The sequence below is a fragment of the Hermetia illucens genome, chromosome 5, assembly GCF_905115235.1.
Source record: "Hermetia illucens chromosome 5, iHerIll2.2.curated.20191125, whole genome shotgun sequence".
Classification (NCBI taxonomy): domain Eukaryota; kingdom Metazoa; phylum Arthropoda; class Insecta; order Diptera; family Stratiomyidae; genus Hermetia; species Hermetia illucens.
Window position 1 is genome coordinate 45,834,666 of NC_051853.1, and position 482,132 is coordinate 46,316,797.

Genomic DNA, 482,132 nt, shown 5'->3' on the forward strand with positions numbered 1-482,132 from the left:
TTACGACTCCGCACCCTCAATCTGCCTTCCCTGCAGCAACGCCGCATCTTCTTTGATGTGTGTACCCTTTTCAAATTTTTTAATTGCCTTATGGACTGCTCTGCCAATTCTGAAATAATTTTCCGGACCGCCTCTCATAATACACGTAGTGCAGTCATATTTGGAGCGCGGAGCTCGACATCTACTTTCACACCCAGGTTCCGAGGTTATGTCGGTCCTACAACGCCCTACAGCTTGGGTCCTTTGGCTCTGTCGCCTTCTTTAGCTTTAAGCGTAAAGTAAACCATTTACTTAGTTCTCCCTCTGAGGACAATATGTACAAGGAATTTGTTTTTTGTATATTGTTTTAGTTAAATAAATAAGATAAGATAAGTTCCTTTACCCTTTATTTCAACATCGTCATTTTAAAGCCAAGTATCTAGGTTGATTCATATTGCTTCAAACCCTTTTCCCCATGGCACCTATTGCCGTCTACCTCATCACTTACATGCCCATTAAGATCGCCAGCAATGATGATATAGTCATCAGCAGGCACGTTACAGATTTTTGCATCGGGAAGTTTGCGAGAAGGCATCTTTCTCCGCATCAGGCTCACCTGTCCACGAGTAAGAGTGGGTGCAGACATGCATTTGGTTTGCTCGAACTAGTTTACTTACGTCCTGACGTCGTCCATTCTTCAAGAACCTTTACCCATTTCTCGACAAGACCGGGACCCGGCCTGCCGCGTCGACTGAGTTGAATGCTGTAGCATTTTTCCCAAGCGTAGAACTTACCACAATCATTTCGGTTTTAACGACATTGGATGTATTTTCTTGGTCAGCCTGTCGCGGGACCTGTCACCAAGAGAGACCAGGGTAGAATTTAGCATAGTGGAATAGTCCCAACTATATTATCTCTTTCCCTTATTTCATTAATTGTATTTTTATTTTACTAAGTATAGAACGGAGTACGTTGCCTCAAACCTTCCTCCTTTCCCTGGGCTTGGGTTCAGTATGCTCTGTAAATGACATGCCGGAATAAACTCCAGCAATCTCCCAATGTAGCACTCACGGATTTAACAACAAGAGGAGTCAAACCTTCACAATTATCCAGTAACTCGATATGGTGGCAGGGACCAGCTTGGTTCAAGTCACCTGTTTCTGAATGGCCAACAACGAGGTATTCGGTGCAAACACCAGTCGAACCACGCAAAACTGAAACAACACAGTCCGCTGTCAAACGCGAATGCAACGAGGTCATCTCTGACGATTACCCACCGAAATACAGAAAAGCAACAAGGTACATATCTGTCGCCGAGCGAGAAGATGCAGAAAAAACTCTCATTAAGGTGGTCCAGCGAGAAATTTATAGTGTGGAAATCAATGCTGTGACACGAGGGAATCCAGTCAATAAGTGCAGCAAATTGCTTGAGCTATCGCGTATGCTGGACAATAATGGCATACTGATCTGAACAATGACCAACGACACAATGTAATTCTTCCTTCAAATCATTATTTCATAGACAGGGAACACAAAGAAACCTTGCACGGAATACAACTCACCCTTTCTCACTTCCGAACCATCTTCTGGATTGTTAAAGAACGACAAAAGTTAGAAATCACCTTCGTCATTGCATTACGTGTTTACGATACCGGCAGGGTGGTCATACTCAGCTCATGGGTGATCAGCCTCGGAGTAAGGTCAGTCCATCGAAACCATTCCAACATGCGGGCATTGATTATACAGGCCCACTAGACATCAGAACAAACAAGGGCAGAGGCGGTACGAGAGAAAAAATGTACACCATTGTGTTTATGTATTTCGCTATCAAAGCCATAAAGCTCGAATGGCACTTCATTCCACAAAGGGCTCCACACTTCGGTGAGCTGTTGGAGAGTGCAGTAAAATCGACAAAGTTTCATCTCACACGAATAATGGGCAATACTCCGTGCACTAGTGAAGGAATGAACACAGCTCTTTTGCAAATAGAAGGCTGTTTGAACTCCAGTCCGTTATGTAAAATAGCAGATGATTGGGAAGATGAAGAAGTTCTAACTCCGAATCACTTCTTAATGGAACCCACACTCGTAATGGTGCCCGTTCACGAAAGCGGAGTTGATACATAGATGGAACCTAGTCCAGGAGAAAGTTCGTAATTTCTGGAAGCCCTGGTCAGGCCAATACGTGTCCAAGATGAATTCCTAAAATAAGGGGGAACAGATACAAAGTAATGCTAAAATAGGCCAATTGGTTATCATAAAAGATAACTGCCTTCCACCTGCCACTTTCATATAAAAATCTGTAGGGAGTTCAAAACAAGGATCAACGAACCAACAAATACCTAAACAAACCCCGCCCCGGCCCGGACCGAGCCTCACCGGAATCCCCCGGACGACACAAAGCCCCCTACGCACCCCTAACAATCGCCCACAGCACGCGCCAAACCGGCCGCCCTAAACCACAACATTTTCATATGAAACTGGATTCGAACATACATGCCGTTTCAAAACCGCAAGATTTATATATATATGTTCTAATCCACTTTGAACATACATATTTATACTACTAGTAAGGATATCATCGCGAACACGTCTCCAGGATTCGTTAGAGAGACTACAGGCGACCTCAAAGATGAACAGTCAAAAAATCGAGCAACCAACAGGGCAATGTCTATTCTAACCAATAAACCATTCACCTGGTGGTGGCTGACAATCGCAAGTGTAATCAGCGTGCTCGCAATTACGGTAGCCAAGGAATGCCGCTATTAGCAACTTCGATTTAATTCATTCTATTTAGTAACCCGGTGGGCGAGATGATCCTCTGGACGAACGCGATTGGGATTATAAACCTAACATGATCTAAGCGAAAACACAATGTGATTAATACACATGAATGTTATCCGAAGTATAAAGTGGCCCATAAGTGCGTTCCGTCTCTCGTCGGGCACTACGGTGGGGATGCACATATATTCAGCTGAACCCTAATAGTTACTGCATGAAATTTTCTTAGCAATGTATATCCTCTTAGCAGAAAATTTGAATTGATCGTTTGCTCTCCACATTCGTACAATTTGGCATTTCAATTACATTATTGGAATGCTTCCAATCCTAAGTAAATTGTCTTCTTCTTTTTCTTCAGCCTTTATCCCGTTTACAAGCGGGGTCAGTTCATTGTTTCGCCATTTTTCTATCAAATGCCTGATCTGGATGCAATTACAAAGTTTTTAAATCCCCATCCAGCGTATCAAGCCGGTCAAGTTATGGCCGGTCTTTTGGTCGTTTACCATCGACTTCGATGTTCAGACCAATCTTAGAAATTACGTGAACATACCATCGATCACGCCTCTCTCGCAGTTTTTACACGATCGGTGCAACCCCATACTCGCAGATATCTCCATTTCGGATGTGATCAAAACGTGTCACCCCACTAGTCCAACATCTCCATTACCGCAAGACGCCATTCATTGTCTTTTATAGTCGGCCAACATTCAGAACCATTGAGAGCGACAGGACGGACAACATTCCAGTAAATTTTAGATTTGAGACGTTTGTTGATACGTCGATCACAAAGAACACCAGGAAGGCCACTTCATCCAGGTTGGTTATGCGTGAGCAATTTCATAACGCAGTTTTCCATTGGCTAAGTGCGTTGACCTAAGTTATTCAAAGCACTCAATTCTGGACAGGTCATTGCCGCTGACAGGGATTGTGCCTGTTTCATGGGGATCGATCGCCAAAAATTAAATTTTATTCAGATTCAATCTGAGACCGTGTTGCATGAGGTGATCAATTCTTTTTTGGGCAAGTTGCTCGAGATAATTTTTGCTATTAGACGCTAGGAAAATATCATTTGCATAAAGCAGTGTGACGTTGGATGTCCCGTGTGACGGTGTCCATAACAAGAAGAAAGAGAAGTGGTGAGAGGGTGCGTCGACTAACCTGGAAAGGGTACTACTCGGGCCATAGCTTCATCAATAATAATCGAATTTAAGAAGCCTCTAGGTTAGAATACAAGAAGTCAAAAACGGGACGCGCCAAAATACAAAATAAAGGAGAATTTATTTTTAGGAGCAATATTCGGGGATCCCAATTCGATGTCCGGATGAACACATCCTTCTGCAGAAACTTCTGTGCACCCATGAGAATGCCGCAGTTTAGCAATCCGCATTAATCGTAGACCAAAAATATACGTACGCAGAGTACAATAATCCGTTTTTGATCTTTAACTGATTCCAATGGAGTATTTGGAGCGCGTTGTCCAAAATTACCTAAATATGAGTTGCAAGGCGAACTCACAAATGTTCCCCGATACAATTTGATGACATACATATGTAGGAACTACCAAACTGGTTAGTTCAGTTCTATCGCTTTTATTATGAAAGCTTCTACATTCTGACCTGAGCTTCTTCCAGGCAGCATCAAACTTCAAGTCGTACCTCTAATTGAGATCTGGAGGTTGAATTAACGAAGGAACCATTCGTACAACTAAATGTTCAGCCAGTACTCCTCATAACACTATATCCAGGTAGTCTATACATATGACATATAGAAAGCTCCCCTATCAGACAAGGACTTTCCATCAATCAGTACGCCTTCAAATGCTGCTTCACCTAATCTCCCAGCAGCTTACAACTGACGTCATTTCAGGTTCTATTTCTCTGAATCGCGAATCGGAGCGGATTAACTTGATTAGTCTTCAGGTTCTTATTATCATTTATCGAAACATCTCATTTTCTAGTAATGCAAACCTCCATAGTCGGACCATGTTAAATTCGAGTTTATTTTATTGCTACTTTCGCTCTACCGCAGCAAATTATAAATTCACTTATTCGCTTCCATTAAAACCATAAGAACAGTTAACAATTCAATTTTCACTTCTTACTCCCGCAGTCGATAAATGGTCCATTGCTTAATCTCGTGGAGCGCGAGTCAAAATCACAGTTACAAGTGACAGTACTTGTGAACTTTCAATGTCGATTGTTGGATGCCATCTTGCTGACTTTTCATACAATTTATCACCAGCAACAGAACCAAGTCGTCTTCATGAAATTGAAATGAAATCCGTTAGGAACCGCGCGGAGACATCGTCGGCAGAATATCTTATTTTTGGTTTCTAGATACTTTTGCGTAAGCCCAAACATTTTATAACGGTCCCTTTGACTAATGGCGTCGTGTTTTTCTGTTGGTCATCATACAAATCTCGATTTTAGGTTTTTTGTTATTCTAAGATTTAAGATATTCATGAGAAGATTCGAAAAAAATTAACAAACAGCAGCAGAAGATAGGCGTTCTGCTGGTCGTTGACGATACCATCAGTGATCGTGGATCGAAATCTGCGCTCGGAAATGGAAAGTTCATGGCTTCGAGTTCACTCGCTATGTATTCATTGAATGCGGGTGTTAAGTGAACATTTGATTCACTTACGTAATGTGTTCTGAGGCGAAAGTCCAATGAACTGAAAACAGATAAGTGTAGAAGGAAAGAAACCACTAAACACTAATCGAACATCTTCAAACGATTGCAGCCTCCAGAGCTGAGGCCGGAAAAGCTTTTTATACATGAAAATGGATGTTTGCTTGCAGAAGAACAGATTTGGGCCGGTGAGCTCACATGATCAGGATGAGCGTTTCAAATGAAGCATCCTTTAAAATGACTTTTGTTCAATGCATCAATATTCACTTGCGAGGTTCTTGGGCCAGAATAAACATTAGTGCGGATGTAAATGTGATTAGTCACTGCTATTCACAATTCATGTATTGCTGAGACAATCTATTCAGATATAGTTGATTATGGGCTATTTCATTTTGTTAACTACGATTCTATACCGACCCCACGTTGGGCGCCATTTAGTTATTTTACCTTTCCTACTGTGCTTTCCTATAAAAGTTTGTCAAAACGCAAGAGGCGTCATGCTGCTTTTATTTATATATATAAAAGAAAGTCGTGTTAGTTACACTATTTATTTATCAAGAACGGCTGAACCGATTTGGCTGAAAATTGATGGAGAGGTAGCTTAGAACCAGGAGACGGACATAGGATCCCGTTCGACCGCGTTTCCAGGAAGTCACTATAAAACGTGGTATAACAAAAACGCATCTGACATGGAAGAAAACGCAAATGACAGCTAATCATAATTTTGTCTATGGTCAAGTAGAAAATTTGATAATATAAATTTTGTCAGAAATATAGAATCATCAGTAATTTTTATTCTATTTGAATTATCATTAACAATGCTGCGACCAAAACAATCGAATCTTTCCCGACACTTGGGATGCTTCATTGAAGAATATTCAACGACGGAAGCAAGGCGATACGGTTCCTGGTTATCCGGATGTGCGTTCTACTGATGCTTTTGGTCGTATGTATACAGTTCATCCAAAGAATGATGAATGCTTCTATTTGCGGTTGTTGTTGGTAAATGTACGTGGGCCAACGTCATTTGAGTCACTACGGACTGTTAATGGTACAATATTCCCAACATATCATGCTGCAAGTGAAGAACTCAATTTCCTAGAAAACGATACCCATTGGGATACGACAATCGTTGAAGCCATTATCTCTGCATCTCCAAGTCAGATACGCACATTATTTGCTATCATCATTTCGACATGCTTTCCATCGGACTCATCTAACCTGTGGCATAAATACAAGGATAATATGTATTTTACATCAAATTCGTGTTTCCTGGATGCCCCTGGCGGAACTGGTAAGACATTCCTCATATCAGTAGTTTTAGCCAGTGTTCGTGCGAGATCCAACTTTGGGCTTGCAGTTGCTTCTTCTGGAATAGCAGCCACATTGTTAGAAGGATGCTGTACGGCTCATTCAGCATTGAAATTGCCGTTAAATCTTCAAACTATTGAAGAACCAACATGTAATATTTAAAAAAAACTCTGCAATGGCCAACGTTTTATCAGCATCGAACATCATCATCTGGGACGAATGCACGATGGCGCAAAAACGTGCATTAGAAGCACTTAACCGGACATTGAAAGATCTACGCAGTGACTCGAGGTGTTTTGATTTCCGCCAAACACTGCCACTAATTCCAAGATCAACGGCTGCCGGCGAAATAAACGCTTGCCTCAAATCATCGAATCTATGGTGCTATGTGAAGAAACTGACAACAAACACGAGGGTTGCATTGGTTAATGATACATCTCCTGAAGATTTCTCTGAGCAATTGCTGACTATCGGTAATGGTCGAGTACCTGTCAACGAATCAAGCGGATTGATATTATTTCCTCAGAATTTCTGTAACTTTGTCTCATCGAAAGAGAAACTTATCAACAAAGTATTCCCAAACATCATTAGTAAATACAAAAATAGTGAATGACTGAGTGAACGAGGAATTTTAGTGGCTAAGAATAAAGATGTAGATGATCTAAACTAAATAATTCAGAATGATATCATTGGAACAGTGCATTCATTCAAATCCATGGACTGTGTAACAAATGAAGATGAAGCCCCCAACTATCTATTGAATTTTTAAACTCCTCGCCTGGCTTACGCCTAAAGGTTGGCTCCGTAGTAATCATGTTTCGAAACATAAACCCACCAAAACTTTGCAACGGTACGCGTTTCGTGGTAAGTAAATTGATGAACAATGTGATTTACGAGAAGATACTCAAATGAAAATTCGAAGATGAGGAAGTTCTCATTGCGAGGATCCCGATGATCCCAACCGATATGCCGTTTGAGTTTAAAAGAATTCAATTTCCGATCCGTTCTCCATTAACAAATCACAAGGCCAATCCTTGAAAGTTTGTGGTCTGAATCTGGAAAATCAATGTTCTTCACATGGAATGTGGCATGTTCATGGGTCGGAAGACCATCTGCGTTGTTTGTTCTTGCGCCTGATAATAAACCCAAAAATGTCATGTATCACAAGATGCTTAACTGAAGAGTGCAGCCTATTAAAGAGTCATTGAAATACTTGATTAATAAAGAAAATAACTTAATATCAAAAATCTGCTTATTTTTTGCCCCAAAGGCGGAACAAAGTTCGAAGGGTCAGCAACATTGTAAGTCAATATTCCTTAAACATCATCGTTACCAGTTTCCGGAAATATGCTCCAGGTCCCTGTTTGCCTGCTCTGGGAAGTTATACTCATCCTCTATCTGTCCCATGAAGCTCTAGAGCGAACCCCTCATCAGCACTTTACTCCTTTAGTTTTCTAACATCCCGACTGACACGTTCCTATTTATCCAGTCTGTATATCGAGAATGTTTCTCATTTGATATTGTCTCCAGTCAAAGTACCCTGATGGTAGGAAGTAGACATGAAGTGACGATGAAGCGTTCGAGTATCAGTAACGGTTGACGTATAATGTCCAAGAAGAGGGGATAGAAAACGTTGCGCTATAGAACGTTAGGGAATGCAAGCATAATAAAAAAACTTGAGGTCATTAGTCTCTGAACAAAGAGACCCACTTTTAGGAAATTTAATCTGCAAAACTCAAATTGAAACAATAGAGATACCTCGAATTGTGGCCTGGCCATAAGTGGATGCATAGGATTCTGTAAGGTTTCGCACCAAGAGTAGGAAACACTTTTTTCTCCAACTGCTAAAAAAAGCAAACAGGACAGAGGAGCAAAAGTGGGTTAGATAACATAGAAAGGCGAATGATGCTGGTCAACTATTACACTAAGAACACTAAGAACACATGTCCAAATGTAAAATAAAAGGATTGCATCCTCATCTGTACTGTCTTTTATCTGAGATGAAACAAACACCAAGCCTTCATGGTTTCCATCTTCCATGGCCTCTAATGGCTCAAAACGCTTGAAAGTTGGAAAAGGAGCGGAATACGCTCCCAAACCAAAAAGGAATATTAACCATTAGCAAAATCAAGAAATCGGCCGAACAATAAAGAATAATATTTTGATAGCTCTCCTCTTTCCCCATTTCCCATTTTGATAGCTCTCCTCTTTCCCCATTTCCCATTTTGATAGCTCTCCTCTTTCCCCATTTCCCAACTCCATGAACACTTTACCCCTGAGAACTTCTCGGTTAAAAATATCACCTCAATCTCAAAAATAACGCAACATTTGTAGAAGACCAAATTGTATATCAAGAAAGAGGTATCAGAGGAGTCGATCTAAGTCGGAGAGTACAGGGTAAAGTAATCAAAAATCTAAAAAAAATCTCCAAAATTTCGTTTTCTTTGATCAATCTAGAATCGATAATCGAGATAAGGATGAGCCATTGTAGGCAGAAGATAAAATCATTTACCATTTACCACCATATTTCCACAATAGACACATCCGTCTATACGTTCCCACAAGGAAGAGAGGATATTAACATTTTAGGTAACCGATAAAGAAAGAGTTGCCATTCAATGTTCGGACAAGGAAGAAGACTTGCAAGGAGCTCGGGTGGATGCTTTTTAACATGTAGACTCAAAGACGCGTCAGGCTCGTTTCAAACATATGCCGCTCGATTCAGTTCAATTGACAGTCGCTAGGTCACTACCCATAAGTGTGAAACGACGATTAGGTTTCAATTCGGCGTTATGGGAACCTAATTGAAATCGTATAAAGCCGAATGCTACCACGACACAAATAGGTTTTATCTGGTTTCGATACAGTTCGAATTCGTGTGAATGAAACAAAAAGCAATGAACGCTTTCACACATACAAATTTCAGTTTAGGTTTTGACCACACAGTGAGTGGATCTTAAGGGCTTTTTTAGAAATTTTTCGTGAAGAACTGCATAAAGATAGAAATAGGAATTTTTCACCACATATTTACTAATATCTTGAGCGCGCATAGTAATTTTTTCAGCCTGATCACGTGGTTGGTTGTTGAAATACAGAGCAATTTGTAGACGCATCTGCAAAAAAGGTGTTTTTCTGCTACCAGACTAGATGGCGCTGCGATCATCTTAAAGAAAAAATGTAACCGGCATTTTAACGTAAAGACTTAACTACAGTCCACAAACTAGGATTATTAAAAAATATTAAAAGCTAAATCTTTGGTGCTGTCTTAAACTTTTTTTTTGTAAATTTTGGTGTTTTTTCACGGCTTCTTCAATGAATAAAAAAAACCACTGGATGAATCGCAATTATGTTAGTTTGCGGATCGTAGAAATATGTTCTGAATAAGTCCTGAAAATTTCAAAGAATTTCGTTGGGTAGATTGTGGACTTTGGTGGCAGCCGATTTTCAATATGCAGTTTCGAGAAACACGCATTTAAAAAGTAGAGTGCGATTTTTAGCTATAAAATTTTAACTAGGTTTCTTGAAGGAGCACATGTACAGCCTCGGCTTCAATTCTTATGATTTTAGCGAAATCATTCGAACATCATTCGGATCGATAAATGGGAGCTTTATTACGGCGATCGACATAAATCTGGCATGTGACTTATTACGTGTTTAACACTGTAATTTCCGAACGACTCCGAATATCAAAAAATCACTTTGCCAATATATACTACACTATATCTAGATACAATTTATACCAAATAAAAAATTCGATTGCGCGGATCCGTCACACGGGATGACCCCCTTAATGAGTTGATAAAAGTTGATCGGTTTTATTTGGGTGAAATGAGCAGTTTGAAGAATGGAAAAGTATATGTGTGAAAGGGTTTCATTCTGGTCAAACAAACTGAACCGAATGGAACCCATATACGGTTCCATATTATCCTACCAAACCAAAAGCCTGAAGGCAAATACAAAAATGACAAACCTCTCTAATAGCCTCACGCTCTTCTACAAAGCGATGTAGAAATAGGAGTAGAAAACAATTGCTTTATAACGAAAGAAGAACGAAATCGAAAATTTGTGATGATGAAACAAATGTACGTGAGTCCTTCCATTCGTCCACGAAAGTATTATAGGTTATCGATGGCAGCTCCGAGCCCCCAATGGGGCACGCTATGTGGAAGTCAAAAACTTCTCAGAATATACTAATCCAACAACGCCCTCATTTTTTTCCACCCCGTTCACTCTCAATCCCAAGCCAATCAAAATCCTACGATATGCCGATATGCTCATCCTTTATACTTCAATAGTGATATTCGATCTTCTTTTTCTCCAGCCTTTGTCCCGTTCACAAGAGGAGTCGGCTCATCGTGATCGGTTTCGCCATTTTGCCTGATCTCGAGTGCAATTGCGAAGCTTTTAAATCCCCATCTAGCCTATCAAGCAACCGTTGTTTCGGACGGCCTTTTGATCACTTATCATCGACTTTCAGACCAATTCTGACAAATGAATTCTCGTTAGGGCGACTTACGTGACCATACCATCGAAGACACCTCTCCCGCAGTGTTTTCACGATCGGTGCAGCCCCTTATCGATCGCGAATATCCTCATTTCGGATGTGATCGGAATGTGTCACGCCACTAATCCAACGCAACAACTTCGTCTCCATTACCGCAAGACGCCGTTCGTTGTTTTTTATAGTCGGCCAACACTCGGAACCATAGAGGGCGACAGGACGAACGACACTCCAGTGAATTTTTTGATTTAAGGTGTTCGTTGACACGTGGATCACAAAGAACACCAGTTGTACAATTCCACTGCATCCATGGTGCATTAATGCGTGAAGCAATTTCATAACGCAGTTCTCCATTCGCTGATAGCATTGGCCCGAGATATTTAAATAGCTCAGTTCTGAGCAGGTCACTGCCGCTGACAGTAATTGTGCCTGTTTCATGGGGACCGGCTGTCAAAAACTCAATTTTATTCAAATTCAGTCTGAGACCGTGGTGCATGAACCAATCATTCCATTTTTGGTTAAGTTGCTCGAGATCATTTTTAAGACGCTAGGAAAACATTATCTGCATCGAGCAGTGTATTGGGCGCTGGGCGTTGGATGTCCTGTGTGACGGTGTCCATAACAAGAATAAAAAGGAGTGGTGAGAAGGCGATTCCTTGACGATGCGCGGTTTTGGTACACTCGCCATACTTCGAACTTTACTTTCCGGATTGTAGTAGAGCAATTGAATCCAGTCCACCAGTTCTTCTGGCATCAAGTGTTGTCGTAGAGCATACCAGATGATTTCGTGTGGTTTCTCCATGAGCAACCGCGCATCATGTATTGCGTCAGTTGTTTCAATAAGACCGAGCAAACCTTTATTCACGGTTATTTGAACGGTTTCGCGAATACCTTTGCCAAGAATGCCTTAAAAAATCTTTATGGTTAGGGAGAGCAACGGAATCCTTCAACTCCGCGTTCATACGAGTTTACTTTACATGATGCTGACGTCATGCACATCTTAGAGTGCAATAAATTCACGTGGAATTATATTTCGCACCTTCCGCTTGTAAACAATGGTTGAATTTCCTTTAAATTTTCCAGAATTCTGTGTTATGCTGTTATGATTTGTGTTGCCTTGCTAGACTAGCAAAGAAGGTACCACCACAGATGACACAGAGACCATGCTACACAATATATCGCTAGAGCCCGCAAAAACTTCAGGCTCGCCATCCAACGGAGCAAGAGGGAATATTTGAGCTCTGTTCGCAGGTGGATGTAAAGCCGTGGGGTAGCGCCTATAAAATCATGACGAGACGATTCATGCATTCATTCATTCATCTCCGCGTTGTTTAATATCATCCAGGGGTTATTTCTGCAGCAAGAGCGGGGTACTGACACCGTGCAGCGACTCCTCCTATGCTGGAGATCTGCGGTCGAATGGACGACAGCAAAACCCCGAGTCTGGATCGCATACTAAATAAGGCCCTGAAGCTTGTCGTAATATCGACGCTGAATTATTCGAAGCGGCCATGGGAATCATCCTCCGATTAACCCTTCTAGACACTGTTGGAATGTTGGAGCGGATAATTTATACAACGGTACCAGTTTATACCAAGTGCATGGCTTAGCATTCATACTGGAGGATGCAAGAATTACCTAAATCTCTACTGAACTAAGGAGTACGACACCCGTGTTGAAACGCAACACCACGCTGAGGCCCGAAGGTCTCTTCTCGCTTGAGCATAACTAACAACCCCCATGAAGCTCCCACTAGGGGACCAACCGCAAACAATCGAGCTGTACTCACATTCACCCGAAGTATGAGAGTCCAGGGGCTATCTCGGTTCCCATGGTGCCAGTATACCCCTGGTGAGGTTTCGTGATCAATTTGCCACTTTAGATGGGTCCCTGTGCAGACTCGGGTCTGATCGCCCTGATCAGGATTTTGGAGCATTCGCCTACTGCATCACAGCCGGCAAGCCAAAGTGAGTACAGCGTCTCCCGATGCCACCACTATGGAGGTTCTCCTCGGCCACTTGGTTTTGGTTTGGCCGACAGGGTTGCCGCCCCGTCTTCCTTACCGCCACCTGTGTACACCAATGATGATAGACAAAAAAATCAATATTAAGCAGCGCATAGAGCATACTTGCATTCACCACGAGCATGACCCTACAATGATGCCAAACATAAGAGGGCCGCGACATATTTACAGACTGCCTATAGCCAGACTGGTGAGTTCTATTATATCTTGCTATATATAGTCGAAGTTTGGGGAAAAGCACTGCATGTTTTAGGTAATGCACATAAACTGAGTGCGGTTTACAGAAGAACAGTCTTGAGGGTGTGTCCTGTCTTCAGGAGCCCCTCGGATGACGTGGCGTTCTGATTTACATTGTGGTTGACGAAATGATGATCATAAATAATATCCGGTCCATCTCTCCTCTCAAGAGATCCATAAAAATATGCCTACAGTGATGGGACCAGTCAGGAAAGGGACGTTGGACTTACAGGACGTTGGTTACAGCCATCGGAGAGTGACTGGAGAGAAAGCAGGGGAGCTCAGTTCAGTTATAATCTCACCTGTATAGGTTTAAATTGGACACCTTGCCGAATTGTTCAGAGGACCCAACGCACGCATTTTCACTAAGTGCGAGGTTCATGGAAAAGGAAATTTTAGGTGAAATGCTCTCACCGGAAAATTGTGTTCGAGGAATAGTAGCTTGCCAGGATGATGGGAATGCGGTTAACTCAATGGTAGCAACAACCCAGGCTAAACTGCGAAAACCGGAAGAAGTCAGGAAAGTGCGTTTACGAACGCTGCGGATGGAAGAAAAGAGACCCAGCTAGAAACCTAACTCCGAATGATGTAACTCCTAATGGTGGTTCAGAGTCGGAGCTGATTTTAATGGGTGGGTCCCACACTCTGGCGTGTCCAGGCTAGAGTCTTTTAAACATTTTCACATATTATATAAATGGAAGATGAGGATATAATGGTTGCACATACTAGAGTTTCCTGCCGTCTGAAAAAATGCCCAGATAGCCGTGGTACTTATCCAATGAAAATTGGATTTCGTATCATATAAAAATACCACTCACGAATTTTAAATAATTCGTCATTTTCAGACTTTTATGCATATTATTTTTCGAAACACTATTTTCAAGAGTCTATTATGCAAAATGAAGAATTTCATGACTTTGTGTAAAATCTTGACCTTAGAGTTGTTTACTGCAAGAACGGAAGAGCATGTCTGAACTCCTCCTAAGCATATGAATCCTTCACAAGACAACCACTTCCCTCCAGTTGAATCTGAGAATGCATCACCCATAACACTTGAATAAAAATAAAATATCCCGAGCACTCAAAATTTTGGTTGAAATGTAGGCGTAAATATGACGTACGACTCGCCTCTCAAACTTGAGCGGATACTTGAGTTCAGACAGTCTTGCCTTGGTTCCATGCAGACTATTATTTCTGAGGTTCTGATCGCTATCATGATTTGCTATAATACAAAATTGAATCACCTTAATGCACTCTTATTTATGGCGTATTGAGTCGAAATTTATGATATCGCAACGCTGAATATTTTGGTTCACGTCAGAGCAATAATTATATTTACTTGATCTTGGGAGTCATGACAAAAGGCGATATTTTTACCAGCATTAACCTGGAAATTTTTTTAAGGCTATGAGACGCTGCATTACAAGTTTAATGCTTTAAAATTAAACCTGATATTATTATAATTATTATAGAGATTAAATGTCATCAAAGTACCGCCGAATGTCATTAGGTTTTTCCCTCTATTTGTCTACCAAATACTATTCCTGCAGGCAGCGGATGATCAGTGAAGTTTCATAATTTCTATAGAATAACTGAGAGAGGCCGCCAAGATCATCCGCGGAGAAAATCCTATAAGTCTGCTAATGGTGTTATATTTATACTTATAGTAAGCACGACATGGCACGTATCCATCTAAACAACTTTTTGAGGAGGATTGGAGGATTGGTGCATTGAACTTACGCTTTACTCAAAGATGACGTTATGAGAGCAAATCAAAGCAACATTGGAGAAGACTGCAGTTGGAGTTTTGGCCTTAAGTCCACTAATGGCCAACGTATAGCAGGCGATGTCTTCTGATGAGTACAACGCAGTCTGTTCTGTTCTACGGTGCATAGGTTGGAGCTGACGCTCTTGGCAAGAAGAGCCAAGAGAGATGGTTGTTCGTGGAGAACGGCGACGTACATTAAATGAGTGGTAACTCAATTGGCAAAATGAGACGAGAGGGAGATGGACTTCGTGACTCATTGGCAACTTAGACCCGTAGCTTAATCGGAAGCATAATGGACATGACTATTTCCCTACCCAGCTCCTAGGTGGACATGGAGGTTTTCAATCTTACCTGCACAAGATTGGAAAGTTACAATCTCCTGACTATATGTTTTGAAATGGGGTAGTGGACAACGTCGATTACACCTTTTTCCTCGAGGAATTATTTAAAGACAGGGTATCTCTCTCCAGACAACATTGTCTGGGAGAGCGGGTGGACCTGTTTTACACATTACTTTCAGATACTTCTCGTGGCTAAGAAGAGCTCGATTGGTTAGTGGTCAGATGGACTCCACTCTCTACGCAAACTGCCGGAAATAAATGCTTAAAATTTAGAAAAAGGAGTAACATACAAACTTGAGCAAGTAAATGAAGTAATACAAAAAATTTTGTGGAAAGGTGGGAACTGTGAACGCTCGCGCATACAGTGAGTTACATCATATTACGTCGAACTTAAGGGGAGGTTTCCATACATGCAAAAGGGTTTTGTAAGTTTTTTTTCCACCAAATATAGTCATGTGGGGTATCAAATGAAAGGTCTCGGTTAGTACTTTCCAAAGCTTAGTTTTGACATTTGTTGCAAAGGCGAGGAATTCGGGGGGTCAAAACGGATCATTTATTTAATGGGGCCATTCTCAGAAACTGCCCAACCGAAAAATTTGAAAAAAATCAAAACGCTGCCACTATATATTGGCTAGGCTTCGAAACACCTTCCATACCGATATCCTTTCAAATAAAGTTAATAACAGTATATTACTATAATTTTGAGTAATTGGCTGCAGAACCACCATCAAATTCATCCTAGCACCACGAAATGTAGGCTATAATATAAAGCTTGATCCTATCAAGTTTGATGAAAATCGCACTATTGCTAACAAAGTTATAGTAGATCAAAGTTATCACTTCTTTGGAAATTCAAGATTTTGAATCTACTACGTGTTGCGTACTAATGGGACAAATTCACATTCAGATGTCTTTATAAAAGAAATACACAAAACTTTTCATACCGGAAGCTGACTTTCGGTTTCCCGAGTTGTTTTCTCTGAAATATCTAACAGAATATTTCAGAATTTTAACCGAAATTTTTGGGATTTGTAATTGGATTTGGTCAAAAGTCTCTTAAGAACTCGGTCCCTCTTTCGAGCTTCTGCTATTACTGAAAAATCTAATGGATGTTGATTTCAGAAACTCCCAATAAAGCATGTACCAAAATATCGCCCTTGTCCGCGAACAACATGAATGGGTATTCTCTAGAAAGAACCTGAAATATTTAACGCTTTGATAAGCACTAACTACTGTTGATAATAGGTCCTGTAGTTACGTACCGGTTGAAAACTATTGTTCAATTTTTCCAATCCTAACTTTAATAGTGCCAGTCCATAGTCATAAATGCCTTTCTGCGTCCAGTTTCTACCGTTAGTTTTAAATTTTAAGGGAACTGTTTATGGTGTTTTTTGTATACGTGAAGTAATGAGATGTGCATACCTTATATTCTGAAATGTCTTGACGAAGCCCTTCAGAAAGTAGTCGCTAAACTCAACCCAAAGCTTAAATTTTTTAATAAGATATCACATAAAGCTAGGTATTTCGTAGGCAATTTGTGCTGATACCAGTAAACTGTTGATTTATTAGAAGACTTACTTCCAAGATGACCCTTTCGCTTTTGAAACCTGAATCAAGCTCTAAATCGAAGAACAAATGCGAACCTAATCAATATTCTAACTGACTTCGTTATAATCAACATTTGCTGCCTGAGCACGGTCAATTCACGTATGTCCACCGTAGCCCCGTTGGCCGGGTTATAATCCTGTGAAACTTTTTCGTTTCACTAACTCCTTCGTGACACTGAAACTGGAAACCACAGCAACCTTAGTAGATCTACGCCACCTTAGTAATGGACACCACGTAACAGCTACACTTTTCATAATAGGTGGGGGAGTACTTCGTGTACTTCGAGCAGATTTCAATGGAAGAATTTACTAATCTTCCACTTTCACAAGCGCAGGTGACATGCGGAGCAACTCCATCTGTCAGCGCCGAAAAAGCTGACGAAGTCATCAAATGACTGAAATCGGGAAAGCCAACAGCACCTGATGACATTCCAGCTTTACCCTAGAAAGCATCCAGCTGATATCCAACATCAGCGCTCAGTATGATGACATTGCAGCTGAACCCTAGAAAGCAAAAAGTTGATATCCAACATCCGGGCCCAGTAGCTTCTACAATCTGGTTATGCATCTGACTGGCAAGAAAGCTTAGTTTTAATATGGAAAACGAAAGAAAGTTCATGTACCATGAAGAATTTTGAGCTCATTCTTCAAAACTCTATTCGCGATTTCGTTCGGACACTTACGGAGAAACACCATGAAAAGCATTGCTCTCTTTTGCTTTTCTGGACCTAAAGAATGGGTTTGCCCGTGTACTACAAAAACTCATCTGGTATACTTTGTGGCAACACCTAGTACCAGAGGAACTCGTGCACTCGGTTAAATTCCTCTACTGCGTTCCGAAGAGTAAAGTTCATCAAGCACTCTCTCGCCGGACAATCAACCTTCAATACCCTACACAGTGCCTTTTGTAGACAATGTTTTCTTAGCGTCTCCTAGCAAAGCTGATCTCAAGCAACTTTTCCAAAAGTGGTCGGCCACTGAAGTTTTGGGCCGATTCCAGTGAAACCCGCTATCACTGTCAGTCGCAGTAACCTACCTAGAATTAAACAGTGGTGAACTACGTTATGAAACTGCTTCACGAGTTGCCCAACTTAGATGAAGTGAAATTCCCCATCTGGGATTTTTTATGACTGAATTTTTAATGAACGCCTCCAGTCGAATATTATCACCGTTTCGTCCGCCCTGTCATCCTCTTTAAAGCAACGGCAATAAATGACACCTTGATTATAAACAAAATGAGGAGATCAACAACCAGTCCGAGTTGCACCAATCGTAGAAATGTTGCCAGAATAGTGTCATCGATAATGGACACGTAACTCGCACTGACTATAACTCACTCGCCAAGATTGGTCTAAGCACAAGAAGTCGAACGGAAACAACCAAAGGCGGACTGAGACCATGATACGCAAAATGGTGATTGGAGAGCCCCTCGGCTCTACCCAAATCAAGCCTGTGATCAATGGCACGGTCGATCGAAACGAGTCGACATACTAAAGAAGCTGAAGGTGCTTTTTCTTCAATTTCTTAACTCCTCAGTTGTCACAATCATTTTAATTTCTCAAATGAACCCTATTTGTAGCTGAATTTTCATTCTAGAATATAACGTGTCATAAACTGGAAGCTCGGCGTTTCAGGTATAGACGGTTTTTTTTGATTTTCTATGTAAGAATATTTGGCTGCACGATGGTTCCACTTATATATAGCTCATAGTGTATATACGTTTATTTTATTCGATATTCAATTCGACGTGGTACTCGCATTTTATGTCCTAGTGAGTAGTTATTTGACGCGAAAGGAGCAACTTTGACATGCGATAACTTTGTTGGTAATAGTAGGATTTACACCAAACTTTCCAGTATCAAACTTTCTATTGAAACCCAGGTACCATGTGCACGATCCGCCGTAATTTCTGCCCCCGTAGTTTCGAAGAATGCGTCCTTGAAGTAATTGTCCCCTTTTGGACCCCCACACTACTCCTCTTTACAGTCAGTAATATTTGCTTCGAAAAGTACTAATCGAAATCTCTCATTTGATACCCCATATGACTGTATTCGGTGGTGCACTCCACTTTTAAGAATATGGGACCTCCTTAAGTTCAACGTACATCAGTGGGGGTGCACTATTCCCACCTTCCCATCAAATTTCGTGTTACTCCGTGCAGTCTTTCATTAGAAAAGTGCGTGTGGCAGACAGTGAACCGATTTTAATAAGGTCTGAAGAAAACCTTAAAAATGTGAAAAATAAAGTAAGTTGTCTAGGGGTAATAGCTCTCCAAAGCCAACAATTTTGTTGCACTACTAACTAGCTCATTCATAAAAGTATTCCCTCAGGTTATGCCTGTGACCTCCTGTTTTGTGCTAGTTACGAATATTGGCGTATTTCCTACATTATATACTATTACTAAATGTCAACTCCGATAATGTTGCTATTTGCGCAAATCTCGTGGTGTACGGTAACTTCGTAGCTGAGAAGAAGTGATGACTTCTTCTTCTAGCAGGACCTCTCCAGTCTAACGACTTGTTCCGGTGACATCCGGATGACGTCTCCTAGAAAGTCACCCGATGCCACGACTTACTTTCAAGTTCTTCCGCCGGTTTCCAATGGAACTATCTAGCATTGTTAAAATTTATCTAGACTAGCTTAGTATTGGCCACTGGCTCCATTGAATCTCAGGGTTCATTTTTAATGTCGAAGTATCGTCATTTTCCTCCAGCTCGACACTTCAATATGATTCACTATCCGAAAGAATTTTAACAGATCCAGATTTAGATCCTGTAGTCTCTCCTCCTCAACGTACACTTCCTTACTCCCTCTTGCTCTTTCAGGTGCCATAATATCCATGACTACTTGGCAGGATCCCCGAAGTAGGAAAGGAAATTATGGCGCCTGAAAGAGCAAGAAGGAGTAAGGAAGTGTACGTTGAGGAGGAGAGTAAACTTTCAACTCGTTGTGTCCTCCGAAGTAATCTTGTTCGAATTCTCCTTGTGCAAGTGCACCAGGATATTATTGAATCTGTTACAGATGAGCCACTTTTTGCTTTTGGATTATTTTTGGATCGGTCGTCCCACTCGATCATGAAGAATTACCATTTGAATACTCTCCACAACCAGATATCGAAAGCTTTACTTTAAGTAATTTCAAGCTTCACAAGCCTCTATTTCCCCATTGTTGCGGCTTTGTGAAGATAAACGTTCACTATATATGCCTGTGATACATCATACCCACACATGTCGACAGTTCTACTCCCTTTCAGCTTAACAATTTAGGGACTATGCTCCCGAATCATTTCATCGTATCCTCCGTCGCTCAACACAAGCTCGGCACTCCATCTCTTATACACCTGCCTGACGACAAGATTCTCGATAATTTCCTGCTCCTCACGAGGGGGTAGTTGCCTGGGAAATAATTTAAATAGAATGATCAGCTTGATGCCCTTCACTGCGCTAGCGTAGTTAACGCCGGGCCTCCTGTCTACTACCTCCATTTCTGACCCACCAGCTTTTTCCTTTCTTGGATTCGAAACTGGGTTTCTTAAGAATATTTCCCTCGTGTGTGCCGATTACTGCAGCTCCCCTCTTCTTCGATCCCATCGCTCAAGCAACCAATCTACTGCGTGACCTGTGCCAGTCAATGGTAAACCAACTGCCTATAAGAGAGCAGTGGATGCCGCAATAACCGCAGTCAACAGAAATGCTGAAGATGAAGCATCAACCAATGATCTTCATAATCACCTGAAGAACATTATCATAAATACGACCGCAAACGTACTTGGCTCCAGCCGCAAAAAAAGTCGGAACGGCTGGTTTGATGATGAATGTAAGCTCGCAACGGAACGGAAGAACGCTGCATACTGAGAAATGTTGCATTCTCAAAGGACGCGGGCATGCCCAGAGACTTATCACGAACTCTGGCAAGTGGAGAAGCGACTTCACAAACGGAAAAAGGAAGCCTGGGAGAACCAATAGGTCTGAGAACTCGAAAAGTCCAGGGAGCAACCGCACCAGGCGCGCAAGTTTTACCAACAAGTCATCAGGATGAAGCCTTATACACCTCGATGTTCATCCTGTCAAGACAAAGAGGGAAATCTGATTTCCGACAGAATGGGCATATTGGAGCGATGGGTTGAGTACTTTGATGAACTACTGAACAACCAGAGGTCCCGCCAACTGAAGACAACAGACAAATACTGCCACCACCAAGTGTAGAAGTCACAGTCCGTGCAATTCATCGGCTTAAAAATCAAATGTCGCTAGGAGCCGATGGAATTACAGCCGAATTGGTTAACTATGGAGGCGACCAATTACACCAAGTGGTTGATAAATTTGTGCTCTAGGTGTGTGACAGCAAATCAATGCCTGATGACTGGCAAAGAGGCATTACCTGCCTTATACATAAAAAGGGAGATATCACACAGTGCAGCAATTATACAGATATCATGTTGCTCAGTACCATCTATAAGATATTCTTCGCTATCTAGGCTAGGCCGGATAACCCCAGAACATCATTGGCCTATACGCAAGAGGCTTGACTCCAGGCAAATCAGCAACAGATCAGATTTTCTCTTTGCGGCAAGCGATGGAAAAACTGTTGGAATATCGACACTAGTTGCACCATTCCTTCATCGACTTTAAAGTCGCCTATGATAGCATAGCCAGGGTAAAACTGTACAAAGCCATGAGAGAATTCGGTATCTCGACGAAATTGATAAGACTGACTAGGCTGACCCTGACCAGTTTGCGAGGGCAGATAAAGGCAGTAGGATCACTCTCAAGACCATTCGACATCAACAACGGCCTACGACAAGGGGGTGCCCTATCATGCGTCCTCTTTAACCTGACCCTGGAAAAAGTGATCCGTGATGCTGAAGCAAATGCGAGAGGTACGATATCGACATCATGGGAAGAACGACCCGAGACGTACAAACTGCCTTCATCCAGATCGAGCAACCGGCGATTGGCGCGAGATATTGGGCTGCGCATCACTGAAGGCAAGACAAAGTATATGGTGGCAAGGTCTGCACCGAAAACCAACCAACCAACAACATCAAAACGCACTCCTCAAACAGGAAGAATAAAGATAGGAAAATACACAGCCAACAGAACCTATTTCAGCCACCAAAAAAAATGTTCCGCTCGAAACGTCTCACCATAGGGTCAAAGCTCTTACTGTACAAGACAATGCTTTTGCCCGTCCTCATGTATTCCTCGGAGACTTGGGTTCTTAGCAAGAAAAATTACGAACTCTAGGCCGCGTTCGAGAGAAGAATCCTCCGAAGAATTTTTGGCCCCCTACATGAGGATGGACGATTCCGTAGCCTACACAATGACGAAATCTATGAGCGATACCATGACCGTCTGGTTGTGGATAAAATCCGGCTCAATAGGTTACTGTGGGCGGGTCACTTAATCCGTATGGATGAGGATGATCCCACCCAGAAAGTATATAAGGGCAATATCTATGATAGAAAAAGAACACGAGGCAGACCTTGCTTGAGATGGAGTGATGGACGCGGGACCGCTTTTAGGAATATCGAATTGGTGGACCTCGGCGCAAAACCGGGATGTTCCTTATTAAGGCAGGCCTAGATCGGATACTGGTTGTTGCGCCGTTGATGATGATGATGATGATTATGCTACCAGGATACTCCTCAGTCTCTTTCGGAATGTTATAAACAGAGTCCACTCCGAAGTTGATTCTTAAGTCGTGCTTACGGAGGTTGTTAGCATCAATCGGATCGCGTTAACTTCGGGAAGGCTTCATTGAATGGTAGTCGATTTAATGAACTTATAATGCACATTGTGTTCTACTAACACAAACTTGGGTTTGTATACCGTATTGAACCTGATATGTGCACCCTAAAATTATCCTAAGCTTGTTATCCCCTAAACGTTTGAAATGTCCTCCCATTTTGTTCTGCTATCTAATTCCAATCAATTACTGTGATTGCTTGTTACCCACCTAGGCCAGAAGTGAATTCTTTCAGGGTCTCTTTTTTTCACTTTCACGACCTTATTTATCTGCCTGCCTCAACTTCTCTTTGACTTCTGAGTTTGACTTTTTTTCCTATTATTCATTATCAGCCTGAAATGGGAAGTTCCTACATCAAACATAGACTTACACTAGATTCTTTCTCATGTAAAATTTTTCTTGGCTTCTCCTAGTTCTGAAGGTTGAAGCACTTTGTTTGAAGTGTGGATAAATAAATAAATAAAGATGGAGTCTAGTATCAGAATGAAAGTACAAAGTATGGTGCAACCAAATGATGAGGGTCCCATCCTCCCACTCTTCATTAACACTCGTTTCGATAAAAAATATCCTGCGGCAAAGGCAAATTATCTATGCGGGCAATCCATCTTCCTATAACCACCAAATCAATCAACCCATGGACCCTCTGATTGAAACTTCAATAAATTATTTTCTCTTCATTACGTGTAGAGCCTGGACTTAGCGTGGCTTCATATGGTTAAAATCTATCCACATACATTACTATCCATTTGCATCAACTTGGTTTCAATCCTCCTTTTTCGGAACTTGCACTTTGTACCTCCCTTTGGAATTCGCTTCCAACATTTAATCGTGTTGTTTCTGTTCCTTTCCTGGGGGACGGAGAAAAAGGTCAAGATGTCTGAAGTGCGTGATCTTGTCGAAATGAACTGAATCAATGATGTCTTTGAGTTGTTGGATACTTTAGTTGCTCTATCTTTATTGTCAATCGCTTTCAATCAAATGACCAAAAAGTGTAATCAAGAGCCATTTCTTAAGACCTGTTTGGAAGGAATTTCGTAATGAAAAACCGGTTGCTCTCTTGATGGATTCCTTAGAAAAAGAGGAATTGGTTTTTTGTTGGCTGTGCGCTGTAGTGAGTTCTTGAAATCTCAATATGGAATCTCGGATTTAAACTCAATTGTAGTTGCCGTTTATGCATACAAACTTCGAAGAATTATATAATCAACTTGAAAAAGTATTACTTATCTGAGCAGAGTTTTAGAATCCAAGCAGCAGATTGGCATCACTTCTGGGTGATTATCCTCTTCGTGGATGAATTGCACTTTCAACTATTCAAGACCAACAACTCTAACTTTCTTGCTATGCCTATTCAAATTAATTGCGTTTTCATAGTTGGATACTGGTTTCTTCTTCAATAATGATGAAGAGTCAGTTAGAAGACTTCTGCCAGATGCAGTATCTTCAGCCACTATTGCATCCAGTGGTTGGTCTTAGCCCACCAGCTCCTGGAAGAGATCTCTATCATACAAACAAATGTTAACAAACATGACTTATTCAAGCTTTTTTCCAGAATCAATAAATAATGCATCTTTTTCTAGAATTCCTGCGGAGAATCAAGAGTACATAGCATCCAGCATCCGCATCATTTAATTGTCTTCTTCATTAATAAACGCCAATCAATGAATCGCAGTTGGCCAAGAGATTGCTGGAATGAATAGGCGCTAGCTAGGCTATGATGCAACCTTGCGGCATCTCATCTTCGATAACTGTGCAAGTTCAAGGCGACTGTAAACTTGACGAACCACATCTCAACTTGAAATCTTACAGTCATCCACGGCATCTTAACATTCTGCAGCAATCCACTCACGCTACCTACTCACATGTAATTCCAAGAGCTAAATAATGCTGTGAACTATTATTTGTAAAATTGCCATTGATTGCCGACCAAGTCAGATCTGATCCGCGAATTGCGATTGTTTCACAAATAGGCGAATTGTTACGCCTCTCATCTACCGTAAATGCGAGATCCGCGAGATGACTGTGGAAACCAAAATGAATAATGAATCAATTGAAATTATTTAATAATGTACAAACTCGAAGCGAACTTTGGCCATGACTCTCAACAAGATTGTTTGTATGGTTTGATCTAATTGTCTGAACCGTTGAGTTGAAAATTTCCAACTTTTGGTTGCTCAGCTATAAGCGTTTAACTTCCGGACCAGGCAACATTAAATCGGCATCCTTCTCCCCGTATTGTTTGCTGGTAGAAGCGAGTGCTGAACACTAATAATACTCCAAAGTCAGAGCGAAAGACCAGCGACTCTTTCCATCTTTAACAATGTTGTTCTAGTAAACAACTTTTTTGTTTGAGGAGCGATCCCGAATCCGCTATGTACTTGATTTCAAGCCGCACTAAATTGTTTGGAGCAACTTATCCCTTCCTCCTAGTCCACGACACTACTTATATATTGGGGCAACAACCCAGCTTATCAAAAAATTTGTTTTCATCGCGAAGGCAAAGGTCAACTCATCAGACACCACCTGATTTGTAGTAGTTTGAATCCTCGAATCGAGTCTCAGATTGACTGCAGGTGACGAAATACGAGCCCAATATTGAAGATGGATTGCATATATGTATTCATCCGTCGTGCACGAGTAATAATACTGAACAACTCCTTGTTGATTTTACATCCAGCGGAAATAGAGTCATTAGCTTGTTAGCTACATCTCCACACTTACAGAACTTGGACATCACCAGATGGTCAGACCTTTGACCAAAAGAATAGGCAACTGCCATACTTGACGTGCACATGTTATAAGTCATCACTTTCAAATGCAAACGAAATGATTGGCTCGGCAACAACAATGGGCTAAAATGAAAAACCAGCAGATTGCTTACAATTTGACCAAAATCTTCGGGACATTGACAAACAACATCAGACGCATATTAAAGCAGTGAGGACATTTAAAGATTGGTCTCAAGCAAAATTTAGCCTCTACAGAGGCAAGCATAAAAGCATAATCAACGGGAGTAATTTAATAAACATAAGATGGACATCCCAGTTTTCGGAACTCCTGAATTCTCCTATTCATCAACAGCAACCGAGGAATTTCCTTTGGAACATACAAACTTCATCCCTTCAATATATCCCCGTCCATAGAACTGGTGGACACTGCTGACAAAGGCCTGAAATAAAACAAAACTCGGGGCATTAACAATATACTAGTAAAACTCCTGAAAAGCGAGGTAACTGTGTGGTAAAGTACATGCATATACTAACTCAACAAATGTGGAACGAAGAGTGGCATCCGGATGACCGAAGTAAAAAGAATCATCGTCAATCGAGAACTGCGCCATGAAATTGCATCACACACCAGCTCAACCTGGATGTAATGGAGCTGTACAAGGACGAACGCCTCAAATTCGAAATGTACCGCAACGTCCAGGATAGTCAATCCTGGCTATAGAGAAATATGGCACTGGACCAGTGACATATGGCAATCCCTAAGATCAATGTGGTATTACGCGTATCCTGGCGAAATTATGAGGGAGGTGTCTTCGATGATTCAGTCATTTAGTTCGCCAGCTAGCTTAGATTAGTCTAAACATCGAAGTCGATGGGAAGTAACCCAAATATTTGTTTGCCCCTGGTCGGATATAGCTCGTCAACTACACCTAAGCGCCATCGTTCGCGGTTACTTGAGATGCTCTCCAGCTTCCCCACGATTTCCCGAGAAGCCTGCCCTTCTTCACCACCGTCCTGCGCTAAGTGCCTTTAGAGCCACGCAGTCATCGGCCACCTTGGGAGAATATATTCCGATGCATGGCGTACCCAGCAGTGCAATTGTCGCCCTTCCTTAATGTGTGACCTATCCACTGCCACTTCCGCCTTTCGTTCACAACCCGTACGGGTGCGAGTCCTGTGCACTGACCAAATTCTTTACTAGAAATGATTAGCTAACTCCGATGATATAACGCAGAGTGGTGTTCATAAATGCTTAGAGCTTTCGAGAGACACTGGGCGTTGCTATCCATGTGTCACTCCCATATAGCAATACTGGCACAGAAAAGTTTCAACTTGACCATGGTGTTGAGGCAACCGCATTTCCAGATTTAAAGCAAGGCAACGAAGGCGGATCTAGTGCTGTTAATGCGTGGGGTAAAATTAAGTTCGGCGCTTAAACCAGCAGAAACAGTACTTCCAAAATATACAAATTGATCAACACTTTCGATGCTCCCCCCATTAATGCAGATAGGGAAAGTGTGATGACCCGCCAGACTGGGAATCTAGGTTTTGTTGATGTTTATCTTCAGTCCAACTTTATCTGCCTCCTCCTCCCTCTATGACCCGTTGAGACAGTAAACAGATCTCATCAACTTAGTCGAGGTGTTTGATGAAAAATGTCATAGTCCGTTGAATTCATCCACGGACAAGGTAGCATGAAGAACGTTACCGATAACTAAAAGAAATAATGTTGGTGAGAAGACGCAACTCTGGCGGACTCCGCTTTGAACCTCAAAATCCTCAGAGATTTTACCTCGATGCAGCGTGCGACATTTTGCGTTACTATCCGTCGCTCTGCTAATAGTCATTAATTTCTCCGGAATGTCCCTGCTTTGTAAAACACTTCAGGTACACCCCTTGTTCACGTTATCGGCTTTCTTAAAATCGATGAAAAGCGAAAATTTAAACTCCGCGTACTGTTCCCCTGCAGTAAAATTCGGAGATCTAGGTTTCGAGATGTTTGATGCGTTCCCGGCTTATTTTAGTTATTATCTTCGCATCGGCAAGAAACACGCAGATAGCGCTCCAATTGTAACACTTAGAATGGGTGTCCTTCTTTGGAATCTTAATCATCATCGGGATGATGTTACGGTGACTGGCCATGTCATCTAAAAGAGGAGAAACCTCGCCGGAGCTCATACGGTTGAGAAGAAGTTCCTCCCATTTCTTCGTAGATGGGAAGTCAACTGTTAATGTCCTTCGCAGGACTGTCGAAAGATTTGGGTTTTGGTTCTCCAACCCTGTGAAAAGTGGCGGATGCAACACCCAAGCGAATTTAAACGACCAACATATGGTGATCCCTTTCGAGGCCGATTTCAGTGCTTCTTTTGTTACGCACATCCAGGAAACAACCCCTAAATCTATTGCTGGCTGCGACGTGGTCGGCCTGATTGCTCGTGTGTTGAAACCGAACTAACCTTATGGCAGGCTCTGCGCTGGAATAATGTGCCACCAATGACGAGGCAGTGGACGCTGTAGACCTCACATACGGTGCGCTAGACCGTGTTTTTCCATCGCATGTCCTAGCAAGGTGTTGTCAAAGCCCATATTGGTATTCAGCTCACCCATCACGATCAAAATATCACTTTTAGGAAACCTCCTCAAAACTGTATGTAATTGTTCATAGAAAGCATCCTTCTAAACTATATCGGTGCAATTATGATGCTCCTTAACCTAGATCGGAATCTGACAGTCAGAAGTCTATCAAAATTCGGGGTCATTTTACTTGACTTAGGTGCTGAAAGTCTAACTTATATCGCTGGAGTTCCCGCTCGATTCGGAGAAAATAAGCCTTCTGAGTACCCTCGCTACCATGATCGAGGGATATAGCCAAAGGGCAAGGCTATGAACTCAGTTCCTGTCGGTGGCGTTGTTGACGTTTCGGTAGCAACAACGTTTCGAAATTTTTTACTAGCGCACAAATTTTTATCCTTTTTACGGCAAGCAGGGAAGAATTTGAGTGTATTCTTAAGCCCCAGCTCACAGGGCATTTTCTTTCAAGTTGATAATATCATGCCTATATTACAGCATTTCTTAATTCAAAGACAATTTCCCGAAAATATAGTAATAAATTATTATTAACTTTATTTGAGCAGATATCGGTATGAAAGGTAATTTTTAGGCCTAGACACCGTATACTTTCTGTCTTTTCCTGACGACATAAACGATTTATACGCACCTCCCCAGGGTCAAAATCTACCTCATCTCAAAGACACTTAAAGCAATCGTTTTTACTCTTCGTGACCAATTGCAACATTTTGTGCACGTGTTTATACTCGAGATGCGTCAGACAGGCAGATAGACAGACAGATAGACCAAAAGACCTACGGACAGATAATAAACCGATTTGATTAGGATTTGTTTTACACAAAACCTTAAGAAATTGGAGCGGCATATCGTCCAACTGATCTGACGAAACGGTCTGCGTGATAGCAGGTTTAATCCCAATCGTATTCTGGCAAGAGAAAGACGAAGTGTTTACGATTAAACGATCTCACCGGAGATAGTTCGCATGGAGTGAAGCTATCACCGAGTGGTGGGAGAGGTGAATTAAGTCAGAAAAAGAACGATGGATCCACGGAATCTTTTGCGATATGCGAAGATCGATGGAGGGTCTAGACGGCGAAAAAGATTTTGACCTAACACAGCTTTTCAGTGAACACAGAGGTTATTGAGCCTACCCCTATCTTCTGCTCGCCGGGGGTAGTTCACACGGAGTGAAGCCACCAAATCAGAAAAAGGCCGATGGGTCTACAGCATCTTTTGCGATATTCGAACATCGATCGTGCGTCCACACAGCGAGGAAGGTTTCGACCCAACACCGTCTCTCTTATTAGTTTAGGCATGATGATTCCTGCCCGAACATCGCAGGGACGCATATCACACCAATGATCTATGTTCGTAGTTCAAGCGCCGCATTAGAAGCTACTACCAGCGACCACTTAACACCCGAAACATCACGGACCATACGTTGAAATCGTAGGGGGTATGGACTGAAGTCGAAAAGGTGATCGCACTCATCTATAAAAAGCTTAGGCAAGAGGATAACTGAGTGGTTAGAGCACAAGGCTGTCATACGGAAGGTCGCGGTTCAAATCTCACTGGTGGCAGTGGGATTTGTATTGTGATTTGACGTCGGATACCAGTCGACTCAGCTGTGAATGTGTACCTGAGTCAAATCAGGGTAATAATCTCGGACGAGTGCAATGCTGACCACATTGCCTCCTATAGGGTATTCTGTAGTGTACCGTTACGGTCTTGAACGAAGTGCTCTAATACACTTCAAGGTCCTGATCCAATATGAATTGTTGCGCCAACGATTATTATTAAGAGGAAGTTAGCCACAAGAGGGAAGATGCAGCAGCATGAATGTGAACACGAGTGCAGGATAAAATCTGATCCAGCCCCGCGTCATAATTCATCATCTGGAAGTCCCGCGAGAAGAGTGAAAGGAGAAGGAGGTGATTATAATGGGTAAGACTTCCACATAACCGGCTGGCGAGAGCCAATCGTAGCTTTGAGCTTTCCACCTTCCAGCGGACAAACAGACAGACTTGTGATGAGTTGTATATCTCCCATGAGGCACGTCCCTTCTTGCGGATAAGGGAATACTCGGCGGGTGCGTATGAATATGCACTTGGACGCGTTCAGAGGTGTGCGTGCATGAGCATGTTTATTCACCCGTGGACAAAAATGGCTATGTCAAGGCCACTCAGAATAATAAAGCAATATGGACGAAGAGAAAGTGTGTAAACTTAGCTTTCGTTAAAATCGGCGTCTTTTGGGAGTGGGCAAGCAGACTCTCGATTGTCGATATCCCTTGAGAACGAGGTGTTAAAACCGAGCGCATCGTTCTCTAGAACATCCATAACAAAAGCCCAGAAGGTTGAACGGTGAGCCCTAGTAGCACTAACTGCATCGGAGTGTACGGGGTCAGAGAAGACTCCTCACGATCGAGACCCGTATCCGTTTAAGAGAAGCTCAACGATTATAACATCTCCTCCAATATCCAAGGCAGAAAAAGACATGGGCCAAAGGAACCAGTTAATGTCTTAACATGTGCGGAAAAAAGAATGGAGGCTGCATAACAGAAGAGTGACCTAGAAGAGTCAACCTTCATTTTGCTTGGAGCGAAAATTTTTGAAATGTCCGAATTTACCAAAAATAAACACAATGTACACCATGATGGGAACCATAAAGGTTCTATATAACGATAAAATACGAAAAAATCGAAGGGGACCCCTAAAATTACTGCTTTGACGGTAACGCAGTCAACGCAGGTGACACCCAACCATATACTTATGGATAGGCAGAGAAAAAATAAAGTTCGGAAAACGGAAGACGAGCATTCAGGAAATCAGGAGATTACTCAAAAACAAAATGACATATCACTTACTTTGAGAGGCCTAAAGCCTGCCAAGGGAGCGGATGGTTGATCAAAAGGTACACGACGGTTGAACTAAGGTTGTACGAAAGAAGGAGGGGGAAGGATCCGTTCCGAGGTGACCATCATATCAACCACTGGTAGTGTGTCGTACGCAGATCTCAAAGTCTTGGATGGAAATGTAAGCAGGATTCAGAGGAACCAAAGGGGATACCTCATGCCTTGAACTGAAAAGGTTGGAAGAGAGCAATGCCGATGGTTTCCGCAGCCAAGTCAAAAATATACTTGGGAAAAATACTGCCGTGCGTGTCCAAAAACATGAGATCGCTATACAGTGGAAAAATTAAGATTAGGTTACTTCTAAAGCAGAAATCGGCAGTACCTTAGTGAAGCAGTTCAAGCTGTACAATTTGCAGGAGGTATCCATTGTAAGAATCAGAAAGGCGAGTGAAAGTACACAAATGACGACAAGGTCGAGAAGGTCCGTATTGGATGGGTAGTCGGTTGCCTTAGAGAAATGAAGAGTTAAAAAGATGCTTCAAGTGTTTTTTTTTACACCTGGCATGCATAAGTGCGATTGATCAGTCCAACCGATGCGGACGTTGTGGAGAAACAGATCACATTGCTCCGGAATGCAATAAGGATTCCAAATGTATGCTGTACCATGGAAAAGAGCACCTGGAGCGCGGACATATTGCCGGAAACCAGAAGTGTCGCGAATTCAAAAGGGCACTAAATGCAGTGGAAAAATGAGGTTCACCTCAATCACTGTAGGGTCATTCAAGACCTACTCGCGAAAACCACCTACGACTCAGTGGTCGAAGTGGCCAACCCTATAGAAACCTATCCTACAGATGGATCGGCTCTGTGGGCATGTGGGGTCCAAGCCATACAGGAATGTGTAGAAGACCCCACAAGTGGAGTCGTATGGGCATATACCTACATTTATAGCTGCTATGCTCCTCCAAGCCTGACGATGGCTGAATTTGAGGAAATACTAATTGATCTTGGACGCAAAAAGGCGGAGATAAAAAATCATCGGCGGTGCATATGCATCGGAAACAGGACAAGGATGTTCACGGAGGAATGCAAGAAGGCTTTGTCTCTTGGATCATATTGGTCAGGTTCACACTTACCGGAAAGGGGAGTCCGATTCGGTTGTAGATCTAACCTATGTTAGTTCTTCACTAGCTCACAATATATCGGAAAGTCAACGAACACTACACCTATAGTGATCACCAGACAATAGTTTTTGACCTGAAAAGCAAATCAAACAATCGGATACCTGCCCATCCAAGAATGAGGTGAACCTCAGGTTGGTCTGCGAAAGCAATTGACCAGCAAAGATTGGTACATGTGTATTTGGACTAGGAGACTGTATCAGGCACACCCTCGGAGAGATGCATGCAACTCATCGATGCCGAGATGTTATGTGTACTTTCCCCAGTAGAAGGCCCAATTGCTGGTGGAATAGTGGATTGTCTGATCTTTGGCCGGCGTGTCATCGAGCCAGACGAGCGACCCAGAGAGCAATGCATAGGACTAACGAGAGGGTACAGCAGCGTGCTTACAAGCAACCTAAAAGAAACCAGAAGCTATAATAGCTATACAACGAAGCAAGAGGGACTGCGTGGCACTGATTGCCCTTGACGTCCAAAATGCGTTCAGCTAGGCCAGTTGGAACCTTATGAAGAGGTCTTTGGCGGCGATTTGTGTACCCAATTGCTTAACTACGCTTGTCGACAGCTATTTAACAGGTACAACGCTTTGAAACGACACAGACAATGGACCAATGCCGCGATGCACCCGCAAGCTGTTTACAGCAAGAGTGGTGAACTCTATACGCTCTTCATGGCGCCAGTATGGTTAACTGCACTGCATACCATATGACATGCTCAAAAGATTGCCACGGTTTATAGAAGGACCGTCTTAAGAATATACTGTGGTTTTAGAACAATTCCAGACGAAACGGCTTACGCGGAGCCAAAATAATGTCGATCGACATTTTGGCCTACGAGATGGAACGCATGCATGATGGGCATGATTCCCACAGATTCATCTTCAGCATCAAGGTGTGGACGCAGAGAACACATGGTGAGATAGACTATAATCCCACGCAGTATCTCACAGGACATGGGGGATGCCGTAAATACCTCTATACGTTTAAATTGGACAGCTCACCCAACTTCGCAGCTACGACTGTATTCCAGAAAACCCAGAGCTTGTTTTATTCCATTGCCCTAAATTTGCAGAAGAAAGCAGAGTCATAATCGCATTGGGGTAGCAGTGGTAAGTCTAATTGGAAAAATTTTTGCGTTCCAGGAGAACTGGAATGCAGTTAACGAGATGGTGGGGTTGAGAGAGGCAGAGGAGGTGAGAAGGGCGCGGTTACGAACACAATCGAAAGCAATGTCCACCCCGCGACATAATACTTTGCGGTGGTTCCGCAAGGAGGGTTGGTAAAAATTTCACACGCTGGAACATGGGTCTTTCATAGATTTCCACCTCCGGACAAGAAAGACAGACAGACGGACAGACGACGCTTCACACAAAACCTAAACAACACAATCAATAGTATTCATAAGTAATTGTTCCTTACCTTGTTTTGATACAAGAAATTGGATCATTGATAAGTGATGGAATTTTTTGTATCTTTTTAGCTATACAAAGTAAACAATCATTTCCTCGTCATCTCTCAAATTTTTATATGCGTTTGGTAGATATTTCGACTGCTATCTTCTACTCTGGGGCTAAAAATAACTGGCCTACATTTACCAGGTTTATTCTTAAACTTTTAGAGTATTATTGATCAGAAAATTATTAGCACACTTCGGGAATATAAATATGTTTGTGTGTGACACTAGAATGTGCCGATTCTACAGTCCAGAGTACATCTTAATTTATTTTATAGGAAATTATTACGGCTGGAAAGAGTTTGGACAACATGGGAGAACACGTAGCTATTTTTCTTAAATCTTACGTGGTTGCCTTTCTTTCATCTGAAGAGACTTCGGCCCCTGCACCGAACATATGCATTTGTATGTAAATGGAGTCCAATGTCTGGCGTTTGTATTTATTTATGCGTTATTTTATATCTAAATTATAGTGAAAATTATTTACGTGATACGACTTGGCGCGTTTTAAATAGCTAATTTTAGATATTCAAGATGTTTCATCTGCTTTTTCTCATTTACAATCGTCCAGTATGTGTTTCTGTGCTAAGATAACCAGTTTCAAATTTACTATCTTTCATTGAATTTAATAGAGTAATATTTTGCCAGTAGTCCGCTGAGTTAATGGCAGAACATTTATTATCTTGTATTGTAAATTAGAAGCAAATTAAAAAGTTACTGTTAACTTTAAGTAGCCGCTACTTTATTCCAATATGATTAATAATTCTCCTGACGAGTGGGTTTCATAACTATTTATTATGTTTTCGGTTGGGAGCAGGCCAGTATTGTACACCTGTCTGGAGATGCTTAACTGGTTGTCAGAATTTCAGATTAGAATACCCATCAGGTGCGGGTTTCTGTGTAAAAAATCACTTAACTGAATATCTGGCCTACTCAGACCAGCCATTAATTGATGTGCATTTTTATGCGCTGGTTTTACATTTAGCTGGTGGAATATTGCCATCATAATCTCAGGATTTAATGCTAACCTACAGATATGCATATGGTTTTCAGGGAATGTATGGAATTCTTATCAATTCATTTCAATGTTTATGAAGTTACCGACATCAGCCATTCGATCTGTCTGTCTAAACGCATCTGAGCATACTTTGCTTCAAGTTCAACTATTCTTTCAAACTACATCTTTCTAATTGAATTTAATATGAATCGTAACGCACTTTTTAGTTTTATAATATTAATATTGTGGCGCAGCAGGACTTGCAACATTCGAAATTTATTTCGAATGTTGTTAATTCGATTGACCGCTGCCACCACCGGTGTTCTCCGTGGCGGAGTAGGCCTTGATTTATCGAGAAAAATAATTAAAGTTAAAAAGTTGATTTTGACATTTGAATTCCAAGGAAGCAGTTCTAATATTGACGCACACCAAATCCCTGTAGCCCCAGAAGACATTCCAAAGACAGCAATATGCACACCCTTTGGACTCTTCGAGTTCACACGGATGACTTTCGGGTTGTACAATGCGGCGCAAACCTTTCAAAGGTTCATCCACTCGGTCCTGCGAAACCTCGACTTCTGTTACGTATATTTGGATGATGTTTTGGTCGCTTCTTCCTCAGAGTCTGAACACTTAGCCCACCTCGAGTGCATTTTTCGACGCCTCCTTGAGGCTGGTTTAGTCCTAAACGTTGATAAATGTAAGTTTCTCGAGACGCAAGTGAGATTCCTCGCCCACTTCATTTCTCCTGATGGAATACAGCCCGACCCAGACAAGGTGCAAGCAATCACAAGCTTCCCGCGTCCGAAAACCGTGAAGGATTTGCGGAGGTTCTTGGGCATGCTGCATTTCTATCGTCGTTTCCTCCCAAGGCCGCCCAACACCAGTCCGTTTTGAACGCGTACTTGTCTGGCTCCAAAACAAAGGACACACCAGAGATTGTGTGGTCTGAAGAGGCCGTCCGCGCGTTTGATAAATCCCGACAACAACTGGCTGATGCTAAACTCTTGGCATTTCCTCGGCAAGATGCACCCCAAGCCATTTTTGTTGATGTAGGTGCTGCTTTTCACCAAAAGGTAAATCAAGTCTGGCAGCCGTTGAGCTTCTTCTCTAGACAGTTAAACCCCGCTCAACGGAACTACAGCACCTACGATCGAGAACTGCTCGCCGCGTACTTGAGCATTCGGTACTTCCGCTTCTCCATTGAAGGCAGGCCGTTCACAGTGTTCACGGACCATAAGCTTCCCACATATGCTTTGAAACAGAAGCCCGAAAAAGCGTCCACTCGTCAGCGTCGACACCTAAGCTTTATAAGCCAGTTCATGTCCGACATACAGCACGTGTCCGGCAAGAACAATATAGTTGCTGATGTTTTGTCACGTGTATCCGAGGTTAACAACCCCGCCTCACTCTGGGCTATTGTCAAGGCGCAAGAGGATGACGCAGTACTTCACAGCCTCAAATCCAACCCCAAATACAAATTTCGGGAAATGCCCATCTTCGGCTCGAAGCTCTCTCTCTGCTGCGAATACTCTGAAAAGGGACTCCGGTCATACACTCCGGCCACCTTTCGCAAGGAAGTGTTCCACGCGGTTCACGACGTAGCGCATCCAGGCATCAGGACGACAAATCGGTTAGTACTGAGAAATACTTCTGGCCCTCCATGAATAAGGACATCAACTCCTGGGCCAGAGAGTGCATCGCATGCCAGAAGTGTAAGGTCACCTGGCATGTAAGAAAAGAATCGGGCTCACTTTCCTGCACCACCAAGCCGCTGCAGCCTCCAAGGCCCGTACCGTTTTCTCAAGCGGGGAGAGCATTTCTTAAAACTCGAGATCGGGGGACATAAAAAGGCTGTCTCCTTATCCAGGGTGAAGCTCGTTTGCGCCCCAAATCAACGTCATGTTCGCTTCGCCGAATGATGGGGAACGCAGTTCCGAGTTCAGTCGCTGAAACAACTTTCGAAATTTATTTCGAATGTTGTTAATTCGATTGACAGTTGCCACCACCGGTGTTCTCCATGGCGGAGTAGACCTTGATTTGTCGAGACAAATAATTGAAGTTAAAAAGTTGATTTTGACATTTGAATTTCAAGGAAGCAGTTCTAATATTGATGCAAAGTTAAAAATAAAAGTGTGTTTTTAGTGCGATGCATTTTTGCTTTCTTCTAACATTCTCGCAGTACATCAGTATTCGAAAGTGCATTCATTAATTACCGCGTAAAGTGAATTTTTACTGAAAGAAAGCTCTAGGAACAGATTATGGTTCACTTCGGTGGCAGCATTTTGACTCCGAATCGAAAGCAGTTGCTAGCGATATGCAAATCCAATATCTAGAAAGAAATTACAATCAAGTCTTATCAAGACTAAAATATCCTCTATTCTGGTGGAGTTCGGTTAATATTCTTCGGGTTTGTGTGCCTATGGGGTAACAATTATCTTTCCATTAGCTGGAATGTAGTTATGACCTCCAATATAGTGCTCATCTTATAACGGTGACCTTACAATTTAGTAATTTATTAGATCCTTATTTCTTTTTCACTCGACACGCGGTTGCGCATTCCATATAGTCTACTAATTTCCATGGTTAAGGTAATTGGCTACAAGCATATCCAAAAGGGCTAACTTAATCTTATGATTTTTTTGAATTTGTGTTTTTTTAGTAAGCCGATAGGTTGTCCCGTTAGTATTGTTTCATATGTAATCATATTAAACAATATGAGGTTGAAAATTCCATATCGGTGCAAAACAAACTATATCTCCTTAGGCGGCCAGATCCTATTATGCTTCAAGTTAAGGTTGCATAATTGAGCAAGTCTTTGTATGACCTCCCCGCGATGGTCCCAAGGTATGCAGGGCTAGACTGGAGAACGTGCTTCCATCGAACAAGGACCTTTTTGTCTGATAATTGTTTAGGAGGAAGCAAGCTTTGCAGCTGACGCCGTGGAACATTGACCGAAAAAATTCTAACAGACAACGCAGTTATGCTCAAGAAACAATATCCGAAGGCATCCATAATCTGAACAATTTTGCAAAACACAAGGAGATCGAAAAAGGGTCTCAATAAATACCGAATTATAAAACTAGATAAAAGCAAAATTTACCACTTTTAAACGTAACCGATCCCATGATTTACTTGAGCAAAAGAGCAAAGGGAGCATAGTCTGCATCGACTCAGATGCCAAGCAATCTCTGCAGACAACCAAGCATCAACGGCCGGCTGGCGAAGCATGCCCCCTGAAGTTCTTCAACGATATGGCTAATAGCAATTTATGCAATAGCAATTCCGCTAACGACAAGCTGGTGCCGGAGATATTAACCAGGCGTCTGGTGCTAGGCATCGAATATATCCCATACAGCAAAAGGACACGAAGAAGGACATATCCCATCTCATACGAAGTGCGCCTTGATTAACTTTCTGCTTTTCTTTTAAGAGAAAAGAGCAACGGGATCGCATCAATACATTTATGTACATCTAAAAGTTCCATTCCAATAATCCAATTTATAATATCAAGACAGGCATGGAGCTAGCATCTTCGCCCGAAAGAGGTTACACGCCATTCTGTGTGTGGGCTGACGGTGATCAAATTGGAGCGTATCTCCTACCTGGCTCACGATCGATCAGTACTGCCGGAAGCATAACATCTGACATATATCACGGCATCGAGAGAAACCAACCTATTGATAAGTTCCTGTGCCAAGCAAATACAACGAAAGAGATAAGTCTCTCTTAGATTCCAATATTAACACAATCCTATCGCTGTGTAATGGGAGTAGTAACCTTTCCTTGCCCACTTCGTTTATTTGTGTATCACCCTACTAACTGCCAATGGGACTTTCAGAGGAGAAGACTGGAAAACATGTGATCAGACCCTTTCGAATCCCATCTGGATACTTCCCAATCTGAGTTTTGCTAGAGGCCCCTTCCGACACCCCAGGAAGATCGACTGAAAAAAGTTTGTGTTCCCAATGGTAATATCCGCGCGACAGTCGAACTAGAATCAAAGGTCGGTGCTAAATAAGGCATTTGAAAGGTCCTCAGAGCTTCAAAGCTATAAAATACAGCAAAAAAAACTTCCTTCGTTGTAAAATGATAGCCTGTTCTATTTCAGGAAGTTGATCAGTGAGATCTTTAACATCTTCTACAAGCATAAATACTAGCAATTTTTTGGATAGCAAAATTCCACAAAAAGTTTCGATTTTACGACATTACTTATTTCTCCAACGTCTCGCTTAGATTACCATCACCGGGGATCCTCAAAGACAGTCTAAGCTCATATTTGTGAAAATAACATAAAAGCTGGCAACCATAGAAGCACTGCCTGAAGAAGTAGTCACCTGCCATCAGAATTGAAAGGGAACCATCATGGCCTCAGTAAATTTCAGGCTAAGGAGCACATGAGCTAACCCTTGCGCAAAAAATCCAAAAGCTCTTGGACGGAATCGTCTAACGAGGCAATAAACCTACTAGTCCAGACACATTACCCCATTAACGAGGAAGACTATGCGCCTAGAGGTTTTGGAGCCCCATTTTTTTTGAGAATATCAAATCGGTAATCACCGAGAATCAAATCAACTGAGTAAGAAACAGATTCGCCACATATAAATCTCAGCCACCATAACGCCAGTTATGCTCTAGAAGCGGTAAGAAAGGGTTGCCCCATGGCTTATAGAGATTTATCTAGAGCTGCATTTTGCTCATTGGAATATCGCACTCCTGGAGAGACACGGACTTGGTTTTCATTACGAAAGCGGGCAGAAGGAGCCATACATCATGAAGGATTTTCGACCATTCAGCCACATTTTTCTTTAAGACCCTGAAGCGTGTCCTAGATTTCCATGTAATGAAAATTTTCTTCTTCCAATCTTAGCACCTCTTAGTCCACCTCAAAAGAAAATCCACAGGAACTGCTATTCACTGAATAATGAGGACGGTTAAGCTGCTTTAGCTGCTTCCTTCGATATAAAACAATCTGAGTACCAGAAGCATCAAGAAGGTTTCCGAACTGAGAGTGAAGAACTCGGGTCTCTCGCGAATGTACACGGCCGCGTCACATCCTAACTTATGGTTCTATTTTATGATGGCTGGCATCGAACAGGACATTGAGCGGCGAAACACAGTAAACCTGTAATATCCTAGACGAAGTATCTCGTGAACTCTGGCATTCCTAATGGACCATACCACAAATAAGTTGGCAGTCAGTATATGCTAAACGAGGGTACTGACCATATCAGAGCTCTACCAATCTCTGGAGTATAATCCGAGCCCAAAGCGCAACATAGTCATTCTCATCGATAGCAAAGACGTTATTAGAGCCTCGTATTTATTATGCTTAGTGACAACATCCTCCAAGCTAGTGAGGAAATACAAAGCCACGCTAAATAGTCTAGTTGACAATCTGAAATTCACCCTTCTCGAAGCTACCAGTCCTAAGAACGTAGAGGGAAATGTGCAAACCGAAAAACTGGCTAGACGAGTCTCTCGGTGAGCGCAGTCGGCGTCCAACTAGCAACTGTGAAGGATGGAAGTTACTTGCACTACTTGACCGCCGATGGTTCTTCTCCTTTTTCTTCAGCCTTTGTCCCGTTCACAAACGGGTTCGGCTCGTCGCGATCGATTTCGTCATTTTATTTTATCAAATGTCTGATAAGGATGTAATCGCGAGGATTTCAAATCCCCATTAGACCAATCTTGGCAAGTGGATTCTCACTAGCGCGAGTTATATACTTTCGCAATTTTTCCATGATCGGTGCAACCCCTGATCGATCGCGGAATCTTCATTTCGAATATGATCAAAACTTTTCACGCCGCTAGTCCAACGCAACCTCTTCGTCTCCTTACTGCACGTCACCGTTCATTTCCTTTTATAGTCGACCAACACTCAAAACCATAGAGGGCGACAGGGCTGTATATTTTCAATTTGAGACGTTCGATAATACGTCGATCACGAAGAACACCAGTTGTGGAATACCACTTCATCCAAGTAGCGCTCATGCGTGAAGAAATTTCACAATACAGTTCTCCATTGGCTGGTCACATTGACCCAAGGCACATATTTAAATCGCTCAGTTCTGGATGGGTAACTGTCACTGACAATGATTTTTGCTTGCTTCATGGGGATCAATCTTCAAAAATTTGGTTTTATTCAGATTCAATCTGAGACCGTATTGTATGAGGCGATCATTCCATTTTTGGACAAGTTGCTCGAGATCATTTTTGCTATTGGATGCTAGGAAAACATCATCTGCATAAAGCAGTGTATAGGACGCTGGACAGTGTCCACAACAGGGAAAAAAGAAGAGTGGTGAGAGGGCCTTGATGAACGGCACATAAAAGAATCAGGGTATAGTAAAAGATAAGGAATTAGTACAATCAGATCAAGGATTGCAATATCGAGAAAATGCATACAGTGACGTATGAAAATTTAGAACTAATGCGGCATATGAATAATGCTAAAAAATTAGGCATCTGGAGGAATCTAGAAATATTACGAAAAGACGACATTGCTGAACACAGACGCGCAGTTTACAATTCCAATAAATAAACGCAACCCTCAAGTAAAAGGGTGACTTTTTCGTAATCAACAAGCTTGGCCTCCCATGTAGAAAATTAAGTGCCAAAGGAGATTGGACCTTCTGGAATTTACTTCACAAACTTAAAAAAACTGAACTTCGCAATCGGAAACGAATAAAAAGTGATCCAATAGCACCAAAGTACCGTTGCATCCATAATACTTTTCTGAATGCCAGGTCGCTACTTCATCGTTCTCATCGAGGCTCTACAGCCAATTTCGGGCCTTGACCTTTAGGATGTTCTTCCTCCAACCATCACATCCTTCAATTTCGAGATCCGAGCAGCGATGGGATGTCTTTGTCAACATAATTTCCCCAGCACTTTCGGGATTTTCACACTGATCTTCATACTTCTATTCTCCCTTCGAAAATTCTTTTAGATATCTGAGTATCTTCCATATGTTGCCTGGCCAATTGCAGCTTCCGAGGTCAAATTATTTTGGAGACTTAAGGGTCGTCAAATATTTGCTGCAACTTATGGTAATAACTATTATATTACTCAGAACCCACGGGTATTGACTAGTTTTTCGAGAGTTTGTGTTAGAGTCCAGGGTTTGACGTCCGTAGCATAGCACGGGTTTAATTATCGTTTTATAAACTCGGAGCTTTGCTTTCATGTGTATGCAGCATGCTTTTAAAATCGGCAGGGCCGAGTAGAAGGCTCTGTTTGCGAACTAGATTTGGCGTTTTATTTTCCTGCTGTTCTTGTTAAATCTCAGATCAACTTCGTCTGCTGTTTTGTCCAAGTTTGCAAAAATCTCCCTTGCTGATGTAAAAAATGGCACCATGATTTGGTAGGATTCATATAAACGCACTTATTAGACTATTATTAATGCTTTTATAGCATATGTTTAACCCTAAATAGCTGGTCAATTGTAAAGCTTTCTGTCTCAAAACCTCCCTGCTATTCCCCACTCATCTTATCGGCATACGGTCTCATTCTTTTCTCTAGTACTTTCTTGAAAATTTAATACAATGTACAAAGTAGCGAAATGCCTATATAATTTTCGCATTTCTACTTGTCACCTTTTTGTACATAAGACTTATCACCCTCGCTACCTCACAGCTTGACAAAGTCTGCTTCAGGAGTTTTTCGAGCCCCTTAATACCAGTCATTTATTTATTGTATTCATAAGCCATACATTGTGGAAGCTATGTACAGCATTGCTTCGACACAGAGTTCAACACTCTACCAGTTTGCGGATTTTACTATGCATACATACTAAAGAAATGGCGGAAAATTTATTTTTTCTACTCTTTTGCAGTGTAAATGTTATTCAAGTGGCTATCTCGTAAATTTCATGTCTATTTTGACTATAACAAATCGAAAAATTTTCAATCCTCTCGCTGCAGGGGGTGAGAAGTTTACGGAGGGGGAAGGGAGAGAGCACCCTCTTCAACCCCGATGAAAACTCGTCACAGTCCCCCCCCCCCTCCCTCCCCCTCAAAGTGAGTTTCTTTTTATCAACATGGTGAAGTTCTTACTGTACCAGACTATGATCTTGCCAGTCCTCATGTATTCCTCGGAAACTTGGGTTCTTAGCAAGAAAAATTGCGAACTCCTGGCCGCGTTCGAGAGAAGAATCCTCCGAAGAATTTTTGGCCCCCTACATGAGGATGGACTATTCCGTAGCCTACACAATGACGAAATCTATGAGCGATACCATGACCGCCCGGTTGTGGATAAAATCCGGCTCATTAGATTACGGTGGGTGGGTGACTTAATCCGTATGGATGAGGATGATCCCACCCGGAAAGTCTATAAGGGCAATATCTATGGTAGAAAAAGAAGACAAAGCAGACCCTGCCTAAGATGGCGTAGGCCAGGACGCCAGACAACTTTTACGGATATCAAATTGGTGGACCTCGGCCCAAAACCCGTATGTCTGGAGTTCCTTATTAAGGCAGGACTAGACCGGATACCGGTTGTTGCGCCGTTGATGATGATGATGGTGAAGTTTGAATTTTCAAGCTACGTGGATGGTCTATATTCCACAAAGGAGTGAACAGAAGACATACAGAATGAACCTGATCGCGAATCTTTGAAAAATTTTTGTGATACCAGTTGTAATGTTGTTACAAATACATGCGGGACCAAAGAAACCACGATGGAGTTAGGTGTCCAATATTTTCTCCAGTTCTCGGTTAATAACATACACCGGATAAATGATAATGGACGTCTGCCAATATTCTGATACAGTAGATTTATCGGTATAGGTTGAACTTATCAAAAACTTGGGATAGATTTGCATGATCTCTGCCTTCAGGAGGCTATTCCAACGAGCTGCACTATCGAGGTAATGGTACGCTATACTGACTTTGGCACCCTTTTGTATTCCAACTAGATACATAAATCACTTAGCAGATATTTACTATTTAATTCAGGAAATCCTAAGAAGTAATCTAAATAAAAAAGAATTATAGAGATAAATACAATAACTGCAAGAGCAATCAATAACAAATAACAAACATCTGTGAAGTGATACAAATGAAACACGCATGAAAACACATAAAGACATCACGGACTATTTATGCATCATTATTGAAATAACATTCACCATTTCCATATTGAGTTGTATTCTAAGAAAGCAAATTAAACTTCTTAGAATACCACGGGAGGTTTCATTATATTGAAAATAAAAAGGCCAGAATCCTATCTACAATCTGGAAATTCCGTCACTTTTTATGGTACATTTGAAAAGAGACTGCAATTCACATATGATTTCCTACCTTGAATAGCAACCAAGAAAAAGCCAATGCCGCCAATTCTGATTTCTTAACGTCCGTTATACATTATTAAAACATCTGAGAATGCATATGATTGGAAATATTGCATGTCACATTGTAGTTTGTAAATTAGAATAGTAAGTCCCGTAAAAAGTGATTGTAGGTTAATGAAGAAACTTAAAATAAAGAAAATTGATCTATTTTATCTTAGAATTGGAGGAATTAATATATCTCAATAACTGTCATGATCATTTTAGACGACTCTACGCTGCTTATGGGGTACTGTCGTAGCTTATTTTCTTAGAAGTCCACAAAGTAAACATCTTAGAAAACGATCATATTTCTCATTTAAATTATCCATTGCGCTATATTAAATTCTAATGTCCGTTAATGCCAGAATTGAATAAACAGTAGGAACAGTGGGAACACCCTTATCAAAAAAACTCCCCATTAACAAGAACCGCAAAGCAATTATTGCCTATGGCCGGGTCGGCAGGGAACTTCAGTCATTGGGGAAGGGATGAACCTGACCCCAATTCTCTTAGAACTCTCAGCATCAATTGAAACTATGATCGAGCAACAGGTTCATGTATCGAGCAACAGGTTCATGTATCGAGCAACAGGCTCATATTTTCCAAAAAATCTTCGTAAAGTGTTTAACCAAGAGGTAGTGAAAACGACCGAAATTTTGTGCAGAAGACCGTGAGGGCCAGAATTTTTAAATGGAGAACGAAAGTGTTGAATTCAGATTCATGTAATCACGGGAGGAAGGAAGAGAGAAAGAGAACAAACATTCAAGGATTAGTGGAAGAGCAGCGAGGATGCACCAGAGTCGACCAAGACGCGGTCGCCAACCGGAAAGGTAATGGTAACATTTTTTTATCCACGAGATGCTTTTGACGTCGATTCCCTTCATGATCAACACACAATCGAGAGTACTCTTGCGAAGTGTTGACGTTGGATCCCATGTTACCAACCTCACGAGGGAAAAGTTGAATTCATTTGGATATACTCTTCAGTGCAGACTTATCACTCTGTGATGTTCATCTTTTAGGATCCCTCAAAAAAGCGCTCGGTGCCCGGAGTTTCAACTACAACAAAGTCGTAGAATCGTTTGTGCGGCAATACCCAAAGGAATTTCACAAGATTTTCCTAATTAAACAAGTCGGGAAACCGGAAGCTGGGCGCTTTAGGTATGAAAGGTTTTGTTTGCTTCTTCTGTGAGTATATTTGAGTGTAGAACAATCCCATTTGTACGTAGCCCGTTATGTATATGCATTTAGCATGTCTGACTACCCACTTTAGTGTGTAGTCAGATATTTAGTTGCAGTAAATTTACACGGTAAAGTCAATTTTTGAGCGACTGTAACTTTGTTAGTAATAGTATGATTTTCATCAAACTTGGGAACAATATGCTTCATATTATATTTTATACTACTACCTACTTTTATGACTCTGAGATAAACCTAAGGGGGTTTTACTCAATTTTCCCAAAAATATGGTAATATACTATTCTTAACTTAATTTGAATAGGTATAGAGGCAGCTTCATGATTTTTTTCAAATTTTTCGGTTGAGTAGTTTCTGAGAATGGGTCCGTTAAGAAATCCTCACTTTCCACCCCTACCACTCCCCGCCTTTGTAAAAGATGTCAAAACTAAGATCGACATCGAAAAAGTACTAATTGGGACCTTTCATTTAATACCCAACATGACTATATTCGGTGAAAAGAATTTTACACCCCCTTTTGCATGTATGGGGACTCCCCCCCTTAACCTCAACGTAGAAACAAAACCTTACAAATCAAACAGCTCAAAATTTATTTGGATTTATTTGGAAATGCATCTCCAAGGTGAGAAAGAATGTAGAAAAATAGATGTATTTCCAGAAAAGTTAAAAGAAAATTAATCCCATTCATATTTGATATATCCTCGTAAATTGAAGCAGGACCAAGTTGACCTGGAAGGAAATGAAAAGTATTATACACAACCAATTCGGGATGAGATAATTTACATTGAAGGCTCCTAAAACTTGAAACCCGAACTTAGAGAAGTGGAGAATAGAGCACCTGAAGGAAGCGAGGTAAAACCTTTGATGCTGGTTTGCAAAATTTTAGAACTAAAAGGTTCAGTGGAATTTGGAAGGCGCTAAATGCTTTTAATATTGAAGTTCGGTCATCAGCTTTGACCATAATTCGAATAGCTATGTATGGCTGGAAATTTATGTGAGTGAGGGGAGTAAGAGCGCACGTTATGGCCAACAGTACGTTAAAGGTACAGAGCAAACTGAATCTAATAAATGTCTCTTCAAGAAAACACTAAATGATTCATTGAATGGGATCATCTAAGCACGCTAAGTACATTCTTACTTTCTATGGGCACAAAAATTACTAAATCAGACAACCAGCAGAGATGAACAACAAAAGTTTATACCACTGCTGTGGGATAACACTTCCTTCTCTATTTTTCTTATTTTAACGCAATCGAACACGTCTTTAACTTGTTGCGATGATTCTTGGGAGTGATCTTTGAAGATTTGAAGTGTTGTCCTTGCTGTTATCTATTCGGCTTCGCTTGGTTGCCATGATTATCAACAAAATTTCCGTTCAGAGCGTCTGAGCAATATTTGAATCAAATTTCCTTTCAGTTGAAAAGAAGACTGGGGAGACATGGTGTGGACGTCGTCTTAAGTAGCAGGAACAACTAACTCACAACCCTTCTAGGACCGACCAATCGTCAAATCTGAGGTATACGGTCTTTCCTGCGCTGATTGCAGTAATAATAAACATAGAATTTCCAGGGAGAACGTAAGGTTGATTAACTGGATAAACCATATGAGGGAATTAAATGTGGTCGAAAGTATAGAAATTTACAAAACACCGAAGGATGAACTTCTTAACGGGGATCAAGGTGTAAAGTTTGCCGTTGGCTCTTGCAATTCATCAAAAGACAAGCTCTGGGAATTCATCAGGAGGCGCACTGGTGGGCAAAATTATAATATTCGTTTCATCAACCAGAATAATGACCAGGAGGGGAGAGTAAATGAGGTTTTAATTAAACCCACGATACCAAAGAGGGTAAGTATAAATAGAACGACTATTTTTCTCCTCCAAACCTAAGCACTGAAAAGGGCGCCGAAATATGCATATTTGCCATATAATAAATAATTTTTAGTAAAGTAAAAGCAGTCGGTTTTTGGATTTTCTTTTATAGCCAAGACGAAGTACACGGTGGTAATATCAGCACCAAACATGAAAAAATCATGAAGCTGCCTCTATACGATGTCCAGGCCTCAAAATACTGTCCATACCGATATCTGCTCTATGCTTTTTAGGGAAATTGATTAGAATCCCGCCCTTAAGGGGGTCATCCCGTGTGTCGGATCTGCGGAATCCAAGTTTTTTTGGCATCAAATATCTACATATAGTGTAGAATATATGGGCAAAAGTGATTTTTTGATATTCGTAGTCCTTCGGAAATTATAGTGTTAAACACGTGGTCAGTCACATGCGAGATTTATGTCGATCGCCGTAATAAAGCCCGTATTTATCGGTCCGAATGACTTTCGAATGATTTCACTAAAAGGAGAAGAATTGAAGCCAATGCTGCACATGTGTTTTTCAAGAAACCTAAGGTTTATGGACTAGGTGTAGCAACTTAATGATCAGCTAAGATTTTATGACTAGAAATCGCATTCTACTTTTTAAATGCGTTTTTCACGAAACTGCATGTTGAAAGTCGGCTCCTACAATAGCCCAAAATCTATCCTACGAAATTTTCACGACTTATTCAGAACATATTTCTACGGTCCGCAAACTAGGATAATTGCGATCCATTCAGTAGTTTTTTTTATTCATTGAAGAAGCCGTGAAAAAACAAGAAAATTCACAAAAAAAAGTTTAACAAGGCACCAAAAATTTAGTTTTTTTTAGTTTTTAGTTTTTAGTAACTATCCTAGTTTGCGGACTGTAGTTAAGTCTGTACGTTAAAATGCCATTTACTTCCTTTCTTTGAGACGATCGCAGCGTCCTCTAGCGTGGCAGCAGAAAAACACCTTTTTTGGAGATTGGTGTATAAATTGGTCTGTATTTCAATAACGAGCTATGCGATCAGGCTGGAAAAATTAATCTGAACGCTCACGATATTATTAAATCTATGATGAAAAATTCGTATTTATATCTTTCTCCAGTTCTTCACAAAAAAATTCTAAAAAAGCCAAAAAAACAGCCTTCACACGGGATGACCTCCTTAACAAACTCACTACTACGCACGCTCAAGGTATTAGTAAATCTATGGTGAAAAATTCGTACTTGTATCTTTATCCAGTTCTTCACAAAAAATTTCTAAAAAAAAACGGCCTTTACGCGGGATGACCCCCTTAAGTGTATCCTAGAGTTATAAGCAATATAGACTATAGTAAGAAGAATGATATCCACAAATTTAATCAAAATCGTAAAAGTACTAATAAAGTTAGAATTGCTCGAAGTTATCTTTTCGTGGAAATTTGCTGCAGCCCAAAATATCAAATATTAATACCACAGTAAAGAGAGTAGTTTCGAGCCGACCCCGCTTGTGAACGGAACAAAGGCTGAAGAAAAAGAAGAAGTAAAGTGAGTAGTTTGACATCTTAATATACCGATACATTACGGGCTACGTACAAATGGGATAGTTCTGAACTCAAAGATACATACATCAGAAACAGACAACACCTTTTATACCTGAAGCATTTAGCTTCCGCTTTCCGAACTTGTTTCCACGTAAAAGTAATTATCTGTATAACGGTTCTATTTATCCCTAGCTTGTAATGCACAGTCATATGTGCTTTTCGTATATCAGGCTATTCATTTTACAGAGGGACAGAGAAGAAGAAGACAGATTTGGCTTACTATAACTTTGTTAATTATGATAGCATTTTGACCAAAGTTTCCAGAATCGAATTTTATATTAAAGTGTAACTAGTCATTTTCTGAAATATGGTAATATTCTATTTGAAACTTTGTCTTGGGCTCATGGCAATGGCGAAGGATGTCATTTAATAGCAAGGTCATGATTTTTTTTCAGATTTTTATTTTAAATCCTTGATAAAAATGCGCACTTTCAAACATATCCAGAGCGCATCTGTTTTAAATTGTACTCGCCATTATAATATTTTGCCTAATAAAAGCAGTTTTCCCCGTTTTGGGTATGTGTTTTGTTTTCGACTCCTTAACCTTGACTCCCATTTTACTCGCTACTGCGCATAAAGTATGGATTGGGCAACAATATTCACTTAGTCTCACCACCAATTGTTCGGATTTTGCCCTTAGTTTATCTCTGGGATCAACTGAAGCCACATTCTTGACAACTTATTCGAACAACAAATTGTGGACACTGGGGCCGGTTCACCTATTGCTTAAAACGTAATCTGATTGGGAGAACTGTATCAGTTCATGTGGTATTTTTACTTAGCATTCGTTTCTATTCAATGTTGGGTTTTAATAACCACGCTAGTTTTAGTAGGAGTTCTAATTCGATCATTGTTTTGTGCAGAGAACTATAATCGATGTAATCATAACTCTGCTATATGTCATATTCCTTGCACCATTTGAGTATTTGTTTCACTAGGTATAACTGGCCTGTCGACAATTATTCAGATCTGAAGCCATCTATGATAGATATAAAACGCCTTTCTCTAATCGTCAGAAAGTTTTCTGGCGTCAAGATTCTAACGAATTGCGTGAAACCTGCAAGTAATCTCCTAATTGTAATGGTGACTGCAAAACTTGATCTACATTTAATTCAACACTACGATTCAACATTGAAGAAACTACTTAACACCTGTAAAGGTAAAAATGCGGATGGCTCAAGTGGTTAGAGCGCTGAGCTGTCATAACGGAAGGGCAGGGTTCAAATCTCATTGATGGCATAGGGATGCCGGATATCAGTCGACTGAGCTGTGAATGAGTACCTGAGGTCAATCAGAGTAATAATTTCGGGCGAGCGCAATGCTGACCACATTGCCTTTTACAGTGTACTGTAATGTACCGTCGCGGTCTTGAATGAGGTGCTCTAACACACTTTACGGCACTGATCCAATATGGATTGCCAACGATTATTATTATTAAAGGGAAAGTTTAAAGAAGAATCCTTACAGCAATATGTAATGGACGAATAGATGGATGGATGGCGAATAAAGTACAACCAAGTATACTATGCACATGTATGTAGCGTTGCTGGCATTTCCGCCGCGATAAAATTTTCGAAGCTCCAATAGGCCGACCATGCACGGAGATAGGATGTCTCGAAAATCCCCAGGAAGGGAAGCAAATAAATCAGTTTGTCATATGTCAACGTTTCGAACGCGGCTATTGAACCGCCGCTTTCTAAGGCAACGTATTCTGAAACCAGATGGGTTGTAATACTACGCTACACTTTCATGATATATGCAGCTAATGAACGTTGTACTATACCACATAAATATGTTGAAAAAAAGGACAAAAAGTGCTTATGCTTCGATTTAAAGTGTCGGATATTTTACCAAATCTGCAAATCATCCATGAAAATGCAAGTAAATAAATGAATAATCACTTGCAAAAGTAAATTTCCTCCATTAATATTTAACAGAAATAAAATAAAATATTTTTGCATAAATTACAATATGATACAAACGTTCGTTGCCTTCTCTTCGGCAAGAATGTCCTGCCCATAAAAAGGTGATTAACTACTTAATGCACTATAACAACCTGATATGGTATATTAATATTAGGCCGAAAAAAGTCCGGATGGCGCCAGCCGACTTAATTCCCATTCATATGCATGGATAAGATCATGGTTTACTTTTTTGGTAAAAATTAGTCATATTCCATCAAATGTATCTCATTTTTCAGATACATTCAGCTGACTTTATTGAAGTACGCGAATATTTTAATAAATCCAGATGAATCGGAAATCTTGTCATTATTTATTAATATTCTAGATTTGTACGGCTTCACAGAAGTTGAGAGGATTCAGAGGTTATTATGGATGGAGGCAGACAAAATGACATTTTTTAGACTAATTTAAGGAAATGTTGGGCACTTGATTGCAAATCGATTTTATACTTGAATTTAACAAATTTTGTGACAAGATGTCGACTCTTTTTCCTTCAGATGATTATTCGTTTTGGGATATGCGGAAATATTCGAATTTTTTTGGCTCGCGGATATCTGATGTATCTTCTGTTGTATTACTTGGGCACCACACAGAGAAACTAGAAACTTCTATGCGTGGAAAACCCCCATTCACAATAAAACTTGCTGATTTTGATTTAAAAACTAAATTAGCTGTTGGGAAACTTACGTGAATGGCTAATAGTTTGTATGCCATAAAGTTGTCGTCCCTCCTAATTTGAACTTCTTCGAAGAATACTCATGAATTTCGGGATAATCGCCAACATATACTATATACTGCAAGGCTGCATCAACACAAAGTACTAATCTCCTGTAATTAGTCATATGGCAGAAAGCTCGTGTTGAACACCTCAACAACCTCCAATGCTAAAGAGTATTTTAGGCTGATTTGTAAATGCAGGAAATTTTCTGCATAAAGTACCATCAACGGGAAGGATAACACATGACTTCTCTCGGTTTTTTTCTAGAATAGCTATTTTTGGTTGAGCATAGATTTATGTTTTTTTGCAGCCAGAGCATTTACCGAAACTGGGCAGAAGTTTTATCCTAGGGCGAGAGAGCACGGGTTGATATCTTCTCTTTCCTATTTTCGGACTTGCCATGGTTGTGAAATAATGGCCGAAATCCTTTTTTTTCCTGACAGTGAATACCGATGTGGTTCGAAATCGTCTACCCGAAATTGGTTTCATGTACTTATGCACGCACACTTGAAATATCCTAAACAATTAGGTCACACTGGTACCGATCGAAAGGTTACTATCAACATTCGAAACGAAAACGTATCGAACCCCGGTTACTGTCTAATCATGGAGTAAATTCCCGATTATACAGGTCTGTGGTATTACAATTGATATGAGGGGCATGACTGACAAATTTAACATTTAGGCAGGATGCATATTGAAACTGCAATCATACGTCAGCAAATCACCGATCAGTACTGCGTCTGCTCATTACAGGTGCGATAGGCAGTGCACCTTGTTGGACATATCAAAAAGTGTTCAATATTTTTTCAAAAAATTAGTGGCTGCTGGTTCCTAAAATGTACAGTACACCAATAGCTCAGATAGATAATCTAACCTTAATTCACACATAAAAGGAATTCAGCATAAAAGGCAGGGCAACTCATCAGGCGCTTCCTCTGGGGGCCAGAGGCAGCGTCTGATAAGTTGCCTCTGCCCTGGTCGACATCGTAGTCGCCTGTAAGAAAAGTCCATGGACCAGGAATGTGCAAAGCAATTTCCCTCCAATTGGTCCAATCCGCCATCAAGTGGACCTCGGATTCAAAGCTCCCTCAATTAAAAAAAAAATTAATTTTAAACTTAGGTGTTTTGAAAATTATATTTTACTAGCTGACCCGGCAGACTTTGTACTGCCTTAATCAATAAATAAAAAACCTAAACTTTTGTATAAAATAATTTTAAAACAAACAAAACGAATCCGTATTTAATAAAAAAGTATATTGTGAATGAAGCACGAAGTTTTACTATGAAATCATCGGTATCCGTGGGATCAAGACATCCTCTCTTTTGTATTTTCCTTTTATGATTGTTGCCTCAATGACGTTATTCATCAGCTTTTTCACAACCAGTCTTGTTCCATTGCACAGTCGAGGTTGATTAATGTTACGCAGCATCAGGACAACTGACCCTATTTTTAACTACAAATTGTGAGGTGGTAATCCAGACAATTCCAGTGAATTTAAAAACTCGACTGTGTCGACTGATTTCAAGGAAACCAACTGTCCTGGAAGAAAATTCTGAATGGTCGCATTGAGATCCTCTACATCTTAATTTTTCGCCGCCAATATTGCTCGTTCACCCAGCCAATTATGGTTATTGAACTTTTGCGCTATATCTGGGAAAACACACTGAATAAGCGCCTCTTTTGAGTCTGTGATGTGACAGAAATCTGTGGGTAACGTGATGAATCCGGTCGAGGTGTCCACTGCAACTTTATTATTTCCAATGTCTAACAACTGCTTCGCAAACACATCTGGAAACAGCTGTTATATTTCTGAATGTTGGCCAAGAAGTGCTTAGAATCATTTCAAATCCCAGAAACTAAAGATCGTAAAAGATCTGATGGTGGGAGCAATTGTGGCAATTTTACTTTGCCTCCAGCACAACATAATCCAGTAGATTCATAAATGTATTTTAACGCCTTAAAATATTTACAAATTATATTCATTTCCCCAATTGTTACCGATTTGCCGGCACTATAATCAATTGACGGATCATAGTGGAGTGCAGCTCGTTCAAGAATCACAGGAGCATTCCGTCTGCGGATTTGATCAATTTCGTTATGTCGTAATTGCTGTTGTTGTGTTTGATGTGCACGAACTCGTTGCATTCTAAGCCTATCTACTTCATTATCACTCACTAAATAACGCAATTCTGACATAGCAATACGACTATTTTCTTGATCTGTCTCTCTCTGGTCATCAGTGCGGTTAACATGTGAGGTAGCTCTTCGCACATTTGATTGCCTGCGACGACCTAAAGTCGTCTTCTCCTCGGCATCGTAAATTGTAAATAATTAAAGTGAGAAAATTTTTCGCTCATTTAGCAGTTAAGTGTCACAATTGCAAAATATCAAAAAAAAGAGCACATTTCCTGGAATATCACTAAGGATCGCCAAAGTAAAGAAAGTTCTGGCGCACTTATAGATATTGTAACACAATATCGTAATACTTCTTTCCGTGTTCTAAAGTGCAACAGGATGAATTGACATATTAGTTGGTTGTCAAATCTAATGTCAGATATTATCGTTGCGTTCAGAAATTTAATTTGTAACAAAACTTAATATCTAGTATATGGAAATTCAGAGAAGCTTTAACGGTGAGAAACAAAAATACTAAAACCAGAAATTCTATTTTCCAATACAACATGTTCTGAGCTGTGAAACATTTGATGTCTTCGCCTTTTTAGAAATAAAAGATTGTCACTTGGTTGTAATATGAGGTCCGATGAACATAGTGAGTGATTGAACTTTATTGAATATCAATAAACTTCAAATTAACTCTAAATTTTATTTAGAAAAAAACGTTTATATGGGAAGAAGAAAAGTGCTGTTTTTAGGGGTTTACCTGCAATTATTCGAATTTTTCTCACCTTTTAAACCTTCCCTAGACATCCACGAACATTTCAAAACCAAGATAAGATAAATTCGTTCAGCCGTTCTCGAGTTTTAGCGAGACTAACGAACAGCAATTGATTTTTATATATAAGATAATTCTCTATAAACGAGGTAAATGGTGTTATTCATGTCTCTATGTGGTAATTTTATTGCATGGTTTCTCGGGGTAACATTGTATTTCAGATGTAATCTCAAAAATCCGATGATCTAGATAATGGTGACTTCAGTTCTTGTTTGACGATTTTCACGTAAGGATGCTTCCTTTTAGCACCATGCACAAGCATTTCAAAATTTAAATACGGCTTTCTCCAGGGTAAAGGTAATTCATCAGCATCCAATCCAAACGGTGTTATCTTGTAATAATTCGCAACCATATTACGCTTTCAAATAAATAGATGTGACCAGCGTCTAGCTATCACTTCAGAGATTCAAAGGTAACGGAGCGCCTGATAATGTGCTTCTACCTCGAAAGAAAGTGTAGTCACATTTCGCATAAATAATAGTGTCAATATAACTTTTTATCTATACGTTTTTTTTCTTTCGATAAAAAACTGCAAAGCCATAAAAGATTTGTACAACGGGAACTTCAAACTCCAAAAAATTTCCAAATGTGCACATTGGTAACATGGTGCTGTTCATATTCTTATTGCAACCACATTCAGTGCCATATAAGTAGATAAAGACAATAACCAAATGAACACAAACAAATTTATAACCATTTTTCAATAAAAAATACTCCAAGAAAAGACGCACCATCCGAAAATGAAGCAAGATTCAAAGGCAATGAATCGGGAACTAAATTCACCACTCAACGCAGGAAGCTACCTACTTAAGTCAAAACATCACGAAAGCCGAATAGAATTTCGAGCGCTCAACCATGGCATGTACCGATTATTTGATAATTCACCAGCATCAAAAGGTTGACAGAATTAAATCAATAGAAATAGTAGATCACTTTTAAGTTTTTAAAACTGGAAGAATCTATCTCTGGTTTCTGCCAGGATGTTCAGAGTTTGAAATTCGGACATCAATGCGATCTATGTACTAAGCGCGATTATATTGCCCTACAGGTATCCTACTTTGCGTAAAGCTTGAATTTTCAACCATAGGGAGGAGGCCATGGGGAAGAAAGGAAAGGTACACCCTTTTCAATTGGAATGAAAATTCGTGGCGATTATCCTGCTTAAAAAATCATGCCTATTTAAATTGTGGCTAGGATTTAATTTTGAAACCCACCACCGAAGGATGTCAGAATGGGAAGTACTCTCTTTTCAACCCCCTTGGAAAATTGTAGCTCTCTCTCCGATACATAATCCTCTTGAAGAAAAACGGGGACTCAAAACGGAAAGTTCTTCAGTAAGAGATCGTCAATTGAAATTAACACTACACATGCAGTTAAGCACCGCGACATTTGCCATTGTTTTGTAAAGTAACATCTAGTTTATAAATTGAAGCTGAACGCTTATATAAGCATATGTAAGTGAGCATTTGTCCTATTTGTACCTAGCTTGTAATGTTTATGAATTTACTTTACCAAACCATTCACTTTAGTATGTCTTGAAATGCAAGAAATTTGCACAAAAGTGACAACTTTGACCTATTACAACTCTGTCAGTAATAGTGCGATTTTCACGAAAGTGGGTAGTGTCATGCCTAGCATAGTCGATTACTGTTGTTGATGATTCTAGAATAAAGTTAAGGGGGGTTTCCAGTCAATTTCTGGAAAATATATTTATAATAAAAACGGTGATATACAATTATTAACTTTATTTAAACAAGTAGCGTAAGTATAGAGAGTATTTTGAGGTCTAGATACCATCTGCATGAACCACCATTTTGCTTCTCAAATATTTGAGTTGGGTAGTTTCTGAGAAAGAGTCCTTAAAGTAACTGACCCTTTGTGAAGCGTTTGCTTGCCAAATCAACGATCGCCTGAACTTCTGCTAGAAGCTTCAAAATCTTAGCTCCGATAACGATGACACTCGTTGTTGGGCGTGGTGTATACACACCGTGTTTACACAGGAGTCATGGATACAATTGCATTCGACGCCCTATTGAGAGACCAAACCAGTAGGAATGAGTGTTCCCGCTAGTATTCCCACAATATTCCCGATATTCGACCTAGAAATCATGATACAGTACGCAACATCTGTTTACCCCCACACAGTAATTTCCAAATAAGTAGCGGTAAGACGTCGGTAGTCAAATTTCTATTTATGTAATGTTGCGTTCCGGAGCCTATATTTGATATGGTGAGTGGAACAATTTCCCGTGATTTCGAAAAAAATAATTTCTTGGATGAATTTTTTGTTTAAGATGCGGGGAGTCTTGAGTCCGCATCCACTTGATGACGGACCTAACCAAAGAGGAAGTAAATTGTTTTTCAAGTGGTCCGGTCCGTCCTCAGGACTTCAGCCTTGTTCAAGTCTGAACATACGACGGATTCCACTTCAATATAATTCGCACTCATGCCGTGTTTGCGATTATATGTATATATATATAGGGCGATTACCACCAGTCGCAACTCTTGGTCACGCTGCTCCCAAAGCAGCGGTGAGACAGTATCTGATGAGTTGCCTCTGCCCTGGACGAAACCTCAGTCAACCTTCTTTAATTTCTCGGGATTATTTGAGGCTAATAATTTCAATTTAAAGAAAAACTAATATTAAAAAGGGAAATGGGAAGCTTCGCAGATGAAGTTGGAAAAGCCAAATCGTCATTTTTAAAGAAAACTGTGAAAATCGTGAAATTGCTTGCCGAATTAATAGACCAAAACAAGTGATAACAAAATTTTGAAATTGGAGACAAATACGGCATTTCTATTTCAAATTTGCAGAAAACGAACATACGTCGCCGAGAAATCAACATTCTCAACGAAGAGGCACCAAAAAATACAAAGCGCGACACAAATTGTACCAAAATTCTCACAAAACTGTCAAACAGGATTCCCTAAGAAATCGTATGGATTGGAAAGGAAAGTTTTATAATGTAGTTATTTCGGGTGGAGAAAAAATCAATCTACATAAAAGGACCCAACGGACTTAGCTGCCATTGGCAGGACCTTCGTGCAAATGAACTGCCAAGACTGTGACACAACTTCGGAGGTACCTACATCATAATATCACGGAAAACTGTTATTGTGTTTTATTGCAAACAATATGAACCTTAGACGATGTTCTAATTAGTTATTCAAAAAGTAAATAATAGCATGGAATTCGTATTACAACAAGATCATCCCAGTATTCATTTAGCAAAAAATTTTAAAAAATTTTCGTCCCGTTCATCACTATTCTAAGTCTAGACCTCAATCCAATTGAAAATGTGCGAAAGTATAATATAATATTTAACATTGAAGGATTCAAAAACAACAATTTTGCAAGGGTGGTTAGATTCATTGCCAAAAACATTTTTTCAAACAAGTGTTAAGAGTGGAAGCCCAAATACTTGCTAGAAACTAAAAATTCTTAAAACCGTCGATCACATTTATTTTTATAATTAATTGTAATGCGGCTATTATTTTTGCTTTACTTCAAATTAGAGTATGAACTCTAGTACTAGTAACTCCTTCGACGATTACCTACCTAGTCGTGGTGAGAGAGTTCAGTAAGGAAAGTCCTCAAGGAAAAAAGAGGAGACACCTGTAACCAAGAGGTAATCAAAACCTCAAGCCAAGGTGTGACTACCGTGCCGAGGGTAGAACGGTCACAGGGGCAGATGTGGCTGTGAACAGTGAACTCTGGGTATTTACTTTCCCCGATAAGATTGAGGGCGATTATGAACAACTTAAAAACAAAGACCTGGTAGTGGCTATGGTGCTCAGCATATTTCCCCTATGACGCAGAAGAAGTTCCCAGTGGAACATTCATCAGAGCTATCCAATATGCCAAACGTAAAGGCATGGGGTTAATAGCAGAATATGATGTCAACGTCCACCAAATATGCTGGGAAAATTCCAACATTTATGCAAGAGTTTCGAGACTATTAGAGTATCTAATAGGAACCGATCTGCAGATCTCCAATTTCGGTAATAAACCCACTCTCGTTAACGCGGTCAAGTGAGAGGTCGTCGACATTACGGTGGCATCCTCTGACACTGGGGCCCTTAACGACGATAGAGAGTATAAAATATATCATACTCTCGCATCACAGGCGCATTGGTTTCGTATCCACATCCGGCCGCTCCATTTCGGAATCCGCGGAGGTAGTATAAAAGTCACGGGAGCTGGGAGTTGATTCGCCTTCCAGAGATCCATTGCTGAAATTGTGAAAGCAACCCAGATGAACACAACTTATTTGAAAGAAGTCTTCGAAGAAAGTTGACCATTCAAGGCGCTAAAGAAGAGTAAAACACCATGGTGGATTCCGGACAAAACAGCAGAGAACGACAAGGGTGCTCCTCAGCGGTGCTCTGAAGTCTGATTCAGCCGCTTGCTGGAATCGGTATAAAGAGACACAAAAGCTCTAAAGAAAAATATAAGATCGACCAAACCATCATCATGGAAACGCTTTTGCGAAGAGACTAACTCTCTTGGACCAAAAGCTGAAATGGACTCTTGTAAAGAAACGTACCCAGAAGCTGGGTTATTTACATTTATATAGTAGGAGGTACACAGAAAGCGAAGGAAGAAACGGCCTGCCTTAATAAGGAACTGCAGACATCCCGGTTTTGCGTCGAGATCCACCAATTCGATATCTCTAAAAGCTGTCTGGCGTCAGGTGCATGCAGACTTTAACCGAGAAACTGGGATCTGGCATGCAAAATATTATCACTAGAGCGAGAAAAATAGGCATTCAACTCATTCCATAGATACAAGTTTGCAGGCCCTGATGGCATCATTCCTGCACTAGTAATAGAGGGAATGGATGCCCTGGGTTTACATTTTCGGAATATATATAATGCATACTGTATGCGTATGCTCATGTTCCCCCTCAACTCACGGGAAAAATTGAAAAGGCGATATCCGGAAAAGAATACGGCTTAGGCACATTCAATTATGCCCCATTCGTGGCAATTCGTGACGCGGCAAGCTAGCATGGAATCCGCTGTTAATCAGTTTAATCCTTCACATGCTGAAGTGGAGAAAAATTCAAACATTCGTCGGCCGGTAGTCTATTGAGGCAGGGCGTTTCTCCCCTCTGTTTTAGCTCCTGGTAATGGATACCTTACTATGCCTCCTGGGGGACAAAAAGTTTTCGCGCAAGCATCTGCAGACGATCTGGCCGTAATAATTACCGGCAAGCTTGTGCACACAGTATGTGACCGCTTGAATGCAATTCTGAATAAAATCCACAGTTGGTGCCTTCACAATGGAGTCACGGTGAACGCTAGGAGGACTGGACTAGTGATGTTCATTAGGAACGACACATGAAGCAGCTATACACTACCCACCTTAGCAACTGTTAAACAGTCAAGTATTTACGAGTACATTTTGACTCCAAACTAACATGGAAGCACCATATCCAGGAAGAATATCAAAAATCCTGTAGATTGAGTTGGCCATATAGGGCTGCGATAGGTAAGACCGGGGGACTCTCACCAAAGCGGATTCATTGTATATATTCATCCATAATAAAACCCGTCTGATAGCGAGAATGAACTTTGCTAACAGCAGGAAGCTGCTAACGCAGATTCAGAGGCTTGGTTGCCTAAGTATTACTGGAGCAATCTATACCCGACGGGTCAGTCATGGAAGGCGGATCGGGCGCAGGGGTGTTCTCGGGGAATCTGATTATAGAACTGGCCCGACCCCTCAGAAAATTGACGACCATATTCCAGGCAGAAATATATGCCATTTCGTTGGCAGCGGAAGAATGTCTGCGACAAAAATTGAACCATTCGAATCTATTCCGACAGTTGGGCGGCATTATCAGCGCTAAACAGGAATGACATATCATACCAGTTAGTATGAAGTTGTCATCGGGTGCTGTTGAAACTTGGCCAACTGTACGAAACATTCCTGATGTGGGTGCCAGGGCACTAAAACATCGCTGGTCATCAGGAGGCTGAATGACTGGCTCGCCAAGGGTCTGAGTTTCAATTCTGGACTCAGAAGCAACTTTTTGCATCCGGTCATCCACTGTCATTTTTTTTGTCCCTTAAGAAGTGGGACATGAAAACACTACTAGGGCCTCTAACGGAACTCTGCTCCCTAAATTACCATATGAAAAAGATTAGGGTAGTGATTTCGGCATACAATGTCAGAAGGAGGAAAAGACGGCCTTGCACTTCATATGAAGCTGCCAGCGCTCCTCAGATATTAAACGAAGGCCTTGGTAAGGTTTTCTTCAATGAAGAATCTGCATACTCTCTTCCTCTGGAGAATGTTTTCAGATTCGCAAAAGCATGCAAACGCCGTAGGCGGAAAGCCATTCAATAGGCAATTTACGGGAATAGTACAATAGGGCTAATAAAGGCATGAGTGTTCGGAGCTGTAGCTCCCCCCATTAGATTAAACTAACTAAAGTATTAGTAAACTTTTTTATTAAATAAGAAACTTGTATATTTACTTTATCAATGCAGTTCTGTTTTACTTCATTTTGATGAAAATGAAACAATGTGCTCGAGCACTACTTTGATAGCTTACGAAGCGATTTACGAGACGAAGGAAAGCATCTTATTATCTTCATATTATGTAACCTCATATTTGTCCCTTATAAGAAAATTATTATATTTAAAATAATTTTCCTCTCAAGCAACTCTTTTACAACAAACAAAAAGTCTAAAAACTCTCCTGTAGAAAGGGCGTTTTACTCTTTCGCGTGCATAACTTTGTCACCCCATTCTTCTCTGCAGTGGAGTTGACAAAACATGGTGATATCAAAGTACCCCCGTATGAAGCGGGTAGTAACCGCAGCAATTCTTCGACGCAGTTGAAAATAGAAGACCTTCCCCTTCGCTCTCCATACCCGGCCAACTACTTCTGAGAGTGGAGTTAAAAAGCGTCACAATATTTCAAGGGGGAGATGACCACAATTTACTAAGGCTAGAGAAAAGGGAGCCACGAATTTTCATCTGTGTGGAAGAAGGGAGAGGCCTCCATTATATCAGCGCCAACTGGCTTTAATGGCATATCCTTTCTTCAGTAATGATCAGTCTAGCAGAAAGGACCTTATTTATGATTCTAGGTGACTCTTACTAATCGATCACGAAAGGGGGTGTATGAATCCTGTCCATAATTCTTGTACTTTCCCCATTGTCCGTGATAAGGCATATGCAACATTGTGCTTAGACCGCTTCTGAATTACTTCAGTGGTCATCGACTTGACATGAAAAGTTTGCCGAAACTTTCCCCACCTGGAAAAGTTTTTATATCTTTTTTATTGCCCCCATCCATACTTTTCGGTTGAAATTCCTAAACAAATATTATTGCATTTGAAACCGTGCAAAATTTTCGGGAAACCGACATTTAGAATTCATTGAACTCCCGGCTACCGGTTAATGAAGCCCAAGTTTGGAAATAATTTTCATTGTATACATCGGGCAAGTCTGGATAGGTGAAATGGAGTGCGGAGCTGGAGTAAACTTAATGGCCTGCCGACACCACCCTGTGGTTTCCAATTATTTTTTCACTTAAGTTCAATTAAAAGCGAATTTTTTGCCAGAGAATTGCGGTTAAATGTACATTGCTCACTCCTTGGCGGATCGTAGCCAAGAATTTTCCACGTTCCGCCGAGCAACAATGACTTTTTGTTGAGTAATCGCAGCCACCGCAGCCATCAAGCCAGTGCTTGGCCGGCATTGCTCCAAATCACCATTGGGCCCCAATTAACGAGAAACCGATAATGTTCAGTAAACATCCGAAAAACCCAGAAATCACCTGAAATCACCTTCTCCAAAACAGTGCGGAATATGGGTCACACATTACGCATACACGCGACATTTACGTAGGACCAGCTCACCTCAGCCCACGAGCGAGCCTCTTAACCCTGCAGCCATCTACCGCGAGATGAATTACTACAGCCAACTAGCATCTCGATAATGTTTATGATAATGACCAGTCAAGAATACGAAAATACAACGCTGGAATAAGAATAAAACCAGAAGACATGATAGCACGCCAGGTAAAATGGTAAAATGGTAAAATGATTTCTTCTTTTTTTCCACAGCTTTTTCGTTTCTTTGAAGAGTAGAAAAGAAATGATTTTGTTGTTTACAAGCCACGAGCCGCAATTTTTCGGGGGTCAAGGAACTTGTGCTGGGGTTTCAAGCGCAATTTCGGACTCTAACTTAACGCTCGACAGCAACCAGAATAAGAAAGTTGTCTTAGAACTGGAATATTTGGTGGCCAGCCAAGTCAAGCCGCGTTCTACGCGCACTAACCGCCGAACCTGATTCTACAGGTCTACGGGCATTGGTCAGGTGAGCTAAGAATTTCGCTGTTTTGCTGTTCGTGATTTTGAATCTCCTTTTTTGTTCTCGCGTACTTTTTTCTTGTCATGGCCCGAGTTATGTTCTATGCGTAGAGATCTACAGGTAACTGGCTTACAGGCTTAACTATAATCTGCGTGTAGAATTAAATTAACTGTGGGAATTAAATCGTGGAATGGGAAAACACTGTAATCACGCATGCAAACCATAGCCGAACCGTAAACTGCTTTAATGACTGGTAATTAGCGTCTGCTGGAAGCTCCCCTGTGCATCCATTTGTTTACGGCCTGCCTGGATCAGAGCCAATACCCGAAAATCTCTTTAACCGTTGAGAAACTCACCTTCAATTAGAGTTGAAGTAAACATTACTTCGGCAGTAACTTATGGGTTATTGGTCCAAAGCGTGAATTCACTCCAAAGTGAACTCACTTTCCAGGAATCTATATACACACCTGTATATAGACTTGTGATGATTTTAAATCATGTACGCAGATGTAGATTGCAAATTCCTATTGTTTCGTTTCCAAACCCCGCATTAGCAATCGCCTCACTGAAAAAATATCTAATATCAAAAGCCCAAATGGATACCTAAGGAGTAAGTTGTGGCTGTAGTTTGCCTACCCTTTGTTTTATTTTCTCACCCCGTATAATTAAAGGTATTCGAAAAACCTCAAAACCAGAAAATTACAGCGATTCAGCTAGAAAAAAGTGTTTTTAGCTTTCTTAGATTTACTCGAGATAGAAGATTTCAATCAACAATTTAGCCTTTTCAGTAGAATGACATGAAATATATGCTCGAAGAGAATTCGACGACCTCGACTTGAATCAACTCAATATATTACTTTGCGTAATATTCAGAAATCGAAAAAGCTATTGACTACCGTAATCTGGTCTTGTGAATCAAATAACTAAGAAAGTGAGTTCTTTGCGGGTTCATGAACTTGTGTGTGTTCACAAATCTATCTTTTGGCTAAGGAAACATGATTTACATTTCAAATACGGCAGGACCAGAGAAAGGTCCAGGTTATAGCCGTTCGAAAAAATGACCAGAAAATGTTTCAACAAGCTATAAAAGATCATTTCAACCCAGTATATTTTATTAAATATGAATCAAGATATATAATTGAAAAAAGAACTAGGTTTTTTTCCTTATCCTGTAAATATTTTTATTTTTTCCCGCATATGATCGTTTCGGAGACCACGTGCCTCCTTCCTCAGTGCAAGTACCTAATTAGTTAATCTATCTTAAGCTACCCTTATTTATATCGAAGCGGTTGTAACAATAGATAAGAACGAATACAACAGAAGAAAATCTGAAAAATGGAAATTTTTTCAACTTGAGAAACAATCCTCTCCCCGAATCCATAAAAAGGGTAGAAAAGGCGCTCAACAAAAATAGAAAAATACTAGAAAGCATTGCAGATTTGAGGATGCCAAACCCGTCTTTACTGAGAATGAGATCCAGCCAAAAATCCACATGAGACATGAGAGATCATAGTGGGCACCATGGCGGACCTATAAAATCGCAAAGTGGCGTATGAAAAAAATCAGCACCCTCGGAAATTAACATAGCAAGTATTCAGTAAAAAACAGCATGGAGCTAGTGGAGAAACTTGTTGCACACAAAAACCTGGAGGAAAGCGATTGTCTGGTATCATTCGACATAAATGCCTTTATCCGAGCATACCAGCCAAAGAAGCCATTTGAAAACTCGAGGATTGGCTAACGCTAATGGGTAGAAATGAACGAGAGGAAAAAGGCGAAAGTCTACACAAAACTAGCAGCTCTCTGCATGAATGAGAACTACTTTGTCTGCAGAGACCAATTTTATAAAACCACCTCAGGAACTGCAATGGGAAACCCGTTATCACCCTTGATAAGCGAAATCTTCATGAAAAGCATAGAAGAAGAAATTGAAAAACGGGGCATCATGCCAAAATTTTGGGCACGTTACGTAGACGACATATTCGTTATAATCCCAAATGAAAACATCGAGAAAACACTGGAAGCAATACATACCGCAACATAACTTTCACAATGGAAAAGGAAGATGACCAACGGATAGCGTTTTTAGACCTAGCAATAATAAGAACCAACAATAAACTCGAGTTTGACATATACAGAAAGAAAACTCACACAAAGCGAACCATACCAAGGATATCCAAACACACATATGAGCAGAAAATGGCGGCTTACTACAGTATGATACATCGGCTGCTAGTAGCACCATTGACAGAAGAGCGATTCAAAAAAGGAATAACTTACATAAAAGACACAGCGGTGAAAAATGGATACAGTAGGGGGGAAATAGCAGAATATTACGTAAAAAGCAAAATAGAATAAATAGGGACCAACTCACAACACTGTACAAACAACAAAAAAGGGATAATACTCCTATCAGAGGGAGCATTACATTTTCATCGCTAACGGACAAAATAAGGAATACGCTCTAAAAAACACAATATCGAAACAGTAAGCACAAGCGCTAGCAGACAACTGAGGACTAAACTAGGTTCAACCAAAGACGAATTGAAAAGAGATCAGTGGAATTTATAAGGTCAACTGCCCAGAATGTGAAAAAGTATACATTGGGCAGACTAAAAGACTAGTGACCACTCGATTCGAGGAACATCTAAGAGAGTACAACAAACGAAAAAGCGACGATCCTCAAAATATTAAGTCTATGAATGCAATAAAGCGGGTGCGGAAACCCCATCTCTTAGATGCAGCAGAAAGCGTTTACATCATCAACGAAGCGAGCCAGGTAACCTTAAATCACGACGAAGGAAACTGTGCATAGACCCTGGTGAAAAAGCTATGCCGCAGGTAATAAATATAAAAAATAGAGAGATGTGGGAAATATGGGTAGGATCAATAAATTAAGCATAACGTAATGAGTAGAGCTAAAAAGCTTTGATATAAATAAGGGTAGCTTAAGATAGATTAACTAATTAACTAATTACAATTAACACTGAGGATGGAGGCACGTGGTCTCCGAAACGATCGTATGCGGGAAAAAATAAAAATATTTACCGGATAAGGAAAAAAACCTAGTTCTTTTTTCAACTTATGTACCAACTGTAAAAAAAAAACATGGACACTAATTTCAACTTAATCAAGATATGTTGAAATTAATGGGCTAAAATCGACAAAAAATTTTACAAATAGTAAATAAATCTATCTGACAAGGTCCTCTATACACTCTGTGATACGGACCAATCTATCTATCATGTCCTCGAACTCAGCCAATGTCAGGCTTGAAGGGCATAGCAACCATAGACTGTGCTGTCTATTTCTGTGCAAAAGAACCCAGAACCCTTCATACATTCCAGTATGACTTGGTTACCGCATGTCCACAAAGTCGCCCCATTTGTTAGGTTGGCCTCCCAAGAATTATTATTAGGGTTGGGTCAATTTGTTGTCCCTAGAAGCAGAAGCAAGTAAGTACCTTGTCTTAAGCTTAAAACTAAAGGATGAGGCAAAATCACAAATTGTAAGGCGTTGTAGCACTGGCATAATCTCGGGATCGGAGAGTTAAAGTAGCTGTCGAGCTCTACGAAGGGGCCTTCGGAAATGTCCGCACTACGTGTACTACAGGATAATATAATATCGGAGGCGGCAGAGCAGTTTGTCAGGCAATTACGGGATTGAAAAGGGTGCACCTATCCAGGAAATATCGACCTTGTTGCACTGAGAAAGCTCTATTTAAAAAAAACGGATCGGGTAAATTTGCATTATCCAGCTTCATGAACGCGAAAGTCAGAGTTGCGCAAGAGAAGTCAAATTACAGTCCGATTTTCAAGAATGTTTCTAACGAGGGAGTCAAAAAAATGTTAACGAGGGTTCGATTATGGTAAAGTCAGGGTTAAGAACGTAAGATGAAACCAGACTTTTTTGCAGTTGATAATGTCAACGAAGTGGGAATTTAAACGGATTTTTTTATCAAAAGTAGAAGTAGAGATAGGAGTTATCTACCCAAAAAGTAAGATGTTGGGGAGGGCTTAAGCAAATAGTACACCGAGTGGTATTAACTGACCCTTGGTGCCAAGGTCGGTTTCTATCCAAACAGGAGCGCGACACCCTAGCTGTTTCTTCTCACATGTGTATAAATATGAATAATATGAATATTAAAAAAACTAAACAGTTTCTGTGTAACATTTGTGGAAAAGTACGTGGTTGATTTTATTGGAAATTAGTTCAAAATTGTATTAAAAACATTAAAAGATATGCCTCAAATCAGTGCTAATTTTGAAAACAGTCCAAATAAACCCAACCGGGCAGATATGTTTTGGAAATTGCATCGTGGACTGCAGCTCGCATTTTCAATGAAGGATCAACAACATCATCATCATCATCAACGGCGCAACAACCGGTATCCGGTCTTGGCCTGCATTAATAAGGAACTCCAGACATCCAGACATCAAGCTGGAGGAATTCAGCGAAGGATCTATCGTGAGCCTAAGAAAAGCTTATAGTGATACTCAAACGGCCACAATATGACTGCCAGTGGAGTCAGCACAGAAGTTGTTGGCCGTGGGAAAAGTTCAGATTGGATGGGTTGTTTGTCGACTAAGGGAGCAGATCTCTTTAAAGAGGTGCTTCAAATGCCTAATGTTTGGGCACTTCGCGAAGGCATACACCAGCGGCATCGATCGATCCGATCGATGTTGAAGGTGTGGGGAAAAAGGACGTATTGCCCAGGAGTGCAATAGAGACCCCAAACGCATTTTGTCCGAAGGAAAAGAAGGACAGGATAACCGGCATATTGCCGGAAGTGGTAACTGCCCGGAATTTAGGAAGGCGTTTGCTGTGAAAACAAGTCGGGAAACCGGAAGCTAAACGCTTCAGGTATGATAGGTTTTGTGTATTTCCTTTATAAAGAGATTTGAGTATGCATTTGTCCCATTAGCATGTAGCACTTAAAATATGCATATATTATGTGAAAATAGCCACTTTCAAGTGATATTGACATTCATAGTCTTGAATTTGCAGAGGAGCGACAGTTTTGACCTAGTATAACTTTGTTAGTAATAGTGCGATTGTCACCAAATTTGGCAAGATCATCCTCTATACTGCAGCGTACATTGCTGCAAAATTTTGTGATTCTAGGGTGAACTTAAGCGGGGTTTTCCTGTCAATTACTAAAAATTATATTAATGTACTATTATTAACTTTATTTGAACAGGTATCGGTATGGAGGGTATTTTGGAGTCTAGATACCATATAGTGGCAGTCCCCTCATTTTTTTCAGGTTTTCGGTTGAGTAGTTTCTGAGAATGGGTTCGTTAAAAAAATGACTACTTTCTACCACCCGCACTCCCCACCTTCTCAACAAAAATCAAAACTAAGACTGGCTTCGAAAAGTACTAATCAAGACCTTTAATTTGATACCCCACATGACTATATTTGATGAAAAAACAATGTACACCCCCCTTAGGCATGTATGGGGACCCCCCCTTAAATTCGTCATAAAAGGATGCAACTCACTATATACGTAAGCGTTCACAGTTCCCACCTTTCTATCAAATTTGGTGTCAATCGCTACAACCGTCCTCGAGAAAAATGCGTGTGACGGACAGACAGACAGACAGTAAACCGATGTTTACACAAAACCTTAAAAAAGGTCAATAATAAATAATAAAAATAGTAAGGTCCGTTCCAGGCGAATTTTCCATGGTCCTAGTCTAGAGCCTTGAGGAACTCAATCGGCTGGCGAAAAGGAACGCGATGAGTAGCCCCGAAGAAAAACTCTGCAAGAACAGTTTGATAGGCAAGAGGAGCGCCTAGAGCGCTCACACTCACAAAACAAATCACAAATACTACACAACAAATGGCTCCATCATCGTCATCAACGGCGCAAGAAACGTAATCCGGTCTAGGCCTGCCTTAATAAGGAAGTCCAGACATTCCGGTTTTGCGCCGTGGTCCACTAATTCGATATCCCTAAAAGCTGTCTGGCGTCCTGACCTACGCCATCGTTCCATCTTAGGCAGGGTTTGCCTCGTTTTCTTTTTTCACCATAGATGTTGTCCTTAAACTTTCCGAGTGGGATCATAGATTTCGTCGTTATGTAGGCTACGGAATCGTCCATCCTCATGTAGGAGGCCAAAAATTCTTCGAAGGATTCTTCTCTCGAACGCGGTGAGACGTTTCGAGCGGAACAGTTTTTGTAAGCTGAAATAGGCTCCCGTGCGTGGATTTCATCATCGGAGTTGTTACCGGTTGTGATCGGAGAAATTACCAACGGTCACAAAGTTGTAGTCTCCTATCTTTATTCTTCCTGTTTGACCAGTGCGGTTTGATGTTGTTGGTTGGTTGGTTTTTGATGCTGACATTGCCACCATATATTTTATCTTGCCTTCATTGATGTACAGTCCAAGATCTCGTGCCGCCTGCTCGACCTGGATGAGGGCAGTTTGCACGTCTCGGGTCATTCTTCCCATGATATCGATATTGTCAGCATAGGCCAGCAGTTGTGTGGACTTAAAGAGGCTCGTAACCCTCCCATTTACAAGGGGCCGCATTATAAACATCTCCTTGTTATAGACCGTTATTGATGTCGAATGGTCTTGAGAGTGGTCATCCTGCTTTTATCTGGCCTCGCACATTGGTCAGTCAGCCTAGTCAGTCTTATCAATTTCATCGGGATACGGAATTCTCTCATGGCCGTGTACAGTTTTACCCTGGCTATGCTATCATAGGCGGCTTTAAAGTCGATGAAAAGATGGTCCAACTTATGTCCATATTCCAACAATTTTTCAATTGCTTGCCTGATCTGCTGCTGATTTGCCTAGAGTGAAGCCTCTTTGGTATGGGCCAATGATTTTGTGGGCATATGGGGCTATCCGGCCTAGCAAGATAGCGGAGAGTATCATATAGATGGTACTCAGCAATGTAATTCTTCTATAATTGCTGCACTGTGTGATATCTCCCTTTTTATGTATGGGACAAATAATGCCTCTTTGCCTGGTTGCCTATAATTCTATCGGCTACTGGTGATGTTTGATTTTGAAGCCGCTGGATTGCACGGATTGTTCCTTCCATGTTTAATGGTGGCAGTATTTGTCCATCGTCTTCAGTTGGCGGGGCCTCCAATTCGCCAATGTTCTGGTTGTTTTTCATCAAAATACTCAACCCATTCTGTCGGAGCTCGGATTTCCCTCTTTATCTCGGCAGGATGAGCTTCGAGGTGTATAAGGCTTCATCCTGCTGACTTATTGATAAAACTCCGCGCCTGGTGCAGTTACTCCCTGTATTTTTCAATTTCACAGTCCTGTTGATTCTCCCAGGCTTCGTTTTTCCATCTGTGAAGTCACTTCTCCTCCCGACGGATTTCGTAATAAGTCTCCGCGCGTGCCCGCGTTCTTTGAGAAGGCAACATTTCTCGGTATGCAGCATTCTTCCGTTCCGTTGCTAGCTTACATTTATCGTCAAACCAGCCGTACTGACCTTTTTGCGATTGGGGCCAAGTATGTTTTTGGTCGTATTGATGATACGGTTCTTTAGGTAATTGTGAAGATCAATCGTTGATGTTTCATCTCAAGGATGTTTGCATCCATTTCTCCCTTATAGATGTTACGGAGGACTGTGTTGTGAATGGCGTTAGTATTCACTATCACCTGATTGCCAGAGAGGATTCTGGGTGGTGTTGTTATTCGAGCCCAAAAAGATAGTGATCTGAGTCGATATTGGCCCCCCTATATTTTCTGAAATTCATCAAGGCTAAGGAGATGGGAATGGATCAACACGTGGTCAATTTGGTTGAATGTGGTCCCATTTGGAGAGGCCCACGTTTGTTTGTGGACCGTTTTTCACGCAAACCAGGTACTTCCAACTAACATTTCGTGTAACTCTGCTAATAATCCGCAATCCGTTATGATCGGTATCCTTATGTAAGCTATGGGATCGTATCGCCTCAATAAGAGCTCCATCCCCGCTTGACTGTTAAAATCTCCAAGTATGATAAGATTTTGATATCATATTTTGGACAGGTTTTGGGGTCCGTTCAACAATAAGGAGAAGGTTCTTTCACATTTTTTCCAGGTACTGCGCTGATGTACAATAAATAAAGTTCAATATTTTTAATAACATTTCAATATTTATGAATAATGTAGTTATTTCTCCTTAAAGGAAGGTTAAATTCAAGAGGAACTTGGGCACATTTATCTAAGAAACAATAGCATAGCTAATGACAATAGCATCCGATGAAGCCTTGGATTAGGCAAACACCAATTCGAAACGGCATAAGCCAGGCTTACAAGAATATAGTTTCAAATAAGTTGTGGAAAATGTTCTACTCAGATAAATCTGGCTTGTGATTACGTCCTCAATTACTCAGGGCACGTAATTCTACTGCTGTCCCTAACTCAATTTCGTAGTCTGAAAGAAATCCCCAAGGATTTGGTAGATCGCTGAGGAAGGTAAAGGACATACTTCACCGCAAGGACTTAATATACTTAGTATTATATTATATATAAATCTGCGTGCCCACTATATCTAGTCTAATAAACTTGTTATTGGCACCACAATGAAATTGCAATTCTAAAAAAAAACTTGATCGCAACATATGTAAGTCATTATATTTTCGCGTCTAAGGTGAATTGCGTAATTTCAATTATTTAATCATTTACGATATTATTTTAGAGGGGTTTCTACCGTTATGCCAGTAAGCGCTTAATGAACTTTTGATGAAAATTAAATTTTCCTCACGCTATTTCCTCGCATCTACTTATTCCAAAATAAATTGTTAAAGTACTAAGTCATTAAATCATTTTTAATTTCGTTGTTTAGAACAAAAGCCGGCATTTTCCGCCAAAGAATTTCGTAAATAAGTAATGACTAAGAAGTTACCTGTAATTCCAGTCTGGGGTATAAAGTTAATATGAACTCTATGCCTTTGTGCTTCATAAATACATTGAAATTAAATTTAAACTACATGCATTACATTTGCTTTTTCTTCTCTTTTCTTTGCGCGTTTATTGCTTGTAAGTCGAAAGAAAAGATATGAAATAATTTTTCATGTATTTAATTCTCACACAATGTGTGCGGACACAGGTGAGTTGAAGGTAAGTTAAGGCCATGGGAAATAAGATGAATTCTTGGCTTGGAAATTTACTTCACAGTGTAATGACTTTGTGTGTTTATAGGCATGGCGATTTCAACTGAATATTTTCTCAGTGAGATACTGCTCTGGTTCTCTAATTTCTAATGGCGGCGCCAGACTGAGATTGGTTTTTATGAGAAGTTCGCCTAAACAACGGATGGTCTCGTATATCACTCAACATATACGCCGAACCGTTAACTGGATATCTAAATTAAAATGAATCGTAGAAAGGAATTTATTTTTCAAACATTAGAGATGGTCAAATGATACTCAGAAAAGTGAAGTGCTTTTATCTGGATACTTTAAGATACTAGAAAAATGTGCTTTAATAGAAACCAAAATTGCAAAGCGATTAAGCAGGATATTGTCTAGCTGAAGTCAGCTATTACGGAAGTTGATGTAGACTGTATTGTTGAGTTTCCAATTCAAAGGTACACGATATCCTTCATCTAGATCTAGTGAATCAGTTCTAAGGAGTAGAAAATAAAATTTAAGTGAATTCAAATAACTCTCACAGAACCTAACCAACCCTAATTTTTCATGACTCTCCGTTCGCAGTTACCAAAAATTGGTACTTTTAGTTCCAACATTTGTTCAGTTACTTTGATGAATCTAATCCTGAGGCCGTAAAGAAAATCAACCAATACACATTAGGCGAAGAGGAAAGGCTCATCAGAGAATGCGAAGCGGTGGTGAAGCGAATGCGGTCGGCAACGTTCCTCCAGAGGAACGTCAGAAAAGGCGTCAAAAACGGGTTGATGGAACTGGAGGAACTATTGAACCGCATCTCCGTTTATAGGCGAACGTGGAGAACAGCGGAAGACGATTGGAGAGCAGAAACAGCTGCACTCCCCGCTGAGAACGCTGCTTGTGTCAAACGGACCGCAGATAGCCCACTGCAAACCGAACTGGGAAAAAAGCGGAAAAAGGACGACGTGTCTGAAGGAGACTTTATCAAAATTGTTTCCAGGGCCCAAAAACAGAAGGCGAAGAAGGAAAAAAGGAAACAACTAGCCACGCCGCCAGGGACACGTCTGACCAAAGACAATGAGGCTGCCAACCAAAAGCCAGGAGCAGAAAAGACGAGGAAACGAAGAAGGACCAGACCGTCGGCTCTGCTCATTAAACTGACGAAAGGCAAGACATTTGCGGAAGTCCTTAGTGAAATCCGCTACAAGATGAAGCCCGAAGATAAAGAAGCAAAGGTGCCTTCCATACGGAAAACGAGATGTGACAGAATTCTCATCGAACTAGGCCCAAAGACAACTAACAAGAGTACGTTCTTCAAAGCGCTCAAGGTTATTGGGGGAAAAGGCTCTTGTTTCCAACCTAGAGCCCATGTGCTCTCTAGAAACTGCCTCACTGAAAAGGTCGAAGTGGAGGAGGCGATAAATCGTGTATGTCCAGTGGTAACCAATGCCCGGGTAGGCTTAGCAGCGGGAGAATCAAAATTGGATGGGTAGTATGCAGGGTGCGAATGCGGATAGTCCCCGTCAAGTGCTACAGATGTCTGGACTATGGACACACATCAGCAGCTTACAAGGTACCGGACAGGAGGACAGCATGCCAGAGATGCGGCCAAGTGGGTCATCAAGTGAAGACCAACAATGAAAGCGAGAGTTGCGTTCTCTTCAGGGATCGTTGCGCGTCTGGTGAGAGCGCCGCATACACTGCGGGCTCGGGACGATATCCAATCTTCAGGGAAAGGAAATTGGAAAGGGCTAGCGTGCGAACGGCATGATCCGCATCTTACAAATTAACTTGCACCGGAGTGCAACCGCTCACCAGTTGCTAGCACAGTTCGCTGCTGAAATAAATGCTGATCTAGTGCTAATTTGCGAGCAACACCGAAACAAGGACCCGTCCTCATGGTAGCTCGACTTATTGGGCACCGTTGCCATCTGGGTTCGGGACGACATTCGACTTCGTGCTCTTTCCGAAGGCCAGGGGAAGGAGTTTTTCTGGATCCGCTGTTTAGGGATAACGTTTTTTAGCGTTTATCTCACGCCGAACGAGACGATGCCGGACTTTCGGTGCCGGCTTGATGCACCGGAGGACGCCGTTTCGAGCACGGAGGGACGAATCCTGATAGGCGGTGATTTTAATGCCAGGGCCCTTGAATGGGGCATACCTCAGTCAGACGCCAGAGGAAGACGGATTCTAGAAATAGCAGCGAGAATCGGATTCACAGTTTTAAACACCGAATCCACGCCAACGTTTCGGCGCCCAGGCTGTGAAGGAAGCATTTCTGACATCACTTTTGCGTCGGAATCTCTAGCATCATCGGTGGACGGGTGACGAAAATCACAACCGATAGCAGCTATGACGAGGAAATCCGCGCACGGTTGTTGGGAGCCAACAATCGTTGGCGCAACAATCCATATTGGATCAGGGCCTTGAAGTGTGTTAGAGCACTTCATTCAAGACCGTAACGGTACACTACAGAACACTGTAGGAGGCAATGTGGTCAGCATTACGCTCGCCCGAGATTATTGCCCTGATTTGACTCAGGTACTCATTCACAGCTGAGTCGACTGGTATCCGACTTCAAATCACGATACGAATCCCACTGCCACTAGCGAAATTTGAACCGCGGACAACCCAATGTTCTAACCACTGAGCTATCCGGACACACACAAGAGTTCTTTGCCAAAGAGCTTTTTGGGAAGAGATGTCTTCTTCGTGGCGTGGGTTGTTACGGTAACCATCGCTTTTTGTTGATTTATCGGCACTGTTCCTTCTGCACGTGCTTTTTTCTCCTCTTTGGTCTTGAAGTTTGTTGCACCTGATCTTTAAGCCATTTTGCTAGTGGGAAGAATCCTCTGCTCGTAGACTGTTTGTAAAAACTTTTCCGCTTTAAGTGGGGATCGAAATCGGGCTTTACTCACCAACCGATTAATTCGAAATTAATATTGATTTGTTGTTATACAATGCGGGAAAAAAAAAGTTCCGTGCTCCAAGCGAGAATTGACCGCAGATCACACGTGAACGAAGTCCTGCCTGTCCGCGAGCATGCGCGCTACCACAAGGCTGCCCTCAACGCTGCAGGTCCTTCTTCAAAATTAGTTACTGGACAGTACCAGCTAACACCCGCCCAAATTCTATAAACGAGAATCCAAATGACCGGTTCAGCGGAGAATAGAGCAAAGAGAAGATAAAACTTGTTATTTAAATAAGTTTCGCGTAAAAAACGCCACCGATCTCACTTCCCCTTTAAATACGCCCGCACTTTACACCTTCGAGCAGTTTAGTTCGCGGCTGTCCACCTGTATGTCCGTCTGCCCATCACACGCATTTTTCTTGGAAACGGTTATAGCGATTGACAACCAAATTGGTGGAAAAGTGGGAACTGTGAACGCTCACACATACAGTGAGTTACATCCTTTTACGTTGAATTTAAGGGGGTTTCCCGTACTTGCAAAAGGAGTGTACATTTTTTCCCAACCAAATATAGTCATGTGGGATATCAAATGAGAAGTCGCAATTAGTACTTTCCGAAGCTGGTGTTAGTTTTCACATTTTCTGGAGGGTGGGGAGTGCGCGGGGTTGAAAGTGATAATTTCTTTAACGGACCCATTCTCAGAAACTACCAAACCGAAAAATCTGAAAAAATTCAAGAGGCTGCTATTATATAGTGCCTGGACTCCGAAATACCCTTCATACCGATATCTATTCAAATAAAGTTAATAATAGTATATTACTACAATTTTTAGTAATTAGCTGCAAAACCTCTGTTAAGTTTGTCTTTTGTATTAATGTAGGCTATTACATAGGGCATGATTCTACCAAGTTTGGTGGAAATCGCACTATTACTAACAAAGTTATAATAGGTCAAAGTAGCCGCTTCTTTGCGAATTTAAGACTATCAACTAATGGGGCAAATACGTTTGAGTGTGCGAGAGGCTTTATAAAAGAAATACAGAAAACCTTTCATACCTGAAGCGTCCAGTTTCCGGATTCCCGACTTGTCTTCAATGAAATTTCTACTCCAGACTCAAGGGGAATCCAAACCCCTCTCGACGGGTCTATCAAATATCTGCAAAAACGAAGAAGGGAAACCCTCTTTAATCTTATGCATCACAGACAGGCACGCTCTAAGGTAAATATTGAATCAATGCATCACTATTAACCGCTAGATCTTTTGCGTCCCGGTAGCAAGGAGATATTACCACATGGTCCCCGTAAATTATGATCCACCAATGTCCTAAGTAAATCCGCAGCACCATGGATTCCAGAAATCTACCTATTTGGAATCATTTATGATAAAGGCAAAATTGATAAATTGGGGAGTTAATCATATATGTTACATATGGATACAGTGAAACCATCCCAGAGCAATTTTCCCAAAATTTATTTCCACAAATTTTCAATATTCACGTTAACTAAAAAGCGTTTAACCTACCCGAGTACTCAACAACATTTTATTCAGATGATAATTTAGCATCATTAGCGAGGTATTGAGCGAACAACATTTATTTTCTTTCATATGTTGCTTATTCATAGTTTTCTAACCTCTACCAAAGGTTGCACCTATGAACAGTAACAGGTCTCCATGAGTGCAGTAATGGATGTACGTGTGGACACTTCCAGATATTACAATGAAGCAGCTAAGCCGGCAATAAAAGCAAGTGATACACTTTCAAAATGTATTCGCTCTCGAAATGCATCAAAAGTGAATTGCCAGCCTTTCAAGATTAACCGAACCGCTAGTAGCCGTGAGAAATCGAAACCAAGACGGCTCAAAAACCGAGATTGAAACTTCTTCAAAGAGCAGGCAATGGAGAGGCACCTGAGCTTAGATGGGAAAATTTTGGAGAAGACTTAATAGTGCTCAAGGGCCAATTTTCAAATCGCTGCTTGACTCATCCTCATCATGTGTGGAACGAATGGCTGAAGAAGAATAATTCCACAATTAAACACCTGTTTGTCTGTTTGGACTCTTTGGACCAGACTCCCAATCGGCGGAGCCTGCTCCAAAGACACACAGAAGTTACTCCCCGAGTGAGCTCAACTGTTTCATGCGTATCACATACATATGAGCGTACGGGGCTTGTAGTCGCGCGGCTCCAGTTCGTGGTGACCGCGCGGACAGTAGTCGCCATTCGGATCTTCTCCCCGGGGTCCGTCTAGCAACGCATATACTGGGGAGCACTAGGCGAATTACCGATAACTGTTTCCTCATTTTAAAACACTCAGGTGATTGTGGAATCCGAATTGGACGCAATACTGTCGTAGCTATTTGACATGGTATTGTACATGCCCCACTGTATGGTAGATGGCTAAGTAGACGAACTAGGGAAACCCTGCCCGGCTCAAGTGGTGTGAATCGCTAATGGTGCGAACACGATATGGATACCTTGGCTAATAAACTCTTCTAATCACGTAATTTCTAGTATTCCGGGCAGGTCGTTTTCTCGATGAAAAATGCAAATATCTCATTCCGAGATATGTTTATGTATATTTGAATTGTTGATCCAAAGTTGGTCCGGATTTATGGATTACAGAAAAAAATAGAAAATCAAACAGATTTTAACCCTGAAGCATTGAAGTTTCCATTCAGTTATGAAGATTATAGAAAATATACTAATTGAGCACCTGTGGAAGTCAGGAGAAACCAAAACACCGTCAGCAATTATTCAAAATACGACTGGATTGCTGAAAGTTGAGGTATGAGCAAAAAAGGTACACTCAATTGGATTGTTCAAATCATAACGCGGTTAAATAGAATAGTATCATCCTAATTTGAATTGGTATTGAAGGAGGCATCGATAACAAATAATCACTTTCTTGTTCTAGAATATCATCATAACCACTAATGGTATAATAGTCCTAATTGAACCTTAACTTTGATTCTCTTTCAACAGTCTTGAGTTTTCAACTAATGTCCCCAGGCATTGCTGACGGTTCAACCATCAGGGTGGACACAACACTACTTCATACTCTCTCTGAATTGATATTGGCTCATAAAAAAGTGGTCTGTGCACAAGAGGGAAAGGCTAAGTTGTTCCTTGAGTAAGGCGACCCACCATCAAGTGGATGGGGTTCAGGACAATTTAGTCCTCAAATACGAAAGTGCCTTTGTCATAAGTTTGCTTGTCTGAGTTCATTTGACTGTACACGTCAACACAGAATTGTCCATGTTTTTTTTCCCTTATTCCACCTATACGCTTTGCGCCTCCTATTTCATTGACAGGTCTGGTTTGTAGCGCTCCCAGTTTGCGTTAGGTAAATTTGGTAAATGGTGTCAATATTATTCATTTTCGTGCGAATATATCGATGGTCTATGAGTATGTGCTCAGCACATATATCCTATTGAAGCACTTTGGAAACAAGAGGAGCATAGAAAATGTGGTAGAAATTACCTCACTCCGCCAATTAATAGCAACCTTTGGCTCGTTGCACATTTATTCAGAAAGATATACGCCAGTCCTGCTGTTCTTAGTGCTACACAATGCTTCATAGTTCACGTTTACGTCGGCACTAACGATTGCCTGAAAATTATATGCCTCGCAGTAGTTGACTAGGTTCTCCAGTTTCTTTGTGGGTGTTAGCTTTCACGGATCGACTAAATAGTCCCCACACTCCCATTTGCCTCTTTTCCCCTTATTTTCTTTTTGCCACTAAATCACATACATTGACTTATCTCCTACGTTCTAGAACCTAGCTTTCCTCCAATTCACTAGTCAAGGTTCCTAGATCAACACTATGTTCAGACCCTCAGTTTCAAATAATTGCCGCCATTTTAATATCCTCAAGGTTTATCTGGACTACCTTCAACATTTGCCTGCCGCTTTTATTATCATATGTCGTCCAGGATCACACCCTCCTCTCTGCGCTTGGAACCAATCAAATACCATTCTTCGCCCTAGAAGTCGATATCCTGAACCTTCAGCTGAACAGGCAATTTCTCTGGAGCGTCAATATCTAAAATATCTAAAAAGTCTGTATTCAGACTTCCACTCTCTATTCTCGCCAACTCCCAGAATGACACCATTCTACGGAGTGTCATGACATCTAGCCAATCTTTAGTCCCCTATTTTTCGCAGGCTGTAAACAAGATTTCTTTGTGCAAATAGCTACTACTGAACTGAAGCAAAATGCAAGGTTAACACATCCACACTTCAGCCCCTCAATTTTTTCTGATATTTTGCTAGCACAATGGCTATCTTTAGAGGGGATAGCGCCCCTCTTTAAACTTTGCCGAACTTTGTTGATCCAGCAAGTTTACTTCCGAAAGGTTTTCGGTTGAAGAAAGTTTTCTGCTGTCGTCTAAGATTCCAACTTTACCCTTTTTGCTTGATTCAAAATTCCTTTGACAGCCATCATATTCGGCGAGAGATCACCCACACTGTTGAATAAATTCCTTCTTTATTCTTAGCTCGTTCTACCGACCTCTATCGCCTCTAGGCTTCACACGGCTTGTTCTCGGTTAAAGTTAGTCTCCCCACTCCTCACGTGATTCTATTCATGAGTTCGTACCTATTCGTTCGTACCTATGTGTACCTATGACTAAAAGCACACCAGGTTGGGGGATGACAAAACATGCCCAAAAAAAGCTCCCTCCTTAGAAAATGCACTGTCTCAATCGCAGTTTGTTTTTCAGATGGCTACGGTTTCTTTATAATGTTACGCAACTACACTTTATAAGCTAGTAAAAACATTCTTTTACTATTACATATTGTGGCTTTGTGAGAGCCAACCATGTATCGATGGACGAGAATTCACCTTGTATACCGAAAAAGTAGTCGCACTTATCTCTTTGGCTGAATGCTCAATTCAGTAGCCATGTTCTACAATGACCAATAAAAAGGCTAACTGTTCGGTTTGGTGTACGTCCCTGAGGTGTCTTTAGACTTTCCGAATAATGTCAGCCAATTAAATCAAAAGAGGCCGCAATCGATCCATGCTAACCAATTTTATGTGGGGTGAGTTTTAACTTTGGATGTCTTGAAGGACATATGATTTCAGCTGGTTGTGCCCTTTTCAGAAAATGCATTGCTGCCTCAGACCTCCAATTTTCATTCTTTCCTAATCTATCCAATCCACTTCCTATATATGGTAGATACTCCATGGTAGTTCTTGATTTCTTGTGGATTTATTTTGACTTTTTTACACCATTGAATTGCATATATTATTATAGTTCCTAATTTTTTTAGGTCATAAACCCCGCTGGGTTTATTATTTTGAAAGTTTTTTAGTAGCAAAAATTGAACCTTATAAGCATATTAAAGGACTTTTGTTTCAGGATTAAAGGATCCTAAGTTCACATCCACTTGATGTCAAACCGGACCAACAGGAGGGCAAATTGGTCCCGGTTTTTGGTGAGGCAACGTCTAATGATTATGGTCTTTAGACCAAAAATAGTGAGAGCAGATTGTTTTCTATTTGGTCCACTCCATATCAGTATATTCTACCAAATCTCATACTGCGACCTATTTTTTTAAAGTAAGATCTTTTGCGGGAGGAATGAAGAAGATCTTACTCGTCAACTAGCAAAAATATATGTGTTTAAAGGACTCAGTTCACGCCAGACTAAAAACTACTGGGGAAGACAGATGCCGGAAAGCTACGAGGGCTCTACTGAATTACAGGTTCGTAGCAGGAAAAAAATCGGGTTGCAGCCCGAAGATACTACTTTGGATATACACTGCAATAGTAAGGCCAATGGTTACCTATGGGAAGGTAATCTGGGCAGAAAGAACTGAACTCAGTACACAAGCCAAGGAGTTACACAAACTCCAAACTGGCTTGTATGTGTATCAGTGGGGCAATGAAGACATGCCCAACAGCATCCCTGAAGGTCCTTCCGGGATTAATCCCTCTCCATCTGTACATACAGATGCAGGAAAGGAGGGCAATATTCAGGATGTCCAGGAGTATCAGTGAGGCGGGGCCTAAACCGAAGGAAGATTGATATTCTTTCTTTTTTTCTCTTCTTCGAAATTACTGATTCCAAGGGATAACATGACAACGAGGTTTCACTCCGATAAGAAGTTTGAAACACTTTGGAGTAACAAGGCCAACTGGAAGGGCTTGGCTGAGACCTACGGACGGATTCCTCACAGCAGAGGGGGCGGGTTCCAGTGTCATTGGTCCAAGGAAAATGTACTTGGAGCCAATGGGTAGTTACACTAGCATATTTCAGGCGGAAATATACGTCATAGACAGATGTGGCTCCTTTAATCTCCAAAGGAACTATAGGAGGCAGAACATTGCTATTCTCACCGACAGCCAAGTAGCGATCAAGGCACTTAGGTCGAACCAGGTGAACTATAAACTGCGAATGCCTTGAGAGACTAATACGCTCGTCCAACAAGGTCTGGATACTCTGTGCTCCATCCTATGTTGGATTGAAAAGCAATGTGGCAGCGGACGAACTAGCCGAGAAGGGAGCAGGGACGCCTTTACACGGGACAGAACCCTTCTGTGGAATCTGAAACGGTTTAATGGCTATGACATTAAAAAATGAAGAGGAGCGGTTGAGGTAATTATACTGGGTCGGTCTACCAGGAATGGAACAGTCCAGGGTACTTATTGGGGGATACGAACCCATGCGCAAAAAGGATTGCTTAAACCTCACCAAAAAGAACTTCCAAATCATAGTGGGAATTCTCACTGGTCACTGTCGGTTAAACTATCCCCTAGGCAAGCTAGGGACATCTACGGACACTGCCTGCAGGTTCTGTGGGGAGTGTGCTGAAACCTCTATACACGTTCTGAGACAGTGTCCGGCACTTATGCAAAGTAGGTCGAGGCACCTAGGAGAATACTTAATACCAGATGCAAAGTTGAAAGACTTAAAAATAGAGAATATACTAAAATTCCTAACGGTTATAGCCTTTCTTGGCATGCTATAGTTAATAGGTATACTATTACCAGCGGTGTTTCCAGATAGCTGCGTGATTAGAGCACAAGCCTGACGTACGGAAGATCGCGGTTCGAATCTCATGGTGGCAGTGAGATTTGTATCGTGATTTGACGTCGGATACCAGCCGACTCAGCTGTGAATGATACCTGATCCAAATCGGAGTAATAATCTCGGGCGAGCGCAATGCTGACCATCTTGCCTCCTACAATGTACTGTAGTGACCCGTTACGGTCTTGAATGAAGTGCTCCAACACACTTCAAGGCCCTGATCCAATATGGATTTTTGCGCCAACGATTATTATTATTACCAGCAAAAGGGGCACAATAGTTCTTTCAGGACGCGGTGCCACTATCCCTTAACACAATAATAATAAAAGGATTCAGTTCAGATTTTTTCAATTTTTTCATTTGAACAAAAATCTGACTTTTGCATTTGCGAATGTATATAAGACGGCCTTTCGTAACTGGGGACCATTTTGGTCACGCTGCCAAAGGTTAGACAGCGGCTAAGTAGTTTGGGCTGCAGTACAAACAAAAACCCTTGCAGACTTTTGTGAATCTAAAAGAGTGAAGACGGAGAACACACAAATTTGTTGCTGAAGAAGAGCCTATCAATTTCAAAACAACTGGGCACTGCGTTACAAATGAAAGGCAAGTAAGTCTCCTTCTCTTCCTCACAATGATCGCAAATTGGTAGACCCGCTACTTCGACTTTTTCAAAATGATAATTTACGATTAAGAGAAATGTCCAGTGTAAAAATATTATAGCATCATATTTTCCCACTGCTTCTGCTGGTTCTATCATAAAGATTTTACCAATCGGCAGGAGCTTACCAATTGTAAAAACAGTCTTTCATCATTTCCATTACCGATAAGACCTGAGTGTCCTGATGCACGCACCAGGATTGCTCCTTCAACGGACCGGTTTCAAACGGCACCTAGAGGAATTTTCTTACCAGCGCATCGTATACTTTGGCAGTATTCTGTTTTATACTCTATACTGTCAACATGACTTGACTGTCGGTACATATTCAAATGGCGCGTCAGTTTCGACGCAGATATCTCTCTGCTTGAACTTGGATTGTAGTCGTAATGCTTCTGAAGGACTGCGCCTTAGTTCAATTCCTGTTCATTGATTATGAGTGAGTATCTCTTTTCAAACACGAACCTGGAAATCGTATTCATACATAACCGGCATTTAGAATTTTTTTTAATTGATTCCTGCTGTCAGCAAATTTTTAAGCTAAATAGGCATTACACGCATGCATCAAAATGCTTTATACACGAGTATCCCCACTTAGAACACTAATTTGTTCCTTCAAAATGCTTTCTGAGTCGAAATTCACGAGAGAAATATCCAAATTAACTAGTAACATAAACTAAGAGCATATTGAATGTACACTCGTACATTTCCCCATATGGTTCCGAAACCTTGTCGTCTACCAAGGGCAACGAATGAGGCCTAGCGGAAACGGTGCCGAAGCTGTTCCGTTGTATAAATGACATAACACGCTGTGATCACATCAGGAATCATAATATAAGACGTTTTACCTATCGTTAAGACGCCTTTGATGGTAGGATCGCTGAACTTCGAAGTCAGTGGAAACAACCAGTAATCGTACGGAACAGTGACGGCTTCATACGCTAGATATCCACTTAAGACCTGCTTCCACACCAACCAATTCAAACGAGTGAAACCACTACCTTCGAAGTATGTTTATATTATCGGGACGTACATCCAAAGACTGCAGAGTGATTCATATCATGACCCAGATGTCGAATGCCAGACATTAGTCGAGTCAACAAAATAACTGAATCAAATCAGGATAATAGGTAATAGGGTAGCGGTTTCGACATAAATTGCTCTAAGGCGTCTAAATTCAAAATGAGAATAGTGTGCCATGAATTATTTTGTTATTATACTGGAAGGAGAGGAGCCTTCTCTATGAAAACTCCTAAAAACCTCTTGCTCCAATAGACCAAATCGTTTCGCATGAATATGGATCCTCCTCTAAACAAGACTGACGATGATCGATTCCCTGCCGTCTTGTCACTCCCAAATAATTAGGAACGGAGCGTAATTAAAGGCTTTTCCAGTTTTCATAAATGTGCCCAAAACGAAAACCGTTAAGTAAACTCGTGAACTGCTGTCTCCGCGTTCGAGTTCTTAAAAAGAAGAAAATTAGGCTGATTGATAGGAGGTGACGGTGAGGATTCCAAACAACCATTAAGCAAACGTAATAGCAAACGAAGAGAAGAATCCTTACATCCTTACATGAGGATAGACGATTCTGTAGCCTATACAATGACGAAATCGATGAGCGATACCATGACCGTCCGGTTGTGGATAAAATCAGGCTCAATAGGTTACGGTGGGTGGGTGACTTAATCCATATGGATGAGGATGATCCCACCCGGAAAGTCTGTAAGGGCAATATCTATGGCAGAAAAAGAAGACGAAGCAGACCCTGCCTAAAATGGAGCGATGGCGTAAGTCAGGACGCCAGACAGCTTTTAAGGATATCGAATTGGTGAACCTCGGCGCAAAACCGGGATGTCTGGAGTTCCTTATTAAGGCACGCCCAGACCGGATACTGATTGGTGCGCCGTTGATGATGATGATGATGAATAGCAAATGCAACATGCATACATTTTTAATATGTATACTCAGGACATCATCATTGTATCAAAAGGAATATATGTACTTAAGAATCGGGATACGATTTGGGTGTGAGCAGCTCTCTCATAAAACAATGATTACTGTTTGGATTATCTCAGATATAAATCCGAACAAATGTTATCACCGCTGCCACTTGTGATGAGTATTGAAGTGGGGACTAGTGTTTCTACGGGAACTGAATAAAAATGGTTTGATTTTACTTTGCCCCAGTTGACCTCAGGTCAAACAAATCTCCAGGCAACAAATATTTAAAGAGGATTGAAATTCGACAAACGATCGTAATTACAGTTTCATCGATAGAGCCTATGCTTATTAAGCCACCAAACCTGAAATAAAATGCACAGCAATTCTTTTTCCCTCGGCTAATCAAGAATTTCGGCGTATTTACCCAAAAGAGAGACAAGACAAGGCATTATTTATTACTTCATCACGCAGTTCTCCATTTGCTAACAGCATTGACTTGAGACATTTAAATCGCTCAGTTTTGTTTTACCAAAAACCAATATCTTGTTTACTTGTTTTGCCATCCATCCTTAAAAATACGCTCGAAATTCGGATTCGTAATCGGACGACCCCCTTAAAACTAGGCCGATATAGTCCTTGCCAAACAACCCGGATGCTTCAATGATATTTTACAGCATTCTATGGTGGTTTTCTTTGATCAGACTTTCTTGACGAACCTAAGACTGCCCTTCTCGTTGCCATATTTGCTTTAAAGGCTATCTTATCCTCTATTAACTCAGTCTAAACGTAGTGCACCCTCCGTTAGGCTATTACTGAAATCATATTCTTCAAATATCTCTTCTCTTTACTTTGAAGTAAGTCCTCCAGTACTCAGTTAAATAGCAACTAAAAAATTTGAAAACTTGTTATTCCTCAAGAATAAGACTTTGGGTAAAAGTAGACAATGCTGAGCAGAAAGAATGTGTAAATATGTGAATCGCGTGCACGAAATTTTCAATTAACTAAAGTTGGGTTGGTACCCCACAAGCATGTATTTGAACGCAAGCTGATTACACTTGAACTTACTGGTTCGCGTTTTTTAAGAGGAGCCTCCATTTTGGCTACTCCAGGCTTGCGATCTGCTTGATTTTATTTACTCAGTTACCATCATGTGTAAGGTTTTTGTTGTACATTCCAAATGAAAGCAAAACCTGCAATTGATTTTTTGCAGCCGAAACTGCCTCAACTACAGATTCACACAATTATACTCGGCAACCACTAATAGCAGGGTTAAACCAGTTGAAGCGCTGCTGCCGATACAACTCCAAAAAATTCGGGTCCACAATAATTTGCAATAAATATGGGGTTAGTGTGCCTCCCCGCACACACTCCTGGCCAAAATAGACAGGTGTCCGGCTCAGCTTGGACTCTTCGGCTTGGCGTGCCTATTTGCCATTCAAAAAAGCCAACGAATTCTCGTTCGGCAGCGGCCAAATTCAATAAAAAGATTGCTCGAATGTTTGAGTTGCGAATGGTATGCTTAATTGGTCGTTGAACTTTGCCGGAACAGAGCTTTAATAAAAAAGAACGGGCTAATCATCTTCGTTTCGAATCCCGCCAAGTTGGGTCTGCCAGTGAGCCAGCCCCCGATGGCGGCCGTTGGAGTCGAAATCCAATTCAAGACGTGGATTTCCGAGTGGGATTTCTTCTATTCTTGGCGATTTTTCATAGAGGCCGGCCCAGGTCGGGGCACACTGGAGCGCACTCACCTGCAGGAAGGCATTGCTTCCATTTATTAGCGTGAATTTTTCAATTGGATTTTTTCATTCTTCACGAATAACGCACTTGGCCGCAGTCAATCCCCGAGCAATCCAAATCTGAAACGCCTAAGCTCGGGCCTAAGAAGACCAAGAAATTAACTTCCTATTCTAAAGACCGTGCAGCCAAGACGGGGTTAATCTAATCTCTAATGCGATGCCATAATATTTCCTACTTTAGGTTATTATCAGCGGATTGCATGAATGCTGTTTGGGTACTTAATTTGAATTCGTATTAGCTTTTCTAGGTGTTGGCTTGAGAACGGTGGAAAAGAAGATTTTTCCGAGATTTGGATTGGAAATATTTTCTTGTGGATAATCTGAACGTGATTGGAGCGAGCTTGATTAGATTGTGCAAGCAGAACCGTTGTCCTACGATGTACTTTACGGTTCTATGCTGAGATGAATCAAACTGTAAATTTCCATACTCGTGCTTATCTCACATTATTTATAATTATTTTCCTGTTTCGCGGACATGCACTGCAGCTATGCAAGGAAAGTTCAACTCAGAACTAATGTGCATAGTTGGGTGGGTATGGTCCATGTCTAATTGCTCCAGGAAAAAGCAGACGTTATGTAATTAATGCTGAACCTCAGCCTCTATTATTGGCAGTGTTCCAGCAGTTTCAACGGCCAACCACTTAAGCTAGATTTATTCGTCGCGCTAAGACCTCCAAAGCCGTTAATTATAGAGGCCTCAAATGCACACAAAATAAAGCCCATTCACAGGTCTTCAACACTAGCTCTGAAGTGACTAGAGGACTTCACAGTTCCAGAACGATGGGATTATGCTTAATATCTTCATTTGTGCAGCCAGTTATCATTAAACAAATATAAGTCCCAGACCTCACAATGTAATTGTTCACTCTAATTACGCTAAACCTGCCTAAATCTTACTTCTAAGGTAAATCTATTCCATCGTTCCGTCGTCGTTAGAAGAATTCAATTATAATCCGACTCCCTCATTCCCTCGGCAAAATTAGCTAGAACAGCTGACCACATCTGGAACCACATCACCCAATGACTAATTGTAAGTTACTCGCTCACCTTTGAAATCATATTTGTGTGTCAGTACGAGAGCATTTTAATAATAAACAATGATCAAAACATTGGCGGCAGGTATCGATCTGAAGGTGCGGTTTATAGTACAAATCCCCCGGGGCCACTAAATCCATCAACCAACCATTCACGTATGTCTCTAACTGTCGAACAAATTCAATTAATCACGAATAAATAATGTCAAATTTTGTTCTGAATATTGTTTTATTAGATGGAAGGCGAACTACACAAGCATTTAACACCTTTTGTTCCTTGTTTGGTGCCAGTTCTGAAGTGTACAGGAAACCTCTTTCATTACACATGTTCTTAAGCACGTATGCCTGGAGGTGTTAGTAAAACTGAAATTGTTACCGCTAAGGCAAAAAAGCGAATTTAGAAGCCAAAGTTTGGATTGAGAAGAATGTTATCTACTATGTTGGCAGAAGCTACAAAACCACTTTAGCTTAAACCCTGCAACGAAACTGAGCCAGTAATGTGAGATTAACCCAACTCAGGACTTCCCGCCCAGCAGAGTCACATGCTAAAAACACCCTCCGTCTTCCCAGCGAGAGCACCATTTAAGGATTATTGAACAGGGTGAGTTTGTTTTAAGCCCTCGAACTTCTCGTCCTTTGAGCTTTCTAACTTCTTACTTCCTTTACCAGCTCGTTCTGTATGTGCACAATTGCGGAGAAAACCATAAACCACTTCTTCTTCGACTTCAGCATTTCTGTAGCTATACACTCCGGGCTTACGCTCCTTAACGGCCCTTGATACAGGTTCTTTCTCTCCATTGCGATCTTTGGGTAGTGAACCCCGCTTGCTCTGGATCCTCCGATGGACCACTATATACAAGACAATTCGGCGAATTATCCAGCCAAAGGGGTGCAGATACTGCTTGTAGCGACCATCATTCCCTGTGGGGAACTAAGTAATGTGGTGGTTGGTTTCTCCGCGTTTCCACTTAGACCATACCATAATGTTGGGAAGGAGCCCGTGCGCCACCAACTCTGACCTTACCGCATTCTTCCGTTCTATCTGCTCCTCCATACGTCTTGCATAGTATAACACACTGATTTCATTCGCCTAAAATATCGACTAGGATCATGCCCGCCAATACTGCCTCTTCTGATGTGGTTCAAAAAGCACTGCAAACTCAAAGCCATTAGCCAGTAAGCCGAATTCACCTACTCTCTTCTCTGAGAGTTTGCAAGCGCCCTTGCCCGCACAGGCGATACCTAAAGCAGAATGGATCGCACTACTCCAGCTAAAAGCGAACTTCCACACTGTTTCGGCCCGCCGACATTCTGCAACATTCTTACAAGTGCCACAACGGGACTTGCTGCCTTCTGGCATGCATATTTTAGATGCTCCCTAAAGCTCAATTTAAAGTTAATTATCACCCCTATGTACTTAGTAGCTGATTTAAAAACAACCGGCTTCCACTTTCACGGTGCTTTCTTTCGCCACTTCTCTCTGAGAGGTGATTCTCGATCATACTCGCCAAATATCCAGGACCACCTATGTCAAACAATGCAGCTTTGATTCGACCCCCGTTTTCGGAATTGAATGCGTTTATGACATCCAGTGCGAGCGTGGCGCAGTAGCCCTTGGAATTTAGTCCATCTTTTACCAAGCTCACCACCGTGCTTATTGCATCCACTGTATACCGGGTGCGTCAAAACTTATACTAGCGTCGCCGCAGACCATCGCCACTTTCGACGATGGGTTTAGGAAGCAAGAAGACCTTTTGCTTTTTCCACTAGGCACTACTAATCGAACCACCTCCTTTAAGTATTCCACAAGTTGTTTGTGTGTCTACTCTCGATCGTCGCTACCTTCTACCCGCTGAGCCTCTGGTAAAATCTCCTTCTATCTATTCTATCTTACGGGCATAATACCATCGCATTCTCCCGTGTGATGATTTGTGTGATCTGGCAGACTCTTTCTGTGGCCGTATCATTCGGGGATATTTTAGAATTAAGGCCCGAAGAGAATTTGTCCCCCTTTCGCCGCTCAACCCGGCACTCTGTGAGAGTCCTTGATCTGCATACAAATTGCCTGGTAGTCGGAATGAATATAGTCCTAAGTAACTTGCCAAGGAACTATTCTGACTAAAGCGGTGCTCACGTATGTTAAGTCTACTATAGACTGTATATATATTATGAGGCCCCAACATTCGCGCGCACCACATATAGCTCCGCGAACGATTCAAATAAAAAACCGGCTGTCCCATTCAAGTGGTCAATCATCTGCTATAATTACCGGTCAACGTTTTCTTGCATTTAAAGCCAGCGCGCTCAGTATTTTCATATACTCGTCAAGTGTAGCGCTGAGTGAACGATAGGAGATGTACATGACTATTTCACTTTCGCTCTGGTAAAGGCTTCCTCCAGTTGCCCACTATTTCCAAGAGGGTTTGTTCTCCGCAAGCCCATATAGCCGCTTAGCGTATTTGACCTAAATGCCATCATTTCGACATAGCTCGCTAATGGTCACATCGATATCTTGGTCGCCGATGATTTGCGTGAATAGATCCAGCGCCACTTGGTGATGGTTGACGATTTGCGTCCTCCTGAATTCCACCCGTTGCCGTCTGCAATAAGCCGATGGTTCGCCCCCTTCCTTTTACACCGTGAACAAATTGGATCCACAAAACCGACTTATCATCCGCCTGGAACATGCCTTTACAATCTAACCGAAGCCAAGACATCTAACGCACCGATTTAGCGCCACCTGCTCACTAAGACGACACGCAACCTAGAATATTTTTCTTTTCCTTACTGCCTCCACTGGCAAGCTGATGATCTGATGATAGCGGTTTGTGTCCCAAGTTTGTATGAAGCCCAACTAAGTGGAACTCCTTTTCCAAGGTCTCGCAAACCTTCAAACTAATGGGGACTTCATCTGTATCATTGCAGACTATAGAGATATCCGGGCTGCTAGCCCTGTTGTCGGTTTCCTGTCATAAGGACTTTCCGATTGGACTCAAGAATTTATCTGTCATTATATTCTTGGATTTCTTGAGCTCCAATATAAAGTCTCCTTTCTGGGACCGTTTAATGTGGCTAACATTAGCCCCCAAATTGGTAAGTTCTAGGTTTGCCTTCACTCTCCTAAGAATTTCAGCGTATAACTATTTGCCTCATTTAGAGATGATAATAACCTTCGGTCGTATCCTCCACCTATCTCTCTTTTTTCGAGGTATCACCTTTCTCCTAGCTTCCATATTCTCGTTGGGGTTCATACGCTCTCTCTGGAATTGCGGGTACGTGAATTTAGCCAGCTACTTCAGCCGTTCTGTTTATCTTTTCCGTTTTTTTATAAATTGAGCCCTTTTTTCTCTAAAGGGTTTGCTGTCCTATTGATTCATTTCATTTTTATCGCTGGAGCAGTTGTTCATAGGCGGAAAAATTACACTCAAAAGAAACCCAAACTTCTTGTTTTTGAATCGTTCCCATCCCTTCAACTCATAGTACCAAAGCAAGCTGTTCCGGCGTTTGGTAGGGATTTTCATTGAGGAATTCCTCCAATTCCGCGTCTTCAAAAGTTTTTGGCCTTCCTTCACGGAAACAGTCATCAACATCGAAATCAACTTCTTAAAAGCGGCAGACCCAATCACGGCACGTTGCTTCACTTAGAGCAACATTTCCGTAAGGTTCTTTTAACTCTCGATGCCCTTCAGCCGCCGTTTTCTTTGAATGAAATAAGAAAAGTAACACTTCCCGCCAATGACGATTGGTTGGCACAAAATCAGACATTTTCACACAACTAAAAGTAGATGACGCTACAATAAAATCACTAAAGTATGAAAGCGGTTTCCTTGCAATATGCCTCAGCTTGGATCACGCCGTGTTAGATATGCCAAAATCGACCAGCAATTACCGCTGGAGCCGTCTATTGACAAACAGGGAGAAGTTAGTTGCACACTTAATAGTTAGTATAGAGGCTAGATTGGATTTAGGTGAACAAAAACTACCAAGCACCCGCTTTTCAGTGAAAAATCATTGGTAATGTTTGTCATCAATTTCCTTCATTGTTTGTGGTGACTTCTTCTTCTTCTTCATCCCTTAAATTTTTTGCCTTGTCTTCCTTTGTTCTTGTTCACAAACATTTGCAATCTTAGTACAACTTAAACAGAAAGCACGTAAATCACACTTTTGATGTTGCTTACATCTTGCTCTTGTGCATCTCCAGACGTTCTTCCTTATGTGCTCTTGATATTACCCTTTCTTATTTGCTCCTGATATTATCATGTAGTATGCGTGTGGATATTTTTGATGTGGGGTAAAGGCAAAACCTCTGAACACTCAGATTCTAGTGGTTTATTGTACTTCTGAGAACTCAAGCTCTAACGGTCCGTTGTATCCGTATGCTGCTCGCTGCAGTTGTAGCATATCAACACCGAAATTCTGATGTCTGATGCGTCCATAGGCGAAGCACTCACACAGAAAATGCTCCGTGGACTCCGCTTTCTCATTACAAGATTGACACGTATCATCTTGAAGAATTCCTATTCTAAACATATGTCCAGCTAGTGAATTATGGGCACAATACTTCTGCAAGTCTTCTTGCTTTCCGATGCTACTGACACCCCAATTGCTGGTTCCGGTCCGGGCATAGGTGAAATTGAAACCTCTTTTGCTAAAGCAACCAAGATTTCATTTCCTTCTACACCACAATGACGGGGTACCCATAGTAGTTCTACCGTATCGAATCTAGAAACAGATTTCAACTGATTTCTACATTCGTAAACGATTTTTGATGTAATCAAAGGACTGCTTAACACCCTCAACGCAGATTGACTGTCGCTCCAAGTTGCGATGCTCGTGCCCTCCAACCGCTCGTGCATCTAGGTTGCCGCCTTAAGAGTCAGCTTGAAAAACCGTTGCATATTGTCCCATCGGAAAAGCCCATTTCTCGTTTTTATTCGAGAGGTCGACTCCTAGATTCAGTTCTCCCAATAACTTTTGCCCTCTGTTCCCCCACGCCATAGTTTCCCAATAGATCTAATGAATTAGTTAATGAGCAGTGCACTGAATAGACAAATCTAAGGGTTGCAAATTGAGTAATGCACTCAGAGCTGTGTCGGATGTCGTGCTCATGGCACCGGGGATACCTAGCCACACAAGTCTTTACAGTGTGACTATTTTACAGCGAAAATTCTTTTGTTTCACCTAAACCCACTACACCACGGATGTATAAACGAACATCGGTCTCAACATGGTTTTCCCCTGCGGCAAGCGATGGAAAACTGCTGGAATATGGCCATCAGTTGCACCATCTTTTCATCGACTTCAAGTCTGCTTATGATACTGTAGCAAGGGTAAAACTGTACATGGCCATGAAAGAATTCGGTATTCCGACGAAATTGATGAGACTGATTAAGCTGACCTTGACCAATTTGCAAGGCCAGATAAAAGCGGCACGAGATCTCGGGCTGCACGTCAATGACGGCAAGAAGAAGTACATGGTGCAACGTCAGCGCTAAAGAACAAAGAACTAACAACATCGAATCGCACTGGTTAAACGAAACAATAGGGGCTACAACTTTGAGACCGTTGACAATTTCTCCTATCTAGGGGCAAAAATCATAGCCGATAATAGCTATGACGATGAAATCCCCGCAAGGTTCTTGGCTGCCAACATACAGCTTACAAAAACTAGTTCGCTCGAAACATCGCACCATAGGGTCAAATCTTTTACTGCACAAGACAATGATCTTGCTGGTAATCATGTATTCCTCGGAAACCTGGGTTCTTAGGAAGAAAAATTGCGAACTTTTGGCCACGTTCGAGAGAAAAATCTTGTAAAGAATTTTTGACCCCCTACATGAAAATGGACGATTCCGTAGCCTACATAACGACGAAATCTATGTGCGATACCATGACCGTCAGATTATGGGTAAAATCCGGCTCAATAGGTTGGGTTGGGCAGGTCACCTAATCCATATGGATTAGGATAATTTAGCCCGGAAAGTCTATAAAGGTAATATCCATGGTAGAAAATGACGATGAAGCAAACCCTCCCCGAGATGGGACGATGGCGTAGGTCAGGCCCACAGACAGCTTCTAGGGACATTGAATTGGTGGATCTCGGCGCAAAACCGGGATGTTTGGAGTTCCTTACTAAGGCATGCCTGGACCAGATACCAATTATTGTACCATTGATGGAGATGATGATGGTTGCCACTAACAATTTTTACTTCAAAACGCAGGCTCTTGGTTTTGAAGATCTCTCATCGAAGGAGATCCTAGTCCCCTTTACTGATCCAATACCACACACTTTGTTAAAACAAGCCCATGGCTCTTGAACTAGAGATATGTAAGGGCTATAATGCACGTTTGCTAGCTAGCATGCTGCTAAACTCTTATGTTTGTAGAGATAAGTGTAATCTAATATGAAAAATGCCACTAACTCAAAAGTCTACTGAGTTTAGCTTGTCCTCACCTTCCGCCGAAAGTTCCGCTTTCTCGCGTCCAATTTTTCTACATATCGCCACACTTGGCAGTGCAACAACGCCCATGTCTTAATTCCTAACAATCTTCGCCTTCTTTCTCAGTGTTTTCCCTTGTCGTCCGCTGGGAGCCCTTTTAGGTTCACGGTGTCCGGGCTGCACGGATCTGCTTCCACACAACAGAATTGGACCAGTTGCTTCCAGATCACCAGTTTCCCTTTCTTCCGCTTTTCCTGGCAGGCAAACCTGTAGTCCCTTCTCCTTTGCGATTCAAGTTTCCTTCCGCCGAGCTCCTCACCCGTTTTTTTTTTTGGAAGAGTTAAGCAACAGTGTCAACGACAAGCTGGCGTAGTCAGGTTTTCAGTTCCTCCATTAAGGGAGTTGCTGTGTTATCTTTTCTAGCTGACCGCGCCATAGGCACCGGGTGTAGGTTTACCACTGAATTGGAAAGCCTTTCTTCCACAGATTTCACCGTGAAGGAACGCCAATCTGGTGAGGCCTCCAAAATTCGTACCTCAGCTACGACCTGATTTCTCAAAATCGCAGGTGGATTCGAAGTTTGTGACTTCTTATTACTACAATCCTTTGTTTCCATCTGCATGTGTTTTGGGATACCCTTAGTATAGCAGTAAACTACCGCAGGCTCCCCACCACGACAAGATAGTATACGAAGAGGATTATTGGACTCTTGGATTACTTACTGTGTCAACCCTCATGTTGTGTGTAAGCCTGCTAAGTTCGGTTTTCAAAAGATAGACCAATTTTGACGATCTGGATTCAACTCCAAGACGATAGTGTTATCCTCACTCACTTAACGTGTGAGCAAACGTTCGGCATCCTTCATTCAGTTCGATATAACCTGTTCTCTTGCTATATCTTCCCTCCCCCAAGTTTCGGGTTTACCCCGAGATCCACTCGAAACTTCGCTTATAACTAAGTCTGATATCCGGAACACCCACAACCCCTCTTGTTTGCTTCTTTTTAATATGTAACTTCACAATGAAAGGAGCGGCTAGAAACCTGATAATCCACTGTGTTGAATAACTTAAGATACAAACCGAGAGCACATGGCACTTCCTGAATTTTATACTAGAAGTGATTGAATTATAGTCTGAAATCCGGGAAATTTTGGTGTTATCCAAAGTTATGTAATGGCGGCTTACCAGTTAGATCATCTAAAGGATATCGAATAATTAAAAAGAATCAGATTTGAATCAAATTTGAATAATCTTGAAATAAAGTTAATCAAGTTATCTAAGGCGAACAAACGTTCGATTTGAATATGTGTCAGTGTTAACAACGCACATTGCTTATTTCCTGGAACAGGTCTCAAATGGAAACCTGTAAACGCCTAAACACCCCGACACTGACATGCTCACTTGTCGTTCCGGCGCAGTGCAATCAATGTTATTGGCTTACAACAATATGTACATTGGTCATGACGTTGTCTATTGACTTGTTACATGCCCGTGCTGCATGCCGCGGCACGCAATCCGCAACAACCTGCAGCAACAACATACGCAACAAGTTCACTTCTATGCTAATATTACCCATCAGGTTTCGCTATTGTCGAGGCCTAGAACGGCTCCAGAAAAGATTCTCCTCTCAAACTTAATTTATTGCATGAACCAAAAAACCGCAAAACAATATCACGATCATGTGTTATAATTTCAGGTTCATCGCTTGAGTCTTTTGTATTTGGCATTTGGTATTGTTGCGTGGCCGCGTCGAATGGGTTCATAAAAGTTAACAGAACTTTGCAATAGCACATAATGACTTGGAAGCCAAGCAAAGGAGGCCTCTTCAAGTGCGCGTTGTGCTTTCATATTGTGCTATTATCTTTTATATTTTTGAGTAATGTTCTGAAACATAGGGGAAACTGCCGTGTCCGGGAAGAAGCTGCTTACTGGGTGAAGTGGTACATGACAGAATAAGTCCCCGGAAATACACCCGTGCAAGTAATTCAAACTTTAGGAAATGGAGCAGTATCATCTATCTTTCGGAAATAATACAAGTTTAATACATTTGACATAAGGACTTGATGATAAAGGACGATCAAGTTGTCCTTATTCCTTCTTTTTCAGAAACTATTGTTTTTTCGCATCCTAAACGCAAATAATGTTATTTTTATTTTAACATCGATTTGACTAGCTCTGCTTAATATGTGCTAATGCTGGTGTATCAACCCACTAATTCGAAAGCACAAGTGTGAAATCTTCTTGGCCTCATGTAAAATGGAGATGAACAAATGCTAGAGTTCACGTAGAAACCCAAGCCAATCTCTCAGCTAGAAGCAACATCTCTTTCCAAAACAATTGTGTCGAATAAATCAATAAAGACATATTCTACTTGTATCAAGGTGCTCAACAATACAATGATTTAGTCCAACTATTGTCCACAAACTTGTTAAAAGCAAATCACCGTTTCTCGCCCAGGTGTTTTGCCTTTAATCAAATGCCATTAAATTTGAGATTTCACCCAATATCAGTTAATTGGTTCGCCTGTTTTAATTCTGCTAAACGCAAATATCGACGGCTTGCAGGCCAATATTAGATAAACCGTTCGACGCATATACGTAGAACGGATTTTGGAATAAACATGCCTTCGGGATTGAACCCAATATTCAACGTTTTCGCAAAAAGAACATTGTTGCCTTTATACGATAGAGCAATACGCGATTCGCGGTTAATTAACATATCAACAGTCATGGAACAATATCCAAAATAAAGTTAGTGGTGGTCTTTTCTCTCGATGAGCCACGGTTCGATTGCTTTTGTCTTTACCTGGCACAAGCCAACAGGTGAGCCCGATGTTGTTTTATTGCTCACGGCTCATGGATAATGAATTTTTATTCATTATGGCTTTCACCTCTAGAAAAGTTCTGTTATTAAATGTTTCGTGCTACGCAAAAAGAAATATACGAAGTGGAATGTTTTCATGAGATATGAAGCGATGAGCCTCTATCCCGGGGCTAATGAACGCCACAGGTCTACATGGGATTCGGTTAATCAAATTTGGATATTTTTGCGCTGATGAGTAAACGAAGTGCTGTGAACTATTTGATTTATAGAAGGACTGAGAAGATTTGTGTACTCTACAAACAGTCGAATTCCAGAATATTATTGCGAAACTGTTCTGAGCTGTATTGTTCTAACCCACTAGTCAGCCTTGCTGGGAAAATATTATGCCCTCTTCGTGCTTAGTCATAAGAACCTCAAGCACCTGCGCCATCCGCATTAAATACCGAGGTAGCATGCCAGAGGAAGTTGAGGAGCGGAACTGTGGGAAAATAAGTTTACGGAATAATCGTTTCTTGTTAGTAACTTCTTTCAGTCGCTATAGGAACTGGCTCATCAAAAGTGGATTCAACATGCCATAGGAAACGAAGTGGCAATCAAATTATATTTTGAAATGCGATGCACAAATTGGGAAAATCTCTCGAAAAATACCCAACCCTTACGCGTAGGTTCACGACCTTGGAGGGAAAATCTAGGCTCGGGATGAAAATTAGGCGGGTCCTCCTATCACCCCTTTAGCGCCAGTTAGTGCTGTACGTGTCTCTATTCAGAGTCGGAGAGTAATCGCCTTCTTTCCTCCCCCTTTCACCACACCTAGGTTATCTACTTGCAAGTATACTGCATATCGCCTACGCATTCGATGTTTACACTTTTTGACCCGCGGATTTGTATCTTCATTTAAACACAACAACTCGACATGGTTAAGATGTTTTGTCACAACAACTAATGCTGCCTTTAACGTTATCCACTGGCTAAACGTTAAATACATCATTGCACACGGCGTTCCTCAGTAGTGACATACATGTGGAAGTAATGTTCTTTGAGTCAAACACCAGTGTCGTACTAAAGCCATGTTTCCTCTCGGTAGCTGTAAAGAAAACCAACTAGAGACGGAAATACCAACCGTCGTTAAGGAACACACAATGTGATTCTATGTAGTTGGCCGAATTTAATGCATTCCTCAAATCCACATAGTTTTAGGCAAGCCGACAGTCAGATCAATTTACGGGAACCCAATCGTCAATCTAGGCCATCAGCAACCCTGAACTGTCAATAGATGTATATAGATCAGTAAGACAATGCTCCCCTGGAGGTTTACGAGGTTTGGGTACCAAGAGTTACATTCACTCCCATAATGTATGCATGCTTCAGGTAACTCAGCAAAACCCATCCATCGAGCCTTATCTTTACCACGAGTTTGTCTTCCGAACCTAACGTTTCGGCTCTGCATATCGTACCGCGAATTTCTAATAGCTCTTCTCTGATTTTGTGGGTAGTACCCATATCCCAAGTCTCTGATGACAGTCACAATTTCCTTCTTGCTAGGGGGATTAACCAAATTTGCGAACACGTTTCTGTTGAGTACTTTATGCTTTCGTTAAGTATTCATGCATTATGAGGACTTTACAGAGAAAATGTGGACCCGAAGTATTATAAATGCAGACCACTCTTTATAGTCAATCATTTTAAAGTCTCTTTTCCATACCTTCAAGAAATCTCTAGGTCCGGAAAAAGTCAACCTTACCTCTTCCCGGCTCGTCAGGCCTGCCTACACTTCACAAACGACTAAACAAATAATTTCGTTCTGAAGAGAAGCGTAAAAGTTGTAAAATATATTTGCCAAGCTGCAAACCAGGATGGCTGAGAATCCATTATCCTTATTAGAATTTATAGGCCTCAACTGGGAGTAAACGTTAACCACGTTAGAGGAAGGCATGGCTTAGTATTTTTCGGAGCCCAGCCCAGCTCTTGTCAGAATACAAGATCTATTAAGTTATCACTATCTACGTGTTCCCGACGGCTTAAGAATTCGTTCGACGAGACTCTGGCTTCAGAAAATGCGCCGCATACTACTTACTAGTGTAGAATCAACGTCTTCTTAGGAGGCTGTGCGACAGGACTCTCCATCTGAATTGCTCCACCCAAAGGTCAATGCTGGAGGGTTCATCTGCAATGCTTTCCTACATCAGCTGTGTATATCCAGGCTAGCGTCTTCTACTTCTACAGATGATGTACTGAAGTACATGAAGAGCAGAGTTGGTTTCCTTGCACATTTTTCCTGTGTCAAACTAATAAAAGACAGCAACCCCGACAGAGTAATAGCGTCTTTCAAGATCACTTATCCTCAAGAATTTGACGTCATCGGCAATCCTTCTTTCTGGCCTGAAGTCATACAAGCGCACCAATTCACGAATAAATTTCAGTAGAGCACAGCATGCCTGCCCTGCGGTTCAGTGCCACTGCATCCGTGTTTACTGTCCATTTGTTCTATCAAAATGTTAGGGGTTTAAGAACTAAGCTAGGGCTTTCAATTTGTCCGCGCTGGCTTAGCAACACTATGCTATCTGTATTTCACGACCCCACATTTAAATTCGAAGCGGAGCTTACTCGATCGAACATCTACATCTACTACTTTCAACTTCCGCAAAGCCAACTATGACGGTATCAACTCAGCTTTAGCGTCAATCAACTTGGAATACATATTATGCAACTCAATGTGTGATCAAGCTCTTAACACCTTTTACAAGGTCGCTTCAAGGTTATGCGCTTCAATGTGAAGTCCATGGATTAAAAAGTAGTTGAACTTCGAAGTCGTCTTGACGCTAACTTTAAATGCGTCTGGTCCCACGCTCGCTACTCCCGTAACATCAATCTCTCCTTTTTTCCATCGGTTTTACTGACGCCACTCCCAACTCCCCAGAACAATCCTGCTACTTTCTCTGTTCTTACTACTCATCCGTGTTTTCTCCCTCGACCACTGCGCCCTCTGTTTCTCTTCCTTACGTCTTAACTGGTTGAGTTCCTCATTGGTGATCATGACACCAAAGCTGAGCCTGGTCCTGATGGGCTGCTTAAACTCTTCCTTCTCAACTATAAACAATACAAATGCTCTCCTTTTGTGTATAATTCACAACAAAAATTTCGAAGAATGCTGTGAACTACCGACCCATCTCTTTTCTCTCCCCTTGCTCCTAAATCTTCTATTTTATCACCACTGGACTGTGTTTTCTTGCAGTCTATCCATGATGCTTTGGTCCGTTGGTCCTCGGTTAACAAATTGACACCAAATATTAGAATGCCACTGGAAGTGCTATTTGTTTAGTACCCCCCCGCCCCCAATACCCTTTTCCTATTTTCTTATTCGAGAACCTCTTTCACTATTGTCCTCTTTTCAAGACTTTCTGCGTGTAATATTCGATGACAAACTGCGTTTCAATTACCAGTTTGATGATATCATCAATCGAGCTTCCAAAATGTGTGGTTTTATCTTACTTTCCTGCTCCAACTTTACCTCAATCCAGCTCTCCATAACGCTTTTCAATTCCCTTGTCAAAAGCATCCTTGAATATTGCTGTGTAGTCTGGTCCCACTTCCGCAACCGTGACTATCGCACTAATGAAGGAGCGTAAATTCTCCCAGACCCTCTTTTTTAAAAAGAACCTTCTGATGTTGTCGTAAATTCGGGAAAAAACCTGATAAAGACAGCTCGAGAAGCTTGGATGCGTCGGAGGGGGTTCAGTCTTAACAAGCCTTTGGAAACTACCGCCTGCTATTTGGAACACCGTTTACACGCCCAGAAGCAGGCATGCGCCACAATGGCAGAATACAGACCAGCTAAAAGAACACTCTGCATCGCGATAAACAAAAGCAAAGCTTAGTATCAAATGAAAAAGACGCGTAATTTTGATGGTATCCCCGCAAAAGTGTATAAACTGTTGTTCCCCCAGCAGCCAACGACTTATACCCAAGACAGTCCGGATTCAGAACAGGGAGATCCACGGTTATGGGGCCGTCAACGCAGTTCATCGAGCTAAGGTACACAACCACCGATCTTGACGGATAGTGCTCCTCATAACGCTTGATGCCAGAAATTCCTTAAGACGAACAGATATGGTAGGTACTTTTGAAAATTCGTTCGACGTGCGAGCTATCTCTTGCGAATATTGAGGTGTTATCTGAGAGACCGTTCCCAGTTCTATGAGACGCTAGTCAGTCAGGAGGGCGACGATCACGTTGGGGGTAGCACAGGAATTCATCCTAGGGCTGGACCTATAGAACTCTTCTTCTTATGTTAGTCTGCTAAGGCTCAATGTGCTAGAAGAGTCGCCCCTGGTCAGAGTCATTGAAATGAAGTGGCCGTACTTGTTGCCGTACGCACCGCTGAATAAACGCAGAGCCGACTTGACACATTGATGTGACGTTTCAGTCTTCCACTGGAAAAAACGAATTAGTCATCTCGACTGGAAAGACGATATTGATCAACGAGTTAACTGTAGAGTCAAAACCAACCTTGGTTTAATGCTCGACTCAAAGATAATCTTCTTCAAGCGAATCAAAGCAGCAGCGGCCAAAGCTGCAGCTTGAGTCTCGGCTTTAAGTCGGCTAATGGTAAAGGTTGGGTCCCATATTTGCCAGGAGATGCCTTCCTATGTGTGCAACGCAGTCCATTCAGTTCTCCGGCCGCAAGGTATGGGCTGATGCCCTTGGTAAGGAGATACATTGTAAGAGCCTTGCTCAAGGCAGGGAGTTTTGCGAGTGGAATCCACCTATCGCACTGCCTCAAAACCGGCTATGATTCCGACCGTGGGAGTGATCCCTGTTGCTCTCCTTGCTAACCTAACATAAAGCCGTCCACAGCCGCAACTGAGAAGATTTAAGAAAGATAGTTGCCCGTGAAGGATAGCAACGCCCACTAACTGAGTGGCAACTCTCCTGGAAAAATGAGTCAAGAGACCGATGAACAACTGACAATTTGAATAGGTGGCTGAATCGAAAGCATGGTGGGATTGATTATTTCCTTACTAAACTTCTAAATAGGGGTGGAGGTTTCACAAGATTGCGAAGAAGATCATCTGATTGTATATTCTGCAATGGAATGGTGGACGACGAGGTGGAATGGGTTTCATCAACAAGTTTATGCAGACACAGGAGCACAGGAAGGACCGGTTCTTAAGGAGTCTCTTGAACTAACAATTGCCATTCTCCTCTCTCCTTCCATTCGTGAAAGCATTCCCCTCACTTGAAGAGTCCCTAAGCCGGGAGAGCGGGAGGGCTAGCCCGAAATGTGTCAAACAGTTCCAGACTAGTTCTCTGACAACCTCCCCGTTTAGTTGATAGACCGACGGCGTACCGTAGAGGGACTCTGTGCATAAAAGCAGTCACCTACCATACGCTCAAAAAAGGAGAGAATTCGGTAGCTCGAACAAATTTATAAGATTTTCTAGGGGGATCCTAACCAATGGGCGAGGCCAGGTAAAAACAACAGGATCACTCACCAGACCATTCACTATCATCAATGGTCTAAGACAAGCGGATGCCCTATCATGCATGCTTTTTAACCTGGCCCTTGAAAAGTGAAAGCAACAGCATCAAATGGCACTAGTGAAAATCGTCGAAAATTTCTGCTAATTGGGGTTGAGAATCACAATCGATAATAGCTATGATGGCGAAATCCACAAAACAAAAATTGTTCGGCTCTAAACGTCCCGTAGGGTCAGAGCTCTTACTCTACAGGGCAATGACAATAAGTGAGAATGGTCCAACCCGAAAAGTCTATAAAAGAAATATCCATGGTAGAAAAAGAAGACGATGCAGACCCTGCCTCAGATGGAGCGATGGCGCACGCCAGGTCTTACTAAGGCCTAGACCGTTAATGGTGATGATGTTAAATACACAAAACCCTATAGCGCTGAACTTGTTTTTTTTTAAATTGATTTAATTGTCGTATCGCAGGCACATATGCCACACTCCCTTTTTATTTCTTACGAATCAATGCATGTAGTGACAATTAGCAGGAAAAGGGAACAGCAATAAGTTTCTTATGCTAATATTTACTAGTGATAGTTGGTCGACAATTAGGCGTCTTTCACGAAAATAAAACAATCTGTTCTGTGTGCATAGACACCAACGATCTGCCTCGCTACCACCTCCGATACTCCAGAAAACCACATGGTATTCCTTTATTGTAAAGTATTACCTTATTCCATCGGAGATGAGAGCTTAATTGAATTTTGGTTCGTTCGTATTATTAATGATCGTAATTAAATATATTATGTTTGATAATTTTTTTCCAATACTTCGTTTGGCATGAGTTCATAACCTTGCGGTAGACTTACTACAAAATAAGATCAGAAATTGTAGAATGTTTAATTAGGTAATTGAACTCTTTCGGCGTAGTTGGTGAAATCTTAAACTGACAAAAGGCAGATCAGCGTATGCCATTTGTCTTTTCGCTCCATTTTGAGGTTAACCGACCTGCTAACTCTAGTCCTCTACCTGAAACCCCTACTCAAAATTTAGAATGGCAGGTATTTCAATGCTAATTAAGGTTGCTTGCTGTAAAGTTTTTCCTGTGTTGAGAGCAACACATGGAAACTGACAGTCCCTATCGAAAGGTTCAAGCTTGCATCAACTCAATCTGCGTCATGTTACCGGAATACACTGGCCTGAGATAATATCAAACAAAGGACTTCGTCAGCGTACGGACCAGCTACCCGTGGACGTGTTGGTTAGAAGGTGGAAGTGGCAGTGAATAGGTCACTGGTTTAGAAAAGTACCCAAAAGAACCCAGCATCCCAGGATTGCGCCGAGTGGATCACTCCAAGCTACGCGGCACAGAAGAATGTAGGAAGAGAAAGACAAAGTCATGTAGTCATTGTCAGAAGCGAACAACAATGGCGAATAGGAGTAGTTGGCAGGCACAAAGGTATACGACAACTATTGCCTTAAAGCCGAAGTATTTATATCTCCCTAGAAATTCCTACTGATAAAGAATAATTCAAATTAGATCATTAAACTACATTATTTTAAAAAAAAGTATTGACTCCTTTCGTAAAATATAATAGGACCTTAGTTATGAAGAGCTTAGTAGAGAGACTACCCATATTACTTCCCCCTCAAAAAGAGGTTCACACCATTGCTTCCTATTTCTTCTTCATACTAATTGCACTCTCAATTGTGCAAGCTTATGTCAGTTTACAAAAGAAGGTTCCAAACAAAGTTGTCTCTATTCCCAAAAACACTTCAACACACAGGTTCTAACCACTGAAGAAAAGACACTTAGCGGCTTTAATGGCAGCAATTAAACTGAGAATAAAGAAAAATTCATCACCGTAACTCCGAACAATTTTCCAAAAATGTTGTACAATTTTCGTTGATAGCTTCCCAGAATATCAGCTACCAATTTTTTACTGCCAAAGTAAATTGCTGCTTCCACTTCCAAGATTTCTGATTGTGGTCTGCCATTATCAGGGTAAAGCGTCTGTAATAATAATAAGTGATTCAACATCCGAACCTCTCTAATAGGCACCTGTAATTTGCGTTGTCCAAAAACTCATGTACTTTCGGTTTTTTGTAAATACGAAAATTCACGTCGAATATCTGCGAAAATACATCTTTTTGCTGGTCCTCGTACTAAGATACAAGTAATGAGTATATAATACTCGTAGGAACATGGGTTAGGAGTAAAAAGGCAGCACAAAGACGCCAAAATGTGGCTAGCTCGTAGCGTCACTTATTCGCTATTGTTTCGAGCAAAGGTGGAGCGCGGCAATTGTTAGTCATGGTGAAGACTTCTTTAGAGCCTGATGCCAAAGCCATTCAATTGAAGAAAATTGCCGGCAACCACGGGTGCGGAGTGTGGTTTTCCGCGATGTTTGCTGTACATAAAGTCACTAAGTCAGGGAAGCCATCTAGGCTTGCTACACTACGAACAATTTTGCATTGGACAGCTTTTACAGAGTATGATTCTCGCGGGGCTAAAGTCCAAAGGACCTCTAACAATTAACGATAAAAATGTTCTTCTTGGCAGATATACGCAAAGGAAAACTGTAATGAAAGACATGAACAATCAAAATTAGATAAGTCCGACAGAAGATGCCTCCTTTACAACTCATATCATAGTGTGAACACAACAGTTTTCTCAAAGGTGCATTTCGTTCAATGATAAGCCTTGCACACTGTAAAAGATATCACCTTAACATTGGCTCAAGTTTGGCTAGATACATGTACAAACTCCGAACGAAGATACCACCTAAGAAGACGGGTTTGCTCTAGCATGGTGGTTTGCCGGTCCAATGCGAATGACTCGATGCCATGGTACGACCAGACCAGAATGAAATTCAACAATCACGACACAAACCGTTTGCCAGCATGAGTGTCTAGTGCGACATAGCCGCGCTTGGCTCTTGCAAATGGTTAGGTAATGGCAATGAGAAGCACTTTGAAGGCCTAGGCCAAGACTGTTCCAAGTCTATTTCTGTACATACGGCCATTTACCTCGCCTCCGTCCCAGCCGAATACCTCACCCTGGCGGCCCGTCATGATCCGCACTTTGTTGACTTCCACACCACTTTTTGCCATTATTTCACAAAGTTACCTACTGGCACCTTCATTAGGTGTACGAGCATGTACATACCACGCTGGCGGGCATTGCAGAGCTGTTCTGCTGGCGCGAACGCGCAATTTTATGCTCTAATCGTCGCATATTACGTGTACATAATATGTAATATGCCTGCATACAAGAAGAGTCTATCACATTTCTAAGATGCAATGTCCGCGAAGATGAGCGATATCTGAATGAACATATGCAGATATGTTAAGATTCAAAGAACATTAACGAGAACGTGTTCCATTCGAACAAGCTGTTTGTTAACGCTTCAAAAAAGTGTCAAAGGAAATTTAGATTCTAAAAACAATCCTGGGACTACAATGTCTTCAGAAGGAAGCAAGACTGCCCTAGATTTCAGATGAAAATCGCAAGTTTGATCATTTTAACAAAATCATAAAGGTAAGTCGGTTCAAGTATTTTCTAGGACAGTGCCTGTTCGATATAAATATGCTAGCGACATTTTATGCCCTTCTATGTGTATGATTGTATCACAGTTCAGTAAATTTACACATCTTAGGACTTCTATAAGATTATACTCCATAACCTATATTACTACAAAACTTTGTAGTTCTAAGGTGAACTTAAGTGGAGTCCCTAGTCAATTTCCAAAAATAGAGCATTCCGAGGTCTGCCATTTAGAGGTATTCTCACGATTTTTTTCAGATTCTGAGAATGAGTCCTTGATTCAGATGTGCAATTTTCTCAACCCCCAGCATCGAATCTCATTTTTGGGAACGACCGAACATTCCCTTCAGGATCATAGGATCATCAAGTTTTTCCTAACTGATGTACTAATTTCTGGCATGTTTCCCGACCAGACGCAGTGTCCTCATTATGCGGCCAATGAAGACTATTATGATTTTTTCATCATTTAAGGAGCTGCTCAACGTTCTATCTATAAGGATTTTTCGTGTCTTCTCATTCGATGTTCTCTTAGATGATGTACTTTTTTGAAACACTTCTTTCATTTAATACTTGTATATATAGTACATAATATTAGCTGTAACAATGACCAAGTAATCCAAGTATGTATGTCTGCCCATTATATGTGTCTATCTATTCGTAAGAGCGCCTCCGTTTTTCCTCCCCAAGTCTCAGTCTAGAACTCTCTAACCAAGCCATAACAGTACTGATTTCCTTGCATGAGTAGATAGATGCTCTGCTATTACAACCAGCACTATGCCGTCTGAGTAACTCACCACCGTGGCTTCCTCCATAATATGAAGATTGAGTACAATATTTTACATGATGTTCCATAGCAATGGGCCGAGTACGAAGCCCTGTGAAACACCCGCGGAGAAAAATTCTCCTGATGTCCATCATCGGTGTCGTACTTAGGCCTTCTTTCCTCTAAATATCTATCAACAAAGCAGTGAAACAGCTGGGGATATCAACTGGACGAATTGAATGCATTCCCCAAAACCATGGAATCTCCAACAATTTGTCTTTGATTACTGCAAGAATTGTCGTCACATTCACATGTCTCTGCAAGGTATCAGCGCCCCTTTCTTCCTGTAAGTATAACCCATGCAGCGGCTACTCCGCTGGATATCCAAGTTGAGTTTTCTACGGGCTTTCTCATACGCATGCTTCTTTTGCACCTGATCGATCGATACGTACCATCCCCTAAGCTATTCATCTAGCCCAGAGGCACTCTAATCGAAGGCTGGCCAGTCCTCCGTTCCATCAGTAGTTGCGCCACATGCTCTGGCGATGCATGATGCCACATGAAGAAATCATTCCGCGGTGCCGCTTACCTTAGTATCTTAGTCTAGCCAAAGTATGCTCGTCCAATGCTTTTGTAGACCAGCCTGATGGCCTTCTCGCTTTAAATAAGCCATTTTCCTGCTTTCTCCATAGTTCAAAAATATATGCCTGATGATCGATCTTGATATAGGCCTCGCTAATGCGCCAAGACATATCATATGCCACGATTTCTGTAAGGTTAACTAAGGAGAGCAATTTCTATCTGGGATTGAGAGGTGGGCTGCTTAAGAAAATCCTGGGCGACTTTGCAATGTTCGTTTTGAGAATGATGGGGTGCTAAGTCCGCATCAACTTAATGCTGGACCGGACCAAATGGGGAGCAACTTACTCCCTCTTTCCTGGTCCACGGACCCCTCGCTTAGGGCTTGCACCCAAACTTTTCAAAAAAGTGAAGCGATGGCGGCTTTACGGTTTCTTACCAAGGGCGATGCAAATCGTCAGACGCTGCCTCACCTCTGCCCTGGGAGCAGCGTGTGTGTTCGTGTGTTCTACGGATTATATAAAGGAGCAGTCAACATCTGCGAGCCGCTACGGTCGCGCTGCTCCCAGGGCAGAGGTGAGGCAGCGTCTGACGATTTGCCTCTGCCTTGGTAAGAAACTGTAAAGCCGCCATCGCTTCACTTTTTTGACTTTGCAATGATTGAGGCTTATTTGAATAAACTTAATTTTCTCATTGCAATTAACACCTTTCTAAATTCTAGGCATTTACCACTCTCTGCAGTATCAGTTATCCCGACCCCTCTTCGTTTCGTATAGTACGTGTTTGGGGTCCCTACTGGACACATTGGCTTTTCTCTTTCTTTTTTGTCTTTTTGATTACGACCTTGTTCCATCCTCTATTTTCGTTCCCAGCTAATTAATATGGTTAGGTGTCGCTTGGATAGCGTTTGACACTATTGGAGTCGCAAGTTTAGGCTTTTCTCTGAAACTTTTTGCTCTCCCTGCGAGCAATTATGGAAGGCTGGCTACCACCATGTTTTCGACGGCTTAGTGTTAATCGGTATGTCTGCCACACGCACTTTCCTCAGCATGGGCTTGGCAGGGAGCCTGTCAAATGTAAAGAGTCCGCAATGCACCCATAAGCTACTTGTAGCTGAAGCGCAATATTGCTCTAGGCAACACCAGTTTGTTGGAACTATACTGCATACCACATGCAATGCATAAATTATGAGTGCAGTTGCAAAATGGACCACATTAAGAGTGTGCTGTGGCTTCATCTCCGTCTCAGACGATGGGGCGCATCTATGATGGAGCCGGTATCCCAGAGGAACCACAGTATCCGTTCTTCTGGAATCTGAAGAAGACATTGGGGAGGACACCGGCAAATGCTTACCTGTCAGTAGAACTGAAATCCAATTAACCAAATGGATGTGGAAAAATGCGCGGTTACCAACGCAATCCCTGAGCAAAGGGAGAGAGAGCTAGAGGTAAGTATGTCTACCCCGCCGTGAAATACTTTACGTTAGTTCTGCGGGAACAAGGACATCAGTTAGAACGTGGTTTTAATGGGTAAAAATTCAACATGCTGAAACATATTCGTCAGTGCCTTTTGAAGATTTCCACCCCCAAAGAAACCTTAAAAAATTAAGCTACATGTTATTCTTTTGTTTCGGAATTTCAACGTTAATTTGCCGTAAGGCAGTGTACAGTACAGAAACCTTTACTATTTTCAGCAACTCCCACTACTGTAACCAGCACCATGGTAGATTCTCTTTTGTTTGGGAATACGCCACGACGTACTTCGCAGAGTTGGTCACGATGGGCTCAAGCGCATCACTTTCGGCTCCACTCACAGTGATCCACAAAGTCTTCAGTTTCTGATGTCGAATGACATCTGGATGAGAATTCGATTTGAACTCTGCCAGCAAAGGTTTCCTTCTTTTCTATGCGCTAATATTGACCTCCATGCAAAGGAAGTCATCATCAGCTCATAAAGCTGAAATATGTATTTCTCATTCTGAACCAAAGTCTAGCAGTCAGCATTGGGAGACCAAATTCCAACTGACTTCCAACAAGCTCTCCAAAGTACAGTAGCAATGAGTGCTTTCCTGAATCGCATCATCTAATATCCCTTAACCACAAGTAACCAGGCTGCAGCGCTAGAACTGTCACTCAAGTTGGAGAAGGTGAACATACGAAGGGCCACCAACACCATTATTGAAAAACGTGCATCCATTTCAAAAACCAATTATGGTTCGTTTTCAATATTCAAAGGTCGTGCCCATAAGTCTGTCACTTCACGAGGGACGAATAATATTTCGATAGGAAAAAGAAGAAGAAAAATTTAACTATTGCAACCTCATAGATTTTAATCCCTTTTAGTCGATTTTACGACAAGCAAGGAGCGGAATCTCTGAAATTGGCCATTATTCCCTGAATTGCTTAAATAGTACTGCTATCGATTGGGCTGCACTCTATGTAAAGGTCTGAGTCTTAATAATACTTTCTGGAGAACCTAACCAATTTTTTCACACCCATATATAAAAAATGACTGGTCACTATGGGAATCTATGATAGTGAAATGCAAGACAAGACAGTCAGTTTTCGGTCCTAAAACAAAACGGAAAGAGGCGAATTGCCAGATCCACACTCCCCATTTCAGTTCATGTAACCTATTCCAGAAGCAGAATAATAGCACTTGTAAAAGCCATGCGGGATGCAAAATCATAAAAATCAACCCACTTCATCAAAAAATAAGATTGCTACGCCGTCTCGTCGAAGACCTTCAGCGAAATGACTAGGTATCGACATTGACATAGACACGCGCGTCCAATGTCTGCCCCTTTATAACTATGCGATAGGTATGAAGGACTAGAAAGACTACGATGAAGAGCTTTAAAAAATAATCTGTCTTTCTCATTCACAAAGAGTACCTGACGGCACTGTAAAAAACTGCACCACAAACTATGGTTTGGGATTAAGATTGCTAAGGCTATTGTGTGTCACCCTTCTCCCTCAATGATGGAGATATCAACATCGTTTTAATGCAAGATCTCTGATTTAGAGGCAATATGACATTAAAATGATTTCACAAGAAACAGTAGAATATGTTCTACATACCACAATGGGAAAATCAACCTATCGTTGAATAACAGGGCCGAAATACCTGCCTTCCAAATTGAACAAATTGTAAGAACTAGGAGGAGGTCCTTCAAGGACTGACATCATACCGACAATGGGACTTTCATCATGGAATGCTTAATCAAAGTTGAATATGACGTAATCTAAACCTTGCAGTGGTGCTTCCGAAACCATTCACACTAACTTAAAAAAATTTGGTTCGATCATATCCGCTAGTAAGGCAAAGATATCCCAATTCAACCTCCTGCCAGTAAAAGAACAAATATTGTCACTTTTATTTAATGCAAAATATCTTTATATGATCCTGGATAAGAAATTTTATTGGAAACTGTACGAAGAATAGGGAGTTAAGAAAAACGGTATAGTTTTCCACTTTTGCAAAAACTCCTAGATAAAAAATTGGAGTTTCATCCAAAAACAATACTGTGGAAGTGCACAGCCATAATTCGTTGGAATCTCACCCACGGTTCTGCTATATGGTGTCCTGCGCTGAATATAGAGTACAATAGGACCAAGCGTAACAGGACCATAAGAGCAGCAAATTCAGATGCAAATGAAGCAATGCAGTCTTGTCTAACAGACGCCCCCCAGCAAGGACGAACTGAAACGTTTAGACTGTTTAAAGTTTGTCCACTCTGCGTTTGCAGATCAGATTCAGATCCCACCATATTTTAACTTATCATTATCATTAGCGATGTAAAAAAAGGTGCCGGTCCCGGATTTGGGCCAGTGTTCCCTAATTCGGTATTCCTGTCTGGCGTCCTGATCTATGCCATCGTTCCGTCTAAGGCATGGTCTGCCGCATATTCTTTTTTCCATAAATGTTGCCCTTATAGACTTCCCGGGCTGGAATAGGCTCTTTTGACTGCCAACAGCCGTGCGCCGATTTCGTCATCATCTTTGGTTCAGCAGTCTCCTTTACAGGGGCGCGGAGCTCAATGAAGCCGATGTGGTGAATTTGCCTCGTAAACGCAGACAACATCGTTTACTAGGAGAGCTCTGTAGTATCTATATATATATATATCTATATCTATTCTATAATAGTCTCTTTTCCCAAGGAAACCTGTCCATGACATTTCTTGCAAAGCGGTGAAATTAATTTTATATTGAGTCAGTTCTGAGCAGGGGCACCAGTTCCATGAGGAAATGCGCAAATCGTTTGTCTTTTTCCTTTGCCGGCCCCATCGTTGTGTTGTCAGTTCAGTACCATGGATTCATAACAGGTAGAGTTTTCAGTCCTACCCACTCCCAAGCTGGAGGACCAGTTGGCAGAGTTTGTCCCCTTTTTAGGGGCAGGAGACTCGCCTTCCTCTTACCGTCTACGCTTTTTCGTTATTAAAGAACTCCTAGCCACGTAGAGGTGGAGATAGGATTTGGTAGCAGATGTTTGTGTTGATCCAGCAAGCGTTTGCCAGGCTTTATGCTCCTTCGTAGGCGACAACCCCTGCTTTCGCCATGATACCTATATCAACTTTTGACTGTAATTTTACTTCATCCTGCTGTAACAGCCATGATCTTAAAAGTTATGGCACCGAAACGGCGTACCACGGCGCTAAATGTAATTTTACCTACTTACTATTAATCAGTCTGGCCTTTATTATCTGCAAAAGTGTTGGCAGAATTGCTAGCTCTCTTTCCTATCTATCGACAGAATGCTAGGACCATGAGTATTCTATACTAAGTAGCCTGAACTCTTTTGTTCGGGCTACCCGATTATGAAGTACAAGATTTTCGCTCTGGAGAATGCGTTCCTTGACAAAGTCCTCGAGATTCACGAGGAGCGATAACGCAGGAAATCATCATAACCAAACATAGTATAGGGTAAAAAACAAGGAAAAGGGGTCCCCGTATTAAATTAAATTGTGGCTGTCGCTGGTTTGGACTATTTTGAGAATTTTTTTCAATCTTCAGCCAATGGGTGTGATTAATTAAAAAAACAGCTCATTTATTAATTTATTGTGGTTCATAAAATCAACTCCAATAATTAATATTTATGATGAGTGGTTCTCCTATCAATTAGACTAATTCAAAATTTAGGAAATTGACAGCTTTACTGTTGATAGAACGAAATTTACCCCAAGGTTGCCGTAAAGGAAGGACAGGAAGGCACAAATGGGGCCAAAAACTAATCTGCTCATGTTTGCAGGAGTGCGGATGCTCTAAAATCGTTAGTATCCGTGTTAAAATATTATTATTATATTATTTTGGGGAAAACTACGAAAAAGTTATGAATACAAACATTTGCAATTGCAAAAAATTTTAAATACCCTAAAAAGGAGCCTCAGTTGATAAGTCTGAGTAAAAAAGAATTAGTATAAAAATTGGAAAAGTCGGTTCAAAATGTATTAATAGTAGACTTTCTTGTGAATTAGATGAAACAGATACTTCAGGAAAAAACATATATGGAATCAGTCATGATAATTCTATTCTAGAATCCGAAAAAGCTAACGCCTCCACCGCAACCTGAAAAATACGTTTTTATGATGTGCTAGCAAAAAAGCAATACACAACAAACGGAACACTAACAAAGGACTATTGCCCATAATAATCATTTCAAAGTCAAATCAAGTTTTGGGTCTAATTGAAGGGAAAATATTAATTATTTGACAAAGACCAAAATAGATGGCCAGGAGCAGTTACCAAGAGTGTCAGATACAGGGGCACCGATGACGTAGGTATGGATTGGCTAGCAAAGGGCCATGTCGACCATAAATTTCAAGTGATTCAGCAAGAAGTGCTCAAAGGAAAAGTGAACCCCTTTTATAGCAACTGAAAAAATTAGAAAAGAAGGCAATGGAAATGAATATCGTCAACAGTCTAAAGCAAATGCTTCCAGTGTCTAATCGACCCTAATATGGTTTAATTAGACTAATCAACGAAGGTACATCGGAAATCTTTAACCAAATTCCCTTATATACGGTAATTTGAATTTCTATTCGCCACTAATCTCTCCCGCATGGACATATTACGAATAAATTGTAATGAAAGCTAAGTTGAAATAGCATAATGAAAGCTCTCATAGGATCACTTTTTGATAGCTCATTTCCATGTAAGAAAGAAAAGCAAGCAAGAATTTTCACTCAGTTAATGCAACCCAATATCACATCATTAATATGGAAATAAGATCAAGCACCGGTTCCTAAAATTTCCTTAACCTAATACAACTGATTGGCTGCTTGTCGGTATCCTTTGAAGTTCTACTGTCTCAAGCCCTACGACTACAAGAGACATCGACACACTATTAGATAAATGGCCTTCAGATAAGATTCTTCTGAAGAACTTGTTTGACAAAAATTGGCACAATGAACTTTTATTAAAAAATATACAAAGAACCGGATCCCCATCCAGATATTCGAATGGTTGTCTAATTTGGAAATAAATTCAAATCAAATCAAATATGTAGAGAGAAGTTTATGACTCCAAGTTTTTAGCCATGAAAACGACACTTTTATTAATTCTACCTACTGGACTATGATCGTGTATAGGTTCAGGTGAGAACATGCCAGTATATGAATTAGATAGAACGTAACAATGACGATTTAAGAAGAGGAGATACTTCAACAGTTTGTTTAGAGTAAATGCGTTCTCAGCAGGTTTATATTGATCTAACTCGTTGTCCTTCAAATACAATTACCAAGTAGTACCAAGTTTTCAACATATGTGAATATTTTTCTTCCGTTACTTTAACGTTTTTTTAGATATTCTAGTTTGGTGAGATAAAAATAGTTAGGTACTGACCTATGGTATAACCAAGCCCACTCAATTTTATTAGATATGAGACCGACTACTATACTTTGCTGACTTAGATTTGACTAACTTTAGCTTAGATAGTCATCGTGGAAACTACTTTGTCTAATTCTGCTAAAGAGTATTCCTTATTAATACGTACTTATCTGCCAAACGTTTTGGACACGTTGTTATTTGATGTTCTGATGTATTGTGCTTCGGATTTCGGAAGGGTTTTTAGCAATAGCAAAATCATACGCCTACATGATAGAACACTTATTCTCTATAAGCCATTTTATACTCCGGATAAGTAATTGGATATTTAAACAGCCGCAATAGCTACACATAAGAATGTTCCGAAGTCCAATTTTAATACTTCGAGAGAAATATCCACACAAGTTAGAGAGAAGCGCCTTCCATCATTATAGGGCTTTGGCCAAAATTCATCATTAAAAAAACACTGACTACGATTCCATCCGTTTTGGCGCTCAGTAATCTCTATCGCCAATTCCTAGTAAGTAATGAGGATATGCTCTTGACTCTCATTTAATTCTATGTATCTTTTCTGTACATGGTATTTTACTAGCATTTTTGCTTCGCCTTTCTGGATCGTCATAAAGATATTTTTATATTACGAATAAAATTACCCATATTCATCATTGCTTCTGATTCGACTTTCATAGCCCCCACCCATTCGCCCAGACTGTTCCTTTGAAGACATCTAATAATCTCGAAGTAGCCGTGAAATAACACAGATGTACCATCCAGAGTTAATGATACTCCCTGCTTTAAATTGCTGCTCCCCATATATAGCCTTACTGCGTAGGTATCATAAACTGTCAAGACTTTTTCAGCACACATTGATGACGTTGGTTCCCAAAATGCAGTATTTAGGTTAATTCAGTGAAAAAAAGTTTAGCCAACATTTAGGCACCATACCTGATGAATACAACAGAATTTTTATAGACCGATCCCCAATAAACAGGCACTATCATTGGGTCGTGGAAAAATTGCGAGGGAGGCGTCTTCGATGGTGTAATTCACGCTAACGTCAAGCAACAGCTACAGGCATATGTAAGGCGTCCCTACTCCCTTCTTAGCCAGTTCATACGCTACCTCATTGCCTTCCAACCCAATATGGCCTGGAGCTCAGGGTATCCAATATTGTGTAAGTCGAGTGCATTTAGTCTCCCAAGGCATTCCCATACCAATTTAGAGTTCACCTAGTTGGACCTAAGTGCCTTGATCGTGGGTTCAATCATCAATCAGAATAGCAATGCTCTCCCCTATGTAGTTCCTTTACATATCTCACTGGCTCGAGGGTTTTGGCAAAAGGTTGAACAGCTACAGGAAATGTACTAGAAATTCCGACTAAATATATACCAGGTTTTTGTTTAGGCAGGCAAACAATAGCATAAATTAAAATTTCCTATATAAAATTATGCTTGAGTTTCGAATCATCATAAATAATATTAAGTTCCAAATTAAAATCCAAATACAACTAAGCTTCTAGCCAAACTCAGGCCTGCAACAAGGAGATCGCCTCATCTGCATCTTTCGTTTTGTATTTGAGTCACTCACCAAAGAAAATTCATGTTTCCACTCATGAACTCCACCCTAAGCACCTGTAATAGCTGATACGAAAAACAATACTTCTCAACTTGAGAAAAAGCAAAAGAGCTCGACTTTAAGGTTGATAAAAATAAAAGAGAATGTATGACGCAAACACCACCCAGAACACCGATGATACCACATCTCACTATATGAATCGTTGAATGCATGACCAGTTGCATCCTTTATAGTAAAATCGGTCAAACTCCAATAGGTTGGCCACTTGAAACGCATAGATCACGCGTCAATTCTCAAGCGTAAACTGTGCGCAAACCACCGAAAAAATCACGAAAACGTAGGATGAATTCAATTATCATGAACTACAGAGCGGTTCTAAGATTTAGAGACTGGAGGAGGCAATTGTTGGGAGCAACTCGTCATTTTGAAAATTGGCATGTAATCATTTAAAAACATCTTTGTACAGGTTGCGCTAACCAGGTATTCCAGAATGCTTTCGAATATGATAGCGTTGCACCCATTGTTCCCAAATCCCAATAATGCACTTGATGCATTCGTAATACACTTTTACCGATATTTTCGTTAATCATCATGGCGTGACTTGAATCTCATGGCTACGGGTTACCTGTTCTCCCCCCTCCCCACATATGGATGATCAGAATCAGCTTATGCGTCCATCCATCCTTTCATTGAGCTATCCCATTGGGTCCTGCCGTCTGACCATTGATGATGCCCTTTCCTGGCTTTTGATCAATTTCACAACGTCCTTGATTGTCGTGTTCCTGAGATTCGTGACATCTCTTCACCCAAGATTTCTACTGGTAATAACCCGATTATAACTAACGCCACGTCGTCTGACATCGTTCGAAACCTACAAATCACCCTCCACGCACATAATCTGTACGAGCGCAGTAGGCTTCGCTTGATTTCCTTAGTCGTTAATGTTGCAGCCCATACCGGAACGATATAGACCAAGACTGAGGTAATGACTCGATGTAGCAGCACACTACTGACGCATTTGGGTCTGTCAATATTTGGCAGCCTTGGCTGGCAGCCTTTTTTCAACGTACTCTACATGCACCTTCAATTTGAGTCTATTGTTGAACATCACACCTAAGTATTTAAACGTCGCCTTACTCCTTATGGTCTGGCTTCTCACCTGAATTTTGAAGTATTCCAGGGTCTTCCAGCTTGTTATCAATACGGTTTCTGTTTTCTGATCTGCGAAAACGAGTCCGACCGCTTCCAGTCAACTCTTGATCTTCCAATCAATCAATCAATCTCGTGGATGTACTTTACAACTACAACCCCAACAATATCGTCGACGAAACTTACTACTTTTACCCCTTCTGGTAAATGCAGGCGGACACCATTATACATGGTGTTCCACAAGAGTTGACCCAGTATAAACCCTTGAGAAATTCCAGCTGAGTCATGGTAGTAATTTGTGCCTTTGTTGCTCTCGTACTTTAGCTCCCTGACTGTAAAGTAGTTAGACATTATGTTTCTTAGGCCAACCAGTTTACTGAGTCGAAAATATTCTTCACGCCCAACGTGACCACCGAGCAGTACTCTTTTGACCCCCAACTCTATCTCTCATCTTCTATGGCAGTGGTTGCGGTGTCTACCACAACTTTTATTGTATCGACGGTGGAGCGACCTTACCTGAACCCAAACTTCATATCGGAAATTCACTGCCTTATTGGGAAAACCTTCAATTCCTGGCGCTTTCTTGGCCTTAATTTTTAGCTTACCTGGAGCAATTCATCTTCAGTGATACGCACTATGGTCTCTAAACTCCACCGATTACTTCGATGACTGTGTTCGATCTTCGCGTGCCTTGACTATCGATGTCAGCATTGTCAGCCAACTTACTCGCAGTGATTTTTTCCCTTTTATTTTAGACATAAACACTCTATAGGCTGCGCCCCAAAGCTTTACATTAACTTCATTGAAAAGGTTTTTGAAGCTTCTGGTTTTGCTTTGCTTGATCGCTTTCTACAAATCATATCATGTCTCAGTTGTTTGAATGTGAAAACCACCTCCTGGAGGTCCAATCTTCTCCTCAAACGTTGCACGATTCTTCGAGCTTGGAGGCATTTTGCCCTCAGCGTCTTTATTTCTTCACTCCAACAACAGTATGGTGAGCTTCTTCTGCTGGGAGCTATTCTCGTCATTGCAGCATCGCATGTGTTGATAACAGACTGAATTTGTTATTTGCTCAACTTTTCTACTGATCCTTAGTTCATAATGGTGGAGTTCATCACCAAGTTAAAAGCATCTTTATCGCAGAGACTATCTTTCCATTTTAGACCCGTCAGTTGATTAATTTCAAACATTACCGCCTGATGATCATTGTGGGTGAGTTTTTCGATAACCCACCACCTCATCTTAGGCAGAACGGAAAAGCTGGTAAAAGTGATATCAATGATCGAACCCATACGGGTTTTACTATATGTGTTTGCCTCACCGTTATCTGTAATTGTATGGAAAATCGAAAGATCTTCTCTCTCAATGCCCGTTCATGAAGCGGTCACCTCCCCTTAAAAAATAATGGCACTTCAAATGGGAGGAGCGGGGTATTGTACATCATAGTAGAGTTTAGTTTGGCAGGAGGGGATAAAGAGGGTATCCAGAAAGAAAAATAAGGCCCCTTTCTGACATCGACGAAGCATTGTGGCGGGCCCATTAAAAGGTTATGGCGCATCGGAAAAGAGCTATTTCCGTAATATTAATAAGCTCATTGGTAGGGTATTCTCCCTGATGGGGAAGGGAAACTACAGACTGGGCCGCCTCTTACCTCTCTGCATCCCCCTGTCACATCGCAACGACAGTTGCCCTACTATTATAACAAGCTTATTAATGATAGTGGAAATAACCCCTATTGAAGGCACTGTAACTTTTTGAGAAGAAGTGTCCGTTAATAGTTTTTGGCGGGGGTAAAAAAGAGGGACTTTCTTATTCTTTTTCGCTTTACCTCCTCCCCTTCCGATGGCGAGTTGCAGTGGTTGCAATTTTAACCGTCATGAGATTTTATCGGAGTTGAAGAGCGGAGACCTCCCTTTCCCCTACTATAAAGTGTTCAGCCTTTCCAGTGCTGAAATTCTGAAAATATGTCAAAATATCATCCTAATTCCAAAGACTCAAAATTTTCCAATAGCATTCAACCTATGACGTTAATATGCTTGCTACTCCGCTCTGTTGTCCACGCGTTGAAGTCACCAACGATTACTAGTGGATTAGAGTTCACTAGGTGTTTGCGTGTCTCGCCACATTGTTTACCATTATCTGGAACTTTTCTATCGTCCAACTAGGGCTTGCATAACACGTGTAAAAGTTGACGTCGTTTTTGTTTTAACTCGGACGAAACCCACCAATCGGTCTTCAATTTCTAGGAAGTCGTGCTGGTCTAGCTCTAATGGGGTCTTGCGTTCAGCCGGATAAATGCTAATCAGGTATAGTTCATCTGAACCTATACCACCAAACCAATGACGACGAAACGTTGAGCCTGCCAAGGTTTCAACGGGACGGAGGCATTCATAAGACCCGAAAGCCATTTCGGTAAAATGTCCCCTTACGTACTCAGGTAACAGACTGCTGCAAGCGTCAGCCCGGAGTCAACAATACAAGCCACCGTATTCCAATAGCGTGTGTTATGTACGTTGCGCTCGTTGGTTTTATTTTAAGGGTGACCTTCCTATAGCTTTTTATACCTAAAGATAGGTATGGCTTAAGGCCTTGTTTTCCAGCGCAAGTTACGCGCCTGCACCCTCTTTCGTTAGCTATAGATGCATTACTCAACAGTTACTACGTGGACGTGAGTGTCGGATTTAGTAGCAGAACAAAAGGTGATAATTCAGAATGCACTGATGAAATGAATTAGTGTACCGATGTCCATCAATTTCCAGAAAATAAAAACCCTTATGAGAAAATCCAGCGTCAAAGTGGTTGGTCCCAGCAAAGACTTCACGGTTAAAAGACGACTAGACAGCGAAAAGGACCCATCAGAAAAAGAGGAAAAAAGCGGCATATAAACAATAAATTGGCCAAATTGCATCGAACAGATCAAACAGCTCATCACGAGGAGATTTCAGAAGCGGGATACAGTGAAAGACGAGAAGCCAGTGTCCTAACACCGACGAAGGAAACTGCCCATCAAGGCTGCTTAGAATGACCGCCTGCAATACCAACAATCGCATTACTCTTTAAGCGATCCGTAAAAGCGACACTAATAGAATAATAATTTAATGAGAAATAATAAATTCATGTATCCAATTATTAAAAATTTTCTACAGAAACCTAAGAACTCTTGAGATTTAGTAGTTAAGCACTTAAAAAGGGAGTAAATAACTCCTGAAATAAGTACTTATTTGCGAAAATAAAAATTTTCCTGTGAAAATTAGAAGCTATGCGATAAAATTCTACAAAGACGTTGCAAGCATCGGAAACTATAACTAATGGAATATAAGTACACAAACTAGAACCATACTATGCACTAAACCAGATTTGCACTGTCTAAACAATTCCAATAAAATCTTCCGATGGTAAAGCTGAACATATGTTTTTTTTATATAAATTTTTCACCAAGGAAAGTAAAAAGTCACTCCTCCCTGCAAATGATTGCCTGGATGACAAACAATTTTTTAAAGCCTGTTTTCCTTTGCTGAAGCGAGGATCGCATATAGTGATGAACGAAATTTGAATTAAAGCCCAAAGCTGTACATATTTTCTGTATTTCTAATATATGACCACATTTCGTGCAAAAGACATAAGGAGGGAATCAATCGAAAAATCAACAAAACACAAAACCTAATGAAGTCTGGACTCATCATACAACCTTCACCAATAACATCTTAACATTCATCCAACATTCGTCCAGATAATATATGTAAGTGTGTTACGTATTCCCCTTCCAGCACAATGCAATAGAATCATAATACTTCATAGCGGAAATAATAGCTATACGAAATTCAGAATGAACCACAATAACAATTACCTTCAGTTCCGCACAAATCCAAAAGGAGCAACGAACTGAACAATTCACCACATTTCCGGCTTATGTCCGAGTTTATCCAAATCCAACCAGAATCAAAATCTTCAAGAATAGAACGCACAATAGGTGGACGTACCTGCCTAGCTAACAACTTCTTTGATTCGCACTTCCCGAAATTAAATCCCTCACGAACCTCACAATTCAGTATCATGTGCGCATTTTATGTAAGCGTATTTTCGATAGTCCATAATGTGGACGTACTCCAAGATTTGAGCATACGCTTCATAACATACTTGGTGCATACTAAAATTGTCTAAAGTACTTACGATGGATAACAACGTGCGTTCTTGTACATCCGCACGAAATTTCCTACACGTAAGAAATTGAGAAAGGCCACTTCACGTAGAAGAAAAGAAGAAAATCGTCTATCAAAGGTACACAAAATTTGTCCAAATTAAAAGATGAGGGTTTCATAAACCCTACAAACATTTCCCTTTGTTACCTGCTGCTTTACAAAAGCAGACACATAGATCAATGGGATACGGCTCACCTGTATCTCTAAGCCAAAGAGTGTACGTTTTATTTATAAGGCAAATTTGAAAATCTAGATTTGATAATGAAGTGGTGCGAAATATTGCAAGTTTTCAGAATTCGGTTAAGAACGCTCATGGTGTTAATGCTATCTCCAGTCCTCTTAAAGCCTATAAATAGTAGGATATAAATACCCGAAAAAAACACCCACAACTGATACGACACTAACCAGAACGGAAAGCAGCCTGCTCCTGGTCGAGCCAGCTACCCTTCTTTAGAATTTTAACAACCTTTCTCTGACTCCACTCATTGCATAAGGTCAGTTTCACAGGCTATCAAAAAGGGGGTGAATCACATCTGAAAACACGGGAAGAGTTGCCTGGAATAGCTACTCTAGAATAAACATCAAAGTTCTCAGGTCCTTATATTTGTGAAAATGACTCGTGTTGAATTCACGAATGAATGCGGGTGCGTAAAACAAACGAAAATAAGCAGTCATCAGGTGATGATCCCGAAGTTAATGACAGCTTCCTAGCATATCGAGAAGACGACTCCTAAAGCTACTGATGTTTGCGATGTAGTCGATCTGATTGGTTGTTGAATGCCCGCCAATGAAAATCCGAACTATGTACAGTATCTCAAGCCAAATGTTTGAACGAAAAGAAAAGATTTTCCTCCAATTTATACTAACTTCTCAAAAGCTTCCGATTCCGTTGATCAACAAACTCCAACCTTATAGTTTTCCATCTACTATTCTCATCTATTCTCATCTAAGTAGTAGAGTATACTCATAAATCCTCTTCAAGAAGAGGGTCTCAATTCTCCGTTTCCCTCCTCTAGGGTCTCCTAGAGCTCTATAATAGGTCCATTTTGCTTCCTGCACTATATTGAAGCATACGTGACGGTTTCGAGTGAAGTGCTCTAACACGCTTCAAGGCCCTAATCCAATTGGATTGCCGCACCAAAGGTTATTATATGTTTGCTCATCCATTGCTTTTGCAAAACATCCTGGTGTTTTTTGGATTACGGCTTCCGGGGTGTGAATCTCCTGCCCTGTTTCTCTGTCCTTAGTCCTTTTTAACTTGCTAAGAAATATTACATACCAGCACAGGACTGGCAAAAGTCAGATCTACAATTGAACCAAATCCCCCTTTCCGATAGGTGTTTACATCACCTTCGTTGGCCAGAACTATATCCAACTGGGTTAATGCTTCCAATAAGCGCCGCCCGCTTAAGTTAGTCTCTTTGCTGCCCACTCGTTTGCACCCACAGTCCACCAGTCGATTCTGTCATACTTATGATGACAACCTCCGTTGCTGATTCGTAGTTGGTCTGCTCAAGCAAATCCTGTGCGACCTATGATGATTAATGTTTATTTGTTTTAACCTCATTTTTCACTCCAGTTAATACCTTCCTAAATTCTGGGCATTTACCACTTCCGGCAATATGCCAGTTATCCTGCTTCTTCTTTCCTTTGCACAAAACGCATTTGGCGTTCCTATTGCACTCCTTGACAATATATCCCCTCTCCCCACACCTTAGACATCGGTCCAAACACAAGACACCTTTTTAGAGAGATCTGTTCCCTTAGCCGGCAAACAGCCCATTCAATCCAAACCTTCTCCACGGCCAACCACTTCTCTACTGCTTCCACTGGCGGTCGCATTGTGATACCGCCATAAGCTTTCCATAGGCTCACCAAAGATTCTTCCTCGAATTCCTTCAGCTTATCTACCTGTCTGTCTGTCACAGGCATTTTTCTCAGAAAGGGTTGTACCGATTGATACTGATGACAATTTCGTGGGAAAATGGGAATTGTGAACGCCCACGAATACAGTAAGTTGCATTGTCCTACGTGGAATTTAAAAGGTCATGAAATTCCCCCAAAAGTGAGGTGCAAAATTTTTTTTCATCAAATATAGTCATGTGGAGTATCAAATGAGAGGTTTCGATTAGTATTTTCTTTCAAGAGCCGATTCTCAGAACCCACCCAACCAAAAATCTGAAAGAAAATCACGAAGCTGCCAGTATTCCGTGCCTATGCTCCGAAATACCTTCCATTCTAATATCTGTTAATTTCATCCTATGAAAAACCAGTAATATAGGCTATGGTATAAAACACAATCCCATCAAGTTTAGTGGAAAACGTACTGTTGGGAACAAAACCTTTTCAGAGGACTAAAATTTCCGACCCGCCCGCCTGCCTCGCCGAACTTAAATGTTTCTGACATGTTTACATTGTTTTATCAAAATGTAAGGAGTCTAAGCCTTAGTAAGAGTAAGCCTTAGTATTACAACATCATGTCATCTGTATATGAAACCTGGTTGGATCGCAGGATTTTAGATTCCGAGCTCCTCGAAGGTTACTCTGTCTTTCGTTAAGACAGAAACTGCGCAGCGCTTGGCAAGACAACCGGCGGAGGTGCCCTAAATAGCTGTTAAGTCCCCCCTCCGTGTCAAAATCATCAAAATCATCTCCTCCACCTACGACTCTGTGACTATACGAGTCATTCCGCCAAACGTATGCACTTTACCATATCCTGTGTTTACTTTCCCTGCCTTAGCCCCCTTCTGTGTGCGAGGAATTCTCCGACAGATTATCAGAAATCCTAATCGTTTTGTTCACCTCGCTGCTTTTCATCCTCTCTATGACTTCACTATTCCTATGCTCTCCTGGTCTATTACTCCTGACCTCCCCTCCTTCCTTGATAACTCCACCCGGCCTTCCCTTCCTTTATCCACTTTCATGGATTAGCAGAAGTCCTAGTCGTTTTGTTCTCCTCAGTTCCTTTCATCCTCTGTGGTGACTCTAATCGTCCTACACTCTCCTGACCTATTATTCCTGATCTTCCCTCCTTCCTTCCTTCCTTACTCCTCCCCCCCCCGCCTACAGCCACCCTTCCCTTCCTTTATCCACTTTCATGTACACTTGTGCCGTCCTCCAGTTGAATCTTTCCAGAAATCACTTAGATGACACTCTTGATTTTTGTCCTCTTTAACTTTCCTGTGCTTTACCTTTACCTGACCCCCATCATCCTGCTCTTGAGCTCGATGTTCAGATATCCCGACTTCACTCTCCTGTCGCGCAGAAACCTACTAAGTTCAACTTTCGTAAGGCGAATTTCGAAGATGTGAACTCAGCCTTGGCGGAAATCAACTGGATTCCCCTCCTCCCTCCATTAACGTTTAACCAAGCACTCAACACCTTCTATACCATTTTATCTGATTTTCTTCCCTGTTACATTCCCTACTCTCCTAAGTGCTTACGCTACCCTGTTTTGTTCACCACCAAAGTCTACAAAAAAAAAACTTCGTCAAAAACACACTTCAAGGAAGAAGTTCCTGCCTTCTAGAGCCTATGCTGACTTTCAAAACTCTGCGTTCCTCGGCCAAATCATTAATAAGTAAGTCCAGAAATGACCAGTGTTGAAAACTCTCTAAAGCGCGGAAACCTCAAAACTTCTGGTCCCCCCGCAACTCCCGCCCAGCTATCCCCTCCGTCCATTAAATTCCCTAGCTCCTCTGCTAACTCACCCCAACTATCTTGTGATTTACTCTGCAGCTACTTTCCCATCTCCATCTCCTTTCCCCTTATCCCTTATTTTCAACAAAAGCCACGAAGAGAATCATTTTCCCGGCTTGTGGAAACAGGCTCTCATCATCCCCATTCATAAAAGTGGCGATCGTACGCTTGCCATTTCCCCTTCTCTCCTCGTGTTCTAAAATCTTGGAAAGATATGTCCGTAATTGACTGTCCGCCCACTTTGGCCACCACATAGTAAAAAAACAACATGACTTTATTAAGCGTAGGTCCACTGAATCCAACTTGCTCGACTTTACCAACTTTGTCACCGAATGTCTAAATTCACGGCAAGAAATGGTTACCATTTACACTGACTTTGCTAAAGCCTTCGACACTATAAATTGCAAGTTACTTCTATCCAAACTCTCGTCTCTAAACGTTCCCATACAACTTGTTTTATGACTTGCCTCTTACCTTTCCAACTGATCCTGCCGTGTCTCTTTCGAAAGCTGCATATTCCGCCCCATCTTTCCCTTCTCTGACGTCCCACACGGATGTATTCTGGGTCGTTTGTTATATTAATTTGTTATCAATAACGTTCCCCTCACCTTACTTGTCCCTGTTTGCTCTATGCCGACGATCTTAAGCTGCTTTCCGCTATATTGTTGCATATGGACTGTGTTTCAATTCAATCTAACCTAGACACTCTGTTTCATTGGTGCTCTACTAATAGTTTAGCGCTAAAAGTCAGAAAATGTCACTCTATACGCTACTCGCTTAAATCGTAACCCACTTCCTTCTTAACGGGCATTCTTTATCATACCTAAATCTACTGAAAACCTGGGAATCACTTTCGACAATAAACTCCGTTTCGACACCTATTGTTTCGAAGTCACCAATCGAACAGTAAAACTTATCAGGCTCCGCTCATCCTCTGATTTTGACTCTATCCAACCATCCTTAGCTTTCCCTCGTGAGAAATACCCTCGGGCGAAGCTGCGTGATCTGGTCATCTTCTCGTAACTGTGATTATCTTGTCCTGGAAAATGTGCAACGTACCCGTTCCCTCTTCTTTAAGAAAAACTTCCCTCGTGTGGACTACTCCTTCCGCTCCCGCTTTCTGAACCTCCCCTTCCTACAACAGCGTAGATTCTATCTAGATTTATGCCGCCCCTAACGGCATTACCTATGTCCTGCGTCTTATAACACACGTAATGCAGACATTTTTAACGTGCCCTTCGCAAAACTCGAAGCCTACTTCCAGTCCCTGATTTCTAGGCTTTGCCGAAATTGAAACGCACAACAGCTTGGTCCTTTTGACCTCTCTTCTTTAAGTGGTTTTAAGCATAGGATAAGATTATTGCTTTCTCCTCCTCCTGAGGACAATAAATAATTGGAGTTTCCTCTGTTTAATTTTTCACTTTTTTCTGCCTAACTTGGTTCCAAGCCTATGTTGCTTCCCGTCTGACCTTCATAATATTTTCGGTTGTTACGCGCCTGTCTGCGACAGTTCCCAAACTTGTTCCATGCGCATTAAACCTAAGGCAATACAGCATAGTTCACATTCTCGGCCATGTTAACATTTCTTGGGCAGCATACTTACTCTTTTGCCATTCTGCATTCTGAAAGACACTAGATTCCCCGACTGCATAAGTTTCCTCATAGAAACGCCGGCCTTCTTTTGTCAAGATATCTACGGAGAGCATCTCTGCTGGTACGTATGCTGCTTCTCCTGATATTATTCGATAAACACTAAATGTCCAAAGTATCCTTAGTCAATAACCCATTCCTAGTTTTCCGCAATTTAATTTATTTTCCAGGACGGTTGCCAAAAGTGGCATGGAACTTGCTATCCTTGAAATACAAAAACGTCGACTTTGTCTTGGTGCACCAATGTTCAGTAGTATTCTGGAGATAATTGAAGCGATGGAAGGCACTTCAGTTGCAATACACTCAATGTGTTTTAAGCCTTCTGTCAATCATTACTCCCAAGGATTTATGTACTAATTGGGAGGAAATTATTTGGTTGCCAACTTTAATTTTGACTAACTCTTACTGATTAATACTACTCTGTTTTATATTCAGTCGGTATTTCCCTACCTGGAATTGATTTCCCATATTGCTTCATTTGAGTAAATCTTAACTCCATTTAGGTGCTCTGCGATATCAGCTGCGAAGGGAATGGTTGTCACGCTGTTAGGAAGGCGTCTATCGTACATTGTCAATCACAGGAGGGGACTCAGGACAGAACCCTGTGGTACCCGCCAAGTCACAATATAATCCTCTCTCTAGGAGAAATTCGACAATAATGTATTTAGGAACCTTGACTAATTCCCTAATGATATTTAACCATTTGACACTGGTGAAAGCATATTTTACATATAGGGTTATCACTGCGTATCTTCCTTCTTGTATTGCAACCTAAGGCAAACCAGTCACCATGTTCATTGCGTCAACAGATGATTTCGCCTTACGAAATTGCTAGTCAGAAAGATCTCCTTCCTTTTCGGCAAGAACGAATGGTTTGTTGCCAATGGTATTGGCCGCACATACATATCTGTCTATAGGAGGAGGAGTCCCCCAATGGTTTTGCCGACTTCGGAATCAGTATCAGCTTTTATTGTTTCTATTGTGCGGGGAACTCGCCTTCTGTAAAACATGCCGTGAAAACTTGCGTAAACATACTTTGTGCTGCCCTAGTTGCTACTTTCAGAGCATTATTCGGGATTCCATTCGGCCCTGGGTTCTAATTTTCAACGATAATCTTTGTCGCATCTAGAAATTCCTTGTGGGGTTTTGCGTGTACTGTAGGAAGACTCGTATAATTCACGTTTACTGGGATGAAACAATTCACTATATTCTGCAACAACTTAGAACAAGTAATCTGCGGGGAGCGTTTGCCATTTGGAGATGACATCACCGACCTGTATTCGACCCATGGATTGGAGTCAGCTTAAAAGCATCGAATTTACTCTTCGTTGTTGCTACTGGCAAGCTTTTCCTCACTTTTTTGTGCCACACCTGTAGCTCCTCGAACTCATGTCGTTTTTTCAACAATGGGAGCGTCTCCTAGCCTTGAAGCAATTTTTCCGACATTCCTTGATTTTTGAATTCCACCAGAAATTGGCATTTCGTGAAATACCTCCTTGAACATTTCTGCGTCAAATATGTTAGTTACCCAGTCCATTGTTAATCTTTTTGATGACTTCATATTATTCCTTTGCGAAGTTTTGAAGATGATAGCCTGATGATCGCTGTGTGTGTACCCAGGCTGATACGCCACTACAAGTTCTTGATTAGGGTATCGCTGACGAAGATAACATCCACTACCAACTGTAATCTCAGGAGTCGGGAAGAACCGTATTCAAGGATGAGAATATCTACAGCAATTTTCGTCCTCTTAGGCTGGTTTCTTTGCTTCTCTATTCATCTCCTCACGCGTTGAAGTTGCCAACTATAGCAGCAGTTGGCATCGAAGAATAGTTTCGCCAGCAACGACGTGAATTCCTCCAATGTGTAGTTCAGTGCTAACTAGCAACTATAGATACAAACCCTTCCTATCTTGTCCTCTGAATGTTTTTTCGAATTTTCTCTAGCTCGACTTCCGCAACTCCATATCACCGCTAAACAGATTCTCGTATTGTTTGGATCCAATAGCTCGCTTTACTGTTCATCTGTCACACGCACTTTTTCAGAAGATTATACCTTTTTTAAGGTTTTGTGTGAAACAAAACCTTATTAGAATGGTGACGGTGTCTGTCTGTCCGTCTGTCCGTCTGTCTTTTTTTTTTTTTTTTTTTTTTTTTTTTTTTTGAGGAGGTGGAAATCTTCAAAAGACACTGGTCTGGACACACCAGCGTGTGGGATTTTTACCCACTAAAACCACCCCCGACTCCCCCCCTACCCCGTGGAACCACCTTTAGGTATTACATCACGGGGCGGAGTTAGCTTAGTTTAGCTAGGTCTCCTTCCGTCTTCCCGCGGGGTCCGTAACCGCGCCTTCCTCACTTCTTCTGCTTTTCGCAGTTTCTCCTGGATCACTGCGATCATGAAATTGATCGCATCCCAGTCTTCCTGGCAAGCTACCATTCTCCGGACAAAATTTTCCGGTGATAGCACTTCACCTAGAGTTTCCTCTAGGTTCCTCCTTTCTTCCACGAACCTAGGACATTGGAAGAATACGTGCGCTGGGTCTTCCGGGACCCCGTCGCAGTTTGGACAATTAGGCGAGGTGTCCAATTTAAACCTGTACAGGTATTGACGGTATCCTCCATGGCCGGTGAGAAACTGGGTGAGATTATAATTGATCTCCCCATGCTTTCTCTCCAGCCACTCCCTGATGGAAGGGATCAACCTGTAAGTCCAACGACCTTTTTCTGACTGGTTCCATCGCTGTTGCCACCTGCTTATGGATCTCTCTCTTTCGGCTTTTTTCACCTGCGATAAGGGAGAGATGGACCTGGTGTTATAAATGTTCATCATTTCGGTTGCCAGGATGTCAATTGGCATCATTCCCGAGATGATGAACGCTGCATCGTCTGAGACGGTCCTGAAGGCAGAACACACCCTTAAGGCTGTTCTTCTGTAAACCCTACTCAGTTTATATGCATTTCCTAAAACCTGCAGCGCGTTTCCCCAAACTGGGACTGCATACAGCATGATAGAACTCACCACCTTGGCTATGAGCAGCCTGCAAGTATGCCGCGGTCCTCCTACGTTCGGCATCATCCTTGCGAGAGCCATACTCGTGGTGGATGCTTTTTTACAAGTATGCTCTATGTGCTGCTTAAAATTGAGTTTTCCGTCTATCATCACCCCCAAGTATTTGATGGCCGGCTTGGAAGTGATGATACGATCCCCGATTCTGACGCAGGCGTAATTTCTTTTGCGGCGCTTAGTGATCTGTCCGTCTGTCTGTCTGTCTGTCTGTCTGTCTGTCTGTCTGTCTGTCTGTCTGTCACACCCGATTTATTCGGAAACGGCTAGACCGATTGTCACGAAAATTGGTGAGAGTATGTAATCTGGTGATCCCTTTACATGCAGTATGTGGCGCCATCTTACGTTAAGTTTAAGGGGGGCTCTCCGTACATGTGAATGGAGGGTGCAAATTTTTTTTTCACAGAATGTAGCCAAGTAGGGTATCAAATGAAAGGTCTCAATTAGTACTTTTCGAATCTGGTTCAATATTTGATATTAGATGAAACATAGGGGAGTAAGGGTTGAAAATATGGCCCACAAAAAGTGTAACAGGTCTCGTTCTCAGAACCTATCCAACCGAAAAATCTGGAAAAAATCACAGTGGTGCATCTCTACGAAATCTAGGCCTCAAAATATATCCGGTTCCGATATCTGAACAAATAAAGTTAATAATAGTACATTTCCACATTTTAGAAATTTACCCGGCACCCCCCCTTATGTTCATCCCAGAAATACAAAATTTGGCATGAGTGTAATGAAGAATATAATGCACAGTTTGGTCAAGTTTGAAGAAAATCCAACTATTATTAACAAAGTTATTGGGGGTGAAACTTTACAATTTTTTGTGAATTTCGTGCACTCTACAACCCGCATGACGTCATCATCACATATCAATTCGTCAATACCACAACGAAATGAATTCTTATGAATTGGGTCGCAGACAATTATTTTGTTTTAGTTTTTTAGTTATTTGTCAACCAGACATGTGTGTATGTAGGTATATAATATATGCGTGCTAATGAACTTTGCGGCTAGTGCCTAATTCAGATAGATATAAGAAGTAAATCGGAAATATGGGTACGATAAATTTAGATACGTGCATATATGTGTACAGCAGGTAATAGGCAGTTTGTTTGTTTAGGGTGAGCGTGATATTTATGGCTCTAATATGTACGTATGTCTCGTAGTTTGGAAAAATATGATGGATTATGTTGGATTTGTAGCTTTATACGGACAGAGAAATGTGCGTCTCTTACATAAGATGAACACAAAACCTTTATACCCGAAGCGCGAGCTTCCGGTATTCCGACTTGTTTATTTGAGGATTGAGGGATCCTAATTCCTGCCCACATCCCCATGATGTCGGGCCGGACCAAATGGGGAGCAACTTATTCCCTCTTTTTTTGGTACACGGGCCCCTCGTTTGGGCTTAGCGCCCAATCTTCAAAAAATAATAAACACGAAGACGGCTTTATGGTTTCGTATTAGGGGAGAAATAGCTCGTCCGACGCTGCCTCCCCTCTCCCCTGCGAGCAGCGCTATCTTAAAGTCACCAAATATCATTGTGACATTACAATATAATTTAACATTACAACTTGATGTTAAGAGAGCAGAGAAGTAGTGATGATATTACTTTTGCCATAAGGAATATTTGGTAACATTCATGCCGACCTGATGGCAAGGCATCATTAAACCCGATTTTCCTAGGTGGCGGCTGTGAAATACCGAACTATCACTCTTATCACTAGAGTGATAATATTTGGTGAGGTAGGAAACATTTGTGATATTAATAAACCATTTTTAAGGTTTTGTGTGAAACAAAACCTTATTAGAATCGATTCGATGTCTGTCTGTCCGTCTGTCTGTCTGTCTGTCTGTCTGTCTGTCTGTCTGTCTGTCTGTCTGTCTGTCCGTCTGTCTGTCTGTCTGTCTGTCTGTCTGTCACAGCCGATTTATTCGGAAACGGCTGCACCGATTGTCACGAAAATTGGTAGAAGTATGTGATCTGCCGTTCCCTTTACATGCAGCAACTGACGCCATTTTGTGTTAAGTTTAAGGGGGGGCTCCCCATACATGTGAAAGGAGGGTGCAAAATTTTTTTTCATAAAATGTGGCCATGTGGGGTATCAAATGAAAGGTCTCAATTAGTACTTTTTGAAACTGGTTCAATATTTGATATTGGGTCAAACATAGGGGAGTCAGGGCTCAAAATATGACCCCCAAAAAGTGTAACAGGTCTCGTTCTCAGAACCTATCCAACCGAAAAATCTGAAAAAAATCTCAGTAGTGCATCTCTACGAAATCTAGGCCTCAAAATATATCCGGTTCCGATATCTGCACAAATAAAGTTAATAATAGTATATTTCCACATTTTAGAAATTTACTCGGCACCCCCCTCATGTTCATCCCAGAAGTACAAAATTTGGCATACGTATAATGAAGAACATAATGCACAATTTGGTCAAGTTTGAAGAAAATCCAACTATTATTAACAAAGTTATAGGGGGTAAAACTTTACAATTTTTGGTGAATTTCGTGCACTCTACAACCTGCATGACGTCATCATCACATGTCAATTCGTCAATACCAGAACGAAATGAGTTTTTATGAATGGGGTCGGAAAGAATTATTTTGTTTTAGTTTTTTAGCCATTTGTATATGAATATCAATTACTCCAACCAGACATGTGCGTATGTAGGTATATAGTATATGCGTGCTAATGAACTTTGCGGATAGTGCCTAATTCAGATAGATATAAGAAGTAAATCGGAAATATGGGTACGATCAATTGATATACGTGCCTATATGTGTACAGTATTCGAAAATAGGCAGTTTGTTTGTTTAGGGTGAGCGTAACATCTACGGCTGTAATATGTACCTATGTCTCGTAATTTTGTAGCTGTATACGGGTAGAAAAATATGCGTTGAAATTTCTTAGATAAGATGAACACAAAACCTTTATACCCGAAGCACGAGCTTCCGGTATTCCGACTTGTTTAAAATATTTTTAAACATCACTTTTCTTAAAACTTAAAGTGATGTATCACCTACTTTCAGGTTGAAGCTGTTAGTTACCTTGGAATGGATCTAGAAGCTACCTTCCAAAAAATACAGACTTACGTTTTAGCCTCGTTAATTTTAATACCACATCTGGATGTGGTTTTATTTGCAGCGGTCTACCAAATATTTCTCAATCACTTCAACTGCGTTTTTCAAAAAGTTTGCCGAGCTTTGATAGGACGGATTTGCGGCTAAAGTTTTCTAGTTAATGAAAAATACCTTTTTCCTAATTACATTTAGTTTGGCTACTTTTCCACCTAGAGGGGAAGGCTATCCTTTGTTTGGATAGTTTTTAAAAACTGAAAGAAGAAGCTTGATTGAAGTTGTGAAAAAGTTCCTGTTGACGAAGTTAGGAATTTCGTCACGCCCAGCTGACTACTTATCATTTACAAGGTGGAAGCTATAAGCTGCGATAAACTCAATAAATAAAAATAAAAATAACACTTGCGACTGCTGCTGTTTAGCTGGAGGGTCCCTTGGAGAGAAAGTGGTGGATCTAGGAAAGTTTACGGATATGAAATATGGATGCGTTGATTTAGCAGTCGAAGTCATAGTCAGGTCGCTTCTAGGAGATAGTATATTTAGCTTCCGCTCCAAGGGGTTTCGCTTTTCTAGCATCAGTAAAGTTGGGTTCCCTGTTCTTAGTGAAAAAGTAATTGAGAGATTTGTATTTCCGCATTAGAATATTTACGTATTGAAACATTTTTCGCCTGGGATTAGGGTCTGCTAGTTTGCGGTCAAATTCTCTGTTACAGTATTTCGCCACTATTTTTTTATTTATATGCAAACCTAATAACAATACTTTCTTTTTTGTGTCTAATCAACAATCACTTTATTCCTATATTTATGAAAATTCTACTTGAAATTTCTACGCAAAATTTATCAGATTTTCAGACAGGGAATAAGGTGCATACATCAATGTTGACAAGCTTTCAATTGCTCCATGTAGCAATATTAATCGCGTCGGTGGAGAGAATAATGATTTCGTAAATTTATTTATTGTATAAGTTAGATATGATTCTGAGTGTTCTGTTGCGTTGGACTAGTGGCGCGACACGTTTTAATCACATCCGAAATGAGGATATCCACGATCGATGGTAAGCGACCAAAAGGCCGGCCGAAACAACGGTGCCTTAATATTATGGATGCGGATTTGGAACCCTCGCGATTGCATTCAAATCAAGTTTTTGGTAGAACCAAATGTCCGAATAGCTGAGTGTTTAGAGCACATGGCTGTCGTAGCGGAAGGTCGAGGTTCAAATCTCACTTATGGCAGTGGAATTTGTATCGTGATTTGACGTCGGATACCAGTCGACTCAGCTGTGAATGAGTACCTGAGTCAAATCAGGGTAATAATCTCGGACGAACGCAATGTTGGCCACATTACCTCCTACAGTGTACTATAGTGTACCGTTACGATCTTGAATGAACTGCTCTAACACACTTCAAGGTCCTGATCCAATATGGATTGTTGCGCCAACGATTATTATAAATGGCAAAACCGATCACGACGAGCCTAAGTCTGAAGAAAAAGAAGAAGAATAAGTTAGGTATAGCTGCTCTGTTTTAAAAAAGTCGTTTCCAATTAGTGGGGACGAAAAATCTTAGTGCGGTCACCACTCCCTTTTGCGACAGTAAAGATGAGGACTAATTGAATTCAACCGTCAGTGGTCGGACATATATACATTATAACGTCTTACATGATCTCATGTGAATGCTTTGTCTGATTTGATCGGATAGCAGGAAGTAGTCAATGATGAATTGACTTGTACGGCTTCTTGGCGATTCCTGCAAGACTATCTCGAGGTTGGTGTAAGGATCGATCCATTTAAAGCGGGTTTGCCCATTCTGATTAAATGTCGTATCTTGGAAATCACTACCGATAATGATGTATTTGAATTTTAATTGGATATATCCCAAGACCCCTCGTTGCTCAATTAGGGAATTATGTACATAATAGACAGTAGACAGTTTAGTCAAACTTTGTAACATCTATTGAACTGTCAACTTACCTCGGGTCATTTCAATTACTTTTTCATTTTTCAGCTTTCCTGTCGACAATAATGGCTTGATATACTGGACCCATTCTGTAGTTGGCAGGATGGTCCGATCGACCGCAATTGTAGCAGTGTGGTACTTCAGTGGTGCGTCTTAGACTTTCTCCACTCGGAAGGTTTTTGTAAATTTGGCCCGAACTAGAACTAACGGAATCGGTTGACAAATAGGATTTTGACAGCTTTTAAAAAATTTAATTTAAACGTCGTCCTTTCCTTCGCTGCCCATTTCCTCCGCGGATTTCACGCTACGCTGCCAGTAAGGACGTGGCTAATTTAACCGTGCAGTTCTGCTAGCATCTACATACAGCTCTACTGAAATGTACCATGGGCAAACGCTTGCACATCGCTATGCTAGCCAGGGTTAGAAATGTGAAGGGCCCTTTTGACACTTCTGTTTACTCTGGACATTTCGCAAATCCGGATGTTACAAATGGCGCCCAACGTGGGGTATCACTTATAATGACGGTGTGAATTGAGGAGTGGCCTAAAGATCATTCGAGTTGGCGATTATAAACCATTTCAGTAGAGCTAGATCTATGTATTGGGAGCGTTCAGGTTTTGGGATAGGTCAGCCACCGTGGTTGACCAAGGTCCACCCGGATGGTCATTTGGTCAGCCTACAATTTGTGGAGTTATAACACCAATCATTATGACCTTGCCTTTGCCATCCCCCTAGTCACTCACCTTTTTAACTTTATTATTTTATTATTTATTTATTAACTTTATTCTGAATTCAAAATGGTGAAATATTGTCACTTGACAAAAATGTTGTTCAAAATCCTGCAATCAATTCCGGAGATCACAAACCAAGGTTCCTGTCATAACCGAGATAATCCTCATCGAAACACAATAAAAAATAAGATAAAACCAAAGCAAAAGCTAGGAATTCGACCTGATTTTCGAGTCGTCCACAGCCCCAAGAATGTCCTCTAATCCTTTTGAGGCCACCAAGTCCCAGTTCAAGACGCAATTCAAACATTCCCAACAATCTCTTCTGTAATTTTATACATGTCGGTAAATCTGTTGAGGGGATTTCCTGCAGGAACAGTCTTTCGCAATGATACTCACATCTATAGTCTCTAATTTCTAAGTGTAGTCTTCCAACCAGTTTTTGCCATCTTCCCTCAGCCAAGATCAGTAATCGCATCCCAAGAACCCGCTTCCCGGGAGAAAACCATCAAATCCATTACACAATCACGAGAGGAGCCAGAACCACACATAGAACGAAGAATTACATTACATTACACCGCAGCCAGAGCATAAGACCCACCTGACGACGATCATGCTGATGACGATCGCGATTATCGCGCACACAGGTGAGCGTAAGATTGCGACGTGTTACAGCGCGCGATCGCGCACTCAGGTGAGAATCTCACCTGAGCGAGATAGACGATAGAACTCTAGAAGCCGTACGGCCAATGAATTTATAGCGATTTGTTGAATACAAATGCAAAAGTAGCTGTAAATAGTGTCGGCAAACAAAAAACACCGCATTAACGAGAGTGTTTCATCTTGTGTAGGTAAGTAAGTAAGTATGTGCGCCATGTGTGATGCGGTCGAGAATAACGTTATACAACAACGTCATCTTTTCTGTATCAAACCGCTATAGTTGAAAGTTACAGTGTGTCCTGTAATTAGATGGGTAACTGTAGTCAGGGGGTTTTGATGGAATGGGGTGACTAGGACATGTGAAGGGTTGGAAATGGTCTTCAATCAAAGTTGGCTGAATTGGCTGAAGATTATGGAGGGCCGGTAAAGGAATTTTTAGAAATGTCCTGTTGAAAGCAAGGAGCTATAAATCCTCAAAGGATATAATTTATAACGCAATATAAAAGAGGTATCGTATGCTAGGATTAATAGGCAAGCAGGATAGTTTTCCTTTGGCCCAAAAATATGGTTGGTACTTTGAACCCCATAAAGTCCAACCTGGATAAAATGCCTTTGCCTTTTGTAACACCTAGATCACATGAGCATGAATTCATCCCTAAAGGAAGCATGGTGATTTCCTCTTAGGAGATTTCCCTATTTGTTTCTGTTACATACTGTAAATATAGGTAAAGGTATGTGCGATGATTTTTACCTGTGTGCGGCGCGGTAGCCGGCGGACAGCGGACAGGTACAGCTACCTCCACCTTGACTCGGTTCACATACTCCGCAGCCCAGCGCACTCAGATCAACGATTGCCGATGAACTAACGCTGAATGCTGGAGTAGCGTATAGGTGTGTACGCTGGAGTTTGCAGCCAGATTTACCTAGTATGTGAGCGATGTGTGAACCGGCCATTATTTCGCGCTAACGTTACTGAAGCGGGTTTTTTGTTGTTCTTCTCAAACGTGTTGTATAGGTAGCGTTGCGGCTCCGCTGTGCGAGTACAGGTATTCTGAGATGGTGTTCGACTTTTTTGAATGTTTTGTACCGATAAACAACTCAACGATGTGCAGAGTTTATCCGCTGCCGCGACGAGGTGGAGGCACTTAACTGACTGCTAGTATACACAACAAGAGTACAGTAAGAGACGATCCACCACTGAGGATACACGCGTTTCGCTGGTTTTCGCACATCATATGTTCATCACTTTTTGTTCTAATTGTTCTTAAGAACCATCCAATTGAACAGTTCAATTCTTTTTTTTCCCTGGGAAATCGAAATTTGTACAGTTTCTCGGACTAACCGAGTTTTCCCATTCGGTCGCGCAGTTTTGATTTCGACGACCCATACGCACCGGTTGCATTTGGGATTGCATAGTTCTAATATGTTTTCAGTGCTATTTTCATATTTTTATAAATTTAAAAGAAAGATAATATGACACCAGTGCACCCTCTCAAGAGGAAATCGAATATTGACAAAGTGATTTACCAGTTTTGTGACTAAAATTTTGAATATGAAGAAAAGAAACGAAAAGTGCTAATTCCACCAGAATATATTAATGCACACATTGTAACATTACTGTGAATGAAATTACTGAGTGAGAAATGAATAGAATCGAATAAGAATACAAGCAAGTGATAAATACCCAAGAAAATTACAAACAAGTGCTCAGAAATACGTTTCAAGTGCACACTTCCTGTACCCTAGATGTACGCTTAAATCAAGGATTACTTATATCATCATCGGAAAAATTACGTAACAATGCCGAAAATATTTTTGATCAAAAATCGGTTGCATCAGCAACAATTACGCTTATTGGAAGCACAGAACCTTCTTAACAAGGATGAGGATAGACTTGTACCCTTAAGTCCGCCACCAAATGAACCCTTGTCGCTGGTCTCGCGTAGACGCAATGATCGCGATGATGGGCAAGGTAAGTAGTGAATTCTAGTTGTAAGATACAGCCCACCCATTTCTCGGTTAATAAGGGGATATTCAAATGAACTGGATCTCATAAGAATAAATATGCGTGCATTCATGAGGTGAGGAGAAAACAAGAAGCGAAATATGCAGAAAACCGGTAGTTTGGAACCTAAAGGAGCTCGATGTACTTTGAGCGATTCAAAATCCTTTTGTTGGCCAATTCAAAAAATTCGTGATAGATTAGAAACCCTGCTGGACAACTTAAAATTGCAAACCGGATTTTGCAGATAGATGAACCCTTTCAGCACAATAAGAACGCTTTCAGTTCATGAATCGTTCAGTAAAAACGAAAGACTTCGATGCACTTCGCGCAGTAACTTCTTTTTTCAATAGAATTTTGCAGAACACAAAAATTGTTGACTTTTGTTATATGCACTGTAAATGAACTTTTCATTAAAATGTCTTAGCAAGGAAGTTATAATAAGGTTTTGAGCTAAAGGATAAGGCGTATTCTGTGCAAGACCACCAAATATAAAAATAAGCAGCAAAAATTTTGTGGGTGAACGTTTTGGAGAAAATTCCATCGTTGATCGAACACACACATCCAAAGTGAGAACGCTTGATAAAATTTGATGATTTACTTTCTTGCCATTAGAATTCTTCCAAAATTATACAAAATTCTTAACAAAAATATTTCTCCTCACGTTTTTTCTTCAATTTGCATAATATGCAAAATTGCTTAATAGAAAAAGAATTCATTCTTATCGCTTTTGTTTCTCACATTCAACTGTCCGCCGGCCAGAGAAATCTTAATGTGGACATTGAACTTAACACTACAGTATTTTTTTCAAAAGGAAGTGTTTATCTTTAAAGGGGATTTTATAAGATGTGTTGTAAGAAGAGGCGGAGGAATGGTTGTTGTGGTACAATTTTTGCTATCCACATTGGATTGAATTGGAGATAAATTTTTTTTTGAATGAGAAATTATTTATGCAGATTATATTTTATTCGGCAAGATAAATGCGCATTTGTAATATGTATCAAGTTTGATTTTATGATGCAATTCATTCTACAAGGGGTGACTGATGGTTAATGGCATTTAAAAATTCTGAAATAGAAATGATTTGTTTTATGGGGTGGATGATTTTGGGTATTTCAATGGGGTTTGATTTTCTGATTCTGATTTCGGTTGGTTGTAGTTGTAAGGTGAAGAATTTGTTTTTGAAAGACTACTTTTTCAAATAAGAACTTAACTGGTTTCTTTCCATGAATCATTCAACCGATTTCACAATAGTTTGAAGACTATTGTCGGGGTTCATTTGCAATATTCATTTAATCTGTTCTAGTCTTTCCAGACAATTTTAGAGTAAACAATCCTGCATATACTGCCTTATACAATTCTTTGATATTCATTTTAAATAAATTACTCAGAACTCGCTGTTTCTATCAAAATTTTTGGATCATTTACGTACATAATTTGATATTCTCTGAACTCTAGAAGCAGTTTAATAAGCTATTCTTTTTTGTTTGCATTAGGCGAAACAAGATCTGTAACAAATCTTCGCAGAAATAATAAATGGATGTCCATTCAAGAGATATTTTTAAGAATCATTTCCAAAGTTCAAATAAGACCAAAAACATGTGTTTGAAATTCTATCTATTTTATACCACAAATACCGGAAAACTTGGAAATAAATAAATTTTTAAATTTAGGAGGAACAAGTTTTGGTTTTATTACATATACTACTATTCCACAAAAAAAACAAGATCTCTGTTTCAGTTGCTGCGCTACACATTGGAAGAATTATCTCACAAAATTCCGACATACAATTATACAAAGTAATTTTGCTTCTTGAGTAAATAATCTTTTTGAGAATTTTGAAGAAATAGAAGCAATATGTAGAAAATAAGCTAAATAGACAAAAAGTATTTAATACTATAGACAATAATTTCTCCTTAGTGTTAAATAAATCCTTTGCCACTGAAATACTGTGACAAACGCGAAAAATCAATATCAAAAATAAAAGAAGACATGGGAGGCTATGAAATTATAATTCTCTATAGAATAAAATAGACTGAAATATTTCATCAGCAAAGGTTCAGAAAACTTTAGACCCAGACAACCTAGATATTGGTTAGAATAGGGATTACACTGGAAAAATTACTGTTAAAATTCAACAAACCCAAATATCAAATGCTTCAAATCGCCCACGAAACCAGTTACAAAACTGAAAAAAATTATAGTAAACAATAAAATACAAAGACACAATACAATAAAATATCTACTCTAAAAACCAACAACCTTCCTAGAATGCTGCACTGAACATGGTTCCACCCTTGTGCTCCAAATGATGTCTAGAATTCTTATTAAACTATTTCGAAGTCCTGTCCGTCTTCATTCGCTACGATATTGACAACTTAATCTTCTTTGCTCGTGGAAATTAAAAAATAATGAAAAGTATTCATTACTATTTATATTTTATGATGTTCAAATTATCCAAAGGATTCACTTATCGGAGCCTTCTTTAATTTCAAGTACGCATTGGAGGTACGTACAGTATTTCATTCTGCAGTATTTCAAATCTTTCTTCAACTGCCATTTCTCCTCAGGGTAAAATATTCTCAGAAATTATAGTTTGTTTTATCTTACAAATGAGGAATGGTTTTCTTAAAGCAAATAATTATTTTTTATTCTGCTAATGTACATCCAGATTTCAAAAACCAGATGCATCCTTCTTTCATGTGTTTCGTACTTTTCTCACTATATCCTTTCTTATTAGTTTCCATAACTCGACTATATTGTTTTTGCTTCATTTTATTTTACTTTTCTTTTTTGTCATTATCTACACATTTTTCATGTTTCTTATTTCATTTTGTAATTCATTTTATTAATTTTTTTTTTACTGGAGATTAACTGAAATTAAAACATTTTTTTTTAATCGGCTTTATTAACAGCGTGAGAGGTCTTACACGAATTTCAAGTATATGCATATCGAACACTTTCATTAATTTGCAAAGATATTATATTAAAAGTCCACCTTCAATTTATAATCAATTTCACGGCCCATAAATCCATTATGTTTCACATTTACCGCCTATGAAGCAATGGTACCTTTGATTTATGATATCCTACTAAAAATTAGAGTCACTAGGTCATCTTTCGCCTCCTAAAAATAAATATAATATTTTCATAAACTTAATACCTGTTTGCATATTTTCTTTTTGCGGCACCTGTATTAACCTAACATTTTGCTACTCATTAATTTCCCATTAAAATATTTTGTGGTTAGTTACAAGCCTAATCTTTATTTTACCAACAAATTTGTCACTAGATATCTTCACCTTGACATCGATCAATTTACTATAATTAAAATAAAAAGAAGTAGCAGATATAGATACTGCGAATCTTTAAAATATTCACAAGGTCAATGCTGCAATGTTGTGCAATCATTTGCGTGTGACATCTTCCCAAAAGATTTTACTTTTTTATTCGGAATAAATTTTCTTTTCTTCAATATATACTATAAGTGTGCCTGGTCGCAAATTTATTTCTCCTTTTTGATTCGGCGATATCGCAGTGTAAAATGTCAATGTCAGACTCTAAGATCCATCGTTTTCTCTGGATTGGTTTCACAGACCATATATTATGTAATATGTTGACCATTTTTTTCTGCCTTCTGTTTGTTGAATTTCGGGCGTCACTTTTGTCGGTTAATTTAAAAATGCATCTAGGTTGCAGTTCAGGTCGTATTCCTAATGTTTTTTTGATATTTTTATTAGGCAGAGTGTGAAGAAAATGTATTCCTAGGTCAAATTTGAAAGGAAGTACCGCGGTAGATAAAAGTATTGTATATCAATATATGCGCAAAATTTGACTTTGACCACAAAAATTCACGATTTTAGATATGCAGAAATGTCAATACACGATAATAATGTCATGTGTAATTATTGCAGTCTGATGAGGAATTCCTTGTATGATGAAACTATTTTGTTTGATCAGTTTTATCGAAAAAATTTATCCGAGTTGGTTGATGATCTTTTTAGTGTGTGCTTATTGAAATGTGAAATGTGATTAATTCTTGTTTGCACAGTGTATTCTTAAGTACATTTAAATCTACATTTACAAATGTAAAAATTATTCGTTCTCCTAGCACAGATCAGGTAGTAATAGCTTTAAATTAAAACTATACATCGAGCGATAAACGTACTCGAAAAATTAAAATTCTTCTCTTCATTTATATATATAACTTAACATATAGAAATTAGTCCTCATTTATATACTATTTATCAACCATATATCATTTGTATGCTTACATACCCATAATTTCATATGAAGAAGTTTACCGACTTTTTTATAATCCAAAAATTTATTTTTTAATTAGTTCTGACTAATGATTTGATCGTACCAACTAATTGTATCTCACAGAATATGATTGTGGATTTTCTAATTCTTTAGCAAGCTAAACTGTTTCAAGTCTTTATGTATTACCATCTCCTTTGCAAACCTATATTGCAGTTAATGCTTTATATATAAAGTAAAATACCATGAAAATCATTCTATAATATGTGTGATGTCACTAAAGAATTTCAACTTTACTCTTTATTTTTTTAAATTCTATAGTTATCAATACAAAGGAGGAGTAGTAGTATTTTTTTTACTTTGGACCTCACAAACATTAATTTATAATATATATTTTAATTGTTTCCTCTTTTACTAATATAATTCTATTTATTTAAATTTTCAAATAAACATTTGGTCCTACCGTCTTGTAACCAAAGTAAAGCACTCGACTAGAATCAAAAATAAGGAAAATTCTATCAACTTGTAAGAAAATGACTAAAAACTATTTTGGGGCTTCAGACAAATAAAAACAAAAACATAATTGTGCTATTTTAAAACATCAAATTTATAAAACTTTAAGAAATGTGATAGATTTCTTGGAATACCATGTTTATGCAGCAAGCACTAAAAAAATATTTGCTTTTTATTTTCGATATTGACTAAATGAAACAATTCTTTCCTGAAAATTGATGCTATTATGTCAAAATTAAGCTTCTTATTTATACAAAGCTACTTCTTTAATTGGCCTTCTCGACTAGAATAATTACCTATGTCAAATTTATTTGTAAATATATTATTATTAACACCAATCTCATTAAATCAATCAGAACCCTTCAATATAATCTTATAAATATACATAATAGGGCTTTTACTGGGGGTACTGAAAATACTTCAAATGTATTTATTTAATGTGATTGATTTCCTTAATTCTAATTGAGACTTATCATTTATTTATTTATTTATTTATACATTCATTATTCATTTATTTATTTATTCTTTACATTTATTCACACTCTAACGGAACATGTCCTTAACCTAACTGATCCTATCCGGAAGTGTTTGTCGTATAGATAGGACAGAGATGATAAAAAATTGGTATTCATTATTTCGCAACATTGAAAGAAGGTTGTCAGCTTTTGAACTTTTCTTGTTACTTTGGAATTGGGGAGATTGTTTGCGTATTAATGGAGGATGGATGGATAGAATTAGGGGAGTTTCACCCCGACGAAATTTCTTTTAAATAAAGTGTACAGTTCTGTCATTACACTTTTTGATCATTTAATTTAAGTCGTTTGATGTATCGAATTTGGCATGAATTGTGAAATATCGAATTATATGGACCTGGAAGAAAAATGTCTAACAGTCATAATAAATTTCATTTTCAGATTTGAAGTAATATTAATTAAATTTTTTATTGCAATAACTATTCATGAACAATTTATCAGCTGCAATGAGCATTCTAAAAGACAAAGCACACGCATTCTTTACTCATATTCCTACCTTATATTTTCCACTTCCAAAACCAGATATACTCAGAAAAAAGTCTTAATCAGAATTTCTAGTATTTGTTGATTTATAATCAAAGAATCATAAAATACCAATCTCAAAGTAATTCAAGCTTTTAAGTCATGACTTGATCGCATACCATCGCTCGACTAGCTTGGTATATGGGCACGACAAGATGAAGTTGATGGAGATAATACAATAAAAAAAAGATTCCATTTCTGTTAGCCAAAACAACTGAATCATTCCGTAAACATTCTTAGGAAAGCTTCCATTTCGGAAGTTGATCTTTATGTATTACAACAAATTAGTATTGAATTGCGTTCTAGGAATTACCTTCCAGTTCTAGTTGGCAGTCATTGAGCTAACGACTAGGTAGCGGTGCATCTGGAATACTAAGGCAACTGTACTTCTAACATGAATGCGTATAATCTATGAATGACTAAATTGTAATTAGAATGAATTATACATAATTTTTATTATAGTTGATGCTGGCAAATATCTTTACTTTCGGTAATAAAAAAAGGCTTTAATTAAAAATAAATTACAAATACATAATTATAAATTATATATGCAAATAAAATATAATTGTTGGTACAATTAATCATTGTTGGGTCGGGAATATGTTTGGTAGCTTTTCTTTTAAACTAAAACATCTGGATTTTCCGTTTCAAGCTAAAATTCAGAATATTTTATACTAAAAAAGGTATCTAGTGGTTTCCGAAATACCTTGTATGGATTCAAAGTAATAAACTTTCGCCAGAAATGGAGAAATCTTCTTCTTCCTACTTTTTTAATATTATAAATCACGGCTTTTATACAATAAATCATTATTGATTCAATAGATATCTATTATTTATTTCTAAATCTCTTTAAAAGGAGAAAAAAATATTGAGCATTCAAGATAGGAATTTCTATAAAATCAATTAAATAAATAGATAACAACAAATTAATTTTATTTTATTTATAACTTCGTTGATGTAAGTAAGAATAAATAATTCCTACAGAAAATGGTTTAATTCTTGGGAGGCGTCTAGATAATTATTTTTTCTAAATTAAAGGAATGCAACAGAGAATAACTGTTTAGCAAAAAACTTAAGAATTAAAAAGCAAACAAATGCTGAAAATTGATCAATCAATATTGACTCAAACTTAAAAAAATAGATCATCGATCAATACTAAAAAAATGAATAATAATAAATGCTAAATAATTATTCCATTAATAATTGACACTCCTGGATCTCCATTCAATTACAATAAACATGAAAGAATTGTTTCAATCACTGTTCTTCCTCCGATTTTTCAGTTGCATAATAAACCGGCTTGAAGAGCTAATAAGTCTATATAAATAGCTGTTTTCGTTACATTAACTAACCGCATTTTGATGAGCGAAGAATTTTAATTAGGTTTTAAAATGACGTTTGTTCTTACGCAGAGACCTGTCCCGAGATTGGACTGTAAGAGAAAAAATTGTTACAATCAATTAGTTCTGTTCTTGATCTCAATTCTTTGAATGCATCAAATAACTCTGAAAGTAGCGGCTGTAGATACAATTTTTTTTTCAATGATGATATTATTTTAATAAGTGAACTGATATTTCAAGCAGAAAAAATTTAAGTGAATCACAAGAGTATATAATTTATGTTTATAATTGACATAATTTCATATAATTTGTTGAGGATTATCACACTTCAGTTTGTTGGAAAAAAACTCCACAGAACCTGATATTGAATGGTATATTTTCAATCGCTTCAGTCTTTTAGAAGCTATATTATACTGTACACGGCTGCCAATGGCCCATTTTGAAGGTTTATTAACTTCAATTTATTGTTTATCCGGGCGTCCTTTTTTCAGAGATGGCATTTTTCCATAATCAAAGTTGAAGGTCTTCACCCTTTCAAACTATCGTCTTCCTTGGGAAGCAACATCAGCTCTAGATAACTCACCTCTCGCCTTTCGACTGGAGCTGAAGTTTCTTATTGTTTTTATTTTCCCTTCGTCATGTCTTTAATTGCGTTCCAGTTTTTCGAATGCAAAGGAATTACTCCACTATAGTTTCCGGTACTGACATCCTACCTTATGTCTTCATCGGATCCTTTCTCTCTTTTATAAGTCTGGGATAATGAAAGGAGTCGTACAAAGTGTTGGGACTCCAACGCAACCAAGACAACCTAGACAGGCGTCATATTTCGCAGCTTTGAATGGTTTTTTTCATCAAACCGCCCGACTATGCTGATGGCATCTGCTTGTTCTATCACCGAATCATCAATCTGGGCGAAATACTCCAGGTTTGGAGAAGATGGCAAACATAGTTTGGCAGCACCAAAACCGCGGCTTTTGGTCCGGCTAGTCATTGCATCAGATCATCATGTAATTTCAATTGATGAACCTCGTTAGCATACAAGCCGGATAAACGTCAACATGTTCATAGAAGGCGGAATTGGTAGAGGATATATCATCAGAAAAGGCGACAACTCCTCGGCTACGCCATGCACTGGTTGTGGAGTGGTTCACCCCAAGAACAGATGGCGCAGAACAGACGATGCGATGGGTGCAGTGGTCAAGATGGTTGGGTATCAGCCTCTCGAGCTCGTTTCGGCCGTTCGTCTTCGTACTGTCCCGGTGAATCCTCAGTAACTGGAAGGTTAGGAATAAGGTCATCGTCCATCAGGACGGTAACAAAGTCTCCTTTCTGTTAGATAACAGGCATTCCCAAATCAAGAGTAATCGCTGTGCAAAACTTGCTGACACTACCCTTTCTACATTTTCAAACAAGCCAGCAACCAATTTAATGGCTCCAATGGTTAGCCAGGTTCTGCGAATGCCAAATTTCCCATCTGGTAATGCTCTTAGTAGTGGGAATCAATATAGTATATCTCGAACAACTCCACAAATATGTCTGATTGGTGCCACTTAAACTTGCGTCTGCTGCACAATTCCAAAGAGGAATTGCGATCCAGCAGAAAAGGTCAGAGGTCCACGACGACCGAGAGCCTGCTTTTCTGCTCCCAAAGGCTAACATTCTAATTCCGTCCACCATAAGTCTCTTCCTCGGACATAACACGAAACGAAATTACTATATAACTATTTTGAGCCGACATATATTCATCCCAAAATTAAATTCACTAATTCTACGAGATCTGCCACGTCAAAAAGATACATTTTACAATACAATCCACCATACAAAATAACACCATGAAATTCACATTCATTATAACAAAATATCGAATATGCACACATTTCTAGTCAACTTTAGTTTCCTAACGAATTTGGTCCATTAAGCACAGTAGGAACCATTATTTCCGCCCTCTTCAATAAAATCATTAAACGTAACAAGACGCACCGCCACTAACACCAAGTGCCATAAAACAATTTACCACAACGGGATATCCTCTTTGAGGCACGCGTACCTGTCTCCGACACATTTACAAAAAGTATTGGAACTACCATTTGAACCTTGAACATTCTAAAAGGGTCGCAAAGAAACAATTTTTATTGGCGTCTGAAAACTTCATCCTTCTTCAGTATTTAAGGATGTTTCTATTATATAACAAGCCTAGCAAGGGTTGCGAATCCTTTCGCAAAAATTTTTATATTGTTATTGCGTAATACAATGGAATTTTTTACCTCTTTCTTGTAACCCTATCATTAAGTGAGAAGGATTCACTTAAAACCTCTATCGCAAAAGGACAAGGGTTGACTATTGTATCCTTGCAAAAATGCGTTTTTCATGCGCGAAAATTTTAGTTTTAACCAATAAACCAATTTTCGAGGAAGTCCGTATTTTTCATGCTTGAATTTAGCTAAAAAATCTTGGATGTGAACGACATGGGCAATAAATTCAATATTTTCAAGGTTTCTCGCTTCTATTGAACTCTTTCGTTTTGCAATTCTCAAAAGATGGACCTCAAGTGTATGACTATACTTAGAAGTGAGCTTGTGAGCGTGACTTAAAATAGAAATCAAATAAATTTAGTTAAGATGGAATGAGCAGGTTGTCGTTTAAAATATATAAGTATCTAGACACTATACACATACGTATATATCTACATCTCTACATAGATTTTTTGCTGTGAAAGCGTTAAGTATATATTCTTCACGAAGCTGAATTCATGGAGATTGATTAGTATCAACTAAACATGTAGCACCTTGCGGCATCGATTAACTGCAATTATATAACATAACAGTTTAGTATGAGTTTTTGTGAGTTTTAATTATTAGATGCAATGAATGCATGGTGAACATTTGGGAGATAAAAAGCTTGGAGGTCACGTAAAGTTTCAATATCATGATTAATTGAATGTATGAACTGTTTGAACTGTTTTGTTTGGAATGTTTTAAGTTTTTGCTGCAGGGGTCACTGAACTTGTTGGGTATTAGTTTCGAATGTTATCTTAGATAAAACCTTCTACCTAGCAACGAGTATTACTTTGTTTTTACATCAAAAGTGCTATATTGATGGTTATCGCTGCAAATTTTAACGGGCAGCGTGTTGATTAGAACGCAAATTAAGACATGATTAATTTTGTTGCTAGTTGCACCTTTATATTTATAACTGTGTAAGTCAGTTGTAAAACAATGCACGGGATGCCTTGTCTACCCATCTCTTTTAGAGACATCCGTATCTCTTTGAAGGTGAAATGAACTTGCAGTCAATCATTGGAACTGATTTTGAACGAAATGTTATAGCTAAAGTATACATTACTCCTATGTAATGTAATATCTTTACAATTCTGTCCACCAGTTCATCCAGTTTACATGTAAGCAAGCCGCACGTCCTGAAATTGAAATAAATACCACTTAGACTCTCTATTTAGCCATTCAACTATTCGCATGTGAGCATTCATCAAAGACAAGTTCAAATCCGATCCTAAAAACGTTTTCTACTTAGTTTGTATCTCATTTGTTCAGTTCTCCATTGAAATTCTATGATTTCCTGCCTAATTCAACCCTTAAAAAATGCCATTCTTCTCTGAAAATAACTTGATCATCTCGAATTTGTTCGTCGGTCTTGATACAAAAAAACACGAAATACAATCAATTATCTCTCACAGCGGGTGTTCTTTTGAAGATACGGACATAGCTCTGCTTTTGTGTATCTAATCCAATATTTTCTAAAGCAATTAAAGGTTTCCTGTACCACATTTACAACTTACAAAAAAGAGAAAATTGAATAGTCTTTAATCCTTGTTTTGTAGAGCTCCGTATAGAGGGCTGTAGGATTTCTATACGGAATGAGTTATATTTAGATAGATATATTGGAGAAGCAGCAATTTTGAAGACAATTTCAGTATCATACAAATGACTTCGTGTTGTGATTGAGGGTAAACAATATAAGCAATATTGCTACGATAAAGAACCTCAATTTTTATTTCAAGAAAGTATGGTCACTATTTGGATTTCCATAAAAAAAACCATAAAAAAACCAAGCTTTGTCTTAGCAGTCCTAAATCCACCATCCATTTTCCAGCAAGTGAAGCCTATTAGAGAGACCCAGACCACTTTTTCAGGCCACAGAACCTTCTTTTTACGCTACCACTTGCGATTTTTTTGCAAGTCGTCAGACACAGTATCATCGAAGTGGTTGCTAAGAGCTATTCGCTTCCTTATTTAGATTCGCAAACGCGTCCTGGGTGCGAATTATATTGAGACGAAAAACTGGCGAGTAGTTCAGGCCTAAGCTAGACGACGCAAAACTAAATTTTGTTTTAAGGTTGAGGGAGTCGTAAGTTCGCCATTGAGTTAATAGTGTAGCGGATGGATTGGGAAAAAATGTTCTGCCGCATTCAATGATCCTCAGACCCCTCTTTGCCGACCAGCACTCAAATTTTTACAGGCGATGATTTCCAGAGATCCCAGCCAACTAGTCAAATTGGATCAGAAAACTGACACTTGTAATCTGGAAAAGACAAATGCAGAATACGTTCTCTGCTTTCCAGGAAAATTCACTTCCAAAAAAGCCTCACAATGGAAAAATATTAGTTGATTCAATCATGACGGTGCGATGGCAGATTTTGTTGAGTGCCAGTGTCTTAACCTCGTTGCTCTGAGTTCGAGTCTCGATTCATCATATGTGTGGTCCCGTGTCTGTAACCTTATTACTTGCACAGAATTAGGTGTGATGTAAACCAAACTAAAGTACAACCTTACTGAAAATCAAAATGAAAGAAAAATAAACTGTAGGGTCTCCCACACTCCACAAAAGAGTGACCAAGAGTCATACAAAATCTTAATGCAAAAATCCCCGCAAAATCTCTAAATATATCGCGTGGATGTTTGTTTAATATCAGAACCATGCCTAACGTCTGCCTAATTAGCGTAAACTCAAATACTACCCAATGAACTTATCTCCAAAAATGAATAAACAACCCTCTACTTATATTTGCGTCAATTTATTTTACGTATGAGAAACCTAGACTAGAATCTTGACATTCCAGATTAATATCCTCCAAGCCCAAAATATAGTCGAATAAAGCTTCCATACATAGGGCAGAGAGATGGGAGACTCCCAGGCCCGGAATTGGCTCGGGTACTCAGAATAGAGAAACTTCAACAAAGTTAAATTAATTGTCTGGTTCTGGAGAGGTCTGCATCATTTTCATCCTGAGCACGGGTTTTCCACCTCAAATGACCCTGCTAGCTCATTCTTGCTTTCACAGTAACCAACGAAACACGAAAAAAAATGATTTGGGTTACAACTACTGTACTTCTTCTTAGTGAGCAGATGAGTGCAATAAGGGAATCTGAAGCTAAAAAGAACAAGAACGAGTGACAGTTCCATCCAGGGCGGAGGCAACTCGCCAGACGCAGCCTCACCTTTGCCCTGGGAGCAGCATGACCAAAAACACTTGCAGAGTGTTATTTGCTCATTAATATTCATTCGTGAACATGATGTACCCCTTTCCTGCCCTTTCACTTTTTAAGTGGAGTTCTAAGCCCAAAAAGAGGGTCGTGTGAACCGAAAACACTAGAAGAAAGTTTCCCTCTAATGAGTCCCGCCTTCCTCAAGTAGAAGGCATCGAAAGTTGTTTCAACCGCAAAATCAAACCAACTTCATTACAACCACACCAATGCCAACATTACTATACTAACAAAACCCTAAAAACAAACTTCTTTATTGAGTTCAGTGAAAGGGTGGACTTGAGCATAAATTTTGAGGAGCGGCTTGTTTCTCTCTCCAAGGGCACGGACCACTCATTACTCTTTTTTCAGGTAAAGCCTATAATTTCAAAAAATTTGCTGACAATTTCGTTCGTTGCTCCACATGTTAGGTTTTTGAACTAATATATTCATAATCATTAACATCTGTAGCCGCTTTCGATTCTGAGCCAGGGCAACGAAAACATCAACCAAGAATTTTCGAGAAACTAAATTGTCTGTCTTGTCCTTCGCAGTATTTTGACCGTTTTACCTGTAATGCATCCCCAGCTTTGGTTTTATTCGATTTTAGGAGCTCTTATACACAAATCACACTATTTTGATCCCACCAAATGCAGAGTAGGAGCTTAGAACCATGAATATTCTGTTTACCCACTAAATGGCGGGCTTAATCCATGACTATCTGCTCTTACGATTGTCGTACTTGATTTATTTTACATCCCACATTCGATTCTTATCTTTTCATCAACAGTTCACTGAACAAACAACCTTTTGAATATTCCGCTAATCCGGTGACTTTTCTTCTGGATCTTTCCCAACTTGACAATTTCCTCCAAGAAAAGTGTAAGCCATTCAATAATTACATGCTTCGAGTCCGTATCCATCGTTTGCAACCAAAACAGGAAGAACCTTCTTTCATTTCACTACTTGAAATGCTACCATAGGTAATAGAGCCCTAGATCACAGACGAAAGGTATCGAAATTCCTAAATTATTGCTGGTAACAAGGCATTATTCTGCTCATACTTCTGCGATACTGAATATAATAGAATGAAAATGATTACGTTTCCCACCAAATCTCTCAAGTTCTTTGTAAGGTCCTTGCTTGATTCTCGATATTTTTATAAATTTTATAACTTTCCTTCAATACCTTGTCTGCAGGGTCGCAGAGAGAAAATTTGGGCCCGGGGTGAAAATTCTATGAGTCTGGGGTAAAAACTATGCCGGGCCCTAGTATTCCCTTTTTCATTAAAATTTGTATTGCGGGCCCCCGATAAAAGTCCGGCTCGAGGTGTATCCCTCCCTTTCCACCCTCCTGTTATCAAGCCTGTTTGTCTATAGTACAGTATTATCCTGCTTTCATGCAGTCGGATTCTGTGTTTCATCAAAACTGGATATATGGTGCTAATCTCTTTTGTGAAATAAACGGTGAAGGTAATGAATGGTAAGAATTCAGCTAATATCCATTGTTAGCTACCGGGTAGAGTAGCAGACCATCCATGTAGTATTTTACAAACTTCAGGTTTATCGCATACGAGGCAGTTCGGTCTACTCACAAACTACCATCCGTCACTCATTGGCGAGTCAACTTTTATAGTGCAGGTTCACTGAAATGAGATCCTGAAAACTTAATAAGCTGATACATCAAATATCAAACACAAATTGGGAACCATTGAACCTTTACCGAGAAGTACCTACATGCTTATTAATGAGCCAATTATCGGAGCATTCAACAAGGGTTTCACAATAGGTACTTATGGTTGCCGTGAACTCTTGTGTAATTCATAGTGCGTCAACGACTCCTACGCGTCTTTGTTGACGGTCGAGCATATTTAGATCATAGTTGACATATTGGGTAGACTTAGTTAACAGATTTTCAGAATTTAGTATAATTGAAAAAAGATATTATATATATAAGTTATCGGCTCCAAAATACCTTGTTCACCAAAATATATAAAAATCCGGTAACCAAGAAAAAATCACTTTCTTTATCTTATAATCAAACCGTACAAAAATATGGTATGTCATGAGTCCAAATCACATATGTACATACAGAGTATGTCTCAGATTGCCAAACTATCTTTAATGATTCTACCCTGGCCACTTGGTCAGCACTACTCCAGCTCGACCGATACAACATCAATAAAATAGTGTAAAGGCAACCCATAGTATCGACCTTGCACAAAATACAACCAGAACAACTGTAGATCGACAGTACTGTATTCAATGTCGAGAACGGGAGACCGCAATTCAGCTCCATATGCTACCCACGCCCTTTCTTTATAGATCAATAAAACTGAGAATTACTCATTGCAAAACATTGAGCAAAATCGATCATAAATCCCATATTATGATGTCATGATCCCTTGACTACTCGTGCATAGTCTCCATTCATACCCATACGTTACGGCGTTGTTAACAAAAGATTTCGCCCAACAAAAAACATTTTCCCATAAGTAAAATCCATGAGTTCATCTCAAAGAAAAACATTACACCATACACAAGAAAAATACAAATATTTTTTCTTAAAGCCAAGTCAAGTCACAATGCTGCCGAAATATCTACTTCTGAAATACCTGTCTAGGTAAATAATGATTCAAGTAATTTTTGAGATCGATTTTTTAAATATTTGGTGTCCCTCAGAAAACGGCACCTGATCGTCGTCGCCATGAATGAGTTAAATGATAGTATAAATAATTTTAGCGCAATTATTTATTACTTGTAACCTCAACAGGCAGCGGTATAAGCGGCAGATAGCTGTCCATACGCCTATATTTGCACGCATGTTTCTCTGTATAATTTTTATCTATTTACCCATAATCAATTTTCCAGAGGTGCAGAGACGGTAACGAGTTAAAGCAATGTTGAATCTTACTGGTAAGTCTGTGAAATTGATCAGTACAACACCGGCATCAACTATATAATGCCTTTAGTATATATATGGAATCATGAAAATATATATATGCACAGGCGAGAAACAATATCACAAGTCAACCCTGACCTAAAAGTCGAAGCTGTTTTTGTTTAATGATGTCGCTTCGACTCCATACTTTGCAGCATGTACGACCGTATTGTATACGATTAGCCACCTCGACGTTAAGATTGTCTGATGACGGGTAGCAAGCCCCCTTTTTGGCAGAGAAAAAGATTATTCATAAACCTGTTCGCACTAGAAAACCGTTTTTCGATAGCAAACACATTTCGATTAAGCATCTATTTTGGACACATATCGGACGCTGAAAATAGATAAATGCAATGATTTTATTGTATTAACCTGTGGACCAGGTTTATGCTTTAGGATGGATATACATGTTAAGGGGGTACAGTGATTTTGGCAATGGAAATTTAGTGGTAGACAATGTTAGCTTTTAAACATGATTGTCTTTTTATAGGTAGAAGAAACCCCTAGAAAAGGAATTAACATTTATCTTCACCCTGCTTTTATGACAATGTTTCCTTTTTATTATTCCGAGTAAATTTATTAAAGCTTCCTCTTCTACCATCCACAATAAATTTATCAAGATATAATTCTAAAATCTTGCTCTTGTTTTTTCGAAACTTTGAAAACGAAAAAAATAAATTAATCTCACATTTATGATACATAATAAATAATTTACATGAATTTTACAATTCCTTGGCTTTAGATTTCTTCATAACAAATGCAATAAATATTTTTAATTATTTTTATTTGCCTTAGCTTCTTTTCTTTATGTTTTTTAGTTTCTGAAGAAACGAGTTTATAGACAGAAGATAGTTTCTATTCTGATGCAGCCAATTACTGAAAAGATGTTATCATTTTGAAATGAATAAATTAATTTCATTATTGTCTTAGAGAATCTTTTTTTTCTTTTATTGTCTTCCAGTAAATTAGTTAATTATATCTTATTCCATTATTTATTTTTGTTATATTCTGTTATAGTTCTCTAATGACAGGGAGGTGTTTAGTTGGTAGTCCGCCAGCGTGCTGTGTGTAAACGCATTCACCTACCCTACTCCCAAAAAAAAAAAAATAATTTATTTTTGTTATACTCACTTTACGGCTGAAGATATTTTATATATTGTATTATATTTATCTGAATTTTTGTATTTTTAAATCAAGACTGCCACATTTCAATCTTCCAAACCATTAAAATAGCATTCCCGATGGATAACGTATACTGAATTTGGGCAATAAATTGGTTTCTGGCATTTCACAAAATTAAAATTCTAATTCCCGCGAAGCGTACGCTTGGTTTTGTGTTAACCTCTATTTCTTACAAAGTTTCCTAGTGATATCTGTTTGCCATAAATTTTGTCACTATATTTTCGTTCAAATCCTATAACTAAAATTTGATTTACACAGGAGGTGCCTTTGATTTGTGTGCCTTCTGTTCTACCTTGAAATATTGGGTCATTTATTAGATGTTGGGTCTCCTAATTGTTTTTGAAAGAATAAATTTCAAGTGCTGATTCACTTAGAGGCTCCAAAAGAAGATTTCATAGATCCCATTCAATCTCGTCCCGCAGTTTTTTTCATCGATCGATCTCGCACAGTTAGGTTGACCACATCCATAGATTCATCAATTTTCCTGCAATACAATAATAGTTCCGCTGGACTATCAGAAATTATTGCCATGACATCAGCAAATAAGTTAACTCCGGTTACAGCATTTACTCCCCAAAATAATGAATTTATATTGTTTCAAATACCAATAACCTGCTATCCTGTATTGTCTGATATGTAATTCAATATGTATTGCTTATCTCTTTTGATTTCAAAATTCAAATGTTTCACTAAGAACAAATCTCTAATTTCACACTTCTTTAGTAGTTTTCCCATTCTTAGCTCGGACTCGGGCGAATATTAAATTTCAAAAGCTTCCATTAATATACTCTACCTGCCTTACTAGACCGATAAATGCCGTGTCATCAAATATTCAGTTCTTATTGTATCGACATTTCTAACTGTTGCTAGCCGATTCCCTGACAATCTTATAGCGTATAAGGACTAATATATGACAATTTCGAACAGGCCGTTTTCTACCAAACTCATCACTTCTAACTCACTGTCTACTCGGATGGAAAGGCTATCTGACTTATTTGATGGTACAAAGCGCCTTCTATCCAGGAAGTAACTATATAAAGTACGCTATCCAGGCAAGAAAAATATTGGGAACTACCTGGGATTATTATACGGTAATGAACGATCAATACCCTATTGCTTTATCTTGTGTCTCCAATGCAATGGGTGCGATGTGCAATTGATAAGTCATGTCGTCTCAGGGTCTTCACAGCTCCTATGACGTCTACCCACAATGTCGGCATTAAATTTGACAAGTAGTTGCCATACGAAGTACATCTCCAGCAATCGTCGAAATGATCCAACCTGCAGGCATTCAAGCAATGCTGTCGTCAATGCTCTTCCTCTGACAATATGAACACAATCACATTAGACAGCTTATAAGCTGCATAGGCGAGAAACTAACTACCATAATATAAAATTATGCCAACACCTCAGTCACTGTGAAAAATTCCTTCGATAGTGTTTTCGCTAAATCTGAAGATTCTTTTTAAGTCCAGTCAAATGGCAGTAAAAAGTCAAACACTCGGAGGTGTATATGTCCAGGAATATGATTTTGAACCACAATATATTCTTCAACATTGCTCAGTGACTCTTAAGGAGGATTGACACGTTATCATTATCTCCAATTTCAGATTTTTCACATGTGAACTGCTCCTTTTTACTTTAACTTAAGGCGACAGCCCTCCAATAGGTTCTTGAGAAAATTATAAAATTCTAAATAGTAGGACCTACCAGAAGTCTTTTTGGAATATTTCTCAAACAGGATTTCTCAGCCCTTAAACCAACGTCCTCCCGCTAAAGAAGTGACTTTGTTAGAAAATCAGTTAATGCCACTTCACGATCATAACAGATCCAACTAGGTACCTTTCTAAGGGTCCCTTCACCGTTTGTTTCTGGTAAATTTAATTCTTCGTCTTTGTGTTCAACTTTAGCTATTTCGGATTGCTATAGGATAACAGCAGGGCTCTTTTTAAAACCAGTTGTCCTCTTCCTCAATTAGTTTTAGCAGTTTAAGGAAAAAATACTTTACTAAATTTTTTCAGGACATGCTAAACAACGTCCTGTTCATTCTTTCCGACACGTCAACCTGCTTTGAAACCTATTTTTAATTTCTATGCATATATTTAATCCTGTCCTACCGTCAATGAATGCAACCAGGGTCATGAGAAATAACCCCAAGGGATGAAACTGAAAATTGATGCAGTTTCATTACAGTTTCTCTATTCCAGGCTCTCGAGATAACTCTGCATATTCTAAAAATTGAACGTCCATGCGTTTCCTTACAGGGTTCTTGTAAATGATTTAACTTACAAAACTCAAGGCCAGAAACCAGTGACCTTAACTGTGGTCTTAGTCGTTCTCAATAAACACTTAACCTAATTCCTGCGCAGTCTTTCTGGTGGTGCTTGATTTTGCAAAGTTAAACTGTGTCCTCACCGACTCTTTAATTAACTTACGTCAGCAAATAGATGGACTGTACAAATATTGAACAATAATCGCAAATAAAATAAACAACCCTTCCATAAATGCAGTTTGTTCCAGTCGACTTTTCAGATGCTACCTCCGTCGCAGGGAAGACATCCCACTTCCTGAAGTAGACCGAATTCGGTCGAAATCCCAGGTTTGCAAATATCCATTTCTTGTTGTATGCAATATCCGATGGAGAAGTCTTCTATTATCTCTAGTTTTCTCTACTTTTATCGTTCTTCTCCTCGAGAGCACCCTTCCATGCCTGTCCAAACTTTGTTCTCTCAGATGAGGTTAAGCCGAATCCCAGTGTCGCAACTGTATTGTTTTATCTCTTCATATTTCGCCAGAATTTTCGCCTTCAAAACGTTTGCACTAGAAACCCCTCCTCCTTCTAGGCTCTATGCCAAATTATCAATCTTCACCTGGTATGTCCTCCAACAGATAGATATCCTAACCCTAGTTTAGTCCTCCCTTCTCACAATAAGGTGTATGTATCTCCACACAAGTTTTGACTGCAATGAATAATCAGCTTGCCTAGGCTTCCCACTCTGCATCATCCGCTTTGTAAGTTCTACCGCATTTTTTTCTGTATTTCAAACGTAAATGCTTTTTGGTGGTAGTTTCACTAGTTAATTGGGCGAATTTATAACCCATCTCTTCAAATATTTCTTCATAATTGGTATATATGCTGCTCCTGGATTAGATTGCAATTGGATATTTTTTAGAGCCTAAAACCTTTGAAAAGGACGAAATGTAACTATTTTGAAGCTCAAAACCTCATCTCCGTATTTCATGAATTGGTCAAATAATTTTAAAGCTACGGAAGGGTAATTGCTGACAAGGAATAGAGCAATAGTGTGAAAAATATCCTTCTTCGGCCATAAAAGGGCAATTATCTTGTTATTTTTTAAACCTTATTTCAAAGAGAACTATGAGCCTAATTTTAAGTATCTTAAAATTGACAAAACATATTCTCCGTCTAAATAGGTTTATAAAAAAATTTATGGCACAAAATTAGTAGCAAAATTATTCCTGGAATTTAAACTTTTTGAAAGATAAAACTTAAATTGTCACGTTCAATCCAAAACCAACCCTTAAGCAATTGACCGTGTAGTCCAGTCGGCTACACTTGATCCATTGAGCATTTAAAAAGGAGTCAAACCCACATACGACAGGTTAATCAAATTATTATACTTTTATAGTGTTTATATGCTTGTAAGTGCTCGCCTTACTTCATACATAAGTTACAGTACCTTAACCACATGGCAAGTGCACTTAGTGGTTTTTGAGTTCGAGTTTTCCTCGGTTTCATGATATTCATGCCATGATCAAGGACAGTAACATTACGCGAAACACTGGCCCGAGACTGACCGTCTGAGATCAACTTCAATGGCGGTGTGGTAGCGTAAAGCAGTAATACGTATCTGTTGTTAAGAAAAGACAACAACAAACCGACAGAAAAAGATCGCGATCGCATCTATTTAGCTACGTATAGCGTATAACAGCATAATGAAGTGGACAGATATGCACGTAGGTATGTGACGACAGGTATCTGCGGTGTAAGTTATCGAAAATCGATTGATGACTACTTCATCTCGGACTTTATAAGAGAGTTATGTAACTACAGTGCAGGTAGTGAGGCGACACATATGTTGTATTATTGCATATGGTCACGATGGTCCTACTTCAAAGAGTCACCTAAAAGTGGTTCACATCCACTTAGTAGAGCGTTGCTTCATTCCAGCGCTAATTCTAGGAACCTTATTACAGTCATAATCCTAAGTAGGCCCACCGAAACTTACCTACCAATTATGTTAATTTACTTTAGTTTATTCATGATGGAATATGTATCAACACTCAGTTTACGGATTAATTTCAAGGTTAATTTACACATGTCGCGGCGAAAATCAAAACAGTATGTCGTTTCTATATATGAACACGAGTCTTGTATGAACAAACGACAGGTCTTTTACGCCAACATTTCAAGGACAGTTCGAGTAAACCTAATTTCATTTAGGGTTATGACCTTTTGACGCTTTCGGCTTTCTCTTTAATAGGATTAAGATAAGAATTGGCAACTGGGGGGAGAGGGCTAATAACAAAGCCTGAGATATTGTATCTTAAAGCCTTGATTGAGTCTTAATTTGTATGTGCCCAAAGTGGTTTGTAAAAATGGTAGAAGGTCATATTTTTGATAGTATCCATATCAAATGATTAGGTAGCGCCTCTTTTTATTAAAAACTGCTAATTTTTCAAGGAAACACTTCATATAGCACCAACTCATGCTCAATTTACATAATCGTGATTCTACGGGAAACACATAAATTCAGAATGCAATGCCTCTAACCGAGTTTTTCAGCGCAAAAGCGGTCAATTACCTAGTTTATTCGTTGGCTACCATACTGTACTGTTTTTCCTAATTTTGCCATCAAATTTTCATATCCAATACAAAATTAAACAAACTGCGACCCAAATAACTTTCACTCTAAAGCCAATTGTTATATTTCACTAATTTTTCACGGTTGTCGATCACCCATCCGGTGATAATATCTTGTTACTATCACCTGAAAGCTTCTGCTGCCATCAGATACTTTCAGTAGCTTCAGATTGCTCTAGGTGGGTCATAGAGAAAATTTTCATTTTCAATTTCAAGGTCGACGCAACAATAAATACCGCGATTTTTTTTATTCAGAAAATACATTGCATTAAAAATAGCAACAAAGTTAAATATAAATTCAAGCGCAATGTATTGATTGCATGACAAATAAACGACCGATCAGTGGAAGGATTGTTGTATAAAAGCGCCAAGACAAATTCTTTTCTATGTCAAAGACAACCTGTGCCGTTCAGCGGCTGTATAAAGCGAAGATTGATCAGGGTGTATGTAGGTCTCACCTGTATTTGTCCAATCGAATCACCATTAGAGAAGCTGACGACGGGTCTTCAGAGGTAAAAAAACATTGGGAATGCAGCACTGTAAGTCACACAGTGGCTCTGAGTCTACTACACTTTATAGTATCTGCAGGCTATGGGGCTGGCATGGGCCTATTGAAACGGACACCGTTGTAGCCGGCAATACAACACGCTTGGTATTATCCATTCTCGTAAAACAGTACGCCGGCTGGTGATCATTACCGCTGACACCATCTTCAATGTCATTCAATTGCACAAAACCTTATTGAATGCACGATCAATTTGTTGAAGTTCAACATAGTCGTAAGTGTTACCGTTCATAAGAGCCTAACAGTGAAGCATTTACTAAATCAGTTTTGGTTTGTTGAAAATATGGAGACTTTCATAAATGCTCGCTTCCTTTGAGCAGTGAGTTATTACTCTTCATATATTAGCCAGAAAGGGGAAAATCAGCATGTCCTGCGGCTACAATAAAAAGCGGAAATATTAATATTGGGAAGCAAAATCAAATATCAAAATCAGCGCCAGATTTGAATCAATTGCTTTTCGGATTTCTTGAAGAATGGCCCAAAATAGCTCTAGATTTGGATAAGGTCCAGATATTTAATAAATATCTCTCCGTCTCTGTACCACTGTCAGATAAGACATTACCCTACATACATTATACCTTACCTTAGACTAGGCTCGTATAACTACCTTTATCTTTACTTTATCGACTAAAACGAATATGTCGCCAGCCCAATGAAGAGTCAATTTAGTAACAGGCGATATTTAAATAATAAAAAACTTTTCTATCTAGGCCTAACGAGAGGAAAGTGGGGTGATTCCCCCCAAGCCGGAAGTTTTCTCGGAGGACCGAAATAGAGACTATAACAAAATTAGATAAGAAAAGAAAGATTAGACTGATAGTTCATAATGGCAACGTCTGGCAGCCAAACTATACAAAATCGCAAGGATCAACTTTGTATTAGTTGTGGTACGTGGCGGACCACGTGTATAGCTGCTGCGCTTCTCTAAATCTTATTTTGACAAGATTCGATAACATACTTCCAGTAGCCTGCTTGAATGATTGCTGATCACTAGCAAAACTCAAAGGGAGCGTCGTTCATTGTTAGGTTATGCGCTATTGAACATGGTGCTGGCCAATAAAAGAGCTATAAATGTGCACCGAAAAGATGGGTCTGGTTGAGCTGTTGGGCTGATTTTTGTTAGCGCTGTCCTGATGCATAGCATTCCTTGGCAGTTTAATGAGAATTATCCAACAGTGATCACCAGGTAATTCTATTCTAGCTAAAGAGGGAGCCTACAAAATGGGATAGTCTGTCTAGCTGGCCAGTGAAAGCAATGGTCCAGCAAAACTTTGTAGAGGTGTGTTTTAAACGAATACCCTCAAGAAGAGGGATTTCTATAGAAAAAATTATCGAGAAGATGAAAATAAGACCTTCAAACTCGCGATAATGACAAAGCCGGACACGTTTGCCAAATCATGCAGAGATCATTCCAACATTATAAGGATTGCAGAAACTTATCTTGGTACCTAAAGTTAGTAAACCCTCAGGCGATAGACCGGGCCACCCTTTACTGATCCGTACATCTTTTAAAAGCTATAATATATGAGCTTTATATAGTTGATGGTCCAGAAAACTTTCTCCTCAGCAGTTTGATTTCCCTAAAATAACCTCCCTATTGGAAAATTGGTTACCGGTTTGGCTAAAAACGTATGGATACAAGAATGCATAAAATTAAGCTAACTGAGACCAGTGGAAAAGTCAGCGATCACTAATATTTCCAATCAACTTGTTATGTTTATCGCCAGCTACCCCGAGAAACAAGTCGGGAAACCGGAAGCTAAATGCTTCAGGTATGAAAGGTTTTGTGTATTTCTTTTATAAAGAGATTTGAGTGTGCATTTGTCCCATTAGTATGTAGCACATAATATATGCATCTATTATGTGAGAATATCCACTTTCAAGTGATATTGACATTCAAAGTCTTGCATTTGCACAGATGTGACAGCTTTGACCTATTATAGCTTTGTTAGTAATAGTGCGATTTTCACCAAATTTGGTGCAAAATTTCGTAATTCTAGGAGGAACTTAAGGAGGGTTTTCTTGTCAATTACTAAAAATGATGGTAATGTACTATTATTAACTTTATTTGAACAGGTATCGGTATGGAGGGTATTTTGGAGCCTAGGCACCATTTAGTGGCAGTCTCTTGATTTTTTCGGATTTTTCGGTTAAGTAGTTTCTGAGAATGGGTCCGTTAAAGAAATGATCAGTTTTAACCACCCGCACTCCCCACCTTTCCAACAAATGTCAAAACTAAGACCGGCTTCGAAAAGTACTAACCGAGACCTTTAATTTGATACCCCCCATGACTAATTTGATGAAACAAAAATCTATACCCCCTTCGTCGTAAAAGCATGTAACTCAATATATGCGTGAGCGTTTACAGTTCCCACCTTTCTACCAAATTTGGTATCAATCACTACAACCATCTCCGAGAAAAATGCGTGTGGCGGACAGACAGTAAACTAATTTTAAGGTTTTGTGTTTACGAGCCTTATATTACCTTAAAAACGAGTCACTTTCGACGCTGATGCTGGACTTAAGGAGTATATTATCTTTGCCGGTATCTCTCATGACTTTATATTGCGCTGATTTAGAGACACCCATTGCTTGGTGATTCACCATGGTGCTCAATGTAGTTAGACATGCTGATAGTTGATATCAGATGCTTTTTCTTCCTGTTCACTTCGTTCACGTTACGTCAAAGAAGCTCCAGTGGACATTACTTCCCCCGATGTAACTGTCGTTTCTATTAGCAAGCCAAGTGATCAGACGACTTCTCTGGCGAGCTACTCAGTAGGTCTAATTAGACCTTTATAGTTGACAACCTCATACACACCCACATTTAAAGTATGTAGGTAAGGTCATAAGACACCAGCTATCAGTGCACAGTGGGGACATACATACAATATGAAAATATGCTACCCATATATTTGCTTTTTTTACAAGTTTAGTTAACTCAACCTTATGACAAGACCATGGTAATTTTGCAATTTACCAATGGCAGAATGAGTAGTCCGGCTTACTGTCGTTGAATTCCTGGTCTTGCGCTGCGCTTTCAGTTTTCAAAGACACTCCCCTGTCATTTTTGGATCTTTTTCAAAACTATAGTTTTTTTTCAATGCCAGTTTTTAATGGAGATCTGCAACTCTTACAAATGAGAATAGAAACAAGGAGCAGCTTGTTATTATTAATATTTTGATTTTGAATTCATAATCACCAAGGATTTGATGTCATTGATTCCCGACGCAAAACACCCCGACCGATGCTTTCTGTGGGAAAACGTCTAATAATAATAACAATTGTATCAAAGGAAGTTGCACTACGTCCTAAGAGAGCGAATGTACCCCTTAAATGTTTCTCATTTCTTGTATCAAGTATTCTCCCAGGTGCATTAACCTACTTCACATAAATTTCGGAGTATGTATGGAGATTTAAACCCTCTCCCCAGAGAGTTTCTAGGTAGTGTTTTTTATTTTGAAACTAATCTTCCGAGCTAAGTTTGATAACAGCTAGAGCAAAGTTGTAAATTTTATCTGAAATACTCGTTCAACTAACAAATGTCCAACCAATGTTAAAACATAATTTCTCAATCGCATCCCCTCCGCAAAGTGGAAATGGAGCGTGTTCTTAATTCGCCTCGCAGCAAGTTGAAAATAATTGAAGCGTAATTCCCACCACTAACTACCGAATCTTGGTCAATTCGTTTTTCAAGACGAGGAAGTTGCTAAGCCAACTGGCGTTCAACAGATGCCAACTCGAACGAATTATCTATTTCTGATCCTTTTTCCTTCAATCCAGGTTCAAAACTTAGTTAGCTAAAAGCCATCTTTTGTGAATCTGCATCGTTTCTGACAAAATGTATCTAAAAGCTCGAAAATATAGAACAATTTAGGCACTACGTGGAGGAAATCCAACCCATTTCAAATGAAATGTTTGTAGCAAAATCAAAGGCATCTTCAATGGAACGCGAATATATTATAAAATGGCGGTTTTTCTAACGGGAATCATAATAAACAAATTCACTGCCTTTGCTTGAAATTCAAGCTTCTAACATAATAACATGCCATAAAGCCATTCGGCTAGAATATATCGTCAGAGCTCAAAACTGCCAAGTAGCCTCATTTTTAAATTGCTGCTGCACAAATGCACTTTAGCACAGTAATAAATACTCGTTTCTAAATATATATCCTCACATAGTTTCATTGCTAGATTTTATAAAGGTTTAAATAGACATTATTGTCTAGAATAGATGCAATCTCTTTTCAGCCATAAAATAACTTATCGTACCTCGAAATAAGCGCATTTCAGCTGACAACACTTTAGGTAACCTTCAAAACAGAAGCAAATTGAATGCACTTGTTTCTTGCTCTAGATTACCTAACTGTCTTTGATTGGGGAAATTTTTGAACTGTTCACCTGATCGAAGGTTAGGCAAAGGTTAATTTCCTTCCATTAGCCTCCGCAGTCTCTTATGACTTATAAAATCCTTTGCATTCCGACAAACGCACCTTTGAAATCCCGCTCCAATAAACGGTTTTATATACCCTAAACTATCTCACGAAAGTATCTCTAACACCAGACAAATAATGAGGGACAGGTGCATCGGAAACACATTTTCTCAGCGTATACACTATAACCCTTCAAGGTGCGCCTGGGTTTCATGAAAATTTAGTTCATATGGATGAGTAGATTCCGAAAAAAATGCAGTTAACAATAATTACACGCAAATAGAGCATAATCCATAAGATGGAATAGTGGCATTGCCCTGATTTGTATCTATAATTTTCTGAATATTCATTGGGGCTTACCGTTCATTCGATATGTGTCTGCCACAGTCAATACGTTCTACGGATCGCTTTCTATGGCTTTTCTAAATTGCATGGAAAACAATTCGCGCACACATACCCATAGAACCTAGTGAAAAACCTCTGCAGCAGAATGCAGTAAAAATATGTCGCTAATTGATAATTTATGCCGTATGGTGCGTACATTTGAAATTTAGGTCAAAGCATTTGTTTAATTGTTCAAGCGCTAGTACGTACTGAATGTGCTTTTTGCATATTTCGTATCAGAACGGGTATACATGGTAATTAAATAGTAGTTCACGCCACGAAAACGTAATGTTTTGTATAGGCTTATGTGTATGAGTGTGGACAGGTAAAGGTAACACCGCCATCTAATGGGGTGCTCCTGTTGATTCAGACAGGTGAGACGTTTGAAGTTCAGTAGGGGACGAATTTGGAGCACTGTATTCAATTGACCTGTTAGCGGTGGTGAGCTTTAAATTATTTTATTTGAATTTGGCGGGCCGGATTTCATTAGACCTACTTTGAGTAGTCATACACAAACAAGTTCATTGTACCCTAAATGGACACCGCAAATATAACATTCTTTCACAATCTTCTTCTCTATCAGAATCTGAGCCAAATATAAATCGATTAACTCCGCTGAAATGCAGCATCTTAAAGTCGGTATCTTCGCAAGAATAACGTGGAATATCTAAGAAGGTCAAAATATTTCAAATTGAAGGTTTAGTAACGACGTAAAATTCCAGGTCGACAAAATGCTCAAATGAACTCGTTTTTGCATATTTACCCTCAAATCAGAACCAGTTTATACCTTCAGATAAAAGATAGAAATTTCCTTTAAATTATCCCGAAATTGATACTTAGATGATAGATAGGAACCATTTTGGAGAAAAAAGCCATTTACAAGGATTGCGCATGCGAATCCGAGTTGATAAAAATGTATACAACAAAAACCATGAAATCTTGACGATATCTTATTGCACTTGAAGCAACAGATTCGAATGCATACTAAATGGGACTTCTGACCGGACACGATCAACTCGCTAATCTCGAATGCATTCAGCCTCTTTGCACGTTCATCTTTAATTCAAAGCTTGCAACTGATTTTTACGAGTCCAGTTCAAAGAATGAATGCCAGATTTTCTTCGCATCTCACAGTCCTCAACCGATTCTATCGCATTAAGAGTAATAAGAATTTATACGAAAAATTACTCGTTTATCTTTTTATTTGCAAGCGACATGCATGCAAACTTAAATCGATACAATGAGCCGTTCAGAAACGTAGATACATCTTGAAAAATTTATCTGTGTTGAAATTGTCCGAACCGAATACATCAGCACAGACATTCATAAAGCAACAATGAAATCATGCTGGACAATAACCTATGCAAATTTTAAATCTGTAATAAACCGCAAAAATTATTCCAATTGTCCAGAAAAAACAGTAAAAAAATGCAAAAAAAAATTATCTCGATTATAATATGATAGTAATCGCACGGTAGTCATCCGGTTGTCATTGGGAATTATTAAAGTTTTTAAGTTTTTTTATGTGATTGTTGTTGTAATATGTGGAGGATACACTCAATTTCAGGTGCGAAGCATACCGTGGTAATGGGACAAATCTTAGAGATTAGACCAACAAAACATTTCATAACCACAGTCAATATTAGCCAACCGTTCCTAATTTGCATCAACCGGATCTGTGTCAATCGAACTGATTTGGGAATTGATGGGTCTAATAAAGATTTTTAATACTTTGTGGGTAATGAAAAGATGAAGATAAAATGTATCTGCGCATTTAAAATGACGCATTCATTACCAGGAATACCAGCTAGGATCAAACAGAGGATGGTTTATTATGTAGCTCCTATGACTGACCTTACTAAGCCTCGGGTAAAGTCGTTCAGTACAGAATAACCCTTAGCGTTTACTAGGCTATTAACGCTGGTACCTCAAAGTACCTTTGAGAAAAGCTGTTCATAATTGCGATTGGCACGCAAACGGGGAACCCCAGATAAAAGATAAATCGGACTCACAAGAATAGAGAAACTTAGTATCAATCCCATGACCTGCGTGTTTAATGCTGAGCTTCATCATCCATTGTTCAAATTGTAAGATATTTTATGGATTCCTATCGGCAAGCATTTATGCAGCGTGAAAATGTGACTACCTTAACGGCAATAAGTGACATTTTTTGAGCCTCCAGGTACGTGAAATCAAAATTCACTAAAAAATAAGAGAAACGGATCATGTATACGTCCTTTCCAGGGAGTGGGGCCAGTATCTAAATTGTACAATTTGCACCCTCAGAAAAGACAAAATGAGAAGATTTAAGGATAACGTTCTATATACCGAAGAAAAGATAGACGCAATAAGTTTCCAGGATAATTCCAATCCTCATTTATATGTATATTTTTGGATCTATGGCATCACCAAATATGGATTTGGAATCGCAGCGCAAGATGCATCAAGACCGTGAACCAATAGTCACTATTGCACCAAACGATTATTTTTCTGCTCACTAAACCATGGCCAGAATATGCAGAATACCTAATCTTGATCGTAGTTAGCAAACTCGGAAGTATGTGCAAAGGAGTTCGAGTTGGATTTAAAGCTGGGGCAGGGAAGGAACAGTCGATTGCTGCATAGAAAATGCGAGCAACAGCTTTAGAGAGAGGCATTTTGGAAAGAATCCATATTTCTAAGTTGCCCGGCTCTGTAGCTAATGAGCACCTTGAGATTTCTACCAAATGTACTACCAGTTTTTCCTATTTAATTTCGGTATTAAAAATTCAATACTAGAATGTGAGTATGCGTAGCAAAAGTAAAGGTAGGTTCAAATCCTAGCCAAGGTTATGGATGGCTGTCACTATTTAAATAGGATCAAGTAGTGCTTCACATTTATTACTTTCAAATGAACTTGTCCCAGTTAAGCCTCGATTTTATAATTTTATATATCCCAATAAGTCTCTAAAAAACACGTGGATAACGTCGAATTTCAGACGAACAACAACAGTCACCAAACTATGAAAATTCACACAACTTCAACTATCCCACCAAACTACCAGCTAAAATCTCCTTCCCCAAAAAGTGTAGTTACCATCCACAGAGAACATCCTACTCCGTTATAATTTCCCTAACTTTCCCGTGCTCCCAGATCTTCCAGAGGAGCTACTAACAATGCAGGCTTATTTTCAAACGTCCCACTATCTCATTTCATTCAAATAATCATCATCATCAACGGCGTAACAACCGGTATCCGGTCTAGGCCTGCCTTAATAAGGAACTCCAGACATCCCGGTTTTGCGCCGAGGTCCACCAATTCGATTTCCCTAAAATCTGTCTGGCGTCCTGGCCTACGCCATCGCTCCATCTTAGGCAGGGTCTGCTTCGTCTTGTTTTTCTACCATAGATATTGCCCTTATAGACTTTCCGGGTGGGATCATCCTCATCTATACGGATTAAGTGATCCGCCCACCTATTGAGCCGGATTTTATCCACAACCGGACGGTCATGGTATCGCTCATAGATTTCGTAATTGTATAGGCTACGGAAACAAACATTGATATTGCAAACAGTCTCGCAACGAGTACTCATTATTTTTAGAAAATGTGGGCTCAAGCGCGCCATTATATCTTCTCCCATCACCAGGTAGAATGTCGGTTCTTGAAAAGTAACTGTTACTCCAAAACTAGAGGACGAGATATCTCGCACCACTCAACGTTAATATTTTCTATACAAAGTTAAATCGAAGCGTAATTGAGCAAAGCTAAATTACAGTGGAAAGTATCGCTTTTATTTTAAACGGAGTCTGCCCTGTATCCCCTTCAGTATAGCGTATGGCAGAGAATAGATCCCTAGATAGATGACTTGCGATTTCGTCCAAGGCAGAGGCAATTCATCAGATGCGGCCTCAGCTCTGCCCTGGGAGCAACGTGACAAAAAATAGTGGAAGACGTTTCTCCCAGATTGGTCTGGTCCGCCACTAACTGAATGATGGACTCAGAACTTTCTTAATCCCAAAAACACATGAAGCGAAAACAGCCCAGTTTTCTATTCTTTGTCATCACAGTGATACCAAATTTAGTGCCACTGGTATCAAGACATTGGCCCAAAATTTTATAATAACTGAAATTTATGGAACTACTGACGAACGATTGCTTTCCAGGGAGTATGAATGAAATGCTGGTTACACTGACCTGCAAACCTTGTTCATAGCTTTGTCTCTGAATTGTTCAGTACATTTATTTTCTCAAGATTAATGCTAGGCGATGCCAAAATTTTAAATTTTAAATAGGTTTGAACTAAGACAATATCTACTGAAAGGATTAATAATACTTTTATTGTCAAATCTAAGTTATAATCAATGGAGCAACATTCCGATTTACAAAAAGGACTAGAGTCGTATGGAACACTTTATTCTAAGACTTTATTGGTACGCCAGGAGCCGCAATGCTCCCCTAGGATTACTATTTCGACGTAACTCAAGGAGTGATTCAAGCTTAGTCGATTATTATCCGCCACACAGCTTAGAACTCCATCAGTGAAATTTTAACCCTGACCTTCTCTGTGTTTTAAACACTAACCAAAGCCATCCACACACAATTTTACCAAGTTGCTTTGGCATAATCACTCACTTAGTGGACCACTTGTCTCCACTGCGATAGCGAAGGTTTGCGGGTAGTTCCTTCTTTTCTCTTGGGCGTCATCTGAATGATCAGAATACTTCCTATTTCCAAATGAAAGACCACCACATCTAGGTATCCTGAACATTTCAGAACTTATTCCTCACGCACAGCGTATACATAACAATTTGTAAATCCGTTGACTGCAGGAATCGATAATGGATTGAGTCTAAATCTACATGTGGCAAACCAGTCCCTTTTTCTCTCTTCTCTTCAACAGTTTTAATAAGTTCAAATTACCCCCCATAGCTTACGCGTTAATCTACAATGTGCAGGGATCAGCCATAATAGTTCAAGGTAACGTAATCCTTACTGTTACCCAGTTCTTCTCACGGGGGTTAAAATGGGAACTGAGGTTCATAAACGTCAGAGAACCACCGGTTTTAGTTCAAAAAAATAAAAAGAAAAAATGGGAAGACATTGATCATGACAGTTCTATCCCAAAGTGAAAATATCGGAAATATCTATACTATCTATTAGGCAAGAGCATGAGCTAGCAAATCAGGAAATTTAAGCAGAGATAAGGAAATGAACAAAAGAGCAAAGACTTTATTGTCAACCTAAAAACAAAAGAGCGAGGACTTTGATGTCAACGGAATATAAAGATTCTCACTATTGGTGTTATGTTTCTGCATTATTTTGACTGTTGGTTCATATCATCTGTACATCTCTCAATACATTCTAGCGAATTTCTGTTTGAAATTTCATTAAATTTACTGAGTTTGCCAACGAAATTATGGTTAATGATACCTACGCAGTTGGTCCCCAACTAAAAACCGGATTGAAAATGCCATCAAAAATTTGAAATAAAAAACAAAGCAACAGAACTTCTGCAAATTGGCGAGAAAGCAAAACCACTACGATATATAGACGAGTTTCAATTGGCGGGGATAGAATCTATCTTCTGTCTTCTATAGGAATAGAATGCAAAGAAACTCAAAGTGTCTGCATTGACTTGTCATTAGTTCCGTCGAATAAAAATGCAAATTTTCTTATAATTTTTTTAAATATTTTCCCATAAAGAAAAAGAAGAAGTGAAATTTGCATAAAAATGAAATACTCTTCAAAGGCCACAGTTATCAGTGCAAGATGCATAAGAAAATCAAGAATGAATATTTCATCTGCTAACCAGAAATGCTAATCATCAGAAAGATACAATGGCAAGGGTGATGCAGGTGATATTTCCATATGTATACATGTAATCCTTTCGATTATCGTCTACATAGAAGTATGAGCATGTATTAACTGTTATGTAAAGATGCACACTTTATGTTAAGATACAGATACTAGTAGAGCGTGAATTAAAATCAAGTCTCAGAGGTGAGAAACTTTTAGGATACGGATAATTGTGGTGATTTTCTTGCGGCACTATATTAAATTCTAGAAAATTCAGGTCAAAAAGATAAGTCCATTTGAATAAGTCTTAAATAATCTAAAGCCCTATAAAACAGCTGACGCAAACTGACTGATTATGCATTTTTAAATTAACACCTTCTGATCAAATTACAATTTAAACCCTTTTGTCGTGCTAATCTGCGCTTGTACATATGTTCATCTCAAAGAATTCCCACACAAAAATACTAAAAACTAACGTTACCTTTGTTGTAACCCAATCTATATTTCGAGCCTACATGCTCTGCCCGCCCTCACCATTCAGTCGCCTATAAAATATCTCAGGTGACAACAATATCAATAAAATAATTTATATCCGATCTTGATGTTCAAAGCTACATCGTTTAGGAGAAAATCTGTAATACCACCACACATACACATGGAGCTGGGAAGCATAGTAAATTCTTATTCATAGATATAGGCATGTATTTACGCTAAGTCATTTGCTATTATTATTAATGTCTTCTACTTTTTCAACGTTCTTATTTGAAATGAACTTGAAATGACTAAACCGGTTCCCGTTCCAGTTCAAAAATCTTCTCCTGATAGATTCTCTTGCCGATAAGTCTGTTATTATTCTTGGGAATACCTTTTTGGTATACCTATACATTTGTACGTATGCGTGTTGTGTATGATATCTGACTTGCAGAGCATTCTTTAACAAAAAACAGCAACAACTTTGTGCATTTTTTATTAGGATTTCATGCTTTGTATCTTTTTGGGATCGATTCAACACTCGTGCAAGCAACTATACAATATATATCTGGTTTGAATTGAAGCCCCGCCTGGTATCTTCATATATAGCAATGGATGAATCTTGTTTTCAGTTATTGCTTCTTGATTTTGTTTTTCTGTCTTATAAAACGTTGAGAATTGACTCCATTGTGACGATTGATGGACTCGATGACCCATAAATGACTGAAAAGGAAGTTGGCATAGGATTGAAATTCTAATGTTCTAGCCAAAACCGAAATTCACAAAATTTAAGATCATTCCAAAATTGGGGTTTTCCACTATCTAATCTTACCAAAAAATATATCTCAGCTTAGGAGTTTGTTCCCTATCATATGTATCTAAAAATTGAACAGGTTCTCTTCTCATTGAATTACCCAACGTTACTCCTCAACATGGGTCCCAGATGATCTACTCTAAGACCGCACACCGTATGGAGGTTAGTTGAAGATACACCTCCCTTACGGACAGGTATGACAATAAGTATAACAAAATAACCTTACACTATACAAACTCCATAGATACACTTGATAGGTTCTTCGTTAGTTGGATCATACCCAACGGCTTGGACTCTCAGTTGTGTGCGCTGCGATCATACTCGCGAGGCTCGCGACCGATCAGCAACCTAGCATACCTAACGTATATCCAAACTACCATCTAAAGGTAGACCCCGTGTAGCTGTGTACATGCAAACATACCTACGTACATATCTGAGATATCACAAGTACTGGCATTGTGTTATGTGATAAGATGTTACGGCGCTTTTTTATGGCAAGAAACGGGCCTTTATTATATTCAGAGAGAAGAATATTACGTGTCTGCCGCATCTTATTTTTCTTTACTTGATCTTCTTGTAGATGATCTTGCCCCTTACATTTTATATCTTACCTGTTGATTACAACAATAGCAACGCGGTGGAAGATTGCGCGATCAGCGGCTCTTTCGCCCGCATAGCTGTACAGAGAGTAAGTCTGACCGTGAATATCATTATTTGTGTGTCTCGCATGAATAAGTTTTTTGATTGCTCCTTTTTTTGTAACACTTTTTAATGACATTTTTTCTGAATTCATTTTGGCTTGAAATATAAGTCAGAATGGACAAAAAAGGCAAATTTTTGGTTTAACCAATCTAATTGGACGCATGGAAATGTTGGGCATGTAACAAATCCACTGTAACCATTAATAACATCGATTCCAGTATGAACGTCCAGAGATAAAGGCCCCTGTCGATCTTAACTTTACTCCACCCGGGGCTAAAAAGCTGATCAGGTCTTGGATCGAAGCTGAAAGACGCAACTTCAGAAGAAATAAAAAGTTCTAACCGTCAGATCACGTTTTTGTACAAGTAATTAGGCATTTCTTCGTTTTTTCACGCAAGACGAAAAACTGGTTTGAATCGGCCGTTAAAGACCGCTTAAGAATGCCGTTTCAAGAAGTATCACATAGAAGCCAAGAATGGTAATGGAACAAATACTTTCGACGAATCCATTTGCCCTCGGATATTTTTGATGGACGATTAACCACAAATATTTATGTTAGCATCGCTTAGGAATGCCAAATCCCAGAAACTGGTGCAGGTGTTTTTTGCTGGTATAGACCTTATGTCCAGATGGATGTTGAAGACTTTAAATTAAGAAAGCTTGTTTCTTTTTCTGGTAAATCTACGGAGATGTAGTTATAATAAACCTATCCTAACTTCAATCACAGGAAGGTCAAATGAAACAAAAGGTTTTATACGAAAGGAGCTTTCACTGTGTCAAAACTGTCAAAAATATTCAAAATCTTCATTTAGAAAAAAATAGGAGATGTCTCCTTTGTCTAATTTTTTTTTTTTATTTGGAGAGTACTATATTTCAGGAACCAGTTGTTCACTTCATCCACACGAGCTCTTCCAATCCAATTACGTCTTCAAATATTCTAGCCATATAGAATGTGGTTTGGTTCGCACAAACCGTGTTTCGGGAACCAATTGTACCTTCCATCAGCCAGTGTATGCTCTTCCGGACTGTCACTTATGAAAAGCATGTTTTTTGGAAAAGAAATATTTTTTTAGTTAAAAATGGGGTATTTCCATCTTCTTTGAAGAAGTCTGAAAGAAGTTAAGTTATTATGTGCATTGTAGGTAGTTGTCCCTTAGTTTAAATAACTACTAAGATTTAATTTCCCTTTATCGGTCCTGGATATTAGGATACACCAAGAATAAGGATATGAAATTAAGACACACGACATTCTTGGGAAGAATCGGTAAAATGAAAGACAAAACATTAATAGCCTTGAAAAAGAATTACGTGACAAACGAAGTTCAGTAAAAAAAACAGTAGTAAAACTAGTAGAACTATATGTAGTAAAGAATGACCAACTCACAGCGCAATATCCGGGAATATTACTAACAAATTAATGAAAGAAAATTCCGGAATATTGAGAAGACCAAAACTAGATGAAGATCACAGACCAAATTTAAAATCAAAGTAATGGTCAGAACCGGTCCAGCAAGGTTGTAAGTGAAAGGAGTTACGTAGGTTCTAAGTAACTATCGAAGTTCTGAGTGATCAACGGATATCATTTCTGAGGTTGAAGGGTATCTGATTGATCAAAATAAGTTAGGATCATCAACCAGAAGCAAAGAGAAAGGAGCAGAAGAGAGAAGAACAGAATTCGGAGGGAATCAACACCCAGTGCAAAAGCAAGCGAAGTTACACGTGATGAAAAACAACTACCAAAAAATTTTTAATGAAATTAAGGGAAAAAACTCGGATTTCGCTTTACCACTTTACTAAAAGGCTCACAGCAGATCTAGTTAAATTGGAGAAACGATAGCCGTGAACAGATTCGGAGGGAAAGGCTGTCATTATTAAAGAAAGGAACTAGTAGAAACCGTCGAACTAGCCGCCTTGGAAGACAAAGTGAAGGAATTATGATAAATCCTACTCGATTTTAGTCAAAACCAACTGAATTTAGACAATGATTTGGAAAATTTCTGTTTTCAAGTTGTCAATAGGTGTTTACTGTTGTGCATAAACTATAGATTCAACATAGCGAACAATGGAAAGAAATATGTCATAAATGAAGGCTAAATGAGAGATCAAAAGACTATCTACAGTTGATTTTGGTTAAACAAGAGAGCAAGGCTGTACCTCACATTGGATAAGACATAAATACAGACCGGTAAAAGCATCAAGGACATCCTCCCTGGACGAACTAACATGGCGCCACGCAAACACGTGTCAACAGCTCCATAAAAATGAACCGCACTTACATAGGTACTAACGGATCTATATAGTCAAATGTAGTTCTTGTCACATCTATGACAATGCATTTAGGCTAGCATGACAAAAAGCAATTTCAATACTGTTTCTTTTTAAGGTGATACATATAGGAATTTCACTTATTCGCTTATTATACTCCAGACTCTGATGCGGAGGAATGAGGTTGACTATCTGAAATGCGACTGAAGGATGAGGTTACACTTATTATCTTACTCACTTGCTTCCACAAATCCCGAAAAAACTAAGATATAATGAAAAGTTAGAGCCTCATAATGTTACTGCTGAAAGGACCTCAGCCACACTATTAAATAATGCACGCATGCAGAGTTCACAGTGCCATAAGTTCAACCTTAATACTTGATATTAAGGAATAGGATAGGTAGGCCGCCTTACAACCCAAGGCATACTCTATTTGTTACACCACGGTAGGGACATAGCATTACTAATTAGGAGCTTAACTTCATTCTAGAGCCCTGCAAAGTCTCCATGAAAGAATCTGATATGGCTAGAATGTCACTATTATTACCGCGCATTCGTGAAAAGGTGGGGGTGGAAATAGGACATCTAGTAAAGCTTCTAGCGTGGCATTGCTTCTTAAGCTATCCCATTAAGAAAAACGGAATGCTGCGCTAAATTGCCTATAGGAAATGGAAGGAGGAAGTTACATTCGAACAATCAGTCCTTGATGCACCGCCTCTATTTAGGCTTGTCGCGAAGGGGAGAAAGAGAGGATTACACCAGGCCCGGACTGTGCCAGATTCTCTATAAGATTTTGAGCGGTCAGCATACTTTTCCTGGGTCGTGGGTCGTGGGTCGTAACCCACCCTCAATTCATCTCTTTCTTGTGACTTTATTCTTCAGCTCGAGCAATTATAAAAAACCTTATTAGGTTCGCTTTTTGAATCTCCTCGTGTTCGAGCTTCGTTTGGCATGACTAGCCCATTGTAGTTTTCGGATTTTAATCAAAACATTGGCAGTTCATTAAAAATTTTTTTTTAAATGAGAGAGCCCTAGCTCAAGTTTTCATGCCTTTAGTAGATCCGTTGTACTATAAATCCTATCCCTTTTAGAAAATCATAAACGTCTACGACCGTGCCAAGTATTCGATTCTGAGGCACGGGGTGAAGATTACAAAACGCAACTTAACAAAGCTTATTATAACGAATACGCTACATACCTCCTTCTTCTATAGGTCCAAGTATTTAACTTAATGAACGTCGTTCGAACGAATTAATGCTATTCCTCATTGTTCACGATTGACATTCATATAACAACACAGACCTTATCAAAACTGTGGAAATAGGTTACTTTCCCTACCGATACGTTTGAGACGTCAGGTTTGCGATCGTAATCTCGTGCATCGGATTTGAATCCCAACGCGCAGTTATACCTCCCTCCTGATTTCACCTCTCGTTCGTAGAGCAAATGTTATAATTAGTCCCTCTAGTAAGACTCTAGAGAAATTTGAATAGTCAGGAATACCCGTTGTGAAGTGTATCTCTCTGAGAACTGTAAACCTTTCGTCTAATTTGTTTATATCCTTTATATGTTTCACCAATCTTACGTCAACACTTCTTTTCGTCAACTATGCTTCCTCCTTCCATTTTTTTCCGAGATGTTGCCACCCCTCTTTTCGTCCGTCCGATGTACACTTTGTTGCAATGAGTGCAGGAAATTGAAGGCTTGAAGAGTCGTCTTACGTTTGTTGATCAAACTGTTGATAGTCCAGTCGGTGTATTCGTTAAGTCTGGCGACGCCCAGTATGTGTTTCATTTCTTTCACCATTCCCGCCGAGGATACGGCAAGGTTTAGTATTAGATTAATCATGGGGTTGGAAGAAGTGACGTTACGCTGATGGTCCTTTTCCGATGTGCTGGGAATAACTAGTTTGTTATCCGGTGATTTTCTGTAGATGTCTAATCTAATGTCTTCTATTTCATCCTGAATAACAGGTGTAAAAACATCAATTGTCCTTCATCTTCAGGATGAATTCAATATTTTGGTGTGGTCTATTGAAAGAATTGAGGGCAGTTTTGAAGTCATGTTCCCAATAATGATGCTGATACTATCCACATATCTCTTGCAAAATCTCGGCTTCAAACCCAGCGAGATTAACACCGTTTCCATTTTTGGTATGAATATTTCGCTGATGGACGGGTAGAGGGAGAACTTTTGCGGCTGCTAATAATGTGGATTCGCCCTCAATAGCGAAGTAGTTTTCTTCCACGCAAATCCCAGCCAGCTTCATGTATTACTTTACCTAACCTTTCCATTGTAAACCACTTGGTTATTGATCATCTTCTCTCAGAACGGTCGCTTGTTTGGTCGGGTTACCAAAAAAATTCTTGACATCACAGGGCACCAAAACTTCATCTTCCTGAAGTTTTCCTGCCAACTGAAAGGCATAGGAGAATTTGCTCGAATTTTTGCCCGATTTCGTCTGAAACTGTTTCTTCATATCCTAGAATTTTTCTACCCGCCATTTGGCTATTGCCGATTTCCCTAATCCCAACTAAGTGACTAAGCCTAAATTAAATAAGTGCATAAACAAGGTGGAGTACAAAATCCGCAAAATATCAACGGTTTCAAGTTGATTATCATACCATCTGGATAAAATCAATGTCATTTAAACTTGCGATACATTCACTGATCCAAAAAAACAAAAACCAGAAAGGTAATCTAAATAGAGCAATTGCCGTGACCTTACTTGTCGTTAGACCTGTCGAATTTTGCTGCACAAATTTGTGCAAACACAAACAGGAAGGTATTGCACACTAGGACTTATCTGAGGTTCGATTTGCTCCTATTTGCATGATTAATGGTGAAAACCCAATTTTCTACAACACACAACAAATATGGTTGATCCAATCCAAAGTCTGCGCGTACTTTATTAATACCATATAATCTATCAATCAAACTTATTTGCTGAGAAACCATCAAGTATCACTTCAAAATTTGTTGACAAAACAGAAAACAAGCTAAATCCATGTTCTGAAACCTGACAAAACTGTACATTCAGGAAGCAAAACCAAATTTCCGCGTTTATTGTTCCGAAAACAATAAATCGTCTAAACAAAAATGAAACAAAGAATTAATCCACATATGCCAATATTTTAATACAAATTAATACAATTTCATATTTGACATAATACAGATAAACCTGATAAAATAAACACTGAAAACATTAACCAAACACCCACCGAACTGGCAAAACCCTTAGACTGTAAACTATGCCAAAACTCTAAGAAAAATATTCAACTTACTCGTACGTATTTTCGATAACAATAAGTGATAATTATGAATAATTTATCATTGAATTGTCAATAGCACATCGGCTAAGTCGAATAAACTTAAGTAGCTTTTTCAAGAAGTTTAATCATGGCTTAAGTCTCATAAAAATTGCGAGGCTAGTTCGGTAGCGGTTTATTATTGGGCAGAGTTAGGGTTATCGGAGTGCATGAAGACATCGATATTTTCAGTGCAGGGGTACAAACGAATAGATTGAAGAGGTTGGAGTTACGGCAATTGGTTCTATGGAAGGACTCCAGCCACTAGTGTCAATGATGCTTTGAAAACTATTGCAGAATAGACGAACTAGTACCAATCTCGTATAGGATACAGAGAGGACACAAACGGAGTTTTTTTTTGTTTTTTCCTCTGTTCACCTTCCATGATTAATGAGACTGGATTTATGATTTATGGGACTGTCATTTGAAGAGACAGTTACATGGTTTTTACAATCGATGACAGTAGTAACATGCAACCATCTATGGCCACATTGGAATATATCAACCCGAGATATGGTCAGAGGGCAAGTCGGATGAGGAAAGGTTGGTCACTCTGGCCCTAAGTTTCCACGCACAATAAAATTAAGAGTGGTGATAATAAGGGTTCTCATAGCTTTCATTCCGAGCCCAGATTTTATCTCTATGCCTCTGCCAAAGGATTATATGTAAAGCCCTTATTTCGCAACCACCTTTTTTGACTACCCAAAGTTAAAATTCAAACTATATGTTTTTCACATTTTTTGGTAACAACTAGTAGATACGAACTGGTTTGGTTCTAGGTAGTTGTCTAGTAGTTTTCATTGCAAAAGAATATAACATGCTCTAAGCTTCCCAAATCCAACGAGAAAATTGAGAAATGAATTAATTTTTCGGCTATTAATATTCACCACCCAACCAAACCCATTCCTAAACGGCCACCAAAGCTCCGATTAATGGCTAAGTAGCGGCCAACGAACAGGTGATTAGATTGCATACCATATTTAGGGTAAACCGTTGTCATGGCAATTAAGATTAAATTACCCATTGGTTATCCGACACCCCAGCTACAAGACAATAAAAATAGTAATAACTTTCAACCACGAGTATTGGACGGTTCCATTGAAACTCACAAGCTGACTACAATTTTCGTACGATTTCCTGATCTAAATTCATTGTGGCAGAAGTAGCGAATGTAAATGTGTAAACAGTTCAAGTCCAAATAGCATGTAAAGTATGTATGATAATTGAAAAATATGACCGATGGTCAAGCTCGAACTAAAGGGGAAACCACAACCTTGGCAGTTGGATAAGTCAATCCGATGAACGTCTTTGAGTTGGAAAATCCGATCTGTAACCACACAACCAGCGCACTCGAAAGGATATCACGTTATATTGACATGTGGTCGCGCATAGTAAAGCATTTTTGAACTTGAATTGTTTTTCGTCGTTTTCTTTCAATAAGAAAATTTTATTACTTTGCTCCGTGTGGGCTCTTATAGACTGTTCTATTATAACACTATCGTGGGCCATTGGAACAGCAAATCCAAAGTCAAATGCTGCATTAAAACTTGGAGCTCTATTTATTTCTAGGCGGGATGCACTACTAGTTAACGTTCCTTCCTAGATAGCATACTAAACTAGAGGCTCATCTCCTAGAATAAACAAACTCGTGCGTTCCAACAATGCAGGTGATAAATTCCAGAGGATGGGCTCTCTACATGAATACCACCATGTTCTTCGAACAATTGGCACACCTTTTTTCGCTAACCCATCCCACATTGTACAATTCTGTCTTATCTTTCAATTAGCATCTACAAATGTCTCCACACTAGCACATTATACATCTTCAGGCCTCAATGTGTACCCCAGCCATTCTCATAAAGGCTACTTCCACCTTCACCATGAAACGAACAAGCAAACCAACAAACAGCAAAACGGTTATGATTCGTCATAAAAGCAATAAAATTTGCTGTTCTTCAAAAAATGACCACATTATAATAATGTATGTAGGTACGAGTACGAGCGACCAGTACAATACTACACGCATGCACGCGTGTACTTGATAAACAATGCGAGTCATTGAAACAAATTTGCCATGCGTTTGTCATACTAATTAGCTTTACCGGCTCATACACAGAAACCTGCTTTTTTTCTCTCCGTTGCTATTCTACGAATCAGACACTTGAGGTAACCGAGCTCATAAGCTACGTTACTTCTACATATACTTACACGGAGAGCACACATACCAAATCTGGAACCCTTTTCAAAGGTTTCCATTCAGAGCTAGCAGATAAGCTTCATGGCTCCAGCAATTGTACACGGTGAATAGTCAATTTTGTTGAGGAAGCAGAGTTTGTACGGTATTTGCATACTGATGAAGTTAACTGCCAAGTATTGCATCACAAGCTCAACCGGCTAGAATTGAATTCAACTGAGACTCTTATCGTTTTTTGCATGGAAATTTACGGGACTGATAGTACTGTTTCTATCCGGATCTTGGAATGGGGATGTAGATGAGTATCCTTTGCGATTTGATTTGAATAGAACCGTTTGACAACCTCTTTCGAAAAGCTAATCCATAGTAGCTCAGTTCTCTCTACTCAGAACCAGTCTAGAGCGGAGATAATGCATCAAATGGGCTATACTCACCTGGGTCTAGATCAACCTTAGCACTTTGTGGAATCTTGCCTTAACACTTTCATTTCTACCAACAAAGGTACTACCAAAAGAGATCTGACCTCATCGGACATTCTTTCTATATTCTATTGGTAAGGTACCCCTATATCAAGTTCATCTAATATGGTTTTCCCTCATTTAAATTAAGACTACCAGAATCAGGTCAACTGCCAAAGTGTAATCCACATTCAGCAGAATTCACTGCAGTCGTTCGTGTAAAAATACCGAATAAAAAATCAAGCCCTCACTAAAAGCACACAGAAGAATCCCATCCATTCAAATACTAGTACCCTCTGTACCCTTTATATACAGTATATCTCCAGTTCACTCCCTAATGGAGCTTGAGGTCTCTTCGTCCTCGTTGGGCCTTTTTAGCCGTTCTATTTGCAATAAGACTGCTTGAATTTAATCATTACGATATAATGCTGTACAAGTGATAAGCCTACCCCAGCAGAACAAGCTAAAAGATAAACAAAAACATCAAAAATGCAAACAGAATTCAAACAACACGAGTCGACCAAGCAGCTTGGTCATCGCAACTACGTTGTATACCCTCTCTCTCTCTCTGATCAGATGTAAATAGTGAACTTGATGACCTTTTAATATAATTGCAGAGTTAAAAAGGAAAAGATACCAATTTTCTCTCTACGGTCTGTACATCCTTCATAACCCTTTATAAAACTAAAAACTTCTGAACGTCGAGAATCTGATCCGAAGGAAAGATTATCTACATAATAAGTTGCATCTTGAAGCAGAGTAACAGAAAGAAGAACCTGGGAGGAGGTCACATAAAAAGTCCTAATTCTGAGACTTGTGACAAGCAAACGTGTGACTGGAAAGGAAAGAATTGTAACAGCAAAGAAATAAATCCGCGAAAGTACATACATAGAGGATCATCAGGACAAAGAGACGAGGGCTGTTTATTTTCCTTTTTGTGAATTGTGGAAATTTTCAGAATCTATAATTCAAAATACGTTATTCCCAATTACTAACCGAAGTCCGCTATTTTCATGCACGGGTACTTTTCCTCTTTACGTGTGCCAATCCGCTTTGCAACGAATGTCGTGATGTAACTAAAAAGATCGGAATGAATTTAGTGGATTATCTATCGCACGCGAACTTTCATTCAAGCTTTACAATTCATATTAAGAAGATTTTCCATGGTAGGGCGAGAGTCCCTCAGATTGTGCTTCCTAGTCGCCTAAGGCCTAAAAAAAAAGATGCTATCCGTCATGGATTTCCCACCCTCTATCAGTTTTTTGTAAACGCAAAATTTTTTCTGTGTTTGTTTTTGCGTCATTCGTTTTTACATAATTTTGCATTTTCCTTAATATATGAATTTCGGTACGAGCCGAAACTGACCGGCTATTAAAACAAGTGTTTTTGTAAATAACGCGTTAAGAGCTGAAGTGTCCAATGGACCAACCCCACATTCCCGGGACTTGTAAGCACAGCAGCAAGCAAGAGCGTATCAATGGAATACTTTAGTTGAGCTCGCAGATATCCTCGCCCAGCTATTGCTCCCAACATAAGCTCCTATAGAATTCACAAAAGTGAAGCCTACTCTGGCTTCGACCGGATAATGTTGACGTCAGTCCCTTCTTCATTTGTTTTCCGACTAGACTTGACTTAATCTTACTTTAATCTTAATTTGGGGTAAAGCCTTCTTCCCTTTGAAACCAGTGTTCCTTTGCCTTAGTGTTAGCCCACCAATTAGAGTAGAATTTCCCGTCCCAATCTGCGTTTCAGATGGTCCAAATGGAAGATATCCCAGAATATTTTCGGTACAGTCTTGATGTCACGAGTTATTTGATTTTAGTATGATGAAATGCTACTGCTACAATCTTTCGATCAATAGATATGTAGTCAACCTCTTGGTTGTAACTACTTTGATTGGAATACTGATAAATATTCATAAAAAGTCGAAAATGATAAAAATACAATTTTTGTGTTTTTTAATCTCATAAAATGTTAAGCTACCTCATTATACTCGTATACTTCCAGAAAGATATTAAAATAAATTTTAGAACAAAAATGAGTTTCACAAAAATATTTTTCCATTATGGCTTCGCGTAAGTTCATTTTTTTTTGCACTATCGAGCTTATAAATATAGGATTAATAAAGGTTTAGATAGCTTTTATTTTCCTTCCGATGGGTATCCTCACATGACAGTCAAACGGTATCGAATTGCCAATGGCCGATTGGCAGAACAAAATCGGCAATATGACGTTCTGCCTCTGGTATCATCACCACATACCAATCAATTCAAAATTGGTTCACATAAGACCGCAGTCGGGCCGTAGAGGCAAAACCCCGGCAGGAGGTGAAAATTGTACCATGAAAATGGGGTGTAACTTATGTAGGCCCTCTGTATTATTTGATCTCCACCCAACATTTATTCTGGGCTCTCCAGAAAATTCTGGACCCCACCCCCCCTCCACCTTCTTGTCTCTCTCAGCCTGTTCTGTTCACAATTGACAGTGACGATTGCTACTTGACCATTCTCAAAGAAATACGCGCCTGTGATGACTCCAGACGATAGCGCACACCAGACAACCATTCTTTGCTGATGTAATGGCTTCCTGACAGTCATTCATACATTTCTAAAATTTCAATTTTAGCAGTTTTACTTATTCAAACATTCACATGGAATGATGAGCATCAGCTCTCATGATAATATTGTCTGCATGGACATCATTGACTCCTTCAATATAAAGCTAAAGGAAAATATGTTAATAGCTCAACTTCGTTAAGTCAGTCTATATAAATATTGCGACTGCGTTCAGCTCAAAAATAGTCAAATCGGTGCTGAAGTCTTGACGAAAATGCATCTTAAGGGTACCCGTAAAAAACGAAGCGAAAACAATTAAAAAAATAAAATTGTAAAGAAATAAGAAGCAAACATGGAGCACTACTCTGTGTTCACTTCCTGCGTCTCTCATTCGTCTTCTTGGTTAAATTGCTCATCCATAAGCTCAACGCCAACATTGGGAATATCCTGATGTGCTTCATAATATTTTCCTAGTTAACTGTAAATACTACATCTACTCTAAGAATAATTTTCTACAACAGTTTTGAAGAGTCTTATTATTAATCCTTTTAAGACTATGCAAAATTTCTTTAAATAGTTGCTCATCCCGTTTCTTCGCTCGCCCACCCCAAGGCTCTATACTACGCCCCCTATTATGTCTACCTATATTAGTGAAAGTGGATAATTTATTCACCTGCCCTTACTCACTCTACCCACTTGGCCTTAATCACTTGCTTCTGTTTCATCTCCGCTGCACTGGGCTGGATTGCAATCCAATTTGGACAGTTTGGTGGGTTGGTGTTCGGTCAATAAGATGACATTTAACGTCAGTAAATACCACTCAATGATTTGCTTGGTCAAGTCTTCTCCAACATCCTTTCCCTACTCTCAGAGTGGACAACCGTTATCATTCCTAAATTTTTTTCAAGACCTGGGCGTAACCTTCGATGACAAACTTCTTTTCAGCCCCACCACCTCGTTGACAAAACCACTTGTTCTTCCAAAATATTTAATTTTATTGTATATACCTCTTCTGACTTTACCTAAATTCAGCCCTCCGTAACACTTTTCAACTTCTTCGTAAGAAACATCTTTGAATATTCCTTTGTAATTTGGTCTCCCTTCCGCAATTATGACTGCTAATTTACTTACTTAAAGCTGTACGATGGAAATTATTCCAATCTCTCTTCTTCAAAAAGAATGGTTTTCCTCCACATTCCTTACCTCTTTTCTTACCTATTACAACAACGTCGAATCTTGTTTGATATATGTACTCTTTTGAAGCTCTGTTATAACCTGATGGATGCGGTGCTACCTTACCGATCTTACAACATTCTTTAGCTTTGGCTCTAACGGAAGCGTCCCATATCACGCTAGGAGCAAGGAGTGATTAGAGGGTTTTGATCGGAGGACTCAATTGGTCATATTTGCTCTGACAACGCAACTTAGGCCGTCACGAATTCTTTGTAATAACGCAAAAGTGAGGAAAAGTTTTCCCGATAATTGTCCTTGTTTTCCGCTAGATAATGACTTTAGGCTTTACCATTTCCTTTGCTTTCTTCTTTGGCTGTTCCGTGATTAACTGAGAATTAATAATAATTATAATTAACATGTGGAAACTAATCGACTTTCAGCTTCCAGACCTAACTATATGATGGAAAATTTTTCACGGCTGGATTTCGTCCCTTATTATTCCATTCGACTACTAATTTCCAGAAAACTTTCCATCAATGGAAATTTAATGGATTCTATTGCATATATACATATGGATGTTCTACCCACATAGTGTGTACACAAAATAATGGAAATGCTCATTATCGAAAAAGCTTCCATAAATTAATTTTGCCACAAGAAAGCCTTCCTGGGTCATTTTATGGCACTGGAAGCGTATACACATTTAACAAATTTTTCAGAAAACCACATGACAAGATATATACATTTCTACATAGTACATTTCCCAGTTAGCCTGAGTACGCACATCAGAGAGGTAGACTTTTTTTAGAGACAATATGATTTGCTTTAATACCTTCTTGGTTAGAGCTTCCAAACAAAATTCATTACCAGCAACCTTCAGAAATGTTTATTATAGGTTTGTACGTATCTGGTTAACCCAACCTTGTCGTTTGAATATGGTTAGTTAGCTACTGAGGGAAACATTGTTATTATTGGATCCAGCCTGTAACAAGACAATGTCGGCAAAATAATTCTAAGCGTTGTCTGGGCTTTTATTTAGCATTCATGTGAACACTTTCCACACAGGGCTGAATGCGTGTGAAGGTGGAAGAGTCGCTTTGATGACGATTTGGAGTGGTTACTCATAGTTTAATGAATAACGAAGCAGGAGGAAACGTACAGTATAATTTGCTGGAATCACTGAGGTTTTATTTTGTATAAGCACATAGATATTGAGACGCAGAAACGAGCGCCTACCTATGAGGACAGACAAGGGGTCTACATTGCAAAGAATCCTCAATGGCAATAGGAATGAGAAGTACTTTGTGCAATTTCTTACAATATCAATAGTAACACATTCGTAGAACTCAATAATGAACAAAGCTTAGGTTCCTTTGATTCGATCCATAACAGAGGATGATAAAGAGCCTTGGTTATAAGGAGCTAAATATTTCCTCTCAATTATTTAGTTTAGTTTATCTGGACTGCGAGCTGTATAATACTTGCAAGCATACAGGGATCTGGGAGACAGAAACATAGTAAGTACACTGAAGAAACAAATTGTCCCCGAAATATCGATATTTGCTTAATAAAATAATCACTACTAGCGACGGAAAAAGTGCTGCGTTTTAATTTCCTTAGAGTAAGAAAGTTTCTTTCCAATTGGGCCGGTTTGTCATCAAGTAGATAACAGACTCAAGACTCCCACACATTCCTAAACACAAAAGTGTAGAAACAAAAAAATTTCATGATACATTCCCAGACGTGACGAAAGAGAAGCGAAGGGGACAGGATTCCATTGAGCCCAGAATTTCCTCAGAGGCTCGTAATAGAAATTTCAATAAAAAAAGGGGATAAAGAGGGAGCTTGAAAAATCGGGCCCGGTTTTTCGGGATAATTTTCACACTACACCTTAGACCCAATAAATTCTTCCTCAGGCACATCCTGCATATGTAGCAAACAAGATAGTGAGTCTGAGAGGCCAATGTAATTAAACTTAACCTTCGAGATTTACCAGGCACTCTGAGTGTCCTCCTAAGTTTATGATTCCACTAAAATGTTCAAAAAGGTGGAATTGGCAGGGTGTGATCAAATTCTATGCATAACTTAGACAGTGTGCTGCCCCAAATGGTTGACACAGCAGCTTTTGTACCTTGATCTCGTCTCCAAATCCCGCTTTCTGTCATTAATTTTTGTGATTGTTAGAAGAAATGATAGAGTACTGAGGCTAACGTTCTCTCTTAATACGATGATCGCGAGCTTTTGAGGTAGAGTATGTCAAACTCAACATCTACTAATAGTGAGCAAACACAAGGTGTATCCAAGATTTCCTTTTTTCGAGTTTTCCATCCTGCCTTATGTCCCTAGACGAATTTCTATTATATGACCTTCTTGCTACACACCGTGGTCGATATTGAAACTTTGGTTGAGAATATAGTTTTTTCGGAGTTTTGGCCCCTCGTTGGACGACGGTCTTGATTGACTCATAATTTCATGTGTTATGAGCCAAAACAGCGTCGATTTATTTTTTCAAGTTAGTAAAATATTGAAGTGTTGTGTCTTTGTTGGCGCTGTTCCTGCCCGTGAAACGTTTTGGAATAATCTCAATTAGCAAATGATCTGCCTCTTTAGGAATGGAATCTCCCCTTCGCTTATAGGAAAGGTTGTTCGTAAAAGCTGTAACTTTACTATCAATTCACTTTTACTTCCTCAACAAAAAGACAAAGTTCGTCCTTTTTTATCAATAGGAAAATCGAATGATGATATCATTATCATCTTTTTCCTCTGATAATGCAATTTATTTTCCTGCAAGCAGTTTATGAGTGGCTGCCGATCTGAAGTTTCGTTGGACTTTCACATACTTACCCACACATATATGCCTTTTAAATTGTCATGACTTTTATTCAGAACTTGGTCTTATTCGTACCTGTAACACGAGAGATATGTAACTAAATACCACCAGAGCCATTCCCTAGAACAAATTTTTAAAATATAATTCCCACTATGGTGTCAAAAAGTGTGCTACTTATCACAAGATTACTTTGCGGAACCACAATATGATGGATAACCTTCCAGATAAATAAAGAATCAATAATATGATTCACTTTGTTTCAATCTTCTTCCCATCATGTCGAAGAATACGAAAATGAATTGCATAGGGGGGAACTGTCAGTTGGCTTCCCAAATCTAACTGCGACGTTTTTCAACTGATGCCCTTCCGCAGAAATAAACAAAAGGTACATATTAAAAAAAAAAAATTGGATTGGGTACGACACTTAGTCACCCCCTTTGATGATAACAAAAAAAGACGCTGCCTAAAAGTCACAACTTTATCTACATTTTAGGATCAAGCCCACTATGGAGTCTAACAAACTGAACCATAAGCTAACAGTAGTTACATTGCATCCTGAAGTGCAGTAGTAAGAGTTGACCATTCAAATTTCACATGAGAAGCTGCTCAATCGATGAACCTAACACTTTCGCAAAAACCAAATTCAGTAATTTATCTCATAAATCCGCTGAAACCTTTATTTTAATAAAATCTCTACTCCAAACCCACGACAAAAATGATCCTTGACGCGGATCCTGCGTCATTTATAACCCAGGGTTTGAATTTTCCCCGAAGCGCGAAGAGAACAAGTGCTTGGCGAAATAGCTTTTTCTGCTTTGTGGGGTAGCTTCGGGTTCTGGAAGATGGATTTTGTAATACAGAAGGGTGGGTTCTTGTAAGAGGGCACTCCAAAAATAATTTTTAAGCATGGCATGTCTCAGACTCATGAAAGGCAAATGTCTGCAAACTAGCTGCGATGGAACTTTTCCTCAGAACTGCTAGTGGCCAGATATGAGATTGAAGGAAAAAGTCCTAGCAAAGTAGCCACTGAACATCAGCAGGCTGGCCCCCGGAATAACTAAAAATCCCCAGCGCTCTGATGCGTTGAGTCCAATTAAAATATTGGAAAAATCAATGAGTTGAAAGTTGAAAGAGGTAAAAGAAGTGTTAGTAAACACCTTTGAATTTTATACACGTCATAATGATAATCGCGTAAAGCTACTGGCAGGTTCGTCGAGAAAGCAGGGAATGAAGTGGTGATTTTCTCCGGGCTTGGAATATTTTAAAGGGCTCGGAAATAAAGACTTTAATCAAATTAGGTTGATTTTACAACTTCGGGGACCCACATAACCCCGAAACCGAATTTTCTATCCAAGACCTTATTTGCCGGTTCATGTAAGAATTAACATAGGTTTTGCCAAATCTCGTTAAACAGGAAATCTTAGGTTGTTGGGCTAGTGAAAGATGAAGGCACGAATGTGGAACTTTTCTTAGTAATCAGTCAAGCAAAAGAAGATTGTTAGCAGGAACTAATTGTTAATATGGATACAAATGAGGCTCATGAAAACACAAAAGCCCGTTCAATTGACGTGGATACAGCGGATCCCTCCAGTCTTTCTGCGTACTCTTTCCGAGCTGATGCCATCAATGAAAAGAAGCAAATAAAAGATTCTCTTCTCTTTGCCGTACTCTAGTAAAAGAACGGTTATTCATGGAAGACAACTCCCCCCCCCCCTACATCAGCCTGACACTCATGCTGGATTTTATCGACTCGCATTTGTTGCTTCGTATACTCAACGCCCGTATGGCGGCAGATATCTTCCTCTTTGGTTGAAAGGTCTCAAAGCGTCTCATGCTTTACTAGTTACAAAGTCACCCAATTTTTTTACAATTTGCAAGGTGACACGCAGAATCCACCGCTTTCTTATAGTGTTGGATTTATCAAAATGATCAATTTTCAGGTAGAAGAAAGTCTTATAGACGTGCGAGGTTTAGTTCAGATTTTGGAATCAAAGCTTTTTTAAAAAAGATCCCCTACATAGGATTTCCAATTATAACAACCCCCTAGTCTCAAAGAATTTACAAAGTTAAAAGAAGCTAAGTAAACCCCTAAGAAACAAAAAAGGTTATATATGTTAGGACTGTATAGATCGCTTCCTTGTTATATGGAGGGCAAAAATGCACTTTAATATCATAGTTTAGGAAGGTAACATAGACGACATAACGCAGAAAGAAATCCATACCTAGGGAAAAATTATCGCGAAAGTCTGGGTTGAGCACTCCACATCCGCTCGCGAAGGAAGTAGAGAGGCGATCCCATCTGTAACCCCCTTGTACAATCATGATGATGATTACTCTACCAATAAGCTTACTAATGAAACTTTTGAGTCGCTTTTAAGGAATAGTGGCCGCTATGTATTGAACGGGGATAGAAAAGTTAGACCTTTTTCCCTCTTATATCCACTCTTCACCGCTGAGGGGGTGGGTTTGACAAATTCAGCTTTTTATGATGGTATCAGAATACTCCCCATTTGCAGCACGACAACTTTTTACGGGAGAGTGATGATGTTCCAGCGGTGTTTAAGAGTAGAGCGGTAAGAGTAAGAGCGATAAAGAGAAAATCCGGGCCGGTATGAAAATGATGCGGAAAAACGGGGCCTGGAGTGAAAATTATACGGATCTGAAGTGATTGTTTTGTGGGCCCATATTAATCCCTTTTTCATTGAAATTTCTATTCTTGGTTCGGTTTCCAGTTCCTTCTCGTTAGGCCTGGACAAGACCTCCCATCTCTCCCTTCTTATCCGCCTTCCTTTCTGAGGAGGTAAGATTCAAAATTAAACACTATTATTAAACCTTTTTAAGGAGGGTTGAAAGGTATCAGAAAGGGTGGGAGGGGCTTCTCTTTCTTCTATGTACATATCGTCTTTCTCACACGGGGTAGGGTTCAAAATTTAAACCTTACCATGATATAAAACAAAAAACACTTTAAGAGGCCATAACTTCTTAAATGCTTTCAACACAACATGTACATGGGAGTAGTAGATGAAATCTTATACATATCTATTTATCTATAGCAAAGCTAGATAGATAAATAGTGATGACGCCCTTGATTATGCTTTCTACATGTTTCTAGATGCATTTTGTTGATATCAAGTTATACATGTTGAAAGCAAATCAACGGCTCTAAAGGGGTCTCCACCAATCCAACATTGTGACAATGTATCTATGGTGCATGCATCAGGAATGAATTGTAAATTTAGGAATATTTCCAGGAAGTGAAATTCAAACGAAATTTTGGAAAGTTGGCGGAACAAATGCACGTCCCCCTTACGTAATAGCATCCAATGGGCCTGAAAATTCCAGCGATAACCTAACTGTTTGCTTCCAGTTATCAAGAATTAATACGGTACCTACTGAGATTTACGTAAATTTCGTATTTAAAAACTGAACTGCAATCAGTGCAAAACAAATTCTGGAAAGTTATTGTCGTTTTTTCGCTTCCCCGCGCAAATCCAGTGATAAATCTTCAAAATGACGCGTGTGTGCCCCATATTGTCCATAACGGATCAAGAAAGTAAGGCCTATTATTTACTATATTTCTGTATAACTATGGCGAATCAGTATCTATCACTCTTATATCCATTAGTGTATATAATATCCGTGCATACATATGTACGAGTTGCATATACCCTGAACCCCACAAGTGCGCCCGATTCTTTATATAAATAACGGTAAAACCAAGAGCAAGTGTCCTCTCCGACATCAGCTCAGAGATATATTCCAGGAAACCTCCCAGCCAAGTTTGAATTTAAAAACAAAAATTTGAGAAAAAAACTATTTTGACCTTGGCCAAAATCATTCAACTTCAGGAAATTTTCTGGCAAAAGGTAAAAAACATCAAAAATAATTCCAAAAAAAAGACTTTTTCTCTGAAAAAAAATTATGGCGCGCAAAACTTCAAACCACATTCACACCCAAGGAAGGGCCGATCCAAGTATATAATGCGGTCATGGGAGGTGAGGCGAAGGGGACATGGGTGCAATTGCGAATTTGGAAAGGGCAATTGGTGGAGCATTTCTAGTTTTGAAGCGATCGTGCTGGACGCGGGAAGTCATAAACGCGGTTTAACCAGAATTCGAGTTTTGTATTTCGTGATTTTCTTTCCATCTCAGAGCAAAAGTGGGAATTTTCCAGGAAGCTAAGGCCAACCAGTGGTACCTACCGGACTGATTTTCCTGGGAGATCTTCGGATGCACCAGAGCGCTATATTCTTGAACATCAAGAGTCTGTAATTTTTTGGTTCTTTAGATTTAGTATCCATTTTGATTTTTAAGTATAACATTTGGTTTCTAGCAATCTTTTGACTGATGGTTTCCCTAGTTACGCTGTATCTTAACCAGCACGTAGGCAACCCAGGGGAATCATTTTCCAAGAATTCTCTATCAAAACTGATTCCTGGGAATCCCTTGAATTGGCCGGCAAAGGGTTGCGCGTCGGAATAGGAGTCTGCATTGTCTTTGTTGAAGTATTCCGGGTTAGGTCGGTTCTTTGTTCCCTGGTGGAGATGCCAGGATTTTCGTTTGAGTTGGTACTCGGAGAAGTTGTTGTTGGGGAACGTTCGTACATATATACGGTAGCATATATACAAGTGTGTGACTTTTTCTCTTTTCGTTTATACATGTTTATGTATTTGGACATTCTGAGGTCACTCTTCGGCTCGACTATTTGGTAGACTTCGGTGAAAACCAGGCTAGTAACAAAAGTATGGTATCGAAGCAATTATTTTCTGATAAATCTAATTTGTTTAAGAGTTCCTACATATTAACCAGATAATTCTCTGTTTTTATATAATTGTATTGATTACGTTGCATGCGCATGAGTTCGAAGGGGTATATCCAAATCGTAGCATATCATCCAAATTTGAGACGAATTTCAGCGCATCATCCCAATTCCTTTCTAAAGTGTGAGATTCGGCTATGGGTGGCCTAGTACCCTCGTGACTTCTCCACATACGGAGGATACAAGCACTGTATAAGTTATTAAAAAAATCTGAAAATTGCGCATCGGTTCAAGGAGCTGAGTTATCGTAGTGCTGATGGATAATGCCTGTTCGCCTACTAAAAGTACACTACACACATCATCTCAACCAGGGAGTTTGCCTCTTCCAAGTTCTTTCAAACAAGCCTTCAGATACCAGCATCAATGTGAATTCAAATATAATTCGGGCAACTTAGCGAGCGACACCCCTAGATCATCACGAGTAGTATGGCCAAAGGAATCAGTAAACATCATTGACTTGGGAATTTTCAGTTTCTTTATGGACGGTAGAGCTAGGGGCTTTGTCATACGTTGCCGCAGGGAGGCTTAGGGAGGATTACACGACAAATTACCATCTGATAGAATCACAAAAACAGAAGCGAACGACGTTACTGTATTTTACCCTTATATTCACTTTTGATGGTTTTTACCCACTCCATTATTATACATCAGTGCTGATTTTATTACCAAGATGGAAAATCCCTCACCAGCTATGCCAATTAACATCTTCCAGAATAGTCGCAGTAGAATCGTAAGCAAAATGTGTTTCAGCAATACGAAGCTGTGTTGCGTGGAAAGGAAGAAGTGATATGCATGAGTCTATCAGTTTTAAGGGACTTGTGGAGCTAGTCCACCCTGTCGACGTGGCATCGTCTGTCGTTTCTCATTCTCTTCGAAAATCAAAAAATGTCAGCAAGAAGAACCGGGAATCTTTCATCGAAAATTTTTTCTTAGTGCTTCGATTACGAGATTACCCAACAAATTTTTAAGCTGACCATCAGCAGTTTGGAGACGACTATTTTCCACCATTTGTAAGATTTGTGTACAGCTCCGGTCTGCTGCGAAGTCCTCCTAAAATTTATAGTCCCTGATGCATGTAAAGCAGCTAAGTTTGTTTTTGACATTCACTTCTAGTTAGCTTTTCAACATTTAGGCGCGTTCCTCCTGTTCTGCATAAGGGTACTAATTTTGGGGAATCTAATTGTGTTCAATAAATTTGAGGACATGAAGAAGCGAATAAACGCTAATCATGCAATTCTCTGAGCAATTGAGGATCCCAATTTCAGAATGGCTCTTTCTCCAAGAGTTGTAGATTGGATCAAGTTTCCTCCCTTTCCAGTACAGCGAGTCCTTGCGGGTTTAACGCGTCTTAAGAGTCGGATTGATTTTGTGACCACAATCAGAGCCCCGCTGAGACAAGCAACAACGGTACCAGTCTATACCAACTGCATGGCTTAGTATTCATACTGGTGGATGCAAGACATACCTAAATCTCTACCGAACTGAGAAGTACGGCATCCATGTTGAAACGCAACACCACGCCAAGGCCCGCAGGTCTCTTCTCGCCTGAGCATAACCAACAAATCCCATGAAGCTCCCACTAGGGGGCCAACCGCAAATAACCGAGCTGTACTCACATACAACGGGAGTTCACCTGAAATATGAGAGTCCAGGGGCTATCTCGGTTCCCATGGTACTAGTATACCCCTAATGAGGGGTACACCACTTCAGAAGAGTCCCCTTGCAGACTCGGGTATAATCGCCCTGATTAGGCCTTTGGAGCATTCGCCTACTGCACCATGGCCGGCAAACCAAAGTGAGTACAGCGTCTCCCGGTGCCACCACTATGGAGATTCTCCTCGGCCATTTGGTTTTGGTTTGGCCGACAGGCCCTTTCCAGTACAATAGAATCGCGGTAATTCGTATGGTCAAGGGACTGAAGGTTTGGGAAGAATTATCGGGAATACATAATTTTGTTACAGCCTCTGGCCACGAAGTTTATGATTTGTTGTTTCTCCCTAATAGAGACGCTGGCTTGTTTCGGAGCAAATTGTGGAAATCAAAAAAATCTAACAAACGAATCAATAAGATCCTTCTTTGGCTTTGTAGGAACTACACAAATCTCTCATAGTTATGCTGCACGTCTCACTATTCTCTCTAGCTTTTTGACAATACTACGAATTAACGAGGTCTTTAAGCTGGACATACGAATCATAAATTTTAAATGGAATACGGAAATACGAATAAACAGGATATTAAATATCGAGATTCCACTGTAAAAACTTGGAAGTCGTAAATCTATACTCTCTTTGAGTCACATCCCATCCATGCCTTTTTAACTTCATTATCAGAAGCAGCTGCAAATGCTTAAACACTTTGAAATTTTGTAGTAGTATTCTCTGGCAGCGTCACTAGGTCTCTCACAGGCGTCGAGATAGAGATTCCATGCCAACAATAAAATTCTACCTTGCGACAAACAACTTTGATTAACTGATTTACCCGTGGACGGATTTAAGCTACCATAGTCCTTTACAGATGACAAGTAATTGTAGTGCATAATCAAGAAAACTGCCAGAAATCCGAGACATTCGGCTCCGTTTTGATTACGAGTGACGATTTAGTGCCATTCAACAATTAGTATGCGTAAATTGTAAGGAATATCTTCCTGAACATTTTGAAGGAGGTATACTCGTCATTCAAATCAACAAGGATTTTCCATTCTCATTTAGTTGGCAGTTGGTATCTTGGCTGGACAGGTCTGTAGAAAGGATACAGAAAAATGGGGCTCGGGGTGAAAATTATTCGGGCCCCTCTATTATCTCTTTTTCGGAGAAATTTTAACTCTGGGCCCCCTGAGAAAACTCCGGGCCCGGGGGTCCTCTCTTTCCATCACCCTCTCGTCAGGCCTGAGGTTGGACATTACCCATACCCATATGGAAATTTGTGCCATATTTTTGTCTTCTGTGCCAATTTTAGAGGGTTCGATGGGCTCTTGCTTCGACTGAGGTGTACTCTATCAGACATTCCCCGGCAGACATCTCGAAATCTCTAACCAATTTTGTTCTTGTTCTTTTTTTTAAATGGGTGAATGTTGTTCCAGCACTCCGGCCTTTAGTATGTTTATTGTACTACATTATCTATCCCCTTTAGACAATTATACACATCCATGACCGGGGTCGGTTTTCGAACCCGTTCAAGGGGTCGAAATCACGCAGTTTACGCCCCAACCACTTGGGTCATGCCACCGTTTCGGCGTTGTGAATTCAGGCGACTCTATAAATGATACTTCTTTAAATGCTGCCTGAATATTTTCTAATAACTATCTGTATCGCCATCCCTTTCAAAGTGGCCTGAGGTAGCTATTCCACTGGGAGGTTTTCTGCATACACTTTAGTTTAAAGTCTAAAGATTTTGATATTTGTTATGAATTCATGCATTCTGGCTTTCGTGGATAGCATATTTTGCAGTCAATTATTTCTTTGTTCGGAGCGAGACCGGGAACCTTCCACTCAGGAACGACTGGTTCTTATTTCTGTAACTTTATGCACACAGTGCGATCGTGTAGAGCGTGAGCCTCTTGATCTGCTTTTTCCTTGTTTTTATTCTGGTTCGTCATGGATGTTTCTGTGTTGCCCCGCTGATGTAGGCTTATCATCTACACAGGATTAAAGGTGATGTTAATGAAACTGAAGCACTGTCTCATTGAAAAGGGAGTGAACAGGAGACATATACCAAAGGCGAGAGCAACCGGTTCCCGAAGTGCAATAGATTTCGCAACTATTCAATACAATTGCCCTTATAATGTGGTCTTCCTCCCGCGTAGTTTCGCTCAGTTTTTTTCTTTTATTTTACGTTAAAACCTCAGCTATTTAGGTGCTATTTTTTCGATTTCACCCATCTTTTCTATTGTTTTTTTTTCAACCAATTGTTTGATTGATCTGCCGAAATCTTGATGTTGTAGAATGTACTTGCGATGGTCGTGTGAGTGAACTACACCCAAATAGGCGATCAGCACAGCATCTTCTAGGAAGCATGTAGGGATTCAACTAATAAATGCCTTTAAGTTTTTCTGTATTTATAGAGGAAAGCAGTATATCAATCTATAGTGAATAATACGTAAATTATCGCAGCATATTATATCCCATTCTACGACATTAACCTAATAGAAATGTGAAAGGGCTAAACTCCAACGTCTACTTATGGGTTAACATAGTTTATAATTTTCTAATCAATACTTCTTTTATTTCCTTTACAGTACGTGATATATTTTCTGAGAATCAACGACTCTGTCCACCATCACCGCCCCCACTCGGAAGTAGCAATTCACCCTCATCAAGATCACAACCTTCGACTGATGATAGTAAGCCCACAAGTAGTAACAGTCGAACATCACAGAGTCTAGAGCGTGATCGAATAGATCGTGGCCCTCATCCACGTCGCTTTATTTCATCAATTTTAGGCGGACAGATTCCATATGGGAGTCGTGGTCACGTACTAACACAAGCTGAACGCAAAGAATATCCCCCGCCAGTAATTGATAGACCTCCATCAATCGATCGTCCAAAGAAAAAAGACGAAAAAGACGAGGACAAAGAGAAGGATGAAAAATTGATTGTTGATGAAAAGCCAGTACTGCCAGAAGATAAACCTCTTAGTTTAACAAAGACTGTAACTCCACCCCCGGCGGCTGATAAACGCCCAAGTCCTCCACCTCCACCCGAGCCAGCTGTACGTTGTTCAGTGATACAGCGCACACCAAAACAAGATTCAAAGAAAACAGGTTCTAGTGTGAAAGACAAGGATCTTTCAGATATCAGATTACCTGTTAGTGGTCTACTGACAGTTCCTGCCTCACAGCTTGGACCTGAACAAGAACAACCTATTGACTATCACATTCCTCGAAAGCCTGACAGTGAACTAGATCCCGAACAAATCGCAGAGAAGGAGAAGAAGCTACGCGAAGCTCGAAGACGAAGTGCAATATTAGCAGCGAGAAGTGCTATCTCGATGCGAACCATCCCACGAGCCAATATTGGGAAATTGAACGGTATCCTGTCGGCAGCCGCCGGACATGGCCGCTCATCCAATAATAACGGAACAGGATCACAGTCAGGAGGAAATGGAGGCGGCCAGGGTACTGGGGGCAGTATTAACTTTAATTCAGCCCAAGGTACTGGTGGAGGCGCTGCAGGTACTGGTCTTGCTGGTGGCGGCGGTGGTCCTGGTAATGGTGGAGGAGGTGGAATGGGTGGACGAGATGGCAGATCTAATTATGGCCCAAATAGTCCTCCAACAGGATCTCTACCACCATTTTATGAGAGCCTTAAAGGTGGGAACGGGATGAATTCTTTCAACGCGAATGGCAACTTTATGGGCCAAAACGGCGGTGGCTACCTTATGGGCTCACATCTGAATGGGTTAGAGTGTGGAGATTCGGCTCAGGAGATAACTAATATTGGAAACTATGGAGAGAGTGCGGGTAATGGCAATAATAATAGTAATCAGCATAAGCATTTCTCAATGTTTAATAATGCAGCTTACGGCATCATACTGAAAGATGAACAGGATCTAGACTATGAAAGCAAACTGGACATGTCTGGACTTGCGCAAAACTTACTTCCCAACGGCTGTGCTGGCTACGACGTCAACGATTCAATGATGGTCGACATCGCATCCGGAGGTGTGGTGGATCCCTTGCAATTCACTGCAACCCTTACGTTCTCTTCGCCCGCCGAAAATGCCTTGTTGGACAGTCTCAGTGATGCTGTAGATTTAAGTTCATTCCTTCAACGACTGCCCAGTGATGATCATCCTAGTCCTGGAAATGATTTAGAACTGTCGTCTACACCCTCTTTAACACCCGATTCAGTCTCGATCACCCCAATCGATTCGAACTGTCTTGATTCATTCACTGACAATCTAATCATGAATCGTACGAACTGCTACGACAGTCGATACCTGCCTAACAATAAGATGTACCACGAATCTCCGCCCAGTTATCAGCAATCACGTGAAATGCATATGATGCAGACACAACAACATCACCACAATCAACATCATCATCATCACCACAATGCTCATCATCAGCATCATCAACCACATCACGAACATCCTGCTCTTGGCAACCAAGGAATGGCAGGTTTTCATAGTGATGTTGATTCGCATAATAGTAACCTGTCGCTTCCATCGCCGAGTGGCTCATCGCATAATGGAAACGGTGGAAATCTATCCGCTTCATCGGGAACGCTGGACGCCCCTATGGATACGAAACCGATTATCCAAAGTGTAAGTTCATCGACGATACGAACACGGACTCATAGTAGTACGGCATCGATGTCGCCGCTCATACAAGAAACCAAACTGCATGTATTGCAACAACGGGTAAGCACTAAAAATTTTTAGAAATTTGATTTGATGCGAAGCAATTTTGGGATTTATGTTGATAGGGAAGTTAGGCGGGCTATATTTTTCCGGTTAGTCTTCATTGGATATTATGCTCAATGGTTCTTCAGTGTTCTTCAAGTCCAGGGGAAGAATTTGACTAAGTGGTAATATCGTCGTTCCGCGCTTTCCAATCGATTGTTAGATTTCAACAATCGAAAGTTCCGATTCTTCCAATTTCTGCATTTAATTCTAGTTCAGAGACAATCGGCTGGACAGTATCTTCGTTATGCCTTCCTCTGGTAAAAAAGCTGCTCAAATAACGAGGCTAATACAGCCGGGAAGTTTGATGTGAACTCCTTTTAGAAAAATCTGATGTGAGAGCGCTGGAGTCCAAAGCTAGTTACATTCGAAAGAACTTGCAACTACGTCTTTGATAAATGAAAGAAATCATTGAGCAATATTTACGTTAAACTCACTAAAAAGTTAGTTTTCATTGTGAAGTCGTCCTTGTTTGTGTAGTGAAGTAATGCATGCAACCAGCTTTGTAAACTCTCTTAACAAAGTAGGGCCTGAATCTGTATATAATCTTGGAACTAATCCCTTGTTAAGTCCAGCGTTAGGTGAACAAATCAAGCTCAGTCAAATCAAATAAAAATTTTTATGCAATATCCTGCACATAAGCTGATTATTTTGCAGGGGCTATTTCACGTATTCGTCGAAAGGCATGTGCCGTGAGAGTTCTTAATCTGAATTCAGACTGGAATTTGTCTTGAACTGAAATTTATAATACTGAAATATGCAACTGCAAAGTAACCACTGTGTGCTTGGTTGTTTAATCGTATAGTTTCCGTTAATTCTGTATGAGCGTCGAACAACACTCTGACAAGTACGTTTCTTACCAATTCATTTTTTCAGCTGGGACTACCTGCAGAAGTGCAATTAGAGTTTGTCAATGGAGGACACGGCATTAAAAATCCTTTGGCAATTGAAAATACTCATGGACACCGGATTCGAGATGAGGATAAGAAAAACATCACCATTTCGGAAGACGATCCAAACAAGTTCATATGTCGCATATGTTCTAAGACTTTCACTCTGCAACGGCTCCTGAATCGTCATATGAAATGCCATTCGGATATTAAGCGATACCTGTGTACATTTTGCGGAAAAGGATTCAATGATACGTTCGATTTGAAACGACACACACGAACACATACGGGTGTTCGACCATATAAGTGCAATTTATGTGAGAAATCGTTCACGCAACGATGCTCTCTCGAATCCCATTGTCTTAAGGTGCATGGCGTGCAGCATCAATATGCATACAAGGAGAGGAGGACAAAGGTAAGATTAAATTCTATAAATTTTAAAGTTAAGTTTATTAGTCGTCAGTGTAAGAATAAGCAGGGGCAAATATTTTCAGTGAAATCTGTACTGAAGTTCGGGTTTGACCGAGAATATCGTTCCGTTTGTGGAAAGGCATGGGCGGGAATCAGGTCTTCGTAGATTTTAGTTTTATTTTGGAATTTATGAATTACCTGGGATAGATGTGTAGATTTCATACGACAAAAAATTGTATAGAAGAGTATAGTTCACATGTGGTTTCTCTCATGTGTGTTTGAGGTGGGGGAGAGGCAAAGCCTCTGAGCACTCAGGCCTTAGTGGTCCATTGTACCATTTCATAATAAAGAGTTACATTGCATAAACCATAAGTGCGTATCTGTGAGGAATCAAAGGATTTCTACAGTATAGTTATTTAGTATATTCTCTTTTGATAGCTCCCTCACATTCGAGGTTTTTTCATAAGTATGGGAGAAAGTACTGATAACAAAAAAGAAATGCTACTGCTCTGCACATAGTGAAAATCTTATGAAAAATATTTGCCAATGGGAAGTCCTAAATACAGAACGAAACTTTAATATCTTCCAAAGTTGAAAGCTTCAAGGAGCAAATTTTGTTTTCCGTGATTTGACATCGGATACTAGTCGACTCAGCCATGAATGAGTACCTGAGTCAAATCAAGGTAATAATCTCGGGCGAGCGCAATGCTGACCACATTGTCTCCTATAGGGTATTATAATCCTGTAGTGTACCGTTACGGTCTTGAATGAAGTGCTCTAACACACTTCAAGGCCTTGATCCAATATGGGTTTTCAGAGTGAAATTATGCGGTGTTTCCAACGATTAATTAATTGAACAAACAACTTGTTTGCACTGATGAAGGGAACAACTGGTTCCCGAAATATCGGTATTTGCAAGAATAAATACCCACACCAACGTAAAAAGAAACAACAAGTTTTTATTACTTCAATATGGGTTGTTGCGCCATTCACATTATTATTATAATATCCGGAATTGTTCGGGAACCACTTGTTCCCTTCATCAATCCTTCAAGTCTCGGAGTCTGTCGATTATCATTAGAAACATCGCACCGATTACACTTTGGCAAAACTTGTCAAAAAGTTGTTTGGAGTCTGAACATGGCATCGTAGAAATTACCATGACGACACTGGATTTGTCAACAACTGCGGAACCATTGACAAAATACACGGTGCGCGATTTCTTATGGAGAAGAACGAAAAACGCCATGAGAAGCGTTGCTCCTCTACACTGCATCCTTGGATCTAGACAAGACTTTTGACCGTGTGCTATGCAAATTCATCTTGTATTTTTGGCGGCTAACGTCAATGAAACAGAATCAGTGACGACTTGCTGAGAACTCAACAACTGCGCTACGAAACTGTTTGCTGCGCAATTTGGACGGCGCTGCAATTTGGATGAATTTTCACTAGACATTCTTTGTATTCGACGCATCAATGAATTTCTTAAATCAATGCTGCTGTCCCTTAGGGTTCTGAGTGTTGACCAACAACAATGAACGCCGCCTCGCAGTAATGTAAACGAAGATTTTGCGTTGGGTCAATTGTGTAACACGATATGGAATTATGCTGATCATGGAAAATTGCAAGAGAGGCTTTTTCGATGGTATGGGACAACGACTAAAGAAAACGAAGTAATAGTGGCTACTGCCAAAAAAATTTTTGTTCTGCGAAAGGATGGATGATTCCGTAGCCTACCTATATAACGATGAAATCTATGAGAGATACCTCCACATTTATGAGCGACCGCCTGGTTGTGGGTAAAATTTCGCTGAATAGGTTGCGATCGCAGATCACTTAATCCATATGGGTGAGAATGATACAGCCCGAAAAGTGTATAAGGGTAATATCTACGGTAGAAAAAGAAGACGTGGCAGACCCTGCCTGAGGTGGAGCGATGGCGTAGACCAGGACGCCAGACAGCTTTTAAACTGAATTGGTGGACCTCGACGCAAAATAAGAAACTTCAGACACCGGTCTGAAGTTTCTTATAAAGGCAGACCGGATACCAATTGCTGCGCCGTGGATGATGATGATATTCATTATAACAGTTGTAGACGTATACCACGCTAGGAAAATGACTCCTTTTTTGAGACATTCTACGAATGGACCAACTCATATTCGGATTAAGCAGGTCATAGTGGATCACATGACCATTCCATCAAATGCATCCCGTTGGTCTTCATAGAAGTCTATTATTGAACAGTGACTTCCTATGCCTGTGGTTCGTGTACTGAATACATTTTTCATTTCCAGTTACAATACACAATACATGTTGTTGAAGTAGGACATCAGACGTAAAGTCCGTTTTTTAAGGTCTCTCGTAAAGAATCTAACTTCCTTGCACTCTTCTGTGTTTTCTTTCAATTTAAAGTTCTCCGCCTCTAAAAAAAACATCCTATACAAGACGTGTGTCGTTTGCTGCAGAAACACAGCAGGCAATACATATAAGAGATGCGCATTTGCGCCTTTGATTCGGCCTCAAACCGGAAGGTTAATTTCTGATCCTGCTTTCACTTTAGAGTTCCATCTCCAGTGTATAGTCTTCTTGGTATGAATGTTTTCACCTAACAACTGTGACTAACATTTACCATTGGAACCATCTTATGGAAAACACCACGCCCAGACTAAAGTCAACTTCATAGTTACTCTGCCAAATCTCAGACTAAGTACATGGAACGGATAAAAGAGATAGAAAGCATTCCTGTGCAAGTAGACTTAATTATGGCCACCCTCAACTACGAGCTTTGCTGAGGAAAGTTGGCATTTAAGTTGATCGTTCAAATCATTCAAACTCAGGATAATAAAATTGTTGTCAAATGTTATGGCACGCTTCTGCCGTTTACAATCGTGTCTCGGCGGTACGCTCAAGGTCACTCTCCTCTGGGTTCCCGGGCATAGGATTATAGAGGGGAATGAGCGGGCTAACGGATTGGCTGAGCAAGGCTATGCTCTTGACAGTCCTTTGGCGAATACAGTCGGTGTTCCGCTGTCGGGGGCTGAATCTACTCGCACTACCTAGCCGGCCTAAGATGGCGAAGGCTTATGAGCTGTGCCAAGTCAAGGGGAATTTGGCCCGATCACGAGAGCTCCTGTGCCAGACGCGTGCAAATGCATTCAAGATTACGGCGGTCTGCACGGGGCACTGGCCCATAGGGGAGCATACCGCTGGGCTCGGCATACCCTAAAATTCGCATTGCCGAAGCTGCGGAGAAGGAAGGGAAACCCTCATACAATTTCTCTGCGAGTGCCCATCTCTAACTAGAGTCAGGCTGCGGACACTGTGTAAACCATTCTTTGGGGACCTCAGAGAGATATCTAGCTGCAGGGTGAGAGAGAAGCTTTCCTTCGTGAATGCTACGGGCTGGCTCTGAAGAAGCCGGTTGGACTCTGCCTCCCTGCTCCCATAACAACAGTCACGGTCTTAGGAGTTTGTGGCATCAAACCGACGCACCAAAGCGCTATTTGGGCTTCTCCGAGCAGCCACTGATACCTACCCTACCCTACGTAGTTCGGCCCATACCGGATGTAGTTCAACACGTACTACACAATGGCAGAGGTTACAAAAGAGTAATAACTTCCTTGATCAGTGAATTGAGTTATTGAATAAGTGTTGGAATCGCTCGATTCGAGAGGTCCTCAAACCACAATCAAGTTCACAGTAAGTCATCACGCCTTAAGTTGTCCTTTCCCCGTTTCCCTTCAACTTATATGTTCAAGCCAACCTTATCGGCGCGAGTAACATGACAAAATCATCGAAGACGCCTCCCTAGCAACTTTTCCACGCTTTGCATAGTGGAAAATGTTCAGCGGATGGTTGTTGAAAAACCATCCTCAATAATATCTAAGAAAACATTTTTTGCAGTGTTACCAGGAAAGATTGGTCAGGATTAGTAGACGGAACTCTTATGCTTAATGGAGCTGCTGTCCTCATTGTAGAATGCCGAGATATACTTAATGTTGACTGTAAACTCCGTATGATTCCAAAAATGGCAAGTTTAAAGATGCACCCAGAGAATAGTCCACGCCTAGAGCCTTATAGCACTCATACGCAAGCTGGTGTTTTTAGGTAGAAAGGTATCAGATTATGAGCTTGTCTCGTTTCGCTCAATTTCTTTAACATACCAATTGATAATGCCGTCGGGCCGCAGGACTGGAATTTGTGACACCCAAGTAAAAACTACAAAGCTATCACGAGGGAATAACTACAGGGAGAATGGAGACGATTCTACAGCCTTGAAAAACCTTCCGCCTCGAGCAATGGCGAACGTTGAACTTCATGATTTGCCCTCTTTGCTTCGGATTGCACTTATAAGTGGATAGGATAGGTCCTAGATGTACCCGGTTTTCAAATAGTATAACTTTATGTAAATGTTTCAACTGAATCTAATTCAAGACGGAAGAAAAGCACCAGGGTGAGTGATTAAAAATGAAGCTGTGCAGCAAAAAAAACAAAGTATGGTGAATGCAACTCCATAAGAATGAAAATCGATCAGTTTTGGATTGCTATGTGTGCTATGCCGGATCAAAGGTAATAAAGACTGTGATAAGATAATAGGAAATAAAAGGTTAGTGGTGGAAATCAGTTTATGCAAAAAAAAATATGAACGGGTCACCGCAAAATATCGATAATACCGGAATGACGTTATCACACACACAACATCTAAAGAATGCGTCGGAAGTACGATCCCTTCATGCCACCATATTCTCCCAAAATGATAAAACACTTCCTGGTGGGATGTTTATAATAAGAAACCTCTCAGAAAACGGAACAATTCAATTTGATTGTATTGCAAAAAGTAAAATAAATAATTTCAAAAGTCCTCAGAATAAGTAAATCCCATGCCAACATCAAATATATATTTATGCTCAGTTCACATTTGCGCTGATAAAGCTGGTGATACTGTAGTCAATATGTAGGAGGAAGTGTTGATTTTTTAGCAGTAGCTTATACAATTCGTAGGGATTTAACGTGAGTACCTGCGGTGTAGGTTTAATGCCAATGTCCTCTTCGGGCGCAGATGGATTTGACGACCACAATCAGGGTCCCGCCGTGACTTACACCTCCTGTACTGGTTTTTACTGCCGCAGCTAAGGGTATGGGCCGGAGTTGTACAGCGCCACTCCACTCCTGAGCCCACAACGAACTTTGCCCGCGGTATGGGCGCAACTACAACCACCATGAAACTAGTACAAAGGGGTCAACCGCAAATAACTGGACCGAGAGCCTCCAAAGATTTTTCCCAGAAAATATGCCTTCAAAGGCCCACCCTGGATTCCATGGTACCAGATAACCTCCGGTGAGGCGTCGTGGCAAGAGCCACTTCAGATGAATCCCTTGCAAACTCGCATCTGATCGCCCTCTAGTACATGGAGACAGGAAATTTAGCGATGCCACGAACATCGAATATCAAAAGTTTACTACTAAGATGACAGTAGTTGACAAAATGAAGAAAATGCGGAAATAAAATGGGCATTCAAAACATTATGCGATCCCAGTTGCACTTTATTTCGAGAGCCCTTATTTAGGGCTCGAATCTCGCTCCAGCCATCGACAGACTTCCAATATCGCCAGTACTTCCGCCTGGAATACACTGGCAAAACCTGGGAGACCATACGCCTTGGATATACTGTGTGTATTCGAGAAAACCCCCACGCCGACCCCACAGGCCAGCGAGGTATTTCATCTTGGATGTTACTGTGGCCGAAGAACTTCGCGGCCCAGCATCCGGACTCACGTAGTCTGGCGAACTACGTATTGGTTTTTATTAAAAATGTGTGTGGTTGGAGCATAGGTGCTCTGCATGCTACGTACGTGCGTATCTCTAACGTTATCAAACAGTACGGAACACGTTGAATTCATGGCTACCGAAAATGCCTTCCAATTTTGTACAGTTGTATGTAGTATTTAAGTCACATTTACTCAAAACAATTACAAACAACTTCATCATAATTAATAATGTCTTTTTCCTTTCTACTTTCAGATGTATGTGTGCGAGGAATGCGGTCATACAACAAGTGAACCCGAAGTGCACTATCTCCACCTCAAAGACAATCATCCTTACTCACCAGCTCTACTTAAGTTTTATGATAAGCGACACTTTAAATTTACAAACTCACAATTCGCTAACAATTTACTGGGCCAGCTTCCGATGCCGGTCCATAATTGATAGCCAAATGTAACTCCTCCAAACTCCAAATATTTTGTTTGTTAATTCCTATACATCATGCAATACATTTTATTCTTCCTCGTGAGTAACTGATACAGGTACCCTTAAACTTGGAGTATGAAACTATCAATTATGATTTCTCTAATTTCTAAGGAGTTGATCTCCTGATCTGTGGATTCTTACGTTACTTTCTCTTTTGATCGTATTGATCTCTGGTCAAAACATTTCAACAAATGGCCGCAAGTTGTTTTTGGGTGAATATGAATTGAATTTCATAACCAGCTATTTGCTCGGAAACAACGTCTGGCCCACCTTACGGAAAACGTCCCTACCTTTCCTATATGAAGGAACAAACAAAATGAAACTAAAGCAAAGTATCGGGTTTTTTGTGCAATCTCGGTGTTGGATTTCTAATTTAACTTTAGCGATAAACATTAGTCTTAGTTATATTATTTTATATATTACAATATTATAAAACAGTGAAGTAAATTTATTTTATACTTATTGAATTCGATTTAAGCTAAAAATAAAATGAATCGAAAATGAAATGTTTAGAAGTGAATAATTTGGAGCAAACATCACTTTAAGTTGCTAAACGTAAAATAAACATTCGCGGAGGGTAGCTACCCAGCAAAAGACAAATTTTCATAAAAGCCACTTTACAAAAATATAAAAAGAAAAAAATGGGCAGAAAAAACATCACCTGTGAGAAGACAATAACGTCAATACAGTAAAATTATGGATAATATTAAAATAATAATTTATGTCAGACTTTAGTAGGAAGTAGGCGAAGTTAAAACGAGAGAAAAAGAATTAAACATGAATTGTAATTCGGAAATTCTTGATATTATGTTTCTTGGAATAAAGATAGTTTCGAAATTGTATTCAATACACATTATCCACGCACATCTTGAATATATTTGAATTGGAAATTTCTCGTTGAGATCATGAAAGAATTCATTTCTTGTTTAATTTCTCAGAAATATTAACTTATGATACTGAAATGAACTTAAAATCTCATTTTATTTTTGTAATTATACTCTTTTGTAGAAAAATGAAAAAAATGCATATTTAAATCGAATGTTTGGTTGTTTCTTTTTTTTGAAAAGAAAAGGAAGGAAGTGTAGAAGAGATTTTCGCGAGGATAGTCACGGTGCGTTAACCAGTAAAGCTAAACTCAAACTTCAGTTAGTTGGCTTTGATATCCTATATGACCTTGAGCGCCTTTACAAAGATTTTCGCTTGTCAGCAGGAATTTAATTTCTCCTTTCCGCTGCATGAACCTTTGCTACTTCACAAATTTATAGTGGATGGGTTACACGACGAATGCTGACTCTAGTTCCAAAATTGTGGAGCTAGACTAATCATTACCAGCGATATTCGAGTGCTCTGGCACCCACATCAGGAATGTTTCGTTCAATCGGTCAAATTTGTGCAACAACTGATTGCAACTTCACACCAACTGACTTGTAGTGTAGCAGATTCGAATGGCGTGAGAACGCTGTTTATGTTGTAAGCACTCTTCCGCTGCCAATAACGTGGTCGCCTGGAATTCTTCACATATATCGGTCATTAGCAGTTCGCTGCCCTTCACCGAGAACTTTCTCAAGCCTTGGATTTAGGTATAATGGCAGCTAGGGGGTCGTCATATCGCAAGTGACCCATTAAAGACTGTTGAAGACCATTCCCTAGTGATTTGGATAATATAAGTAGACATTTCTTCCGAATTATCGACAATGGAATAAGAAAAAATACTTATTCCAGGCGTATCATCTTAGGATAAGCTACTAGCATCCGGCCAGCAGACTGTAGGCGTCGGAGGCAGTACATTTGGTGCGCGCGGAAACATCACTGTGCTGTAACCAACAGAAGCAACTTCATGGAGCGTGGCGGCAAACGAACTGCTGTTGGCAAATTGGACAAACAAGCGAAGTCAATGACCCCCATGGGGTAAGGATCGACAAGAATGTCGGCTGCCCAAAGCGAGCAAAAAAGCGGAAGTCCGTTGGAGTCCTGGTTAAGAGATAGTATCTGAAAACCATCCATATTCCGTGTAAATTTGCAAAAAATGAAAAGGTCGGTTCTGTCGACGAGCGGGACGAAGAGGAACAGAAAGTAGCTGGACCAGCAGAAGGTGAAACCTACCTACTGCCTTTAAATGCGACCGATCTCAGAACGAGATTGAGGAAGAAAACAACAGGAGCGGAGTTTACAAGAGTTCAGACACTGAACAAACTCTGCAAACAGTAAAGTTGCAACAACCTGTCGACGAAACACGCAATGCAAAACCATTCATCGAGACGTAGCCAGGAGTCGTTCACTGGTGGCACAGGCGGACGGTAACTTAGTAAACTGGCATCACAAGCATGGATCAGTATTTAGGCCAGGCTATATTATTAAGCATGCACTGTTCGGCAAGATGGAACAGGTGTGATGTATCCCCTGTTTCGATTCCTCCCAGTTGTCCGTGGGTAATAACATGCGAGGACCAATTCTCTAGAGAGCTTTCCGGTTTGTGCATCGCTAACATTAGCAGAGCTTGGGAGAGCGTGAAGCTGTAGATTCACCCAGAAGAGCCTGATTGCCGAAGATCCGCAGGGACACAAACCAGCTCATCTAATCCCTTCGTCTTAAAAACTGCACGATCCCCATGGATGACTGGGTGGGGATCAAGCAAGAAGAACACCAGGTAGGCAGAAATACTGGAGAAGGCAAACTACAAGTGCAGTCTGATAGCGCTGCGCTTTGCAAATCGATTAACGACTTGGAAATTCACGCTCTAAACGAACTCTTAGAGGATATGGAAGTCGACGGTCTAATGGGCCTGGCGCATTTATCTCACTGTTCGGACTTGAGACAGAGAACCTGTGTATATCCTTCGCTTACATGGCTTATGATAAATCAACTCCCCAAGAAGGAGTAGAGCATATGATGTATGTTATTGTAGCGAGCAAGGGCAACCTTTTGATAGACTGCGCTGTCAAAACGAGGGACACGCTTCGGGGAAGGTCGGGAAGCAATGAAAGAAGCCAATTCATTATTAACACAAACCTATTAGTATGAATCATACGTCTCATAAGTCTCCGAAACTTGCGTTGATAGCATCTGTGTGACAGCTAAACCAGTTAAAGGTCAGGTCATTGCCCGTGATGGAATAAAAAATTGTCCTACGTCAAGAAGCTGACCAGACAAGTCTTTAACATCTGATATAGGTATAAATAATGGCGGCCACGCAAGGATTACCTGAAGCGGTAGGAGTTGGTCGCCAGGATTGTCATATTGCGATCTTGATTGAATTATTCTCAGAACAAGGAAAGTATCAGCGAGTCTGGGAGACTTAGTAAGATACTGGCCAACTGGCATAAAAATCCATCCTTTCTTAAAAAGTGGGAAGGCTCCTGGAAAGAATCTTCAGGTGGGATCTTGGAGCCACTAGTCCGAACGCATTTCCATGCCAGCATCCGAAGAAAGCTACCATGACGTGATAATTAGCACAGTTAAGTCATTTTTACACTAGAGGCAGTCTTGAGGTCGATTGCATTTGAAGGCGGTGGGTTTAGTCTTCTGCTCGTTTCCCGGGCGTTTGTTGTTATGTTCGTCGACAACCGCCTGGCAGTGGAAGTGTTTTTATCCGCTCGTCGACAGTACCAGCCTATTTTTTCTTCGCAATCTTGCTGAAAATTTGTATGACCTACGCTTCTTTGGTTGTTTGCGATGACCAACATTTCTGCCAGCCCTTGCTTTGAAGAGTCCCTCAACGTCGACGGTTTCTTAAATCTTAAAAGTTATTCGAATAATTAAGGTAATGTCGGAATTTGATTGAATTCCAATCAATTCTTCTTGCTAAAAAAATCTCAAAAAAGTATGTGAAAAAACCGCTTCTCCTCTAACAAATAAAATCCTGCCTGTCAATATAGAAGAGATAGCCAGATATCTGGTAATGACATAGTGGATTGTGATGGTCAGAACATCATCCTGAGTGGTCAGAGACTAAAGCTAAAGCTATCCCAAAAACCTAAAAAATGGTATTGGTTATAGTGTACCTATTAATCATAGTATCTCAAGCAAGCCTATAACCGTCAGAAACTTTAGTATGTTCCCTATTTCCAGATCTTTCCGCTTTGCGTCTGGTATTAAGTGTTCTCCCAGATGCCTCGACCTACTTTGCACAAGTGTCAGACATTGCCCCAGGATGTGTATAGAGGTTTCGTCATACTCCTCATAAAATCTGCAGGCAGTGTCCGTAGATATCCCTAGCTTCTCTACGTGATAGTTCAGCCGATAATGATCAGTGATTCGGAGGTTTCTTTTGGTGAGGTTTAAGCAATCCTTTGTGCGCATGGGTTCGTATCCCTGAATAAGCACCCTGGACTGCTCCATCCCCGGTAGGCCCGCCCAGTATAGTTCCCTCAACCGTTCCTCTTCATTTCTTAGAGTCATAGCCATAACACCGTTTCCGATTCCACAGAAGGGTTCTGGCCGGTGTAAAGGCAGCCCTTCTTCCTTCTTGGCTAGTTCGTCGCCTTCCAAACCAGCATGGCCTGGAACCCAAAGTATCGAAACCTTGTTGGACGAGCCGAGTGTATTCAGTCTCTCAAGGCATTCCCACACCAGTTCAGAGTTCACCTGGTTGGACCTAAGTGCCTTGATCTCTGCTTGGCTATCGGTGAGAATAATTATGTTCTGCCCCCTGTAGCTCCTTTGCAGATTAAAGGCACATTTGTCTATGGCGTATATTTCCGCCTGGAATATGCTAGTCTACCTGCCCATTGGCTCAAAGTACATTTTCCTTGGACCAATAACACCGGCACCTGCTTCCTCTTCTGTGAGGGATCCGTCAGTGTACTCAGTGTAATCAGTTGCTGGTTTAAGCCGAATGTCGCAGCCACGTTCTCCCAGTTTAAACATTCAGTTGCTCTTAAGATTTCTGATCGCACAGCAAGCACAGAAACTAGTAGTGGTGCAAAAACTTAATACACGCGATTTCGATTCACGAAAAAGGATTTGTCGAAAATCTGCCTCATGACACGCTTGTGTTCTTCAGCGATGAGGCACACGTTAATAAACAAGACCTGTGACATTGGAGTGGCACGAACCCCCGAGAACTTCACGAGCAGGCCCTGAATGTAGAACGTTTGATGTGCATTATCAAGAGCTGGCATTATTGGACCGTGGTTTTTTGAAGAAAACGACACGGCAATTGCAGTTACTTTTGAATGAATGAATGAATCTGAGGGATGTGTGGTTCCAACAAGACGGGGCCACAGTTCACACGGCACGAACATCAATGGATCTCTTGCGCGAACATTCTCCTGAACATCTAATCTCTTTGAGGGGTTAATTTGAATGGCCAACACGCTCTGATTTTTTAATGGAGACATTCCAAACCCTTGGTGTATACTAATCGTCCAAAGACCTTGGCTATGCTGAAGACCAATATTCGTGCTGCTATTGCTACCATCGACACGAGCCCACTGGAAAAGATGGAATAAAACTTTCGATTTCGACTCTCTCAATGTATTGGCCGGAACAGAAATCACGTCCAAGATATTATTTCCAAAAAGTAATTAAAGAAAATTTAAATATACCTCTATGTAAAAATAGAAATATTAAAATGATATTTCAAATATTTATTGTTGTATGATCTTTTCTAATAAGGAAGTTCCCGCGCCGCACCCTGTATACAAATACATTAATGAATTTTTTTTTTAAATTTGTTTTTAGGGAGAGGTAAGAGGTGGTAGGTTTTATGGATAATTGAAATGAAATGATTATTCTATTAAAATTTAAAATGCTGCTACATGAATGTTGAGGATGGGAAAAAGGAAATTGAGAGAAGTACAGGGTGCGGCAGCATAACTTCCTTTTTTCAAAACTCAATAAAAACTATTGTATGCATCGGAAAATATTTATTTATTTTTTATAATGTAGGTACATGTCTAAAGTTTTTATTTACATTGTTTTGAAGATCAAATCTATTAGGTGACGTCCCCCATTCTCCATACATTGCGTAAACCGATTTCTGGCGTTTGTCATGACTCTTGTTAGCATAGCAGGTGTTATGTTGGCAATTTCTTCTTGGATGTTGGTCTTCAAATCTTGTAGGGTTCTTGGACGGTTCACATAAACACGGGATTTCAAAAAACCCCATAGAAAAAAATCACAAGGGGACAGATCGGGAGAGTGTGCCGGCCATTCCAAATCGCCTCTAATTGAGATAAGGCGCTCTGGAAAGTGTTCCCTCAAAACAGCCATCGATGCTTTTTAAGTGTGTGCTGTTGCACCGTCTTGTTGGAACCAGGTGTCCCCCAAATCTAAATTTTCTAGCCGTGGGAAAAAAAAATTCTGTAGCATGTTTACATACCGGTCCGAATTCACTGTCACTGTAACCTCATTTTCCTCAAAAAAACCGGGGACCAATAATTCCAGCTGAGGAAATTGCACACCACACTGTGACTTTGGGTGAATGCAAAGGCTTTTGATGCAATTCTCGAGGGTTGGTGTCAGCCCAGTAGTGCATGTTTTGTTTGTTAACCGACCCACACAAATGAAAATGGGCTTCATCGCTGAAAAAAACAATAGCACCCTCGGGAACGACATCAAGAAGAAGCTCACACGCGTTCATCCGAGAATTGAAGTCACGTTCTGAAAGTTCCTGCACTATCGCCATCTTATAGGGATGAAAATGAAGATCATCACGAAGAATTCTTCTCACAGAACGATCGGATAGTCCAAGGGCAGATGCGTGTTTGCGCGCAGAACGCCGTGGCGATCGCAACATTAACGCTCTCACTGCTTTAATGTTCTCAGGTGATCTAACGGGCCGAGGAACTCCAGTTCTTCCTATTGTCGCACTTGCAGTTTGTCTGAATGTAGTGACCCATGTAACAATTGATTTGCGGTCTGGGACGGGAGCTAACGGGGCTAAATTAAAGCGATTCCGAAATGCACGCTGTGTTGCAATAACCGAACATCCGCTTGAAAAGTAAACCTCAAGGGCAAAGGCACGCTCCTCACTATTCCAACGCATGATGGCGACTGAACCGTGTCGGGACAAAACTTTACAGTATCCCCTCTTGAACGAGACCACTAGCTTTCCGCTATGACATCAACTAACTGAGTGGCGCGCATTTTTAAAAAGGAAGTTATGCTGCCGCACCCTGTATATTGGAAAGGGTGTTAAAAATGGGAGAAAAAGGAAGCATGTTGCCTATCGACGGATGCATTCCCTTTTTGATTGTCTCTGTAGAAGGCGAATAAAGAACTGCACCTGGCACACAGGCACGGACACTACAATCTAGTGACTGTAAATCCTACGAGCCTAGTGCAGTTTTCGTTGGTTACTACTTGAAGCCCGATCGTTTTGAATTCACCATCTTCCCAGGGCAGATTTTTGGGTATTGATTTAGACACTTGTAAAAGTCGTTCTTTAGATTATCCTGTTTTTCTAGGAGTATATTTCTATAGTTAGAATTTGAATGTTAAAAAAATGTCTATTCAAATTGTCCATTATCGGTTCATTATAGAAAATCTCACTCCATCTAAGGAAAGTTTTAATTCCACTATCGAGGAGTAAAAATCATTTCTCCAAATGTTCTAAACAATTTTTATTAGAGTAGAAAAGAACAAATTTGTGTAACATATTCAACACGATTTAGTCTTTTAATATATAATATTGAATTAATTAAAAGATGTTTAACAATCGCAATTAAGGTGGCAAACACCATGCAATTAAGTATCTACAATTGACGGGAATTAAAATTGTTTCAAATCAGTTAAAATGTTTGAACTTGCTCGTTTGGCTAGAGAATTTAGACCACGACTAGGTAAGTCTACACACTGCTACCTTCTCTTCTACCATAAAATACTTGTTAATACTCGTTCAGTTAATCTAAAACGTCTAGTTGGATCCTACAGAAGTTCCGGCGCTTAGAATGCCTAAATCTTTTCTTTATTGAAGTTCCCCCACCCTAAGTTGAGTTTAGTAATAAAATATTTGGTTTTGTAAGCAAGCATTATGATCCCTAAGTGAAATTCTCTAAACAATCACTCCAAGAAAATTGAAAATTTTATTGTTCCTTCCTTTTTGGTATTTGGTGTATGAAACGAGTCAATATGAAATCTTCTTAAAATCTACTTACGAAATTGTTAACTACTTGAAAAGTTTACTCTCTTTGTATATTTTAGTGTTCTAAGGCCATTTGAAAGATATATGTATATTGTATTGTGCAAAGTTGATCGCCTGCCCATCCACTACCGAATCTAACAAGAGAAGCGTAAAACCGATTTGGGCATTCACACCGCGAATGTCCTCTACTAAAGTTACCCACGAGGTGTTTATGATGAGCAGGGATCACTACGTCTACAGTTTAGTAGGAATTTAATTAGGTTTGTTGTTTTTCGTTGATTAAACTGGGATTCCAGTTCGGTCCTTGATTTTCCCGAGGACATTGACATGAACTTTACTGTAGCCGGTCTTTTTGCCTTCGGTTGAGGAACACGAAAGAGGCGATGAGTTCTTTGAATCACGCTGTGAGGATCTGCGGCTGATTCCTGTGTCCTGTGATTGATTGATGCGTTCTTCTTCTGATCGAGGAACTTTCTCTGATGATCCTTGTGATGACAGCTTGTCGACCTGTAAATAGTAATAATGGGAGATCAGGACGGTATTGTAGTGAGGTGAAGTGAAAAGAAGTTTTCGCAAATGTTATATTTTATAATGAGAAAAAAGAGAAGAAGAAAGAGAAGAGAAAGAGAAGAAAGAATTTGTATGAGGCGATTCGAGTTTATGAAAACCTGAGAAGTAACTGTCACAGTGGGTCCTGGTGTAAAGTAATACAGGTTAAAGTCACTTAAAAACGATTAAATTTTTATTGAAAAGGAATGGAAATTATTTGCACGATTACAGTTTACTCTCAAAGATGACTGTGAACATTTTTCAACAGCAACTTGTGAGTATTGATTCAGACTATTCAGACTAAATATGTATATGCAAATAAGTATAATCCCTGTTGTTCTGTGCTGAATCGACCAGAGGAAGGACAACTTAAAAAAACATGTCAGATACGTTTTGGAGCAGTAGTATTATATCGTTATTTAGTGAGTAACCACGACAGGGGGTTTAATTGAAGATAAATACCAACAAATTCAAGGTTCTCAGTGTGACGTGTCAACGCACTCTTCTTAGGAACATCAACGAACAGTTCAAACTAGCCTTTGATTTACTAAAAGTGACAAGGTAAATTTGTTTGTCTCGTGGAGCAAAGAAGAATTCATTTTTCTTCTCTATAAAATAATGTGGGTAGTCAAAGGGTAGTATAGGTCCCAGGATGAAACGTGGATTGGTATCGACGATAGAGCATAAAACCTGCGAAACGCCTGCTGAACCAACACCAACCAAACCCTATCTCCACCTCCACATGGTGACCGCTCGGAGCTATTTCTTAGCAAAAAGCTGCAGACGAAGGAGGATTAAGGCCGGACAAATTGTACTAGTTGGATCTCCTGCTGGGGTTGGATAGGGTTGACAGCCCTACACGAAAAAAAAATTGTTACCGAGCCACAACAGGAGCCTCGGACTGGACTGATAACACAACGACGAACCCGGCAACGTAGACGGAATAACGATTTGCGCATTTTCTCATGGAACGTGCGCTCCCTGTGCAGAGAAGGAGCTGCCAAGCAGCTAGCCGATATTCTGTTCCAACATAGGGTTGATGTAACAGCGTTGCCAGAGATGCGTTGGACAGGGACCAGTTTCCTGGAGAAGAGCCACCACACCATATATTATAGTGGCCATCCAGTAAATCATGTGCTCGGAGTAGGTTTCTTAGTCAGCTAAAAAATGAAACCTGCTGTTATTTGCTTTGAAAACATAAGCGGAAGGCTATGCACTCTGCGTTTGCGAGGCAAATTTAGAAATATAAGCTTCATTAACGTTCACGCCCCTACAGAGGAGTCTGAAGAGTCGGAGAAAGATACTGTCTACGAGGCAGTAGATTATTCAGTTAGCAGTATCACACGAAATGGTTGTTGGAAATACCTCGTTGGCGCGGAAAGCGGTCCACAAACAAACATGGACCTCTCCAGACGGGGCCACTTTCAACCCAATTGGCCTTGTGTTGATCGAACGCCACCATCTCTTGATGAATGTGAGAACATAAAGCGGGGCCAATATAGACTCGGGTCACTATCTCGCTGGCATTGTCCTCCGGGCTCGAATAACAACACCACCTACAATCCCCTCTGACAATCCGGTGAGAGTTAACACTGAAACCATCCATACCACAGCCCCCCGCAACACCAATAAGGGAGAAATAGGTGCCGCAATAACTGCAGTCAACAGAGATCCTGGAGATCGAGCATCAGCAAATAATTTTCACTATCATTTATCATTGATAATGCCACAAACATACTTGACCCCAGCCGCAAGAAAAGTCGAAACGGCTGTTTCGACGATGAGTATAAGCCAGCAACGGAAGGAAGAATACCGAGGAATGTTGCTTTCTCAAAGGACGTGGGCACGCGCGGAGACTTATCACGAATTCCGTCAAGCGGAGAAGCAACTTCACAGGCGGAAAAATTCCTTTCCTCGGAGAACCAACAGGCCTGTGAACTCGAAAACTACAGGAAACAACCGACACCAGCCGCGAAAGTTTTATCAATAAGTCAGCAGAATGAAGCCTTATACACCTCGACGCTCATCCTGCAGAGGCAAAGAGGGAAATTTAATTTCCGACGATGCTCTGCTGTTCGAATTCCTGCGACGTGAAAAGCTGGTACTGAAATCACATCTCTCGGGAAAGAATAAGATAAGTGCATTGAAAACCAATATGGAAAAGGTCCAGAGAAGGACACCGATTACTATGTCCAAATTCCGAACGCATCATCTAAATTTTGGTGTACAGCGGATGAACCTGCCTCGTGACATCGGAGGTTGGAGCGTGGTTGACGTGGCGGCACAACATCACCGCCAAGTCGACTGGCTACGCGTTTATTTTTACAGCAAAGAGAGAGGCAGTCCTTTGCATGAAGTTGTTTGTAGGGCAGACTTAACTTGGAGGATTGATTTTTCGATCTTCTGAGTGGGGCGAAGTCGGACCAAGAGCGGATTGATGAATGGAATGCCATGCACCACACAACAAGCCTGACGTGCTGTTAGTTGACAAGACGGGTCGTTTCGTGTATATTATTGATGTTGCTATCCCCCATAATAGCAATATTGAAAGAAAATACCTGCAGAAGAAGGTAGCTCGGGAAATCAAGGAAATTTGGTTTGACGAGAAACTGGTCGTAGTTCCCATAATATTGTCAGCTTTAGGTATTGTACCTAAATCCCTCACGGTTTCCTTTGATATCCTGGGACTCCCACAGAGCCTGGTTCCATCCAGAAGCACACCATCTCGCATACGTATTCGATGTTGCGGGGATTTATCGACGGATTCTCCCACTAACCTACCACCCCCAGCGCCTCTTTATCTTTTAAGTAGGTAGGATCGTCCGAGCCTAAATACTTGGCACTTAGTGTTAGTTTAATCTGGCATCTGCCGACATTGTGACAACTCGGAAAAATAAAATTAAATTAATAATAATTAACAATCTTAAAGACTATGCATGAAAACTGGGAATATACATAGCTTTTAGGTAAGCTAATAATTTGATGCTGTAAATTTGATTTGGAAACATATTAAGTCATAAATTTGATTTGGAAAAACGTTGATTTCATTTCAGCAGAAAATCGTGAATTTGATTTGGAAAGACGTGAATTTGGTGTCGAAAGCCATTAATTTTAATTTTTAATCTGGAATGCCGTGAAATAGAGGTGGAAATGCTATTTATAAAATTAATTTCCAGCCATCTTTCCATGCGTTTCTTGGTTCTCTGGTCATTGTTTCTTCGTTAATCTTATTAAAATCGATTCAACACCTGTCTGTCCGTCTACCGGTCCTACCCAATTTAGTCGAAAATGGCTGAATCTACTGTCATGGAATTTAGTGGTGATAGCGCAGTGAGTGGCTTCCCGTATATACGAGAGGGGCCATCTTCGATCATCATTGAAGACGCCGAGATAGGAAGGGTACTCCAGAGGTCGCGCCTTATCAAGATCTGAGGCAGGAGAGACATCGATTGCGGATACGATCCTTCGTAGATCTTCCCTCTAGATTGCGGCATTTGAGTCATGAGTAGTCAGACTTTCCATGCCTGGTCGAGTCTTTCTTAATTTTTCTGTTTCTAGCTTCGTATTTGCGTTTTTTGTGCGCTGGCGCGTGATATTCCTTTTTGTAATTTAGGTTCTGGTGCGGTCCCAACTACTGGATAGATGACACGAGCAAGTTTTTTTGATGACATAGAAATCAAAGTGTCAAAAAAGGTTTCTCCACAATCCCGAGGTTAACTAGCAGAAAGGGATATAAGTTGGTATCAATGGGATACTTTAACTGTATTTAGGTGCTGACAGATATAGACAATCGATTTGACGGTTGCGTGTTAGCTTTGGCTTTATCAACAACGTCCCTTTCAAAACAATTGAGCTATGGCGCCGACATTTGGAGGGAATGCCGGTAACAGATTTGGCAACCTTATAAAATAAAATACAATTTAAAGTAGGTCAGTGGGGACGTCACACGATGGTAATAGCTTTTCGAATTATTGAAAGCTATTCTTTTGCCTCATCAGTCAAGAAATCTAAACAGTTTCTCTAAATCTGTTCTAAAACGTTTAGGCAATTATGGATCACTGTGGTTAATCTATGATGATGAGTAATCTAAAACCGTCCCGGTCAACTGATTGGGCTACTTCTTACCTTTTAGTCGAAATTACAGGCTTCAGTACATACTTTATAAAAGTCTAGAATAGGCCGATTGACTTCTCTTCTGTTCAGGGTTTTCTTTCACTTCTAAAATAAATAAGTTCCTAGCCTAATTATTTCGCATGTTATTCCGTTATCTACGCTTGCTTCGTCATTCAGAGATGCCTAAATTTTTCCGACGGATTTCAGTCACCTAAAATTCTGGAATCAGTTTGACTTGGCTATAATTGTTTAGATCAGTCGGTTGTAGAGATAATGTGACCAATTGCCCGACTCGTGAAATATATCGGCATTCAATTTTTCTTTGGCGAACGTTTAAAATCAGATGAAACTTCGTCGAGATTAAAGAATAAACATTTTCGAAGACTTACACATTTTCCAGGTAATAGCAACTCAAGCAAATAATCGTTTGAAATTGAGAAGAATCTTGACTTTATCTGTGACCTCCAGAATTTCCGAAGAAAGGAAGAGGAGAAAATGAGGATAATTCCCCAAAACTTCACTCGCAAAGGCACCCTTAAGATAATTCCCCAAACCTTCACTCGCAAAGGCACCCTTAGCTTTTGATGCAGGATACTTTGATTGAGATACATGTGGGAAAAAGCCACGAACACGATATTTAGCATGTGAGAATTAAGACAATTTCTTAGCTAAACTTTTCTTCAAGCTCGCAAATTTATTTGTCTGTTTTATTTTGTATACACACCTCATCATCAATCGCTTTGAATTGCCAACTCCAGTTTGCCCTGTACAAAAATGGCCGATGGTCGAATCGGTTGTCGTCGGGACTGTAGCTTTCAGCGTGAATTGCTGGGGTCAAGATTGTCATCTTATGTCGATTAATTGCGTAGCACCTGAAGAAATGTTTGACTTTATCCGCGACCTGAAATCAAATAAAAAAATATCGATTATGATTGTATCTGTATTATTTCTTCAATTTGATATAACCTCTTTAGGCGACAGGTCACCCTTCCAAGTTGCAACGAGTTTACAGAACATACTATATGGTCCACAAAACGCCTGCTTCCTTAGTCTTCCAAACTCACTCAGTTCGGCATAAGTCATACCCATATCCTGTTCGTCAGTTTGTACAAGCTGCCCTTCAAGCAAGGGTTCTAATTCTGCAGTCGGTGGAGCGCCGATGATATCATGCAAAATCGGCAAGTTGAATCTATAAATGCGATATCAGTAAGCCTGCCTATGAACAACGGCTTCGTACGAATTACCTGTCTTTCGCATATAAAAGAAATTTCTTAAGATCAGTTTTCGAAATCCCACCAATTGGATTAACATCTGCACTGGAACAATCATATTTGGTCATATATCCTCGTAGTGATTCGTCAACGTTAGCCGATCCAAGCACCAAGAGACCTCCTGGTCGATTTCGAACCCACAACATTAGTTGGGCGAAAAGGTAGGCAAGCACCATTCTTATTCTAGATTGTATGTTTTGTAAAGCTAAGTTTTGCCTTGGGCATCCACCCTGAGTACGGAACTTTGGCGTGAGACCTGTTACTGCGTTGAAGATTGTAAGTAAAGCACTAACTGCGGAATCGATGTTGATTTCGATATGATAGCTGAAAAATGTTTTAGTCATATAATATAAAGTCTGTAAACTGAATACCCACGAGACAAAGAAACTTAGATAGTGGAGAAACAAATCAATAGAATAATAGCTTTCAGTTAATAATTAATTTTTGTCTCCACTATATTTGATCGGGAATGAAAACCTCAGGAGTTGTTCAAAGTTTTACCTGCCCAACTGATTGGCCAAAATAGATGCACGTTGTCGCGTCTCCTTACTCGAATTCACACTTCCCATAAAACATGTCACCAAGAGTCGATTACACAAAGCCGCTGGATTGTCTGGAGTGAATTCAGGATCGCCCAATATTTTTCGGACGTCATGCAATACCTGATCATCACCGTCTTGAACTGCTGCAACAACGAGTCTACACATTGAATGAACAATAGTCGCGGAACTGCTTGAATCAACGCCTCCGCTTAGCGGCAGGAAGAAGCCTCCTTGCCCCGATCTTCGTAGATAGTCCCAAAGCCAGCAAGCTGGGCCAAGTGCGATTTCTTCCTCCGGTGTGTGATATATCCATTGAATTGGGCAATTTGTGATTTTGAATATGTCATTATGGGTGGACATTTCGAAGTCACAACTAATCCGCGGGTATGTGGGAGCAGATGCCGCAATATTTGATCGTGATCGCATTGCCACTCGATATGACCTGATGTCCTCGAGGTCAATCGTGGCTAGAATTACTTCCTGTAAGAAAGTAAAGTATTAATAGTTTGAAATTAAACCTAATTCGTCAGAAAGCTGGTTACATACCACATCTTGTAATGAGAATTGTTTTCCGCGAGATATCACATCCCCATTGAGAGCAATGGCAGAGCATCCATTGAAGTAGACTCGCTGCCCATCACAACCTCTCAAATTGCTAAATAAATAGGCACCACCAGCCTTATAACTGGCATTTTTTATAAGATCCGCTGTAATATAGGCTTTTCGCAGTTGCATGTAACTACCAGAGCCGTTCGAGATGATTTCAACCCCCGATAAAGACATGTCAATGTGAGTGCTAAAAATGCTCAATTATCATTTATTGTTCCACACAAGTTATTGCTAGGTACCTTCTGACATTCCACAGTTCTTCACACATTTCAAATCCAATGCACGTATCACGTGTAGCAATTACCGCATCCCCAATTGGAACTGTGTGTTGGCCTGTGTGAACAGATATCATCCGGGGTAGATAATAGTCTTCCGTTCGGAGAGTCTGAAAATTTCAAGTGGAATATTATAAATATATAAAATATATAAATATATCAAACTGAATTTTCGGGAATTGATTTTTTAAGGGCTAAAATCGTTCCTGTTTACATAAAAAGATGCTACGCTCTTCTTAGTACAACAATAGTACTACAGAAGTTAGACACAGAACAGACAGTCGAAACCTAAGTCCTAAAATAATAGCTGGTAAATTAAATGCGTGGGCCGTGGGGTCGCCGGATGACTAACACGAAGAGATTTCGTGATTTCTGAACATAAATAGTAATGATGAAAGGGGAGGCGGTTATTAGTAGTATTTCCACAACAACATGGTTTAGCGTACGGTTCACATATGCGGTGAAATTATTATTGAAGCCAGGAAGCTGCAACCTTCATTTATCGTTATTGCAAGCAACCATGCTTTCAATGTCAATGGGGAACCTGTATCACCGGGAGCACGATCAAGTAGATTAAAGTGAGTTATAAGAGAGCAAGCAGGGAAGCTATTAACATAGTATGCTGGTCCCAAGCCCAGGTCCTGCGACAGGTCGACTAAAAAATAGGGCGTTCACCTCAATCGATGCGGCAGTACGGCAAAGGTCCTGTCGAAATGAGAGGGTTCTTGACGCATGGGCGGCGTCAGGACGTATGTAAATTAGTCCGAGCAAAATAAATACGTGTCTGCACGTTAAATGTTGGCATCCTAACAGGAAAGACCGAGAAACTCGCAAAAGTCCTTCGGAAAAGCCGCATTGATATCTGCGCTCTGCCAGAAAACCCGACGGTCAGCTGCCAAAAGCTGCGGCGTAGAACACAAACGCCGTAAAAATTGTTATTATCTTCTCTATGTAGGTAGTACACACACTCAATACGGCAATGCGCCATCTCAAAGGGTTTCCGTGATGCCATTAAAGAGGTCGAACGATTTGAAGATCGGCTGATGAAGCTCACTATAATAGTAGCTGGGGTTTGGAGCGCGCAATTTGGGTGGCGTGCGTATAATCGATTTTGCGGACACCCATTCCCATCTTCCTACATTTTATAGTGGGAATAGTAAAACGCAAATGAACTATATTCTCATAAGATGCCGATATTTTACCACCGTCATTGATTACAAAGCCGTTCTTAATGAGACCACCGCACCTCAGCATCGGCCGTTGATTGCCGTCCTGTGAACCAAGCCACCGATAAAACAGCGTGAGGAACGCACTGGCCCGCATTTGGCTTACACATATAGTAAGTTGCATCCTTTTACGTCGAATTTACGTTACATGCAAAACGGGGTTGTACATTTTTTTTAAACAAATATAGCCATGTGGGGTATCAGATTAAAGGTCTCGGTTAGTAATTTTCGGTCTTAGTTTTGACATTTGTTGAAAAGGTGGGGGGAGCGGGGGGTTGAAAGTGACCATTTCTTTGACGAACCCATACTCAGAAACTACCCAACCGAAAAATCTCAAAAAAATCAAGAGGCTGCTACTATATGGTGCCTAGGCTCCGAAATATCCTCCATATCGATACCTCTTCAAATAAAGTTAATGATAGTACATTACTAACATTTTTAGTAACTGACAGGAAACCCCCCTTCAGCTCACCCTAGAATCACGACATTTTGCAGCAATATAAGCTACAGCATAGAGCATCCTGCCAAATTTGGTGAAAATCGCACTATTACTAGCAAAGTTATAATAGATCAAAACTGTCGTTACTGTGCAAATTCAAGACTTTGAATGTCAATATCACTTGAAAGTGGATATTCTCACATAATATATGCATATAATACGTGCTATATACTAATGGGACAAATGCACACTCAAATCTCTTTATAAAAGAAATACACAAAACCTTTTATACCTGAAGCGTCTAGCTTCCGGTTTCTCGACTTATTTTAAATATCGTTGAAAAGATGTGCCCAAATTGAGTTCTGCTATATTATTTCTGTGTGTAGCATTGTCAAGTTTAGAAATCATCGTTCAAAGTGACAAAAAGTGCCGCAATTAATGTAATTTGTCGCTATTAAACCCCCAGTTCGATTAATAGTACGCTGGAGCTTATTTCGCGAGTCTGGGAACCTTATCAATAGGTAATGCGTTTAGAACATGGAATAAAGAACTGAAATTTAAGTTACCTGCGGAAGTAACGTTGCTGCTTTTTGGAACAAAATGACGACGGAAATGCAAACAGAACAAAGCCAATTTTAATGCGTGAAAAATCTATATGAAAGCATCGTCAGTGAAAGTGGCAACAGTCAGTGATCACTCCTTCATTTAAAATCCTAAACACAACATGGGAGAGGAAGAAAGTTTCTTTTAAATTAGTTGTATCTGTGGATTCAGGACTCCTTACTCTCTCAAAGAAAAATTCCATATGAAAGCATCACTCATAAAAAATGATGCAGGGAACTATGTAGGTGGTAATCCAAAGTTACAAAATCCTAGACGCGTCGCAACAAAATCATCGAAGAAAGTGACGTGATTCTGGATAGGCCGTAATATTCGTGCAAAAATCAAACAATGAAAAGTTCAGAAAAGCGTCGAAGCGTCGTTCGAAAATGAAAACTGATCAAAATAGGAATGAAGCAGAAAACAAACTGCGTTCAGGGCCGTACAGAGAAAATCCGGGCTCGGGGTGAAAATTTGGTAAAAAATTAGGGCCAACGTGAAAATTTTAGGAGACTGGCGTAAAAATTATGCGGGCCCCATGTCGTATAGTTGAGAACGCTTTTAAACGACTGCGATAAAATAATTAATTTTAGTAAGGGGGCGACAGGGGGCGAAGGCCGCGGTTCAAATCTGGCTGGTGGCAGTGGGATTTGTATCGTGACTTGACGTCGGATACCAGTCGACTCAGCTGTGAATGAGTACCTGAGTCAAATCAGGGTAATAATCTCGGGGGAGCGCAATGCTGAACACATTGCCTCCTACAGTGTACTGTAGTGTACCGTTACGGTCTTGAATGAAGTGCTCTAACACACTTCAAGGCCCTGCTCCAATATGGATTGTTGCGCCAACGATTATTATTATTAAGGGGACGACATGTTCTGGAGTGGAACACCTGAACGCCAGGAATTTTCGTGAAGCAACGAAAAATTACGCAATTAAATTGTTCGAAATTAGTGACATCAATTCGATCCTCGAATGCGAAGTCTGCTTTCAAGGCAAAATGGCGTGCCATACGTTTTCAAAGTCGTCTTCAAGGAAGTCTACTTGAGGAGAATTTATCCATGAAGGTTGTGTCAAACAGCCATGCTATATATTTCGCAAAGTTTACTAATAATTCTACACGTTTGAGCGAAGTTCGCTTTCAATGGCAGGAGGAAAGTATTCGGTTAATTCAAGAATGATAGAGACGCAACACAGGAAAACGTTCCTATAAGCAGAAAATCTATCTAATCTAAATCTAATGTCTATTGATCCAGTCTGGGGTTCGACTCTCATTTTTTACAGAAGTAACTTCAATTTTTTATCACGAATCGCTGCTCTACTGCTATGGTTTCATTGAATGGAAAGAGATGTGGATGGGAAAGACGTCGGACGTCGGGGACTCTCAAGAATTTAGTTTGTCTGTTTACTGCTTAAATCGAACCAATATATATTTATATTATATATTTTGTTCTGTAGCAGGATCGACGAGCTCTAAAAATTCCTTAGAAAATCATTTAAGGTCAATGGCTTAAGCGACATATTATACTATTTGGGAGTGGATGTAAAGAATCTCGGAATTTGATTTTCCATCACCCAATCGGGGTCTGCTTCGCAATAAGAGCAGAAGCGCTGAAGTTAGACAGCTTAGTATTCAACCTTTATATTTTGGAAAAAATATGCTAATACAAAGGTACGCCCCGAAAGTATCGGCGGAGATGCCTCTGAATAAAGGTTCTTTTCAAATTGTCAAACTTTTCTTGCGCTAGTATGATTTCATGAAGGTACCATAGTGCCAAAATAAACACCTTAAAGGAAGCAATCATACTTTCCAAGTTATTGTATCTGGTTTTACACAGTATAAGGGTGTTGAAGAGATTCTGGGTTTTCCTGTTCATGACATGCAAATCCTTCTCGCGAGGGAATACCATCATGGAGAAGTAGAACGACTTGGGTTTTGTTAACAAAGAAGAACTAAGACTAGCAAAGCAGAAGAAGCAGTGAATACCGATGGGCCTGTTGGATGTCCATAGTAGTTTAGCCACTCCCACAGGTGGTATCGTCTGCCCTGGACTAGAGTAGTACCCTTTTTGGTATTGCCTTGGTATTATGATATGCAATCGTGGAAAGTGTACGATAGTCTTAAATCTTCTTTTCGGGGATTAGGTCTTGATTCAGTTACGACGTTAGCATGGGATATTGTAATGATTCAACTATTGTAGATTATTATTAGGCATTATATGGTGGAAGTAATATTGTTATTGTGATAAGTAGTAAAAGGTAGCAGCTATTGTCCTAAAAAGTATAAGGCGTCAAACGAAGAGAAATGGCCCAAAGTACCGGCGAACTGTACAGTTTCCTTAATTCGTAAATGTATTACCTTTGTCCACGCTGAAAACCATCTCGTCTCTCTGTAGCATCCATCATCACACATAGCCATTTTTGGACGAATCAGTAAAATTTGTTTGTTGTATAAAACCACTCGGCAGTTGTATGCCACATTCCTGTGCATGACGGGCATACCAACATCAATGAGCATATTTTGGCTGCAAGTGATAAATTATTAGTTAGTAAAGCTGGTTTCAATAATAGTCTGAAGTGATACCTTATTGGAGACATGAGGATTTCTAGTAACACTTCCCAGCAATGTAGATACGTATCCGGTTCATGGAAGTGATCTTCACAGCTGTAGCCACTGAAATACAAGCAAATTTCTGGTGAATGTCTGTTGCTTTGGAAATTTTTAGAGAATTTATGAGAGTGGTCGGATCAGACTTAAACTAATATAGTAAGGAAATGATTAGTTTTGTAATCATGGCACTTTCAAAATAGTGTAGTATCTTAATCATCATTAATCGATTAATTGATAATGTGCAAATTAAGCATGTTTAACCGAAATTAATCTTTATGAAATTGAAACTCTAAGAAATCCTCGAAATCTTGCTAAGAAAATCTGATAAATTTTTAAGTTTTGAAGTTGTATACACAAACAATATGCAGCCACTATGAGTACCGACATCATGGGCCAGTACTCAATCTACGGAGTTAATAAAACTCTCCGGGAATGATTCATATGGAGTAGCTATCCATTTATTAATGAAAGTGCATTTCTCTAGAGTGTGACGAAACAGCTTAATTTGCATATTAAACCAAATGAAAATAAAAAAAACAAAATTTTCAAAACCACTTACCAAATTTCCAACTCTGGCCCGGTTCTATAGGTAGCGCCCATTTCCTTAGCCTCTAGAATTGACTGCATTATCCTTGCAAGGTTGCCCTCAAAATCCAGTGCCCACTGGTTGAGTGTAGCAACAGCTAAAGTAACTTTCCGCCCCATTATCAGCAACTCTCGATAGACACAATTTTCAGGTTCAACAATTTATTAAAAAAGCAGCGTCTAAAAGGGAAAACGGAAAATTATTTCATTGTAAACAAAAATAAGGAATCGATCAATCGAATGATGGTTAAAAGCACGTTGTTAGGGTAGTAAGCTCGGGACGTGAGTGGACAGGGAAAGGTATGAGGAGTTACACTAAAAGCCCGGATAGGGCTACTTATTATTCTCCCTGCTGTGCGGGGCTCTCGACCGTGGCGTTGTGTGGTTTATGTGTCATGCCTGCTAACCGTCTAGCTTGTTTGCCACTTAATCGATAGTTGAATTTCTTAATCGGAAGGTTCTCTGTTTTTATTTCTAGTTTGCTTTAGGTGTGAAAATATTTATTTGTATTTTCCAGTACGGGGATACATAGAGGCGGATGAAATGAAACTACAAAGCTAGGAATTATCGAGCCTAAGAAATGATCAAAGTATTGTGCACTGTTTGCGCTTACATGAGCGGCACCACTTAAATAACAAAAATATACTTGAGTCGAATTGAGTTCCTGTGCAGCAACAAGACATTCCAAAAGTAGTATTGGAAATGAGACTTGTGAATTTGAAGAAAAGTTAGCACATGAGTGAATTCAATGTAACAAAAAATACATAACCCGGTAATCGTGTTTTTTTTTTTAAATGAAACATGAGCTATATATAGTTTTTTGAGAATTGTGGGGTCCTAAGTCCGCTTCAACTTGATGCCGGACGGGACCAAATGGGCAGCAACTTACTCCCCCCTTTTTTTGGTCCACGGACCCCTCGGTTAGGGCTTAGCACCCAAACTTTAAAAAAATGTCAGGCGATGACAGCTTTACGGTTTCTTACCAGGGCAGAGGCAAATCGTCAGATGTTACCCCACCTCTGCCCTGGGAGCAGCGTGATCGAAGCGGCTCGTAGATGTTAAGTGCTCCTTTATATAATTCGCGGAACACGGCATCAAGTTGATGCGAACTTAGGACCATACAATTCTCAATCTTTCAGCTCTGGCCAAGCTTTGGTCAATAGAATTGGCGGATTGACGCTCAATATAATTAGTAGTCACGTTGTGTTCTGCGAATTATATAAAGGAGCACTTAACATCTGCGAGCCGTTTCGGTCACCCTGCTCCCAGAGCAGAGGTGAGGCAGCGTCTGATGATTTGCTTCTGCCTTGAAAAGAAACCGTAAAACCGCCATCGCTTTATATGAGCTTTATATTTATGGACCACAAAATGAAAAGGACTTAAACTACAATTAAAAATAAAGCATGTTGACAATGTAACTAGCGTTAGGGATAGGAAAAGATATAATATATTAGGTATGTACGAGTAGGAAAGTGGAATGAGTACGAGGCACGTCTGGATTGAAATAAAAGAAAAGGTTTTCATCAATGATATCGACAGAGTATGTTGTTGCTGCTGATAGTTTTCCAAAACCACGAGAACAACCAACAAAATGTCAGAACTTTTACATGGAGATCGAATCATTAAAATAATAATCCATATGCTAAAAGTACAATTTGAACCTAGGACTTGAAGCGTGGTATCTTTACTTCAGAGAAAAAGAGAGAGAAATTCATTTTGCAAACCATTATTCTAACTAGGAGGTAATGTAATCGGCAAATGAGGACTGAACCTTGACCTTTTATTGCAACCGATTATTGTTCCACTTTATAGAGAAAGGTTATTTGCACCGATTCCTCTAAAGCCCTTGATATCGTTGATCACAATATTCTTCTCTCTAAACTCTCTCTACTCAACCTGCCCTCCTCCATCATTTCACGGCTCCCTTTCTAGTTATCAAACCGTTTTGCAGAGTTTCTTTTCATAGTTAATCATCCCGTTCCTTCTCTTTTTTCTCTGGTGTTCCTCAAGGTTCTGTATTTGGCGCCTTACTAGTCCTATTTTATATTAATGATGTTCCCTCCATGTACAGCTGCCCGTGTTTGCTTTACGCATACGACCTTAAATTATTTGTCTCTATTTCCACTCCGCTGGGTTGTGCTTTCTTGCAGTACAACCAAGATACTCTGGTCTGTTGGTGCTTGGTTAACAAGCTGACACTACATAAATGTTAGCAAATGCCGCTGGGCATGATATTCGCCTAAACCTTCCCCAACATCCTTTACCTCCTCTCTAGATGAGCAGCTCCGATCAGTACCTCCTTTTAAGTTCTGGGTACATTTTTGATGACTAACTTCGTTTCAATTCCCACTTTGTTGACGTCATCGATCGTGTCGTCAAAATTTCAGGTTTTATCCTACGTTCCCCCTCCAACTTTACTTCAATACTTTTCAACTCCCTTCTTAGACACATTCTGACTGTCGTGTTGTTGAAGCTGTACAACACAAATTCACATTGGCCCTCTTTTTCAAAAAGAACCTTCCCCGTATGGACTTCCCGGCTTCGCACCTTCAATTTTCTTTTCCTGCATTAATTCTCTATCCTCTTTGATATGGGATCGCCTCTTGTAGTATAGGTAGTCCGGATATTTTTGAAGACCCTTTCGTGGAGCTCGACATCTATTTTCCCTCCCCGATCACGAGATTATACCGGTTCTACAACGCCCTACAGTTTGGGTTCTTTGGGTCTGTCTCCTTCCGTAGTTTTAAGCGCAAGTTAAAGCACTTACTTGCTATGCTTTGTTGATTAAATAAATAGATAACGTCAAGCTGTGATGAAGCAGGGACGGCCGTATATAGTTTGAAACCAAATAATGCATTTTGGACTGACCGAATAGTAGTCGAGCTCCTAAAAGGGGCTAAGACAGATCTTAGCTTGTGAACTTTCCTGGATATGGATATGTGACAAAAATTACAACGAAATCTCATTATTGATTACATATTATAATATAATGACAAAAATTATCGAACGGTGACTGGAAGACTTTGTTGACAACGACGTTAGCAATATCAAGGAGGCTCAAGATTCGGACGATAGAGGGTCAGTTGTTCTCTTCTTCAATAAATCCTAGTCTAACCAGATTTACTGAAGAAGAGGACAACTGTTGCTAGAAATATCAATATTTTATGAATGAAAAAATATGCAGCATCCGAAAGATTCGTTTGTATTTCCTTACCAAAAAAAAGGCTGGTCAGGTATAGTAGCCTATCTAATATCTCCGCATATCCAGCATCTTTTATTCAACCAATAAAAAGAGAGATGCATAAGTACCAATGAAGGAAACTGCTAAAAGTCAGACCGGAGATGAAGTATTGCAGAAAACCAGTCAAGAATCCCCGTAAAGAAATAAAAATTCATTGATATCACTGTGTAAATTTTATGACCGTTCCCCCATTAACCCACGAACAAATAAGAGCCTTTGGTTTTTTTATATGTTTTTAATTCTTGCACCAAAATTACTTACACCTACATCGGGTAGGTCCTTGCTGGTTGCCGCGTGGCTATAATCGTTCGCCGTCGAAGCGAGAAGAAGGACGTGTGGGTGCAACCCCAGGTCAAAGGGTGTGCTAAGGGTTGCCCGATGATAGGACCGCTGGAGGAAGGAGAGTCCAGAAAACGTCAAGAAGTGGCGTGAAATCCGTTCGTGCCAACAGATGGCGCTTGTCGCCACAACACCCCTGCCAGTGATGGAACTGTAGTTTGCGTCACAGTATTTCTAAAAGGCAGAACCCACACACAATGGTCCTGGACTTGCGAAAGGATTAGGGAACGTCACCCGTACACATGATAGGCCCTAACATCTAGTAGTATCTATATGTGGGTTAGTGCCTATGATGTGTACAGATAAGCTTCTCCAATACATTCGCAAGTCCGTCCAGCGAGTGTGGGTACTACTTATTAGATGAACTGTGGTTCATATATTGGTGTGTCGTTGGTGTAAACATAATTTTATTGTGTGTTTCCCCGCATGTGTCAAGCCATAAACAGTTGGCTCGTAACCACATGGGCGCAAACAAATGCACTGCATCACATACACGACACTAACCTGAGAGGTAATGCGCAAAATTTTTTTCGCGTACGTACCGAAGAGGATCGAATATGCGCAATGATATTTTTCTATCATACAATTCCAAGTAATGCGCCGGGAGACAAATCTCGTGTGCGTATACTTCTTGATTTGAGGGCAAATTGCGTGCGCTGACCGTGCTGTATCGTCTGCGCTGGTTGCAACATGTGAAAATATCGACGAATTTCTTGTATGAAAGTAGTCTGCTCGATTGGCTCCCATGGGAAAAGCCTCTGAACACTGCGAGAATTGAATCGAGAAGAACGATTGGGGTTTAGAATGGGAAAGGAGTGGGATTGGGGGCGTATCAGCCATTGGAGTAGCGACGATACGAACTATCACTATTGTAGGAAATGAGGAGTTGCGGTAATTTGTTCTTACGGGTGGAGTTTTCCTCGCTGATTTAAATTTTTATACAATTGAAGATTTACGGGGTGGGATGTGATAGACACTTTTTGACGAATTTCACTACATATCTAGCCATGATAGCATGGATACGAAGTGTCTGGGCAGGATTATAAAGGATTTGATTGGGAATGTACTTCATACCATCATTATTTTTAAATATGCTGGTGAGGAGGTTATGTCTTCCTTTGAACCGTAACGTATTGATGTGGCGCGAGGAGATATCAAACCAGAAGATGAAATCAGATAAACTTAAAGGCATCCTTTACACGGCCTAATATTGGACACTTCAAAAATGACAAGCGATGACGGCTTTACGGCTTTTTACCAGGGCAGAGGCAAATCGTGAGACGCTGCCTCACCTCTGCCCTGGGAGGAGCGTAACCGTAGCCGCTCGCAGATGTTGAGTGCTCCTTTATGTAATTCGTATGTATGATGAATCCGTCTTGCCATGCGGAAGGAAAGCTTTTGTCCTTATATCAAGGAGGCAGGCTATGCTTGGTGGTATGCAATCAATTTCTAGTAAGACACTGATTTCAAGGGTTAGAAGGGCGTGCTCAACCGAATGGCCTGTTCGGTTGGCGAACAGGAAGTCTGGGATAGAATTGTTTTCTACGACCAATGAAAGTGGATAAGAAGGGACTAATGGATGCATAGCATTTCTTCATGGTGATAGTTGGGTTTTTGTCAAGCCCAGTCGACTTCTTAGTTTTGCTCTGCTTAATGGAGTCCACGGTCGTTTTGGACTTAACGAAATTGAGCCGGGAAGTTTAGTTGGAAGAAGCGGGTGCTGGAGTCGTTTAGTTTGACTAATAGTCTGGGATTATGATATTATGGATTTAAGGGAGGCGATTAGCGCATTGATTTCGGTTTCAAAACTTTGGCCATGCACGTGAGTTTTGCGTGCGGATCAAAGTGATTGGTTAAAAAGCCACCAGTTGGCATTCCTAAAGTTATGTCCCGTTAGCGACGGTGGACCGACGGCTCGATTAGGAAGTTGTAAGTTTAGGATTATATGGTCACTAATGCCAGGGCCAGTTTCTAAGGATGAAAAGTGTTCGGATTTCGTTTTATGTTGATACTGCTGTACGAGTCGTAATTTCTTACATTGTAGGTATCGAGGACGTTTCTCGAAACAAGACTTATTGTCAGCCAGCGTTATAGTTGGCGATCATTGTTAACATTAGGAATAGAATCAGGAATTGTGTCTGCTGTTTAAGTCGCCTTCTTAGATTAGGGATCACAGTTTGCCAGCTGCCATCGTATAACGTCTCTGTGGATTTACGTATGTACCTGTCTTGTGAACTTAATCCCACGGTCTTCTTCATACACGGATTGATGTTGTGATCACAATCAGAGGCCCGCTGAGATAAGCACAACGGTACCAGTCTATACTGAGTGCACGGCTGAGTATATTCATATCGGTGGATACAAAACCTACCTAAATTTCTACCGAACTTTGGAGCACGACACCAGTGTTGAAACGCAACATCACGCTTGAGGCCCGAAGGTCTCTTGTTCGCTTGAACGTAACCACAACCCCCATGAAACTCCCACTGGGGGGCCAATCGAAAACAGCCGAGCTGAATTCACATCCTCCAGGATTACTCCTGAAACATGAGGTTTGCCATGGTATCGAAGTCACTTCAGATGAGTTCGTGTGCAGACTCGGATCTGATCGCCCTAATAGAACATGGAGTATTCGCCTACTGCATCACGACTAGCAAATCAAAATGGTATATAGGTTAATGGGTCTGGGTGCCAGGAAAATTGCTGAAATTTGGAGGAATCTTGGGAAAAACTTTAAACGCTCATATCTCTGTTAACATTGAGAATTTCGAACAAAGGGGATTAATTCGTCACTTCTACTATCGGGGGAGGGTCTGAGCTTCAAAATGGTATATAGGTTGGGGGGTCTGGGTGCCAGGAAAGTTGCTGAAATTTGGAGGAATCTTGGTAAAACTTTATACGCTTATATCTCCATTAATTTTGAGAATTTCGCAAAAAGGAGCTTAATTCGTGGTCACTACTATCGGGGGAGGGTCTGAGCTTGGAAATATGTAGTATATAGGTTGATGGATCTGGGTGCCAGGAAAATTGCTGAAATTTGGAGGAATCTTAGGAAAAACTTTAAACGCTTTTATCTCCGTTAATATTGAGAATTTCGCAAAAAAGAGCTTAATTCGTGATCACCACTATCGAGGGAGGGTCTTAGCGTTAAAATGGTATACAGGTTGGGGGGTCTGAGTGCCAGGAAAATTGCTGAAATTTTAAGGAATTTTGGGAAAAACTTTAAGCGCTCATATCTCTGTTAATATTGATAATTTCGCAAAAAGGAGGTTAATTCGTGATCACTACTATTGGGGAAGGGTCTGAGCTTCAAAATGGTATATAGGTTGGGGGGTCTGGGTGCGAAGAAAATTGCTGAAATTTGGAGGAACCTTGGGAAAAACTTTAAACGGTTATATCCGCATTATACCGCATTTCCCGGTGCCATCACAAGGAGGTTCTCTACGGCCACTTTATTGTCGTGCTGCTCCGTCTTCCTCACCGTCACCTTGAGCGCCTGCCAAAGTATTAAACAAAACAACACAAATTGCCGTGATTGTTCGAATCTGGGATGGTTTGTTTGCTCATTGTTTGAGGACTCGGTGTAATTGGACTGTCGTTGAGAAGTTCTTCCGTGAAGGACACGGATGGCCGAGTGAAGGATGGTATTAAAATCACGTATGTGTTAGTGGTTTGGTTAATGTGGGATGAAGAGGTGAAGTGCCAAAGTGGTCGCTTGCTTCGCAGTCTAGGGACTTAGGAATTTCGTTCGTTATTAAGGAGCACTCAACTAACCCAAGTTATTTTCGCTCCTTTATATAGCTACAAAAATGCGACATAGGCGTAAATTATGTTGAGAAGAAAAACTATTTAGTAGTTCAGACCTAAGCTGGCCGAAGCAGATACATGTCACCTAGGAATCATTTCGGTCACGCGTCACGTGAGTTCGCTATGTCCTATACGAAACCGCAAGTTGTCTATTCTTTGGGAATTGGGTGCTAGTGGAAAAAAGGTATTCATGGAACAATAATGTGGGAGAGTTTACCTCAAATTGGTCCAGCCCGCTTTCAATTGGATGGAGGACTTAGGACTCCCTAAATCCTAAAACAAAAAGCTATTGACTAAATTCAGTGCAGCTCTGCGGAAAAGCACTTGATAAATTTCAAAAGCAGTACGAATTTTGCAGACCGTTTCCGGAATATTTCCATAACCTGTGCAGTGAATCTTCATGACTTCAATGTACATAACGCAAGTTAATCCCCTTTCCTATGCTACGCAGCGAGGGTAATTTTGTCTGAGGTTATTTTGATTAGGTTGCAATACACCATCCAGTGGGATTAACTCATGGACTGGGAGAAGCCAGTGACCTTCGAGACTTATGGAATTTTTCTAGCAATTAGGGGACATCATATGTGAGTATTAGGAGACTAATAACTACTATGGCTTTGATTAGAACAAATGAAGGCCCATAATGTATAGAACGATGAAGAAAGATAAAATTTGGTATAATAAATTCGTGTCTTCCTCCTGACATAACCACCTTTGAGTATAACTATGAAAAAAAACATTGAAAATTTAGCATTTCATGATTCCATTCCGACTTTGTCAGCTCAAACTAATTTACATATTTTTACCTCCTTTTCCCTAGACCCTTATCAGATTGTCCGCATAAATTGAAAACTTGCTCATTCTCATAAAATTTTCCAGTATCCAAAAGAAAATCATGCGAGCGATGAAACTTTCCTTCATGGGAATGCACTTGGTTCGCACGGGTGAAAGGCAAAAAGGATATTACCACGTTGGAAATCGGATTTTCTAATTGACCGAACTCATGCATTTCGAGCATTATCGAAGGCTAAAGTTAGACCCGTAGAATCCGTAAAGTTTAAAAGTAATTATGCTCGTACGTGAGCACTTTGCAAGAAGTGAAATTCAATTCAAGGAAATCTGTGCGGAGACGGCCAAGATTTTATGGTACTAATGCGAACCAAGCACGAAATGTAACTTCGTCGTAAGCTCATAAATTTTGAAATAGAGCTGATAGGAGAGAGTGAATTTTTGGTGCATGTACTTAAGTAGAAAGTTACATTAAATTTGCAGAATAATATCTTTGTCATTATTAGTGCTTCGGAATGATTACTGCATTGTGAACTACCAATAGCTTCCAACACGCAGCTGGGGCTGTTTATTGCAATAAAACAGATAATTTCTTAGTTTGGCCGACTGTTTTATGCCATGCAGTACCTGGGAGAGTTATCATTTTTTTCAATCGTTAATTGGTGTCTTATCTATTCTCATTTTGGCTTCCCATCGTCCATTTCTCCCAAGCTCACTGCTAACAGAAAAAATACTAGAGAGATATATGTTTTGATTCATTTGTTTTGCCCTTAATCATTCAGGTAATTTCAAACTACGGCTCAATACGGTTGGCTGTCCTCATCTGTGATTCTAGCAATTAGAAGGGAATTGTACTAAATCGAACTTTGCAGTTAGAAATATGCAAGGAAAATAAATTTTGGGAAAAGACAAAAATTTTTTGTCTTATACAAGGTGATACACGGGAGATGGACTGCGTTGTACTGAGAGCGCGATGATGGGAGATGAGGGTAGTGAGGATATTTCATCCCCACACAAAACGCCACTTCAGTAGCAATGGAGCAGCGGGTTTTGCATATGACAGTTTCATTCAAACTGGTGACTCTGTTACAGCTACACAACGATTGCTTCGTTTACAATTCAATGTCGGTCGACATGGAGTTGTTCCCAGTCGTAACATTATCCTCAGATGGGTGAAACACTTCAGATCAACAGGTAACATGATGGATAAGAAGCATACCGGCATGCATCCCACACCGCTAATGATTCAATCGCAGTTCTTCGACGCATATTACGTGGACGGATTATCTCACGATTTGGTGATGTTCCTTGGACTCCCAGATCACCTGACTTATTAGTGTGACTTTTTTCTGTGGGGGCACCTCAAGAGCCGTGTTTAAAGCCACAAACCCCGAGATATGGATGAGTTAAAAAATGCAGTCGATTAAGAAATTTATGCTATCCCTGCAGAGATTTGGTCCATGTAATGAAGGATTTCGAGAAGTGGAGCATATTATTAAAGAAGTCTCACTTACGCTAAGATGGCAAGTAATGAGCTTTGATTTAATGTCGAAAACATATTAATTCGAAAATTGGCTGAATATTCTTTATCTAAAAATCGTCCTTCTCCCATGTGTTACCCTGTACATGATGCATTATACTGCATCAAATTGTAAAATCCAAAGAAGTGTCCTTTTTTTCAAATGGGCATTTTATCTGCTCGTAAGCAGGAGCTCTCAAATTGGAGAAAATTGCATTTACACACTGAACGTTGTGTAAGTGATAAGGTTACAACACCGAAATAACACAAAAACGTTAGAGCTTTCACCCAGCCACGCTTCCTAGATATACAAATTTATCAACGCTTCTGATGCGCTGGCCATTAATGTAGATAGAGAGCGTATGATGTGCCCTCAGACTGAAAACCTTGGTTTTGTTGATGTGTATCTTAAGTTTAACTCCAACTGCCTCACTTTCCAAATCCAGAGTCATCTTGCTAAGGTCCATGACCCGGCGAAAGAGCAAACCGATTTTATTAGCATAGTTTGAGGAAAGATATCCTGGCCTAATGAACTCCTAAACGTCCTCCGGACAAGACTGCATGTAAAACGTCATCGATAACAAGAAGAAATAACATCGGTGACAAGATGAAATCCGGGTGCTTCCGATTTGTGTCTCAAATTCCTCTGAGATTTTACTTCGGTGCTGCACGTGACATTTTGCGCATCATATGTCGCTCTGATAATAGCTCTTAGCTTCTCAGGAATGTCCCCCTGCGTAGAGCATCCCAGATACATTCTCTGCACACACTGTTCAAAGCTCCCGATTACCTCCTTCTTCCACTTTCTAGGAAAGGTCTCGATTTCTAAGATTTTCGACGAGTGGAAGTAGCCAATCTGTAGCAGCTACAACGATAAATAGCTCTATGGAGAGACCGTCAATCTTAGCGGCTTTACTCCGTTTGATGAATGATTTCTCTTCTGCTTGGAGGAATAAGCTTCGTGCTCGAACAATGTGCCACCAATGACGAGGCCCTGCAATTTGCAGAATCCACAAACCTCTAACTTCGTTACGTCGCTTCTCCATCACATGTTCGAACAAGGTGTTGTCAGAGCCCGCCTTGGCATTCAGATCACCCATCATGATCACAATGTGACTATGAGGAACACCCCTGAACTGCGTGTAATTACTCGAGGTGTATACTGGAGCACCCACTCCACTATACACCTCCGCTGGTGCATAACATAGTACAATTGTGATGCTCGTTAATTTCGGCCGGAATCTGGCAGTCAGAGGTCATTCAGAAATTGGCTCCCAGGTCAAGAGAGCGTGCCTTGTGGTAGTCGTCAGTATTATCGCAGCCACTACGGAATTACAAGGAACGCGATTGAGCGGGAAGGTCTTAGGAGTTTAACATGCTACCTGCTAGGTAGGCATACGCCCTCTTCTTCAGATAATCTCCAGTGAGAGCCACTTCAGATAAGTCCCTTGCAGCCCCGGGTCTGATCGTCTTTCTTGAGTACGTGGGGTTGTCGCTATCCGAAAACTAAACTGAAATCAGCCCAGGATGGAAAACCACAATGAAGTCTTTCCATTACTCACATGCCGCTCTGCGTACTACTGCGAGGACAGAAGCGCGGTGGAAGCGGTGGAAAGAAACCGTCGCCCTACCTTCAGAATTTTCGAAATTTGGTCGGCTCCATGTGAACTAATACGACAATTATCGAAACATACGGCCATCGACCAAGTTTTCTTCAAGTTTCAATGACAACTGATTGACGGTACGCTACTCAATCGTTTGCTTAAAGGTACAGTCCTGTCACGCCTTGGACAACGCAATGGACGCTGTTCTCAAGCAAGAAAGCGGTATCTGCGCTTATCGCGACACGCAGCCCAAAGAAATATGACTGTACATTTCCGGGAACCTAAGTTATTTCATTTTGATCATGACCAACGATTCTTCATACCTAAATGGCCGCTCAACAAAAAGCTCCATCCAGAGAAAATATATCTGAATTTCAATTCCGTCAATCAATGGACTCGAAGCTGTTTATCCTGCCAGCGCTCCCGATATAAAACTGAATCATTGACGACCGATCCCCATGAAAGAGACACAATCACCGTCAGCGGCAGTGGCGTGCCCAGAACTGAGCAATTTCAATATCTCGGGTCAATGCTACCAGCCAATGGAGTTTATGAAATTACTTCACGCATTAACGCAACCTGGATGAAGTTACCCCCCTGGTCGTAAAACCTAAGATTTTTACGAGACGGCCCAGATTCATAAAATATAAGATTTTTAACGCTACGATGCCTAGAACGTGCGATATCGAAGAAAATCTGCAGCTTCAGAGCTCCCCGGAAAATCGAAGAAAATTGAAAATTTCCCCGAACCCCGTGGCGTAAAAATGGGCAAGAATGCAAAATCGTCGAATTGCGGTGGATTACACCTCGTTGGAGAGAGGAGACGTCCCCGATTCAGAAAATGTAAGATTTTTGGCGCCACGACGTCTGGAACGTGAGATATCGCGGAAAATCTGCAGCTTTGGAGCCCCACGGAAAATCAAAGAAAATTGAAAATTTCCACGACCCCCGGGTGGGCGTTCCACAACTCTTGTTCTCTGTGTATCAAAGAACGTCTTAAATCTAAAATTTACCGCCATATTTTGATCACATCCGAAATGAGGATATCCACGATCGATAAGGAGTTGCAACGAACGTGGAAAAATTGCGGGAGAGGCGTCTGTGATGGTATAATCACGAAATTCGCGCTAACGGGATTTTATTTGCCAAGATTGGTCTGAACATCGAGATCGATACTAAGCGACCAAAAGGCCGGTCGAAACAACGGTGGCCTGATACGCTGGATGGGGTTTTGAAAGCCTCGCGATTGCATCCAGATCAGGCATTTGATAGAACCAAATAGCGAAAACGGTCACGACGAGTCGACCCAGCTTGTGAGTGGGACGAAGACTGACGAAAAGGGAGAAGATAAAGATTTAGCAACCTGCTCTCGCGGACGAGGATCCATTTACGATCGTATTGGGTATTTCGGATCACGTTTTTCACCAGGTTCTTCGGCTTCACAGAATAATCCTTTGCAATGAAACACTGTCAGATTTGAAGGTACCTCATGAGAGTAGATTTTCCGGCTTAAAATCATGATTTACCTGGACTTCCTCTTCCCGTAGCTGCTGAACGAATGGGCGTACTATCGGATTGAGTAAGTGAAGATACATTACAAACCCCTTCACAAACATCGCAGGACCCACTATTTTAGAAAATGCCTTATGGAAAATGTCATATTTATTTAGTTAGCTACTCAGTACGTGTCCGAACAGATTTTTTTGATAATATTTTTGCAATGGATTTTTAGTTTGAGATAATTTTTTACGAAAATGTTTATGAGTATGTTATGAAAAGGGTCTAAAACTACAAGTTTTCTCGCAAACTTGAAATTGTCAAATCGCAAATTTTATTTCGACCTGTGACGTGTGTGTTGTTTTTAAAGAAATTTTTTGTGTATGGCACATCGAACGAAATTCAATAAGTCAAAGTTGTCGCTTGGGTACTCTTTTGGTGAGTTTTAATTTGATAATTCCATATTTTATGAGGAGGATTGGGATTGGGAAATGCTATTTCGGAAGGATGCATTTACGATTGTTTGGCTCATGAAAAACTGTGAGGCTGGTTATAGAATTATTGCCACGCTGACCTGTATAGGCTCGGAAATTTGTTCAATACTTGAATCAACAATTATTAGTCATTAATTCATTATTTTAGCCCTTCAGGTGAGTAACGAAATCAACCTAAATGCACGTGCCGATTGGGTTTCGCCGTATCTCAGTATTTCATGACAAACCAAGAGTTCAATGTTCATAAATGCTATACATAATAAATAGGTTGTCATTTTGTTCACGGCCCAAAAAAGCAGAAAAATATACCACCAAGAAGCCCCCGGCATTCTTCTCGACAAACAAGGAAAGGCCCCACACCATGACATTAAATTCGTGGATTAAAATCGAAAATCCATCGCCATTTGATTTGCATGAACAAGCGTTTTGTTTGTTATGGAGTTTGTTAGATTTCCTTTGGGCCTATTTCTCTATTTTTGGAAAACGTTTCAATACTAACGTAAGGAGTCGATTCCTTAGTATAGTGCATGTCGCGGACGAGTAAGATGGATTCGTACTTCAATATTTTTCGTTATTCCTTTGAAAAGAGGATTATTTTGTAAAAGTCATGGAATTTAGCTAGGGAAGTGCGGTGAAATGTTAAAAAAGAATTGTGCGAAAGAAGGACAGTAAAGAATTTGGGATCTGCATTGAATCCATCGGGACAGAATGGATGTACCTGTGGATTATATTATTGGAAGTAAGTTAAATAGGCGCTGCTGGAAATGAATAATTCTATACAATTGGCTGGAGTAACATATTCTACCTTCGTTGGACGATGGAAGTTCTGTTACCCTTAATTTTTCACTTTGGTAACATCAGCTCATGAACGTCAGTCCCTGTCTGCGCTAAAAAGTCGCATAGACACTTCCTTGGTTTCCTCTGCAACTGCACCATCAAATGTATCAGGCCTATTGTGTTACTAAGAACTTAGTGCGGGTAGCCAGTGGTAATTCGTTAGAAGTATTGGATTACTTCGTTTTCCTGCGTTTATCCTAGGTTTCCAGTATAGTATCTAAGGTCTCCTTAGTAGTAGCGGTTTATAAAATCTGCACCTTGCCCAGAACCACATATGTACTTGAATCGTTTTTATCGGGTTTGAGCAACTTGAATGTTGCGAGAAGAGAGCTTCTCTTTAATGCCTCTACTCTGCTTCTGCTTCTTTAAGCTGGTGGTGGATCCGATCTTTGAGCTCCCAAAACTTGGGAAGGTGAAGAAAACATGTTTTGCATCTTTGGCTGTACCTTCACACGTAGGGCATGCACCTTCACACATAGGACAAACGGGCCTTAGTTTCATCGAAACTGAACCTATAGAGGTACTTCCTATACCCACCATGTCCGGTTTAAAACTGAGTCAGAGCGTAATTCCTCAGTATTTCCTGATGTCAAAAGCTAACTCAAAAACCATTTTGGTAACATAAATCCACTGACCAAGCCTTCAGGGAGCGATACTGCCTATTTGATACATAACCGCCATTTATTGGATATAACCGGTTATAGATTATCCTCTGGAGGACCTTGGCTACTGTATTCAGATGATAGATAGGTCTATCGGATGTTGGTTCACCTATCGGCGTACTTGGCTTCAGTGTCAATACAAGCTTTTGTATTTTCCACTCTGCGGGTCCCTTATTTTAGGCAGTCTATGAATACCTATTGTAATTGATCAATACCGGGAGTTGCGGTATTCCGGACCCATTTAATTTCCTCCAGAACTTCGCCTGCGGTTACTGGAGGGATGTCTTCGGTGCTCATTGATGTCGTTGGATGTTGGGGAGACAATATCTCTCACAGCTATTTAGAGCACATAATAGGGGGGGGGGCTTTAAATTTTATTGCCAACATAACCAACTTGGACGTACCTTCCCAAGGATCGGAATCAGCCTCATCACAGAGTTGCTTAAAGCAATACTGTTTACTTTTAATTTAATTCAAGCGACTGACGATTTGAAACGAAATATCGGGATTACCAATTGTTGAGAGTGCAAAATAAAGAAAATTAACTCTGGGGATCTAACTCTAGTCTGTTACGATTGGAGATTTGCGAAAATTCACTACTGGTAAGGCATGTGGATTTACCGTGGTATTACTCTCGGTAAATTCCCTTAAACCAACGTTCGATCGCGTACGTTGCAGTCAGCATGGTTAAGTTGATTAAGTGTCAGCCACTCGATTTCGATGACCCGAGCTAGAGTTTCGGTCGGCATGGATGTTTCTGATTGACTTTGCGCTTGTCCGACCGCTTTAGGCATATCATTTATGCATCGAAACTAAAACCGAGTGTTATACGGAACATAAAGGAGTTAATTGAAGTCAGATATATAAAGAGTGGGCCGTTTGCGGTTTAGAAAATGTTATATCTGTAACGATGCGCGGGAGATAGAATTGAGTAGCTCGGTTATCAGCCGGCGTTCTGCGTACAACATAATTATAAAAATAATGATTTGTGCAGTGTTGTTTCAGGTTTATTCTGTTCTGAATTCAGGCGTCACCTTTACAACAAATGTCAAAACAAAGACCGGCTTTGGAAAGTACTAACTGAAACCTTTTATTTAATACCCCACATAACTATATTTGGTGAAAAAAATGTATACCCCCGCCCTCCCCCATAAGTAATTCCACGTAGAATGATGCTCGATGGCCAATAAGCCATCCCGACCTTAAAATATTGTTGCAAGAAAACTCGCGCATCCAGTGTTTATCAATGGAGAAGCATCAATCGGGTTGTTCCCCGTCGCAGAGTATAAGGGAACCAAATCCAACAAAAGGGATCACGAGAATTTAATCTTCCTCGTCGGAAATCAGAGAACAAAGTGAGGATGAATGATTGAGGACGGAACGGCATACGATTTAGCCGACTACCTCCGGATTCTATCAACGATTGACCTCACCCGTCATTTCATTCCGACGAAGAATTGAATATTCAATTTTTCATTTACTGAAACAGGTAGGGAAGGACACTCCGTAGAAGTTTGGGCGGCAATACCTTTCAGCATATAGCCACAAAGGCTCGTAGATACAGAGACTTCTGGAAGGCTTTCTTGACCTACGAAACGCTAAGTCTCAAAGAGAAACGCAAGAAACGCTCAGCTCTTGTGGTATACTATCGAGGATAGGATAGGAAACTCTACTCTACTAGGTGCGAAGGGAAAATGAGGCATAGGATTACTTACTTCGATGGAAAAAGCGTGAAACCACCTGGAACTTGAAAGATGAAAACAAGTGCACGTGGAACCACAAACAAAACCTTAAAAAGGGCGAGGTGAGGCTGAATTCCTATATTTGGTAATCGAATTAGAAGCTGTTTGCAGAGAAACTGATCTATTTTTTTTCCGCCACAAAAAGATAGCTAGCTCAATTGAAGTAATTGCAGCAGCTTTGCTGATGATGAGCGATCAGGATGGTGGAAGGTAATGATAGCGATGCTAGGCAATCAAGATTAGCATCAGTGCAGAGGCAGGTAGCAACATCAAAAGAGGCTATATCTGATATATTGACTTAAGCATGTAACCAGACGTTGGGGGTCGCATATGCTCATTTTAAACTAAACAATAACGAATTGAAATGAACAGCGGTTTGAGGAAAACTAATCGCATTTTCGCATAGATTTACAATAGCAGATGAAACCTAGGCCCTTCCTCACACTGGAGATGGCACAAAAGACAATACAACCTACTACCAAATGTGAACTGAATGAAAAAATATTGCTCAATCAGGATCGATTGAACTCCTCCACACTCACAAAATCTGGCTTTGAATGATTATTTTTCGTTCTTTTTATTTCAAAGCTGGGCATGGAAGAACACCTATTGGTGGTTACAATATCTTAGGGGAAAAGATATTGACTTAAAAAGGAAAGAGAAGAAACAGAGTGTCATAAGAAAGGTATAAGTATAATAAAAGCAACATCAACATTTTAGTTGAAGAGGTCCAGGCGACCTTCGAAACCAGATAGAACTGTCAAGACGTCCCAAACAGGACTTCTCTGATTTACCCTGTCCTAGATACAGCAGGTAGATTTCTAAGACTAAGACTAACTAATTACTCAGATCTAGTAATGTATTGTGTTATATAGGAGAATAATTATAATCAACATAAGAATTGGTTAAGGTCATCTTTGTGATATTGGTTAAGGTCATCTTTCACATTTCCAAATGAAAGAAAATTGTGCTCTAAATTTAATTTCCTTTCTTTTATTTCATGCAGCCCACGCGCTCACTATATTTGAAATAATTTTATTTATTCTAAACAAAAGAACGACATACATGTGGCCCGCATGGTCATTTGTCTTGTCAGTCCAGTCCCAAATTTTGGTTTTATTTTGTAAACATTGAATTATTTGACAGTTGAAAAATGAACCATTACTTCACGATCCACCAGATAATTTCAATTTTTATCTTTTCTGTTTATTTATCCGGGTAGCTGGATGACAAACATTTTTATTAAAATCATTGAATCCTCTTCACCCGCTGCTGGTCATGCAATTCCTCTACGATTCTACAATTGACGCATCAAGTTGGCTTCGATTTCTTTGGAATCGAAAATATTTTTTTGAAAAACTTAGTTTTTGTGAAAATTTCAGAAGATATTGCCGACAAATATGTTTGACAGTTGCTTCAGCTTTGATATTCAAATGTACACAGATGTTTATTGATTTATTTACTTCACCGTAATATTAAGTGATATCAAATTCAGTTTGTAGATTTGTGGGGCGATTTGGATCCTTAAATTTATTATCTCCTCATTTCAATGATCTCGGAAACTATTTTGACTCTAATTGACGACGTGGGGAAAGACATGGACAAGTTCCTGCATTGTTTTCGTGACTCAATATTTGCCAAGCTTATTTATTTTGCATGGGATTTATTCATTTTACTGCAGAGTGAGTGATTTGATTTTGAAACATGTATTAGAATTCAAGTTTCAACTTTTTGTTCTTCAAAAATTATTGTGGCTGTCACCATCCAAAGGGCTTGCCTGAAAAACACTATTTCCTTTTATAGCTACCTTGATTTTGCTTAAAAAGAATTCTGTCAGCAATTTCTGGTATCTCATTTTGGGAATACATATGGACGCTTCAATAAGGAAATTTTATCTGTGTTGTATCTGGCTTTTAAAGTTGCTGATTCCAACTTTAGTGTAGCACCCTTTCATGTTCAATGTAAAAGTCCTTAAATCCTCGTCTTACATTTAAGTTTTCCAAAAGGAGGAGCATACGGGCATGGCTACGTTAGGTCGCAGTGGTTTTAAGGACCTGACATTTTTTCAAGTGAATCCAGGTTTTTCAATGGAATCCATTCAGAAACACCCGAATTTTTAATGTTCCTTTTTCGAGAAAAACAAATAGTTCTCGCTGCATCTTCTACCTGGTATTCTTTTCGTTCAGATCCACTACAAATAAAAAGACTCCAGTCTGGTCCTTGCTAGTTTTTGGAGCCTTCAGGGTTACAGAACCGGCTCAGGGGGTCACTGCTCACACTTAGAAATGTCATAGCTCCAGGGATATATCGACGCAAATGCAAAAATTTTATTTTTGCAGCAGAGCCGAAATATCGACCCTACGTGTTTACTCTCTTCATCATCTAGATGGTATTAACAAATTGGAGAGATGGAAACTTCTCGTCTTGTTCCTGCTCATCATCATGGACGATTTTGTGGATCGACATTAGACATAGAAATGGTGAGGTACCGGTCTCAGCCAGTGAACTTTGTTGTGGTTGCCATTAACTTCTCATTGGGGCATAGCGCGTCCGCCATGCCTACGCACCATCGTACACGGTCCGCTGAAATGCGCTTCAACTCCTTCCAGATCTTCCCAGAAACCCTACACTGCTCCTCTAGCTTTCTACACTAAGTGTTCCTAGACGAGCCACTCGACGGCCATCTTGGCAGAAAGGGCAATACCCACTGCACGGCGTAGCCAATAATGAAATTAATTGCCCCTCCTTGAAGTGTGACCCTTGCCACTTCCGCCTTCCGATCAACTCGTAACTGGCCTGTGTACCGACCAAGTTATTTGTGCGAAATAGTATCAGGCCAGCATACCCTGATGGTGTCCGGATAGCTGAGTGGTTAGAGCACAAGGCTGTTGTACGAAAGGTCGCGGTTCAAATCTCACTAGTGGCAGTGGGATTTGTATCGTGATTTGACGTCGGATACCAGTCTACTCAGTTGTGAATGAGTACCTGAGTCAAATTAGGGTAATAATCTTGGGCGAGCGCAATGCTGGCCACATTGCCTGCTACAGGCTATCCTGTAGTGTACCGTTACCGTCTTGAATGAAGTGTTCTAACGCACTTCAATGCCCTGATCCAATTGGATTGTTGCGCCAACGATTATTATTATTATTATTATACCCCGATGGCACCTTGCAGACAAATGTTGACGAAGGCTTGGAGCCTTTTAAACATCTGCGATGTCCAGAGACATCCACTTCAGTGCCATTGTCGCCAGAAACTATGACATGGAACGAGATATACAAATTGATCGACGCTTTCGATGCTCCATTAATGCAGATAAGGAGAGTGTGATGACCTGTCAGCCGGATAACTTTGCTTTTTTGTGTTTATCTTCAGTCCTACTTTGCTTGCCTTTCTTTCCAAATACAGAGCAATTTGGCCAAGATCCATGCCTCGATGAGGGAGTAAACAGATGTCATCAGCCAAGGTGTTTCTGGAATTATCTCGTCGTTCATTAAAATCCTTCACGTTCTCCGGACAAGGCAGCACGATGCCCGTGATATTTTGCGTCATCATATGTTGCCCTGAAGCTTTAGTTTCTACGGAATGCCATTTATGCGTAGAGCACGGCAGAAACACTCCCTGCTCATGCTATTGAAACCTTTCCAGAAATCAATGCAGAGCAGGTGAATCGACGATTTCAACTCCGCGCACTGATTCATAGGTTTTTGATGTAGTTAATGCAGGACGACGCAAGGCAGAAAGCAACCTGCTTTCTGTCGATCAAAATTTCTAGGTGTTTCTTGACGCATTGCAGAATTATTTTAACTAATATCTTTGCGACAGCAGGAAGCATCCCCCCAAACGTCGCTCTTAAGACGGAGAGGACTCTGATTGTTCGCATTTCCGTAAGAGTGAAAGTCACAGATCTGCAGAAACTGCAGGTGAAGTGATGAACACTGTGAGGGGAGGGCAGCATCACCATACTGCAGTCCGTATCACCATATTAGAGACGGAGCTTCACCGCATGCCATTCCCTCAAAATCCACGTTGAAGTTTTCCTTCCACCTCTTCAGCCGCTTGTCATCGTGGATGAGGACTCAACATAGGGTCATAGAAAGATTTGGGACCATATGCAAGTTGTTTGGGACCCTGTATAGAGTTCTGGAAACATTGCTATCTGCGGCAGCTTCGGATTCCCTGATCAGCGCAATAACAGGTACCGTTTTGTCACGGTGTGGTTTGGAGTGGTGTTGGAGCACGTCACACCCGCCATCACTCGCAGCGGTCAATCAATCCCTTCTGTTCATAAATCCGGTTCCACCATTCCTGAGTCAGGCAGATCTTATGGCGTCTCTTCGGAATGTGGCTGACGACCTGCTTAGCACTCGAGAAAAGAGCATTTTTTATCTGCCAAACGATCAGCAAGATAGATCTCCCACTGTCGAGCGACAGCTGAATCACACAAGCGGTCGATGTTAAACTTGGAGGGTCGCAGATCCTCAATCTTGCGAGAATTGGTGGACGCAACACGCAAGTGAACGTAAGCAACCATCAGATGGTGATCTCTTTCGAAGCTGATATCAGCGCCTCTCTTGTTACGAACATCCAGGAGATAACCGCTAAATCTACTGCTGATCGCAAAGTGGTCGATCTAATTGTTCATACGATGTCGGTCAGTTGAAATCCAACGGACGAGGCGATGGAAGCTAAAGAAATTCGAAAACTTACCAGTATTATCGTTACGGTTACGAAGGCCGGTTTCCCCATCATATAACAGAGTAAAGTATTGTCAGAGCCAACCTTGGCATTCAGACTCCTCATCACGATCACAATATTAACTTTAGGAAGCCCCTCTCGAATTGCGTGCCATTATTCATATCGGAGTGCCGTTCTCAAGTACTCGAGGAGGGCGATCACACCCGAATTTGCAAGTAACGCATCTGAAGTCACGGAACCTGATCGGAGATTATTTGCTACAGTGGCCTGGTTATTTGGGATTGGCCCCCTTATGGGACTTTCATGGTGGTTTTGGGCTCAAGTATGGAGTTGCGGTTTTCAACTCGGGCGCCGCACTTCTTAGTTGCCGTCGAGATAGGCCTCGATTCCACTGGTATGAATGCTGAGTCTACACTCAGTATAAGCCAGCACCATGGTGCTAGTCAAGGCGCGGCTCTGATTGTGATCGCCAAATCAACTCCCAGGGCTATAAAATATATCGGACATTTCCTTTGGTACGTAGCACTGTGCATTTGTGATACTCCTTAACTTAGACCGGAATCTTCCGGTCAAAATTATGTAAGAAACCGGTACCCAGCTCAAAAGAGAACGCCTTACGGTAGCCGCCAGTAACAATCCGACACTGGATATATCTATGTTTAAGGAGAAAATCTTGAACTGAGGATAACTAGGATTCTTTAGCGTTAATGAAAAAATACCCCAGACGACAAAATTCATGATTATCTGAGTGAAATTACGCGGTATTTATAGCGGTTAATTTACTTGTAATAATAAAAAATTCTTTTTCAATTCGCTGGTGTTATTTGCAAATACCGATATTTCGGGAACTACTTCTTTGACTTGCTAGCACTGATGAAGGGAAAAAGTGATTCCCGAAATATCGGTATTTGCAAGACCAATAAATAACACTAGCGAATAGAAAAGGCAAGTTTTTTTTATTTCAAATAAAATTCATGATGCTCAACCGCTTCGGTCAACCCTGCGTCCTAGAAATTACCGAGAAAACTTGGGAGACCTTCATCTTGTTTTCGATTACCTTTGGTAATCTTTCTCCTGAAGTTGTATTTAAACTTTTGAAATGAATACTAAACAACAACAAACTGTTGTGATTTTATTCTCTCTGAAAAACTACTCAATATGTCAAAAAGAGTGCACAAACCCCGTAGGCCTTTTATATTTATAAACAAGAAAAAACTCTTTAATGTACTCAAAGAGAACTGCAACTGAAAGTGCTCACTACAGTAGTAGACATTCATATACACTTCCAATGCACATACTCGCAATCCTGTTCAAATGTTTTTGGTGTGATTGGATCCTTAAAATTCCTTAGAGAGAAAGGATTTCAACTGAATTGGAACGACAGCTGCCAACACCAATGTTGAAAGAAAACAAACGATAAAAGTCTGTTAGCAGCGGTTTTTCCCATTTGGAGCTTTTGGGCGGGAATTTTAATTTAAGGACGACAGCACTCACTGTACCATTCCCACCTGATTTCACATTTGAAACGAATTCAGAGTGAGAGTGTTTTTGCTGAAGGATTTTTCTGGATTTTGTAACTTTTCCGAAGAGATTGGAATGCAGTATGTTGTTGTATCTCTACCTTCTATCCGCTGTTTCCTTTCCCATGTGAAGTATCTTTTACGATTTGAATGCAATAACTAGAAAATGTGGGAATCAGTTAGAATTTCATCTCTGATAGGACTTGATGCATTCTCTCGTTTCAATGCCGGTGACAATATGGAGAAAGTGGTAAAACCCATAGTTCTCGCGTGATTGATATCGTGGTAAGCTTTATTGAACCCGAAATCTTTTTTCGTTTGCATTAATGACATACGAATGTGGTATACCGCCCGGTAACTATAGATACACGGCTCTAGGCTAAAAATAACAGCAAAGTATAGCCAGAGAAATATGAAGTAGATGCCTTTTTCCAATATTTACATTTAGGGGAAGGGTGGTTGCTACCCCATTCTTTGTGAGTTTCCTTTCCTAAGTAATTTCGAGTGTGTACCGGCTTTCACGGTACTTCAATCTGAACTCTTATATGGATGTATTGGAATTGGAAGGATACAATTTTAGGGTAAAGCACTCAGTTAGTAACCATTTGTGTTACAGCTGGATTGACAGATATTTTTGAACGAAACATAATTGGGAAATAAAAATTTGAGAGAGCTTTGATTCCAAGTAGGGAAGATTGGCTGTGAATGCTTGCTGAAACCTAGTTATGCAGGTAAGTCCAAATTTGCGAAAGTGATGGATAAAACCTGCTTATGTCGCTTGTTAGCTTAATTGTGAGACTAAACGAAAGTGATCACAAGGTGACTTCTTTACAGTCATTTAGAATGTCTGGAAAGGTTGAAATTGAAGCTAACTTCATAGTTCCATTTGAACGGAATTGCTTTAGTATATATATGCCCTCAAAGTTCCGTAGTCTAGAATACTGCTAAACAGATCTCCAATTTTTAAAGCCACAGCTATATGACTTTTGAGTGGTGATCCCTCCCTCTTCGAAAGGTAAACTATCCAAAAGTAAACTATACATCCACCCCACAAATGTATTAGAGGAAGGTCCATACTTTTCCACTCAATAAAACAAAGGTGGCCGTGTTTATGATGCTACGCTTCAGTTCAAGATCTTCTTGACTTGACTGAATTCACGTTGGTCCCCCAGTAATTTAAATTGGTATAGAGCCGCAGATTTTCAAGGTATAATCCAAGAAGACTATATACAGGAGGATCAATTCCAACGTCAAAGGGGCACGGTATTTCATTGTGCAAGCTCTGCCTTTGGTTCCTGCTGGGATGTGCGAAGCTATAAACAGTTGTGCAATATCATTGTTATGACAGATACCGCCACGTGCTCGCAGAAACTCAAAGCCATGTGCTCGCAACCATTTGGGCGCACACCAATGCACTGCATCACAAACACGTCACTAACACCAGCCCTTATGCGTGGAATTTTGGTCACGTAACTCCCATCGTGGCCGATGATATGTAAGGATTTTTCGTCTCCATGGAGTTTCGAAGAATGCGCTGGGAGGTGCATATAGCCTCCTTGGTACAACTACAACCCTGTGCATTTCGGTTCGTTACATCTTCTAAACGTGAAACGATTGGAAAGGAGGAGGCTCAGTGAGAATGAATTTTTCTGAGGGTTCATACCAGCGCTTATCAGCGTTAACTTTATATATTATTACTTTGCATATTATTAACTTATATTATATATTAGCGCTAAAAAATTGGCAGGCACGAGGTGTGCAAGCGGCCCATAACGCAGTATCATATGCAAACATGGAAAGAACTAATATGTAGCGAAGTTAGCGCTCAAGAGTAATTTTATAGGGTATATACGCAACAGCTAATGGACCGAATCGGGTTTGAACTGAACCTTTTTTACCATTGATAGGGCGAGTGCATCTAAGATAAAGTCGAAAGTACTAAACAGCCCTTCCCTCGCATCCCTCAATTTCCGATGCTGCTACTTGTTCGAATTAAAGTTCGGAGAGGAGCATGCCTAAAGATTAACTTTCCAGTGTAAAAAGAGTGTAGGGGTCACTATGGTCTGATAAGCCTATAAATATCTAGACGATCTAGGATTAGAGTAAAATGCTTCTTATATTCGCGTATACACCAGAAAATATGACTTTCGCAGAACGAGCACATTTAATAAATAGATTACATTCTCAGTAAGTAAATGACTGTCAAAAGCATTCTAGATGTTTGATCCTTATAGAAAATGAACAAACTCCAACTTTAACGTTAATTATAAGGAAACAGAAAGGTCGGAAAGCCAATATGATTCAAAATATAAAAATCGGGACCGAAAAACATATAGACAGCACAGAACAGCTATATGTGAAGCAGCATGAAAGCATAGATAGTACCTCGCAAGCAAATTCACTAGGACGTCAACTACAAATACCATGAAATGACTGGTTTGATGACGAATGTTGAGAGTAAGAAAATTGGTAAATTCAGAACAAAAAAAGTAGAGTATAGTGAACGACCGAACCTTGCGATAACACAATGTGTGTTGGGAATCACGGTTTTGGAAACCTTAATGTCACATGGGACATTGTTCCGCCACAGAGGCTGCTATAGAGGATCGGAGGAGGCAACGTACATCAAACTAGATCATTTACATCGCGACCGCATCTATTCAAAGAGGTGGATAGTCTCGATACTCCAGCTTCAACATGGTCTGTTTTCGTTGTTCGCCAATAGGAGTGTCATACCTTTCTGACTGAACGCGACAGATGTCTTAAACAGGTCGCTGTAGAATATCTATAATCATTGGGTTGCCAGCAATCGTGCCTTTTTCTCTGACCCAAGTCAAGTTGTCAGCTATCGTCGAATCGATGAGCGTAAGGAACTGAACGCTCTTATTGCCACCACGATTCGGGACGAAACTAATATGCCTGAACTCCGGTTTCCCAAAAAATCTCGAAAAGTACAGCATACGATACGCCATGGTCTATTATGGCGTTAGTCAGGGAGGCAGAGGCTGCAACAAATTATAATCCACCAAACAGTCTCCTCGTGCGGAAAAGAGGAATGATCGCAGATTCTTCAAAAAGGACACTTGTTTTTAACGCAACAATTAAGGGATATTTCTGTGTTTCTTGCCGTAGCGAAAATAATATCATCCTGCATGCTGGTGTTCGTTTTAGAGTCTCTCTCAACGGATTGTTGTGGTGTTCAGATCGCCGCACAATATGCTTTTTATCGATTTTGAGAAGGTTTTCAACAATGTCAACAGAAAATATGTTTGGAGCGGCTCGAACACGAAGAACATTCCAGAGATCTCATGTACTGCATCGACGAAAATTTTAACGTAAAATGGTGTTCAACCAGGTTGTATTCTGTCGCCGATCTTTTCCTTCTTGTTACCCGCGAAGTTCTTTATGTTGGCTTATCCAGAGGACGAGGAAGGTTTCAATGGACTATTCCCATCAATTGAGTAGATGACATCTGTTTGGCCTCACTTCGAGTATTGGACCTTGGCCAAATGTGTTTGGATTTGGGGGAAGGCTGAAGGTGAATAGGAATGAAACGAAGATTATCAGCCTCACAGGTCATCGTACCCTTCCTGTCTGCAAAAACGGTAATAGCATTCCAGCTTTCGATTATTTTGTATACTTTGGCGCGTCAATAGGGCTAGATCCGCTTTCGCCGTTTTGTCTAAAATCGTGAAATGCAGATACCTCAACACTAACATTAAATTGAGTTTGCCCTACGCAACGTTTTATATGTGCTGCTATCACTGAAAAGCTCTAAGTCTTCGTTCCCGTCTCCGCTCTGTCAACGGGATATTCTGGTCCGGCACGATCTGGGACGAAAAACTTCGTCGGTGTACTGCCCAGGTATCGGTGGATATGTTGGTTAGAAAGTGAAATTGTTATTGGGTAGGTCACATTTCAACGAAGTGCGAGAAGTACTGGCCATTCCATGCAATGGACGCACGACGCGGTACAGTAGAGGGGAAAGGTAGGCTCCTCGGGGAAACTAGTATGCATTTTACCAAATCGGCAATGATGGTGCGTGGATGTAGATGTCATGATGTGCGTGCTCTATTTAGGAAATGATGACATCCATATATATATAAACTAAATAACCAGCTTATAATGCGGAACGAAAATATGATTCCAAAATGTTGCATACTGAATCGTTTGTGAGAGAGATAAACAAGCGGAAGAAAGATCCATCGTTAATCATCCCGCCAAGACTAGGAAAAGCTGGGTGTGACGGATCCCTTAAGGACTGAACAGAAGTTATATAACATGAGTGCTTGCTGCTAACTTAACCTAAACAGTATACTGTTTGGTAGGAGTAAAAGTATTTTTCTGTCTTCCATTTAACGCCTTCTCTGGTTCGTGGTGCTCCGTTAGCGTAGAACCGATTCCACAAACTTGCATCAAGCCAATTCCACCCACGTCTCTAGCTTCCCTTTCTTCCGCTTGTTCCGTTAAAGCTGTAGGAGAAGTTATTAATAAGTAGGATTTGTTTTGTAGACCCTTCATCAGGGTGAGCCCCGATACGGGAGTTCCACCATTGTATGCAATATTCCCGACGCATAGTTCCATTGTGGAGAAGCGCACCGAAGAGGTTCCAATTTGATCAATTTTATATGACTTGAAGACCATTATTGTTCATTCGCTCTCGAGGAAAAAGTGGAGAATCATATGTTGAAATTCTAGGAAAAAGTAGAGAATCATATGTTGACTTTCAAGGAAAAAGTGGAGAGTCATGTTGACTGCCCTTGAGAATCTTCAGACTCTTTTGGTCCACTTCGAACACCAAGCTGAAACCCTCCACATTTATGGATTTGTTCTTCAGGAGATGAGCCTGCTTACCGGTTCTCCTTCGAGTGCTAGGTACCTAGCATCCAACATGTTCCGTCCTGCATAGCTCGGTATTCACAATGGTGAATTAGGCTGACTACCAGAGGTCAAAGCTGGGAGCTAGTTTAAGGCAATCTCATCAGTGCATTCCAATAATCCCTGCAAGAAATAAGGCTTCAGCTTTCTGGGTACGTTCTCGTTTTCCCGTCTTCGTGTTTCTATTTCTTTGGTAGGGACCAGGTTTGTTGAGGTCTCTTTCACTGATTTGATCACTTCCTGACACACCGATTCTACTCCCCGCGGAAAGCGTGTTTGCAGGCCCTAGTGCGGAGTAAAATAAAGCGTCGCTGACCACAGATGTGTTGTTTATACGCTTCCCGTGCGTATTATTGCCAACCGAAGAGGCTACTGCGTATAGTGTGGGTCTCACTGGGGTTACCATTTTGTCAATCATCTTCCGTGGAAAATTAGGCGTTTTTGCGTTCGATTTCTGCCACTGAGTCTTTCAATGTAGACAACCGGATCAAAAATGACAACACGATCTTTTGAGTAACGTAAAGGACATGACCATCGACGCATTGGAGGACTTTTTGAAACTGTGGTTGCGCGAGATTTCGGTATGTCCACAACGTTTTCAATTGACGTGGAGTATTGAATAATTCTGAGTGGATATAACTATGGTGAGGAGAGATGTTATTGCATTACTGCCGACTATCTAAAAAGATAAGGATAAGTTTGTAGAGGTGGGATAGCAGTTATGGATTTGGGGAAGGATCGATTCTAGGACGAGGGGAGCGTGCTCAACCTAATGTTCATTAGATGTATTGGCAAACTACTCGGATGTATGCTAGTGTTAAATCTGACATCAACAGGGTTCGGTCAAGATGTCCTTACAAAGAGGTAGAACAACAAAATAATTTTTTTCTTGTGGGGATAATCCCAAGCGTTTCTCTAAAAAGTAAGATATTAGAAGATCCTCAAAATGGGCACCTGATTAGGCGATGAACTCGTCGTTCATTGGCACAAGACGACAGAAATGGTTGAGCATCAACTGTTTAGTAATATGAAGGGGATTTCATTGTTTAAAATTGCTGCAAAGTCATCTGTGGCATTCTCTCGTCATGTCTTATAACAATATGTGGTGGTGGATTAATAAGGTTTTGTTTGAATTGAGCTTCTTAATATCATACTGGGTTGGGGAAAAAGAAATGTCGTATTTTGTCAATAGATGGCGACACTTAAACATATTTTGTGTTGTACTTATCGCATCGGGTCATACTATACGGCGATTTGAAGTTTCAGTCTCAAGTTATGGCGCGTCAAAAGATTGAGTCCACCAAGGAAGAAATTACTACCTGAAAAGTAAAAATGCAATCAATAAAATCGTCGAAATCATCCAAGAAGATCGGCATGTGAGCATTCGCTCGATTGGCCAGGAACTGGGTATAGACCAGAAAATCGTTTGGAACCATTTGCAGAAGATGGGATTCCAAAAAAAAATGGATGTTTGGGTGCCACACGAGTTGACACAAAAAAATTTCTTGGACCGAATCAACGTCTGCGACGCACTGCTGAAACGGAACGAATTCGACCCAATTTTGAAGCGGATAGTAACTGGTGATGAAAAGTGGATTCCGTAAGCCAACTTCAAGCGAAAAAGATCGTGGACGAAGCGCGGCGAGCCGGCCCAAACCATCGCCAAGCCCGGATTGATGGCCAGGAAGGTTTTGCTGTGTGTTTGATGGGATTGGAAGGGAATCATCCACTATGAGCTGCTCAACTACAACTACTAACAACAACAGAATTGGTCAATAGGAATGGTGTTCTGTTCCACCAGGACAATGCTCGGCCTCACACATCTTTGATGACCCGCCAAAAGCTACGGGAGCTGGGATGGGATGTCCAATCGCACTCACCGTATAGTCCTGACCTGGCACCAAGTGATTACCATCTCTTCCGGTCCATGCAAAACGCTCTTGGTGCTACTAAGTTGGCCTCAAAAAAGGCTTGCGAAAACTGGCTGTCTGAGTCTAAGGAGGGGGGGGGGGTTTATTAGGGGGGGGGGGGGGGGGGGGGATAATGAAGTTGCCTTCTAAATGGCAACAAGTTAGCGAACAAAACGGCGCATATTTGACCTAAATCGAATAATTCTAAGTATGTAAAATAAAGCGTCAAATTTCGATCACAAATACGACGTTTCTTTTTCCTCCACCCAATATATTGGAGAGAAATAGGGAGATAAGTTCGCGGTTTTTTCGGCTCGATTATGGTGACGATTGTGGGAAGTGCAGTGATGGGCTTGTATGAAAGATTTTGCAAGCGTGATCACTTTCTCAGGAGGGGATAGTAAGAATATTTTCAAGGATTTATCTTTCCAGGCTATGGATTTCCTTACGAAAAAAGAGAACTGGGGGGAGGGGAAGCGTATAGAGAGTTTTTTCCTTTTTAGTATTCCTTCTCTATTCATATTTTCCATGATACTGTGGGTTAACTTCTTTGTCATTATCTTTGATGCAGTATAATTAGTATTGATAAGTCTACATTAGTATTCGCTACAAACTTCCCGAATTGTTTCGATACATTTCTGAATTGTCTGATCAATGGTATCGTTGGATAGATTGTTTCCTGTAGGAGGCTAGATGGTTAGAATTTGATTCCCAAGGCTTTTCTGGAACTGAAGGAGATATTGAGTTTTAAGCCTTATCAGCAAAATTTGTATCGAGGGTGATCACATTGTGGTCACTGGGGTTGCAGCCTTTTCAAGGAGACGGCAGGGATTTCAATTGAGAACACTGGTGATATTACCATTGGTGAAAATGTGGTCCTTCAGGAGTGATATTTTCCTATATTCAAGGTGGGAACATCTTGACTAAAAGGGGATAAATTAATGCTTAGGTTTATGGGTGAGCATCATCACAAGCATTCCATTCCTATTGATCATGCCCTAAACCAGGAATAGTGCCTACTTTTAAATTTTCGTGATTTAAATTGGGGAAAATTGGGCTTGTGTGTATAGTATCATTTGGTCTCATACCGAAGCACTATGTACAGTTTATGTTTGTCAAGAATTAGTTCGAACTCAACTCATATCATCGCGTTGGAGATTTATAAAAATACTTATGACTTCCTGGTGGGTTGGGGGTTTGTCTTTTGGAATGCGGCAGATTATTTAGTAGTAGTTAGTTCTTCTCGTGGTCGCTTTTGTGTGAGGTGTATGCATGAATTAAAGCAGGAACTCATATTCTAGCATCTACCCTCCTGCTCTCGTAATAAAAGTTCGGAAAATTTCTTCAATTGGCGATCCGGCTTCTTAAAACATCTATGTGCACCATTGGACCAAGTCACATTTAACGCATAGGTGCTGACAGACCCGTGCACCAAAAATTTAGAAGACATTTTCCTCGCAATTGGTGCGAAAAGGCATATTTCATAAAAAAAATTGTTAAGGAATCTTTCTCTGCCTTGTCTGTCGTTCGCAAGGCATGAAAGAACCACAAAAGTTATGGAGAATTCATTGAGCCGTTTATACTTTTTTCAAGCAGAGTTCAAATAAAGAAGCACAACCATTATTCTTATAAAAAGCTCTCATTAGCCTTATTGAGAGTGGACTGTAGTCGCTATTAGCAATATAAACAGGCAAATTTTGGATTACCTATTCAGGTTAGGAGGAAATTCATTAAAAGCAGCTTCCATCTCATACCTTAGGTCAGCCTCATCTACTTATGAGATTGTAATTTCGTTTCTGCTTCCTTTGTGGAATCGATTGGAGGTTCATTCATAGTGGATTTTCCACCAAACCTCTAGCTAATGCTCATGTGTTTGTACAGAAATAAGTTACGAAGATAGCGTTGCTGTTTGTTTACGCCTACATAAATTGGATTCCTTTACGCTATTTTGCTTCTACAGTGAATGAAGTGGTTTGATATCCAATGAATATTTTTAAAGATGGTGTAAAGCATCGGGCTCGGTATTCTAATTGTAGTACGACTCGGAATCAAAACCGAAATGAACGTTATACGTACCTAAATATAAACAAATCCTTTGAGCCCCGAATTGGTTCGCTTACCCTAAACAAAGAGTCCTTACACTTTCCACAATTCCATCACCCTGAGTGCCACCCCGTCGCAAATTGCTTTGTCTAAAACAGGGTGGCGGGTTGCTTTTAATACATCGTCAAGTTGTTTGAAATGACAAAGGTAGCAGGTAGTCATTGGATTTTCGTGAAAAGTTAGGACTAACATTTACAAATTCAAGCAACTCCAATCAGTATGCAGAACTCCGCCTATTCCGGTCGGTTAGGAAATCAGAAGTTTGGATTTTCCGCTTTGAAATGAGAAGAGTGAATAAATGTTGTGATTTTCCTAAGTGGTGCAACCAAGCCAAATGCAAATAGTTTACCTAAAACGGGATGTACACGTGTTTGGACTCAATTCTAAATTTGCGGTGCTCTTGCAGGACAGCGGAACAATAGTGAAGTTACGAAGCCATAATGGATTGGAGCGAGCGAGTGCAGCACCTGCAGGCTCAATTGTTTCCCATTTGCACTATAACTGCACAAGGTAATTCGATTAATCTCAGGACTTTTCGTTCAATCCCGATTACCTGTTATCGATAGTGCTACGTTAGTTTCAGTGTGATCCTGTGGGGAGTCCAAACTGAACCCGACTCACTGTGCACGCGGTTTCGATTGCTTGTTTGTTCAATGAACAAATCAGAGACGTCCTAGTCTACAGGATAAATTTCGTAGGTGTCATGCAGGGGGGAAGTACCGGGAGCGGATTTTGTATTGGAATGGAATTAATAAGCTTAATGACTTATCGGGTAAATGCATGCTACTTACGTTTGGATCGATGTTTGCTCCTATTTTTATAGCAGCCGACTTAGAACTTCTTTATGGTTATTTTAATTAGTGCCTGGAAGAAAAATACAAAACGGTTACATACTTTGGTGAAAATTTATGCAGTAAATGGTATACATTCCGTGAATATACTTCCATTTAGAAAATGAGACTTTGATATTGATTCATGACATGGTATGCATGGCAAATGAATATTTCTACAAGTTGATGGCTTGAAGGGAAAACTGTCGAAAGTAGGACAATATTTCTTGATAGGAGCACATGTACATGTGAATCAAAAATCCACATGGCCGACAGACGAGTAGTAAAGTCACGGTTTCTGTAGCATATGGCAGAAAACATGCATGAAGAGAGATGTAAAATGATTTCGATTTGGAACTGAGTCGATAATAGTGTTAACAAACTAGGAGCCAAAAAGTTTGGGAATTTAATCCAGTAATTTTCGGGTAATCACTTAAAACGTTTTCCAAACTAATTTTTTCTAAGAATTACTTTACTCTCTTTATGTTAACTTTCCTCTGATCTTATATTGTAATACAAATTTTGGAAATGCCGACCAGGAACTTATTTTTGCTACCGACTTTTCCTCAGAAATCACTGGCATTGTTTAGAACATTGTGACCAAATGACAACTTACAACCATCTATAGCACATTCCACGGGGTGGCCTTTGGGCTTTAAACATCTATAGCTAATTCTAAAGGGTGACTTTTAAGCTTCATCAAAGTAATTGTTCAATTTGTACCTCTCCTTCAGGGTTTTTTTTGAGAGCCCATTTGATGGTAAATTCCAACGAATCTAAGATTTTATCTTCCATAGGGCTCCTTTGCCTCTCATAAGGAGTATGATTAACGGAGGTCAAGCAGGATCCGATTCCTCAGTTGCTTGCTTTCAAGGATTAGCTTGTTTTTTTTTGGAGGATCTCCAAAGATATCTATTCATTCGTATTACATAGGCATACACTGATTGCCCAGCGGAAGCAAGCTGAAGCAATGACTGTGAGAATTTCAGTGCTAACCTTCATAACATCGTATATATTCTTGAGATTATTAGGTACTGTAATATATGCTACTATGCTGATGAGTAGCTTCCCAGAGACACAAAATCAAGGTTAGCTGTATGGTTTGCCTAGTCATTTTCATAAATGGTTCCCATTAGTCTTTATATGGGGCATAGCGCATCAAACACAGCTACACGCTGCTGGTTCCTGACAGCATGCGCCAACTCTTCTCATGATTTTCCGAAAAGCTTGCACTGGTCCTTATTCTGAGGTAGTGGATATCATTCCATGGCATAAGCGATAATGAAGTTATAGCTCTTTCTCAAAAAGTGGCCTACTCGCTGGCAATTCCGTCTTTTCATCAACACGTCCACAGAAATCTAACCCGTTCGCTGGCGACATTATTCATTTATTTTTACGCCAGGCTAGAATGTACCGACGGCACGGGGAAGACATGTGTTGATAAAAGTTTGAAGCTTCCGAATAGCACGGGGTTTACTTTCTATGTGCTGCTTCTATATCATCATCAACGGTGCAACAACCGGTATCCGGTCTAAACCTACCTTAGTAAGGAACTCGAGGCATCCCGGTTGTGCGGCGAGATCCACCAATTCGATATCCCAAAAACTTGTCTGGTATCCGGACCTTTCGCCATCGCTCCATCTCAGGCGACGTCTGCTTCGTCTTCTTTTTCTACCATAGATATTGCCCTTGTAAACTTTTCGGGCTGGATCATCCTCAATCATGCGGATTAGATGACCCGTCCACCGCAATCTGTTGAGCTGGATTTTGTCCACAACCCAGGCGGTCGTGGTATCGCTCCTAGATTTCGTCGTTACGTAGGCTACGGAATCGTCCATCCGTACGTAGGGGGCCAAAAGAAATGCCTGAGGAACTGCCACTCTTCTCCGCTTTGAAGTGGTAAAACTATTAAATGAAAAAGTTTTCGGTTTTACTATAGATTTATTCTGGATTTTTAAAAAATGGCAAAATGGGAAGCAACATGCTTTACTTTTTTTTTGGTTTACGACTCTTTTTCTTGGGCTTAGTCCCCAAGTGAGTCGGTTACGCTGCTCTCAAGACAGAGATGCGTCTCTATCTCGGTACGAAATGGTAAGCCGACTTCGCCTTTCAATTTTTGATTGCTTGGGTGCAAAGTTCGAAAACATGGGCCATGGATGAACAATGTGAGAGCAACTAGTTTTCCATAGGTTCTGGTCCTACATCACTTGAATGCGAATTTAGGACCTCTCAAAAAAAGTAACAACTGTCGAAATTAATGGGAAAACTTCCTTCTTAATTACTTTGTTCTGACATCAATTGGAAACGAACTTAGAATTTCTGTTAACTTCTTTACTAACCCTACTTAGTCGAAATTAGTCTTAATGGAGGTAACTGGCACCTAGTCTATCACTGATGATCATGTTGTTCCCAGGTCCGAAATGAAGCAGCATCTGGCAAGCTCTGTTTACTTGGACGAGAATCGGAATATTTTTTTAAAATGAATATAATCATATCAAGCACTGATAAAGGTGAGTGGAAAGTCTGGTCACTGAAATGTTGGCAAATGTATACCCAAAAGTGTTTGTCTATTCGATTGAAAAGTTGGTTTAAATGTAGATAAACAAAGGTTACATACAATCTTCAGAAACTGTGACTCGATGTTTTTCCTATTTCTTTTTCATATAACGTTGTTCAACTTAGATTCCGTCGCGGGTACTTTTTTCTAGGGTCTAATGAAGTTAAGTTATTACGGTGATGAAAAGACTACCAGAAAATGAACTTTTGTTAACTATGAAGGTAGAATGAAACCTTATAGTTGAATAAATAACGAAAAGCGGCCATATATGTCCGATTTGAACCGCGACCAACCGCTACGATAGCCCAGCGCTCTAACCACTTGAGCCATCCGGGCAGAACTTTCCAATGTTCGAATCTAAGACTCTTCTTTTTCTTCTTTACAACCGGGGTCGGCTCATCATAATTAGTTTCGCTATTTGGTTCTATCAAATGGCAGATCTGGATGCCATCGCGAGGCTTTGAAGTCCCCATGCAACGTATCAAGCCCGCGTTGTTTCTGCCGGCCTTATGGTCGATGCGAGTGGTTAGAGCACAAGGCTGTCGTACCGGAAGGTCGTGGTTCAAATTTCACTGGTGGCAGTGGGATTTGTAACGTGATTTGACGTCAAATACCAGTCGATTCAACTTGAATGAGTACCTGAATCAAATCAGGGTAATAATCTCGGGCGACCACATTGCCTCCTATAGTATACTGTAGTGTACCGTTACGGTCTTGACTGAAGTGCCTTAACGCACTTCAAGGCCCTGATCCAATTGGATTGTTGCACCAACGATTATTATTATTATTCTTTTGGTCGCTTACCATCGACTTCGATGATCAGACCAATCTTTGCAAGTGAATTCTCGTTAGTAAAAATTACGTGACCAGATCATCGAAAACGCCACTCTCGCAATTTTTCCACGGTCGGTGCAACTCCATATCGATCGTGGATATCCTCATTTCGGATGTGATCAAAACGTCTTCGTTACCGCAAGACGCCGTTCATTGTCTTTTATAATTGGCCAAAACTCAGAATCATAGAGAGCGACTGGACGGACGACATTGCGGTAAATTTTAAATTTGACACGTTCGTGATCGATGTGGCAGATCACAAAGAACAAGAGTTGTGGAACGCCACTTCATCCAGGTTGCATTAATACAGGAAGCAATTTCATAACGCAGTTCTCCATTGGCTGATAGCATTGACCCAAGATATTTAAATCACTCCGCTCTTGGCCGGTCACTGCCGCTGATAGTGATTGTGCCTGTTTCATGGGGATCGGTCGTCAAAAATTCAGTTTTATTCAAATTCAATCTCAGACCGGGTTGCATGAGGCGATCATTCCATTTTTGGACAAGTTGCTTGAGATCATTTTTGTTATTAGATGCTAGGTAAACATCATCTGCATAAAGCAGTGTATAGGGCGTTGGATGTCCCGTGTGACGGTGTCTATAACAAGAAGAAAGAGGAGTATTGAGAGGGCGCTTCGTTGATAAACACCAACAGAGACACGAAGCGGTTTTGATACACCCACCATACTTCGAACTTTATCTTTTGGATGGTGGTAGAGCAATTGAACTCAGCGCACGAATTCTTCAGGCACTAAGTGTTGTTGTAAAGCATATCAGATGAGTTCGTGTGGCACACGGTCAAACGCTTTCTCTAGATCCAGAAATGCATTGTAAAGAGGGTGACTCTTCTCACAATGTTTCTCCATGAGTAACCGCGTAGCGTGTATGGCGTCAGTAGTTCCGCAGTTCTTGACAAGTCTGGCTTGATTGACGGTTATTTCAACGATTTCGGGAATATGGTTGTCAAGAGTGCGTTCAAAAATCTTCATGGTATGGGAAAGTAACCGGATCGGACGGTAATTTGAACATTCTGTTGGACTACGTTTCTGGTGGTCAGTCAGATGGTGTTCTACCTTCCTGAATAACCAGATTAAAGAATTCACTGACCCACAGTGATGGGTTCCAGCTTCGCTTTCCAGAGCACAGATGTCGTCAGGTCCTGGTACTTTCCCGATTTCACTCGTTTTATTGTTTCCTCGACTTCAGATGTGCTGAGAGGTGGAACTGCTCCCCAAATTTCAGCAATGATTGTGGAGGTGGAAGAAATTTAAAAAATTTTTCAGTTGAAATTTGCTGGAAATATTTTCATCATACGTCGCGGCTCGACGGTCGGTAAGCAAAGTACCGTTCTTGTCATTAATACAACAGAAGTGTTCGATATCCTGTGTGGGTCGGTTTCGGCTTTTGTGAAGTCGATACAGATCTCTCTCGCTATCCTGAGTGTCCAGTTTATCGTAAAGATTTTTGCAATGGACCGCTCGCGTAACAGCGATCTCTTTCTTTGCTTCCCGGTGGGCAATCTTATAAATTTGCCAATTGGTCACCGTTTTATCGTCGAGATATTTGTAGTTTTTTTTTAATGGACTTCCATTTCCATATCGTCATCCCACAGCCAAGTATCTCGGTTGATGTACCGCTTACCTGGCTTGGTGACTTCGATGGTTGCAGAGGCCGCTTTGTGGATCGTGTCTTTAATTTGGTTCCACGATTTTTCCACATTTGTAATAGTTGGTAGTCGCGTAAGTGAGATCGTTTCTTCTTTGTTCTCACCAATTCGCCACCATATAATGCATGGCGGGCCAATGCGTTCCTCACGCTGTTTTATCGATGGCTTAATTCGCAGGACGGCAATCAATGGCCGAAGTTGAGGTGCGATGGGTGGCTTTGCAATTAGTGACGGTGATAAAATATCGGCGTCTTATGAGAATATGGTCTTTTTGCGTTTTACCATTCCCACTATAAAATGTAAGAAGATAAGGAAATCGTTTAATGAACCATGTATTCATAAGTACAAGGTCATGGGTGTTCCCAAAAACGATTATATGCTCGCTACCCTCATTATGCGCTCCAAACTCCTTTTCCCCATGACACCTATTACCGTCTAAATTTTCACCCACATAACCATTAAGGTTGCATCCTACAGTGTTCTGTAGTGTACCGTTACGATCTTGAATGAAATCCTCTAACACACTTCAAGACCCTGATCCAATTGGATTGTTGCGCCGACGATTATTATTAGAGAAGGATAATATAGCCAGATCGTTAAAAAGCATCGTTCGTTTGTTTACTTATTTACTCTGATGTCTTTTGACGTACTTTTCTTGAATATGATTGTAATCCTGTTCATTACAATATTTCTTAGATGTTAAGTAACATTTCGAACGTGGAAGAAACAAACCATTCAGCGGTAAAGGAGACTGAAAGTATTGGCTAAAATAGCGAGGAAAAATTTAATCTTTCTTGCTCTTTTCGCACGTACTGATGCTATAATGGATTACAGTCATCATCATCAACGGCGCAACAACCGGTATCCGGTCTAGGCCTGCCTTAATAAGGAACTCCAGACATCCCGGTTTTGCGCCGAGGTCCACCAATTCGATATCCCTAAAAGCTGTCTGGCGTCCTGGCCTACGCCATCGCTCCATCTTAGGCAGGGTCTGCCTCGTCTTCTTTTTCTACCATAGATGTTGCCCCTATAGACTTTCGGGGTTGGTTCATCCTCATCCATACGGATTAAGTGACCCGCCCACCGTAACCTATTGAGCCGGATTTTATCCACAACCAGACGGTTATGGTATCGCTCATAGATTTCGTCATTGTGTAGGCTACAGTAGTTGACAATTAAGAAGCCTAGCCTCACAGACGCTATATTCCTGTTTAACTTCTTTTTTTTTTGATAAATTTAATTTTGTCTGGAATTTTATTTTCAGACCAGCTCCCCCCACTCACGCGCTTTAGTAGAGTACCACCTTATTTACTAAATGGAAACAATTTTTCACGGTAATATTAATTATATTAAGTGAGTGCTACAATTGCATTAATGGTAGACATTCTAGGAGCGATTAATATGATTAATAATCCTAATCATTTCTAGAGAGTCGGCAATTAAAGCAATTGTAGTACAATCTCCTGCGGTACTAAATGCGTCTAAGCAGCATGAAAATTCGTACACATTAAATCTTTCAACGCTAGAATTAACAGCCATTTGTCGTTTCTCTCATACATTGTCGGGGTAAATCAGATACGGCCCCATGAAATACTGCACAGTCTAAATTTATCGCACAGGCACGTTCTCATCAAGTATGTTGCTCATTTTGATAAAAAGCTTCTAAACCACTATCCTCACGATACTCCTAGAGGTTGGGGAATTTATTGAGAGTCAGCTGTTTTTTGAACGCTTCAGGACGAATGTGGAAGAAAAAAACTTTCTCCAGATAGCTTCTTAAATTGTTATGCTATTTTTATGTATGTTATTCAGATTTTTTCCATAAAAGTCCCGATCTTCCTGACGTTGTGATAATGTTGCTTGAAAGGTTATCAAAATTACATAAATCAGCCAAACCTCCCCAAGGAGTTCCCCGAAAAATGTGATAAATTTGAAACATACCTGGAACACATTCGTAGAGTCAACATTCAAATCAGCGATGCACCTTCACAATCTCTACATCAGCTCCTGGTGACTTGGGTAAAAAATGACTAGAATTCTTGAAACGGTTGGTAAATATGTACACATGGAAGAAAGCACAAATCGGAACACCCACGAACAGCTGGGAAATGAGCTTAATGTGCACAGGCGCTCTTCAAACTGAATGCGAAAAGATTTTCGTCACTTTTCCGTTGAAACCGTTTCGCTAATACTATGTTCTACGCCGTCTTAGAAGTAACCACGGATTTCAGAGAAAATATATTTTTTTCGGCCACCAAAGATGTGTTAAAAGTAGAGCTGCCGTGCTTTTCCTAAGGAGATATTTATGAAGAAAAATGAATTTTGTAATGATTCCGGTGTACTTGCTGAAAGTGGAATTTCATTTTCAATTTCCAACTACCTTGAATTAATTAATTCTGCGGTAATGGACAGCTTTGACGTGCCTGATTAGCATTTGAGGAGCGTCTTTGTCGTAGAACTTTGTTTCCGAATAAAGGTTCGCTCGAATTCACTTCGGCTTATACAATCTGCACAAAGGCCAATTCTTTTTCCGAGGAAAGGCTTCCTTAGGGTTACATCGAATTATTTATAGAATGTTTCCACTTTCCGAATATTAACAAATTGAAGAAACTTGTACGTCGACTTGAGCGAGGTTCAGTTAAAAGACTAATTGCTAGCAATACAGACATGCCTTCGTGCGAGGTGCTTAATTCCGAACTTCGTATGGACAGATCGTGATAATAGGGGTAATATGATTTCGCCGTGACTTTTCGGCAATATTTAATGCCAAAAGATTTATTAATTTGTTTACTGTGTTCAGTAAAGTTTGCAACTTCATCATGGTCTAGGCCTGCCTTAGAAAGGAACTCCAGATACCCCGGTTTTGGGCCGAGGTCCACCAATTCCATATCCTTAAAAGCTGTCTGGCGTCCTGACCTACGCCATCGCTCCATCTCAGGCAGGGCCTGCCACGCCTTCTTTCTCTACCATAGACATTGCCCTTATAGACTTTCCCGGTTGGATCATCCATATGGATTAGGTGCGCCCACCGCAACCTGCTGAGCCGGATTTTATCCATAACTCGACCGTCGTGGTATTGCTCATAGATTTCGTCATTATGGCATATAATATGCATGCGCCTTCCAAACTATACAAATTATTCAATTATTTTATCAAATTACAGATTGCAATTTTTCGTCCTCTTTTGCCATTTTATGGCTATCATAATCACAAACCTTGTTCGCTATTCGTTGATTCGTTGATTTTGAGCACACAATGTTCACGTGCCAAAAAGACAAAGAACCGGTCGAAGTAATGAGAATGCTGCTGCCGTTCCGGCAAGTGTTCGTAAAGATCGGAATTTGTCCATTCCAAGGCGTTCTAAGCAACTGGGACTATCTGTGGGCCCCCAACCTGGTGGATTTTATGAAAGGGGTTTGGGTTTGCATCTTTATAAAATTGTTCTTACTCTAGAACTGAAGTCATTTGACCATCATGAACCTCGTGAATTTGCTAATTTTGCCTTCGAACGACTTGAAAATGATAACGATTTTTAAAAAAAAAATCGTCTTTCCCGATGAGGCTCATTTTCATCTCAGTGGATCGGTGAATAAATAAAACTGTCGTTTCTGGTGTAATCAGATTTTGGTCTGGTGGAATCATCGGTCCAAAGTCTTTTTGAAAATGAAGATATCGTTACTGTCAATGGAGTTAATGGTCAACAGCTGGTTCGAAAAGATGGTGCTACATGACACACTATACACCACGAAATTTAGGCATTGAATATCCTCCAAGAAGTTGTGATTTAACACTATTGGGCTTCTTCCTGTGGAGCTATTTGAAGTCATCGGTCTATAGCACTACGCCAGTTTTTCCTTAAGCATTAAAGACCCATATTCGGCCCATTGAATGACATACGATTGGATTTAGTGGAAAAACGGTCAAAAATTGGTTTTATTGGATTCGTTCGTGCAAAAAAAAAAGAAATGGAGCCAATTTTAATGATCTGGTCTTCAAAATATAATTGCAAAGATCACTCTTGAAAATAAAAAAAAAGTAATTCCGGTCACGTTGCTCCGCGGGGTAGAGCTGCTGAAGCAGAGTCTGATAAGATCGCCTCTGCTTTGCGATCGAAACCGTCAAAGCCAAATAAAGAATTTTTGGAAGTATTGGGCGCACGCCCAGGAAAAGAGTAGTCCTTGCACTTAATAGAAGGAGTAAGTTGCTTCTGGAACAAGTGCGGTCCCCCATTAAGTTGATGGCGGGCTTAGGACAACTCATTCCCAAACAAAATTTTAAATCATATTACGTTTATTGAAAAACCCGTTTATGTATGACACTTTGCTCGCCTGACTCTTCTACTTTACTATGATGTGAACAATCTGCGCTACATGCATATGATGAAATCATACAATTTCCGTACACGTGAGATTTCATAGTCTACATTTCGTCTTGAAAACAGTTGAAAATACAATGGGAATACAAGTTATCGCACACGATATCATTTCATACACGAGCGATCGAAGTTATTGAACTCAGGTCAAACATCAGCCGGAATAAGCTACACGCGCAACCGCACCTGTGTCAGCAGATGTCTGGGTCATCGCCATCAACTAACATTAAAATGCACAATTGCATAGGTGAAATATTAATTGCATATTAGGCAATTTAAAACATATTTAAGCAGTTATTGTATTAGGAGTAGTTCAGTTTTGTATCAACCACGAAGGAAAGTGTAATAAAATTGTATTTTTTTAATCGTTCGACTTTCCGATCTATTAACTTCCATAATGGGAAGCGTTGAAGGGCTGTTAACGACGTATAAAGTTTTTATCAACCACACTTTTAGCCTCGAAAAACACAACGGATGTTATTTTTCATTTTGGCTTACTTGTTTCTACCTCTTGTTGTTCTAGGGCCGCTGGGAAGTGTGGTTTGGTGCTTTGTCTTTTCTTCGTACCGAACTCGACATGCTACCTGCCTAGTCTAGACGTTTAGGTTCCATTTGAAAACTTGGAATGACTAAGTTGAGTTAGAGATGGTACAAAAGCCATCCTTAGTGGCCGGAGAGCTAACCCAAAAACACAAAACCTTAAAAAGATGGCGAAATTGGCCATGAAGGTCCCGCGGGCGTTGAGTCGTAAAACTCCGTACTCGAGTGGCGCAAACGAGGAGGATCCACAACGGATCACATCCTCGATTAATGTTTCCCCTGCCTCAGATGTATTGTGAGGGGCGGCATCTGCGGTTCCCGCCCTGCGCCTTGACGTCGATATTAGAGAATGTTCGTTTTGTAATAAGAGTTTTACGAGGTTAGGGAGGAGGAGGGAGGAAGAAGGAGATTAGTTAAAATTCATACTTAAAATTATATTCATCAAATAAACAAATATGAACAAGTTCTTTAAAAAAATATTAATGAAAATAAAAAATTATGATAACTGACATCAAAATGAAAATATTAAAAATCCAGAATTCCCTTGATTTTTATAACGCAATTATAATCCCAAAACTTCAATTTATACTTGACATATTTCGAATTCTCGCAACATCACAGCACACAAGGTTTAAAAGAAAACAATTTATGAAAAAGATACATTACGCCGAGACGGACGACACGAATTCGCAATTCTTCTGTTTTGCATTTCAAAAATTTGAATTCAGCACGAAATACGTTAAGTGTGTAGTCCCGGGTCTTGGTGGACGCGACGCAGTTTAGCTGGCAACATAATTGCATGGGATTAGCAGAACTAAACTGTTCCTCGTGAGTCCTTCCGTTACTGTGATTTCTTCTGAGATCAACGCGCAAGTATCTAATTCGCACTACATGTGGAAAACTATGTTAATCTGGACTTTTACTTTCCGCTAAATTCCGTGCGCGGAGCTCTCTCCGTTACGAGAAAAATAAGGAAAAATAAAAGTCAAAACGGACGCACCATGTCGCAGCGCACGCAATCTCCTTAGGATCACTTCTGATGTTCACCAATCACAGGCAATCAAAATGAAAACGAAATGCAACCCAAGAACGGAGGATTATCTTTTATTTCTACAGCACAAACTCGCGATTCTGTCATTTACGATTTGATTTACTCGTTCTGAAGACATAACTTCACTGTCCGAGATTCAGGCTCGCGTGTTATTCTTTAGGAAACCAACTTGGAGTAAATTTTCAGATATTAAGATTGCTTGACATAATAGTGCCCACAGTGGCTATTTGGGAGCAAGATTTCCGTACAGTCATCTTAACACACATTGAATGGTCAGAGTTCAATAAAACGTGGTACATTTTCGTTCGTGTCTCTAATTAATGATCTCGACGTGGGGGTTTTCGGTCCTATTTTCTTGCATAAAGGTCTTTGAGCGCCTGAACACTTTTGAAGACAAAGCATCAATTCTTCCGTATCAATATAACTTTTGCTAACATCGGTGCAGAATTTGTTTGCTCCAGATGAGTTTCAGAAAATTGGCTCGTCGTGAAGTTGCCCGTCCTTCCTGCCTGTTTTTGGGCTGAATCCATACGGATTAGGTAACCTGCCCAATGCAACTTATTCAGTCGAATTTTTTCTTCCCCCGAACGCAATTTTTCTTGCTAAGAACCCACGTCTCCGAGGAATACATAAGGGCGGGCAAGACCATTGTTTTGTGTAGTAGCTTTGGTTTCTTGTTCCTACATCTTTTTGTTCTAGGGCTGCTGGAATATGCGGTTTGGCGCTTTTCTTTGTACTCAGATCTTCATGGTTTCTACCCAGCCTGGAAATTTCAGTTCCATTTCAACACTTTTCGAAGGTGTAGGTCAGTTGATTGCCTTTTTGCTCGCCTGTGATTCTTCAGGAAACCAAATTGGACAACTTTTGAATATTCAGATTCCTTTACATAATAGCGCCCATACGGTCTATTTTGGGAGTGAGTAGTATTTGCTTGCTCCATTGAGAGTTATGATACGATCTTTGAGATGAGTTTTAGAAAATTGGCGCGTTGTGAAGTTACTAGTAGGCCTGCACTAGTAATGAACTCCAGTTTCCCGGCTTTGCGACTAGGTCGATATCCCTAAAAGCTTTCTGGTTTCCTGGTCTACCCCATCGCTCCTGCTCAGGCAGGGTCTGCCTCATCTTGTTTTTCTAGCATAGATCTTGCCCTTACAGACTTCCCGGGCTGGGTCATCCTCATTTACACGGGTTAGATGACCCGCCCACCACGGTCGTGGTATCGCTCATAAATTTCATCGTTATATAGGCTACGGAATCGTTCTCAAAAAAAAATCCTTTAGAGGTTCCTTTTCTTGAACGCGGCCAAGGGTTCGCACTTTTTTTTGTTAAGAACCCATGTCTCCGAAGAATACATGAGGACTGGCAAAATCATTGTCTTGTACAGTAGCTTTGACCAGTTTGACATTTTTTGGAAGCTGAAATAGTTTCTGTTGTCAGCCAACAACCCTACGCAGATTTCATTGTCATAGCTACTATCTGTTGTGATTTTCGACCCTAGATAGGAAAAATTATTAAAGGTCCGAAAATTGTAGTCTCCTAACATTATTCGATGTGGATAGCATATACACTGATAGTTTTCATTGCAAGTGTCACAGCCGGCAAACAATCGGCCGAACATATGAAATGAGAGTGTCTAGCACGTCATGCAGCATGTGACGAAATATACACGTGAATTTTGCAGGCGGGTTTAAGCAAAAACAATGTCGACTAAAATAAACTGCTAGCGATAGTAGAATGCCATCTTATGTAACTACTTTTTGTAAATTTACTGGGAGACCCCCCGTAGGCACAACTTATTATAATAAAACGCAATAATATAGGCTATATATAATGTGGAGCACAATACTGCAAGGTTTGGTAGAAATCCTACTATTATTGCAAAACCTGTCATACCTGAAACGGCATGCTAGCAATTTTCAACATGTTACAATTCTAATAAACTACTTGAACTGTAATCGACGTATGGCAGACTGAAGTTCTCATTTGTCTCATTAATTGAGTGATACAGGTAGAATGCATTATCTATGGTTCAACTCAGAGGTCCACTAATGTAAATAATTTTGAAACCGACTTCACAGGGGCCTATTACCCCAAGTCAACGATGGTATGACTGTAGGTTTGCAGAGTTGTAAGAGATGTAATTCGACTAGAATAGATAGAATGCTTTCAAGCGAATTGATCGAGAAGGAGCTTGTTGCATTATATTGCAATTGATGGCAATGGGAAGAAAGGCTTGTTAACGGCTGATGAACCTTTAACCCGAATCCGTATTTCTCCCCTATGATACCTAAGCACTTTCACACCTTTAACTAAATTGTACAGTTGTTGTGTGCATAGATGACCTGGTATTGTTGTCTTCCGAATATCTTCGCCAGTATGTTTGTTTCACAAAGCAAGATTGGATGATTGGGGAAATGGCTTTGGCGTACAGGAACATTTATTAGCATTAACCGTCTGCCAAAAGAATCTATACAAACTTTTTCAGTAGATTTGGTACGGAAACCATAGACATAAGGTCAGGTCTGATTTAAAGAAGACACCAACTCGTGAACTCTCGAATGACAGGTAGATCAGTGTGATTTGCGTGGGACCCTATTATTGCCTAAACGTTCACACTGTTCCGACATTTCGATGATCAGATAGCTAAGACATGATTATCGCTGTGTTTTTCGCGTTCGAGCTCTTGCTTTCAGAATTGAAGCGGTGAACAGATTTGTCAATGCTTTCTCAAGAGGAAAAATGTGTTGAGAAGTCGAAAAACGCGGTTGAAAAGGATATTTTTCTCTTCCATTAAAGGCTCAAGGGAAGCTGCAGCACAAAGCTATCTTTCAGAGAAGTAAACAGATATCCCGTGCTAGCTGCTTTTTTCATCGAGATTTTGAAGCTGATTTTCAGCTGTAAACCAGACCTTCAGTGTAACAGCATTTCTTCTTTCCAGGCCCGATAAAGGAGATTTCAAATTATTTATAACCAGGGCTTAATGTAGCGCCGGGAACAAAATCACCTAAAAATATTGAAGTGCTTCATAAAAATAACTATGGTTCCGTTGAAGGGATTGAAAATTTTTTGTGTCCTTCATAGGCGCTGGAGTGGTTTTTGTGTCATTTTTTACCACCCTCCAAACGCAGGATCGTTGAATCGCAGTCTCTTCAGTTTTTGCTCCATAATCGAATCTTAGAATCGGCCCGTTTTTAATTTCTAATCTTTTATTTCTCATAATTTTTCGTTAGAAGATGACAGCAATTGATATACATACCTGAAAAATTTTCATTTTCCGGCCGTGCAGGCTAGTCGGAAGCATTTGAAATATGAAAGGTGCCAAATCCACTATACAAAAAAATAATTCTGTTCAAGCCACGATGGATACTTCCATTTCTATCTTAGATAAAAATTCACGCATTATCTACGCATACTATTCCTAAGAACGGTAATTCTGGCTATAACCGATTGCCACCCACAGCCAAGTGAAAAGCTATTTTCCGACACCCAGCAACTTAGGGAGGGAAAATGCGAAAAGCTTCTTATGAGTGAAATTTGAATTTCGAGGCATAAGAAAACTTCGGTTAGCTAGAATGTGTTCAGTATTTAGTCAACAACTAGACGCTTGCAACCTGCAGTGACCAAGCGGATTTCGGGCAGGTGTAAGAAAATCGAGACTGTTTCATGTCGTGTGGTAGTGGTTCTCGGATAGATCGTTTGTTCTTAGTTCGATAAGTTTCGTTTTAGATAACCAAAATCGTCGAGAGTTAAGAAATCTTTAGTAGAAAAGAAAATCGCTTACGTTCATCGTTCCGTATTTTGAATTATCCGCAGATTCCGCCAATAAGTGTAACTGCCAAAATTAGGAAATATAATTTTCTCCCCTTTTGATTTTTACCAGCCTCTGAAGTGATTCTCTATATTTGATCCTGTGTAAGGGACGTTTTAAGTAAAACACTCTAGTACACTACTAATAGCATTAACAGTTGAGTCTACATTGGCTCGACGCTGTTTACTTTGTGGTAATTCACGAGCTACTATCTTTTGTGTTTTGAAATAGGCTTTCTCGGAAGCTTTCTATCGAAAAGCCTTAAGACAAATCAGTTAGAAGTGAACACGGATGAGAAGACCTCGCGAGCCGTTGCACGTTTAAGGGAGCCCAGAGACTTGTTCGCGCTGCCGAAAGAAAAGGATCATGATTGCCCCCAACAAGCCGCCCGATGGCCAACTGAATGTCAGGTAAGTGAGCCAAGAATAATTTTTTTATATGCGAATCCTTGCAAATCCTGAATTTTAAAATATTTTATGTAAATTTTTGCGGTATTTCGTAGTAAGTGTATCCTAATTATACCATAAAACTTGAGGCAGTCTCTGTTAAGTAAGAGTCAATGTCTGTCTAAAGTGGTGTATTTTTCATGAGCGGTCTTGTTTGTGTTCAGATATTGGCAGTCAATAAAGAGATGTTTCCATCCCCAACTGTTTATTCTGATACGCCCGTGGCTGGGATATTTTCACTAAAACCGTTACATTGGTGTTTGGGAAACTTGATACCAAATCTTGAGTGGGAAAACTTTTTGAGGTAAGAGGCAAGTTTGTGCGATAGCTGTTCAATTTTCCGAAGTATGGTTCATTGCACGATGAACTCCAGTTGCGAAAGATTGATTAAGGATAACAAGATAGTCATCAGGAGGTGTTTTAGTTTAGCCATAGAATTTTCTACGTAAGTCGCCAAATTGCCGGAATATGCTGGTTGGACGGATATAATTACGCAGGAAGAATGATTTGAAACCACAATTGCCTTTTCTTAGAGATCAAATTATGATTTCGTTCATTTGTGTACCTCATGGTGCTGGCCATAGTATCATCTATAATTCCCTCTATAATACGAAAAGAATGAACAGTGAGAAAACTTACTTATAAGACAATACAAGAAGCAGAAAGGTCCTTGGAGATATCCTTCACTAAAAATGGGCTTCATCGAAGCACAACATGCTGTTTTGATTAATATTTTGCAATATTTCTTCATTGTAGAACTTTCGGGAGTAGATCGAAATACCCGTATATCAAATCACCCAATAATTTGTGGCTCTCGTTGGATTAAGGTGGCCCGCAGAAACTGGAGTTAATAGTAACCTGATGCGTTAGATGACGGCCGAATTAAAAGTTTTCAGTTGGGTTCTCTCAGTTATTTTTTGATTATTTTAGCCGGTTTTTTTTTTACTTGATTACTGCAATTACAAAACATGCTACCAGTAGTGGCCAGTGGAAGTGCTTTAATCACGTGATAGCTAAGAATACAAGAATAAATTTCGCGTTTAATCGTTTGTGAGCTGCAACTTCGTTTTGAAAAAGCTTTTTAGACGATATGGCCAAAGAAGACTCACCTGCTAGGGTGATAAATCTAGTACTGATTTCAAAGAAAATTTGGCACATTCAACTTTTGCTAACCAATCCCATGCCTATTAACATATTGATATGGGAACCTTTTTCCAAGATTTCGTTAAGTTTTCAATGCATTCCACTGTCAGATCAAAGACTACTATTGGTACCGACACTTTCAGTGAGGAAGCATGTGAAAAAATTGTTCCAGCTGACTATGTGCAATGAGAAAATTCCAGAAAAACAAACCCAAATTTGTGCTGTGTTCAGGATTATTGACTTTGCAAAGATCTTTACAGTCACCATTCCTTATCTCCTTTAGATCCTACGGTTTTTATTGAACAGTTGAAACAAACAAAAAACAATGGCTAAATTAAATGTAAGCAGCATAGATAAATCATGTTGATCATCATCATCAACGACAAAACAATTGTTATCCGGTCTAGGCCGGCCTTAGTAAGGAATTCCAGACATCCTGGTTTTGCGCCGATGTCCACCAATTCGATATCCCTAAAAGCTGTCTGGCGTCCTGGTCCACGCCATCGCTCCATCTTAGGCAGGGTCTGCCTCATCTTGTGGTGTTTATAAAGTGAGAGCTTTGAGTAGACTATCTCTTAAACGAGTGACTGCTCCATGTAACCCTCTAGCAATTAGCTAACTTTGAGGCAGTAGATCACTCACAAAGAAAGATAATTAAAAGTTATAATTCTAGGCAAGTATTTGGAAGTAATTTACTCCGCCACAGCACTCCTCTGTGCCAAGGAAATTGCGATAATTCAGCTGGTCGTGCCGTGACGTCAGCTGTGGGTTTGTGGTGTTTTTATTGTTGAACTGCTTGTGGTGTACGAAACTACTGAAGTCCTGCCTGGTAGCAATCAGCAAATCTAACTCGTCTGTTGGATTTCGTTTGTCACTGCAGGTTATTGGACGCGAGTTTGGCCGGTTTTCGGGATGTCTCTCCGGGGAATGTCTGTTGCCACGATGGCTTCCTGATGTTGGTTCAAGATCGGGTTTCCTTGGATATCGTTGGGCATCGCGTAAGATTCGAGTCCCTCGGTGTTGCTAATAGACGTGTTAGTCATTGCCGCGGGAGCACTGTCTACCAAATTCAAGTTAGAAGCACTGTTTGTGGATTCATTTTGCGATATGCTTTGCTGAATCGGTTGCTGGGATATTGAGGCTACTGCTTGCACTTCTTGGTAACATGATCGTTGTGGAGTTTGTTGTTGGCGCTGTTGCTACCTCTGTTGGCTGCCCTAGAACATCTCTTTTTATGGATTTTGGAGCTTACATCGGTTGGACATAGACAGGCGTCGTGAAAAGAACGAAACGAGGCCATTCGCATTCACCGAAATTCCATTACATGGTTTCGTGTATTTGATGGTTTCAGAATTTAACCGCCAATGGTATCAACATATGCCGAAGATTTTTGGAGTTGCACTGTATACGCGACCTGGATCGAGAACGTTGAGATTTCGGTGTGAATGAATTCACGGAGTAAATCTGCCGTTTAACTGCTCGTATCTTCTCTCGCAACTCTACGATCTAATTTAATGATTGTTAAACTACCTTTATTAAGTGCATTTGCGTTGCTGAATGAGAGGATGTTTGCATGTCTGATGTTGCCTCCGTGATGCTTGGTGTCGAAGGAAATGCGGCGTAAAAATTGCCATCTATGTCGAATGCAGTTTGTAGTAGCTGATCATTCATCGTCGCCATAATCGGTTGAATAGCAGTTAGTAGACGGCTTTCCCACAGACTACACGTTAGCAGCTTTGGAACTGCGGTACCGCCGAAATACTTCACCCATGGAAATGCTCTCTATTAACTGGCTTGTTTTCTCTTCCTGGCTGGCACTCAACCATTTCATTAATTGTTCGTGTAAGCGGCTGTACGAGTTATCTGTCGCTGATTCCTTGTCATGGTTATAGAGCCTGCGGAATCATCCATTCTCATGTAGGAGGCTACAAATTCTTCTGTCAACCCAAGATAAACCATGTTGCTTTACTGTATTTTTAGTTGGCTTGAATAAAAGACCTTGACCAGTTGGCATAATTGGTCGTTTGAGTGAAGTTCCACAAAAGTGGCGATTGATTCGTGTTTATATATAAATTGTGCAATTTCTTCATCGTTTTCATTGACTTGTGAATCGTTGCATTATTCCGGTGAAACAACTGTTTTTTCTTTGCCATGTGAGACCTTTTCTACTTGATTCCGTCAATCAATCGGTCCAATAATTCAATATAGTAGTCGATGTTGATCGTCTGGCCCTTCCGATGGAAGTCTAAAATGAAATTCCGAGGATGTCCTAAAACACAGAGGTCATAACCTTGCCTGCTGATTGTTGTGCCTTCGGACACATAATGATGAATCGATCTCTATGATCGAACATAACGATTTTTAGGACTCTTTGTGTTGAAATAATAAAACTTGTTGTTTCTTTTTCGTTGGTGTGGGTATTTATTCTTGCAAATACCGATATTTCGGGAACCACTTGTTCCCTTCATCAGTGCAAACAAGTTAGGAACTTGCAAACAAGTTAGGAACTTGTTTGCACTGATGAAGGGAACAAGTGGTTCCCGAAATATCGGTATTTGCAAGAATAAATACCCACACCAACGAAAAAGAAACAACAAGTTTTATTATTTCAATTAATTAATCGTTGGAAACACCGCATAATTTCACTCTGACTCTTTGTGTGTTTTCGGCCTAGCTGACCTGCATTTTTGATAGAGGTTCGACCACGTTTAAAGTTCGCATACCATCGGCAAATGGTTGCTTTAAATGGGCCCTTTTTCTGGTAACATTTTTTCAACCATTTTTCAGCTTAAACGGTATTTTCCCCCTTTAAAAACAGTGTTTGATTAACACGCGAAGTTCGGTTTTTTCTATCGTTTAAACAAACATAAATTTATCGTCACTGAGCCTTCAATATCTCAAAACCGAATGCCATGAAATTATCACACGCATCCTCCAAAAGTTGGTTCTACCGGAAAACATAGCAGTATGGTAATGTTTCAATTCATATAGAATTTAGGGCTCGCCTTGAAGGAGATCTAGACATCATGATCAAAATTATAACGGAAGTTGTTGTGAAACAAGGTATTCGCCTGTCCATATTTGTCTTACTTTTTGTATTGACATCGTGGGCGTTCTAGTTCTTATCAAAAATAAAAGCTCTTCCGTCCACCATATGACTCCCCTCGTAAACAGCCTTAGAGTATTTATCATTTCTTTCTGTTACTTTGCATTTTCTCATGTCTTGAAGTTTCCGGTATATACAATATCTTGGAAAATTGAATCAATCGCCAGAGGAAGCAGGCTGCTGATTGCTGGCCAAATAGTTTCTTATTACGCTTATATAGCCATCTGCATTGAGTGAACTTTCAATCGATGTCAAATCACTACAACCGTAATATGACATTCCCTCAGACCATACAACTTTCAGGGAAATTGTTTGTGGAAACCACAACGATTGAATGCAACACCCCATTTACACTTCGGCGAGCGTACGGTACTCCATGGAGTTGGTTAAGGTGTATTTTAGCTGTGAGTACGGGCTTTTTCGTGGTTGCCTTCCTTGTAGACCTATTTCTTGTAAGCCCCTGCGAAAACTTCCCCGCCAGATGTCTATCTAGTGACACTTTGATGGTTCACTGCTTATTTAATTGGATGCAAGAAATCGGTTTTCTGGACAAATTTCCTTTAAAACAGGATCCTTCCGGACCGTCGTTAATCGGTTCGGTTTTGCACAAAAAGGTCAAAACAGCCATACGTGACTACATCCCATTTACTTCTCGATCGCAGTCAGTGACAGATTATCGTATCTTAACTTCAAAATCGCAAATTCCTTGCCCGCTAGTTAAGTTTCGCGTTTACAGTGTTTAACACTCTATTCACTACTGAAAATCATTTCACGCGCAATTTCTTCCAAATTTTGTTCTATTTCTATAACGCGATTTCTGAAGACAACCAGTTTCACAGTAGTAATCCTCAAAATATTGTGAAAAAAACAAATAAAACAGCAATGTTTTAGTGCTTTCGAATCGAGTTTGTTACAGGCCTTTTTTGTAACATTTATCTGGCCACTGTAAGTGGAACCAAATATTCTTACATAAAAAGTCAACAAAACCTTTTATATCGTCCAGTTTTCAGTTTCCTAATTTGTCTGGAATTGCATGGGTGTATTGCTCATTGGTTTTCCGTGCTTGAGGAATTGGAATTTGGCGTAACGATGAATAATATGAGAATGCCTATTCGAAGTGTGATACCGACCCTTGACCACGCTTGCGCATACACAACTGCATTAACCCAAAACAAGTCGAGAAACCGGAAGCTGAACGCCTCAGGTATGCAAGGTTTTGTTTATTTGTTTTATTAAAACATTTGTCCCATTAGTACCTAGCATGTAATCTATATGCATATATTATGTCAGAACATCCAGTTTTGGGAGTTGCTAACATTCAAACGGTCAAAGGGTGGTATAGGTCCCAGGGCGAAACGTGGATTGGTACCCACGATGGAGCATAAGACCTGGGAAACGCCTGCTGAACCAACACCAACAGCTCTACTACCAAACCCTATCTCCACCTCTACGTGGTGATCACTGGGAGTTTTTTCTTTATGAAAAACTGCATACGGAGAAGGATGAAAGCGAGTCTCCCGCGCCTAAAAACGGAACAAAATGTACAAACTGGTCCTCCACATTGAGGGTTGGGTAGGGCTGACAACCCTATACGGAAAACCGATGTTACGAAGCCACGGAAGGAGCCTCGGACAGGGCGGATTTCAAAAAGACGAAACCGGCAACGACAACGGACAAGCGATTTGCGTATTTTCTCATGAAAAGTGCGCTCCCGGTACAGATCGAATGCTGCTGAGCAGCTAACCGATACCCTGTCCCAATATAAGACTGATGTAACAGCGTTGCAAGAGATGCGATGGACAGGGACCGGTTTCCTGGAGAAGAGCCACTACACCATATATTATAGCGGCTTTCCAGTAAACCATGTGCTCGGAGTAGGTTTCTTAGTCAGCCAAAAATGAAACCTGCTGCTATCGGCTTTGAAAATATAAGCAAAAGGATATGTACTTTGCGTTTGCGAGGCAAGTTTAGAAATATAAGCCTCATAAACGTTCACGCCCTACAGAGGAGACTGACGCCCGTATTCAGGCGATACTTCGGCTCCCATAGCTAACATAGGGATACCAATGATAACGGACTGTTAGCAATATCGCACGAAATGGTTGTTGGAAGTACCTTGTTTGCGCGGAAAGCGGGCCACAAACATATTTGGGCCTCTCCAGACGGGACCACTTTCAACTAAATTGTCAACTAAATGTCAGAACATATAGGGGGGTCAATATAGACTCGGATATATATATATAATATAGACTCGAATAACAACACCACCCAGAATCCCCTCTGACAATCAGGTGAGAGTTAACACTGAAGCCATTCACAACACTTATAAGGGGGAAATGGATGCCGCAATAACCGCAGTCAACAGAGATTCTGGAGATGAAGCATCAACAAATGATCTTCACAATCACCTGAAGAACGTTATTATTGATACGGCCATAAACATACTTCGCCTCAGTCACAAAAAAAAATCGGCTGGTTTGACGATGAAAGTAAGCTAGCTAGGGAATGAAAGAATGCCGCATGCCGAGTTATGTTGCATTCTCAAAGAACGCGGGCATGCGCAGAGACTTATCACGAACTCCGTCGAGCGGAGAAGGAAGCCTAGGAGAACCAACAAGTCTGTGAACTAGAAAAGTACAGGGAGCAACCGCACCAGGCGTGGAAGTTTCACCAACAAATCAGCAGGATGAAGCCTTATATACCTCGATGCTCATCCTGCCGAGACAAAGAGGGAGCTCTGATTTCGGACAGAATGGGCATATTAGAGCGATGGGTAGAGTGCTTTGATGAGCTATTGAACAACCAGAACATCGGCGAGTTGGAGGTCCTGCCAACCGAAGACGACGAACAAGTATTGCCACCACCAAGTATAGGAGTAACAGTCCGTCAATTCATCGGCTTAAAAATCATAAGTCGCCAGGAGCCGATGGAATTACAGCCGAATTAGTTAGATATGGAGGCGACCGGTTACACCAAGTGGTTCATCAACTTGTACTCAAGGTATGGGACAGCGAATCAATGCCTGACGACTGGCAAAGAGGCATAATTTGTTTCATATATAAAAAGGGAGATATCACTCAGTGCAGCAATTATAGAGGTATCACGTTGCTGAGTACTATCTATAAGATATTCTCCTCTATCTTGCTAGGCTGGATAGCCCCATACGCCCGGAACATCATTGGCCCATACCAAAGAGGCTTCACTCCAGGCAAATGAGCAACAGATCAGATTTTCTCTCTGCGGCAAGTGATGGAAAAACTGTTGGAATATGGACATCAGTTGCACTATCTTTTCATCGACTTTAAAGGCGCCTATGACAGCATAGCCAGGGTAAAATTGTACACGGCCATGAGAGAATTCGGTATTCCGACGAAATTGATAAGACTGACTAGGCTGGCCCTGACCAATGTGCGAGGCCAGATAAAAACAGCAGGATCACTCTCGAGACCATTCGACATAAATAACGGTCTACGACAAGGGGATGCCCTTTCATGCGTCCTCTTTAATCTGGCCCTCGAGAAAGTGATCCGTGATGCTGAGGTAAATGCAAGAGGTACGATCCTCTTCAAGTCCACCCAACTACTGGCCTATGCTGACGATATCGACATCATGGGAAGAACGACCCGAAACGTGCAAACTGCTTTCATCCAGATCTTGCCAGTCCTCATGTATTCTTCGGAGACTTGGGTTCGTAGTAAGAAAAATTGCGAACTCTGAGATGGAGCGATGGCGTAATTCAGAACGCCAGACAGCTTTTAGGGATATCGAATTGGTTGACCTCGGCGCAAAACCGGGATATCTGGAGTTCCTTATTAAGGCAGGCCTAGACCGGATACCGATTGTTGCGCTGTTGATGATGATGACATTCAAAGCGAATGAATTTGCACTGGAGCGACAACTTTGACCTATTATAACCTTGTTAGTAATTTCCACCAAACTTGGTAGGATCATCAGCAAAATGTAATGATAATGGTTGGAGTCAAGGGGTGGGGGGAGGTTCAGTAATCCGTTCCTCAAACTTATAGTAATATAATAATTTAATATTATTAATTTTGTTTGAACTGATATCAGTACGAAAGGTATTTCGGAGCCTACGCACCATAAAGTGGCAGCTTCTTGATTATTTTCAGATTCTTTAGTTGGGTAGATTCTGAGAACGGCCCTGTGAAAAAAATGACCTTTTTGAAGCCCCGCCTTCCAACTTGATAAATTAAATGTCAAAGATGAGACCAGTTTTCAAAAGTACTCGAGGCTTCCAACCTCCCACCAAATTTGGTGTCAATATGTGTAAAAATTTTCGGGAAAAATGTCTCTGTGACAGACAGTCAGACGGACAATAAACCAATTTTTATAAAATACAAAATTGGCCAAAATCCATTTGGAAACCTTGAAGCGTCCGCTCAATCCCGATCTGCCACCGTGTGACTAACACATGTTTGATCCCCTCGAAGGAAAACTGGAAGCTAGTCACTTCGACGACGACGAAAGTATCGAAACGTGTTTGGAGAGAGTTAAAAAACTTCCGATTCTTTGGGAAAATTGTGTACATAAAAGAGAATAGAAGCTGCATTAAAAATTGATTGATGTTTTTCATCAGACTCTGTGTAATATTACAACAGATGCCACATCTTTATCCCGTTCTCAGCGATTGCTCCTCTTGCAGAGATAATTCCTGATGACTTCCTTAATGTGATTAGGTATTATCAGGTTTCCCGACCGTCAAGTGGAGCTTCTGGTTAATTTGAAAAGTGAAGTTCAAAACGGAAAGTAATTAAACTTTGCAGAGTTCTTTTACCATGATGCTTGGATATGAAGCAAACGGAAATTCATTTCAATGCAATAGCCTTAATCCAAACTAATGAAAGTGTGTTTGGTGAGATTCATTGAGGATTGCTATTGAACAAAGCACCAAATGTAGAGGAATTAGCCACGGATGCATACCCTTTGTGGACCATATTGACGAGAACACTGACCTAATCAGTCGGACTTCCAATCCAATATACGATCCGAAGCGCAAGAAGCGACTGCACCAGCTCGTATGATAAATGCCTCTTTGTTCCCGTGTCAATTCGTGGGAACTGACAGCAAATGAATCATTCAAATGGTCTAACGTAAAAGGTCCTTGCGTACTTTGTTAGAGCTTTGCATTTAGCGTGCTAGACCATACTCACGCTAGTGGCGCCCATCTGCAATATTTGCATCTCAATTTATTTTCTTTTCCAATGTGTGCTGCCAATTGCTGGGCACGTAGATTCCTCTGATTGAAAAAGTGATGGACATTTCTATCAGTAAAGGAAATATGCAAATAGAATCAAAGGCCACAAGACTGGAAATAGTATTTCCGTGATCGGTTTAGATTATCGATCAGGATTAAGCTATTGTGAATTTAAATATGTTTCATTCTAACATTCCATACAATGAAGGAGTACTATCCGTAATGCATCGAGGACTTCCATATTTCAAATAGTAAACCACTTCTACACGACAGCCTATGCCAGTCTGCATCAGATTTATTACAGCAAAGTGGCCTACAATGCAGAAATTTATAGAACACAACTAGTATTTCTCCCTATTTCCGATACAATATGTAAAATATTTCATTTTCCTGACAAGTCATTACGAACAGTAATTGTTCATATTTACGTGTGGCACGGATACACTTGGATCATCTCACGAATCAATATTTGAAAAAGTCGCGATGAAAATGACACATCGGAATGGATATAACGCTTCGTTTCTTCCATACCAGATATGGATCTGAGGAGTATTACCGTGAAGAGTCCTTCTCATGCAACTGCAGCATGTGTTCGAAAATGACTGTAGATTATTTTAGAATTGTCTATCCTGGCAAATGGAATGGTTCAGCTGCCATTGCATGCCTAGGACCACCTAATGTTCGTTGGTGTACTGCGGTACTGTTTGGTTGAAAGATTTTTCAGCCCAGCTGGGGGCATTCATAGCATGGATTAATCAGACGACCTAATTACCATCCATTAAGATACTTTCCAGAGGGTGAACCCTTTCGAACTTCAATGCGAAATGGGTTTTTAACGCAAAGTTTCCGTGTGGAGTGCTTGCAATTAACCAACCATAATTTTTATCAGGATGTGAAACTGGGACGTGGGGTTACCACAAGCCGCGCCTTTATCCTTCCTGAAAAATTGTTTATTGAGGGTGGAACCTTGCACCATCTCCTCAGATCACGGTTTGCGAATATTTGCACATCATTTGCCGACAATTCCTATGCAAACTTGGCAATTTAGCAAGTCAGCATCCGGGATTAGGTTCAATGCAACAAATGAAAAATTCAATATGAAAATCACACATTCGGGGAAATTTTCGGTACACATACACACGTGCAAAAGTATGTGCTCTTTCACTATATGAAAGCTTTTATTGACGAATTCTTGTTGGCAGTGGCGGGTGCAATTCGGATTCGAGGTATTCAAATACTAAACAATTTACGTCAAATGAAACCTCAGTGAATCGAATAAAGTCAACATTTATGTATATTTTTATACGTCCATTTGTATACATATATACGTGCATGGATATGTCTCATCACTATATAAAATTTAACGTTCTTACCAAAAACACTTTTGTTCATATTTTTGGCATCCATCCACGAGCCTGTTTATGTGGCAATGGCCGAATCACTGGTTTTCGTGGGAGTGAATTTTCACAGTTTCCATGAATTTTCTCATAAGAATCGAAATTTTCCCCTGGGAGTCTGATGTACTTTTATTAATAAATTAGGAATATGGAAAGCGCATAAGATATCGTGTGACTTGCACAATATTATTGGTTTGAGGTCTACGAATTTGCGATTTTCAGACTTTGAAGGTCGTCTCCCCCAGGGTGGTTTAATGCATTGGTAATGAATACAAGCTTGAATTCTTTGTTGAATTTTTGATGAATGTGGATAACTCGGTGCTTCTGACAACAAATTAAAGACTAACATAATCTCGAAACTGTTTACTTTGTAATTAGATTCTTTTTGTTGTGTTTGGGAGTGTTTGTTTATTATTTTGGATCTTTCAATTAGAATGACTTCGTTTTGAAATGGCATGGGAGAGTGAAAGGTATTGAAAGCGTAAAATTTCGTGTATTTGTTCAAGTCATCTTAGTCTCATTCAGTAATGGGACGATGGACACCATTGTGGCTACTCTATCAAAACAGTTTGCAAAAAAAAAGAAGTCGGGAAACCGGAAGCTGGACCCTTCAGATACGAAAGGTTTTGTGTATTTCTTAGTATATAGCACATAATCTATCCATATGTTATGTGAGAGTATTCACTTTCGGGTGATATTGACACTCATAGTCTTCAATTTTCAAAGAAGCAACAAATTTGACGTATTATAACTTTATTAGTCATAGTACGATTTCCACCAAACTTGGTAAAATCATACTTTACGTTATAGCCTACATCACTGCTGCTGGTGCTAGGATGAATTTAAAGATAGGTTTCCAGCCAATTACAAAAAATTATAATAATATACTATTATTAACTTTATTTGAACACAGGCACCATATAGTGGCAGCCTCCTGATTTTTTTCAGATTTTTCGGTTTGGTAGTTTCTGAGAATGGCCCCCTAAAAAAAAGGAATGATCTGAAAGTGATCATTTCTTTCATTTCAATCGCTATAACCGTCCCTGAGGAAAATGCGTGTGACGGACCGACAGACAGACGGACAAACACATGGACAGACAGACAGTTAACCGATTTTAATAAGGTTTTGTGTTTACACAAAACCTTAAAAAAACGATTTTGAGCTTAAGGGGGGAAACCACATTAAAAGGCCTGTTTTTCTGAGATTTTTTTAGCGGCAAGAATTATTCAGAATTTGATCATATTTGAACATGATATTAGTCATATTCTGAACAACTATTGAGAATTTTCTAGAAAAGTTTAAGCCAAAAATAAAAAAAGTTACCCGACACTATTCCTCTGAAGGTCGTAACTGGAGTTATCCAACTGCGGCACGTGTAGCGACTTTTTATCTGAAACCAAAAATCTTGCAATTTTCCGTCACTAACTTATTTTATAAATGCAGCTGAAAGTAATCAAAATCAAAAATTTTGCAGGTGCTCAATTTTCGAGTTTTACAATATTTTTTTTCACTAATTATGTAAATCATCCCAAATGTCATAATGATCAATTTATTACTTTTTGAGCTAGAATTCCGGCAAATGTGAAAAAGCGGTTTTGAGGAAAACATGTTTAAAAAAAAATTGGGAATAATTACGAACAAAATACAGTTACGTCCCTAAGATGCCTGAAAGTCAAAAACGGTTAAGGAAGTAAATAGTAATAATCTGAGTAAAGGGGAGGAGCGGAAAGTTCAAAAGTGTACATTTAAAGTAAGGATCATTTTCAGAAACTACTAAATTGAAATATTACAAAAAAAATATCGGACAACTATACGACATAGTTTACTGAAAAAAACCTTTGGGTTTTATAAGTATGACATTCATAAATATTGCAATATTATAGACCACAACATAGAGAACAATCCTGAAAAGTTTGGTGGAAACAATAGAGTGGCCACATTCGCGCAAATTGACTACGCCCTTAGATATCACATAATGCCATAATAAGTCTTATGTAATAAGTGTACACATGTATATTAAGAGCTAAGTACAAACATCATCATCATCAACGGCGCAACAACCGGTAATCCGGTCTAGGGCTGCCTTAATAAGGAGCTCTAGACATCCCGGTTTTGCCACAAGGTCCACCAATTCCATATGCCTAAAGCTGTCTGACGTCCTAACCTACGCCATCGCTCCATCTCAAGCAGGTCTGCCTCGTCTTCTTTTTCTACCGTAGATGTGGATCATCCTCATTCATACGGATTAAGTGACCCGCCCACCGTGACCTATTGAGCCGGATTTTATCCACAACCTGATGGTCATGGTATCGCTCATAGATTTCATCGTTATGTAAGCTACGGAATCGTCCATCCTCATGTAGGGGGCCAACAATTTTTCGGAGGATTCTTCTCTCGAACACAGCCAAGAGAGCAATATATGAAGACTGACAAGATCATTGTCTTGTACAGTAAGAGCTTTGACCCTATGGTGAGACGTTTCGAGTGGAACAGTTTTTGTAAGCTGAAATAGGCTCTGTTGGCAGCTAACCACCATGCGCGGATTTCGTCGTCCTAGCTGTTATCGGTTGTGATTTTCGACCCTAGATATTCTTTCCGTTTGACCAGTGCGGTTTGATGTTGGTTGGTTGGTTGGTTTTTGGTGCTGACGTTGCCACCATATATTTTATCTTGCCTTCATTGATGTGCAGCCCAAGATCTCGCGCCGTCTGCTCGATCTGGATGAAGGCAGTTTGTTCGTCTCGAGTGGTTTTTCCCTTGATGTCGATATTGTCAGTATAGGCCAGTAGTTGGGTGGACTTAAAGAGGATCGTACCCCTCGCATTTACCTCAGCATCACGGATCACTTTCTCGAGGGCCAGGTTAAAGATGACGCATGATAGGACATACCTTTGTCGTAGACCGTTGTTGATGCCGGATGGTCTTGAGAGTGATCCTGCTGCTTTTATCTGGCCTTGCACATTGGTCAGGGTCATCCTAGTCAGTCTTATCAATTTCGTCGGGATACCGAATTCTCGCACGGTTATGTGCAGGTTTACCCTGGCTATGTTTTCATAGGCGGCTTTTAAAGTCGATGAAAAGAAGAAGTACAAACAGGACCGTTATTTTTACACGAGGAATAAAGAAAACCTTGTTGCTTCTAGGACCTTCCGTCATGTACTTTTGAGGCAGCCCACTCGTCAGCTATCTTTGTAAAGTGGATTTCACTGCATGGTATAGCCAGGAATGGAGATGTCACCCCGCTTAATGTGTGAACTACCCATTAACACCTCTGACTTTACACCAACTCTCCGACGAAGATCGTAATTGTGTCAGGCCAGCGTATTGTGATGATACATCGTAGACAAGTGTTGACGAAGAAATTGAGCTTTTGAGTAACACTGTAGCAGCTCACTTTTGATGTGTTATTCCCATATAGCGACGCGGACCTTGGTGTTGAGATAACTGCATTTTCAGATTTTGGGCAAAGCAGCGAAGATCTAGCCCTGCTAATGCGTCGAACGACATCGAGTTCGATGCACCGTCGGGAGTTCCTAAATATACAAATTGATCGACGCTTTTAAATATCTGTCCATTAGGCAGATAGGGAGAGCCCGATTACTTATCAGACTGAGAACCTTGGTTTTGTTGGTGTTTATCTTCAGTCCAACTCTACTTGTCTGTCTTTTGTTGGTGTTTATCTTCAGTCCAACTCTACTTGCCTGTCTTTCCAAATCCAGACCCATTTGGACAAGGTCCATGACCTGGTGAGTAAGCAAACAGATGTCATCAGCATAGTTGAGGTATTTTTGGAAAGATATAATCGTCCAATGCATTCCTCCATCTCCTCCGGACAAGGCAATATGAAGGACGTCACCCGATAACAAGAAGAAGTAGTGTTGACGACAAGATACCTGGCGGACCCCGGTTTGCACCTCAAATTCCTCTGGGATTTTATCTCGGATCAGCAAGTGGCATTTTACGCCATCATGAGTCACTCTGATAACAGCTATCGGTTCCTTCAGGATGCCCCTCAGAGCGGAAACCAGCCTCCTTTCTGTCGATGAAGCTTCCGAGATGTTGTTTGATAGGTTCCAGCTAAACTAAACTCTATTATCTTTGGATTGGTAGGCGACAAGGAGATACCCTTAAATTGTCCCACTCTTGACGGGTGTCCTTTTTCGAAATCAAAAGTATCATCCTCTTCATCCACTTGAAGTAGAACATAGATCTGTAGGAGCAACGATGAATAACTCTGCGATGAGACCGTCAACTCTAGCGAAGAATTTATGCGATCAACCTCGATAGTTTTTTTTTTATTTACAACTTCCTCAGGTAATTCTGAACCTGTCGATTTACTTTCTTACTGTGTAGGGTTTCTTCCAAACTTGACCACCCCTTATTATCTCCTCTAAGTTGCGGTGCCTGAGCGTACCTCAATCTTAATTAAGCAACTTTTAGGGGAAAAAGGGTTTCAGTAGGAAATAAAGTAATGAAAGCAGTTAAAGTGGCTATCGATTTCTCCTTTACTCCGGACAAGTGTTCGAAAGGAATTAGCAAGCTTACAATTTAAACCTCTTAGTACTTGGGATGTCCTCTTTATTGTCAGTGGATATCTATGGATTCTACATGAAATGGCGGAGTTAATTGCTGCCACAAAGACATGTTTTTGTATTTAAAAAGTAAAGTAAGGGAAAAGTTTGAAGGGATTACAATTTTTCCCAGATCATGAAAATAATGGAACAAAATTGATGGGCAGCTCAGATTTCTTTCATTGGATAAGCTTCCACCGTTATTCAGTGATAAAATGTTGATATAAAGACTTATATCAACATAACATTGAACAAAACACAACATAAAATTGAACAAAATAACATTGAAAAATTCTGAATTTGAAAAGGAAAATTCTGATTTTGAAATGGAAAAGTCTGAATTTCAAGTGGAAAATTCTGAAATTGAAATTCTGTCATTGTTGAAATCTGTATCCCATATATCCACCAAATTTCGCTTAGATATAGATGTGTAGCTGCTTTGGACAAAAGGGCGTATGACGGACAAGCAGACTTTCAATGAAGTTTTGTTTTACACAAAACATTAAAAATGGGTTTTAATGTTTAAACTATCGTTTTTTTAACTTACTCTCAGTAAATGCGGGACTTCAGTTCAGAATGTGTTCCAATTCATTACAAAACTCACCGGACCTTACCTTAAAAGTTCATAGCTTTATAGAGCTAATTCATTGGTTGCTGTTTGAAACATTTTGTTAATGTAAGCTAAATATTATTATCTTCCCTTATCACTCTATTTTGAATGTAATAAATATGTGACTTAATATTGTTACCCATAAAAGACAAAAGCTTTTATGGCATTTACTTTATTCATGTGTGTATAAAGTGCCACCTGCCTTTGAAAAGGACTCAAATTTGAATCGACAGTGCAAAGGAAGACTAATGGATGTTGGGCTCATTGCAATGACGTTTTGCTCAGTAAAAGTTAGCATTAGTCCTATTTAAATGTTAGCGTATAAATGTTTGATGATTACAACTTCCATAAACTAAAGAAACCCCTGGATCACAAAAACAGTAAATTGACTACAAAATCTGCTAAGCCGCCTGGGACTTGTTTTAAACCGTTTGTTTTAAAACGTGAATTTCATGAATTCACTATCAACGACTACGGCTGGAGCGAGCGTTGGGTGACTGCTGTGCTAACGTCACTTCGCTTTTATAGTTCCCAAGTTACATGGAGCATATCATTATGCAATAAACTAGTTTGGAAGGTTCTATGTTGGGATACGTTGAATTCAGGACACTTTATGGCACAATATTGCATGTCATTAGGATTGAAAACTGTTTATAAAGGAGATAAAAGTGGTGCTATAAGGTAGCATTGCGTGCAAATAATTGGAATGTGATGTGCATATTTTAGTCTTCTTTTTTTTCAATGATTATCACCACATATTGGAAGAAAGAAATAGACTAAACGAAAAGGAAGTTTCCTTTCTGAGTTTATTTTCCTTGTGGATACTGTATTTCGGGAGTAAGTTACTCCTTCTCTTGATTACGATATAAAAATTGTGGGGATAAAGGAACAACTAACTCCTGAAATGTGGTGTTACGACTAAAATGAGAATAATACACTTCATCATAAGGAGAGAACCTCTTCAGCGCGAAACGTATGGTTAATTCAGAAAGACAGTCTTTCAGTAGAGATGAACGAATTGTTAACCTAAAAAGGTAGAAATATCATTACTACTGCTTTAGTCTTGAAAAAACAAGTTCCAAAGTTAATTCACATGTCAAAAATGAAAGCGTGATAGAGCCTAAGGTAATCCTGGGTCAAAACAAGGAAGGCGTCATTGGTTAGCTACTTCAACTTTTAGAATCTGCGATATAAATATCATAGTTAGCGTAGAGAGGAGATTTTTGTTAGCATTAGAGCGAAACAGCACCTTAATACGTGATGAAATATTACATCACTTGGAAAAAGTAATATTGCAAAGTGATACCACGAATATTATCTTTCGTTGCCCTAACATTGACTGGAATTCCCATAGTTATTAACATAAACGCGAAATCATATATTCAGGCAAAAGCTAGAGAGAAAGGGGTATCATAACGCAATCGGAAGCCTTGGTTAGTATCAGCGTGATGTATTGAGCAATATATTACAATATCACTCGGTGATGTTTTGTAGTGTGATATCACATCAATCCGGACAGTACAAGACATTACTTATTATAAGAATTATATCATTATCGCTTCTCTACCAAGTAGTGAGGTTGTGAGGCTAAATGCTTCTGTGATGTTTGCGTCGCGCTCTGTGATGCTATTGTAATATTACACTTTAAGTGTGGTTCTAATGATATCACTTCCATAGTGTGTTATATGCATCACCTACCCACCCTCTATTTCGCATTGAAGAAGAGAAAAAATGAGCACGGCATTAATGAATTAATGAAGAAAAAAGTAATATTCCTATTACTTGAATGCTTACAAAAAGAAGACACTACCTGAATTGTTCCCTTGACATTATAAAATATCAATTTTTTCTTAACCATTTTCAATTTATTTCAAATTTACAAAAGCAATTTTCACATCCTCTTACATGTCATTTCCATTGTGAAATGTAAACGATAAATGCTTTGTCGTACAAATATCCTTCGGCACACATTATCCTAAGGTTCACGAGATTCCGCCCACATATGCACATTGTTCCGATTAAATTACCAAAGTGTATTTGCACATGTTAACAAAGCTGATGATTATGTCAAGATGGTTTAGGAAAATCTAGATGCAAAGCAGCTTTGGGAGTCTTCAAGAGCTTACATATGCTCCTTTTGCCTACGCTTAATCGTATTTCTCTTGAAATCAATTTAGTTAATCTGAACTGCTTGCGATATGTTCAAATTCATGCCGACGTGAATAATTCAAGTACTGTAACTTGTGCAAGGAAAGCAAGTTGTGTATTGTACGAGTTGGCAATGACTTTAATATCTGAAGTCATAAGGACATGTAGCCTGGGATGAAATTTAGGAAATTACTGGGAGGAAGGGAGTGATGAAGAATGTTATTTTCATCGAAATTTTCAGCGTTCATGTAGTGTGCAATAATTCACTCTGGAAATAACGTATTTATCTGGGGAATAGTGAGGTTGAATTCTGCCTTACCTGGGTATGAATATATTTCAGCAATAAACAACATGGCAATTAGGTGAAATTCATGGTAAAAGTTTTACTTTCATAAAGTAGAAACTTTCATCAGAAAGGATACAAATCATCATAAATATCTTCAACTCATACCGCACTCTCCATTCATGACCTCCTTAGAGAAGGGCGTGTGATCAGCACAAACTAAATAGCCTTGCAATATTTAGAACCTTGTGTGAAACCTTTATTTAACCCCTGCCGGGGACGACTTTCGCCTACCTCCTACCTCTTTGAAATTGCTAGAAATTCCCTACAATTAAAATTACTCCAATTGTCACCAGTTTTTGCCCCCTCCCTATAGTCCGATAAATAGAGCGGACGCTAATAAATTGCGTATTTGCATGCTTACTTACCATATTAGTAGGATGGCCGCCAGATACTTCAGACCTGCCCCAGAATTACCAAAGAGATCACCGCCCTCGGCGCCGCATTTAATTCCGTTCACATTATACTACCAAAATGGGCGTGGCTTCATGACTAAGCCACTAGATTTGTGGATGTCTCATTGAAATGTGGTTTGATAGTATAGGTGGTATTTAACTCCAAACTTCTCGATAGGTATTCAATTCGTAATGTGCGAATTTCGCGTTATCTCGTAGGGTGAGGGATTTTAGTTGTCGGGAAACAGTATATTCCTGTTGTCCCTATCACCTCGTTAAGCACCCGCCCCTATGAGGTAATCACTGCGAATATTTCACCTTCGGACTGTGTCCCGTTCAATATTTCCTGTGTTTGCTTTCCATGTTCTTTCAGGAACGCTAATTCCGAATGCCTATCAAATAGTGAAGGCTCTCTTGAGTGGCAGGAATTTATGCCCTTCTGGTCTTATGTCCGCGCTGCTCGCTATTCAACTTTCTGTGGTCCTTCCGATAAATTGAATATTCTTTCACCTTATGTCTCTTCCGTTCCTCTTTTGGCCCCGGCCATTTCCAATTTCAGTCTTGATTTTAATATTCTTCACCTTTCGTTAATTTTCAAGAAAAGTTTATCTAAAGGTACCTTCCCAGATAATTAGAAGGAGATATGTATCATACCGCTACACATTGGCTGTAAACTGATGGTCTGTATCACTCTTTTGCATTATGTCGAAAATCCTGCAGAAATATATCAAAAATTGCTTTTCGACTCACTTTTGGAAATTTCATTGTAAAAGAGCTGCATGGGTTTCAAACAGGACACTTGACCGAAACTATTAATTCAAGGAAAGAAGTGTACAGAATTTACATTGACTTCTTGAAAGTTTTTGACTTCGTTGACCATACCAACTCGTTCCGTATTACTTTGCTAGTTGGGACTTTACTTATGTGGTAGAGTGAGTACGGTGTTGTTCAATAACCGCGTCTCAACTCCTCTTTCTCCTCAGGTGAGGTACCCCAGGGTTCCATCCTCGGTTTATTTCTATTCTCCTTCTTCATTAATTATTATTATTATTATTAAATATTGGTCAAACGGGGAGAATAAAGATAGGAGACTACAACTTTGAGACCGTTGATAATTTCTCCTACCTAGGGTCGAAAATCACAACCGATAACAACTACGATGATGAAATCCGCGCACGGTTGTTGTCAGCCAACAGAGTCTATTTCAGCTTACAAAAACTGTTCCGCTCGAAACGTCTCACCATAGAGTCAAATCTCTTACTGTAGGAGACAATAATCTTGCCAGCCCTCATGTATTTCTCGGAGACTTGGGTTCTTAGCAAGAAAAATTGCGAACTCTTGGCCGCGTTTGAGAGAAGAATCCTCTGAAGAATTTTTGGCCCCCTACATGAGGATGGACGATTCCGTAGCCTACATAACGACGAAATCTATGAGCGATACCATGACCGTCCGGTTGTGGATAAAATCCGGCTCAATATGTTACGGTGGGCGGGTCACTTAATCCGTATGGATGAAGATGATCCCACCCGGAAAGTCTATAAGGTCAATATCTATGGTAGAAAAAGAATACGACTCAGACGCTGCCTAAGATGGAGCGATAGCGTAGATCAGGACGCCAGGCAACTTTTACGCGCAAAACCGGGATGTCTGGAGTTTTTTACTAAGGCAGGCCTAGACCGGATACCGGTTGTTGCGCCGTTCATGATGATGATGATTTAATTGTCCTTGCCTTCTGGAGGCCGTCGATTAGAAACTTTCCCTGAAATCTCCTTCTCCGATAGCTCTTTATTACTTTGATGGTTTGGTGTAACACTTGACAGCTAACTTCGGTTATAGCTGACCTTACAGAATGTCCGCCTTAGTTCGTTTTCCACTTCCACAAAAATTTCCGATATTTGGAGCAATTCCGCCTCTCAGCGCCACTGAAATCGAGGAGGCAATAAAAGGAATGAAACTGGAGAAAGCAAAACGACCTAACGACAACGTATCTGAGCTTTGGAAAGCGAAGAGCTGGGATCCAACACTGTGGCTCAGTGAACACTTCAATTGGGTTATTCTGGAAGGTAGAACACCGTCTGACTGACAAAGTATCGCAGTTCCAATATGGAAGAAGAAACATAGTCTAGCAGAATGTTAAAATTATCGTCGGATCCGCTTGCTGACCCATACCATGAAGATTTTTGAACGCATTCCTCACAACCGTATTCGCGAAATCGTTCAAATAACTGTGAATCAAGCCTGATTTGCCACGAACTGCGGAAATATTGAGGCAATATACGCTAAATGGTTACTCTTTAACGTTGCATTTGTGGATATGGAGAAAGCGTTTGACCGTGTGTCACACTGTGTCATCTGGTATGGTTTACGAAAAAACCTAGTGCCAGAGGAACTCATGCGCTGGATCTAATCAATCAATCACCATCCGTAAGGTAAAATTCGACATGTGGCGTTCATCAAGGAAGCGTCTTCTCACCACGCCTCTTTGTTCTTGTTATGGGCACTGTCACACGGGACATGCGACATCTAGCTTACTATACACTGCTTTATGCAGATGATGTTTCCCTAGTGTCTCATAGCAAAAATGGTCACAAGTAACTTCTCCAAAATTGGAATGATCACCTCATGCAAGACGGTCTCAAATTGAATCTGAATAAAACTGGCGGCCGATCCCCATAAAACAGGCACGATCACTATCAACGCCAGTGACCTGCCCAGAACTGGGCGATTTAAATAGCTCGGGTCAATGTTATCAATCAATGGAGAACTACGTTATGAAATTACTTCGCGGATTAGCACAACCTGGATAAAGTGGCGTTTCACAAATGGTGATCTTTGTGACCAGCGGATCAGCGAACGTCTCAAATCTAAAATTTACCGCAATATCATCCGCCCTGTCGCCCTCTATGGTTCTGTGTGTTGGTCAACTGTGAAAGACAATGAATTGCATCTTGCGGTAATGGAGACGAAGATGTTGTGTTGACTAGTGGCGTAACACGCCAGATCACATCCGAAATCGTAATCGTGGAAAAATTGCGAGAGACGCGTCTTCGATGGTATGGTCATGTAATTCGTGCTGATGAGAATTCACTTGCCAAGATTGGTCTGAACATCGAAATCAATGGTATGCGATCAAAAGGCCGGCCGAAACAGCGATGGCTTGATACGCTGGATGGTGATTTGAAGGCCTCGCAGCTACATCCAGATCAGGCTTTTGATAAAATAAAATGGCGCAACCGATCACGACGACGGCGCTTGTAAACGGGACAAAGGCTAAAGAAAAAGAAGAACTGTTTTTTCTTCTATTACTAGTTCCGGGACATTCATTCACCAGTCATTCTGTATAATTCCTTCGTCCGCAATATTTCTGAGTGTGCCTATGTAGCAGGTGGTCTTTGTTATTATTCCAAATGTACTGCAGTTGAATCTGATAACCTCTGCAATTCATTTCCGGGACTCTTGATATATCATCCATAATGATAACGTTTTCAAGGCGGCCACTGTGGAGCTCTTATGTTACTTTTATTCCTTTATGCCAAGAATGCTACGAGAATATAACCGCTTGCAGTGTGGTCCTTCGTCGTCACCAAACAGTACCTTCCGTACTTCCGTATGTTTCTTCTGCTTAATTTTCTTGGAATCACTCTACTGTACATTTATATTAAATAAGCTATGATACTCGATAGGCCCGCTGTCAAACGTATTCCAAAATCATTTCGTAAACTTCAAATGTGTCTGAAGGTAGTGAAACGTACGCTTTCCAGATATGTTTTAGAGAGGATTTGCTCCCTTGTATTTATTGAGAGATAAGAATGATTCGCACAGAAACGAACGAGCCAAGCAATCTTTAAATGGGGGCCCGAAAACTCAGGAAGTTCGGGAAAGTAAAGGAAAACTAATAAGCTTAAAGGTTGGCGAGCCAATATTTAATTTCTGCAATGATAAGATTGAAGCCAGATTTCAGCATCATTCTGAATTCTTCTCTTAAATGAGAGCATGGTTATTGGTCACACTTTTGTTAAGTTTCATACAAAATGTATAACGTTACTCTCAAAATTAGTGCATTTTCATTGTTTTTGACGCGATGTCAAAACACGCATTTTTGGACCAAGGTCCGTTTGCTCCAAAGGCTCGATGTACATTGTCGATTTTTTTCGGTTGGCTGAGACCCCTCTGCTGCCAGCAAGACACCAGTCCCAATACTTTTGGAAAGTGCCCTGTGTAACAAGTCAACATAAAACTGACATTGATTTAAGAATTGATAAGGGCAGCAGCAATGATAGCAGAGGCGTCAGCAATCGTATGATAACTGAGAACAACAACGGCAGAGTGGGCTCAACCATTTTTTAAAAAGCTGAGATAACTGTTAGTTGTGAAAAACTTTCTTTCATTTTCAAGGTGAACAAGGTGGGTCCTGTTTTGTTGAAGCAAAGGCTCTTTATATTACCGAACAGAGTCCACCACAAATATCTATTTAAATAACACTTCGGGAAATTAACGCGGGATAAGAATGTTCATCAAAAGGAAATATAAGGATCCCGCATTGAAAAGTATCCATTCAGGAACTTGACCATTTGCCCAGACAGGTTGCAGTTGCAATTAGTCTGAATGAACTAGGCATATTAGAGGCTCCTTTACCATATTTACGCCATTAATTATTTAGCCTAGTCAATTTTGAATGAAGGACTGTCTTGATATACGGAGAAGGTTCTGGTAGACGTGTTGAATAAGTGACAGAAGCAGCAGAAAATATGTTATACAGTAAGGAGGAATATACAGCATATTTAGAGTATGGTCCATCGTACTATCAAGCTGCGATCCGAGAAAGATATCGGATTGGACAATCTACAATTCTCCATTCTAAAAGTTCCATTATTAGTTAGTAGGGTCAGATTAGGGACTTCTACTCCTTTCTTTTCACTTTCGAAATTTCCTGAGCTTGGAAAGCAGAAGGCTAGCTTATGTTAAGAGAATTGAGAGCCGTCATACCGCTAAGCACTCAGGCTATTTTTCCGGCCCATTGTACTGACCCTTAAAATCATCTATTCAATGGCGTATTGCCTGGGTCTTTCACAGCCTTTTGCGAATTTGAGAACGCCTTTCAAAGGCAGAGTGTGAACGCGGAACTCGGAAGAAGCCTTTTTTGAGGTATCATTGTCAGGGATCTAGGGACGCCAAACAATTACGTATGAAATGTACGGCTATTTTCTCTTCTTTCTCTCATTGACTACGTATCACCGTGACTACCGACCCGATTTTTTCTATGAAATCGTTTAAGGAGAAAGGTCTTGTTAAAGGCAATACAAGGGCTTCTATACCTTCTTCCAAAAGGATGATAAAAACTCTGCCCTAAGCACATAGGGCTCTTTTACAAAGATTTTCGCTTACCGCCTGGAATTCAAAATTCACTTTTCACTTGTGTCGACTTTCATTCTTTAATGGGAGAAACCTCATTAGAAAGCGTACTTTACGTACTTTTTTGAGATTTTTTTATGGTAGGAAATGCGGTGTTGGTTCGCTGAAGGTTGTAACTAGAGTCGTCCAACTGTGGGACGTGTAGCCACTCCACTTTTTATCTGAAACCAAAAAGATTTAATTTTACAGTACTATTTATTTTCTAAGAAGACCAACTTCAATGCAGGTAGTCAAAATAAAGAATTTTGCAGGTATTCAAAAAAATATTTCAATTTTTACCATTTTTTTTTTCACTAATTATGCAAAAAAAGCGACCCTAAAACAACGATATCATCCCAAATGTTGGTTCATATTCTTCTTAATTTTGCAATCTCTAAATTTCATAATGGTCGGTTCATTAATTTTCCGCCATTTAAAAAAAAACGCATTTAAAAAGTGCCCCTTGAAAGATGAAGACAATTTTCCCTCTTAATAACGAACAAAATACAGTTACAATAAATATAAATTCCAGGTATTCATAAATACGCTATTTACATAGCGCTGCAAAATTACTTAAGGACATAAAGCGACTACCTCCTGGGCTCCCGAGCCCGAACTTATACCCGAGAAACGCTCAGTTCTAGGTTCATAAAATCTAAAGAAACGCGAATTTCACTTTGACATTTCTGTAGCGTATTTGGAATAGAATCCAATAAAAAAATCGATTCCGCAACCACCTAATGTGGTTTCCCCCCTTAAAGTAGATTTGATAGTGGATGGCTTAACGCCGAATGCTTGCTTTGTTGCTAACATTGAGGAGCCAAAAATGTAGTGAGCCAGTGTGTTAACCTCCTCATTACTCACGATGTTCGATTGTTATGGTACTCGCGTCGGAGCAGCGTCACCAACTGGTTTAATATGGTGTTACCAGTTAGTGCTGATAACGTTTCTTGACTGGTAGACTCAAATGATGCGACTTCGCTATTTTTGTCACAGAGAATCTTCTGTGGCCAAATATGATCGTAAATTTTCCTAGGGGTCGAGCCACAGTTCCATTATTGGATTTTGAGAGAACATTCCCAAGCTCGATCCTTCTTTCATAACTGGCCCATCCTTGAAGATTATTAAGTACGTAATCTCTCTCTCTCAAAATCGGAAAACCATATAATCAGCAGGTATCCTCCTGCCACCTGTCCTTTATCCAGGTATTCTCAGATCGATGAATGACAGCTTGATTGGTTGTCTATGCGCTAATGGTAACAAGCCTATATGCGTGGTTAGCTGCTTTCATTTTCACGTCCAAATAAACGACGATGGTAGCATTCATCGCCCCAATAAAACATAGGAAACTGAGGTTTTGGTTTATTATATTTATATTAGCAGTTTCCTGCTGTTAACAAATTTCTGGCTCGGCCATCAGACGATGCATATACACATCACGAATGGCCTTTATTATTTGATGTGTTCAAACCGATTGTTGTGAAAGTTCTCAGGTTTTATCTGTCGCAGTCCTACGGCGCCAGAGCAATCTGCAGGAATTCTGGGAGTGTTCCTGAGTATGATGTTTCCATGTTAATTTAGAGTGGAGATGCCCAAATTGATTATTTGACTGTTTTACTAGCTAGATTTCCGCGCCTGATGAAGCGGGTAACCTGTAATCTGCCCCCCCCCCACCTTACGTTCCTAGTGAACGTTACTACTGCAGTCTTTATAGCGTTTACCATGAGAAAGTCTAGATTTGGTTCTCAAATTATTCCAATAAATTTACAAATTTTCTTCTGCTGGTTTTAAGCTGAAATCTTGAGAGATACAGTCGATTGGTCGCCCTGTTTATAACTGTCATTTTCTGAGAGTAGGGTAGGTGAATGCGTTTACGCACACAGTGTTGGCCTCCCACAACAGAACGGCGCGTGACTACCCCCTACAAACCTATCTGTCATCAGAGAATTAGCTTGGAACCGTTTAACACATTACTTTGGGCTAGTCCTCGTACTCTCCCGGCCTTAGGAGCCTTCAAGCAAGAGAATTCCTCTCACCAAAGGGAGGGGAGTGTAAGAAGGGAGTTGTTAGTTCAGGGAACCCCTTGCCATATGGTCCTCCTGCCGGTCGAGCTCAATCCTCTTCGCAATAAGAAGACCCCGAATATAATGCGCAACACGACTCCATCTACTAGCGCTCGTGTGTCTCTCTGACAATGTTGTCTGGAGAGAGCTCCTCTGTGCCTGCATAAAGCTGTTTTGTCATTTAGAACGCCGTTTCTTTGTTAAGGAGATTATGTTTTATTTTCACACACGGCAGCTTATACTCTCCCAGATGCATATACAAAGTAAGCACTAATCTAAATACATGCATCCATGATCGAATTCAAGATTCGAACTTTGAACATGAGGACGCAAGGCAGATCCTCGATTCTATTCTGAAAGGGGTTTAAACAAGTTTTCTCCCAAAAATATTTTGAGTATCGTCGATTTACTTCCTCTCAGCGAGGCGACCTGTCTGTTGTGTAAAACATTTAATTAAGTATGAGACGTAAATTTTGCAGCCTGTAATGTAAGGGAAATATCATAGTTTCATACCTGTTTTTATTTATTCCTGAAAGCTTCCAACAGAAGAGTTCAAAGAAATCTGAAAATAAAAAGAAACTTGTTATAAATATGAATAAAAAGGTTTTTATTTAAAAGTCATTCAAGTCTAAAACATTTTTTCCACAACTCTTTTTCTAGTTTGGTGTCCTCAATCTCTCATTTTCGCTACAATCATTTTGATGATGTCCTGGAGTGAATACAAGCAAAGTCCTGGCTATACCATTTACAACAAGAAAACTGAGTAAATTTAATTTCACACAAACTTGTCTTGTGTTTCGAAGGAAACGTAAGTAAGAATAAGACATTGTCTTGTTGGAGGATGATGAAAATCTATTTTCCACTGTCATTTTTCTGAGAAAAAAACTTGGTCGTCTGGCTTGCGCGTCCTGAAGGACGAAAATGTTGTAGCACTTTTTCTTTGCAAGTCACAGCCCTGAAAGCAAGCGATGGGTGCTGATGATGCAGACGGACAAAACAAACCCCCGACGAAATGAGGATGGTATCAAATATAGTTTATAGAGAATAAAGTATGGAACAGAATAAATGAAGGAGACGGGTGGTCCTGAAGGAGCCGTTGGCTGATAATGCTAAAACGAAAAAGGCACGAAACGTCTCTTGTACTCCAGCCCTTGATGTAATTCCGTTGAGAAAAGTCTAGTCGCGTCTGAAAAAGTATGGAAGCCTCTGACTAAAAGCAATCTGGACATAAATCCTTTGGCAATTTCTCTCAATGCCTAGCAAGAATAATTTCATGGCAATTCTGAGAGCTTACCAGAAGGTTTTGTTTTCTTCATTCTTTTCAATTTCGAATCCTAACTCAAATAATTAAGGCCACAGCGCCATCCGTTCAAAGTTATTGTATTCGCTGGTACCCGAGGCTTAACCTTTGTAGTCTCGTTTTATGTTAGCACATGAAAGTGAATGGGAAAGTTAACGCTTTTATAACTCAAAGAGAATTTGATTTGAGTAATTTGTATTTTAGGGGAAATATTAAGGATCCTTTTTGAAGAAGTTATGGCTGTTTTCGGAGCTTTATTGACATAAATTCGTTAGAAAGTTAATTTAGTTTCAAATACAAAATAAGTGGGTTGAAATCTGGACTTCATTGTATTAATTTTACAGAGTTGAGTTATGTGAACTGCTTTTTCTGAGGTAGTGTGTTGCTAAAAGGCACGAACGAATTGTATGAAATAATTTGCATCAAGCGTGGAATTTAATAGAGAAAAAGGATGTTTCTTTAATGTTATTGATATTATTATGCAAAATTCAGAAAAAAGGCCTAAATTTGATCAACAATTTGAGAGCTGCAAACGTTTGTACAGGAGCTTAGAAATCAGGAAAATTAATGGAAAATAAACACTCTTGAAGAACGCAATGCTGACCACATTGCCTCCTAGTGTACCGTTACGGTCTTGAATGAAGTGCTCTAACACACTTCAAGGCCCTGATCCAACATGGATTGTTGCGCTAAAGATTATTATTATTATTAAACACTCATGAAAGATATTGTTTAGAATTGGAAGAAATTGGAAACTCATCCGAGAATCCTTAAGAGCCGATCGTTTTTACGCAGGATTTGAGGAAGGGTTGTAGAATTTGTGATAAGTTTAGAGGTAGGTATGAGAGTTATAAAGTCGGTATGTAGGTCGGTATGAGGTAGTAAATATCGGGAAACTTGGCCAAGAAATGCGAAAATATTTCGAAGAACTATGAGGGCGGATATATCCGATATTATGCAGAATTCAGAGACTAGATGACACCAATTTAGAATTTAGTGTTCGGATGGCTCAAGTGGTTAGAGCGTTGGGTTTTCGTAGTGGAAGGTCGGGGTTCAAATTTCACTGATGGTAGAGGGATTTCTTATCATGACTGAATGCCGGCTACCAGTCGACTCAGCTGTGAATGAGTATCTGAGTCAAATCAGGGTGTTAATCTCGGGCGAACGCAATGCTGACCACATTGCCTTCTATAGTGTACTGTAGTGTACCGTTACAATCTTGAATGAAGTGCCTCTAACACACTTTAAGGCTCTGACCCAATATGGATTGTTGCGCCAACGATTATTATTACTAATTTAGCAGGCAAAAATACTTGCGAAGTTGTATATAGCTTGGAGGTAAAAAGCCTGGGAAAACTAGCGAAAAATGCACTATTCGGGTAAAAAATTGCGTTGAGTGACCTCCACGATCATGTGGAATTTGTGCAAAAGAGCTAATTTTGTAAATACGAACGATTCGCTTCAAACCGCATCGGGCACATTTCAAGGAACCAACTCACTTCCATACGACCTGGTTGAATATTTTCGATTTGACGGTGGGCTGTGCTTCGATGCTTACCACTCCTTTGTTTGTTAACTTGGGAGACACTAGTATATGTCAAATAAAATTTATATTTCCTTGAAATGGACAATAAGTTAATTATTAATTAATTGATTACTCCGCCGTAGTTGGTCCCAAGCCCGGTTGTGAAAGGAGGAGGTATATGTAGCTTCAGTCTGAATGGCTGTACACCACCGCAACGTCTCAGGGGGTAGGTGAGGAGAGTGTAGGAACCTTACAGTATTGCAGATTTGCTCACTGAGGAAGCTATCACTACACCTGGCAGTTAGGGATAAAATGCACGTCTGACTTGGTGATTGAGTCGGGCTGCTGTTATGGACAGCACGGCGTCGAAACCGTTAGTCGTGAGGCGGTTTGAAGTCTAGGCGCCGCGACAACCAGGAGCACTGTTCCGCAGCTGTTTCGCCACAATCTGTGGTGACCACTTCAGCAGATTCGCGTAGGGAGCGGATGAAGTGGACTGAAGAAATGAACCTCTTCATCATTCGGTCCTACTGCGAAATAACGGTGGAGCACGTGACTGTGCAGCGAGTCGCGGACCAGTACCGGCAGCGACACAATCCCGGCCATTATCAGGGAGCGTGTTCGACTTGAGGTCATCACGGAAACTGAAGGCCAAGATTCGATGGAGGCAGTGGAGGCGGCGTCAACAACACCACGCCGCACTGCAGGCACCAGTTTCAGTACTCTCCGAAGCACTCCTCTCTATCGGCGGGAATGTTTACAGAAGGCCACATACACGAGGAACCAGCGGAGCTTTTTCATATCTCTTAACGAATCCCAACAGAGCGTCTAGACACCACAGTTTTCGGTGACGGAAGCGAAAGAATACTGGGGTGGACTTTGGGGGTTACCCGCCCAGCATGCTGAGTGGATCACCACCGAAGACACCCGGCATGCCAATACGCCTGGCATAAATTTTGCGCCATAAACAGCTCCAAGAACTGGAGGGACAGAACTTCTTGTACAAAAAGTTCACCAGTATACATGGTCGGTTGGCACACAGCATAAATCAGGTCATTAGCCAGCCGGAAGAATTTCCACCCTTCCTAACTGCGGGGATTACCTACCCAATCCCTAAGAAAGACACGGTGCAGAACCCCGCAGATACAAGACCGATTACTTGCTTACCAGCCCTCTACAAATGCATAACGTCCATTATTAGTGGGAGGTTCAAAGCGCATCTCGAGACTAATAATATTCTGTCCGAGGAGCAGAAGGGCTGCCGAGTTGGGTCAAGGGGTTGCAAAGAGCAACTCATTATCGACTTGGTAGTTGTAGGAGAAGCAACTGGAGGCCAAAGAAACCTCTTTAGTTGCTATATTAATTGTGCCAAGGCTTTCGATAGCGTCCCGCATATCTGGTTAATTGATGTCCTACGTCTGTATCGCATTGATCCGAAACTAATAAAGTTTTTGGCTACAGTCATGGAAGGGTGGCATACCACCTTATCAGTGCGTTCATCTGAGGGTGCTAATACCTCAGAGCTCATCCATATACGGAAGGGCATCTCTCAGGGGGATTCGTTGAATCCCATTTGGTTTTCCATGGCACTGAAGCCCCTTTCGTGGTTACTGAAGAATGCTAGAGGGCCTGGCTTTGTAATAAAGTATGGCCTAAGTGCTAGGTGCGAACTGACACACTTGATGTACTTAGATGACATCAAGTTGTATGCTGGTACTGGCGACCACCTTGGAAGTCTGTTGCGAATAGTAGACATGTACAGTCGTGATATTCGGATGGAATTTGGATTAGACAAATGTCGAATCCAAGCCATCCGCATAGGTCATCACGAGCCGCATGCCAGACATAGCATTGGTGACCTCCACATCGAAGCTGTGACCGAGACAGGCTTCTACAAGTACCTAGGAATTCTGCGAGGAACCCACGCTCGAGTTGGTGATCTGAAGGATGCTCTGCTGTTCGAATTCCTGCGACGTGTAAAGCTGATACTGAAATCGCACGCATCTCCTGGGAAAGAATCAAATATACGCTTTAAACATCGAACGGAAATACGTGGAGAAGAAGGTGAACTATGAGCCACTGGCTCGAGAAATCAAAGAAATTTGCCGTCTCGAGCGGGTGGTTGTAGTTTCCATAATATTGTTAGCTACAGGTATTTCACCTAAATCCCTCACCGCTTCCGTTGATGTACTGGGACTCTCACACAGTGTGGTTCAAGTGCGCATCATATACATCCTTCACTGGCCAGTGGCATGGATTCGACCAAACGTAGGACACATTCAGTTATAATTTTTCTTCATTATTCGACAAGACGTTCTATCAAGTATTTGTTGCTCAGAAAGGGTTTTTTCGCGAAGACTATCGTCGACATAATCCCGCATTTTATCAATAATATTACAGTTCGAGGATTGTGGACAGTTTTTGAGTACCTTCAGACAATTGAACACTACCACATGCGTGTTTTTCACGCTTTATATTTGGGGTCATATCTTCGCATATCTTGAATGTTTGACAAATATCCAATTTCTCTGGACTTTCATGGTCCTGGTTTTAAATCCCGGTCATGAAGGTTGTGTCCGACTTTCTATTGTTCCGTTGCTGTAAGCTTATCACTGCACAGTATTAAGGCTGATGATAATTAATGTTAAGCACAGTCTCGTTGAAATAACAGATGTCGTTGCTGCTACAATTCAATTGGATCTTATACTCTCGACCACGACCACGACCTTTGGTTAGAAAAGCACTATTATTGGTTTCTGGAACGTGGAACACTCCTCGATATCGGTATCGAGGGTCCCCAGAATTCTCGCTTTCTCCAATTCGAGCAAAATTTCCAACGATATAAGCTGGACATTTGAGCCTAGGAGAATACCCCTCTCCCTCTGGCCAATGTGCTTTTGTACTCTGGAAAGTCAAGTGGCAGTAGACGCGAAGCAGGTGGCGGGCTATTTCTGACTTCTATTGCAAGGTGCGCTCTCTTAACTTGGAAGGCGGTTTCGGACAGACTTCTGGCTACAAGATTCCAATCCAGGTTTAGGAGTATCCGATATAACAGAGAAGGATGCTTTCCATGGATAATTGATAGATGACATTATGATCGTGATGGGTGATCTGAATGTCAAGGTGGGCTTTGGCAACACCTTCTTCGATAATGATTGAAGGTTTGTCATTTCTGCAGCTTTTATAGTTACGACATTAGCGGTAAATTGTTCGAGTGTATAGCTTACGACACTATATAAGAGGCGCTGACATCGTTCCCCTACTACGTATCGTCAGGTCATAATTTTGGATTTGAAAAGAGAAGCAAGTAGAGTTGAACTGAAGATAAACACCAACAAAACGCGTCATCGCGCTCTCCCTATCTGCAAAAATGGGCAGAGAATCGATCAATTCGACACTGAACAGGATGTTGCCCGATGCATTACCAGCTTCAGACCCGCTTTCGCTATCTAAAAGCAGGAAATGCAGTTATCTCAACATCAGCATTAAGTTTAGACCGTTCTGCACTAGTGTCGTTTCTGTGTAGCTATATGGGAATAGCACATGGAAAGTGTATCCCAGTGTTACTCAAAAGCTTCAAGCTTTCGCCAATACCTGTCTGTGTCGTGTCATCCAAGTGCGCGGGTTTGGAACTATCACAAACGAAGAACTAGGGCGGCCCATCGACCTAGCACCTGTACGTCATGTGATCGGAAGACGGAAGTTGCAGTGGATAGGTCACACATCAAGGGCGGGGAACAATTGCATTGCTGGCTATACTATGCAGTGGTATCCGCTCCTCCAAGATAGCTAACGAATGTGCGCCAAGTGCTCTTGGAGCACATTTGGCGCAGAATAGTAGAGAATAAATGCAGGCGTCATCGGAGGTCATGGGGGAGCTGAAGCACATTTCACCAAGGGGTAAATGGAAAATATATACAGTAGAGACTTACAAAAGGTGACATTCAGAAAAATAAAATATACGGAAAAGTTAACTGGGCTTCGGCCACCACAGGAAGCACTAAAAAGTTAACTTTTTTAATTTGTGTGCTGATAGTGTGCTGATTATTAGTGTTTGGATGTTGGCAAGAAATAATAACATGTTAATGCAATCGTTATTAACCGTTATGAAATTTGTGCATGCTTGTAAAAAAATATATATTGTTTGGCTTCAGGGGGTGTTAACAATCGTCGAAAAGTGCTACATCTTTAAAAACTGGAACGGGTAATGGAGTTTAATCTTTCTAAGGCAAATATGCAAAGTAACCTTAAATACCTGCGAGAAAATTTCCGCGCAAACTTTTCACAGCCTAGAATACGAAGATATGAAAAGTACAACGCGGAAATAACTATCCTTTTGGCAGCAATTACTTTCAGACACGGAGTAAGTCAGAATTTACCAACCATTTTCACTGCTTTCATTACTTTATTTTTTGCGGAAGTTTCATTTCTCCTAAAAGTTACTTAACTATCTAATTAAGATGGACGTAGTTTCAAGGAGCTCCAATTTCAGGGTTGCATCTGATTCATTTTTAAAAAGTATGAAACCGCTAATAGCTTACCAAAGCAAACAACCATAGAAAATTGATGGGCGACTGAGATTTTTATCCAAAGAATTCCAGATGCATCCTTATCCGATGGTAAAAAATTAGCATAAAACTTTATAGCAAAATATTGAAAAAATTCTGAATGTGAAATGGAAAATTGTTATTTTGGACTGAAAATTCTGAAATTGGTTTGGAGAAGTTTGAAGTTAGTTTGGAAACGTTCAAAATTACTTTGGAAAATTTTTAATGTGGTTTGGAAAATTCTGAATCAGACCAATTTCAAACCCAGTCATTTAGGTTGCAAATCCGTGGGATTGATGAAATACCAAGGTTTCTGCCCCAAATCACGAGGCTGGTTTCGTCAGCACATTAGATTACTTGGAAGACGGCGAATAAGAAATATGCGCAGGAAAAATTTGACGCCCAAACGTGCATAGATTTTTAATACCCAGCTTCTTCCCTCCAACACAACAGTTGAGTACAAAAGATTCGTCGGCATTTTAATCGAGATTTCCGCATTATGAGGTTATTTCCTCCTGATGTTTACTTCCTCGTCTGACTTCTTCTATTTGCCTTCTTGTAAAGTTGGAACGCCGGGCAAACAAAATAGTTAACTATCTTAAAGTTGAAGGTGTTCTACTAACTTAGGGGTTTTTCGTGGGTCTGGGTGATGAGTTTTGTATTGTTTTCGATGACTTATAATCCAACCGATTTGGCTATTAGCATTTCATTCCTCTCAATAGGTGAGAAACGAAGTTCTTGCTTCTGCAGTTTTCCCTCTGAAATAAGCTTTTATTAAACTTTGACTGGAACTTGGTTTGACGTTTGATAGAAGTGGTCTTCATGAATTTGCCTAATTTGAGCGGAATATTGCCTATTTTGACAGATAGGAAGCTATATTATGACAAATTAGAAGTACTTAGGGAGTAAGCAACATAATGAATAGATTACTCGCAATTAACCTTAATTATCATAACCTTCAGTGAAGGTTACAAGAAGTGGTTTGATTTCTCAAGGAAATGGAAAATCCCTGAAGGCTACATGGTAACCCGAAAAGATAACTGCCATCATGAGCAATACAGATGCAGGATTCTACGACAAAGTACAAAATTCATTTTCTCTCATGTACCCTTATAATCAGCTTTAATCCTGAAAGTACCTTCTGATATACGACCCAGTCTTGAAAATCGAGTTACTCTTGTAAGTGTTTAATTCACATGCACTTGCTACAATAATCGCTTTACATTAAACTTTCCAACCCATTGCCTTTTACTATATGTCGACTGTCCAGAAAACCCTGAAATTCCTGCCTTAAATTGAGCAGGACTGCACTGAGCGTAATGGTGTTTGCATTCGCCATATGCATACGTGCCGCAGGCTTCTATGCTGGAATTTCTGGCCATGAATCATTCCTCGGGAGTGCACTAATAGAAGTGCGAAAATGGTATTTTATGCAGGACAAGTACATGAAATATAAATTCCTCCCTAGTTGACATTCTGCGAGGACTTTTTACAGCGTCGAGTTAATTTGCCTTTGAATAATTTCAGGAGTAATTTACTTTACACGAGTGGCTACTGTAGAGGAGATGCTTTTAAAGTAGGAGGATAAGAGGAATAATAGATTAAGGTGCCATGAAAGTTTCATTAAAATAAATTAAAACCTCGTCGAAAAGTTGAGTTTGGTCTTTTCTATGGGTGTTTGACAGGGTGATTAAGGATGCATAAAGCGAGATTTAGGCTTGGGATGGATGAATTAGGGACAGAAAGTTTGAAGAGACTCAAGTTCCACCAAGTTTGATGCTCAGTAATATTTGAGTGGATACGCTAGGTCGGACGTTAGATCATGCATGAGCGAGTCTGGGAGCCCCAGGTGACTATAAACCGTATTTTACCAAACCCATCTTTAGAAGTTTTTCAGAAATCTTTAATATTGCATTATTGGATTCAGACTTTTATTTTTGCATAACATTGTAGGAATATGTTTTCAATATAATTCTATATTCGGATTTCAGGCGAAGGACAGAATTTCGAATCGTAGATAGTTTTAAGTCATTTCATGCGTATCTTTGGAATGTTTCCCTTCTGCAAGTATTGAAAGACAAGACACCATTTCTTGAGCTGATTTTCCCGAATTCCTAAAAATCCACGGCGACTTTTTATATGACCCAACTGTCCGAGAGACCGTGGATTGACAGCGTTTAAAGTGTATGAGATACAAAAGGCACCACTCTGGGTTATTTATGAGCGGTTAAAGGACGGGCGCATCGCGATCTGTTGCGGTATTCAAGCTGAAGATCATCCCAAAAGTCTCGCAGTGTTCCAACTCTCCATGCCAACTATCTCCCTCCTATTTTTATGAGCTCCTGAAGATTAGCCAGTCTTTATTCTTTTTGCTTTTAGAAGCACAATTTAGAAGCCGTCTGGTTGGTTTCCTGAGTTTTTGAAGTTTGAAGCACTCAGGAACTGTGCGCTTCCGATGATTTCATCTGATCTTCTATTGCTAAAGGAATGCTTTTGGGAAGTAGGTTTGGTCTAGCCCACGCCAGTTTCTAAGCAGTTTCTAAGGTCAATCACTTCACTTCTTCTTGGCCCTTGCAGTCATGAGACCAGTCGAATCGATGAAATCAATTAGCTTCTCTTCGCTAGGATTGTATTTGCTATTCCCCCAAGAAGTATGTTGGACGTTCACATCACAACCTACTGCGGGGTCAAGACCACTTGATTCAGCAAACTTACCAGATCCCCCTTAGTTGCGCTTACTTCACCAGCTTTCATATCGTCCGATTTTGCTGGTAGAGACGGAAAAGGAGGTTCTGACAGGCAACTTTTAGCCAGTAGTTCCTACTGCTTTGCAGCTAAAATATCTCTTTCCTAGATGAATTAGGCAACAGTGCCATCAACACACAGGCAACCATCGAGTTCCTAGTTTCTCTCATTATGAGTGTTGCTGTATTCCCCCTTCTGGGAAACACTAAATACGTTTCTGTCACTGGAAGAACGCATAAATGATCTCAGTGAGTTCATTGAGGAAAGGCGGAACCAAAATATCAGGGCTTTGATACGGGACGATATGTTGGTCTACATTACGCCAATAGCTCATCTATTACCAAAAATGCTCAAGCGTCTTATGGCGAAGTCACGTCGGAAATGCAGCTGACACCTCCTGAACATAAGGTAGATGTGAACGCGGGGAAACGGAATAGAGACGGAATTAATGAATCTCTTCAAAAGTTCCGGGGAAAGTTGGTAGTTCCTCTATCAGCGAGAAGTCAGTGGATAGTGTTCGCGACTAGGTGGAAAAGGCATTAGATGAGTAAGCAGAAGTGAAAGCTTGAAAGCAAGAGATAGTAATCGAGCCGAAGGACCTAGACAGAGTTACATGACGAGGGGATATCTGTGTTGCGCTAAGGGAACAATTTAATCTTAGCGTAACAGAAGAGAGTGCGCTACTGAGGATAAAGAAGGCGTATAAGTGTACACAGACGCTAGAATCAGCGGTTAAAGTGATTACCATGGGAAAGCTATAAATAGGTTAGATGGTGTGCCGACTTAGGGAGCAAGTATCTTTTAAGAGGTGCTTCAGATGCCTGTCTATTAAGTCAGTACGATATGGCGACAAGGTGTCGGAAGAGGTACTAGACGACGGGAACGTTGCAGGTGATGGCAGGTGTCCGGCATATAGGAGGGAGTGGAATCATAAAGCTAAATGAAGTTGATACAGTTAAACCTAAACAATTGCGAGGGAGCTCAGCTCTCGCAAACCATTCGAGAGTCGAATGTGGACGTGGAGGTAACTTGTGAATCCTATCGAAATTATGGTAGGGCCACGTGGATGAAAACCTTATCTGGAAACGCGGCGGTATGGGGAGGCAATCTATTCAAGACACCGTGGTATTCCAGGGAGAGGTTTTGTAAGGGCAAAAGCCAACGGGGTCCATATTTACAGCTGATGGGTCCCTCCTAGTGCAACATTAGCGCAAAATTATTGACGACAATTTGAACACGTGGACCTTGAACTGTGGAAATACAGTGACGAACACCAGGGGCCAAATCCTACTTAACATCTCCACGGAACTAGATATTGTACTAACCAACGTTGGATACGTGTTCACCTTCCGAAGCAGATGGTTAGTGTCTCGTTGGCGAGAGAGATAGTCTGGCGGGTCATTGAACACTACATTCAGGCAATCTTTCTCGACATTGGACATGTAAAAGGCGACAGTTGAATACGCAACAGAAGTGGAAGCACCCGAACAGGTGGCTGGTCTATTGGAGCTTTCAAGGAAGATACTGCCTTAAAGGAGGTCACGATCCGAAGAGAAGGATGCTAGAAAATGCTACGACGGCGTTTCCGCCGCAGTAGGGAATCAAACTTTTGGTGAAACCAATAAATATCGTTGTTAAGATCACCTTGTCTGCGAGCAAAGAGATTTAGCCGAAGGGGGTGACCGTGGAATTTCGAACAAAACCCTAAAGTTGGCTGCTAGAATCAAGCCCAGGGTTCGTAGGCACATCTGAATCATGTATGATGAAACGAGTATTTCACGCCTAGTGGAAGAGGTTGGTTGGTTGGTTGGTTGGGTTTGCTACCAAAGCCTCAAAAACCACCTGGCGCGCCCTTTTCGTGTCCCCTATCTGTCTTTTAAACACTATATAAAACGAAGGGTTTTTTGGAGTATCGGAGTGGCAATATGGGTTTCTGGGAACCCGTTCTACGGTCGATGCAATAGCAACGGTGGTGGGTCTGACTCGTGAGTTATCTATCGTAGGTAAGTGATGCACGTTTGTGACGCTACATATCATGATTGCCTTTAAATCGGTAGGGAAGTGGGAGGTGGATTCTGCCTAAACTGGGTGTTCATGATTACTAAACTCGGATAATTGAGAGTTACCTCTGCGAGAGGCTCTTTTAGTACGAAATGTATCACGGGCCAGACGAATCTGTTGTAACACCGAAACTATTTATGTTATCAAAGTACAGTTACCAATGGTTAAAGTGGACCTAGTGGAAGAAAATACGGGAGGGGTCCTTATTACCAATCACAGAAAAAACAATACTGTCACGAAGCCGTTTCAAAATCGATCATTAGATATCTGATCGATGCCAAGATGAGCTTCAGGGGGCACTTGAACTACGTACTAGAAAAGGTAGCAAAAGCTAGTACATCCCTAGCAAGGATGATGTCTAATACTGGACCGTCGAAATATAATCGCCGGCTGCCTGTCGCGGGAGTGGTGAAATTTATCTTGCTAGACGTATTCTGATCAATCGTGCTGAGGGTCTGCAGCGCATATAGAATAGTATCGGGTAAGCCAGCGTGTGTCATCCGGGACACTGTAGATAAAGGAACTACTTGCATCGTTTCGTATTGGAAGAGTCCCCAGACCGTCCCGATTGCGCCGCTACACCTGAGGACCCGAGATTCACGGACGAAAGGAATTTAAACGTCGCCTTCAACGTTGTTATTGGACCCCATAATCTCGTGGAGGAGAGAAGAAAATTGGAGTGCGGGAAACGCAACGATAACTGCGATGCATAGTTAATGACCGGTCATACTGTTCGTTAGAAAGTTAATAATTCTAATTCGATATTTTGTTTATGGCCCTGAGAAAACTAACAGCCCGGACATTTCTCTGTCGCGCTATGGAGGGATAACTTCATTGATGCATGAGCCGATTAGCATGAATCTTTGGTATACGAAAACTCACAAGGAGGAACTTGAAGTTCTCAATAAAATTGTCATTCTTGCTTTGACTATGCTATTTATGATGTCCGCTAACTTCATGAATTCAATGAGGTCCTACTTTTTTTAATTTTTAACATTTTGATAAGATATATTTTCCAATTCCGGCGGTTCAAATGAGATGTGCTTACATAGATCATTTTCAAATTTCTTCTGGACGTTTAGAGTTTTGGATCTCGTTGGTTCTGTTTGTTCTGTTCACCTTAGAGAGAATAAGAGTTTCAATAAAGTTTTCAGGCGCAAAAAATATCCACTGGTTGTTTGCTTCCAATGAATCCTTAATTTGCACATAGAACCTTGGCAACCTTCCTAGGTTTCGTATCCGCTTTAAAAAAATTACAACATCAAATTTTCCGTTTCTAAGTTGTTTGCACAACTAATTCTCAGTTGAGTTGTTCTCATTTTTTAGTTGCATGTAAACACTTCTGTTTTTCAGCATCGATTTTCCACCCCTTTTATGTGAAACAAATACCCTGTTTTCACACAAAACATACATAAGAGATAAATCAACAATTCAAATGTTATTTTTCACTATTCATAAAAGTTATCTGGAAAAAGGAATGCAGAAGTAATTCCAAGACCGCCAACATATGCATGTGTGGAGAGATCCCTATTCAAAAACCCGGAACAGAGCTCCAGGGCATAGAGAGAGCTCTCGTCCGCTATGCTTCCTGAGAGCATGCAAAAAATGATACCTATCAAAAATAGATGTCGTTGCAACAACAGCATAAAAGTGCATGTTTATGTGTGCAGTTATGCTTTTATGCTCTGCATTTTTTCTCGTGTGTAACATTTGATGGGCATGGAATGGGGAACGATTGTGGGGTAGCGTGGCTTATATTATCAGATGATGGTATGAAAACTCTATTGATTGTTAACGGCTTAAAGGATTTGATCCTTGTGTCCAATTTTCTATGTTTACCCAATTAAATTATGACGGACAGGCCAGAAAGAAGTTGCCTCAGTTCACATGAATTAGTAACATTCCGAATTCTCGTCCTTGAATAGAGTTCTTGTGTGGGTTCAAGGATGACTTTTCGATCCATATCAGAGTCATGTCAAAACTTTGTGTTCTGTTTTAGACATTTGTTTGTATTGTTCTTTATGTAATGAAAAAGGCTCAGGTGGAACGATAAGCAATGATTTGGCACATTCGACTGGCTTGCGTAGGTGAAGTCTAGGGGGCTAGCCGATATTGCCTCAAGTATTTCACAGATGACTTTCACAAATATTTGCCGTATGTAAGCCCAGCCAATTGCTTTAAAAAGGATTTAAAGTCCTTTTTTCTACTTCTTGATGAACGTTGAAAGCTGGCTTTGCTATAGAGATGCAGGAAGCATCGTGTAAAAAGCATCACTTTTCATTACCTTAAGCTGCGATATTACCAACTATTACTTATCACTGGAGCATAATTTGCCTTTATCGTATTCGTTACAGACGATATAACGTAGTGCCAAATAGGTAGAAATAGTGAATGAACTTTTCAAGAAAGAGAAGAAGAAACAAAAGATTCCCTTATAATATTGTGAGATATATTCACCTGCTAAGAAGAAAGAATTGCTTAAAAGTTATGTATTTCCATTGCTACACCAACAATTGCAAAGAATATCCCCATAATTAAAAGTAGTCAAGAAATATATGAAATATAAATCCGAAATCTTTTTTTAAGTCGAATCCATTACAAAACATTACTTATAACAAGAGTAATACCATCACCACCTCTCTCCTGGGTGCGGTGATGTTGTGATGTCTGGATCGTGTGATATTACACTTTAAGGTGATATAATTTTTGTGCTACTACCTACATCAGATAGCCTTTTCCTTTTTGCAAAGAGTGACTATCAAGCATTAGAAGTTGGAGAAAGTGGTAGAAATTGTTCTAGGTGGAGGCCTTAAGGACCACAGAAAGCTATGTGCGTTCAATTACGGTACGAAAAGGTAATCGCGTGAAGAAGTAGAGAGATACAGTAGAGGACTATTTACTTCCGCTATTCATACCGTCTGGTCTTGAAGTGAAAAGGATTGACAATATTTGTGAGTATAGGTAAGCAGGGCTATATTTTCATTAGCTTTCCGTCTAACGGAAGAGTTCGCAGATATTATAATTGATGGTCAAGTGAACAAGTTAGTATATTAGCACCCATATTTTTGCAAAAATACCAGTAGTATTGCCAGATTTTCCCAAATCGTGGGGTTTGTTGTGCCTTGGTGAGTCGAATGTTGTCTAGGGTCGAGGGGGGTTGATTCTCTCTCTTCTTCTTCTTCTTGAACGAATGAGTCTACGGCCACCTTTTCTCCCTCTCTTAATCTAGGAATATGTGTAATTTCAATTATGACTCTAAAAATGTTTTAATTGTAAATAGTTATGTGAATAGCATATGCATATTTTAATTAATATTAATTAAACTTTATTGTTTTGTGTTTACCGATCACTTTATTCTAATCTTTTCTCTGTCTTCTTCCAGGTAAGTTCACTTAAAGTGGGAAAAAGTGTAGTAAGCTATGATTTGTAAGTATTACTATCTCAAGAGTTCTAGCCATCTGCTCTTCACTTGACGATTTTTAATTTAATTTTCATGAAGCTTCATAAAAAAATGTTTAACATTTATATATTTTAGCCATTTGCCCCTCGGAGCGGAATAATGCGTCAACCACTCCTGCGCAATGTTCGTCGTTCCTGGTTTGCAGAAATGCGCTTCAGCTCGATCCAGGATCGCCCGAGACGCGCACACTGCTCCTCTATTGTTCTGCAGCAAGTGCTCTTGGGGCGCCTTATCCATCGCGTTCTCGGCCAAGTGCCTTTGTGGCGGCCTACCCGTCGATGATCTCTAGTCAGAGTGGATCCCACTGCATGGCATAGCTAGCAATGCACTTGCCTCCACTCCTAAATGCGTAGTATCTACTGCTACTTTCGACTTCCGCTCACATCGCGCACGGGTGACAAGCCTGTACGACCACCAAATTCTTTGTTTGGAACAGTGTCAGGCCAGCGTGCTCCGATGATACGTCACATACAAGTGTTCGCGAAAACTTGGAGCTTTCCAGTGACAGTGGGGGTTACTTTCTATCCGGTGCTCCCCTATTAGCAACATAGAACGAGCACTAACACAGAACAGTTTCAATTTGATCTTGGTGTTGAGATAACTGCATGGAGTGGAAACCAGCCTTCTCTCTGTCGATTAAGCTTTCTAGATGTTCGGCTTTACTGAAACCTTCCAAGGAATTTCATCGCACATTCGGTCAGGTCGTCGTCGAGGTGTGACAATTTAGAGGTTTCATAGAGGATATGATTTGATATGTACTTCACATCACGGTCGTTTTTTAATATGTCAGTGCAGTGCCTTTCTTTAAAGGGCTGCCTCTCTATCTGATCAGGGGAGTTGCTTGTCCAGAAGATGAAACCGAAAATAACTAGTGGCCGGATGAGTTGCTTGTAGCAGACAATTTTGACATTAAAAATTAGCATCTGATTTAGGGACGGATTATTGGTTGGAATAATTGCGGGTTAAAGAATAATTTCCAGCGTCGTCTAAATATGAACTGTGAAAGGCCCTAATTGGGCTCGAAATGGGAATAGGTTTCGTGATATCGAGCTTTGTGCGATTAAAGCTGAGTTGCTATAAAAATAGGACAACTGCTGCTGAACCTTCACTTGCTGTGTGGGGTAGAGCAGCCTGTTCGGACAACTTTCCTGGTCTTCAGTGGTTTATCGAGACGAAATTCGTGAGCTTTAGGTGCCGGCTTTCAAAATCATGCAATTCCTTATGTGCTAGTTTTATAAATTACCAAGAAGGGCTATAAGAAAGAAGCTGGGTTTGCATTTCTTTTTTGTATAGGAATGCAGAGCTACATATTAAGTAGGCTTGATTCACGATGTCACCAGAAGACTGGAATTTTTAATGAGATATTCATGTAGTTCGAACTTGATCAGGATTTGTTACGCCCGAAGTATGCTATCTCCTTTTTATATAAGCTTTGAACAGTAGTTCAGAGCCATTACGCAAAAACTTCCAAAGGAAGGAAAACAATTATAGAGAGAGGAATGACTGAAATTAGATTTTATTTAGGAAATTGACAGGGTATGTGCCATCCATTTAATGGTGGATGGGACCACTGTTAGTGGTCCACCAACACTTCAGTCATGGGGAAACACCCAAGTTGTTATGTAGTCCGGGATAAAGGCAACTCATCAGACCCTACCTTACCTGGCTGCTCAGGGAGCAGCTTAACCGAAGTACCTACAAGGCGGGTGGTATCTATTACCTTATGTAAATATAAAAACACGACATGTGTATGAATTATAAGCAGGACAAAAACCGACCAATAAAGTTCAAACTTAAAGCTTGTGTGATTTGTGGAAGTCTTCCTTGCTTATCGCAAGATGCGAATAAAAGGGATAGACATTTGTGGGCTAGCAACCTGTAAATTTTGAAACTATTGCTACCCAAAAGTCGATAATGCCTTGCTTAGTGACTTGCCTCCCGCTGAAGACCTTTGGCTATCGAAAAGGGCTTTAATTGGTTTTTGGAATGTACGCACGCTTCTCGACAGGGGTAGCTCTCTCCAACTCTAGCGAGAATTCCAACTATATACGCCGAACATTCTAGCCCTAAGCGAAGTAAGATGGTGGGACTCTAACGAGTACTCCTCTCCTTCTTGTTACACTAATGGGAATGTGTTTTTGTACTCTAGAATGGTAGTAGACACAAATCCGGGGTCGTGTTGCTTCTGACGGTTACCCCTAGCTGTGTTCCCTTCACTTGGAAGCCGGTTAAAGAGCATTACAATTGTACAATGCTACGTACCAACGGAGACTTTCGATGTAGTGGAGCAGGGTGTTTTTTACACGCTTCAGGGGAGGCTTTCTAAAGGTCACATTGTGATCGTGATAGGCGATCTGAATTTGAACACCTGGCTCGGAAACACAGTCTTGGCGACCGTAAGATAATGGTGGGAGGTTTACGGATTCCCGCAGCTTCTGTCGCCATGCGGCCTCGTCATTGGTGGCACATTGTTCGAATACAGAGGCTGACATAAGGCCGCTTGGGTTTCAACTGACCGACACCGTACGACAAATAAGATCGACCACTTCGCGATCAGCAGTAGATTTAGGAATTGTCTCCTGGATGTGCCTAGCGAGAGGGGCGCTGATATCGGCCCCGAAAGGGATCACCATCTGATAGTCGCTTACTTTCGCTACCGAGAAATCATTTCGGCCATCAATGCAGTCAAACGGAGTAAAGCCGCTAGGTCTGACGGACTTCCCGCAGAATTATTTATTGCTGCACCTGCAGTTACTGCAGATTTGCTTCTTCCATTCGGAATTGAGAGAAGAATGGGACCCGTTTTGAATGCTACAGTTGTCCAGGCTGCCTGCCGTTGCAAAGATAACGCCTAAAATAATCCTGACGCAAAATGTTACGTGTTGCTCCGAGGTAGAATTTTGACGTCCAAAGCGTAGTTCGTCATGGCTGCATCATGGCACCAACATAATTTCTTGTTTTTACATTTTTTCTTAAACAACTCGATTACGTTCATGACATCTGTTTCCCCTTTCACCGGATCATGGACCTTGGTGAAATGGATCTGGAAAGAGAAACAAATGGAGTTGGATTGAAGATAAACAAAAACAAAACCAAGGTTCAAGTCTGACGGGTCACGGCCCTCTCCCCATCTGCATTAATGGGCAGAGTATCGAAGGGGTCGATCAATTTGTATATCGAGGAAGTGTGGTTTCTTCCAGAGTGTGGCATCGAACTGGATGTTGCCCGATGCATTCACAGCGCTAGATCCACTTTCGCTGCCATGCCTAAAATTTGGAAATGCAGCTATCTCAACATCAAGATAGACTTGAGACTGTTCTGTGTAAGGCTATTCCTGTCTTGTTATATGGGAGTAGCACATGGGAAGTGAACTTCACAGTTACTCAAAGGCTCCAAGCCTTCGTCCACATCTCTCTACGTCGTAACATTTGAATCACCTCACACTATCTCAAACGAAGAACTTGGTCGGGGCACAGGCCTGGCACTTGTATGCACTGTGATCGGATGACGAAAGAGGCAACGGATAGGTGACACATTAAGGAGGGGCGACAATTGCATTGCATGACTTGTAGGTGTGGTTGATGCACTATTCCCTACCAAGGAGTGAATGGCTACCATATATATATGAGTTCGCCGTTCACTTGATGTTGGCCCCGACCAGCTAGAAAGCAGCTTACTTCCACTTTTGTGGCCAACGGAGTCCTTAAATTCGAAAGCGAAGTGAAATGATTACAGCTGTTGAAGAGAGAAAAAAAAAAGGTTGGTATATCTAAAGAAAAAAATCTACGAAATTACTAAACCTGCTTAGTGGGATATACTGTAGAAGTGAGCACGGAACGGGCAATACAGGACGTCATTACCGAAAAACTCCAGAATGAAGGGTGGAAAATGGCTTATTGCTTGACAGAAATAAAAATTCTCTCGTATTGGATCTACGCTACCTCGGACCCAATGGAAGATTTAATGCTTCTAAAGAAATATAACTTATGAGTCAAATCTGCAATACGTTTTCGGGAAAACTCATAAAGGTTTCATCAATTATACGGAAAAACTCAAAGGAGCAATTCCTACAACAGGAGAAAAATGCTAAGCATAATCAAATGGACTTAAATAGCATAATGTAACTTTGGTATTTCCTTTTTCCTTCTTGTATTAGGATAACAATTTTGGCCAGAGAGAGGTAGTATTCCGTAATTTCTAAGGAGAAATTCCCACGACATCATTCCGAAAGGAAAAGCGGTTTTAATCTGCTATTAAAATGCGTAGTCTAGCATTATCAAACCGGTATCTTTGAGGATACACTGCTCCTTTGATCTCTGGGAACAATTGGCGATTTTATTAAAAACATCGAAAAGCATGGAACACATATAAAGCTGCAATTCTCTTCCTTCAATTTCAAATACCTCAGATGTTTTCCTCGAAGCCATCAATAAGGACTACACGTACGGAATAAATCACCTTGAAGCATAATTTCTATTGTTCAAGGATCCAGTACCACATCATATCAAAACGTGCCCTCGAAAGCATAATTACCTTCCAGCTGTTTCCTTCGTGTGGTTTAAGTTTGAAGTAATTGGCTCAGACTGAAACGTTCCACAAAACCTCGAACCAACTTTAATTAAAACCTTGTCAAGCGTTCTACGTCGAAACTTTCCCAATATTCTAACAATATTTGCCCAAGGAATCCATCATCCATTAATGGAACTACTGCAAAAGTGGCAGATTTCAATTTATATCACGCTCTGGAACTTTTTCCACTTCCTTCAAGTGAAATGTTGTGTGGAAAGTCTTGAACTTTTCTCCCTCTTCATGTGGCCGGCATTATTGGTTTAATTAAATTGTTTAATAAGCAATGTTGGAAATTTTCCGACCATATTGTTAAATATAATACATTTTAGTGGTCTTGAGAACTACCCAGAGCAGTTTCAGGGAATCCTTAACGTAATGAATAGGACAAGGCCGACAACTGGTTGCGGTGGCTATTTGCAAAGAGGCTTAAGGGGTTATATTAAATACGAAATTGCAAGATTGTCGGGTTGTCCTGTGACTCCTGCTGTGACGATATCAATTTCAGAAACAAATAGCCAGTGTTTCTTGTTTGTTGTTTCTCAAACCTTTGGCAAAATTAACATTTTGTAACCGAACAATAAGTTAATTTCGGAGACGCAATTTACCAAGGATAAGGGTCAATTATAGAAGCTTCTTTGTGTCCTAGTGAGAAGCTGTGGAAGAACACATACTTAATTTATTCATAATTATGTTTTTCCTGATTTGACTACTAATCTGTAAACTTGCTAAGATGAGCACTAAGATGCTCCTATTTTTTCAGACATCTCCAGCTGCTGACTTGCACCTGAGGAAATAAGAAATTGTCCTTAATAAGTGGTTAACTTCCGCCTTAATTTTCATTTATATAGTTTTCCGTGCGCACCAAAAGATTTCCTTTTTCCTTTTTATATAATTTACCAAGGATATAAATTTCTTTTCAACTTCAGAAACGTTTTCATCCATGCCGAGAACAGGTTATCGTGCCATAGTTTTTCTTATCCTTTGGTCGACTGAATTTTCAGGGTGAAAATGTGATGAAAAGATGAAAATGAGAAGCGCCCATTTCAGACCTTTTTCTCCCGTCTGTGATCAGCACAATTTCTAGCTTACGTGGTAAAGTTGCACGTCCTGTTTGAGTCTATTGTTGTCCAGAAGTAGACACTATCTTAGTGAATAATAAAAACTGATGGATAGAGGTGAACACTACGTGGAAGGACACGTAGCTATTGGGGAGGATTTGTGGTTGCGTGATATTTACGCATACAGAAGAGGAAATTGCCTCGTTTGCTTGACTTTGGGACTACGAAAAATGAAGCGTTGTGGGCAGTCTTAGATAAAGTACATTTCTGTACCAGTTGAATACTCAGGGAAGAAATAACTTCCACTGGAGTATTACTTATAATAAATTTTTCAGACTAAAGCCATAATATGCTAGGGTAATCTTTGGGGGAAAGCACATGATTTACTTTCAGCAATTCTAGCCAGTAATTCGTAATGATCCACTCAACGTTTTATGGTTTCTCCTGACCATCTGTTGGACTACTTGGACAAGAGTTTTATATTCAGTTTCATCCTTTCTAGGTTATGAAGTGGCATTTCAAGGTATCATAAATGAATTCACTCTATTGCATGGGCAGAGATGGAATTACTGTCTGCCCTTAAGATGGGATCTCTTGATTTGAAATTGTGTCTAACCAGAATATTGTTATGGGGTACCAAATTTGGGGAAAATATCGATTTACAGTGATGGTAACTTTTCTTGTGTTTTTCTTATAAAACACGAAAGGAGCAAGCAGTAACCACTTAGTCTGTAGCAGGACAATGGAAGCAAAGATAAATAGATTATTCGAAATAAATTTCGAATGTTGCCAATCCTGCTGCGCCACATCACTCCGCCCCCAGATGAAACCTAGGGGTTTCAGCGACCAAACCCGGAACTGCGTTCCCCATCAATCTGCGAAGTGAATACGTTGTTTTGGGGCGCACACGGGCTTCAGCCTGGATAGGGAGACCGGTGCGTGCACGTGTTCAGTTCCTTGGGCGCACTGACAGGTACGGACGAGTGTCGGGTGGAAGGTGTGGCCGTGATGCGTCGAAGATTGTACCTCAGCAGACGCACCAATCCCGACTCTGTGAGACCCAATCTCTTGTCGAAGACCGGATCAAATGGGTTCTCCCCGTATACCAGCTCGGCAGGGCTGGCAGCAAATTTCTCTCGGCAGGTTGTTCGTAGGCCGAGTAGGAGTCCAGGACGGATCGTCGCGTGCCATAATGGCGGCTTTCAGCGTCCGCTGCCAACGTTCTGTCATCCCATTGGTGGTATGCAGTAGTCCACTGGCGTTTGAAACCCAGGAGTTTGCCTAACTTCGAGAAAAGGGTGGACTCAAATTGCATTCCGTGGTCAGCGATGACCACTGCAGGGACGCCAAAGCGAGGGATCCACTCTCGACAGAGGGCTTCGGCACAAAATTGCGCCGTAATGTCCTTCAAAGGTATTGCCTCAGGCCACCACGTAAACCTGTCGATGATTGTAAGGCAACTATGTCGATGTGTATTATGTGGAACCGCTTGGTAGTGCGGGGGAATAAGCCCACTTCTTTCCTTACATGCCTGGTGGTGACTAGCCGATGTGTTGTCCTGATGCCTGGATGCGCTAAGTCGTGAACCGCGTGGAACACTTCCTTGCGAAAGGTGGTCGGAATGTCTTCGAAGCAGAATGAGAGGTTCGAGCCGAAGATGGGCAACTCCCGAAATTTGTATTTGGGGTTGGATTTGACGCTCTGAAGTACTGCGTCATCCTCCTGCGCCTTGGCAATAGCCGAGAAGTCATGTGCGGCGGGGATGTCAACCGCGGAGACACGAGACAAAGCGTCAACAACTATGTTGTCCTTGCCGGACACGTGCTGGATGTCTGACGTAAATTGGCTTATAAAGCTCAGGTGTCGAAGCTGACGAGGGGACGCTTTGTCGGGCTTTTGTTCCAAAGCACATGTGAGAGGCTTATGGTCCGTGAACAATGTGAACTGCCTGCTTTCTAGGGAGAAGCGGAAGTACTTATTGCTGAAGTACGCGGCGAGCAGTTCTCGATCGTAGGTACTGTAGTTCCGTTGAGCGGGGTTTAACTGTCTGGAGAAGAAACTTAACGGCTGCCAGACCTGATTCACCTTTGGTGAAGAGCAGCACCTACTGCGATGTCAGAGGCATCAACGAAAACGGCTAGGGGTGCATCCTGCAGAGGAAATGCGTCGTGTGTTGCGTCGGCCAGTTGTTGACGGGATTTGTAAAACGCACGAACAGCGTCTTCAGACCACAGGACCTCGTATGTCCTTTCTTTTGGGACCAGACAAGTACGGGTTCAAAACGGATTGGTGCTGGTGGCCTTGGGCAGAAAACGACGTTAGAAGTTTAGCATGCCCAAGAACCTCCTCAACTCCTTCACTTTATTCGGACGCGGGAAGCTTGTAATTACTTGCACCTTGTCTTGGTCGGGCAGAATTCCTTCAGAGGAAATGGAGTGGCCGAGGAATCTCACCTGTTTTTGGAGGAACTTGCATTTCTCAATAAGGCCTCAAGGAGACGTTTAAAAATGCACTCGAGATGGGCTAAGTGCTCAGACTCAGTGGAAGAAGCGACCAAAACATCATCCAAGTACATGAAACAGAAATCGAGGTTTCGCAAGACCGAGTGAATGAACCGTTGAAAGGTTTGCGCCGCGTTGCACAACCGGAAAGTCATTCGGGTGAATTCGAAGAGTCCAAAGGGTGTGCATATTGCCGTCTTTGGTATGTCTTCTGGAGCTACAGGGATTTGGTGATATGCCTTGGCTAAGTCCAAGGTCGAAAAGATGCGGCAATTTGTGAGATGATGCGCAAAGTCGTGGATGAGCGGAATTGGATATCGGTCTGGAACAGTCTGTGCATTTAGCCTTCTGTAATTCCCACAGGGCTTGGCTTAGGGACCATATGCAGTGGGCAAGACCAACAGTTGTTTGAGGGCCTGCAGATACCCTGTTGAACAAGTTGTTCAAATTCTTTCCGCGCAATAGCGAGGACGCACCTTCGAGAAGATTGGGGAACCAGTGGTGCTAATGTGGTGCTGCACATTGTGCTTCACTGGTTTAGAGAGACTACACTCGGCAGTAATCTGGCTGAATTTTTGGAGAAGTGCCCGAACACGAGAGTCGGCAATGACTTCTAAAAGTACGGAAAGATTGTTACCTGGGTGAGATCCTATTTGGCCCGACGAATTAAGGTTGGTCGCGGGATTTATAAGAGACTTGTTTTGCAAGTCTACCAGCAACCCATAGTGACACGAGAAGTTTGTGCCTAGTATGGGGAAGCTGATATCCGCCAGGATGAAACGCCACGAAAACGTCCTACGCAAGCCAAGACTCACGTCACTTGCCAATAACCTTATGTGTTAATTGTCTTACTTCGTCCGACGGCTGCTGAACGGCCGCTATGGTCGGGCGCGCGAGCACCTTGTCGGCCGCAGCTGCCAATATCTCCAAAGAACGTGGGAGTTCGATCGCCCAATGTCAAACCTGCCGGCAAGTGATTCAGTTTTGCTGACTGACTTACCGGCTGGTTAGCAGCGTATATGAGGCCGATTTTATCACGTCCGCGTCACCAGTTTAGTATTTTATACTGCGAAATAAATGCTCAATATGCCGCATAGGAAAACATCAAATTTCACTTTTTCACAAACGCATTTTGTCGTTACAGAAACTCGGAAACCCGAAGTATATGAACGGTTGGAGTGGTAGATCGCTAGCTTCACAAATCACAGCCGTCATAGGTGCTTATATTCGTGTTGCCACTATAAGCTTTTCAATTGCATAGCCTCACTGAAAATGGATGGACGAACCATAGCAACAAAGGGACTGAGTGGATGCGTTGTTGATCTGTGCGATAAGCGTGATGAATCCCTGTTGTCAACTACACTGTTTGTCGTGTTACGTCATTTTAAGGGGTTTTTATGGTTTTTTTTGCAAAACAAAGACTTATTAAAATCGGTTCAATGTCTGTCTGTGCGTCTGCCTGTCTGTCACACGCATTTTTCTCAGAAACGGCTATACCGATTGATACGAAACTTGGTAAGAAGGTGGGAACGTCCAGACATGCAGTGAGTGATATCCTTCTACGTTAAGATTTAGGGGGGCTTTTTTTCACCAAATATAATCACGGGCATCAAATGAAAGGTCTCGATTAGTACTTTTCGAAACCGATCTTAGTTTTGACATTTGTTACCAAGGGCAGGGGTGGAAAGTGATCATTTCTTTAACCGTTCTCAGAAACTACCCAGCCGAATTATCTGAAAAAAAATCATGAAGCTGCGGTGGATGGTTCGTAATTATAGTCGATGGTTGTGGTGAGTAAAATTCCCTATGATGGGAGATCAAGATCAGATATGCGCGTGTTTACGGATAAAATTTGCTTTGTACAATTTTTTTCACAGAATATCGTCATAAGCTTTGGGCAACGAATTCTTAGCGACGGCACTCTGGAATTAGAGAGGGTGCTTATTCAAGAATTCTTCTTATATTCAGACAGCAGAGGGGACTAGATTAGATGATCTTAATAGTTTAATCGTGCGTCGATTTAAATTGCATTTTTCTACTATGCAGGCTTGCGTAATCCAAGTGGGAATTGACATATGATACCTTTTAGTCGGTGAATTGTTAGCTGTTTCAGTCCAATGGGAGAAACTTGTAATAAACCCGGGAACGTAGAAGCGGTTAGAAGACCTCCCTAGGATGATTTTTGCCAACCACGAGAACAAAATCGAATAACTCCAAAACCCGAGGAAAACATTACAGCACATATTGATTGTCGACGGTTATCCTCAGACGGTATGAGACCAGACCTTGGAGATCCCACTATCTCTGATATCTCTGGGAGATGTATTTTCCTGGAAAAGATCTGTATTCTTTTACAAATTTCTTTGACTGTTCCTGTTAATGAGAACAGAATTCAACATACCAGAACCAAAAACAATGAAAGGTAGATATGTAGCCCTTGAACGAACGGGGAACGCGAAGGATGTATAATAATTAATAATTCTACTATAATTGCGGTTTAAACAATATTAGTAGAAAGCAATCTTTTTAATTAATTTCGACGTAACAATTATAGATATTTGTTTTAATTTGTAGGCATTCCCCCAAGCATGCATCGGAGTTCCCTTCTATTTCCATAATTCAAACCCCTAATTCATACCAAACCAGAATACCATGTAATTTACCCTTCACCCACATATGCCAAATAGCCAAAAAAAAACTCCATTGCATTTCAGCCCCCGAATCGATACTTACCGCCAATATCAATTCAATTCAATTTACAGAGAACAGTTTGTATTCATCGTTTTTGCATCCTCACTGTGTAATCGAATTAATAGCAACTGGGTTGCTTTGTCGTTCCCAGAACAGGGTGTATTTTCCAGGTCACGTTTCTATCACTTCCTGCAGAATGGCTTGCACCAACCAAACCTGACAGTAACACCACCAGTCCAGGAATAAAACTGTAATCAAATACTAATAAAACGGATTTTTATGCAAATGGATGTAAACCACAAGGTCGATTTAGATGGAAATCGATTCATGTGGAGCAGAAAGGACTTCAAACTGCCCTAAATCGAACGAAACCTTTGCAAAAATAGCGATGTAACATGCCATTTTGTATATCGATGGGGGAAATAATTTGAATTGAATTATTCTATTTTATTTTATGTGATGTTAAGTAAAAATAATGATATGCTAATCAATAAATTTCAAAAAGTTCGATGAGGGTTTTAAGGGATTCAATAACGTGAGGACAGTACAGGATGTTTGTAGAAGTTTTAATCCTTTTTTCTAGATTTCACTTGGCTAAATGTTACTCGAAAGTTCTAAGTTTTGATCAACTAATATTTCCGTCGTTCCATTGTGGTACTCTGGCCTACGGCGATAAAAAATTAGCATAGTCGACATATGGGCTGTAGTCGTAGATCATAAGGCGAAACTGGCAGTGGATAGATCATATATTAAGAAAATGCGACAGCCCTATTGCGGATTATGCTATTCAAAGGTACCTGTTACCGCAGGTTAACCGACGAGTGCATCGCGTTGTGGTTACTTACGCAGACTATTATTAAGAGAGTGCACACTCCTCAGGAAATAGTGGGAAGGTGTGGTTGGCGTAGTGTGCCCCACATAGTGATAAGGCAATAGAACCTGATGACATTACAGCTGAAGTCTGGAAAGCGAAGACTTAGAAGCACACATTCTGCCTTAGGCGGTCTTTCAGTTAGATTTTTGAGGAGGATAAAACACCACCTGATTGACAAGAGACCACAATCTTCCTAATACAGAACAAGTCGGGAAACCGGAAGCTGAACGCTTCAGGTACGAAAGGTTTTGTGTATTTCTTTGTACGTAGCACGTAATATATGCATATATTATGTGAGAATATCCACTTTCGGATGACATTGACATTCATAGTCTTGAATTTACAAGGAAGTGACAACTTTGACGTATTATAACTTTGTTAGTAATAGTGGTATTTCGACCAAACTTGGTGAGATCATGCTCTATGTTATACCCTATCTTATTGCGAAATTTCATGTTGCTAACATGAACTTAAGGGGGGTTTTGCAGCCAATTACTAAAAATTATGGTAATATACTATTATTAACTTTATTTGTACAGATATCAGTATGGAAGGTATTTCGGAGCCCAGGCACCATATAGTGGCAGCCTCCTGATTTTTTTTCAGATTTTTCGGTTTAGTAGTTTCTGAGAATGGCCCCCTTAAAGGAATGGTCACTTTCAACCCCCGCACTCCCCACCTTTCTAACAAATGTCAAAACTAAGACCGGCTTCGAAAAGTACTAACCGAGACCTTAAATTTGATACCCCACATGACTATATTTGATGAAAAAAAAAATTACACCCCCTTTTGCATGTATGGGGACCCCCCCTTAAATTCAACGTAAAATGATGTAACTCACTGTATGCGTGAGCGTTCACAGTTCCCACCTTTGAACCAAATTTGGTGTCAATCGCTATAACCGTTTCCGAGAAAAATGCGTGTGACGGACAGACAGACAGACAGACAGACGGACAGACAGAACGGACTGCAGGAGTACGTTGTTTCCGCGGGTGTCCCGCAGGGCTCCGTATTGGGCCCACTACTGTGGAACATCATGTACAACGATGTATTTAATCTTCCCCTTCCGGGGGAAGCCACAGTGGTGGGTTACGCTGACGACATAGCGCTGGTTGTTGTCGCAAAGCATCTTGAAGATGCTGAGTTATACTCAAGTGAGGCAATCGGTGCTGTTAAAAGTTGGCTAAAGAGCTCTGGTCTGACACTTGCGGAGGAAAAAACGGAAGCGGTCCTCATCACTAAGCGCCGGAAGAGAGATTACGCCTGTATTAGAATCGGGAATCATATCGTCACTTCCAAGCCGACCATCAAATACTTGGGAGTGGTGATAGACAGGAAGCTTAGCTATAAGCAACATGTGCGGTATGTTTGCGACAAATCATCCACTGCAAGTATGGCCCTGGCAAGGATGATGCCGAACATTGGAGGGCCACGGCATACCTCTAGGTTGCTTATAGCCAGGGTGGTGACCTCGATCATGCTCTATGCGACCCCAGTTTGGAGGGAGGCGTTGTGGATGTCAGGGAACGCTACCAAACTGAGTTCAGTCTACAGGAGGACAGCCCTGAGGGTATGCTCTGCCTTCAGGACTGTCTCAGATGATGCAGCATTCGTCATCTCTGGAATGATGCCGATTGACATCTTGGCAGATGAGATGGCGAACATATACAATGCAAAGCCAACCTCTTCCTCATCGCGGACGAGGAAGACTGAAAGGGAGAGATCCATAAATAGATGGCAAGAGCGGTGGGAACGCTCGGGAAAGGGCCGGTGGACGCACAGGCTCATTCCTGCCATCAAGGAGTGGTTGGAGAGACGACACGGAGGATATCTCCAATACCTTCACAGGTTTAAATTGGAGACCTCACCCGATTGTCCAAATTGCAATGGAGTCCCAGAGGACCCAGAGCATGTATTCTTCCACTGTCCGAGATTTGTGGAAGAAAGGAGGAATCTAGAGGAGACTCTAGGGGAGGTGCTGGTACCAGAAAATCTGGTGCCGAAAATGCTAGCACATCAAGAGAATTGGGATGCGGTAAACTCCATGATCGCATCTATCCAAAATAAATTGCGAAAAGCAGAGGAGAGGAGAAAAACGCGGTCACGTGCGCCGCGTATAGAAGAAAGGTGACAAAGCTAGAGTGAGCTGACTCCGCCCCGTGATGTAATACCTTATGGTGGTTCCGCGGGGCAGGGAGGGAGTCGAGGGTGGTTTTAGTGGGTAAAAATCCCACACGCTGGTGTGTCCAGACCAGTGTCTTTTTGAAGATTTCCACCTCCTCAACAAAAAAAAAAAAAAAAAAAAAAAAAAAGACGGACAGACAGACAGACAGACAGACAGACGGTAAACCGATTTTAATAAGGTTTTGTGTTTACACAAAACCTTAAAAAGGGAACACAATTGCCTGAAATATTTAGATCCCCATCCCATTCGGTTGTCATTCCACACCCTAAAGATTTTTTAGGATATCGCTGACTAGCGAATTACCGATACCGTTGAAATGACTGTGAACCAAGTCGAATTTGCCAAGAACTGAGCAATTACGCAATAGCAGTTACCGGTAAGGAAACACCCTAAGAAGCATTGCTCTCTTTACATTGCATTCCAAGATCCAGATCGTGTACCAAAGAAACACGCAGGCTGAGTTAAATTTCTCTACCGTGATTTGAAGATGAAAGTTCCAAGTGTTTGTGTCTCAGTCGGCGCTTATCAAGGCGCGCCCATTCGTTACTTCATTCTTGCCACGTAAACTGTCACCTGGAGCATGTTACAAAGTTCAACGCTTCACACATTGAACAGTGATGCTGATTTCAAGCCACTTGTCCAAAAGTAGAATGATGATCGTATATAACTTGGTCTGTGACCGAATCTGAATAAAGCAGAGATTTTGAGGATCGATCCCAATTAAATAGTCGCTATCACTGTCAGTGGCAGCAACTTGCCTAGAGCTGAGCGAGTTAAGTATCTCGGATCGATTCTCTTAACCAATGGTGAACCGTATCATGAAATTACTTTATGCATCAGCGCAACTTGGATGAAGTCGCGCTCCACAACTGGTGTCAGTGAGACCGTGTTGCATGAAGCGATCATTCCATTTTTGGACAACTTTCTCGAGAGCAGCTTTGCTATGAGAAGCTAGGATCGGTTTTGCTATGAGAGGCTAGGAGAACATTTTCTACATTAAACAGTCTATAGGGCGCTGAATGTTGGATGTCGCGTATGGTAGTGTCTATAACAAGAACAAAGGGGAGTGGTGAGAGAGCGCTTTCTTGATTGAACACCGACAGAGACACGAAGCGGTTTTGATATGTCCACTAATCTTAATCCAGCGCATGAATTCTTGTGGTACTCGGTGTTGTCGCAGAGCATACCAGATAAATTCATGTGGCAAATGATCAAACGCCTTTTCTAGATCGAGAAATGCAATGTAAAGAGGGCGATGCTTCTGATGGTGTTTCTCCATAAGTAACTGACTGCGCAATGTGTATTGCGTCAGTAGTAGTCCCAGTTCTTGACAAAACTGGCTTCATTCACGGTGGTATGAGACACTTCACCCCATCGTATGGGCCAGCAACTGAATCGGACGATAATTTGAACACTCTGTTGGAATGCCTCCCTTGTTCCATATTGTAACGATGCTGCTTTCTTGCCAATCAGCTATGCATTGCACTAATCCCATGGCCCTGCATTTTTCCCAAACTCAAAACTGTTTGGATATCAGCTTTAATTCATTCAAATGGGAAATGATATTATATATATATAGTTCAAAAAGCCCACGGACCCTCTTCCCGCCCAACCGGACCGAGGGGCGACCAACCTAAGGATGGGCTGAAGGCAACATCCAAAGGTTTTAACGCAAAGTGTGTGCGACCATGCGAAAATGTATTGCTACATCCCGATTGTCGCAAACACTTCAGCCAATGACGCGGAGGTCCTACACTACAGAGACATGGATCTTATATTGAAGACAGTGCGGATCAAGACTGAAACCCATTAGGTCAGATTGTTACCGGGCAGGACTCTTCGGACTATAGCACAGGTTGCAAGGATAACTGCTTTTTGCATCTCCATGTATAGTCCAGCCCTAAGATCGAACGTTTTCAGCGCTTTATGTAAGTTCTGCAGGACTAATCCCGTCGCTGAAATTATTACTGGGACTACTTGGATCTTTTGTAGTCTCCAAGTCTGTTTCATATCGTCTGCCAAGGGGCCGTAGTTCCGGATTTTTCGTGTTGTTTTTCAACAGTGTTCCGGTCCAACGGTACGGCTACATCGATTATAAAGCACGCTCGTTCTTCCTTCAGAAGCAGAACTAGATCGGGTCTGTTATGATTAACACTGTGGTCGGTGGCAATAGTGTGATCCCACAGTAGTTTGACCCGATCATTTTCCAAGATTCTCTGCGGAGTATACTTATAGTAAGGATGGTAGGTTGCCACTAAGTTATACTTCAACGCAAGGTTTTGATGGAGAATCTTGCAGACGGAGTTATGACGATTGGTGTACTCGGTACCGCTCAACATCCTGCATGCAGATGTTATGTGCTGGATGGTCTCCTCTTCACAGTTGCATAACCTACAACTGGAGTTGGTGATTGAGGAGTCGTGAAGAATGTACCGTTTATAATTTTTTGTTGGGAGCGAAGCATCCTGAATTGAAGTTAGGAATGCTTCGGTCTCATAGAAAAGTACACCATTTGTCAACCATTTGTTGGAGGCTTCGATGTCAATGCCTGACAACAACAAATTTTTTATATGACCTCCGTGAATGGGTTTCTCTTTCCACATGTCGATCTTCTGTTGGACTGAAGTAACATTCGACATGGGATCCCATTCTCTGCTTCTCAAGTTCAAAGGAGATAATTTATTATCTGCCATGACGATAGCCTGATGTATTTCGCTAGAGGATTGTTTCTCATAGAAAAACTCACGAAGAGAATGCACTTGATTGTAGTGCAACGTTTTTAAATCAAGTACCCCCCTTCCTCCCTGATGACGTGGGATAGTGATCCTCAATTTTTCGGCAGCTCTATTGTGCATGTTGTTGTTTGCAAGAACTACCCTTACCCGTCTATTGACAGATTCTAAATCAGTATTACTCCACTGTATCACACCGAAAGTGTATAGAAGGACGGGAATGGCAAATGTGTTGATTGCGATGATTTTATTTTTCCCGTACAGCTCAGTTTTAAGGACAAGATCCAGACGCCGCTCAAATTCCCCCAGCAACTTAGATTTAATTATTGCTACAGCAGGTGTTGGTGCTTGCAATATGCCGAGGTATTTGTAGACGTCGTCCGAATCCATGCCCTCAATTCGGATGTTATTTTGGCTGTATCCTTCATTGTCGCTGTGTTTTCCCCGAACAATTGTTTTTATGCGACATTTCTCCAAACCCAACTGCATGCCGATATCCCTGCTGAACTGGATGGTGATGTCCAGCAAGGAGCGAAGTTGGATCTCGTCTTTGGCATACAATTTGATGTCGTCAATGTACATTAAATGGCTTAATGTACATTTCGACAATATGCCATGCTTGACTTGGAACCCGTATTTGCTTTCATGCAAAAGATGGGATAGCGGATTCAAAGCCAAACAAAACCACAGTGGGCTTAGAGAGTCGCCTTGGAAAATGCCACGCCTGATTGGTATCTCTCCTGATGTTTGCGAAGATACCGATAGCTTCGTGCTCCAATTCTTCATTACTGTTCTCAGTAGAAGAACAACATTCTGGTTGATTTTATACAAGCGTAACACTTGTAGTAACCACGAATGTGATATGGAGTCAAAGGCTGATTTATAATCGATGTAGGCTGTCGAGATGTTTCGTTTTTGGTGGACAGCCTGCTTTACAGCTACCGTATCGATTATAAGCTGTTCTTTGCAGCCTCGGGAGCCTCTTGCGCATCCTTTTTGCTCCTCAGCTATCAATTTATGATGTTGTGTGTGTGTTGGTATTAAATGTGAAAAGATCCTCTGTCCATATCATTTCGTTTTATATTCTTCTTCTTCTATTCTTGTCAAAATCAGATTCCGCTATCTCATCGTTAATATTTTAATTTCGGAAATGTCGAATTCGCAAAATTTAATTCGTCAACCACGGTTAAATTAAAAAAATCTTACTGAAGCTTTCCCTGACGCGAAACATAATCGTAATGATCGCAATAACTTAATTCAGATCATCACGCGAATTGTGACGGAAATTTTACAGACCCAGGGAAGACAACTCTTTGGTCCTCTCATTTACCTAGCCACCGACACGAACAATGATGTCCAATGATGTTTCATAAATATTGGGGGCAACGGTAATCTGTCCGACATGGATAAAATTCCAGATGTTGTCAGGAGCCTGAGACAATTCTCTGGTGAACCAGGCAAATTTAGTTCCTGGCCGCAAAAGTGTTGACAGGATTTTGAAAATCTATGACCACTTAAAGGGTACTCTAAAGTACTATGGAATACTCTCGGTTATCCTTAATAAAATTGTGGGTCACGCCGACATCGCACTGGAGTCCTATAATACCCATTGAATTGGGCGAAAATCTTCAAATGCTTAACGCTGCACTACGCAGACAAAAGAGATTCAACCATCTTAGAATACCAGAGGACGACACTGGTACAGGGTGGAAGTACGATCTCCGAGTTTTATCAGGCCGTATATAACCATCTTTCTCTTATACTAAATAAATTCGCCTCAATTGAGATGAGCTGGGAGTCGATGAACATTATAACTCAGTCATATTGTGACAAGGCTTTTGACACGTTTGTAAGGGGACTAAAAGGAGATTTGCCCGGGCTTCTAAGTATTCGCGACCCAGCAGATTTGCCTCAAGCACCGCACTCCATAATGCGGAAAGCATGCCATAGTATTCCCCCTCTGGTTCCACTACGCAGAAGTATCCAAAGCTTCATCAAACCGTCGACAATTCCAGCTTCCAGGCGAGCGTTTTATCCGGTGTTACTCCACAACCCGCAAGTCTCCCAACAACCTAGAGTCTCTGAACAGGTGCCACCATTCTAACCCCACCAAGCTCGAAATTTCCACCAGTTCCTGCCTCCACGGCAGCCACGGGTTCCAGTACCAATGGAAGTGGAACGGGCCCCAGAGCCAACATAGAGATCACACACGATGGATTTGTACAACTATTTGGACCAACTGCCGATAAAATTCAGTTTTTTATCTTGCCAAACCTAATATCGTTCGATGGCATTATAGGAAACGATACGCTTACTACGTCGCTAAAAGATATTATCCATACAGACGAAAGTTACTTCACTTTCTATCCCAATTTATACATTCCATTGAAACAATGTATCTCAGAGACCGTGAACAACGTTGACATAAGAACGTCTCATCTAAACGAGCACTAAACTAAATCGCATTATTCGAAATTGAACGACAGATGACCCTGTCTATTCTAAAACCTACCCTTATTCAATTGCTCTAAAGGAAGATGTTGACAAGGAGATCACTACTGGAAGACGGGATTATAAGGCCATCTACATCCCCATACAATTCGCCTGTTTGAGTAGTTCCAAAAAACTAGATGCATCAGGAGAGAAAAAGTATCGGATGGTAATTGATTACCGAAAATTAAATTCCGTAACCATCGTAGATAAGTACTCGATACCTGAGATGGGTGCAACCCTGGCAAATCCTGGGAGAAATAAGTATTTCTCGATCGTTAATTTAAAAATCAGCTACCATTAGATTCATCAGATGAAGCGATATACCCAAAACGGCTTTTTCAGCTAACAACGGGAAATTTGAATTTACACGTCTCCTGTTCGGCCTGAAAAACACACCATCCATTTTCCAGAGAACGCTTGATGATATTCTCCGGGAACACATAGGAGTTCGCTGCTATGTTCATATTGATGACATTATCATCTTCGGGAAAGACGAGGCCGAACATTTTGATAACTATCAAAGTCCAGTTGGATAAATGCGAGTTTCTTTTAAAAAAATGAGTACCTGGGGCATGAGATCAATCATGAGGGTATAAAGACCAACCAAAAAAAGTTGAATCGATTGGCAACCTTAGAGACTTCCGATTGTTTTTAGGAATGACGGGTTATTATCGACACTTCATACAAGACTACGCCAGAAATGCGAAGCCTCTGACACTCCTTTTAAGAAAGGAGGACGGACGTGTGTCCAAAAATTTATCAAAAAATATGCTCATTAGTCTCGACTCTAAGGCAATCGATGCTTTCAACAAACTTAAGAGCCGTCTAATTTCCCAAGATGCAGTCCTGGCTCACCCAAACTTTGAAAAGGAGTTTCAACTAACAACGGATGTTTCCGACTACGCAATTGGCGTAGTCCTCTCGCAGGAGAAAAAACCAATAATAGGTTTGATAAATGAAAAATCATATCGTCTGATATGAAATAGTACTCGCATTCTGGGCGAAGACCTGGGACGAAGACCTTACAAACGATATACTGGGCACCTCCTTACTCCGGTATTGGAACGTCTCAGAGCCGGAAGATCGAAAAAGCTACTGCGCGCGTACGGCAAAAGTCTGTTCAAAAAAATCTTGTTGACAGACGAACTTTTTTTGTGATTAAACAAAAATAAAACAAGCAGAACCATTAAGTATACATAAGTATACGATTAAGTCATCATATGACACCAAAGACAGACTACCACGGGTTCAACGAGGCTACAAGCCTACGTCCGTGATGATTTGATGGGGATTCTCCTGTAAAGGTGTCACTCTATTTATTTCTGCATTCGTGGGAGTCAAAACCACCGCTAAAATTTTAGAAAAAAATGTTCTCGAACCAGAAGTGAAGCCACTCAATGATACTCTCTTTGTTGGTGGGCATTGATTATTCCAACAAAATTCTCCGGTTTGGCGGCTTTAATTTGCTCTAAGGGAAAGTCGCACCGCGTCCTTAAAGAACTATTATGCCCCTGGTTTAGTGATACAATTACTTATTTTACTTAAAGTAAATCTGAGCTTACAAAAATAAGAGCGACAATTTGGTTGGTGACTCAGAAAAGCAGAATTATATATACTTTTGTGAAAATTGCTTTTTGAGCATTAGCATTTTATCTGAAAAATAAGAAAGCTACCAAGTTATATCCAATGATATTACAAAGAGAATCGAAGTTCCAGGAAACTGTTGAAAGGTTAGTTGCATTTTGTCCGTGACTAGACTACTATGTTTGCTGTTTCCACATTAGGGGGACTGTTTAAAGGTGTGTGGTTGCGGATTCGTTCAGGGCAGAGGCTACTCTTCATCCTTACCTCTGCCCCGAGAGCAGCATGACTGAAGTTTTACAAGATGGAATTTGCTCCTTTATATAAATACAAAAACGCGACATGTGTATGAAATATAAACAGGACAAGACTGCCTAATAAAATTTAGACGTTTAGGAAATTGAGGGAACTCTGAGCCAGAATTCGACTTGATGGCGCGCTGGATCAGTTGGAAGCAACTTTCCACGATGGTAGTCCACGGACCCCTCGGTCTTCGGCAAGAACCCAAGTTGCAATTTCCTAAATAAAATTTAAATTAGCTTCGACCAGTTTCGGGCTGAATTTTAGAAGTAATGTAGCGTCTGATGAGTTGCCTTTGCTCTGGATGAATGCCCTAATGCCAAGAACCTGTCTCTCTGGAAGATATAATAGTTTCGATGATATACTCAAAGTTATTCAGAGATGTTATTTTACCATCGATTTATCCAAAATAGAGAATTATATCTAATGGATTTCAATAAATTTGCTTTAACTAATTTTATGGGAATATTCAACCTTGGCGGGGTTCCTCTCACAATCTGATGATTATTATCTCCTACTATTGATCGCCATGATGACAGAGCTGTAGGATGTTCTCTGCTCCAAATTTTCCTATTTTTCAAACTATGACATCCATCCATTCATATATATCCAAATTATGTAATATTTAAACAAAAATAAACATATCTAAAACCACCTGTTCCATGTGGGAAAGCAAATAAATAAATAGAGGACCGAAAGCATACCCACGTATCATGATCTGAGAGAACAAATATGACAACAGCTTATATAATACGTGGTTTAAATTATTATATCTTCAACCGACATATTGACGAGGAGTCGTTACGGGATTCTAGCAAACATTAATCAATCTATTTTAATGTGTTTTACGCAAGAATTGTATACTAACGAATAAAATTAATCTAGCTACTATCCAAGTCGTGGAGTGTTTGTGGTTGTGGAATGAAATGAAACATTTTTCTCGGGAAACTTTCTAAATGGATAAATAAATAAACAAGTATATATGTGGGCTTATTCATAAATACTTCCGTTTTTTCTTTTGAATATTCAGTTTTTTCAGGAGAGATAATCAAGAAATTCGCCAAGCACATGAAAGTCACATGAATCACGCTAAGTAGCGGGAAAACGTTTTCTTGGATCACTAATAAATTAACTTTTCGCTGAGGATTATCCCCTCGACACTTGTTGGAAATTTTTCAACGAAGAGTCTCTTAATGTTGATTTTTTTGACGTTTATGTGTTGAATTTTTATACAAATACAGGGAGACTATAATGCTGAATCTTCCCTAAGAATGTTTAATTTATTATTGTTTCACCGAATTCAAAGGTATTCCAATTATCTGTTGCCGAATTTGCTTGTAAACAAAATTTTTGCATTCGTTAGACGTCATTACTATTGGAATTTGGAATGAAAATTGGTAAACGATGAATTATTGGTGTCATCATGGGTATTTTCTAGCTACACGAAAAGGGAGCCACCAAGTCTAAATGTATTTCAACTTTACAAATTAATTTTGTTCCCGGCGGTTCAAATTTTTAAATAAATTAAAATATCTAAATTTCATTTATTACGTTACGAAATTTTGTGGAGCGATTAATCTAAAAATTTCACTTTTGAAAAAAGGCCTATGCAGCAGAATTTTTTCTTCTGTTTCTATTTGTGGTACTATGTAGTACGTTGCGTTGATGAAGTCACTAATACGATGGTCCATAAAAAGCAATTATTAAAAAAATAATCATTTATTACGAATGACTTTTTATACGAACCATCCTTTATAAAGCAGCTCGACAAATTATGTGAAAGTTTCTAAGCAAAAATAATTGAGGTAGGAAACCATGGAACTGGGATTATATAATAACTAATTTGATACTTCTAAAAAAATATATACTCACGAAATTGAGTACTTAAACAGCGATCAGTATCTTCTCCTTACCTTTCTCTCTGAAAATAAAATAAGAAGACTGAAATATAGATTCTGCTGATATAAAGAATTTTTTTAGAATTGTACCTATGTATCTAAATTTATTGCAACCACGATTTTATCTAGAATCTTTCGACTTATTCCATTTATTATTGACCGTACAAATTTATTTTTTTTGAGACGGTTACCAAATATTTTTATCGTCATAACTACTACCAGGAAGTTTCCAAAATATTTAATGGAATTTCGTGAACGGCAGTACCTGAGTAACACTTTGAACCCTATGGCACCTGGTCAGCTGCAATATAGGTAGTAATCTGAAAATAGTAAATTTTACCCAACCTGGATTAAGTGGCGTTCCACAACGTTCCACGTGTTCTTTGTAATCGACGTCCGTCGCTCTCTATGGTTCTGAGTGTTGGCCCAATATAAAAGACAATGAACGGCGTCTTGTGCTAATGGAGGCGAAGATGTTTCGTTGCACTAGTGGTATGACACGTTTTGATCACATCCGAAATGAGGATATCCGCGATCGATATTGAGTTGCACCGGTCGTGGAAAAACTGCGGGAGAGGCGTCTTCGATGGTATGGTCATGTAATTCGTTTCAACGAGAATTCACTTGTCAAGATTGGTCTGAACATCGAAGTCAATGGTAAACGACCAAAAGGCAGGCAGAAACAACGGTGGCTTGATACGCTGGATGGGCATTTAAAAGCCTTGCAATTGCGCTCAAATCAAGCATTTGATAGAACCAAATGGCGAAATCAATTATGACGAGCCGACCCCGCTTGTCTTCACAAGGGCAAAGGCCGAAAAAAAAAGAAGAAGAATGAAGATTGGAAATCAACCTCAGATAATCATCACTCAGGACGTTCAGCAGGTTCAACCGACACTGGTAAGCAAATGACCTGGTGGTTTCGAATGGTCATTTAACCATTCGGGATGGTACCCATGGTTCATACCAAAAAATTCTAGCAAGAAAAAACCACACATGCTTCGAGTAGGCGTGAAACTTCATTCTGAAACTGATGACAGTGCAGAGTTCAGGTTTGGCAAAAACTTTCTAAAATGGCAAACAGCAATAAAAACTTCTTCTGGAAATGAAACATTGATGCAGGAGTACGACATCACTACAAAGGTTCAATCATCACGATGGAAGAGTCGTGCCTCTCCGCAGCCGAAAACAAGTTCATCAAGTGAAATTTTATGTCAACCTTATGCTCAGTTTTTTTTTCACTGGAAAGCTGTTGTCTACCACGATTTTCTTCCTAGAGGTGAGATAATTAATTGTTTCTGTTCTGTTGAAACTTGGAGTTATTTCCATGAAGCTGACAGAATGAAGAGGTCAGAGCTGTAAGTAAGGGAAAAGTGGTTGGTGATTCACGGCAGCATTCCTGTGCAGTCTATATCAAAGGCATAAATACTGTGTTGATTATAATAAACAAATATTATCTGTTACGACATGACGATGCATACATATATATACGCCCATCTAAATTGTGCGCAAAAACACATATATATATATGTTATCACCGTAAATTAAAAGCCACTGGTAACCAGGTACAGGCATATCTGTTACATTGGTTACTACCCACAAGTTTTATTAGCACATACATATACACATACATCTACATAAAAAAATCCAGAGAAAGGAATACGTCTTATATGGTTGCCATTTACCTGTTGGTGGAGTATAGCGCGTCAACCACACGAACGCACCATCTCTAGCGGTTACCTGAAATGACCTTCAGCTCTCCCCATGACTTCCCGAGACGCTCACACTCCTCTTTTTCTGTTCTGCGCAAAGTGCCCTTGGGAGAGTGGATTCCACTGCATGGCATATCCCGCGATGCAACTTTCGTCCCTCCTTAAAGTAACTTATCTACTGCCAACCCCATCTTCTATTACATCGCATAAGAGTGCCAAGCCTGTGCGCCGACCAAGTTCTTCGTTTGAGATAGTATCGGGCCTGCGTATTCCGATGATACGGCACAGACAGGAATTGACCAAAGTTTGGAGCTTTTGAGTCCCATATAGTAATACAGAACGAACACCAGTACAGAACAATCTCATCTTGAACTTAGTGTTGAGATAACCGCATTTTCAGGAAACTGATCTAGCGCTGTTAAAGCGTCGGGCAACATCTAGTTGGGTGCCGCCGTCGGAAGAAACCACGCTTTCTAAATGTATAAACTGATCGACGCTTTTGATGCTTTTCCATTTATGCAGATAGGTAGAGTGCGATCACTCGTTAAACTGAGAACCCCGCTTTCATTGGTGTTTATCTTTAGCCCACCTCTACTTGCCTCTCTTTCCAAATTCAGAACCATTTGGTCAAGGCCCCTGACCCGGCGAGAGAGCCAAACCAGATATCATCAGCGTAGCCGAGGTGTTTAAGGAAAGATGTTCATTCTCTGTTCACGCTATCGAAAGTTTTCCCGCAATCGATGAAGAGCTAGATACACATGCCTTATATTATTGCCTATGCTGATGTCAAGTTTTGTACCTGTTTCACTATCTCTCCCTTACGTTTCACCCAACATCAGAAATAAGATCAGTTTCGAAAATTAATAATCGAACCCCTTCATTTGATACCCCACATGACCATTTTCTGTGAAAAAATTTAAACCATTTTTCGTATGTATAGGGAGCCCCCTTCAAAGTCAACATAAAATGGCGGCACTTGCAAAGGGATTTACAGACCACACCTTCTCACCAAATTTCATGGCAATTGGTTCAGCCGTTTCCTAGTAAATCGGGTGTCACCGACAGATAGACAGGCAGACAGAGTGTGAGGAGTTATCAGACCTTCCATCAGGCGTGTCCCCTCGCGCGAATAAGGGAATAGCCGGCGAATACGTATGACTATGTACTTCTACGCACTCGCAGGTGTACGTATATGGGCATGTTTATGCGCAGGTCGGGTAGGTAGGAGAAAAACGCCCAACCTTAGATAAATATGGCTATGGGAACGTCTAGAATAATAAACCAATATGGACGGAACAGAAGGTGTATAAACTTACGATGCAGGGGCTCGAAACCCCAGTACGGGCAGATTTTGGGAGTGGGAAATCAGGCTACTGGTCGTCGATATCCCTCGAATGTAGTGCATCAGTGGTGGACAGGTTGACTAGTGTGGCAGCTAGTGCTATAAACAGCTTAGATAAAGAGGGCTCCCGAGAACACCCTAGATCTAGAGGAACCAAAAGGGAGATCTCATGTTGGAAATTTACTTGGATAAAGTGCTACCGTGCGTGCTCAAAAGCATGATATCGCTATACAGTGCAAGAATCTATATGATGTCACCTTTAAGGCGGAAATGGTGATTTTAATGCATGGGCTACAGAATTGACGAATGCAAGAGGGCATTATCTCTTGGGGACTTTTGCGCAGGTAGATATCATACTGGCTAACGACGGTCAGATTAATCCTTATCGGAAAGGAGGGTCCAATTCGGTTGTGGATCTGACTTTTGTTAGTCTCTTCACTCGGTACCGATATGTCCTGGAATGCCAGTGAACACTACACCCACAGTGATCACCAAGCAATAGTTTTTGACATGACGAGCATATCAAGCCGTTGGAAATCTGCTCGTCCAGGAATGAGAAAAATGTCAGGCTCGTTTGCGAAAACAATTTACGAGCAAGCATTCAGAGATGTGTGGTTGGGCCAGGACATTATACCAGGTACCCCCTCGTAAATAGTTCTCCAAATCACGGGCTGTATCGCGACCAAGAAGGATGTGTTTCCCCAGTAGAAAACCCAACTGTGTGTCATCGGGCCAGACGAGCGGCCCAGAGAGCAATGGGTAGGATTGACTAGGAGGTGGACCAGCGAGCTTACAGGGAGGCCCGAGGAAACTTAAAGCTGGCAAATTATATATCCCAATCTCCTGCTAAAAATGGTTTAGGGTTTGCTTCCCCAGAAGATCACAAGCGGTTACCGTCCACAGACATTTTTGGATGTAGCTGTAAGCCACCCAGCAACGACAAAAGTGCTGGAGATTTGCGGTAGGGGAGACAAAAAAGCGCCGGACCTCCACGGCATACCAAACAGATCCCTTAAGCTGACCGTTGAATCGAGGCCACACATATTCGTACAGTTGTTTGAAGCGTGCTTGGCGGAAAAGACAATGGCTAGTGTTGTCGCCTAAATCTGGTAAGCCTGTTGGTGAACCGTTAAATCGAGGTCACACATATTCATAGTTCTTTGAAGCATGCTTGGCGGAAAAGATAAAGGCTAGTGTTGTCGCCTAAACCTGGTAAGCCTCCTGATGAACCATCTTCCTGCAGACTTCTTGGACACTACGGGGAAAATGTTGGAGCGATTGCTCCCAACTGTAGGGAGTCTAGGGGGCTCAGATCGACAATTCGGGTTCCATGTGACCAAATCAACGTCGACGCCATCAAACTAGTCACTGGCTTAGCTGAAAATGCGACTTATCGGGATGGTGTATATGCTTTTTCAGCAAATTTTCTTTTACGTTTTCGATAGTGGCAAAAAGCTTTTCAATCATGTCTGTCATGTAGTCTGCGGAACAAAAAGAAATCGCAGGGACTAGATTCGTTGAGTAGGGGGTGGACAATCGCGCGTTGTTTTAATGGAAGAACCAGTCACCTGTGTGGTAAACTTCAATCTTTTAAAAACATCCAAGTACAACTTGTAGGTAACAGTCTGACCCAGGGGAATGAACTCCTTCACTTGGTGAGCTTGGGACGGGGAGAGGTAGCTCTCCTCCACTGGCTTAATCGCTGATTTGTTTCAGGGTCGTATCCATACCACCTCGATTCATCACCAGCAATCACTTCAGAAAAAATTCAGGGATATCTTTAAGGTGATTTTGAAGTTCAAAACTGACCTGAAGTCGACGCTCCTTTTCGTCGTCTGCGAGACGGCGAGAAGGGACAAATTTGACTGCTACCTTGCTCAGGTACAAATCTGGGGATAAAATCGTTTCAACTGAATTTCAGGAAATTCTAGACATCTCACAGAGTTTGATCAATGGTTCGTTAACGGTCTTCACGAACGAGGGCATTTATTTTGTCGACGTTTTCCTCACTTCGTGACATTAGGGCGGTCTTGAAGAAGGGGGTCAGTCTTCAACTGACATTCCCCCATGTTGAAAACCATTTGGAGGATCTGGTTTTACTTAGGGCACAAGCCTTATAAGCAGTCGATTTGCTCAACTGGTATTTCACAGCTGATTTTTTAGAGCTTTAAAGGATGTCTCGTTCTAATATTTGTTCTCCAGAAGCTGAGAGAAATGATGTTACTAAATAAACAAGGCGCAACGTATCGCCTGTCGAAATTCAAACCACTTTTGTCGGAAGTTACTATTTTTTAGAAAAAAATATCTTAAAAACACTTAACTTAAACAACCCGTTTTCATCGATGTTTAGCTGGGTTATTCCATTGTGAGTCAAAAAGAAAACTTTTCGGACTCGTATAGTGTGCGCACTTCAACCATCTCGGGCGGAGAATATCAAGCATAAATCCAATAGTTATGTAATGTGATATGTATACAGTTCTGTAGTCTTCGCAAATATCTCCAAAAAAGTACTCGACGAGGATGGGATTCGAACCCACGCGTGCAGAGCACATTGGATTAGCAGTCCAACGCCTTAACCACTCGGCCACCTCGTCACGACAACCCTGTCAATGGAAGCGTTATTTGGAAAAGATGCCAATTGTTCTGTTCATATCATAATTTGTCTCTCAAAACTTATCACCTGAATACATAACTTAATTCCACTAAGTCGCCTAAGCCATGCTTAAGACTGTGTTGATAACAAATCTAATTTAATTCACCATTTTTCGGGTCTATATCTGTGATGAATGGCATTAAAGTTGATGCTAGTATTCAACATTGGAACGAAAATGTCGGCAAATCCGGCAATTCATTAATATTAAAATATATTTATTATATTTTCATGCCATTCTCCTCAAAGGAAGATGAAGTAAGCCAACCATTTATTTAAAATTAAAAAGCAAATATACAAAGAGAGCCCCAACACGTTTATCATTTATTTTTAATCCATTTTCATCATAAATTGATTACGTTAATCCGTGGGCAGGTAGAGGATCAACATTAATTTTGGCAAAACAAAATGTTGGCCAGTTTTGTGTGAAATCGAGAGATGAAAACAAATTGCCGTCAAGGCCGAACTTGAAAGGGACTAAGTGACAGGAACAGTTGATTCTATATTTCACATATATATCTTCCCTGAGTGGAATTTATTGCCAAACCGAAAATGCATCATGTCGTTGCGGAACTAATTAATTTGGGCAATCAACTCGCCAAAAATTTGATTCCGGAAAAGCAGTTCTGATGATTAAACATTGATTCCCCAGACTGAAAACTATGTCTGCTTCTCACCTCCATATTTACATAGTCATCATATCTTGGCAGAAAGTATGTTTACGGAATGCTTCTCTATTTTATTGAAAAGTATGCGTTGCACTTCAATATGAGTGAAATGTTGTACAGAGATTCCGCATTAATTAATGGATGATGTTCAGTTGGTGGACTATCCCGGTTTAGTGGCGAACATCAAAAATTTTATTAAATCAAGGAATTTTCGAGCGCTAACGTATACAATGTAAATTTTATAGGAATCATTCCGGGATTACTATTTGGATCACCTGCCTTTGTCAATATTAAATACGCTACACTCTGCAAACACTAAGCAACAACGCTGCGCTCTACAATAAATAATTCATTTCTTTGCCAACATAAACAACTTATTGATATACTCGTTGGATTAAGAGATTGAAATGTCTTCTGACCGTTAGCCTAGTTTAATTCCGTGATTTTGTCTGTTTGAATTGTATTTGTATTGTGCTTGATCAACTTCAGCTGTAGTGCACTGAATGCGATCAAAAAAATGTCATAATCAGTAGGATCTGAGGGGTAAAATGTTTGGACAGTCCCCTATTAGAAATATATGTTAACCAATAAATAGCCCGTCAACCATACTTATGTAGCCTGTTCGCCAAAATGCATTTCAGCTGTGTCCAGGACGCTCCGAGAAGTCTACACTTTTCCTCCACTGTTCTGCGTTACACAGTTCAGGACGACCTATTCGAAGGTCATTCTGGGATAGTGGATTTCTATTGCTGCTGAATTTTCTCTACCAAAACATTAACATTCACCTCTAACAGGAAAGGTGGGAGACAGGGACGCTGGTGATGTGTATGTAACTGGTTTACGGAAAACGGATACATGTGAACCTAGATAGTGATGTCCCCAAGGGCAAAAAGATACATTTGCAAAGAAATCGGAAGACTTCGGCGGGACATGGGAACTAGACGGAGCCAAATCCCCGGTAACTGGCGATTTTACATCACATCTAAGGCTACCCTTACGTAAAAAAACACGAAGGTTGGTCAAAATAAATTGCAGGATGTCCAAGCCTCTTTTTCTTTGTGTTTACAAAAAACCTTATTACAACCGGTTTACTGTCTGTCTGTCCGTCACACGTTACACGCGTCTCGGAGACGGTTGTAGCGATTGACACCAAATTTGGTAGAAAGGTGGGAGCTGTGAACTCCTACACATGCAGTGAGTTACATCCTTTTACGTCGAATTTAAGGGGGGAGTCCTCATATATGCAAAAGCGGGGGGGGGGGGGGGCGTGTAAATTTTGTTTTCATCAAATATAGTCATGTGGGGTATCAAATTAAAGGTCTCGGTTAGTACTTTTCGAAAGCGTTTTTAGTTTTGACATTTGTTGAAAAGGTGGAGAGTGCGGGGAGTTAAAAGTGATCATTTCTTTAACGGGTCCATTCTCAGAAACTACATAACGGAAAAATCTGAAAAAAGTCAAGAGGGTGCCACTGTATGGTGCTTAGCCCCCAAAAGACCCTCCATACCGATACCTGTTCAAATAAAGTTAATAATAGTACATTACTACAATTTTTAGTAATTGGCAGGATTAGCAGCAATGTAGATTACAGAATAGAGCATTATCCTACCAAATTTGGTGAAAATTGCACTATTACTAACAAAGTTATGATAGGTCAAAGCTGTCGCTTCTGTGCATATTCAAGACTTTGAATGTCATTTTCACTTGAAAGTGGATATTGTCACATAATATTAGGTTGAGAAAAAAGTAATGTCGTATTTTATCAATAGATGGCAACACTTAAACATATCTTGTGTTATACTTATCGCATTGGGTCATACTATACGGCGATTTGAAGACGACAATCTGGGCTACAGGTGTCTCTTTGACAGTTTTATGATCGTACGTTTCAGTCTCAAGTTATAGCGCGTCAAAGATGGAGTCCCCCAAGGAAGAAATTCGTCATATTTTACATTTTGACTACCTGAGAGGTAAAAATGCAACGAAGGCGGCCAAAAAAAATTGTAAAGTTTATGGGTCCGATACTGTAACGATTCGCATAGCACAGCGTTGGTTTGATCGATTTCGTTCTGGTGTAGTGGATGTCGAAGATACACCCCTTATTAGTAGGCCAATCGTCGTAGAAACCGATAAAATCGTCGAAACCATCCAAGTAGACGGGCATGTGAGGATTCGCTCGATTGGCCAGGAACTAGGTATAGACCATAAAACCGTTTGGAACCATTTTCAAAAGATTGGATTCCAAAAAAAGTTGGATGTTTGGGTGCCACACGAGTTGACACAAAAAAATCTCTTGGATCGAATCAACGCCTGCGATGCACTGCTGAAACGGAGCGAATTCGACCCATTTTTGAAGCGGATGGAGGTGAAAAGTGTATCAGGAACGATAACCTCAAGCGAAAAAGATCGTGGTCGAAGCGCGGCGAGCCGGCCCAAACCATCGCCAAGCCCGGATTGACGGCCAGGAAGGTTTTGCTGTGTGTTTAGTGGGATTGGAAGGGAATCATCCACTATAAGCTGCTCAACTATGACCAGACCCTCAATTCGGTCCTCTATTGTGAGCAACTCGACCGTTTGAAGCAGGCGATTGACCAGAAGCGGCCAGAATTGGTCAATAGGAATGGTGTTGTGTTCCACCAGGACAACGATCGGCCTCACACATTTTTGATGGCCCGCCAGAAGCTACGGGAGCTCGGATGTATAGTCCGGACCTGGCACCAAGTGATTACCATCTCTTCCGGTCCATGCAAAACGCTCTGCGTGCTACTAAGTTCGCCTCAAAAGAGGCTTGCGAAACTCAGAAAATCAACCAGATCCCGAATCGCGCTTGTCAAAGCAATAAGAATGATGCCTGGTACAGGAGTTCCCACCGAAACGACAATCCTTTGGAACATACTGTAAGGCACTGGAAGCCGAACGAAAAACTTGATAGCTGTACAGAGTCTTTATATTGTTGCCACTCACTCCCTAGTGGGGTATAGCCCATTAACTATGCCTACGTCCCATCACACACGATCCACTGAAATGCGCTTCCTTCCCGGCCTTCCCCAGAACTCTTTACTTCTTCTCGACTGTTCTCTGTCAAGTGCTTTTGGGGCGACTCACTCGTCGGCCATTACGGGAGAGTTCCACTATATGACATAATCAACAATGCAATTGTCGCCCCTCCTTGCTTAGTGTAATGAACTGTTCTAATTGTTTCAGATCCAATTCGATTGTCGCGCCAAGGATTACTGTTATCAGGTCAGCGTACTTCGATGACATGTCGCAGACAAATGTAGACGTCCGCGTGCCATTCCCATATAGCAACACAGAAGGAACATTAGCACCGAACAGTTTCAACTTAATCTTTGCGTTGAAATAACTGCATTTCCAGGTTTTAAACAAGACAGCGAAAGCGAAGTTTGGTGTCACCGTCGGCAGAAACCACGCTTCCTAGATATACAAATTGATTGACGTTGATAAGGAGGGTGCCATGATCCCCGTCAGATTGTTGACCTTGATTTTGTTGGAGTTTATCTTCAATCTGCAAATCCAGGGTCATTTGACCAAGGTCCATGACTCGATGGGAGAGCAAACAGATGTCATCAGCGCAATCAAGCTTTTTGTGGGAAGATCCTTTGAAATCTTTAAGTCCTTCAGGCAAGGCAACATGAAGAATGTCATCCATAATGATATATTGGTGACAAGATGCCACTTCGACGGATTCCGCTTTAGACCTAAAATTCCGAGATTTTACGTCGATGCAGTACATGACATTTGGTGCCATCATATGTCTTTGTGATAATAGATATTAGTTTCTCTGGAAGCCCCCGGGTAGGGCATTGTAAATATATTGCCCGCTTACGCTGTCGAAAGCCTTTTTGAAATCGATGATAAGGAAATGAAGCGAAGATCGAAATTCGACGCACTGTTCCAAAATGATCCACAAGTGGTTGAAGTGGCTAATGCAGGAGGATCGAGAGTGGAAATCAGCCTGCTCTCAGTCAATTGAGTTCTGGGGATGTTCTTTGATGTGTTCCAGGAGTATTTTAGCTAACATCGTTGCGACGGGAAGAAGCACAATTGTCGCAAGCAGCACGGGTACTTTTTTTGTGTATTTCTTTTATGAAAACATTTCAGTGGATATTTGTCACATTGGTACCTAGCACGTAATATATGCATATATATATATATATAGAGAATATCCAGTTTCAGATTATAACATACTGACATTCAGAGTCCTGATTTTGCACAGAAGCGACAACTTGGACCTACTATAACTTTGTTAATAATAGTGCGATTTTCACTAAACTTGGTAGGATCATGATCTATGTTATAGTTTACATTGCTGATTCTAGGATGAACTTAAGGGGGGTTTGCAGTATACTATTACTAAAAATTATAGTAATATATATTTGAACCTATACCGGCATGGAGGGTATTTCGGGCCTAAGCATCATATAGTAGCAGCTTCCTGATGTTTTTCAGATTTTACGGTTGGGTAATTTTTGAGAATGGATCTTTGAAAGAAAGTATCATTTTCGACCCCCCGCAGGGTGGGAAAACTTGAGAAGCAGAGAGATGTTCACCATGTCAAGATGGAGGGGGTCTGAAACTTCATTGCAGAAACTCAATTTTAGTTACAGTAGTAACCTAAGGGTTAGCAGTAAATTTAAAATATAATATATTGTCTACTAATGGCTATCTTCCCTCTCGAATGCCAGGATGAACTTCCATTTCGCGTTTTATTATCGTCCGGGTAAGGATACCTTTAATTTTGTGGAAAACTACGCGTATCTTTTATGCAAATAGGAATATTTTCAATAAACCTCAATGCAAATTTTCAGTTCGACGAACCTATCAATATCCAATATTTATGAAAATGGATATTTAATCTCCACATAAAATATCCTTAAATTATATTCTGTCATGATTATCCCTCCAGGTTTAAATCGAGATACGCGAATCTGTGTATCCTTGCTAATGAAGCTATGAAACGAAAGAGCAGTTTTGCTATTATTTACCAGATTGCTGTTGCTTTATGCAATACAGCCTCTACCTACTCCATATTCGGAATCAATATTTCATATTCGCTCTAGGTTCTACCTTTCCTATCCCAAACATGTTCACGTACTCATGCCTCTATTTATTTATACCTATCCTGGAGCTCAAAATATTCAAGTCTAATCCTTTTCATTTTTGTTCAATTTCAGGTACTCGATGAGCGAGTCTATCACATAGATTCTGTCCCGGAACTGCCGGAACCATATTATCAGCAAACAGGAAGTGAACCTCGTCCCAGGCCGGTTGGAGAGGAGAACGGAATTGTAGTTTTTAATTACAATCCTGTCAGCGCTGTCAACTATGTGAGTGAAAATTTTCACATTGAATTGATTATAAATGATTGGCTTGTAGGCGATTGTGTAATTAGTTTGTAATAGCAGATTGGTCTGTACATAGTAAATAGTTTGCGTTTTTAAAGCTGCACTAGGGCGGCAATCTGTCGAATTGTCGCCACGCTTGTTCACAGTTCGGAAACCACACTTTTGACAACTCCACACCTCCGCAATATACCTGTAATTATTTTCGAATTATTATGCGCTAATCGCGTCAATTCGATAAACATACGTTGGATGTGGCTACATATGTATGTATGCAAATTTATGTGCATAAAGACCCCTAGATAGATTCAATAATGATTCAGTGATTTATCGCAACTTTGTGCATATTTTGTCAGAGTAGGAGGAATTTTATGGAGAATATTTAACAGAACAGAAAAAAATATGAATAATTCATGATATTTGCAGTTTGTTAAATTCGAGGAGTTTTTTGTGCAGATTGTAGACATAACTATTGAAGAAAATAAAGTATTTTGAAAGTGAATCCATTTTCATGATGGAATATGCAAAAATGGTTCGCTGAAAATATGACTAAGATCATTTTTGTTGAGGATGCAGGGAGCTCTGATTCCGCATTTACTTAATGACGGAACGGCTCACTTGGGAAGCAACTTACTTCTTCTCTTGTGGCCCACGGACCCTTCTTTTTAGGGTTAAACACCCAAAAGTCGGCTGATTGACGTTTTGGTCCAGGGCAGAGGCAACTCATCAGACGGCGTTTTACCTCTACCCTGCCAGCAACGAGGGGAATGGAGTGCGGACTCAGTACTCCCCGCATTCTCCACAAAAAATCCACGGCCTGGTTCAATTCGCGAGGTTTGCGCGATTATGTATAAATGGAGTGACTACCACCTGTCGTCACTTTCGGTCACGCTGCAACTAGGGCAGAGATGAGGTAGCATCTGATGAGTTGCCTCTGCCCTGGACGAAACCGTTGGTCCCTATTTTTGAAGGCTTGGGTGCTATGCTCCAAACGATGGGTCCATGGACCAAAAAACGTTAGAGTAATTGCTCTTCATTTGGTCCGGTGCAACACAAAGTGGATGTGGTCTTGGGATCCCTCATTATCCTAAGCGAATGAACCCGTCAGTCCGATAATAAGACAAACATGAACAAGGCTTTAAAGTTATGTATTTCCTTCTTCTTTTATCATCTATTTGGCATCCGCATGGTTGATTTTGATGACCGTACTGAGAGGCAGAGCACATTTAATGAACCGTTTCGATGCCCCAACTTCCAAGTATGTTTCTGCAACCATATTCAATTTAGCTCCTTAGCTTACAGTTAAAAATGTCCTTGGAGTCGCCTACTACCTGGTTCTAACTAGGGCTGAACAATAGCAAAGGAAATGCATGATGGTCACACCCTTCTCTACGCAGCTTCGCGGTAAATTAGCGATATGGTCCCTATTGGTCAATCCCGTGCAAATCGCCGTGATCCTTGTATCAATTCGCAGTTGTATGACTTATGGGTTCGAATGCCTCGTTTGGTTGTAGATGAACCCATTTCTTTTGATTTAGCCCAGGTAGTAATCATGTGCATCACCTGCAGCCCATAGCTAACAAGTTGTGCTGAATGGATTCCACTCTTCATAGCGTTTCGACCGTTTATTCCTCTCCTACATACATTCATATGCTTACGAATTCAGAGAAAATAGAGTTTGGGGTGGAGTTTGGGCTAATCTCTTAGAAAATTCAGTTAATTCCTGCAGTGACTCACCGCGGTTCTAAATATTTATGTTTTGTTTGTGAGTCGGGTCACACCTCAACTGATATCTTACGTTTTTTGAGGAAGTTCGTATTCAAATGTCACAACCCATAGTCGGTCCACCAGTGAGGTATACATTGTCCCGCCGATTTTCAACTTCGCCGGTTTGGGAATATCGCAGCAAGCTTTCGCTTAAAACCCAGCTTTCATCTAGAACCAGATACCCACACCTGCAGTTTTTTTTTTTAATTTTGTTAAGCTTGGTTCTGTCGTATTCCTTGCTTAGTGTAGACCACCTTATAAGATAGGATGAACCACGACTGTGTAGGTACTTCTATAGAATCTTTTTCGAACAAAGCTTGTATTTTTTCTGGAAGGTTTTTTGTAAGCGTAGCAAGTTATGGTTCTTAACTCGTAATTGTTAATGTTAATTCACTCCTCCCCAATCCCTTGATATAGAAGACCTCTTCCAGGTATTTTACATTGGAAGATAGTGAAAATCTTTGAAGTTTACGACTACATTCACCAAAGCACTCTCCAAATTTCGACGGTAGTGAAGGCCACGTTATACTGTTGCCATTCATCCCTTGGTGAAGTATAGCACGTCAAGCACACCTACATTCCATCGTTCGCGGTTATCTGAACTGCGCTAAGTGCTCTTGGGGCGGCCATCTTAGGAGAATGGACTCCACTGCATGGCGTAGCCAGCAACGTAATTGTCGCTCCTGTAGTAACAGTGTAGTTTAATTTCCATATGCAACTCCAATATAGCAACACAGAAAGAACACTAGCGCGGACAGTCTCAACTTGATCTCGATATTGAGAAAACTCCATTTCCAGATTGTAGACAGGACAGAAAAAGTGGATCTAGTGCTGCTAATTCGTCGGGCAACATCCATTTTGGTGTCACCGTCGGCAGAAACCACGCTACCTAGGTCTACAAATTGATTAACCCCTTCGACGCTCTGCCTATTAATGCAAATAGTGCGATGACTCGTCAAACTGAGAACCTTGGGTTTGTTGATATTTATTTTCAGTCCAACTCTGCTTGCCTCTCTTTCCAAATTCAGAGTCATTTGTTCAAGGTCCATGACCCAGTGAGAGAGCAAACAGATATTATCAGCATAATGGATGTGTTTGAGGAAAGATGTCATAGTCCATTTAATTCCTCCAGCTCCTCCGGTCAAGGCAATATGGAAAACGTCACCGATAACAAGAAGAAACAATATCGGTGATAGAATGCAACTTTGGTGGACGCCGCTTTAGACCACAAAATCTTCCGAGATTTTACCTCGGCGCAACACGTGACATTTTGCGCCACTATATGACTCTGTAATAATAACAATAAGTTATTCTGGAATGCCCCTCTTACGTAGAGCGTTCTAGATGCACTCCCTGTTCACGTTGTCGAAGGCTTTCTCGAAATCCCTGAATAACAGGTGCAGCGAAGATTTAAACTCCGCGCACTGATCTGTAGGGTGTTAATGTAGTCAACGCTGGAGGATCCGGAGCGGAAACCAGTCTGCTTTCCGTCAATCAAACTTTCGAGATGTTCTGTGATGTGTTCCAGGATTATTTTAGCTATTACTTTTGCGACAGCAAGGAGCATACAGACACACACCCTCCAATTGCCACATTCAAAGCGTGTGTCCTTTTTTAAGGTTTTATGTAAAACAAAACCTTATTAAAATGGGTTTACTGTCTGTCCGTTTGTCAGTTTGAGCACGCATTTTTCTCGGAAACGATTATAGCGACACACCACAGAGTACATATGAGTCCGTGTAGAGCAATAGTCTAAACTTTATGGTTCTGAACCAGCACTACACTAGTTAGAACTCAGCCGAGATTACTTTCAAATTCGTTGTTGACCCCATGACTCTAGAATGTGTCAACATACAACGGCAATACTTACGAAACGATAGTGATCATTATATACACACCTCCTTACTCTGTTGTGCAGCAAAGCGCATCGACACAATTTCAATTTCCAACAAGGGTGTGCTTCAGTTTTTTATCATGGTGCTGAATGCTGTTAAAGTGATAAGCTTTCAGCAGCGAGATAGCACATAGATGAACATAAATATCCATAATGAACTGGGAATTAAACCCGGGGCAACGAGGGTTGACGCTCAAACATTTTCTAAACAGCATTAGAGAGGAAGATATTTCAAGTGGCTCTATACGATCATGTCCTATAAATGTCCACAATGTGCTCTTGCTTTTCAGTCTCACTGATACATGCATTATGTAAATCGCATGCACAAACCTCATTCTTTTTTCTTTCGCCTTTGTCCCGTTCACAATCGGGGTCGGTTTGTCAAAAGCCTGATCTGGCTGCAGTCGTGAGGCTTTCAAATTGCCATCCAGCGTATTAAGTCACCATTGTTTCGGCCTCCCTTTTGGTAGATGTTCGGGCCAATCCTGGCAAGTTAATTCTCGTTAGCGCGAATTACGTGATCATACCATCGAAGACACCTTTCCCGCAATTTTTCCACAATCGGTGCAACACCATCTCAATCGCGGATATCCTCATTTGGGATATGATTATGGCGTGTTACGCCACTGGTCCAACGCAACATCTTTGTTTCCATTACCGCGAGGTGCAATTCATTGAATTCTATAGCCACCCAAATCTCGGATCCATAAAGGGCAACAGGACGAACAACACTGCGGTAAATTTTAGATTTGGAACGTTCGTTGAAACGTTGATTACAAAGAACGAAAATTGAGGAACGCCCCTTCAATCAGGTGGCGCTGATGGGTGAAGGAATTTCATAATGCAGTTCATTGTTGGCTGAATAGTATTGATCCAAGATATTTAAATCTTGTCTGAGCAGTTCACTGCCACTGACAATAATAGTGACTTTTCGTGGCGGATCGGTCGTCAAAATTCTATTTTATTCAGATTCTATATAAAACCGTGGTGCATGAGGCGATCATTCCATTTCTAGATAAGATCACCTTTGCTATGAGACATTAGGAAAACATCATTTGCATAAAACAGTGTGTAGGGTACTGGACGTTAGATGTCCCGTGTGGCAGTGTTCATAACAAGAACAGAGACGTGTGCTGAGAGGACGCTTCATCGATGAACACCGACAGAGACACGAAGCGGCTTTGATATGCCCGCCCCACTTCTAACTTTACTTTTCGGATCGTGGGAGAGCAATTTAACCTAGAGCACGAGTTCTTCTGGTGCAAGGTGTAATCGCAGAGCAGATACGAGATGCGTTCGTATGGCATCCAATCAAAGGCTTTCTCTAGATCAATGCAATGTAAAGAGGGCGATGCTTCTCATGGAGTTTGTCCACGAGTAACCACGCAGCGTGTATTGTGTCAGTAGTTCCACATTTTTTGTCAAAACCCAGTTTCATTCAAGGTTATTTCAACGAACTCGCGAATACGGTTGCCAAGAATGCGCTCGTAAATCTTCATGGTATGTGACAACAACCGGATCGGACGGTAATGAATGAGCATTCTGCTAGACTACCTTCTTTGTTCCATGTTGGAACTGTGGTGCTTTCTTGCCAGTCAGATGGTGTTCTACCTTCCTTAATAACCCGATTGAAAAACTTATAAAAAACCACTGCTTCTCAGAGCCTCAAACATTTATACTCGGTCGAATTTTTATACCTAAAATTAATCGAACGCCTTCATTAATGATTTTACGTACTGAATATTTAAGAGATTTCGCAACAGCGTTCGTTTTAGAGGACTTTGCTGCTCTTGATAAGAAAATCGCCCAAAGTTAACAGAAGCTTAAGTTCGGTAGAATATCCAAAGGATGAACACCCTGAAAGCGACCATCCACGTTTCATACAGGCAACATCGCAGCAAATATTAAAGTCGTGGTCGTAGTTGACTGAAGAGTGACCGCTGACGTTTAATTAAGGCCAAAAAAGCTCATATGGTAGCAAACAAGGAATGATTTCCCACAAAAGAAAGAAGGAAAAAGAGACTTGAGATTGAAAGGACAAACTTTGACGATTTCAGGCTGACCAGGACTTGTTTTTGTCTTGTTTCATCACCATGGATAAGACTTGGATTCGCTTTAATCCGGCTCCTATTAATAATAAATAAAGAATTTATAAAACTGAAGTTATTTTCTACCAGACCAACGTACTCATTCACAAGATTTAAATTACAATAGCTACCATTCGTCCACAGCGCTGAAAAGACAACGTCGTTGCAGATGCTTTGTTTCGAATCTCGGAGATTACAGTCCCCGCGGAGGCGCAGAACTTCAGAGTCTGTAGGCAAACTCCAAATATAATTTCAAGGAGTTTCCTATTTTTGGCTCAAACTCTTCCTTACTCTGCGAGACCTTAGACAAGAGAACTACGCCATTCATTCCGGCCGATTTTCGCAGGGAAGAATTTCACGCAGTACACGATCTTGCGCACCTAGGCATCAGGATGATGCACTGCAAAATATTTCTGGCCGTCCATGAACAAGGACGTCAACTAATGGGCCAGACAGTGCATCGCGTGCCAAAAGTGCAAAATCAACAAGTACGTATGAAAAGAAGTAGGCGTATTCCATAAGTCAACGGAGAGCTTCCGCACCATTCATCACGACGTCATTGGCCCTTTGCGACGCTGCACGAATACAAGTATTGACTCACATCATTTGCAAATTTACGCGGTGGCCTGAAGTAATACCTGACATTATGGCACCATCATGTTTCGAGGCCCTCTGCACCATCCGTAATCATTACGAACCAGGCAACGCAGTTTGAGTTCACTTTTCTTCGGAGTTAGGAAAGCTTCTTGGCTTTAAACGGCACAGGACGACGCATACCATTGAAAGTCTAAGGGGATGCTGGAACTTTGGCACTGGACGTTAAAGGCCGTCTTAATGGCTCATGACGATCCGTCGTGGTCACGGTCCTTGCTTTTCGTCTTCCTCGGCCTTCGCACAACCCACCGAGAGGAGTTCACGATCAGCCCCGCAGAGATGGTGTATGGGGAGAATCTGCACATCTCCGCCGACCCTGTGCTGGACACCAGAGCAGGGTTAAGTGATTCAGGCGTCTGCTCAGAGACGCGGGTTCGAAGCTGTGACCAGTTCCACTTTCCCGACAAACGACAACCCCAGGAATCTCGAGACATGCTCACAAGTCCTCAGAGGTCGCTGCAAGCACTATACGAAAAATCTTTCAGAGTCCTGGAGTAAGGGGAGGGGCTCCTTCAAGCTCGACGTTGGGGGCGGGCCTAAGTGTGTCTCCTTGTCGCGACTAAAGGCCTTCGATGAGTTGACGGACGCCTTGAAAAAGCGTCCGCGTGGCGTCAGGTTCACCCAGTAAAAGAGGAGAGGAATCAACAATTGCAAATGGAAATTTCTGAGTTCGTTTAAGAGAAATACCCTAACGCGCAAAAACTATATGGGGCTGCACTCACCTTATCATTCCGGAATTATCTCCTCAACAAAGGAGGGATCCTGACTACTATAGGAGATAAAAGCATCATAGTAATCACAGAAGAGGTAAGGGAAATTTGTGTTTGGATTCGGGCTCGGAAGGCACACAAGCTCGTACTGAAAAAAAGGTTCGATATCTTTATCAAATTCCACAGAACACGCATTGCCGAGGAGATCTAAAATCGTAGGAGTGGCAAAGGTTAAAGGCCTAAAACTAATAAGCTTTCACCTGAGCCGTACTCTTACTGTCCCATACATCTTTTAAGCACTATGAGGCACGTGCTGAAGAGGGTTACAACTGCTCTAAGTAATCGATGGCCTGGAAGCTTTTCAAATTGGTAGTTTGATTTCCGTCAAATTATCTGGCCAATCTCGCCAACTGGAACCAAATCGAGCGATGATCGTAGTTATCATGTTTCTTTTATCAAGAGTTACCGATGGAAAAACGGTGATGGTATCAAGTAGAACTCTGTTTGCGCCCACTAAAAGTCATGGTAGTGAGGAGAGAAGTTACATTTTGTCAAGCTGGTTGATATGTGGGAATGATCAGAAGCTCCTGCTGTATACTCGTTACAAAACATGCAGCGACAGTATGGTCCAGACGAGGCTGATGTTGGCTGCCAAAGTTATGTGGTATACTTGTAGATTACTCTAATTAAAAGACGAATAGGGGGTAATTATCTATAGAACTAGAATTTTCTGGAGTTCTGCGTTTGGGTCTAATTGATTTACTTGTTTAATGAGGCAGCATTAGATTAGGGAAATGCCGAGGAATATGGTAGTTCATTATCTTGGAGTTGTGAAAAACATATTATGCAGTCTGATCTATGAAAAATTCTCAAAAACAGCTCAGCTTCCACGGAGCTAAGGTTTAATTATCGAATTATACCAAATGAAGGACACTTTGATCCTAGCCAGAACTGTTAGTAAAGTTTAGAAGTTTGTCGACCACATTAACACGAGCAGCACTTCGGTGAGTGCTGTTAAATGTAGGACTGAATGAAAGACCTTAAATGGCAAACGTTGTTTCCATAGGGCCGTTAGAAAATGTATTAAGATAGCTATCTTTTCTACTTTAATGATATGGAGAACCTTCGAACCTTCGAAAGTCGATTATGGCCGTTAAAATAAAATTGCTTTCATTTACTTTTTTGCTTTTAAGTTCAGTGTTTGAGTGGTTTTGCTTTTGAATATTTTAATTTTCATTTAATTTTATTATTTTTTCTTATTTTTAATTCTAATTTAGAAAATTTGTGACGATGATTCCGATGGAAGCGATTCAGATTCTTCCTCATCTGAGACGCACAGCCCCACACCGGAACCACGTGGTAAGGCCGTGGAAAGGTTTATACGACTCTTCACCCAACATCGTTCGTCGAGCAATTCAAATGATGAAGATGCAGACGAAGACGTCTACGTGAATGGTTTTGATGATGAGAATGAAGATGTAAACAATTATACTAAGCCCAAGAAGTTGTACTCTGAAGTATTTAAGATACCGCCTGCATCATATGCGAAGACACATTCAATTCTAGAATCACCCCTATTTACATGCAAATCACAATCAAAATCACCACCGAAAGAACTAAAGGCACCATTGCAAAATCCACCCCAACCACAGTCACTAGAGATGAATGCACAATGCACAGTAGTTGATCAAGTAACTGTAGATGACAATCAAGAATCTAATTGTAGTGTGTCTCCACCAAAACATAACAATTCCGATAGTTTCGATAGCAATAACAATAGTAGCGCACTCAGAGACCATAGTGAAAATAAGAATAAGAAAAAATTATCAAATGTTGCTAACGAAAATCTTACACAGTTTAGTCGGTCGAGTGTTGGAGGTTCCAAGTTTTTGATGAACGTCCATCCGTACAACAACAACAACGAGGATAGCTACAATGATTTGGAATTCGAATCACGATTCGAGTCCGGCAACTTAGCCAAGGCTGTGAAAATAACCCCCACTTACTATGAGCTTTACTTGAGGCCTGATTTATACACGAATCGACACAAGCAATGGTTCTACTTTAGAGTTAGCAATACCAGGAAGAATACTACGTACAGGTAAGGCTTTATCCTATTATGCATACAAATTTATGAAAATTGCCTATCGTTTCGCATAAACATCACAACCAAACCCCTACAGACAAACCATATAGTAAGCTTTGGATGACTGTAGTGCATATCCCTTCCTTGGCGTGCTAGTCTATGATTTTCTTGATGGAAGCGATACTTTGCTCGCCAGGAGTCAGATGCTATTAAGTGGTAGTTTGGTCAGAGTGAGTAATTTTGGACGTCTCCACCTAGCCACTCAGCAATACTAGGAAACTGTGCTCATTTCATTTCACCCATCCTCATTTATTGACCCCATCTGGAGCCAATTAATTTTCGGGTGGAGTTTCCTTTTTCTGAATTGTTTTGTCCAGGGAACGAGGGGAAGTGTATTCAAGGATTGAGTGCATTAATTTTGAATAAATAATGCAATAAATCTTGAGCTCGTTATGTAAGCTTCCAAAACTGTACGGAAGACTTTTCCAAAGTGATTTGTAGTTGGAAGTAAATTTAATAGGGCTATCCCTTCCCTATCGGTATGACTTTGACTCGGCTCATTTTCAATATTTTCCTAGCTTTAAAAATTTTAATTAATCTCGTATTGGAGTTTAATATTTATCGAGATAGAGATTTTATAGAATTTAAAATGGATAAGTAACACAATGACTCCTTCTCTTCTTTGTATTGAGAATTCTGAATTCACTAACGATATTTGTTGCTATTCTTCATAAATTGCTTAAAGAAGTAGCAAACTGAATGTCAGGATCCAATAAAATTCAGTGTTAGTGAAAAACCAATGCAGCAGGGGGGGGGGGGGGGGGTCCTTTGTGCGCTTTGATCCCCCTCAAGTTTCATTATTACAAAATTAACGTGTCTTTTCCAATGCGTGGGTCCTCTAGCCTGAGCCGCCGTGCTAGAAGTTCCCTGTTGAATGTCGTTTGCCGCTGGATAGGCGGAGTCTTCGAAGGTTGCTGAAGTCCAACGCTGCTTTGTTCGCGCGCTCCGGCTATGGGTCGGCGCCCAAGCCCCTGCCTCTCGTTCGTCTCCATTCGATACAGGGTCACCGTCGTTCTTATTATTAATCACGCAGGAAGAAAAAAAAACCGCAAACTAAGCGACCAGAAAACCGTCAAAAAGTAATTACCAATTAAGAAAAAAAATGCACCTTGAGGACTGCTCTCCCTCTTCCTCCTTGATGCCTTTTATAAGCTTTTATAAGGGACATCCTCTAAAAAAATGGCCTGAGGATATCAAAGAAGAGTGGGAATCTCAGGGGCGGCGGCCTTAATCACGCTCTGAGGCAGAAGAAGCGATGATCGGAATTTTAATCCGCAGTGGATCTTCTCTCGTGATCACGGCGCTTAGGTCCGGAGACTTACAGTTCCACGCGCGCGGTCGAGCCATTTTTTTTTCACCATTTTAGCTCGCGTTCTGGTTTTTATTCGTTAGGCCGCCGCGAATCCCTCCGTTTATTTTCTTTTTGAAATCCGGTGCGGACCCACGCATCAAAAAAACATGTTACTTTTGTAATAATGAAACGGGGATAGCTCTGGCTTCTAGGTCGTTGTCGGCCACTTAGGATGATCATTTGATCCTCCTATTCATAAAAGTTCATTACAGAATAATATGTTTATTTATTTATTTAGCCAACAATAAACAGAGTAAACTCCAATGTCCTCAGAAGGAGGAGAAAGCAATAATCTTATCCTACGTTTAAAACTACTCAAAGAGAATTTACAACGACCAAGCTGCTGCAACTTCGGCAAAGCCTAAGAATCGGTGAATGGAAGTAGACTCCTGGTTCCGAGGTCTTGAGTGGAATTTAGGTATGATAAGGAATGTCCGTTAAGAGAATAGGAGAAGGAAATGGGTGAGGATGACACATTCTGATGTTTAGCGCAAACCATAAGCAGAGCACTAACGAACCAGAGTGTCTAGATTAGATTGGAGGGACACACAGTCCATAGGCGACGATATAGCGGAAAACAGCTTAAGGTCGTCGGCATAGAGCAAGCAGCGGCAAGTAAGGAGGAGGAAGGTCGTTGATAAAAAATAAAAATAATAAAGGACCTAGAATAGATCCCTGCGGGCCGCCAGAGGAGGGGGAGAAAGTGCCGGATGTGCAGCCATCAAAAGGGACGCAGCAGGCTCGGTTGGAAGGGTAATAAGCATGTCATAAAAAAAGTAGTATGGGAAAGCTTAGAGACGAGAGTTTGGATATAATTATCTTGTGATTCGCAGTGTCGAAGGCTTTAGCAAAGTAAAGTGGAGCAAGTTGGAGGCAGTGGACCTACGTTTGACAAAGCCGCGTTGCTCTTTCACTATGTGCTCGCCAAAAATGGGCGGACAACCAGTCGCAGACACATCTTTCCAAGATTTTCGAACAAGAGGAGAGGAGGGAAATGGGACGATAATTCTCGGCAAGCGTACGATCGCCATTTTTGTTAATGGGGATGATCAAAGTTTCTTTCTACAAGCCGGAAAAATGATTCTCTTCGGGGTTTTTGTTGAAAATAAGGGATAGCGGAAGAAAGATGGACTGATCAGTTTTAAGCAAAATGAGGTTTGGAAGACTATCGTAACCAGAGCCGACATTGGCATCAGGTTTGGCAATGAGGTACCCGACAAAGAGAGGGGTAACAGGGGGAATGGTCGACGATGCGAGGCAGGGAGAGGGAACATAGACTGAGGAAAAGTAGCGGCAAACAATAGGAATTAGCTGGGGATTAGTGACCGCCTGGAGTCCTGACCTACGCCACAGGATCTCCAAGGTAGGATCTACCACGTCTTCTTTTTTCTGCCAGAGATGTTGCGTCCGTAGACTAGATTATACCGGGCTGGATCACTTGGATTAGATGACCGGATTTTATCCTCAACCAAACGGACGGGTCGTCGCTCGCAGATTTTTTCGTTATATAGTATATGTTCAGGCTTACGGGTCAACCATTCACCCGTGGTGGCAGGTCCCTCTTCTCAAAAGCGGCTGAAAACTCGAATTTTTGCTTGCTAAGAACCAAAGTTTTCGAGGAATACATTAGGATTGGCAAGGTCATAGTTTCGTACTATAGGAACTTCGATATTATGGTGAGCGTTCCAAGCAGAACAGTTATTATTAGCTGAAATAGGCTCTTTACGGTTGGCGACAATTTTACGCGGATTTTGTCATCATTACTGCTGTCGACGGGGTTCCGAACTTGCAGTTATTTTGGGAGTTGCCTGATATGATTGGAAATTCGATTTCTCTATTTCTCATACCAGGATGGGCTACCGGCTCCCGGGCTACCTTCTTACCGATGTCACTTTCCCGCACGGAAACGTTTTCGTTAAGGGGGTCGTCCGGTTACCTCGTTTCAAAAAATAGATTTTTTATGTTGTGAATATTTCGAATCTATATGTTACTAGAAATGTACCTCACAAAGGATTTAACTCAAAACATATGAGATATGGGTCGTCATTCATAGTCAATTTCTGTTTTTTCACGCGTTTACGCAGCACATGGGATCGTCGTCTGTATTTACGGGAAAGAGTGGACCAACCAGTGGCTATCCTTTTTCTTTCACATGTTCGTGTTTTTATGAGTGTGTGTGCGAGAACTTCTTGAAGAATAGGAAGGAGAGCTCTATGGATCTGGCATAGCCGATTGAATTGCAGGTTTCACTAATCGTGTTGAATTTCATTTTTTATCTTTAAACGCGGTTTCCCAAGTCGTGTTTTTCAAAAGTTTTGGCAAAGACCTGACTAGAGTTTTAAGAATATTGGGTATCTGTAAATTTTTAATTGTTTAGCTAGAACAATTTTCAGAATTTTCAATTCTTTCAGAAAACTCGTGTTCGTGCGTAGCCAAGGATATAACAATTACAGAAATATTGTTTTTCTTTGTCCATCCGAACCTGGGGAAACCTGCCAAAAATTCGGGTGTGATTTTTTTACATTGGCCCAGTTGAGGCCCCTAAAAGATAACACTTTAAAAAAAAATTTCAATTCATGATTTTGAAGAAGAAAGATGTTTCGAACATGGTAAAAAACGCATCTCAACATCTTGCTTACTTTTTTTGCAATCCATCCTTAAAGATACGCTCGAAATTCGGGTGCGTAACCGGACGACCCCTTAAGTCTCCATGAATTGCTGTGTTCTTTGGGGCTTGCCTTATTGCCCAGTGTATAGTATTCTTCCGTTCCGTTGCCAGCTTAATAACCACCATCAGACCAGTCATTCCAACTTTTCTTGCGTTGCGGGCGCAGCAGTTTGCGTCACATTGATAATATTTCTCAGGAAGTGGTTGCCGCTTTATTTTCATGGCATATAATAGTAGCGAATATCTAATATGGTCCCAGAACTGTTCGTAACGCAGCATATATATATCACTGAAAATCCGGCTATCTTGCTAGGCCGAATAGCCCCATACGCTCAGAACATCATTGGTCCATACCAAAGAGGCTTCTTTCCAGGCAAATCAGTAACAGACCAGATTTTCTTTCTGCGGCAAGCGATGGAAAGACTGTTGGAATATGGACATCAGTTGCATCATCTTTTCATCGACTTTCAAGCCGCCTATGATAGCATAGCCAGGGTAAAACTGTACACGACGCACCAATTCTTCCATTCTGATCGATTTTCATTATGAGCAATTTTAAGAAGTAATTTATATAGGGTTTGACAGCTGTCATATCAAGTTTGCTAGTTCATGTGTTTTGTGGTGGGAAACTTTTCGATAACTTAAATGCTGCTTAGTAGCATAAAAATAATACTTGGTTGGTTAATTCCAAAATGGTTCAGGTTTTTTGTTGCCAATGAAACCCATTACATTGACTCCCCATTTAGGCCCCCATATTTACAATTAATTATCAATGGTTCATTTTTTAACTTTTCAGATTCTCCATAGTAAATTTAGTGAAACCGGATAGTCTTCATAATGAAGGTATGCGACCACTTATGTATTCAACAAAAGCAGCTACAAAGACAAATATAGGATGGCGACGATGCGGAGAGAACATAGCATATTATCGTAACGATGATGAGTACGAAATTTCCATCTAGTTTTCCTTCCACAAATTATCTTTACATATGAAAATTATGTTTGTTTTCCAACAGGAACTCGGGCGATGAGGACGACGAGAATTCCTCCTACACGCTTACATTCAATATACAATTTCCTTACGACGAAGACATGGTTTACTTTGCGCACAGCTACCCTTACACGTATAGCGACTTGCAGGTAAAGTTTCCTGAGAATTTGCCAAGGCTTAACATTCATATGTGGTTTAATTTTCACATTTCCGCGGTTAGGACTACCTCATGGAAATACAGAGGCATCCGGTGAAGTCGAAATTCTGTAAGCTCAGACTTCTGTGCAGATCCTTGGCTGGAAACAATGTTTATTATCTAACAGTTACCGCGCCCACTGTTGAAGAGGATCCAAATAAAGTATGTATGGAACTTTTCTGGTTAATTGGAAAGTTTTGAAAGTTATTTCTAACTCTGTACAAGATACATACACTTAATTTATGTTACGAATGAAGTTGAATAGAGCGAATGTGTAGATGCTTTTGGGTCACAATTTTAAGCTCTTTGACTAGTTCCCTGATTATCGTAAAGAGCGAATATTTCTATGGATTTATATTTCATCTTTTATGAAACTTATAAACGCACTTCTATTTGGGTAGTAATTTACGGTTGAACTTCTCAAGCTCTCCGCGAACATAATTCATTTCTGAATTCAAATACCATGAAAAAGTTATGAAAGGGTTTTTCTCGCTTCTGCTAAGAAAGGTACAAAGAAGAAAATATGAGCAAAACTTTCCGCATTTGACGGTTATAGTGAATGGGTTAAGGCACTCCAGCCGTGAGATAATATGAAAAGAGTGACGACTTTCAAGAATGCTAATAGCAGACAGCATAAATCATAAGCAAAAAAGTCTCGTCAAGCATCATTTTACGTGGAAAATTCTGAATTAAAACGCATCAACCACATTCACTTTCTCTGGCATATTCCGAGCATTTGCTGCTGGCACTCAGCCAACATAAATTTGCTTTGGAGAACGTCTCTAACATTCCTATCTTTTCTAGTGCTTGTACGTACAACCTCAACTTCGTTATAAGATACAAAACTACACTCATAATTCTCATGAATAATATTTTTATTCATTCCTTCCTCCTCTTCCTGTTTCTTGCATTTAATTCAGAAAAAGCGTGCAGTCGTCGTCACAGCCCGAGTACACCCTGGGGAGACGCCGTCTTCGTGGATGATGAAGGGTCTCATGGACTTTATAACAGGTGACTCGAACGTTGCCAAAAGGCTTCGCCACAAATTCATCTTCAAACTTATACCAATGCTCAATCCGGACGGAGTTATTGTGGGAAATACTCGATGTTCGTTGACCGGGAAGGACTTAAATCGTCAATATCGGACTGTCATACGCGAAACGTATCCGTCGATTTGGTATACGAAGGCAATGCTTAAAAGGTAAGGACATTCTTTTTATTATTTTTCATTGCTTTGCACTTTTCACTAGGACGGAAGTATGCACTTTATCGATTTTTTCAACAAAGAGGTTTAAGGGTTGAAATAGAAAAATCTTTTATGCGAAGGCCACTCTCGAAGACGATTACTCTTGACATAGGCAAACAATTCGCAATCAGAGGGGTTACTATGCGGGAAAAATTGCAGCGCCTTTTCCTTAAAGTGGAAAATTATATTTTTGAGTGAAGGAATACGACCTGGCGAATCAGGAAATGATGCTTCACATTGTTTGTTCAAATTCAAATAGTTTCTAGTGCTAGATACATGGGCGCTCGTAAGTAGAAGCAAGTACATCCAGACATCACCGCAATAACAAATAACAAATAACAAAACCAAGAATCATATGCTCATTGTCTTGCACAACAACCTCACTATTGCAAGGATCGAGTAGTTCTATTGAGTTGGAGAAAAAGAAATGCTGTATTCTGTCAATAGATGGCGACACTTAAACACATCTTCTGTTGTACTTATCGCATCGGGTCATACTATACGGCGATTTGAAGACCACAATCTGTGCTATAAATGTCCCTTTGACAGTGTTGTGATTGCACGTTTCAGTGTCAAGTTAAAATGGAGTCCACCAGGCGAGAAATTCGTCATATTTTACGTTTTTATTACCTGAGAGGTAAAAATGAAACGAAGGCGGCCGAAAAAATTTGTGAAGTTTATGGGCCCGATACTGTAACGATTCGCTCAGCACAGCGTTGGTTCGATCGATTTCGTTCTGGTGTAATGGATGTCGAAGATACACTCCGTACTGGTAGGCCGATAAAGTCGACGAAATCATCCAAGTAGACCGGCATGTGAGCATTCGCTCGATTGGCCAGGAACTAGGTATAGACCATAAAACCGTTTGGAACCATTTGCAGAAGATTGGATTCCAAAACAAGCTGGATAATTGGAAGCCCCACGAATTGACACAAAAAAATCGCTTGGACCGAATCAACGCCTGCGACGCACTGCTGAAACGGAACGAATTCGACGCATTTTTGAAGCGGATGGTGACTGGTGATGAAAAGTGGATCACGTACGAAAATCTCAAGCAAAAAAGATCGTGGTCGAAGCACGGCGAGCCGGCCCAAACCAACGCCAAGCGCGGATTGACGGCCAGGAAGGTTTTGGTGTGTGTTTGGTGGGATTGGAAGGGAATCATCCACTATGAGCTGCACAACTGTGGCCAGACCCTCAATTTGGTCCTCTACTGTGAGCAACTGGACCGTTTCAAGCAGGAGATTGACAAGAAGCGGCCAGAATTGGTCAATAGGAATGGTGTTGTGTTCCACCAGGACAACGCTCGGCCTCACACATTTTTGATGACCCGCCAGAAGCTACGAAAGCTCGGATGGGATGTCCTATCGTACCCACCGTATAATGCGGACCTGGCACCAAATGATTACCATCTCTTCCGGTCCATGCAAAACGCTCTTGGTGCTACTAGGTTGGCCTCAAAAGAGGCTTGCGAAAACTGGCTGTCTGAATTTTTTGCAAATAAGGAAGGGGGGGTTTTATAAGGGGGAGATAATGAAGTTGCCCTCTAAATGGCAACAAGTTTGCGAACAAAACGGCGCATATTTGACTTAAATCGGATAATTCTAAGTATGTTAAATAAAGCGTCAAATTTCAATCACAAATACGACATTTCTTTTTCCCCAACCCAATATATATTAACAGAACATACTCAACAAGTCGAATAACCGGTTTCACTATCTTTCATTTGAGAGCATATCTGACAACGACTGAATTTGCGCTTTTATATTGAACTTATTCTATTAACAAGGACTTTATTTTTCAATGAGATAGAATATACTCATTTTCAGAGTTCTTCTTCTTTTTCCTCAGCCTCTGTCCCGTTTACAAGCGGGGTCGACTCGTCGTGATCGGTCTCGCTATTTGACCCTATCAAATGCCTGATCTGGATGCAATCTCGAGGCTTTCAAATCCAAGCCACCGTCGGTGGTCGTTTATTATCGACTTCAATGTTCAGGCCAATCTTGGCAAGTGCATTCTCGTTGGTGCGAATTACGTGACCATACCATCGAAGATGCCTCCCTCGCAGTTTTTTCACGATCAGTGCAATTCCATATCGATCGCGGATATCCTCATTTCGGATGTGATCAAAACGATAAGTTGTTCGAGATCATTTTTGCTCTCAGCTACTAAGAAAACATCTGCATAAAGCAGTGTGTAGGCCGCTGGCCGTTGGATGTCCCGTGTAACAAGAACAAAGAGGAATGTTGAGGGCGCTTCCTTGATGAACACCAACAAAGACACGAAGCGTTTTTGATACACCTGCCACACTTCGAACTTTACTTTTATGATCGTAGTAGAGCAATTGAACCCAGCGCATGAGTTCTTCTGGCACTACGTGTTGTCGTAGAGAATACCAGATGAATTCATGCGGCACACAGTGAGACGCTTAGTTAGTTTAGTTTATTGGGGGGAGCCGCAAGTCCGAGCATTCAGGCCATGGCTTCCCGCCTACGGTGTACGCAGGCTTTAGCGAATCTGAGAACATTCTCCAGAGATAGAGAGTGTGCAGATTCTTCATTGAAGAAAACCTTGCTAAGGTGTCTTCGTCTGAGATCTGAGGATGCCGGGCAGCTGCATAAAAAGTGCAGGGCCGTCTCCTCCTCCTCCTCACATTGGCTGCACATAGCCGAAACCACTACCCCAATCCATTTAGTATTGATAATGCCGCCCGACTGTCGGAACAGATTCGAATGGTGCGACCCCTCCATTTTTGTCGCAGACATTCTTCTGCTGCCAATGAAATGGCATATATCTCCGCCTGAAATATGGTCGTCATTTTGAAACGCTTGCTCTAGATCCAGAAATGCAATGTAAAGAGGGCGATACTTCTCACGGTGTTAGTCCATGCGTAACCGCGCAGCGTGTATTGCGTCAGTAGTTCTTGTTGACAAATCTGGCTTGATTCATGGTTTTTTCAACGATTTCGCGAATACTGTGATACTTTCATGCCAGTCAAATGGTGTTCTACGTTCCTGAATAGCACGAGTAAAGAATTCCCTGAACCACAGTGTTGGGTCCCAGATCTTCGCTTCCCAGAGCTCAGATGCGATGCTGTCAGGTCCTGTGGCTTTCTCTGATTTCATTCGTTTTATTGCTTCCTCGACTTCAGTTGCGCTGACAGTGGAACTGCTCCAAATGTCGGCAATGGTTGTGGAAGTGGAGGATGAGTTCTGTCATTTAGTTTCTCTGACAAGTGCACGGCAGAAGGTTAACCATCGTCGTCAACTGTATTAAAATAAATCAATTTCATTATGAAAATGGTCGTTCCGTGAAAATAGAAGTCATTGGACAACCACCATATTTAACTTTTAACGGTTTGGTTCAGCGTCAGCCTCTCGACTTCGTTGCCCCGGGCTCGAATCTTGCTCGGTTATGGATATTTTTGTTGGTTTTTGTACTGCCCCGCTGCCATAGGCTTATCACTTGCACAGTACTGATAATGTGTGATAATAATGAAACTGAAGGTACAGTCTGATTCAATACCGAATAGGAAAAAATTTAATCCGAAAAAAAGGAAACCGAATGCCCTATACTCAGCAAAGGAGTAAATATCAAAGAAAACCGAGTGGTAAGGTTTGCGGGTAGCAGGCATCATAGGTTAGTATTTATTTCCGAAAATGAGGCAGTTTCTTCGTGTTACTTTTTTTGAGAATACTAGGTTTCCGAGAGTGAATGAATGCCTTCCTTGCACGTCAGTTGTGGCAGAAGTCGTCTTACCAGTCTACACAGATAGTGTAGAATGCTGTTGAACAGATGCACCTACACCGTTTAATATAGTCCTGATTAGTTTAAAGTTTAAACCAAGCACTAGCATCTGATATCAACCCTCGATTGCTTCAACGTCAAAAACTTGTGATAACTTGTCTGCCACTTTTCCTGAGTACTGAACATGGTAAATCATTATGTTGATGTTCTTTATCAGCGAGGGTTGGACCCTAGGAGCCAATAACCAGCACAGAACCATACTGTAAATAATGAGGGTGGCTTTAGATATATGTATATGTTTACCCGGGAACTATTAGGTGTGACTGACTCACGCTCCACTACGCGTTTACTCACAAGGAATCGGAGGAGACCATGATTTTTTTCCAAATAGCGTACTTATGTACATAACAACGCGAAGGCTGAGGTATTCCAGTGGGGGTTTCGAGGAACTTGTGCCCACTTTTGATCCTGTTTTCGATCCTGACGTGGATGTTCTTCTTGTTTTCTCCTTTTCTACTTTTTTATAGAAGCTACCAAAATAATAGAGTAATTCAAAGAACGAGACTAAAATCAAAATGACAGTTCGGCCATGAATAATGATGAAGACGGAGCATTTACATGTTCAAAACCAACGGAATATCAGGGTGCTTAATGGTTCCATTTCTAAATAGCTCATAGTGAATATGCATCGAGTATATCCGATTATTCATTTGAATGTGATATTGACATTCTACATATGATATGCTAGGTTGCAGTAAGAAAAGGATCAATTTTTACCTATTATAATTTGGTAATAATAGTAGGGTTTCCACCGAACTTTTCCACGTAATACACTGAAAGCACGGCGATGACTATGGATTTTGTCACAACATACGTTTCCCAAATCTCGATCAGGCGAACTCTAATTCGATGAGTACGACTATACTATACTTAAAGTCGCCTTTTGCCACTTTTCGATTTCACATATTTTCTACAGTGTTTCTTATCTTTTGTGGTCTCAAATGATTATCTTTTACTGTTGGCTGTCACTTCTAGATTTTTATCACTTTCCGTAAAACATGCAATGCAGCTGCTTTTGTTATCGCCAGAAAGGTTTCTGTTGCAAGTTGCAAGGTTGCAATGGTCCTAATTGACTCTGTTTCAACCCATTTGCATGCCTATAGAAAAAAGTCTTCTCTTGCAACTTTAACTCTAGGGTCTATCTCCTTGTGCATGCCAAAACCGTCCCTTCGAATCGCAAACTCAACGCTTCGCACAACCGAGAAGAAATACATATATATATATTTTCCCATAGCCCCCCATTTGAGGTATAGCGCGTCAACAACATCTACGTCATCGCTGTCGATCGCCAGCAATGCATTTCAATTCTTTCGATGGTTTTCCGAAAAAATTTCACTCCTCCATAACTTTATATCGACGAGTGGGTCGCCTTAGAAGGACCCATTCGTCGGCCATCCTGAAAAAATGGGCTCCATTGCATGACATACTCCATAACAGAGCTGTCGCCCTTTATTAATGTGTGACCTATCCCTTGCAACTTTCACTTCCTGATTAATACGTCCCCGGGTATCTGGCCCATACGCTCAGCAAGTTTTTCGTTAGTAGTAATTCGCGAAAGCTTTGTAGTGGGGGTGGTCGCTAATTTAAATGTACTACTCCCATATAGTTTAGAGAGAAAACTTGCGCGGAATAACTTCAACTTGCAGCCAGCAATGCGCTTGTTGCCCCTCCTTAATGTCTGACCCAGGCGGTGATTTTAATGCCAGGGTCCTTGAATGGGGCATGCCTCAGTCCGAATTTTGCGTCGGAATCTTTGGCATCATCGGTGGACAGGCGGCGGGTCCTAGAAGATTTCTCGGCAAGTGATCACCAGTACATCACGTTCGAAGTGATTGACGCTATTTGAAGGCGAGTACCAACCCCATCCTCCTCCTGCCTGTGGCAGCCTCCTCACTACCTTCTTGTATTTCCTGTTCTCGATCGTTATGTTGCCTGAAATAAGTAAATAGTTCAGCGTACAATGAGCCTACGTCAAACACCTGTAGAAAATTTTCGATTACGGTCGACAGAATATTGAATCAACTAAAAAACGGGAAACGTTAGTCCTCCCATGTGCTTAGGGTTCCCCCGTTATATTTGCAGCGACAGGGGGACAACAATTAGGTGGAGTGTGCCGCCGCAGGGCTATAATGTAATCGGGCCCCCATAAAGAAGACAGGAAAACGGGGGCCACTCGTCACGTAGGTGAGTAAATCTACTTGGAACTAATCCTTCTCCGTCGATCTCTCTGCACGGTGGTTTTTTTTTTTGCATTTTGTCTCTTCCTTTATTAAGCCATTAGGCAGTTTATCTTTTTTGAAGAAGAAATTTTCGGTGGTGTCAACCCGCCTCGAAACTTGACGTCTCTAGTAGAGTAGTTTACCCGCGGTGGATTTAGGTATTTGGCTATTGAGCCAAGGCACGTGAGAAAATCTGTGTCTTGACAGGGAGATAATATAATATTTTTGATTCAAGAACCCCGGCCCTCATCTCGCCGAACCGCTAGTATACGGGTTAGCTTCAGCACATGCCGTCCGGTTCAACATATTATCTCGCGCAGTCGGTGTTCACGCCTGGCAAACCTGTCAGGGGAGTTTGGCTGGTTGATAGCCTTAGTGGCCGTGTTGGTCCTAAGATGATGCAACAGGTGTTTAAGAACTTAGTGTACGGAATAGTATAAACAATATAGCGTTTTTCATTATAATTTTAATATTACGAATATACACATCACCCTACCGAATGTTGTTTGCCTATACTTTCAGCTGAGACTGCAAATTTTCAGATAATTTTGCCTAATAAAGATTTTTGAATCTTTGATATAGTATTGATAACGGCGCAGGTATGGTAACCTACCGCATTGAATTGGTTTACAATATTTCTCGTGAAATCGAATTTGTACTGAAGTTGCTTAAACGCTGGTTCTGGAAGCTATCAAGCAGTCACGAAATATAACTTCCTAACTAGTTCTAGTTCTTGCGAAAGCAAGTGGAACTAGTTATGAAGTTACAGGAAGTAGGATCTACCGCCTTGTGTTCTCTACGGGAGATTTGCTGATGGATGGATGGATGAGCTGCTTTCAGTTTGATGACTGTTTTTCTCATACTTCGTTACTATTGGGTCCGAAATGTGCCTGAAACCATGCAGTGAGCTATAGGCAGGTGGGAATTCTCACTGGTCACTGCCGACTAAATTATTACCTAGGGAAGCTTCCCTCCGGCTTCCACTATTCTCGTTAGCCCGGAAGAGCAATTTAAATGCAAAAAAGAGTTTATAGGCGGGTCCGCATAATTTTCCCCTAGAACCGTATATTTCTCACAACGGGCCCGGATCTCCTCTTTACGATCCTGCCTATAGGTGAAGTTACTCCCCACGCACTTGTATCAGGAGGCGTCAAAGTGCGACAAATCAAGTAGATCTTTCGCTTGCAGAATAGTTTGCCATCAGTCCTCTCAAATTTTTAGGGGCGTTGATGGGGTGATGTTCTGAAACAATGGTGATATGGAAGAGGGGCTACTAATGATAAATACAATTCCAACCAATACAAGATCGATGATTTATGCAGGTGTCGTACTTTTAACTTAAAACATTAAAAGAAGATTGCGGTTACCGAAGATTAATAGAGGGGGCCATAACAATTGACCAAAAATTTTGATAGCGAATATCTCCGGTTTCAGCGAGCCCCAGAAGCCACTAGCCCACTCCCTAGTGGACTCGCTTTAAGAGTTATGTTATCAACCAGCCGCGAATACATTTTTACAAGTGAAAATTAAATAAAAATATAGCGAGGAACACACATATACTTAACTGAAAGAGTTTCTAGATGCATTGAAAACTAAAAAATTCTCTCAGGATGTATTGTCAGGCACGAAAAATTGTATAAAACTTTAAATTGGCAGGAGGCCAAAGCATTACGCTCGACCACTCATCATTTAGCTGTCGGGGTTGATAAATGTGGAGGACCACTCAACTTGGCTTAGAAAAGCGGCACGTTCCAAATAATTAAGTGTGAAGAGCCGATTCGAATCATAAACCATTGGCGAATGGAAAGAGGGAATTGTACTCAAGTTTGCCAAGACACTTCGCTGCAAGACTTTTTCTTCACGGGATATCTTTCATGCATTTCAGATGCAATTCACATCGATTTAAGAGATTAGTTATTGGATGTGAAAGAAGATACTTCCTCTTTCGGTAAGCTCGCTGGAACTTGGGGGCGAGTGCCCACTAGCAGTTCACGATGGGGTTTTGGGGTATTCTTTACTTTTTACGGTTTGACAATCTGAGGAAAAGTCGATATGTTTCTATATAGTAAGGCAGCTCTATAATAATAATAATAATAATAATAATAATAATAACTCCGCCGAAGCCGGTCCCAAGCCCGGTTGTGAAAGGAGGAGGGATGGATAGCTTCAGTCTGAATGGCTGTACGCCACCGCAGCGTCTCAGGGGGTAGGTGAGGAAAGTGCAGGAACTTTGCAGTCTTGCAGATTACTCACTAAGGAAGCTATCTACACACCTGGCAGCTAGGGATAAAATGCACCACCAACAATGAGAAGAAAGAGAAATTTGAGGTCCGGTACGGATAACCGGCGGGAGTCGTCTGACTTGGTGACTGGGTCGGGCTCTCGTAATGGACAGCACGGCGTCGAAACCGCTAGTCGTGGGGCGGTTCGACGTCTAGGCGCCACGACGACCAGGAGCACAGCTCCGCCTGCTGCAGCTGTTTCGCCACAATCTGTGGCGACCACTTCAGCAGGTTCGCGTAGGAAGCGGATGAAATGGACTGAAGAAATGAACCTCTTCATCATCCGCTCCTACTACGAAATAACGGCGGGGGCGGGTATAACATCTTACCGCCCCTTGTTGCACCAGAGATTCGTCGAGCGATTCCCGCAATTCGCGCACGTGACTGTGCAGCGAGTCGCAGACCAGTACCGCTTCATCACTCGCAGTGACACAATCCCGGCCACCATCAGGGAACGTGTTCGACTTGAAGTCATCGGGGAAACTGGTGACCGAGAGTCGATGGGGGCAGAGGCGGCGGCATCAACAACACCACGCCGCACTGCAGGCAACAGGTTCAGTACTCGCCGAAGCACTCTTCTCCACCGTCCAGCTGAGGTTTCCGCTGAAGTTCGGGACGAATTCCAAAGAGCGTGTATAGAATTCTCGGATATGGATCCTTTGCATAGACCAGGTATTCCCAGGCTCTATGCATCTCCAGCAACTCCGGGAATTCTATCTCAAATCAATGATGAGATTGCATCTCGACTGTGTGCTGATATGTCGCTGCTGCAACTACAATCACTTGTGTATTGTGGTGCAGTTGCGGCTATCAGATTGCACGGTCAGAAGATTCGCTTTCGCGTTATTGGTTTGAGTGACAAAAGAGATCCACCATGGAAAATTCGTCTGGAACGTCGGCGGGACTCACTAAGGCAGGACATTGCTAGACTGATTCAGATCAGCACTGGCAATGCCAGCCGACGGGTGAGAAATAAAGTGCAGAGGGTTTACCGGAACTATGCCATCCCCTGTGAGACACCCGTAGTTGAAATTCTGGACACACTAAAACAGAAACTTTCTGTCATATGCAGTCGGTTACGACGGTATGGCGAAAGTTATTCCAGACGTGTCCAGAATGCAACATACGCGAGGAACCAGCGGAGCTTTTTCAGATCTCTCAACGAATCCCAACAGAGCGCCCAGACAATACAGTTCTCGGTGACGGAAGCGAAAGAGTATTGGGGTGGACTTTGGGGGTTACCTGCCCAGCATGCTGAGCATGCTGAGTGGATCACCGCCGAAGGCACCCGCCATGCCAATACACCTGGCATGAATTTCGCGGATGTTACCGAAGAGGAAGTTCGACGAGCTATAAACATCTCGAAGAACTGGAGGGGCCCAGGTCTGGATCGGGTGCAGAATTTCTGGTATAAGAAATTTACCAGCGTACACAGTCGGTTGGCACGCAGTATAAATGAGGTCATGAGTCGGCCGGAGGAATTTCCACCTTTCCTCACTGCGGGGATTACCTACCTTATCCCTAAGAAGGACACGGTGCAGGACCCCGCAGACACAAGACCGATCACTTGCTTACCAACCCTCTACAAATTCATCACGTCCATTATTAGTGGAAGGATCAATGCGCACCTCGAGACCAACAACATTCTGTCCGAGGAGCAGAAGGGCTGCCGAGTTGGGTCAAGGGGTTGCAAAGAGCAACTCATTATCGACTCGGTAGTTGTAGGACAAGCAACTAGAGGCCAAAGAAACCTCTTCAGTTGCTATATCGATTATGCCAAGGCTTTTGATAGCGTTCCGCATACCTGGCTAATCGACATCCTACATCTGTATCGCATTGATCCGAAACTAATAAAGTTTTTGGCGACAGTCATGGAAGGGTGGCATACCACCTTGTCAGTCCGTACATCTGAGGGTGCTAATACCTCAGAGCCCATCCGTATTCGGAGGGGCATCTTCCAGGGGGATTCATTGAGTCCTCTTTGGTTTTGTATGGCACTGAACCCCCTTTCATGGCTACTGAATGATGCTAGAGGGCATGGTTTTGCAATAAAATATGGCCTACGTGCTAAGTGCGAACTGACACACTTGATGTACCTAGATGACATCAAGCTGTATGCTGGTACTGACAACCATCTTAGAAGTCTGTTGCGAATAATAGACATGTTCAGCCGTGATATTCGGATGGAGTTTGGATTAGACAAATGTCGAATCCAAGCCATTCGCAAAGGTCATCACGAGCCGCATGCCGGACATAGCATTGGTGACCTCCACATCGAAGCTATGACCGAGACAGACTTCTACAAGTACCTAGGAATTCTGCAAGGAACCCATGCTCGAGTTGGTGATCTGAAGGAAGCTCTGCTGTCCGAATTCCTGCGACGTGTAAAGCTGGTGCTGAAATCGCATCTCTCGGGGAAGAATAAAATAAGCGCGTTGAATGTATTCGCCATCCCTTCACTGGCTTATGCATTCGGAATATTGCCGTGGACGAAGACGGACCTGGAAAACGTCCAGCGGCGGATACGGACAACTATGTCCAAATTCCGAATGCATCACCCAAAGTCTGCCGTGGAGCGGATGAACCTGCCTCGTGACATCGGAGGTAGGGGCGTGGTTGACGTGGCGGCACAACATCATCGCCAAGTCGACTCGCTGCGCGCTTATTTTTACAGTAAAGAGCAGGCGTGCCCCTTGCATGCGGCTGTCTGTAAGGCAGACTGTGGACTGACTCCACTTAACTTGAAGGATCGATCTTTCAATCCTCTGAGTGGGGTGAAGTCGGACCAAGAGCGGATCGATGAATGGAAGTCGAAGGCAATGCACGGTAAACACGTGAATTGTCTTTGGCAGCCATTTGTCGATTTGCATCTGTCGAACAGATGGCTGTGTGCTGGGGAGCTCTTTGCTGAGACGGAGGGGTTTATGTGTGCCATTCAGGATGGCGTGGTCGCCACCCGAGCTTATAAAAAGCTCATCATGAAAGAACGGGTGGAGAACGACCAGTGCAGAATGTGTGGTTCGGCGTTAGAGACGTTGGACCATCTCATTTCTGGCTGTACTGTTATGGCACCGGTGCAATACATCACCAGGCATAATGCTGTATGTAAGGTTATCCATCAAAACCTTGCATATAAGCATGGGCTGATCACGGGGACATGTCCGGTTTACCGATATGAGCCGCAAGCAGTACTTGATAGTTCTGCTTACAGCATGTATTGGGACCGGCAAGTTCTGACTGATCGCCATACAGCACACAACAAGCCTGACGTACTGTTAGTTGACAAGACGGGTCGCTCCGCGTATGTTATTGATGTTGCTATCCCCCATAATAGCAACATTGAACGGAAATACGTGGAGAAGAAGGTGAACTATGAGCCATTGGCTCGGGAAATCAAAGAAATTTGGCGTCTCGAGCGGGTGGTTGTAGTTCCCATAATATTGTCAGCTACAGGTATTGTACCTAAATCCCTGACGGCTTCCCTTGATGTCCTGGGACTTTCGCACAGTCTGGTTCAAACCATGCAGAAGTACACCATTCTGCATACGTGCTCGATGTTGCGGGGAGTACTCGACGGATTCTCCCACTGACCTACCACCGGCCACCACCACCAGTGCCCCTTTTAGTTTTTAAGTAGGCAGGATCGTCCGAGCCTAAATGCTTGGCACTTAGTGCTAGTATTAGGTAAAATCCGGCATCTGCCGAGATTGTGATAACTCGGAAATAATAATAATCGTTGGCGCAACAATCCATATTGGATTAAGGCCTTGAAGTGTGTTAGAGCACTTCATTCAAGACCGTAATGGTACACTACAGTACACTGTGGGAGGCAATGTGGTCAGCATTGCGCTCGCCCGGAATTATTACCCTAATTTAGCTTAGGTACTCATTCATAGCTGAGTCCACTGGTATCCTTGTGCTCTAACCACTCAGCTATCCGGACACTATACTGTAGGAAAAGTGGGTGAGCATTTGAGGGAGAAGCGCATAGAGTGGCACTGACTTGTAGCACTAAGCCATTAGCAGCCGATCAGAGTGTCTAGATTTGATTGAAGGGAGATACAGTCTATAGGCGACGATGTAGCAAAAAAGTTGTTTAAAATCGTCGACATAAAGCAGGCAGGAACAAGTAAGGAGGAGAGGAAGGTAAGGTCGTTGATAAAGATTAAGTAGAACAAAGTGCTCAGAATAGAACGTTTTGGGGCGCCAGAGGAGGGAAGAAGGAACGGGGAGTGCAGATGTCAAAAGAAGCGCGGGAAGATCTTTTGAAAAAGAAAGAGACAAGCCATGTTACAAGTGGCATGGGAGCGCTGAGAGAGATTAGTTTGGATATAAGTATTTTATGATTTACAGCGTTTAGCAAAATCAATGAACATACTATAAATTTCCCGACGCGAATTTAGATTTTGATGACAAAGACGTTGAAGTCGAGCGGGTTGGAAGCGGTAGAACCACGTTTAACAAAACCGTGTTGGTCTTTCACAATAAGGTGTGTTTGGGCAAACAGTCGTTGACATACCATTCTCAGGAGGGGAGGAGCGAAAGAGGATGGTAATTCTCAGCAAGAGTGTGATTGCGATATTTCCATAGGTGAAGAAAATAGTTTTCTTCATCGAAAATAATGGAAAGGAAAAGGGAAATGGACTCAACAGTTTTAATCAAACACTGGTTAAGACTTGTAACCGGGGCCAACATTGGCGTCAAGTTTATTAGGCAAACACGGTTTTACGATTTTTTACCAAGGCAGAGGCAAATTGTCAGACGCTGCCTCACCTCAGTCCTAGGAGCAGCGTGACTGAACCGGCTCATTTGGGCCAGTCCGACATCAAATTGATGTGAACTTAGAACCCCACAATCTTTAAAAAAAATATGTTCAGTTCTGGCCCAAAGTATGGGCGGATCTACACTCAATATAATCGGGAGCCATGTCTTGCTCTGCGAATTATATAAAGGAGCATTTAACATCTGCGAGCCGCTTCGGTTATACTGCTCCCAAGGCAGATTCGGCTAATATTTTTAAAGTTTTGGGTGCTAGGCCCTAAACGAGAGGTTTGAGGTTTCCGTGCGCCAACGATGAGCGGCAAGCGATGGAAAAACTGTTGGGATATGGACAACAGTTGCACCATTTCTTCATCGACTTTAAAGCCGCCTATGATAGCATAGCCAGGGAAAAACTGTACACGGCCATGAGAGAATTCGGTATCCCGACGAAATTAATAAGACTGAGTAGGCTGACCCTGACCAATGAACGAGGTCAGATAAAAGCAGCAGGATCACTCTCAATACCATTCGACATCAACAACGGTCTACGACAAGGGGATGCCATATCATGCGTCCTCTTTAACCTGGCCCTCGAGAAAGTGATCCGTGATGCTGAGGTAAATGCAAGAGGTGCGATCCTCTTTAAGTCCACCCAACCACCTGAGACGTACAAACTGCCTTCATCCAGATCGAGCAGGCAGGGATCGAGGCGCGAGATCTTGGGCTGCACATCAATGAAGGCAAGACAAAATATATGGTGGCAACGTCAGCACCGAAGACGAATCAACCAACAACATCAAACCGCACTGGTCAAAGACGAAGAATAAGGATAGGAGAATACAACTTTGAGACCGTTGACAATTTCTCCTATTTAGGGTCGAAAATCACCACTGATAACAGTTACGATGATGAAATGCGCGTACGGTTGTTGTAAGCTAACAGAACCTATTTCAGCTTACAAACACTGTTCCGCTCGAAACGTCTCACCATATGGTCAAAGAGCAGAGGTCAGGCAGCATCTGACGATTTGCCTCTGCCCTGGTAAGAAACCGTAAAGCCGTCGTCGCTTGACTTTTTTCAAAGCTCTTACTGTACAAGACTATGATCTTACCAGTCCTCATGCATTCCTCGGAGACTTGGGTTCTTAGCAAGAAAAATTGCGAACTCTTGGCCGCGTTTGAGAGAAGAATCCTGCGAAGAATTTTTGGCCCCCTACATGAGGATGGACGATAAAATCCGGCTCAATAGGTTACGGTGGGCGGGTCACTTAATCTGTATGGATGAGGATGATCCCACCCGGAAAGTCTATAAGGGCAATATCTATGGTAGAAAAAGAAGACGAGGCAGACCCTGCCTAAGATGGAGCGATGGCGTAGGTCAGGACGCCAGACAGCTTTGAGGGATATCGAATTGGTGGACCTCGGCGCAAAACCGGGATGTCTGGAGTTCCGTATTAAGGCAGGTCTAGACCGGATACCGGTTGTTGCGCCGTTGATGATGATGCATGATGATTCAACACTGGCCATATGTTCCTTTCTGGAGTTAGGTATTAGAGATTTGATCGAGGAAAGTAGAGTTTTGGAAAAAAGGAAGTCAGCGACACCACGCTGAAGACAGGAAGCGATAGGTTTCTAATGAAGTCTTTTTTGGACTCCAGTGGTGAACCATACTGCTTAAAACCGAAAACACTTCGGAGAGGAGGGGATATAGAAAGCAAGGAGATCTGATTGAAAGTGTTGAGTGCTTGGTGAATGTATCCTGGGTTGAATTTCAGGCATTTGAAATTCGCTTTACGATAGTTAAACTTGGCAGTGGAGTCGAGTGTTTTTTGAGTATCAAACTCGAGAACAGGATGATAGGTGTCAAGACCAACTTAAAAGGACCACGGAAAGTGATTTCTGTAAAGATTAAATTGGAGGGCGGCGCGGGTATTCATGAAAGTGGATAAAAGAAAAGAAGGGTGGGGTAGGCCTTGGGAAAGGAGAGAAGACCGGAAGTATTAGGCCAAAAGAGCATAGAAAGGCTCAAGGCACCACGGAGGACGAAAGGCAGAGAGGGGAGTAATACGGCTTGGACTTTTGATAATCTGTCGAAGAAATCTTCGTACAGGAAAGGGGGCAGATGTAGGGAAAATATACACAGGATGTAATAAAGGGACAAGCGTTTGGCTGATTGGTTCGTATGTTGATAGAATCGTAGGTGGAAAAGGAGGAGGAAAAGAGGTTTCAGCATGGAAAAGGAACTTTGGGAGAATTCCGCCGGTGACTTGCCAAGTACAGGAGAGTATCCGTCATAACGAAAGAGAGAGTAACCTTAGAAAAGCTCGAAATCTAAGATCCTATCATCCAACTAGATTTCAGTGATGCAGATGACGTGATGTTGTGCTAAGGTAGATACGTGGAATCTCGGTAGGTTGGTCCTTAGATTTAAGTTTGGCGAGGCAGGCAGGCGGGCCCGACATTTTTTCGGGGCTTTGATAAGGCTTGATGAAGTACCTTACAGTCAAAAGAGTGGACGATGGCATCGAAGTTGTGAATATATGTCACTTTGAAGGAAGCTAACACTCGCTCAGGAGAGTGTCATCCCTGGTCAATTTCACACACGAGAAAGATGATGAGCTGAGCTGGTCTTGCTTCTTGTGTAGGTTAGAATTTCGACCGAAGTAGTAAAGTAAACTAGCCTCGATATGAGTATTTGTCTCAGTGGTGAGGCAAACTCAGCCGGGACCGCTGGATGGATATGAGACCGGGATAACAGCAGGTTGAATGATGGTTGGTATCGATAAGGCGCTGGATAGAGCACGTGAAGACGACGTTTCAGTGACAGAAGAACGATTGTCGGAACTGCCTAGCGCGGCTGATACCGTTTAGGAATCGTGTCCCTCAGATGAAAGGCAATTGGGAGGCATAGTTTGGCCTGGAGGCACCATCGGGCTAGTATGATATTTTATAGTTGCACTAGAATAGTGCATGGCAGACAACGGTGGGAGATTTGTCGGCCGGGGCGACTTAGGTATAGTGCCCATATTGTTAGCCGCAGTCGCTGGCTTCCTATCTGCAGAGCCAGTCAGGACATTTATCTCTGTCTTTAACGGTCTGAACAATAGTCTGAGTTATTTGGCCAGATGTAGATGAAGACAATTTCTGAATGATTTCATTATGTCAGTTTGATTGGTTGGGTAGTTTGGGCCTTTCCCAGCAAGAAACCAAAATCCCTCCTAACATAGCCTCTAGTTAGATTTACATAAATAACCTACAATTTTAGAAGCAAATCGTTTCCTTTGGAAAATGTTCTGTAAGATTTTCAGAGATGAAGACAACATGCAATGGGAAGAACTCAAGTATCAATTCACCTCAATGCCAATACAATGAAATGAGAACGATATAAAGTGAATAAATTTTCACATCCATTCCGTTATACCATCTTACAGAAAGCATAGTATTCCTCTGCTGAAAGTTTACTTAGGAAACTTGGAAGTAAACACACAATGGTATAGAAAGGAATATCCCTTACCATGGTTTTGCTGCATGTGCAGTACTTTACTCGTATATCAATAATTGTATTAAATTAACTGAGTTATCGTGCAATTCGAATCTTAAACTTACAAAGAATTAATTTAAAAAAATAGTAAGGATTAATATCCCTTTTCAGACTGATTGAAGATTGTGGTGTTGCTATGTACTGTGATATGCACGCCCACACCCGAAAGCACAACGTTTTCATTTACGGATGTGAAAACAAAAAGTCACCAGATAAAAAACTATGCGAGCAAGTTTATCCTCTGATGCTGCACAAGAACATCGCAGATAAGGTCTGTATCTACTTTAAAATGTTGGATTTAATACTATAACACTGGAATGATAACGAATTGAATATTTATGCAACTGTCCTGCGGCTCCTTCAAGTTAAAATAAATATTTTTCTATTTCGCCATTGTTTCTTCCTCAGTTTTCATTTGAATGCTGTAAATTTAAAATTCAACGAAGTAAGGAAGGAACCGGCCGGATTGTCATGTGGATGCTTGGAATAACAAATAGTTACACAATGGAAGCTTCTTTCGGTGGATCTTCGCTGGGTTCGCGCAATGGAACACATTTCACCACAGCGGTATGTATACGAGTTTGTGCAAATATGAATAGAAATTTATTCAGAATTCTAGAGAAATGTACAATTTGTTATCGTTGTGAAAGCATTGAGGAAGCATGTTCTGTACTAGGAAGTTTCTCGGGGCTGAATATTGTATGATTTAATAGTTTCCCAGAGAAGAAAATCCCGTGATCGTTCAGTAATTTGGGATACTCCAACTTATTCGAGTAATTTGAAATTCACTCCATTTATCTTTCTTGCGGCACTCCTTAATCATTGAGTTGTGGAAGTTTCAGTAGTTATTCCACAGCTGTCCCCGGAAGGGAAATGTTTTCCTCCCTTAAATTTCTGATTTATTGTTTTTTCTGCGATTCGAATTTATTTTCTCAGACCTTTGATAGATATTTTACATGGTAGGAGTTGAAAATGTAAATGGGCATCTCTCTCATCCTAAAATATTTGGTTATTTTAAAAGTTAGCGTTTCATATGAGATATCAAGTTAAAGCCTCTAAATGATTCTTCCGACTTCTGCTATTGAAGCAGTCTTCAGATCATCACCAATAAGATGCTCGAAAATACATCAACGCATGGCTGAAAAGCGGCAAAGTTGTTTGGTTGTAAATCCTTTTGCAATGTTTTAAGCCCTCTTTGTCAAAGAAAACTATAATCGTAATTTTCGCAAGTCAACTTACCACTTGCCTTTTTTGTGAATAGAGCATATCAAATTTTGTGGACACTCTGGAGAGAAGCAAATTATGGACAGCTTTCATGGTCCATGGATCATTGTCTTAATTTGATGAGTTTAGAGGGGATTGTCATCTATGACTGGCGCCTTGTTCATTTTTTGACTTTTGATTGTTGACTCTATTTCTTTCAATGTTGTTGATTCAATGCTCATATTATATTCAACCATAATTCTTGTAGGTTCTGGTGATTGAGTTGAGGGATTGAGAAGTTCTTCATCTCTCAAATGATTCACTTTCATCCACAACGATTGCTCCAATTTTGTTTTTACAAAGGGTAGTGTTGAATTGGTATTCACGACTCAGGTTCTTCACTACTTTGTAGGTTAATCTTGTGTTGATGCTTGCGATGTTGTCGTCAATTTTCTTCAATTCTTCGTCAAAATGCTTTCGGTTGTTTTGCCTCAATATTTTATTGGCTACTCGTCGGATATTTTCATAATTTTTCCTTTTCGTCCTTAAGTTTTATTCTAAATGTTGTCAGTCGTATCTGGTTTTCCTTGTCAAGCGCTTTCTGGCATTCATCGTCAAATCAACCATTGCTTCTTCGTTCCCGGGATTCATATACTTCTTCCACTGTTGTTGTGATAGCGCGTTTTAGGTCTTACTAGGTATCACCTATCGGTTTTCCCGTGAGATTCTGGAGAATGTGGTTAGCGCAATGGATGAACTAAGAACACTATATACAGGAGATTTAACTCCCAGCAGATTCTTTAAAATTTTATGGAGACGGAAAATCATTGCATATCTTCAACCGTGAGGGAAATTGAGCGACCAAAATTAGTGCGTATATGTGATGCACTGCATTGGTGTGTGCCCACGTGGTTGTTGCGCGTTACTGCAAGCAAATGGCAGCATCTGTCATTACAACAGACATTGCACAGCTGTTTATGGCTTCCCACATGCCAACGGAAACCAAAGGCAGGGCTTCCCTAAATATTCATTTCCGATTAATGGTAATGAATCTTAATTCAAAATTCCTCTACAGGGAGCTTGGTGAAAGCAAACACGGGCAACATTCTGGGCGACTAATCTATGTCTGCTCGTCAAGGAAGTGAGGAGGAGGTAAGTAGAGGCATCCACTCAATCGTTTGGATGGATCCATTTCCTGCTGAAATAAGATGGGGAAACACACACAAGGAAACCATCTAGGCGACATCGACACACCAATCCATAAACCGCATGGGTTACGGGCCACTTACTTACCTCGTCCCTACCCGAAATGTGAACAATTGGATTCCGTGTCCTTTTGCGCTGGATAAGGAGTCTAAATAGTGCAGTTTTACGCACCAATGGAGACTTCCAGTGTAGAGAACAAGGAGGTTCCCTATAAGCAAATCAATACAGTCTAACCGAGGTTCATATAGGAGACGACATTGTGATGGTGATGGGAGATCTGAATGACAAAGTAGGCTTTAATAACACCTTGCTGGAACATTTGTTGGAGAAACACGATTTTAGGGACCGTACACATAATGCTGAGAGGTTGGCGGCTGTTTTTGTTGTTGGTGTCACATTGTTCGAGCACATAGTCTGCCATAAGGTTAGCTGGATTAGTTTACAGGCAATGTACCTTTAATAACATCGACTACATCGCGTAGTAGACTTAGAATTTGCCTTCTGGATGTGCGAAATAAGAGACGCGCGGGTTGTTCAACGCCGCTTTAACCATATCCGCAGAGCTACATTTTCCACTCATCCATAAATCAAATCAAATCAAATCAGATCAAAAGATGATCGTTACGACTCCAAATAAGGGCACCCGTCTTGAGTGTGACAATTAGGGTATTTGCTTGCTTTGTGCCATCGCCAAGATAATAGCTAAAATTATCCTGGAAAGCATTAAAGAACCTCTCAAAACTTTAAACGACAGAGAAAAGGCTGGTTTTCGCTCTCGATCCTCCTGCATTGATCACATCATCACCCTGCGGATTCTTTTAGAGCAGCGTACGGAGGTTCACATTTCCCCTTCACCTGCTGTTCATCGATTTCGAGTAAGCTTTCGACATCGTCAACAGCGAGTGGCGCCAAAACTAATAGTCATTATCAAAGCGGCAAATGATTATGCAAAATGTCTAAGGAAATTTAAATTCAAAGCGGAATCCCGCAAAATTGCCGATACTATCCTTTCTTGTTATCGATGACGTTCTCCGCACTGTCTTGCTCGAAAATCAATACACCCAAATGAAATAAAGCCGCAGGGCTTGACGGTCTCCTCACAAAACTTATTTATCGCTACAACTGTAGTTACTGCATATCTGCTACTTTCACTCATAAGAAAATCTTGGGAATTCGAAACGTTGCCCAGAGATTTTCAGAAGGGGATGATTAAGATTTAAAAGACCACCCCTTTTGAGTGTAACAATTGGAAAGGTATCTCGAGGCTCCCCGCGGTCGCGGGGTTAGTAGCTAAACTAATCCTGGAACGCATCAAAGAACATCTTAAAGTTTAATTGACAATGAGCAGGCTGGTTGCCACTTCGGATTGTCCCACATTGACGATATCATCATGGAACAGTGTGCAGAGTTTACATTTAGCTTCATTTGCTCTTCATCGGTTTCGAGAAAGCTTTTGAAAGGAGGGGGAGATTCCGGAGAAGCTAATAGTTATATCAGTTAGTCAGCATATGTCACGCTGGCGCAAAATGTCATATCTCAGAGAATTTTCAGGTCTAAAGCGGTGTCCGCTAGAGTTGCAGTTTATAAAAGATATTATTTCTTCTTGTTATCGGTGACGTTCTTCATGTTGCTTAGTCCGGATGATGTGGACGAATTCAATGGACTATGACATTTTTCCTCAAACACCTCGACTACACTGATAACATCTATTTGCTCACCGAGTCATGGACTTTGGCCAAATGTCAAATTTGGAAAAAAAAGGCAGGCAGAGCCGTACTGAAGATAAACATCAAGAAAACTATGTATGGTTCAGTCTGATTGGTCATCGCACTCTTCCTATTTGGATCAACGGGCAGAACAGCGAAAGTGTTGATCAGTTTTTCTATCTTGATAGTCTAGTTCACCCGACTCATTAGCAGCGCTAAATCCGTCTACTGTTTTGTTCAAAATTTAAAAATACAGACACCTCATCAATTTGAGGTTGCTCCGACCCAACGTTCCCTTCGTGCTGTTATATGGGAATGACACTTGCAAGGTGACCACCACTATTGCTTAAAAGGTCCAAGCCTTTGTTTACACCTATATCCGACGTGTCATCGATGTTTTCTGCCTTGAGAAATCGAATCATGACTTAAGTCGGTTTACGGGAGAGTTGCCTAGAAATGTGTTCATTATGGGGCGAAAGTGGCAGTGGGTAGATTATATTGTATGCTATGCAATGGAAGCTCAGAGGAGCCGATGAACGGGTCGTCCTAAAATCGCACGGTATAGAACAGTAGAGGAAGAGTGTAAGGTTTTCAGAAACTGATGGTTAAACAGAAGCAGATTTCGGCGGACCGGAAGCGATAGCATTGGACGCGAGCATACCTACGGTCGCTATTCTTGATTCAGCTACTTGCTCGCTGAAGTTGACATTAGCCGGTCAAACCTTATTGATTTTCTTATGTTTTTACTATGATTGATGGCGAACGCCCAAACGGCGGTAGAAACTTTATACTACTCGACTGTGATTTCCAAATCCGGGATCTTAATTTGAGGCATTTTTCTAGGTTTTTAGGAAGCAAAAACTACTGCTTTTGAAAACAGCCGTACGACAAAAATGTGAGCTTACGCGATGTGCTTCCGACATTTTCAGAACTAGGGACTCTCTTAAATGCCTGACTAAATATTCTTCTTCAAGCAAATGGCTCAGATCCTCAGTTTTTCGTGGAGAAATTCAGGGAGTAGATTTGCCAATTTAGTTTGACATTCATGGATTAGATTAAGTAACGAAACTACTAGACGCGTCCATATTTCAGGACATGCTTCCGCTGTCTCGATCGATGACAAAGACACCAATGGCCATGTCCAGCAGTTTACCAGCCTAGTTAGAAGTACCTTCATAGGAAGAAAAAGATTTGGCCACGGCACCCACTTCAGGGTAAGCCAATGAATGAACTTCGCTACCTTTGACCCGTCTGATACAATTGGAATGCCAAGGCAATCAGACCAACCGAGAGGCACACCAACAACTTCACTTCGCACAGCAATGTAGACTTACTTCTTGGTAGACCAAAATGCTGGTCTTGACTTCCTGCTAATTGTCCAAACCATTTGCCGCCTATTATACTGCAAACGATATGACTCAGGGGTAGTACTATTACAAAAAAAAGAGGAAGATTCAATTTTCATACCGTACATACCAAGAAGTCTTAATTACGCTCGAGAAAATTAACTTATCACATAAGGAAAACAACCATAACAGCCATGAAAGCAGCGCTCACATTTTAAGGGTCTGTTGAGGGTACAATCATTGGAATGATGAAAGGTCACGTTTCACTCAAATGGGGGATAAACCAGTCTGAGCTTTACGGTAGAATGCCAGAGGGAACTTCAGGAATTTTCGTCGATCATAAAATATTGGAAAGGCACATAATATATTTCTCGATTGGAGAGAGAACTGAGAACAGCGCATAAATCGTCCCTTCATTTATAATAGTTTTCATTCACTTCTCAAATGTTTTCGACATCATTAACAAATAGAGTGATTTTCGCCTGAAGCGCACATGTGGTGGTGTCAAATTTTGAGGCACCACCAGAAGTAAAATTCTAGAGAATATTGAAATTAATAAGGATTGATTCAGTCGGAAACTAGGATACTGGATTTGAAGAAAATCTGTTTAAACGACTGACTATCGAAGAAATTGTGGATGTTCTGGATATGTTTTACTAGAATTTCTTTATCTTTCTGACCTTTACGAAACGGGTTAAAATTCGATCTCCCTAGTTATTGGAGCTTATTGATTATGTCAATTTCTAATACAGGCAAGCCTCTTCAATTGCCAAACGATGAAAACATTTTAATCGAAAATATATACTAGGTAATGTGTTGACCCGTGTCATTAAAAAGTCAGAAGGTACTCTGAACACAAATATGGTCAATATTCTGGTAATAATATAATGTGGTGATACTTGTAAAGCAATCCATTCAATTCCATAGTTAACAAGTCTTGCAAAAAGATACTCTAATTTTCATTTCAACAACTTAATATGCAACATCTTTACGGCTACATCTAAACAAAATTCCTTTTATCTATTTTCAGGATTACGAGAGCATTGGGCGAGCATTTTGTGAAACACTGCACGACTACTGTGACGACAGTCCTGTTAAAGTAAAGAAACGAGAAAGATTGTTTCGAATAATTAAACGTCTTAGAAAACGCGAACGTCGCGAGAGGAAAGCTCAGAAAATGAAGAAATTAGCAGAGGAGGAGGGATGTCTATTTAAAGCTATTCTAGTCGAGAAAACCGTTTAAATGCTTTTCTCCTTGCGAGAATTACGTTGAAAATTTATTCTAAACTTTTCACTGCTTTATCCTCGTCAGTTAGATTCAAGGGTAGAAAACAGCATTTTAGTGGAACGCTAACAATGAGAATAGAAAGAATTCATACACTGCCATCTTCAGATTTTCAATAAGTTGAACTAGCAATTTATTGCACTGACCGCATTTTCGGACTACCCGGCAGAATACACTTGTGCAAAGGAAAAAAGTAAATTTAGGGGAAATCAAAATAGTATCTTCAAACTTTCTGGATTTTCTTAGTAGACCTCTTCAGCCTCTCCTCTGCTCTGCTCGTATGAATGGAAGAAGTTCGATTAAAGATAGAAATAACAATTTTTTGATCTAATCGTTTCAATTCGAGCGTTTTTTGTGCCAAGATTGCTTTTTCGGTTTTGTGAAATTGTTCAATTGTTATAGCTTATAATGTAGACCCGCTTATCACATTACGCATTCAAAAAATGTCAAAAAGACTGTTTGGAGGTTTTCACGAAAGAAATTATTGTAATCTCAACTAAATGAGGAAGTCTCCGTCTCGGATCCGTCCCAATCTTCGGCTTCTAAGATTTTTGACGCTTGCGATTTTATGAAATCGAAAAATTGTCGGTTGTTTTATTTTGCACATTGTACCTGAATAAATTTTACTTTTATTTTTAGTATTGATGAAAATATACTTTATCGTGTAATTATTTTTTTTTATTTAATTTCACGTTTTGGTGTTCTTGTGCCGACCGAGTTTTTCATTGTTTTGAATTTGTCATTCCCGAAATTTTGTGTTTTGTATTTTCACTGAAATCAAACTGTCCTGTAACGAATGAAAAGCTAATGAGAACTTTCTTTCTACTAAATAGGAACGACTTCGAAGTAAGATAGTTGAAAGACTCGTCAAAGAAGGATCGAGTGCAGATGAGCCACTTAATATTCAGTTATCCGATTACTCAAGGTAAAAGTTGATTCGTTGTCCTTTTTTCTGTTGTATTCCACTCGTCGTTCGTTTCGTTCTGTTCTCTTAATGTTTTATTTGTTTTCACTAACGCACTTTAGCGCACTTGGATTATTTGAGAGGCAATACTGTCTCGTCACCCGCACTGAAGCACTCGTCCTTCTGGATCACTTATTTCCTTGTGGACTAATGCCACTTGGAATAACATAAGATCCGGCTTCGTACTATTGTGGCAAAGGCTGAAATCGTTGTTTCTAGAATATTTTCCCTACGACGAGAATAATTCAAAGAAACAGACAGGATATGCTAAGGGAATCTTTAAATTTTCTGGACTTGCCTCCTTAAATTTCTAAAGTGTTCTGAGGGATCAGTTTACACTGTTATGTCAATGAATAACTATTCCAGGGCATGCATCTCAGTCATTCTTACTGAATCACTCAAACTGCAAATACTGAGAGTCAGTATCTTGTTTTGATAACTAAATCGTCAAACTTGATCCACAATCTTCGTTGTCTACTCTATAATTTCTACTTGAATTTCCATTTCATTTAACTGAAACTCATTCAAATAACTTAAGGTATACGTTTCAGATGAAGAACATATGTAAGTACTGAAATATTTCAGAACATTAGATTCAAGCTGAATCAATTTTTACGCTTCAAGTACAAGCTTTTAGAAGCCCATTAGCAAATGCTACAGCAAAAGTGCGCCAAAGAATTCGATTTTATAAAAATTTTAACGGAAAATATAATTGGTTTTCTTCTAAGTTGTTTGGAAATTAAATAAACTAACTAAAATTTATGTTGAATGCATGCTTTCTAATCCCTGTTTAATATCCCCAAAAATTCAGGGAATTTTTATGGAGCTCCTTAAGTTTGTACTATTTTGAGAACATGAGTACATTTTCGCTTTTGCTTCTCCGGCAACATACGTGGAATCCATTTAGCATACACTGGAGGTAGAAATCGTAAAAAGATGTTGTGCTGTGTGTGCGATTTTCACCCACTAAAATCACCTTCCCCCACCGCATCGCCGTGGAATATTACTTTGTGGCGACGACAAGTTTCCCCTGAATCGCTTTCATTTCGGAGTTGACCGTTGACCGTACACCAGTTTTCATTCGACCTTAGCATTTTTCCGACGATATTCTGCGGACTTATGCTGATTTTCAGAGAGTCTTCCAGGCTCTTCCATTCTGAGGAAAATCGTGGACAGTAGACATGTCATGACCCGTGCCCTCAGGTGTGCAACCACATTCAGGGCAAAAGGGAGAATTATCCAACCTGAATTGGTGCAGATACTTCCTGTCATCATGCTCTGACAGGAATTGGATCAGGTGGTAGTTAATCTCGCGGTATCCTTTTCAGGTCGATTCATTCTTCTTTTCCCGAACAAACAGCGTGAATGTCGATCGGGATCATTCACGCAATAGCACACGCTACCTGAGATTTTTCTGAAGGCGCCTCATACCCTTAGTGTCACTAAGCGATAAGTCATGTTTACTCTCCACCGATTACTCTCACCATACATAAACAAGTCGGGAAACCGGAAGCTGGACGCTTCAGGTACGAAAGGTTTTGTGTATTTCTTAGTACATAGCACGTAATATATCCATATATTATGTGAGAGTATCCACTTTCGGGTGATATTGACATTCATAGTCTTCAATTTTCAAAGAAGCAACAAATTTGAGGTATTATAACTTTGTTAGTAAAACTTGGTAAGATCATGCTCTATACTATAGCCTATATACTAGGATAGCCTGTACTATAATAGGATAAACTTAAGGGGGGTTTCTAACCAATTACAAAAAAATGTAGTAATATACTATTATTAACTTTATTTAAACAGATATCGGCATGGAAGGTATTTCGGAGCCCAGGCACCATATAGTGGCAGCCTCCTGATTTTTTCAGATTTTTCGGTTTGGTAGTTGCTGAGAATGGCCCCCTTAAAGATGTGATCACTTTCAACCGCCCGCGCTCCCCACCCTTCCAACGAATGTCAAAACTAAGATCGGCTTTGAAAAGTACTAATCGAGACCTTTAATTTGATACCCCACATGACTATATTTGATGAAAAAAAATGTTACACCCTCCTTTTGCATGTATGGGGACCCCCCCCCTAAATTCGACGGAAAAGGATATAATTAACTGTATGCGTGAGCGTTCACAGTTCCCACCTTTCTACTAAATTTGGTGTCAATCGCTATAACCGTCTCCGAGAAAAATGCGTGTGACGAGTAGACAGACAGACAGACAGTAAACCGATTTTAATAAGGTTTTGTGTTTACACAAAACCTTAAAAAGGGATATCACGCACGCGGGTCACCTAATCCGCATGGATGAGGATAATCTAGCCCGGAAAGTTTATAGGGCAATATATATGGTAGAATAAGAAGACAAAGCAGACCTTGCCTGAGATGGAGCGATGGCGTAGGTCAGGACGCCAGACAACTTTTAGGGATTCCGATTTGGTGGACTTCGACACAAAACCGGGTTGTCTGAAATTTCTTATTATTGCTCTCACACGCTAGAGCTTCCTCTCAAACTGGCACCGCGTATAACAGTGTATAGCAAACCACTTCGGTGGCAAGTAATCTGCGACTGTATCTTGGGTCTTCAATGTTAGGCATCATCCACGCTAACGATGCGCTAGTATTTGCCGCTTTCCCACAAGCACAGTCCAGGTGTCCCTTGAAGTTGATTTTAGCGTCAATCGCTACCCCCAGGTATTGAAGTGATGATGTGGCCACCAAAACTAATACTAATCGTATCGTAATCAATACCGTCTCTGCCTTTTGTGCCGCAAGGTCAAAATGAACCATTTCGAGCCACGATATTATAGCGCTAATGATTTTGTTAGCGTACACTCGTTGTTTCGCGACGACAGCCACAGCTAGGTCATCAGCGAAACCGACTATCTTGGCCTCCTTTGACACAGGAAGGGCAAGGACCCCATTGTACATCACGTTTTACGGGAGAGGATCCAACACTGAGCCCTGTGGTACTACTACTTGGGGCCCTCATTCGTTTCGTACCAAAGTGCTCTCTCCAAGAGGTAACTTTCGAGAAGCTTAGTCAAATAAGTGAGGAGACCCGTAATAGCCAATGAGATTTTTTTAACCACTACCAGCTGGCTGAATTTAACGCATTTTTGACATTTCTTCCGGTACTGATGTTCCGAGCCCCACAACCGTAAATTTTTCTCTCCTTTCTTCCTCTATATTGGTTTCTTATTCTAAGGGTACTTCTCATAGCCACGCTTATACGCATCCGCGGAGCATTCCTTTATCTGCGCATGATGAGAGATGTGCGATCGAAAAAGGCTGAACCTATTATCAAGAAAGTTAGTGAGTACATGTGGTCTATGGGTCCTTTTACATATAGCACGCCATTTTATATCGATTTTAAGAGTGGACTTCCCATGCATGCGAAAGGGAGAATGTCAAATTTTTTTCACCGAATATCTTCATGTGACGTACCACATGAAAGCCTTTGATCAGTACATCTGATCAGCCTTACAGTACAGCCTTATTTCTCATATTGGGTGAAACATAGGGGCAAGAGGGCTCAAAATATACGTCCCGAAAGTGTAAAAGGTTTTGTTCTCAGAATCTATCCAACCGAAAGCATCCGTCTGAAATCTGGGTCTCAAAATATATCCTATCCCGATATCTGCTTAAATAAAGTTAATAATAGTATAGTAGGCCTAGACCAGATACCGGTTGTTGCGCCGTTGATGCTGATGATAAGTAATAATATAATAAATAATTTTGTAAAGTTTGAAGGAAATCCAACTATTATTAACAAAGCTATTGGATAAATGGATCCAAATGCGGTGAAATGCATTTATGAAATTAGAAAGCATCGCTTTCTTTCTACGTTGCCCGTAACCTTTCATGACTTTGATTGCTGAGCACCGAATACAGACAACGAATGTAACCTCGAGGTTATTTATAGAAATGAATTGGTCATAGGGAGTCAAATCAGGAAAACTTACTTCTTTTTCCGCAAATAATCTGAATGTTCGTTGATAGGCAGCTGCAAAAAAAAAAAAATACAAGCAACTATTAGGTACCGCGTTTTAATTTTTGTAAGAGTTATATTATTACAGGTATGATCAAATTGACTGAGATAATTCTTACAAAATTAGGAAGGTCTATGTGTTGTTTTTAGAGTCTCGTAGAATATGACACAACATGTAACATTTATATTCCTACGTATGTTGTAACATGCTTTAGCTGTTAACTAGAAGGGTGGAAGCAGAATTATCTGTGAAAATTGGGTATTCATATTTTATAGGCAAGAAAAAAAACACCCTAGCATAATTAGGGATTTTAGTGCTTTCACAGACCCATGTTTTCATCCAGAATAAATGCTGTTAGCTAAATTTTTCGCTTGAAGACCTTTCCGTTTTTGGGCACAATTTTTTTTTAGTTTAGGAACAGTCTGTTCTGGATTCCTCCTCGTACTGAAAAATGGAGCAACTGGTTCAAAATATACGCCACTGTCAAAATAAAATATCTTCTTTTAAATTTGTTTGGCATCTTGACGCGAAAGGTACCCCCCTACTATTGTCGAAACTCACCAACATTAAGAAGAGTTCTAGATTCTCGGACAGCTAAGTAGTTAAAATCTTATGGAAGACCCAGAAGATATTAAACTAAATGTAATTGGCGGCGGGGAGATTTATATTGTCGGATGTCAGTCCCCTCATTTGTGAATGAGAACCTGAATCTAATATTCTTTAGCCTTTGTATTCTTTGCCGTCCGCATGTCTAGATTGAATTCACCACTTTTCTCGGTCCCAGGTTTGGCCAGGATGGAGCCGTGAAGTTCTTTAATGTTTACCTATCGTATTAAGCCATCACTGTTTTCGTCGGCCTTTGCATAACTTCCCATTACAACAATCTTAGCAGGTGAATTCCCGTCAGCGTGGATTACGTGACCATGCTATCGAATACGCCTCTTTCGTAACTTTTCCACGATGGATGCAACCCCATATAGATCGCCAAAGTTTTCATTCCGCCACATGCAACATTTCATTTCAATTACCGCGAGGCGACGTTTAATTTGGTAACCGGCCAGCGCTAGGAACCATAGAAGGTGATAAGAGTAACGACAGACGGTAGACGGTAGATTTTGGATTTTGGAAATTCGTTGGTTTGATTGCGAACAATGGCACTTGTAGATCGTTACTTCCTTCAGGTTGAACTGATACATTAATTATCATTCGAATAGAGCAATATGTAGGATGCTGGACGCTGGATTTCCCGTAAGACAGGGTCGGTGATAAGAACGAGAAGGAGTGGCGACAGAGCGCTTCTTTTATGAACGTCAACAGAGACGCAGGATGGTTTTGAAATACCTGCCACACTTCGAACTTTAGATTTCGGATCACGATAAAACAATTTAACTCAGCGTAGAGTATATTGTGTAAATAGTTCCGCAGCTCTTGAAAAGCCCGGCTTGGTTTACGGTAGTTGAAACGATGTCACGAATAATAACAACCAGATCGGATGATAAATTAAACATTCTGCCGAGCTTCCATAGTGAAACAATTGTGCTTTCTTGCGGCCGGTAAGCAATATATCCTTCTTATCATTAGCGTACGGAAAGTATTCCATATCCTGTGTTTGTTTTTGACAAGGCAATATAGATTTTACCAGCCGCTCCGGATGTAGTTTACCACAAAGGCCAACTTGCAAAGTGACCATATAACAGAGGCGTTTCCTTTCATAACCCTTCTTTAAGACATCGTTACTCCAAAGCCAAGTATCATGGTTGAATGAGGCTATTTCTCTTTTTCTTGCTAAATTGTGTCATTCAATCCGCGGCGGACAGCGTGCTCCTCACGTTATAGAGCTTTGTGACGAGTAGTCATTTTCTAGCAAACACAGATATCGACACATTTCTATGGAAAGACCATTGCGCATTCCTCCTTGTTACCAGTGACGGTACCGTTATTAATAGTGCAGACATCGATCTGAATGATAAGGATTAGATTGCTTACATCCAAGCTACATTTATACTTTAATAGCCCTATTTTTCTTCAGTCTTTTCTGGACAGGGATAGTGCAAATTTTTATAGTCCCCAGATTTGTATCTCTTTTAAAAACCTATAATAAAATAAGAAAGAACTTGATACATTCCCAGTAAAAGTGTCGACAATTAAGACGTTTTCCAATTATAAGAACACAATTAACATTCCCTCAAAAGCATTCTCTTTCCCTGAGAGAAACCGTCAATCATTTCGCACTTTACGCACTTCCTACGTTACACCATTATTCCACCTTTACTTGGAGGAATTCCAAAGAATTCTTTCTTGAATATTTCCTGTGACGATAAGCATTAAATTTATCGTTTCGGTTCGAATAGGAAGCATTGTGCACGCAAGATTCGAGTAAGAATCGATAAATCTAAAAATAAAATGTCCTGAAACTATGAATAGCACATTTTTCCTATGTATGAAATTATTAGTAGGTCAATGCGAGCTGAACTTTTGGGAATTCGAGGATTGTATTTGGGGTGTCAAAATCAATTGAATTAATGCGGATTTCAATACTGTGTTGATATTCGTGAAAGTCATTACATCAAAGGGGATCTTTTTATACTTCTTGCTCGTTGGTTATTGGAAAATTAAAGTCCAAACAAGGAACTATATAGAACAAGAATATAAATGAAAAAAAGGTGGGTGCAACTGAGGCATGATAACCCACTTTTGAAGCCAGGAGTTAAGTCTAAGGACTCATTACACATGGTGTTCAACAATCGTTTTAATGATACTGCCACGGAGCTGGGATTTGACGCCGCCTGATTTGATGCGGCACCATCGACGCTATGTGCGCAATCCAGAAACGATCCCACAATCAAGAAAAATATGGATACCACAATAGTATAGTGTTATACCCCAATGGCAGCCCATTAGAGGCTTCCTAAAGGTGATATTGCGATCATGATGGGTGATCTGAATGTCAAGGCTCATAACACCTTGCTCAGACATATTATGGGGGAAACCTAGTCTTGGGGACCATAATAGCAACGGTGAAAGATTTGTGGCTTCTGCCGACTGGTCATTGGTGGCACACTGCTCAGGCACAGAGTTGGGAAGAGAGAGTGGAAAAACGTATCTTGTTGATCGGGCGGCAGACATCTCGAACAGCCCGTTGGTGAATATTGATGACCATTGGCCATGTCCTGAAGGCAATTAAAGGTGCTTATTGCTGCAAGTGAGAGCGAACGTGACGCCCTTGAGTTGAGATTTTAAGGCAAATTTTGAGAAGAGTAGCGTGTACCGTAACAGGTAAGAATTTGCAACTGTATTCATGAGGGAAGCAGAAGCTATCGCAAATAATTACGATTTCGCTACCGTATACCGTGTCTCGATCGACGACGATGAGATTTTACCACGGATAAAGCTTACTCCTTCAAACGAAAGTCAAATAATCTCGGTGAGGCCGCTGGGATTGACGGTCTCCCCACAGAACAGGTACATCAGTGCCAACATCAAGTTGTTCCGGTTGTTCCGCGCCAGCGCTCTATCCATTATAAAATAAGGGAGCAGCAAATGACTACCACTGTTACCCAAAAGATCCAATCCTTAATTAACGCCTGCCTCCATCATTTCGTCGGTGTACTCTGACCTGGGCAAATCTCGAACCATGATCTGGGTTGGCGTACCGGTGAGATACCGGTAGATGCGTTAATTAGAGGGCAGAGGAAGTAGCAGTGGTTAGGTCGCGCTTTAAGAATGGTATGAGATGCAGTATTCCAGAGTGTTCGACGAGTGGGTTGCCCTAGTCGCACATGGCGCAAAACAGAAAAGCAGAAGTGTACTCTTCTCAGGAAGACCTAAAGTTAAATAAAGTGAATTTCTTCGAATCGGAACCGATGGTGCATAGGTGTAGTATACGTGGTATACTCTGTTTAGGGGACTTGGGGACCATATATGTTTATTCTGAACTTATGATATGGTCACTAACAAAATATGTTAAGGTACATAAAAGGGGGAAATAAATTGGTATGCAGGTTGCCACGGCATCGCCTAAGAAGCTCGGTGTTCGGATGCCGCATACGCAAAAAACCTAGATGATAATTTGCGAATAAAATAAAATTGACTGATGGTTTCGACCAGGGCGGAGGCAACTCATCAGACACTCTGCCCTGGGAGCAGCGTGACTGAAAATGTCGACAGGTGTTAATCGTTCCATTTATATAACATAATCGTAAACAGGATATGAGTATGAATTATATCGAAGTAAAACCTGTCTTATATTCAGAGCTAACCTAGGCCGAAGTGCGAATCTTTGATTAAAAGGAATGATATTCAATCGTGTTTGAAGCGAATGGTAACTGGTGACGGAGAAGAAGTAAACACGACAATGTGAAACGGAGGTAATGATGTTCGAAAGCTGGCGAAGCGTTCCAAACGGTAGTCAAACCAGGATTGAAGCCCACTGTTTGGTGAGATTGTAAGGGCGTTATCTACTATAATCTCTGCTGCTTCAAGTGGACAGATGGCGAATGGTCAATGAAAAAGACATGGTGTTCAAGCAGGACAAAATTACGCATTATACGTCTCTGAATACTTACCGGAAGTTTAATTAAGAAGAACGTTATCTAAAAATGTATAGTCCGCAACTGGCATCAAGTGATTTCCAGCTTTTCTTGTCTATGTCCTGGTTTTAAATCTTTGTGTTAACCTGACTCGAAATTTGGGTTGTAAAAACTGGTTCTCTCAATTTTTCCAACAGGGACAAGGCCTTTTTTGAAACTTGTATAATGAAATTTAAAACCAGTTATTGAATAGAACAGCACATATTTGAGTCAAAACCAATGATTGAAATCTTTTTACTCAGTACCTGTTCTTCTGTGAACAATTTGCCATACAAAGGAGACAGATGTGCAACAGATCAGATTTCTTGAATCGCGGTGGAAACAGGATACTGTCAAAGTCATTTGTGTAATTGATAAATTTTTTGGAAACCACTTGTATGATATATACTGACCGGATAATGAATTGCTTCTTGTAATCTCTTGATCATTCATGATTGCTTTTGGGCTCTTGTGATCTTATTATATTTGCATATATTTGAATCGTGATACCGGATTGTATGCTATTTAAAATTAAAGCCCCTAATTTAAGCGCTTGATTTTACGTCTTAGCTCGGTGAATTGGCCGCCTAAATCATATTAGGGTGATATCAGTGACCGCTGCGGTACGCCGTTTTGCATCCACAAACTTCTAAGATCATGATTGCTGTTATAAGAGCAAGGAGGCAGAGCCCAGCCGGCTCAAGTCTTCAGAACCAGCCCGTAGCTCTCTCCCCCTGCAACTAGAAATCTCTCAACGGTCTCGAAAGAATGGTTTACTTAGTGTCCGTAGCCATACTCTAGCTAGAGCTGAGGAAAGAAAGTGCCTAGGGGTTCCCCCTCTTCTCCGCAGCTTCGGCAATGCGAACTGTAAGGTATGCGGAGCCTAGCGGCATTGTCCCCTATGAACCAGTACCCCGTACAAACCGCCGTAACCTTGTAAGCATTTGCACGCGTCTGGCACAAGAATTCTCGCGACCGGATTTTGTTATAAGCACTGACTCCACAGAACATCTTCGATTCGTCGGTGAAGAATACTGGGTCTTAATCTTGCAACATGCCGCTGGTCTTCCCTTCTGCCCTGGTTGGAAAGTCCACAGGAAAGTTTCTCGTGAAGTTCAGCTTGCGTGTGGCATGGTCCATGGGGAATACCCAGATTTCCCGAGGTACTTCGTCTAGGATGTCACTATGACCGTAGGGCTTCGCTATCCTGTATACGGATTCATCGAGTCTGACGGCACTGCATGCTGCAACGTATTTAATGTGGAGGCCTAGGGGGTGCATTAAGGGCATCTTCCGGGCAGGAATGCAGAGCTTACAATGCTCCTTACATCATGTCACTCATAATGGAGGGAAATATCCCTGCCACTAATATTAAGTCGTCGGCATACGCCATCACTTTCACCCCGCTCCTGTTCAATATTCGCAAAATTTTCTACATCACTGGCGCGTGCCTCTGTTCATAGCTCTGATGCAGTGGTTGCCTTCCAGATCCGATTTGATTATCCTGGATATTATCCAATGCGTAAGATACTGGTCAAGGCTTCAATGATGGCGTTAGTACCAACATTGTTGAATGCACCCTTCAGCCGCACCAATTACCTCGTAGAGAGCGGTTTCAGTGGATTTGTGGCATGCTGGGGCTTGGAAAAAGGCATTCTCTTCATAATCATCCTTAAGTGGATGTCCAGGACGCGCTCTAGGGTCTTCAACACTTTACAGATTTTCATTCCATCACGATAGCAGTGTTTTATTGCTGTATTTAGAAAGGCGCGAGACTTTAAAGGCGGTATCGAACGCCCCTTACAGAGCCTTTGATTCCAATTCGTCTGTCGTGCCCATCCTGCCAATTTGGGCATCGGAGAGTTTGTCGTTTATAACTTGAGCAAACTTCCTCTAGTCGATTCTTCTGGGGTCCAACTATGATCTAAGAAGGATCTCTGGTCAAACAATCTCCAGTTCTCCACCTTAACAATCCCATTGTCGGTTAGTAGGATGATATCAAGGACCTCCTCCCAACCGCCGCAGTTCTCCAAGTTGGAAAAATGGCAAAGAATGAGTCACCCTTTTCGTTAATTTCCGAGCTGCCTCAAAGCCTTGTATTGGCGTCACAGCCTATCAACAGGTTGGCTTTCTTTGCTGCTATGCTCGCCGTCAAATGTTGCAGTTCGTCTGACGGGGCTGATCGGTCGTGAGCCATGTAAACCGAGGAAATATACATGTTCTCTGCCCCCACTTTATCACGATTAGGTCGCCGGAACTCAGGTCCGAACACAGAAAAGCGTGCAAACTTCCTCGCGAGGATACATGCTCTAGGTCAGTCCTAATCAGGGTCTCCTGTGCTGTGGAATAAATTATATCATTTGCTTTGGAGCACTTTGATGGTTCCCTCCAACAACTCGTTAGCGAAGTCGATTGGATCCAGATCGTCGTCCGGTTTTGCAGAACGGAACACTTTCCTCTGCGTTCCTGACTACGAACCGTACTTTACAGTCTACTTTTTCCAGTGCCTCCATGCACTCTCCGTTTATTCAGAGAAGAAAAGCTTGGATGGTCGTCTGGGATTCCTCTTCCTTGATAACTGCCCAGTCGCCCTTATCCATGCGGATCTTCGGCCACCAACGAATGACCGGTCTCCTGGGAATCTCGTCGTATGGGATAACTTTGAGCGACGCACGAACCGAGAGAGTCCTTGGAGAATTGATCCGCAAGCTATAATGTGGAGCACACAGACCACCTGAGGGGAATCGAAGGAGGGGATGAATCCTGTATGTCCAGCTTTGAGGTCCAGGAAATGCTCGATGGCCATCTCCGTCAGCCTAGCGTCAACGCTGGTCCACACCTCCGGCACTAGCTTGCCGCTAGCCGAATTGCCATCCGTCAGCGCTACACGTGAGCGGCTCCTGGCTACGTCCCTGAAGGGTTTCGTAGGTCGTCGGCTGCCTGTTACTGCTTACTTTTCTACAGAGGTTGCTTAGCGTCCAAGCTCTTGCATACTCTTCTCGTTTGTGTTTTTGTTCGACCTCGTCTAGTGATCGGTTACGTTTGAGAGCTGTGGACTTTGTCTTCTGCTCGTGTGCCAGGCGTTCGCTGTTATATTCCTCAACAATCGCCTGGTATTTAGCGAAGTCCTTTTCATTCCGGTCGTCGACAGTACCTGGATTCTTATTTTGAGCAGTCTTGCTGAGAATATGCATGGGCTTCCAGTATTAGTTCTTGACCAGGGCAACGGTGCACCTTCGCTTCTTAGTTGGTTTTCGGTGACAGTCTTGTCCGCTTTTGTGCTTTTGAGGGAACCCCCGTTGACGGTTTCTGGTTAGGAGTACTATGGCTGGTAATCGCTACACCCAACTTGAGAGCAGTGGATTCCAAGCTAGAATCTAGTGGCCATCGCGAAGAAACATAGTTAGACAAGGCCGCCTATTCGTGCAATGCTAGCAGCGGACTATACTAGCATATGGTCCGCCAGGACACAAATCTTCGCGATCGGAGAGTCAATTTGTCATTTTGTCAGTGGGAAAAGTGTTGAATGACAATTCGAAACTATGCAGTTCTAGAAGAGACGAAGTCATAGAAGTGATTATAATTTCAGGGAATATCCCATGACAGTTAAACGCTCGGAATGCCCTTATACCCATACCATTTGGAAGTGCGCATCAAACGCTTTCAAGCAAACGGAACCACATTCACCGTGAATGGATCGCAGCATCCGCAAATCTGATCATTAGGATGGGCCATTTGAAACCTATTCGCAAGGAACATATGAAACATGTAGTTTTTAAAAAGTAAATGGCCTAGATTGTTCCTTCCCTTCACCCTTTAGTTGCAGGCTTCTTTCGGTATCAATCATTAATCTTAGATACTGATTTTCATTTAAATATCTTCTATTTCAGGAGATGTACTTTTATCAGTTATTACATTTCTCTTATAGATTTTTAGAGATGCATAGTCTTTTCCACCAGCGCCTCAATATGTATTACAGAAAAAAAATTAACATAGTATTCACCCTCATTTTGCTAACAATTATTTATTTTTTCATCATTCAAAGCGCTCCTCCTCATTTTCATAGATTTTTTCCTATGTTGACAGTCATTACAATTCATACAATCTTTAACTTTTACAGTGATGAAGGTGATACAAGTTCGAGTAGCTCTGATAATGAAGGGAAGGCTGAGAATTGTTCCGACCTGGAAGGGCCATGTTGCCAACCGTTAAAGGTACCACCTTGTTCTCCAGTTCTAACAATTATTCAACGAAAGGATGAGAAAAAGGTAATAATATCTCTATTGTCTAATAATTCCCAGAAGAAAACGGAAAAATCGAAGACTAAATTAGTTAAGAGGCGTAAGCGCAAGGTTCGAAAAACTTTTAAGAAAAAACTCACAGTTCAAAGGAAAAACGCACGGTTCAGAGATAGTGTTAAATTCAAGAAGCGAAATAAACAGAAAACAGATAAATCAAGAAAATCACCAGTTGGCAAGAAAAAGAAAATATTGAAAAAGAAGCGTCTTGTCAAAAGCAAAATTGTTTGTAAATTGAAAGCAAGAACCCAGCTCTCGAAAGTAACCAAGCAAAAAATCAATTGTTCAAAAGTTTCCTTTTCGACGGCGAATGCATTTACAAATCTAAATACATGTTTTAAGCTAGCATCGTCTAGAAGTACATTATGTAAAATAAAGCATTGGAGACCGTAATCACTCTTTCGGACTGACCTATACCTATCAGAATTTATCAGCCAACAGCACTCTGATGGGCTAATTGATTATGTAGATTACATAATATTTCATTCATGAAATGGTTAAAGATAGCATTGGGAAGCAGAATAGATCGAGTGGCGCTTTGTCTCTATTAGTAGCCAGTACGTCACTAATTGCACTCAATTTTCCCAAAAGTAAATTTACACACGGTGGATTCTGGGGTTGCCAAACAATTGAGAAAAAAATTCACGCCATCAGAAATTACGTTGAATTATTTAATTATAGATTCGCGGCTTAAAGTTGGAGAAAACCACTACGCTACCCTCTCAATGATTATTAAAACTGATTCTGTGATGCTTTCGCAAAGATTTGTGTCCTCAAGTTTATCATCATCAACGGTGCAACAACCGGTATTCGGTCTAGGCCTGCCTTAATAAGGAACTCCAGACATCTCGGTTTTGCGCTGAGGTCCACCAATTCGATATCCCTAAAAGCTGTCTGGTGTCCTGACCTACGCCATCACTTCATCTCAGGCAGAGTCTACTTCGTCTTCTTTTTCTACCATAGATATTGCCCTTATAGACTTTCCGGGTGGAATCATCCTCATCCATACGGATTAAGTGACCCGCCCACCGTAACCTATTGAGCCGGATTTTATCCACAACGTATCCAGTTCTTCACAAAAAAAATCTAAAAAAGCGAAAAAAACGGCCTTCACACGAGATGACCCCCTTAAAAGAAGGACATGTGCCACCTATTGGCAATACCCCCAAACCTTGACTGACTGGCAAGAAAAATTGACAAACAGGTCCTTCTTTGGTTTACCTGTACAGATTAACTATGCAGGTAGGCCTTTTGGGCGTGCCAGAACGGGGAACTCAGTCCCCTTTTTATTCCAGTTGAATTGTTTCCGTGGATAGGAATTTGGCAGTACAATGGCCCCGCTTAGAAACGAAAACTACGTACCGCCAGCACCCTGGCGAAACGAAAACTGGTCAATGAAGGAATTCACTTAAGGGGTCATCCTGAGTGAAAACTTTTTTTCGCTTTTTTGGGATTTTTTGTGAGGAACTAGATAGAGATAGGAATGCGAGTTTTTCATCATATTCTTGATAATATCTTGAGTGTGTTCATCATAAAGAGCAACTTATACACCCATCTCCAAAACGGGTGTCTTTCGGGTACCTGCTCATCTTAAAGAGAAAACTAAACGGAAATTTATCGTGTGGACTATAGAACGGTTCGCAAAGTAGGATTGCCTTGGTAAACTTTTTTTTTGGATTTTGGTGGTTTTCGGGTCCTCTTTAATATACAATTATCCTAGTTTGTGAACCGTAGAAAGGTGTTCAGAACAAGTTGTCAACATTTCAAAGGATTTCGTTAGATAGATTTTGGGTAGCACCCGATTTTGAATATGTCGTTTCGAGGAAAACGCATTTAAAAATTTTAATGTGATTATTAATCATAAAATCCTAAGTGACCATTAATCTACTATACTTGGTCCATAAACCTTCCGTTTCTTTCAAAAACACATGTAAGCTCTTGGCTTCAGTTTTCCCCCTTTAGCAAAGTCATTCAAAGGTCATTCTGATCAGTAAATTTGCGCTTCAGTATGGCGATCGACGTAATCCTGACATACTATGCTTTACCTTGTTAACACTATAATTTCCGAATGACTCGGAATACCAGAAAATCACTTTGCACAAATATTTTACACTATATCTAGATACAATTGATGCCAAAAAAATCGTTTCCTTGGATCCGACACACGGGATGACCCCCTTAATTTTTGTCGTGTCGTGGGAAAAATGGCTGCAGAGATCGACATTCAAATAATACCATTGTTGTCAAAAAGGAACTTAAAATCAATTTCTTGAAAATCGTTTTTAATTTCGTCGATTTTATCCACACTTTCGCTGAAATCAAAAATAAAAAGAGACTTATTTTTTTCCTAAAACGGGATATGTTTTTTTATTGGTAAATACGTATTTCGGGCACCAGTTGTATCCCCCCACCTAAGGTTGTTTAAATATCAAGTTTTAGACATCGGGATTTGGGTGACTGATGCCTTATTTGGCACCTCTCGCAGAAGCTTCGCTTGTAGGTTGTGGTTTATTCTGTGGCCCTTTGGTCCCCATCACATCGGCAAGCTCTCTTGCCCGTCTAACTTCCAACCGTTCCCGCATTTCTTAACAAAGTTAACGTTGACCCACGTGATACTGTATCCTTACTCTAGGATGTACTGTGATATCACAGATTTCAGTGTTGCGTTCTTCCTTACCGTTTCCGCTCCTCTCTCGTGCTCTACTCCGCTTACTTAAACCTGTCTTCTCGTTTCTCCTACATAGATCTTCTTGTAATCTGGAACGTTACGCTAGATTCGTCCCTTAATTTTGTGATCAGGCTAGGATCCCCTGCTTTTAAAATGATACATCCTACTCGATGACACCATGCCGATGTTAATCCCTTTCATCGTTCTTTTAAGCTTCGACGAAGCCGCAGAGTGTATGACCACTATTTTCTTTTCCCTTTTAAGTTTTTAAGTTGTTGAGGAGGAATGTCAGTGCCCGCATTTCTTGGAGTTTCGCCTTTTTCCTCATGAGACTTTCAAAAAATCAAAGGTTGGAACACGTTTTTGGCCCCAGAGTCGATGATGTACTCTTTTTCCTTCATAATTCTTTCAGCACTGACGAGCACGAAGAATAATCTGTAGATCATTACATGGAAAGGAGCCATTTTATGTGAATGACGTTTCGGAATCGTTCGCTGTATATGTGTAGGTTTTCTATCAATATCAAAAGAGATCACCTCCCTCTCCTCCCTTTAATAATTCTTAAATCTAGAAATGGGAGATCTCCATTGTAAATCTTAAGCTACGACGTACCTTACATACCTTATGTACATATTGACAATGATGAAAATGTCATCTACATACCATGTCCAGATTTTAGGGAGCAGCCTTTCGGAATATAGATCATTCTCGATCCTATCGATGAATATGTGACTTACTATTATTTCTGGTTGCCACTCCTCTGGTTCATTTGTTGAACTATAACGTAAAAACCAAGAAGATCTCAAACATGCATATCCCCGTAAGTTTCCTAAGCATCCCGGTGTCTCGTTTCCACGCCCCTCCCGATAAAGAAGCGCCCCCTTCACCTAGTTGCTTGGAAACAAGGACTTCCACGCCGAATGACACTAGCCGTTCATCCGGTATCGTAAACTCCACATCCTTTAGTTTCCTGGTAAGTTTCACTCGATTCCTGATGGTTTTTTCCAGTGGTTAGTCCCCTTAATCCTATTTGCATGGCCTATTTATGCCAAGCCAGAAAATGGCATGGGCAACTCTAGGACAAAACATCGTAACATCATCGTGCGCCGAACAAGTTCGTTGTTTGTAATAGTATCAGGACGCCATACCCCAATTCTGAAGCTTTTGAGTAGCAGTGGAGATCAATTTCCGTGTGCTACTCCCATATAGAATCACAACAAGAACATTAGTATAGAACACTTGATCTTGGTATTGAGATAACTGCATATCAAGATTTTAGAAAAGGTAGTGAAAACGGATCTAATACTGGTCACACTTCCTAGATATACAAATTGATCGACGCCTTCGATGCTCTGCCCATTAATGCAGATAGGGAGAGTGCGATGATCCGCCAGACTGAGAACCTTGGTTTTATTGGTATTTATCTTCCAACTCCAACTCAACTTGCCTTTCTTTCTAAATCCAAGGTCATTTGGCCAAAGTAGATGAACCGGTGAGAGCAAACAAATGTTATCATCGTAGCCGAGGTGTTTGAGGAAAGATGTCATAGTCCATTGAATTCCTCCACGTCCTCCAGATTTTACTTCGGTGCAGCACGCGAGATTTTGGGTCATCATATGTCGTTCTGATAATGGCTATTAGTTTCTCCGGAATGCCTCTCCTGTGTAGAGTACTCCAGATACACTCCCGGTTCACGCTATCGAAAGCTTTCTCGAAATGGATAAAGAGCAGGTGAAGCAGACGTCTATGTGGTCTATGCAGAAGGATCCGGAGCGGAAACCAGCATGCCCTCCGTTGTTCAAGATTTCGAGATGTTTTTGATGCTTTCCAGGATTATTTTAGCTATTACCTTTGCAACGGCAAGGAGCACGCATCATCCCCTTCTTCCACTCTCTGCAAAAGGTCGCCGATTCCCAATATTTTCGTACGGGTGGAAGTAGCAGATCTGCAGTGACTGTAGAAGTAGTGGTAAACAACTCTGGGGAGAGACCGTTAAGCCTAGCGGTTTTACTCCATTTGAGGGCATTGATGGGATGGCCCAAATGATTCCCTTCTGCTTTGAGGAACAGTCCATATCCGCATGTTACGAAGACTAGCCATTTTATCCACAAGAGGAGGAACCGCACCGGGTGTGATATGGTTAAGGACCGTGGTGAAATGATCTTTCCACCTGTCCAGTTGTTCATCATCTTCGATGAGAAGTCGACCGTTGGCGTCCTTCACATCGCGCTTTCGTAATGCGATATACATTTCTGAAATCGTTGGAATCTGCGACATCCTCCGCTTACCTGATCAACGCAATAGCAGATCTTATGACGCCCCTTGGGGACATGGCCGACGACCTGTGTAGCACCCGAGAAAACAGAATTTTTAATGGCGGCCCAGTGCTCATCGATATTCTAGTTTTATCCGCCATTCGATCAGCAAGATAGATCTGGAGCGACAGCTGGGTCATACAAGCGGTCGATGTTGAACTAGGGAGGTCGAACTCCCCAACGCTGCGAGAAGTGGCGAACACAATACGCAAGCGAACGTAAGCGGCAATCAGATGGTAATCCTTTTCGAAGCCGATCTCAGCGCCTCTCTGTGCTCGAACAATGTGCCACCAATGACGAGGCGGTGGAAGTTGCAGAAATCCACGTACCTCTCAGCATTATCCATTATCCATTATCGTTATGGTCGACAAAATGCGTGTTTCCCCATCATATGTCTGGGCAAGGTATTGTCAGATCCCACCTTGGTATTCTGATTACCCAACACGATCACAATATCACCTTTAGTAAGCCTTCTTTGAACTACGTTTAATTGCTCAAAAAAAAGATTCTTCTCCACTAAAAAGCGAAGTCTCCGTTGGTGCATAGTATTGGACAATTTGATGCTCCTTAATCTGAACCGGAATCTTGCAGTTAGAAGTCTATCAGAGACCAGAAAAGCAACCATGTCAGGAGCGCATGCCTCGCGGCTGCCGTCAGAAGCAATCCGACACCGGATTCGCATTCTCAGGACCCTCATAACTATTGCCAGGGAGTGCGCACAAATTTCAGGAGCCAATCATAGTCTGTCTTCGATAGCTAAAAGTCATTGCCCTGAGGTCAGTCCCTATTCGAGGCATTGTTGACGTTGACGACAAATTTCGATTACTTTTAGTGGACAAGCAGAAAAGACTTTGAATGTATTGTTAAGCCCCAACTCACAGGGCACAACCTTTATTGCAAATATTTCTGAGAATAGCGTTCTAGCTATAGAGGAGTAGTAGTTGGCGATAAATATTTCAAGCAAAAGCCGTTGCGACGATCAATTATTATTATTCTGTTAAGGGAAAGTCGCATCGCCTCCTTGAAGAACTATTGTGCCCCTTTTTCTGGTTATAGTGTACCTATTGATCATAGTATCTCAAGCAGGCCTGTAACCGTTAGGAACTTTAGTATGTTCCCCACTTCCAGATGTTTCAGCTTTGCATCTGGTATTAAGTGTTCTCCCAGATGTCTCGACCTACTTTGCACAAGTGTCGGACACTGTCCCAGGACAGTATAGAGGTTTCGTCCTCCTCCGCACAAAACCTGCAGGCAGTGTCCGTATATATCCCTAGTTTCCCTAGGTGATAGTTCAGCCGACAATGACCAGTGAGAATTCCCACTATGATTCGGAGGTCTTTTTGGTGAGGTTTAAGCTATCCTTTGTACGCATGGGTTCGTATCCCCCAATAAGCACCTTGGACTGCTCCATCCCTGGTAGGCCCCGTAGCCATGAAACCGTTTCCGATTCCACAGAAGGGTTCTGGCCCGTGTAAAGGCATCCCTGCTCTCTTCTTGGCTAGTTCATCCGCAGCTTCGTTGCCTTCCAACCCAGCATGGCCTGGAACCCAAAGTATCCAAACCTTGTTGGACGAGCCGAGTGTATTCAATCTCTCAAGGCATTCCCATACCAGTTTAGAGTTCACCTGGTTGGACCTAAGTGCCTTGATCGCTGCTTGGCTATCGGTGAGAATAGCTATGTTCTGCCCCCTGTAGTTCTTTTGCAGATTAAAGGAGGCACATTTGTCTATGGCGTACATTTCCGCCTGGAAAATGCTAGTGTACCTGCCCATTGGCTCAAGGTACATTTTCCTTGGACCAATGACACCGGCACCCGCTCCCTCTGCTGTGAGGGATCCGTCAGTGTACCAAGTAATCAGTTGGTGGTTTAAGCCGTATGTCGCAGCCACGCTCTCCCAGTTTGCCTTGTTACTCCAACGTGTTTCAAACTTCTTATCGAAGTGAAACCTCGTTGTCATGTTGTCCCTCGGTATCAGTAATTCGGGATACCGCCTAGAAAGGATATCAATCTTCCTTCGATTTAGGCAGCCCCCCGCCTCACTCATACTACCGGCCATCCTGAATATTGATCTCCTTGCCTGCATCTGTATGTGCAGATGGAGAGGGGTTAATCCCAGAAGGACCTCCACGGATGCCGTTCGGCATGTCCTCATTGCCCCACTGATACACACGCAAGCCAGCCTTTGGAGCTTATGTAATTCCCTGCCTTGTGTGCTGAGTTGGGTTCTTTCTGCCCAGATTACCGCTCCATAGGTAATCATTGGCCTTACTATTGCAGTATATATCCAAAGTAGTATCTTCGGGCTGCAACCCCATTTTTTTCCTGCTATGGATCTGCAAGTCATCAGAGCCCTCGTGGCTTTCCGACAAGTGTTTCCAACATGTGTCTTCCAGAGTAATTTTTGGTCTAGCGTGATTTCCAAATATTTGACCTCTGTTTCTCGTTTCACCTCCATATCATGTAATGTTATGGCTTTCAGGTGATCGCCTTCTAGTGAATGGTACTATGGTGGTTTTGGTTGGGTTGATCCATGCGACGATCAAACTACAGGGTCAAAATAGGCGAGATTACATCCTGCCTCAGGAAAAAAATCATGTTGAAACTATGTTGCAGATTCCTGAGCAATTATTTTGCTACTTGTTATTTGTATTTTTACAGAAAATAGAATAGATTCCTTTGTATGTAGCAACCCGAAAGAAATTTTGGGCTGTCCAATGTCAATATTCTTGTTATGTATTCAGGTGAAACCCAAAAAAAAGTTTGCAAATGAGAGGAACTCATGTCGTGTTTCCAGGTCATATTTGAAGATTGATTACATTTCAAACTCCATTACAGAGGGTGCGTTTTGATTGTGGTGTGATTGAGGCGTGAGTTTCGCGTTCCTGGCCTCCTGACCGGGTTTCACTTTAGAAAACTCCATTATATATTGTTTTCACCCCCACAAAAACACTTCCAGAAAATCAACAACCGCTTATATCCACCGTAGTCAAATATAAACGGGGATTTTCAGAAACTTTGATTCGAATTCGAACTCGATTTGGAGATGAAACTTTCCTTGAGACTTACGTGGGTGAATGGCAAAACATTTTTCTGAAGAGCGAGGGATGGTGGCAAATAAAAATCCCTAAACTTGCGTTACCTAATCTCTACAAAAATGAAAAATCTGAAAGAAATCCTGCGGCGCATTACTGCCCAATTCGATGACTTAAAAGGGCATCGATGAATCGTAACTCTCATTAGGGCTAGCTGTTGGAAGATTGATCTTAAGTGACGTTTAGAATTCAGTGAATATTTAGAAATCGATACTGAGCTGGGCGACGTCCTCAGAAGGCGAAGATAAATAATATTTGAAATCTGTGGAAAATGGCTGCCTCCTTCTGTCAAACCTCGAGACTTCTAGCTGTTTTTGAATTCAGTGTGTGTCTCAATGGTAGTCATAGTGTCATATAGTTTAGTCTCGTGTTATATCGAATATGTTTATGATTAATCCAAATGACATTTGAGGAGGAGTGCAAGGTTTTTGGAAAGACCTGTCGGGAGTTGAAGCACATCTTGGTGTGTGCGGACAACCAAGTAAGAAGTACTCCAAAATATAAATGGCTTAACATTGAAAATTGCTGAAACAAATCGAGTTTTATTGGGGATGATTCTGTTAGCGTTTTTATGAAAATAATAATAATAACAAACCAATTCGTCACAATTTTGAACCTTTTTCGCGTCTATGGGTCCACAATAATTTTATATAATTTACATAATTGTTTTTTTGTTTTTTTATTTCAAGTTTCCGACGCCGCTTCTGACATCCGCAAAAACTTGATGAATTTCAATTTTTGACCATTTTTTTTATCCTTAGTTTTCTGGATGAGGGCTTCCGATGAGTCGCTTTTCTCTGATATCTCGCATTTGATGTCCTGCAATCAAACTTTTGCATAAGTTGAATGTGGACCGTCTGTCCTTTAGATCAAAGGATGAAATCCAAAAATCAAACTATTTCGTATATCTGTTCATTAAATTACCCCGGAATCAGTAGAGAGACGGGATGAGACGATACCGTCAAAATTCTTGCCTGCAACTCTTCAATATAGGGCAATTTGTACGAAGCCAGGATGTCGATACAGGTAGTTTAGATGACGTATGGTTTACCGGTGAAATTCATACGTACTTGCATCGCACCTGGGTGCTTTTTTCCTTTGGTCGTTTCGAAGCTTATCTTATTCTCATACACTATATGTTTACATCCCCTAGTAGCCCACAGATAAAGCTTTTGCGTAAGATTATGGCAAGCAAAGTGAGATTATCCTGTGAAGCGACAGTTAAAATTTTCAATTCCATTCCATTTGATGGGAGAATGTCCCGTTTCAATTTTTATTGGGACCTGTGATAACGTAACCTCCAACATACTAGCCCCTATTTCACGAGCTTTCGCATAATAGAAGTCAAAGTAGCCCTGAAAAGTACTAACCGAACCCATAGATTTAATATGCCACATATTAATATTTAGGTAAAGACTTCAACCATGACCATGAAATTTTGTCATTCACCACGTCAATGAGGTAATACCACCAAGTTATTTTAGGAGTGACATGCCATGTAGGCAGAGGATGCAATTTCATCCACACGAAAAACTCTACGCATGGTAACTCGAAGCCTTCCCAGCCACTATATCTTCATCATGCCAATCACTAATTGTATAATCTATGCTACGAATAAACAAATCTATCTTGTTGTTCAACTATGCCCGAGTCATAGTTTTGGTCATGTAAAACTCAGATACTCACGGCAAGGTGGAAAGGACCATGGCAGAGGCTGCAAGCATCCAATGTTTGTCAAAATCAGTGCCAATGCCAAGTGAGCTGATACTACAGACATATCTATGTATGTACAATGTCTACTTGCATCCAAGTCTTGTCATGGCATGTATCTGACTACTGAGTAGATTTTTTTTTTTGAGGGAGTGTTCGTCACGATGTTTAACATGCCAAGAATTATCTGAAGCGGCTTGGGAATCTCGATATAATTTCCTTTGATGCCGAATAGCATGAAGTCGTTTGTTTCATCGGACATGGGAAGTGAACTATGTTTGGGCACGTGTACGGAGAAGATAAATCATTTTCTGCTAATTTGTTCATAGATGTGGTGCCTGAATGATTACTAGCTGTTTCGAATGGTTGCATCTTATCAATCTGATGTCAAGAGGAATATTCAAGATAAGTGGATAGTAAGCACTCTAAGTCTCTGTGAGTTGTCAACTTTGGTGTCAGCATTATCGTTATCTGTGCTGATTGCAATGCATCCATCTGAACATCTGATTTTGATTTATTCATTGTCTAGCAAAAATGTAGATGAAAGATAGATCTGCTTATGTCAGGACTTTGCATGTGGAAAAATAGGAAAACGAAAAGTGAGGACTCAAAATAGCATATGCTCGTCGTTTTGTTGGTCGAAAATGTGTATTGTTAGCAGATAGGGAATATTGAATTTTACTATCATTTCGCGGAAACGTAAAATTACGCATTTGATTTTAAACTTGAGAGTGATGACATAATTGAAAAATATTCTATTCTGTGAATAAAGTATGCAATAATGTTCAGCCATTGAAAATGCTACCTTCTTACAAACGAACAAAATGGCTTAATCCCTATCAGAGGACTATTATTTCAAAAAATTCTCCTACCCTTAATAACTTGGAACACTAACCCCTATTGAATTTCAGTCCTTAGTCCTAATATCTCTTTGTCGGGCTTTAGTTCCACTTGACACTGATACACATTGATAACTGTGAGCAATTGCAATTTCCAAAGCCCGTTATCAGTCAATATCGTAATTCTCCGACAAAAGCGAGCAGTCTGAATAGCTTGCCTTTCGAGGTTTTGTGTGAAACAAAACCTTATTAAAATCGATTCAATATCTGTCTGTCTGTCTGTTACACCCGATTTACTCGAAAGCGACTGAACCGGTTGTCACGAAATTTGGTGAGAACATGTGGTCTATGTGTCCCTGCCATTTTGTGTTGAGTTTGAAAGGGGGGCTCCTCGTACATGCGAAAAAGGGGTGTAATTTTTTTCACACAACATGGTCGCGTGGGGTATCAAATAAAAGGGATTAAATAGTTCTTTCCGAAATTGAAATTATTTCTGATATTGAGTGAAACATATGGGAGTGAGTGCTCAAAGTATTTGCTCCAAAAAGTGAAACATGTCTCGTTCTCAGAACAGTGGCTCAACTATATAAAATCTAGGTCTCAAAATACATTGTTTAAAAGGCGGAGTCAATTCGCAGGAACTGATAATCTTGACACCTAATCCCAGTTAGACTATAGAACTTTTTACTATCTACAAATTAGCCAGGGTCGCAGAGCCCAGAAACGATAATACAATTTCCTTGACGTTATTTAGTGTTTTACATTGTTAGATGAAAATATTCTTTGCTTCTACCATGACTCCATTATTATTAAGTATGGATACTGGAAAGCTACTGTGCAAAGAATAACTACACTCTTATTTATCACCCGTGTTGTTGACTAAAACTCGGAGTCTTATCTACTGTACTAATTTTGAGAAGCAACTAATTTTACAGACAATTTTACGAGTGTTACGATTTTTGCACCCAAGCCTAATAAGATGAAGGCCACTCAAATCTGAAAGACTAAGAAGTAGCATCTAAATATCAGAATAGAGCTATCCATGGATCCTAGAAAGCTCGCCTATTCCAGTTCAAAATTATAGCTGCAGGGTTCGGATAGCTTATATTTAAATACCTTGCTTTCATAATCAACGCAGAAGTAAACACAAATGTGGTATCAGACCAATGTTGTTAATGAATACGAGGTTCTTTTCTCCTCTTATAGCTATAATAGTTTCAGCCTTAATTTCGATTACGACATTTTGTGTCAACCTGATGAGCATTATTAGAAGAAGAAAGAGTGTTCCAATTCAATGCAGCGCGATGAGTGAGGTTTGTGAATTTTTGGATCTTACATGACATTATCATTGGCAGTGCAGTATTCCAAAAGATGCCACAAAAACCCTTGAGTTTCGATTAGCTGATTTTTTGGTCCGGATTTTAGTTCTTCATGGTACGCTAGTGTGCAGCATTTTCAACTGTTAAACCACCCTCGATTACCCGCTACTCCTTAGATTTACCAAAAAGTCGTAAATTACCAGGTAGAATTGGCTCAATCTTTTTTCGAAATTTATTAGAAACCTCCTTAAAATGATCCTACAAGCAAAAAAGCGTAAGGGTAGACCACAGTATAAACAAAGTATATTGGATAGTTTAGTCGAAATTCAGCTATTCACTTATGCGCCATCGCTCGCGGTTACCTGAAATCCGCTGCAGCTCCCACCGCGACTTCCCAAGACGCGCGCATTCCTCCTCTACTGTTGAGCTAAATGCCCTTGAGGCAACCCACTCGTCGGCCATCTTGGCAGAGTGAATTCCACTGCATGGGATAGCCTGCAATGCAATTGTCGTCAAAGTGTGACCTGCCATTTCCGTCTTCCGACTACAATGCCTAGTAATGGCAGGCCTGTGCGCCAATCAAATTCTTCGTTTGAGATAGTGTCAGGCCAGCGCACTCTGATGACAAAACGCAGACAGGTATTGACGAAAGCTTTGAGATTTTTTCGTGTGCTACTCCCATATAGCAACCCGGAAGGAACACAGAATTGGCAATAGCACACTTCCTTGAGAGCAACCTTTCGTCGCTTCATTGTTAGGTAGCGAGCAACACCCACTTCAGCACGCAGCAATCTCTGCGCTAACATAGCATAGATCCACTTAATTAACGTTTCATCAACACCATGCTCTCTGGTGGGATCATAGAGCTTTTAGAAGGGCGCACAGTTAAGCGCTCCTTCAATGTCCACGAACACCCCCATCGCGTATTCGGCTTTCATAGTTGTGTTCTCTACCTTAAACCAAAGAGTGAAGAACAGACTCACAGGACTCTCCACGTTGTTACGCATGTTGGTTTTCATTTGCTGGGTGCTAAGTGCACATCCTGCTTTCTCACGAATGTGACGCTCAACCAGACTCTCCAGACATTTCAGCTAAGATGATGTTAAGCTGATTTTCCTGAAACTCTTTGGATTTGAATAGTCATCTTTCCCAGGCTTAGGTATGAAGACTACCTTAACCTTTTGCCAGCAGGAAGTACGTAGCCCAAAGCAAGACATCCTTGAAAAATATTTCTTAGAAGTTGCTCTAAGTGTTCTATACCCGACTTTAGCATTGCTGGATAAATGCCAGCCATGCCAGGTGCTTTGAAGTGTTCAAAGGATAGGATAGCAGTCCTCGCTTTTTAATTGGTAACAACCGCTTTCGCAGTGTTCAAATTCCCCTTGCAGCAACTTCGTGTTGAAAGGTTTGCAGAAACTCGAATTCTCAAAATTCAATTCTCTCACTCCCTCTTCTGAGGCCCGTTCTCTCGGGTGGTGTACTTCCAAGAAAAGCTGTATAGACTCAACTCTGGAGTTCGTGAAAGTACCATCCGGTTTTCTAAGAAAGTCCAACTTGGCCGACTCATTCTTATTAAGGACTGTGCACAGCCTGCAAGTCTTCCTCTCTCCTTACAGTTTCTCACAGTATGCACTAAAGGAGTCTCATTTAGAAGTCTCTTATATTCACGCTGTGAGTTCCGGAAGTTTAACCAGTCTTTACCCTTATTGCTTTTGCAAGCACGATTTAGAAGTCGTCTGGTTGATTTGCTGAGTCTTTGCAGTTCTCGATTCCAACATGGAACCGTTTTACCAGCCTCGGGAAGTAGGACAAGCCTCTTCAAAGCACTCTAAAAGTGTGTGATTCAGAGTTTCCTATTGAACTCCACTTTGTTGCCGGAAAGTTCGTAGTGAAGATAATAGCCTAAATTATTCTGGAATGTACCTCCTAGAAAGCTAGATCGACAAATTACAGACTAATGTCCGCTCTGGATTATCCTACACTGATCGCACCGAATAACTCTGGAACAGTATTTAGAGTCTAGATATCCGCACATCCCACACATGACAAAGGGGGGTGTAAAATTTTTTTCTCTGCAAATATAGTCATGTGGGATATCAAATGAAAGGTCTTGGTTGGTACTCTCCGATGCCGGTCCCAGTTTTGACATTTTCTGATAAGGTGGGAAGTGTGGGAGGGTCGAAAGTGACTATTTCTTTAGCGGACCCATTCTCAGAAACTAATAAACCGAAAAATCTGAAAAAAAATTTCAGGAACTCACAGCGTGAATATAAGAGACTCGTTAGGTGTTCGAAACGGGACTCCTTTAGAGCATACTGTGAGCAACTGGAAGGCGAAAGAGAGATTTCAAGAGTGTGCAGAGTCCTGAAAAGGGATGAGTCGGCCAAGTTGGACTCTTTTAGAAAACCCGATGGTACATTAACGAGCTCCAGACTGGATTCAGTACAAACCCTCCTGGAAGTACACCACCCGGGAGAACGGTGGGAGAAGTGGCAGGGGGGAGTTGACGGTTCTTGCAACCCCTTCAACATGAAAGTGCTGCAAGGGGAACTGGAACACTACGAAAGCGGTTGTTACCTATGAAAAGGTGAAAGCTACCAAAATGTCCTTTGAACATTTCAAAACACCTGGCATGGATGGCATCTATCCGGCAATGCTAAAGGAAGGTATGGAGCACTTAGAGCGACCTCTAAGAAATATTTTTCGAGGATGTCTTGCTCTGGGTTACGTGCCTTCCTCTTGGCAAAAGGTTAAGGTAGTCTTCATACCGAAACCTGGGAAAGATGACTATTCTAATCCAAAAAACCTCAGACAGATCAGCTTGATTTCATTCTAGCTGAAAGATTTGGAGCGACTGTTGGAGCGTCACATTCATGGAAACGCACTTAGGTCACACCCACCTAGTGAAAACCAACATGCTTACCAGCGTGGAAAGTCCTGTGAGTCTGCTCTTCATTGTTTGGTTTCAAAAATAGTGGATGCAGCTTTGAATGGTGAGTACACGATGGGAGTGTTCGTGGACATTGAAGGGCCTTTTGACTGTGCACCTTTTCAAAAACTCTGTGATGCCGCCAGAGATCATGGTCTCGATGATGCTTTAATTAATTGGATCCATGCTATGCTAACGCAGAGACTGCTGTGCGCTGAGGTGGGTATCGATCGCTATCTGACTGCAGAAACAACGAAGGGCTGCCCCCAAGGAGGTGTGCTTTCGCCACTTCTGTGGAGTATGCTGCTCGACTAACTACTATGCGAACTGCAAAATTTGCCAATACATGCTCAAGCTTATGCTGATGACGTGGCTGTGCTTGCTGTTGATCGGGATCTTGGAACGGTGTGCAGTAATATACAACGGGCTGTTGATTTTATAGACAGTTGGTGCCTCAGACATGGTTTTCAGTTAATCCAAATAAAACCACAATGGTATTATTCACAAAAAGGAGAAAACTAGATGGACTTTGCCTCCCTGAGATGAGGGGTACTACCCTTCAACTCTCTAAAGAAGTTAAATATCTGGGAGTTACTCTAGATAAAAAACTTCTTTGGAGCAAACATGTAGAGACAAAGATGAAACGAGCTCTCACAGCTTATGGGTTGTGCAGACGTACCTTTGCTTCAACATGGGTACTCAGGCCTCATGTGGTAATGTGGATATATGTTGCCATCATTAGGCCGATGTTCATATATGCATCCGTACTGTAGTGGGTTAAGGTGACACAAAAGTTTTCACCATAAACTAGTCGCACTGTAAAGATATATTTATTCAAAGCACTGCAAAGGGAGCAGCTCATAGACTAATTCGATTAGATCTATGGGGAAACAACGGGGTACAGAGCATTGGAAGAGTTACCGGGAGGACTGAATCCAGTTCTTACAATTCCTTCCGATTCTCGTGTCCCCATACATTTGATTGGTAGAAGATGTGAAATTACCCTGAAGCGTAGAGAGAACTGGGAAGTGCCACAGGAATGCGTGGCGGGATATACGGAGTCTACCTCTGGAATAAAAACGAAAAATGGGCTTTTTCTTTGGGACAATATGCAACGGTTTTTCAAGCAGAAGTTTATGCGATCCTAAGGGCAGCAAACTGGTTGAAGGGCAGGCGCATCGCAATCTGCAGTGATAGCCAAACTGCATTGAAGGTGTTGAGTAGTCCTTTGATCACCTCGAAAATCATTCAGGAATGCAGAAACCGTTTGAACATTATCTCTAAATCCAATACGGTGGAACTACTCTGGGTACCTGGTCACTGTGGCGTAGAGGGAAATGAAATCTCGGATACTTTAGCGAAAAAGGGATCAATCTCCCCTATGCGGGGATCAAAACCAGCAATTGGAGTATCAGTAGCATTGCCTAAGTCGGTTTCCAAAAACTGGGAACAAGGTTCCCACAATGACAGGTGACAGAGGCTAAATGCTGCTCGACACACCAAACTTCTCCTGTCAGAACCCAACATGCGTACCGCAAAGTTTATCCTGTCGAAAAGCAGGAGAACTTGCAGGGACGGGCCATAATTCACTAGCTGGGCATATGTTCAGAATAGGAATTACTCAAGATGATACGTGTCCCTCTTGTAATGAGGAAGCGGAACCCACGGAGCATTTCCTATGTGAATGCCCCGCCTATGGATGCATCAGGCATCAGATCTTTAGTGCCAATTTTCTCTAACGGAAATCCTGCGATATGTCAACGAATCCGGAATATAACATTAGACGGGGGTGGCGAGTGCAATGGGCCAACACGGCCTGAGTGTTCAGAAGTTGTAGCTTCTCCCGCACCACACACAGCCACACGCACCAAGTCCAAACCTTTCGAATCCTCTTTGATTCTGGGTATCCAGCAGACAATGTTATAGACCTTTTTTTCACGTCCTCTATCTACTTTCTAATCTCTGTTCTAGAGTTCAAAGTATTATACATACAATCTACGCCTTTCACAACCTTCAAATCTTTTCTAGTCCTACTAGTCCTACTTGTCCATTGTTGACTCAAATGCTCTTCTATCATGTCTGAAATTGCCTCGAACGGGAAACATTCAATTTTATCGTGTTTATTTTCGGCGAACTAAACCCCTAATTTAATAGTTGCCTAGTAAAATCCTATCAAATAATTGAATTTCTTGAAGGTCAAAAAGAAGCAGAAAACTAAATCCTCAAATATCCACAAGCGAAGCAAGAAGCCTCATAGAACCGTCCTCGAGCTACCCACTACAGATCCAGGGTCGGATCTTCAATTTTCAACGGACGATGAAATTTACGTGGAAACGGATGGTTATGGAACTATACCCCGTGCCCATCGTCACCATCTCCAAAACGAAATTCAGCGTAGACTTCAAAACGAAATACCACAAAGTGATCAACAAATGCCTCCAGAATTGATTGTTACCCCAGCTAAGCATAAATCAATTGAATCTTCATCCCTACGCTTGGATGATAGACAAAAACAATCTCCACCTCCACCAGCTCTCCTTGAATTTCCACCCATTGCAGGGACGACTCGTCGCACAAATTCCTGGCATAATTTGAATAAATGCGGACAGAAAATAAGGTATGTTGAGTAAATATGTGCATGCACTGGAAAATTTGAATAACGTCAATTTGAGAAAATAGATTTGTATCTTATGCATGGAAAATGGGAGAGATTCATAGTACATTCGTACAGTTTCTTACAAGTTTACTTTTTAAAATGTATTCATGCTCGTGTATCATTATTGATAGCGACGCAAGGAAAAGATATTCACATATTTTCCGAGCACGTTTCTTAGCGCGTGGAGCTTCTTTTACTCACAGGAATACGATGCAAATCAAGATTCATATCACCGTGAAATATTTCTTTGAAATAAATAGTAATATTGTGAGAATACTCGTTCAATGTGAAACATGTTGGGTGAACATTTCTTCTGGTAGAGCCAAAGCTCTAATTTTTTGTCTTGAGTTTAATAATTTTTAAGGACCAACATCGTGCCAGAAGGGGATGCATAGGAAAGCACTGTAGTCGATATTATATCTTTTATTTAACAAATTTCTTTCCCCTCTTCCCAGAATCAACAACACAAACTACATTGAAACAACCGAAAATCTCCAATTTAAACTTTCATTGAAAAAGCAAATTTGGACTGGTGTAATGACCGACGCCTCCACATACAGCGAGAGGAACGTGCCGCTTTCGTGGGGAGTTCCGCCTATTTTAAAGAAGAAATCCTTGCACCTAATCAAGGATGACAGCGAAGCGTTGCTCACGTAACAAATAAGATGGATGATGTGCGAGAACGGGTTCTAATCCGATTTTAATATTTTCAGTGCGTGTTCTCAAAAGTTGGCGGCATGGCAGCAAAGTGAATTGAAAAAATTCCAAGACGATGAGGAGGTTCCCGATGAAAACGGTCGTGCCAAAAGCAAAAATAAAGTCACTATTAATTTAGTAGTTCCAGACGTTGCAGAAAGACATCAAAAGGCTCGGAGAAGTGCAAATAGTAGCAATAAAATGACGCTGAAAGTAGAGCAGTCCGGCTCAAACGATCCACCGAAGCATAAGAAGCGGAGGTAGAGCGCAAAATTCATATTCATGTACTCACGCTTATTTAGTTATGTAGTCGAAATGCATTTCCTTTGAAGAAAAACAGGAAAATACATGGTTGAGATTAGTATTTATGACTTTGGAACGACTGACATCTTCATATATTAAATGCGGTCCATGTCTCCTAAAAGTATTTCTAACATTTCCACTTTGAATTTTCACAGGAATCCTCTTTCAAGGATAGCAGAAACGACTCAAATACTATCCCGGCTGGCAAAAGCGAAAGTAAAGACTCCCTCGAATCAGAAAAAGTCATCATTTTCAAGCAGTATCGTCACTACGACTGCGAGTGTGTCAATCATACCGCCATTGGCACCTATCACCAAAACCCATCATCATAACAAATTCAAAACTGGTGGAATCGTTGCAACCGCAGTCCAACCCATGCGAAAGAAGAAAATCCGTTTAATGGTATCTACAGCAAAAAATCAAGAGAATCCTGTCACCGAGTCGGATATCGACAAGTCGCACAAAAAAGTCAAAACTAAATCTAAAAGGAAGAAAACTAAAGTCTCAAACTAATCAAATTAGATAAATATAATTGTAAATGAGAGTTTAGATTTTCGCTACTGTTTTACGTTGTCAGTTTTCATTGTTATATTTATTGAAATTTTGCGGAGTTTAATTTATCATTAACAATAAGAGATTCTAGGAATAAAAGAGATCTTTTCGTACTACAACCACATTATTTTATTATTCCATTGGCCTGAGAAGAGTTGTGAGATCTCTCATCAACCGTGCCTAATATGGGGATCCTTGACCATTATGTATTAACATACAAAGGAAAGTATCCGGTACGGACAACTGACGGTGGTCGTCCGACTAGGTAATAGAATTGCGCGCAACATCATCTTAGTAGGCAATGTGATATCACATCTTGTTTCTTCTTCTTCTTTTCCTTCAGCCTTTGTCCCGTTCGCAAGCGGGGTCGGCTCGTCGGGATCCGTGATCCGCCATTTGGTTCTATCAAATGCTGGATTTGCATGCAATCGCGAGGCTTTCAAATCCCCATCCGGCGCATCAACCACCGTTGTTTCGGCCTGCCTTTTGGTCCCTTACCATGGACTTCGATGTTCAGACCAATCTTGGCGAGTGAATTTTCGTTAGCGCGAATTACGTGACCATACCTCGAAGACGCCTCTCTCCCAGTTTTTCCACAACCTGTGCAACCCCATATTGATCAAGGATATCCTCATTTCGAATCTGATCAACACATGTCATGCCACTAGTCAACGCAACATCTTCGTCTCCATTACTGCAAGACGCCGTTCATTGTCTTTTATAGTCGGTCAATACTCAGAACCATAAAGAACGACAGGACGGACGACATTGCGGTAAATTTTAGATTTGAGACGTTCGTGGATATGTCGATCACAAAGAACACCAGTTCACCACCACTTCATCCAGGTCTACGTTGGCTGATAGCATTGACTGGAGATATTTAAATCGCTAGCTTCATTACCAGTGATTGTGTCTCACTGCCATTGACAGTGATTATGCCTCTTTCATTAAGGTCGGTCGTCAAAAATTTAGTTTTATTCAGGTTCAATCTGAGACCGTGTTCCATGAGGCGATCATTTCATTTTTTGACAAGTCGTTCGCGATCATTTTTACTTTTATACGCTAGAAAAACGTCATCTCTATGAAGCCGTGTATAGGGCGCTGGACATTGGATTGGACAGTGTCCATAACAAGAACAAAGAGGAGTGGTGAGAGAGCGCTTCCTTGATGGACACCAACAGGGGCACGGAGCGGTTTTAATGCAACCGCCACACTTCGAACTTAACTTTTCGGATCTTGGTAGACCAATTGAATCCACCGCACGAGTTCTTCTGGTACTAAGTGCTGTCGTAAAGCACACTAGATGATCACCACAACACCAGGGACACCAGGGAGATAAGGAGATCCTATGGTCCTTATAACGTATTTTATTTCCCTTATAACGTAAACGAAGTTCCCAGTGGAACATTCATCCGAGCTAACCAATATGGCAGATCTTCAATTTGGGTAATGAACCCACTTTCTTCAACGTGGTCAGGCGAGATGTCATCGACATCACGGTGGCACTCCCTAATATTGCGGCTCTTGCTGGAGAGTAGAGAATATCAAACGATACCACGCCTTCGGATCACAGACGCATTGATTTCGTAATGAACATGGATTCAGCTCCACCTACTCCATTTCGGACAGCACGTAAGACAGATTGGCTTACGTACAAAAGAGAACTGTGCGAAGAGTTACGATCCCTGGGAAACGCACCAAATCCATTGCTGGAATTGAGAAAACAACCCAGATGATCACTACCAGTATGAAAGAAGCTTTCGAAGAGACTTGTCCACTCATGATGCCAAAGTAGAGTAAAACACCATGGTGGAACGGGGATTTGGCGAAACAGAGAAGAACAAGGGTGCTCTTCAATAGAGCTCTAAAATCTAATTCAGCCGCTTGCTGGATGCGGTCCAAAGAAGCTCAAAAAGCTCTAAAGAAAGGTATAAGGTTGGCCAAACGATCATAATGGAGACTCTCTTGAGGCAACCTCAAAGCTAAAGCGGATCCTTGTCAAAGAACGTAGCTAGCAGTTGGGTTATCTACGTTTACAGAGTGGGAAGTACACGGAAAGCGATGAGGAAACGGCAAACCATTTGCTTGAAGTGAACTTCCCGGCCAGCATCTAAAATACCACCTTGGGGCCGGCAGACACATACAGCACTCAACCGTAGGATTGGACTCTGACATGTAAAGTAGTTTCACGGGAGCAAATGAAATGGGCATTTCCATAGATACAAGTCTGCAGGTCCAGATGGCATTACTCTTGCTCTAGAAATAAAGGGAATGGATGACCCGGGCCAAATGTGTAGACATTCGGAATATATACCGCGCTTATCTAGCACGAGTTTATATTCCAACCAGCTGACGTGATGTGAAGGTAATATTTATTTCTAAACCCGGTAAACCCACCTACACAGACGCAAAAGGCTTTCGAAAGATCAGTCTAACTTCCTTTCTACTAAAAGGACTGGAAAGACTAGTAGATCGGTTCATAACGGATACATATATCCCTAGGTGGCCACTGCACTATAGGCAACATGCCTACCAGAAAGGCAAATCCACGGAAACAGCACTCAATTAACTAATGGCAAAAATTGAGAAGGCCATGTCCGTATTTATGGACATTGAAGGCAACTTGAATTATGTCTCATTCACAGCGATTTCCGCTGTTAATCAATTTCAAATCCACATATTGATCGGACAGAAGTGTATTGAGACAAGGTGAGTTAGGGGTTGCCCATAGCGAGGGGTTCTCTCTGCTCTATTATGGCTCCTGGTAATGGATACTTTGCTATGGCTCCTGGAGGACACAGAGGTCTTCGCACAACCACTTGTGGTCGACCTAGCCGTAACAATTATCGGCACAGTATGTGACCGCCTGAATGGGCTCACGGTGAAAGCTAGGAAGACTGGACTAGTTATGTTCACTAGGAACATCAGGTTGGGCAGCTACACTTGGTATGAAGTTGTCATCAGATGCTGCTGAAACTTGGCCGACTGAACGCAACATGCGTGATGTGGGTGCCAGTGCACTCAAACATCGCTGGTAATGGGGAAGCTGACAGATTGGCTCGCCACGGTTTGGAATCCACCCGTCCGGCCATCTACTGTCAAGTCTACTCGGAAGAGGGAAATTGCAAGGATTCACGCACCCGAGGGGAGAAATTCAAACTTCTGCCGGCGGGCCAAAATCTTTGTGAAGGAACCTGAGGACGCTGGAGCGGCACTTTTGCTGTCCCTTAAAAAGTGGGACACGCAAACCCTAGTAGGGCTTTTAACGGGAGACTGCCCTCTAAACTACTACATGGAAAAAATCGAAGTAATGGTCTCGGCCATATGCAGTCAATGTGAGGAGGAAGAAAAGACTGCCCTGCACTTCATATGCAGCTGCCTGGCCTCCCCGGACCTCAGACGAAGCTATCTTGGTAAGGTTTTCTTCAACGAAGAGTCTGTGCATTCTCTACCGCTGGAGTATGTTCTCAGATTCACGAAATCCTGCGAATGCCGTTGGCAGATAGTACAATGAACCTAGCAAAGATCTGAGTGGCTGGAGCTGTGGCTCCCCCCACTAATCTAAACTAAAACTGTACCCCTTATCTCTGGAAGGCAAAGACCATTCAGTTTCCTCCATTTTGTAAATAATACCAATAGTTTCATTTGGATTTACTGAAAGTCCAGTCTCCTATCTAGGGTTGCAAATCACAACCGATAACAGCTGTGACGATGAAATCCACGCACGGTTGTTGGATGCCAACAGAGCTTATTTCAGCTTACAAAAACTGTTCCGATCGAAACGTCTCACCATAGGATCAAAACTCTTAATGTACAAGGCATGCTAGTCCTCATGTATTCCTTGGAGACTTGGGTTCTTAGCAAGAAGAATTGCGAACTCTTGGCCGCGTTCGAGAAAAGAATCTTCCGAACAATTTTTGGCCCCCTACATGAAAATGGGCGATTCCGTAGCCTACACAACGAAGAAATCTATGAACAATACCATGACCGTTTGGTTGTGGATGAACTTCGACTCAATAGGTTGCGGTGGGCGAGTCACCTAATCCGTATGGATGGGGATGATCCAACCCAGAAAGTCTATAAGGGCAAAATCTATGATAGAAAAGAAGACGAGGCAGACCCTACCTGAGATGGAGCGATGACTTAGGCCAGGGCACCAGACAGCTTTTAGGTATATATATAAGGCAGGCCTAGGCTGGATGCCCTTTGTTGCACCATTGATGATGAAAGTTCATGCCTGCGCCACCAAATGTCAACCAAATCAACGGAAAGGAAATCCCAACCCTGCGTCCCATATCGATCAGCGAGTTGACAATAGAGTCAAAATCAGGATTTTAATGCTCGACTCGAAGATGAGCTTCTTTGAACAGATCAAAGCATCAGGGGACAAGGCTGCAGTTAAAGTCTCGGCTCTAATATCTATAACCCATGGGACGTCTTTTCATGAGAGCAACACCGATGCTCTTAGCTAGCCATATACAAGCGTAAGGACGAAGACTTAAGAGAGGTGATTGTCCGTAACGAACGGCAACGCACATTTACCGAGTGGCCACTCTCTTGGCAAAATGAGAGGCCGATGGACTGCGCGGCTCATCGGCTATTTAGATCCGTGGCTGAACCGAAAGCATGGTTCTCTTACCCAATTTCTAAGTGGGCATGAAAGTTTTATGTCTTACCTGTACAAGGCACCATCTCCTGATTGGGTGTTCTGCAATGGAATAGCCGAAGACGCTGAACACACCTTTCTCTCTTGTGAAAGGTAGGATGGGTTTCATTCGCAACTTCACGCGGATACAGGGCAGCTCTCTCCAGGCAACGTTGTCAGAGAGAACCTACGAGCGCTGGGAGATGGAGCCGTGTTACGCATTACATTCTGGTTCTTCTTGCAGCGATGAAGATTGAGCCCGACCGGTGGAGGGACCAGAAGGCAAGGAGTTCCTTGAACTAGCAACTCCCTTCCTCTCCCATTTAAAAAGGCATTCGCCGACTTGAAATGTCTTTAGGCAGGAGAGCGAGGGGGCTAGCCTGAAGTAATGTGTCAAAATGTTCCAGGCTGATGACAGAGGTTTTTAGTTGGTAGTCCGACGGAATACCATTAACATTCTGCGCATGAATGCATTCACCTACCCTACTTCAAACAAAGAAGAAATTGATTCAACCTACTGATCTGAAACAAAGCTAGACCTCTCCCAATGATGTCGTTCTTGCGGCTAAAACGGCCTCCTTCTTGAGGTGTTTGTACCGCTCACTACTGTTGCCTCTTGGACGAGTATTGTCATACAAATCTTTAATATTTTTTGGAAATTAGACTTCTTTTTCTGTGCTCATAGTTAGTTAGCATCTACAGAAGACTTCTGCCGTTTGGTATACCTTCCCCCGCAGATGCCTAGCATATCCCTGAAAACATAATCTTTGCTGAACCACGAAGAGATGATTTGATTTTATATTCTCCCACCCAGCCTAGGTTCTAATCCGAAATAATCTATACGTAATTATAAGTACATAAACTCCCCCTCGGACATCACCTTGTCGTGGTGGGGGAGCTTGTTGTAGTTTACTACTACACTAACAGTGTCCAAAAACACATGAAGATGGAAACAAAGGATTGTAACTCTCCAAGTGGTAAGAAGTAACGGACTTCGAATTCACTCGCGACTCTGAGAAATCAGGTCGTGGCCGAGACACGGATTTTGGAGGCCTCACCTAATTCATGTTCCCCCACGGAGAAATCTGTGGAATACAGGTTGTCCACTTCAGTTGGAAACCTACACCCGGTGCCTACGACGCGGTCAGCCAAAAAGGATAGTACAGCAACTCCCTTAATGAGAGCAACTGGGAATCTGACTACGGCCGGTCGGTCTGTGACACTGTTACCTAACTCTTCCAAAATACGGGGGAGGAATGCTCGGCAGAAGGAAACTTCAGTCGCAAAGAAGAAGGGACTACAGGCTTGCTTGTCAGAACCTTCTCCTCCGCCTGTACTCAGAAAAACGGAAGAAAGGGAAACTGGTAATGTGGACGCAACTGATCTAACGCCGGTATGTGAAAATAGATCCATGCAGCCCGGACTCCGTGAACCTGGGAGGGTTTGTAGCCGACGACAATGGAAGGCACTATGAAAGAAGGCGAAGTTTCTTGGGAATGAGGACACATGGACGTTACTACATCACCAAGTGTGGCGATATCCAGAGAAATCGGACGCAAGAAAGCGAAACTTTCGGTGGAAGGTGAGGACAAGCTGGTAACCCCGGTGAGATCCACACTGAATGCAGCAGACTTTTCAGTTAGCGGCGGTTTTCATATTAGACTGCACTTATGGCTACAAAAATAAGAGTTAGTCAAATCAACCTGCAGCATGCCAAAGCTTCTTCCTATCTACTGGCAGCAAAGTTGGCAAAGTTGCAAGACTGTCCTTATATATTTCTGGTTCAAGAGCCATGGGTTCGTTTTAACAGAATCTGCGGCATTGGATCAGTCAAGGGGACCAGGATCTTCTTCGATGAAAGATCCTCGAGACCAAGGGCCTGTGTTCTGATGTCAAAATTGTTAGAAGCAACCATGATGACACAATTCTGTTCCCAAGACCTTGTTGCAGTCAAATTACAATACCAGGTTAATGGTAAGAGGAGAAACATTATAGTTGCCTCTACCTACTTACCCTATGATTCTATGTGCCCTCCGCCGGCGCAAGAACTAATGGATCTGGTAGTGTATGCAGAATTCAGTGGCCTTGAACTTTTAATAGGTTGTGATGCGAGTATATTTGTTGAGGCAGTAGCAAATGCAATCCTAGAGGAGAGAACCTGTTTGATTTTATCACTTCAGCTGGTCTGATGACCAGGTGCGCCCCTACGTTCGTGGAGCCAAGAAGAAGTGAAATAATTGACCTAACAATCTGCACTTCAAAGTTGTTAGAGTTGATTAGAAACTGGCGAGTACTAGATGAAGTCTCACTCTCAGATTACCGTTACTTAGAATTTAGTCTAACTATTACAGATGAACAGCCTGTAATACAAAGACTAAATCCTAGGAAAACAGACTGGACAAAGTTTAATGAACTTCTTGGCGACAAAGTTGAGCTCCCTAGGCGACTAAGAACTCCTTTGTCGATAGAAGATCAATTGAAAACTCTGAATCGCACTTTTAGAGTGTTTTGAAGAGGCTTGTCCTATTTCCCGAGGCCAAAGTGGTAAAACAGTTCCATGGTGGAACCGAGAACTGCAGAGACTCAGGAAATCAACCAGACGACTTCTAAATCGTGCTTACAATAGCAATAAAGATGAAGACTGGCTAAACTTCCGGAACTCACAGCGTGAATATAAGAGGCTCATAAGATGTTCGAAACGAGACTATTTTAGAGCGTACTGTGAGGAACTGGAAGGTGAAAGGGAGACTTCCAAGTTGTGCAGAGTCCTTAATAAGGATGAGTCGGCCAAATTGGACTCTCTTAGAAAATCGGATGGTATTTCACAAACTCCAGAGTTGAGTCTATACAGACTCTCTTGGAAGTACACCCCCCGGGAGAGCAAGTCTCAGAAGTAGGAAGAAGAGCATTAGCGGTTTCTGCAAATCCTTCAACACGAAGGTGTTGCAAGGGGAATTGGGACACTGCGAGAGTGGTTGTTACCAATGAAAAAGCGAGAGCTGCTATACTATCATTTGAACACTTCAAAGCACCTGGTATGGATGGCATCTACCCAGCGATGCTAAAGGAGGGTATAGAGCACTTAGAGGAACTTCTAAGAAATATTTTTCGAGGATGTTTTGCTCTGAACTACGTGCCTTCTTCTTGGCAGAAGGTGAAGGTAGTCTTCATACTAAAGCCTGGGAAAGATGACTGTTCTAATCCAAAGAACTTCAGACGAATCAGCCTATCATCATTTTCGTTGAAATGTCTGGAGAGACTGGTTGAGCGCCACATTCGTGAGAAGGCGCTAAAGTCCCTAAATGAAAACCAACATGCTTACCAACGTGGAAAGTTCTGTGAGTCTGCTCTTCATCTTTTAGTTTCAAAGATAGAGGATGCAACTCTGAAGGGTGAGTACACGATGGGGGTGTTCGTGGATATTGAAGCGGCTTTTGACTGTGCACCCTTCCAAAAGCTCTGTGATGCCGCCAGAGAGCACGGTGTTGACGAAACTCTAATAAAGTGGATCTACGCTATGCTTACGCAGAGATTGTTGTGTGCTGAAGTGGGTGTTGATCGCTACTTAACAACGGAAGCGACGAAAGGTTGCCCTCAAGGAGGTGTGCTATCGTCACTTCAAAATCTGCCAATACACGTTCAAGCTTATGCAGATGACGTGGCTGTACTGGATGTTGTTCGAGATCTCGGGATGGTGTGTAGAAATACACAACGCGCCGTAGATCTGATTAACAGTTCGTGTCCCAGGTATGGACTTTCAGTAAATCCAAATAAAACCACAATGGTATTGTTTACAAAAAAGAGGAAATTGGATGGGCTTTGCCTTCCAGAGATGAAGGGTACAACTTTCAACTCTCCGAAGAAGTGAAATATCTGGGAGTTATTCTAGGCAAGAAGCTTCTTTGGAACAAACATGTAGAGGTAAAGATGAAACGCTTATGGGCTGTGTAGGCGGACCTTGCCTCGACATGGGGACTTAGGTCTCAGGTAGTAAGTAATGTGGATACATGTTGCTATCATTAGGCTGATGTTCGCCTATGCATCCGTAGTGTGGTGGGTTAAGGTGAAACAGAAGAGTTTTCGCTGTAAACTGGCCACATTGCAAAGAACTGTGTATCTGGGTACCACCGGTGCCATGAGCACCACATCCGACGCAACTCTGAATGCATTACTCAATTTGCAGCCCTTAGATTTGTTTATTCAGAGCACTGCAATGAGAGCGGCTCATAGACTAATTCGATTAGATCTATGGCAAAACAACGGATGTGGGGGGCACAGAGCATTGGAAGAGTTACTGGGAGTATTGAATCCAGTTTTTACAATGCCTTCCGATTCTCGTGTCCCCATACATTTGTTCGGTAGAAGATATGAAGTTACCCTGAAGCGTAGAGAGAACTGGGAATTCCCACAGGAATGCGTGGTGGGATATACGGAAGTCTCCTACACCGATGGTTCAAAAACAGAACAGGGTTCTGGAGCCGGAGTCTACCTCTCGAATAAAAACGAGAAGTGGGCTTTTCCTCTGGGACAACGGTTTTTCAAGCCGTAGTTCATGTAATCTTAAGGGCGGCAAACTGGGTGATTGACGAACGGTTGAAGGGCAGGCGCATCGCAATCTGCAGTGATAGCCAAGCTGCATTGAGGGCGTTAAGTAGTCCTTTGATCACCTCGCAAATCATTCAGGAATGCAGAAACCGTTTGAACTCTATCTCTAGATTCAATACGGTGGAACTACTCTGGGTACCTGGTCACTGTGGCGTAGAGGGAAATTTATATTATAAATTTATATTATTCCGTCAGATGGGGGTGGCGAGTACAATGGGCCAACACGGCCTGAGTGCTCAAAAGCTGTAGCTTCTCCCCCACCACACACACACACAAGATGGTCGTCAGTACCAGCAGACAGCTTGATGTCATCTAAGTACATCAAGTGTGTCAGTCCACACTTAGCACGTAGGCCATAATTTATTGCAAAACCATATCTTCTAACATCATTCAGTAGCCACAAAAGAGGGTTCAGTGCCATGCAAAACCAAAGGGGACTCAACGGATCCCCCTGGAAGATGCCCCTTCGTATAATGGTGGGCTCTGAGGTATGAGCATCCTCAGATGTACGCACTGATAAGGTGATATGCCACTCTTCCATGACTGTCGCCAAAAACTTTATTAGTTTTGGATCAATGCGATTCAGACGTAGGACATCGATCAGTCAGGTATGCGGGACGCTGCCGAAAGCCTTGTCATAATCGATATAACAATTAAAGAGGTTTTTTTGGCCTCTAGTTGCTTGTCCTGCAACTACCGAATCGATGAGTTGCTCTTTCCAACTCCTTGACCCAACTCGGCAGCCCTTCTGCTGGGCGTCATGAATTTATAGAGGAATTAGTAAGCAAGTAATCAGCTTTGTATCTGCGGGGTCCTGCACCATGTCCTTCTTAGGGATAAGGTAGGTAATCCCCACAGTGAGAAAGGGTCGAAATTGCTCCGGCCGACTCATAACCTGATTTATGCTGTGTGCCAACCGACTGTGTACGTTGGTAAATTTCTTATACCAGAAATTTTGCACCCGATTCAGACCTGGGCCCCTCCAGTTCTTCGAGCTCTTTATGGCTCTTCGAACTTCCTCTTCGGTAATATTCGCAAAATTCATGGCATACTTTACGGCACGGCAGGTGCCTTTGGCGGTGATCGGCTCAGCATGCTGGGCGAGTAACCCCCAAAGTCCCCCCCAGCATTCTTTCGCTTCCGATACCGAAAACTGCACTGGCTGGACGCTCTACTGGGATTCGTTGAGAGATCTGACAAAACTCCGCTGGTTCCTCGCGTATGTTGCATTCTGGACACGTCTGGAGTGACTTTCGCCATACCGTCGTAACCGACTGCATACGATAGAAAATTTCTGCTTTAGTGCGTCCAGAATTTCAATTACAGGCGTCTCACTGGGGATGGCATAGTTTCTATAAACCTTCTGCACTTTATTTCTCATCCGCCTGCTGGCATTGCCAGTGCTGATTTGAATCAGTGCAGCAATGTTCTGCCTTAGTGAGTCCCGCCGACGTTCCAAACGAATTTTCCATGGTGGATCCTCTTGGGCACTCAAGCCAATAACGTGAAAGCAAATCTTCTGACCGTGCAATGAGACAGCCGTAGCTGCACCACAATACACAAGTGATTGTAGCTGCAGCAGCGACATATCAGCACACAGTTGAGATGCAATCTCATCATTGATTTGAGATAGAAGTCTCGGAGTTGCTGGAGATACATGGAGCCTGAGAATACCTGGTCTATGAGCGCTCTTTGGAATTCGTCCCGAACCTCAGCGGGACGGTGGAGAAGAGTGCTTCGGGGAGTAGCGAAACTGTTGCCTGCAGTGCGACGTGGTGTTGTTATAAAGCGGTACTTTTCTACGACTCGCTGCCTGTGCAGCACGTGACTGTTCACGTGTGCGAATTGCGGGAAACGCTCGACGAGTCTCTGATGCAACAAGGGGCGGTAAGAAGTTGTACCCGCCCCCGCCGTTATTTCGTAATAGGAGCGAATGATGAAGAGGTTCATTTCCTCAGTCCACTTTATCTGCTGTCTACGCGAACCTGCTGAAGTGGTCGCCACAGATTTTCCTGGTTGTTGTGGCGTCTAAACGTCGAACCGCCCCACGACTAGCGGTTTCGACGTGCTGTCCATTACGGGAGTCCGATCCAGTTACCAAGTCAAAGGACTCCCGTCGGTTATCCGTACCGGACCTCAAATTTCTCCGTGTTTTCATTAGATGAGTTTGCATTTTATACCTAACTGCTAGGTGTTGAGATAGCTTCCTTAGTGCGTAATCTGCAAGACTGTAAAGTTCCTGCACTTCCGTCACCTACCCCCGAGACGCTGCGGTGGCATACAGCTATTCAAACTGAAGCTATCCATACCTCCTTCTTTCACAACCGGGCTTGGGACCGGCTACGGCTTATTATTATGATCGTGAATTACTAGCCGCGTATCTGAGCATCAAGCACTTCCGACATACCCTTGAAGGCAGGTCGTCCACGGACTATAAGCCTTTGACTTTCGGTGAGAAAGCACAGCGCGTTAAATAGAATTTCACTGGAAAGTTGGCACAGAACGCGAACTTGTTGTGTGAATAAGTTACAGCATATCGGCCCGATCAGGTCATAGATGTTTGCGTTTGGCTTTGAGTACATATCGCTGCTGATATTCTTATCACCTAAACAGTATTAAGTGTGACGACGATGAAACTGAACCGCAGAGAGATAAAGAATAAAACGTAATCAAAAAAGAGAAAAATGGAGACTGTGGGGATGCTAGTTCGAAATTTCTGTGGCCGAAGCTCTATTGATAAGGGTGAAGGTTTGCACATCGCAGTTGGTCTTGGGCATTTGGATTATTCGTGAACAACGTGCGTGAGAATGAAAATCATTTCATGTTTGCTTCCACAATCTTTAGTAATGGTCTGGAATCCTCTGGCTGCGATTGGTAGCTTCTGTTGGAGCTGTCTTGTCTACTACAAAATTCAATTGATGAAGAATTCCTTCTAAGAGTGGGATTACATCTCCATAATTTCCAGGCAGATGGTTGCCCACTGTTCCGATGGAAACTGCTTGCATTTCTAGTTTAATCTGTTGCTCAACACGCTCGTTCCGGATTTGGAGCCCTCCCTAAAGCAGTTTACCTCATACCTCAAAGTGATTCACTCCATTCATTAAAAAATTAGAAATCTCGTCATTCATTCATACGAAAAATCAATTTTCTGCTTGACAAAAGTGTAAACATTACGGCACCGGAAAGCGATGAGGCGCACCGACCGGTCATGCATTAAAACTGCTACGAATGCGAGAGCTTGTTGCCACTTACCGTACTGGACAGCGATTATCACATGAGCAGCACAACCAGAGAACATAAAAACCGCACAAAACCGACACTGCACCACTTCACAGTTCATGCAACCGAAAAGCTTCGCGGACAAAACAACCAGCGGCGAATGACAGCTGCAATGACAATCGCGATGACAGTTCACGGAATTAGCATATTGCTTCTGACAGGTGAAAAGTGCACAACACCAATGGCGTAGAAGTTGGAGGTTAGGGGGGTCAATCGGTTCATTTTGCTATTTTTCTGGATGCACGTGCGTGTCTTGTGTTCTTACTATTTGTTGCTAATTTTTTGTGAAAATGCCGGTTTCGATCTAATTTGCTTTTGTGGCGTTCAACGGTAATTGTCCCTTACCAATTCAAAATGACCATAAACTAACGACAATTCCCGCATTGTGCCATCTGGCCGCTACTAGAACGGTTCACTTCAACGTCAAAATTGAACGAATGGCGGCTAAGTGACAGTTCACAAACAGCTTTATCTGTCGGTAATTTCGTCGTGTGTTTTGGTTTCAGATTCAATTTAAAATGTTGTAAATCGCGCAACCAATGTAAATAAAAACAGAAACCTGACGGTGTTACTTAGTTTTCGTCAATTCACTTTGGAGTTCGTGGCTGCGCCGCGCCGAAGGTAATCATCCCGTGAAATGTGTAGTGCATAAAAATGGTGAACAAAATTTGCCAACAAGGTCCCCGGCTGCGTCTGTTCCACCGCAAAATTGCTCGCGTACCGCGAAAACAATCGTAAAGTGGCAAATGTAGTCTTCTGGTGTTTTTCCGCAGTTATTTTGTTTGTTTCCCGAAATCGGAGGTATGAGCAGTTAGGAAAGTCGCGCCTTTGGCGAGGTTGATGGGTGCTGGGCATCGCCGCATGCTCCTTGAGGGTTCGCTCCGGCAAATGGACGTCGAATGGGCGAACCAGCTCCGTGAAACCACCTTCAGTGGCGCTTCCTCGCCGTGCTGCGCTATCGGTGTTGACGGCCCTGCTCCACTAGACATGGTGGAATCGTTAATTGAATTTGCTTGCAATCGGGCCTGGGCCGAACGCTCGGGCGAATTTGGTGGGCCGGAGAGCGTCTGGCGAATTGCAATTTGTGTGCATAATTTTCGCCATGTGTATGACAAATCGCGCGCGCAATTGTTGCGTTGTTTACAAGCTTTGCCACCGCCGAACTGATGCTGAAATGAAGGTAAAATTTCTCTGCGAAAGGTTCAGGGCGCATGTAAAGGAAATCCGCGCGCAGCTGGGTCAATGCGCTTTGTGAGTTGCGAGGCGAGATTACGGGATTAGCTGCGCAAGCAACATTTTTAGATTCCTCTGTGCGCTTTGAACTCATGATGGGAAAACGGTGCTCCCAACTGGAAAAAGTCCACTCTGAACCACGTTCAAAGTTTGTATTTGAAAAAATTGAAATACTGAGTATCCTTGACACACTTTTATCTTACCTTGACTGTAGCTCTCCCATGGGGCAGAGTGTGTTAACCACGCCCATTGTTTACCGGTTCTGCCTATAATATTCGACTCGATATTTCCACAAGCCTTTCCGAGGAGTGAAGAGGCTTGTCCAATTAGTCTGTGGTCCCTAAGTCTAAAACAACCCTTACGTCGGCCTCGATTGAATATAGTAGGGCAGAGAGGACATAGCGCATAGTGGGAGCTATAATTCGATGCTGACATTGAGGCAACTTTGCTTAAATTAAAACAAGTCGGGAAACCGGAAGCTTCACGCTTCAGGTGTGAAAGGTTTTGTGTTTCCCCATGTGAGGAGCATAAGGCAGTTCTTCATTCGCTTATAGCATTGACCCGAGATATTTACATCGCCCAGAACTGAGCGATGTCGTCCGTCTGGCGCCCTCTATAGTTCCGAGGGTTGGCCGACTATAAAAGACAATGAACAACGTCTTGCGGTAACCGGGACGAAGATGTTGCATTGGACTAGTGGCGTAACACGTTTTAATTACATCCGAAATGAAGATATTAGCGATCGATATGGAGTAGCATCGATCGTGGGAAAACTGCGAGTGAGGCGTTTTCGATGGTATGGTCACGTAATTCGCGCTAACGGGAATTCACTTGTCAATGTTGGTATGAACATCGAAGTCAATGATAAGCGACCAAAAAGCCGGCCGAAATAACGGTGCTTGATACGCTGGATGAGGATTTAAAAGGGTCGTGATTACATCCAGATCAGGCCTTTCATCATCATCATCAACGGCGCAACAATCGGTATCCGGTCTAGGCCTGCCTTAATAAGGAACTCCAAACATCACGGTTTTGCGCCGGGGTCTATCAATACGGTATCCCTAAAAGCTGTCTGGCATCCTCACCTACGCCATTGCTTAATATCAGGCAGGGTTTGCCTCGTCTTCCTTTCCTACCATAGATTTTGCCCTTGTAGACTTTCCGGGCCGGATCATCCTCATCCATACGGATTAAATGACCCGCCCACCGTAACCTATTGAGCCGGATTTTATCCACAACCTGACGGTCATGGTATCGCTCGTAGATTTCCTCGTAATATAGACTACGGAATCGTCCATCCTCATGTAGAGGACCAAAAATTCTTCGGAGGATTCTTCTCTCGAACGCGACCAAGAGTTCGCAATTCTTCTGGCTAAGAACCCAAGTCTCCGAGGAATACATGAGGACTGGCAAGATCACAGTCTTGTACAGTAAGAGCTTTGACCCTATGGTGAGACGTTTCGAGCGGAACAGTCTTTGTAAGCTGAAATAGGCTCTGTTGGCTGACAACAACCGTGCGCGGATTTCATCATCGTAGTTGTTATCGGTTGTGATTTTCGACCGTAGATAGGAGAAATTGTCAACGGTCTCAAAGTTGTATTCTCCTATCCTTATTCTCCCTGTTTGACCAGTGCGGTTTGATGTTGTTGGTTGGTTGGTTTTTGGTACTTACGTTGCCGCCATATATTTTGTCAGCAACGTGATACCTGTGTAATTGCTGTACTGCGTGAAATCTCCCTTTTTATGTATGGGGCAGATAATGCCTCTTTGCCAGTCGTCAGGCATTGATTCGCTGTCCCACACCTTGAGCACAAGTTGATGAACCACTTGGTGTAACTGGTCGCCTCCATATTTAACCAATTCGGCTGTAATTCCATTGGCTTCTGGCGACTTATGAGCCGATGTGGCAGTATTTGTCCGTCGTCTTCAGTTGGCGGGACGTCCAACTCGCCGATGTTCTGGTTGTTCAGTAGCTCATCAAAGTACTCAACCCATCGCTCTAATATGCCCATTCTGTCGGAAATCAAATTTCCCTCTTTGTCTCGGCAGGATGAGCATCGAGGTGTGTAAGGTTTCATCCTGCTAACTTGCTGATAAACCTTCCGCGCCTGGTGCGATTGCTCCCTGTGCTTTTCGAGTTCACAGACCTGTTGGTTCTCCCAGGCTTTTTCCGTCTGTGAAGTCGCTTCTTCGCTCAACGGAGTTCGTGATAAGTCTCCGTGTGTGCCCGCGTCATTTGAAAGTGCAACATTTCTCGGAATGCAGCATTCTTCCGTTCCGTTGCTAGCTTACATTCATCGTCAAACCAGCTGTTCCAACTCTTTTTGCGGCTGGGGCCAAGTATGTTTGTGGCCGTATCAATGATAACGTTCTTCAGGTGGTTGTGAAAATCATTTGTTGATGTTTCATCTCTAGGACCTCTGTTGACTGCGGTTATTGCGGCATCCACTTTCCTCTTATACTTGTCGCGGAGGGATGTGTTGTGGATGGCTTCAGTGTTAACTCTCACCTGATTACCAGAGGGGATTCTAGGTGGTGTTGTTATTCGAGCTCGAAGCACCATGCCAATGAGATAGTGATCCGAGTTTCCCTTCCCCGTCTGCAGCTTTTCACTAAAAAAGAGCTTCCAGCGGTCGCCATGTGAAGGTGGAGATAGGATTTGGTAGGAAAGCTGTTGGTGTTGGTTCAACAGGCGTTTCCCAGGTTTTATGCTCCATCGTGAGTACCAATCCACGTTTCATCCTCGGACCTATACTACCCTTTGACCACCTATGCCGGAGCAGAATTTAGCACTCCTAGGATGAACTTAAGGTTTTTCAGTAAATTTCCAAAAGTCGATAATATACCATTAGTAGTTTATTTAAGCAGATATCGGAATGGGACGTATTTTGAGGCCTAGATTTCATCTAAGCGACTTTCCTGTTTTTTTCGGATTTCTGGGTTGGTTAGTTTCCGAAAACGAGTCTTGTCTCAGTTTAAGTGCATACATTTCGTCTCCTTACTCACGGACTTTGCAATTCACGCCAGAACTAATGTTCCGGAAAGTACTAATCGAGACCTTTCATTTGATAATCTACATGAATATATCCGATGAAAAAAAATTTTAAATCCCTCTTTGTATGTATGGGGAGCCCCTTCCACCTAAATTTATGTCACTCGCTGTATGCGTGGAATTTCATAGTTTCCATCTGTCCACCAAATTTCGTTCGGATCGGTTTAGCCGCTTTGGAGAAAGTTGCGTGACAGACAGACAGACAGTGAATGGATTTTAATAAGGTTTTGTTTTACACACTCAATAAAAAGAGATTAAACGCCCTTTGTGATCTTTAGTAGAATGGGTGAATGCGTTTGCGCATGTCCTGGACTTCCGCAACCCCTCCTGAGCGCCGATTGAAGAGGGCTATCCCATAATAATCTTCCAGCCCCTCGAAAGGTATTCCACTTTGCGCTGTGACAGGGACCGGGATGAATCTCGTAAGTCCACCGGCGGTGGGGTCTTAATTGCAATAAAAAAATTCACTCCCCGCCGAGCTCGTCTTCTGCTCCTCTGGCTTTCCCATTGTGTGTTGCCCTTCGTGTCTTCCTGCCCAACTTCCTTGCTCTTCTCACCTGTATGAAGAATTGTTTGAGAATTTGTCTGAACTTCTCACGTTAATCGCCTAGGTGCTCCTTCAACTCTGGAAACATGAATGGATGGAAAATGTCAGGGCTGTAAGGGGGATGGGCAATGACTTCCCAGCCAAATCCCCCGATTAAATCCTTTGTTTGTTTAGAGACATGCGGACGCGTATTGTGGTGGATGATTTTGGATTGCCCGTCTGAGCTTTTACAAGGTCTCGCAATAACTTGTCGAGCTTGTTGTGATGCCTCTATGCACAAACTTGATAAGCAGTACACCACGCCGGTCTCAAAACACCGTTGCCATGACTTTTCCTGCTGACAGCTTTTGCTTAAACTTCTCTGGTTGGGCAACTCTGTGAGTTTCCATTGACTTCCGCTCCGTTCTATGGCCGTCAGCGAATTCCCTACACTATTTGCGGACATGTTGAATGCTTATACACGTTTCCCCATACACTTCACTTAACTGGCGATGAATTTCAATGGGTAGTAACTTTTTTGCGTACAAAAATCGGATGACCGCACGAATTTCGCACGTGGCGATGGCGAGCTCCTCCACGGATGACTGTCAGGCCGGTAGTAAACCGCATGTTGGGCGATTGTTGTTGGGGTCGGTGGTAGGGGAACTAACAAGCAAGGCGGTGTTGACAGATTTCTCCTAGCCTCACGCGCGGCTATGTTGCGGCTTTGAGAACCTTATTTTTGAAATAACGCTCATCCTTGATATGAACGTCAAATACTTCACCGTTTGTTTTGACTTTATAATCGTTTCGCTACCAGGCGTAGGGATGGGATTCTTTTTTAAGTAAAGACAATTACTTCCGTTTTTTTTTTTCAACGAAAAGTCATCCATCCGCTTACCAGTTGCCATATGCCAAATCTACTCTACACAGGTTCAATAATACATTCGGCAATAAGTGTTTGACATGACGAGTCTTAGCAGGCCATCCTTCTTCCGTGCTACCCTCGATATGATCTTTATCCTCCTCTGGCTCTCCAACGTAGATATTCTATCAATATCCGCAAGAGATAACCCAGCCTATTCAAAGGGTTTTCTTGTGTATTTAGAATATCTGCCCATTAGCCCAGTGAGTCACATCCACTGTGGACCTTCCTGCTCTAAAGCTGAACTGCCAGATGCGGCGATATTGCTATGTAATCGCTACGTGTATGTCCACTTGAATGTAGCGACTTTCATACTCTGAACTGTTTCACGCAAAAGCCTGGGATTTCCGAAGCTCCTTTACTCGAAACGTCGAGACTTTCCTAACCGGTAGTTCTTCATACTTCAATGGATTACAGACCCTATTCCCATTGATCTGCATCACTGAATTGCGTAGCTTTCAACAAAATCTCGTTCTCCACACTTATTTATACAACATTTAATCTTTGGAACTGAACCGACTTCGGTGATAGAAGAGCGCGAATACTTTGCTAGAAAACTACTTTGCCACTTTGACACGAAAGTTCTTATTGATAATCGAGTGCTTGTTATCAAGTATTCTAACTAAAATTCGATTTTAGGATGTTTATTGGCGTCAAACATATTTTTCCAAAGTGATTTTTTTACACTGGTTGTTCGCTTTAAGGAGGATTCGCTGCTATCAGAATGTTTTGAGAAGTACAGGTCTTTATAGGTGCTCCGCTTTCATTATCGTCCGATTTCACCCACTTTGTTAGAGAAAATCTGTTCAGTTTCGATTACGACTTAGTTTTAGTACCTTTTTTTACTGTGGGAGCCAACAGAATTTACTGTTAGGTTAAATCGCCGACACTTGCGGGATGTAATATTTGGCTTGGGGGTTCGCTGATGACGGTTTTGCTTCAGTCATAAATTACCGACCGAATGTTCCAGCATATCCCTTCGGTTCCGCATCTTCAACCCTGTTGAAAATTTGTATTGTTCGCATAATCTTGTCCAATCTGCTACAAATCGCAAGCATTTAACCCAATAGTGCTGCTATTGAGAACTACATGCTCTTTGCTTGCTCCTTTATAATAATAATAATAATTCATTAGCTGAGAATTCCGCCATTGAGCCCCGCAACTCTTGAGCATCTAACTTTTGACTGCTATTTCACCCCAGTTTCGCTTTCTGCCCACCAGAATTGATCGTTCCCTCTAGTTTTACATCGATTCTATAGTCTTGCCGTACTTGCTCCAAGGTCAACTCTACTTTTTGCATCCTTATGCAATTTTCTCATTGCGCAGTGCCATCTTCTGCCCGCTCACTTCTTGATACATTGGCCATTCATCCTGTCACCCTGCAGTTTCCTCTGTATGGTCTTCTTACGCAATTCTTCCAAACCCTTTATACTTTTCATTTGCTATTCTAAATCTGGAACTGGACGACTGACTTTGCTAGAAAACTAATTTGCCACTTCGATAAGGGAATTCCTTACTGGCACCCGACCCATAGGTAATGTTGGTTCATGAGAATGTCATTTTATTCTAAGCAAATTTTGTTTTTAGTGTTTTCGTAACTTGCTGTCATGGGCCTTTTTTTCCAGGCATTTGAAATTAGAGGTGCCGGGTACGAAATGTTTACTCTTCACAACTATAATTACCCCTCTGGCCAGTTTCCACATCTTTACTTGAGGTTTGATTATCGCTAAACTTCAGATTTCCCACTAATTTCCTGCGATATGCCCGTAGCTAACCGACTTCTCCACCCAAGGAGCTTGCTCTTCGCTCTTGAAGGTGATTATACATATTTCGGATAGCGTTTCGGAAGCAAGTGGGAATTCAGTGTCGAAATAATTGGTACGACAACGGCAAGGCGCGTCTATATTACATGAAAGTTAGTTTCGGAGCCGATATTGGCCTCGATATTCCAGTCCAGAATGAGCTGACATCTAAAATTATCATTTATCCACTTGATGGCTACTTGCGTGTTGTGTCGGTGGCTTCTCACAAGGTAGTCCAACATGACCACTTACATGATCCAGATGTTATTCGGCAGTGGGTGATCTATCTCGTTGATCGGACGGTAGATATTTTGAACATTACGCTGGAGAACATTGATAGAAGTGCAGATATTGTCGTTAGCGACTAATATACCCCATTTGGGCATGTGCAAATAGCACTTGGTCTCGCCAAGATGCTTGATAGTTGGCTTAAAGACTTAAAGAGGTATTTCTCTTTCCAGGAGTCATTATTAAGACTGCAACCGCTTTCTGATCAGTTAGGATCAATTGGATCTTATCCAATCAAAAATTCATCACCCCAGGCAAACTCGACCTATTTCAGCTAAAACTCTTTTAATTCGTTTCAAATCACGCAGTAAAATTATTTTTCGCATGATCATCCGTTAAAATTCATCGCGCCTGTTATCAGGTTCACTACCAGGCTTATTGTATCCACAATGGAGTGGGCGTCTACAGACAGACTGGGTGATAGATGTTTGACCTTCTCCCTTTTGCATTGAACATGGAGTATTCCGTCTCTCAACCGCAAACGATGGTGTCTCTCCAGCCCCATCCCCGCGGGACCATCATTTAGGTACTAGTTCGCGGTGTGAATTTACCTTTGGGCAATCACAATCCTCGTCGTTTGAGCTTCCTTGTTCCTTCCTTCAGCAGCTCATTCTTTATTATTACAATTGCTGAGGCACCCGTAATCCACTTTTTCTTTGACCTCAGCATCTCCGCACCTATACCCTCCGAGATCACGTTGCTTCCCAACGCTTGGTTCAGGCTCCTTCTCTCCATAGCAATCTTTGGGCAGTGAAACATAACATGATCTGTATCCTCCGGTGTGCTTCTGCATGCAGAATAATTCGGCGAATCAACCATGGTGACCCATGAGGAACTGGGTTATGTGGTAATTAGTTTCTCCGTGTTTTCTCTCAAGACTTACCCTCATGTTGAGAATGAGCCTGTGCGTCGATCGACTCTTCGAAGGCTAGTCCCATTTGGGTTGCCAGAGCATGCGACTCTGACTTTGTAGCATTCCTGCGTTCCGGGAGCCCGTTGCCCGTTGTCTTGTATGATATAGTAACATACACTCATTTCAGTCGGCAGTATGTCGACTGGGATCATTCCCGCCACCCTCATATTGCATCATCTGATGTGGTTCTAAAAGCACTGCAAACCCTCAAAGCCACCAGCCAATAAACCGAATTCACCTGTTTCAATCTTTGGAATTTTGCGAGCGCCTCCGCCCACACAGGTGACGCGTAGAGCAGTATGGATTGCACCACATCAGCTAAAAGCAATCTTCTACAGTGTTTCGCCCGACCGGCATTTGGCAACATTCTTGCCGTGGCGGCGCTTGCTGCTTTTTCGCCTGAATAATCAATCCCCCCTAAAGCTTCGTTTGTTGTCAATTATCACACCCATGTACATGATAGACGGCTTAGAGACGATCATATATCCATCGATTTCCACCTTCAGATTGTTTTTTTTTTCTACGGTTCGTTATTAAGACCGCTTCCGTTTTTCTGTCTGCCGAGGTAAATTCGGCTTTTTCGAGCCCGGCCTAAATGTCTCTGTTGCATAAACCTCCATATCCTCTGACTATTTTGCTGCAACAACTACAGCCAGATCGGCGCAGTTTACAATCGTAGCCTCCCCCGGGATGACCAGCATAAGCACTCCGCAGTAAGGGGCCCAGTACTGAGCCCTGTGGTATCCTCGCTATGACCTAGTAGTCTTTGGGACCGTCATCCGTTCCGCACCAGAGAGTTCTCTCTGAGAAGTAATTCCCGACCAGGCTCGCCAAATATCCAGGAACACCTGCGTCAGCCAATGCGCTTTCAATTCGGCCCCAGTTGGCGAAATTGAATGCGTTTTGGCATCCTGCGCCATTGCCACTTTCGATGATGGGTAGGAGTCTGTTATATGTATATGACTCTCTCCATTGTATCCAACAGACAGATTGGACGATACGATGCTGGATTGGATTTGGGAAGCAACACCAACTTTTGCCTTGTCGATTCTGCAGGGAATATTCACTATTTTAAAAAAGCCTCAACAGTGTTGGCGGAAAGATCGGGCTTTGTCTTCACTGCCAGCTTCAAAGCTCTTTTAGGGATGCCATCCAAACCTGGGGCCTTATTGTCACCGACCCTACCACATATTTTCCGCTGCTCCTCAACAACTATAGGTATCACGCCTTGGTCCACCGCGGACAGGTCACCTAGGGTGATCTTTTACGGCCTTTTCATTACCACCCTGCAGGCCCAACCCCAAAGGTTTATAACGGCATTATTCTTTAGTCCACCAGCAGTTGAACTGCCTACTTCGGAACAGTCGCCTTGTGGGCATAGTTGCGTTGCTACTTTCGTCATCCATTGGTCGATCTACTTGGCTTTTTCTATGGCCGTACCAATCAGGGATATATCAGGCTCACATGCCGCAGAGAACGTGTCCCCCTCGATAGCTTTCGCCGTTCAACTAGGCAACCCACTCGGCACTCTGTGGAAGCTCTTTTTTGAGTTTGATTCGCATTTGACCTCCTTGCAAATTACCTGGTGGTCGCATTGAGTGTATTCCTCACTAACTTGCTAAACAACTCTTCTGACTAAAGCGACGCTCACGTATGTTAAGTCCGCTGTAAGACCCCTGAAGGTGTATGAGGTCCCAACATTCGCGAGTACCATATCTAGCTTCGCGAATACTTCGAGCAGAATACGTCCTCTCTCATTCATTGTCCTTCTCCGTTCAATAACCTAAAGCATTAAAATCACCTGCTATGACTATCGGCAAACTCGGCGGATTTGTATCAACCTCATCTGCTACTTGCCTTGAGGGCTCTCCTCAATTTCGAGCACCTTCTGTTGCCTGAAATGCGCCCATGGTGCACCCCCCTCCTTCCCACAATAGGCTGCTGATGATGGCGGTTTGTGTTCTACCTAGGCTTTCCATAGCGTCTTTATCACAAACTCTTGAAGTCCAATAAGATTGAACGTCTTTGCCAAAGCCTCGCGAACCTCCTCCTTCGTGGTAACCTCACCTATATCCTTGCAGACAATAGTGATCTCCGGCCTGCTAGCTCTGATTTCAGCTTCCTGTTCTTAGGACTTTCCAATTTGATTTATGAATTTATCTGCCGTTATATTGTTGGGCATCTTGACCTCCAACATAAGGTCTCCTTTCTGAAACCGTCCAATGCGGCTAATATTAGCCCCCAAATTAGTAAATTCTTCACCTCGTTTGGAGATAATAATTACCTCTCCTCCTCCGAACTCTCTTTTTACCGAAGTCTCTTCAGGCGTAACGTTTCTCCAGGCTTCCACGTCCTTCTTGGGGCCAGCTATTGACTCGTTCAACCTTTCGCGTAGCCTCTTCCCCAGTTTCTCCTCCCCCGAGTTTTGAGTGGGCGTCATTTGTGTTCCCTGGCTTACTTTCTCGCCTGATGCCTTCACTCTTCTTTCATCCTGGCATTGACGTACGCCAACCTGATGTCGCTAATCATGGCTCTTTTATTTTTTTAATTATTTTTCGGCGTTCCTTGATGAATTGGCAAAGCCCAAAGATTTTATTACCTAAACGTAGTTACCGGCGGCATTGTTCCCTCCTTCCCGTGTCCCGCTACACTCTCCCCCCTTGAGAGTAGCATTTTCATTCGCGGGGGCTTCTACCTGTGATCTTCTGATTGTGTCCGCAAGTGGAACCAGTTCTACTCCCTATCTCTTTTGTAATATTTGATGTCGCAATAGCGAAGGTCCCCATTACTGAGGCACTGCGGTCGATGGATATCGACGGCCGGGAGCCCGCTTGCCCACTCCTAAAAACCGCCAGTAGGGTAGGTAGGTATCAGTGGCCGCTCCGAGGAGCCCAATTAGCGCTTTTGTGCGCCGTTTTGATGCACTCCTCAGACCGTGACTGTCCAGACTGAGTCCAGCCGGCTCGGATCTTCAGAGCCAGCCCGTAGCATTCACGAAGGAAAGCAGCTCTCCGAACCTGCAATTAGAAATCTCTCTGAGGTCCCCAAAGAATGGTTTACTCAGCGTCCGCAGCCTGACTCTAGCCAGAGCTGGGCAATCGCAGAGAAAGTGCATAAGGGTTTCCCTTCCTTCTCCGCAGCTTCGGCAATGTAAGCCTAGCGGCATGGTCCCCCATGGGCCAGTGCCCCGTGCAGACCGCCGTAATCTTGAATGCATTTGCACGCGTTTGGCACAGGAGCTCTCGTGATCGGGCCATGTTATAAGCGGGCCAAATACTCCTTGACTTGGCACAGCTCGTAAGCCTTCGCCATCTTAGGCCGCTATGTAGTGCGAGTAGACTTGGCCTCCGACAGCCGCCAGCGGAACACCAACTGTATTCCCCGAGGGACTGCCAAGAGCAGAGCCTTGCCTGGCCAATCCGTCAGCCCGCTCATTCCCCTCTAAGTTCCTATTCCCGGGAACCCAGAGGAGAGTGACCAGAGCGTACCGCCCAGACGGTTGAGCGCGGCTCTGCACTGCCCCACCAGCCGGGAAGATGTCGTCGTTGAGTACAAGGCCTTGATGGCCGCTTGGTTGTCGGTTAGAATGGCTGTGTTACGCTTGGGGCTCGAATCACGCCCCAGCCATCGACAGACTTCCAATATCGCCAGTACTTCCGCCTGGAATACACTGGCGAAACCTGGAAGACCATACGACTTGGATACACCGTGAGTATTCGAGAAAACCCCCGCGCCGACTCCATAGGCCATCTTTCATCCGTCCGTAAAGAATACTGTGTCATAGTCTTTCAACACGCCGCCGGTCTTCCACTTTGCCCTTGTTGGAAGTTCCACAGCAAAGTTTCTCGTAAAGTTCAGCTTGCGTGTGACATAGTCCGTGGGGGATGCCCAGATTTCCCGAGGTATTTCATCTAGGATGTTGCTGTGGCTCTAGGGCTTTGCTGCCCAGCATCCGGACTCACGTAGTCTGACGGCACTGCACACTGCAACATATTTAATGTGGAGGTCTAAGGGGAGGAGATGCAGGAGTACATTGAGAATATCTGCCGGGCAGGACTGCAGAGCCCCAGTAGCACCTGCACACGCGGTTCTTTGAATCCTAGGATCGGACGCACTACAGCGGTGTACATCCAGAGAACCATCCTCGGCCGGGAACCCCATTTTTTTGCAAAGGTTCTCTTGCAGGCATAGAAGGCTATACAGGCTTTCTTAACCCTCAGTTCTATGTTCAACCTCCAATTTAGCTTAGGATCCAGGATTACATCCAGATACGTTACATTAGAGGAAAGAACCAATCATTGTTCATTCAGCCGTGGTAGATGGAATTCAGGTATCCTTCTCTTGGTAGTGAATAGCATCAGTTGCGTTTTGGTTGGGTTTATGCTGAGTCCGCATATTGCGGCCCACAGGCACACCTTTCACAACGCTCTTTCCATGATTTCGCTCATAATTGACAGAAACATCCCTGATACTAATATCACCAAGTCGTCGGCATACGCCACCACCTTCACCGCGCTGCTGTCCAATGTACGTAAAAATTTTTCCATTACTATTAAGCAGAACACCAGTGAGATGGCGCCACCCTGGGACGTGCCTCTGTTCACAGCTCTGGTCAAGTGGTTGCCTCCCAGATCCGACTGGATTATCCTGGCACTCAGCATGGATATAATCCAATGCGTGAGATACCCCTCCAATCCAATACCGGTCAAGGCTTCCTTGATGGCATTGGTACTGACGTTGTTAAAAGCTCCCTCTATATCCAAGAAGTCAGCAAGGGTATACTGCTTGTACTGCAGCGACCGCTCAACCGTGCCAATTACCTCGTGGAGGGCGGTTTCTGTGGATTTTCCTTTGAAGTAGGCATGCTGGGACTTAGAGAAAGGAGTTTTCTCCATAACCGTCCTTAAGTCAATATCCAGGATGCGTTCTAGGGTCTTCAGCACGAAAGAGGTCAGGCTGATTGGTCGAAAGTCCTTCGCAGACTCATGACCGCGCCTGCCCGCTTTCGGTATGAAAACCACTCGTGCGCGCCTCCAGGACTGCGGTACGTATCCTAAAGAGATGCAGCTCCGGTAAATCTCAACAAGCCACGGCACAACCCTTTCCTGCTGCTTCTGTAGCATGACTGACATTATGCCATCTGGGCCTGGAGACTTGTACTTCTTCAGGCAGTCCTTGATGGCTGCCAGTATTTTTGCCTGTAGCAGATGTTGAAGATTTCTCTGGTCAGCTTCCTGAGACTAGAGAGATCTTCATTCCACTACGGTGGCAGGGTCTTTTTGCTGTACTTAGTAGGGCGGTATCTCCAGTCGATCCTACTGGGGTCTCTAAAGGGCTTGGAAACCTCTGTGGCGAGATCTAGACTGAAGAGTATCCAACTGTGGTCAGAGAAGGATCTCTGGTCAGACACTCTCCAATCTCCACCCTAAGAATCCCATTGTCGCTTATTAGGGTGATATCAAGGACCTCCTCCCAACCGTCACAGTTCTCCGAGCAGGGGAAATGGAAGATTGGTGTACTGCCCCTGTTACACACCGATAGATTTGAAGTAAAAATCAAAGAATGACAAAGAAACCGCCAGTACTAGATTTCCGAAGCAACCGCAACTTTCACTCTATTCTTCTCGTCCATGTTTGGTTTTATTTTTGAGTATCCTTCCCGCAGCCAATTTTTATCCACTTCTCACATAAGAAATCTTTCGTGGGACATGCAATAAGCCCATAATCTGCTGGATGATCTCTTTTTCCTTTTGCTAAGTTTGCACTGTAGAGTATTCGTCACAATCCTTGATTTGGTAACATTCTGCCGTCATAGATACCGCTACTTTTAACTCAAATCTAGAAAATCAATTTAATTAAGGCAGATACGTGTTAGCATCCATTAGGACTCATTTTTAATCAAATTTAATTTTTCTTTCCAGTTTTTCTACTACTCTGAGGTGGAATTTTAGCAATGAGAAAAGTTGGTAAGCAATCCGGTCTGAAGCGGAGCTTCCCTAAACCGCCTTCAGATGGACCAGCTGTGACAACAAATCTGGAGAAGCGGACACAAGAAAAAATCCAAACTATGTCGAATAACGACACGCTAACTATGGATTTTGTACTTAAAAATCGAAAACTTCTCGAGCATTTGAAGAAATGCAAAGTTTTCCTCTCCAAATCAATGAGAAAAAATTTGTTCAAGAAATATGCAGCTCTAAGCAAACCTACAAATAAGAAATTCAAACACAACAACGTAAAGAGTATATCCAAAGGGAAGTCGAAGGGCCAAAAAACAGGGGCATTACCACAAAATGGCGAAGTTTTGAAACTATCTCTACTCACCGAAGACGTCCCTCCAGTTGCTCCTTCGCCACCAAATTTAAGACCCAACAGGGTAATCATTGCTACGCCTCAAAGTCCAAAATCACCTAAGAACAACTTGACGCCACAAACATCCAAACCACAGAAACAAAATACAACGCCACAAGGCAGAAATGTACAAAGTCCTGGCCCCATTTTCATACGCCTACCACCGAAAAATAGCAAACGAGCAATACACAAAAGACGGGTCAACTCAAAATCTATAGACAAAACGAAGCTGATAAAAAAATTTGGTAAAATTGTTTTCAAGTGCCACGTTCGAGTAAGACGTTTAAAAAGATCAGATCCGCTCTTCACAAAGAAATTTAAGAAAAATCGGAAAACAGTTTCGTTTATGGAAACTGTCGAAGTATTTGGAGAATCCGATGTGGAATATGAAAGTGATCAAAGTGCCGAGTTAACCAACTGCAGCGTGGGTGGTGAAGTGTCGCGTACAAGTACACCAATCAAAACAGGACAAAAACAAAGCAAACAGGAAAAACAGAATAAACTGAAGCCTTCAGATAATAAAGAAAGGGCGAAATCGAACAAGGTTCAAAAAGATAAAACTGTCCTATCTCCTAGGGCTGGCCAGTCAAATAAAGTGGCCAGTCCCAGCAAAAAGGATCAGCAAATCAAGAAAACTCAACCGAACCAAAAGAGCCCATTAGCGCGAAGCAGCCCACAAACGAAGAAGAATCAAGAGGCAAAGAAGAGCCCTCCAAAAGCCAAGAGCTCACCAAGTAAAGAAAAACAGTCACCGAAACAGAAATCTCCGAAAAAACAAAAGAGTCCCAAAAAGGAATCAACAAGAGAGACTGGATTGAGTCTTATCGAAGGAAAGGAATGTTTTGTTAAGCTGAATAGAAGTTCTACGAGTTTACTCAATCTGAGTGCAACAAGCAAAGAGATTACCGAAGGTAATGAGGTCAGCAATAATGAAACAGAATTGAAGGAAGGATTGAGTAGAAGCGAACCGATTGAGAATGGCGAGGGGCCGAATGAAAGACTCGATGAACCGATGGATCAAGATGCTGACACGACTGAAGTAAAGGTACAGGATGAGCATCTGAATGAAGACGTAGAAATGAAAGATGAAGGTATGTGCGGCCCCAAAAAGATTTATTTAGTAGGTTACTGAAAATCAAGTAATTTTTGCAGAAGAAACTCGGAATGAAAGTGAGACCCGAGGGAATGAATGTGATCAAAACAAGGGTGAACTTGCAGACTTAGGAAACGGTAAGTTTCGTAAAATCATCGACCATCAACATACATTCGATTTTTAGTTTGCATCCATTTGATTCGATTCGTATATCTTAGCATTGTTCATTAGGCTAGAACACGTGGTAGTATAGAGTGGTATGGCGAAAGTACGATATTTCTATTTTGCGGGAGCCAATGTCGGATAGTTCCAGATCAGTTCTGCAAAGATATTAAATGCCCGTTAAATTGGATAATATTTGCTCCGAGATGACTGGCTTCGTAGTTTATTCTTTTCGAGAATAGAATCTTTTGTAGCTTAATCGAGAAATCCGGCTGCCGATGGCATTTGCTTTTCTCATTTTTAGTAAATAAGTTGAAGCTCAAAGCTAATCCTGATTTTTTTGATCGGGTGAAAATAACTTTACAGAAATTTTTATAAAATTTAGATTTTAAATTTTGCAGATTATTGTAATTACATATTTTAGTATTGGCAGAATAAAATTCAAATTGGCAACTGCGTGCAATGAAAATTGACTCAATTTCTGATCCAAGTAGTTTTCCCCATTGAATTTTTTCGATTTCTTCGGTGTTTGTGATGTATTAGTAGATGTAGCTAATGTAACTTATCGCGAAATTTCATCTAAAATGAAATCGGAACGAGCAATAAACGCGATAATGTCGAACTTCTCAATGACATTTGACCGTAGGCAGCAGATTGTTTCACAATTATTTTTGTTGTCAACCCAACTCTTCACTTTTAACCGTAACCGTTTTTAATATTTCGCAATTAGTACTTCTAGAGAAACTTAGTCTTGGGTCACCATGATCCGGGACTACGATCAGTGTTACTGTGAGCAGAACATGCTTAAGGACATAATATATAGAATTCTTTGTTGAAAAAAGCATAGTGGGATGTGAGACCTGCAATGGAAGAAAGTGAGTGACGGAAAAGTCGCCTTCTGTTCGTGATGCCTTGCGGACTCCACTCCGACGCTTTGTCTCGTCCAGAAAAAATCGTGTCGTTTCGAAGAGACTGTTCAATGCCTTGAAAACTATTTACCTATTGCATTAAACAGTTATGTTAATCTCCTTCGTTTTACTTCAATTTCTTTGAACGCCACGTTGAGATTATCTTCGATCTTCTTTGATCCTCGTTTTCAAGGATTTATTCGGCATAGTCCAATATGTTATGTGTTAATACTGTCGATGAGCAGTCGTTCAAGGAGCAGTGTAACTCTCCTTTTCAGTCTGTGTACCGCTTTCAGTCTGTGTACCGTTCAGAAGCGGGGTAAGGTCGTCGTGGAACCAAGTTAAAGACATGATCCACAAAGTGGCCTACAGAACCCTCGGGGCCACCGAGCCGGGTAAGCGACTCATCAACCGAGATATTTGATATGATGTTGATATGAAGGTCCGTGAAAACAAACGCCTCTACCACAACTTTCTGCACGATAAAACGGCGACCAATTGGCAAATTTACAAGAATGCCAATCGGGAAGCAAAGAAAACGATCGCTGTTACCCGAGCGGTTCATTGCAAGGTCTTTACGATAAACTAGACCCTTGGAATGGCGAGAAAAATCTGTATCAACTTGTCAAAAGCCGACACTAACCCACCAAGGATATCGAACACTTCTGTTGCTTTGGTCACAAGAGCGGTATCATGCTTACAGACCGACGAGCCGTGACGAATAGATGGCGATAATATTTCGAGCAGGTTTCAATAGAAGATTTTGTTCATCCTTCACTTCCACAAACATTGCCGACATTTGGAGCAATTCCACCTATCAGCGCTACTGAAGTCGAGGAAGTAATAAAACAAACGAAATCAGGAAAAGCAACAGGACCTGACGACATCACACCTGAGCTCTGGAAAGCGAAGAGCTGAAACCTAACACTGTGGCTTAGTGAATTCTTCAATCGGGTTAATGAGGAAAGTAGAACACCATCTGACTAGTAAGAAAGTACCACTGTTCCAATATGGAAAAAGAAAGGTAGTCGAACAGAATGTTCAATTTACCGCCCTATCCGGTTGCTGTTCCATACCATGGAGGTCTTTGAATGCATTTTTGACAACCGTATTAACGTATCGTTCAAATAAGCGTGAATCATACCGGGTTTGTCAAGAACTGCGGAACTACGGACAAAATACACGCTGTGCGGTTACTCATGGAAAAACACAATGAGAAGCATGACCCGCTCTTCATTGCATTTCTAGATCTGGAGAAAGCGTCTGACCGTTATGCCACACGAGCTCATCTGGTATTCTTTACAACAATACCTTGTGCCACAAGATCTGGGGTTTCTTTTTTGGGGAGTAGGGTAGGTATTCACCTATCGTGTTTACATTTACGCAAAGAGTGTTGGACTCCCGCAGCAGTACGCTGTCGGACTACCAACTAAACACCTCCCTGTCATCAGAGAACTACCCTGGAACCGTTTGACACATTACTTCGGGCTAGCCCTCCCGCTCTCCCAGGTTTGGGAGCCTTCCCGTAGGGAATCCCATCCACCGATAGGATGGGAGGGGAGCAAGGGAATTGCTAGTTCAGGGAACCCCTTACGATACGATCCCTCCGCCGATCGAGTTCAATTTTCTTCGCAATAAGAGGAACCCGAACATAATGCGCAACACGATTCCAGCTGCCAGAGCTCCCCTGTGTCTGCGCAAATCTGCTGATGAAAGCCGTCCCACATCTCGCAACAGAAAAAGGTGTGTTCAGCGTCGTCCGCTCCTCCATTGCAGAATACACAATCAGGAGATCGCGCCTTCCCAATCCTGTGCAGGTAAGACTGAAAACCTCCATGCCCACTTAGAAGTTGGGTAAGAAAATAATCAATCTCACCGTGCGTTAGGTTCAGCCACGGGTCTAAGCTGTCGATGAGCGGCGCATCTGCTCCTTGGCTCATTTTGCCAAGCGAGTTGCCACTCTGTAAGAGTGCGTTGACGTTCTTCGGCCAACACTCAGAACCATAGAGGACGACAGGGCGAAACACATTGCCATAAATTTTGTAAATATTTAATGTATTTTATATATTTGCATTTTTCCAAAACGGATGACCCTTTCCTCTCGATTTAGTCCTCTCTGAGTCATGGTAGACTTGTTCACAATTGCAGACAAGTTGCTCGTTCCGTGACAACACTCCACTCCAGCCGAAACGGTTTCAGCGAAAAAACAGACGCATGGCTCCCTCAGCACCCTCAGTTCGTCTGCCGCAAGTCAAAATAGATGCTTCGCCCACCTCTCTGCCCGGCTGCGCTTTCTTTTGGGAGGAAAGGCTTTAGCCAGGGCAGGGAGACATTCTCGGTCGGGCCTTCGACACTGGAGCTAAAACGGTGTAGGCCTCGTTTACGAACCTCGAAGAGGCTCTCGTAAGGTGGCTGCAGTGGCGTCTGAGAGATATCCGTCCTAATTAGGATATGCGCGCAGGAGTCGAAATCCCTGAGCATGTTGGCCACGTTTTTCGCTTGGCTGGCGGATTCAGCGTTCGCACTGCGTCTTTGAGCAGAGGCGACATCCGGTGGTGTTAACGCCTTAACTAATGTCGATTACAGAGTTGCTGAGAGCCTCGGAGTCTCCCCATATATCAACTCCGTGTGACTTGCAGCAAGTTTCTCGTGATTGCTGTTCGGAGGCCAAGCAGAGCGGGTGGCAGGATAGTCTTCTTATGTCATTATAGCGGCCTTCTGCGGCTTGTACGCGGTTGTCCGGTGGCGTTTGAAGCGGAGGAGTTTACCTCGCTGTTTATAACTGCCGGCACAGTGAAGCGTGGAATCCAACTCCGACAGAGGGATTCAGCACAAAATTATGCAGAAATGTCTTTTCGAGGTATCGCTTCAGGCTACCGCGTTAATCTACCGATAATTGTGAAGCAATACCTGAAATCGTACGAGTCTCGCAAAGGGCCAATTAAGCTTGGTTGACTTAAGGAACATGCCTACCTCTTTTATTACATGTTTTGTAGTTTTGTACTTCTGGCCCAAGAATTAAGGTCATTATCAATGGACAGCGAGAGATATTTTGCGGTGACTTACCGATTCGTTGCCCGCATGTCTGGATACACTAGCTCGTGAACAGCGTGAAATACTTCCTCACAGAAATCGGCAGGAATATATATCTGGAGTTTCTTCTGGGGTCTCGCAGTGTATAATAGACGTTGAGCCGAAGGTAGGGAACTCCCTAAATGAGAGAAAAATATTTGTGACTTGTCGGTTTCGATCGCAAGGTAGAGGCGATCTCATCAGGCCCTACCCCGCCCGTGACCGAAAGCGACTACTGATGACATTTTGCTCTCTTTTTGTTTTAATTCAAACCCGACAAGGGTAATGCGCCAGGTTTGCACCTAGACTGGTTTGAGCCAATATAGCTAGTTTTTGCTAACGGATGAGTGGGCTTGAACCATCCACTTAATGGCGGGCACTAAATTGAGAAGCAACTCGCCTTTTCTGTTTAGTGAAGTATACATATTGCTCGGTGGTTTCAAACGCCTGGCGGCGCCCTGGCTTGGAGACCACGCAGTTAGGCGGCTTGATTGATAATGGGCAGCCTTGGGCAAGAAACGACGGTAGAAATTTAACGTACCCATGAACCTTAACTGTCTTCCGAAGCGGAAAACTTGAAATCGCTTGCACTTTAATTGGGTCCAGTTGGATGCCGTCAGAGGTAATCAGGTAGCCGAGCAATCTCAAGGAGACGTTGAAACGCTTGAGGTGTTCCAAATGCTCGGACACAGAGGAAGATGCGATTAGAGCGCAAACCAAAGTGAAGGTGTCGCAACACAGGGTAGATGAATCTGAGATTTACGCCGCATTGCACAGTTCAAAAGTTTTCCTAGTAAACTCGAAGCGTCCGCAAGGTGTACATATTGTTGTTTTCGGGGTGTCTTCGGCAGCTATAGGTTTGGATGAATGGAATGGGAAATCGGTGAGACCTCTATAATCGCTACAAGGTCTCCAGTCGCCATTAGGCTTAAGGATCATATGAAGTAGCGAAGACCAAACGCTGTCTGAAGGTCTGCAAATATCCTGCTTAAGAAGTTCTTCGAACTTTTTTCATGCAGCTACGAGCTTCTGCGGTGGAAAAGATGGGGAAGCCACTAGTGTTGATATGGTGCTGAAGATCATGCTTAACGGGCTCAGAGAAACTAGACTGGGTAGTGATATTGCGGTATTTTTGAAGAAGTGCGCGAATACGTTAGTCGGTAAGATCTTCGAAAACAATGGAAAAAGTGTGGGGCGTGCAGCTTGCGATTCTTCTTGATGACCTAAGAACAGTTGTTGCGTCAATTAAAGACCTGTTGTGTAGATCCACGTGCAATCCATAGTGGCACAGGAAGTCTGCACCTAAGATGTTAATGTTTATATCCGCAATAATGAATCACCGCGAAAACACTCGTAGAAGACTAAATTAATATCTACTTGTCTGCAGCCATACGTGCGAATCGACGAAGAATTTGTTGCCGCAAGTTTTAACTATTGCAGTTTTAAATTATGATTCCAGGTTGCGGGAAGAACCCAGATGTCAGCGCCTGTATCGACAAAGTAGTATTGCCAGCTCAAGGGCCATGTAAATTGTGAGGCGACGTGCTGCTGCATTTCAGGTAGCTGTCGTCAGAACTCTAGGCAAGTCTAGTTTTTTGTAGAGAAAGTGTGGGGCTGACATATTCTGTAGCTTTTTCGGCGAACCTATGGTGGTACCAGCATTACCCGGTACTTGTCGGTGCTACCGACGACCTACCATCCGATCGCCCATTTCAGGAGGCGGATTTTGACCATGATCTAGTCCTACTTCCCAAACGCGGAGCATCAACTGCCTTTGCCAATTTAGAAACGTCTGCTGTAGCTGAGTCACTTGGCTTGACGTGTCAAGGGACATAGGTCACGCGTAGACCATATGGATTTTGTCTACATTGACAGCCAAAGTATCCAAAGACCCTGAATTCGCATATCCCAGGATGGCCTGCATGCTTTCCGGAAGCCTTTGCAGCTGCAAAGACTGTAGCAGCTCGGTGTCGACTTTGCCACCCAACTGCTTCATTTCGAGCAGCAGTTGGCTCGCCACACAGTAAGCTCCATCAATGAGTGATTAAGTCTGGCTGTCTCACTCGCTGACAGACTTGGTCTCTTGTAGTTGCAGTCATCGAGCACATCGGAAACAAGCTTAATTGTCTCTTCATCCAGTCCAACTAATGCGTGATTAAATCGTGTGACGTATTTTGTAGCGCAGGTTAAAGTGAATTGCGTTCGGACTGTCGGAGCCATGGTTGCCACGGTAAAACGGTGGCACCTGTACTGCCACGGCAGTAATTTAGGGACCTCCGTTCTATCCGTGGACATGTGAAGGCGAAACGAAACAACCCGGAAACACAAACGATACCCGAGAAGAACCAGGACTGGAATGAGTGAAGGAAGAGATTCCTGAATCGTCTCTTGCGGCGCTTCCTTTTGTCAAAATCTTTTCAGATTCAGTACTAAGTGCCAAGCATTTAGCCTCGGACGGTCCTACCTACTTAAAATAGACAACGACTCGGTGATGGTGGGCGGTCGTAGGTTAATTGGCGAATCCGTTGAGAACTCCTCGCAACATCGAGCGCGTATGCAGAATGGTGTATTTTTGCATGGTTTGAAGCAGACTGTGTACCCAGCCGAACTACACATTCTGCACTGGTCATTCTCCGCCCCCTCTGTTCGCAATCTTCCTTACAAACAGCTGCCTGCAAGGGACTTGCCTGCTCTTTGCTGTAAAAATAAGCACATAACAAGCCGACTTGACGGTGATGTTATGCCGCAATGTAAACTACGTGGCTGCCTCCGATATCACGAGCCAGCTTCATTCGATCGAAATCTGTTTCAGCTTGGATGTGGAGGTCAACACTGTCCGGCATGTGGCTCATGATGATCTTTGCAGATGGTTAGGATTCGACACTTGTCTAAACCAAATTCTATCCGAATATTACTACTATTCGCAACAGACTAGCATACAATTTGATGTCATCTGAGTACACCAAATGTTTCATCTCGCACTTAGAACGTAGACCATATTTGATTCTAAAACCATGTCCTCTAGTAACATTCGGTGGAAATGAATCCCCTAAAAGATGCTCCTCCGTATGCGGATGGGCTCTGAGGTGTTTGGTACCTTCAGATGAATGCACTAACAACGTGATACGCCACCCTGTCATGAGCGCCATTAAAAACTTTATTAGTGTGGGATCGATGTGATGCAGATGTGGGACATCAATCAATCAGATGCACTACAATAGACAATAGACTGTAGTTGTAGGAACAGCATATCTGCACACAATCGAGACGCAATTATTGATTTAGGATAGAATTCTCGGAGTTGCTGGAGGTGCGTAAAACCTGCGAATATTTGATTCATGCAAAGGATCCATTTATGAATATTCTATACACGCTCTTTAAAATTCGTCCCAAACCTCAGCGAAGGCAAAGAAGAATGCTTCGGTGAGTACTGAAACTGTTACCTGCAGTGCGAGGTGGGTATTTTTGATAGCGCTGCCTCTGCCCCCATGGACTCTTGGTCATCAGTTTTTGGAATGTCCTCAAGTCGAACATGCTCTCGGATGACGGCGAGTAATAAAACGGTGCTGGCCTGCAGCCCGCTATACAGTCACCTGCGCGTATTGCGCTAAACGCTTGATGAATATTTGGTGGAACCTGCCTCCGCCTTTATTTCATGGTAGGGGCGAGTGTTAAGAACGTTCTTTTCCTCAGGTCACTTCATCCGCTGCCTACTCGAACGTACTATAGTGGTCGCCACAGATTATGGCGAAACTGCTACAGCAGGCACAGCCATGTCCCTTGTCATCGTGGAGCCTAGATGTCGAATTGGTGGTTTCGACGTGGTGCTGTCTATTACTGGAGCCCGACTCAGTCACTAAGTCAGACGACTCCCGCTGGTTACCCGTACCGAACCTTAGATTTCTTTTTCTCCTCATCTAATGAACTTGCATTTTATAACCTAACTGCCAGGTGCGATGATAGCTTCCTGGCTGGGGACCGGCTACGGCGGAGTTATTATTATTATTGTTCATGTTTGTCGGGGTATTTTCAGTGTAAAAGTTTTTTTTTATATCCTGACGGTGTTGCTTCTTTAGTTTGTGCATCCTTTTTAATTTGTAAAAAAATTTTACCAGCATTTCTTTCGAATACAGAAGTCAGTCCGTACGGATTTGAGTGGCGTTGCTTTTCATTTTTTGTGCGGGTAAGCTTCTCTGGCCGCCGAATGCGCGAAAAAAAAAACAGAACAAATTGTTCGACCTATGCTAGGGGCACCTCCCTCTAAATGCTAGCTTCTTCGCATAATAAGTAGCGCGATTGCAAATTTAACTGACGAGCTTAGTCTATATTTATAAGCTCTCCTTTCTCGCTAGTGGATAGTGGATTTTTGAATCTAATTTTACACATGTCTAGAATTACATTTTCAATTTGCAATTTATCCCAAAAGTGATGACCATTTTTCAACGATTCTTTGTTCTTTCTATTTCAAAAACAGAAACTATCGACTCCAAGGAAGCAAATGAAACTGGGGATGTCGACATTGATGCGAAAGACGAAAGTGCGGTGAATGAGGAATCTAAGGCAACAAAAGACGATGACGATAAAGATGAAGATGGTAGAAAAGATAATAAAGATAAAAATAACGAAGACAACGACAATGATGATGATGCCGATAATGACGATGATGTCATCAACAGTAGTGAAGAAGTAAATAACGCCCATGATGATGACAATGAACTCAAAAATGCTGAAACCAATGAAAAATCTGCAGATCAAATGAACGGAAAAAATGTTTCTAATATTTCCGTATCAACAAGTAATAACGAAAGTTTTCACAGCGCCTGCGATGACAAATCTGATAACAAAATCGCGAATGAAACCGATACAGATCACGACGCAGAGCCTAAACGAAATAGATCCGAAAGTAGAGTATCGACACCGGTCCAAAAACTTGAAAAAAGTGACAGAAAAGAGCGAAGAGCTGTCAGTGTGTCTCCCATTTTATTACCATCAAAGACAAACGGTACAAATAAGAAAAATTCTTCACCCATGACATTGCCAACAAACCCGGATGATCTTTTCGATTTACTGAAATCCAACAACTTACCTGAACCATCGGGAGCAACTCGTCACACGCCATCGCCAACAAGAGGCCTTTCCGACGACGAGGATGAAGCTGATGCAACAGCAGAAGTAGAAAAATCAAATCCATCCCCTGTTCCAGATCTACATGATGAATCGGGCTCAGCCAATGATTCCAGATTTTCGCTGAACACTTTTTTCAAATCGATGAAGGATAAGTTAATTTCTAAACAATCGGGAAATGATAGTCCCAGTCGATCATCGCCGAAAGAGGATGATGATTTGAGTGTAAAAAATGCAGATGGCAATTTAGACAGCCCCACAGCACAGGAGATTACTACGCAGTAAGCTTGGCAAACAGTCTTTTTTACCCTTTTAATTTCGAGGATATCTAGATTTAATGGCTATTGTATAATTTATTGGCAATCATTTTTGTCCATTTCGAGAAAGATGGTGTTGTTAGTTGGACTTAAATTCAACCGTTATGTATGATTCGTAGGAAATTATAGTCGGGCGGTGTTTTCTCAGAAAAGAAACAAGATATGAATTGAAAATATGGATCACGACTTTTAAGCGACAAGCATTCCCAGGCGAGAAATATATTTAATGATCTTGGGACAAAATTCGAGGGAATGGTAAACATCTGACTAGAAAAGTGCAAATATTTTCCTTTTGGTGTATCGTATGCACTTGCATTCATTCACTTGTTGAGAAAACGCCAGTCCTTAAACTCAATTTCGCACCAACTACAATATTATCTCCTATGGGTGCTAATTTATCTAAAATCTAAAACTCGACAGGGAGATTTAAACATTTTTCTGTCCGAGAAGTTTTTAAAAATATTGTTTTTCGCGCCGTATACATTGTATAAATGTATGTTGGAAGATGTCTAATTGTGACTTCGATATTTTCAACTCATATCATTGTTAAGGATACGTGTTTGTTATACCATATAAAACGATGTCTTTCTTGTTTATTTAATGCAAAAATCATCAGAACGATCCAAGTTTCCATGTTAAGTTTAAAAGTGTTTCCCTCATGGTTTTTGCCGCGTTTTAAACATGATCGCATAAAAACAAAATCTAATTTTCATGTACAAAGTTTTTAAAGTATATAGCAACTACTACACTAGTACTACTACGTATTATTATAAATAAACATTGAAATAAACATCCCATTGCAAAAAAATACAATACACACAGTAATACATTGTCTCCTTTTTAGTGAAAGCAAGATAATTTAAATAATAAAGAGAACAAGGAAAAAATTTGAAATATTTTGGGTTTTAATTTGAAACACGTCCAAACTGCTGGTTTTCCCATAAATATAGGGGGTGCCATTTCACCGGGCATGTCCATACAATATTGGCTAGGACCGATCGTCTACCATAAATGAAACTCAATAACTTAATTAAACCTAATGCTGGGAAATATAACTCTTTTCGGTGAGCCGACACATTTCGGCTCGCTTACTTAGCTGAGTCGACTCAGAACAGTGCCTTAAGGGGGTCATCCCCTGTGAAAGCCGTTTTTTTTGGCTTTATTTAGAAATTTTTTGTGGATAAAGATACAAATACGAATTTTTCACCATAGATTTATTAATATCTGGAGCGTTCATTACAATTTTCCCAGCCCTGTCGCATAGCTGGTTATTGAAATGCAAAGCAATTTAGACACTCATCTAGAAAAAAGGTGTTTCTCTGCTGCCACGCTAGAGGGCGCTGTGATCTTCTTAAAGAAAAAAGTCAACAGCATTTTAACGTACAGACTTAACGACAGTCCGCAAACTAGGATTATTCAAAAATTTTAAAAACTAAATTTTTGGTGCCGTGTTAAACTTCGGCTTCTTCGATGAATAAAAAAAACTACTGAATGAATCGCAATTATCCTAGTCTGCGGACCGTAGAAATATGTTCTGAATAAGTCGTGAAATTTTCAAAGAATTTCGTTGGATAGACTTTGGGCTATGGTGGGAGCCGATTTTCAATATGCAGTTTCGAGAAAAACGCATTTCAAAAGTAGAATGCGCTTTTTAGCCATAAAACCTTAACTGTCCATTAATCTGCTATACTTAATCCATAAACCTTAGGTTTTTTCAAGAAACACATGTACAGTCTTGGCTTCAATTGTTGTCTTTTTAGCGAAGTCATTCCAACATCATTCGAACCGATAAATACGAGCTTTATTACGGCAATCGACATAAATCTGGCATGTGACTTATCACGTGTTTAACACTATAATTTGCGAACGACTCTGAATATCAAAAAATTACTTTGCCCATATATCCTACACTATATCTAGATACAAATGATGCCGAAAAAAAAAATTCGATTCCGCGGATCCGACACGGGATGACCCCCTTAAAAGAGTCAGCATTATTTTCACTTCGTCTACAGCAATATGAGGAAAATTTTGTATCCAAAACTTAAAAATCCACTTAAAACAATGAAATACATTTAAATTAATTTCAGCATAAACAGTTTGCCTAATATACATATTGTGATGTCTATTTCCTGGTATTGGATATTCAGAAATTAGAGTGAATCAAGAAAGCCAATAACCGTCAGGGACTTTAGTATATTCCCTACTTTCAGATCTCTTAACTTTGCATCTGGTAATAAGTGTTCTCCCAGATGCCTCGACCAACTTTGCACAAGTGCCGGACACTGTCCCTGGACGTGTATAGAGGTTTCATCACACTCTGCACAAAACCTGCAACCAGTGTCCATAGATATCCCTAGCTTCCCTAGGTGATAGTTCAGCCGACAGTGATCAGTGAGAACCTCGGAACTGAATACAAACACCTTCCTTCCGCCGAGACTTGATGTCCAAGGAAAGTTACTTCGGTTTGGAAAAATTTACACTTTTTGGTGTTGAGTTAAAGATTTCGAGATCTTAATCGGTTAAACGTGGTTTCCAAATTTTTTAGATGGTGATTTTAGTTGGTGATTTTTGGAGCATCCTGTGACGATGATATCATCGATGTATAGGAATGTTGTTTCTGGTGGTAAACCTGTCATGCCTATTGTCATCATTCGTTGAAATGAATATGGACTAATCCAAAAAAAACACAGAATCAGTCAATTCAAATAGACATCAACGCATACTAAACGAACTAACTTTCGAAACCGTTCCTAACTACGCAATAAAAGATCTTCAACAACTTTGTGAAAAATATAACGATATTTTTGCAATAGAGCGGGAACCACTAACACTATTCCAGAAATCCACAAAGCCGAAATAAAAAGACAAATTGACAAAATGTTAACCAATGGAATTATAGAACCATCAACATCAGACTTCAATTATCCAATTCTACTAGTTCCAAAGAAAAGCACTAACGAGAATAAATGGCGTTTAGTCATAGATTTTCGGAACCTTAACAAAAAAGTCTTAGCATATAAATTCCCACTACCCCTCATTGACGACATTCTACACCAACTAGGTCGAGCTAAATATTTTTCAAACACTAGATGGGTTGGGGTTGGGTTTCACCAAATATCCGTAGAGCCAAAATCTAGAAAATATACTGCCTTCTCAAACACTAGCGGACATTACCAATTTACACGCCTACCATTCGGTTAAAATATTAGTCCAAATTCATTTCAACGAAAGATGACAATAGCCATGACAGGTTTACTACCAGAAACAGCATTCCTATACATACAACTCCCACTATGATTCGGAAGTTATTTTTGGTGAGGTTTAAGCAATCTTTGTGCGCATGGGTTCGTATCCCCCAATAAGCACCCTGGACTGCTCCATCCCTGGTAGGCCCGCTCAGTATAGTTCCCTCAATCGTTCCTCTTCATTTCTTAGTGTCACAGCCATGAAACCGTTTCCGATTCCCGTGTAAAGGCGTCCCTGCTGCCTTCTTGGCTAGTTCGTCCGCTGCCTCGTTACCTTCCAACCCAGCATGACCTGGAACCCAGAGTATTCAGACCTTGGTGGACGAACCAAGTGTATTCAGTCTCTCAAGGCATTCCCATACCATTTTAGAGTTCACCTGGTTGGACCTAAGTGCCTTGATCGCTGTTTGGATATCGGTGAGAATAGCAACCTTCTCCCCCTGTAGTTCCTTTGGAGATTGAAGGAGGCGCATCTATCTATGGCGTATATCTCCGCCTGGAATATGCTAGTGTATCTACCCATTGACTCCAAGTACATTTTCCTTGGACCAATGACACCGGCACCCACTCTCTCTGCTGTGGGGGATCCGTCAATGTACCAAGTAATCTTTGCCTGCATCTGTATGTGCAGATGGAGAGGGCTCATCCCGGAAGGACCTCCAGGAATGCCGTTGGGGATGTCCCAATTGCCCCACTGATATACACGCAAGCCAGTCTTTGGAGCTTGTGTAATTCCCTGGCTTGTGTGCTGAGTTCGGTTCCTTCTACCCAGATTACCGCTCCATAGGTAATCATTGGCTTTACTATTGCAGTATATATCCAAAGTAATATCTTCGGGGTGCAACTCCATTTTTTTCCTGCTATGGACCTAATAGTCATCAGAGCCCTCGTAGCTTTCCGACATTTATCCTCCAGAGTAATTTTTGATCTAGTGCAATTCCCAAATATTTGACCTCTGTTTCTCGTTTCACCTCCATGTCATGTAACCTTATGGCTTTCATGTAATCAAGCTTATGTCTCCTACTGAATGGTACTATGGTGGTTTTAACTGGATTGATCCGCAGTCCCACCTTCCTGCACCAGGCACTAGTAACTCTTAGACCAGTTTGGATTCTATCACATAGGGTATCTTCATATTTGCCCCTACAGATCAAAACAATGTCGTCCGCGTAACCCTGGACTTGTATTCCAGTATTTGTTAGCACATCCAGGAGTTCGTCCACTACCATAGTTCACATCAGCGGCGATAGTACCCTGCCCTGTGGACAACCTTAAGTAGTGTTCATGGCAAGAGAATTTGTATCTGTCGGTATTTCCATCTGCCTACTCTCTAGCATTTTGCCCATCCAGAATGCCAGGGTGTTTCCCACTCCCTTGCCGCTCAGGGCATCTCGTATCTCTGTGTGCGATGTGTTGTCGAATGCTCCTTCGATATCCAAAAACGTACACAGTGCTATTTCTTTTGTTTCTGTGGCATCCTGTGGTACATCTGTCAACTGATACAGAGCAGTTTCAGTTGACCGTTCTGCCCGGTAAGCGTATTGACAGTGATGTAGGGGATTACGCTGTAGAATGTTAGTTCTAATATAGTTCTCTATGACCTTCTCCACCGTTTTGAGTACGAACGATGTTAGGCAAATTGATCTGAAAAATTTAGGGGGAAAAGGATCCTTTTTTCCTCCTTTTTTCCATTTTTGCCTGTCTCCATGCCCTTGGTATGTATCCCAGTGCTATGCTCCCCATTATCACCTTTAGAAGAGACGTTTAAGATGATTTCTAGGCCTCTCTGACCTCAGTGGTTTAAAAGCTCCCGCTGCCCATCTTAGCCTAGCTTCTGAGAGGTACTCTTTTGCTAGTTTCCAGTTCTCCTTTCTCCACCTTTTATTCGTTGTTGAGATGTCAGGCACCGCCTGCCACCGTGGGGTAGGACGCCGGGAAATGAGTTTTGAGAAGCAGGTGTACCCTGTCCTCCTCATTCTCGGTAAATGTCTCATCTTCCTTCTTCAAGCAGACAGAGGATATTACCCCTTTGGTTACAGCCTTGTAAAGCCTGGTTGCTTTTATGATCTGTTCGATCCCTTCACAGAATTCCCTGAAGCTGTTCCATTTTGCTTCCCTGATCGCGTTGCGACGTTTGATTGCCTCTAGGGACCTCACTCATCTACCCCGATCGTGACGAGTTTACCCTTTCCCTAAACCTTGTTTCTGAAGACTCCGTACTCCCGTATGGAGATCCTTATTCTGAGCGATTAGGAGGTCCATAAAATCTTCCGTTTCTATTGTCGCGGCTTTTGGGAGAAAAACTGTCACTATATGTGGTCCTGGTATATCATTCCCAGCACATGTTGGTAGTTCTGCCCCTTCCCAACCTGGCAATTTTGAAACTATGGTCCTAATCTACTCTGCAGTGTCTTCCGTCGCGCAGTCCACCAGTATAAGACCTGGTCGAAAGCATATCCCGGCGAACACAAATTTTGAAACCCATCCCTTGCACATCTGCCTGACGACAAGGTCTTCGATGGTTCATCAAGGTATTAGTCACGGTCCGGCGCAATTTCCACCAAACTTTCGATAAGTACTTAGTCTACAAAAGAAAAACGAAAATGTTTGAAAAGTGGCGATTTATTTCTCAACATAGTTTCCTCTCTTAGCTTAATACACTTGACCCATCGATGCTCCAACTTCTTTAACCCGTCTAAAAAATATGTTTTCTCGAGGTCTGCATGATCTCCGCCAGCGATGACCTTCTCCTTCGACTCAAATTTCTGCTGGCGAGTGGCTTTTTAAAGTTTCGGCACAAAAAGAAATCGCGCGGGGCCAAATCTCTAGAATACGCTGGATGAGGTAGCAGTTTGTAGCCCAATTCGACCAATTTCGACGTGGCGAAGGCGGAGGTGTGAGCAGGTACGTTGTCATGATAGAAGAGCATTTTTTTTGCCAAATGGGGCTTTTTTTCTGCAATTTGGCAGGGAATCGGCTCAATAATTCGGTATAGTAGAGCTCCGTGACCCTTTTGCCAATAGAGCAGTCTTAACCTTCTTCGCAGCACATCCGCCGGGTAAAGTCTACTGTTTCCACTGTTCCCTGGCCTCTGGTATACCAGTGGACTCATGTTTCGCCGGCGGTCATGAAATGATGCAGAAACTCCTGCTTTGAAGTGGTTTCACAGTTGCGCTTGTTGTCCGGAGTGAGCAAACGCGGCACCCATCGCGCCGACAGATTTCTCATGCATAAAATTTCATGCAGGATATGACTCATGCAGCCTTTTGAGATGCCTACTGCCTCAGCTATCGCGCGGATCTTGCGTCGGCGGTCTGTCAATACGAGATCCTGGATTTTTCTCATGTTATCCTCCGTGGTGGCCGTTTTCGGGACACTTGCGCGTGACTCATCAAAAACCGACGTGCGACCACGTTGCAACTCGTTAAACCAATTTTTTATGGCCGCCATTGCAGGAGCAGAGTCACCATACACAGGATCCAAGTGCTCTTTGATTTCGCTGGGCGATTTCCCTTCCAAAAACATTAATCGAATCACCGACGGATATTGCTCTTTTTCCATTTTTCTAAAGTTCGCGGACACACCCGCTTCTATACGCGGTCAAACAGAACTACGGGGCTGATTCGGCTGGAATTTTAACAGTGTGCGTCTACGAGAATGTACTACATGACAGCGAATTACTCTTTCGGTAGTGGCGCTAAAGGGCGGTCAGGCCGCCCCCGTAGATGTCGTATACGGGCACCACCATGACTTTTTTTTCAGATTTTCAGCTGGGTAAGTTTTGAGAACAGTCCTTTAATTTAAATTACCTCATTCTAACCACCGCACTCCCCCTGTTTGGAACTCATGTCAAACTGAATCCTGCTTTTCGACAAATACCAATCGAGACCCGTGACTGATCGGTAAAAAATGCATGCTCGTTTTTTCATGTATCGCGACCTCCTCCTTAAACTCAACGCAAAATGGTGTCATTCATTGCATGGGGATTCACACAATAAATGTAATTGTTTGTGGGAAACATGCGTGTGACAGGCAGATAGACCGTCGTGAACCGTCTTTAATAATGCACTGTTTTCTATATGAAGCCCCGGCGGTAGCGTGGGTCTTCTCAATACACGAAACAGGTTCCCCTTTTCAACCTCGCAAATCCTAGTTATGCATTCCGGTGATTAGACACTTTCTTCTTGAGAAAAACACCTTATTTCAAGTTATAATTTTATTTCAGAAAACATTTCAAAAATATATATATATATAGATTGAGACTTTTGCTATACTTTTATTTTTTCTTTTTTTTATTCAGGTGCCGATATACTTTTCAATTTACTTAGAATGTAGAGATGAATTCTCTAAACATTTCGAATAAATGTTTATGACAATTCGTTGTAACAGCCGAATCAGATTCCTTCTTCTCCAGTCCTGGGAAGCTCTCATAAAACTGAAAAGAACCGCAATAAAAAATCTCCTCCTTATTCAAATGAACACCCAAAATCGTCTTACCCCAAAATCAGTAAACAATGATTTCCTCCTATCCACCTCCGTACTGCCATCAGTTATTTTTTTCATTGTGCAACTTTCATCGCCGGACTCCCAAAAGGGTGTTCGACGTTCCTTCCATTGTTCCAGCCTGTGGAAGCACTCGCTGGAATAGTCCTGATCAGATTTTCGTATAATTTCAACCAATTTTTCCAGGACAATGTGACTCATTGCAAAGGCTCCAAGGAAACGAGCCTCTTGGGCAAGTTTATCCTCACCCAATTCACTAAAAATATCAACCGCCAACATGAAGTTATATCCTGCGATGCTCATGAAAGCCCGACTAACCGCTATTTCTCCAAATAGCATGTAAGCCTTTGCCTGGTAAAATTGGCTGCCACTCTCCTCTGCAGCTCTTTTTGCTAATTTGGCGAAACTTGTTGCTCGGCTTACATAACCCATCCTGAAAAAATGAGTGGAAGATTATTTAAACGAGTGAAATGACTTCTTTTTTAAAGAGAAGCAAACAAACTTTAGAAGCGCGTATCCTTTCCTGAGGTATCCTTTGCAGATGTAGTCCGACTGGCTGCTTACTTGGGCAAACGTGATCCCTTTGCTGTAGAAATTCGTAGCTTCGGTGTAGTTTTTGGCATCCATTTCTCTATCTCCACGTTCTATGTATGCTCGGGGTATAATGAATTTGTTTTCCGCTGTAAAAGATTCGAATTGATATTTATTTGATAATAAAGCAGTTTGTTAATGGGAAGCCACCTTTGTGAAGGGGTCAGCTCTGTAAGAAACTCACTCTCACTTCACGGGTAAAGTAAGAATCGAGCTCGCCCTGTTCGGGAAAACAAGGAAAACTTAAGGAGGGTACATAGTTAATACTTTCACAGTTGCGGAGCAATTGCAAAAGCCGAATCTTTTAAAGCAAGATGAGCGGAGAAACGATTACACGTCGACAATAATTTCAAGACAGTCCAAGAAGGGAACGTAATAGTGCCGGTCGCAGCTCATGCTTAGCAGGAAAATAAAATTCGATTATTATTATTATTTTGTTAAGGGAAAGTTGCACTGCGCCCTTAAAGAACTATTGTACCCCTTTGACTGGATATAGTATAGCTATTAACTATAGTCTGTCAAGTAAACCTATAACCGTTCGAAATTTTCGTATATTCCCTACTTCTAAGCCTTTCGACTTTGTATCTGGTACTAAGTATTCTTCCAGGTGCCTCGACCTACTTTGAACAAGTTGCGGACACTGTCTCAGAACGGGAAGTTTCAACGCACTCTGCACTGAACCTGGAGGCAGTATCCATAGATATTCCTAGCTTCGCTGGCTGGTAGTTTAGTTGGCAGTGACCAGTGAGAATTTCCACTATAATTTGGAGGTTCTTCTTGGTGGGGGTTGAACAGTCCTTAGCGCGCTGTCACTTGGGAAGCAACTTACCTTCTTCTACTGCTACTGCTTGGGTTCGCATCCTCCTATAAGCACCCTGGACTACTTCATTCCTGTTAGGCTCGCCGAGTATAGTTCCCTCAACCGTTCTTTTTCATTTTTTAATGTCATAGCCATGAACCCGTTTCCGATTCTATAGAAGGGTTTTCGCCCATGTAAAGGCGTCCCTGCTCCCTTCTTGGCCAGTTCGTCCGCTGGCTCATTTCGTTCCAACCCAGCATGTCCTGGAACCCACAGTATCCAGACGTTATTGTGGGAGCTGAGCGTATTTAGTCATACCCATACCCGCTATCAATCAGAATAGCAATGTTCTGCCCCTCTAGTTGCTTTGGAGATTAAAGGAAGCACATCTCTCTATTGCATATGTTTCCGCCGGAAAGATGCTAATATGCTTACCCATATCCGAGTACATTTTCCTTGGACCAATGATCCCGGCTTCCTCTGCTGTGAGGGATCCGTCAGTGTACCAAGTAATCAGTTGCTGATTTAAGCCGCATATCACAGCAACCCTTCCACAGTTTGCCTTGTTACTTCAATGTGTTTCGAAATTTTTATTGGAGCGAAACATCGTCGATATCCCTTGGTATCAATAATTGTTATCCCTTCATCATCATCATCATCAACGACGCAACAATCGGTATCCGGTCTAGGCCTGCCTTAATAAGGAACTCCAGATATCCCGGTTTTACGCCGAGGTCCACCAATTCGATATCTCTAAAAGCTGTCTGGCGTCCTGGCCTACGCCATCGCTCCATCTTAGGAAGGGTCTGCCTCGTCTTCTTTTTCTACCATAGATATTGTCCTTATAGACCACCGTAACCTATTGAGCCGGATTTTATCCACAACTGGACGGTCATGGTATCGCTCATAGATTTCGTCGTTATGTAGGCTACGAAATCGTCCATCCTCATGTGGGGGCCAAAAATTCTTCGGAGGATTCTTCTCTCGAACGCGGTCAAGAGTTCGCAATTTTTCTTGCTGAGAACCCAAGTCTCCGAGGAAAACATGAGGACTGGCAAGATCATAGTCTTGTACAGTAAGAGCTTTGACCCTATGGTGAGACGTTTCGAGGGGAACAGTTTTTGTAAGCTGAAATAGGCTCTGTTGGCTGACAACAACCGTGCGCGGATTTCATCATCGTAGCTGTTATCGGTTGTGATTTTCGACACTAGATAGGAGAAATTATCAACGCTCTCAAAGTTGTATTCTCCTATCCTTATTCTTCCTGTTTGACCAGTGCGGTTTGATGTTGTTGGCTGGTTCGTTTTCGGTGCTGACGTTGCCACCATATATTTTGTCTTGCCTTCATTGATGTGCCGCCCAAGATCTCGCGTCGCTTGCTCGATCTGGATGAAGGCATTGTTATCCCTTGGTATCAATAATTCGATATACCACCTAGAAAAAATATCAATCTATTTCGATTTAGGCAGCTCCCCGCCTCACTCATACTCCCGCCCATCTTGAAGATTGCTCTCCTTCCTTGCATCTATATGTGTAGATGAAGAGGGGTTAATTTTAGTAGATCCTCCAGGGATGCCATTGGGCATGTCTTCATTACCCCACCGATACACACGCAAGCCAGTCTTTTCCCTGGCTTATGTGCTGAGTTGAGTTCTTTTAGTCCAGATTACCGCCTCATAGGTAATCATTGGCCTTGCTATTGCAGTATATATCGAAAGTAGTATCTTCGGCGTGCAGCCCCATTTTTTTCTTTTATGGACCTGCAAGTCATCAGAGCCCTCGTAGCTTTCCGACAAATGTTTCCGACAGGCGTCTTCCAGAGTAATTTCTGGTCTAGCGTAATTCCCAAATATTTGACCTCTGTTCCTCGCTTCACCTCCTTGCCATGTAAGGTTTTGGCTGGATTGATACGCAGCCCCGTCTTCCTGCACCAGGCACTAGCAACCCTTAAGGGTTCACCAAACAGAAGGCGGACTGTCCGTGCGGATAGGGCGCGGTATGAATTCAAACTGCTCTTCGGTGAAGACACTTAAAAATAGTGATATTGCGTGAGATTTAGCTGCATTGCCGTTATGGACATACATTCCCCAATTTTAACCAGTAGTTGAGCTGCCTATTGGGGAGCAGTCTCCTTCTTGCAATTTGCGATTTGCATATTCCGAGCATCTGTTGCTGCCTGCAGTGTGCCGATGGTCCACATCCTCCTTCCTTTGTACAGTAAGCAATTTGGGTCAGTTTCGGAGTCCTTGCTCATGTGGCGTCCATTTCGGAGACATTAAAAATACCGTTTCTATGAAATCTGCTCTCTAAAACAACTCATAACTCAGTCTATTCTCTCTACTGTTGACTATTCCTTACTTTTCCAAGGCTTCGTAAACCACTTCTTTCGTGGTTACCTCATCTATTTCCTTGGAAACTATAGGAACCTATGGCCTATTGCCTGTCCTAAGGACTTGGATCTATTAAGCCTCAACATAACGTCTCCTTTCTGAGACCACCTAATGTGGCTAACATTATCTTCCAAATTGGTGAGTTCTGGGTTTGCCTTCACTCTCCTGAGAATGCCAGCGTATGACCGGATCTTTCGGTTCTTTTAAGATGATGAGAAGCTGTAGTTGTATCTTACTTCGACCACCTTTCTTCAGGCTTCCACATACTTCTGATGGGGTTCACTCCCAAACTAAAGAATTGCGGCTACGCGAGTTTAGCGGCTAGCGTCAGCGTCTTCCGCTCCCAGCTTTCTTGGGAGTAGAGTCCTCTTTTCCCTTGGGCGTACCCCGTTGATTCGCTTAATCGTTCGCGCAGCCTCTTCCTCGGTTTTAACTCTACCGTGTTTTAATTGGGCGTCACTTGTGTTGCTTGGCTTACTTTTTCGCCCGAAGCCTTTACTGCTCTTCACCAAGCGGGTTGTTACTCTTCGGTAGTAGAACCAGGATCTGCTTTTTCTACTGACTCGAGAAGATGCCTTTTTCAAAGAAGATGTTTAAACTGGAGTCACATTCGGTATGTTGCTTTGTTGGCTGCACAGAGAGTAATAATATCTTCTCTCTTAATCACAATAATGCATCTGCCATGCTGTTGAAACAGATTCATCACAATGTTGTGTTAGAAAACTAGACATTTGATATGCAGGACCTTGATTCCTTTCATTTTAGGCATCACTATTCTATAGGGTCTTCACCGGTTGATATCGGCCTCTTTGTACAGTTCCTTTAAAATAAATTTCGTTCGGTCTCACGTATCGTTTTTCATAATTTCCTCCTGAAGAGTGCCTGACTAGATATCTTTGGTCTTTTTTGGTCTAGATCTCGAGGCAGAGGTTTCCAAACCTTTCAGAGGTCCCAGGAGAATCGACTGGAGGAAGTTTGGTCAAGTTATTAAGAACAAACTCTCCGGAGCCAAAGGTCGAGGCTCTGGGAAAGGCATTCGATACCGCCTTTATATTTTCGTATCTTGCTAAATAAAACACTGCCACCGTAGTGGAATGAAGGTTTGTCCAGCCTCAGCAAGCTGACCAGGGAGATCCACAATATCTGCTACAGGAAAAAATATTGGCAGCCATGCAAAGACTGCCTGAAGAGATACAAATCGACTATCAAAAGAGACTGCTAAAAGGCGGTGTTGGTTGGACTATTCCCAGAACATTGAAAGCACGATTCGCTCTCAGTAAGATTCTGACCAAAGAACGTAGGAACCCATCCTTTCTTAAAAAGTCGGAAGGATCCTGGGCGGAATCTGCTGGTGAAAACTTGGAGTTGCTGATTCAGACGCTCTTTCCCGCCAGCGAGGAGGACACTGAGTCAAAGCCTTGCTTGGAGGGTATGCAGCCACCCCAGACGTGCGGGATTATCAAATCGGTTATTACCGAGGATAACATGGGCTGAGCTATAAACAACTTCTATGCATATAAATCTCCGGTCCAGATGGCATAATGCCAGTCACGCTACAGAAACAGCAGGGAAAGGTTGTGCCGTAGCTCGTCGATATTTTCTGGCGCTTTATTTCTTTGGGATACGTACCACAATCTTGGAGACTGGCACGAGTTGTTTTCATACCGAAAGAGAGTAGGCGCGGCTATGAGTCCGCGAAAGACTTTCGATCAATCAGCCTCATCTCTTTCGTGTTGAAGACCCTAAAGCCTGTCCTGGATATTTACTTAAAGTCTATTGTGGAGAGAATGTCTTTCTCTAAGTCCCAGCATGCCTACCTCAAAGGCAAATCTACAGAAATCGTCCCCCACGTAGTAATTGGTATGGTCACAGCAGCGGGGTGAAGGTGGTGGGATATGCTGACGACTTGGTGATATTAGTGTCAGGGATGTTCCCTCTATTATGAGTGACATCATGGAAGGAGAGTTGGGAAAGGTGTGCCTGTGGGCTGCGAAATGTGAACTCGACGTGAATCCAACCAAAACGGAACTAATGCTATTCACCACCAAGCAAAGAGCACCAGAATTCCACCTACTGCCACTGAATGAACAAAGATTGGTTCTTTCCTCCAGTGTAAGGTATCTGGGTGTAATCCTGGACCCAAAGCTAAATTGAAAATTGAACATAGAACTGAGGGTTAAGAAAGCCTGTTTTGCCTCCTATGCCTGTAATGGGGGTCTCTGGCTGAAGATGGTTCTCTGGATGTACATAGTGCGTTCTATCCTAACATACGGCTCTATTGTATGTTGGCAGGCTTTAAGCAAAAAATACACTAGAATACAGCCTAATAGGATTCAAAGAACGACGTGTGCAGGTGCTATCGGGACTCTGCAGTCCCTGCGTAGTCCATGCTCCCAATGTGTTCCTACATCTCCTCCCCCTAGACCTCCACATTAAATACGATATAGCGTGCAGTGCCCTCAGAGTCCGGACGCTGGACAGTAAACTCCTACGGTCATACTCCGGGAATCTGGCCATTACCCACGGGCTGCGCCACATGTAAATTGAACTTCACGAGAAACTTTCCCGTGGACTTTCCAACCAGGGTAGAGTGGAAGACCGGTAGCGTGTTCTAAGGCCATGCCACAGTATTCTTCACTAATGGATCAAAGATGGTCTGTGGAGTCGGTACAGGAGTTTTCACGAATACACACAGTGTATTCGAGTCGTATGGTCTCCTAGGTCTCGCCAATGTATTTCAAGCGAAAGTACTGGCGATACTGGAAGCATGTTGACGGCCGCGGAATGATCCGATCCCCATGCATAACATAGCCACTTTGACCGACAGCCAAGCGGTCATTAAGGCCTTGTACGCATCGACGACAACCTCCAAGCTACCGGAGGCAGTACAGAAACGTACTGAACAGTCTGGGCGCATGCTCAAGGTCACCGTCCTCTGGGTTGCCGGATTGGCTAGGCGGGACTCTGCTCTTGGCAGCCCTTCGGTGGGTACCCTCAGGCGCTTTCTTTGTGATTGCCCAGCTCTAGCTAGAGTCAGGCCACGTACACTAGGTAAACCATCCTTTGAGGACCTCAGAGAGATTTTTAGTTGAAGGGTGGGAGAGCTATTTTCATTCGTTAATGCTAGGGGCTGGCTTTGAAGTTCTTTTTTCTTATCTTATTTATTAAGATTTCTGTTAGGCGAAGTTTTAAGAAATTTGTATGTCTATTATTTATAATAAAAATGTTGTTTCTACTTACAAGCCAAAGCATGTTTGAGGGCCTTCTTGGAATATTCCAAAGCCACGCCATAATTTTCATTCGATTCCTTCGCACTCAAGCACAGGAATAGTAAGTAGTTGACCTCTTTACATAAATCTTTTCCCAAGCCTAATCCTTGTTCAATTCTCCATTCCCTCGCAACCGACATTTGATAAGCAATTTTCAGCGTCTCGTAAGCAACATCATATAGACCACCTTAGATGAAAGATTGAAATTTAATTTATTCTTCTTATTCATGTAATGGAATCATGGCGACATTTTTAGATTGCTTTTGTAAGAGAGTAAGTAAAAGGACTGTGTAAGTTAAGAAAGTTGGCGCATGGAGCTACATACACGTATTTGGAGTGTATACTCTGATTACGAACATTTTCAGATATACCGTTCCCACCCACGTCATAAAATACGTTAAGCGACTTTAATCTACCTATATTAAGTGCGCACACTTTACATATCATTATCTTATTTGGGAACAAGATACCACTATTCCAACTTGAAGGTGCACCTACACTTTTCAATCAGAAATCGTCCATAGTAATATCGAACTCGTGCCTCCAGCAAACCACCATCCAATCTGTAAACATTTGTCGCCCTAATTGTCACCAGATATATTTGCTCAACAATCCACAATTGCTGTTCCTCTCGGGCCAAATGTTCAGCGAGTTTCAGGATTTTTTCGATGGAACCCACTTTATCGCCTTCGTGAAGCTTCAGTTCTGCTTTTTTAAAATACTCAGCAATAGTTAGGAGACATTTCTTTCCAGCTTGCACTTTCAGATACAATTGCGATATTTTTTTCGATTTGTCATATTCATCTTCCATCTTGATCAAATCCTCAATGAACTGGGCCGATTGCCTATAGCCACCTTCGTAGAGATCGTGGATGATAGCTTCATTGTGGGAAAGGCGATCGATTCGAATATCATATAAACTTATTTTTGGGACTTTGGCTCGTAACCTCTTCTTCACATCTTCAAGATATTTGGAATTTACCCAAAGTCCAGGACGGATTAAATTAGTTCTGTCTTCGGTCATTAATGACGATTTGCAAGGTTGGAAATATGAACCGGGATCAGCTAGAGAAGGTATAGGGCAACGACGAGAAAAGGGTGTACTAAGTAAAGTACAAAGCTTACAATCCCACGGATGTATTACAAAAACTGACACATATTGTGTCTTCTTGAAGGGCCAGAGGTTCGAATCGAAGGATGCGATGTGGTTATAACTGAAATATTTGACATGGCAAAGTGATTGTTAATTAAATCACTAATTTGTTCTAAGTAAAAGATTCTATTTGAGTTTCGATGAAGGGTTTATATTGAAGATGCTTCACGTTTCGCATATGCACCTTGTAAGAAAGGCGATTTCAGAAAGGAGATCTCACACTAAATCTTAAAAGGATTAGAATCACGTGCAAGGGAGAAGCAAGTTCTTAGGTCAGTAAGACGACACTACGGCTATATGACATGACGTGAACATGGCATCAATGTGGTTACTATGCAAACAAATTTTGAACTACTCGAGTTGAAGAAAGCGGCATTAGAAGTCCTATGTAAGGACTAAGGCATATATTGTAACCATCAGCCTACTAGGTGACGCGGCAACAGTACTGAAGAGTGCAAAGAGAATGGCAATTGGCAATTGATTTTGATTTGGTAACATAGCTACCACAAATAGAACTGCGGGCGGTAGATTGCGGCTATGCAAATTAGACATGAAGCTCATATAGATAAATCACAATCACGGAGAGGTAACCCCGTTGCGATTTGCAAGAAAAAAAGTTCTATGCGGCCAAAACTAACGAATCCTCTCGAAATTACGAAGGTTCTAGCTTGGTGAAAGACCAAATAGGTCGCTCAAGACAATAATAATAATAATAATCGTTGGCACAACAATCCATGTTGGATCAGGGCCTTGAAGTGTGTTAGAGCACTTCATTCAAGACCGTAACGGTATACTAGGAGGCAATGTGGTCAGCATTGCGCTCGCCCGAGATTATTACCCTGATTTGACTCAGGTACTCATTCACAGCTGAGTCGACTGGTATCCGACGTCAAATCACGATACAAATTCCACTGCCACCAGTGAGATTTGAACCGCGACCTTCCGTACGACAGCCTTGCGCTCTAACCACTCAGCTATCCGGACACCAAGACAATAGGTATGCGGAAAATAGGGCTTGAAACACTCTAAAACCGGTTTTATAAGGTTGCAAGAATCGACATCTATAGCAGGCGCTCCTCTTAGCGTAACACTTTAGTGATGAGCTGAGGAGATATGGCCTTAAAACCATAGCCAACGAGGTTAGTACGTGTTTATTTGGACGACAAATGTCAGAGATTACATCCTCCTATGTGCTATCGTTCCCGGTTCAACAAAATGTGCTGAAGCTCCCCCGAGTACTTCCTGGGGACACTAGACTTCTCCTTTACTATTCTGCGCCGTCTAATTCCAGGATGATTCAGACGCCATCCATTCTGGGAAAGTGCACTGCATTACATAGGATAACCAGTTTTCAGTCCGACTATATTTGCTTCTCTTTGTAAAATCTGAGCCATTTGAGCAAGGTTCTTGTCTCGGAGAGACCAAACATAAAAGTTATTAGCTTCTCCGAAATGGCCCTCCTGTGTGAAGCATTCCAGATAAACTCTCTATTCACGCTGTTGAAACCTCTCTCGAAATTGATGATGAGCAGGTGAACCACAGATCTAAACTTCGCGCACTGTCCCAAAATCGACAGGGTGTTGTTGTGGTCAAAGCAGGAGAATCTTGATATTATTTAAAAAATTTGTAACTTCATCATCATCATCTTCTTCTTGGAAATCACCAAGAGTGCACAGATACGTTGCCAACATCATTGCTGACCCCGAAACTTGCGGTATAATCCAATCACATCCGTAGGTATCAAAAAAGCTTTCAACGAAGGACAGACAACACCTTGTTTTTCCAAAATCAACGGAGATTCTATAAAAATCTTACTAACTCAGGTTGTGAAAATAAACTCGATCTGGATCAGGCAGAAGACTTCTGGAGAAATTTTTAGAGCCAACCTAGCGGTTGCAATTTAGAAGCAACGTGGCTCCCACGCTTATGCGTTCATGCGAGGCCCTCCCCAAAATGACCATACCTGACGTAACTGAGATTGATGTGGAAACAGCTCTTGAAAAAGCAGGCAATTGGAAGGCACCAGCAGTTGACAAGATTCACAACTTCTGGGTGAAGAGGTTCAAAAGCACTCACAGGGTATTGGCAAATCATTTTAATCAGGTGATTGTCGATCCTAAATTATTTCCAAAATTTTTCACCAAGGGATAACTTTCCTCATCCCCAAGGAACAGGGTGCATCTTGCCCTTCAAAATGTCGACCAATTACTTGTCTTCCCACCATCTACAAGGTCTTAACTTCAGTTCTTTTCGCGAACATTTCAAAACATCTTAATGGTCACAAAATGATAGCTGAGGAGCAAAAAGGATGCGTAAATGGCTTCCGATGCTGTAAAGAACAGCTTATAATCGATACGGTCGTTGCAATGCAGGCTGTTCACCAAAAACGAAATATCTCGACAGCCTACATCCATTATAAATCAGCCTTTGACTCCATATCGCATTCGTGGTTACTGCAAGTGTTACGTTTGTGCAAAATCAACCCGAATATGAACCGCAGTGATGAAGAATTGGAGCACGAAGCGATCGGTATCCTCACAAACATCAGGAGAGATACCAATCAGGCGGGGCATCTTCCAAGGCGAGTCTCTAAGCCCACTGTGGTTTTGTTTGACTTTGAATCCGTTATCTCATCTTCTGCATGAAAGCAAATGCGGGTATTGCAGGCATATTGTCGAAATGTACATTAAGTCATTTAATGTATATTGACGAATGTCACGTAAAAACAATTGCTCGGAGAAAACACCGACAACAAAGGATACAACCAAAATAACGTCCAAATTGAGAGTATGGATTCGGACGACGTCTACAAATACTTCGGCATATTGCAAACAACAACACCTGCTGTGGCAATAATTAAATCTAAGTTGTTGGAGGAATTTGAACGGCGTCTGGATCTCGTCTTGGAAACTGAGCTATTCGGGAAAAATTAAATCATGACAATCAACGCCTTCTCCATACCCGTCCTTCTTTATACTTTCGATGTGATACGGTGGAGTAATATTGATTTAGAATCTGTCAATAGACGGGTAAGGGTAGTAACAACATGCACAATAGAGCTGCCGAAATCCATTTAAAAACATTGCACTACAATCATGGGCATTCTATTCGTGAGTTTTTATTCGAGAAACAATCCTCGAGCCATATACATCAGGCTATCATCATGGCAGATCTCATTTAAATTTGAGAAACAGATATGGGATCCCATGTCGAATGTTACTTCAGTCCAGGTCGACATGTGGAAAGAGAAACCCATTCATGGAGGTCATATCAAAAAATCGTTGTTGCCAGGCATTGATATCGAAGCCTCCAACAAATGGTTGACAAATCGTGTACTTTTCTACGAAAACGAAGCATTCCTAACTTCAATTCAGGATGCTTCGCTCCCAACAAAAAATTGCAAACGATACATCCTTCACGACTCCTCAATCACAAATTCCAGTTATAGGTTATGCAACTGCGAAGAGGAGACCATCCAGCACATAACATCTGCGCGCAGGATGTTGAACAGTACCGAGTACTACCGAATACATCAATCGTCATAACTCCGTCTGCAAGATTCTCCATTAAGCCTTTCGTTGAAGTATAACTTAGCGGCAACCTACCATCCTTATTATAAGTATACTCTGCAGAGAATCTTGGAAAATGATTGGGTCAAACAACTGTGGGATCATACTATTGCCACCGACCACAGTGTTAATCACAGTAGGCCCGATCTAGTTCTGCTTCCCAAAGAAGAACGAGCCGTACCGTTGGACCGGAAGCATGAAAAATTCGGAACTAAGGCACCATGGCGGACGATATGAAGCAGACTTGGAGACTACAAAAAGTCGAAGTAATCCCAGTCGTGATTTTAGCGACGGGATTAGTCCCTCAAAATTTACATAAAGCGCTGAAAACGCTCGATCTTAGGGCTGGACTATACATGGAGATGCAAAAAAGCGGTTATCCTTGCAACCTGTGCTATAGTCCGAAAAGTCCTGCCCGGTAGTAGTCTGGCCTAGTGGGCTTCAATCGCGATTCGCACTGTCTTTAATTTAAAATCTATGTCTCTGCAGATTATAACCACCGCGTTACTGCTTGAAAATTTGGCGACAATCGGGGATGTAGCAACAATATATTTTCCAGAAGGATTTCATTTCAATTGATTGCTTTGCCAATTTAGCCTCCTAAAGTACTAGAAGGACAATTGTAAAGACGATCAGTGGGGAAAAGGAAAGGTTTTCTTCCCTATGTATATAGTAGATATTTCAGCCATGATGGGGGATCGCATGGGGATTATCAATTGATAGACCATTTCTATCAAAAGATTTTTTTTTATATTATATATTGTATCACGAAGATATCGTTAAGAAGGAAGGTTGTTTATGGTGTAGAATCGGAAGTTCATTTTGCAATCTATAGTAAACTTGGGTGCGTAGGGGTGGCAAAATATCATATATCAAATTTCGTCTTTGAAAAGTGGTATAAACCTCTTAAATTTTCTAAAGTTGGGCTATTCCCAAATTTATTTTCCTCCGGAGTTGTAACTATAACAATTAACAACACAATCGCCTTTTCTCTATGATTCATTCGAAATTTGTTATATACGCTATATACCATCTCAATAGATTGTGTCTATAACATGGGTATTTGATTCCATATCAACATTTTTGTTCAGCAATAAGCACTTCTTTTGAGTAGGAAACCTGCCCTACAGAAAGACTTGACGCACCGTACCGCAGATTGGTACTAGGGATAATACTACCGAGCTGTCGGACGAATCAAATAGCCTTTATTTCGCCAAGATATTTGGACAACTGAAATATCCTTAAGCTGATGTAAGAGCCCATGCAAGGTCTAACCGAAGACTTCGACATCTATCACGAGGTTGTTCTGCGTCTTTGAAACATAGGATGGACGATGTGATTGGTCTGTCGTAACCTGTAAAAACAGGTGGTCTTATTTCTGTCTAAGGCAGTAAGCTGCACAACAAATTGCA

At 41.2% G+C, this 482,132-nt stretch overlaps 6 protein-coding genes and 1 non-coding gene across 17 annotated transcripts; 3 read left to right on the forward strand and 4 right to left on the reverse strand.

The window, feature by feature from the left end:
* The first annotated feature begins 136,418 nt into the window (after positions 1 to 136,418).
* On the forward strand, positions 136,419 to 206,686 carry LOC119656971 (transcriptional regulator ovo). Of its 3 annotated transcripts, XM_038063700.1 has the most exons (5): positions 136,419 to 137,270; positions 195,934 to 197,157; positions 197,215 to 198,059; positions 198,978 to 199,406; positions 205,426 to 206,686. In XM_038063700.1, the coding sequence occupies exons 1-5, from the start codon at positions 137,099 to 137,101 to the stop codon at positions 205,609 to 205,611; spliced, it is 2,856 nt and encodes a 951-aa protein (XP_037919628.1). In that variant the 5' UTR covers positions 136,419 to 137,098; the 3' UTR covers positions 205,612 to 206,686. The 3 variants fall into 3 exon arrangements, with proteins under 3 accessions (XP_037919628.1, XP_037919627.1, XP_037919629.1); XM_038063699.1 differs by having other exon boundaries at positions 136,420 to 137,270; positions 195,934 to 198,059; XM_038063701.1 differs by having other exon boundaries at positions 136,421 to 137,270; positions 195,934 to 197,963.
* Positions 206,687 to 213,197: 6,511 nt separating this feature from the next.
* LOC119656544 (glutamine-dependent NAD(+) synthetase) lies at positions 213,198 to 435,554 on the reverse strand. Of its 3 annotated transcripts, XM_038062901.1 has the most exons (15): positions 435,407 to 435,554; positions 394,932 to 394,972; positions 339,222 to 339,229; positions 301,200 to 301,248; positions 258,991 to 259,063; positions 226,534 to 226,739; positions 225,948 to 226,037; positions 225,723 to 225,888; positions 221,063 to 221,208; positions 220,761 to 221,010; positions 220,174 to 220,694; positions 219,646 to 219,996; positions 219,368 to 219,590; positions 219,126 to 219,302; positions 213,198 to 214,246 (listed from the first exon to the last, which is right to left on the reverse strand). In XM_038062901.1, the coding sequence occupies exons 6-15, from the start codon at positions 226,677 to 226,679 to the stop codon at positions 214,019 to 214,021; spliced, it is 2,298 nt and encodes a 765-aa protein (XP_037918829.1). In that variant the 5' UTR covers positions 226,680 to 226,739; positions 258,991 to 259,063; positions 301,200 to 301,248; positions 339,222 to 339,229; positions 394,932 to 394,972; positions 435,407 to 435,554; the 3' UTR covers positions 213,198 to 214,018. The 3 variants fall into 3 exon arrangements, with proteins under 3 accessions (XP_037918829.1, XP_037918830.1, XP_037918832.1); XM_038062902.1 differs by lacking the exons at positions 339,222 to 339,229; positions 394,932 to 394,972 and adding an exon at positions 427,646 to 427,653 and having other exon boundaries at positions 435,407 to 435,553; XM_038062904.1 differs by lacking the exons at positions 301,200 to 301,248; positions 339,222 to 339,229; positions 394,932 to 394,972; positions 435,407 to 435,554 and adding an exon at positions 266,028 to 266,129.
* On the forward strand, positions 239,530 to 423,009 carry LOC119656542 (cytosolic carboxypeptidase Nna1). 6 transcript variants are annotated; one of them, XM_038062896.1, is made up of 18 exons: positions 244,390 to 244,525; positions 244,586 to 244,772; positions 274,089 to 274,267; positions 350,772 to 350,924; positions 359,329 to 360,152; positions 365,013 to 365,159; positions 365,233 to 365,356; positions 365,428 to 365,565; positions 366,324 to 366,604; positions 383,370 to 383,529; positions 383,667 to 383,825; positions 389,750 to 389,920; positions 390,838 to 390,929; positions 403,647 to 403,794; positions 420,893 to 421,314; positions 421,809 to 422,006; positions 422,067 to 422,309; positions 422,508 to 423,009. In XM_038062896.1, exons 2-18 carry the CDS (start codon positions 244,640 to 244,642, stop codon positions 422,863 to 422,865), a joined length of 3,930 nt encoding a protein of 1,309 aa, XP_037918824.1. In that variant the 5' UTR covers positions 244,390 to 244,525; positions 244,586 to 244,639; the 3' UTR covers positions 422,866 to 423,009. The 6 variants fall into 6 exon arrangements, with proteins under 6 accessions (XP_037918826.1, XP_037918824.1, XP_037918828.1 ...); XM_038062900.1 differs by having other exon boundaries at positions 244,472 to 244,772; positions 359,329 to 359,529; positions 359,908 to 360,152; XM_038062898.1 differs by lacking the exons at positions 244,390 to 244,525; positions 244,586 to 244,772 and adding an exon at positions 239,530 to 239,793.
* Positions 344,773 to 344,854, reverse strand: Trnas-gcu. The gene has a single exon. It is a non-coding gene; the product is annotated as a tRNA-Ser (tRNA).
* Positions 435,555 to 435,854: 300 nt separating the features above from the next.
* Positions 435,855 to 462,092, forward strand: LOC119657439 (putative uncharacterized protein DDB_G0287265). 2 transcript variants are annotated; one of them, XM_038064346.1, is made up of 4 exons: positions 435,855 to 436,054; positions 450,093 to 451,613; positions 451,675 to 451,752; positions 460,232 to 462,092. In XM_038064346.1, exons 2-4 carry the CDS (start codon positions 450,125 to 450,127, stop codon positions 461,164 to 461,166), a joined length of 2,502 nt encoding a protein of 833 aa, XP_037920274.1. In that variant the 5' UTR covers positions 435,855 to 436,054; positions 450,093 to 450,124; the 3' UTR covers positions 461,167 to 462,092. The 2 variants fall into 2 exon arrangements, with proteins under 2 accessions (XP_037920274.1, XP_037920275.1); XM_038064347.1 differs by lacking the exon at positions 435,855 to 436,054 and adding an exon at positions 436,078 to 436,234.
* Positions 462,093 to 467,554: 5,462 nt separating this feature from the next.
* On the reverse strand, positions 467,555 to 468,007 carry LOC119657091. The gene has a single exon (XM_038063845.1). The coding sequence runs from the start codon at positions 468,005 to 468,007 to the stop codon at positions 467,555 to 467,557; it is 453 nt and encodes a 150-aa protein (XP_037919773.1).
* Positions 468,008 to 468,721: 714 nt separating this feature from the next.
* LOC119657665 lies at positions 468,722 to 477,142 on the reverse strand. Its single transcript, XM_038064691.1, has 5 exons — positions 476,497 to 477,142; positions 475,970 to 476,185; positions 469,452 to 469,629; positions 468,944 to 469,382; positions 468,722 to 468,881 (listed from the first exon to the last, which is right to left on the reverse strand). Exons 1-5 carry the CDS (start codon positions 477,020 to 477,022, stop codon positions 468,771 to 468,773), a joined length of 1,470 nt encoding a protein of 489 aa, XP_037920619.1. The 5' UTR covers positions 477,023 to 477,142; the 3' UTR covers positions 468,722 to 468,770.
* Between the last annotated feature and the right edge of the window lie 4,990 nt (positions 477,143 to 482,132).

What these genes read in the sequence shown, in the direction of transcription:
- LOC119656971 (XM_038063699.1), top strand. Translation starts at nt 137,099, where the DNA reads ATGCCGAAAATATTTTTGATCAAAAATCGGTTGCATCAGCAACAATTA. An exon ending in TGCATGTATTGCAACAACGG is followed by an intron (nt 198,060 to 198,977) that starts GTAAGCACTAAA and finishes TCATTTTTTCAG; the next exon opens with CTGGGACTACCTGCAGAAGT. An exon ending in ACAAGGAGAGGAGGACAAAG is followed by an intron (nt 199,407 to 205,425) that starts GTAAGATTAAAT and finishes TTCTACTTTCAG; the next exon opens with ATGTATGTGTGCGAGGAATG.
- LOC119657091 (XM_038063845.1), bottom strand. Translation starts at nt 468,007, where the DNA reads ATGGAAAAAGAGCAATATCCGTCGGTGATTCGATTAATGTTTTTGGAA.
- LOC119656542 (XM_038062896.1), top strand. Translation starts at nt 244,640, where the DNA reads ATGATCTCGGAAACTATTTTGACTCTAATTGACGACGTGGGGAAAGAC. An exon ending in TATTATCGTAACGATGATGA is followed by an intron (nt 365,160 to 365,232) that starts GTACGAAATTTC and finishes GTTTTCCAACAG; the next exon opens with GAACTCGGGCGATGAGGACG. An exon ending in ACGAAGGCAATGCTTAAAAG is followed by an intron (nt 366,605 to 383,369) that starts GTAAGGACATTC and finishes ATCCCTTTTCAG; the next exon opens with ACTGATTGAAGATTGTGGTG.
- LOC119657665 (XM_038064691.1), bottom strand. Translation starts at nt 477,022, where the DNA reads ATGACCGAAGACAGAACTAATTTAATCCGTCCTGGACTTTGGGTAAAT. An exon ending in AAAGGATACGCGCTTCTAAA is followed by an intron (nt 469,383 to 469,451) that starts GTTTGTTTGCTT and finishes TCATTTTTTCAG; the next exon opens with GATGGGTTATGTAAGCCGAG. An exon ending in CATTGTTTACTGATTTTGGG is followed by an intron (nt 468,882 to 468,943) that starts GTAAGACGATTT and finishes GGTTCTTTTCAG; the next exon opens with TTTTATGAGAGCTTCCCAGG.
- LOC119657439 (XM_038064346.1), top strand. Translation starts at nt 450,125, where the DNA reads ATGAGAAAAGTTGGTAAGCAATCCGGTCTGAAGCGGAGCTTCCCTAAA. An exon ending in CGTAGAAATGAAAGATGAAG is followed by an intron (nt 451,614 to 451,674) that starts GTATGTGCGGCC and finishes TAATTTTTGCAG; the next exon opens with AAGAAACTCGGAATGAAAGT. An exon ending in ACTTGCAGACTTAGGAAACG is followed by an intron (nt 451,753 to 460,231) that starts GTAAGTTTCGTA and finishes TTTCAAAAACAG; the next exon opens with AAACTATCGACTCCAAGGAA.
- LOC119656544 (XM_038062901.1), bottom strand. Translation starts at nt 226,679, where the DNA reads ATGGGGCGGAAAGTTACTTTAGCTGTTGCTACACTCAACCAGTGGGCA. An exon ending in ATCCTCATGTCTCCAATAAG is followed by an intron (nt 225,889 to 225,947) that starts GTATCACTTCAG and finishes TATCACTTGCAG; the next exon opens with CCAAAATATGCTCATTGATG. An exon ending in AATTCTCATTACAAGATGTG is followed by an intron (nt 220,695 to 220,760) that starts GTATGTAACCAG and finishes ACTTTCTTACAG; the next exon opens with GAAGTAATTCTAGCCACGAT.